Source organism: Chiloscyllium plagiosum, unplaced genomic scaffold, assembly GCF_037043375.1.
Source record: "Chiloscyllium plagiosum isolate Xiang-an unplaced genomic scaffold, Cpla_swu_hap1 HiC_scaffold_13, whole genome shotgun sequence".
NCBI lineage: Eukaryota > Metazoa > Chordata > Chondrichthyes > Orectolobiformes > Hemiscylliidae > Chiloscyllium > Chiloscyllium plagiosum.
In genome coordinates, this window is record NW_028270151.1 from 29,753,589 (window position 1) to 30,282,399 (window position 528,811).

A 528,811-nucleotide genomic window follows, 5' to 3' on the forward strand; every position below is an offset into this window, starting at 1 on the left:
TTCCTGATGCCTGAAGAAGGACTTATGCCCAAAACATCGATTCTCCTGCTCCTTGGATGCTGCCTGACCTGCTGTGCTTTTCCAGCAACACATTTTTCAGCTCTGATCTCCAGTCCTCACTTTCTCCTAGTGAATAATTCACCACCTGACTACCTGAAATCTGTCCATTATTTCTAGGTGCAAGTCAGGAGTGTGGTGGAATATTCCCCTCTTGCCTAGGTGAGGGCAGTTCCAACATCACTCAAGAAGCTTGACACCATTGGCATTACATGCACAAGCATCCAATTTCCTCCACCACTGACGTTCAATACCTGCAGTGAATGCAAACTGGAAGATGCACTGCTAAATTTCACCAAAGATCCTCAGACAAGCTTTTCCAAGCCCACAACCACTTCCATCTCGGAGGACAAGGGCAGCAGATACATGGAAATACCACCACTTTCAGGTTCCCCTCCAAGTCATTCACCACCCTAATGAGGAAATAGGTTGCTGTACTTTCACAATTGTTGGGTTAAAATCTTGGAATTCCTTCCCCAATTACATTGTGGGTCAACCCACAGCAGGTGGACTGCAGTGGTTCACAAAGGCAGTTCACCACTACCTTCTGAAGGGCAACTAGGGACAGGCAAGAACAACTATATTCCACAATTTTTAAAAAAAGATCAACACACAGGCAATGGCTTGGAGCTCACACCTATCCCTGCAACATACATACTATTAAAGAATAATTCATAGACATTGATACTATTGTCACTTATTCCATTTCTGGCTAGGATTTGCTGCCTTGCTTTCCCAACAGTGTTGGATAATCTGATCTTTTTCTGAGCACAATAGCTCAGTGGTTAGCGTTGCTGCCTCAGAGTACCAGGGGCCCAGATTGAGTTCCAGTCTTGGGTGACCGGCTACGAATTTACACATTCTTCCTATGTGTGGGTTTCCTCCCACAGTCCAAAGATTTGCAAGTTAGAGGAATTGGCTATATTGAGGTTGAAACTTTATTGCTGGAACAGCACAGCAGGTCAGGCAGCATCCAGGGAACAGGAGATTCGACGTTTCGGGCACAGGCCCTTCTTCAGGGATTGGCTATATTGCCCGTGGTGTCCAGGAATATGTGGGTTAGGTGGAATAGGGTAAGGAGGTATAGGATGGGTCGGTGTGGACATTCTGTGATTCTATTTGTCTTTTTCTCTTTGCCTATCACCATCTCTGCCCCTCTCACCCAGTTTCCCATCATTGTCCCTGCTGTACCTTCCAAGCCCTCTATTCCTTTATCTTTCTCTCTTTGTTTGTTTTTGTGTATTTCTATTTGTTTCCTTTTATCTCTGGCTGCCTTTGTCTCCGCAACTCTTTGCAATGTTCTGATCCATGTTTCTTTCTGGCCCAATTATCCTCTCCTCTTCCTGTCTCTATCTCCAACTCTTTTTTTAGCCATATCGACCCTTATTTTGAGGCGTACAGCGAGTTTTAACACCATGTGAACAGGCCCTTTGGTCCACTAGTGCATGCTGACCAGATACCTCAAATTAATCTAGTCCCATTTGCCAGCATTTGATCCAAATCCCTATAAACCCTGCATATTTATTTGCCCATCCAGATACTTTTTAAATGTTATTGTACCAACCTCCACCATTTCTTCTGCCAGCTTATTCCATACAAGCACCACCCTCTGCATGAAAAAGTTGCCTCTTAGATCACTTTTGAATCTTCCCCCTCTCACCTTGAAATCTATGCCCTCTCGTTTTGGACTCCCCTACACTAAGTAAAAGACCTTGGCTGTTTCATTTTATATTTGTATGTGCCTCTGATCTCCATCATTCCTTTCTATCATTCCTCTCTCCTTCCCCCAACCTTTATCTTTCTCCAGGTCTCTACGTGCCTGTCTTTCTCAATCTTTACCATTTCTCTTCCCCCCACCCCCCATGTGTGCCTCCTATTTCTATCATTTATGTCCCTACACACCTCTCTCTGTCTCCCCCTGGCAGTGGATGCGGTTTTCTGTGTTGTGCTGACATAATGAGAAGCTTGTTGCTGTTTGTCGGTCACCATAGAAACAGAACACGCGGTTTTATGCAAGATGGATTTCACGTTGGATCAGGAAGAGGTAAATGGAGAGTGGGATTAGAGATGGAGGGTGGGAGGGAAGTCGATTAAGATAGAGGGGAAAGAGCGACGGGGAAGGGAGATGTGCGGTGGGAGGAAAGGGGAGGTTGGAGAACGCGAAATGAAAGGGAGAGAAAACGACAGAGATTGGCGTTGGTGAGAGACAGACTAGAGAGCTAGAAAGTAGGAAGAGGTTGAATTAGGAATGATGTGGAGGTGCCGGTGTTGGAAAGGGGGGGGGGGGGGGGGCAAAGTTAAAAATCACACAACACCAGGTTATCGTTAAAAGTTTTTTAAAAATTACAACCATTCGGAGCGCTACCTGACGAAGGAGCAGCGTTCGAAAGCTTGTACTTCCACATAAACCTGTTGGACCATAACCTGGCGTTGTCTGATTTTTAACTTTGAATTAGGAAAGCAGAGGCATTAGGCAGTTGAGGAGAGGAGGGAGGAGAACCTTATGGAGCGGCAGTAATGAAACAAAGTGGGATCAACTGTGCTGTTGGTTTGTGTCAGACCGGCTAATTTACCTTTGTTATATTTTTAGACCAGGCCGAACAGTCCAGGAAGACTGATGGCTATTTACTTGCAAACCTGTGCAGACATGAACAAAGAACGCAACCCATACATTGAGGAAGTGACTCACCAGACTGACCGCCTCCCACCAGGGTCAGTCTGCCCAGTACTTCTTCACATATTAAATTTGCAAATGATATTACGGCTAGTAGTAAATGTTCTTATATGAGACAAAACGATTAAGGGAAATGGGGTTCATTGAAGTCCCAGATATTGTAATTGCAAACAAATGAGCTGAGGGGGCGTTCTGTTAACAAACAGAACAAATATGTATGAACAAATCATAGAGTGGGTGCAGCAGGAGACAATTTCATCCCATCATATCGATGTAACAGACTTGCTTAGACCCATGTCCAGTTTTTATTTTGTGGCCCTCTGAGCTGTTTTTCTTTAATTCTCAAGTCAGTGTCCAACTCATGTTTAAGATCATTTATGGAACCAGCTCTGAACATATTTTTCAAATTGCATTTTCAACCGTACATTACAGGAATATCTAAAATGAAGAGACTATTCAGTCCCACTATCCTCAAATTGTAACCAATGAGATCATGATTGATCTGTGTCGTCATTCTATCCACACATAGGACCGCTGCCTTACAGCGTCAGAGACCTGGGTTCAATTCTCGCCTCAGGCAACTGTGTGGAGTTTGCACATTCTCCCCGTGTCTGCGTGGGTTTCCTCCGGGTGCTCCGGTTTCATCCCACAGTCCAAAATGTGCAGGTTAGGTGAATTGGCAATGCGAAATTGCCCGTAGTGTTAGATGAAGGGGTAAATGTAGGGGAATGGGTCGGTGTGGATTTGTTGGGCCGAAGGGCCTGTTTCCACACTGTATCTAATCTAATCTAATCTAATCTGAACTCCATATCCTCAAGGTTATTATTGACATCAATTTCAAATTACTATTACTTTTTGTGGGAATGCCATACTTCTGAGCTACATGGGAGGTGTTTCTGACTTCTCCATGAAGAACTTGGTTCTAAAATTTGTTTCCTTGACCTATCAATTAATTTCAAAGCCCTAACATTGTCAATCAAATCACCTCTTATCCCTTTATACTGGAGAGAATGCAAATTCCTTCAATATCTAATCTTTGGAGTTCACATTGAAGTAAATCTGTGCTGCATTCCCACCAAAGCCAAAATGACTTGTCTAAAACGTTGCCCAAAGGTGAACATGGTAATCCAGATTTGTTCCAATGGGAAAGCTTAAACAAAACTTTCTTCCCATTATATTACAGTGGTGCGCTGTGTTTGATATATAACTGCAGTGTGGAGTTGTAGTGCTACTCTACAATTAATCTAGAGGTTTAGACTAATGATTGAGAGGCGTGAGTTCAAGTGCCACAATGGCAACTGAGAAACTTCAATCAATTAAATCATGCTAAATAAATATCTTGTCTTGGTAATGTCATTTACTAATGTTCCTTATGGAAGGAAATCTGCAGTCATTATCTGGTCTGGCCTTGAGTAATGTGGTTGACTCTGAACTGCTCCTGGAAATGACCAAGAAAGCCATACAAATTGATAGTTTCATCCCTTGCTTTGAAGGCCATTCCCAAATGCATTACCTCATATTCTTCTGGGTTGAATTCCATTTACCAGTCCTCTGTCCAGTTGGTCAATGCATTGATATCCATCTTCAGTTTAAGTCAATCCTCTCACTATTTATCACCCTACCAATTTTGATGTCATCCACAAACCTCTCAAACATATCCTTTATATTTAAGTGCACATCATTAATATACACCACAAACAGCAAGAGCCTCAGCACATGAATAAATTGTGAAGAGCTGAGTCCCATCACTGATCCCTGTGGCACCCATTCATTGCATTTTTGTCAACTAGAAAATGACTCATTTGTGCCTACATGAACCACAATTCATTTTTCAGAAATGACATTATGTCGCAATTGTCAGGCAAGGATTAACAAAGGAGAATCTAACCATTACTCTTTGATATTGCACGACATTACCATTACTGAATTCCTTAGAAATAAAATGTTGGGGCATTACCATTCACTAGAAACTGAACTTGACTAGCCATATAAATCTTGTGGCTGCAAGAGTCAGTCAGACACTACGAATTCCATGGCAAATAACTCACCCCCGTCATCTGAATGTTTGTTCACCATCCACACAGCACAAGTCAGGAGTGTGCTGAAATACTCAATAAGTTTGACACCATCCATAACTATCCAAGCAGTTAGGATACTCCACTCATCACTTTAAACATTCATTTCCACTGACATAAAGCAGTGTGTACCATGAACATGATGCACTACATTCACAAAAGCTCCTTCAACAGTACCTTCCAAACCTGCATCCTCTACCTTCTAGAATGACAAAGGCAATTGATACATGAGAACACCGCCACCATCAAATTCCCCTCCAAATCACATCCCATCTTGACTCACAACTAGTCAGGTCTGCTATAATGCATGTTTCTTCAATGCAAATTGGCTTTAACACAATTGAAGAATTTAGGCCATTATTTCTCGAAAGCGAACTTTCCTTACCTGTATTGGCTCTAACACAATTCCGATCCATTAGTTTAAATGGCGTGGCTATTACTCAATTTTCTTATAACACGGGATCACATGGGAACAGAACTTTCGCATTACATCAGAACCTACTGTACGTTGTTGTTCCTTCATTGTTGCTGTGTCAACATCCTGGAACTTCCTCCCTATCTACACAATGGGTGCCCCAAGCTGCAAGAGTTACAGTAATTCAAAAAGCAACTCACTTTCTCAAAGATAGTTAGTGCTGGACAAAAACAATGAACATCCACGAAGAAGTAAGTAGCAAACTTGCATGGTGCATAAAACCAGATGGTAAAAGTTTCTACAACTATGTACAAAAAAGAGAAAAAGGTTAGTGAAGACATATAGTAGATCCTTAAAGCTCATGGAATACAAGCAACTGGCAGAATAATTAACATAAATTCCCAAGAAATATACTGATAAAAAGATCTCAGGAGTAAGACTTGCAATTGCACTCACAATAGTTTTTACTCTTTGATAAAACTCTTTTAAATCCAGAATCTGTCTTGAACATTCCATAGCATCCAAACCTGAACTATAAGTATGTATTCCCAACACTAATGTTAAGTATTGAGATTGTCATTCCTGCTTATGTCTCTCCTTCCTGTCTTTTATAGTGGAGGTACACTTGCTACTTTTCATTCTGCAGGAACAATTTCTGAGTCTGTAGAATTTTGAAACCTGACCACTATGGTTATAAGAACAGGAAACTTGAAGATGTGGACAATTCTTGCTTTGCAAGTGGCTTGTCATGACTTTTTCAATGCAAGGTCAAATGGTCAAGACAATTGGGGATTGCCTGCAGTTTACAAAACGTTAAGTGACTTCGAGAGAAAAACTTTTAAAAGAGAGATAAGAGAACGTTTGATGGTCTATAATTGCTAGACAACAGCTTGAGCTTTGAAAGGAACAAAGTGCTACATATGTTGCCAAACAACAGTCTCCATTCGTTTGATTTCTGTTTGGCCATAGACTTGAGAATTGCTCTCTACTGTTTGTCTCTTCTCTTCTTCCTCTCCTTCAGTAACAAGTAATCCTTAAAGAAACACACCTATCACAATGGAATATTTTCTGGGTACTTTAGAAAGTTCCAGAAATCAATATCTCGCATCTGCTCATAAATTCTGTCTGTTGAACTCTAAACTCAATGGAACACTTTGGTTTAACTGACCTTTCGCATATACTGAGAGTCTTTCATCACTTTGTGACCAACAGCAATTGGAGGTTTTCAATAACTTCCTCTTTGAAAACAGGCAGAAATATCCTTTTAATATTGATATGCTTTCTTTTATTGGTCAGAGCATTAAGTGTAGGAGTTGGGGGGTCATGTTGCAGCTGTGCAAAACATTGGTTAGGCCACTTTTAGAATACTGCATCCAATTTTAGTCTCCTTCCTATAGGAAGGATGTTGTGAAACTTGAAAAGGTTCAGAAAACAAGGATGTTGCCAAGGTTGGAGGGTTTAAACTTTCAGGAGATGCTGAATAAGCTGAGCCTTATTTCCCTGGAGTGTCGGAGGATGAGGGGTGACCTTATAGAGGTTTAGACAATCACAAGGGGCATGGATAGGGTATATAGACAAGGTTTTTTCCCCCACGGTGAGGAGTTCAGAACTAGAGGGTATAGGTGTAGGGTGAAAGAGGTAAAATTTTAAAGGGGCAACATTTTCACACAAAGGGTGGTGCGTGTATGGAATCAGCTGCCAGATGAAGTGATGGAAGCTGGTACCATTACAAATTTTAAAAAGCATCTGGATGGGTATATGAATAGGAAGCATTAGGAGGGATATGGGCCAAGTGCTGGCAAATGGGATAGATTAATTTAGAATATCTGGTCAGCATGGATGAGTTGGACCGAAGGGTCTGTTTCCATGCTGTACATCTCTATGACTCTGTCTGCGTTTCCTTTATAAGTTCACTGTAAATTTAATCAATTCTGTTAGTCATGGACAAACTATTTTTTGCTAATCTTTTTCTTTTATGTATACATATAAGGTTTCCAGTTCATTTTTATATTTTTTTGCTAATTTACTTTTGCATTCACACTTTCCTTTATTGTTTTCTTAGTTCTCCATTGCAAGATTTTAAAATGTTCTTACAGTAAGGTTAGTTCGTTAGGGTCACTATATTTAATAGTGAGTTAGATAACACAAGCCAGCCATACATTCAACTTTGCTAATTGTGAGTTGATGACAGTGTCCACGATGTAGATGGTGAAATAACTCTTCAGAGGCCAGCATTCCATCACCAATCACCCTTTATTTACAAATGCATAGTTGTTGACAATAACACCGTGTCTCACCGAGTCAGTCAATCAAGGGACCCAATAGCCCTGACTTTCATCCTTTAATGTCAGCCAGGTCTCCTTGATCGGACCAGATTAACAGCCCCAATCAGGAAACTCATATTCAATGAAGTCCAGCTGGCTGATTGCATTACAATTACTACAGGTGACAGTATAAAATTACAGAGAGACAGCAATGTTTTTGAGTGAATGATTTATTGAGTATGCGGTTATCCATTTTCAACCAAAAATGAATGCATCAGTTTACAGTTTTGAAGAGTCAAATCAGACTTGAAACTTTAACTCTGTTTCTCCCTGCACAGATGCTATCAGACTTGCTGAGCACCTCTGACATTCTTTGCATTTGTGTCAGATTTCCAGTATCCACAGCATTTTGCATTTATTTTAGACCAATGTACATATTTAATCAAATTACTGGAAGTACAAAGAGAGTTAGGAGTCCCTATAGGCAATAAACTAACATGTCAGTGTCAGGACAAAAAAAAATCAAAAGCTATTAAGGTTTTTAATGTGCTTTTTTATTCATTTACTGGATTTAGGCGTTACTGGCTTGACCAATATTTGTTGTCCATCCCTAATTGACCTTGAGAAGATATTGATGAGCTGCCTTCAACTTGATTATGTTCAGCGTGTTTATAGCCACAGTATTTATGTGGCTAATTCATTTCCATTTCTGGTCAATGGTATCCCCCAGGATGTTGATAGTGAGAGATTAAGTGACAGTGATACCATAGAATTTAAAGAGTCAATGGTTAGATTCTCACTCATTGGAGATGGTAATTTCCCATTATTGTGTGGCGTGAATGATATTTGCCACTCCTCAGCCCAAGTTCGGACATTGTCCAGGTCTTGCTTCATTTGGAGATGGACTGGTTCAGTTTCTCACAATTTGTGAATGTTGCTGAACATTGTGCAATCATTAGTGAACGAGCCTACTTTTGACCTTATTATAGAAGTATGGTCATTGATGAAGTAGCTAAATATTGTTGGGCCTAGGACACTACCCTGTGGAACTCCTCAGGGATGTAGGGATGTCCTGAGACTGGTACAACTGATATCCCACAGCCACAACCATCTTAGTTTTTACTTGGGCATGACTCTGGATAGTCTGGCTTTTTTACGTCTGGTCACTGTCTGGTATCAGATTGGCTTTGTGTCCAATATTTCTTGAATTAGTCTAATCACTACAGGTAACAATAACCCTAACGAACTAACCTTACTGTAGGAACATTTTAAAATCTTGCAATGGAGGACTAAGAAAACAATAAAGGGAAGTGTGAATGCACTATGCTTGTGCCTTTCTACATTTGTAGATCTTTAAACTACATGAAATAGAGGAGACAGAGATTCATTTTCAATTTCCTTCTCCCTCTTCTCTCTCATTTATGTACTGGCACTTCATCCACTATCATCTCAAAATACAATTAGATTCCCTACAGTAAGGAAACAGACCGTTCGGCCCAACAAGTCCACACCAACCCTCCGCTCAGACCCATTCCCTATATTTACCCCTGACTAATGCACCTAACATTATGGGCAATTTAGCATGGCCTATTCACCTGGCCTGCACAACTTTGGATTGTGGGAGGAAACCAGAGCACCCGGTGGAAACCCATGCAGACACAGGGCGAATGTGCAAACTCCGCACACAGTCGCCCAAGGTGGGAATCAAACCCAGGTCCCTGGTGCTAACCACCGAGCCACTGTGCCGCCCCGGTGAATGAATCTCCAGATGTAATAACATCATTAGTGAACTTCGACACTTCCTCTCGTACCCAATAGGATACTGCAGCTGAGGCCCAAAGCCTAGCAGCCCAGAGGAGTCCTGTACTTTCCTAATTCAGAACAAAGCCTTTCTAAAAAAGAACAATGGAGTTGGACTAAAGACCTATCTGGCAATTACAGACAGGTTTAGGTCCTTCACACTCATTAGACCAAGCCTGCCATGATGAGGGTAGATAGTCTCTATACTAATTAAGGCTTTTAGATTCTGATTTTATTCTGGATACTTTGTGCATTTTTTGCAGAGAATGTTTACCCTACTCCATTGAAGGGAAGAAGAAGAGCCCAAATGATAAAGCAAGCTTCTATCTCATTTCATGTCTCTACTTAGGTTACTTTTGGGGGCTGAGCATGAGCGGTGGCCGGCTTCCCGAGCCCAGTGCGCTAAACTTGAACCCTAAACACTCAAATGACAAGAGGGAAATATTTCTTGCTTGGAATTGTTAGATGGTGGATGTGAGGGTCCTGATGAATGGACCACTGTCTGATATCCCTGCTTTAGGCACGGCTTCCTGCAATGTAGTTTGGAGAACATGAATGCAAAGAGAGTGTGACAAATCCTGAGTGCCCCAATTCCACTAACTGACTTGTCTGCCCTTTCCCTGTAGGACAATGTATGGGGGATTCACATTGACTCTCAACGGAAACACAGGGCTTTTTCCTAACCATAAACTAACAGACGATGATATTGCAGTTCTAGTTCATGTCCTACATCGAAACACCTATATCACAGGTCAGTCATGTTCTGTCTAATTTTTAAGATCAAAGTATAACTTTAAATTGAATTTATATTTTGTAGTTTGTAAGTTAAGAGGGAAAAGACACAGCCATTTTCAGGGTTTCATTTCTGAGCTTGCAGGGTCTTGAGAAATGGAATCTGGAGATTTTGTTTTCTTTATCTGCACTTCCATGAGATTTTAAACCCTTGAAGTGAACAGTTCAATTAAATAAAAAGAAAGAGAGAAAAAAAGTTGTTACCTAGCTAGAGAAGTCCAGTGACACAGAGAAACTGAACAATCCAAAAGGTCAGCCAGATAACTGAGTGAGGGAATTCAAGTGTGTTTGCTCTGATGTTAAAAGTGATAGTGAGTTTAGTTTGCAGTTTGTTTTAGGTGTTTTAGGGAAAGACAGCAGATGAATGCAAAATGCATTTTGTGACTACACCAAAAAGGAAAATCGTTGTAGTTCTACCAACCTGAGTCTGAGCAAGGAGCTTTAGAGTGAAGATAGTAGTGACTCATCACTGAGGTTTTAATATTTACGAGGATAGCGCTTGAAATAAAAGGACCAGTGTGAGGTTTCTTTTTATATTCACTTGTGGGACCTGGGCATTGCTTGCTGGGTGAGCATTTAATGCCCTTGGGAAAGTGCTGATGAGCTGCCTTCTTGAACCACTGCAGTCCATGTGCTGAAAGTTAGTCCATGATGCTCTCAAGGAGGGAATTCCAGGATGTTGATCCAACAACCCTGAAGGAAGGCTGATATATTTCCAAGACATAATAGTGAATAGCTTGGTGGGAACCTGCAGGTGGTGGTGTTCTCATGTATCTGCTACCCTTGTCCATTGAGATGGAAGTGGTCATGTGTTTGGAAGGTGCTGTTACAAGAGCTTTGGTGAATGTCTGCAGTGCATCTTGTGGATGGTACTGTGATGAAGCTGCTCCTTTAGTAAGGTTAGGTTGTCCTTGGTTTGTTTCAGAGAGGTTATAAACGACAAAGATTCCAAACATCCTGTGTTTGGTCGGATTTTAGGGCCAATTTGATGATAGCTAGCAAAAGTTGCCTCAGGCAGAAGGCTTTCAAGTTAAAAAAACTTGTATAATTGAAGGGGAGTGGCCAGTTCTTCCAGCTCAGCTATTCTCTAGTTTTAATGCAGGTGTGTGTGTGTGTGTGTGTGTGAAGAAAGGCTGCGAGACCCTCTCTCTCTCTGTCTCTCTCTGTCTCTCTGACTTCTCTCCTGTAAGAACTTGTTTGATTTTTCCTTTTGTGCCAAGGAATGTTTATGGGGATTGTTGCAAGTATTTAGGAACAGCATCATTAAGTTGGAATAGTCTGGGGGTTTTCGGTTAGGATATGTTATTAGGTATTCTGTTTTCTGTTCTGTGTGTTTCATTCAGTAATCTGGTAAATAAATTCCGTTTTGCTTAAAACAAAGTGGATTAACCAGCTGAATCTCTCCAGGAATAGCCACTATACACTTGCTTAAATCAAATAGCAAAGTTAGGGTCTGGGCCATCTTCTTGAAATGTTTCGAGGAGTCTGGCCTGGTCCATAACAGATTGAGGGCTATTTGCGAGATTTGTTTTGTAGTTCCAAATTGGGAGTGGAGTTGATGGACCTGAAAGCAGCAAGTAGTAGTTGTTAGTGTCTTTTGTTCTGGGTATTGATTTAAGTTGGTTTAAACAGTGCTTGGGATAACAATGGCTCTTTCAGTCACCAAGAGTTTTGTGAGGGTGGAAGAAGTGACCTTGAGGGTTTTACAAAAGGTGGTTAAGGCCAAGCTGAGGGAATTAGCAGACAAGTTGGAGTTGCAGCTGCCTCCTTCCGTGAGGGAAGAAGAGATAATTACAGCAATAGCTTAGCATTTAAATTTGCTGGAAACATTGTCACAAAGCCAGTCTTTTTTTCTCAAAGCTGTTCCTTTTGTCAAGGATACTGTGTCCTTGATTTTTTTCAGAGGGGTCAGAAAACGCTCCGGCCTCCGAATTGGATGGGTTTGATACAGAGATGAAAGGGTTTTGGGAGGCCTTTTTGTTTATACATAAACAGATGAGACTTTAGGCCAGAGCTTTTATGTTTTAGAAGTAACCTGTATAAGTCATGGGGGTGTGGCCAGCTCTCTAGCTGTGCAATTCAGTTCAGAACTTTGGTGAGTCAGTTCAGCAGCGAGCTGTGTGGAAACAGGCCGCTAGACTCTCGATTAGTGGTGCTGGAAGAGCACAGCAGTTCAGGCAGCATCCAAGGAGCTTCGAAATCGACATTTTGGGCAAAAGTCCTTCATCAGAAATAAAGGCAATGACCCTGAAGCATGGAGAGATAAGCTAGAGGAGGGTGGGGGTGGGGAGAAAGTAGCATAGAGTACAATGGGTGAGTGGGGGAGGGGATGAAGGTGATAGGTCAGGGAGGAGAGGGTGGAGGAGATCGGTGGAAAAGGAGATAGGCAGGTAGGACAAGTCTGGACAAGTCATGGGGACAGTGCTGAGCTGGAAGTTTGGAACTAGGGTGAGGTGGGGGAAGGGAAAATGTGGAAACTGTTGAGTCCACATTGATGCCCTGGGGTTGAAGTGTTCCGAGGCGGAAGATGAGGCGTTTTTCCTCCAGGTGTCTGGTGGTGAGGGAGCGGCGGTGAAGGAGGCCCAGGACCTCCATGTCCTCGGCAGAGTGGGAGGGGGAGTTGAAATGTTGGGCCACGGGGCGGTGTGGTTGATTGGTGCTGGTGTCCCGGAGATGTTCCCTAAAGCACTCTGCTAGGAGGCGCCCAGTCTCGCCAATGCAGAGGAGACCGCATTGGGAGCAAAGGATACAATAAATGATCTTAGTGGATGTGCAAGTAAAACTTTGATGGATGTGGAAGGCTCCTTTAGGGCCTTGGATAGAGGTGAGGGAGAGGTGTGGGTGCAGGTTTTACAGTTCCTGCGGTGGCAGGGGAAAGTGCCAGGATGGGAGGGTGGGTTGTAGGGGGACGTGGACCTGACCAGGTAGCCATGGAGGGAACGGTCTTTGCTGAAGGTGGAAAGGGGTGGGAGGGAAATATAGTCCTGGTGGTGGGGTCTGTTTGGAGGTGGCGGAAATGTCGGCGAATGATTTGGTTTATGCTAAGGTTGGTAGGGTGGAACGTGAGCACAGGGGCGTTCTGTCCTTGTTACGGTTGGAGGGGTGGGGTCTGAGGGCGGATGTGCGAGATGTGGACGAGATGCGTTGGAGGGCATCTTTAACCACGTGGGAAGGGAAATTGCGGTCTCTAAAGAAGGAGGCCATCTGGTGTGTTCTGTGGTGGAACTGGTCCTCCTGGGAGCAGATACGGCGGAGACGGAGGAATTGGGAATACGGGATGGCATTTTTGCAAGAAGTAGGGTGGGAAGAGGTGTAATCCAGGGAGCTGTGGGAGTCGATGGGTTTGTAAAAAATGTCAATGTCAAGTCGGTCGTCATTAATGGGGATGGCGAGGTCCAGGAAGGGGAGGAGGTGTCAGAGATGGTCCAGATAAATTTAAGGTCAGGGTCTCTCTCCATCTGCCCTTCTAACTTCAACCTGTAAGCCTTTGTTTCATTTTTACTGTTAAGGGGTTTGTTTATTGGGAGTGTTGCACATGTTTTTCAGAACAGCATCATTAAGCCTAGTTCTGTAGGTATTCTATATTCTGTTATTTGTGTTTCATTCCATAATTTTGTGAATAAATTTCTGTCTGTTTTAAAAGCTGATAGTCAACCTAGCTAACTTACTCCGAGTAATTTTCCCTGTACACTTACTGAACAAATTGCAAAGTTACAGTCTGGTCTGCCTGCTTAAGAATGTTGTGAGTGATCTGGCCTAGTCCATAACAACACCATCGGAATGTATAGAGATGGCTAAAGTTCAATTTAAAATGAAGCAGCTTTAGTTAGAGGCAAAAGACAAGGAAAGGGCAACAGAAATAAGGAAAGAGAAAAAGAATGAATGGCTTTGGAGGAAGAGAGAGAAAAAGAGAGAGCGTTTGAAGTTCAGAAATTGGCACTTAGACAGGAGTTAAAAAATTCACTTTCTGAAGTAGTGAGAGCTCATGTGGAAGAGCGGAAAGTTACAGCAGCAAGATTACCAGCTGAAATGAGTTGGTCCATAAAACAAAGTTTGGCATCCCTAATCAATTTCAATCTGTAAAGGATAGAAATTAGGGAAAAGAGAAATGCTCACGTGGAAAGGGAAAGGTAGATCTCGGTGAAGATCATAAGGCTAACTTACCACATGGTAAAAAGGAAACCCTTGAAGGGGACAGAGAGGTTGAAAACCTCCAGTGTTTTCACTGCAGTAAAGTTGGCCACATGAAATCACAGTGTTGCTGGGTTAGGAGAAGCACTGGGAAGCCAGATGTAGGTAAACAGGATAAGCCAGTGAATTTTGTTGGAGTGGGAACAGAAAGCATAGTGGAGGCTAGAAAGCTGCACCAGAATGTACAAGCTGGTTGGAGGTTGGTTAAGGAGGAAGTGCCAGATCTTCTTAAACCATATACCCGCAAAGGTAAAGTTTATTCACATAAGCCAGGAGCAGCAGGTAAAGAGATTACAATATTAAGGGACAAGGATCCTCTCAGTTGTGATGCTCAAAGATGAGGAGACATTTACATCTGAAGGACTATCACCAGTAACGGGAATTCATGATAAGACAAAAAGCTCTCAATTATGTAAAATGCCATTAAAGTGTTCAGAAAAGTGTGCAGAATTTGTGGTAGGAGTATTGGACAAACTCTCAGCTCCAGGAATACAATTCGTCCTTGCCATTGACATAGCTGATTCATTGATAGGAGTGCAGCTTACTGTGGTTGAAAAGCCAGTGGAAACTCAAGCAACTAAACAATTACAGGATACATATCCTGAAATTTTTCCTGACAGTGTGGTAATGAGGTCAAAATGTCACCAGTTGAAACAGGAGACATCAAATAGTATAGATAAGGAAGTTAAAGTGGAATTAGCAGAGACCCTGTATGATCAGATGGTTGAGACAAAGCAGGAGCAGTTGATGACAAAGCAGACATCTTTAGCTCAGATAAATTAACTGAGTTACAGCAGAAAGATGACAATTTAGAGCAGTCATAGCAAAAGGCACGCACAGAAAAGAAATCTAAATGTATCCTTGAATGTTGTTACATTAAAAGTGATGTCTTAATGCGGAAATGGGTGGCACGGTGGCACAGTGGTTAGCACTGTTGCCTCACAGCGCCAGAGACCCGGGTTCAATTCCCGCCTCAGGCGACTGACTGTGTGGAGTTTGCACATTCTCCCCGTGTCTGCGTGGGTTTCCTCTGGGTGCTCCGGTTTCCTCCCACAGTCCAAAAATGTGCAGGTCAGGTGAATTGGCCATGCTAAATTGCCCGTAGTGTTAGGTGCAGGGGTAAATGTAGGGGAATGGGTCTGGGTGGGTTGCGCTTCGGTGAGTCGGTGTGGACTTGTTGGGCCGAAGGGCCTGTTTCCACACTGTAAGTAATCTAATCATCACATATTCAGGCAGATGAGAAATGGGCAGAAGTCATCAAATCATACTGCCAGTGGTGTATAGAAAGGAGGCACATGAGCTACCTCCAGGGGGTCATTTCGGAGTGAGGAAAACACAAGCCAAAATACAAAAATATTTTTACTGGTCTGGACTGCACAAGGAAGTAGTTGAATTTTGCCAGGCATGTAATATGTGTAAGGTGATTGAAAAACCACAGGTAATAATAAAACCCACACCTTTAATACCTAATCCTGCATTTGAGGAATCTTTTACAAGAGTCTTCATTGATTGCATAGGTCCCCTACCTCAAACAAAAAGTGAGAATCAGTATTTGTTAATAATAATGGATGTATTGACTATATTTCCAGAGGCTGTTCCATTACACAATATCACAGCTAAAATTATTGTAGAGGAATTACAAAAATGTTTCACCAGATACAGACTACCAGTAGAGATATAATCAGATCAAAGGTCAAACGTCACATCAAAACTATTCAAGGAAGTTATGGACAGCTTAGAAATAAAACAATTCAAATCTACTGCCTACCATCCAGAATCGCAGGGAGTGCTAGAAAGGTAGCATCAGACATTAAACACCATAGTCAAGACTAACCAGACAATTGGGATAAGGGAATTCCGTTTGTGCTTTTTGCAAACAGAGATGCACCAAATGAATCGACCAAATTTGTCCATTTGAATTATTTTTTGGGCATGAATTGAGAAGAGTGTTAACATCGATTAGGGAGAAATTAATAAGTCAGAATTCAGAGACCATTATATTAAGACTATGTGTCAAATTTTAGAGAATGATTAAATAGAGTTGGGAAGTTGGCTAGACACATTTAAAAGTATCGCAGCACACAATGAGCAGGAAGCAGACAAGAAATCAAAAATTTGCAATTTTGCTATTGGGGATATTACTTCCAGTGATAGGTGAACCTTTAAAAGCAAGGTTTAGTGGACCTTATCAAGTCAAAAGGAAATTAATTGAGGTGAACTGCTTGATAGGGACTCCAGACAGAAAGAAATCTCACAGAGTGTGTCCTGTGTATGTGCTCAAAAGGTATTTTGACAGGAAAGGAAAGCAAGAGGAGAATGCATTATTAATTACAACACAGAGGGAAGAACCAAGTTCAGAGAATTCTGAATTAGACATTCCTCAAATTAAAGTGGACAATGAGGAAGTTGTCAACAATTGGGATAAATTATTGAGTTACCTTCCCAAAGAAAATCAGAATGACCTGAAAGAGTTATTACTATCACATGGGGAGATATGTGGAAGTAAGCTGGCAAGTACTACTGTAATTATGCATGATACAGAGATAGGAGATGCTGTTCCAATTAAGCAACATCCTTACAGGCATAACAGTCTAAAGTTGGCACAGGTTCAAAAGGAGATTGAACACATGCTCCAAGATCTCATAATTGAAGTGAGTTACAGAGACTGGAACTCACCCATTGTAATGGTGCCAAATCCAGATGGTACACAATGGTTCTGTATAGACTATCGCAAAGTCAATGCAGTTACAAAGACGGATGCATATCTGATTCCATGTTTGGAAGACTGTGTTAAGAAGGTGGAAGAAGCAACTTATATTTCTAAGTTGGACTTGCTCAGAGGATACTGGCAGAAAGAGCAAAGACAATTTCAGCTTTTGTAACGCCGAACGGGGTGCATCATTTTAAAGTCATGCCATTTGGCACGAAAAATGCATCAGCCATATTTCAGAAACTAACCAATAAGGTCATTGTTGGATTACCCAACTGTGTCATTTATATAGATGACATGGTGATTTTTAGTCACGTATGAAAGAAACATTTACAACATTTATCAGACTGTTCGATTGACTTCGGAACACAGGCCTGGTGAAAAACCTGGCTAAAAGTGAATTTGCCAAAGCCCAAGTCACCTTCCTGGGCCATGTTATTGGGAATAGACAAATGGCCCCATGGGATGCAAAAACAAAGGTACTTGGGGAGTTTGCCATACCATCAACAAAAAGAGCAGTACAGTGGTTCCTGGGATGAGATGAGTGGATTTTTTTGAAAATTTGCAGCAAACTTTAGCAGTGTGGCTGCTCTTTCACTGAATTGTTAGAGAAAGGCAAGAATTTTCTGTAGACAGCAGACTGTCAGAAGGAATTTGACAGCCTGAAAGCTTGTATAATAAAAGAGGAGTGGCCAGTTCTCCCAGCTCAGCTACTTTCTGGTTTGATTTTCATGCAGCTGTGTGTGTGTGTGTGTGTGTGTGTGTGAAGAAAGGCTGCTGGACCTTCTCTCTCTCTGACGTCTCTCCTGTAAGAACCTGTTTGATTTTTCCTTTTGTGCCAAGGGTTGTTTATGGGGATTGTTGCAAGTAGTTTGGAACAGCATCATTACGTGGGGATAGTCTATTGGGTTTTTGGATAGGTTATTCAGCATTCTGTTTTCTGTTCTTTATATTTCATTCAGTAATATTGTAAAGAAATTCTGTTTTGCTTAAAATGAAGTGGATTGACCAGCTGAATCTCTCCTGGAATATCTACTGTACACTTGCTTAAATCAAATAGCAAAGATAGTGTCTGGGCTATCTTCTTGAAATGTTTTGAGGGGTCTGGCCTGGTCCATAACAGTACAGACTGCTGCTACCAAGCATTGGCGATGGAAGGAGTGAATGTTTGTGGATTTGATACCAAACAAATGCTATGCTTTGTCCTGAATGGTGTGAAGCTTCTTGAGTGTCATTGGAGCTGCGCTCATCCAGGTAAGTAGTGAGTATTCTATTACACTCCTAACTTGTGCCTTGGAGATGGTGGACAGGTTTAGGGAGTCAGGAAATGGGTTACTCACTGAGGTATTCTTTGCTTTAATCTGCAGTTGTAGCCATAGTATTTATATGGATATCCCAGTTCAGTTCTCATCAATGATAGTTATTAGTGGTCTCCCTGCTATAAGAAGGAAGTTGTGAAACCTGAAAGGATTAAGAAAAGATTGACAAGAATGTTGCCAGGCTTGGAGGTTTTGAGCTACAGGGAGAGGCTGAATAGGCTAGGACTAGTTTCCCTGGAGCATCAAAGTCTGAGGAGTGACCTTATAGAGGTTTATAAAATCATGAGGAGCATGGATAGGATAACTAGACAAGGTATTTTCCTTGAGTGGGGGAGTCCAAAATTAGAGGGCATAGGTTTAAGGTGAGAGCGAAAGATTTAAAAAGAACCTCAGGGACAACTTTTTCACGTAGAGAGTGGTGCGTGTATGGAAAGTACTCCCAGAGGAACTGGTGGAGGCTGATACAATTATAACATTTAAAAGGCATCTGGATGGTTATATGAATAGGAAGAGTTTAGCGGGATATAGGCCAAATACTGGCAAAGAGAATAGACTTATTTAGGATATCTGATCAGCATGGAGAAATTGGATCAAACGGTCTGTTTCTATGCTATATGCCATGGAATATCAAGAGGTGATGGTAAGATTATTTTAGGAACATAGGATCAGGAGTAGGCCTTTCATCACCTCAAGCCTGTTTTGCCATTTAATGAGATCATGGCTGATCTGAGACCTAACTCCATCTACCTGCCTTTGGCCCATGTCCTTTAATACTTTTGCTTAACAAAAACCTATCAATCTCAGATTTTCTCAATCTCTTATTGAAGATGGTCTTTACCTATTTCTGATGTCTGCAATGAAAGGGCTAGTTTTTATTTTTATTTTTTCCGTATAACAGAGCTCATAGTTTCTTTTCTTTTTCATGTTGTGTTAAAAAGGTGCTGCAAGACTCTTGTAAATATATTCAGTATCTGATTCATAGAATCCCTACAGTGTGGAAACAGGTCACCCAACAACTCCACACTGACCCTCCGAAGAGTAACCCACCTAGACCCATTCCCCTACCTTTTGAATTAGAATTAGAATCCCTACAGTGTGCAAACAGGTCATTTGGTCCAACAAATCCACACCGACCCTCCAAAGAGTATCCCATCCAGACCCATTTCCCGACATCAATTACTCTAGACTTCCCTTAACTAATGCACCTTCCCTTAACTAATGCACCCTGGGGTTGAAGTGTTCCGAGGCGGAAGATGAGGCGTTTTTCCTCCAGGTGTCTGGTGGTGAGGGAGCGGCGGTGAAGGAGGCCCAGGAACTCCATGTCTTCGAGAATGGAAATGGAAGTCTTGAAGGAGGTGGAGGGCGTGGGTGGTGTCTTGAATGTATGTGGGGAGTTCCTGGACTAGGGGGGATAGGACAGTGTCGAGATAGGTAGAAATGAGTTCAGTGGGGCAGGAGCATGCTGAGACAATGGGTCGGCCAGGGTGGTCAGGCTTGTGGATCTTGGGAAGGAGGTAGAGCCGGGCAGTGTGGAGTTCCTGGACTATTAAGTTGGAAGCTGTGGGTGGTAAATCTCCTGAGGTGATGAGGTTCTGTATGGTCTGGGAGATGATGGTTTGGTGATGGGGGGGTGGGGTCATGGTCGAGGGGGCAGTAGGAAGAGGTATCCTCGAGTTGACGTTTGGCTTCAGTGGTGTAGAGGTCAGTGCGCCAGACTACCACTGCACCCCCATATACGTTCGAGATACCACCCACGCCCTCCATCTCCTCCAAGACTTCCATTTCCCCGGCCCCCAACGCCTCATCTTCACCATGGATATCCAATCCCTCTACACCTCCATCCGCCATGACCAGGGCCTCCAAGCCCTCCGTTTCTTCCTCTCCTGACGTCCCCAACAGTACCCTTCCACCGACACTCTCATTCGTTTGGCCAAACTGGTCCTTACCCTTAACAATTTCTCCTTCGAATCTTCCCACTTCCTCCAGACCATGAGCACTTGTATGGGCCCCAGCTATGCCTGTCTCTTTGTTGGCTACGTAGAACAGTTGATCTTCCGTAATTACACCGGCACCACTCCCCAGATCTTCCTCCGCTACATTGATGACTGCATTGGCACCATCTCGTGCTCCCGCGAGGAGGTTGAGCAATTCATCAACTTCACCAACACGTTCCACCCTGACCTTAAATTTACCTGGACCATCTCTGACACCTCCCTCCCCTTCCTGGACCTCTCCATCTCCATTAATGATGACCGACTTGACACCGACATTTTTTACAAACCCAGCGACTCCCACAGCTACACCTCTTCCCACCCTACCTCCTGCAAAAATGCCATCCCCTATTCCCAATTCCTCCGCCTCCGCCGTATCTGCTCCCAGGAGGACCAGTTCCACCACAGAACACACCAGATGGCCTCCTTCTTTAGAGACCGCAATTTCCCTTCCCACGTGGTTAAAGATGCCCTCTAACGCATCTCGTCCACATCTCGCACCTCCACCCTCAGACCCCACCCCTCCAACCGTAACAAGGACAGAACACCCCTGGTGCTCACCTTCCACCCTACCAAGCTTAGCATAAACCAAATAATCCGTCGACATTTCGGCCACCTCCAAACAGACCCCACCACCAGGGATATATTTCCCTCCCCACCCCTTTCCACCTTCCTCAAAGACCGTTCCCTTAGTGACTACCTGGTCAGGTCCACACCCCCCTTACAACCCACCCTCCCATCCTGTCACCTTTCCCTGCCACCGCAGGAATTGCAAAACCTGTGCCCACACCTCCTCCCTCACCTCCATCCAACGCCCTAAAGAAGCCTTACACATCCATCGACGTTTTACCTGCACATTCACCAATATCATTTATTCTACCCGTTGCTCCCGATGCGGTCTCCTCTACATTGGGGAGACTGGGCGCCTCCTAGCAGAGCGCTTTAGGGAACATCTCCGGGACACCCGCACCAATCAACCACACCATCCTTGGCCAACATTTCAACTCCCCCTCCCACTCTGCCGAGGACATGGAGATCCAGGGCCTCCTTCACCATCACTCCCTCACCACCAGACGCCTGGAGGAAGAACGCCTCATTTTCCGCCTCGGAACACTTCAACCCCAGGGCATCAATGTGGACGTCAACAGTTTCCTCATTTCCCCTTCCCCCACCTCACCCCCGTTCCAAACTTCCAGCTCAGCACTGTCCCCATGACTTATCCTACCTGCCTATCTTCTTTTCCACCTATCCACTCCACCCTCCCCCCCCGACCTATCACCTTCATCCCCTCCCCCACTCACCTATTGTACTCTATGCTACTTTCTCCCCACCCCCACCCTCCTCTCACTTATCCCTCCGCCCTTCAGGCTCTCTGCCTGTATTCCTGATGAAGGGCTTTTGCCCGAAACGTCGATTTTACTGCTCCTTGGATGCTGCCTGAACTGCTGTGCTCTTCCAGCACCACTAATCCAGAATCTGGTTTCCAGCATCTGCAGTCATTGTTTTTACCCTGTGTATTTCTCTATATTATGTGTAGTGGGGAGTGTGCATAAGTGAGGAAGAGTTTTAAACAGGGTAAAAACAATGACTGCAGATGCTGGAAACCAGATTCTGGATTAGAGTGGTGCTGGAAAAGCACAGTAGTTCAGGTGGCATCCGAGGCGGATGCTGCCTGAACCGCTGTGCTTTTCCAGCACCACTCTCATCCAGAAGAGTTTTAAACAGTAAAGTTTTATGTTGACCTTTTGTAATTATTTATCTGAAGACAATATTTATTTGTTTGTAATAAATAGTAATTCTTGTTAAGTACAAGAATAGTAACACTTGTTAAGTGTTAAGAAGTCTTCTGTCAGTCTGGTTCTAAAAAAAACAAGTAAATTGGGGAGTTCTGCGTATTTTAAAAATGATTTAACTTTTATGACAACTTCAGGAATGACAGGACTTGATTTCCAGCATGCTCTTCCATTGAGGAATGATAGTATTTTTTAACAGGGCTATGGGGAGAGATCAACACACAGGTTATTTCTTTACAATGGGCGATGGGACAGAGGGAAGCAATGGGAGCAATCGTTTTGGGCTTATACAGGTTGATTAGGAGAGATTGTGGCAGCAGAATGAGTTTAGGATTGTCACAGGGTTAAATGGAGACAACAGATCAGTGGGATTGGTATCGGCTGATGGGGGAGAGTGGGGAAGAATTATTAATTTAGGATTCCTCGCAAATTTACTTATATAGATCAAGGATTTTTTTCAACATTGGGATTGGGAATTGAAGAAAAAAGTAAACTCTCATGAGGAGTCAAGAGCATTATATTTTGACTTTTATTTTTTTCAGGCATTAATTTACAGTACAACAACTTGACAAACTGTGCAGCGGAAATGATTGGAAAATTGCTTCTGGTATGTTAGAAGAAAAACCTGGGAAAGGTTTTGGCCCATATAGGGCTATGGGGTGACATTAGGATATTGGGATTAGTTTGCGGATTGATACAGGCTTATGGTGAGAAAACAGCACAGCAAGACTATTTTTGGATTGATACAGAGTGATAGGAAGAGAGCAAGGTCATTGGATTAGTTTGGGATTGACATAGGACCATGGGAGAGAGCTGGATAGTGTGATTAGATTGAGATTGATATAGCATTGAGGATGTAAAGAGTGCCAGTGGGATTAGTTTCCAATTGATACACGACTATGGGGAAGAGTAGTGGGATTAATTGGTACAGGGTGACAGGGAGAAAATGGGCAGTGGGATTTATTTGGGATTGTTACAGGACTGTGGGAAAGAGTGGGGCAGTGGGAATAGTTTTGGATTTATACAGGATGATGATGAGAAAATGGGAAAGTGGGATCATTTGAGATTGATACAGGGCGATAAGGAGAAAATGGGCAGTGAGATTTGTTTGCAATTGCTACAGCGTTGTAAGGATGAGTGGAGCAGTGGGTTTAGTTTTGGATTGACACAGGGGGTTCAGGAGAGGATTGGGAAGTGGGGTTAGTTTGGGATTGACATTGGGCTATAGAATGAGAGCGAGACAATCAAATTGTTTGAGATTGATACAGGGCACGGAGGAGGAATGAGGCAGTTGGAATAACCAAAGTAATAGTTTTTGTCAGGTCATTCTGTCTGAATGTGTGGGTAATAAGGATGCTGATGTGAATGTGTCTGGTGACTTTCTCTTGATTGTTACTCTTTTGATATCTCCTTCCAGGAGAGCACCACAATTACTGATCTCAACCTCATGTGTAATGACATTGGCAGCCATGGTGCTAAATGGTTGAGCAAAGCTTTACAGGTAAGTCTCTGAATCACTTGAGCATCACAGGGTGGGCTTGGAACCAGTCCTGATTGGACAGTTCCATGAACACTATCACTCATAGATTGTGGCCTTGCATATGGTGCTATGTGTCATGCTTATGTCACCAATGCTCCCAGGGCCACTTCTAAACCACAGGAAACATGTGATAATAACCACTGTTTCTCCAGTGTACATCAGTGACAGGATGACTGGTTGCACTTGATGTGGATGTGATTGATCCTTGCAATGGAGTCACTGGTTTGGAGAGCCAGTGCTCAGGGGATGTTGCCTCTTTCTCCAGCTTTGGACTGAGATGTTACCTGTGGAGTGGGTGAGAGAGTGGGTGTGAGCATTTTCCTTGCTTGGGAGAGGTTTGAATGGATCCTAGATTTTGGGGTTAGGGGTGTTTCAATCAAGTAGTAATAAGCATAAAGGTAAAGATGGTACATTGGGATTTGTCTCCAACTTGCGACTAGGAGTTGCATTAGCAAAAGCCGAGAAGTGAAATGTATCAACGAGCTATATTCAGTACTACTATTAAAAATAAACCTTTTCATGCAGTTCAACAGATCTGTGAAGAATCTGAGGATGAATGGAAATAAAATTGGCAACACAGGTGGAATGCACTTTGCAACAATGCTTCAGCTAAACCGTACTTTGGAATCTCTAGATCTTGGTGACTGTGATTTGGTGAGTCACTCAGTAAGATTCAATTATATAGACCAGTCATAAATGGCCAACTGGCAGTAGCAGAGAATCAGTTATCTGACCAAGGAGTCACGGATGCAGATGCCAGTGGAGTAACATATGCAAAAAGGAGTAGCATGATACAAATTAAAAATTAGATTAGATTAGCTACAGTGTGGAAACAGGCTCTTCAGACCAACAAAAACACACTGACCCCCACAAAAAGCAACCCACCCAGACCCACCTCTCTCTAATGCACCCAACACCATGGACAATCCAGCATGGCCAATTCGCATGGCCTGCACATCTTTGGATTGTGGGAGGAAACCGGATCACCCGGAGGAAAACCATGCAGACACAGGGAGAATGGGCAAACTCCACACAGACTGTCACCCAAAGCTGGAATCAAACCTGGGTCCTTGGCACTGTGAGGCAGCACTGCTAACCACTGAGCCACTGTGCTGCCTATTGATACACATGTTAACATCTATCAATATGTGTATGTCAGCATTTCAGTGCAAACGTGAGTGTGTGTATTACAGCATGTCTGTGAGCAGACATGCCAGTGTGTGTTAATGAGGAACTGGGTGCAATTGTTTATTTGTGTATGTGCTACATTTGCCTGAACTGCTGTGCTCTTCCAGCACCACTAATCCAAAATACATTGAGTGTATGCCAGTCTGTAGGCATCTTTAAGTGTGCCCATGATACTGTGGGTAAATCAATTCAAGAATGTGTACTGTTTCTTGAGATTGCATGCCAGTACGCACACATGTCTGTGTATGATTGTTTGTATGTCAGTGCCTGCGCACCTTAATGTGATTCTATTGCTCATCAGTTTTTAAATGATTCTATTTGCTAATTTTTGTACATGTTAGTAATGTGTTGGTCATGTTTATATCAGTGTTTGTGCAGGTTACCAGCACGTATGCTAATCAGTGAGTGTGTTTGAATTAATGTGTATTGATATAGTATGTGTATTTGTTGTATGTGGAGCTATATGCCAGTGTATGTCCATGTCATGTTTTGTGTGTTGTGGAGGTGCTGGTGTTGGATTGGGGTGGACAAGGTCAGAAGTCACATGGCACCTGGTTATAGTCCAACAGGTTTATTTGAAATCACAAGCTTTTGGAGCACTGCTCCTTCATCAAGTGTCTCGTCTGACCATGTTTTGTCTGTGTTAGTGTTTGTGTGAGTCAGTAGTAGTAGTCAGTTAGCTGGCCAGCTGGTTAGCAATGAGAAGTGACACCCATGAATCAGCTTCATTTCCTGCACCAGTTGTGGTTACCTTGACGGTCATCCTTTTCAACTTCGACTCTGGCCTGAATATCGGTGACCATCAGGTAAAATACACCATCAATATTCATTTTCATGAGAACAGCCCTCAGGTCCAGTAGGACTATGCAATGTTATCTTTGTGTCAGTGTGTGTTTTCTGTGTTTCAGTGTGGCATTTCAGTATGTATCTGTGAATGAATCAGTGCATACGAGCATGTGTGTTATTTTGTGTTTTTTTATTAATTTGACCTTGGGATGTGAGCATAGATGACTCTTACTTGCCTTAGCAATTGTGGAGCTGAGTTGCTTTCTTGAACCATTGTTGCCCCGGGATGTAGAGACACCCACAATGCTATTAGGGGGGGCAGGTTCAGGATTTTGATCGAGTGACACATGGTTCCAAGTCAGGATGGTGAGTAAGGTGGGAATCTTGCAGCTGATGATATTCTCAAGTATCCACTTCTAGATTATAGTGGTGGTCAGTTTGGAAGGTACTGTCTTTGAATTCCAAACTTCTCTTCCAAATTCAAGCTTTTCCATGTCTAATTCTCTTGCCTGTTTAAGTTGCTTCATGTGCAACTGAATTCTTGTTAACTCACCTAAATTGCTATTCAGTTTGCTTTCCAGTTCTTATACTAAATGTTGTGCTATTACCTCAATTACATCTGATTTCTTAGCTGGCTTTAAATCTCAACTTCAACTTTGTCTACCAAATTCTAATAACCTTGCCTTGTATTTTTTTCCAAATCACCCAAGGATAAATGTTCCACCCCCTGAATAGTCAAAGCAACTGCCAAAGGCAATTTGATTGAAAAATGCCCACGAAACCAAAACAAAAGCCGTAAACCGATCAAATTCATTTTCATAAAATTAGTTCAAGCAATTAAGGCCAGCAATAGCTGGAGTTGAATGCTTTCCAGGAAATGCCTTATTTTAAAAACAAATTCCAATGTGACTTTACATTGTAGTTTTAAAACAAGTTATCCCCACAACCCTTCAGACTCAAGTCTACAAAAAATGATGAAATATGAGCATAACCTCTGTGATTCTAATTATGTCTGTTTGTTGCTTGACTGGTCTATAGAAGATTCTTCCAAATTTTGTTTAAGGTCCTAGAGATTAGGAAGGAAGTCTTTGTAGGGCCAATGGAGTTATATTAGTTACTTCCAATGCCTTGACTGATGCTGGTTTTCATTCCTTTTCTGAAGCTTTAGATTAATATGCTATAACCCTGAGTCACTTTCTAGTCCTTTTCAGCGGTCAGTTAGGAATCAACTACATTACTGTCTGATGTCACAAGCTGATGGATTTTAGCAATAATCGACTTTACGCTGACTATTAGAATAACTTCAATTCCAAATTTATCAATTGAATTTAAATTCTCCCATCTGTCATAGTGGAATTTGAACTCATGGTCTCTAGACCTTAGCCTGAGTTTTGCTATTACTAATCCAGCGACGTTATCACTACATCACCATTTCCCATGAACTGTGAAGATTTTAGATAATATTGAAACATTTTCATAAATGGTTGCTATAGAAGTATCCATCTTTCAAGCTAGATCAAGTTCTTTTATTTTATTTTCTTGTTGGAATTATGTTTTCTGCAGCATAGATTAATTTTTGTATGGAATTTTATGATGTTTATCATTCTGTGTTTTCAGGAAACTCAAAGTCTAATTGCCTTAGCAACAGTTCTGCACCACAACAAAACTCTCAGAGCCATTGATGTAGGTCGTCCTATCATTCACACCATTCAGGTACTAGTGGAAAGTCTTCGTTGCCAATATTCCTGTTGGCTTATTATTCCTTCGTGGAATGTATTCTTATTGAAAATCATGGGTTGATTATTTAACCGTTTGCCATTGTTTATCTATTGTCATATTCTAGAATCTAATTTACCAATTCATCTCATCCGATTCACAAATGCAGTTTGCTTGTTCAAATTTGAGAACATGCAATAGTTTGTATCCTTCTTTTATTTTCAGTATTTTTGATCCAGTATCTTTGATTACTGATACCTTCAGATGTCAGAGACCCTCAGTATTGACGCTGAGGACTGCAGCCAGTGTGTTGCATGTTAATGTGCAAAAACACATATTTGAGATTTCTTCTCAACCTTCCTTTTTCCAAAGACTTCTACTGGTTTCCAAGAAGCACTTGGTTTGTGACTTATGTAAAATGTAAAAAAGAACAGTTTTAAGAACGAAAGGGTGTTGAAAGATTGCTGCACATTTTGAAGCAAGTGACTCATTATAAGTGCTGCCTACGTGACTACGAGTTGAAGCAGCAATAGAAGCATGGTTGTAGGGGAGTGGGAACTAGTAGATCTTCAGTCCGAAACAAGTAGTTGATTGAACTGATTAGATTCACTACTCTGTGGAAACAGGCCCTTCGGCCCAACCAGTCCACATCGACCCTCTGAAGAGTAACCCACCCACACCCACTTCCCTCTGACTAATGCACCTAACACTATGGGCAATTTAGCATGGCCAATTAACCTGGCCTGCACATCTTTGGACTGCAGGAAGACACTGGAGCACCCGGAGGAAACCGGAGCACCCGGAGGAAACCCAGGCAGACACAGGGAGAATGTGCAAACTCCACACAAACAGTCACCTGAGGCTGAAGTCGACCCTGAGACCCTGGCGCTGTGAGGCAGCAGTGCTAACCATTGAGCCACCGTGCTGCCCCTAACTGGACTATGGACGAATGGTCTATGGATTAATGTCCAGATATCAATGTCAGGGATCTCCTGCTTGCCAGCCAACAACTATGTGAGCTCACTGGGGTATTCCTCTGCAAGTCAAACCCCATTATTCCTGGAGTTGTGGCAAAAGTTAAAGCTTTCAAAACAAATATGCAAAATTCCCAAACTACCTCATTTTCAGATAAGCATAAGAGGTACAGTTAGTAAGTTTGCAGATGACATCAAAATTGGAGGTGTAGTGGACAGCGAAGAGGGTTACCTCAGATTACAACAGGATCTGGACTAGATGGGCCAATGAGCTGATGGGCAGATGGAGTTTAATTCAGATAAATGTGAGGTGCTGCATTTTGGGAAAGCAAATCTTAGCAGGATTTATACACTTAATGGTAAGGTCCTAGGGAGTGTTGCTGAACAAAGAGACCTTAGAGTGCAGGTTCATAGCTCCTTGAAAGTAGAGTCACAGGTAGATAGGATAGTGAAGAAGGTGTTTGGTATGCTTTCCTTTATTGGTCAGAGTATTGAGTACAGGAGTTGGGAGGTCATGTTGCGGCTGTACAGGACATTGGTTAGGCCACTGTTGGAATATTGCGTGCAATTCTGGTCTCCTTCCTATCGGAACGATGTTGTGAAACTTGAATGGTTCAGAAAAGATTTACAAGGATGTTGCAAGGGTTAAAGGATCTGAGCTACAGGGAGAGGCTGAACAGGCTGGGGCTGTTTTCCCTGGAGCGTCAGAGGCTGAGGGGTGACCTTATAAAGGTTTGCAAAATTATGAGGGGCATGGATAGGATAAATAGACAAAGTCTTTTCCCTGGGATCGGGGAGCCCAGAACTAGAGGGCATAGCTTTAGGGTGAGAGGGGAAAGATATAAAAGAGATCTAAGGGGCAAATTTTTCATGCAGAGCGTGGTACATGTATGGAATGAGCTGCTAGAGGATGTGGTGGAGGCTGGTACAATTGCAACATTTAAGAGGCATTTGGATGGGTATATGAATAGGAAGGGTTTGGAGGGATATGGGCCGGGTGTTGGCAGGGTGGGACTAGATTGGGTTGGGATATCTGGTCGGCATGGACGGGTTGGACTGAAGGGTCTGTTTCCATGCTGTACATGTCTATGTTCATCCACTTTATCAACACCTTTCACCCCGACCTCAAATTTATCTGGACCGTCTCAGACTCCTCCCTCCCCTTCCTAGACCTTTCCATTTCTATCTCAGGTGACCGAATCAACACGGACATTTACTATAAACCGACCGACTCCCACAGCTACCTAGACTACACCTCCTCCCACCCTGCCCCCTGTAAAAACGTCATCCCGTATTCCCAATTCCTCCGTCTCCGCCGCATCTGCTCCCAGGAGGACCAGTTCCAATACCGTACAACCCAGATGGCCTACTTCTTCAAAGACCGCAATTTCCCCCCAGACGTGATTGACGATGCTTTCCACCACATCTCCTCCATTTCCTGCTCCTCCGCCCTTGAGCCCCGCCCCTCCAATTGCCACCAGGACAGAACCCCACTGGTCTTCACCTACCACCCCACCAACCTCCATATACATCGTATCATCCGTCATCATTTCCGCAACCTCCAAACGGACCCCACCACCAGGGATATATTTCCCTCCCCTCCCCTATCAGCGTTCCAAAAAGACCACTCCCTCCGTGACTCCCTCGTCAGGTCCACACCCACCCCCAACCCAACCTCCACTCCCGGCACTTTCCCCTGCAACCGCAAGAAATGCAAAACTTGCGCCCACACCTCCCCCCTTACTTCCCTCCAAGGCCCAAGGGATCCTTCCATATCTGCCACAAATTCACCTGCATCTCCACACACATCATTTACTGCATCCGCTGCACCCAATGTGGCCTCCTCTATATTGGGGAGACAGGCCGCCTACTTGCGGAACGTTTCAGAGAACACCTCTGGGACACCCGGACCAACCAACCCAACCACCCTGTGGCTCAACACTTCAACTCCCCCTCCCACTCCACCAAGGACATGCAGGTCCTTGGACTCCTCCATCGCCAGACCATAGCAACACGACGGCTGGAGGAAGAGCACCTCATCTTCCGAAGAGGCCCTCCAACCACAAGGGATGAATTAAGATTTCTCCAGTTTCCTCATTTCCCCTCCCCCCACCTTGTCTCAGTCCCAACCCTCGAACTCAGCACCACCTTCCTAACCTGCAATCTTCTTCCTGACCTCTCCGCCCTCACCCCCACTCCGGCCATCACCCTCACCTTAACCTCCTTCCACCTATCGCATTTCCAACGCCCCTCCCCCGAGTCCCTCCTCCCTACCTTTTATCTTAGCCTGCTTGGCACACTTTCCTCATTCCTGAAGAAGGGCTCATGCCCGAAACATCAATTCTCCTGCTCCTTGGATGCTGCCTGACCTGCTGCGCTTTTCCAGCAACACATTTTCAGCTCTGTACATGTCTATGACTCTATGAAAGAAAGCATGGTTCAGGTTTTCGTACTTAACAAGAAATCACTACTTATTAGAGGTCATTAGACTGTAGCTACAGATAAGCAATTAAATTTAATTAAGTAAGCTCCACAAATTAAAACCTAAACCACTTCAAACTTCCTCTTACACCAGACAGGAATAAACATAACAAAGGTTAAAAAAGGTCACATGGTCAGAGGAAAACTGAAAAGCACACTCCTTATTCACAAAATCTGTGGGTTGATTCTTGCTGATTTAAAGATTTCTCCTCAATCTTAATTTTTTTCAAATACAAAGGGCACATGCTGCTTGTTTCACTTATGTAAGGTTTCTGACTTAGATAATTCAAAGTCCCAATTTGCAGCATCAATCAAAGGAAAGATAAACTTAAGAATCACACAACACCAGATTATAGTCCAACAGGTTTAATTGGAAGCACTAGCTTTTGGAGCGCTGCTCCTTCATCAGGTGGTTGTGGAGTATACAGTTGTAAGACACAGAATTTATAGCAAAAGTTACAGTGTGATGTAACTGAAATTATACATTGAAAAATACCTTGATTGTTTGTTAAGTCTTTCATCTGTTAGAATGACCATGATAGTTTCACTTCTTTCATATGAACATAGAACATAGAACATAGAAGAATACAGCGCAGTACAGGCCCTTGGGCCCTCGATGTTGCGCCGATCCAAGCCCACCTAAACTACACTAACCCACTATCCTCCATATACCTATCCAATGCCCTCTTAAATGCCCATAAAGAGGGAGAGTCCACCACTGTTACTGGCAGGGCATTCCATGAACTATGTAAATCACAAAACATTTTTAAAAAGTTACATTCTCAGGTGAACTTTAACAATTGGTGACAGCCCAGGTAATGTGTTGAAGGTGCCAGCCCCCTGTGTGCTGCTATCTGTTCCAGAATGTTTAGACCGATTCTAATCAAAAAATGAATTAATAGAATTTTAATGGATCCATGCAGTTTTTGAGCAAAATACAATGTAACTCTGCAAGTACAAATTCACCTCAAAAATGTATATGTGTATGTGTGCATGTGGGTTTGTGTGTGTGTGTGAATGTAACTTGTAAAAAAAAGTTTTGTGATTTACATATGAAAGAACTGAAACTAACATGGTCATTCTAACAGAAAAGAGACAACAATCAAGGTATTTTTCAACGTATAATTTCAGTTACATCACACTGTAAACTTTTGCTACAAATTCTGTGCCTTACAACTGTGTACTCCACAATCACCTGATGAAGGAGCAGCGCTCCGAAAGCTAGTGCTTCCAATTAAACCTGTTGGACTATAACCTGGTGTTGTGTGATTTTTAACTTTGTACACCCCAGTCCAATACTGGTATCTCCAAATCATGAAAGATAAATTGGTTTTGTTCAGGCTTAAAGTGGTTTACTACAAAGAACACAGAGAGAGAGTTATTGAGCTGCCGGTGACCTGATTCTTCCTCAGTCTATCTTCTCCCTGCAACAAACAGAGAAAATTCAATCTACGGTTCAGGAGTGTAATTGAATACTCCCCACTTGTCGATAATAGTGCAGCTCCAAAAACACTCAAGAAATTTGATACCATCCATGACAAAGCAGCCTGGTTGGTATCACATTCATCACCTTCAACTCCTAGTCTCAATAACCTGACAGCCTGTTCCTTGAGTCTTAATGCAACTGTGTTTAGATTTTCTCTGCTTCAAGTAATCCCTTCAGGATTTTAACCAAACCTTTCTGATCTTGAATGTTCAACTAAACTCCTTACATTGAGGTAACCTGTTTCTTAGCAATTCTAAATCTTCAGGAGACACTGCTTTACACACCAAACTGCAGCCAAGTCTCTGCAAACTTGAATTTAAAACGGCTTTCTTTAAGCTATGGTAGTTTCTCGTAAACCAATATAAAAAAATTCTGGAACTTCCTAATCAAAACTTACTGCTGAACTTTTAACTCTGCTTATAAAGCTCACCCAATGAAAACAAAACCCCAGAAAGTCTGTCCCATATTGTATTTTAAAATAAATCACCATGGTGACAGAAATATTTGCTTGTCAATAATTTCATTTTCTGTTCTTTTGGTTAAGAATTCAAAGTGAAAAAAAAGACTGTTTTAAAAATCAAAGATTTTGAAAGGAATTGCTGCACTTTTAAACAGAAGTTACTGCAACTCATTATGTGTGGTGCTTCCATTGCTGCTTTGTGCAAGCAGTGGGAGAAGAGGTTTGTAAATGGCACAGCAGTGGCTGTGTGTGCAGTGTGAGATACAGTGCGAGATATTTATAAGTTAATCATTAAACCCTTTAACTGACATAAACCAAACCCCACATTCTGCTTTTGAACAGACCTCTCAAATGTTAATTCGGACCTCGCTTTGCACCTTCTCTGCTGCTGTAACACTGTACTGTATCCTGCACTCTTCCTGCTATTCTGATGCACTTTGTATGGTATGAGCTGCCTGTATTGCATACAAAACAGCATTTTTTTCTGTATCTCAGTACATGTGACAATACACCAATCAATAAATGATATTAAAATATATAAAAATGACACACCTTACATCTCACCCCAGCAATTGATCTCTCCACTAAAGTAAACAGGTGTTACCGGTCACCTCTATCCAAGATCTTCATTATTTTGTAAACCTCAATTAAGTCACCTTTTAGCTTTTTCTGTTGTAAGAAAAAGAACCCTTGTCTCTTCAATCTTTCCTCATTGCTGCAATTTCAATCCCTGGCAACATTCTTGTGAATCTGCACTTTTTTTTTCAGGATAAATTATGTCCTTCCTGCAGTATAATGGCCAAAACTATACATGAAATTTTATATAGTTCCAGTATTACATCCCTCCTTTTGTATTAAATACCTGGCCACTAAAGAAAAGTACTTGATATGTTTTGTTAATCACTTTATCTACTTGTCCTGAAGAACTTGTGGACTTGCAGTCTAAGGTGTCCTACTGTCTCTACCCCATTCAATATCCTCCTGTTTATTATTATTAACTTGCTTTGTGTGCCCTCCATAAATGCATTACAGCATATATCTCCAGATTGACTCCTATTTCCCACTTCTCTATCACTCAGCTAAAACATCGATATTAATCTGGAGTTAATAGCTATCCTCCACTTTATCTTCTGCATGGTCAAATTCACAATCATGCCTCCCATCACATTTAAATCCAAATCACCAATGATAAACCATAAATAGCAAGGGATCTAACACTAAGAACACCATTGGAATCTACTTTCCACTCACAAAAACATCCGTTGACCGTTACCCTTTGTTTCCTGTTGCTGAGCTAATTTTGTACCATGCTCACCACATTCCCTGTATCCCATCTTTACATTTCTGACCAAGCTGTCATGTGGAACCTTGTTAAATTCCTTATGAAAATCCACGTAGGTATCATCCACTGCACTACCCTCATTACTTAGTATTGATTAATATTCCTTAGTCATGATTAATATGCCATCAGAATTTCTTGCTTTTGTTTTTTTTGTAGGAAGAAGCCACTGTCCACATGGCCCATATGCTTCAAGTTAACCAAACTCTTCAGGAGTTGCATTTAGTAAAAATGGGAATGAGAAACTTTGGCATTCAGCAAATTTGTGACAAACTGGTTCATAACCACAGTCTTCGACTCCTTGATCTCCACTGGTAAAAGATAGTTGCCTTTTCTCATTCAATTAATAGCTAGTTGGTGGGCCAAATAACCTCCTTATTTACTGATGTATTCTATAATTTGTTATTGTATAGTGCTGAGGGAGGACAATTAAGCAAATAATTACAATTGCATAACAGAGGCATCTGCAGCTGGTAGAATGGTGACAACGTGGTTGAAAATGTTTTCACTTTAGTTGGTCCTTTTACCACCCATCAATGAAATCTCCAATTTCAATATCCAGAGGGTTACCATTGACCAAAAAACTGAATTGGACTAACCATGGAAATATTGTGGCTACAAGAACAGGTCAGACGCATAAAACTCTTCTGACTGATAACTGACATCTTCACTCCCGAAAGCCTGCCCACCATCTAAAGTCAGGAGTACGGTGGAATATTCCCCACTTACCTGGATAGGTGCAGCTCCAATAATCTATAGTATTGCATCTATTTTCCATTTCCCTGCAAATTTGTTGCTCTCTATCTTACCCACTAGTTGGCCTACAATGCACCCAGTAGTTTAGATAGAGTCATAGTGTCATAGAGTCATAGAGATGTACAGCACGGAAACAGATCCTTTGGTCCAACTCATCCATGCCAACCAGATATCCCAACTCAATCTAGTCCCACCTGCCAGCACCCGGCCTATATCCCTCCAAACCCTTCCCATTCATATACCCATCCAGATGCCTTTTAAATATTGCAATTGTACTAGCCTCTACCACTTCCTCTGTCAGCTCATTCCATACACGTACCACCCTATGTGTGAAAGAGTTGCCCATTTGGTCTCTTTTATATCTTTCCTCTCTCATCCTAAATCTATGCCCTCTCGTCTGGGCTCAGCAACATTCTAACTATCAGCAATGTTGTCTATTCCCAATCTGTAGAATCCCCTGTCTCTGCCCTGTCTCAGCTCACCTGCTGCTGAAACTATCATCTATGCTTTTGTTACCTCTAGTGTTCCTGTTCCATTGCCCTTCTGACCAGAATCCTGCTCTGCATCCTCTGTAAATTTAAGCTCATCCAAAGGTCTACTGCCCGCACCTCGACATACAATATCGCCATTCACAGCTGCTGCTGATCAGAACTGGTCGCTAGTCTAAGACCATCTCAAATTAATCTCTACCTCCCTCTTCATTTAGAATTCTCCTTAACACTTATACCTGTAGGTGGGTTGAGAGAATACACAGACATTGGGCTGTGTATAAAGAATATCATATAGGGCGGCACGATGGCTCAGTAGTTTGCACTGCTGCCTCACAGCACCAGGGTCCCAGGTTTGATTCCAGCCTCAAGTGACTGTCTGTGTGGAGTTTGCACATTCTCCCTGTGTCTGCGTGCTCCGGTTTCTTCCCACAGTCCAAAGATGTGCAGGTCAGGTGAATTGGCCATGTTAAATTGCCCGTAGTGTTAGGTGCATTAGTCAGAGGGAAATGGATCTGGGTGGGTTACTCCTCAGAAGATTGGTGTGGACTGGTTGAGCTGGAGGGCCTGTTTCCACACTGTAGGGAATCTAATTTAATTTACCTCCAATGTATAGCATATACAGATCATTTCATGTGTCGTGTCAGTAACCAGATATCCTCTGATGGAGCAAAGTCTTTGGCTGAGCTACTGAAACACAACACTCCCTTGAAGATCCTGGATTTGGCTGCCAACAGAATTGAGGACGATGGACTGGTTTGCATCAGTGATGCTCTTCGCTACAGGAATAATCAGCTTTTAGCGTGAGTCTGTACTCTAATCTAATCTGGTCAACAGATTAATCCAGCATCAAGGAACTTTCCTTGGGGAAATGAGACTAAGGAACAAACACAAATTAATACACACCTTCAGTGTAAATAGGCTAGAAGATCAATGAAGGACAGTGGTGCATCTTTTTACATTGTATATGAGAACATAGGGAAAGAAGATAGTCAAAAATTACTCAAATATTAAAACTATAAATGAAAGAGAAAGATAGATTAAAGCAGAGACCAAAGAAAATTAAATTGCCAGAGAACAATTTAAAATATAAATATCCTGGGGGATACTATTGACCAGAATCCAATCTGGACAAGTTATCTGAATATGATGGCTACAAGAGCAGGTCATGGGCTAGAAATCCTGCAGCTCATTATGCAGCTCTTGACTCCCCAGTTTTTATCAACTGTCTACAAGGCACAATTCAGGAATTTGAAAGAGTGCAACTCTAACAATACTGAAGAAACTCAATGTCATCCATGATATAGCAGCCTGGTTGATTAGTACCACAGGGAGAAAGTGACGACTGCAGACGCTGGAAATCAGTGTCAAAGAGTCTGGTGCTGGAAAAGCACAGCCAGTCAGGCAGCATCCGATGAGCAGGAGAATCCATGAGTCGGGCATAAGCCCTTCATCAGGAATGAGGCTTTTGGGTCGGGGGCTGAGAGATAAATGGGAGGGGGTAGGTAGCTGGGAATGTGATAGGTAGATGAAGGTGGAGGTCCTTCCTGAAGAAGGGCTTATGCCCGAAACGTCGATTCTTCTGTTCCCTGGATGCTGCCTGACCTGCTGCGCTTTTCCAGAAACACATTTCCAGCAGATGAAGGTGGAGGTCAAAGCGATAGGTTGGAGAGGAGGGGGAAGCGGATAGGTGAAAAGGAAGATGGAAAGGTCAAGAGGGCAGTGCTGAGTTGGAGGCTTGGGTCTGGGATAAGATGGGGGGAGGGGAAATGAGGAAACTGGCAAAATCCACATTGATCCCTTGTGGTTGCAGGGTCCAAGGTGGAAGATGAGGCATCCTCCCTGGGAGCAGGAGGACCAATTCCACCATTGGACATCCCAGATGGCCTCCTTCTTCAAAGACGGCAGTTTCCCCTCCCATATGGTCGACAATGCCTTCCAGCACATCTTCTCCACTTCCTGCACCTCTGCTCTTGAACCCCATCCCTCCAATTGCAACAAGGACAAAATGCCCTGGTCTTCACCTTCACCCCACCAACTTCCGGATATGTTGCATCATCTTCCACCACCTGCAAACAGACTCTACCACTTGGGATATATTTCCCTCCCCACCCCTATCTGCATTTCAGAAAGATTATTCCCTCTGCGACTCCCTTGTCCAATCCACGCAGGCCCACCACCCACTCCTAGCACCTTCCCCTGTCACTGCAAGAAGTGCAAGACCTATGCCCACACCTCCCCCCTTACCTTTGTCCAAGGCCCAAATGGATCCTTCTACAACTGACAGAAATTTACCTACTTCAACGCGTCATCTACTGAACCGATGTGGTCTCCTCTGCATCAGGAAGACAGGACGCCAACTTGCGGATCGTTTCAGAGAACATCTCTGGGACACCCGCACCAACCAACCCCACCGCCCTGTGGCTGAACACTCCAACTCTCCCTCCCACTCCACCAAGGACATGCAGGTCCTGGGCCTCCTCCATCACCAAACCCTAACCACCCGACTCCTGGAGAAAGAACGCCTCATCTTCCACCTTGGGACCCTGCAACCACACGGGATCAATGTGGATTTCACAAGTTTCCTCATTCCCCCCCCACCTTATTCCAGTCCCAAGCCTCCAACTCAGCACACCCCTCTTGACCTGTCCATCTTGCATCCCACCTATCCGCTGCACCCTCCTCTCCAACCTATCGCTTTCACCCCCACCTTCATCCGCCTATCACATTTCCAGCTATCTTCCCCCCAACCCCAACCACCCCCCCAATTATCTTTCATCTCCCCCAGCCCACAAGCCTCACTCCTGATGAAGGGCTTATGCCCAAAACACCGATTCTCCTGCTCCTTGGACGCTGCCTGATCTGATTGGTACTACATTTGTGGTACCACCTCTATAAACATTCACTCCCTCTACCACCAATGCTCAGTAGCAGCAATATGTACCTCTCTAAAATACACCACAGAAATTCACCCAGACTCCTGAGATATCATCTTCCGAACCCATGACCACTACCATCTAGGACAAGGAGAAGGAACACCAGCCCCTTCAAGTTCTCTTCCAAGCCACTCATTATTCAAACTTTGAAATATATCGCTGTTTCTTCAGTGTCACCGGCTCAAATCCAGGAATTCCCTCTGACAACACTGCAGGTGTACCTCCACCACAAGCACTGTGGCAGTTCCTGAAGGCAGCTCACTACCTCTTTCTCCAGGACAATTAATTTTAGGCAATACATGCTGGTCCAATCAGCAACATCCAGATCCCATAAATAAACAGTTTAAAGAGATTTTTTTATAATCTGCTCTGATATCATTTGCTCAGAAAAAGACTCACATTCCTACCACATACTGGGCCCAGTCTTCAACAGCAGGATCAAACAAGTCAAGCTCCCCAAATAGAGGCATGATAACAGAAATGCTAACCCCAACTCCAAGATGACTGTTGCAAGCAAATATTCTTCAGGTGCATACTGTTTCCTTCCATCACCACTGAGGCATTTAGCATTGAAGTAACTGCACAGAAACTCATATCCCATCACCAAGTCACCCTTTATTTACATATGCATGGTACACTGGCTGTAGCCAGCCAGCTCAGAGTCAGTCCCTGAATCAAGGAGATTCTCATCTCCTGGTTCTATATTTTCTTTCTTTTTTTTTGTATGTGTGCAGGTGTGGGCACAGTGAATTTAAAGAATATATATATTTTGATTAATTGGGAATAACTAATTAAAGAAAATTGGCCCGGATTTACTTCCCATGATAGAGTGCCCTCTACCTCAGTCAGATACTATGACAGGAGTGCTGTGTCATCTCTGTGGGGAAGCCTAATGATATTACATGATCAACAGGCAATCAAGTTGTCAACATGTTCTTTTAATTCACTTGTGAGACATTGTCTGGTGTCATTGGCTGGCCATTATTTATTGACCGCCCCTAGCTGCCCTTGACCTGAATGGCTTGCTAGGCCATTTCACAGGGCACTTGAGAATCAACCATGCTGCTGTGAGTCTGGAGTCACATGTAGACCTGATCAGGTGAGGAAAGTAGATTTCCTTCCTTGACCTTCTGCATTTGAAGATTAAAGATAGGGTTTATTTGACAATTGACAATGGTTTCATGCTCATCAATAGATTCTCAAGTTTTCTTTTATTTTTTCTTTTATTGAATTGAAATTCTACAATCAGTTATGGTAGGATTCAAACCTGTCTCCCAGAACATTAGCTGAGTTTTTGGGTTAATAGTCCAACGATAACCTCATCACCTCATTCTGCCCAGTGAGAGGAAATAGTGGCCCTCAAGACCTGCTGACCAATCAAAGGCCAACCAGTGACTAATGCTGGCAGCTGTCTAGGTCGAATAATGATTCCAGTGACAGCACAGGCATCAATATTGGATCCTGGGATGCAGATGATTGGAAGCAGTATAGACGTCACAAAGGGAGGTGGCAATGGAGGTGTTGGCATGAAGTTGTTTTAATGTTGTCAAGTTCCTCCATCCAATGCAGTGCCCACCCAGCGAGGCCATAGGTAAGAGCAAATTACTGCTGATGTTGGAATCTGTACTGAAAACAACAAATGCTGGAGATCACAGCGGGTCAGACAGCATCCATGGAGAGAGAGCAAGCTAATGTTTTGAGTCTGAGTGACTCTTCATCAGAGCTGAAGTCAGAGTCATCTACACTCAAAACGTTAGCTTGCTGTCTCTCCATGTAGGCTGTAGGTTAAACCTGATAAGATTTGTTAGGTGACCTGTAGGAGGCATCAGTGAGCCATAAGAGTCCCATTAATCACTGGGCCACTCTGAATTCCAGTGTGGAAATAACAAGTGTTAAAGATGAAACTGAACTAGAATTGCCATATTAATATTGTGGCTACAGGAGCTTGTAAAGGCTATGGGGAGACAGGACACCAACTCGCGGAGTATTTCAGAAAACATCTCTGGGACACACGCACCAAACAACCCCACCTCCCTGTGGCCGACCACTTCAACTGCCCCTCCCACTCCCCCAATGACATGCATGTCCTGGGCCTCCTCCACCTCCAAATCCAAGCCACCTGACACTTGGAGGAAGAACGTCTTCCACCTTGGGACCGTTCAACCACATGGCATCAACATTGACTTCACTATTTCCAAATCATCCTTCCCCCACCACCTCATCCCAGATCCAACCCTCCAACTCGGCACTGCCTCTTAACCTGTTCATCTTATTTCTCACATATCTGCTCCACCTTCCCGCCCCCTGATCTATCACAATTACCCCCCACCTCCTCCCAGCTACCGTCCTCCTAACCCTACCCCACCCTGCTATTTATCTCTCAGCCCCTTTCCTTCCTCCCCCCCCCCCCGGAACGAACATTCCTGATGAAGGGGCCTATGCCCAAAATGTAGTCTCTCCTGCTCCTCAGTTGTTGCCCGACTTGCTGTGTTTTCCCAGCACCACATTTTTCAACTCTGCCTCTCCAGCATCTGTAGTCCCTACTTTCTCCTATGAATCCTGCAGATGAGTAACTCATCTCCTGATTCTCCAAAGCCTGTCCACCATCTAAAAGGCACAACTCAGGATTGTGAGGGAATACTCCCCACTCGCCTGGATGACTGCAGCTCCAACAACACTCAAGAAGCTTGACACCTTTCAGGATGAAGCCGGCTACTTAATTTGACCACTTTCAACAGCTCCACCACCAATGCACATTAGCAGCAGAATTGAGCAGCTTTGTCTGAGTTCCGTTAAATTTCGCCTTCCAATTCTAGTCAACAGGTAGAGAAGGCTGAAGACTTTATCTCTAAAATTTCCAATGTCTATGCTAGATTGATGATGTTTACTTCAGCCTCAAAGGTGAATGATTTGAATACAATGAAAACTGGTTAAACTGGAGCAGGTGTGACAACTCAAACTGCAGACAGCCAAAGCCCTGAATTCATGTCACAAGAAGCATGATACCTTGGAATGTATAAATCAATCTCGTCAGGACATGAAGCTGGAGAAACATCTGAAAGAGAAAAATCACAAACTGAGGGAGCAGTGTTAAATGCCACCAATTACATTACATTAGGGTGGCATGGTGGCTCAGTGTTTAGCTCTGCTGCCTCACAGCACCAGGGTCCCAGGTTCGATTCCAGCCTCAGCCGACTGTCTGTATGGAGTTTGCACATTCTCCCCGTGTGTGCATGGGTTTCCTCCGGGTGCTCCGGTTTCCTCCCACAGTCCAAAGATCAGGTGAATTGGCTATGCTAAATTGCCCACAGTGTTAGGTGCATTAGTGAGAGGGAAATGGGTCTAGATGGTTTACTCTTTGGAGGGTCGGTGTGGACTTGTTGGGCTGAAGAGCCTGTTTCCACACTGTAGGGAATCTAATCTAATCTAACTTGTAGGTGAAATCAGAACCATGGGCCGCGAATAGTGACTCATTAACCAATAGATAAGGCGGGGAAACAGAAAGTGCTGGAGAAACTCAGCAGATCTAGCTGTATCTCTGGTGAGAGAAGCAGTTAATGGTTTAAGTTCGATATAACTTTTCTTCTTTACTTCTTTTGCCAGAGATGTGTGAGAATGTAGAACAGCGGTTGTTTGAAGTGAATATTGTCACTGCATTTAAGGAGATGCTAAATTAACATAAGGAAGAAAAGATTTAGTGAATATGCTGATTGGACAATGAAGAGACTTTGGAGGAGGTTCCATAGATTCATTGAAAGGTTACCACAAGGAAAGAGATCATTTAGCCCATCAGTCTATGCTGAGTGAATGAACAAGCCACCCAATCTAATCTTGCTTTCCAACCCTGGTCCCTAGCCCTGCAGTTCATAGGATTTCAGCTGCAGATCCAGTTTCATTTAAATGAGTTGAGGGTTTCTTCCTCCACCACAAAACTGGATTGTGAATTCTAGACCCATTGCTCAAAAATTAAGTGGCACCGACAGCATTATATTACATTAGAACCAGCACTTGCTCATCCAAAGGAAACGGTTGAAGAGTAAATCACTATAATGTTCTTTGCAGCAATGGGATTTGAACGATGCCCCATAACAACAGGAAGCTAAATTCATCACCTCAAACTATTTAGCCACATTATGTCATTACACATCGTGAATTAAGACTAGGAAGGACCAGATTGCTTGAATGGTCTGTTTCTTCACTGTGTCCAATCTCTGCATGAAAAAAATGCCTCAGATCCTCACTCAAGTGAAAGCAATTCATTTTTGTTCGTATCTGAAGATATAGAACTATGGTCTCGAAAACACCAGGCTGCAGTTCAGCAGACTATTGTCCCAGAAATGCCACATCCCTAGCCAAGCAATTCCAGTCCAGCCACGGCACTGGTATCTACTTGACAATGTGGAAATCTGCCCAGGTATGTGCTGCACACAAAAAAGTAGGACAACTGCAATGCAAACAATTATGCCACCAGCAGTCAATTCTCAGTCATCAATAAAGTGATGGAAGGGGTCATCAACTGTGCTAATGAGCAGCAGTGGATTCTAATAATCTGCTCACTGACTCTCAGTTTGGGTTCTGTGAAGACCAGTCAGCTTCTGACCTAATTTCAGCTTTGAATTAAATATGGATAAAATATGGATTCCAAGGATGAGGTTAGAATGACTGCCCTTGGCACTGGGGCTACATCGAATCAAGTGTAGCAACAGACACCCATAGCAAAACTGGAGTACATTAGAAAGGAAGGAAATCTCCTCTGGTTGGAGTCCTATCCGATACAAAGGAAGATCATTATGGATGTAGGGTATCAATAATCTCAGCTCCACAATATCTCTGCAGGAATTCCTCAGGGTAATGTCCTAGACCCAGCCATCTTCAGCTGCTTCATTAATGACCTTCCCTCCATCACATGGTCAGAAGTGAAATGGTTCACTGATGGTAGCACAATGTTCAGTACCTTTCATAACTCCTCAGTTAATAAAGCAGTCTATATCCAAATGCAGGAAGACTTGCATAACATTCAGGCTTGGGCCTACACAAATGCCAGCTAATATACGTGGTCAAAATAAATGTAATTGTTGCCTCATAACATAGGAGTATTGTCATCACCAAAGCCTCATCAATGTCATAGTTCTTAACTCATAAAATTGTGAAGTAGCCTGCTCAAAGTTTTGAAACCCTTTTATAGAATTATATGTATATATGTTTTGTTCCATCAGATTATCTGTAGCCAGGAATAATATTTCTGGTATTGGACTGATGGCACTTGCAAATGCCTTGAAATCGAACAACACATTAACCAATATCTACGTCTGGGGCAACAACTTTGATGAATCAGCCTCCATAGTAAGATAAAATATATTCTATATTTTTTGGAATATAATTAACTGTTGAGTTTCAGTACAACCAGCATAACCAAAATCCATACTAGAGAAAACTAGTCAACCCCTCAAGTCTGTTCTGCTATTCCATTAGCTCATGGTGAACTGTATCTTACTCCAATTACCCTTCTGAGTTCCATAATCCTTCGCCAACAAAGTTGATCAACATCAGTTTTGAAATTTGTAACTGACCCCAATTTCAAAAGATTTTTGGGAGAAGGTTCCAAATTTCCACTCCCCTTTGTACAAATAAGTATTTCCCAATTTAACCCTTGAATTATCTAGTTTGAATTTTTGCTTTGATTTTAACTGTTAAAGAAATTAGCTTTGCATGGTTTAATTTGGGCCCAATCAGTAGTTGAGGCTATGATCCAACTTTTCCAGACTTCATCTAGAGCTAGAGCTTTTCTAAAAGAAAGCTCAGTAAGCACATGTTTATTCTTACATGGGCAGTGGGCATGACCAGCAAGGCAGGCATTGGTTGCCCAACCCCATTGCCTTTGTATTGAAAGATTTGGTCAGCCACTTAGAGGGCCGTTAAGAGTCAATCTCATTGCTTTGGGTCTGGAGTCATATCTATATGAGACCTATTAAGGATGGCAGATTTCCTTACCTGAAGAACATTTGTGAACTATATGTTTTTCTTCACAACAATGAACAATGTTTTCAAAGTTGCTCTTAGGCTGGCTTTCACTTTTAGATTAATACTTATTATTCATTATCTACATATTGGGATTCAAATTTATTTCTCCAGAACATTAGTCAGAGTCTCAGATATTTAGACTTGTGATATAACCATTATACCCAGTAGTCAGCTGATTGGCTGAATTTAGAGTCATAGACTCATGGAGAGGTACAGCATGGAAGCAGACCCTTCGGTCCAACCCGTTCATGCCGACGAGCTATCCCAACCAAATCTAGTCCCACCTGCCAGTACCCAACCCATATCCCTCCAAACCCTTCCTATTCATATACCCTTCCAAATGCCTCTTAAATGTTGCAGTTGTACCAGCCTCCACCACTTCCTCTGGTAGCTCATTCCATACACGTACCTCTGTGTGAACAAGTTGCCCCTTAGATCTCTTTTATATCTTTCCTCTCTCACCCTAAACCTATGCCTCTAGTTCTGGACTTCCTGACCCCAGGGAAGAGACTTTGTCTATTTATCCTATCCATGTCCCTCATAATTTTATAAACCTCTATAAAGTCACCCCTCAGCCTCTGACGCTCCAGGGAAAACAGCCCCAGCCTATTCAACCTCTCCCTATAGCTCAAATCCTCTAACCCTGGCAAAATCCTTGTAAATCTTTTCTGAACCCTTTCAAATTTGACAACATCCTTCCGATAGGAAAGAGACGAGATTTGCATGCAATATTGCAAAAGTGGCCTAACGATTGTCTTGTACAGCTGCAACATGATCTCCCAACTCCTGCACTCAATACTCTGACCAATAAACGAAAACATACCAAACGCTTTCTTCACTATCCTATCTACACTTTCAAGGAGCTATGAACCTGCACTCCAAGGTCTCTTTGTTCAGCAATACTTAAGTGTATAAGTCTTGCTAAGATTTGTTTTCCCAAAATGGAGCACCTTACATTTATCTAAATAAAACTCCACCTGCCACTTCTCAGCCCATTGGCCCATCTGATCAAGGTAATCTGAGGTAACCTCCTTTGCTGTCCACTACATCTCCAATTTTGGTATCAGCTGCAAACTTATTAACTAATTCTCTTATGCTCGCATCCAAATCATTTATATAAATGATGAAAAGTAGTGGACCCAGCGCCAATCCTTGTGGCGCTCCACTGGTCACAGGCCTCCAGTCTGAAAAATAACCCTCCACCACCACCCTCTATCTTCTACCTTTGAGCCAGTTCTGTATACAAATGGCTAGTTCTCCCTGTATTCCATGAAATCTAACCTTGCTAATCAGTCTCCCCTGAGGAACCTTGTCAAACGCCTTACTGAAGTCCATATAGATCACGTTCACCACTCTGCCCTCATCAATCCTCTTTGTTACTTCATCAAAAACTCAATCAAGTTTGTGAGACATGATTTCCCACACACAAAACTATGTTCACTATCCCTTATCAGTTCTTGCCTTTCCAAATACATGTACATTCTGTCCCTTAGGATTCCCTCCAACAACTTGCCCACCACCGATGTTAGGCTTACTAGTCTATAGTTCCCCAGCTTGTCCTTACCACCTTTCTTAAACAGTGGTACCGTGTTAGCCAACCTCCAGTCTTCCAGCACCTCACCTGTGAATATCGATGAAACAAATATCTCAGCAATCACTTCCCTAGCTTCCTACAGAGTTCTAGGGTACACCTGACCAGGTCCTGGGGTTTTATCCACTTTTATGCATTTCAAGACATCCAGCACTTCCTCCTCTGTAATATGGACATTTTTCAAGATGTCACCATCTATTTCCCGACATTTTATACCTTCCACGTTCTTTTCCACAATTAACACTTATGCAAATTACTCATTTAGTATCTCCCCCATCTCCTGCGGTTCCACACAAAGGCTGCCTTGCTGATCTTTGAGGGGCCTTTTTCTCTTGGAGACAGTGAGGTCTGCAGATGCTGAAGATCAGAGTTGAGAGTGTATTGCTGGAAAACCACAGCAGGTCAGGCAGCATCCGAGGAGCAGGAAAATGGACGTTTCAGGCCGGAACCCTGAAGAAGGACCCCACTCTCTCCCTAGTTACCCTTTTGTCCTTAATAAATTTGTAAAACCCTTTGGATTCTCCTTAATTCTATTTGCCAAAGCTATCTCATGTCCCCCTTTTGCCCTCCTGATTTCTCTCTTAAGTATACTCATACTGCCTTTGTACTCTTCTAGGGATTCACTCGATCTATCCTGTCTATACCTGACATATGCTTCCTTCTTTTTCTTAACCAAACCCTCAATTTCTTTAGTCATCCAGCATTCCCTATACCTACCAGCCTTCCCTTTCACCCTGACAGGAATATACTTTTTCTGATGGTATTAGGGAAGAACTTTCAAAAGTTAATTGGGGGCAGATGTTCACAGGGAAAGGGACGGCTAGAAAATGGGAAGCCTTCAGAAATGAGATAACGAGGATCCAGAGAAGTATATTCCTGTTAGGGTGAAAGGAAAGAGTGGTAGGTATAGGGAATGCTGGATGACTAAAGAAATTGAGGGTTTGGTTAAGAAAAAGAAGGAAGCATATGTCAGGTATAGACAGGATAGATCGAGTGAATCCCTAGAAGAGTACAAAGACAGTATGAGTATACTTAAGAGAGAAATCAGGAGGGCAAAAGGGGGACATGAGATAGATTTGGCAAATAGAGTTAAGGAGAATCCAAAGGGTTTTACAAATTTTGGGAAAGCAAATCTTAGCAGGACTTATACACTTAATGGTAAGGTCCTAGGGAGTGTTGCTGAACAAAGAGACCTTGGAGTGCAGGTTCATAGCTCCTTGAAAGTGGAGTCGCAGGTAGATAGGATAGTGAAGAAGGCGTTTGGTATGCTTTCCTTTATGGTCAAAGTATTGAGAACAGGAGTTGGGAGGTCATGTTTGCGGCGGTACAGGACATTGGTTAGGCCACTGTTGGAATATTGCGTGCAATTCTGGTCTCTTTCCTATCGGAAAGATGTTGTGAAATTTGAAAAGGTTCAGAAAAGATTTACAAGGATGTTGCCAGGGTTGGAGGATTTGACTAAAGGGAGAGGCTGAATAGGCTGGGGCTGTTTTCCTTGGAGTGTCGGAGGCTGAGGGGTGACCTTATAGAGGTTTACAAAATTATGAGGGGCATGGATCGGATAAATAGACAAAGTCTTTTCCCTGGAGTGGGGAAGTCCAGAACTAGAGGACATAGCTTTAGGGTGAGAGGGGAAAGATATAAAAGAGACCTAAGAGGCAACTTTTTCACGCAGAGGGTGGTACATGTATGGAATGAGCTGCCAGAGGAAGTGGTGGAGGCTGGTACAATTGCAACAGTTAAGAGGCAATTGGATGGGTATATGAATAGGAAGGGTTTGGAGGGATATGGGCCGGGTGCTGGCAGGTGCGACTAGTTTGGGTTGGGATATCTGGTCGGCATGGACGGGTTGGACCGAAGGATCTGTTTCCATGCTGTACATCTATGACTCTATGACCATCAAAATTAGCCTTCCTCCAATTTAATCTCCTTTTTCATTTGTCTTCACTTTTCAGTTCTTACTGAATTTCTGCCAATATCAGGATTGACACCGTGTAAGTTGTGAGTGTAAACTGTTGAGGTTTCAGTGACTTTTTAATCCCATAGACAGCAAAGCAGAAAATATTTTATTTTCTTTGATGGTTGGTGAATGTTGCTAGCAAGGCCAGAATTTATTGCCCAACCCTAATTGAACTGATTGGCTCTCTGGAACATTTCAGGGGGTACTAAAGTTGCTCTAAGTCTGGAGTCACATGTCACCCAGACCATTCAAGCATTGCAGATTACCTTACCTGAAGGGGAATAGTGAACCAAATAGGTTTTTACAATTAATGGTAGTCTCACTGTTACTGAGACCAGTTTTACAGTTCCACTTGCAGTTTTGTATACAGTCCCACCTGCCAGCACCCAGCCCATATCCCTCCAAAGCTTTCCTATTCATATACCCATCCAAATGCCTTTTAAATGTTGCAATTTTACCAGCCTCCACCACTTCCTCTGGCAGTTCCTTCCATACACGTACCACCCGCTACGTGAAAAAGTTGCCCCTTAGGTCTCTTTTATATCTTTCACCTCTCACCCTAAAACTATGCCGTCTCGTTCTGGACTTCCCCCACCCTAGGGAAAGGACTTTGTCTATTTATCCTATCCATGCCCCTGTGTGAAGAAGAAGCTTGAAAAAGGTTGAGGAATTTCAATTATGAAAATAATTTGGAGAAGTTGGGACTGCATTCCTTGCTGAAGGCCAAGAGGAGATTTGATTAAAGCATTCAAAATCATGAGAGTTTTAAACAGAGTAAATGGGAAGAAAATGTTCCCATCCTGTGAAAGGATGGAGAACAAGAAGACACCATTTTAAGGAAATAGTAAAAGAAAGAAAAGTGATTAGGAGAAAAGTTTTTCAAGCACAAGTAATTAGGATCTAGAATGCAATGCCTAATATTGTGGTGGAGATGGGTTCAACTGAGGCTTTCAACAGAGAATTAGATGATTATCTGGACAGAATAACATGCAGGATTATAGGGAGGAGGCAGATATGTGGCATTAGGAGATCTGCCAATTTGAAGAACTAGCACAGATACATTCGGCCAAATGGCCTCATGTTTCTGTGGTTATTTGTGAGAAACAAGTTGTAATTTTTACAGCTAATGGAGACTGAAAAGAGGCAGAAAAAGGAATACTGCTTCCCTTTATGTAATGACTTCACGTGAACCAAATTCTCAACTCTTCATTCAGGTGCAGTGGTCTCTCAACTCACCTATTAATGGCTAAGCAGTGTGTGAGGGTCAGATAATAACATTGAAATTCTGAGGCAGGAACTGGTTAGTCAATTTGTGTCAGAAGGCATAAAAATGGCCAGACTTCTATATCCGTATAATCAACATTAACCAAGTTACATATAAAATGTCATGACACACACTTCGGAAAATGTGCTGAAACTCAAGTCCACTGGTCCAAGGTTGTCACAAAAGCTGAAGATTTCATTAAATTATTCAAAGTTCCTCCAATTTAACTGTCTACTGTACTCACCAGATATCACTGACCACATTTCCATATTTAACAAGAAACTACTGTTTATTATAAATAAATAAATTCTAAAAACAGGAAACAAAGTATGAATTACCAATTCTTCTAGCTTAAGATCGATCCCCTTTCTAAATCACTACTCACAAATGGAGACAGACACAAACAAGTAAACAAAAACACATGGATGTTACTGGTTGAAGGAAAAGTACTGGACAAACATAATTCGGAGATGCCGGTGTTGTACTGGGGTGTACAAAGTTAAAAATCACACAACACCAGGTTATAGTCCAACAGGTTTAATTGGAAGCACACTAGCTTTCGGAGCGACACTCCTTCATCAGGTGATCACCTGATGAAGGAGCTTCGCTTCGAAAGCTAGTGTGCTTCCAATTAAACCTGTTGGACTATAACCTGGTGTTGTGTGATTTTTAACTTTGGACAAACATAGTTCAATTGCAAAGAATTCATTCACATGACTCTTTTGCATCATCTGATCACTGATCACTTTTTTCCAGAATCATTTGTTAAAGATGGAGATAGTTAACAGATTATTTGTTCATACTTTCAAATCACTGGCTAGAGGCAATAGCAAATGATGGAATATGTGAGGTAATTATTCAGTTTTTAGTTCCTGCAGTGCACAGAGAGAAACAAAGAAAACCAGAGAGAAATACCAAGAGGCTGTCTCTTGCAGTCTGAAGACCTGTGTCTACCTCTGTACTGTTCACACAGAAACTATAAACTTGTCCAGAAGCCAGTGTTGCTGTCATGCGGATGAGTTTGGGCTTACACAACTGATCCCAACTGGACAACCAATCTGTCTCTGAGTGACCACGTTGCACCAACAAAGCCATGAGAGTTTAGATATATTCCCCACTGCTTGAATAAAATAACAGTGTAAACACAACTCACAATGAGTTCCAGTAACTTAATTTCAAAAATGTAGCAACTCCTTCCATTGTCTTTGGTTTATTGCAATTATTTTAGCAATTGGACCACAATCCAAAATAAAAGATGTGGTCTGTACAATAGACTGTCTAGAGGTAGGGAGAATGCTGATGTTTTATCTGACATCATCAGTTGAGCACAGATTCTACTGCCCTTTAACACCTTTCATTTAATATTTCAGGACTTTGCAAACCTGATAAAAGCTGGGCGTTTGAAGCCAAAACGAACAGACATTAGCCCATACTGGATTGATGGAAGAGTCTACCTTTCTGAGCTAGCTCATGGGCTGCAGATGTATTATTACTGGACTCCCCTGTATGGTGACAGGGATGAGGCAGCTTGTAATGCCAACACATACCTGCTGAAAGAGCCAAATACTTCCATAAGCCAGATCGATATAGAAGAATCCATTGACACTTCCAGCTTTGAAGGAGACCAACCTTTCTAACATCTTTCTGCCAGCTCTTTCTACCAGCTATTCAATGAATCTCATTCATCTGCTTTTTATTGCTGCATAGTTCTGGAAGTGTTTCTTTTTAAAATATGCAATCAAATCCCTTTTGAAGTTACCATTACATTTACTATACTAGAGTTCAGACAGTACATTTCAAAGGACAAAAACTCACTACATAAAAAGTATTCTCATCTCCCTTGATTCCTTTAACAATATCTACCATATAGAAGGACAAGACCAAGAGAAATAAAGGAACACCACCACTTGCAAGTTCATCTGCAGGATGCTCATCATCCTGATTATGAAATATATTGTCACTGGGTCAAAATCCTGGAATTCATGGCTGATCAATAAACTCAATATTCTGTTCCTTTCTCCCTGTAGCCCTTTATTCCTTTAGTCCTAAGAACTATATCTAACTTCTTTTTAAAAACATTCAATGTTTTGGCCTCAACTGCTTTCTGTGGAAGAGATTATTGTCTTTGCCACCAATTCCATTCCATATCTACTAACTCCTCTCTCATTAGAAATTGTCTGAGGTAGAGTTAGCCTGCTTGCAAACTTGCTATCATGCCTTACCTCAAAATGAGCTTCCAATTATGTGTCTGTGTCTTCACCACGATTGACTGTTTCAACTATCTACAAGATATGGGTGGCATGATGGCTCAGCAGTTAGCACTGCTGCCTCATAGTGGAAGGGACCTGGGATGGATTCTAGCTTTGGGCAACTGAGCAAACTCCACACAGATATTTTCCCCGTGTCTATGTGGGTTTCCTCCAGGTTCTCCGGTTTCCACCCACAGTCCAAAGGTATGCAGGTTAGGTGAATTGGCCATGCTAAATTGCCCATAGTGCTCAGGGATTTGTAGTTTAGATGCATTAATCTGGGGAAATATTGGGGAATGGGTCTGGGAGGGTTACTCTTTGGAGGGTCAGTGTGAACTTGTTGAACCAAATGACCAGTTTCCACAATGCAGGGATTCTATGATGATCCACTGCAGAAATTTACCAAAGATCCTTAGAGAGCATCTTCTAAACTCACCACCACTTCCACCTAAATGGACTAAGGGCAGCAGATGCATGAGAACCTGCAAGGCATTCGCCATCCTGATTTGGAAATATTCCTTCAGTTCCACTGGATCACTATCCTGGAATTTCCAACCTAAAGGCATTGTGGGTCTAGCTATAGCACATGAACTGTCAAGAAGACAGTTCACCACGACCTTCCAATGAGCAACTAGGCATGTACTACAAATGCTAGCCCAGTCATCCATGCCCACATCGCATGAATAAATTAGAAAAAAAAATTCTTCCCCATGTTCTCTATGTCGATGAATGCTGTTAGTTTTTTTTGTTCTGGGAGGTCACGTTGTTATCGATGCGCCAATGCTTTAATAACAGACCCCCTTGAAAGTCAACAAAAATCCCAGTGTATAAAGCAGTTGTCAAACACTGCAATGAGACCTGAACTATCGATCAGCAACATAACAACGTGAGCGAAATTCCGCCAGGCACGCCTCTGACCCATTCTCCAGATTCAATGGGACGATTCTTAAATTAATGCTAGTGTCATTGTTAAAGCCACAAGCATTCAGACTTAAATCCTGCAATTTTGAGGTCAGCTCTGAAAAATGATTCCCTCAGCAAGTTCTATCTTTTCAAATTGACATTGTTGGTGGTGGGGGAGGTGTGAGAGAAAGCAAGTGCTACCAAAAGCAGCTCACAACCACATTCATAAGGAACAACTAGGTACTGGTAATAAATGCTGGGCCAGCCAGGGGCACCCACGAATAAATGAATTTAAAGCAAAAAGACCCAGGGCAGAAACAGGCAGCTCACCCAGTAAGATAGCTGCTGCTCATGTTCCTGCCCTGGGTTTTTTTGTTGGTTTCTGCTGAGTCATCGCGTCTCTTGTCTCCATGGAGACGCCCTCCCACCGTGACCTGTAACTCACAAACCTGGATGGGAGGGGGGAGGGAGGTTTTAAAGGGGCTGTGGGCTGGAAGTTTATTTTGAAGAGGGGGGATTTTTTTGTGGGGGTGTGGGGTTTGAAGGAGTTATTTGACTCCCCCCGCTGGATATTTGAAGGGGCGGGGGAAGGGAAGGATTTTCCCAGATGTTGGCTGCGGGACTGCAGCAGTTTTCTTGCGCCCCTGCCCAGGAGAGTGGGCGCTGTGTCAAGGAAGGTGCAGATGTCCCGCCGCTGCTGCGGGGCCGAGTCCTGTTCCAGGATTTTGGGGAGATGCAGTTGCCGAGCTTCCCGCCCGCCGTCTTCCAGCTGCAGCATCTGGAGGAGTTACACCTGGAGGGGAACCTGATCGAGGAGATCCCGCCTCAGATCGGGCGCTTGCGGAGGTTGCGGGTCCTCTACCTGAACGGGAACAGGCTGCAGCAGGTGTGCGAGGAGCTGGGCGAGCTGCAGCGTCTGCAGAGCCTGGACTTGAGCGACAACCCGCTCAACTGCAGCGCCCTCACCGAGACCCTGTGCCGCCTGCGGCAGCTACGGGAACTCCGCCTGTACCACAACAACCTCAAGCAGCTCCCAGGCCAGCTCTGCAAGAAACTCCGCCACCTGCAGCTGCTGGGCTTGTCAGGGAATAAGCTGGAGTCGCTGCCCTGGGAAATCAGGAGCCTCAGCGAATTGCAGCAACTTTACCTGCAATGCAACAACTTACAGGGTTTACCCGTCGGCTTCTGCCAGCTGCACCATTTAGAGGTATTGGATCTCAGGGACAATGAAATGATTTCCCTCCCAGCCGATATCAACTGTTTGCAAAACCTGAAACACCTCTACCTCGCCGATAACAACCTGGCATTTATTCCACAGACTCTGAGTAGCTGCAGCAGCCTGTGTGTATTAGACATCAGCAGAAACAGACTGGACCCCCACCACCTCTGTCCACTCCCAGGCTCTCTGGCCGAACTTGACCTGTCCGGGAACCGACTGCACACAGTCCCGGCTGTCGTCTGCGAGCTCGGCGCCGCCTTACAGCTGCTCTACCTGAAAAACACGCACATCAGAAACCTTAGCTGTTGCTTCTCCCAGTTAACAGGACTTCGCCTTTTGGACCTCAGCCAAAATGTTCTGCGGTACTTTCCGAAGCAAATCTGCAGCCTGGGCCATCTGGAAGTTCTGTCATTGGATGACAGCAAACTGAAAGAGGTACAAACCTTCCTGGTCAGAATCGAGCAGAACAGAGGGTGGGGGAAGAGAAAATGGGAGGGGACGGGGGAAGGTGGAAAGAACAGCATTTGTACATATTTCCGAATAAACCTGTTCAGAGATATTATTACACAGCTCTAGAGCAGGTGGGGGCTCGAACCTAGCAAAAGTGAGAACTGCAGACACTGGAAATCAGAGTCTAGATTAGAGTGGTGATGGAAAAGCATTGCAGGTCAGGCAGCATCCGAGGAGCAAGAAAATCGACGTTTTGGGCAAAAGCCCTTAGTCAGGAATGGGCCTTATACCTGGCCTGCCTGACTCACTCAAAGGACCACATCACACAAGAGCCCCCAGACAATTAGCAGAAAGATTCTTACTGGAGATTCCATATGATTCATGGAGACCAGGATTCAGATGCTAAAACGTATTTTGAGCATAAAATTTTAATATATTGGTAAGGTCCTGGAGAGTGTTGCTGAACAAAGAGACTTTGCAGTGCAGGTTCATAGCTCCTTGAAAGTAGAGTTGCAGGTAGGTTGGGATAGTGAAGAAAGCGTTTGGTATGCTTTCTTTTATTGGTCAGAGTATTGAGTACAGGTGTTGGGAGGTCATGTTGCGGTTCCCCAGGACATTGGTTAGGCCACTGTTGGAATATTGCGTGCAATTCTGGTCTCCTTCCTATCTGAAAGATGCTGTGAAACTTGAAAGGGTTCTGAAAAGGTGAACAAGGATGTTGCCAGGGTTGGAGGATTTGAGCTATGGGGAGAGGCTGAACAGGCTGGGGCTGTTTTCCCTGGAGCGTCGGAGGCTGGGGGGTGACCTTATAGAGGTTTACAAAATTATGAGGGGCATGGATAGGATAAATAGATAAAGTCTTTTCCCTGGGTGGGGGAGACCAGAACTAGAGGGCATAGGTTTAGGGTGAGAGGGGAAAGATATAAAAGGGACCGAAGGGGCAACTTTTTCACGTAGTGGGTGGTACGTGTATGGAATGAGCTGCCAGAAGAAGTGGTGGAGGCTGGTACAATTGCAACATTTAAAAGGCATTTGGATGGGTAAATGATTAGGAAAGGTTTGGAGGGATATGGGCTGGGTACTGGCAGGTGGGACTTGATTTGGTTGGGATATCTGGTCAGCATGAATGGGTTGGACCGAAGGGCCTGTTTCCATTCTGTACATCTCTATGGCTCTGTGACTCTATATGTAAGAACTATGTTTAAAGAGGCTACTGTAAGAACTGTATTTCGGGATTCTACTGCCACCTCAAAGTTGTTCTACTGCACTTGCTGAATAAAGAGGCTATTTTTGCCATTCACTGATTTCGGTCATTATTTGAACATGATCCCAAAAAGGGCTGTGAAGGCTCAGTTTGGTAATCCAAAATCCATCAGTTATATCGGGGTTATGGGGTTGGGGTGAGTAAAATATCAATAGGCAATTATATTGAATGTGGGGCATACTCAACAGTCTGAATGGCTTACTCCTGTTCATATGTCCCTGTAGAATCCGTTTTTGCAGCTTTCCTTTTTATCCTGTATATTAGTTCAGACAGATCTAAGTGGAAGCAACTGTGAGCATCACACACAAAATAACTGCCAGTAAATGACTCTGGGCTGGAAATGTGGCCAGAATCGAGGATATGTTTTTGTGGTGGGAGGAAGTCCTGTCATACAGGAGCAGTTGTCTCACTGACCAACAGGAAAACACTAGCCCTGGTCTCTCTAAACAGAGAGCAAACCAAACTAGCAGTATAATTCCGATTCTGCTGCCTACTGATATTTAGTTGGTAGTTCTGGTCTGAGATCACCAAATGACACTCCCATATTTTGTTGGCAACAACAAAATCCTCATTACATTCGCAGGTCGCTCCAGGAATAAAGAATTTGAGCAAACTGAAGACCCTCGGTTTGACTGGGAACAGGTTCCGGGCTTTTCCCCAAGAAATTTGCTTTGTGAAATCCTTGGAAAAATTATATCTGGGACAAGATCACGGGATGAAGTTCATCCACATACCTGAGGAAATTTCCCAACTTGTGGTAAGTGATGAAAATTGGAATATCAAAGGCTCAGTGAGCTCTAACAAGCTCTGGTTATTGTGGACAAGGGGGAATGCATCTGTGATAACTTAGCCGGCACATCCCAATGTTCTCTGTATAAATGACCAGTGCTTAGAATGGAGTGATGGTGGTGTCTTGATAATATCCCTGCCATGGCACACCCTCCTCATTCCTGAAGAAGGGCTTATGCCTGAAACCTCGATTCTCCTGCTCCTTGGATGCTGCCTCACCTGCTGCGCTTTTCCAGCAACACATTTTTCAGCTCTAATATCCCTGCTATGTAATCCAGAGGTTGAAGTTCTGTAGATATGAGTTCAAACCCACCCACTGTCATAGCTTTAAACATAAAGCTAACCTTAATCATAACAGCCATGAAATATTAAGTAGGAGCAATGAATACTGTCGTCACATTGAATAAAAGAATTACAACTGTTTGTAATCCTGTTGAAATGTTAACTTGTTCCAAAACCCCCACTCCCCCCCCCCCCGCCCACTTCTTAAAAAGGGTCATTGGGCCTGAAATGTTGACCGTTTTCTCTCCACAGAGGCAACACTATAGGATACAGTGTTGTATAAGTCTCAATGTGTTGGTCAGAAGGTTGAAGTGAGATTGAAATGGTGTGCATCATAAGATTTTTTAAGATAGTTTTGCATCTGCAAGGAGAGTGATCAGTTAGAAAAATCAATAAAGTCACAAGTGGGAGTTGTTCACAGATCGCCTGCCATGGCAACACTATAGGGACAGCACTGTATAAAACAAGAAATAACGGAGCAAAATATAACAAAGAATTGTGGATGCTGGAAATCTGAAACACAAACAGATATTGCCAGAAATTTAACAGGTCCAGCAGAGAGAAAGGGGAGTAAACAATACAAGTCCAATGATCCTTCTTCACCTTGTACAATTTCTCTTTTAACTCCTCTCACTTTCTTTAGATCAAAGTCATGGCAATGGGTACCCACATGGGCCCAATTATGCCTTTCTCATAGAATGATAGAATCCCTGCAGTGTGTAAGCAGGCCATTCGGCCCACTAAAACCACACTGACCCTCCTAAGAGCATCCCAAACCCTATCCTATCCCTGACACTCTGTATTTCCCATGGCTAATCCACTAAGTCAGCACATCCTTGAACACAATGGGCAATTTAGTGATGGCCAATCATTCTAGTGTGCTCATCTTTGGACTGTGGGAGGAAACCCACACAGACATGGGAAGAATATGCAAACTCCACACAGTCACCTGAGGGTAGAATTGAACCCTGGCATTGTGAGGCAGCAGAGCAGCACAGTGGCACAGTGGTTAGCACTGCTGCCTCACAGCGCCTCAGACCCGGGTTCATTTCTCGCCTCAGGCGACTGACTGTGTGGAGTTTACACGTTCTCCCCGTGTCTGCGTGGGTTTCCTCCAGGTGCTCCGGTTTCCTCCCACAGTCCAAAGATGTGCAGGTCAGGTGAATTGGCCATGCTAAATTGCCCATAGTGTTAGGTAAGGGGTAAATGTAGGGTGGGTTGCGCTTCAGCGGGTCGGTGTGGACTTTTTGGGCCGAAGGGCCTGTTCCCACACTGTAACGTAATCTAATCTAATCTAATCAGAGCTAACCACTGAGCTACCGTGCTGCCTCTTAGTGGGGTATGTGGAACATTCATTGTTCCAGTCCTACTCTGAGCCCTCCCCCATAACTCTTTCCCCTGTAATTGCTGACATAATCAGTGCTGCCTCCATCGCTCATTCGGAATTGGAAAAATTATCAACTTTCTTTCCATTTTGCACCCTGATCTTATCTTCTTTTGATCAATCTCTGATTTCTTCTTTCCCTTTCTCAACATTTCTGCTTCCACTTCTGAGAACAGACTGGTCACCGATTTCCACTACAAACCCGCTAACCCCCACAGTTACCTGTACGACACATCCTCATACCCTGCTTTCTGTAGAGACTCCATTTCTTTGAAGAAGGGTTACTGGACCCGGAATCTTAACTCTGCATTCTCCCAACAGATGCTGCTAGACCTGCTGAGTGTCTCAGGAACTAATGAAGGCTTGAAATAGCAACAGCAGGAGATGACTTCACAATGTATTCATGGTGGTTTCATGGAACAAATACATTCTAGAACCCATAGGCAATAAGCTATCTTGGACTTGATCATGTGTAATGAGACATGATTAATTAAGAACATCATAGTAAAGGATTGTCTAAACATGCTTCAGTTTGAGTGGGAAATGTTGGTGCACATCTAATTTCTTAAACTTAAATCAAGTTATGAAGACAGAGTTATGGAGTGAAAGGTAGATATTGAGATGGGAGAGGAACCGTGGCAGATTTTTCATTATTTTCAACAAAGATACATTCCATTGAAAAAGAAAGATTTTACAGCATGAAGCACCATCTGCAGCTAGGTAAGGAAATTAAGTATGATGTCATAATGAAAGAAAAGGCTCAAAATACAGTGAAATTGAGTGGTAGGCCAGAATATTGGGAGGCTGGGATGATAAGAAAAGATGACTAAAAAGGAAAATAAAGAGGGAGAAATTTTGAGTATGTGAGAAAGCTAGCAAGAAATATATAAACAAACAATTGTCAGCTGTACTTCAGTTCAAGTTTGCTGTTCACTCAGAGCTGAAAATGTGTTGCTGGAAAAGCGCAGCAGGTCAGGCAGCATCCAAGGAACAGGAGAATCGATGTTTCGGGCATAAGCCCTTCTTCAGGAATCTGTTCACTCAGAGTCAAGGCTTTCTGTCATAGATCATCATGTAACCAAAAAAGCTAATTCTCAATCTGCAAATCTTTGGACCTGGTGCAGGATGAAGTAGTGACAGACAATAAAAGCTTTTCTTGTATGTACAAAAGGTACAAGTAAGCTTAAGTGAGCATTGGTCCTTAGAGGATGAAAAATTAATAAAAGAAAAGGAGGAAGTAATGGAGAGTTTGAAGGAGTACTTTATATGAGTATTCTATATTGTCGTCAGGGTTGATTGCAAAAAAAATCTTAACAATATTGGGAAATAAATAGGAAAAAAGAGAAGGAATTTAAAATAATAATGATGATTTCTCACTCAATTCTGACTTGATACTATTCTGCCTTTCCTTCACTGCTGCTGTGTTAAAATCCTGGAATTCCTTCTCTAACGGCATCTGTTGTGGCCATGTCCACCCAAACTATCGAGAACCTTGATAGGTATTTATTGACAGCAATACTTCATTTGGTATAAGTCTAAGTTACTAATTCCAGGTGGAGAAGGATGCTCACACAAAATCTTCAGCATAAGAGAGGCTCAATCATTTCCAACAGAATAGGTTTATTATATAACACTTAACAATTAGTTGTATTATGTCTGAGTTGGATGGCATTGTAAGACCTCAAGCTAGATTTAAAAGTCAGTGCACATTTGTATTGAGTGAAATAGAATTTAGCAGTTTGGACAACAAACCAAAGTTGCAACACTGCTTAACTCCTCCCAGGAACAGCCCTTCATATTGTTATCTCATGATGTCAGTTAATCCTTTCTGATACTAACTGCCTTCCACAGAATCAGAAGTCACACAACACCAGGTTATAGTCCAACAGGTTTATCTGAAATCACAAGCTTTCAGAGCACTGGTGCTTCGTCAGGTGAAGTGACTTTCAAACAAACCTGTTGGACTATAACCTGGTGTCGTGTGACTTCTGACTTTTTCCACCCCAGTCTAACACCTGCATGGCTGCCTTATACAAGATCTCTTTGTGATCTCTAAAGAGCTATTTTCCAGTTACAAAATTTTAATACAATAAGTTACAAATTTATAAAACTAAAATAGGCTTAATACCTCATCTCCCCTCAAGTCTCTGACTTTATAGATTCTAGTGATCTTGAGTCTTGACTAGCCTGAATATGTGGTGGACTGAGAGTTCAGTTTTTTTAATTGTTTGAGCTTTGTTGATTTGGCTGTTGATTTCATGCTGGAGGTGACCATAGCTGATTAGGCTCTTGATGATCTTCATTAGGGTTCATTCTTCAAAGGAGCAATGAGCTATGATTCATTAGTGAGACAAAATCTGCAATATTGATATATTAGTGAGTTATTGCCATCAGGAATCCTGATGAAGGGCTTATGCCCGAAATGTCGATTCTCCTGCTCCTCAGATGCTGCCTGACTTGCTGTGCTTTTCCAGCACCACACTCTGGGCTCTGATCGCCAGCATCTGCAGTCCTCACTTTCTACTGTATTGCATGACAGCACCATGAGTGCTGAAATCCTTAATCCATACTGTTTGCTCTTACTGCTCAAGTCTTGGGAGAGTTTGAGGTAAAATCATTTGTTCTACTTAGCTGTTTGTCGCTGACAAAATTTCTGTTCTTTGAGATAAATGTTTTTTAGTTGCATGGGATTCCTTCATGCAGTCAACCACCTTTTGGAGAGAATAGTGAGCTGCTTTTAGTTTTCTCCCCATTTGTTGTTCTGATGGTGAACAGCCAGATTACATTCAGTGAAATGGTAGCTCAGTGGAGCTAGAAAAATCTGTGATCTTCTTTGAGGTTTTGTGACTATATGGACTCCACATTGAGCTTATACAAGGATAACTTAGTGAACTTATTATGCGCTGGGACCCTGAAATAGTCATAGTTTTCAAAGATTTCATTGGCAAAATATGTTCTGTTATTAAATATGGAATTTCCAAGACATACAAGGCTATGGAACAAGTGCTAGAAAATGGGATTATTGACTGGCATGGACTCGATAGGCCAAAAGATTTTTTTCTATGTTGTAGACCTCTATGATTCAATATAACCACATCTGAGATTACATAGGTGGCAAATAATTTGACAGTGAAATTTCTTGACTTTGATCCATTGACATAAGTAGTTGACTTTAGTTACATAGCAGTGCCTTCTAACACAAACAGGTTAGTCCATATATGTCCCATGATGAGGCTTCAGAAAAGATTTACAAGGATATTGCCAGGGTTGGAGGATTTGAACTACAGGGAGAGGCTGAATAGGCTGGGACTGTTTTCTCTGGAGCGTCGAAGACTGAGAGGTGGCCTCATAGAGGTTTATAAAATCATGAGGGGCATGGATAGGATAAATAGACAAAGTCTTTTCCCCGGGGTGGGGGAGTCCAGAACTAGAGGGCATAGGTTTAGGGTGAGAGGGGAAAAGATATAAAAGGGAGCTAAGGGGCAACTATTTCACGCAGAGGGTGGTGCGTGTATAGAATGAGCTGCCAGAGGAAGTGGTGGAGGCTGCAACATTTAAAAGGCATCTGGATGGGTATTTGAATAGAGAGGGTTTGGAGGGACGTGAACCAAGTGCTGGCAGGTGGGACTAGATTAAGTTTGGATATCTGGTCAGCATGGACGAGTTGAGCCAAAGGGTCTGTTTCCATGCTGTACATTTCCATGCTGTACATTTCTATGCTGTACATTTCTATGACTCTATAGTGGAAAAGATAGTTGGGATCAGTCATTCCCTTCTTTCATAGTGATGTATGACAATCAGTCATGTGATTGTCTCTTTGTTAAGTGACTCCTAGCTGCTGTACGGAAGGTGAGCTTGAACTCTACATTTGGACATGTCCAGGTTTCTTTGCTGTATCTTGTTCAAGACACCAGTTCTTTATGAAGGAGGCTAATGGGTCAAAAGAAGTTATATGATTGGTTCAAAGTGTACAGTATTAGTTGCATTCTTTTATAATCTTTCAAAAGTATCCATCACTTTGCTTATATTGTCATTTTAAAATATGATCTGCTACTCTACCTGCAAAACAAAGTGCTGAAGGAGCTGAGAAGATGTAGAAGCATCTGTGGCTGGAAAACAGCTAAAAAAACCTTTGATTCTAATACCTTTTCTTTGGAATACAATTTGCATTGAGATGGAATGGACAGGGAAGAATCCCTCAAAATTGTTTGAAAGAAACCTGGAACTATACTTGAAGCTGTAACCCGCTAAGCCACTTCTGGTACTGTTACTTGGGATAAAAATTGATGGTTAACTTTCTTTCCCCCCCACTTCTAACCTAATGATGGAGGGAAGGTCATTGATGAAGTCGCTGAAGACAGTTGTCTAGGACATAGAACCTGAAGAACTCCTGCAGAGATGTCCTGGAGCTGAAGTGAAACCTTCTAAAACCACAACTATCATCCTTCATGCTGAATATGACATCAACCAGTGGGAGCCTTTTCCCTGATACCCATTGATTCCAGTTTTGCGACAGTTCCTTGATGCCACATTCAATCAAATGAAGCCTTCATGTGAACAGCAGTCACTCTCACCTCTCCCCTGGAATTTAGCTCTTTTGTTTGAGCTAAGCCTGCAATGAGAATAGAAGTGGAGTGGTCCTGGCTGAACTCACACTTAGCATTAGTGAGCAGGTTATGCTGAGCATGTGCTGCTTGATAACACTGTCGATGACACCTTCCATCACTTTACTGATGATTGAGAATAGACTGATGGAGCAGTAATTGGCTGAGATGGATCTGTAGTGCTTTTTGTGCAGAGGGCAATTTTCCACATTGTCAGGTAGATGATACAGTCTCAGGTGTACTGGAACAGCTGACTCAGGGTACAGTCATGTGTTCGATATAACTTTGTCTTGGGATGTGGGTGGTTTTGTGCTTACTGAAGCTGCACTCATCCTGTTATAGTGTGCTGTACCAATGCCCCGACCTTCATTGAGCCTGAGGCCCTGGTTAGGCTTTACTGAAGTCACTATGAGCACTTGGGAACATCACACATTGACCTTGTTAAGAGTGCAGTGTGGATGTACCAGCATGGCCTTGAGAGGTTGAATCACAAAGCTAGACTTGTATTTCAGGAAATTTGGAGGGTTAGGGGTTAAAGGTTTTCAGATGTTCAGGTGGATTGATAGCGCAGATTAGAGAAGTTATTGCCTGTGGTCGCAAGATCCCAGTTTGTGTAACTGCAACCTGTGTTGTGTTTTCAGAACCTGAGAGAATTATACCTCGAGAACAACGAGATTGAGTTTTTGCCATCAACAACTGGGTTGCTCCGGAACCTGGTTGTGCTTGACTGCCATGAGAACCGTTTACTGGAATTACCTCAATCAATTGTGGACATCCCTGGTACTTAGCTCCTTCTGTCAGCAGTCACATCTGCTTCCAGTGTGGTAAAAAAAAACCCAAACAAAAGGTCTGTGCTGAGTTAGTCAATCTCAGAAGGCTACAAAAACTCAGGTGGGAAAACTAAGATGATGGCCAGAGATTTGTGGAAAAACTCTGTGTTATTGGCTGAACAGTGGAAATTTGAGACTGGACACACTGGTGTCCTTCCCTCCATATTGCCCTACCCACTCCCTTGACCACATCCACACATTTGAGCCTTTTGTTTTTGTACCCTCACTGATGGAAGACTGTTGATATGAGTCTGTGACAGGGCTACAGATCACTGGAGGATGGCTCTTCCTTTGCTGCTATCAATATTCAACATCAAGGGTGAAGCTCAAACTTGTGCAGGAGCTGGGTAATTTGTGAGGTGATAATATACAACTGAGATCCGTTAACTTGGTACAGACTGAAGAGTAGACCTGTTTACCGCAGTTTGCCTTTTTAAGTGTCACATGTTTATTACTTGCTGTTAAGGATGCAGCTGTGGTTTTATTTCCAGCAGCCTCTGATTTTATGGAAATCATGATCATGGCTGCAGGCACAGGATTGGTAGCTTGGTGGGGGAGGGGATGTATGGTTAATTGTGGGAACAGTGCATCATCCACGTGACCCCATCCACACCCTCAATGATTTTTTTCAGTGGCAGAGGGGGTTGGTGCCAAAGGTCCAGCCTTGATGGGTGGCCAATCAAGAGAAGATGCTGCCAATTATTGCCCCCAATATGCCAACTGGAGACAGCCGATCTTTCCCCTGCCCCTGTGCCTTGTCCACATCCACCCTAGGGTCTGTCACTCAAATAGTTTCGCCCAAGTCCATCACCATCTCTTCCCCACAGCATTTACAGTCATAGAGCTGGAGAGTTTGTGGTGGTGTTGGCTGTTATCACTCTTGGTGATTGTGTTCTCAGAAGCAAACTTCATTCCTGGTAGGGGATGTTCTATCTCAATTGTTAAAAGGCTGATAACTATTAAATAGCTACAGAGCAGCCGGCCAAGCTATCTACTAAACACCCTAGGCACAAACTTCAGATCAAGGAAATGGAGACCGTGAGGAAAATATAGCCAGTCTGAAAGGATCAGTGTTTTCTTTTCCCTTTTGTCTCTTAGTCCAGGAAATTCTGCACAAAACTCCTCAGGAGCTAATGATGCAATTTTGATGACAGGGCACTGAACTGCAATGTCAACCTTTTCCTCACACCACATGTACTATGTGTGTATTTCTGGCATTTTCTGTTTTTATTTGAAGTAAATAGTTGATTGCATTTTTTTGCTTGAACACTAGTAGAGGGGTGATAGATGTAGGACAGACGTCAGAGGCAGTTTCTTTACTCAGTAGTAGGGACCTGGACCACCCTACCTGCAACCTGCCAACTTTAACAGCATTTAAATGGTCATGGGATCAACATATGGATGAAAATGGAATTGTGTAGATTAGATCAGCTTCAGATTGTTGCGCTGACCTGTGAAATCATCGAGGACCGAAGGGCTTGTACTGCACTGTAACATTCTATGTTCTAGAGGTGGGTCCTCCTCTACTCTTTATACAGTCTTTTTTACAAACAAAATTGTAGCTTTCTTTTATATTAAGACCGGCTCTCAGTCAGCCAACCAACCAGCATTCACCCTCAAACCTTGTTTCTGATAAGAACTCCATCCCATTCTGTACATTTTTCCACATCTGTTCTGATTATTCCACCTTCCACAGAGGGGGTGGGGGGGGTGTCTACTTCTGCCCTCACCCCTTTTCTTCCAACAACAACCTCTGTAGGCTCACACTGGTCCTAATTTACTACCTCACCAGCCTCTGCATCCAAAGGCTTGCAAGTTGCCATTTCCTTCACCTCCAACAGGATGCCATTACCAGACACACATTCCTCTCCCTTTCTTTGTCAGAATTCCGCAGGGACCATTCCCTCTGGGTTCCGCAGGGACCATTCCCTCTGGGTTCCGCAGGGACCATTCCTTTTCCATTCCCCAACATCTCACACTCCCACAGCGTGTTACCACGCAATGACAATAAGTGTAATACCTTCCAGGAGAAGCAAACTGGCAGCTATGTCTGGAATGGTGAGGAGAGAGGAAGTAGTGATTTACCTGTAATTCACACAATCTAGTCTACTGTATTCACTGTTGACAATGTGGTATGAAACACAGGCTAGCTGACCACTTTGCAGAATACCTACTGTCTGTCCACAAAAATGATTGAGCTTCCAGTTAAATGCCACCTAACACACCATAATTTCTGTCTCAAGCCTGCTGCAGTGTTCCAGCAAGCCTCAGAACAGGCTGAAAGAGCAGCACCCCATTTTCTGCTTAGGATCCCTGCACGCTCCAGGACTCAAAAGCAAGTTCAATAATTTTAAGAGGATTCCATCCTTCCATGTTTTGTCCACTTCCCCCACAACCAGTCCTGTTTAACATGGTCATCTATTCTCACGTACTCAATCATAGAACCACGAGTGTGGAAACAGGCCCGTCGGCCCAACAAGTTCACACTGACCCTTTGAAGAGTAACCCACTTAGACCCATTCCCCTACCCTACTATAAATTTTACCCCTGACTAATGCACCTAACCTACACATCCCTGAACATCTTTGGGAATTTAGGCATGGCCAACTCATATAACCTGCACATCTTTGGATTGTAGGAGGAAACCAGAGCACCTGGAGGAAATGCACAGACATGGAGGAGAATGTGCAAAATCACACAGACAGTTGCCCAAGATGGGAATAGAACCTGGGACCTGGTGCTGTGAGGCAGCAGTGCACCAATCTGCTATTTTTAAAAAAAGGCCAAGTTAATGTCTATCCAAGTCATATAACTCAAATGGAATCTGAACTGTCCAATATTAAAATCAGCTGGCATCTTGTAAAATCGAATCAATGTGTAGTCTTAAATTAACATGTTAATCTAACTCAGTTTGCTTTATTCTATAAACTACCCCGATGCTTGTGACAATTTCCTCATGCAATATGCATATAGTTGAGATTGGGGCACTGGAAAAGCATAGCAGGTCAGGCTGCATCCAAGCAGCAGGGGAAAATTGACGTTTCGGACATAAGCCCTTCAGCAGGAATCTACATCGAGCCAACTTGGGATATAATTATTTTAGATAGAGTATTATGCAATGTAACTGGGTTAATCAGTATACTCACAGAAAATGATCCACTTGGAAAAATTGAATTCCAAGTTTGACTGCAGTTACAAGAAAAAAATATTAAACTTAAATAAAGCTACTTGCATAGGTATAAGGAGAAAGTTGGTTAATTTGATTAGGTAAATAAAACAAAGTAAGGGGACCTATAAAAGGTATGACATATCTAACACATTATGTTTGTTGCATTCAGGACAGCTAACCCACTTTCTTGCTCTTAGCTCTCATGATCACTTCCTTTTCCTCTGTTTGGCCGGTTATCAATTCTCTCTCCCTCTCCCTCTCTCTCTCTCTCTCTCATCCCTTATCCCCACCACCAGGAATTCTTCTTCCGAGCTGCTAACCATTCTGACAAGTCTCTAGACTCTAGATGTTAACTTTGCTTTCTTCCCATACATGCTGCTAGACCAGCTGAGTTTCTCCAGCAATTTCTGTTTTTGCTTCAGATTTCCAGGACAAAACAAAGAATTGCAGATGCTGATGTGGAGGTGCCGGTGTTGGACTCAGGTGGACAAAATTAAAAATCACACAATACCAAGTTACAGTCCAGCACTTCCAAATAAACCTGTTGGACTATAACCTGGTGTTGAGAGATTTTTAAACTTTGTTGCATTCTTTACTTGGATGGTGATTTTCCAAAAAAAAAAGAAATGCATTTTTCAAGATGATGCATGCAGAAAAAAAATCCACTATCCATGAATAATCAGTGATTCACTTGCACAACATTTAGCTCTTCACTTAATTTATACTCTCAATGTCCAGGTTGCTAAATTACTCTTTTCATCTCACTCCCAACTTCCTGATTTTTAAATAGTGACCCCATAGATCTAGATATTCATTCCAAATAACTGATTTGAATCAATTGTGTCAAATTTCTCCAATCAAAAAAAAACTGGAGAATGATGGCTCCTGGGAAAACACAAGATCACAAACAATAGAACCTATTGTGGGGAAATGTACGTACTTTCGAAAATAAAGTTTAACCAACTACAGTCGGTTGAAAATAAACTACTTTTCTTAAACATGGTGTGATCCTACAGGCTTGAAGCATCTTTTAGCAAGTTGTAATCGGATAAGACATCTCCCAGCAAACTTTGATAAACTGAAGAATCTGGAAATCGCCTCCTTGGAGAGAAACCCACTGGAAAAACCTCTTGATGAAATTTGTCATAAGGGAGTGTCTGCTATATTCCAATACTTTGAGAAATTGAAGACTCAGAACTTGAAAGCAACCAAGGTATTAATATTTCCATTCTTAAGATGTGAAGCATAGGTCAAAGCATATCAGTAATCCCAGGTCTCAATGAAAGGAAATCAGCCGTCCTTGCATAGTTTACTTGATCTCTAAACCACAGCAATGTGATTGAAGAGTTTATCAGCTCTGAAATGGCCCAATGAGAACCTCAGCTTTACTAAGAGGAATAAAATTGGATTGTCCAATTCCCACACATCTGGTGCCAATTCCCATTGGCACCAGACGTGATAGGGGCCTACACACTCATATCAATCCTGCAAAATCCTCTTCATTTATTTCTGGGGGACTGTGCCAAAATTTGGGGGGCTTCTTCTTTCATCATATGGGCATCACTGGCAAGGCCAGCATTTAGTGTCCATCCCTAATTGCCCAGAGGGTAGTTAAGAGTCATTGCTGTGGGCCTGAATCACACATAGGTCAGAAGATGGCAGATTGCCATCCTTAACAGACCAGATGCATTTTGTTTTGACAATTGAAAATGGTTACATCAGCATTAAGCTAATTAGTTTGTATTCCAGACTCTTTATTGAATTAGAATTTAATTACTTGCTATGATGGGATTCAAATTGATGTCCCAAGATCTTAGCCCTGGGATGTGGAATACCAGCCCACCACCACTGTATCCCCAAAGCTGTCTCACAGACTATTCAAGTAACAATCTAACGTATTCACCATCATGGCATCATACCATACAAACAAATTCTCAACAACCCATTACAATCCTTGGTATACCCAAATGCAGCATTGCAATAGTTCACTAGGAGTCTTCAGCATGAAGAAAAGAAAGCTGATTACCACCTACTGCTCCCCTTCAGCTGATCAATCCATACTCCATGTTTAACACCAATTGGAAAAAAGTACTGAGGGTGGCAAAGGCATAGAACATACACTGGATGGGAGACTTAAATGTCTCGCGTCAAAAGTGGCTCGGTAATCCATTTACTGACTAAATTTGCTAAGTCTTCCAGGGCATAGCTGCTAACTTGGGTCTGCAGCAAGTAGTGAGAGAACCAACAAGAGGGAAAGTCTTTGACCTTGTCCTCAGGCTACCTGTCACATGTCAGAGTCATACAGCTCAGATACTGACCCTTCAGTCCAACTTTTCCATTCCAGCCAGGTTTCCCAAACTAAAATAGTCCCATTTCCTGCATTTAGCCCATATCCCCATCCAGATGTCTTTTAAATGTTGTAACTGTACCCACCTCTACCACTTCCTCCGACAGTTCATTCGATACATACACCACCCTCTGTTGCCCCTCAGGTCAGTTTCAAATTTTTCCCTTCTCACCTTAAACCTATGCTTTCTAGATTTGAAATCCCCAGCCCTAGGGAAAAGACCTTTGCTATTCACCTTACCTCTGCTCATGACTTTGCAAGCCTCTTTAGGGTCACTCTTCAATCTTCTATGCCCCAGGGAAAAAACAAAAAAAAGTCCCAGCCTATCCTTATAACTCAAACCGTCTGGTCTTCGTAACATCCTTATAAATCTTTTCCGCACCCTTCATTATTAAATACTATCCTTCCTATAGCAGGGCAACCAGAATTGTGCACAATACTCCAAAAGTGGCCTCACCAATGTCCTGTACAGCCAAAACAATACTTTCCAAATCTTATATTCAACAGTTTAAGCAATGAAGACAAGCATGCCATCTTGTCTACTAATGATGCCACATTCAAAGAACTATGTATCTGAACTCTGAGGTCTCTCTGTTCAACAACACTCCGCGGTCCTACCACTAACTGTGTAAGCCCTGCCCTAGTTTGTCTTACCAAAGCGCAATACCTTACATTTACCTAAATTAAATTCCATTTGCCCCACTCCTCAGCCCATTGATCTGCTGATCAAGATCCTATTGCACTCCTGGATAGTCTTCTTCACTGTCCATTATATCATCAATCTTGGCGTCATCCACAAACTAATCACACTTCTTATATTCTCATCCAATTGTTTAAATGACCGAACACCAATCCTTGTGGAGCACCACTGGTCATAGGCTCTAGTCCAAAAAAAAAAACCCTCTACCACCACCGTCTCCTATAGTTAAGCCAATTTTGTATTCAATTGGCTAACTCTCCCTGGATCCTGTGTGATCTAAACTTATAACTAGTCTACCAAAGGATGGCAGTGCTGGTAGAAATCACCACCTTTGTGGAGACAAAGAGCTGAATTTTACTTGAAACTGGCCTAGCGTCAATCTCGGCAAGCTTCACGAAGAGTTTCTCTCGATGAACCCTAGTAAGAATGCTGATGAAATTTTCCAAAAATCAGCTCATTCCCAATCATCACACCACTGTATCTTCCCCCCTGCCGCAGCCGGGTCTTCCTGGGATCCTTGGCGCTGGCACCACCTTAAATGCCTAGCCATGCATTCAGACTAGTCCTGCCAGCCAAGAGTGGTCTGTCACTGTGCTCATTGTGGGAAGGAAACCAAAGAACAAAACACTTTTTAGGGTACACAGATAGCACATTTGTAAAACTATTGCTATTTAAGAACGGAGCTATGCAAGTTACCCTTTCTTAGGCTCATCCTGACTTTGAATCTAGTATGAGGAATACTACACTTGCCTTAACACCCATCTTCACGTATTCAATGTGGGATCAGCACATGTTGGAAACCTTTCAATAAGATGTATTGAATCAATTAACTATAGTTCCTGCTGCAGTCTGCTTAGTGAATTAAGGAGAAAGCAATTGTGTAGTAGTAATTTAACTTAAGTATTAATCCAGAACCCAGTTAATGTTCTGGGCTGATTTACTAAGGCTCCTTTTATAGCATCGTCCAAGCTCACAATCACTACCACAAAAAAGAATAAGATCAGCAAATACATAGAATACCATCCTCTGCAAGTTCCCCTCCAAGCCACTCACCATCCAGACTTTGTGCAATATCACTATTCCTTCAGTGTTTTTGGGTCAATATCCTGTAACTCACTCCCCATTGGCATTGTGGATTTATCTAATCCAAGCAGACTGCAATGGTTCAAGAAGCCAACTTACCAACACCTTCTCAGGGGCAACGAGAGATTGAGCAGTAAATACTGGTCCAGCTAGTGATGCCCACATCACCTGAAAGAATCATGAGGGAATCATGGCTACACTAGTATTACTCTGATGTTAGTTTGTTCACATCCATATTCTCTCAATCTTTTTAGACTACTTCACTGTAGTCTGTTGTAATCTACTTTGCTGGTGGGTGTTCTACTTCTGCTGAAACTGTGCATTTTATGCTCAGTGATTTGCAGCTAAATCATATCAAAGTTGTTCCAGGGTACTGAAGGCATTTCCCAACAAGTCTAACTCTTACTCTTTATTGACTGCTTATCTCCCAATTCAAATCTCACTCCCTCCTTTCCTGATTGGTCACCTCTCAGTGTCACTGTCTTTTGCTGACGGCTTACCCTTCCATATCACTCTTCCCTTTACTAACTGTTCATTTCTTGGGATTGCTGCCATTCATAACGTCGCTGCTATGTATAATTTTGTATTTGCCCGTGGCTCGCCATCATCCTCTAGCCAATCTGCCCCTCTGTCCGTATTCTCAGCTGATTACATTCTTGCCGGCCTGATATTTGCTCAGTTGCAAGCAAGGAATTCTTGCCTTGTTCTTAACTCAAATGTTTATTTCTCCATCTGACAGATCCAAGCATGGTGGCGTGGACAGATGGTTCGAAAAGAACTAGGACCTTTCAAAAACCTGTTCCCAAAGAAAGACAAAAAAGGGAAGAAAGACAAAGGAAAGGAGGAAAAGGGAAAGCAGCAGCAGAAAGGAAAGAAAAAGTAATAAAAGTATTGACATTGTCAAGCCAGAAGGCAAATTTGTGAATGTGCATAAAAGCTGAAGGGTCCGACAATATTTCTGGCTTCAGGAAACCACTAATTATTGACCAGAAAAGCAATGACAGAGTGGAGGGAAAATTGACTTGTTTCCGCAAGAGCCTGTCCATGTCATTGGATATCCACCTAGAAGCTGGGGGCTGAGGTTGAGAGTTTGCACACAACTTGAACCACAGTCTGAGCTACAAATCTTCTTAAAAATTGCAGAGACCTAGAGGCTGTCCTCAGAATTATCTGAATGTTTGAATATTGCACCTCACTTTCTAGATATCAGGGGTAATACAAACCAGGCAGGAGCAAGGCCCACCCCATTTTCCAGCACTTGTTTAAAGGAACTGCTGGCTTGGTGTCATCCCATTTCGAGCTTTCACTGAAGACCATTTTCATTTTTGAGAAGTTCAAAAGGTTACTCTAAAACATCCCCATTGGAGAGTTGAAGGTCAATCTTTTAAAAAGTTATGATCAGAGATAAACAATTGAACATGCTGGGATGTTTGTAGAACTTAACATCAGATAAAAATTTTGTAACATCTACTCACTGTCCTGCACTTCATAAAATAGCTGCCTGATAGACACTATAATCATAACTAATTGTAAATTGGCAATGCCATGCCTTTACAGCAAGAGAGACAAAAAAAAATGTAGTTTGAATGTTTAACTTATATGATCAAAGTTAGAATGTAAGGATTTCAAGCCAGGCATTGCACAAGCTGTATTTCTCAAAAGGAAAAAAGCTTAGTGAGTTGCAACTTGGAATTTTATTTTCATATGCAGTTAAAGCAAACGCAATGGAATAACTCTGGTATTTGGTTACTCCACTAAAAGCAGCTTTGCATCCGATCAACTTTCTTAAATTCTTCCAAGTAAAGAACAATAAATAATGCATGACGTTTGGTATATAAAAGATCTTCCAAAAGGTTTTGCTATTGGACCACATAATATTATCAGGTTGTATTTCCTGACAGACAGTTACTGGGATTGGAAGAATATCAAAGAAATCTTCAAAAACCTTGGTACTATGTCTGTTATAATTAGTTCACAATGTACTTAAACAATTTGAATCAGACATAATTCTCACAATGGCCACAATGGGACCCGGGTTTGATTCCACCCTCAATAGCGGTGTGTGTGTGTGTGTGAAGTTTGCACATTCTCCCAGTGTCTGTGTGGGTTGCCTCCAGGTGCTCCGGTTTCCTCCCACAATCTAAAGATGTACAAGGTAAGTATTGCCAATCTACATTGGCCATAGTGTTAGAGATGAACCATGGGGAATGCAGGATTCCAGGGATAGGGTAGATCTGAGTGGGATTCTCTTTGGAGGATTGGTGTAGACCCAATGGACCGAATGGCCTGCTTTCACACCGTAGGGATTGAATGATACAAGTTAGAAAACAGTAAATGACATCAAATTAAAGGATTAGGGTCAGGAAAAAAAAATTGAGAGTGTAGTTAAGACTGAAAAGAACTGTGGCAAAACATAAAACATAACTTGCAGAATGGGCGTGCATTGACACTAATTTCACTGTGAATAAGTGAGGTAGTGAAGTTTAGTAGAAGAATGAAGGGGATTTTTTTTTTAAGTATAAAACAGAAAATAGGAACAAAGGGATCTAGCAGTACAGAGAAATAAATCAGTGATTTAAGTCATAAATTAGTGATAAATAGAAAACAAAAACATATTTCTAGAGGTATAATATTAAAAAGCAGAGATGTTAAAATGATAGAGAATCCTCACCCATGCTTGAAATTCTGGGAAAGAGGTTAAAGATACACAAATACTTTTGGTATGAAGTGGCAATTAATGTCTGTAAAAATAATCCTCTGTAGTTGCAAGATACAGAGCTAGTATGAAAATTGGTGTCATGCTGATCAAACTAATTCCAATTGTTAAAAATTAAACTGCCTTTTGGATAGACATTTTTGGACTTTTTGAAAATAGCTGCCATGACTTCTGGAACTCCAAATATCAAATGCTTCTTGAGGCTTTGAGAACTGAAATACAATGGATATGCCAAGACAGCATTCTTATGGAATATCATATCAACAATGGTCAGAACTCACTACAAAAACACCATGTCAATAAGCCAAGACTGAACCTGGCTAAGGAGCAAGACACCAGTTGAAAGTCACTGTGTCTAAGGAAGTGTCAAACACCACCGTCAATCTCCTATTGTATTTTCATCCATGGAGGCAGCGGCTACATGAACACAAACAGGCTACTGATTGTCATCAATGGCAGTTGTTTTATAACATGGAAACTGAATTTTGAGAGCAATGTGTATTAAGCTTGGCTTTCTTTGGAGCCCTTTGCAAGAAGTAACGTCAGTCAGAAATTGGGACACAACATCCAACTTTTTAACCATGCCACAAGGCATGAATTTTAAATCCTCCTAGAAAGCAGTTTCCCCAAAGATCATGGATTTGCCAGGAAATGCAAACTGACCCTCTTTCTGCAATCATTATTGAAGTCTGTCTTCTCAACTTGGTATGCATCTCTTTTACTGAAGAAACTTTACAAAATCTGGTCTTCTGCTACCGAGACCTATCTAGACTTTAACTCCAAAGTATAAGAAATCCTCTCACTGGAATCTTAACAGTCATATGAACTTTTAACTATTTTGGTCCGTTTTAATATTTGTAGAAGTGAAATTCCTTGCTCTATCTGGTGTATAGTGTCAAAACAAAATGTGGCGCTAGAAAAGCACAGCCAGTCAGGCAGCATCAGATGTACTTTTTCAGTGCCACACTTTTTGACTCTGATCTCCAGCATCTGTCGTCCTCACTTTCCTTAGGTGCATAGTGTGTCATAGTAACTAATTTTTTTTTTGAGGGTATGTGTAGTGCGTTTTCAAAAAAAAAAACCCAAGGTAGTCAGCTGCTGATAGCTTTGTTTTTTTTAAAAAAAATAAACTGATTACATAAACAGGATTTAGGAAACAACAGAATTATCAAAAAGAACAATTTTAATCACAGAAAGAAGGACAGAAATCATATTGGGTTCAAATTGTTTCTCTCTCCATCCCTAATACTGAAATTAGAATAGTGCAGTAAAATTTAAAAGAAACTTCAAGAAAACCTTTGCACTAATCATGCTCACTCACTGATGTAGTTTCTGGATAGCGTAGCCTGATGCAGAGAAAAAGGGTCCAGAATTGTATTTTGGTGGGAAGAATGAGTAGAACAATGTAACAGTAGTGTGTTCAGTTTGTTGAGGTGAGACAGTAATTGTGAACCAAAGGCAGTTTTTCTAAGAAAGTGTGTGACTTAAGTTAATTGCTGAATATTTTCAAACTCCATTTATGATCCAAAAACTGAATAGTCAGGGGACCACAAGAAGGTGGAGTTCAGTGGAAACGTCACTCCGGCAGAAAGGTATGTCCTTTAGGATCCGTTGAGACCTGCAGGTCCCACACACACACACACACACACACACCCCCCAACCCCCGTTTCTCCACCTGCCTCCACCTCTTCCTTCTCCCCCTCACCCTACCGTTTCTGAATTGGACATGAGCATCATTAGCAAGCCAGCATTTATTGCTCGTCCTTAGTCTGCCTTGATGTGCATCGAATCTTTTTCTTCTTTACTTTAAGATTTTTTTCTAAATTGTCACATACAGCTTTGCTCTGTGTAATAAACTTGTATCTTTTTCAAAAAGAACTTTGACAACTTCATTCAACACGTTCAGAGATTGATGATCACGTTACACAAACTGCAATAAGATGACTCTGGGTATATCAGCCAGGTTTCTGTCTGGAATCTGGCTAGTCTGGCATTACCATCAGCTGGAATCAGAAAGTGGTGAGGCATTCAGGACTGAAATTCATTGAACTTAAGAGCGATCTGAAAGTCTAAAAGATAGAGTGCATGGACGTACTGGACAAAAAAAAAACCAAGAGCTATTGTGAAGTAAATTACATGAAATAGAATTTCAAAATAGCTTTGGCAGGTGTTAAGACGTTTCTGGGAGTTGTAAATGAATTAATGGAAATCTTTGATTAAGGTTACACTGAAAGAGTTAGCAGATAAATTGAATGTTAAAATAAAAGCAGGTTCTTGCAAGAATAAAATGCTTGAAGTAATTATCATGAAGTTAGAGCTAAAAAAGTACAAGAACTGGAAATTGAGGTGTCACTGTTAGAATTAGCTAAGATTCAATTAGAAAGTATAAAAATTAGAAATGAGAAGAGATGAAAGCCAAAAAAGCAACAGAAATGGAAAAGAAATAAAAAAAGGGAAAACAAAACTGGAAATAAGGAAGTTTGAGTTGGAAAATTACAAGGAGGATCAACAAGGAGAAATTGAAAAGTTAAAAATAAAAGCGGAGACTAAAAGAAGAAATAGAAATCCAGGAGGATTCAGATTCAAATGAGGGATTTAAATATAAATCCCCTTTTATCTTCAGTAAAGCTAATCAAAAAAGCTTTCACCTTATTTAAAATAGTAGTTGCAAAGATGGAGTAGCCAAAAGATGTTTAAGTTTACAGAATGTTTTAATAAATTACACAATTATAGAATGTGTATATTTGTTGTCAGAAGAACAATCTGCAGATTATGTAAAATACTAAAAGAGCTATGTTCAGTGCTTAGGAACTAATTGATAAGCTTCAGGAACTAAAGTTTTGGATTATAACAAAAAAACCTCAATTAGACAGGAGTAGAATTTGAGAGAAAAATAATTACAGCATCAGTGATTTAAAAAAAACCCACTAAAGTTGCAAAAAAAAATTGAGAATTTGAGGAAGTGATTATTGAAGAATTCTGAAAATTGTGGAAACTCCATTTAGTTCAGTATCATGCAATGATCCAAGCAGGAGCAGTTCTGTCAGATACCTATATCTCAGAGATAAGTACATGCGGCAATTTAGGACTGAGATGAGGAGAAATTTCTTCACTTAGTAGTGCGCCTGTGGAACTTACTACCTCAGAAAGGGGTTGAGGCCAAATCATTGAAGGTTTTCAAAAGGAGTTAGATATAGTCTTTAGGAGTAAAGGAAACAAAGAATAAGGGGAGATTGTGGGATCAGGCTATTGGGTTGGATGATCTACGCTTCAACTGATTGGCCTAAAATCGATCAAGATCTCTTTGCAAGCTTAGATACTTTCTTCACTATCCACCAAACCACCAGTTTTGGTGTCATCTGCAAACTTATTAACCAAGCCTCCTGCGTTCTCATCCAAATCATTTATGTAAATGACAAAAGTGGATACAATACCAATCCCTATGGAACAACGCCGGTCACAGGCCTCCAATCCCTCCACCACCACGCTATCTTCCACCATAAATGTGGAGGTGTCCCACCTTAAAGCCAATTTTGTATCCAATTGGCAAGTTTACCCTTAAACACACATGATCCAATTTTACTAAATGACTTTCCCACGTGGAACCTTGTCAAAGGTTTTACCAAAGTCAAAGTAATCAATGTCTACTGTTCTGTCTGCAATCATTTCAATTACTTCAAGTTTGTGACACCTCATTTTCCTCACACAAAATCAGGCTGACTATCCCTAATCAGTTCTGGAGTCAAAAAGAAAACCAGAACATGTTGAAAATTGACATGTATTTAATGCACTGGGTGAAGACAGTTCAGAGTTAATAACATGGCACAAAGTTAGTTAACAGAATCCCAAATGGTGCAAATTTCAGCAACTCAGTCTGTGGAGCCAAAGAATCAGCTGAGGGGAACCAGTCCATTCGCTCCAGTCATCTGCTCAGCATTTCCATTATCATTCTCCATCTCTGAACCTCAAATTGTTCATCAACTTTAAATATACTGACAGACCGAAATCAGTCAATGCACAGATTTGGATGGTTGTGAGAGGTGGACTGGAGTCAACATCCTAGAACCAGACCAGTCTGGGTGTGAAACGCTTTGAATGATGTCCTTCCATTTTGAAATAATTTTTTTTAAATCTGTGATTTATGACATGCTGAGCTTAGTCCTTACCTTTGAATCTCCATTTTAGCATCAACCAAATGACTAACAGTGAAAAAGGATGTTCCTTTTATTATCGCTGTTAAAAGTTTCCAAACGTTTTCGTTGTGAAGCACTAAGGACCCAGTGATGCATCCCGAACTCTGTGAGTGAGGGAAACCTAACCAGGCTGTCCTGAAAAATGGTGATCCATGGGTCACAAGCTCGATGAGTCAAAGGTCGTAGGCCAATGTCTAGCTCGGACAGCTCCTTTAGGCCACTTATTTCCTGGAAAAACATTGCCCAATATTGATCATCGACAGTATTGTTGTAGGTTAAATCCAGATTCTCAAGGTTCTCTAGAAATCCAGCACGTGAGACAGACACTGGAAAGAAAGAAGCAGCAATGAGCTTTGAACCCAGTGAGAATTGCTTTCCCTGGATATCACCAGGATTAGGCAGGAGACACACACACACACACACACACACACACACACGACATTCCTCCCTCCCTGAAGAGGGCACTCAAACGTCTGTGACAGAGTGCAGCTTTAAACAGCATGTGAAGGAAGCACAGCAATGAATCCCAGTCCCAACTGTGTCCCTGATACTGGTCAGAGACCTGTTGGAATAAACACTCCACTCACCTGGTGAAGATCTCCATTTCCTCAAACCACAGAAAGATAGAAGCTCTTTGAAACCTTTTTTATTAGGGGAACAGAATCTGGAATAGCCAGAGAGATCCTTTAAAATGTGTTGGTAATTCATACTGACGATGCAATGCCTAAATAAGCTCAGAGTGACAGAAATACTTACCCCTCATGATATTTATGAAAAGAAAGAGAAATACATTAAGTCAATGAAGAAAGCATTGGAAAGTGAAATGGTATTATGGAGATTGTGTTTTGCATTGGGAAGGAGCAAGAAAGGTTCTTACTAGTGAGTGAGCAGAAGCTGCTGTGCAGTTGCAGAGGGATGTCAACCAGTGACAGTACATTGAACCAATGGCATTAACTTGTAAGAGTAATTAAACCTGTGAAAAAGATACAAATACTAGAAACTGAGAACTTGCTCTTGCCAAGACTAATAAGCAGCCAAGAATTCACACTTTCCATTTCTGAGGAGTCCGTAGTACTGAGAAACCTAGATTATCCGAAGGATGTGGGCGGGCACTATTTCGTTTGGATAATTGATTATTTGGTTAATTGATTTAATGCCTTTCCTCTGGGGCTCGGAGTTTTCTGTTAAGTCTGCTCCCTGTTCAGGAGATGAGGCAGCAGTACACTGCGCATGAGCTCCTGTGCACCCCCACCGACCCCCCCAACCCCGCCCCCCCCAGTCCAACACCAACCCCCCGGCCCACCCCCACCAATATCTCCCTTTCTCCACACCCTGGCTGCCCCCAACCTCATCCAACACCGCTATCCATCCACCCCACAAGCCAAACTGCCCCCGATCCACCCCCGCCTGCTCCCAACCCTGTCCAACACCATCTCCCGTGCGCCCCTGACCCCTCTCCGGGGCAGCCGCACTGGACACCTGACAAGGTTTCTGCCTTTTTTGGGGGTGTGCCTCCAAATAGAGCACACACACAGCCATACACACAACATTTTGCTGTAACTTTTTGTCAGGTTCCACCTTTGCCCTGTACGGGACAACAGTGGAGAAATTATCTGAGGAAGGGGGGTTTAGGGTACACACCTGTGTAGAACTCCAGGGAAAGTGTGTGGGGAAAGAGAGGGCGCGGGCGGTCAGTCATTTGGAGACAGGGCCTGGGCTCCCATCAGTCCAGGACTGCTCTCGGCAGCACGTCAGTAAGCAGAGTACACTTTTAATCACTGTAAACAAAAGACTCGATTGGTGTTGGAAACACGTCTTTGATATCATGTTTCTATTGGGACCTAGAGATCTCTTTCGGACTATCTGATATTCAGATAATCGAGGTTCCTCTGTACTGCCAGATTACTACCTGGGCCCTCAATTTGTCTATTTTATTTACTAAACCCTTTGGTTTTATGTTCTAACTTTTGTTTATCTGCCTTTGATAATGCAATCACCAATTTTGTACATCTTTGAGTGATAGTGAGTGATATTTTTAGCTGGTCTGCCCCAACTCCACTTTTTCCTACAGTGGGCCCCATTATTTATATTAAGCGATTTTCAATTAAGCAAGATTTCACTGGAACGCAACCACTGTGTTATAGGAGAACTTTGTACTGGCATTGGGGGCAGTTCAACAGTGATTTACTAGGCTGATTCCTGGGATGAAAGGGTTGACTTATAAGGAAAGGCTAAACAGGTTAGACCTTTACTCATTAGAAATAAGAATGGGGGGTGGGATCTTATTGAAACATATAAAACTCAGAGGGCTTGATAGGATGGATATGGAGAAGTGTTTCCACGAGTAGGGGAATCCCCAACTAAGGGACAGTTCCAGAAAAAGAGCACATCCATTTAAAAAAATATGAGGAAAGATATTCTCCTAGAAGGTAGTGAATATCTGAAATTTTCTACCCCACAGCATTTGAGGCTAGATCACTGAAAATATGTAAAGAGGAAATAAGTAGATAGATTTTTGAAATGGAAGAGTTGGGGCTCTTGAGTGGGATCTCTGGTTTGCTGCAGTTAAAACTCACCATAATCCTGAAGTTTATTTTTCCTGCAACAGTTTGTGAAAGCTGTGACTTAACTGATAAGTTAGAAACCTTTTATAAAGGAACCATACACCCTGTATCTGATACCAAGCAGTGGAAGAAAAACAACTGAAGCAATGGCTGATCAGCAGAAAAGACACAAGGGCCATCACACAATATTTTACAACATGTCTGTCTGTGTAAGGGGTAATTTCTTAGGTGATTAAGGTTTTAATTAATAGTGTTAAAGGACAAAGATTTCGAATGGTTTACCTGTAAATGGTGATTCTTGTTCAGTACAGAAACCTGTTCCATGATTTCTATCAACATAGAGGTCTGAATGTCACATAATTTGGGGAACTTTCCATCTTTCATAAAATCTTTAACTTCTGGGGTGACTCTGGGAATAGAGGGGCACAATTTCCAGCTTTCTAGCCCAGTAAGGCACAACAATGCTCACATATTCCCTTTCTCTCGTGATGTACCCTTGAACTGTAGGGTGTCCACATCTAGAACTGTGCAGTCCATGTTCCTTTCAGATTCATGGCTGCACCAGTGACACTAGCTGCTGGTCCAAGTTCTGAAATGTGGAGCTGCTGCCACAGTCAACACTTGCTGCACAAACAGTTATCAAGGAGCCATGAATTATATTGGAGAACTTACGTTACACAGGGCATGCATTCAAGGCTGCAGTCATCCAACCATTACTTTATTCATTAACTCAAACTTTGATATGACTGATGTGATGGCATTACCGAGGGATTCCAAATCCTGGCCAGTCAGATTGCAGCTACACAGCTTCAGGACACGGAGACAAGAACTACTTTGCAACGTTCGGAGAAGTAGCCCCAGATTTCCACCGATGCATTTGTTCCAGGACACATCCAAGGTCTCTAGCTCCATCAGGTTTGGGATGGTGTCAGCTGTAATATTTAAACACAATACTTTCATTTGTGTCATCTATCTTCACAAAAATATAAAAAGACAAGCTGAATGGAACTTCTAGAGAATAGCTGGGAATAGTAGGTGGCATTGTAGTTCAGTGGTTAGCACTGCTACCTCACAACGCCAAGGATCCAGGTTCGATTCCAGCCTCGGGTAACTGTGGAATTTGCACATTCTAGCCCTGAATTTTGGATGGCTGCAAATTAATCTAATATTTCCAAGGCTATCTCCTTTAGTGACTCTGGGATACAGATTATTAACCCAGGCAATTTTTCAGACTTTAACCTCATTAATTTCCCAACTTCTCTTTTAAATTACAAATACAGATTTTCTTCAATTACTCCCTCTCATGAGATTCTTGGTTCTCCAAACGTTTCCAAGAAGCTAGTTGTGCCGTCTTTTATGAGCACTGAACCAAAATATATGCTCAATTCTTCTGCCATTTCTTTGTTCCCAGTTATAACTTGACTAAAGTTTCCACTGACTTCTGACTTAAAGGGAACTAAATTTGTCTTTGTTAATCTTTTTCTCTTCACAGAATTTTAGAAGCTTTATGGTTGGTTCTTAAGTTCCTTGTAAATTTACTCTCATGTTACTTTCTCTCCTTGATCAATCTTTTTGCCCTCGTTTGCTGAATTCTAAACTACTCCCAGTCCTCAGGCTCACTGCTTTATCCAACAATGTTATATGTCTGGTCTTTGGATCTAATACAATCCCGAATTCCATTTGGAGAGCCAACGCAGACCCAATGACCCAAGGCTGAGTCACCTTTCCTGTTTTATTTTTGCACCAGATGGGAATGAATAATTGTTGTTCAGTATACTTATGATTCCTCACATACTGGAACAGCCCACACCCAAATACAGCTAGACCTGGACAAATTTGACGAGGCACGTAAATAACATAGCTACGAGAGCAGGTCAGATGCTCAGAATCCCGCAGCAAGGATCTCACCTCCTGACTCCCCAGAGCCTATAAAGGCACAACTGAGATGGAGTATTCCCCATTTGCCTGGATGAGTGTAGCTCCAACGACTCTCAAATAGCTTGACACCATCCAAGTCAAAGCAACCTGCATGATTAGCACTACATTTGCTATGTCCACCACGGACAACCTGTTGTAACAGTGTATACCATGAACAAGATGCATCACAGAAATTGACTAAGGCTCTGTATCAGCATCTTCCAACCCAGTCCCAGTACAAACTAGAAGGAAAAAGGCAGGAAATATATGAGAACACCACCCATCTGCAAGTTTCCATCTAAGCTATTCACTGTCCTAATTTGGAAATACATCACAGCACCTTCAGTGTCACTGTGATTGGTGGTAATATACTAGTAGGGACTGAGAATTGGTTAGCAGATAGGAAAATAGTGTTGGAATAGAAAGGGTTATTTTCACAGTAGAAGGCTAAAGGAGACTTGCAGGGATCACTGTCGTGACCCCAGCTATTCACAACATAGAATCCAGAGTGTGGAGACAGACCCCTCAGCCCAACAAGTCCACACTGACTCTCCAAAGAGTAACCCATCTAGACCCACTCCCCCACCCTATTACTATATATTTTATCCTGACTAATGCACCTAACCTACACATCACTGAACACTCAGGGCAATTTAGCATGGCCAATTCATCTAATCAGAACATCTTTGGACTGTGGGAGGAAATTGGAGCACCCAGAGGAAACCTACACAGACACAGGGAGAATGTGCAAACTCCACACAGACAGTCACCAGAGGCTGGAATTGAACCCAGGATCCTGGCGCTGAGGCAGCAGTGCTAACGACTGAGCCACCATGCTGCCCTATATGTATCAACAGTCTGGATGAAAGAATTTAGTTCAAGTTTAATAGCTCCAACTTTGCAGATGACAAAACTAGGCACATATGAAGGAAGTAAAAAGGGCTACAGGTTGATGTGGAGAAGTTGATTGAGTGAGCAAATGCTTGGCAGATGCAAGATAACAGCCTAAAAAACTCTAGCAGTTGTGCTAAACAAATTTCCATTTCATAAATATATGTTGCCTTTTCATCATAACATAAGCAATTTGTAAATGTCTTGCTACCTGTCCTTTTATAAGCCTCCCACCATTCACCTTCCAGAGACTTCAAATCCTCCATAAACTCTCATTAGCACAGATTTGTTCATTGCTGCAAACTTCTAGCATTACGGAGCCATTTCAAGGAAAATTATTTCATCATATGACACCAATCTCCCAAAAGTAAAACATTCACTTCTTGAATCACAGCAGCAATTTTCTTACCTAATTCCACAATTGATTCCTCGGATAAGTTACAATTGTTGGCTACAAGAGTTGTTAATCTTGGTAAAAACCGCAGGCGGGCAATCAGGTGTCTCAGAGAATTTCCTATATTCTTATTCAGTGCTAAATTCAGCACTTGCAGACTGGACAGTAAGGGCAGTATCTGGGCTATAGAAGGGAAAAAAACATAACACCACAGTGAAGTAGGTAACTGATTGGTGAGTGTGGTTTTGCTTGTTTTAACTTTTGTGAATATGCATGTAGTAACAACTGCAAGGTTGTATTTCTAATAACATTTGCCAGCAGTAACACTTATTATAGATAATTGTTCAAATCATTTAAGAAACTAATGCTGGAGTAAAAATGCTAAAATATTGAGTATTAATAAGTTAATTGTTAAAAGTTGGTGAGCATGGTTTTATTTTTAAGTGATATTTACAACATTATGAGTGATATTTATAAAGTGTGTTAAATGTCTAGGATTTTTCAGTATTATTCAGTTTTATTATTAGCAGTATGGTTTCTTAGAATTGGTGTTTACTATTAGCAATAGCAAAGTTAAACTTAAAAGTAAATGGCTGGGCTGTCAATCTCAGAAACACACACCAAGTACAATATGCAAACTCAAGGATGCTTCCAGTGTCCTGCATATTCATTTGAGAGGCAAGGCTCATGTCATTGTGGTGTATTCGTGGGGTTTAGAGCTACATGGATAACACATTTGCAAATGTGGTCACCCTGCAGCATGTGTTAAGAGATCTTTAGGAAGGACAGAAAAGTGGAAAAGGAGATGGGGTGGCATTGTTAGTGAAAGAGTAAATCAGTGTAATGATGAGACAGCACACAGTTAAGTGTTGGACCCTGGGGAGTGTTGCCGAGCAGAGGGACACATTATTTTTGAAAGTTGTATAACAGGGTTGTTAAGACGACATTTAGCATGCTTGCCTTCATTGCTCAGAGCACCGAGTATAGGAGCTGGGATGTCACGTTGCGGCCATACAGGACATTGGTGAGGCCACTTTCGGAATACTATGTGCAGTTCTGGTTGTCCTACCAGAGGAAAGATATTATTAAATTGGAGACTGTTCAGAAAAGGTTTACCACGATACTGCTAGGACAGGAAGATTTGTGATGCAAGGAGAGGCTGGATAAGCCGGTACTTTTTTCACTGCAATAAAGGTGGTTAAGGAGTCATTTTATTGGACATCTATAAAATCATGAGGGGCATGGGTAAAGTGAAGAGCAAAAAGGTCTTTTCCCTAGGGTTGGGGAAATCAAAACTAAGGGGCATATTTTTAAGACAAGAGGAGAAAGTTTCAAAAAGGAACCCAAGGGGCAACTTTTTGCAGAGGGTGGTTAGTGTGTGGAATGAATTGCCAAAGGAAGTTTTAGACACAGGTACAATTGTAAACATTTAAAAGACATTTGGACAGGTACACGACGAGGAGAGTTTGGAGGGATATGGACTAAAGGTAGGGAAATGGAATTAGTTTGGTTTGGGAAACTTGATTGGCATATACAAGTTGGATCAAAGGGCCTGTTTCCATGCTACAAGACTCTATAATCCTTGCAAGAAACAAGATATAAGGAATTGTGGTTAAGGTAACTTTGAGAGTTGGGTTTGTAGTGGAATTTGTCATCAACCTATCCCCAGGCACAGGCAAATCAATGAACGGAAGATTCAGAAATGGAACAGGTCGAAGTGAGACAAGGATGAAGAACATTGGAAGCAGAATTAAAAATCTTTTCCAATGCTGGCTCAGAGCAGGAAGAGATACCAACAATGTCATTGGTGTATCAGGGAAAGAGCGCTTTGCGCTGCCCAAGCAGGATTGGAACAGGCCTTGTACTAAACTTCTGTAAGACAATAAATTGGCCTCAGCTGAAGTTTTGGGCATCACACTTTGGGAAGGACAAGATGACATTGCAGAAAGAGTGAAAGAGACGTTTATGAGAATGGATCCAGGAATGAAGAACTTGAATGATGAGGAATTAATAGAGAAATTAAGACAATTCGCCTTGGAGAAAGAAATGCTTGAATGGAGATTTGAAAGAGTCACTAGAAATCCTGAAGGAGAGAGAAGATGGGCAGATGAAATAATTTCTATTGATGGAGAAAAAGCAAGAACCAGAAGCCATAGAAGTATAGAAAACAGAAGACGACTCAAAAAAAAAATGTTTTCCTGCAGCAAGTGATTAGGATCTGAAATACTACCTGAACATGTGGTAGAGACAGGCCCAAATGGAATAGGACTGTTATCTGAACAAGATTAAAGTGGTGCTGGAAGAGCACAACAGGTCAGGCAGCATCTGAAGAGCAGGAAAATTGACGTTTCGGGCAAAAGCCCTTCATCAGGAATGAGGTTGGGAGCCTCAGGGGTGAAAAGATAAATGGGAGGGGATGGGGCTGGGGAGAAGGTAGCTGAGAGTGAAATAGGTGGACAGAGGTGGGGTAAAGATGATAGGTTGGAGAGGAGGCTGGAGCGGATAGGTGGGAAGGAAGATTGACAGGTGGACAGGTCATGAAGGTGTTGCTGCATAGGAAGGTTGGAACTGGGCTAAGATGTGTGCTTGTGTGCGAGGGGAAATGATTCTGGGGTTGAAGGCGGAAGAGGAGGCCTTCTTCCTCCAGGGATCGGGTGGTGAGGGAGTGGCAATGGAGGCAGCCCAGGACCTGCATGGCCTCGTCAGAGTGGGAGGGGGAGTTGAAAAGCTCAGCCATGGGACGATGGGGTTAATTGGTACGGGTGTCCCAGAGATGTTCTCTAAAGTGCTCTGCGAGAAGGTGTCCAGTCTCCCCATTGTAGAGGAAACTGCATCGGGAACAACGGATATGATAAATGACACGTGTGGAAGTGCAGGTGAAATTTTGATGGATGTGGAAGGCTCCTTTAGGGCCTTGGATGGAGGTGAGGGAGGAGGTGTGGGCACAGGTTTTGCAATTCCTGCGGTGGCAGGGGAAGGTGCCAGGACGGGAGGGTGGCTTGTTAAGTGGCATGAACCTGACCAGGTAGTCACGGAGGGAACAGTCTTTGCAGAAAGCGGATAGGAGTGGGGAGGGAAATATATCCCTGGTGGTGGGGTCCTTTTATAGGTAGTGGAAATGTCGGCAGATGATGCGATTTATGCGGAAGTTGGTGGGGTGGAAGGTGAGGACCAAGGGTTTGCCCTTGTTGCGGCTGGAGGGGTGGGGTTCAAGGGCGGAGGTACGGGATGTGGATGAGATGCGTTGGAGGGCATCTTCACCCACATGGGAGGGAAAGTTTGGTCTTTAAAGGAAGCAGCTGTCTGGGGTGTTCTGTCGTGAGACTGATCCTCTTGGGAGGAGATATGGCAGAGACAGAGGAATTGGGAATGCTGGATAGCATTTTTGCAGGAGGTAGGGTGGGAGGTGGTGTAATCCAGGTAGCTGTGGGAGTCGGTGGGTTTGTAAAAAAAATGTCAGTGTTAAATCAACCCTCGTGGATGGAGATGGAGGGGTCTAGAAGAGGAGAGAGGTGTCAGAGATGGTCCAGGTGAATTTAAGGTCAAGGTGGAATGTGTTGGTGAAGTTGATGAACTGTTCGACCTCCTCATGGGAACACAAGGTTGCGCCAATGCAGTCATCAATGTAGCAGAGGAAGAAGTGGGGAGTGGTGCCAATGTAACTCCAGAAGATGGACTGTTCTATGTAGCTGACAAAGAGACAGGAATAGTTGGGGCCCATGGCTACCCCTTTCGTCTGGAGGAAGTGTGAGGATTGGAAGGAGAAATTGTTGAGGTTGAGGACCAGTTCAACCAAACGAAAAAGAGTGTCAGTGGAAGGGTACTGGTGGGGACGTCAGGTGAGGAAGAAACGGAGGGCTTGGAGGCCCTGGTCATGGCGGATGGAGGTGTAAGAGGGACTGGATGTCCATGGTGAAGATGAGGCATTGGGGGCCGGTAAATGGAAGTCTTGGAAGAGGTGGAGGGTGTGGCTGGTGTACCAAATATCTCCCCCAACTTTACCCCAGTTCCAATATTGTACCTGTTGCTCCGATGCAGTCTCCTCTACATTGGGGAGACTGGACAATTTCTCAGAGTGCTTCAGAGAACATCTCCAGGGCACCCGCACCAATTAACCACATCGCCCCATGGCCGAACATTTCAACTCCCCCTCCCACTCTGCCAAGGACATGGAGGTCCTGGGCCTCCTTCACCACCCAAGGCCTGGAGGAAGAACACCTCGGGACCTTCCAATCCCATGGCTTCAATGTGGACTTCACCAGTTTCCTCATTTCCCCTTCCCCCAACTTTACCCCAGCTCCAACCTTCCAACTCAACACCATCCTCATGACCTGTCAGTCGTCCTTCCCACCTATTTGCCTCACCCTATCACCTTCTCCGCCTATTGCACACTCAGCTGCCTTCTCCCAAGCCCCACCTTCCTCCCATTTATCTCTCCATCCCCAAGGCTCCCAGCCTCATTCCTGATTAAGGGCTTTTACCTGAAACGTCGATTTTCCTGCTCTTCAGATGCTGCCTAACCTGCTGTGTTTTTCCACCACCACTCTAATCTCCAGCATCTGCAGTACCCACTTCTGCCCCGTGATCTGAACAAGAACATTGTGTAATATTACTTGGAGAACCAGCACAGACACAATGACCCATGGGGCCTCAATCTACACTGTAGCCATTCTGTGGTTCATTATAATACGGTCATAGGGTCAGTTGCTAATGCCCTTTAGCAGCCAGACACTGAGGCAACAGCTGATATTTCATCTGAGCCCAGTTCCTGGTCAGCAATGGGACAATGAAAGATGCATTCTAAAATTTCAAATTGGAACAGAAATGGGAAGTTGCCTTGTTTCTCTTACAATGCTACTCCATTCGAGTGACATTAAAACAAACTTCAAAATAACAAGTGGGAAAATATTCAATTTTCTGCCACTACCTTTCTTAATGAATACAAATTCTCATTTTTAAAACATTCCCTCCAAGGTTTCCTCCTGGAGGGGTGTTCAGCTGTTAAGAATAGTACAGAACAGTTGATGGCAGCTTTACTCACTGAGAGCAGAAACATCATCTTCAGTCAATGAGCACCGATGTACATCAAACACTTGGAGCTGTTTGAAGTTTGATAAATGGGCTGCTGTCTCATTGAAACTACCTCCAATGTCATTACAGGAGAACACCAACTTCTTCATACAAGGCACACATTCTAGTGCATCACCTGCAGATATGGAGACAAATTTATTAAAAGTAAATGTTGATTGGAGACATATTGGAACTGATCAGATCAGACTGCACTGTTAAACCTCTTACAACCAGTGATGCTGAATAACAGAACTCATTCTTTCCTTAATTTTATTCACAATGTGAGACGTTACAAATATTTAAATCCTCAGTCAACAACTCACAGCAGTATCCCTTTGACAGTGCAGCACTTGATCACTAGTGGGTTTTTTTTAAAAAGAAAAACAAGTTTCGACACCAACAATGCAATCCAAAACCATTAGATTCAGAATCACTACAGTGTGGAAGCAGGCCATTTGGCCCATTGAGTCTACACTATCCCTCCCAAAAAGAGTGTCCCATCTCCATTACCCTATAGTGAATGAAAGTGGTAGAGCGTGAGCCTTGGTGAAGTAGGTTCAATAGTAAAGATGGAGTGAACATCAGGTAGTAGAGAGACAATGGTGGTACTTACGCTGGCAAAGTGGAGAAGGTCTTGGACCTTCTGCCTACAGAGCTATGTATCTATCCAGATGGAGCAGACTGCCATCCAGGTTAAAGCAATCTCAGACCAGGCTGATGTCATCAGCCCTGGTGGCAAAACAGGAGACTGACTCCCCCACTTCTCTTATGTCCAGGGGAATGTTAGACACCAGGTAGGGCAACTCTAGACACTGTTTGTCGGGGGGGACCTAAAGACCTTTAAAGTTGGTACAGGCACAGAGCTGACAGGGAGTCCTGGAATATTCAAGGAGCAGCAATTTGTTCTGGGAATGGTGTTGAACAAGTTGGGGCTAAAATCAAAAATGTGGGGCCCTTTGAGACAGGATTAGATAGTTAATGAGGCAAGTTTGGCAAGACACAATGAAAACATGTGCTAGGCCTTGTGAATATCACTCAAGAAAAAAAAACTGATGCAACTTGCACTTATCAAACAGAAAGGTGAGCTTCAGCCCAATAGCCAATTCCTGCTTCCTCAGTGTTCATTACCAATCTGTGCCAGCTGTCTTTAAAAGGTAAATCATGTTTGATCAACTTGTTTAAGCATTTTGGTTATACCTTCTCTGTTGCATGATCAGCATAGTGCAGAAGATTATACCTGGAAGGTTCGAAAAATGTGCTGTATGGGAAGCTCATTAGGGTTCTTGTGGAGGAGTAATAGTATCTGTACCACTGGGTCAGAGGTCTAAATTAAAGTCACAGCTGTTCCAGGTCATCCTGTTTGAACAGATTAATTAGAAATATCCTTAGGAAGTCTAGGTGGCAGACAATTGTCTCAGTGACAGGAACAAAGGATGATGGATAAATGAATGTTTTTCAGACGGTGGGGGTGGGGGTGTTTTGCAGTATTGCGATCCTTGGTTTTTCCTCAAAATGTAATTAATGGACTCTATTAGTGAACAGGGCAGCATTTCAAAGTTTTTCTAGGATAGAAAACTTGAGAGAATTGTAAATAGTGAAGAGGTCAATGCAGAACTTCATAAAGAAAATTGTTGAAAATTTGAAGTGAATGGATAGATGGCAGATGAAGTTCAATGCAGAGAAATGGGAGGTGATACATTTGAGGAAAGAACATGGAGAGATTCTATATAAATAAAGTTCAAAATAAAATAAAATAAACCCAAAAAGAAGAAAAGAAACTTGGGTGGGTATGTGCTTAAATCATTAAAAGGTGGCAGGACATCTGGAGAGATCAGTTAACAAAGCATGCAGTATCCTCTACTTTATTAATGGAGCGTAAAATACAAGAACAAAGAGGGTCTGCTAAGCTTATAGGGCACTGTTTAGATCTAAACTGGGGTATTGTACACTGAGCAGGCCTGGGAGCCGCACATCCAGAAGGGATGTAAACACAGAACATGCAGAAGAGCTTTACGAGAATGGCTCTAGGGATGAGACGCTTGAGTTATGGAGTTAGATTGGAAAAGGTCAGGGTCGTTTGCCTTGCAGAGGTGAAGGCTGAAGGATGATTCAACTGTAGTTTGCAAAATCATGAGTGTGGACAAAGTAGTTAGTGAGAAACTGTTTCCACTTGCAAGAGATTGAAAACATTTAGAACAATTTGCAAAAGCAACAAATGTGATGCAAATTAAAAAAAAATTTTACATAGGGAGTAGTTAAGATCAGCAAAACACTGTCTGGACGTATGGTGGAATCAGGTTCAAGAGAACATCAAATAATTAAATTTGAAGAGAAACAGCATGCAGGGTTACAGGGAAAAGACAGGAAAATAGTTTTGAGTGAGATGTTCATTCAGAGAGTTTGTGCAGATGTGATGGCTTCAAATAGCTTCCATCTGCACCCTAACAATTCTGGAACTCTAACGTTTATTTTGTTTATTCAAAACTCTGGAATTCTGTGGCTTTATTTTCCTGGTAAGTAACTGCAATTTCAAACTTGGTTTACTTGCTTAAAGTGTTTATGGTCCCTAATCAGATTGCAATATAGTGATTTGGTTTGTGAATGAGAGAAATTGCAGCAAAATTTCCTTTAACTAAGGAGTTATACCAATTATCTTCCAAATTACTCATTGTAATTGTACGGCAACATTGTTATTTGTGTAGAATGCACCCAAATCCTTCTGAACATCAATTACTAGTTTCTCATTTTCTTAAGAAAAAAATGCTGTTTTACCCTTCCTACCAAAATGGATAACTTCACACTTCCATACATTTATTCCTTTTGGCATCTTCTTGCTCAATATCCCTCTGCCCCTCTTGAGGAGTAGGATCAGGAAGGGGTGTAGCAAAAAAAAAAAAACAATGGGGATGAAGGTAGATGTGAGGAGAGCTGAGAGAAGGAAAGTACAAATTAAATACAACAGGAAGAGGCTGAGTTCATCTTATTGCCACCTTAGAGAAATTACCCAAATTAATGATGCTGTCCCCTCTTAATCCACACAGGTGGAACTTTAATACTTGCAGATGAGGTACATGCTTCAGCTCCTGAAATAAGGTTTCCAGACCACTTCCCACATCTTTATTCATGGAGAGATCCAGAACTTCCAATTTTGTGATAACAGACAAAGCCTGTCCTTTAGGAGAGAAATGGAAAAACGTTGTTACTGTAGATGCAAAAAATCTCCAGATTTTAAAAAAAAATCTGAATTCAGCAATTTAGCCAACTGACAAAGCTGGATAATATGACTCAAAAGAACAATTTGAAAGACAGATTCAAATTCATGGGACATTGGCACCAGTACGGAGGAAGCTGTTCCAATGGGGCAGGCTCCACCTGAATCATGCTGGAATCAGAGTTCTGGAGATCACAACTAGGGAAGTAACTAGGGCTTTATATTAAAGTCATAGGGTAGGTTCTGTTGCACAGAAAATAAAATCAAAGGTAAAAGAGAAGGTAGAATTTCAGGTTAGTGAAGGGGTTGATTGTTACCAGAGGGAAAAAAAAAAGGTGACAATGTGCTAATGTCATACTGTATTAAGGAACCATAAAAGTTCAGGGAAACTTGACAGGAGAACAAACTTAAAGGCTTTGTATCTTAACGCACAAAGCATTCAGAATAAGTTAGATGAACTGATGGTGCAAATCAAGGTACATGAATATGATCTCATAGCCATTATGGGAACATGGTTACAAGGAATCAAAACTGTGAATTTAACATTCAGGAATATTTGACCTTTTGGAGAGGCAGAAGGGATGGAGAAGGTGGTGGGATAGCACCGTAATAAGAGAAGAAATAAGGACAGTTGTGAGAGATGATCTTGGCTTGGATGATGTAGAGTCCATTTTGGCAAAAGTAAAAATAGCAAGGGAAAAGAAGACAGATAAGAGTAATGTACAGACCTCCACACACTAGATATTATGTCCAAAAGGTATATCAACAAATAACTGCCTCATGTTGAAAAGAAAGAGCAATAATTATGGTGATCTTCATGTTGATCAAATTAATGAAAATGAAAATGCAAACAATAGCTCCAACAATAAATTCATAGAATGCATCAGGGTTAGCTTCCTAGAGCAATGTCATGAAGCCAACCAGTGTGACAATGAAGCTCCTTGAACAAGGTTAGGTTGTCCTTGGTTGTCTTTGCGACCCTTCTGGGAAAAAAAAGAGGTTCTGTTTTATCTGCACTGATCTACTTGAAGATTTTAAGATTAAAAAAAACACTTATACAATGAAAAGGGAGTGACCAGTTGTCCCAGCTCAGCTTGTCTGATTTGTTTGGGTTTTAGCAGCTTTGAACAGCCTGGCTGCTGGTCAGTTGACAGTTGGGAATCCAAAAGAAACAGCTACATGGAAGGTGTTCCATGCGGAATCTTTCTGCCATCTCTCTCTCTCTCTCTCTCTCTCATAAGACCCTGTGTTTGATTTTACCCTTTTTGCCAAGGGGTGTTTCTGGGAATTGTTGCAGGAATTTCAACAGCATCATTATTTTTGGATAGTCCATTGGGTTTTGAATAGTTAAGCTAATCTGTTCTTTTTTGTTTGTGTTTCATTCAGTACTCTAAATAAATTCTGTTTTGTTTAAAACAGAGGAGTTTTGAACAGCTTTAGCACTCCTCAGATGTAGACTTGAAACCTGCTCAAAACTACTAGAAAAGATAGGGTCTGGGCCACCTTCTTGAAATGTGGAGGTAATGCCACGGGACTTGTAATTCTGAAATCTGGGGTCATGAGATCAAATGCCAGCGTGCATGTTTAAAAAGAGCTAGCTTCATGGTGACCTATAACCACCATCAAAAAAAAAATCCAGCTGGTTCACACACATTTAGTGAACCAGATGGGTTTTTCTGATGGTGGTTATGGGTCATCATGAAGCTAGTTTTTTTTTTAAACCGTTTGTGTTTTGTTTTGGTTTGTTCTTTAAACATGCAGTACAGGCATTTGATCCCATGACCCCAGGGTTCAAGATTACTAGTCCAGCGACTTTAGATCTTTATCTTGTACCTACCGGAGATTCCAGATCCACAACAATGGTTGACTGAACTACCTTCTGGGTTATGAGGGATGGACAATCAGTACTGACCAGAAATGCAAACATCCAATCAAAAAAAAAAACAACCAAAATAAAACTGGGCTGAAAAAAAAAAATCACTGGAGGAGGAGTGATTCAAAAAACAAAAAAAGCACAAGACAGCCATTTAACCCAAAGCCTTGTAATTCTTTCCTGATCAAGTTTAGTAAACTTGTTACTTTACACTACTAACCAGCATTCTCTTACAAATGGCAGGGTAAATTTCTTTTCCCAATGTTCAGTTTTTTTTTCCAAAAGTAGTTGATTATAAATTGACAAAAGTTGTTCTTGGGCATTACATTGAAGTTCTTGGGTCAGTTTAGTTTTGATATACTGTACCACTTGGAGGAAACCTCAATTAATTCATTATTTCTTAAAAAGGTAATTGAAGATCATGGGTCAGCCTGTACTTCCAATGTGGTGATTTTATTGTAGAGTTTTGTGCTGGTGATTCCTCAACCTCCTTGACTCTCATCTCAGTTGGATTTGCCTCCACAAGCCTTTTTAGGCAGTGCATCTCTGATCGCAACAACTCACTTCTGTTTTCTTTTTAAAAAAAAATCACCTTAAATCTCTGTCTCCTTCCAATACTTTTTCCATTAGAAAAGCATTTCTTCTTTCTTACTTTAGTAGAACTCATGACTTTGAGCATCTCTTTGCTTAGTATCTGCACCCTAGAAAACTCAGTTTACTCAGAAATTTACAGCATAGAAGGAAACTATTTAGCCCGTCGTGTCTGCACCTGTCAACAACATTCTGACAACAGACCCCATTTCCCAGTTTTTGGTCCATAGCACTGGAGCCTATAGCAAAGCAAGTGAAAATCTAATCCTGCACCAATGTTACAGGAGTTTCTGCTTGAACCAGTAAGAGAAATCAAAGGCTGTGGGGAAAAGGCAGGAAAGTAGATATGCACTGAACTGCCTGTTACCTCTTCAAATAATTTTGAGCAATAAAGTGAAAGATTTTTGAGCAAGACAAATAGGGATGGAAGGAGACTAGTCCAGAGGACAAACCATTCTAAACTATTTTGGAAATGGTCAGTTTCTGCACTATAAATACCCGATCTTCCAGTAAAACACCTTTAACAAAAACATAAGCTTGTTCCTGGATGAGGACATGCTGTGTAGGCCAGCACCTATTGCCCAGATGATAGTTAAGAGTCAAAAACATTACTGTAAGTCCAGTTTCACATGTATACAGACCAGTGCAGACTAGCAGATTTCTTTCCCCAAGGAACATTCGTGAACAATTGACAGTAGTCATATGATTGTCTTTGTGCCATTTTGTTTTATTCCAGGCTATTTTTCATTGAATTTAAAATTCAACATTTGCCATGGGATTCAAACATTTGATCCCAGAACATCAGCCTGGAGTTCTGGATTACTCAACTATTGACAGTGCCATCACATCATGGCCTCTAAATTAATGAGGATTTCTAAATTTTAAATTACTTTCTCAGAGAGCAAGATAAAAGTTCAAATTCCCACAACTTGTGCTTAATGTGACGAAATAAAACCTTGCTAAGATACAAGAAAATAAATTGGAATCAAACAATTCCTTTCTGCTTGTAATCATTACCCAAGGCTTTCGCATCCTTTGCAGTTAAGTCACAATCTACCAGCTTTAGAATCTTCAGCTTAGAGTCCACTCCGAGCTTCTGAGTAAAGAGAGACAGGTTTCCTCCCAAATCACTGTTCCAAGATAAATCAATTTCTTCAACATTTGGCAAGTGTTGAATCCAGTCACCTGCAAAATAATTTCTCAATTAGTATTCCATTTAATTTCCAGATGGGTAATTGTCAAAATAATATATTTTACATGGTAAATATCAACCGCTTTCTATCGTCAAGATTCAGGACATCTGCTCAGGGCTGGAAAGGAACTTGCAGTGTGAGGGCAAGGATGAATGCTGCGAGCCATGTATATACCAAAAACATAAGCAGGATAAGGAAAGAGGAACTGCATTGGATCGATGAGGAGCAAAAAACTAGACTGAAGAGTTGAACTTCCAAGGTAACATTCGCCAGATCATTATCTGAGCAATTAACGAATCAGCATAGAGCAAATTAGATGAGAGAAACTAGTGACTGGGAGAAGTGGGTTCAGAGTCATGGGTCAGTAGCACCAGTAACTGAGAAAGCAGGATCTGTAATGATGGGATAGTTTACACCTGAACGTGCTGCAACTGGTGTTCCAGTGGGCCACATGACTGGGGATGTAATAGGTGTCAAATAGTGGGAACAGGAATGAAATATGGGAAGATGCAGAATATCTAAAAGTAGAGACAAAGCAAAACAAAAAAAAAAAAGTTATATGGAGGTGTAGTGGACAGCGAAAAGGGTTACCTCAGATTACAACAGGATCTTGACCAGATGGGCCAATGGGCTGAGAAGTGGCAGACAGAGTTTAATTCAGATAAATGCGAGGTGCTGCATTTTGAGAAAGTAAATCTTAGCAGGACTTATACACTTAATGGTAAGGTCCAGGGAGTGTTGCTGAACAAAGAGACCTTGGAGTGCAGGTTCATAGCTCCTTGAAAGTGGAGTCACAGGTAGACAGGATCGTGAAGGCGCTTGGTATGCTTTCTTTTATTGTTCAGATTGAGTACTGGAATTGGGGGGTCATGTTGCAGCTGTACAGGACATTGGTTAGGCCACTTTGGAATATTGCGTGCAATTCTGGTCTATCGGAAAGATGTTGTGAAACTTGAAAAGGTTCAGAAAAGATTTACAAGGATGTTGCCAGGGTTGGAAGATTTGAGCTATAGGGAGAGGTTGAACATGTTGGGGCTGTTTTCCTTGGAGCGTCGGAGGCTGAGGGGTGACCTTATAGAAGTTTACAAAATTATGAGAGGCATGGATAGGGTAAATAGACAAAGTCTTTTTCCTGGGGTCAGTGATTCCATAACTAGAGGGCATAGGTTTAGGGTGCGAAGGATCTGTTTGCATGCTGTACTCTATATAGGAAATGATAAACTGAAAGAGGAAGGGTCAGAGAGTATAAATCTAAGGCTAAATCAGCAGATAAGAATGGGGGTTCCAAAAAAAAAAAAAAAAATGATAGAATCCCTATAATGTGGAAGCAGGCTACTTGGCCCAACAAGTCCACACCAACCCTCCAAAGAGCATCCCACTCAACCACCTAATCACTGTAACCCTGCATTCCTCATTGATGGGACACCTAGCTGCACATCCCTGGACACTATGGGCAATGTAGCTAATCCATGTAACCCACCCATCTTTGGAATATGGGAGGAAACTAGAGCACCTGGAGGAAACCCACACAGACAGAGAACATGCAAGCTCTACACAGTCACCCAAAAGGTGAAATCAACCCAAATCCCTTGTACTGTGAGGCAGCAGTGCTATCCACTGGGCCATGATGCCAAATACCCAAATAAAAAATACGAAGTGAAGGCTCCGTATCTGAATTCAGTACAAGTACACCACATTGGAGAATGGAGTCAAGAGTGTGGTGCTGAAAAAAAAATGCACAGCAGGTAAGGCAGCATCTGAGGAGCAGGAGAATTGAAGTTTCTGGCAAGAGCCCTCCATCAAGAATCATTCCTGATGAAGGGGTCTTGCCAGAAACTTCAATTCTCCTGCTCCTCAGATGCTGCCTGACATGCTGTGCTTTTCCAGCACCACACTCTCAACTAACAGAATGCTATGATGCCAAAAATGTCTGGCACACAAATGAGCAAAATGGCACATGAGTTCTGGTGCCTGTGTGATGCCAGGTCATATGTCCTATAATTAGGCACATCATATCATTCAGCTATTCATACGTAAGGTACAAACCATACCAAACCTCGAATCTTGCAATGAGTCACCTCCTCACTCCCCAGAGACTAGCCACCAACTACAAAGCACAAATCAGTACTGATTGAATACTTACCACTTCCCTGGATGAGTGCAACTTCAGCAACACAAGCAGCTTGATGCCATCCAGGACCAAGCAGCCACTTAATTGGCACCACATCACAAATATATAATCCTCCACCATCAATGCTCAGTGTGCATCATGTACAAGATGCACTACAGAGATTCACCAAGGCTCCCATGACAAAACCTTCTAAACAGAGGATCGCTACATTTAGATAGACACAGGCAGATGATTCAGGATAATCACCACCTGCAAGGTCCCCTCCAAAGCATTCACCATCCTGACCTGGAAATATCTTGCCATTTCTTCAAAATCCTGGAACTCCCTCCCTAATAGTATTGTGGGTCTGTCAATACAAAATAGATTGCTGATGTTCAAGAAGTAAGCTCTCCACCACCTTCTCAAGGGCAACTAGGGATGGATAATAATGGCTAAGTCAGCCAGAGATACCCAAATCCCATGAGTGAATGAAAAACAAACTTGTGTTTGCAAACTGTTGATGTCACCACAATGTTGTCAAGAACCACAGCTTTTTCAGTTTTGAATGCCTCCAATGATTTCTTGATAGGATGTGGAATAAGCCAAATTGACTGAAGACTGGAATCTGTGACGATGCTGAGGACTTGTGCAAGAGGCAGAGATGAATCACCACTCTGCACTCTGGAGATTGTTGCAAATGTTTTATCTTTTGCACTGATGTGGTGGGCTCCCTCATCCTCAAGAATGGGTATTTGTGGAGAATCCTCCACCAGTGATTGGTTTAAGTTTTTCACCACCATAACAATTAAATCAGGCAGGACTGCGGCACTTAGATCTGATCAGTTGATCATGGAATTAGTTAGCTCTGTCCATTACATACTGCTTCTTCTATTTAGCACACCATTAATCCTGTTTTGGAGCTTCACCAGATTGACATCTCTTTTTTTTTTAAAAAAAAAATGTCTGGTGTTGCTCTTGAACTACTGTTAATCTCCTGGCTTGATGGTAATGGTAGGTCCATCAGGAACTGTCCTCCAATCTGAATCAAAGATTTTAGATGAACGAGCAATTTAAGACACAAAAGGTTAGTTATACATAAAATCAAAACTGCTTACTGCAATGTCAATACTCTGGCACATTAGGAAGTGTAGGAATAAAGTATACATACCTAGAGCAGAAAGATCCATCTCTGACAGTCTGCAGCTTCCCAGCACCAATACTCTAAGCTGGGGTATGCGCTGCATAGGATTGGTCAGCACTTTGAGAGTTCCACCAATTAACTCATTCCATGAAAGATCCAGTTCCTCCAATTGAGGCAGGTTTGGCAACAAGGCGGCTAGAAATAAGAATCAACAGTGTTTTCAATACATGCAAGATGGGCTTCAAAAGTAAACATTTAGAATTCATCATTGCAATAAATAGCAAGGTTTGATCTCGTCAAACATCACATCTCACATTGGTGAAGCCACAAAGCAGAGGAGGTTGGGTCATTGATTTCTTTTCAAGGCTAGCTTAAACAAATTCTTGAAGGAAGTCAAGTGTTATGTAAGTATAAGCAGAAAAAAAAAATGGTGTTAAAACCACAATCTGATCTTATGAAGGGCAGAGTAAGATCTTTGAAGCAAATGTCCACCTCTTCCAATTTATGTTTATTAATTATTATTTCCCTCAAAAGTGACAAGAGCTATTTAAACTCAAAATTATCGAAGTTAGATGAATTCCAATGCAATCGCAGTTGGGGGATGGTGATGGAGGTGGTGACACGGGGTGCGGGTGCGCAGATGTCACAGTGGAGACAGAAAGGGCACACATCAGATGAATGTGCACGAGAAAGGGCAGGTAAAGATAGCATGGATGAGAAAGCATTATTGTAATACAGAGATTGACCATGAAAGATCCCAGCTTAAAAATGTGTTGCTGGAAAATCGACGTTTCAGGCATAAGCTCTTCTTCAGGAAGAAGGGCTTCTTCCTGAAGAAGGGATTATGCCCGAAATATCAATTTTCCTGTTCCTTTGATGCTGCCTAACCTGCTGCGCTTTTCCAGCAACACATTTTTAAGCTCTGATCTCCAGCATCTGCAGTCCTCACTTTCTCCATGAAAGATCCCATGGTATACTTGAAGACCATTGAACAAAAACATTTGAATTAGAAGCAATAATACACAGGGACCTACTCTGCCATTCCATGAGATCTTGCCTGAGCTGTTTGTTTCAAATTCCACATTCCCTCCACCCCAATCACATTGGAATCCTTGCCTAAGAACTATCTACCTAACATTTTGAAATTAATTCATGGCCCTGCCTCCACTACCTTCTTGAGGCATAGTGATCCAAAATAGTTAAACGCTCAAAAAAATTTCTCCTCATCTCACAGGGTGAGCATTAATTTTAAATAATTGCTCTCTTTTTCCAGACTCACCCAGAAGAGGAAACATCCTTTCCATACCCACCTTGATCAGACCATTCAGGATAAGTAAAGTCATCTCACAAACCTCTAAACTCCAAAGGAAACAAGCTCAGCCTGCCCAACATTTTCCTCATATATAAAAAAAACCTACTTATTCCAGGTATCAATCCAGTAAACCTCCTCTGAACTAACTCCGATGTATTAACATCCTTCCTTAAATAAGGAGCCCAAAATTGAGACCACAGCGGTGGTCTCAGCAATACCCTACTTAACTGAAGCACAGCATCTTTATTTTTTTGTGTTGATTGTTTCCTGTAATAAACTATAGCATCCCATTAGCTTTCGTGATGATGTGCTGTACCTGCACTAACTTTTTGTGACTCATACAATGGACCACTTAAATCCTTCTCCAACTCAGATTTTTGTAGCCGTTTTCTGTCTAAGTAATACACTTTTTTAAAAAAAAATCCTTCCTATTAAAGTGAACAATTTGTTGAACAATCGTTAGATAAACATATCCTTCTATTTGCTTCTCTGCCATATGTTGATGGGATGAGAAGAGAAGAGGTTCCTGTAGTTCATAAATATCAGCTCTGACCTAGCTGCACAGAATGAGCTTAAAAACTAACAGAAAGAGTAGGCAATTCAGTGCCTTGCCCTTGCTCTGCAATGGTCTGTTTCTTGCGGAAGTTATGGTGTTACTTTCAAAACCGAAGGTAAGATTTAATAAAGTTGCTCAAAACTATAAGGTGCTTATAGTAATTGCTGAGAAAAAAGGAATCCATTTGAGAGATGAGAAGTGTTTTTTTTTTTTACATCACAAGTTATGATGATTTGGAATATGCAGCTTGAAAGGTCAGCAGATTCAGAATTAGCCTTCAAGGGGGAATGCCATAAATATTTGAAAAAGCAAAAATACGCAAAGCTTGTATAAGCAAAGGAACGGGACTAATTGCAGAGCTATTTAAAAAACTGACAACACAGCAGGGCCAAATGGCTGTATAATTTGCCTTTTAGATAAAAACTAAGATGGATAGGTTCTTGAGTATCAAGGGTTATGGGGAGAAAGCAGGAGAATGGGGTTGAGAAAGTTATCACCCATGATTGAATGGCAGAGCAGCCTCAATGGGTTGAGTAGCCGAATTTCTGCTCCTGTGTCTTATGGTCTTATTCTCTGCCATTAACTACCCTCAATAGATCTCCAATGAAACACCAAAGAAGTTGGCGTAGAGCAGGTAACTCTGTTGGGACAGTTGCAAACACAAGACAATATGTACATGACTTTTAAACAAATGTTCTTCATCACCATGCAGGTTCTCAGATACCTAGGCCTGAAAATTAACTCTGGCTTTTCCCCTCCAAATCCTTCCCACTCATTGCTGACTTCATGAATACTGCCCATACCATAAGCCTATATAGTACCCTATATATCCCTGACCAGAGCTGTGGGCCCCAAAGACAGTCTGTTTGCATCTCTTATAGCTTGTTGACATGCATGGCTCTGTTGTTCCACAATCCATGTGTTTGGTAGGATCTGATTCACCTACTCCACTGCAGAGCCAGCCACTGCATTCAAAACCTTTACTGCCTATATCCCACTTTTTAATCATCCAGACTTTGGCAACATACATTACTTACCATTCACAAACATTTCATTACAAAATTTTCTTTCTTGTGTTTAAGTGCCTTATAGGCCTCGCCTCTCCTTTCTTCCTACAACTTTTGTCTGACCTTGCAACTCTGCTGAATAAAGTCCTTTGTACATTTCCTTCACATCACCTTTAATTAGTCCTTTGACCTTAGACTCTTCGGCTCACAACATTCACCTCCCTCTTTTAAAACACTCCATTTTCATCCCTTCTCATATTCATTTGTCTGCAAAATTCTTGGAAATATTTTGCTACACAAATGAAATTTGTTGTTGTGATTGATTGGCAAACACTTAGTGCTGAATGGTTGACAATTCAGTGGAAATTTGGGAATGCTACCCATGAAAGTTTGCCTGGCAAAAGTTTCACATTTGCCCTTGAACTGCCAAATCACAATTTGATAATTTTTTCTCTCCATTATCCAGCTTTGCCGGTTTTCATAGCTTAAACAGTTAAGTGAGTTGTTAACATGCATATTCAAGTTCCTGTTTGCTGATTTCCATTTACTGCCTCTGGTGCTGTTAATTCTTATGAAGCTTTTTGCATAATGCTTTTGCCGAGTGATTAATATGCCAAATCCAAGCTCAAGATTAATAATATTGGACAAACTTACCCAACTGAACTGCATCATTAGCAGTGAGGCTGCAGTTATTAAGGTTCATACATTTCTGATCTGGCTCCTTGCCCAGCCTCTCCATGAACTCAATGACTTGCTCCCATTTTGTTGTACTGCCCTCAGGATCTGTGGACTTGAATTCATCTTAATGCAAGAAACACAAACAAATCATTCTAAGTAAATGGGTCAAAGGATGTCAACCAAATGTCAATGCTAATACATCTAACTAGCAACTCATTTCTTTCTCCCCTCAAATCTTTTTCCTCCTAGCTCATAAGCATACACAAGCTGACAATGGTTTCTGCATATCTGATATTCTTGTAAAATAAAACAAAGCATCAGAGAACATAGAACAGCACAGGAACAGGCCCTTCAGCCAATCATGTTTGTACCATATATGATGCTATTCTAAACCAACTGCATCTGGCTGAACATGTTCTGTGTCACTCTATTTCCTGCCTGTTCATGTGTTTGTCAAAATGCCTCCTAAGCTTTGCTATTTCTATCTTCTTCTACAACCTGCCCTGGCAGCGTATTCTATGCACCTACCACACTCTGCATAAAAAGACTTTCCTGGCACATCCCCCTTAAACCTTTCCTTTCTCAAGTTAAACCCATACCCCCGAGCATTTCAGATTTTCATCCTGGAAAACAAATATTGAGACAAATTTAACCACTGCCTTCGGTGCGAGCCATAAGTCCAATTCCCTGGCTACTAGCTTCCTTCCTGTGCCTGACAATTGTCTGAGCTCAGCCAAACAGTTGCCAACTTTAAATATCAAACTTGGTCCAAGGAAAGCTATCAATCACAAATCCTTACCATTGCGATGACCTCAGTTTCACCTCTGTAACATCACTCCACTCCACCCTGCCTCAGCTCATCTGCTCCTGAAATATTCTTCCATGCCTTTGTTGCCTGTTCACCCTAACCCAGAGTACCACAACAATTTGCTGACACATCCATAAACTCAGGACCATACAGAACTACTATTTGGGCCAGAACCTAATCTACTTCTGGTCACCACGGTCCTGGTGTATGTTGACCTATTTTAGCTCTTGGTCTGGAAAAGCCCCAATGAAAATCTTCTCATTCTTGCTTAAAAATCTTCCAAAACTCCACCTTCCCAAACATCTTTGCAATCCACTCGCTCTTTGTGAGGAGTCTTAAAATTGTCACTTTGACCAAGCTTTAGGCCATCTGCCCTTAGACCTCATTATGTAGATCAACATCCAGTTCAGTTTGTTAATAGTTTAAGAATGATGTCTTCCTTTTAAAACTGATGTGGAGAACTTTCTCTTTCCATTCACTCAATTCTATTGTGGGTCACTCTACGGCAGAATCCTCTTCTCCAGAAGATAGTGGAGTCGGGGCATGGCAGTTGAATAGACCTTTGACAGATAAACAGGTTTAGGGTAATGGGGACAGATGAGATGCAATCAGATCAGCCACAATCGATCTTGCAAAAATAAAGTGTAGCACCTCAGGCAACTGGTGACTAATGAGTGCCTGAGTATTCTACTCTTTGCTATTGAAATTGGAGGTGTTAATTTTCCAGTTCCAAAATTTGAAACCGTGAACTAAATCAGGTTGCTACAGAAGTAAATTAATAAAGATAAACACTCAGGGCTGATCTCAAAGTGTTAATTGATATGGATAGTTCAAACACAGTCTGTGACAGAAGGAGAGATTGACGGTGTATACCTCATTTCTGCAGAAAATGGAAAGACAGGACAAAAATGTCCGGATGGGAATGGACGGTTTGACTGGAAATAGACTGGGACCTTTTTCACTGGAGCATAGAAAGTCGACGGGTGAAGTTAAAAGGGGTTTATAATATTGTGAGGGGCATAGATAAGGTGAATGACAAGGGTCTTTTTCCTAGGGTTCAAAACTAGGGGCATATTTTTAAAGATGAGAGGAGAAGGATTTGAAAAGATAGGAGGGGTCAACTTTTTTTTTTAAGAAAAACAGAGTGGTTCGTGTGAGGAATGAACTTCAGAGAAAGGGGTGGATGTAGTTATGATGTTTAAAAGGCATTTCAATAAATTCATGAACAGGGAAGGTTTGGACAGATATCTGCCAAACTCAGGCAAGTGGGACTAATTTTGTTGGTGACTTTATCTTCCTGCTTATTTTGAGACTTAGCAAGGCAGGCCTCTCAAATTATAAAGTTAACGTATTTATGCATACCTGATGATAGCTTTGAAGCATTCTCTTTATTTTCTGAATCCAGTGAGGTTTTCCCTTCCTTCTGCTTTTCTGTCACACAGGCAGCTTCATTGGAATTCTCAGTGACCTTAAAGAAGCGAGCCATTGAAGATTGTGGCCATCTCTCAGAAAAAGATTTACTCCTCCAAATCTGGTTCACAATCAGATCGAAGGGAGACTTTGAATGCTTCATGCTGATTTCATCCTTGTGTTGCTTAGAACCTAAAAACCCAGAAACAACGCTTGCCTTACAGGGCCAACCTTGCTCAGATATTCACAGACTAACAGTGCTTATTTCCAGGACTTCCATTGAACACTTGGAAGAACAAGGCCAAAGAATATAGAATATTACAGCGCAGTACAGGCCCTTTCAGCCCCTCTATGTTGCGTCAACCTGTGGAACCAAACTGAAGCCCATCTAACCCACACTTCCATTAACATCCATATGTTTATCCAATGTCCATTGAAATGCATTCAGAGCTGGCGAGTCTATTACTGTCACAGGCAGGGCGTTCCACACTCTTACTACTAAGTAAAGAACCTACCTCTGACATGTGTCCTATATTGATCACCCCTCAATTTAAAGCTAGGTCCCCTTGTGCTAGCCATTGCCAACCGAGGAAAAAGGTTCTCACCTGTTCACCCGGTCTAATCCTCTGATCATCTGGTTTGTCTCTATTAAGTCAACTCTCAACCTTCTTCTCGCCAACGAAATCAGACTCAAGTGCCTCAACCTTTCCTCATAAGACCTTCCGTCCATACCAGACAGCATCCTGATAAATCTCCTGGCACCCTTTCCAATGCTTCCACATCCTTCCTGTAAATGTGGCTACCAGGACTGTACGCAATACTCCAAGTGTGGCTGCACTTTGTACAGCTACAACATGACCTCATGGCTCTGAAATTCAATACCTCTATCAAAGGTAACAGTGTACACCTTAACAACCCTAAATCAACCTTGGTGGCAACTTTCAGGGATCTATGCACATGGACGCAGACTCTCTGCTTATCCATACCACCAAGAATCTCACCATTAGCCCAGTACTCTGTATTCCTGTTACTCCTTCCAAAGTGAATCACCTCACTTTTCTGCATCAAACACTATTTGCCACCTCTCAGCCCAGCTCTGCATCTTATCTACGACCCTCTGTAACCTGTAATAGCCTTCGGCACTGTCCACAATTCCACCGACCTTATCGTCATCCACAAATTTATTAACCAATCATCCAGCTCATTTATAAAAATAACTAACAGCAGAGGGCACAAAAAAAAAAGATCCTTGACGTACACCAATAGTAACTGAACTCCAGGATTAACCACCACCCTCTGTCTTCTTTCAGCTAGCCAATTTCTGATCCAAACTGCTAAATCACCCTCAATCCCATGCCTCCATGTTTTCAGCAATAGCCTATCATGGGGAAACCTTAAACACTTTTCCGAAATCCATATACACCTCAACTGCTTTACCCTCATCCACCTGAATGGTCACCTTCTCAAAGAACTCAAGGTTTGTGAGGCATGAGCTACCCTTCACAAAACCATGTTGACTATTCCCAATCAAATTATTCCTTTTCTAGATGATTATAAATCCTCTCTCTTATAATCCTTTCCAACAAATTACCCACAACCGAAGTAAGGCTCACTGGTTATAATTATCAGGGTTGCCTCTACTCTCCTTGAAGAAAGGGACAACATTTGCTATCCTCCAGCCTTCTGGCACTATTCCTATAGACAATGATGACATAAAAGATCAATGCCAAAGGCAAGAGAATACTGGGATAAATCCCATCCAGCCCAGGGTACTTATCTATTTTCACTCTCCCCAGAATTGCTAACACCTCCTCCTTATGAACCTCAACCCCATCTAGTCAAATAGCCTGTATCTCAGTATTCTCCTCGACAACGTTGTCTTTTTCCTGGGTTAATACTGATGAAAAAATATTCATTTAGCGCTGCTCTTATTTCCTTGGATGCCACACACAACTTTCCACTACAGCCCTTAACTGGCCCTAATCTACTCTAGTCATTCTTTTATTCCTGACATATCTATAGAAAGCTTTAGGGTTTTCCTTGATCCTACCTGCCAAAGACTTCTCATGTCCTCTCCTGGCTCTTCATAGCTCTCTCTTTAGGTCCTTCTGGCTAATTTGTAACTCTCAAGCACCCTAACTCAGCTTTCATGTCTCATCTTTACATAAGCTTCTTCCTTCCTCTTGAACAAGAGATTCAACTTTTCTAGTCAACCACAGTTCTCTCGCTCGACCACTTCCTCCCTGCACGACAGGTACATACTTATCAAGGACACGCAGTAGCTTCACATTTCAATTGTTGCCCATCCCTTGTAGTTTCCTTCCCCATCCTAATTGCCTTTCTCCCCAACTAGAACTCTTGCCCTGCTGTATATACCAACCCTTTCCTTCACTAAAGTAAATAGACACACTCATCTAGTCCCCTTCAATTGAACTTCAACAGTAAATATCTATGCTCAAAGAATAGGCAGGGAGGAGGTTTCTATTGGGATTCAATATGAATGCGCAGACCATAACCTTTGGAAAAAGAAAAGCAATTTCTTCAAGAGGGACAAACATTTGGGAAGCCAATGCTTTTGACTCAGTCATGGCAGCACAGGAGACCACTCAGCTCACCCAGTTCATATGAGCTCTCTCATCTCATGCCCACACTTTTCATTTGCAACTTTTGTTTGGTTTACCTTTTTAAAATTTGTCTTCAATGTTGTACACCTCCATCAAACCTTTCCTCAATCGTCTTTGCTTTGGGGAGAATGTCACCAACTTTTCTAACTCAGGCATACTTATCACTGATATCTAGCAAATCTCTGCACCCTCTCAAGGATTCATGCATTATTCCTGAAATGCACTGATGAAATTGAAAGCAATACTCTCGCTGTAGCCTAACCAGAGTTTCAGCATAATGTTAGTGCTTTTGTACTTCAAAGTTTTGGTCATGAAGTCCAGGTTTCAGATTCTTTGCAAACTACTGTCTCAAAACGTCCTGCCATACTCCAGGATGTATGTAAAGATTCCTCGACTCCTGCACCATCTTTAGAACTATTACATCAACTCTATGCTGCCTCTCCCAATGCCTTCTGCCAAATACATTTCCCCCCCAAGCTTCTCTTCTTTTAACTTCCATCCACAAGACATCTGCCAATTCTTCCGGCCCATGTCCTGTTTTACCATAAGGTGTAGGAGCAGAAGGAGGCCATTCAGCCCAGCTAGACAGCTCTGCCATTCAATGAGAAAATAATCGAAATTATAAAGAGTGACACTTTCCTGTCTTTATCCCAAACTCTAATTCACTTACTGATTAAAATCTATTACAGCATTAAATATACTTAATGACAGATATACTACCCTTAGAAGAAATTCCTCATTTCTGTCTTAATGCATGACTCCTTACTCTGAAATTATGCACCCTGGTTCGAGACTCTAAGGGAGAAAGGCTAGATACGGAGAGGCTGTCATGCCCCTTAAGAATCCTACATGGTTCAATAATAACTTCTCATTCTAAAATCCAAAGGTACAGGCCCAATCTATTCAACCTTTCCTCGTAAGAAAATCCCTTCACACTCAGGGTCAATCTAATGACTTTTCTCTGTACTGCTACAAGCAAAGCTATCTAAAGATAAGGGGCCCTTTAGATAAAGTTGCAATAAGACTGTCCGGCTCATAAATTCGATACCCCAGCTAATGAAGACCACCATCCCGTATTCCTATCTACCCATGCTGACACCAAACGGGATCCATAGACTTGTACACCAAGGTCCCGTTGTTCCTCCATACTCCCTAGGGACTTATTTCTTCTTTTATTAGAATATCCCAAAATGCATCACATTTATCAGGACAACATATATGGAATATCTGATCTTTAGAGAATATTTCAAATTACAAAGTCAAACAATTCAGAAGGAGACTATTTAGTTCATCATGCCTTCCCAGGTGCTGAAAAGCGCTATTAAGCTAGTCCTATTTTATCTACAAAATAAATCATACAATACCTGAAGTCTCCATTTTTTGTTGAAATAAACTCATCCTGGGCCACGCTATTCCTCCCTTAAACCAGAAAAATATTAATCATTACAGCATAATTTAATGGTCAATATCATTCATTACTTTCACAACAGTTTGCATTTTCTACAGCACCAAGGTCACTTAGCAAGACAAAACGAGACTCGTTTAAAAAAAAAATTACATGCTGTCAAAGGTCTTCATTTTGCACTCATCAGGACAGCATCTCAAGAACATCAAACCTCAAAGGGAATGCAACATTGTGCTGCATTAGGATGGGATTTGTTAGTAGGCAAATAAATTCTTACTGACTAGAGGTGCTGCCATGCAATTAAATTCAAGACAGGTAATTCAATTTGTCACAACACCACCATGGGGAACACAGCAGAGAAAGACTGTCCCCTCAAGCTCGTTAGTTGAAGGCAGCACAATGTGTGGATGTGTTTTGTTTGCAAAGGACAGGGCCCCATCTGATGAGAGTGTACATGGCTTTAAGTAGCCCATGCTACAACCCTAATTGACATCTTTAAGTGACTGGCTGATATAATGCTTAGCACAACCAGACTACTTATTAAATGTCATGCAAATTCAGAATTACATCTAATGTTGGACACCGTACTCCAAGCAGGGCCCAAAGAGAGTCACACTAGTCTCAAAATGTTAACTGAATCGCTCTCCAGAGATGCTGTCAGACCTGCTCATTTTCTCCAGCATCCCACGTGTTTGCTTCAGATTTCCAGCATCATCACTATTGTGCTTTTATCTGGTCATATATGGTCAGTGCTCTGACAGTGGTGAACAACTGAAGGGTGTATTGTTTGAAATGATCTACCAGTCTTTTGAACTTCCAGATGACATACCTGTTGTTATTAGTCTGGCACTGAAATTAATATACCACATTATTTACTTGTGCTGCAAGCAGAATCTTTTTTACTTTATTGGCAACATCTTGTTTATCAGAGAACACCACTCATGCTGCATAATTCCAGCGTAAAACAGCTAATTTCACCCGTACCTTAATTTTTTGAGATCCCTTACCCTTCCAAGTAGACTGGGAAATGACTGAACAATAGTCCATGGAAGGTCAGACAAGAGATTGTTGAGAGTTATTTTGAGGAAATCAAGAAATTTAGTTTCAAATCAATTGAGGATGGGAGAATGCAACGTAACATTTGTCTTTTTGACAACAGAGGTGTGAAGTGTTCAGTCCACAATCTGTCTAAAGTGTACTACAAACAACAATCTTACACATTGAAATTCACATCTACTAAACTCCCCTTGATGCTTGTCCAGGCAGATCATCCCTTGAGGAGTTAAACTTCTTAAATGATTTTTAAAATTCTACTTTGTACTATTTTAAAACCTCTTTTGAAATGACTATCACTTATTGCTCTTTCCAGTCTCACTCCTCCTGAACTTGATAGCAAAAGCAGCACATTCACTTACCCAAATCAGCAGTCAAATCCTGCTTCATATTCTTGCTATTCTGATAAACTGTACAGTACAGTGATGTGTCATGAACATTTGGTTTAATCTAACAAGTCAGGCTTAACATGATGTTAAATGTGATACCCTATTTTTACAAGCAGCAGCAATTTCAAAGATCAATGCTACAATAGTCAAAGGCCCATGAAAGATGGGCAAAATGAGTCGTAAAGAGTCAGGAGAAACAGAAGTTGCAAAAGGGGTAAGTGCATAGGGCTATAACTTGTACTTAGATCCAAATATTTATTGTCTCAAGTCTTTTTGGGTTCTTTTGTTAAAATTGGCATAATCTACTGCCACAGGTAAATTTCACTCTCTTTTTAAAATCAAGACTCAATACAAAGTTGAGTACATTGACTAAATCTCCTCGAATCATCTGTCTTCAGCTTCTCCCCTGAAGGAAGTCATTCACTCTCATCCATTCCCCAATCAAGGATGAAAGATTAAGACAGAAGTGCAGGGAATTGGGAGCATGGTGAATGCAATTAGAAATATTTGTTGAAGATATACTGATAGATTGGGTGATCCGTTTCCACATTGTGACTTGTATTTCTATAATTAAAGTGCTGTTTTACATTCTCCACCGTGTCACTCCTGTGTCTTTATGCATCACTCAAAGAGCTCTCCTTCTTGCATAACTTCATCCAATTTCAGTATCTGCTGAATAATAGTGTGAACAGAACATCACAGCCAACTGTTCATCTTGTCTCACTCATATCCAAACAGACCTATTTCTCATAAACCAAAAAGGATAGTAAACAGGAACTGAATCCCTGGAGTTCCTTTGAGACCTGACAAAAAATATTTGTGCCTTAAGGACAATCTCAATACTTAGTGTTTGGCTAAGTGGTATTTAGAAATCAGAACCTTCCAGGTCAGTATGATGAGAGTCCAGACAGTTATGAAATTATTGAGTTTGGGAAGGGTGTGTGTGGGTAGGAATACATGGCTGATGCATTAGTGCAGGGACAGGCTCAAACACTGAATATTAACAGTATTATCTTTAAATATTTGTACTTTCTTAATAAATGTCTTTGACCTCTGGCACATGTATAATCAACTGAACATTAAAATCAGGACACAATGGGCCAAAACTTTCTGTAAGTGACAGTAAGGCTAATGCACAGAGACCTGGACAATAACTTCAAGCGAGCACAACAGCACAGGGAATGAGAAATTTAAAATTTAATCACCCAACATCTGCCTTGCCTCCATAAACTGAATGAACACTGCATTTTATGGTCTTCCTCCCATTCAACTGCCATGAATGGTTTGTAGTTCCTCAACTTGTACAGAACTAGTCTCAACACCTCACAGAAAGTTAACATTGTCCATATTAGTCTAAAGTAGTCCTTTTAATTTTATAAAAAATCTTCTTTACTTTCTCTCATTTTTCAGATACTGAACCAACTGCATGGAATTTCACTTCTGAAGCTTTCAACTGTTTAGACTCTTGTTGGCAGAATCTTAGGGAGATCTGAACAATGTGGGTTGTGGTATCAAAGGTGGCAGAATCACATGAAAAGTCAGGCGAAGCCTATCTTGATGTCAAGAACAACTTACTGCATCTTTCAACTAAGTTTGGGCACTGAAATAAGATTCTCACTGGGCAGCAGTGTCTATTAAGGAGGATTATTGTGCCTCAATTACCTTGTGAACTGTGCATCTTGCCTCAGATTTTTATGGTACCACTAGCTATGACCAAATCAAATAGAGAATTCTTAATGTGGAAGTCAAGGAGGATGACAAGCAATTTCAGCTTACAACTTGCTCAAAAGGACTTCCCAGTTGGACACTAGACACCAACATCTCAAGGCATGCTCCATGCGCACCAGCCATATGGTGACAAACAGTGGCATACAAATATGCCAGTCTGTACAATTCTTCAAGGTGTATCTCCACTCCACATCATAGAATCCCTAAACAGTGTGGAAGTAGGCCAATTAGGCCCATCAAGTCCTCAACGACCCTCTGAAGGGGATCCCACCCAGACCCACTCCCCCACACTATCCCTGTAACCCTGCATTTCCCATGGCTAATCCACCTAGCCTGTACATCCTTGGACACTATGAGCAATTTAACAGGGCCAATCCACCCACAGTCCAACAACATGCAGGTTTGGAGGAAACTAGAGCACCCTGAGGAAACACACACAGACACAGGGGGAAAAGTGCCTGTGTGAAGTTTGCAGTCACCCAAGTGTAACACTTTTTTGCATTTCAATGCTGAATCTCAGACAATAACAGCATTTAAATGTTGCAAGGACATGCCCCCAGCTCACAGACTTGACCAGGGTACATCTCTGCCTCACCATTTTGCATCTTTCCCCTCAGCCAGAGATACCAGGCTCACTGTACTGCTGTATTAATGCACTATTTAGCACAGGTACACAAGCAGGAGGCTTATGGTTGTCAACAAGCCTTAGTCAAGGGGAGTAGCCTTCAGTCAGAGGGTCCTAGCACAGTCAGTCAACAGCAACCTCAGGTCATTCCAGGGGCTTGGATAGAGTCAATCAGCCAACTAGCAACCTCGGGCAGTTAAAGTCAGGTCCTCTCCTCAAAACAGAGGAAGAAACGAGTATGAGATAGCACAGCAGCTGTGTTGGCTCATTCTGTCCTATTAATGGCAGCTTTCCTTCTGAAACAAGAGGGGGCAGGTATTAATGAAGATAAAAGTGAGTGACACAGCCATTACTTTCATTTGTGGAACTGAGAAGTATCCCAAACGAGTGAATAGGTAGCACAGAGGGCACGCAAGGTTAGAGCTTTCAGGTAGGCTCCAGCAAGTGAAGGAAGATGTTGCAGGTAATTGTGAGAGTGTGGTAGGGCATGAATCTGGACAGGAGCTGGATACAGAGGCAAAAAGAGTGTGAGGTACCAGAAAGAAGACAGTGGCACTTACAGTGGTGGAGTCGAAAAGTCATTGATCACCTCTAGTGTCCTGCTCAGAGTAGAGCACCAATTTCCTCTTCTGTGCCACATCTGGGGCAAGTGACCAGAACTGTGCAGAGCAACTCTGAACAAATATTGCCTGTATGGGTGCATAACAGCCTCTTAAAAAGTGGCACCAGCAACATTCCAACAGTGAGGAGTTATTCTGAGTACAGTGAATGGTATAGAAGGGCAAGAATCAGACAACAAGCATGCCAGTGGTTGGAGTGCACAGTTAACAAAAGGTTGGCTTAGTAAGATACAAGAGGAAAACAGGAGACGTCACAATGACAGAAACTCTCCATGAAACTCAACAACACATTAACTTAGCCACAAAACATTAAGATTCAGCCCATGACTGTGAGACAGAACAGATAAATCAAATCTTTACTTCTAGCATCTGATTTAATCTGAGTCTACCTGGTTCAGACTCTGTTCACTCGATCAGCCTCTCCTAGATTTCTGGTAGAAGGCTCTTCAAGAAGTTCAAGTGTGCGAGGAGAGAGCCAGGGAGAGATTAAGAGTAAATCCCGCCCTGTACAGGTACTACACTGTACTCTGATTGAAATTTAGATGTTAGCAAATCAATTTGTTCCTTCGTGTTTCGTTATCAGAAACAATACATCATATTTCGTTATCAGAAACTCAGCAGATCTGGCAGCATTCGTGGGAGAGACAAACAAAGTTAAGATTTCAAGTCCCAGTATGAGTCTTCCACAGAAATCTCCAGCGCTGAACAATTCCACTCCGCCGGAATCAAATTGACGTTTATCCCCTTAAAAGGAAACCTTCCGGATCATGGGAAGATTGATACTGACATCACTGAAATTCTTTAAGAGGAAACGCCAGCAATTCAGATTTAAACTGAAGATTTCAAGTTGCTGTTATCTCTAATACCACCCTTCCATACACGTACACACAAGGAAATGATTTAAATTAAAAAACTTAATGCAAAACATTTTGGTGTCCCCACCCCCAAAAGGGAAACAATATTTTCCGAGAAAGGGTTAGGAGGTTGTTAAATCGCAGAAACAAACATTGGTCTGTCCTACCTGGGTAAGACACAGCCCCACCTCCTGGAGATTGCAGCCAGGAGCTGGAAATCACTCCGAACTGGATTCGCCTTTTACTCCTGCAACAGTTCAACCGATAGCACTGACCATCCAGGTAACCAGACTAACATCTGGGAGCTCACCTGACAGCAAACTTTACGTAAGGATACCTGCAGAGATCAAACTGCCTTCGATGGAACTGAAAAGGCAAATGGATCAGGAAGTGGAGATAGTGAAGAGTCGGTGAAAGTTCAGCTTTAAGTTCTTCTTCAAATAGTTAGTTCAAAGGCTACCGATACAGCTCAGAAATCTAACAAAAACCCCATTACTGCGCTTCATGCAGCGGCGCAATTAACCATCTCTAAATAAATGTCAGATTATCCCAATGAATGGTCAGGGGGCTTTCTCGGTAACTCCCTGTTCACCTGAGTTTGCCTGTGCTGATTGGCCGCCTTTCTGTGTTCTGGTTGGGCATTCAATCATAAGGCTCGGATTGGATAATCGGAAGGGCGAGGAACGCAGGGATTGGATGTTAAAGGAAATCACCTATGCCCAGGTTGAAGAAACTCAAAAGCGTCACAAAGCAGCTACTGCGGCTCCCTCACTACAGTAACAGGGCTGGGTAATCTACCGGAATTATCCAGGGCAGTCTATAGAAGGTTCGGACAGTAAAGTCTCGGCACTGCCAAGGATATTACACAAGAGTTATCAGTTACCATTCTGCAGCGCATGCCAGGATTAATCTTGATGAGACAAAAGGGGTATCTTTAAGAGTTAGTAGGGATAACCTATGTGAGATATTGGGGTGATCTATATGAATTACTGGGGGATCCTATCAGGGTTACAGGAGATATTGTATCAGTATTACTGGGAGGTAAGGGTAACTGAGGTAAATCGTAAGAGTAATATATAGAAGAGTAATATATTACTCTATGTAATATATAAAGTAATCAACACGAAGTTATCTGATTTAATATCTGGGATTTATTGAGTCAATTTCTTAGGGTAACAAAGGCATGTTTTAGGAATTACTATGGAAGTAATTGGGGTATTCTGTAGGGATTACTGGATTGGGGGATAACTTTTAGGAATTACTGAAGGTAATCTTTAAGAATTACTTGAGAATGACCAGGTTTAGTTTATAGGAGTTGCTGGGTTTAATCCTTGGGAGTTTGCTGAGCTGAGTGTAATGTATAACTGTTACTGGGATACTCCATCAGAGTTACTATGCCATATTCTACAGAGGTTATTGGAGATATTAGGGCATTACTGGGTGGCTGGTATTTTAAGGGGGTTACCTGCAATAATCTACAGGATTTACTGCAATCATCTACAAGAGTTACTGGAGGCAATCAATAGTGGTTATTGGGGAGAAACTATAAGAGGGCTGGTGTGTGAACGATATAGAATATCTTTGGTAAATCCTCTGCAGTTTACCATTAAGGATTTTCTATAGGAATTACCAGGAGTAATATAAAGGTGTTACCGTACCTAATAGCAACCATTGTCAACTATTATAAAAACCACACTAATGGCCTTTAGGAAAGGAAATCTGCTGACTTTACACAGTCAGATCTACATGTGACTCTAGACCTGCAGTAACGTGGTTGACTCTTAAATGATTATTCTCATAAATGTCTTCTGTACTCTTTCCAAGTCACTCATGCTCTCCTGTGGTGTGCCAAAAACTGTACATCATACGCCAACTTCTAAAAGTTTGTCATAACGCCATTGCTCTTGTAAGCTAAGCCTCTATTAATAAAACCTATTAATAATAATTTATTAATTAATGAATACTTAATTAATAAATCCCTCTGCTTATCCTGCCATCTTTAATGACTTAAATATATATACACTCAGGATTCTCTCTTCCTGCATGCTCTTTATCTTGTACTGTTTCTCTAGGTTCTTTGTTCCAAAGTGTATCGCCTCACACTTTTCCACATTGGACTTCATCTGCCATCCATCTGCCCGCTGCACCAATGTGTCATTATCGTTTTGAAGTTCTATACAGTTCACCTCACAATTTACAATTCTCCCAAGTTTTGCATGCATATATCAGAAAAAGCAAGGTCCCAGTACGGACATCTGGGGAACTCCACAACAAACCTTCTTCCAGTCTTGAAAGTACCTATTAACTAATGCTCTGTTACCCCCTCCAGCCAATGTTGTATCCACACTACTACTGTCCCTTTTATTTCATGGTGTATAATTTTCCTCACAAGTCTGTTTTGTGTCATTGGATCGAACATTTTTTGGCAGACCACATACTCATGAGCCTTTCCCTCATCAGTTCTCTCTGTTTGTGTTAACTCTAGAAAGTTAGATAGACATGATTTTCCTTGAAATAGATCATGTTGACTGTCCTGAATCAATTCTCATGTTTCCACATGGCTATTTGTTCTATCCAAAATAATTGTTACTTAAAGTTTCCCACCACTGAAGCTGACTGATCATTACAACTTTTGTTGAGCAAGGGTCTAATGTTTACAGTTCTCTAGTCCTCCAGCATCAAACCTGAACCAGAGAAAACTCAAAGATCATTGCAAGTGCCTCTGCAACTTCCACTCTCACTTCCTTGAATATTCTTGTATGCACCTCAAGAAAATTAGGAGAAAATGTTTAAGGAGTAGAAGGCAGGTGAATGATGTGCAGCGGTCACAAGGAAAGGAAAAGGATGTAAGAAAGTCAGCATTAATAATGAAAGAAAACTTTATTCAGATAATTTGGAATGGGAAGCAAAGGAGTGGTGATGGTGATGATGACCATTGGAGTAGCATTCCTGGGATAAGAGTAAAAATGCACCTGAAAATTCAGAAGTAGAGTTCTGGGGTATGGCTTGGATAAGGAAGGGCAGACAACAAAGGATGTCCAAAATGTCGTTCCCATTGAAACTAGAAAGTGACAAGGATTACATGTGGGAGGACAGAGGATATGATGGGACCTCCTCTATTCATGAACAATTCACCCCAGAAAGAAAGATAACTTTGAATGAATTGCTGCCACTTAGTGTTCACAACATATAAAGCTGCATCACAGCATTTTAGGATCACAATGTTAAGTATGTCAGATTCATCTTTAAGCTGCAACACCAGTGATCAACTAGAAAGATCAGCTTTTTCTCTTGGCCCAATTGTAAGTTTCCTTTTGTCTACTGCAAAGCAACTCTACTTCATGACTTATTTTGAAGTTCATATACATCACCATGGTGGCTTAGTGGTTAGCACTGTTACCTCACAGTGCCAGGGACCTGGGTTTGATTCTAGCCTTGGTTGACTGTCTGTGTGGGGTTTTCACATTCTCTCTATGTCCGTGTGGGTTTCTGTTGGGTGCTGCGGTTTCCTCCTACTGTCCAGAGATGTGCAGGTCAGGCAGATTTGCCAAATTAAATTGCCCCATAATATCCAGGAATGTGCAGACTTAGGTGGATTAGCCACGGTAAATGTGGGGAAACAGGGCTGGGTCTGGGTGGGATGTTGTTTGAATGGTTGGTGCAGACTTGATTGGCTGAATGTCCTTTTTCCACACTGTAGGAATTACATGATGCTATCATATTCTCAAATTGCTCATATTCGAGAAATAATTTGTAAGTTGACCTTTTAGATATTCAGGTCAACCAATTGTTTTATTTTTTACCACACTCCATATCTGAATTACTTAGATAAGTTGCTGTTATATGGCTCAGTGTCTTCAACTGCAGATGCACCAGCATCTCAATTCCTGTATTGCAATACATGCATTAGTTACACTGCAGTCTCCTTACAGCATAGTGCTCACATTAGATGTTAACACAATGTGCATGAATTTTAAAAATGTGTCAAATACAAAGGATATGGGATACATCCAAGGATAATTGATATATTGATTTTTATAGCAAGTGTTGCTGAAGTACCTATGCAAATTCAAGCAAAATTTAGCTTCCAGAGCTTGACAAATTTGCACATATTCTGCAGAAAGATATTGGATGTAGACTGTATTATGTATGTCTTACATTACGTAAACTAAACATGTGATATTCTCATGACTAATATAAGAAGATCTGAACTCAGCTATCAGCATAAGCCCAAACTGAACAATAATCAGTGTCCTGTGATATCCTTGAACGAGAAAATCAAGAGTTCTAAGTTGGAAAAGTATGTACATCACTTTTTTCACTAATGCAATAAATGTTTATGAATCATTTCCTGCACACTGTGAAGTGTAATTTTGTACTTTGTTGTTTCTGAACCTAAAATCTGAGTGCCAGATATATATACTTATGATTGGGATGCAGTTTGTGGTTTTGTAGCATGATAAGCAAAGAGCAGGGAGTAGGCGGCGTGATTGCAGTCGTTAACTGGAGTTAGAATATGGTACAGGCTGAGCCAGTTACCAGCTTGGAGGAAAATTTACTTCAATAAGTTTCTTGTTTTTCAGATTTTCTGTGTTCTGCCCAGATGACGTTGATCAGTCTGATGAGAAAGATAACCAGCTAACTCTCAACTTTCCTATTCTGGATAGATATCCTGATATCAAATGAAGGCAAAATACTGTGGACGGGGTTGGGAATCTGAAACAAACACAGAGAATGCTGTGAGAAACTCAGTAGGTCTGGCAGCATCTGTGGAGAGAGAAATAGAGTTAATATTTCAAGTCTGACAGGACTTTTTTTCAGAACAGAATTTCAGGACTTGAAATGTTAATTCTGTTTCTCATTCCAGATGCACCTAAACCTGCTGAGTAATCTCAGCATTCTCTGTCTTTAAGTCAGATAAGATGTCATTACTTACCATCCTTTGTAAATAGTTATGTTCTATAAAACCTGTTGCTGTTCAATTGTCTTTGGATCTTACTATACCAGATATCGATGCGATACTGAAAGAGAACTGTTTGAGATATTAGGTTTCAAAGGATCTCTCTGTCCTCTTAAATGCATGTAAAGGATTCCATGGGACTATTTTGAGAGCAGCAGAGAAGTTTGCCTCGCGGTTTTCGCTAAAATGCACCCCTCAATCAACATCTCTAAGACTATTTTGTTTTTGGGAGCTTCATAGAATCCCTACAAATTGGAAACAGGCCATTCACCCCAACAGGTGCACACTGACCGTCTGAACAGCATCCCACCCGACCTGTCCCTTCCCTATCCCTGTAACTCTGCATTTCCAATGGTTAACCTGCACATCCCTGAACACTATGTGCAATTTAGCATGGCCAATCCTAGCCTGCACATCTTTGGACTTTGGAAGGAATGGGGATGGAATGGAACGCAGATATGGGGAGAACATATAAACTCCACACGGACAATATCCCAAGGGTAGGATCAAACCCAGATCGCTGGTGCTGTGAGGCGGCAGTGCTGACCACTGAGCCACCATGACGCTTACTGAGCGCAAATTGGTCACTATGTTTCCTACATTACAACAATGTCTACACTTCCATAATGTCTCATTGGCTGCGAATCACTCAAATGTTCTGAGATCATGAGAGACACTATACAAATGTAAATCTGACATTCCTTCTTTTGGATCATATTTGAATACTTTGGTTCACTTAGGTTGAATATGGGAGGGGAATAACCATCTGTGTGTCTAGTAAAAGTCAAGGAATTGACAAAATTGTTCAATGTTTTTGAAAAGAGGAGTCGTAACTTTATTTATAAATTGTGTATAAAAATAGCACCAAATTCAACACAGAATATGCTTGGAAATGCGTTATTCAATTGAAACAATAACATTACAGAATTCTGAGATACCTTTGCAATAACATTCACCTTTGGCAGGGAAGAAAGAATTCTAGGGTTGAATCATCAGCGCCCACCATGAGGTTTATTCACCCTGCTTAATTTTGCCTTTCATTGAGGACAGTGCAAAAGAAAATGGGGAGGGGGTTGCAGCAATGGGAGACTAGTGTGATACCACTGGCTTTTCACTTGCTTGGTGAAGTTGTAAACTACCGCCAAAGGTGGAGGGTCAACCAGTAGGAGGGAAGTGGTGACTGGGAGAGACAGGGGAGTCAAGAAGGCAGCAGTGAGCAGTAGGTAGGTGGTGAGCTTGAGGGTGAGAGAGAAACAAACAGTGAGTCAGTATATCAGGATATGGCAACATTTTCAACTCTGTGATCCCTCATTCTCCACAACTATTCCTGTTACAAATGTGCTGACCGATTAAAAGTTAAATAGTGAAATATAATTAAGTTGCCACTAGATGTCACTATCATAATTTGGAAACACAAATATTAATATGACAATGCTAAATATAGTAAAAGGCAAATGCATTATTCCAGACTTTGTTAGACGCTTTGACTTCTTAATCCAATACTGGATTTGATAATCTTGATAGCTTTTAATATTTGAATGCAAGATCTAATCAGAATCAAATTGACACAAAATATAAATAAAGGGCAAATAATAGATGGTGCTACCCTCCTGGTATCACAGGCTCTCTTTATAATGTACTCCCATAACTGAGTAAACCAATTTCCATGTTAATATTTCAAGTATAGCACACATTTACAGTCAAATGATTTTATAAAACAAACAAGCATACACAATACAGACATTAATACAACTCAAATACAATCTAAAGGATTTAACACAGATAAATAAAATAGGTTGTTGTACAGATGACTTGCTTAGTGTCTAGCAGTTGGGTCATACATTATTTTTGGAATTTTCCACAGTGCCAAAGGAACACTGTCAAGAAATGAACTCTGCACCAGCTTCCAGTCGAGCCAGGAGCCAAGGTTGGTAGAAACCAGCAGGGCCAAGTATTCTGATTCAAATAATTGTGTTGCTGATATCACTTATGTGGATTCTCTCAAAATATCAATGCATAAACAAATGATCTAATATTTCATCAAAGTAAGAATATACACAGACAAATGAGCTTCTGGCAGTCTCGTGGATGAAACTGAAATGTTTAGCACAATCATTTGTAAGATGGTTTGAAAATTAGGGGTGAATCAGTGACTCAGTGGCTGTGCTGGATACATTTAGTATCTACACCTTGTATATTTACCAGTTATTTAGAAATACATTTCCCCTTATCAAAGCACAATCAGTATACACTTCTAATCAATTCACTTATCTGCCATGCACAATGAATCTGTTATAGTTAGAATTTCAGAGCACCTTTGACAAGGAGGTAACTGGGAAAGATTAAAAGATATGGGAATAGGAAAAGTGTAGGAATTGAAAGCAGATTAAAAAGAAGTAAGCAGAGAGTTGTTTCTCAGAATGGTTGGCAGCAGGTAGAGATGCCCTGGAGTCTTTGGTGCTCAAGCTTCTTTGGTAAACCAGGGTTTGAGTACAGGGCTAAAAAACAGGCAGAGTACATAATTTTGAAGATGAAAGGAAGCTGCAGGAGACATTTTATGACAATGGAATGGGCAAAAATGTGGTGGATTGAATTGAGTTCAGAAAATATGAGGTGCTATGTTTTTGTTAAAAGTATAAATAATTAATATTCTAAAAATGAGAAAAAAAGTTGTGACTAAGATTAGAAAAGGGATTGTGTTCAGGTCCACAAGATATCAAAAGAGACACCTCACATGGATGAAAGCATTATAAACACAACTAAATATTGAATTTTATGAAGAGTAGTTTAGAATATAAAAGTTGAGATGCAATGTTATTTACATATAAACCAATAATAAGACTGTTAGATAATTGTTTAGAAATAAAACAATGAACCGTGGATGTTGGGGATCTGAAACAAAACAGTAAGTGCTGGAGAAACTCAGCAGGTCGGGCAGCATCTCTTGAGAGAAACATCATTCTCTCCTCAGATACTGCCCGACCTGCTGAGTCTCTCCAGCACTTCCTATTTTAGATTTGAAGGTCCAAATGTTTTAAGCACAATGGAGATTATGAAGTGATTTCGTAGAACATTATGAAGCAGTATATAGAAAGATGTATTTCCTAGTGATTGCTGAGTATATGATGAGAACACACACTTAAATATCAGAGATTGAAGAAACAGAGCTGAATAAATCTTTATGTAATGAGATGTAAATGTGTGGAGTGCAATGCCAGAGTTAGTGTTTGTTTGACAGTTGTTTGCCTATTTTGCATCCTACTCTAATGTTTGCTGCCATGCCATCCTGCCAATTTGATCTTTGGAGTTTTCCAATATTTCTAAGTGATGCTTAATCCACTCCCCTCACTTCAATATTTATTTTGGCAGATGTTGTAAAATGTTGGTGTGTGCCCTGAAACGATCAAATATTCTACAAAGGCAGCCAAGTTATTGGGGAGATGAGAATGGAATTGAAGGATAATATATACTGATTGTTACTGTTTGAGGCCTTCAGCAGATATTTTTCTTATGCACAGCGCTCTTCTGCATTCCTCTATCTTCACAATATCTAACATCATTTCATTGTCCGCCAGGGTTCAAGTCTCACCTGCTCCAGAGGTACATAATAACATCTCTGCACAGATTGTTTAGAATATAGCAAAACAAATGTGTTTGGTACTGCACAGTACGAGAAATTCAACAAAAATGATAAGTGGCTTCTCATGGTTATGCTAGTTTTCTACTGGAAGGATCAAAAGCATTCTATCAGATCATGAATGGGATTCTAAATAATAAAGCAGTTATTCAAATCAAAAATTCAGGTGTATCAAATTACTAATACAACAGATCTCAATTCTTGCAGGATCCTATAACAAAAAAAGTGCAATATTTTATGAAGTATCCAAAAAACCCTGATCCAGCTCATGCATTTCCATATTTTATACATGATGTTTAGTCAACATGCCAATTCAACTTTACACTTGCTGCAGGGTACTGGAATAAGGCAAACCAACGATTTGCATAGAGATTGCCACATATATCCTCTCCCTGTGTTCGGAGATCTCAGTAATTTTTTAACTGCAGAAAATTCTGTGGGAACACCCCTTAAATGCTGGAACTGGATTACCCCAGCTGAAATTTCACAAGTTGTTGACATTGATCAGGAAGCCTGTTGGCCTATCGTTTGGAATGATGTGTAGAAATTTTATGATCAATCTGATCAGTGAAGTTATTACACACCTCTGGAGCAGATGAGACTTGAAACCAGGCCTCCTAAGCATGGAGGTAGAGGCACTACCACTGTGTTATAACAGCTCTAGAAATGAGGTATATATGTATCTTTGAGGTGGGAAACCTTTAAATGTTCAGTCACTTCACATCAATGAAAGTGGTTATGGTGATTGCCAGCTGAGGCAAAGTGCTCATAGTCACAACTGCTAACTTAGAGGAGACTAACTATTCACAGTATATCCAGCAATACGAAGGAATGTGGATTCCCTCTAGATCTGGGGAATTTTAAGCTTTCAGACAGCAAAATTGAAGTAATTATGAAAATCCCGTAAGTATAGATTTTAGCCTTCCTTTTTAATTGCAAGATTGCAGTTGCTTCTATCTGTCATTGACCTTCGAAATTGTTACAAAATGAAACCATTAATTATAAAGGGAACAGGATAATATACATCATTTTAAAAAGAAACAATGTGGATCTACATTCTGGAATATCAGAGAGCAGGAACAAAATGCTGCTATGACAGGTTAAGAGGAGAGTCGCTGATAAACAAAAGACCACTTTGTGCACAAATGAAAACTTGCTTCAAAGAAATGTATGTTGTCAGTAACTGTTTAGGGTACAAACATTTTTCAGGGCTCTTAGTGTGTTCCTTTAAGTGTTTTTCTCTTGGTGACTATGTTTCTTATTTATTGAAAAATCAAATATCTGTCCTTTTCCCTTGCTCTCTAAGCAGAATGAAATATGGAATCAGATAGCAATGGGCACATTCACAGTTTCAGTCCAACCATTGATATCTCCAGACTGGATTGTGCTTATATATGATGAAATCAAGCTTCAAATAGATATGGCAACAAGACTTTTGGTAATATTCTCAAAATGTTTGAAAATTATTGAACATATTATTAATTTACATATTACAATAACAAAGGCATGATTGCAAATGAGGTGACAAACAAACCAATATATGTAAATGAGACTAGGATTCAATGCCATTCCAAAATGATGAATGAGATGACGTCAAAACGTGCATAGAATTGGCTAGTGTCTGTGAATCAATTTAAACATTTTAATCTAAAAATGTCGTTAAACTAACATATGTTCGTGAGCCCTTTATTGCAACAGTATTAAACTTCTGGAGCTCCTTATGATTAATTATTGGAATCTCTCTTTTTTCTTTGAATGAGATTTATGATCTTCCCATGAATGGAAGTATCTTAAAGCACCAAGAGCTGACCAATTCTCAAAATTGCACATGCTCACAACATTCTTCATCGGAGCTTGAATTGCTCTAGGCTAGAATCGGAATGTTGAAATGGTCACAGGATGTCATATGATTACTGAAATTAAGTACAAAACCTTTGGTTATCCTTTGGGGTCACTTGGATAAATTCTGGGCTGTTACTCAAGAGTTCATAATGTTTCCTGATTTGTTGAGGAACTCTTCAGCTGTAAACAAATCCCATTGCTTCTCCCAAAACCTGAAACTGGGATCAAACTATGAGCGATAGAAAGTTCTTTGCAGACGATGTTCTTCTGGCTGAGTACGCTCACGAGGAATCAGAGACAGTGAAGGACCACCTGAATAGAAGTAGGAAAAGCTTTTTGTTATTTATATTCCAGATCCATAGCTACTAGACCACTTCAAAATGACAACTAAAGAATTTGTAATCAACTAACCCTTTGATGATGAAAAATGTTCTTGGCTTCAAAGCATGCAACTTTTTTTTTGCACAATTCATCTTAAATGATGATCAGACACAATTACAATGATGTTTAAAACAACTAAATCCTTTGTTTTCAACTATGGATTTTTAAAGCATTTCCCTGGTATAAAGCCAATGCGCCCTCAGTGTTAATATACTTTTATAACAACTTGATCTTTTTTTCTTACTCTAATACCAACAGGGCAGTGCTTGAAAGGAATAAGTTGCATTTAGATAGCACCATATATTATTTTCAGGATATCCCAAAGTAATCAATCACTAGTGAATTATTTTGAAATTGTTTTGATCTATTATCAGTTTGTGAACAGAAAGGTCTTAAAAGTTTTTAAAATTCATTCACAGGGAGGAGGATTGTCCTGAACTGACTCTGTGAATTTGTTTTTGATAGTAATGGTTGAGTTATTGTCATGTCAAAGCAGGTCATGACTATACCTTCTTCACAAGTTGGACCCATCCACTGGAAGGAGCACACACAGCTTCCATTGCGGGAATTGCAGTGTGCCTTGTTAGCACAATTGCAGGTCAAGGAACAGTTTGGCCCAAATTGATTTATTCGGCATTCTGAGAAAACAGCAAAATATCAAATTACTTTCAGAATCAACACATGAAACTTCATTTGTTCAAAAATTCATTTCTTATCTACATTACAACAACTAGAATGCTTTTTTTACCAACAAGAAAGGTTACTCTGTTCAGAGGATTAGAAACTTCTCTGTACTACTTTTCAATGATTTGGAGATGCCGGTGTTGGACCAGGGTGTACAAAGTTAAAAATCACACAACACTAGGTTATAGTCCAACAGCTTTATTTGGAAGCACTAGCTTTCGGAGCCCTGCTTCTTCATCAGGTGGTTGTCTGATGAAGGAGCAGCGCTCCAAAAGCTTGTGCTTCCAAATAACCCTGTTGGACTATAACCAGGTGTTGTGTGATTTCCTACTTTTCAATGTTACTCTGTTATGAACAGACAATGACATCTCATCAGAAAAACAGAGATTCTGTTAGAAGGTGTCAATTAATGCTCAATTAATCCACCAGGCTGAGACTGAGTGAGAAGAATCAAATTACACATATGTAGGCCTGAAGGGAGATCCAATTTTATATTTGTCAAATTACCGATCAGGTGCATCCGAAATTCAAGTATGGTTCCTCTGAATGTCAGCCAATGAAGTATCACTGCTTTTATTTGTTAATGATGGTCTCAACTTCAATCTACATTAAAATTCCCTGAATGATAAGCAATGCTGGTATTTCTCAAACAAGAATGACACTCCTAAGAAATGATCTATTAAATGAAACTTCCCACATTCACCACTCCACCATTTAAGCACAGTGAATAACAGTCTAACAGTCTACCATTCCATTTCAGAGTCCTTGCAAAACCTAGATTTACATCTTATTGTTGTAATACAATTTTGAACCCTCTGGATAGGAAAGCAAAAATTGAAATGAGAGCTAATGAGTCCAGGGAATAGGAGTCCAATATGATCCAGAAAGGCTGCCAAGCACTTTCAAAAGATCATAGCTCCACTCCCAAACATTCTACAATTACAGCTGCCAGACTGAATCTACATTATGTAAAATAATGAATACTCAATTACTGCAGTCATGTATTTTATCTGCACAAAAACAGATTACAAAAAAATGGAATAGACAGGATAAAAAGATTACCACGATCACATCGGTCTCCAGTTCTACCTGGTGGACAAAGGCACTTTCCTGTAACTGGATGGCATGATGTGAGGCCTTCACAATCGCACATCTCCTGACATCGCTCCCCAAAGCGTCCAGCTTCACAAGCTAACATATAACAAAGCAAGGTTCACATATTAACACCTGAAACAGGGAGGAAAACTCAACTGTGCCACACTAACTCTTCCCAGTCACACACTGTCATCTCTGGAGATTGAACATTCATGGGAGGCATTTGAAGTATGGATTCATCATTCACTCTTCAAAAGGAAATAAATAAATTTTACCTATCCCAAACAAAGTTCGATGAGATATATTACTTAGAATCATAGAATTCCTACAGTGTGGAAACTAGCCCTTTGGTCCAACAAGTCCACACCAACCCTCCATAGACTAACCCACCCAGACCCATTCCCCTATCCTACTACTCTTATATTTTATGCCTGACTAATGCACCTAACTCACACACCCCTGAACAGTATGGGCAATTTAGCATGGTCAATTTACCTAACCTGCACATCTTTGGATTATGGGAGGAAACCCACACAGACACAGGATGAATGTGCAAACTCCACACAGACAGTCGGCCAAGGCTGGAATCGTACCCGGGTCCCTGGTGCTCAGAGGCAGCAGTGCTAACCACTGAGCCGCCATGCTGCCATTAGTGTTTATAGTGTTGTCACAGGCCTCCAATGCATTCAATGTTTGCTTTCTGAGCTTGTCTGTGTTCATATAGAAATATGAACAGATCAAGATTATGTGTAATCATATGTTAGAGAAATACAACAATGGTAAAAAGATTGCACAGAATACTATATCTAGTTTATTTGTTTAATACAGAAAGACTTAGATTCATGGAGTGCATTTCATGACCACAGGATGTCTGAAAGTGCATTACAGCTTTAAAGTTTTTTTTTGAAGTGCGTTTGATGAGGCAGATCAAGGCAGGACTTATAAACTTCATGGTCAGGTCCTGGGGAGTGTTGCCAAACAGAGACCTTGGAGTGCAGGTTCATAGTTCCTTGAAAGTAGAGTCCCACGTAGACAGGATAGTGAAGAAGGCATTTGGTATACTTCCCTTTATTGGTGCATTGAGTATAGGAGTTGTGAGGGCATGTTGTTGCTGTACGGGATATTGGTTAGACCACTTTTGGAATACCACATTCAATTCTGTCTCCCTGCTATCGGAGAGGTGTTGTGAAACTTGAAACAATTCAGAAAAGATTTACAAGAATGTTGCCAGGGTTGGAAGGTTTGAGCTAAAGGGAGAGGCTGAATAGGTTAGGGTTATTTTTCGTGGAGCATCAGAGGCTGAGGGGTGTCCTTATAGAGGCTTATAAAATCATGAGGGACATGGATAGGATGAGTAGCCAAAGTCTTTTTCCCAGAATAGAGGAGTCCAAAACTAGAAGGCATACATTTAAGGTGGGAGATTAAAGATTTGAAATGGAACTAAGGGGAAACTTTTTCATGCAGAGGATGGTACATGTATGGAGTGAGCTGCCAGAGGGAGTGGTGGAAGCTAGTTTAAAAGGCATATGAATAGGGTATATGAATAGGAAGGGTTTAAGAGGGATATGAACGAATTGTTGGCAAATGGGACGTGATGAGTTTAGGATATCTGGTCGGCGTGAATATGTTGGACCAAAGAATCTATTTTCATGTTGTACATCTCAATGACTCCATGATTTAGTCACTAATACTATATAGGACACAGAAAAGCCAACCTACGGGTTCCAAATTTCCAGAAACAGCAATGCGATAACAACCATATAATCATTTTGTGTTGCTGATTGAGGGACAAATATTGGGGGGGGCAGGATGTCAGCAGTAACTCTACAGCTCTTCTTCAAGAAAGGTGCCAAATTATCTTTTACATCCAGCTGAGTGCGCTGATGGGGCATTGGTTTAATGTCTCATCTGAAAGATTGTATCTCACAGCATCTCCTTGATACATTCATTGGAGTGCCAGTCTTTATTTTGCACTCAAGACCAGGTATGTGACTTAAACACTTAGTGTTCTGATGTAGAGGCAATGTTTTATCAATTGAACCATAACTTTTCGGTCTGCAATTCAGCTCAACTCTTGAATAATTTTCACTACCATGTATTCATTACTCTGTTAAACAGATTTCATATCCTAAGTAGTAATCTTGTGGAACAGATCACACATCTTAACAGAAACCACTACTGAAACCATTGTGAAACCTGGCAAGTAGTAGGATCCACAAAGGTCTGTGCATCTTCTTATTCAGATTACTGCCCAAATGAAAATTTCTCTCCATTATAATCGCAGTCACAGTTCCTTAGGCAGATTCTAACCTATACCTCATGCACCAGGTACGAGTCTAAATATAAAAACGATACTTAAATTGTTCCTTGCAACTCTCTGTGAGATTTATTCTACAGATTTGAATGATAGTAATAGACTTGGTGTATTATCGCTGGAAGATTAATCCAGGGACCCAGGTAATATTGTGGGGACATATGTTCAAATCCTGCCATGACATTTGGTGGAGTTTGAAGTTAATAAAAATCTGGAATTAAGAGTTTAATAATGACTATGAAACTGTTGTTGACTGTCAGAAAATTCCATCTGGTTCACCCTTGTCTTTTAGAGAAAGAAACTGCTATCCTTACCTAATTTGGCCTACATATGACTCTAGATCAACAGCAATGCAGTTGATTCTTAGTTGCCCGCTGGACATTTAGGGACTGGCAATAAATGCTGGTCTAATCAGCAAAACTCATATCATATAAATGAACACAAAGAAAATATTTGAAACCCGTCCATTGCATTACAGGCTATCTGGACCCATTGCTGATCATCAAACTCTATTTCATAACCTAAACAATAGTGAAATGGCAACAATGTTGGAGAAAAAAGCCACAAGTGACATTACCTTTCTCGCAGTAATCACCATGGTAACCAGGTGGACAGATGCATTGGCCAGTGCTAGGTTCACAAGCTGCACCATGTTTACAGTCACAGGAGCGAGCACAGACTGAACCATGAAACCCCAGAGGACAAGCTAGGAAACAAAGCAATGAATTACACAGGTCAAAATAACGCTCCACTAACAATTTAAAAATTTTCACACCAGTCTCTACCCTGTTTCCTGAAGGAATTCCACATACGACTGACTCAATAAACTCAAAATTTCTACACAGGCAACTCTGTTTAGGAGCAAGGTGCTGCATGGCAACAGCTGTGTATTGATTCCAATCAGGCAGGAGGATTGGTCACAGCCAGCTGTTTGGTTGAAATAAAATTGACTTTGATGATCAAAGTACTGAAGAGAATGTGAGTTTAAACTGTGAACTAATGATTCACAGCATTCTGGGAAATAATTAACAAGGTGACAAACTGCCAACATCTGTTTACACTATAAAAGCCACATGAATCTTAAAACACTCTGTAAAAAGATTCCAGTTGTTAAAGGTTGATTATTTTTCCATCAATACACAGACTTGAGACAGCCCCAGCCACACCAGATCACCCAAGTTACCAAGTCTCAAACAAGCCACTGCCAGGTTTTATGCATGTTGTTTGATTGTTAGGTGATGATTGTGTAAAATATTAAGCAACTTACTGTGTTCACACAAAGGGCCAAAGAAACCATCCAGACATTGACAGCTGCCAGTAAACCGATCGCACCTTCCATTATTCCAGCACAAACAGTCCAGCTGGCAGTTGGCTCCATATTTCCCCACAGGACAAGCTGAGTTACAAAAGAAAATCCTTCACTAAATATTTTGCCACAATCTTTTATACTTTCTCCAGAACAGAAAACATTCTCCTCTCAAAAGTATCAGTCACAATACCAGGAATTCACTTGTCACCTCACACACCTCATGACTTCCATGGTTCCTATCCCTCTCCCCATTCCTACTTCACCCATCATCCCAAACCACCAGTGAGCATTCCCATCTGCACACACTATTCCTGAAACCTTACCTCCACTCCCAGCACCATGTTCCACTGCACTCCCAGCACCATGACCCCCCCTAAATCCTAGAACCATTCCCCGCCACACCCAGCACCATTCGCCCCTCCCACTCCTAGCACCATTCCCCCTCACACTCATAACACCATTGCCCCTCCTACTCCCACCAGCATTCCCCCTCCACTCCTAGCATCACTCCCCCCACTCCCAGCACCAACCACCCTCCACTCCCAGCATCCTTCCTTCATTAAGAGCTGTGCTGCCAATGGCTCCTGTAATTTTGGTGATATCACTATGTAATCGATGACAAAAATCAGTGTAAAACAGTGCATTTAGAAATAACAGGAATGCAGAGTACTGGGCAAATGGTAAAATTCTTGGCAGTGTAGATGAATAGAAAGATCTTGGTGTCCAGGTGCATAAAACCCTGAAAGTTGCCACCCCGGTTGATAGGATTGTTAAAAAGGCAAAAGGTGTGTTGGCATTTATTGATAGGGGGATTAAGTTTCAGAGCCACATGGTCATGCTTCAGCTGTACAAGACACTGGTAAGGCTGCACCTGGAGTATTGCGTGTCGTTCTGGTCACCGCATTATAGGAAGGATGTGGAAGCTTTGGAAAGGGTTCAGAGGAAATTTACGGGGATGTTGCCTGGTATGGAAGGAAGGTCTTATGAGGAAAGGCTGAGGGAACTGAGGCTGTTTTCGTTGGAGAGAAGAAGGTTGAGATGTGACTTAATCAAGGCGTATTAGATAATCAGAGGCTTAGATAGGGTGGACAGTGAGAGCCTTTTTCTTCAGATGATGAAGGGGACATAGCTTTAAATTGAGGGTCGATAGATTTAAGACAGATATCAGGGATAGTTTCTTTACTCAGAATGACCTGCCTGCAACAATGGTAGACTCACAAATGTTAAGGGCATTTAAATGGGCATTGGACATATATGGATAATAGCGGAATTGTGTAGGTTAGATGGACATCGGATTAATTTCGCAGGTCGGCGCAACATCGAGGGCCAAAGGGCTTGTACCGTTCTGTAACATTCTATGTTCTATGTTCTAAATGAAATGATGTGAGGCATTTGATGGAAAATGCCTTCCCTTCTTATCCACAATTCATCGGGCACAGAGTCAATGGGTCAACACTATTGTTGCTCTTTTCAAGTTTCATTTTAGTCAGTGTAAACTAATATTACATTCCTCCCCCCCACCCCCCTCCCCCGATTTTAGTACTCTGAAATAAATCATAACTGATATTATGACACTCTTGAATAGATAAGATTTACTTCAATATAACACACTGATTTACATTATAGTTCTTATTTGTAAAATGTTACAATATACCTCTACCTCATGTTCATCCTAATGTTCAGTGAGATATTCGGCAACTCTTGCTTTAACATTCTACATTATATTTCATGCACTGTTGATGACTCCTTTATTATAGACTCATACAGAATCATTCACCATTAATTTCTTCCTCAAACGTCCAGTATTTATCTAAATCATTGACATAGTTACAACAATATTTATTGCCATTCATCCACTGTCTCAGTTCATATGTCTCTTAAAATATAGAATCTGCCAAAATAGATGCACATCTTTAATGAGTGAAGATACCTTTTTCACAATGGCGACCTGTCCATCCAAGTCCACAAGAGCATGTCCCATCTTTTGGATTACAGATACCATCATTCTGACAGGCACAGCTCTCCAAACAGCCTCGTCCGTATTTTCCCTGTGGACACACTGAATCAAAACAACAGCACATTAAACAAGTCAATCAGCAACAATTGCTCTAAAGCTGTCTGAACTCAGTGTCAGTCAGAATGTCATACCTCATGTCCAATAGATGCCTACCTTATATCATCAATGCAGAATTTGTTTCACCTCTTGCTAAATTTTAAAATTATTTTAGAGTTTTCACAGTTTAAGTGAGCTCCTGTACTGGTGAGCATAAACCATCTCGAACCTAACATTGGTTGGTCGAATAAATTTAGATGGGAATTCAAGCAGGCACTCCTTTCACTAACGTAGAAATGTGTTTTTATCAAACTGACAAATCTGAAGGCTCTGTTAATAATTTAAAGCACCTTAAGATAGCCCCTTGTTGAGTTTTTTCACGGTAAAATATTTGGGTGGCATTTGCAAGTTTTTCTGAATTATTGACTTTTGTGTGATGTATCAAGTAGCAACTCAGAATGATCAAATTATTTGTTACGTGACTGCTCAACTATAAATAAATGAATCTGTGTTATGGGCCTTGCACAGTTTATGATCCATAGGTTTTGTAAATTGAATCTCACAATCTCTTCTCAATTCAGATATATCAAAAGCTACATTTGTATTGTGAATATGATTTGGGTTTTAGAATAAATCACTTAACTGTACCTTTCTGGCAGGTAGAGCCCATTGTACCAGGCCAACAGTGACACTTGCCTGTCACTGGGTCACATCGACCTTCTTCACCACATGGACAAAGCATCCTACAATCTTTCCCATAATAGCCTTCTGGACAAGCTACAAAAGCGAAATATTTGTTCTGGTAAGTGTATGTTGTGAAATCTGAAATTCAATATTTAATAAGAACCAACAGAAGCATATTCACCCAAATATTTGGGAATAGACAGAATGAGCAGTTTTGTGCCTTTGGCTGACCCAATGCTTGAAACAACTGGATATATCCAGTAAGTCTCTTCTGGACTGGAGGCTCAGTGGATCACAGATATGTTGCTAACTCTGTAGGACCATATTTGTGGTATGCAATGTTACCTGGTAAGGTGCCTCACCAAGTCTTGAGTCGAGAAACATATACTCTTATTTGTACAATATTTTCAGATTTCATGACCCCCTTTGCAAATGAAATAAACTTGTGTTTATATTATTGCCTTCAAAACCTTAGGATATTTGAAGTACCCCACAGCCAATTAAATACTTCCAAATATGTTGTCTCTGTTGTAATGTGGACAAATACAGTTGCCCAATTGTGAACACCACAGTTTCCCAAACAGTTAATTTGTTTTTAGTGATATTGATTGGGGAATATATTTATTTGCCAGGGCACTGGAAGCACTCACGTGCTGTTTGTTAAACAGTGTCGTATGATCATTAAAGTCTACAGATAGGAGTAGTTAATTTTTAAGGATTTTGTGAAGATTTGTAGCTTGGGTGTGGATGCAGTTGTTGGTTTGCTCACTGAGCTGGCAGGTTGTCATTCAAATGTTTTCTCACTGTGCTAGGTAATATCTTTAATGTGACTTCCATGAAGCGTTGTTATTATACTCTACTTGATATTTATATGATCCCATCTGTTAAGGTGGGTGTTGTCATTTTCAATTTTGTTCTGCAGTGGTTTGTATATGGGGTCAATTTCAACATGCTTGCTGATGGCATTCCAAGTTGAAAGCCAGGCCCCTATGAATTCCCATGCATGTCTCTGGTTAGCTTGTCCTTGGATGGTTGCATTCTCCCAGTCAAACTGATGGCCTTCCTTTCTGCGTGTATTGAGATGAGAGAGAGTAGTTTTGCTATTAGTTGGTGTTTGCGTATCTGGGTTGATAGTTTTCTTCTGGTCTGACTGATGTAGTGTTTATGGAAGTTGTCACCATAGGATTTTGTATATTATGTTGGCCCTCCATGTTGTGGGTATGATGTCTTTCTTCCTTGTGTGTAATTGGTATAGTGTCGCTGTGGGGTGGTGTGCTACCATGATTCCTAGTGGTTGTAGGAGTCTGGCCTTTCTTATCTGGTCTTAATGTAGGTTAGGGTGACCAATGTATTAGGGCATACAATGACCTCTTGGGATTGTCTGTCTGATAGGCAGTGTGGAGGATTCAACTGAGGCATTCAAGTGTGCAATGGATGATTATATGAATAAAAATAACATTTAAGGGTATGAGGTGGGGAAAAGGCATGAGGTAATGTTGCTCATTTAACAAGCCAGTTCAGGCATGATGGGGCAATGGCTTCCTGCTGTGCAGTAACACTTATGTGATTGTATAAATTGATCTGTGTATACAGAGCACTTTGAGAATATGTAGGGCTTTGAAGAGAATTTCAAACTGGTTACAATGAACAGAAACTAAATACCAATACCTTCTGAATACTTTCTTGAAACAGAACTTCAGTCATTTTAGTTTACAATTTCTCTGGTGAGTTTTTTTGTTGAGAGAAAAACAGTACTCATAACAAATGATGTATAAAGCGACACATTACCGGCACTTTGTCATTTCAAATTTGACACCCAGGGTGAATCCAGTTCATACTAGAGGAATGAAGTGTACTCTACCTGCTAACTGTCAAAGTGTCATGTACAATGATTCTACAGAACATCAACTGACCTTAGTGATTATCATGGTAAAAACACCTTTCATTTATTAGAAAATAAATATTCTGCCTAATGCAATGGTATATATCATGCATGCACCATGGTAACTTGTAGGTACCTTACTAAAATGCAAACAATAAAATTGAGAGCTTATACTCTATGTTTTACAGCATATATTCACGCAATCAACAAACTACTGCACAAGGATTGGAGAGGGCTACAGTACAAAACCACATATCATTTGCATCACTTGTGTGAAACAAAGTCAAACCTCAGATTAAAACATTTCATTCTTCCTCCTACAATGTCAGCAACCTCATGTTTTCTCAAAATGGGAAGCAATAATGGACGAACATATAAAGCCATACCATCAGTATTTTTTTTACAGACCAATCCCAAATAACATGCCTTGAACAAAATCAGCACTATTCTTCAGAAGATCAAGTTATAGAGTATTGTAGGTACAATATATAGAGAAAGAAAAGCTCGCCGAACAGCCAATATTAACAAACTGGAAGCTACCTGATTAAAAATAGGAAGTTCACATGAATATTTTCGTATTTTCATCACAGTGTGATTAATTTCATAAATAGCTATGGTATTAAATTTCTGTCTTGCTATGCTCTCACCAGTGATTCCTTTTGGAAGGTTTGGACAAGGGTGACTTACTGATTGTGCAGTCAGCTCCGATAAAACCAGGAGGACAACTACAGGTTCCAGTTATAGTGTCGCATTGTCCCTCATTCTGACATTTGCAGCTCCTTTTACAGTAGGGTCCATAGGTTCCCTCTGGACATTCTGAAAGACAAATCTACTCTCTTACTGAACAGGACCGAAAGACTATTACAGCTCAGAAACATATACAAACCATAGGTAAGCAACAATATGTGATAAATACATATCTAATAATGAAGGTGTGAAACAAATAACTTTAGAATCAATTGAAGTTGTTGAATAGAAGAGAACTCCAGTAATTTTGCAACATAGCATTTATAAAATTTGGAAAAAATTCTGTCTAAAGAAACTGACAGATATCTTCCAACTAGAAAGACATCAATGAAAGTCAATGAATACATACGGAGGTCACAGCGGGTCCCATAATAACCAGGTAAACATGTACATTTCCCAGTGACAGGGTGGCACTCCTCATTCACTCCTGAACATTGGCACACCTGGTTGCAGTTCTGTCCATAGGTACCTGGTGAGCAATCTGGAAGGGAGAAGATATCAGGAAATGAAAAATGTTTTTCACAATACCAGCACTACTACCAGCCCAAGAAACAATTCCATCTAGTGTGATATTGAACAGCTCATGTCTGACTCAGAAGTGTCACCATCCTGTATGCATTGATGTAGAATCATAGCAAATAGGAGTGGGATGAGGTCATTCAGCCCCTCAACCTATTCCACCATTTGAATATGATCATGGCTGATCATTCAACTCGCGACTCTTCCTTCTTTCTCCCCATTCTCTTTGGTTGCTTTAGCCTTAAGAATTCCTAATTCCTCTAACTATTCTTGAAAACATTTAGTACTTTTTGTGCCACAGGCTCACCACTCTCTTGTGAAGAATGTTTTCCTCATCTCAGTCCTCAATGTCCTATCCTGTATCCTTAGACAGAGGCTCCTGGTCCTGAGCTGCATGGTCATCAGAAACATCCGCCCTGAGTTCACCCTGTCTACTCCTGTTAAAATTTCATAGGCTTCTATGCAATCTCCCTAATTCTTTGAAACTCAAGGTGAATTAAATACTAACCAATCCAGTCTCTTTAAATGTCAGTGCGGTCACCCCACGAATTGATCTGGTAAACAGTCATTGCACTCCCTCCACATCCAGAGTATCCTTCCTCCAATAAAGAAACCAAAACTGTACACAAAACTCCAGATGTGGTTTCACCAAGGCCCTGTGCAATTGCAGCAAGACATCTCTGCTCCTGTACTCCTATCCTCTCACTAAAAAGGCCAACACATCATATACCCTCTTCATTACCTGCTGCAATTGCCTGGTCTCAATGACTCGTATTCAAGGACACCCAGTTCCAATTGCATATCCCCTTTTCCTGATCAATTGTCTTTCAGATAATAATCTGCCTTACTGATTTTGAAAGTAATGTGGATAACCTCACATTTCTTTACATTATACTACATCTACCATGCATTTACTCACTCACTCAACTTGTTTAAATGACAGTGAAGCATCTCTGCATCCTCCTCACAGTTCTTCCTCCCACCCAGCTTTATCTTCTATGCAAACTTAGAATTATTGTATTTAGTTTCATCTAAATTATTAACATATATTATGAATAGTTGGGATCCTAGTCCTGATTCCTGTGGTACCCCACTACATACTGGCTGCCACTCAGAAAGTAGCTCATTGTTCGTATTTTGTTTCCTGTTTGCCAAGCAATTCTCTATCCATGTCAGTACACTCCCTGCAATCACATACTCTTTCATTTTACAGGTGGGACCTTAGCAAAAGACTTTTGAAAACTTAAGTCGAACATCGAACATAGAACAATACAGCGCAGAACAGGACCTTCGGCCCTTGATGTTGCGCCGACCTGTGAGCTATGCTCATCCCCCTACACTATGCCATCATCATCCATGTGCTTATCTAAGGATTGTTTAAATCTCCTTAATGTGGCCGAGTTGACTACATTAGCAGGAGGGCATTCAGCCACATTAGGGAGATTCACATTCAGAGATGCTTCACAGTCACTGGCTCCCCCTTATCCACTCTATTATATGCTTCCTGGAAAAAGTTCCAGTAGATTTGTCTTTTCTAAACCCATGCTGACTCTGTCCAACACTGTCACTGCTCCAGAGTCTATTGAATCTTGAAACATGATCAACAGTACATTTACAATTCCTAGGTCCATTTACTTAAGTGCTCTAGGATGCAGATTACCAGGCCTTGGGTTTTGTCAGCCTTTAATCCCATTAATTTTCCCAACATCATTTTCCCTGCTACTACTGATTTCCTTCAGTTCCTCCCTTTCACTAGACCCTGTGTGTTCCCCAACATTTCTGGGACATTATTTGAATTCCCTTTGTGAAGACAGAAGTAAAATATGTATTTAATTGGTCTGCATCTCTTTGGCCCCATTCTAACATCCCCTGTTTCTGACTGTAAAGTACCTACGTTTGTCTTGATTAATCTTTTTCTTTTCACATACGTTTAGAAGTTTTTACAATCAGTCTATATGTTCCCCGCAAGTTTACTCTTATACTCTGTTTTTCCACTCTTCATCAATTCTGTTGTCCTCCTTTGCTGATATCTAAACTGCTCCCAATCCTCAGATCTGCAATTATATTTGGCCAATATGTATGCCCTTTTCTTGGATTAAATTCAATCCTTAACTTCCTTTGTTAGCCCTGGTCGGACCATCTTTCCAGTTTTAGTTTGCACTAGACAGAAATTAACAATTGTCATTCTTCCATGAGCTCTTAAAATGTTTGCCATTTTCTGTCTGCTATCATCCTTTTAAAGAATGTTCCCCAATTTATTACAGCCAGATCACACCTCATAGCAATGTAGCTTCCTTTGTTTAGTTTCAGAACTCTAGTCACAAAATCAACTACCTCACTCTCCATCTTAATGAAGAATTTTACCATATTATGGTCATTCTTCCCTAAAAGGCCTGGCAGAGCTAAATTGCCATTTTTTTTCCTTCTCATTACACAACACCCAACAGAATGGCCTGTTCTCTCATTGACTGATCAACTACTGATCCACAAAACTATCTCATACACACTCCAGAAATTCATCCTCTATTGTTACTGATTTGATTTGCCACATCTATGTGCAAATTAAAGTCACCCATAATTACAGCTGTAGGTTATTGCATGTGTCTCCAACTTTCTGTTTAAAACCTTCTCCAATGTTACAGCTACTAGGGAAAAACAAGGGCTGCAGATGCTGGAAACCAGATTCTAGATCAGAGTGGTGCTGGAAAAGCACAGCAGTTCATGCAGCATCGAAGGAGCAGGAAAATCGACGTTTCAGGAAGGGCTTTTACCCGAAACATCGATTTTCCTGCTTCTCGGATGCTGCCTGAACTGCTGTGCTTTTCCAGCACCACTCTAATCTAGAATGTTACAGCTACTATTTGGGGGTCTATATACAGCCTTCACAATTGCTTTGTGCCCCTTCTTGTGTCTGGACTCTACCCACACAGATTCCACTTCACCAGAACTGATATCCTTCCTCCAAATGTTGCCTTAATGTCCTTTTTAACCAGAAATGCTATCCCATCTTCTTTTCCTCTTTGTCCTTCTTAAAAATTGAATACCTTTGGATATTCAGTTCCCATCCATGGTCACCCTTCAGCCATATCTCAGGAATCCTAACTATATCATACCTGTCTATTTTGCGAGAAATATATTGTAGTGCTCTACACATTAAGACACAAGGCTTTAAGAATTGCCTTTTAATGTTCTTAACCACATTCACATTATTTGACACTGTGACCCTGTTTGATTCTTACCCTTGAACTTTGTGCCTGGAACTTTACAAATTTCCCATTCTGTCTTGTTTTTGCCCTTGTTTCCCCTCTCTTCTGTCTCCCTTTATGGATTCTCATCCTCTACCATTTTAGTTTAATCCTTTCCCAATTGCTTTACTGAAAACACCCCTTATAATACACACAAGATGAAAGAGTTCAGTTTTTGAATCGTAGAATCCTTACGGTGTGGAAGCAGGCCAATCAGCTGATTGATTGCACTCTGAACTTCCAAAGAGCATTCCACCCAGACCCACCCCATCCAGTAACCTTGCATTTACTATGGCTAGTCCACCTAGTGTGCACATCCCTGGACACTGGGCAATTCACCATGTTCAATCCACCTAACATGCACATTTTTGGATTATGGAAGGAAACTGGAGCACCCAGAGGAAAGCCACTCAGGCATGCAGAGAATGTGCAAACTCCACACAGACAATCACCCAAGGCTGGAATCAACCCCAGGTCCCTGTGAGGCAACAGTGCTAACCACTGAGCCAGTGTGCCACCAAATAGTCCTGATCAGCACTAATTATCAAGCCTATTGCATTTTCATCAAGGTTGGATATGAGTCAAAGATTCTCTATATAGTAACTAGCCATGATTATGCTAAGATTATTTAAATATACTCAGAGGCTAGTGATTTTTGAGAAGAGTTGTAGCTCAGATTGATGGTAAGTATCTAAGTTAGCTCACTGACTTCCAGCTAATTTACGTACTTATACTCAGATATTCTAATCTCCAGTGTGTGGGGAAATACATAGCTGGGCTGGGATCCCAAAACCCATTTGTGACATAGCTGTCTCTTCATAGCAAGCAAAGACTGGGTGGAGGTGAATTCAATAAAGGAATGTCAATTGTTGATTATTATTATTATTTCGTAAGATATATAAAATCACTTAACATGAATTCAAGGACACAATCTGCACTCCAACACCAATTGAATTTGGAAAGCTTTAAAATTCAGCTATGGATCTTCACTGATGATACCCGAATAGATTTGACAAGAGCAGTAAATATTTATTTTGGGCTCAGTAGCATGAAGACAGTGAATGTAAGTTTGGTATAAAGTTAAAGTTTACATCCAGAGAAATTAGCAAATTAGAGCCACGAAGGTGTGAACAATACTGCGTGACCATTTCATTTTGTATTCATTTTCATTTTGCAATCCCTTCTTTTAACATTGAAACAAGAAACACAAACCTTTCCTCAGCCTGATGCAAACTGGGGCAGGTCAGGGTAGGAGTAAAATTTCAGTTTAATCAGTGGTGTAAAACAGCTGGTTCTCGATCAGTGGCCAGTTACACACAATTGGTGATAATCAATCCCATTGTAGTCAATGAAATTAAAGGCCTGACACTGCATAAGTGTTCTGCTTTCTTTCATTTCATGATTTAATACACTTGTATAATATCAACCTGTAATTTGCCTTAAACAAATGAATCTTTTCATTCTTCATGTTTATATTTTCGTGCATTAGGTAGAATCCTGGTAAAATATTAAACATGGAGAAGACTGGAAAAAATTCTGTAATATTTTATATTATTTTTGCATCTGGATGACTACATTGTAACTTCTCTAAAGTTGTTGTTATTTTTTGGAACCCAAACCTACAGTGAAGTTTGGTCATTGACGTCCTACTGCCTGGCAAGTTTACTTTTATCCAAATAGCAATTCCTTGGCTTGGAAATGGATGATGTGGATGTGCCAGTATTGAACTGAGGTAGATAAAATCACCAGGTTATAGTCCAACAGGTTTATTTGAAACCATAAGCTTTTGGTGGACTTCACCTGATGAAGGAGCAGTGCCCTGAAAGCTTGTGACTTCAAACATGTTGGACTGTAATCTGGTATCATGTGATTTCTGACTTTGGAAATGGATAAGAACTTCTTTTTGAATGCTTCAGGAACACAACAATTAATTCTGATATTAAGCAAGAACAAATGTATATTTGTTTACTTCCATAACTCTAATGTTAACTGGGAACCACATGCTGTCACTTAGCATACATCTTTATTATTAGACAGAGAAAACTGACATAGCCGATTTCAATCGGCAAAGCATATCATCAACTTCCTTAAGTATTAAATAAATACGCCCTTGTTCAAGAAGTTACACTTGGAACATTTACTGCCTCCTTACTTTCTTCACAACCATTGCCAGTGAATCCAGCAGGACATCCACATTCCCCAGTCACATGGTTACATGCAATGCCAGGGTGGCACTTACAGCTCTGGCCACAGTTCTCTCCATAGTAACCAGGCAAACAAGCTACAAGAGAAAGAAAGCAAGAAGTATCAGACTCTTGTAATATATATTAATAGGTGTTTTAATGATCTCGACATGAGAGACATTGCATTTGAAAGTTGAATAATTTATTTTCAGGCCAATAACTCCCACCACTTTCCAGTCAGCTAAGACATAGTTAAATGAAGAGTATATCTAGCTAAATCCAGAAAATCACCCTTCCTGAGGTTTCTCTTTTGGGAATGCATCACAGTGCTTTGATGAGCCTGTTTAAAGTTCTAACCTGCATTGATTAATATACTAAGTGTGCGTATAAAGATATTGAAGTTTTCAGATTTCAAATTAAGCCACTGATAAGGCAACAATATCAAGAGTCCTTTCTAAACCAAATTTAAATGGATCTAAACCGGTGCAAAAGAAATGCGAAGGTAGATTTAAGAAACGCAACAGTGGTTTCTACAAGTTGGTGTTTTCACTGCACTCACAATTTTCTATCTTATGACATGAATGAATGGAAAATAATGCAAGGTGTGCACTGGCCCATGTGCCTAAAACTCATGAAATGCACAGGCCTTCTTTACCACTTTGAGCCAGTCGAACTGACTCACAAAGTGTAGCTGATAAGGGGACATTACAGAGTTTTTTGAGCTTCGATGCCAGGGCTAGCAGGTTACATTTGGCCTTGGGACTGCAGTTCAAACATTTTCCATTTTCGAAGTAACCAACCTGTGGGCACTAAGTGAAAATACAAATTGTAGGTGTATGGATCCCATTTAGCTTCAAGATAGAGAATGTCTTTCTTCAAGTAGCCTGAAATGGATTAAAACTTGTCTTTCAGAATTGAAGCACAAGTGCCTTAGACCTCTGCATCATCCAAGCATGAAGAGCATTGGTCACATAGAGACACAACTCTGCTTAGTCTTTCCTCACCTTACTGAGGTTCAAACAATTTAATCTAAATATGTATAAAACAATAATAAAATGATGGTATTTATTTATAAAATCATGCACCACCAATTCACACTTATCCAGTACCTGTATGTACCTAAATGCACCTATTACATCTATCATCTTGTAAACTAAAACTGACATTACAGCATCTTATTATTTTGTCCTATTCCACACCAAAGTGCAAGCCTGTTACATCTCTGGAATACAGAGGTCTACAATTGATTAACTTCAGGCACCCAGCAGATAACCTCACCCACCAGAAGAAAGATTGAGAATTTAGACACATGCTACCATTATTTACCAACCACATATAGGAGCATTGTGATTACAACAAGCCATCTAAATTGCAAGTGCATTCCAATTAATTAAGTGTTCAAATGACTTATTTGTCAGAAAGAGAGTGGATACTACAATTTACAGAATAGGAATTACAGGTCACAGTCAATGCTTTAACCATTGAGAAAGTACTTTGTATGAAGTGGAGGGAAAAACTATTAATGCCCAAAAGGGCACAGGAGGTCAACATGTGGGGCACATACCTGTGATTTCTGCAAGAAGGAAGCACTGGACTTGAAAAAAGTGGAAAGCTAAACACTGATAAAGCACAGATAAATGCAACCCATAAGGAAACTGCCATGCATAAGGATAAGCAATGACAAACTAAGAAATGTATCTGCATTAACTAAGTTTGCTTGCAAATGTTAGTACATATGTGTTAATCAAGGGGAAATAATATCAAAATAGTCACTAGGTTGTATAGAACTTGAGTACTGTTTAAAAATGAGGCTGTACATCCCAAGGAATGGTGGATCATATCAAACAGCATATCCCTTTGACTTCAACAAGCAAGGTACAGAGCATATTCCAACCAGCCTGTGCTTGCAAAACTCACAGTGGTGTCCAATGTAAGATTAGATTCTGTTACTGGGCAATATATCCTGGATAATTCTCAGTATGCAAATAATTATGTTGACAACTAATTTAGTATTATCAGTCGTGCTGTAAGTATGACACACTTGTAAGTATTGGAAGCTACAAATATTAATAGATATGGCTATCTTCTTTCCAGTTAGAACATACCTGCACTATGTCTGCTTCAATTCAACAAAATAGGTTACAATCATTCACTGGTTTATTTTTGTGGGCAACGAGCTGACCAATCATTCAGTCTTCCTGATTTGCAATTTAAACAAAGCCTGGCAGTGAATTATCAGTTATTATTCATTGGTGCATTTTCCATGACAATGCCTCTTCCAAACAGAGTGCACTTGGCTACCAAACAGCAACCTTCTCTCAAGCATATTAATTTTGGCTTTCCCCTTGAATTGGCATTCTTGTGAATTGTCCTGATGAGTGCAAGATGAAAACTTGGACAAAATGTGTATTTTTTTCAGCATGACACACATAATCTAATTAAAAGGCTTATAAAGGGATTTAAGAAGAAACCATAATAATGAATTGTGGAAGACTGAAGATTCTAATTCTTCCAACATAAAGCTGACTGTTGTAGTTCACACAGTTCTCAAGCATGCTCCCATTCAGCAAATAAGGTGTGCATCACAGTATATCTAAAATGTGCAGTAAAATAGTATTTGTTATTCATTTTTTTTATCGCATTGTAGATTAGGGTTACTTTCATATGGTAGAGCACAAAGTGTGGATAGTCAGGTTTAGTAGTAATGCATGAATATTCAATGCATCAAAATACATTTAATATAAATCAAATATATACATTTAATCATTCCATTCACTCCATGTCCTACACATTCTCTTGTTTATTTTAAATCTTGACTAAAAATGTCATGACTGAGTCTTGCACTTAATGGATCCCTGGATTTTCACTTACGTTTCTCACATCTCTTCCCCCTCCAACCTCGGTTACATCGACAAGCTCCAGACTCATGGTGACAGGAAATGGCATTTTCACAGTCGCATCTCTCTCCACAATGCAGTCCATAATATCCACTCGGGCAACCTAGAAAGGCAAACCAGACACTTAAATAAACAGCTGTTCATTATACAGTGGAAAAGTGACAGTTCAGTGAAAGTCTCAACATCTTACACTCACTCATCAAGGACTGAACATTTGCTGCAGGTGCAGAAAACAAGTATCATGTTCATGATGTCATATCTTCAAAAGTGTTCTTTTGACATATTCATCTAAGTGTTACGATGCAGAAAGAGGCCAATCAGCCTGTCGTTCCTGCACTGACTTGTTAAACAAGCATCATTACATATTGCCAAGCTCTTTTCCCTTCCTTGTATATTATTCTTATTCATGTAATCATCCATTACCCTCTCAAATGTCTGAATTGAACTAACCCCACCCCATTTCCAGGCAGTGCATTCCATACCCTAATAACTTACTGAGTGGACAAGTGTTTTCTCATATCACCCTTGCCTTTTTTGTAAATCACTTTAAATCTCTCATTCTTGCTCCACTTACAAGTGGAACAGTTTCTGCGTATCTCCTCTATCCAGCCCAATCAAGATTTTGAAAACCTCTATCAAATCTGCTCTGAACCTTCAGACCATAATTCACATGAGCAGAAGTAGGTGATGCAGCCCATCGAGTCTGCCCCCTTATTCAATGAGATCATGGTTGATCTGATAAACATTAACTCCACTTTCCTGCCTTTTCCCCTTAAACCTTGATACTGATGAAAAAACTCTCTCAGCCTTGAATATCCTACATGATCCAGCCTCAAAAGCCGCTTGAAAAAAAGAATCCCACAAATTCATCTCAGAGAAGAAATTCATCCTAATCTTAGTTTTAAATGGGTGACCCACAATACTGAGATATCCCCTCTGGCTCGGGTTTCCCCTCAAGGGGAAACAACCTCTCTGCATCTGCTCTGCCAAGCCCAATAATAATCTTGTATGATTCAATAAAGTCATCTCTTGTTCTTCAAATTCCAACGAATATAGGTCCATCCTACTCAACGCCTCACACAAGACAGTCCTACCATATCCAGTGTGAGAGTAGTGAACCTTCTATGAATGCCAATATATCTTTCCTTAGATAAAGGGCCCAAAACTGTTTACAGAATTCCATCTACAATCTGACAGTGCCCTGTTTAGCTGTGGCAAAACCTTCCTATTTTTATGCTCTATTCCCTTTGAAATAAAGGGCAACATTCTATTTGCCTTCACTATTATCCACTGAACATGGCTGCTATGTTTTTGTGATTTATGCATGAGGACTACCAAATTCCTCTGTGCTGTAGCTTTTTGCATTCTTCATTTAAGTAATATTCAGCTTCTCTATTCTCTATAAGTGTATAACCTCACATTTTCCCACATTATGTTCCATCTGCCAAGTTTTTGACAACTCACTTAACTTGTCTATATCTGCAGAGTCTTTGTATCATCCGCACCATTTGCCTTCCACATCCATTTGTCATCCACAAACTTGGCTATTGAACATTCTGTGATACTGTAAACGTCAAAACTTGAATAACTTTTTACAACACTTCCAAGTTTTGTGTCATCTTCAAACATTGAAACTGTCCCCTACACACCAAAATCAAGATCATTAATATGTATCAGGAAATGCAAGAGTCCCAGTCTTGAATCCACTACAAACCTTTCACCCATCCCAAAACTACCCATTCACTATTATTCTCTGTTTCTTTCACTCAGCCAATTTTGTATCCACACTGTTACTAACCCTTTTATTCCATGACTAGTAACGTACCACACAAGTCTTTTATACAGCACTGTATCAAATGCCTTCTGGAAATCTATGCATATTACATCAACAGCATTCTCTCTAGAGCCTTTGTTACCTCTTATAAACACTCCAGAAAGTTAGTCAAACACAATTTCTCTTTTAGGAATCCATGCTGAATCCTCCTAATCAAACCATCTCTTTCTCTGCAACATCTAATTCTTACCAAATAATTGTCTCTGGAAACTTCCCACCACTGAAGTTTTATTGCTAACACTCAAATGTTTGAGGCAAATATTACATAGGAATATAGGAATTAGGAGCAGGATTAAGCCATCTGGGCCCTTCAGTAATTTCATGATTGATGTGGTTACGATCTAAATTCCACTTTCCTGTCTGCATTCCACAACCATTGACTCTTACCTATAAAATTTGTATCTAACGTAGACTTGAATAAACATAAAAACCCAGCCTACACTGCAATAACTCAGAGGAAAAGAATCCCCCACATTGCTGTCTTTAAAGGGAGACATCTGATTAAAACATATCCCCTCCATTCAAGCTCCCCCACAAGAAGAAATATTCTCCCAGTATCCCTTGTAATAAGCCCCCTTAAACTCTTCTAAATTTCAATTAGGTCACCTCTCATTCTTTTGAACTTTAAAGATACAGGATTAATCTGTTCAGCTTTTCTTCATAAGATACACCTTTCATCTCAGGAATGAGTAAAGTGAATTGCTTCTAAAGAAATTATATCTTTCATCAGAAGAGGAAACAAAAGCTGTACACAATATGACCACATATTGACCACAAACACCCTGTACAGTGCAGTACAACTTTCCCACTTGCAATAAATGACATTATATTTTCTGTGCGAATGCCTTGCTGTTCCTCCATTATAACTCAATCTGATTCATATGCAAGGGCACCTAGATCCCTCTGTACCACCAAGTTTAGTGACCTCCCTCCACTTAAATAGCACACTGCTTTTCTATTCTTCTTTCCAAAGTGGAAAAGTTTACATATACTGACAACTCAAACTGTCAAATTCCTGATCACTCAACTTAACCTGACTATATCCCTTTGAAGATTTTTTACACCCCCTTGAGACCTTACTTTCCTACACATCTTGGTGTCATCAGCAAGTTTAGCTATTATCATTTGGCCCCTTACTCAAGTCATTCATATAAATTACAAATACTGAAGGATCCAACAATTACCTGTAACATTTCACTAGGTACAGCTCGCCAACATGAACAATAATTGGTCTCTACCCTCTGCTCTCTGTTAGTTGATCTAATATATTACCTTCTACATCATGTGCTTTCATCTTGTTTGTTAACCTTTCAGGAGGCACCTTATTAAATGCTACATGAAAATCAAAATATACCACATGTACCAGTTCCCCTGTAACCACCATGAATGTTAATTCTCCAAAATTCTTGAATAGATTAATTCAGCATGATTTCCCTTTCACATATTAGCTCAACCTGATCACATTGTGATTCTCTAAATGTTCCTTAATAATGGATTCTTGAACCTTCCCTGTGATATTTGTTTAAGGTCATTGTTTTCTGCCTCCCTCCTCCATTTTTCTCTTGAATAAAGATCTTACACTTGCCATTTTCCTGTCCAAGAATCCAACTATTTCTGAGTCTAATTTCACCTATTGAAAATGATAAAATTTTAATTCAATAAAATATGGGCTTAAAAACTATGTAACAATGTCAAGGAAAGGAAATCTACCATCTTTACCTGGTCTCGCCCATGTGAGATTTCAAACGCATAATATGATCTTAACTGCCTTCTGAAATGGTCGAGCAAACCCTTGGTTGCTGGATTAGTGGTGCTGGAAGAGCACAGCAGTTCAGGCAGCATCCAAGGAGCGGTTGCATCAAATCACTATAAAGCCTCAGCAAAAAAAAGAAAACTAGACAGACCACTCAGCATCAACAATCACAGCTCGGTCAGCCCTGCTGTTCTGCACATGAGTATCTGGGAACCTATGCCAAAACTGCAGACTACTAAAGCAAGAACCTGACACACTCAAGGAACCAAACTTTGCTGACAATATCCCAGAGTCAGCCTGTTATCCCTGGGTGTGTCGTGTCCCAACTGTATAGAGTCAGAAAGCTATTGAGAATCTGAGAAGGATGCCCAAATGCAGCAAAACCTGGATGACATCACACCTTGCGCTAATCAATGGCAAGTAATATTTGCATTACACAATGCCAGGCAGTGATCATCTCCAACAAGCGAGAATCAAATCATCGCCCTTGACATTCAATAGCATCACCATCACTGAATCCTCAACTATCAACATGCTGGGGGTTACCATTGATCGGAAGTCATACAAGTACTGTGGCAACAAGAGCAGGTCAGATGCTAGGAATCTGCTGACTCCTCGAAGCCTTTCCATTATCTGAAAGGCAGAAGTCAAGAGTGTGATAGACCACTCCCCCTTACCTGGAGGACCTCAAATCCAACAACACTCAGGAAGCTTGACACCATCCAGATCAAACAGCCTGCTTAATTAGCATCATATCCATAAACGTTTAATCCCTCCACAGCGAATCCTCAACAGCAGCATTATGCAAAATCTATAAGGCTCATTTGACAGCGGTTTCTCTAACCATTACTATCAAGAAGGACCAGAGCAGCAGTTACATGGGAACATCATCACTTGGACATGCTCCTCCAAGCCATCCAGTACTCCGACTTAGAAATATATTGCCCTTCCTTCAGTGTCCCTGGATCAAAATCCTGGAACTCCCTTCACAATGGCATTGTGGGTCTACCTACAGCAAATAGAAAGCAGCAGTTAAAGAACAAAAGTTGACACCACCTTCTGAAGAGCTACTGGGGATGGGCACTAAATGCTGCCACAGCCAGTGGTGCCCATACCCCATGAAAGAATTTTACAAAGGATGTGACCATTGAAGGTAGAATCATTGTGGAAAAAGGTTGCCTCAGGCATCAGTAAGAAATGGCAGATCAAAATGTGAGAGTAAGGACAGAATTTTGTATTGGGCAGAGGGATTTGTTAGAAAGCACAGAGATAGTCAGAGACTTATCTATGATGAACCCCATGAGCACTTGAAGATAAAGGTTGTTCTAGTTTAAAGGAGTGAGTGGACAGTGATGAAAATTGACAGAAATGAGAAAGGATGTATTGTGGGTAAGTTTAAAATCAGTAAGAAGTAATAATTGCTTGATACGAAGGTTAGACAGGAGGAAGAAGGGATTCTATTCTATTCTGTGTTAAGGAGGTGATTCTTTTGAGGAAATTGCTTTGGGCTTTGGGGAAGTTGCAGAAGAGTCTTATGGAAGAAATAAAAAAGATTAGTTTACTTTCTGGTGGTAGTGATTGAATGATTAATGTTGTTCTCAGCCCTCTTAAACATTTTGAATATCTTCCTGACCAGATAAAACCTGGAACGCCCTTCCTAACTATGCTGTGGGTATCCCTCCAACTCACAGACTGGAGTGGTTTAAGGAACTCACCACCATCTTTCCCAGGGTAATGGTGGAAGCCAAAAATGTCGTCCAGCTAGCAATGTCCAGATCCTATGAATATTTTTTTTTAACTCATTTAAAAGCTGGGAAAAAGATCAGATAAATTAAATTATCAACAATTGAATGTATAGGTATAGACAGCACAACTTGAGGCAATAAGAAAACCTACAGATTTCTTCTCAATTCTGAAAACAAAACTATGTCAAACTCTTTGATATGTATTCAGAAGTACAATTGTAATATTGTAAGTTGTCTAGTTACATTCCACAGATGGCACATCAGTAGTCCTATCAGTATTCTAAACAGACAGGAAACCAAAGGATGCCCAGCTAAGGGTAACTTCAAGTTGAATTTGTAAATAGATTACTTATGAACTAGGTTTGACAGGGATCTACTGCACATAGCTACAACTCAGAGATCTTTTGTTTTAATCTGAAACGTAACCCTTATACTTATAAGACTGAAAATTACTTACGAGTCTCACACTTTGCTCCAATCCAGCCAGATCCACAAATGCACTCTCCAGTGTGTCGCTCGCAAGTTCCACCATTACTGCAGCTGCAGTATTGCTGACATCCTTCCCCATACCATCCATCTTCACACTCTAAAAAAGAAGTGCACACATCCTCACAGTAAACAATAATTTTGCATTGTTTTCCTTCTTAAACTAACTGCTGATCTTTAAATTGAATTCTGAGCTTACCAAGTTCACAAGCGATACCAGTCCACCCTTTGGGGCAAATGCATAACCCACTCACGTGGTCACACTGGGCTGTGTTTCTGCAGATGCAGAGCTGTAAGCAGTTCAATCCATAGGAGCCGGTGGGGCATCCTGTGGGAAAAAAAATATAGGATAAAAAAAAGTGGCAAAATAAAAAATGAAGAGATGATGAAATTTGAATTCAATATAAAATAACTAGAATTAAAAGCTGGGCCCAATGTTGATTGTTGTAAAAATCCCTCTGGTTCACAAATTCCCTTTTGGAAAGGAAAGCTGTCATGCTTACCTGGTCTGGCCTTTATGTGACTCTAGATCCATAGCAATGTAGTTGACTATTAAATATCCTCTGGATATTTAGGGATGAGCTATAAATACTAGCCTAGCTCATTGTGCCCACAACCCCTGAACAAATAACAAAAATTTTGCAACTTACAGATAGTATGAATGACAGCATGACTCTATCACTGTAGAAAGAAAAAAAAATCCTTTGATAAACTTGTTTTTATGAATCCAATTGAGTCTGAGGCAATCTCAATCTTCTTTCTCATGGACACAAATTTGAACATTAAAACTGTAAATTATTCACCATGAATTGCCATTGATTTGATAGTTTTATTGAAAGTCCACAACAGTCAGTGACGTGGAGAAGGATAATCCCACATTGTTGCAGTCAAGAAATACCTCCTTCATGGTTAACAAACAACCTTAATCTTAAGACTTTTCAAATTTGTGTTTGCCAGGACTTAGGGGACTTATTGGGCTTTTGTCAAATAATTATTTGTAATCCTTTGAATCATAAATTAAAAATTTCCCACATTCTCTCTTCCCTCCTTTACATCAGTTTGATATCAATCTGTCATTAACCATTAATTTTATATTAGTTTCAAATGAGAGTGGGAGGAGAGGTGGCAGGGAGCAACAATGTAGAAAGTAATATACTGGAGAAATGTTAATGCAATGGAATTGAAAACCAGACAGAGCTACAGAGCCACAGCATTCCCTGAATAGCTGCATTGAGGTGAATGTTGAGATACCATTGTAAAGTCCCACCCTCTCAATCCTGTTAATAGCTACTTACTTTGTTGACATGCAGTTCCAGTCCATCCAGGAGTGCACAGGCACTGGCCAGTCACATGATCACATGTTGCATTATTGGAACAGTTACAGAGCTGGCTGCAGCCCTTACCATAGCTCTGTCCTTGACATGCTGGAGATATAGAAAACAAAGGTGGAATACAGCATTCAGTCCACACTAAACAACAAGTAAACTGCACAGAAATGTGTTGTGATGTAAGCAATTTTCTCACAGAATTTCTAATTTTAGCTTGTCATTTTGTCAATGTATAGTATCAAATTTACACTAGCAGCACAGACACAGTTACTTTTGCTTGAACATGGGCTTGTCCAATTCCTTAATTCTTATAGATTAGATCAGGGCTCAGTTAGCCTAGTTGGTTGGTTATCATGTGGAGGTGCTGGTGTTGGACTGGGGTGGACAAAGGTAAAAACACACACACCACCAGGTTATATGCCAACAGGTTTATTTGAATTTACAAGCTTTTCGAGCACTGCTCCTTTGTCAGGTAGGGAGTGGGGCAGTATCATAGGACACGGATTTTATAGTAAAATATCAAAGTGTCATATAACTAATGAGATGTATTGAACAAACCTTGATTGCTGTTAAGTCTTTAATCACTTTGAATGTATTGCAGGTTTTGATTTATTAAAATGTAAATTCTAGAACTTCTTTCAAGTCACATTCCTGAGATAAGTTTTTTTAAAAAAGTGATATCTCACCTCAGACAATACATTAAAGATGTGAGGTTAGAGTCTGTATGCATTCCAACCTTGAGTCAGACTGGTTTTATTTCTAAAGTAGGAATTTATAAATGTCACATGAACTGACTGCTTACAGATTGTGTTGTTTTTTAGTTTGGTGGTCAATTTGCAATGCAGAGTGATACCTACAGCATGAATTCAATTATTTTACCAGCTGAGATTAACCTTTCCCTTCACCCAAGGTCTGGTCATCCTCAGGTTAAACCATCTCCAGTCATCTCTCTTTAATGTGAGAGCAGCTTCTGGTCTGGTAGGACGACGGTGATTCGCCCTTTCATACATCAGACAGAAGCTTGCTGGTTATTGGAGTCCCTTGTAAGAACCACATTACAACAATCTGGTAAATAAAACAGATCAGTGCCCTTTCTTACCAGTGAGTATGATGTTACTCTCGTATGTGAAGTCTGTGCCCCAGTAGTGAAATTTCCTAAGGATCAACAATATTCTCCCCAACGAAAGGGTGATATTCAGTGCTAATGATGATAATGTTCCGCTTGTGGGGAACAATGTTTCATCTGCAGGTATACGTGCCACAGACACATACGTTCAAACACATAATGTCAAAAATCTCCAATGTAGTTACAGCAATGACCAAAAGCAAACAAATCCTTGCTACAAAGTTTCAGAAATTAAAGTGGCTCCTAAAGTTGATAACCGTAACCTCAGCTCCAAATCTCTTTACAAATTCAAAACCAAATCAGCACCCTCTTCCCTTCAGAGTAAACTTACGCTGGTTGCACTGTGGTCCCAGCCAGCCTGGAGGACAGTGGCAAGCTCCAGTCACATGGTCACACCTGGCACCATTTCTGCAGTTGCACATCAGCTGACAGTCAAAACCATAAAATCCATCAGGACATACTGGGAGTGAGATAATAGTCATGGTTTAACAGCTTGGTCAGGCAAAGTAAAAGACAATTAGAATAATATCTGCAAATCCCAGCAACAAGGAAATCAATCAGAAATGATGAGACATTAAACAAAAAGACAGTTTTATTCAATTACAGCATGTGCTGTTCTGTCAGGTTTTCTTCACAAATCCCTCCCATGGACAACCAGATTATATTAGTTATTAAGGCTGGGTTGAGTGGGTGTGAGATGTAACAAGACAGTTCATCATGTGACTGCACTAGAAGGATGAAATCCACATAGCCATTGAGTAGCAGATTATAGCATCCAAACTGATCCTGCCATTTTCATGTGCCTGGCTGTTCAGAAGAACTGAGTTGCTGTTATTTATAAACCATGAACTCATCATTCTCAGTGTCCACCAGAGGCTGCTGTCTACCACTTCTCTTACAAAAGTAATCCTTGGGTGATACTCACTTACAAAAAAGCAACATATTCACAGCAGAAATGGAAACTGCTGTGCCATTTGCCACCCAAAGTTATTATATTTACTTCTGTCAACTGAATAAATTAGTAGCTATGTTGTTCTCCATATATTATCACATGTCCATCTAACTTCTGAGGTGCACAGAGTACAAAAACAAAGAACCCAAATAAAGAAGCTTTGTAAAATAATACCTCAGCCTCAACTGCAGTATTGTATCCAATTCTGGGCATTGCACTTCAGAAAGAACATGAAAGCTTTACAGAAGATGCAGAAAAGATTTAGGAGAATGGAACCAGATGTCAGGAACATTTTACCTACAACATTTTATCCAGTTTCAGATTACTTCCTGGCTGTTCATAAGTTAGTTTCTCATATTAAATTAACAATCTATTTTTCACCCAGGGAGTAATTATATTGAACCGAAGAGAAACTATGGTACCAAGATTGGCTGTCTAGTCCAACATCCCATTATTGCTAACGAAATCAATCAGCCATCCACCCTCTTCACTTTACTATCCTGTTTCACCATATCCCTTTCAACAGTCACATACAGTAGTAAGTATGTCACAGACATTCCCTTTTGTTTTTCCTTCTCTTTTGCCATCTTTCCCTGTGTCTGTACTTATTTAAAACCTGCTTAGAATTGCTATATCACCCAGTTCTGGTGAAAGATCATTGACCCAAAATGTTAATTTTTGGTTTCTCTTTCCACAGATGCTGCCAAATCTGTCAGGTATTTCCATTTTCATTTCAGACCTCTATATTTATGTAAAGAAAATAAACTATTTTCCATACTTTCATGGTAAATTGGGTGTTATTAGACCAACAGGGTAAAGTACTTGTATAGATGGAGAAATTTGACCATTATGTGCAGATTTACAGATTAGAATGGAGCTACGTTGTTGTCAGACTAACACTTGTATTGTGTTTGAAGTCGTAACATCTAAACATGTGTTGTCCTGTGACAAGATGATAGCATTTGTGAGAAGAGCCAAACGACTCTGGTTTTCTCAATGTTTAAACAAAGGAAATTTGGGCACATCCAAGACTGGACATTGGGCAAGCAGTCAATAAATGCAAAAGCAGTAGAAGGGGGGCATAGCTTTAAATTGAGGGGTGATAGATATAGGACAGATGTCAGAGGTAGTTTCTTTATTCAGAGAGTAGTAAGGGTATGGAATGCTTTGCCTGCAACGGTAGTAGATTCGCCAACTTTAAGTACATTTAAGTCGTCATTGGACAAGCATATGGACGTACATGGAATAGTGTAGGTTAGATGGGCTTCAGGTTGGTATGACAGGTCGGCGCAACATCGAGGGCCGAAGGGCCTGTACTGCGCTGTAATGTTCTATGTTCTAAGGGTTGAGAAATGTGGAAGATTGGTCAATATTAGGTCCGAGGCAAGGCCCAAGAATCAACAGGATGTCAAGGTTAAAGTCAATTCAAACTGGAAGAGGCTGGGAACCTGCCGTGACCACATGGAGAATGTGGTAGGAGTGGAAGAGATGGTTTCACCTTTCTTACTGGTTAACTGAAGAAAATGCTCACAATTCCGAAATAAGGTTTGGATGTGTTGTGAGAAAGAACATAGAGGAGGTTTTGAAACAGTGGAGAGATGCTCTTGGAAAAAAAAAGTGAGGTGGATGCAGTTCAGCCAATTATGGTTATAAATGGCTAAGCTATAATTTTTTATTTAAAATCATATGCTTTTTAAGTTACCGACATTGCCTTGACATCACTCCTTGCATTTATAATGGAACATCCCTGTTGCCTCTTCAACATTCTTTCATACCTTTTTAATGTCCCTGCTAGTCTCCAGACACTCCCTCATTGTCTCTACAACCACCTCTAGTTCTGAAAACCCATCTTAGACCTTGTTCCCCACACTTACAATTCTTTCACTTTGGATGCTTGTGCAACCCCTTTTTATATTCCAATATTAGAGGCTAACCCTTCTGAAAGCAAGACACAATCCATTGGAATTCTTTCCATAAACCCTTCATCTGGACTTCCTCTTTCAACCCACCATTTTACCAAGGTTTTGACTATTTCTCCTAAAAATATCCTTTTCATTGGTATGTTGTACATTTTTGTCAAAGTGAGCTAATGTGAAGTACTTCAGGAAAGAATCTAAGTTTAAAGGGCTGTGTGTTTTGCTGGTGATGGCACTGGTGACTGTGAAGGAGCTAGCTGTGTCCCCGACGGGGCTGAATAGAGATGAATCACTTTACATCTTACTAATAGAGTGAATGAAACAGCTAAATCATATCCTGCAAGAACTGCATCCCATTCTCCCAATTCCTCCAGATCTGCTCGGACGAGGAGGCATTCCACTTGCGAACATCCCAGATGTCCACCTATTTTGAACAACGTGCTTTTCCTCCCTCTGTCATCCGGACAGCCCTCCATCACACCACCTCCATTCCCCGTTCCACTGCTCTAAACCATTCCCCCCATGCAATAAAGATAGAGTTCCTCTTGTCCTCACCTACCTTCCCACCAGTCTCTGCATCCAAAGCATCATCTTTAAACACTTCTGCCAACTCCAACTGGACCACATCACCAATAACATCTTCCCTTTCCTACCCCTTCTGCAAAAACCGTTCCCTTCAACAATTCTTGGTTTGCATCACTCTCCCCACCAAACCCTCCGAACTCCCAAGTACCTTGCCCTGCAACTAGAAAAGATGCAAAATTTGCCAGTACACCAGGCCCCTCACCTCCATTCAGGGCCCCAAACAGTCCTTCCAGGTGAGGCAGAGGTTCACTCACCTCTCTTCCAACCTAGTTTACTGCATCAGGTGCTCCTGATGTGGTCTTCTCAACATCGGGGAAACCGAACATAAACTTAGGGAACAGTTCGCTGAGCATCGCAGCCAGGCCTACAGGGGCTGACCAGACCTCCCAGTCACCGCCCATTTTAATTCCCCTTCCCACTCCCTTTCCAACATGACCATCCTTGGCGTCCTGCATTGCCATAACAAACCACACCACAAATTGGAGGAACAACACCTCATCTTCTGCCTGGGCAGCCTACAGCCTGGAGGACTCAACACTGAGTTCTCCAATTTCAAATAATCTCCCCTCCCATCCCCAACTCCCTTCCTAACCCCTCCCCCTCCCTTCTACTCCTCCCAGCCACCAACTGGATTCATTCCTCCCATTAACCAATCAGGTTGTACTCTCTACCTGTCATCACCTATCCCCACCTCACCACCCTGCCCCACCGTCCCCTTTATCTGCAGCTCCCCCTACACCCACCCCCAGTCCTGAAGAAAGGTTACACCGAAAAGTCAAATTCTCCACCTCCTGATGCTGCTTGGCTTGCTGTGTTCTTCCAGCCTCCTGCCTGTCCACTTCACCACAATCTCAGGCAATGTGTTCCAGATCCTACATCCCGCTGCACAAAGCTTTTCCACATGTCACCTTGGTTACTGATGAATATAACAAATAGGTGAAGCAGTAAAACTATTTAGTCCCTCATTCACCATTCAATCAGATCATGGTAATCTGATTGCTGCCTTAGTTCCACTTTCCTGTATGTGCCTCCAAAACCCTTGTCAATCAAAAGGCAAATTCAGTCTTGAATATATTCAATGACCCAGCCTCTGTAGCTTCTGGGGGACAGAATTCCAAATACTAATGATCCTCTGAGGGAAGAAATTCCTCTTCATCCCTGCCTTAAATGGAAGACTCCTCATTTTGAACCTGTGCCTGCTAGTTTGAGATTCCCCCACAAAGAGAGGCACCGTCTCAGCATCCACCCTGTCAAAGCCACCCAGAATCCTTGATTTCAAAACAGTTATTTTACCATTCTCTTTTAATTTGCAAGCGATTGACAACAGAGATGCTTGAGAATGGAAAATGAAAGGCTTACGTCTTTCACAGAAAGTTCCAGTCCATCCTGCTGCACAGGTGCATGCGCCACTGACGTGGTCACAAGCTGCCCCATTTTCACATTGACATCTGAACTTACATCCTGAACCGTAACTTCCATCAGGGCACTCTGCACACAGGAAAAATAGAAAGCCAGTGTGAGGATCTGTTCCATTGCTGTGCTGCAGATTAATGTGTTGCATCAGTTCAGTGTACAGTCTGCCCTGCCTTCCAGAGTCAGCTCACAATAAAGCCAACTGAATGAATGCAACCGTATCTGACATTCTGTTCATTTCGAAGTGACCAAAGGAGAATGTGATCAATGCATTACAAGCCAGCTAATGTTGAAAAGTCACACAATTTTATTGGTGAGAGATCTTACCTTGTGTCTTCAAAAAGTCCACATTACTTTTTCTTCAACACAAAACACATTAAAACACTTATATTGTTGCATTCAGTGCAACATCTCAATAGAGTTGAAGGAGGAAATGATTAAAGGAGCTGACCTGGGCTTTACTCCAACAACAACAGAAAATCACAAATCTCAGAGGCTATAATTCATTTCATTCATGATCAGAACTAATGACTATTGTAGTTTGAAATATTTAAATAATGATAATTCCTGAACTTTGGCATATTAAGAAACTGCTGGAAAAACACAACAGGTCAGACTACATCTGTGGAGAGAAAGCAGAGTTAATGTTTTCAGTCCAGTAACAGTTCTTCAGAAATGCTGACTTTGCTTTCTCTCCATAGATGCTGCCTCATCTGCTGAGCTTTTCTAGCAATTTCTGATTTTGTTTCTGACTTCCAACACCCACAATATTTTGGTTTTTTTTGACTGGCATATTAAGAATGAGCAGCAAATTCCAAATTCCAACTGGGAAAGCAGAATTGGAGAATGAATGTATTTAGTCTCAACGGCTTCAAAAAACAACACACTACAGACTAATCTATTTGACACAATGCATTTTAAATGACAAAAACCAAAAGAACTGACGATGCTGTAAATTAGGAACAAAAAACCAGAAATTGTTGGAAAAGCTCAGCAGGTCTGGCAGCATCTGTGAAGAGAAATCAGAGTTAACATTTTGGGTATGGTGACCCTTCCTTAATTCTGAAAAGAGACACTGGACCCAAAATGTTAACTCTGACTTCTCTTCACAGATGCTGCCAGACCTGCTGAGCTTTTTCAGCAATTTCTGTTTTTGCTATTTCGATGATGTTTTGTCTATATTTATGTTCTGTCTAACCTTATAGAGAGGACAAATGTTTGTTTTACATTAACTCTTGGGATAGGGGTATCACTTTCAAGATCAGCATTTATTACCGAAACCTAACTCTTGCTTAATAGGTGGTAATGAATCTCTTGAACTGCTGGAGTCATGTGATGTAGATATGCCCACTTATTAAAAGAGGGACTTCTATGGAGTAGAGGTCTTCTTGTAAGCCAAATTGTTTTGCAGTCAACCAGCAAAAGCTCACTGAAAAGAGGTGACATTAGCTCAATGTCTCATTTAAACCCCGCTCTAAGGAAAGCAATAGGTTTGACAATTGTACAATATTCCAAAGGCTGCAACAGAAATCAGGACTCTTTATAAATGCTTTACCATCTGGTAAACATTCTGAAAGTGTCCTTGTGAGGATGTCAGCTGAGATAAGCACCAGTACCTGTTGTCACATCCATCTATCACACAAACAAATACTATGGTACATGATTTTCAGTGCTGGTGTGATACCAGGCACATAAGGTCTATATCCCAACAATTTTGGCTATTCAAAACAGGCAGAGTGCTGACCACACTCAATCACCCCATGTCTGCAAATCTCAGAACATAGTGGTCATTAGATGTGATTCTGTTATTGGACACAACTTACTAAACAATCCTGATTATACTAAGGTCTGTATTAAGATTATCAGGTGGGTTCACAATATGCTCAGAGAATTTAACAATATATATACGCAGGACCCTGTTCATTGCAAAGTAAAAGACCCTGTTTGTGCAATGTCCCTTTTTCATCTAAACAAAAGCTTAAGGCATAGTTATTCCCTGGTCCATTTGCTAATGAATCTGCACCCTTTTCTCGTGCAGTTTAACTATCGCTTCTTTTGAGATTTGCTACTCTTGCAATTTTGTCCTGGTAAGTGCAAGAGGGAAAGCTTCAAGAGTGTGTTTCTTTTAATCTCCAACAGTACTCAAATTCTGTACTAGCAAACAAGTTTTTGTCGTAACATCCTTGGCTATTCAACAAAGAATACATCAATGTTGGCAATTCAAATATGAAAAAGGAGAAAGTGAAGACTGCAGATGCTGGAGATCAGAGCTGAAAAATGTGTTGCTGGAAAAGCGCAGCAGATCAGGCAGCATCCAAGGAGCAGGAGAATCGACGTTTCGGGCATAAGCCCTTCTTCAGGAATGAGGAAGGTGTGCCAAGCAGGCTAACATAAAAGGAAGGAAGGAGGGACTTGGGAGAGGGGTGTTGGTAATGCGATAGGTGGAAGGAGGTTAAGGTGAGGGTGATAGGCCAGAGAGGGGGTGGGGGCGGAGATGTCGGGAAGAAGATTGCAGGTCAAGAAGGCGGTGCTGAGTCCGAGAGTTGGGACTGAGATAAGGTGGGGGGAGGGGAAATGAGGAAGCTGGAGAAATCTGCATTCATCCCTTGTGGTTGGAGGGTTCCTAGGCGGAGGATGAGGCGCTCTTCCTCCAGGCGCCATGTTGCCATGGTCTGGCGATGGAGGAGACCAAGGACCTGCATGTCCTTGGCGGATTGGGAGGGGGAATTAAAGTGTTCAGCCACGGGGCAGTTGGATTGGTTGGTGCAGTGGTCCCAGAGGTGTTCCCTGAAACGTTCCGCAAGCCTATCTCCCCAGTGTAGAGGAGGCCACTCGGGTGCAGCGGATGCAGTAAATGATGTGTGTGGAGGTGTAGAATTTGTGACGGATATGGAAGGATCCCTTGGGGCCTTGGAGGGAAGTGAGGGGGAGGTGTGGGCGCAAGTTTTGCATTTCTTGCGGTTGCAGGGGAAGGTGCCGGGAGTGGAGGTTGGGTTGGTGGTGGGTATGGACCTGACGAGGGAGTCGCAGAGGGAGTGATCTTTCCGGAACACTGATAGGGGAGGGGAGGGAAATATATCCTTGGTGGTGGGGTCTGTTTGGAGGTGGCAGAAATGATGAAGGATAATACGATGTATCTGGAGGTTGGTGGGGTGGTAGGTGAGGACCAGTGGGGTTCTGTCCTGGTGGTGATTGGAGGGGCAGGGTTCAAGGGCGGAGGAGCGAGAAGTGGAGGATCTCCACTGCATCTCCTCCACTTCCCGCTCCTCCGCCCTTGAACCCTGCCCCTCCAATCACCACCAGGACAGAACCCCACTCGTCCTCACCTACCACCCCACCAACCTCCAGATACATCGTATCATCCTTCGTCATTTCCGCCACCTCTAAACAGACCCCACCACCAAGGATATATTTCCCTCCCCTCCCCTATCAGCATTCCGGAAAGACCACTCCCTCCGCGACTACCTCATCAAGTCCACACCCCCCACTAACCCAACCTCCACTCCCGGCACCTTCCCCTGCAACCGCAAGAAATGCAAAACTTGCGCCCACACCTCCCCCCTCACTTCCCTCCAAGGCCCCAAGGGATCCTTCCATATCCGTCACAAATTCACCTGCACCTCCACACACATCATTTACTGCATCCGCTACACCCGATGTGGCCTCCTCTACATTGGGGGGACAGGCCGCGTAATTGCGGAATGTTTCAGGGAACACCTCTGGGACACCTGCACCAACCAATCCAACCGTCCCGTGGCTGAACACTTTAACTCCCCCTCCCACTCCGCCAAGGTCATGCAGGTCCTTGGCCTCCTCCATCGCCAGACCATGGTAACATAATGCCTGGAGGAAGAGCGCCTCATCTTCCGCCTAGGAACTCTCCAACCACAAGGGATGAATGCAGATTTCTCCAGCTTCCTCATTTCCCCTCCCCCCACCTTATCTCAGTCCCAACCCTCGGACTCAGCACCGCCTTCTTGACCTGCAATCTTCTTCCCGACCTCTCTGCCCCCACCCCCTCTCTGGCCTATCACCCTCACCTTAACCTCCTTCCACCTATCGCATTCCCAACGCCCCTCCCTCAAGTCCCTCCTCTCTACCTTTTATCTTAGCCTGCTTGGCACACCTTCCTCTTTCCTGAAGAAGGGCCTGAAACGTCGATTCTCCTGCTCCTTGGATGCTGCCTGACCTGCTGCGCTTTTCCAGCAACACATTTTTCAATTCAAATATGAATAATGCTTAAGTTATGAATAGGGAATGATAGTGGGATGGAATACAGAATAAGAATTTGGCGTCAAGGTGGGAGGGGTTGGTGCGGCTTTCAAGGACTGTGAAGCAATGCCCCAAAAAGGAGGCACACAAGAAAGGGAAAGGAAGCAAAAGAGTAAAATGTAACAGTGGAAGAACTCTCTGAACACACGTGTAGCATTTGCTTTAACAGTTACATTATATTGTTTAAAGATAGATCTCAGAACACCTTAGCATTACAATGCTGGACAAACGGATCTGTAATTAAATTATTAATATAAGCCATTCAATGCACTGCATTACTTTAATAATCATGCGTCTTTTACATATCATGAACTTCTTTATTATTGTATTCCTTTCCCACCAACTGGAATTCACTGGATTATACTCCCTCTGCTCTAGATTTGCATAGGCACAGTACAATAGATGAGTTCCATACAGATTTCTGAATCTTACTCTGCTCACAGCGATCCCCTGTGTAGCCTGCTTCACACAGACAGTAGCCAGTCACAGGATCACAGCTCCCATCAGCATTGTTACAGTCACAGGCATTCTTGCAACCATTTCCCCAATGGCCAACGTCACAAGCTGCAGAAAATAAAACAGACAGGGTGTCCCGAATCTGTCATGAGAGGTTGTTGTGCATAACACAAGATCTGACAGCTGCACCACTGACTGTAAATATTCTGAAGATGTCTTCATTTTAAAGGCATCACAGTCTCTTCCTACAGTCATCAATCAGTGCTGAGGAGTAAACTTATAGAGGTTTATAAAATCATGAGGGGCATGGATAGGATAAATGGACAAAGTCTTTTCCCTGGGGTGGGGGAGTCCAGAACTAGAAGGCATAGGTTAAGGGTGAGAGGGGAAAGATATAAAAGAGACCTAAGGGGCAACTTTTTCAGAGAGGGTGGTACGTGTATGGAATGAGCTGCCAGAGGAAGTGGTGGAGGCTAGTACAATTGTAACATTTAAAAGACATCTGGATGGGTATATGAATAGGAAGGGTTTGGAGGAATATGGGCTAGGTGCTGGCAGGTGGGACTAGATTGAGTTGGGATATCTGGTCGGCATGGACGGGTTGGACCGAAGGGTCTGTTTCTGTGCTGTACATTTCTATGACGCTAGTGTTAGTGTCATCTGCTTCCACAGTCTTGGAAGGAGACAGCTGTGGAATCATGTCTTTTGACACTGGCTCAAGAGAAATGATCAAAGAAGAGGCTTGGAATTGACCTTAATATTTGCAGGTTTGGGCTCTTCATTGTGCTTTCTGCTCTATGACATGGATTTTAATTCAGGTTCAATTAATTAAACAAGTTAAAAGTCTCTGAAAGATGCCAGGTCTCATATGAATTAATTTGAGATTCTGTCATCTGAATTTCTGAGGAATATGAATCTACACCAAAAGCAATTAATTGAAGACAATTATTTAAATTGACACACACATTGAGTCAGTCAGAATGACTGATGCCTGATGGTGCACCATTCATACTGGATTGCTCTTCAGAGTCCCTGCACATTTTGCTTTGGATCGTATTACTTTATATCTGGCCTGACAGTGCCAATAATAAAACTAGATGTCCCATTACCAACAACACTCTCTCTGATGAGCTGAACAAAAAATCCAGCCAAAAGCAATTTACAAAAAAAAATGTTTGAGAAAGACTGAAATGTATGACATCAAGCTAATGGATAAGAGAAACTAGTGACAATAAATGGATAAGAGAAGCCAATGACAATTACTTCTGTCACAATGTTATGCTCCCTAGAATACCAGAAGAAATAAAAGGTAGTATTAAAAAAAGGAATGCAATAACAATGGGTGACGAAAATCTGCATGTTGAAGGGATGAATCAGATTCATAAAGATGGATTGGAAAATGAGTCCATAGAATGTTTTTCTTAGAGCAGTACATTCTAGCATCAACTATGGAGCAGGCTTTTCTTGACCTCTTAACATAGAATAAGATAACATTAATTAATAACCATATAGTGAAAGGAGCCTCTAGATGACAGTGATAATAACATGGCAAAAATTTATGTTCAATTTGAAGGTAAAGGGTGCAGGTCTAAGACTAGTTTTAATACTAAATAAAGGTAATTGTAAGGAAATTACTATAGATGTAGCTATACTGAATAGAAAAGTGGGTGGAAATGTAAAACATATAGAGATACCATGGACACTGTTGGAGATATTTAATAACTCAAAGATTTATCTCAGTGAGAAAGAAATACCCTTTGCGAAGAATGCATCATCTGTAGCTAAACAGCTTAGTTAAGGATAGTGTCATCTTGAAAGAAACATTATAATATTCTGCAAGGAAGATTGGAGGGATGTTAAGAACCAACAAAAAGTGATCTAAATAAAACCAAAAAGGGAGAAATCAAAGTACAAGAGAAAGCTAGTTAGAAAGTCAAAAATAAATTGCAACAGTTTCTACAAACATTTAACAATAAAAGGTGTAAGTAAAGTGAGAGTGTTGATTCTCCAGGAAGTCAATTTGAGAACTAATAATGGAAAACCCCGTGGAAATGCCAGAAGCACTGACTGTATTTTTCATTGTAAAAGACTTAGAAAGCTCCCCCAGAGGCAAAAAAAAGGAAGTATAAGGAAAGACTGTGAATATGTTACAAGTTTCTGTGGTCATCTGTCTTAGTATATCATTCTTAGTTTTCAGAAAGGGACCTAAGGGGCAAGGTTTTCACGCAAAGGGTGGTACGTAAATGGAATGAGCTGCCAGAGGAAGTGAAGGAGACTGGTAAAATTACAACACTTAAAAGGCATCTGGATGGATATACGAAAAGTAAGAGTTTAGAAGGATGGGTTGGACCAAAGGGTCTGTTTCCATGCTGTACATCTCTACAATTCTATGACTAATTAAAGTAATAACAGTAGAAAATGGAATAAATATAATTAAGGCAGCTATGCTGTAAGGCATATTGTCATTCCAAGGTTATGTCTGATGTTGGTTGTTGTAATTTTTGGTTTTGTCTACATTTTTGTTAGTTGTGATACAAAGCATATCTTAATTTCACACACCCACACACAAATCGTGGACGAGAACGGATACTTGAAATGTATAGTTCTTCAGTATTTTAACTTACATGCTTTGCAGTCACGTCCCACCCATCCAGGGCCACAGATGCAATCTCCAGTTATGCTGTTACACTGGGTGTCATTTCCACAGAGGCAGAGATACTGACAAGCTGGCCCATAATAACCTGGAGGGCAAACTGGGAACAAAATATATAAAAGACAAATGGACAGATTAAAATACAGATCACCTGATCATGGGAGATCTACTGATTGTGACACATTAAGACATTTCCTTTTGCTGCAGGTTACATTTATTATATAGCACCACCTGGGAAAAACTAGTTATCTAGTAATCTTGAAGTTGCAATTCATTTTTTTCAGTAATGTGCCAAGTGCTTTACAACCATTATAGTTCAATCAATTTGTAACATAGAAAATTAGGCAGTCAATGCACACTTCAGAATAAGTCCAGTGAAGTTCTATGGATGGAACTTAAAAATAAGGAAGGGATGATCATCTTGTTGGAATTGTATTATAGACCTCCAACAGTCAGCAGGAAATTGAGAAGCAAATATGTAAGGAGATCTCAGATATCTGTAAGAAAAATGAGATTGTAATGATAGGGAATTTTAACTTTTCAACCATAGACAGGGACTGTCATAGTGTTAAAGGCTTGGATGGGGAGGAATTTATTAAGTGTGCACGAGAGTACTTTATTTTTCAATATTTGGGTGTGCCTACTAGAGAAGGTGCAATTCTTGACAATTCTGTTGGGAAATGAGACAGAGCAAGAGACAAGGATGTCAGTGCAGAAGCACTTTGGGTCAAGTTATCATAATACATTACTTTTTAAAATAGTTATGGAAAAGGATAGAACTGATCAAAAAGTTAAAATTCTAAATTGGAATAAGGCCAATTTTAACTGTATGAGATGGGAATTTTTAAAGGTTGATTTGGAGGAGGCTATTAGCAGGTGAAGGGATGGTTGGGAAGTGGGAGTCCTTTAAGAATGTGATTTGAGAGTTTCAGACACAGTATGTTCCTGTTAGTGTGAAGGACCAGGCTGGTATTCATAGGGGATGCTGGATGACTAGAGAAATTGAGGCTCTGGTCAAGTAAAAGAAGGAGGCATATATCAGGTAAAGACAGCTTGGATCAAGTGAATCCCTAAATGAATATAATAAGGGTATTAGGAGTACACTTAAGAGGGAACTCAGGAGGGCAAAAAGTGAACATGAGACAGCTTTGGCAAATAGAGTTAAAAAGAATTCAAAGAGATTCTATAAGTACATCAAGGGGAAAAGAGAAACTAGGGAGAGAATAGGGCCTCTTAAAGGTCAATGTGGCCATCTGTGTGTGGATCCAAAGGAGATGGGTGAGATAATAAATGAGTATTTCATGCCAGTATTTTCTGTGGAGAAGAACATGAAAGCTAGGGAACTTGGGGAAATAACCCCAAGACCAATCAGTGTTTCCCAGAACTTTATGGGAAGCTAGGGAAGAGATTACTGGGCCCCTTGTTAAGATTTTTTTTTGTTTAGATTAGATTCCCTACAGTGTGGAAACAGGCCCTTCAGCCCAACAAGTCCACACCGACCCTCCAAAGAGTAACCCACCCAGAACCATTTCCCTCTGACTAATGCACCTTAACACTATGGCAATTTAGCATGGCCAATTCACCTGAACTGCACATCTTTGGACTGTGGAAGGAAACCAGAGCACCCGAAGGAAACCCACGCACACACGAGGAGAATGTGCAAAACTCCACACAGACAGTCGCCCGAGGCTGGAATCAAACCTGGGACCATGGTGCTGTGAGGCAGCAGTGCTAACCACTGAGCCACCGTGCCCCCTGATATTTGCATCATAAATAGACACAGGCGAGGTGCTGAAAGACTGGAGGGTGACTAATGTGGTGCCATTATTTAAGAAAGGCTGTCAGGAAAAGCCAGGGAATGAGAGACTTGTCAGCCTTATGCCAGTGGTGGGTGAGTCATTGGAGAGGATTCTGAAGGACAGGATTTCACTGCATTTGGAAAGGCAAGGACTGACTAGGATAGTCAGTATAGCTTCAGTACATCCTGAACTAGGGTCACTGGACGCAAAACGTTAACTCTGATTTCTGTCCACAGGTGCTACCAGACAAGTTGAGCTTTTCCAGATTTTTTTTGTTGTTGCTGAATTCCAGCATCCCAGTTCTTTCATTGTTTTATTTAATGGTGAGGGGCATTTAGGACGCTTGCCTTTATTGGTCCTAACATTGAGCATAGGAGTTGAGATGCATGTTGCAGCTATACATGACATTGGTGAAGCCACTTTTGGAATTCTGGTTGTCCTTCTATAGGAAGGATGTTGTGAAACTTGAGGGGCTACAGAAAAGATTGACAAGGATGCTTCCATAGTTGGAGGGTTTGTGTTATCATGGGTGGCTGAATGGGCTGGGGCTTTTTCCCCTGGAGCATTGGAGACTGAGGGATGACCTTATTGAGGTTTATATGATCATGAGAGGCATGGATAGGGTAAATAGCCAAGGTTTTTTTCCTAGGGTAGGGGAGTCCAAATCTAGAGGGCATAGGTTTAAGATGAGAGGGGCAAGATTTAAAAGGTCCTGAGGGGTACGTTATTCATGCAGAAAGTGGTGCATGTATGGAATGAGCTGCCAGAGGAAGTGGTAGAGACAAGAAAAATTACAACATCTAGAAGGCATCTGGATGGGTTCGTGAAGAGGAATAGTTAACATGGATATGAACCAAATGCTGGCAAATGGGACTAGGTCAGATTGGGGTCTCTAGTTGACATGGACACATTGGACAAAATGGTCTGTTTCCGTGTTGTATGACTCTATGACCAAATAAATAAATGACCAGTTCATGTTGTCCAAACCACTGGAACTACTCTACCCCTCCTTTTTCCAAAAGCAAAGATGAAAAGCTTGCATTTTTGTTGCATTTTTCATGGCCACTGGATGCATCGAAACACTTCACAGCCAAAAAAAGCACTTTTGAAGTGTAATTGCTGGAGTAATACACAAAAACTACAGCCTGAGCAATAGTAATCTATGATGAAAAATGATGTTGATCCTGGCTTATGCTAAGTTATTGGGTGGCACGGTGGTTAGTACTGCTGCCTCACAGCACCAGGGTCCTGGGTTTGATTCCCACCTGTCTGTGTCTGTGTGGGTTTCCTCCGGGTGCTCCGGTTTCCTCCCACAATCCAAAGATGTGCAGGTCAGGTGAATTGGCTATGCTAAATCGCCCATAGTGTTAGGTGCGTTAGTCAGGGGCAAATATAGGGTAGGGGAATGAGTTTGGGTGGGTTCTCTTCGGAGGGGCGGTGTGGACTTATTGGGATGAAGTGCCTGTTTCCACACTGTAGAGAATCGAGTCTAATCTGACTATTTACAACTGGGCCAACGGTTGGGTGCCTATAACTGGGCTCAATTCCCTTAGGCTCAAATAGAGTTTTCAAAAAGTGAACTAAAGCTCCCACACTTTATTGCTATTCAACATTTATTTGATATGATTTGATTTAATTTAATTTGATTTATTGTTGTCACATGTACTGAGGATGGATGAGGATAGAATGAACATTAGCTCAATTTTCAGGCCATTCATGATGGAACAGTAAGTTAAATCTTGTTCTCACTCCCACTCGGTGTCAAAGATATGGATTCAGTAGATGTCTGGGATTATGGGTCTGGGAAACGAATTGCTTTATGCTCTGGTCAAGGCAGAAATATAGAGTTCCCTGAAGAGAAGAACAACATCACAGTAACAAAAACAAACTGAACTTGTAATCGACAACTTTTAATAAGAGAGGATGGTGATAGTAGTGTCAAACCCATCCTTCTGAACAAATTGTTCACACATTCTTCAATGTGTTTAAAAATGATACCCACCATCTTGACAAAGTGCTCCAATAAATCCTGCAGTGCAGTCACATGTTCCCAGCTCCTTGTTACAAACACCTCCATTTTCACAATCAGCACAGGCAAATTGGCAGTTTATACCCCACCGATCAACTGGGCAGTCTGTTTAAAGACAGTGAGAAATCAGTTGCTTTCTATAATCTAGTTTAGATATTCACAATGCACATTGTGGGGATACCATAAAACCACTGCACTACCATAAAACCACATCAACCCATTGGGTTTGCTCTGCCATTCAATGAGATCTTGGCTCAACTCCAATTTCTGGCCTTTTCCTTGCAACCCTTGATTCTCTCACTAATTAAAAAGCTATCTACTTAATGACCCAGCCTCAACAGCCCCCTGTGGGGGGCTTAACTGAGCAACCCCTTACTCTGAGATGATGCCATCTGGTCCTCGGTTCTACAACAAGGCGAAACCAATCTTCTCACACTTATCCTGTCAAGTGCTCATAGAATCTTGTATGTTTCAATAAGGTTGCCTCTCAGTCTTCAAAACCACAACGAACTCAGCCTATTCAACCTCTACTCATAAGATAATCCCTCCTGGATCAACCTAGTGAGCCTTCCTTGGATAGTCCCCAGAGCCAGGAATGCTGTCTTTAGATAAGAGGATGAAAACCGTTCACAATATTCCAGACATAAAAGCAGAAATTGCTGGAAAAGCTCAGCAGATCTGGCTGCATCTCTGGAGTGAAATCAGAGTGAGTGTTTTGTGTCAAGTGGCTTTTCCTCAGAACTGATGGTAGCTAGGAAAATGTCAGCTTATATGCAGAAGATAAGGTGGGGATAAGGAGTAAACAATAAAAGCCCAAAGAGAGAGGAGAACAGTTGGACAAACAAAGGAGAGAATAACTATCTGGATAGGAGGGTGAATAACTATTAATGGAGACTATTAGTGTTAACAGTGGGTTTTGTGTAATAGCCAACTATGTGTTAACAAGGCCTGATATGTGTAGTTTGGGATAAGGACATGGGAGAGCTCTAGACCTAAAGTTATTGAACTCAATATTGAGTGCAGTGGGCTGCAGGGTCTCCAAGTAGAAAATGAGATGCTGGAGCACTCTCTCCAACTGTTCTCCTTTCTCTTTCTGCTCTACCCCCACCTCTCATTTACTCTTTATCCCCTCCCCACCATAATATCCTCTGCATATGAACTGATCCAGACAATAGGACAGCATTCTCTCATAAATGCATCTTGTAGATAGTGAACAGTCTTTGCGGAATCATGAAGTGATTTACTTCCAACAGAATTCCCAGCTGTTGATCTGCTGTTATAGCTACAGCATTTATATGTAAACAGTTCAGTTTCATCATAAGTGGGTGGCACGGTGGCACAGTGGTTAGCACTGCTGCCTCACAGCGCCAGAGACCCGGGTTCAATTCCCGCCTCAGGCGACTGACTGTGTGGAGTTTGCACGTTCTCCCCGTGTCTGCGTGGGTTTCCTCCGGGTGCTCCGGTTTCCTCCCACAGTCCAAAAATGTGCAGGGGTCAGGTGAATTGGCCATGCTAAATTGCCCGTAGTGTTAGGTAAGGGGTAAATGTATGGGTGGGTTGCGCTTCGGCGGGGCGGTGTGGACTTGTTGGGCCGAAGGGCCTGTTTCCACACTGTAAGTAATCTAATCTAATCTAATCTAATCTATATCTCAGTTTCACCAGCTGATCGTTGGGGATTCAACTATGGTAAAGGTATTGAATGTCAAAAGGTGATGATTAGATTCTCTCTGGCTGGAAATGATAATTGCCTGGCACTTATATGGGATAAATATTACTTGCCATTTATCAGCATAAACCTGGATATTGTCCAGGTCTTGCATCATATGGACACAGGCTGTTTCAGTATCTCAGGAGTCTTGAAAGGTGCTGAAAATTGTGCAATCATGAATGAACATCCCCAGTTTTTACTTTATGATAGAGGGAATGTCATTAATTAACCAGCTGAAGATGGCTTGGGCTAAGAACTTGTTCAGAGATATCCTGGGATTGGGATGCTTTCATCTCAGATTATAATGTAGTCAGGAGTTAAGTGGCTTTGATAAACCCAAACTGCACATTGTTGTTATCTAAGTGCTAGGAGAAAGTGATGACTGCAAATGCTGAAGATCAGAGTCGAGAATGTGGTGCTGGAAAAGCACAGCAGGAAAAACACAGCATTTGAGAAGCAGGAGAATCGACGTTTTGGACATAAGCCCTTCATCAGGAATGCTGTTATGTAAGTACAGTTTGTTGATGACAACTTCCATCACTTTGCTGATGATTGAGAGTACACTGGGCCATAATAACTGGCTGAGATTGATTCGTTCTACTTTTTATGGACAGGACATACTTAGGCAATTGACAACATTGTTGACATAATACCAGTGTAATATTATAGTGGGAAGCTTGACTAGTTCCCAAGCGCAAGTCTTCAATACTTTTGCTGGATTTTTATTGGGCCCCAAAGTTTTTGTAATGTCCAGTGCATTCAAACCATTGCTGGACATCACACATTAAGTTGAACTGGAATGCTGGTATTTGCAACATTGTGAACGTAAACGGAATCCGAAAATCATCATCAACTCAGCAAGTCTGGCTCAAAGTGAAACAAATGCTGATGTGTTGGGTTTCACCCATCATTGTGGATACTTATGGAACCTTTTTCTCCCAGGAATTGTCCACCATCACAACCATTCAATGGTTGTGGTAGAACTGTAGAGCTTAGATCTGACCTGTCGTGGCATTGCTTACCTCTGCCAACTTCACAAGTTAATATTTCATTTTTAGATGCCGCTCATAGCTTGCACTCTTCATTATTTTAGGAAAGGTGATGATAAGTCACGCTGATAATTTTGGATATGCCTTACCTATTTCACAAGACAATCCCATTTTGCCAGCAGGACAGATACACTGACCACTCCATGAGTCACAAGGTGCCCCTCCACAGTCACAATTCTGCCTGCAGTTAATTCCAAATCTCCTGGAGCTGCAAGCTGTCAACAATAAAAATGAGTCGGCAAGAGTGTGGATTGAAGCAATAACAAATTAAACCATTTTCAGAACAATCTGAGTAGGAAAAAGTTTCCCATTTCATCTCCTTGGAAGGGATGGGTACCAGAGGGACTAGGCGTTTCTCTAAAACAATATGAGATGTCAATGTCAATTCAAGGTGTGTGTGTTTCTTATTAAAAGTGAAACAACATTATTTTCTGCTCCTCCTCACCCTAACCTTGATTAAAATCTTCCTCTTTACCAAACTTGTAGTCATCTCAATTAATGTCTTCTGTTGTGACTCAGTGTTATACTTTTACACATATTAAAAACATCAAAGAATATAGGGATGGTGCAGACAAAATAGTGATGAAGTAGAAGTTCAGCCATGAAATTACTGAATGGAGAAGTGTGTCTACCAAAGAATGGTGGTCCTACACTTTTTTAAAAAATTTATATTTCTTTCCTGCTTACATTGCTGTATCTCTTCCCTTTGCCTTCTACATCATTGCTGATTATTATCCAAATCATATTGCTCCTGATCCTTGGACAAAAACACTTACGCAAATGGCACTGGTCTCCATGAAACCCTGGTGGGCACTGGCGATCACATTTGCCAGTCTCTTGATTGCATGGCACACCAATTGGACAGTCACAACGGAATGCACAGCCAGCACCATAGAAGCCAATATTGCATTCTGTTGAAAAGAGACATAGAAGCTCGTTTAAGAAAAAATGAAAACTGTTTTTGTGGCCATAATCTTTCCAGCTGGATGGTGTATCTTGAACACATTACATTTAGTACATACACACAAGCATTATGTTGATTCATAAGAAATAGCTTCATCTTCATTTGGGCACTACCTCAACATTGGGGTGATTGTCTTTTACAATGAGAATGTACTTGTCACCTCTATGAGTGCACCACATGCACCAAACCAAAGCAAAATGTCACTGGCTGCCTCAATAATATAAATGTTGTAACATGAAGTGGTGCTGGATATCCATCGATTTACTTTGAGTAATAATTTTGTAATGGGGAAACGAACATTGATGTTTACCCAAAGTTGATAAAGTGCCAAATCAGGATTTAAAGCTAAAATAGTTTACATCAAGCAAAAGTATACTTCTTTGATGCAAGCATTATGATCCAATAAATGAAGGGTATTAATTTAATGCATTCACTTCATTTCTAATGTAGTCTCTGCATCAGATGATATGCAAGTAACCTGCTTCCTTATCTCAGCTGAGAGATGCACAATTGCCAATTTGAAGAGGAGGGGAATAATAACTTGCAAATTCAGTGCAATATGTCTGAAAGTAAGTGCAAATCCTTAGAACTTTGTTCCATGTAACAGGCGCTTGGCAACACATGCATTACCTTTCTCACATCCAAGGCCATGGAAACCTGGTTTGCAAATGCATGTGCCATTTTTAGGGTCACAGCCCACAGCATGTGCATGCACACATTGACATTCTTTGGAACATCCAGGTCCAAATGTCCACTTGGGACAAGCTGCAAAAGAGTGGAAATGAGTATTATTCCTTGAATCTAGAACTGACCTATGGAGAAAAAAATCAATGAATGTACCTGAGGAAAGAAGCACCCGCTCAGTGACATTGTCATTCTTAATAATCATTGTTCTTTTTTAGCCCAGGAAGAAATCAGGAGATGAGATAATCATTCAAGACATAACTGGAGCATTAAAATGAACAAAAATGATTTCTTGTCAATTTCTCCCCTAACCACTCAAGATTGAATTGAAAAATAACAATGATTCTGCAATAATACTGGAGACACAGAATGGACAATGAAAGCAGTAATCAAAAGCATAGTGACAAATTTTGGATCATTTCAAAATGTTTGCTGAGGTGAGAGAGCTGTAATCATGGTTAAATCCAAAACGCATAGTGATGAAAATGAATCCAAGAATGAAGTCAGGATTGTATTCTTTGAAGAGTGAATATTTTGATACAGTGATGTTAAATTAGTGAGATAATTAATCAGCATGCTAAGAATTTGCTAATATTGGCCTGAATCAGTTTAATGGCATTTCATAAGATTAGTTGTAACCTTATAGTCATGTTGATACTGGATAAATATTACTCATAATGTTACTGTTGAATAAAAATACAAAGCTGCATGCATGAAGGACCACAGGCAAACTTTAATCATGCAGTCAACATAATAGCAAAAAGTGAAGTGTTTGATTAAAACATTTGAGGTTTGGTAAAGTTTAAGTTACAGCTCCATGAGGATATGTGGGGTATTGTCCAACTTTGTGAATTTAAAGCATTCATCTCATGAAAGCTCAATGCAATAAGGGATGGAATTAGTGGCAGACAGGCTCACTGCTATGTCTGATACCTGTATAAACTAACAATAGATATAAATAACAGCACACATCTTAAGGAATATCACTCATCAAAAGGTACCTCTTGACCACAAGACTTTCAACTATCAGTCAAAGTCTTACAGATGGAACAAAGCCATCACAAAGAATTGTCCAAAAGTCATTGCAAAGGATACTTGGCAGTAGTGCAGAATGGAAAGAAATTGTATGAATACAGAGAAGGGTGTACAGTTTATTGTTACAGAAAAAGAGGGCAAGGGTGCTGGTACTTCATTTTGTATCTCCATGTGCTATATTTGATCAAAAGGAGCTCAGAGTCAACAATGCCTTGAAGTTACTTTGCTTGAGACACAAAAAAGCACACTATAGAATGAGATCCAATTCCAAGCAAGGAGGATGTATAAATCATGAGCATTTCATGGTTTGAAACATCAACATACTTACATAAATGGCAGAAGCGTCCATATAGTCCAGGATCACACAAGCAAGCACCATATAATCGGTGACAGTAGCCATTACTGGCACAATTACATCGTTTATTACATCCCTTTCCAAAGAATCCTTTAGGGCAACCTAACAAGAAGAAGAAGGATAAGACATTTACAAAACATACATATCCAATAGTTTTAGACATATTGTCAGTAAACTAGGAACCAATAAATTGGAAGAAACAGCTTGTAAAATTTAGATTTCCAAATTACATTTGGTCATCAAAGCTCTGACTAATTCACCGAGTCATAGAGCCCTTTGGCCCAATGGTCTATACCGACCAAGATGTTCATCATCCACCTTAACCCCATTTCTCCACACTTGGCCCATATCCATCTAATCCTTTCCTTTCCATGTATTTGTCCAAATGCCTTTTAAATGTTGTTAACATACCCACTTCAACCACTTCCGCTGGCAGCTCATGCTATCTGTGTACCATCGGCTGCGTAAAAACGTTACCCCTCGGTACCCTTTTATTCTCTCCCCTCTAGCCTTAAACTGATGCCCTCTAATCCTTGATTCCCAAAGCCTGGGGAAAGTACTGAGTGCATTCAGCCTATCCATGCCTCTCATACACCTCGATAAAGGTCCCTCAGTAAGTTTTTTTCCTAATGCAAACCAATTTGCCTGTTAATGTTATTTGCAAAATCCATCGAATGGACAATAGCATGACCTTATGGGATCAAAAATCAAACTGGCTGATTTAAGAAACATGAGCAAATCTATTCTCATCAAATAATTACCAAATTTCTTATTGAAAACCACAGTTGAATCTGCCTCCATCATAGAAGGAAGCAAGCTCAACAAATAGAGGGGGCAGAGTTTCCTGGTTTTGTTCTTGATTATGTTGAAACGTTTGGACACAGCAACTAAACAGCAAATCAAATAAACTTCTTTATGGCCAGATTCCTCCTTATTTGTTGCATCCAGGTATTCATATATACGTCAGATGTAGGAACAAAACAATAAATGAAATGAACTTGAGAAAGCTCAAGAAGATGCATTCTCAACTCAGTAAAATTACTGGTCATGATTCACTGGTTCAGGGGAATTCCCTGACCAATCCGAGTCAACCTGCCTGGTTCAAATTTTAAACAGAGCTCGGCAGTTAACTGTGAATCTGCATTAATTGGCGTTCTCTCCAAGGAAATTCCTCGAACAGTCAAACTAGACTTGTCTCCATTTTCCTTCCATGCAGAGTATTTGTTTTGTATTCTCCTTAAGTCTCTTTCTTGCAAATCATCCTGATGAATGCAAGATGAAAAGTTTTGACAAAATGTAACTTGTTTCAGCTGTAGTCAAGCTCTATATACTAAATAGCCTTATAATATATATTTTGTAACAGCAAGGGTACCAACCATCTTCACAAAATTCTCCACCAATCCCAGGTGGGCAACGACACGTCCCTGTGACTGCATCACACGATCCTCCATTCTGACACTTGCAGATACTGTTGCAATCCTTTCCAAAGGTACCCTGGGGACAGGCTAAGGCAGAGAAAAAAGGCAAGTGCAGATATGAGCTAAAATCTATTTATGCCATTGCCATATTTTAAATTGACAACAACAGTCAATTCTAAGTGGAACACAGTACATCACTTTCTCAAGGGTAATGTTCATAGAATTGCTTAAAATTCAACACAGACATTTTAATTCTGACAAACCAAAATTTACCTTTATGTTTAACTATTTGAAAATATATAAAACAGGTACACAATCTTAATTTCCAACCCTGTACTGGAGCAGAGGATGTACAGAGAAAATACAGATCCATGAGATGATTTAGGACAAGTTGAGTTTCAATCAACACGGATTAGTGAGATAAAATTTCTCACCCACTGCTGGCTATAGAAATGCAAAGTGAAATCAGAAGGACAAATTGTGAGCTAGTTCCGATGGGAAAAGCCCATAACAGCAAATAACCCTCCATCCCTACTTTCTGCAGGGCAATGTACCACCTCACTCAAAAAGCCACAGTTCAACTAGATTGGGAAATGTGAATACAGCAGGTTAAGTAGGAGAAACTGTTGTGAATTTTTTACACTGCCAATATAAAGTAAATGATGTGATGACCTGTGTATAATTGTTCAATAATGTGTGGTGACTGATTGTGGTGAGTCTGGATGGCAGCATCAGTACCCATGACCTTGATATGTTCAACAATTCACCAAAATACTATAAATTTTAATAAAGCAATAAATAATTCATTGCATGCAATTTTATTAAATATTATTTTCAATGGATCTAAGAGAAAATAAAACTAACATTTTGTGCAGCAATACTTTCCATTTGTCTTGACCAAATGTCTTGACCAACTCTCAGTTTGAAATGGAAAGGGTACTGAGGGATAGGATTTATGAGTATCTGGAAAGACACTGCTTGATTAGGGACAGCCAGCACGGATTTGTGAAGGGTATGTCTTGCCTTACAAGTCTTATTGAATTCTTTGAGGAGGTGACCAAGCATGTGGATGAGGGTAGAGCAGTGGATGTAGTATACATGGATTTTAGTAAGGCATTTGATAAGGTTCCCCATGGTAGGCTTATGCGGAAAGTCAGGAGGAATGGGATAGAGGGAAATTTGGCTAGTTGGATAGAAAACTGGCTAACCGGTCGAAGTCAGAGAGTGGTGGTAGATGGTAAATATTCAGCCTGAAGCCCAGTTACAAGTGGAATTCCGCAGGGATCAGTTCTGGGTCCTCTGCTGTTTGTAATTTTTATTAATGACTTGGAAGAGGGAGTCGAAGGGTGGGTCAGTAAATTTGCAGATGATACGAAGATTGGTGGAGTTGTGGATAGTGAGGAGGGCTGTTGTCAGCTGCAAAGGGACTTAGATATGATGCAGAGCTGGGCTGAGGAGTGGCAGATGGAGTTCAATCCTGCCAAGTGTGAGGTTGTCCATTTTGGAAGGATAAATAAGAATGCGGAATACAGGGTTAACGGTAGGGTTCTTAGTAAGGTGGAGGAGCAGAGGGATCTTGGGGTCTATGTTCATAGATCTTTAAAAGTTGCCACTCAGGTGGAGAGAGCTTGTAAGAAGGCCTATGGTGTATTAGCGTTCATTAGCAGAGGGATTGAATTCAAGAGTCGTGAGGTGATGTTGCAGCTGTACAGGACTTTGGTTAGGCCACATTTGGAGTACTGTGTGCAGTTCTGGTCGCCTCACTTTAGGAAAGATGTGGAAGCTTTGGAGAGGGTGCAAAGAAGATTTACCAGGATGTTGCCTGGAATGGAGAATAGGTCGTACGAGGATAGGTTGAGAGTTCTCGGTCTTTTCTCGTTGGAACGGCGAAGGATGAGGAGTGACTTGATAGAGGTGTATAAGATGATCAGGGGAATAGATAGAGTAGACAATCAGAAACTTTTTCCCCAGGTACAACAGAGTGTTACAAGGGGACATAAATTTAAGGTGAAAGGTGGAAGGTATAGGGGAGATGTCAGGGGTAGGTTCTTTACCCAGAGAGTGGTGGGGGCATGGAATGCACTGCCTGTGGGAGTGGCAGAGTCAGAATCATTGGCGAACTTTAAGTGGCAATTCGATAGGTACATGGATGGGTGCTTAAGCTAGGACAAATGTTCGGCACAACATTGTGGGCCGAAGGGCCTGTTCTGTGCTGTATTGTTCTATGTTCTATGTGTTGTGGTTAAAGGGAAACCAGAGGATGTACTATATTTGGATTGGCAAAAGACATTTTGGATTGGCAAAGACTACAGTAAAAAATAAAAGCTTGTGGTGAAGAGGAAGACATATTGCCATGGTTAAAAGATTGGCTAACTAACAGGAAACAAAGTAGTCTTAAAAAGGTCATTATTTATTTGGCAAGATGTAACAAGTAATGTACTACAAGAATCTGTGCTGGGGCCTCAACTTCTGACAATATCAATAAATTACTTAGATGCAGGGGCTGAAGCAAAGGTTGCTAAATTTGCTGGTGACACATAGTTAGACAGGGATGTAAATGATGAAAGGTATATAAGGAAGACACAAAGGGTTATAGGTTGACTGGACAAAGATGTGACAAATTGATTATAACGCGGGAAAATATCAAATTGCCCATTTTGGTTGGAAAAATAAAAACGAATACAGAAGAAGGGAGGTTATGTTTCAGTATACTGCTTCTGGCTGGAAAGCACATCTGGAATACTGCAGACAAGAATTGTCTCCGGACTGACGGAAAGATGTAATTCATAGAAGTCTCACCAGAATAATACCTGGAATGGGTTGATTGTCTTACAAGGAAAGGTTGAACAGGCTAAGCTTGTAACCCATGGAGTTTAGAAGGGTAAGGGCACCTTGACTGAAATATAAAAGATCCTAAGGTGAATACGGAAATGATATTTCCCCTTGTGAGAGCACTTAGAGCTAGAAGTCACTATTTAAAAATAAGGAGACAACCATTTACATCAGAAGTAAGGATTTCTTTTCTCTAATGCAGGGTGCTGAGTCTTTGAGACTCATTTTCTGTCCAACAAGGGGTGGAAGGTTATTGGAGATAGGTGGGAATGTGCAGCAATCAGATCAGCCATGACCTTACTGAAAGGAGGAACAGACTCAAAGGGGTGAGTGGCTTTCTTCTTCTCAAGATTCACATGTTTGAATGTTCATCTGTAAATTTAAATACATAAATCGAAAGTGGAACATACATAGAAGACCATAAAATATAGGAGTGGAAACAAGCCATTTGCCCCAGCAAGTGTACCTCGCCATTTGGTCATGGCTGATGGGATTGAGAAACCTATTTTCCTGCCTTCACCATATAATCCCCAACCCCCAACTAATCAAGAACCTATCTGTCACTGTCTTAAAGATACTCAGTGATTTGGCCTCCACAGTCTTCTCCAGCAATGAGTTCCACAGATTCACCATCATCTGGCTGAAGAAACTTTGCTTCATCTCTGTTCTAAAGAGTTGTCCCTTTATCCTGATGCTGTGCCTTCAAGTCTTAGTCTCTCCAACTAATGGAAACATCTTATCCCTGTCCACTCTACTCAGGCCTTTCAGTATCCTGTATATTTCAATTAGATCTCTCCACATCCTTCTAACCCTAGAACTCTGTGTGAAGCTAAGGAAGTGAGTGCTGGGCCTCTTGCTGAGATATTTGTATCATCGATAGTCACAGATGAGGTGCCGGAAAACTGGAGGTTGGTCTGGTTGACTGGTGTCACTGTTAAAGAAAGGTAGTAAGGACAAGCCAGGAAACTATAGACCAGTGAGCCTGATATCTGGGGTGAGCAAGGTTTTGGAGGGAATCCTGAGGGACAGGATGTACATGTATTTGGAAAGGCAAGGATTGATTAGGGATAGTCAACATCGCTTTGTGAGTGGGAAATCGTCTCACAAATTTGATTGAGTTTTTTGAAGAAGTAACAAAGAGGATTGATGAGGGCAGAACAGTAGATGTGATCTATATGGACTTCAGTAAGGCGTTCAACAAGGTTCCCCATGGGAGACTGATTAGCAAGGTTAGATCTCATGGAATACAGGGAGAACTAGCCACTTAGATACAGAACTGGCTCAAAGGTAGAAGACAGAGGGTGGTGGTGGAGGGTTGTTTTTCAGACTGGAGGCCTGTGACCAGTGGAGGGCCACAAGGATTGGTGCTGGGTCCACTACTTTTCATCATTTATATAAATGTTTTGGATGTGAGCTTAAGAGGTGTGGTTAGTAAGTTTGCAAATCACACCAAAATTGGAGATGTAGTGGGCAGCGAAGAAGGTTACCTCAGATTACAACAGGATCTTGACCAGATGGGCCAATGGGCTGAGAAGTGGCAGATGGAGTTTAATTTAGATAAACGTGAGGTGCTGCATTTTGGGAAAGTAAATCTTAGCAGGACATATACACTTAATGGTAAGGTCCTAGAGCGTGTTGCTGAACAAAGAGACCTTGGAGTGCAGGTTCATAGCTCCCTGAAAGTAGAGCTTCAGGTAGATAGGATAGTGAAGAAGGCGTTGGTATGCTTGCCTTTATTGGTCAGAGTATTGAGTACAGGAGTTGGGAGCTCATGTTGCGGCTGTACAGGACATTGGTTAGGCCATTGTTGGAATATTGCATGCAATTCTGGTCTCCTTCCTATCGGAAAGATGTTGTGAAACTTGAAAGGTTTCAGAAAAGATTTACAAGGATGTTGCCAGGGTTGGAGGATTTGAGCTATAGGGAGAGGTTGAATAGGCTGGGGCTGTTTGCTCTGGAGCATCGGAGGCTGAGGGGTGACCTTATAGAGTCTATGAAATCATGAGGGGCATGGATAGGATAAATAGACAAAGTCTTTTCCCTCTAGTGAGGGAGTCCAGAACTAGAGGGCATAGGTTTAGGGTGAGAGGGGAAAGATATAAAAGAGACCTAAGAGGTAACGTTTTCACACAGAGGGTGGTACATGTATGGAATGAGCTGCCAGAGGAAGTGGTGGAGGCTAGTACAACTGCAAAATTTAAAAGGCATCTGGATGGGTATATGAATAGGAATAGTTTGGAGGGATATGGGTGGGTGCTGGCAGGTGGGACTAGATTGGGTTGGGATATCTGCTCAGCATTGACAAGTTTGACCGAAGGGTCTGTTTCTGTGCTGTACTTCTCTATGACTCTATGACTCTAAGTACAGACCCAGAGTCCTCAATTTCTCCCCATATGACAAGTCTTTCATTCCCTGAATCATTCTTGTGAATTTCCTCCGAGCCTCTGCCAACGCCAGCACATCAGCTGGACCTGTCCTTGTGTTCTAGTCCTCTCAAAACAAGTGCCAACTGAATCTGCATTTTTAGCTTAAGAGAATCCTGAACTGGGACACCAAAGTTCCTTTGAGCTTTAGATTTCCGAAGACTTTTCCCATTTAGAAAATAGTCGATGTCTCCATTCTTCCTACCAAAGTGCATATTGTATTTCCCATATTGTATTCCATCTGCCACACTTTTTCCCATCTGCCTAGCATGTCCAAATCCTTATGCAGCCCCGGCTTCCTCAACACTATCTGTTCCTCCACCCATCTGACTGTCATCTGCAAACTTAGCAACAATATATCAGTTCCTCCCTCCATATCATTAATGTATAATGTGAATCATTGTGCTCCCAACATGGATCCCCTTAGAACTCCACCAGTCACCAGCTGCTATTCTGAAGTGACTTCTTTATCTCACGCTCTGCCTTCTGCCAGTCACCCACTCCTCTATCAATGCCAGGACCTTACCCCTAACACAATGGGCTCTTGACTTATTTAGCAGCCTCCTGTGTAGTCACCTGTCAAAGATCTTCTAGAAATCCAAATAGATCATATCCACTGGCTCTCCTTTGTCTACCTTGCTCATTATCTCCTCAAATAATTCTAACAGATATGTCAGGCATGACCTTCTCTTGGCAAAGATGTGCTGACCCAGCCTTATTTTACAATGCACTTCCAAGTACTCTGCAATCCCATTCTTAACAACGGATTCTAACATCTTACCAGTGACCAAGGTTAAGCTAATCGGCTTATGATTTCCCATCTTTTCCCTCCCTTCTTAAACAAGGGTAATACATTTGCTATTTCCAGTCCTCTGAGATCTTTCCTGACTTCAATGATTCCTGAGAGATCACCACTAATGCCTACATAATCTCCTCAGCAATCATTGGCATCATCTCATGCTTCCATGAGGAGGTTGAACCATTCACAGTGGCTCAGTGGTTAGCACTGCTGCCTCACAGCACCAGAGACTCGGGTTCAATTCCCGCCTCAGGCAACTGTCTGTGTGGAGTTTGCACATTCTCCCCGTGTCTGCGTGGGTTTCCTCCAGATGTTCCGGTTTCCTCCCACAGTCCAAAGATGTGCAGGTCAGGTGAATTGGCCATGCTAAAATTGCTCGTAGTGTTAGGTAAGGAGTAAATGTAGGGGTATGGGTGGGTTGCGCTTCGGCGGGTCGGTGTGGACTTGTTGGGCCGAAGGGCCTGTAATCTAATCTAAAAATCTAATCTAATTATTAACTTTACCAACACATTCCACCCCGACCTTAAACTCACCTGGACCAAATCTGACATCTCCCTCCCCTTCCTGGACCTCTCCATCTGCATCAACGGTGAACGACTCAACACTGACATTTTCCACAAACCCACCAACTCACACAGCTACCTGGATTACACCTCCTCCAACCCTGCCTCTTGCAAAAATGCTACCCCTTACTCTCAATTGCTCCGCCTCTGCCGCATCTGCTCCCAGGAGGACCAGTTCCACCACAGAATACACCAGGTGGCCTCCTTCTTTAAAAACCACTATTTCTCCTCCCACGTGGTTGATGATTTGATGATGCCCTCCAGCGCATCTCATCCACTTCCCACACCTCCACCCTGGAACCCCACCCCTCCAACCGCAACAAGGACAGACCCCCCCCCGCCCCGGTCCTCACCTTCCACCCCACCAACCTCCATTTCCATCGCATCATCCTCTGCCATTTCTGTCACCTACAAATGGACCCCACCACCAGAGATATATTTCCCTCCCTACCCCTATCCACCTTCCGTAAAGACCGTTCCCTCCGCGACTACCTTGTCAGGTCCACGCCCCCTGAACAACACACCCTCCCCTCCCAGCACCTTCTCCTCTTACTTGCAAAACCTGCACCCACACCTCCCCCCTCACCTCCATCCAAGACCCCAGAGGAGCCTTCCACATCCATCAAAATTTCACTTGCACTTCCACACATGTCATTTATTGTATCTTTTGCTCCCTGATGTGGTCTCCTCTCCACTGGGGAGACAGGACGCCTGCAACATATTAATACAACAACCTACTGTATATAGACACAGGCAAAATTTATTCTGGTTACTATTTATAGTAAAATTAAAAAGGCAACCTTTTTTTTACAGTGTTCTGAATCAATACCAGTCTGCCAAACCTTGAAGCACAATTTAATTGTCCAGCATTTAGCCAAACCTGAAACCACCGAATATTGAGTAACGTTTGGCTAGGTAAACATGTTGAAAACATCCATCAAATAATAATCCAGTACTTTGTGCTCTGTTCTCCTCTGTTTTTGATGGAGGAAATCACTTTTAAAACCTAACTGTCTTTGCTAAATCCTGTTGATGATTGTTTTTAGGTTTGCACTTGAATGTATAATCTGCAGTACAATAAGTGAGTTTTAAACATTTTCTAAATGTAGGTCTGCTAAAATACAAACAACTGAACATAATTTTCAATTTGAAATTACTTGAGCAAGACCAAGCAACAAAGCTACACATGGAAAGAACACCATATATTCCCAATGATTTACTCCTGGTTTTCAAAGGCAATTATTCATGTAATACTTTCAAAGCATGTAACTAAATCCAGTCCTTTATGCATTGGTAATTAAATCTATAAAACCCTGAGTTAATACAAATACTCATTTTGAGTAACCATAAAAACAAAGCAAGTTGATTGTCTAGTGATTTGTCTCAGCCTCTGGAGGAAAATTGCCTTTCCCCCATGTTTTTCCAAATCAGTCAATCAGAACAAGTTCATATAATTAAGGTAGTTAAGACTTTTTGCTACAAATTCCAGATGTCATTAGAGGTTAACCCATGACCATGATGACATGTGATTTTAACTGTGAAAGGCTCTCTTGATCCCAAATGCACAGATGAGGGTGGATGGTAGAAATTTACAAACCAAATATTTAATGAAGGGGTTCAAATTGTGTCAGAAGTCATGAGAGTGTGTTTCAAGGTACTTATAACTCATAAAGCTCACTCCAGCCAGTTCAAGGGTTTTTCAGTGTTTTTCAGTTTTGGTATTAGAGCTTGTCCCTTAGTGTACTTTAGTCCTGTGGCACATGTTGACTATTACAGGACTGACAGAGAGTATTCCGTGTACTATAACCAGAATATAATATCAATGTCTACATAACTGACCAAGTAGATGTTGAATATCCAAAATAAAACATGGGACTATAGATGCTGGAGATCTGAAACAACCAAATCAGAAATTGCTAGAGAAACTCAGCAGGTCTGGCAATGCATTTGGAGAGAAAAAAAGTTAATGTTTTGAGTCCCGTGACCCTTTTTCAGTACTGCAATTCTTCGGACAAAAAAAGTCAAGAAGAAGAGAGTAAATGCAAATAAAATCACTAAAGGTCAACTCACATTTGGAACATTGCTAAAGTCAAGGAAATGCAAGGAAAGTCAAAGCATTCCTGATGAAGGGCTTATGCCCGAAACGTTGACTATCCAGCGCCTCAGCCACTGGCTGACCTGCTGTTCTTTTCCAGTGCCACACTTTTCGACTGAAGGAAACAAAGAAGAGGCTAAAATAGGACACAGTTTAAAAGTCAGCTCTGAAAATGGGTTAATGGACTCAAAATGTAAACATGGATGCTGCCAGACCTGCTCAGTTTCTCCAGCAGTTTTTGTTTTTGCTTGTAACAGAATGTCTAAATGGTTCTGAAATCTAGTGGAGGTAAAGATTCTCCAAGAAAATTGAGATTGAACTGTAGACTTTAAGAAAGGACAGAAATAGATGACTCTACAGGCTAAATTATAGCTGGAACCTAAATTTTCAGTGATGAGAAGTAGTTGACTTACTTTCATTACAGATTAGGCCTGTTCGACCTGCAGGACAATTGCAACCATCTCCCTCAGCATTGCAGACACCACTGTTAATACAGTCATCGCAAGTGAGGCTACAGTCATTCCCAAAAGTGTTATCCAAGCAAACTATAATCAGAAACACATGTTGTAGCGAGAACAATCAGTGAAAAATCAAACAGCAGAAAACTGGATCTCAAAAGATCAGAGTAAATTCAAATAAAATCATGAAATATCAATGCACATTTGGAAATTTGCTACAAGTCAAGGAAATGAGCAAGGGACTAACATAAGGCACAATTTGAAAAGAAACAGTTATTCCTGCAGTCTGTGAAGGTAATTTTTATTGTCCACAATACAAACTTGAACAAGAGGTGGCCACTCTGCCCTTCGAGCCAGCTCCATCATTTATTAAGATCGTGGCTCATCTGATTTCAACCTCAACTCTACATTCCTGCATATCCATGATAATCTTTCATCCCTTTGATAATCAGGAATCTAAGTACATCTGTGTTAAAAATATTTACAGATTCTGCATCCACTGCCTTTTGAGGAAGGGGATTCCAAAGACTCTCAACCCTCTGAGAAAAAGAATTGCCTCATCTCTGTTGTAAATGGATGCCCCCTTATGTTTAAATAATGACATCTAGTTTTAGACTCTGACACAAAAGGAAACACGCTCCTGGCATCCACCAAACAAGACCCCTTAGGCTCGTTCATGGTTCAAATAAGTCACTTCTGACTCTTCTAAGATCCAGAGGATATAGACTCATTCTGTCTAGTTTTCCCCCATTAGGGAGTCTTCTCATTCCAGGTGTTAGTCGTGTAAACCTTCTCTGAACTGTTTCCAACATATTAACTCCATTCCTAAGTACAATGATCAGTATTGTACACAGTACATCAATGTGGTCTCACCACTGCTCTGTAAAACTGAAGCATAACCTCTCTTCTTGCATTCAGTTCCCCTCGCAATAAACTGCAGCACTCTATTAGCTTTCCTGAAATGGAGGTTCCAAACATTCTACTGGGTGTACTGTCACATCAGTTGTATTAAGAGGTATTTCTTAAAGTTTGCAGGAACCGTGGATGTTACCAAGTGTGGAGAACATCTTCAACATTGGTTGATTTGAGAAGACACAGAATGCACAAGAAGTATCACAATTCATACTTGGAAAACTTGCATGACATACAATCAAAACCCACTGGATGCCATGTTCTCAATTGTCTGGAACCAATTATGTTTGGAATTTTCTTTCTTGTTTTGTTTTGCCTTCACCAAAAAATACCCAAGGAATTTGGCAGAAGATTGAACAGCATGATCATCTTGCAGAATGGTGCTACAGGACTGAAAATGTCATGAATCACAGCATCTTATTCCATGTCTGATAGTTCCAAAGGAAAAGTCTCTAATTTCTACATTAGTCTTTCTTGTGGGGAAAATGTCTGCTGCAGATAATTTGACATTGTGTTTACATTTCAGGACAATTGTGTCAAGCCATAACTTGAATAAGCAACATAAAAAATGCAAAAGTTGAAATTTAATGTTAAAATAATCAATGACAACATTGACAAGAAAAGCTTAATTTGTTCTGAAGTGCATGCATCTAATTTCAGCCGAGACTTTGACAGCCGAGTCACAGCATACATTGGTTTACAGTAGTTTAGTGCTTACAAAGGAAGGGAAAGGTTCTAGAGTTTCTGCACTGTGCAATGACCCCAGAGTCTCAGTTGTAAATTCCAGTTCTGCCTGCAAAATCTAACATGAGTCTTTAGCAGTAGTTAGTGTCTTCTGAGACTGAACTGCTAAGAGATCCCATTTATCTAAAAGTTAAGATTTAAAAGAATCATATATTATCCATCGTCGTTGCAGCCAAATATGAAGTGAACACCTCATGAGAACCACAATAGTCAACAAGCTATGTTTCATGAGAATCCTTTCACAAACACTATCATGTGCTTTCCTCACTGAGCAAATCATGTAATTCTCCACAATTATCTGGGGGAAGGATAGGGGGTTGGGATGGAAGAAGTGAACAAGGAAACATGATGGAATGTGAAAATCTCAGTAACACGTACAATTAACTGAATAAATAGATAAACAGCACATACTGATTTTCTGCACAAGTCTGAGTTCACTCCTCAGATCTTCCTGAAAGAAGGGTGTCAAGGAGGATTTGTAGTGAAGAAGCTGTGGAGGGGTTCTTAATAAAATGTCTTGGAATCTGGCAAGTTTGATTTCTTCCTCTTCTTCATCTGACTCCCCTTCGAATTCATCATCCAGGGCTGAGGATAGAATAATACCATGTCAATTAATGATTATCACACTGTATTCTCCCAAATTCATCTTTCACCTTCAACCTTCCTTCCATCACCCTTACCCTGCCATCTATAACACTTCAACCACTAACCATCACGTGTGGGCAAGTCTATCAAGAACGGCCTGTATCCTCGATCCTCTTCCTGTCACCCCTGAAATTACCTCAGTTACATGCAACTCTCCCTTTAACCTGTCTCCAATCATGATTCCCTTTCCATCACACTTCAGATGCCTTCAATAGAGATTAACCTTCAATCTGTCATTTAGCTCCTTCTCTCTATCTCTTACAACTGTTCTTAGGGCCTTCACGTAGTGCTGTTTCTGGACAGTACTCAATGCAACAGCTCAGCCTCTTCTCCCATGAGGCAACAAAGCTCCTCCCACAGGAATAGAGCTCTTACCCATTCCAGATCTACTGGGAAGATTACCCGCCTGAAAGCATAAAGGTTCTTTAAGTTGTTTACTGCCAACTTAATTACAGATACAATTTTATCTTGTGACTATGCTTTTTTAATGACGATGCATGATAGGCTAATGCATTAAAAACAGGTTCTTATTGCTTATTATCAGGAATCAAGATCTACCTTGAATCCATCGCAAACCTGTTTTCTGATTTTCATCCTGCTTTCAGACAACTGTCCTTTTACTTCCCATACAATTAAGTATCCCTGTTCAATTCATTTCTTGCTCCCACAAGTTTCACTAGATTCTACTCTGGGTTGCAAAGGCAGAGCTTTGGCAGTGGGATTTCTTTCTAATATCTTAGCTGGGAATGGTGTATTTGGGGAATGGGGCTCAGTGGTTAGTACTGCTGCCTCACAACACTAGGGTCCCAGGTTCGATTCCAGCCTCGGGCGACTGTCTATGTGGAGTTTGCACGTTCTCCCCGTGTCTGCATGGGTTTTCTCTGGGTATTCCGGTTTCCTCCCACAGTCCAAAGATGTGCAGATCAGGTGAATTGGCTATGTTAAATTACCCATAGTTTTAGGTGCATTATTCAGAGGGAAATGGGTCTGGGTGGGTTACTCTTCGAAGGGTCGGTGTGGACTTGTTGGGCTGAAGAGCCTGTTTCCACACTGTAGGGAATCTAGTCTAATCTAATATATAATATGGTGAGAGTGCTGCAGTGTAGAGAAGCTCAAATAAAGAAAACAATTCCCCATATTGGAAACTTCTCTGATTTCCCAAATGCAGATCATGGGTATACTCCAGTCCATTGGGACAGACACACATCCATTTTAATTATAATAGAACAATCCAAAAAACTGAAGAAAATAAGTTGTGACTAACACAGCAAGAATTGTAATTTAAAAAAACCCCTTTGAATCCACTCATTATTATGTTAGGTTTACTCACAAATGGCCTGAGACAGAATATTTCAAAATATCTCACATATCCATTTTGAATGGTAAGGTCAATTTGAACTTTCAAATAACACTATCAGAACACTAGTCAATAGCTGGTGGTTGGAAAGTAAATCCATATTGTAAGACTGATCAGTTGCATGGCTTGAGGCACTTAACAATTAATTCTCTGAAATCACAGCTGAATGGTTTATACACTCTGTGCATTTGTTTGGTCATCTTTACTCACATGTACAGCTTTTCCTATCTGTGTCCAGTCTGTATCCACCTTGGCATGTACACTGATAGGACCCAAGAGTGTTTATACATAAATGGTCACAGCCGGCATTGTCTGCTGAGCACTCATCCACATCTAAAAGCAGAAATAAGGACATAAATATAACTAAGCATGGAATAAGATAATGTCATTTGATCCATGATGAGATGGATGTCTCCTTCTTTAGGGCAGATGCAATCGATTCCATCAAAGACTCCTATCCAGTAACACCTGGGCGAAAATGTCTATACAAATCCCCAAAGGTTGTCAAGAAAATAGCAGAATATTCATCCACAATAACTTAGTTGCTTATACTCCAATAACACACTTATGTCAATGGCACAGGAACCTGTGTTCCAAAGATCTTTTCAGTCTATTACGATGCCTACAAGCACCAGTCTCATTTACACCAGATAGAAGAGAGATTCTTTACATGGTTCCTCATCTGCCTTCTTTTCTGTGTAAGATGCTTTAGAAAAGGGAAGTGCATTGATTCTGTTAAAGGCAAAGCTTTTTGACAGGACTGATTTCCCCCTCTGCCTCTGTCGATACCTCAAATTCATCCTCAGCTGGGAAGACAAGCAACTAACTGTTCCGAGGCCTGGGCCTCTGTAACTCTTAACATTTTTACTATAAACAAAAGGCTGGTAGTAAGCCCAATGTGGCTTCAACTTCCAAACCCTTGCATTGGCAGAGTGGCATCTTCTGATCAGAGCATGTGCATCGCGAGGGTGATTAACAAATACTCGAAATGGTGCGGCATTTATAGTCATTTTGACTGCACAATCTGTGAGAGATGGCCAACTGTAAGAAGGTAATGGAGGTGGCGATGCGGGTGAGAAGGCTTCACAAACAGTGAAGTGCTGTTGTCCGACCTTGAAATAGAAATTACTGGCCCAGGCTAATCCCAAATGGAGCAGTTGCTTCTTTTGCTCGCAAATGACATTGCCTTTACATTTACATGTGTGTTCCTTGAGCCATCTAGAAGTCACATTGATATGATTCAGAGCCCCCTAAAAAAGTTTGAAATCTGAATAACTTAAACTGTGTGAAATGAGCAACTAGGTATAAACTGGTTTAGTTCTTACCAGTGTTCCAAATCTGTGCAAGGAGCTGATACAGGTCCTTCTGCTATAACGCACATTTTGTTAACACAAATTCGCTGTAACGCGATTGACAAACTGGGGACACTATTTCTACAGCTCGATCTTTTAAAACGTTTGATTGGTGTAACACGATTACATTGCCAACACTAATGCAGGGTTGCACAAGAATGCAACCATCGCATTACAGAAGAACTACTTGTACCTATCATGTAGCGAATTTATCAATCACAGAAATGACCACAAAATGGATAAAATGAAAGTGCCAGGTAACTATGAATGTAACAATGATATTTGGAGATTGCTACACAAATTTCAGTTTCTCCATCCTGGTAAGGCATTCGGGATTCTGTAAAGTAAATTTGCAGTGAAAGAAGTCTTAATTAGGCATTCACGCAATAGTTAGTGTTGTCTTTGGAATTTCCCTTCTTCCTCTTAAAGCATCCTGCTCATTTCATGCATGTCTTACGCAATACAACATCTCTGCATAATACAGATAGCCTGATCCCACACGGGTACTGTGGGATATTCCCTGTAAAATGCAATTCCAAGGTGCACAAAATACAAGTTGAATGCAGTACAAAGCACTTTTCAATTTTCCTTTCACCCTCACTATACCATCACAGCTGCATCCATCCATGTTCAGCCTGTATCCCGCTCGACAGCTGCATTCATAGCCTCCAGGATTATTATTACAGTCTTGTGCACAGCACGCCGTGTCAGTCTCACACTCATTAGAATCTGTAAGGAATAGAAATATTCGGAACTGTCAATGCCATAGCAACCTGAAATCAGTCTTCAGCAAGGCACGAGATACATCAACTCAATCATCAAACCTAGATAAGATTCATATGGGTTAATTCTACCATTAGATTTATTAATCAGACAATGTTGGGATCACTATCATGGTATCAGAAAACAGTGCTATCATGTTGTATTATGACTGCATCATGTATAGCATCAAGACTCATAGAAATCAAGTACAAAAGCCATTTGATTCAATCAATAACCCTTCTGTAAACAAATATTCAAATTAAAAACATTCCAGGACAAGGAGACGTTAGCATAAATGTCAAGGTGGGAATTAATTAGGATGCACTTTCTGACTCAAATGGAGATGAATAGATGGAATGACCTATCGGTTCTCCAAACTAGCAATCTTAGTCTTGGCTCTACCCTTGCACTACTTCCAGGACTCTGTTGACCTCAGAGACAGAATGAAAAGTAACAGAAAACTGTACAGCCTGACCAGAGTACTGTTCTAATCTTGAAACTGGAATGACTCTGCAGCATTCTCTAAGTTATATCAAAGCAAACTTTCATAAATGGCTGACTGATAAGGTTCACTCAATATAATGTTACACTTTTAATTTTACTCTGTTACACTGCTCTTTAATTGAGCTTTAGTTGTGTTAAAATTAGTAATTGAAAATCTAACTACAGGATATATTCATAATGCCTGGGTTTGACTTGAGATGTTTGGATATTGCCATACCAAGGCATGTGCGCCCATCGGAGTCCAGTAGGTATCCCTGATTACAAGAGCAGGAGGGCCCATTGGATGTGTGCTTGCAGAGATGAGTACAGCCTCCATTGTTCCTCTCACAGCTGTTCACGATCTCCATTTCAATACCTATCAAGCAAAAGATAAACTAAACATCAACCACTCAGAATCATGGTCTCAAAAGTCAAAGAGGGTTCCATTGTAATTCTGACAGAGCCCTGGGTGGAGATGTGGTCACAACAGGTATCTGGCACTTCTATGAGTTTCTGATCTGAATTGCAAGAGCTGAAACGTATATCTGCCCTAACAGTACAAATAATGGGCAGGATCCACAGTCAGAGATAGAGATTTCCTAAGCTGGGAGTTCACATATTCTACATCAACAGTCAGATCTTGGGAGTTATGTGATAATCAGTATGCCGACTGAGATGAGACAAACAACATTCAGAAGATAATTCCTGGGTTCCAGATTCGACAAATAGCCTGAACATCCCAAGAAATAAAGGCAAAAATTTGAGCAAGTGAAATGGGATCAACTCTTTAGTTCAGGAGCTGATTTTGACATTCAGAAGTATTCAGTGGCTGCAATTTCAGCAGCGATAATAAAAATGGATAAAGCTAAAAATACTCAGCTGGCTTGGCAGCATCTATGGAAAAAACAAAGTTAACTTTGGTCGCATTTCATCAGACAGGCTGAATATTTCCAGCATTTCCTATTTTTATTTCAGATTTCCAATATCTCCATTCTACTTTTGTTCATTCTTACAGTGACGATATTTCAAATATACTTCAGTGGCTATGATAACGTAAGAGATGCTAAACAAATGGATATTCTTCATTTTCTTTACCTGTCTGCTGTGCTACCTGACGTATGTAGTTGATCTTGATTTTTTTTGAGAGAGAAAAACATTAAAACTCTGAATCATGCTGTGAGTTATGGTTTAAAACTTCACTACCAATTACCATCACTGTTGTTAATGGCATGGAGAAAATGACCTTGACAAGATATCTAACCTGGTGAACACCTTGTTGATTAAATATGTCAGCTTGATGATAGTACTTACGGTAACACTGCTTCCCGTCAGCACCAAGCTCAAATCCAGGGTTACAGACACAGCTGAATGATCCCAGAATATTGACACATTGATGAGCACACATTGCAATTCCTGTGGTACATTCATTAATGTCTACAAAGAAAAGGTGGCCATTAACTGAGAAAACAGTAAATCACTCATCAAGCAGAACAATAAAGTCCTTCACAGTTAGCAACAGGGAGAGAGAGAGAGCAACAGGAAAATGATACACTGGTGATGATTAAACAGCCTTTCAGGTCATTGCATATACCACAACTCCATTCCACATGTGGTGTTGGCATACTAAATAATCACTTTATCTTTTCCAACTAAAAATATTTACAATAGCGCTGGTTGATACTCACAACCCTCCAATGACCCCAATCACAGAACATCATGTACAATGACTCTTGTGCTGTGTCCACTGCACAGCTGCCTCCTGGTAGAAGCAATGTTTACTCAATGAGGTAGGTGTTAAGGACACTAAACACACTTGAAATCTGAGATGGTCACGTTCCAGGAAAGGATAAAATAATAATGTGGTGATGTGCAATGGGATGGAGTTTAAACTCCTGCTGAAATGGACCAGTGGGGATTGAGTAGGACATTAAAAATTTGTAACAGACAGCGATTTATGGCATTAGTGTAGGAGTTCTTCTGAAATAACAGTATGCCCATTGTTTATTAGGAACCCACTCACTCCAAATAGTTCACTGGGCCAGTAACCTCTAACTCTATGTTTGAGGACAGCAGGCATGCTGACACAGGGATTTCGAATAAATACTGCTATTTATTGGGTTTAATTGGGTGCTTGAGTCCTTCCTGGTGCTTGCATATTCTGCCATTAGAACCAATACCAAGCAAAATGTTGCTGGATTTTCTAAAATCAATCACTGTGAAAAAGACGCATCTCAAAATAACCTCTTCCCAGCAGACGATATAACGAAACTGAAAAATTTACAATGGAGGTATTGCCAATTGTAGAAACATTTGATGTGATTTATTGTTTTCACATGTAACAAAATACAGTGAGAGATATTATTTTACACGCTAACCAGGCAAACCGTACCTTACCTAAGTCCTTCAGGGTAATACAGCAGAATATAATGTTACAGCTGCAGAGAAGGTGCAGAGAAAGATCAACTCCAGAATATGAGAGGTTCATTCATAAGTCTGACAACAGCAGGAAATAAGCTGTCCCTGAATCCTTTGGTATGCATTTTTAAACGTTTGTATCTTCTATAGAAGAGGGTAGAAGACAGTATACAAAAATGAAGTTACTGGAAAAGCTCAGCAGATCTAGTAGCATTTGTGAAGAAAAATCAGAGTTAACATTTCAGATCCTGTGACCCTTCCTCAGAAGACAATGTAACTGGGGTGGGAGGAGTCTTTGATTATGTTGCAAACATGCAATCAGAGTAGTTAACTCGAGCACAACTCAACAAATTTCTGATGAGCTGGATGCATACTGGAAGCTGTCTGGATTCTTGTAGAGGTCTATTCCAAGTGAGCTGTATTCCATGACACTACAGTGCAGCTTGTTACTACACAGAAGTATTCAACAAATATTTCCCAAAACTATATTCAATCCAATGCTCTTGTAGTGCAGTGGTAATGTCCCTATCTCTGGGCCAGGAGACTTGGGTTCAAGTGCCACCTGCTCCAGAGTTGTATAGTAATGTGCCTGAACAAGTTGATGAGAAAATATCTGCACTTTATCCTGAAGGTTCTGTAAATGTATTGTACAGTCTGGTTAGCTCAGCGTGGTTATAGCTAATAATATCAAGGTCATGGGTTCAATCACCACGATGCTGTCTTAAAATTGAATTCTTGTCCCACTTGTGGTAAAATGGTGATGTCCCTACCCTTTTAAGTCCCACCTGCTCCAGAGGTGGGTAATGACATCTCTGAACAGGTTAATTAGAAAAATACGTTTAAAAAAAAATTAAACGACTTCAGAGCATCCTCTGGACCCTCTTTGGATTGAAATGTCTGTTCTAGTCTGCCACAGTCATGTGACCTCTACCATGTGGCATTCACCCAGTGGGCAGACATCTTAAGCTTCACTTCAATAAAGTCCTAATGTTAAGAGTGTGTGCAACACAAACGTGGTGTCAGAAAATGTATTGAGGTGAGTGGAGAGCTGAAACAAAAAGTACAACTGCAGAACTGTGAGCTGCCACTGAAAATGAAAAATTGTACATCACAGAAGACGTCACTTAAAAGAAAATGGCTGCAGCCTTTCCCGACCAGCTCCTGTTAAAATTACTGGGAATATGATCAAAACTGGGAATTTTTCCATAGTGTAGCAGTTTTTCCCTACAAGCTTTTGTTCAAATTTCTGGGAGTAGGAATGACAACTGGGAATGTTTTCATAGTGTAGTTACTCAATGGCTACGGACTTGTTGAGCAAATCAGAACAAGTATGAGTCACTGCACTTTTATCATTGTTGGGAAGAAACTGTTTTGAAATATATTCCAATCTAAATCACTCCAAAGAGCAGAAAAAACACAGGTGAAATTTAAAAATTTTTAAAGGCAAGTTTTGAGCAAAGGAAATGTTACAAATGAATGGTATTTGAGTATTACCAGGTAACAATATGAAAAGGAGTCCATTAGTCAATGCATAATTTCATTAACATAGCTTGCAGACACAATTAAGGAGTGAGCTAATTTGGGACAGGATTGTATGACAGATAAGGGATCCAACAGTGAAAGCATGTCTATTAAGAGAAGGCAAACTTATGTTGAGGAGAGCAATTGACTTATGCAGAAGAGATGAGGTTGTAAAGTATGGAGCTGGAGGATATTCATGCAGAATAGACCAGGCCTTGCATTGTGCTGACAGACACTTCAGGCACACAGGACTGGATAATCACAGACAAATGGCAGGATGCCAGAACTGCAAAAGACATCATGCAAAAGAGAAGGAGGCATGTCCAGCATGGAGTAACCGGTGTTTGCACTTCAAAAACTGAATCACTTTTGCGTAAACTGCATGTCTAAAAAGAAGCACCACAACCACAAACAGATGGTCACTGGACAAGCAGTACTGAAGATTCTGATGAAGACAACATGCATGCTCAATCAGATCAATAGGTGAGACATGGTTTGTGACTGTTGAATGAGGACTGCAAAAGAAGGGCATCAGGCCCATGTAAAACTGTTGTGTCATGCAACATAGTGGTCTTGCCAGAAGTGACTCAAAGTGGCAATCCAAAAATGAAGCTCTTGAAAGTAAAGGCTAAATACCTGAGCCAAGAGGACAGTTTATTCAGTAAGCCCAAAGCAAAAACACAAATAAAGATCTGGGGTTCAGAGCAAATGCTACTCATCACAGGCAAAGCAACTCTAAAAGTGAATTGTAGGGTATCACTGCACACAAAACCATTGGCCATGAAATGCATCCTAGATGAGTAAAAAAATGTATTCTTAGGGTTACTATGTTTTCCTGGAGATTATCATCATGAAGGGGATGACCAATTCAGCATCTGCTGAGCGAAATTCTAGCTACCCAAAGGCCTAGAAAATGAGGGAGTAAACAAGAAAGTGACAACTCCTGTAAAATGAATTAGCAGCATGGCAGCAGTGAAATAATCTGAAAAGCTGAGACTATATAATAACCTAATAAGTCTAAATAAAGCCCTGTAGATACCTCACTATCCCATGACAACCATTGATGGAATTTTACCACAACTTGCAAAGGCAAAAGTTTTCATCACCCTCGGTGAGAAGGATGGTTACTGGCAAGTAAAGCTGCATGAGCACAGAAGCTTTCTAACTACATTCTGTGCCCCTTTGGGAGATACTGATGGCTACCCATGTTGTTTACCCTTTCCACTGATCCAGAACAACAGAATACAAATATCATGAGATAGTTAGCGATCTTGCTGAAGTGAAAGCTATAATGGATGATCTGTTAATTGATGAATGTACAGCCATAATGAAAGAAGCTGTTGCTGACCACAATTACAATTTACCATGACTGCTCGACAGAGCTTATAATGTGAGCCTGACACTCAACAAGAAAATAATAATTTAAAGATGCTCAAAGCCAAGTACATGTGCCACGCACTGAAAGGTTGAGAGCTCTAACAAAAATACAGCTACTAGAGTGTGAACAATTATGACAACTCACAGCCAAGAACATACAATGCTATTGGGAACATGAAGTAGCAGCATTCACTCAAAAACAAGCAAGTAGTGATGGCAACAGCAGTGTTGAATTGCTCCACTGTAATTGATGAATTTCCCCTTCAGTATGACATGACTTGAACCAACCCTAATGCAGCAAAGCCATCCAATTGCATTCAGCAGCATTTGGCAAACTAATACAACCGAAGGCAAACAAATCACCAAAACCTGATGGCTAGCATTTAAGAAAAGTGGCTGCAGAGAGAGTGTGGAGATCTTAGTGGAGACATTTTGAAGTTGCAAATCATGCATCTGCATACCAATCCACAGCTTAGAGTGAACACTGGTCATGCGATCTCCAACATGTGGCACATGACCTGGAGACAGACATCTTGTGCTTCATTTCATAAAGTCCTTATATTGAACATCTGTTGTAATGTGCACTCAAAACAAACACCATTTCCCAATTCGAGATGATGTAAACCCTCTTCAAAGAATCTATCTTTCAAGTTGAATTAGTCAAGTAAACTGAGTAGTTTCACTTATCGAACAGGAAGTAAAGTTTTTAACTCTCTGTTATCAATTGAGGCAATGAATAAGTGCAAAGAATTCTGTGGGATGCATTTCCAAATAACAGTGTACTACGAAAGGAAACAGTATTGCTGATTTGTGGAGTCAGCAGTGTTTGGCCATTTTGAAAAACACCCTTTCATTGCACCAGGCTAAACTCAAGAATCAATGGCCAATTTATATCATTAGCTGTCCAATGTATGTTTGGACCAACTCCCTGTCATTCCACTTTTAACTGTTTTCTAGCTGTATCATCATCCAGAATTTCACTTAAACCTCATCAAAATGTTCAGGTGTGTGAGGACACAGAAGTATTTCTGGCGCAGCAACCATTAACACATCTAAATATTGAGGGAGTACAATAATGAGCGATGCACTGAATTCAGTTAACACAGTAGTGCAAGCACAATGGGCTAAAATAAAGAATACAAGTGGCAGTTTAAACTTTTTTGTGTCATTTTGTGAATCAGAAAATGATAAGGAAAGATTTTGTTTTGCACTGAGAATGTTTCACTTGCCCATATACAGGGTGGTGTTGGTTATTACTGGAAAAATGGAAGTTCCCATTTAAACAGCAAGATAATGATTTGAAATCCTCATCATTTTAGTTGTCAAAATGTTAATTCATAACTATTTCAGTGAAAGATAGCTGGTATTAGTCTTTGGTGACCTCAACGTGGAAACAAAGAATATGACTGGATTGAACACATGAGGGGGAGCTGGGATATACACAGGCTGCTGTTTGAATCAATCACACTCAAGAAATCAAGTAATTTCCTCACCTTCACAGCTTTTTCCATTCGACATTAGCTGATATCCAGGATTACATTCACATTGTGCAATTCCAGCTTCACTATGGCACGTGTGACCACACCCACCATTCCTCTCACTGCAAGGATCTTTCACTGATGAGAACAAACCAGACATAAATAAACTCAGAGCACTTCACTTGGTGTGCTGTAGTGCAACTCTTTGTTAACAGACAGTGCGTACACTGGAGAGTCCACATCCGTGCACACTAAAGCATTCTCCTTAATTTTACCATAAGGCTACCTGCTGTAGATTACAATGCAATGTTTTTTTTCTATTTTTGGAAAGGGCTATAATGTTAATTCAGCACAGTTTCTTTTAAATTTTTGATTGAATTACAGTTCTGTCAACTTTGTTTTTCTCACCAGCCATTTTGAAAATAATATGTTTTCAGCATGTGGGTAACACCAGCAAAGCTAGTATTTATTGCTTATTAGTAACAATTCTGAGAAGAAGGCATTGGATCTTTATCTTTGACCACCGTAGCCCTTATAGTAATCTTTCTTCCAAGATTGCACTGTATAGGGAATTTACAAACTGACCATTAGCATTGAAGAGAAAGTGAGGACTGCAGATTAGATTTTTTTGATTAGATTAGATTACATTACAGTGTGGAAACAGGCCCTTCGGCCCAACAAGTCCACACCGACCCACCGAAGCGCAACCCACCCATTCCCCTACATTTACCCCTTTATCTAACACTGCGGGCAATTTAGCATGGCCAATTCACCTGACCTGCACATCTTTGGACTGTGGGAGGAAACCCACGCAGAAATGGGGAGAATGTGCAAACTCCACACAGTCAGTCAATGCTGGAGATCAGAGGTGAAAATGTGTTGCTGGAAAAGCGCAGCAGGTCAGGCAGCATCCAAGGAACAGGAGAATCGACGTTTCGGGCATAAGCCCTTCTTCAGGAATCCTGAAGGAAGTAACTTCACTGACCCATAACTTGTCCACAATGTTTGAGGCATAAGTCAGAACTGTCAGGCTGAATGTTGTCCAGATCTTATTGTATATGGGCATAGTTTGTTTCAATAGTTGAGAAGCATTGAACATTATGCAGTTATCAGTATCTATCATCAGCTTTAAAAATCACACAACACCGCATTATAGTCCAACAGGTTTAATTGGAAGCACACTAGCTTTCGGAGCGACGCTCCTTCATCAGGTGATTCATCAGGTGAGCATCGCTCCAAAAGCTGTGTGCTTCCAATTAAACCTGTTGGACTATAACCTGGTGTTGTGTGATTTTTAACTTTGTACACCCCAGTCCAACACCGACATCTCCAAATCATATCATCAGCTTTGACTTTCTGATGAAGGGATGGTCATTATGAAGCCGCTGATGATGGTTGGGCCAAGGACACTCCCATGAAGAATTCCAGCAGAGATGTCCTGATATTGAGATGAGTGGACAACAAGCTTCCTTCATACTACTCATGATTCTAACCACTGGAGCACTTTCGTTCCAATTCCAACTGACTTTCTTTTTTTCCCTCAGGCTCTTTGATACCACAATTGGCCAAGTGCTAATTTGATGTCAAGAGTAGGCTCTCTCATCTGTGTTGCAGACAGACCTGCAGGAGTGTAGTTCTGTTAAATAAAGCAGAACTCCAGTCTTATACTCCAGTAATGTTAAAGATGCCTGGAAATCCCAGACCATACTCTATAAGTGACTGTGCTCCTAGATCACTTCTTAGGGCTTTGGTGTAAATGTGAGATGAAAACCTGAAAAATATACAAGTCTGTCAGGCATCTGCTCCAATCTGGCAAGTTCAAAGTTTAACTAGAACAGCAAAGGCTGCTTAGTGTGCAATATGATCAGGAAAGTTGGCTGTCTTTAACATATACTAAATGCTTAATTGGAGAGAGATTTCAATGTGCTTTCCAATTTAAAAATTGCTCCTGGGAGAGCTGAAAATCACTTTTGAAAGTAAGGTGAGGACACAGTGGCAATTGAGAATGCTCAATCAAACTTATAGGAATGCTGCAATTAATACTCAATACTCTTATGTACTACTGGCAAAGATTTGTTCACATTAGAGTCGAGAATCATATAACATAGAAGAGCCCTTCTGCCCATCGAGTCTGCAATCTACTGAGAGTTTACTCACTAATTTGTAGGTTTTCTGGGTCATTTCAGGATAGGTAGTGTGTTGGATGCTGTGGTTTGGACCTCAAATAGATTAGATTCTATTAAAGCAGCAATAAAGAAGATGGAGGGACCTGGAGAGCAGCAAAGGGATGCAGTTCACAAGAGATTAGATTACATTGGATTACAGTGTGGAAACAGGCCCTTCGGCCCAACAAGTCCACACCGAACCGCCGAAGCGTAACCCACCCATACCCCTACATTTACCCCTTACCTAACACGACGGACAATTTAGCATGGCCAATTCACCTAACCTGCACATCTTTGGACTGTGGGAGGAAACCGGAGGAAACCCACGCAGACACGGGAAGAACGTGCAAACTCCACACAGTCAGTTGCCTGAGGCGGGAATTGAACCCGGGTCTCTGGCGCTGTGAGGCAGCAGTGCTAACCACTGTGCCAACGTGCCGCCCACCAACTCACAACACAGATGTTACTCAGAACACAGAGTCTTACAGGCAGAAGATGAGTTTGCTTGACCTATCTGATCAGCAGAGTTTTGGAGGCTTCACATTGTCACATAGTTACTCATGGGTATTTGCAGCCTTTTAGATGACGACTTGCTGCCTGGTGGACCTTGAGCCTATGGCTTTACCAGCTGCTGCCAAAGGTACCATTGCCTTCAACTGTTTCCGCCTCTGGATTCTTCCAAAGTTCCTTCACAGGCCCGTTCATGATCTCACAATTGGCAGCTCAAGGCACCTGATTGGTGGGTCAATTTCACCTAACATGAGCTTTGCCTGTGATGATGCCAGGAGAAAGTGAGGACTGCAGATGCTGGAGATCAGAGTCGAGAGTGTGGTGCTGGAAAAACACAGCCTGTCAGGCAGCATCTGAGGAGCAGGAGAATCAACGTTTCGGGCATGAACCTTTCGTCAGGAATGATGATGCCAGTCAAAATGAGCAGTAATTAAAGTTCGGCTGCTGTTCCAAAGGTGAGAACATACTGTGGTTGACCACGCATATAATGCAATCCAGCTTCCACAGATCATCTAGAAATATTAATGAATGACCAGGACTTACACTCTATCAATATGAGCTGGTGTACAACTATATAATGATAATTCGAAAGAAGTCCACACAATTGAAAGCTGGCTTGTGACCACCAGAAGTGTGGCTGAACAAGCCACTGCAGGTTGATGATGTATTTCAGACAAATCTGGAGGTACCATTGACAAAAACTAGTCAGGGTGCATTGACTGGTCACGGGGCACTGTGGTTTGCATAACATAGTGCAGCAAGAGAAATTTGGAAAGTTAGAAGGAGCATGCTACAGAGTCAAGATCTGAGAATTCGGAGGAGGAGCAAGTCATGAGAGCCATGCACCACCAGCCACTGGTGTCAATTCCTTGGATGCCTTTATAATTCTAGGCTCACTTAAGTTTTATTAGTGAACTGACATCAGAAGAACATATTATAACTTCTCTTCCCTCCCACACATTGCACTGACACAAAGACCCCCTCACAACAACCATCCACCAAAGATAGACAGAGTTTTAATCAGTGAGGGAATCAAGGGTTATGGGGAAAAGGCATGGAAGTGGACTTGAGCAATATAAGGTCAGCCATGATCTCGATACATGGTGAAACACATTTAATGATCTGAACAGCCTACTTCTGCCCTTATATCTTATGGTCTTGGGCACAGCACTCATTTGTCCTGTCAGTTCATCATCCTTTACTTCAAACAAGTTCAGATGGTAACACGCCACCCAGCAACGAAGAATGGGCATTATGGGAAATGGCTCAAAAAAAGCAAAATGTGAGTGACTGATAAACATTTCTCATTCACCCAAGAGCAGCTATAAAGCTTTCTTCTTTTGTGTTTCCAGTTGGTACATCGTCCAATTCCAAGAAATTCAGCAAAGGTAGAGACCTACTGCTCAGACCCACATCTCTGCTCTGAATGCCATGATGCACTTAGCCAACATCCTCTTGGAATTTGAGTCTATGAGGGCTCTACTGTAGACCACAACCCCTGCACCTATGTAGAAGTACACTCAACTATCAAGAAAGAGACAATAAAATGACTGATGCTGATTTGGTCCTGAGAGTGTAGTGGATGAGAAGTGAGAATGTTTGAGTGGAATTCACACAGTTCCGAGTGCCCATTAGTCATTGTCCTACTTATGGGTAAGTTGCAATTCAATGCCCTGCTCAACAACACTTTGGAGCTGAAGAACTGTGAGGCTAAGACAAGTTATCAAGTTTATCCATCAAACTTATCAAGTTTAAAATGTCAGATGTGATGGTATCCAGAGTCTGCACAGTCATATTCAAGGTCTGCATGAACTCAAGCATTTGCTGTTCCACAGAGTTGGCCACTCTATCCATGCACAATGACACTCTTATCCATTTTATTGATGGCCCTGAGGGTATAACCTCTATGATGCACAGACGCTGTGAATCGAGTTGTCACTCTTCAAACTTCTTTAGGTTTGGATTAAACAGATCAATCAGTTATTCTTCCATTCAGCCCAAGGGGGATTAATAATTGTGAGAAACTGAATTTTAAAAAACTCATTAATTGCTAAACAGAGTTAGGCTCGGTTAGTACAATAAACACGGATATAGTATGCCATTTGCTAAGCATTAAAACTTTTAACAGAAATAATTTTATAATGTTCAAAGGTTCAGAAAAGGACAAAAGCTCCCTTTCCTCACAGCCTCCACCTTGAAATTTGATAACATTGTAGAATTCCGGCACTCCTTCACAAACCCCACTAATTTTACGTACTACAATTGTCCCTGCTTTGTACTATAAGTGCTCAGTAATGAAAGAGTGTTTGGTAGTGTAAAACGCGTAGCTTACATTCACAGTGCTTTCCATCTCTCATCAGCTGGTAGTTCGGTTGACAAAGGCATTGGTAATGGTTTTCACTGATCTGCACACACTCATGCTCACAGCCACCATTGTTCATCGAACAGGAGTTGACAGCTGATTTCAAAATAGAAGACACAAATTAAGATTTAGAATCCTGTTCTTTTGTAATCACATTAGTACCACTTTCCTCTGGTCCCTATTGATGATTAGTGGAGAGCAGCTGTAGATGATTCGATCATTAATGATTTAACTCCTCATATATTCATGCTCAGGTCATTTATAATACACAGCCAAACTCCAGCCATAAGTCCCACCATTTGCAGAGTCTATAGACCAGAAATAAGAAAAATCAGCTACTACTGTGTGTGGTCAGGACCTTCTAATTGTTATCTGAACATTGCAGCCAAGAGGATTGCGATTCTCCTGGGCTCAAAGGAACGACCCAGGAACCACTTTTCTGGCCACTCCAAGTGTGTTCTCAAACAGGAAATGATATGAGAAGATCAGCAATGTCCCTTCAAAATGAACTGTCATGATCTACACTTACTACAAATAGAAGCTATCAGCACAAATTCCATTTCATGACACAAGGGAAGGCAGAGATTCAGTATCAGAGATCAGTACCTTTCCCCTGTGCATGCATTCTTCAAATATATGCATTTCAGAATGCAAGAGTTAGGAAAATCAGTCCTATCGACTCCCCCACCCCAAAACTCTGAGACCATGCAAATGACAGCTGAACGTTTTTTAAAGAAACCAATTAAAATAATTAAGAATACAGAATCAGGATGTAGGACACCTCAATTTAAGATATAAAGAGGTCAAAGTATAAGTACCACATAGAAGATGAGTACTGAAAGTCATTGGAACTGTCTGTATAATTAATGCTCCCAATTCAATGCAGACAACAGTGATCCTACTAATCACAGCATCTCCTAACCTCTAAGTTCATCTGAATGTTATTCATCTTTCCGAAGACTTTAACATTCACTCAAAGTGGTCACGCTAAGGTGCGATTAAGCAGAAACAGCATCAAATAACAACAGTTTAACTTTAATGCCAGCGTTGCCTTTAATAAGTCTGTGACCTTTTAGCTTCAAAGTGCTGCTTGTTTAATGATGTGGAAAATATCCAGGATTTTTTTTCTCCCTGAGGTAAAGTTCCTTTTTCGTTCACTCCCCAATTCGCTTCAAAAGAGCAAAGTTGGTAAATGTTTTGCAGCAAACACATTTCCAGCCTGCTGTGTAAGAGAATGGGATGGCTTCACTGCATCTTGCAGCTGCCATTCAAATTAACACTTATCCATCAAAATCTGAGATAGAGATCAAAGCATTGGCAATTTAGCGCAAAAAAACACAAAAAAGGGGGCTGAAAGGCAAGGAAAACAGGACTGCTCAGTTATGGTTTACAGCCTTGAGGTTGGAATGTCTAAACCTCATGTCCTGTATAGGCTCAGTGAGGATTATTAAAAATTCCCAAGGCAGTGGTGATTGAGCTTGACTATGGCATACAATGTCGCTTAGGTTTTCCAACCTGAGTGCTAATGGCATCCTATTAAAAATGAATGTGCTGCTTTTGATGGCATGGTATAAAACATTACAACTGTCACATCATTATTTAAAAAAAACAATTGGCATGTTATGGCCTTGCAAAACTCAACCAAAACATTTGATGCCTGTATGGAAATAGTACACACAAAGAGTATAATGCAATTGTGTAAAACATTTGCCAAGGAACTCTGCTTGGAATTTCTACCTTTACAAGTTTGATAGCTGCCTGCACTGTCAGGATATAGACAGAACATTATTATGTTGCCTTCCTGATTAAACTGTCCAAAATGTAACATGCTGTGACCAAGCAGCATGTTACAAAACACTGATGGTGTGTAAATTGGGACTATCCAATAAGAGATGGAGAAAGATTAGGGTAGTCTGGAGTGGAATAAAGACGGTTTGAAATTCAAAAGAGTGAATTTACCAGGTGGCTAAAGATACTTTCTTACTTTTACCTGAGGCATTCAGGAAAAGGAATAAAAATTGTGTTACAAAGTATAAGGAGTCACTAGTATTGAAAGAGGTTCGCAGTAATAAGAGATCACTCAGCTGACAGTGTATAATAAAAAAAATTGCTGTGCTTGACAGTGGTAATTAGTGAATACGTTCCTACAGAAATGGATTGAAGAATAGCCTCATTCATTTATATCCTTGACCATTTTGCACTTATCTGTCGAAGTGGTTTAATCATGTTACCCTCTGACCTTTTTCAAAAGCATCTCTTTTGTACATCTCCCAATACCTTTTGTATCTGTAGACTGCAAAAAGCAACAAGTTTTATTTTTATTTTTACCTTGTTATTCTGTGATGGAAGCACTCCTTTACCTATCAGCTCTTCTCCTTACCCTGACCTCATACACCAACTGATGAAGCTAACCTCTATCAATGCAGTTCAGAGCCAATAGAGGCAAAACAATCCAGGTGCTCAGTTCACAATGCAGAGCAGTGGCAGTTTAGCATGATGTGAAAGCGTACCATCCAAGTTCAAATAGCACATCCAAATAACAGAGGGCTCCCAATTTACAAATGTCCAATTTACGAATGCAATCTTATACAGTGACATAATTTGAAAGACTTGATGTATGAAATTTCCTGTACTGATGAATGGCTCCGTTATGCTGTCCTGCACTGGGTTCCAACTTGCTGACAAATCGACTTGCAAACAGACTCCAGTTTGGAATCCTTTCCCAATCCAGGAATGCCTGCACACTCAGCTGAGAAAACAGCTTGGTATTTCTGCAACTACATCTACAGCACAATGCGCCAGGCAGCTCTGCGATGCAGAACCTAGTTTTTACATTTTGCCATATTGTGTATTTAAATACATAGATTTGATTACTGAAGAGGAAGGAATGACAGAAGGGCAAATCAATTAAAGACGCTCTATATACCTTCCCAAAAATTAAAATCATTCTTCCATTATCTCTTCATGACCTTCTCCAGTCCCACAACCCTTTGAGAGCTCTATACGTATCTATTTCTGATGTATAATGTCAACAGCCTTGGTTCAATTTTAATTCAGACTGAGATTCACATGGGGCCTATCTCCTCACCCTTCTATTCTGGCATGTATTCATGGTTTGGTGAATAATCACCACACACCTTCCCTTGGGTAGAGAACTCAAGAGGGAGAACATATACAGTGTTGTCCATTAGGTACCAGCTCAATGGTAATCCAATGGCACACCACGAATAAATAAAGAAATAAAGGCAAAATCAAAACTGAAGAATAAGAACTACATTAAGTATATAGCCAGCTAAGAACAGGATGGCCAAGGGGTAATTTTAAAAATGAATATTTTTTAAAAAGTTTTAAACTACAATATATAAGAATTAATAAATAGTAAATAATTCCACAGAGAGATAAATAACCAATAAAGGGATACAAATACTGCTACTACAGGATTTGCATCATTAACAGCAAAAAATGGCATAAAAACTGGAGAGCTACTAAACGATTATCAAGAAATAGACTAGACAAGACTATAAATTGTGATGATACTGTGACTTTAAGAGGTGTATTTTGTCCCTTTTTTAATGAGGAAAGGTTGAGACACAGGCAATGAGCCATCTGCTGAAAGCCATTAATAAACAGCTTGTAAGCTTTTGGCATTTCTTAAAAAAATGGAACGACAGAAATAACCTGAATGGATGGGATCAATCTCCCACAGAGCCAGAAATTTTAGTTTTAGCTTTCTGCAGTTGCTGGGGTCTTGAAGCTGAATGTGGAAGCTTTTATTCCTCTCTCTGTTACAGTTAAAACCTGGGATTCTCCTGCTGCTTCTAGAATTGCACATGAGACAATCTATTCTGGCCTTTGCCAAGGGTGTGTTTATGTGATGTTACTATGTTGGAATTGCTAATTTGTGGTAAATAATATATGTTAAACATTTTGAAAGAGTTAAAATTAAGTCAATTCTTCTGTTATATTTTATTTTGTTGATATTTTAACTGTAGTGTAAAAATAAAATGTGTTTTGCTTTAAGTTGATAGTTTGACCAATCAGATTGCATCTGGAACACAACGTCCTACACTTAGCTTTAAAATAAGAAAAAGTTCAGGTCTAGACTACCTTCTTAACATATTTTGAGGGGTTTGGTCTGGTTCATAACAAGAAGATCAAAAAACCTGTACAGACGTTCCAGATAAAAATGGGTAGTGGACTGATGATCAATAAGGTGACCTAACTCAGGACAGGAACAAAATCTCTAGGTCTGGATGGATTGTATCCAAATATATTAAAATAATTTAAAGTAACAGAGCTACCACTATGGTTGCACAAACAATTGTTGAGAAAGGCAATAATGCCAAGAACTGGCTGTCAGCTAATTTGATTTCAATATACAAAAAGAGAGATAGAAAAACTCCAGCTTCGCTATCTCAATGAAGCATTCTCTGATTAAATGTGGCATGGCTTAGATATATGCTTGTAAAGTGCCCTTCATATCACATTTTGCCTCATGAGCAATCTGAATACGAAATATTGAATATATCAAAATGTATGGTGGCTCAGTAGTTAGCACTGTTGCCTCACAGTGCCAGGGACCCAAGTTCGAATCCAGCCTTAAGCTACTGTCTGTGTGGAGTTTGCACATTCTGCGTGGGTTTCCTCCGGGTGCTCCGGTTTCCTCCCACAATCCAAAAGATATGCAGGTCAGGTGAACTGGCCATGCTAAATTGCCCATAGTGTTAGGTGCATTAGTCAGGGGGAAATGAATCTGAAAGAGTTAGTCTTCAGAGGGTCGGTGTGGACTTGTTGGCTTGTTTCCACACTGTAGGGAATCTAATCTGATCCACTCTGAATAGACCTCATTTATTAAATTTTAAATCATTTCTTCTTACAAGGAGAGTCAAAGTGAAAGCAGAAGCGAAAACATTTTTTTGAACTGCACTTTCTCAAGATAGTAATGCATAGCAAAAAGGTCATCAAATTCAATGGGCTCTGAAACTTCATGAATAGAGGGAGGAATATTCAATGTGATTGCTCAGATTTATAGAAAACGGGTCAGCAGGTCACATAATACATGCTTACCATACTTGTGTGTGTAAACTTACTGATGCATGTGCGACCATCTGCATGGATCTTGTACCCATGCTCGCATTCGCAGTAAAAGGACCCATGGGTATTGACACAACTTTGTTGGCAGCCTCCATTGACCACAGAGCATTCATCAATGTCTGCACAGCAATAGAGAAGTAAACATTCAGGCTTGGGTGAAACAGAGCATAATAATATTGAGAGAAAAGAACACTGGTATATTAAATGTAAAACACACCATTGAATAATTAATCGGTAACCATTCCTGATGATACATCAGCAGTCTGTGCCAAGAATACTAAAACGTTTCCTGCAAAATTGAGATGCTGTGGCTGATCCGAGAAGGGAAACATTGGATGAATGGTAGCTGTACTCACATTGTCCTTGGCATCACCAAGCTGCTACCCAGAGCTCTTGGAAGAATTCAACAGCTTTCCCCACTGTCAGGGAATGATGTAGCCCACAGTAGGATCTAAAGTAAAACATTCCTTCAAGCCGTGTTGGGCCAATTTAAATATGGCATTCCAATGTGCAGTCATCCCTATTTAAAGTGTCCTCATCATACTAGATACACAATACAAAGACAAGAGTCAGGAATGAATAGCATAAGAAATATATAATGGACGGAAGATACCATGAAGGGTGGTGCCTATATTGTGGAGGTGATCGAGTACTTGAGAAGAACTGACTTGCATTAAAGAATTGAGGAGCTTTCTGCATCTAATACAGTCTTGCTTCAATGTAGGAGATACAATCACAGAATCATAGAGATGTACAGCACAGAAACAGACCTTTCCGTCCAATTCATCCATGCCCCACCAGGTATCCTAATTAAATCTAGTCCCATTTGCCAACGATTGGTCCATATCTAATCCTTTCCTATTCATGTAATCATGCAGATGCCTTTTAAATTTTGTAATTGTACCAGCCTTCACCACTTTCACTGGCAGCTCATTCCTCTGCACACCACTCTCAGCATGGAAAAGTTGTCCCTTTGGTCCATTTTATATTGTTTCCCTCTCACCTTAAATCTATGCTCTCTAGTTTTGGACTCTCCGACCTGGGAAAAAGACCTTGGCTATTCAGCCTATCCATGCCTCTCATGTTTTTATAAATCTCTATAAGGTCGCCCCTCAGCCTTAGATGCTCCAGAGAAAACAGCCTCTCCCTAAAGCACAAACCCTGCACCCCGGCAACATCCTTGTAAATCTTTTCTGCACCTTTCAAGTTTTACAACATCTTTCCTTCCACAGGGAGATGGGAATTGAATGGAGTATTCCAAAAGTGGCCAAGCAAATGTCCTGTACAACCACAACATGACATCTTAACTCCTATCCTGTGAATAACGGGCATCACATCCAAAGTTGGATACTGCACAGATTATTACGGTTAGGCACATGTGAAAGCAGTTTGAGCATGCACCATGTTGTCAGAGAATCTATTCTATATTTTGGGCTTATAGATACACAATTCTACGGCATCATAGTAAAAAGAGTGATGGCTACTTCCAGTTGACATTGTCATAAAATAGAGCTAACAGCAAAAATCTGGATTAAAAAATGTTTTGCTGGGAAAACTGAAATTTCACACTGATGCAACTTTTGTATTGTAGCTCACTTGAGCGAGGAAATAAATAATAAATTCAGTAACAACTCAAGTTGTGAACAACTAAATCTATTTGACAGCTGCAGAATCAATGCCAAAATGCAAAGGAAAAGCAATTCCAGCCAGAAATAGCAGGGAGCTCAAAGTATCAAACCATGGAAGCTGCTGACTCCAGTCAATAGTTAGATTGAGAGTGCAGGGACAGAAGCTCCAAATAAAAAGTCCCGAAGAGCTTTCTATTCAGCTTTATACAAACAGAAGGGAAAAGGAAACTATCTTTATGAAAGTAAAGCCTGGAGGTCAAGAAAAGATTTGGTGCTTTTTGTGCTCAGAAAAACAAATAAAATGATGCAACACATTGACTTAAATAGTAGACGACTGAGTGAAGTCCACTCTGTCTGCCCAACTCTTTCTCACACCCACAGCAATGTCATCTTTACCTTCCCAAAGTCTCTGAGATATTTATGAGGATGTTTGCCACTGTGTGCATTTGTTATTGTTACTGTGCAGTTTCCTCCTCCCACATTCTCCCATCCTCCAGCAAAAGCACTGACACACACCAGTGCAAATTGACAGGAACTGTCCGTTTGAAACATACTTTACATGAATGGTAATTTTACAGTTTGAAACATGGGTATTAGCCAAAACAGGTCAGGCCATCTAAATCTGATCCTGTGCATGGTTTCTATTGGGAATCATTAGACAGTGAGGTGAAGCAAAAACTTGGATGATTTATTCCCTTATTAGCTCAGGGCACTGAGAATACATGTAGCATCCCTGACATCAGTTTAGCAATAATTCATGAATTCCAAATGGCTCCTAAATTGATAAAACATTACAGTACAGAAAAAGCTCACATGGGGAATCAACTATTCTGTGGCAGCCTTTCCCAATGGTGTAATCAGATCAGAGGTTGCAACAATTTCACAAAGTGACAAAAGCAAAAGCAGCCTTTCAACTTTCTGCAGAGACTATTTTTATTCATTTTGCTGTGGAGAAACAAAACTGTTGCTATGCCAAGGTCAGAATTCAGCTTCCTTTCTCCCAAGTGCAGAGATTTTGTGAATAAGTGCATTAGGGAGATTATAACAGTGAGTCACAAAGGAACTACTTCACAAATGGATAAATCTTCATCATGTTAAAGGAGATTTATTAAAATGATGAAGGGATAACTAAGCAACAAATCTCTTTGTCTCTTCTAATTCGAAATCCACCTGAGAGCCTTCAGGACTGACTCTCCACTGATGTACCGAAGGGTTGCTGCAATGTTAAAGGTGCCATGCTGTGACTAAGACATTAAACAGAGACCTCAATGGCTCCTCAGGTAGTCTTGAAAAATGTTGGAACAGTACTTTGAAGAATAGCAAGGCAGTTTGCTGGGAAGTCAGGAAGTGGGTTATTTGCTGCAAGAATCCTAGCCTCTGATCAGCTGCTGTGGTCACAGTACTTATATGGCTAGTCCAATTCAGTCTCTGTACACCCCACGATGTGAATAATGGGAGATTCAGTGATGGTAACATCATTGAATGTCAAGGGGCAATGGCTAGATTCTCTTTTATTAAAGATGGTCATTGCCTGGCACTTGTCGGCTGAAGCCTGGATACTGTCCTCAGCAAGAAGTAGCTGCTTGAGGATTAGGAGAAGCAGGCCTCTCCAGGGCTTATGTGGAATCAACCACAGTCCAAAAGTAGAGCTTCAGATGTGGAAAGACAACTAAAGGTCTATAGTGGGGAGAGGGTGAAGGGTCCCTGGAAAATGGGACCCTAAGGTTTCCTATGGCTGCCCATATGTAAACTATAACTGTCTAGGCCACTTCTAGCCCTGGGATGATTAACCTGAGGAAAAACATCACAGTTGTACTGTTCAGGCCTCAGGCTCATATTGCACACAGGCCTTGATGACATCTTCAGCACCCAATCTGCAAACTCAAAGAAGAACAGTTCTTTACCACCTGCATTGTAAAATTACAGCTGATGGGATTGGGGAGGGAAATCAATAGCTCAATTCCTCTGGCCCAGTTCAAGCAACATCATGCCCAGTTTCCAAATTGGGTAGGGGGAGAATTTGTAAAATTCCCTCTTAATAATGCTCTTTGCACATACCCAATGTGAGACTTTCAAACAAAGAAATAAACCTGTAATAATTTAATAGGTGGCGTTGTTTTTTGCGTACCAGTCAAAGCCAGCTGCTCCACAGCTAGATGTGTGCTTTCCCCGCCTTTTTCAGCAAGAAGCCCCATCTAACAGAGCTGCTGGCTTGTATAGGTCTTAGAATCATCATTACAGGGCACAGTGGTCACTAAAGGTCTATGAGCAGACCCTGTATTTTCAGTCCCTCAGCCAGGATGGTAGTCAGTTGGGGTCTTGTAGTGGCAATGAGAGGGGAGCACCATGGTAGAGATGGGTTTGGGCAAGGGTGAAAGTGCTCAGATGTAATACAGAAAGAGCACTTGTGAAGCTGAAGGCAGATCTTGGCAGAAGGGGGCACCTAATATAGAAAGTGGGCCAGGGAGAGGGGCATCTCCCATTCCAAATTGCTCACGGCCCAAGCTAGATGATGTGCGGAGTAGCCACCCACCAGCCCTCTGCACCACTACCTTATTTCCCCCAAATACCTTCCCCCTGCCCCCAGCTTGTCCTTGAGCTCCTCCTGATGACTGGAAATTTGATTCCAGAGGGACTCTGCTCCTAAGGGCTATTAATCAACCTCAATTAGTGCAAGGGAAAACCACCCGGTGCCTCATCCACAATTCCGTGTAAACTGAAAGCAAGTTGCAGTTGGTAGGAGGGTAATTTAATACACATCTCCCACCCCTACCTGCAATCTCACCAGGAGGAAGCATAAAATTCGGCTGCTAGAATATAAAGCTAGTTTCAATAGTAACTCTATATTTTCTCTATACATTCACAAACATGACAATTCCAGATCATTGTTCAAGCCCATGTGGTTCATTATTGCCCTGAAAGGAATGAAATGTTATCCTTATAGAGTGTGAACTGTAGGGTGGCTCTAGATTCAAAGCAATGTAGTCAACTCTTCATTGCTCTGTGAAATGCTCTCATAAATCTCCCAGTTCTATTAAAATACTACACAAAGACTGAATAAGAACAAAACAAGACAATCTTCACAGCATTGATCAAGGCATTGGGTATGATCAAGGATCACCCTTTCCTTTTGATCCTTTAAAGCCCTCTTCACTAATGTCTGGGACTGGTTCCAACATAGGATGAGCTGTCAAACAATAGAATGGCTCAAAGTTAAAGCACAACAAATGCTAGAAATGTCCAGCCGGTCAGGCAGAGAAAGAGAGATAAATGGACCCTGCCAGGTTTCAGCAACAGGGAGTCATGTAAAGTAGGTCAGTGCCCAGCCCACTCCCTGTAATACAGGGTGGGCAGAGGCCAAGGACTGGCAATTCATCCACCAAATGTAAGTCAATAACGAAGGGTCAACTGAGCTCATTAAAAGTTCTACTGACCCCGATAATCCACTGCGCACATCACATTATGGCTGGTGGGTGTTGTGTCAGGCATTCAGGACCCTGGGATGACTATGTAATGACGTCATGCAGCTGCAAAATGGAATGTAAATAGAGCAGCATTGGCAGAGTTAGAAGACACTAAACATTGCACTCTCTGGAAGCACACCAACAGACAGCAACCATCTACATGTATAGGAACACAGAGATGACAGATCAGTCATTAACTCATGTCTCAGCTTGGTATTCCTATAATTTCTATGTAGAGGTGTACTCAGTAGTGATGTTTAATAGTTCTACTTGAAGTCTAAGGTTAAAGACAGTTGTAACTTTGCATTCTCCTCGATCAAGCTGTCTCAAACATAAACTCAAAGCATGGCATCAAACCACACAAAAAATGTGTGGACAGTTGTATGGGTGTGGGCTTACTTTTTAAAAATGTCTACATGAAGGGGAGGGGGCTGTGGAGTAGTGGTAATTTCACTAGAATAGTAACCCAGAACTCAGATTCAATGCTCTGGAGACAGGAGTTCAAATTCAACAGTGACAAATAGTGAAATTTCAATTGGAAAAAAATTAGTCTATCAGCAACAATTTAAAGAAGGAAAAAACAACAGACCAGGGAGGGCGCTTGTGAGCTGCTGTGATTGTGTCCCTATTTCTGAAGCAGAAGGCCTGTGTTCAAGGTCCCACCTGCTCCAGAGGTCTTTAATAACATCTCTGAACAGGTCAAAGCAGACTTGGGGGGGGAGTGGGTGAAGGGGGTCTGTAGAAATGTCTGTCCTGGGCTGGGATGAGTGTATGTACATCTCAAGTAGGAGCTCTACTTTGGTGTTCAACAATAAATGATGTTCTTTTCCAGTCAGGTTCCCTAAGTATTACACCAATGACTTCCATCCTTATCTGCCTGACAAAATCTGGGTTTCAAATTCAGTCTCCCCCATCCTTGTGCTCTACTGTTTCTCTCACTGTGATACACTGGCCCTAGCCTTCTCAGGCCACTCAAATACCTCATTGGCTCTCTTCATGCAGTACTGGCAGTGCCTTCTTCTGAGCTTTGCTGACAGTGATGGAACTGCCAGCAGTTAGATTCGCCAGCAGATTCACCAACTCCCAAATGAGTTAACCACCGTTAACCAATTTAGCCTGGCCACAGCATATCATAGCTGTAAGTCAGCCTTGCGAAGAGCAAGTAGGCTTCCAGCTCCCCCAGTAAATTTCTGCCCAAGTGGCCCTGAGTCAAAATCTTGGAATTGCCTCAGAAATGGCACATGGCATGCTGCGGTTCAAGAAGGCAGCTCATTAGCACTTTCTCAAGGACAATTAACGGTAGACAAAAACTGTTGGCTAGTCAGCACTACTCTCATTCCAGGAATGAATGGAATAAAAGGCCTCCTGATGTGAATCCCACATTCACAGTTAATGACATTTCATTTTGTTGATAGATATAACTGCGGTAAACTTGTTTGTAATTTCCTTTTTTATACAACTTGCAATTCAAAACTAGGTCATATTACAAAAGCATTGATTGAAAAAAATTACATGACATTTCAGTTTTCTGGCTTTCCTTGTCTGAACCTGTGACTTGGATCTTCCCCAGCAGGTTGGCAATAATATGTGCTGTTTCTTTCCTAAATTATGAATTTCATATCCACACTCCTTTAAAGTCTTATTCCTGATGTTTGTGGATCAAAATACCTGGCACCAAATGTTTTGAAAATCAATATTAAATATAGGCCAGTTGGAAATAATTTGGCTCCTTAGGGAAGATGTTGCTGAACGATCTGCATGTAACAGCTAAACCAGAATACTCAATGACTGTTTAAGAGTGTATTCACCAAGTAAATCTGATTGAGCCAAACCTGAAACTGACACTCATGCTCCCTCCATACTCTCAGGACCAGTCAAACACATCCTGAAGCTCAGATGTCAGCTATTTATGAGAGCCTCATGCGACAAACAATGTATGGAATGAAATTGCTGGTGCAGGGGCAAGCTGAAAATTAGAGACTTTTTTTTTTGCCTAGGTTTGTGTATAATTTATGAATAATGCTGCAGCTGTAATGATAAATCAGTCCCATAACAGCAGAGCATTTACACAGATCAAATGATACAAGAGCGTAACCCTGTATTGCCTGTACGCATTCACAAGTATAAATCAGTTCCACATGTGTCTGTCAGGAAGCCACCTATGGGTAGGATTTTTTTGGATGGCAGAATTTCTTACTATGCCACATGAAATAACTGCACAGAAGCTGGTATCCTTTCTTTACATGTATACAGTACATGGACTCTGACCAGCCAGCTCACAGCCAGTCCCGAGAAAGAGGAGAGTCCTTACATCTCCTGTTTACTTTTTTTTGACACTCCTGTTTGTTTTTCTTTCCTTTTTTTTCATTGCGTCCACACTACCGCCTAACTGTGATAAGTGTTTATTTTTCCCCAGCACCTATGTTGCGTGAGTGCAGGTGTGAGACACAGTGAAACATCTCCTGTTTATATCTGTCAGCCAGAGATTCCCGATTGGGACAGGTTAACAACCCCAATCAAGGATCTCATAGTCAATGAGATCCACCTGGCTCTCGGTCCAATCACTACACCAAATGAAGAGTCAGCGGGGAACATGTCCACTTCAATACCATCTGCCCAATAGCAATTTGGCCTTGTGGGAGCAGACATTAATTTGGGCTTAATTTGACCACAGATAGTCTCTCTCAACAGATGCTGCCAGACCTGCTGACTTTCTCCAGCACTTTGTTTATTTTATTACAGTCGTCATCAAGATCAGCTGATTAAGGTAGAATGTTCTTGATACAAGAGAGACCTGCCATTCTTCGGATTCAGACTTCTGAAGGCTCTCATAAATAGCTGACATCTGAAGGTAGGAAATAGTTTTAAAGCAAGTTTTACTTTTTTCAACATTCCATCTATAGATTCATGTCCCCACACAGAGTCTTAGAGTCATAGAAGTATACAGTACAGAAACAGGCCCTTTGGCCCAACTCGTCCATGCCAACCAGCTTTCCTAAAGTGAACTAGTTCCATTTGCCTGTGTTTGGCCATATCCCTCTAAATCTTTCCTATCCATGTATCTGTCCAAATGTCTTGTTACATGTTGCAATTGAACTCACCTCTATCCCTTCCTCTAGCAGCTTGTTCCATATACACACCACCATCTGTGTGAAAGAGTTGCCCCTCAGATTCCTTTTAAATCTTTCCCCTATCATCTTAAACCTATGCCTTCAATTAATGGCCATATGCGGGTATAAACCCAGTTCCCCAATGACCTGACTCTCTTGTTGGTTACAAAGGCAATTAGTTTCCTGTTTGGGAAAGTAAATTTGGGGCAAGAATAGTCAAGGGGATGGTCTCTGAAGTCTAACATCTGCCCTTGTCTCTAAGCCTCATGACCCCACCTCACTACAACCCACACCCTGTGAAGAACAAAAAACACTTCTCATTGCTAGGTTCCCAGAAGAATGGCTCACTGCTGGCATACTTTCTAAACAAAAAGTTACTGTTTTCTGGATTGCAGCTTTAGGTGACCTGTTTCGCTAGTCTTGAGGGTGAGATACCCTGATTGTATTCCAATAAAAAAAATAGGAAAAGTCTGGCCACAGGAACAACTGCTGCTGATGAATTTAGGATTAGGGAACATGGCCTATAATTTAGACAAAGTCCTTTCAAGAGTAAAATCAGGAAACATTGTATTTGCAAAGAGTGGTGCAGTTTTGGATTGCTGATTTGTGAATGGCAATGGCTGCTTGGTTAATTGTTAACCTTAAATTTGAGAATCATAGCTTTGGTTATCAAAAATATAAAAGGATATGAGGCATCATTGGGAATATGATTGTGATTTCACTGAATGTCACAGTGGGCTCAAGGGATTAAATACTATTCAAATGCCGTGGGGAAAATGGTCAGGGTTCCGCAGTTTTGACCACGTGTTTTAATTGTACTAATAAAATCAAATTCTTGTATTGCCACAAAATAACAATGAGTTACTCCGCTCTACTCAGAGTGGTTACAATGTGGAGGTAAATCACGCAGATGCATGTGAAGGGAAGCTAGATAAGTACAAGAGGGAGAAAGGAATAGAAAGAATGTGCTGATGGAGTTAGATGAAGGTGTGTGGGAGAAAGTATCTCCTGTAAAGCTTTCATAGATCAGTTTGATTGAAGCCACTCCCTTTGCTGCAAATGTTGTGTCACTTCTATATTGCAGGCGTCACTAAAATTGATGTAAGACAAACTTAAGAGTTCATACTGTTTCTCACAGATATCAAACCACCATCAGGTATTTGGATCACTTACATCACCTCCCCAACTGGTTGCTAGAACTTTTGAAGATGGAATATGGCAGGCTCTGTTGTGAGGCTTTTCCTGAGTGCTCGCTGAGAGCCAGGATTGCAGGAAGGGATTGGCTGTTCGTGTTTCAGTTTCAATGGGCTCCCTGTTGACAAGTTGCCCTTTGGAAATTGGAGTCACCTCCCTGATTCCACTGGTTTTGCTTTGAAGGAGGAGATTGGATGGATGAATGCATCAGTGAGTTATTGTCCTAAATCTTTTGTTTAATTCAAATAAAGGCATGATGCCTGGAAATGTTCTTTTTTCCTGCAGAGGACAGGTTCCTGTGTATGAATACATGTGACTTCGAGCAAGTGTAAATAAACCATCTTGCAGGATGATGTTCTCCACGGCAGTGTTATGACCAACCAGGGCTTACTTGCCAACTAATCAGCACCCTTCTCTTATGCAGTACAAATCGTTGCTCCCTTTCAAATTTGACGTTTTTTTGTCTATCCTGTTATGATCCAGTTGATGGCAATATTGGACAAGTCAGTTCCCAGAGTGATTTATAAGTTTTATTTTCTCAATTTGTTTACCATGACAGTCAGTCATTGAACAGACTCACAAGAGAATACCGATGTATTTTTCAATCAAACCTCAGTGAGGGGTCCCCCACCTCTATTTTAAAGTTCCTTATTCAGCTGGCATTCTGTAATCAGTTTGTTTTCAGCAAATTTCTCAATTAACTGGGTGCTATTTTCTTCCGTTAATGTATAAACCTAAGAACCTCAACTAAACTGCTAATAAAGCTCACTTATTATTAACAACAACAAAATTAGAAATTACTGGAAACGTTCAGCAGGTCTAACAGCATCTGTGGACAGAAGTCAGAGTTTACGTTTCTGGTTAAGTGACCCTTTTTAATACTGATGGTAGCTACGAAAATGTTAGTTTATTTGCAGAAGATAAGGTGGGGGGGGAAAGAGGATAAGGTGTAAACAATAGGTGGGGATAGAGCCCAAATAGAGAGACGAACAGTTCGACAGACACTGGACTGTGTAATGATCTGGCTAGGAGAGTGAATAGCTGTTAATGGAGACTGTTAATGGCTAACAATGGATTGTGTGCAATGGCAGGCTATGTGATAACAAGGCCTGGTGTGTGTTGCATTTGGGGTAAGGACATGGCAGAGCTCAAGCCTTAAAGTTGTTGAACTCAATATTGAATCGATAAGGCCACAGGATTCCCCAGGTAGAAAATGAGGTGCTGTCCTTCCAGTTTGTGCTAAGTTTTGCTGGAGCACTGCAGCAAGCCTGAGACAGAGATGTTGGCCAGGAAACAAGATGCTATGTTGAAGTGGAGGCAATTGGAAGCTCAGGGTCTTTTTAGTGGACAGAATGTAGATATTCTGCAAAATGGTCATCCAGGCTATGCTTCGCTTTCCCCAATGTGGAGGAGACCACTTATTATTAAACCTGGTTTCCTTAAACTCATATCTTCATCAGCTTTTTACTCCTAGAGTTTTCTTTTAAGCAACGAAGAACTTTCTTCCATTTCTGACTGCTCAGGAGACTGTTATTAACAGCAGCTCTTCTGATTCAGACCCTTTCTCTCTTGAATGAATCAGCAAACTGCCTGATGAGTTCTGGATGGTTCAGACTTTCCATGTTATCAAATTCTTGTTGCAAGTCAACAGCAATTTTGCTTTTGATTCTTACCTTTGTTTTGATAATGCATTGAAATGTTTATCTCGAGAGTTTAACGGACTTTGTTTAAATGCATGTCAACAAACAAAATTTCCAGATACGCCAATACAACTGTCAGAACTGCAAGATGAAACTGTAACTATGTCTTCCCTCTGAGCATGCAATGATGGAAATGCAAATTAATCTCCTATGGTATGCCTCACCAGCGTAGCACATTAGAACTCAAGCCCAGTTATTTCCAGGGTCATCAGGAAAGCTAAAGATTTTATAAATGTGTGCAAAGGATCCCAATTTTCCTGCCTTTTAAATCCAACTCAGGTCTCTATGTTTAACAACAATTATTAATTATTACAAATTGATAGGTTCTATTAAACAATTATGTAAACAATTATAAATCAGAAACATATACTTCTGTTAGTTAAAACTTTAATCCCCTTATAAATCTCCCCTACACACACATACTGACAGACACAAAGCACAGTAGCTATAAGTACAGGGAAAGGCTGACAAGTTAGTTCAATGGCCCCTCTGCATAGAGTTCAGTGAAATGATCCTTTTAGTTTCCCAGATCCTGTTGCTCCTCAATCTTTCTTCTGTAGACACTTCCATTTGCTTGTATGAGGCACAGAGCAAATAGTTCATATTTATATGAAGTTTCAGTCTTATGGGTCATGAGCCACAGCTTGCAGCAACTGATGTAGAAAAATAAATTGGTATTCTTCAGACTGGAAGTGTTTTTACTTCAAAGAGAAAGACAATTCCTTCTTTTCAAGAAGTCCAATAGCTTCTCATTAAACCTTCATACACTCAAGCTATTCAGCTACCTCAGAACAAATTACATAGTTGTTGGTAGGCAGAAGGTTTTTGTAATTGACAACTGGTTACAAATTCCCAGATCAATCAGCTACTTGTTGCTGGCCAAATCTCTATTCATGATCCCTTGGCTCCAATTTGTCTGAAACTAGACTCTCCTCCAAACGCTTGAACAAACAGCAATGTAAATAGCACTCATAATGAGTGTCAGATAACTTGTTTTTAAAAATTGCAGCAATCCTTGCTTTTTAAAACAGTCTATTCCCATTTCAGTCCACAATCAAAAATATCGAAAAATAAAAAGGCACAGTCTTTACACTTAAAAGTCGTATATTGTTTTCTCCCTGTACAATGTGAGTTTTCAAATAATAATAAATCATAAACCTTCATCACAATCCTGATAAGTGCAACATGAAAAGCTTCATCAGTTTCAAAGAACAAAATACAATAGAGCACAGGAACAAGCCCTTCAACCCTCTAAATCTGTGCCAACATATTTTTCCCTTCCGTACTAAAACTGTCATCACTTACAGAATCCATATCCCTCTACTCCCTTCCTATTTATGTACTCGCCTAGGTGCTTCTTGAATGCTGCTACTGTGTCTGCCAGTTTCTCTTTCCTTCAGCAATATTCAAACTCTGTGCTAAGTTACCAATTTCAATGAACGTATTTTGAGATGATTAAGAAAGCACTAATTGTAGAGGGACAGGGTATTTATTAAAACTGTGGAAAGTGATGACTGCAGATGAAGATCAGAGTTGAGAGAGTGGTGCTGGAAAAGCACAGCAGGTCAGGCAGCATTTGAGGAGCAGGAAAATCGACGTTTCAGGCAAGAGCCCTTCATCAGGAATTAAAATTATTAAAATTGTGCCTACTCCCCAGAATCACTAATTGAATGTCACTAATATAGAGATTAGGTTATTGAAATTGTTCCTAAACATGGTTATGGGCAGTGTACAGGATGTTAGGTTGATGTCTGTGAATTATCATACTTTCTCCCTATTCTCTGCCTTACTTATGATTCGCACAACTTACCTTCACAAAATTTTCCATTAGTTGCCAATCTCTGCCCAGTCGGGCATTTGCAATAATAACTGCCGATTGTGTTGCAGCACTGGTCTTGGCAACCTCCATTTTCTGTAGCACATTCATTCACATCTGTCAGAAGGGGTGAAAAAAACAATTCAGTGATTATAAATAACTTTGATAAAAAAAATGTTTAAATTAAACATATGCAGGAAGTAGGGTGGCATTTTCAAGTTAGCCCATTGTTGATCATCATACAATAATGATCACCTCAGGCAAAGTCAACGAGTGGGGAAGACAGAGAGAGAGAGATATTTTTACATTGTCATTAGTTCACATTCCAAGTATCTATAATCATTGGCTACATACAGGTAAGAGACAAAAAAAACTGCAGATGCTGGAATCCAAAGTAGACATGCAGGAGGCTGGAAGAACACAGCAAGCCAGGCAGCATCAGGAGATGGAGAAGTCAACATTTTGGGTGTAACCCTCCTTCAGGACTGGATGTGGGTGTGCGTGCGTGAGATAAAGGGAGCGGGAGGTGGCAGGGTAGTGAGGTGTGGTAGGTAGAGATAGGCAGAGGATACAACCTGGTTGTTCGATAGGAGGGATGAAACTGGTAGGTGGCTGAGGGGAATGGAATGGAGGATGAGGGGATGGGAAGGGAGGTTATTTGAAATTGGAGATCTCAATCCCCCTTCCATTCCTCTCAGCCACCTACCGGATTCATCCTCCTATTGACCAATCAGATTGTACCCCTACCCGTCTCTATTTAATCACCTTCTCCTCCCCACCCCCTTTATCTGCAGTTCCCTTCCACCCTTCCACAGTCCTAAAGAAGAGTTACACCCAAAACATCAACTTCTCCACTTCCTGAGGCTGTCTGACTTGCTGTGTTATTCCAGCCTCCTGTGTGTCTACATACAGGCAAAGCTGGTAGCCCAGAGACCTACTTTTCCCTGAGTGCTACCATATGTCATTTGTTAAACAACATTCAGTAGTCACATGAACAAGCATCAGCATGGTCTTTACTTGGATTAGGCATACTGATTTGATTTGATTTATTATTCTCATATGTACCCAGGTATGGTGAAAAGTTTTGTTTTGTGTGAAATACAGACAGATTATACCATACAAAGTACATTAGGGTAATAGAACAGAATGAAAAATGTAATGTTATAGCTGCAGATAAGGTGCACAAAGAATGAAATCAACATTAAATTTTAAATTTCAGAGGTCCATTCAGAACTCTCATAACTGTGGAGCAGAAACTGTTGGTACATGTGTTTAAGCTTTTGTACTTCCTGCCCGAGGAAGAGGTTGGAAGAGATTATAACCATGTGGGAGGGGTCTTTGAATATGCCTGCATCCCAATGTTATATTGTGAATTTATTATGTACACATCTCTAATGGGTATATGCCTTTGACTGATGGCATCATGGTGTAATTTCATCACATATGCTCACAATCATTCAGTGCAAGTATTTTCTCTCAGAACTTGTCTGGCCAGCAGCAGTGTATCTGTCAGGTAAGTCTTGGAATGCAAAGACATTCTCCCAAGACACAATCTAAATATAGAAGCCTGTATAATTAAATATGTCAGGCATTGCCACATCATCTTATAAGTGTCCCAGGTAAAAGTCTTCCTGGAGTCTCAATTTAGTATTTTAATGGCTCTCTGAGAAATCTGTGGGAGTTGTGCAAGACAGTAGATAGAATGCTTTCTCCCACATCTGCCTGCAAACTTTGATCTCAACCAGTGTTAGAGAATTCAATTTTTTTTCTATCTACTTGCTTCTTTCAGAACACAGAAACAATCTTAACTTGTCAGGAGGTGGCACTGAACCCAAGCTGGATGGTGTAAAAGCTGAAAGATTCTCCCACTAACTAATCTATTCTCTGTTGCAAACTTTCAGAGGCAGGTCTGCTTACACGATCTCTGACCAAATTTATGCCATGACTAGTGTTATAGTTCGAGTTTTTTTTGTTTAGAAACACTATCTTCTAAGTGTAAAACAAAAGTAAGCTCTTAAATGATCTGTGAGATTTCCAAGTGCACTTTATTGCACTGTTAATGATCTAAGATATAATGAATTCATGCTGAGTACCAAAATAGTAAAAAAATAATTATATGGCTATTGCTATAATTTAGCACCATTCATCTTGATGATCACAAAACTTCACTAAAAATACAAACGTAATAAATTAAACCCAGCCACCTGAAATTAAAGTAATATACAAGAGTGTGAGGTGGATAGCAGTACAGTGGTAAGTAATAGATTAAGGAAATGTTCTGCAGCCAGCTGCAAACACTCAGGTCACATAAGTGCATGTCAAGGTTAGGGATGTTATGAGCACTTAGATGATTCACTCCCCTGGGATCACTAATTGCCCAAGTTGTTGAAGAGTTAAGCAGTCATCCCTTAAAGATTTACTCCATTTTATTAACTTTGATGCTGCCTTACAAAGAGATTCTCCCACTAATAAATCTATTCTCGCGCATTTATTCTATTTTCTGTACAGGTTTAAGAGGTGACCTTTTTAAATTTCCTATCCATATATCCAATTGGCTCTCCCAGTCTGCTTTACTAACTCCAATCCACAGATCTATTTGGCACCCAAATACTTATCCGTGTTTCCCGGTTCTATGAATTGTATAATCCCTTCATTTAATTTCCAGTTTGCTTTATCGTTAAATATAAATGACTTATTTCTGTATGTAAGATAAAATCCTACCACTGACATTGTTCCTATATCTATCACCCCTCAATTTAAAGCCATGTCCCATTGTGCTAACCATCACCATCTGAGGAAAAAGGCCCTCATTGTCCATCCTATCTGATCATCTTGAGTCACCTCTCAACTTTCTTCTCTCTAACGAAAACGGTCTCAAGTCCTTGTCTTTCCTCATAAGACCTTTCTTCCATACCAGGCAACATCCTGGTAAATCTCTTCTGCACCCTTTCCAATGTCCCTTTCAATAAAGTGATAACCAGAATTACTGCAATACTCCAAGAGCAGCTGCACCAGAGTTTTGTACAGCTGCAACGTGGCTCCAAAACTCAATCCTTCTACCAATAAAAGCTAACACACTGTACGCCTTCCTGACAATCTTATCAATCTGGGTGGAAACTTTCAGGGATCTATGTACATGGACACTGAGATCTCTCTGCTCATCAACACTACCAAGAATCTTACCATTAGCCCAGTACTCTGTATTCCTATTACTCCTTCAAAAGTGAATCACCTCACACATTTCTGCATTAAACTCCATTTGCCACCTCTCTGCCCAGCTCTGCAGCTTATCTATGTCTCTCTGTAACCCGCAACGTCCTTCAGCACTGTTCACAACTCCACCGACCTTAGTGTCATCCGCAACTTTACGAACCCATCCTTTTACGCCCTCATTCAGATCATTTATAAAAATGACAAAAGCAGTGGCCCCAAAACAGATCCTTGCAGTACATCATGAGTAACTGCACTCCAGAATGAACATAGCAATAGTCATGTGCAGAATACAACTCTTAAGTTGTACTATAGTGCTGAAATCAAAATTAGCATTGCTGGAAAACCCAACGTTCCTTATCAAAAGTTTAGGATTATAAATCAATTTTATTATAAAATGAATCTTGCCATTAAAAGAGAATAATTTTTAGCATCAATGTCTTGAATATTCCTTTTCCAAGAATACATTGCATCATTGATACAAAAGGATGAAAGATTCCAAATTTAGATGGTAGCTAAGGATAGATAGCGCAGTATTGAAATATTTACCAGTACACAATAAACATCACAACACTCAAGCTGCCAACAGGAAAACATTGCTAAGTGAGGAGATTCTGATATGTAATGACATGAACCACTAATGAAGGGTTCCACCAGAGATAAATATGGAATATATTTGTCTTCTGTAAACAACTCAATTAACTGGGTTACATAGATGTGTTTGGTGTGAGATCCCAAAGACAATTGAGCAGCATAGATGTGCAAATTTGTCTTTTGCAATGGAATAAAACAGGGGGAGGCAATGTTACCAGATCAGCAGCACATTATACATAGTTTCTGATACACTGTTCCATTGCAGTGAATGCAATTAAATTTCAGGTCCTGTATTTAACAGTAGAGACTGATGCAATACTACTCAGTTTGTACCACTGCTCAAGACTAATAACTCGCCCCCAATACTTTCCTCAACTTATTGGAGTAGAATCTGATTTCTAATTTATTAATGTTGACTCATAAAAATAACAAACAATATTTTAAAACAAAAACAAATAACCAAATATCGAATAATATCAAACCAAAATCTTTTGAAATGCAGAAAATCAGCTTGGGCGTTTTAGACTTTCTGAATGAATTGAAATGATATGGGGGGAGGGGGGCATGAGGATTGTGGTGATTGCATAAATGCATTATGAATGCAGCAAGACAAATATCCAAAAGCGAGAGGTGATAGTATCTTCATGCTCAAGAAAAGTTGTTGCATTTAATGACATAATTTTAAAAAATTAAAGCGTTTATGTTTCTGATTGAAGCACACAGAAACAACAAAACCAAAAATGCTTTTAAAGAGCCCAGCGGCTGTCTGTGTGTTGGCTCATTACTTCTAGTCACTGCCAGATAGATCATGGATCTGAAAGTTTATACAGATGCAAGACAAAGTGCATGCCCCTTGCAGCCTTTCCCTTGGGGGCACCTGCCTTTTGCATTTGTATGGATAGTCACGGTGACTGGCAGCTGTTTAGTCACTCGGCCCCTCTGCATCTTCTTGTACTGCTTTAACAGTCTTTCCGACATGCCTTGAAGCTCACTAATCACATCAGATCCAAAGACACAAAACTAGTTCCAGCTGGCTGAGTTGACATTTCTTTTAGTGGCAGTGCTAAAGCTTTGTTATTACAATATATGTTACTGTACATGGACACACTCCTTATGGGTCTGCAAAGGAGCACTTAAATTTCCCTTAAAGGCAGCAATGTCATTCCATTTCTGATGGTAAGAAAAAAGGAGTCAATCCCCTGAAAGCCTATGAAGTCATGTTGCTTTTCTTCACACAAATGTGTATAAGTTACTTCTGATTTTTGCTGAGCAATTGATATTTAAAATAAAGATGGTACCCTAACAAAATCTTATTGCTGTACAAGTCCCAGAAAGAGCTGAAAATGCAAAGAGCCGCACTCTAGGTTTCACAGCTAAATTAACTTCCTTGAAAGGTTACGATAACCCTTCTAATCCGGTTTATTTTTTAAAACATTATTGTTACAAACCTGTGAAGTACAGTCAAGGACATGGAACAAAAATCTTCTGTGAACCTCAGATGGCACTGGTTAATGAACATTATACAGAAATGACTGGATGGCATTGCCGCTAATATGCCAACTTATGATCACTTGGGACTGGCCTGAAATCTAGCTGTTGCTGGAGACCAGCTGGTACATCGACAAGCTTGCAATATTCACTGTGGGATATTCCCACGTGTGTTCACAGTCCTTACCATCCTCACATACAGATCCCGATGTCTCACATGTGTGGGTTGTGTTAATTATTCCATACATTTTCCCTGTGGCATTTCGATGGAAAAACATTAGTACACAAGGGAAAATGCTGGCAGAACCTGCTGCCACTTTTATACGTGAATCCGTAATGGGGTGCAAGAAAAAAAATTTTAAAAACTAAAGTTACAGAAAAGGAGAGAGAGGGAGAGAAATTAATTAGGTCAACGCCACGTTTACACAACACGAGGTATATGGTTTCATCGTGATTCAATAAGAGTGAGCCACAATTTCAACAGCAGCTGTGAGTTTGGAAGAGCTAGTGCTCACACATGGTTTTCAAATTGCACTTTTATGATTGAAAACAACTGAAAAAATGGTCATCAAATTGGAAAAGAAATGGCATGGCAAGCCTTGTTTTAACTGGAAGAGTTAGCTATTGCTCCTAATGCTTTGGATAAGCTGCTTTGTCAATGGCTCTTTCTGTGATATGACAATGGGCTGACTGTTGTCCACTTAATCGTTGTATTGAAAGGAGGGAGAATTTTTGTGTCAGAAACAGTGCTTTGCTGTTGCTTTTGCCCAGAGAAAACTAATAATCAGCACTTTCTTCTGGTTTCTGAGATTAGGAAAGATTATGCCCCTAAATAAGCAATGCTCAATGTCTACTCGAAGGGACTCCAAGGAGTACTCACATTGGCAACAGGAATTGTAGCATTGGAAAGAAGTAAGACTGCTTGTAAGTAAGTGAGTCTCTGGTTCATAGACTCATCTTTTGAGGTGATTATTGATGCTGTGAAGGAAGGGGGAGAAGTCATTTTCCCTATGGATGGCGGGAGAACACCAGCCAAGAGGGTGTAGGTCTACATTGAAGAGTTTTTAGCAGCCAATGTGATCCTGAAGACCCAGATTCAAGATTACACAATACTCAGCTGTCACTTTCTCATCCCTTCCTCACGCCGCCTCCACCCCCGATCTCCAATGTTCTCCTTACCACTCTCTGATCGCAACATCTTGATGTCACACAAACTCCTTTCTCTTCAACCTCTTCCTAAAACTTCTATCTCAACAGGCAACACTTTAGATTTGATTAGATTACATTACAGCATGGAAACCGGCCCTTCAGCCCAACAAGTCCACACCGACCCGCCGAAGCGCAACCCACGCAGACACGGGGAGAACATGCAAACTCCACACACTTGCATGCCACTATTGCTGTCTCACACACATTCTTTAAAGTCACCCTCTATAGATGTTTGTATTTAATCCTCAACAACTGGTTCCACACTGAGCTCTTTGGCTTTCCTCATTGCATGAGAGATTATGCATAAAACCAGGAAGGAGCCAAAACTGGACATGTGCTTGCAGTGTACACACTGCACGTACTTTAGTCAAGTCTTTCTAAGCTCAAGGAGAGCATCTTAGTCCAGTTGGGGGGATGGAGAGAGGGTACTACAGTTAGTCAAACGCATTGTATAATCTCAATGCAGGGGGTAGGCCATAGCCAGTCAAGTGTTTGCTATGATCAATGTCTGAGATTGAACCATGGTCAATTTTGGGGATTGAGTCTAACAAGTCTGAGGATTACTGGTAAGTCCATCAGGGAGCGACAGAGGTGGGAGCTGGCCCACCCCCAGTCAGGAAAGCTGGTGAAGCATTCCAAATAAGTGTATAGAAAGCAGGAAATATTATCATTTTGGGAAGGTGGGATGCAAGAGAGCAGCTGAGAATAGATATTACGTACAATACTGAGAGACATAGAATAGGAGCCCTGGTGGGTGCTGGGTGCAGTAACAGAGTTGCACTGTGTGAGGGAGCAGCCAGAAGGTGGAGGCACTTATCCTTGCATACCGGAAAAAGTCATTAACTTTTTTGCAGCATTGCTATATGTTCCTCCACCAACATACATCACCAACTAACGTGACTTTCTTTCTTCAGGCTTTGTCTGGTGCTCTAGTCTCCTCTGGCAATCCTGAGATAAGAGGCCAGCTCTCCGGTTTGCCCCTCCCTCCCTCCCATCCCAACCAGATGTGCAGCTAATGAGCTGAGCAGTGGAGAACTGCATGAGAAAAACACCAATGGTTTCCCATCTTTTGCCAGAAACGTACACAGTTGAACAGCAGGAAAATTCAGCCCGGTGTCAATTTCTGAGATTTTCCAATCCCACATGCACCAATATTCATATCCACCAGCCTAGAAAGAAACATCTACCCTGTGTCTTCCAGTTAAATCCTGATTTGGAACTGTTGAATACTATCCATGGAGTTACCAGAAGGTACAACTCATCCACTCTGTCATAATTAAATAGCTCAGTGACTTATAAAACTTATGGACATAAAGAACAACAGCAGGAATAAACCATCCAACCTCCATTCAATAAGAACATGGCTGATCTTCAGCTTCAATTCCACTTTCTCAGCTTATCCCTGAGACCAAAAACTCTGTCCATCTCAGCCTTATATGATAGAGAATCCACAACCTCTTGAGTAATGAATCCTCCAGTTCCACAGCCCTTTTGAGAAGAAATTTCACCACAATTCAATTCCAAATGATCTGCCATTTATCCTGACTCAAAGCTTCATTTTGCTAGCCACAGAGTAAAAGCAGGTTAAGAGAGGGCAGATGAAGCTTGTGTGATTGCACAGCTTTTATTTTAGGTGATGAAGTGAGATCATATCGTAGCTGTGCAGATTAAAAAATAAATGAAAATCTTGCAGCTTGAGTTTATCTTTGCTCACTCTTTTGCCTTTCAAACTTTTAAATTTGATTTCTTATCCAGCTCAAAAATGTTGCCTTGAAAGTCTCCTGATTCATCAAGCTGTATAACTCCTCAGAGACATAAGATTAGGCAATCTCCAACTAGATCTTAGTAGGTGCAGAAAGCTGTGCATAAATTCTGCACTAAATTCGCTACCTCAATCAGTGGTACATGTTGTTACATGCCTCTGAAGCAGTTGGGACTTAAACCCAGGTGTCCAGTCTCAAGACCTTGTCTCCTTTATAAGGGATTCTGATTCTTCACTATTAAAGAATTACTGATGTGGTAAATGGAAATTAGCACGGTGATGCACCACCCGTGTTCTGAGGTTTAAACTTGGCATAACTTTGAAATTAAAACAGAATGTTGAGAAAAAGTCTTTTAAAACAATAATAAGCATGAAGTAAAAGTCATATTTTACCATAAGCACCATTCAGAGCAATTGTAAAAATAGCTGTAAATTTCTGTCTTGAAATACGGTGCAGATGCTTAGCTTTTGCATGTGACACAGATTTCTGACTGAAAAGTTTCCTCGCCAAAGTATCTTACCAGAATAGTGCTATCTTTTCTCTCCCATCTTCTTGCTCCACATATCTGCCAACTTAATCCTGAAAGACTAAAATGCCTAAAAGCAATTCATAAAGAAAATGTTCCCTCAAACTTCCTTTTAGCATCATTAAACATCGGAATATGATACCAGTGAAGCAAACACTCAGTTATACCAATCTTCCAGCAAATGACTGGTCCATGTAGAATGGTTCATAAAATGCGCTGTGGCCGTATAGCTGGTTTGTTGCTCAGTTGCTTTGTTTTAAAGTCCAGTATAATGGACCTGGGAGGCAGAAGGCTTGGTGGCCTCTCCAGCATGTTATTAATTAGTGTAGTTCCTTGCTTTTGCCCCTAGTCTGTTCATGGATGATGTCGTGTGAATCACATGACTTTCTATTTCACCCATAATTCAAGAATAATAATATTTTCAAATATGTGTCAGATATCTTTATGATACGATTGGAAAAAACAATCCATGATTAAGGCACACTACAGCTTGAGAAATTCTAGTTACAGTCTCAAGAATCACCAGAAATATTAAGAGAGATTTTCCCATCAACCAATTCACAAAGATGTTGTTACATGCCTCTGAAGCAGTTGGGACTTAAACCCAGGTGTCCAGTCTCAAGACCTTGTCTCCTTTATAAGGGATTCTGATTCTTCACTATTAAAGATTTAACATGGAACCCCATTGGAAGCTGTTTGGTCATTGACTGCCGCAAAGACTGCTCACCTTCCTGTGGGTGAATCTCTTTTACTGAGATTGCACTCCCCTGGATTCATGATGGTGCACTCCAGCAGCTACTCACTGCATGATTCCATCTCTTCATAGACACAAGATTCGCATAGCATCTGGGATTCTCTGAGCTCCAGTACGTCTCAGCTGCTCAAAGCAACTATTGCTTGTGTCTTTCTTCAACTCCACCATCAGCTGCACTGAAATATAATTTGCTTCCAGGACTTCTTCTGAGCCCTAACTTCCTCCAAGAACCAATGATTTTACATCACTTTCTCAGTCCCTCATGAGTGCTAGTGCTAACATCAGCAATGTTTACTCAATGGAGCCTCATTCACCTGTTTCTGTGTATCTGATTGTCCAACACCCACAGGTAGAACCTCTTGCTTTGAATACCTCCACCCAATACGGGGTTACATCTCAACTCTAACTCTTGAATGACAGTTCACTGACCCTTGAATTGGTCTGGATGACCTATCAAAATTCTATAAGAATGTCTAGCCTTGTTACTAGGAAGGAACAAAATGCTCCAAGCACTGGAACACCTTGCGATTAAATGTTAAAATCTTGACAGACTGCCAGCCAACGCAATATAAATAATACAAAAAAAAAATCTGGATTTTATCACAGCTCCCAAGTTCGAATCTATTGGACCATGCCTGGGACATCTTTTTTTTGGATCAGTATTGCCTGTATATTCAAAACATGGAGTTTGTATCCAATATTTTGCTGCAAAAGTTGCTGATATATTGTTGTGGGGACAAAGAAGAGGAAAAGAGAAATTATTTCTATTAATGGGATGTCTTGCTGTCATCCATTGGCAATATCAGGATTCCTCCTTCCTCTGAATCATCATTGCTTATCCATCCCTTCATCAACATCAGTTCCTAGGAATATTGCCAATGTGTCAGTGCATACTTTAGTCTATACTGTCTCAAAACTTAAATATTGGCTCAAAGAGAAAGCAAAAGCTCCCAGACCAGTTCTCAACTGTTTTCACCTGGGAGGAAATTGTATCTTTTGAATTTCCTGCCATGAAGATATTTCTTTCCTGATACATAGATCGTATCAAAGGAAACGGAACTCAGCTGACATTTCACGCCTGTGCTAAATTTAAGATCCACTTGGATTCAGATTTAATGTCATTCAATTTTCCTGCATTCTCCATAAACTAATTCAATTTTCTAGGATGAATACAAAAGCACACTAGAAACATTTAAAGCAAGCTGATTCAGCCAATGGCTAACTTGTATACTATGGCTTTAAACAGAATAGACACTCCAACAGATTTTCATCTCACGTAAGGGCATAACTGCAAGACATAAAGAATAAATGGAGCCTGGAATCTCAGAGAGTTTGCCCTCCATTTCCAAAGCACCCAACATTTGTTAAAAACCATTATCTACCAATGTGTTTTGAACTGCAAATAACAAGTAAAGACAGCAGACACTAAAATCTAATGATTAATCAAAGGTGAAATGCATTCACATTGCAATGTTTGTATCAGTATTAATTGAAGCCCCTTTGAAACTTATAGATTCAGCAACTACAGTGGATCACTCTATACATTGGAGTGATATATTGACTGTAGGCCATATCAGGACTTCCCAAAATGGGAGTCAGAACTTCAAGAGGAGTTGGAATTTGAGATTTTAGGGTCACAAGCTCTGAGGCTGCAATGGCTGACACTCCCTTCCCTGCTTTCATGTATTCTCTTTGGAAAGTTGGCATCTATAAGTAAATGTCGCAGAAGCATCATAAGAACAACTATTGAATATCATCTTAATGTCAACACTGTAACAGTTTTTCAAATTAATTCCAATACATATTTACATCTAATATTCTTAGAATAGAATACCTACAGTGTGGAAACAGGCCCTTCAGCCCAACAAGTCCACACTGACCCTCCTAAGAGTAACCTACCCAGACCCATTTCCCTACATTTACCCCTGACTCATGCACCTAACCTACACATCCCTGAACACTGTGGACAATTTAGCATGGCCAGTTCACCTAACCTGCATATCCTTGGAATGTGGGAGGAAACCCAAGCGGACACAGGGAGAATGTGCAAACTCCACACAGTCACCTGGATTTGAACCCGCGTCCCTGGCACTGTGAGGCAGCAGTGCTAACCACTGAGCCACTGTGCTACCCTAATTGCTGAGCTGCTGGGAAGACTTAGTAAAATTACTAGCTATATTGCATGAAACTGAGTAGTATGAACCACAAAGAATCCAGGGTCCATCCACATTCCAAACTGCAGAGGCGGAAAGAAAGACATGAATTTCTTCAGTATTCCCATACTACAGGAAGGAAGAGATCACCAGACACATGAAATGCTCAATATTAATCCTGCCACCCAAACAGATTGGGACAGATAAGTGATTAACCTTACTGCCCAACTTCCTACTGAATTCATGACTATCCTCATTTTAACCGCACAGCATTCTGTGTTGCATAAGGTTCTTGCCACAGGCAGACATTGATCTGACACAGTTAGCACCCCTAGAGAATGTTAACAATCAATCTGGCAAATGTCACACAGTCGCACCTGCTAAAGATATTTACAGGGAGCAGCGGAACTGGAGAAATGCCACAAAGGGATGTACTGAGAAGAAAGAGCACTAGACTGGGTTCCACAAGGCAACATGGAGACTGCCCTGATTAGATCTTCTACTTCATTCCCCAATTCCATTCCATTGCCCATTGACAACTCACTTGTAATGATGAGGATCATTTCTTCAGACTACCAGCAGTGGCTTTCTGACAATTAGTATCCTCTTCTCACCCACCTAACAGGTGCAGATTCCAGACATCCAACACAGAAATAAGGGCCTAAAGTTAATACATCTCCCTCCTTCATTTTCACTATCACCACCTCTGCCAGCTTCCACATGTCACATTCACACCTAAATATTTGTTATATGATTCCAAAGTTTGGGAGGTGTCCATTAATCTTCCGTAGAAATTTCTTTCAGCAAGAATTTAAGCATTCCAAGATGGTGAATTGCAGAGAAAAATAAAACACACGCAACTGTCATTCAAACTGTTGTGCATATTTTTTTGTTTAAAATACTTTTACCTTGTTTTTGTTTGGTTCCTTTATCACTAGAATTAGAAAACAGAGGCTGCAGGTGGCTCAGTGGTTAGCACTGCTGCCTTACACCTCCAGGGACCCGAGGTCGATTCCCACCTTGGGCGACTATGTGTGTGGAGTTTGCACATTCTCCCCATGTCTGCGTGCGTTTCCTCCGGGTGCTCCAGTATCCTCCCACAATCCAATGATGCACAGGCCAGGTGAATTGGCCATGCTAAATTGTCCATAGTATTAGGTGCCTTAGACAGGGGTAAATATAAGGTAGGGGAATGGCTCTGGGTGGGTTACTCTTTGGAGGGCTGGTGTGGACTTGTTGGGCCAAAGGGCCTGTTTCCATACTGTAGGGAATCTAATCTAATCTAATCTAATCTCATAATTCTCCACCCAAGTAATTCTTGTGAAGAATACCTGGGTATCATTAGTGAGAGTATTGGTATCATTGCACATCCTCAGCTATGTTTGGTACTTCTGCAGCTCAGACCAAAGACTAAAGGCAATCTGTACACCAGGTCCTGGTCTTTGCATTACTGTCACCAGTCATTCTGACAGCAGAATTACAAACATACACAAATGTATTCCAAGTAACGTGAAACTGTCTTTGGATGGAAACTATAATCAGCCATATTTCAGCGGTAGCCTTTTCACCTTTGAGTCAGTAAGTTGTTGGTTCAAGTCTCACTTGAGCAAATCCTAAGTTGATATTTTACTTGGAGGGCAGCATTTGCAAAATACCACTTCCTCCAAGAATCTCATCAAATCACACAGGATCTCTACCTTGATTTTTATTATCATGTAGCAAAAGCTATTTTACGTAACAGATTTGGAACAGTATCTTCACCATACTATAGGACATAGGAGAAGAAGTCGACTATTCACCCCATCAAGTGTGCTCCAGCACTTGATGAAATTGTGGCTGATCTGATAATCCTCAACCCAATTTCCTGTCTTTTCCCTAAAACTCTTGATTCCCTTACTGATTAAACATCTGTCTATCTCAGCAGTGAACATACTTCTTGACCTAGTCTCATCAGCCCCTACAACTGCAATGGTTTACAATGAATTCCTACCAGCAGCTTCTGTTTAGTTAGGGATAGGAAATAAATGTTGGCTTCACCATCTGCATACTAAGAATGAATGAAACAAAAGTTTTGTCCAGTGTAGTAATACATCGTCAGCTACAAATTTCCACGTAAATGTTAATATTTAGTTTATTTCATCAACTGGAATTAATACCTAATTCAGTTTAGTTTGCAGTTTAGTTCGATAGATATGACTGCTGCTAAATATTGCATCCCAATCAACATTTAAGCCTGTGACTGTTGTGTTTTGGTGATCCTGTTCACTTATCCATTTACAGTTTGTAAGTGCTTTCACAGTTTATTGCTTAAGCCACAATAAAGCCAAAGATGACAATTGGAGACAATGAAATGATTAGGAAAGTTAAATGCAGAATCAGGAATTTTCTGTTCAATTTCTCTAGATTTGTCACGAATGACTTAGGCTACATAGTGTAAAAACCTCAACATCTCTTCACCTCTCCTTTTTGACTCATAACATTTCAGTCCAGAAAGCTGGACAGAATTCCATGTTCTTTCATACTTAGATTTGTATTCATAATAGCTTTGCTCTCTAGAAATGATTGAGTATTTGCTGATGTGATTTCCTTATCCTTCCTCAAAAACTAGTTGACCCTCACTTGGGGAAATGTAAGGCTTAAGATCTCAGACTAAAGACAAAGGAAACCTCATTGTAAACAGCATTTGGCTTTCAACAATGAAGGAATTTGAAAGAAGAATTCACTTGTTTCAGATATTTAAGTGCAGTATAGGAGCCATACAGGAAGGAAAGAATTATGCTGCTATGTGGCTGACATCTAATCACCTAATCACTCTTTGTAGCCTTTGCTTAGACTTCTCTAAAATGAAGTTGACTTCCGTTCATTACCAGACTCGAGAATTTCAGACCTTTCTCAGCAGGGGAAGACTTAAAACAAAAACATTTAAGTCTCAGGCTGAAGCAAAGTAACATCTGCAAGGTCTATCAAAAGCAGAGCCATGAGACAAATAAATAACAAGAAATAAGAAGAATCATATCTATCCATTGATGAACATCCCTCTACAAAGAAAAACACTGGGTATTCTTTGACATTATACACATCATTTTTTTCCTCTTGTGTATTTAAACAGCAATACCATGTGTCTCAAAATGTTTTTAAAAAATGATAGTCTTATCCAATGATGCAGAACAGATACATAAGACAGAACCAGTCCACCCATAGCACACAAGACCACCAGAGTCAGTCCAGTCCCCTCATATAATTGGTGTCTCTCTATTGTCAGCAGACTACAGTAGGGACACCCTCATGCTCTTTTCATTCATCCATTATCCTATTCTTTACCAATCCAATGCAAAAAAGCAGGACAGAAATTGGCTCCAAATAATGCTTTAAATATCTTTAAAATAATTTGTTTATTCACATTTTACCCACATCAAGTGACAGATTGGAAACAGAATGGAAGAGAAACACAGATCAGTGATTTAGAAATGTGCTGCTTTAGACTCAGTAATAACGCAGTCTTCCTTTCTTTCAAATTGTTGGACCAAGTACTGCATCCATCCCGAGTGGTTGCAACACTAATAGTTCTATTCAGTAAGCACTTCACACAACCTCAATCATTTCATTGCCAGTTGTGTCTGAGGGGCCAAACTGTTAACAGCTCACAGAAGCTAACTTATTGGATTAACTCTTGCACAGCAATGAGGTTTGGCATTGACCTGAGACTTTCCACATATGCTGTGCTTTCCAGCTCCCTTAATGCTCCTGCCATGTATCTCAGGTTACTTCTTTCCTCCTTCCTAGCTACATATCTTTCTATAAACAGCACTGTTTGCAGCAATCTTTACTTTTGTATTAGAGAAATATCCAAGGAACTTGTTCTGAAAACCAGTGTATTGCTGCTAGTGTATATGTGAGACAGCTCACTTCCATCAATTTACTCCAAGCAATACTGAATAAAGGTAAACTCACCACAGTCTTACCAGGCCAGAGGACTGGTGGTGGCTTAACCTGAGGGTCACCATGTCTCAGGTAAAATTTATAAGTATTGTTCTTCATGGTAACCTCAGCTGATGTAAGAACAGAACCTATGCTTTTGACATTGCTCTGTATCACAAACCAGCTAACTGAGCTAATCAACCCTGACTGAGTGCTACACTTTTGGAACTGCATTTCTTTTGATGAACTGTGAAATTGAGGCCCTGTCTGTCCTCATAAATAGTCATGGACATGGTAGTTGGGCAGGTAGGTACAGGAGAGTTATACTCTATGCCCTAGCCTATACAAAGTTTGAGAGAAGATTTGTAGTCGGGTGCTCGTTGTTGTGGTTCTGTTCGCCGAGCTGGGAATTTGTGTTGCAGACGTTTCGTCCCCTGTCTAGGTGACATCCTCAGTGCTTGGGAGCCTCCTGTGAAGCGCTTCTGTGATCTTTCCTCCGGCATTTGTAGTGGTTTGAATCTGCCGCTTCCAGTTGTCAGTTCCAGCTGTCCGTTGCAGTGGTCGGTATATTGGGTTAACAAAGACGGCATACTCAAACTATTAGAGCTGTGCCTCACAACACACTTCACATTCAACAACCAAATATATGAACAAATCAACGGCACACCCTTGGGCTCACCCATCTCTGGACTCATAGCAGAAGCGGAAATGCAAAGATTAGAACAAATGGTCTTACTGCAAATTCAACCCAAACTCTGGGTCAGATATGTGGACGACACCTTTGTAATCATTAAAAACACAGAAATAGAGAACACACACCGGATCATCAACGCCACAATCACAGGAATCCGATTCACTAGAGAGGAAGAAAAGGACAACCAACTCCCATTCCTTGACGTGATGGTACAGAGAACACCTAACGGAGAATTCACCACAAAGGTATACAGGAAAGCCACACACACAGACCAAGTCCTGAACTACGAAAGCAACCACCCCAACACACACAAAAGAAGTTGCATCAAGACAAAAGGGCCAAAAGGGCCACAACACACTGCAGTACACCAGAACTGCAAAAAGAGGAAGAGGAACACCTGTACAATGCACTTGCCAAAAACAGATACCCGTGCAATTTCATCGACAGATGCCTAAGGGAAAGACAATGGAACGAGGACATGCCGCAACCCAAAGGACTAGCCACGTTACCATATCAAGGACATTTCCAAACTGACAGCCAGACTACTGCGACCACTAGGACTCATAACAGCACACAAACCAACAGCCACTCTCAGACAACAACTCACCAAAACGAAGGACCCGATACCCAGCATGAGCAAAACCAATGTACTGTACAAAATCCCATGCAAGGACTGCACCAAACACTTCGTAGGACAAACAGGAAGACAGCTAACGATCCGCATCCATGAACATCAACTAGCCACGAAATGACACGTCCAGCTATCCTGAGTAGCCACACATGCAGATGACAAGCAACATGAATTCGACTGGGACAACACTACTATTATAGGACAAGCCAAACAGAGAACAGCCAGGGAATTCCTAGAAGCATGGTATTCATCCACAGATTCAATCAATAAGCACATCGATCTGGACCCAATATACCGACCACTGCAACGGACAGCTGGAACTGACAACCGGAAGCGGCAGATTCAAACCACTACAAATGCCGGAGGAAAGATCACAGAAGCGCTTCACAGGAGGCTCCCAAGCACTGAGGATGTCACCTAGACAGGGGACGAAATGTCTGCAACACAAATTCCCAGCTCGGCAAACAGAACCACAACACCTAGCCTATGCTTATTCCTCCATCAGCATCACAGGAACAGATTATCTGGTCATGATCATGTGTTGTTTGTGGAAACACTGTGGAAGAATTGTATGCAAATTGGCTGCTGAAATTCCAACATTGCATGATCACTGCACTTCAAAGCCAACCTCTGTAAAGTACATTGGGATATCCTGTGATCATGAAAGGTGCTACATAAATGCTATATAAAAATCTTTATTTTCATCAATATTTCAAGAAGGCAAAGGAAAGATTGGAAGGTGTAATATCTACTCAACCTGCTCCATTGCTCCAAAGCAATCCCATCATTTACACATGCTTTATCTCTTCGGGATTGCCTTTCTGATCCTCCATTTCATTTTTCATGGGAACTATCAAATTGTACATTCTAGTGACTTACAAACAGCAGAGCTTGACTTCTCTATTTTATCTAAGATGAATACTACTCATACACTTGCAACTTTCAAAGGTTACCAAGCTGACACGTCCAGTGGCTGACCTGGTTATGTTCATGAATTAATGATGACTGTGCAAACTCTGGGCCTCAAGTTTAATTCCTGGTCTATGTGGAGTTTATTATCTCTGTCAGCATAGTGGAAGAAGTCCTTTTATTAACAACACTTTTTTTGGAACAACACACTATATTTCGCACTCCAGATTATGACTGAGTGGAATCGGGGAGGTCAGTCGGATGCGGAATCAGTTTGAGTTGTGAATCTAACAGCTTATTGATGCTTACCATTGCATTTTCACATTGGACAAGGCAAAAACTCAGAGGTATCTGTTTCTGAGCATGACTCCGAGTTTTTATCAGAGCAGAAATTAAAATTACCAAGATATACTTGATAGGACAAACCAGGGGCCGCTTCAATTCGATCATACTCTAATCCTGAATATCATTTTTAACTCTACAAAAATGTGTATTTTACAACAATTGATTAAGCAGTACAAATAACACAGCAATGTGGGAATTTAAAGGTTAAAAAAGACTGAATTGTGAATAAATTACACTCTGAGAAATGATAGCTCTGAGTTATCATCTCAGAATGATGGCATAGGAAATGCCAGAAATTTTTAACATGTCAGGCTGTCTGTGGAGAGACTGAAACAAAATAGTGTCTCATTTCACTGAGCTTTTTAAAGGTATGCTCTGTTTCTCCCTGTGTGACCACTGCCTGTCCTATTGATTGCTTCCAATAGAAGTAAACAGCATTAACAAGATTATATCTGGACACTGAGGAATTAAAATGAAGATCGCAATCGTCTCAAGCTTTATATTAATATAGCTTCAAAGCAAACTTCTCTTTAATACTCAAAAATTCAATGGAAGTAAAGAATTTGTTAACTGAAACAAATTTGATGAGGACATTTTTTCTTTTGCTCTTTCTGAAAACAAAACAATACCATAATTTGCCCAACAATGCCACAATGTGCTTTACCTGCAGTGCTGTATTCAACCCAAGCAAATACTATTGCTACAAACTACACTAAGCAGATGTATGTCAACGTGCCTACAGAAATGAGTAAAGGTTGCTTTGAATGTTTTACAAGCTTTCAGCAGCAGCAAAGGCTTTCAGCTTGCTTGTTTACATGGTCTTGAAACCTACTATCTTGGCATTCTGGAGATAACGTCTAGATGAAGCAAGGTCCACTTGCTACTGCATCAATCTCATGGAAGTAATGTTCCCGATTTCCAGATGTAATTGTTGCACAGTGCATAGTAAAACATCTTTTTTTAATCAACAGTCTTACTGCAGGGGAGCTGCTTCTGACACAGAGAATTAAGATTCCAACAGAGTGAGCTCACAAGTCCCTTGACCAAAACAATGTTTTGGCAGAACACCACCAGACTTTTGTCCTAATGATATGAAACTGCATAATATTGACAGAGTGAATTATTCAATTGCTTCTATTACAATTATTGTTCCTGCTATAAAGCAACTTTGATTGTAATGCTAAAAAAATGATGTTGGCGCTTTCTCCTAAAATGCTTTCTCAATAACTATCTCATCAGCAGTTACCAGAATCAATTTTTATTCCTGTCCATCTAATTACTGTACATTTTTGACACTTCTATTTTTTTCATTCATTCATGGGATCTGAACATCACCGGCTGAGCCAGCATTTACTTTTCATTCCTAACTGCCTAGAGCACAGTTAAGATTCAATTACATTGCAGTGTGTCTGAAGTCACATGCATGCCAGACTAGAGAACGAAAACTAGTTTTAAAAAAAATTAAAAACACCTATGTGTACTTTGGTTGAGAAATAGTTTAAGAATTTATCAATTTTAAATTGTCACTAATTGAACAAACATACAGGTTAGCAAAAAAATGGCACCATGCTAAGAGCAGCTACAGCAGGAATTCTTTGCAACTTGGAATGGTAGCGCAATGAAACATTTAATGTTAGAAGGAGAAGTTAGAATATTTCTGTGAATCAAAGGAATCTACAGGACCATGGAGAGACAGAGCATGGGATTATCTTTGAACCACTCAAACAAGGGAGTTAACAAACAGATTTATGTGAATGGTTTCCTTCCATATTTTAAATCTTACTGGTCCTGCAATAGCTAAACAACAGCCTTCATTTGAATCCGGAACTGCACACGGCTTGTATGGTGTCAAGTTCTGGTGATATACAGGGTTAGACAGGAGAGAACTATTCCTTTCAATGTGTACCGAGCATGTACAAGGTCTGACACGGAGATGGCAAGTGAACTATTCCCTTTTACCTTACATGTTTATAAACTAATCAAAAGAAATTGTTTTGGCACTTTAAACACAGCATAAAAATATGCAGCTCAGCCTTCAGTCTGGTTTTATATTCATGCCACTTTTTAAAGTTTCTTATAGAATAGTTACATCATTCCCAAGACCTCCATAAAACATACAACTGATTTTCCACATTTGAAACATCATCATTATACAGTGTGCAGGAGACTGTATAAAAGGTGGCGCAACCCACAATAGAATTGATTTGAAAGCCTGTTTTATATTTCCAATAACAGGACTATTTTAAAATGCTTAAGGAGTTTGCACTGTGATACTTATGCTGTCTAGACAATAGATGGAAGGAAAAATTCACAGACATTTACAGTCATGATAATTAAGTATCACCTGCAAAACCATAAGCATTGCAGAAAATTGATTGCATTCTCCAATGCACAAAAACAGGATCCCATGCAAATGAATTAATTCATATTGTAAACTTAAGTGCAATCACAACTCAGAAAAATGGGGAAAATGTTCTCTTATTTTAATCCATTGCAAAGGTCCTAAATGAAATGATTTTGGACAGGATTAAATTGATTTTGTTGAATATACCCATCGTAAAACTTGGTAGTGTCATTAGGACAAGTCACAATGAAGAATGGCAATCTGAAGTACTTCAGTCTACTTCAGAGCTCAGATTAAATGAATGAATTTGTCTTTTTGTAGAACTTTTCATGTTGTCAATACAATTAATTAATGGAGTAGTTACTGTTGTATATAGGTAAATAACAATGTCCCCTTGAGGAATGTTGGAATGTTGCACAATTTAATCCAATTTGGTTGAGGGCTAGATGTTGATGAAGATAGTGGGGAATTGGACTTTCTTCCATTATCCTGGAACAACGGGTAGGAAACAAGACTTCCGACTAATTTTTCAATCATGTCCTCCTATTACTATCATTCCCTTAGATCATTGGAAGGTTTTAGTAAGTTTGGACAGCAATATCAATGGCCTGATGCAGTCAAAGACAAGGCGAGGGTAAGTCAACGTCTTCTTCAGTTTGACCCAAAGGATTCAGCCTTTTAGTTGTAATCTCAAATCGATAGTCTTTACAAATGACAGGCAATAACCACCTCCAAAAAGAGAGAATCCAACCAATTCTCTTTGACATTCAAATGATATCACTATCTCAAAAGTCTCCACTAGCAACATCCTGACAAGAAACTGAATGGGAATAGCCATATGAAAGCAGGTCAGGGACTCGGAATCCTGTCATAAATAATTCACCTACTGATTCTCCAAAGCCTGTCCACCATCTTTGCAAGACACAAGTCAGGAGTGTGATGGAATACTCCCCACTTACGTGGATGAGTCTTGATGCCATCCAAAACAAAACTGCTCACGATCACCTTCTCATGGACAGCTTTGGAATAAATGTTGGTCTAGCCAAGACATCTACATCACATAAATGATGAAGAATATGAATGAAACAGTAAAACAAAAAGCTGTTCAGAGAATGCAAGAGGGAAGTTGGGCATCCCATCTGATCACTGAACTATTTTGTTTAAGGAATTATAATACCATGGCATGTTAGCTCTCCTTTCTTCCCTCAGCTCAGTACATTCCTGATTGACACCACATCCACAAACATTCACTTCCATCATCACTAACACACAGTTTCAGCAGCGAGTACCATCTACACTATGCACTGCAGAAATTCACCAGCGCTTTTTAGACAGGGTATTCTAAGCCTGTGACTACCACCATCTAAAAAAGATAAAGGGCAGCAGATAGATGGCAATTCCTTCAAGTTTCCCTCCAAACCATTCACCATTTGACTTGGATATATTCCTTTAGTGTCATTGGGCCAATATCCTAATTCACTTCCCAACAGCATTGTGAGTGTATACCAAATGGATTACAGCGATTTAAGGAGGCCATTCACCATCATCTTCACAAGGGCAATGAGGGATAGGTAATAAATGACACCCACAGCACATGAATGATGAAGAGAAAACATGGTTGTTCAGAGAAGGCAGACGATATGTGGGCACCTCATCTGATCAGCAGTGAAATATTCGATTTGAGGGGAATTATAATTCCATGGTACTTTAGCATTCCTTTCTTCCCTCAGCTCAGTAGTTTCTCCAAATATATTCTGTAAAATAATTTAAGCACAATCTTCCCTTCAGCAATTAAAGCTGACTATCTCTGATTAGATTATGTTTTTCCAAAAAGAACATTAGAAACATACAGAGATCAACACCATCTGAGATTCAGGTTCTTTATACAGCAAGAAAAAGTATCGAGAACATGTTCAACATCTGCAGCACCCAGCAGAATAACTGTCACAAACATGACTTCAGTTGCCTTAATCAAGTGGCGTCAGTTCATTTCCGAATCTTGAAAGTGAATGTGCCACTGGCAATACATTACAAGTTACAAGCTTACCAAGAAACAGAACTCACTGCCAAGTAATGCAATAAAGACTGCTGTAACTGTGACTGCAATTCCATCCATTCATAGTGACACAATCCCTGGCAGGGCTCTCAACTCTGTGGTCCTAAATGAAATAGCCTGTGGTTTAATGTAGTTCCAGTCTTTCCAATTATCCAAAACAGCAATGGGACTTTGTTATGAGCTGTGCTGAGACCAGACCATAGTCAGGAGCATATGAGCCTGTGTCTCATCTACAATAAATAGAAGTGGCTAAGTACACACTCCTTGCCTACTTACTGAACAAGAAAGAATTCATTTCAGGAATGTAACATTAGATTGTGACATGGGATCCACATCACGTGAATAAGTGATACACAGTGGCACTGTCTAACTCAACAGAAATTCTTATGGATATAACAGAATGTATCCAAAGCCACCATTATGGGCCTCTTCCAACTATATGAATCTGCTTCTGGCTCCTTTTCTCTCTCGCTCTGGCAGTCATAAAACTCAAGTCAGGAAACACTTCAGCAATTATCTCTACTGGTGGCTTTTACCGGTCACAACTGAAATGACATGATTTCTTGTAATTGCTTTTTTCAACATAATATTCAAAATGGCTTCACACAATCAAAAACTGACATCTACTTTCTTTGCTTTGGAACCTAAATTGACAAATAATAATATATGATGAACTTTCATAACAATATGCAATTCCTTCTTAAATTTCCATTGAATCTGCTTCCATTGCCCTTCAGATGACGCATCCAGAATCAAGACAACTAATCACAAAGAAGACTATATTAATTTTCCCACTGGATTTAAGCTAATTAGAGTCATAGAGTCATAGAGATGTACAGCATGGAAACAGACCCTTCGGTTCAACCTGTCCATGCCAATCAGATATCCCAACCCAATCTAGTCCCACTTGCCAGCATCCAGCACATATCCCTTCAAACTCTTCCTATTCACATACCCATCCAAATGCCTCTTAAATGTTGCAATTGTACCAGCCTCCACCACTTCCTCTGGCAGCTCATTCCATACACGTACCACCCTCCGCATGAAAATGTTGCCCCTTAGGTCTCTTTTATATCTTTCTCCTCTCACCCTAAACATATGCCCTCTAGTTCTGGACTCCCCACCCCATGGAAAAGACTTTGTCTATTTATCCTATTCATGCCCCTCAGGATTTTGTAAACCTCTACAAGGTCAACCTCCGACACTCCAGGGAAAACAGCCCCAGCCTGTTGAGCCTCTCCCTATAGCTCAAATCCTCCAACCCTGGAAACATCCTTGTAAATATTTTCTGAAACCCTTTCAAGTTTCACAACATCTTTCCGATAGGAAGGAGTCAAGAATTGCATGCAATATTCCAACACCGGCCTAACCAATGTCCTGTATAGCCGCAACATGACCTCCCAAGAATACCAAACGCCTTCTTCACTATCCTATCTACCTGCGACTCCACTTTCAAGGAACTATGAACCTGCACTCCAAGGTCTCTTTGTTCAGCAACACTCTCGAGGACCTTACCATTAAGTGTATAAGTCCTGCTAAGATTTGCTTTCCCAAAATACAGCACCTCACATTTATCTGAATTAAACTCCATCAGCCACTTCTCAGCCCATTGGCCCATCTGGTCAAGATCCCGTTGTAATCTGAGGTAACCCTCTTCACTGTCCACTACACCTCCAGTTTTGGTGTCATCTGCAAACTTACTAACTGTATCTCTTATGCTCACATCCAAATCATTTATGTAAATGACAAAAAGTACAGGACCCAGCACCGGTCCTTGTGGCACTCCACTGGTCACAGGCCTCCAGTCTGAAAAACAACCCTCCACCACCACCCTCTGTCTTCTACTTTGAGCCAGTTCTGTATCCAAATGGCTAGTTCTCCCTGTATTGCATGATATCTAACCTTGCTAATCAGTCTCTCATGGGGAACCTTGTTGAATGCCTTACTGAAGTCCATACCACTCTACCCTCATCAATCCTCTTTGTTACTTCTTCAAAAAACTCAAAGAAGTTAGTGAGACATGATTTTCCCATGCACAAAGCCATGTTGACTATGCCGAATCAATCCTTGCCTTTCCAAATACATGTACATCCTGTCCCTCAGTATTCCCTCCGACAACCTGCCCACCATCAATGTTAGGCTCACTGGTCTATAGTTCCCTGGCTTGTCCTTACCACCCTTCTTAAACAGTGGCACTACATTAGCCAACCTCCAGTCTTCTGGCACCTCACCTGTGCCTATTGATGATACAAATATCTCAGCAAGAGGCCCAGAAATCACTTCTTTCACTTCCCACAGAGTTCTAGGGTTCACCTGATCAGGTCCTGGTGGGCCTCTGGCAGCAAGACACTTATTAGCAGTTCCCTACTCACTCTATCAAATCACTGAATATGTACCTAAAACGATTGTCTAATTTTGATGAATTATATTCTTTGTTGACAACAATTAATGTGGAAACATAATCTCAGTATTGAAAAGGCAAAAGATCCATCTTGTCAATCTTCCTGTTGTTGCACCAATGTTATCTTATGCGTTTCTACCAAGCTATTTGTGTGCATAACATGCCTCACAAGCAACCCAAAAATACATTATTCTCTCAGCAACATTTTTTTACAGTCCACCTGAATCTATCCTTCTCTGAGTATAGTCTCTTGCCCTCATTTTTCTGTCTTGAGTGTTTAGATGTAGCTCTGATTGACCCTATTCACTTAGCACATGATTAATATGAAAAGCTCAATTATATTCCCCTTTATTCATTTCGTGAGCAACAAAGGTCCCATTTTTTTGAACCCACTCTATTATTCTCTCGTCCTTTGTCATCTTAAGCACTGTTCTCCAGATTTCAGTTACATCCTTTGTGTAGTGTCAGTTCCAGAACTTACACAAAACTCGAGGTGGCGTTCAAACCAAGCTCTATATAATGGCAGAATTAATCCCTTTGATCTACACTCTAATACCTTTTTTATTCAACTAACATCCCATCAACTGTCACATTGATAAGCCATGGCTGAGCAGGCAGGTCTACAAATTCTCAACTCCATTCATCTATGATTTATGTTAAGCTTCAAAACTGACAGCTTTGTTGATGTAAAATTGTTGAGGGAAGGATTCAATCTCTGCATCATTCACCTTCTATTTGTCAGGAAACGTCATCACCATGGAAGCATGTGACTGCATATGAGAGATTTTAGTTTGAACATGAACAGTTCTTGGGGAAATAGTGGTCTAATTGTGATCCTGCCTAACATTTACAATCCTAATCAACTAAATGCCAATACCGTGGAGTACTATGGCGCAGGAGAGTTGACTTGATCTACAGCAAGGCTCTAAATAATCAACCGATCAAAATATCTGTCACATTACCTTGACAGACTTGCCATCACACTTATGATTACTAACAAATGGACTGCATTATTCTATAATCAAACAGAAGGCTTGTCATCAACAGAAAATACTTCCTGGCTTTCAGAGGGATGATGTCTTGTTATGGCAACACTATATGCAAATACCTGACCAGAAATGCACCTTGAGTTGTGTTTGTCCTGTCAGTACTGAATCAGGAACATTCAGCGAAGCACTGCTTTACTTCTGTCATTAATGATTTACAATAGCCGCAAAGAAAACATGGATTCAAGCCACTTGCATGACTACTTCTTGCAAAACTTTCTTTATCGAGACTAGTGCAAAACTTTGAATTGAAACTATAACCATGTCCACTGAACTTTGAGAAACATCCTCAGCTAAACGTTCAATAGTACTGCAAATGTTAGGGAAAAGAAACAAGATATTCAGTTGTAATGATTTTATAATGATTTTCTTTAGCCACAGGTGAGATCCCAGAAGCCTGCAGAATAGCCAATAACAAAGACAGAAAGTGCTAGAAAAATTCAGCAGGTCAGGCAGCATCTTGAAGAGAATGTAGAATTAATGCTTCAGGTCCAGTGTCCTTTCTTCAGACTGTGAAGCCAATAGTTGATGTTGTTCCTTTGGTTAAGAAGAGTAACAAGGTTACTCCAGGAAATTATAGATGGTGAGCCTTACATGAGTGTTTGCGGAATTATTGGAGAAGATTCTTAGGGACAGGGTTTACTCACATTTGGAAAAGAGTGCAATTATTAGCGATAGTCAGCATAACTCTGTGTAGGGGAGGTCTTGTCTCACAAATTTGGTTTGTTTTTTGATGAAGTGCTGAAGATGTTTGATGAGGGTAGGCCAGTGCATGTTGTCATCATTGACTTTACTAAAGCATTTGACAAGGTCACTCATGGTAGGCTGTTCCAGACGCTTAAGTCACATGGGATCCATGGCAAGTGGTAACTTGGATTCAATATTGGCTTGATAATACAAGAGGGATTTTTTATTGACTGGAAGTCTGTAATCAATAGTGCTCCACAAGGATCAGTGCTAGAACCTCTGCTGTTTGTAACATGTACAAATGATTTGAATAAAAATGTAGATGATCTCATTAGTAAGTTTGTCAGATGACATGAGAATTGGTGGAACTGTGGATAGTTAGGAAAGTTGTCAAAGAATAGAACAGGATATAGGTCAGTTGGAAACTTGGATGGAGAAATGGCAGATGGACTTTAATCCGGAGAAGTGTGAGGTGATGCATTTCAGGAGGTCAAATGCAAGAGGATTATACAGTAAATGGCAGGGCCTTAGGAGCATTGATATAAGAGGGATTTTAGGTTGCAAGTCCACAGATCCCTAACAGTGGCAAAAGTGGCAGTGAAGGTGTACAGCATGCTTGCCTTCATCAGTTGGGGCATTGAGTATAAAAGTTGGCAAGTCATGTTGCAGCTGTATAAAACTTCAGTTGGGTCACTTTTGGAGTACTGTGTGCAGTTCTGGTTACCACACTATAAGAAAGATGTGATGACTTTGGAGAGGGTGTAAATGAGATTTACCAGGATGTTCTGGTAAAGACTCACAGGACTCGAAACATAACTCTGTTTCCTTCCCATCGATGCTGCCAGACTTGCTCAGCTCCACCAGCAATTTCTGTTTTCAGGATATTGCCGGGATTGGAATGGATTAGCAATAAGGAGAGATCTGAAAAACTCAGATTGGTTTTGCCACAGTGTCAGAGGCTGAGGGGCAACCTGATAGAAATGTAGAAAATTACGAGAAGCATGGATTGGGTAGATCCCGAAAATGTCAAATACAAGGGGATGTAGGTTTAGGTGAGGGGGCAGAGTTTCCAGGAGGTGTGCAAAGCAAGCTTTTCTTTACACAGAAGATGGTAGGGGCCCGGAATGTACTGCCAGGGAAGGTGGTTGAAGCAGATACAATAGCAACGTTTGAAGGCATTTAAACAAACACATGAACAGACAGGAAATAGATGGATAAAGACAGTGTGCAGGCACATGAAGCTGGTTTAGATTGGCATCATGGTTGGCACAGACATGGTGGGCCAAAGTGCCTACACTTGTAATGGACTGTTCTATGTTCTCTGTGTTATGACATGATGATGGAAGGGGCTCAAAGATCAGGTGATGTTGAAGCTTCCATAATGTTATCTACACACTGCTGTGGGCATGCGCAACTTCATTATCACACGAGTTACGAATTGAGTTGAACTCTGTGAACTTTTTAACAAACAGCTTCACTTCTAAGCTTATGACAGAAGGAAGAATGTTAAGAAGTTGCTGAAGATGGTTGAGTCATTAAAAAATGTTTAGATTTGCCAGGAAAGAATATAGTTAAGATGAAAGATTTGAAAAGCAGTATGAGGCTTGGAGTTTTTCACTCTTCCCTCTTTGGAAGTGAGCTGCCAGGCAGTGGGTGTCAACATTGTGCAGATGGTGCCACCCCATCACTTCCTTGTTTCCACTAGTATTTTGCCATAACCAGTGATGGGCAGGAAGTGAGCAGTTTACACATCTTTAGCCAATTAAGGCCTTATAAGTGGCCAATTAATAGCTGTTTATGGCTACTTTCCAGTTGGTATTTTACTAGTAGTTTAAGGACCGAAGAAATACACCACAAGAAAAGGTCACCAGACCATGTATAACCTAGAGGTAAAAACAATGACTGCAGATGCTGGAAACCAGATTCTGGATTAGTGGTGCTGGAAGAACACAGCAGTTCAGGCAGCATCCAAGGAGCAGCAAAAGCGACGTTTCTGGCAAAAGCCCTTTCCTGATGAAGGGCTTTTGCCCAAAACGTCGATTTCGCTGCTCCTTGGATGCTGCCTGAACTGCTGTGCTCTTCCAGCACCACTAATCCATGTATAACCTGGAGGCTTGTGTGGGGATTTAGGAAGGACCCTCATGATGAAGCGCCCTCTGCCAAACAGAGAGCATAACATGGCTGTTTTCCCCCAGTCTTCACTCACTTTCTTCTCAAGCTTCTAACCCTGCATCGTCACAGCAGTAGCAACCAATCTGGATAACCCAACCTGGCTGTTGGGCACTCAGAGTGGCAGGTGTCATGGCTTCAGGCAACTAATTCCTGAACCACATAAAACAGTCATGGTTTCCACAGCCAGTTAAGATTGGCTCGCTCCAACGTTTCAGCCAGTGGGCAGGGTCACACTGCTGTGTTATATACCAGCCATATTGTTCAAAGATATGAAAGCTTCAGAGGGTAAATTGTGAAGGAATATGTTCACTAGTCTGTTAATAGAAAGCAAAGAAGAATAAAACAAGATGAGTATATAATGGAATAAAGAGGGAGACTAGACTTTTTTTCTTGCAAAGGAGCATGGCAATTGAAAATGTGCCAATCATAAAATTTATGTTAGAAATTTAAATATTTGCTAAAAAATCAGACCCTATAAGGGATAAAGCAGGAAAATTAGCAAGAGAGGCAGCAGCAGCACAGGCACAATTGGCCAAATCTTTTTGTCTATATGTGTTTCAATTTCTCTGATTATATGTTATGCAGTAGCCTCCTCACTTAAAAGATACTTTTGTATTGTGTCCACTCTGTACAGCATTAATACAGATTTGCAGGTGTACAAGTAGAACATAATGTTATGCTGACCATAACCATATAAACAAACATTGGTATCAGGAAGTCTTGAAACTTTAATTACTGAAACTCAGAAATATTTAACTGGGTGATAGTGGCTTAGTGGTAATGTCATTGGACCGGACATCCAGCCTAAAGCTATGGGGCAATGTGTTTAAATCCCATCATGACAACTTGTAAAATTTGATTTATTTGAATAATAACAAAATCTGGAATAGAACCCAAAAAGCTATGGTTGATTCTGGCATTCTCTCACTACTGTCATTTGGGGAAGGAAATCCTTTCTGAATTAGGCTGATTTAGAATCCAGATCCAAAAAGAATCTTAACTGACCTTTGAAATGGCCATTCTGTTGAAGGGTAATTTGGGAATGACAACAAATGCTACATTTACTAATCATGCCTGGGTTGTATGAAAAAGAAATAAATCTGAGAAGTCATAAATCACAGAAATCAGCAAATATACAGGGACATACCTGCAGAAGTGTAGGATATAGAGAAAATCTTTTGAAATCAATGTCAAAATAGTGATAAATTCAATTTATATCTTTCAATCCAATCTCAATCTCATTTTTCCATTCATGCCCTAATGATTTTTTAAGGCAGATCGAGGTTAGAGTGACAAGAAATATATTCAGAAATATGTTCAGCTGCAGCTTTACTTTCCTTCTACTTTATCTCATTCCACCCTCTATCACATTTGATGAGTCTGGAGTTGCACACTATACTTTACAAATATAAACCAATGACATTCAAAGCAGAATGACAAAGATTCTGCTTTGGTTTGAGTGCTGTTGCTGTCTGCTGGCTTTCATGTCTAGCATTTGTTAGTAAACAGAGGGTGGAGAAAATGGCCCAAGCAATGAAGACTTACACAGTGGCATGGCAAATAGTTTATTTGCTCCCACTTTATGCAATGCATCTTGTACATGGTGCATACTACTGCTCTGGGACATCAATGTCGAAGGGAGAGATGCTGAAGGTAGTGGATGACGTGCTAATCAAGCGGAATATATTCTCCAGTAAAATGTGGAGCTTTGTTTCTGTTCATTCATGAGGAGTGTGCTTTACTAGCTGGGCCTGCTTTCATTAACCATGGTAACTGACTTTGAGAAATTGGTATTGAGCTGGCTTCTTGAACCACTTCAATCTATTTGGTGCAGGTACAACTACAATACTGTTTAGGAGGGAGTTCCAGGATTTTGACCCAACAACATTGAAGAAATGGTGGTATATTTCCAAGTCAGGATTGTGGGTGTTTTAGAGGGCAACTTGCAAGTGATGGTGTTCCCATATATCTAATGCCCTTGCCCTTCTAGACAGTAGTGGACATATGTTTAGTAGATACTATCTAAGGAACCTTGGTGAATTTCTGCAGTGTACCACGTAGATGGTATACTGCTATGCGAGGGAATGAATGTTTCTGGTTGTCGTCTCAATGTCCTGAATGGTATCAAGTTTCTTGAGTACCATTCAAGTTGCACTCATCCAGGCAAATGGGGCATATTCAATCACAGTCCTGATTGTATCTCCCGATTGTGGACAAATTCTCAGGAGCTGCAGGATTTCCTATCTCTGACCTGTTCCTGTAGCCAATGCATTTATGTGGCTAGTCAAAATTACTTTCTAGTGAATGATAGCACCTCGTTTGTTGATAGTAGAAGATTCAGTAATGGTAATGCCATTTAATGTGTAGGGGCAATGTTTAGTCCCAACATGATGGAATGAAGGTGTCTTATCATTGTCATGCTGTTAAACAAATTTCTGAAGTGTTGACCATTGATAAAACTATTGCCATTATGCAATACTATTGGTGACAAATTTACAGATGAGCTAATGTTCGAAATGTGTAATGAGGTATTTAAGGGCCTTGGTCATGAGCAAAGAACTCTACCATATTAAACACTAATGAGGAATTAATATGATTATGGGATAGGATGTCACAATTTATCTGACTTTGATAACAGTAAGTAACACCCTGTTGGAACTGGTTAAACTCAGGACCTCAGGTCCACTGTGACAGACCATCAGTCTCATGAACTCAACACAGAAATAAGGAAAGCAACTGCAGGATCTTTTTATTCACTCATGGGCCGTGGGCCGTAGGCCATGGACATCACTGGCCGGACCAGCACTTATTTCCCAACCCTAGTTGCACTTGAAAAGGTGTTAATGAACTGCCCGGACTCAACATTGAGTTCTCCAATTTCAAACAACCTCCCTCCCCATCCCCTGATTCCCTTCCCAGCCCCTTCCTATCCCTTCCACTGCTCTCTGTCACTAACTGGATTCATTCCTCCCATTGACAAACCAGGTTGTACCCTCTAACTATCTTCACCTATCCCTACTTCACCACCCTGCCCCCCCACCCCTTTTATCTGCAGCTTCCCCTACACCCATCCCCAGTCCTGAAGAAGGGTTACACCCAAAACATTGACTTCTCCACCTCCTGATGCTGCCTAGCTTGCTGTGTTCTTCCAGCCTCCTGCTGTGTATTTCTTGAACCTCTGCAAGCCATGTGCTGTAGATAGATCCATAACTCCCTTAGGAAGGAATTTCCAGGATTTTGACTCAATGACAGTGAAGGAGCATCTATATATTTGCATGTCAAGGTGGTGAGTGGCTTGAAGAGGAACTTGTAGGTGGTGATGTTCCATGTATCTGCAGTCCTTGTCCTTCTAGTTGAAAGTAGTTGTGAGTTTAGAAACTGCTGTCTAACGATCTTTGTTGAATTTCTGCAGTGCGTCTTGTAGACGGTGCACACTGCTGCTACTGAGAGTCAGTGATGGCGGGAGTAAATGTTTATGGATGTGGTGCCAATGAAGCGAGCTGCTTTGTCTTGGATAGTGTCAAATTTCTTGTTTTGTTGTCAGAGCTGCACTCATCCAGACAAGTTGGGAATATTCCATCACACTCCTGACTTGTGCCTTATAGATTATTGAAAGGCTTTGAGGATTCAGGAGATGAATTGCTCACAGGAGTATTCCTAACAACTGACCTGCTCTTGTAGCCAATGTATGTATAAGGTGAGTTCAGTTAAGTTTCTGGTCAATGGTAACCCACAGGATGTTGATAGTGGGGGATTCAGTGATGATATCATCATTGAATGTCAAGGGATGGTAGTTAGATTATCTCTTACTGAAGATGGTTATTGCCTGGCATTTGTATGGCATGAATGTTACTTGGAGAAAGTGAGGACTGCAGATGCTGGAGATCAGAGTAGAGAATGTGGTGCTGGAAAAGCACAGCTGGTCAGGCAGCATCCAAAGAACAGGAGAATCAACATTTTGGGCATAAGCCCTCCATCTCTTGGCACTTGTCAGCTCAAGCCTGGATACTGACCAAATATTGTTGCATTTGGACATAGACTACTTCAGTATCTGGGGGATTGTGAATGGTCCTGACCATCCCCACTTCTGATCTTATAATGGTGGCAAGACCATTGATGAAGCAGCTGACGATGGTTGGGTCTTGCTGAACTTAAAGGGCATTCATGGAATTGCATCAAGCTGACCCTTAGCACTAAAATGTCGGTTTACAAGTTCTGCATTCGTAGCACCTTTTTGTACAGTTGTGAATCATGGAGAGCTTACAGTTACTGAGAACAAAAGCAAAACATCTCTCTATCTTTGCTGCCTGTGATGTATTCCAGGCATCACACGAAAGGAAAAAAAGATCAAGTGCCCACAATTCTCCCAAGGATAAATCTTGCCAGCATGTTGCATTCATCAGACAGGGAATTTCTATAGCTTGGGAATGTTCACAGAATGGAAGCTGACTCACCCCAAAGATTTTCTGAGTAGTGATGTAATCGGAGCCAGATGACCAATAGTATGCCTTATTTCAACGACGCTTAAACATATGACATCAATTCTTACCCTTGTGAGTCACTAGTTGACAACAGGGGGAAGTGGTGACATGTGGTGTGTGTCACCATGACAATCACTGCATACAGCAGATTGGCAACAGGCACCAACATAGAGAACAACAAATCAAAGGACACCAGAGAAGTATTCCATATGTGTCACTGTGGGAGAAGCAGCCTCTCACAGCTTGGTTTCTGCAGCAATCAGCAAATGTGCTCCACGTGAAATTACATCATCACCAACAGATTTGCAGCATGTCCATTATCTTGTGTCAATAATGATAATGTGGAAAAGCTAGTGCACTCAGCAGCAATTTCTATCACATTACAAGTGTCTCTGAAGAGAGCTGTTGATGAATTATTGTCAACGGATGTGTTAACTCCTGAGAATAAATCCACCAAGCTGTGATGAATTTTGATGATAATTGCAAAATCAAATAAACTGAGACGTAGCACACTTTCTATGGTTCTCAATAAACAGTTAAGAAATCCCACTATTTTACAAGTCACAGTACTGCGTGTATAGGTTTGTAAGAAACAGCCATGAGGAAATGTAATGCTCTTGAGCAACAAAAGAATGAGCAATAAAATCAAAGGAGATCACCAATAAAATGAAAGCTTGCAATAAAGGAGTTTATGATCGTGGTGTACATAAAAAAAGAGAAAATCTCTCCCATGTGTCACACTCTGCAGAGTTTAGAATTAGGCAGGGGATAGTTAAAGACTGACTACTTTCCTGTGTTTTGACAGGACCCTTAAGACTGGAATTGGAGCAATCAAACTGGCTCATCATTCCTTTTTGATTTAGAGTTGTCATTTAATGCACTAAACTTCTGTTATGTTAATTCTATGAACTCACATTTTGTTCTTTATTTCTCCCTCTCTATGGGGTCAGGGTTAACTTCTTTATTTATTATCTTTTGAAAAAAAATCATTAAGCTGGTGAAGTCTACAAGTATTCCACTTATATTGCCAAAATTCCCGGAAATCCCACAACATCGCTGAAGCAGAGCTGCAGGTCAGTCTTAGTGGGACCAGTGAATTCTTCTAATTGGAAAACCTGTATTGACAGCAGTCACCACTGGTCTGTGGCACTCATTAGCTGAGCAATGTCTTCTACAAATGCTCACCCAGGAGAACAGACTAGTAAATAATTTATAATGTGGCTCATCACATGCAGTAGGCAAACAGAGACAGATACACAAATTTGGTAAAACAATCTTCAAGACATCCTCACTTTGACTTAAAGTGTTTCTATTGGATGTCATAATTTGCAAAAGGCAGAATGCATTACAACAAAAGCAACTCGTTACACTTTGTAGAACAATGATCTGCCACTGTGAGAAAAAGACTTCAAGACAGAATGGGGTAATAATCTCGTATGCAATCCATTGTTTTGGCTCCAATGCAGAGATCCACTGGGAATTCATTCTGATGTGGGTCAGAAATTGTCTTACAGTCATGCAAATCCAACCAGCTACAGTGAGAAACTCACTTCTGAATAAAGTCAATATCAATATTGGAGTTTTCTTGATGGTCTACAAAGCTGAAATAATTCAGTTGTCTCCAAACTATTCTTCCATTAACAGGTAGGTCTGAAGACAGTGAGCAGATATTCAAAGTAATTACTTCAAGGGGAGCAGAGGAAAACGTTTTCATCCAGAGTTCAGAATTCACTGTCTGAGTGGGAGAAAGCCTCAAAGTATTTTTTTGAAAAGTCACAGTTGGATCTGCACTATGATCCAAGAACTGGATAGTGGGATTAGAATGGCTGGATCTTATGCATGGGGATATATAGCTTTATCTATGCCATATATTTCTATGATTCTACTTTGAGCTGAGGTATCATTGAAGTATCTGTTTGTTTGGACATATGTTTGACAGCCAACTATTTTCAACTGATGAAGGGCTTTTGCCCAAAATGTCGATTTCCCTGCTCCTCGGATGCTGCCTGACCTGCTGTGCTTTTCCAGCACTACTCAAATCTTGACTCTAATCTCCAGCATCTGCAGTACTCACTTTCGCCCAACTATTTAGTTAGAACCTTGGAGAGAGCACACCTGGAGTATTATGTGCAGTTTTGGTCTCCTGATCTGAGGAAGGATGGTCTGGCTATGGAGGGAGTGCAACAAAGTTTACCAGGCTGATTCCTAGGATGAGCACAGCTGGTCAGGCAGCAGCCAAGGAGCAGGAGCAGGCATAAGCCCTTCATCAGGAATGAGGCTTTTGGGCTGGGGGAGGATGGGGGGTTGGCTGAGAGATAAATGGGAGAAGGGTGGGATTGAGGGGAAGGTAGCTGGGAATGCAATAGGTAGATGAAGGTGCAGGAAAAGGTGATAGGTCGGAGAGAAGGGAGGAGCGGATAGATGGGAAAGACAATGGACAGATCAAGAGGGCGGTGACGAGTTGGAGGCTTGTGACTGGGATAAGACGGACGAAGGGAAATGAGGAAACTGGTGAAATCCACATTATGCCTACTTATGCCCGAAACATCGATTCTCCTGCTCCTCGGATGCTGCCTGACCTGCTGCGCTTTTCCAACACCACACCCTCAACTCTGATCTCCAGTATCCGCAGTCCTCACTTTCTCCTGCTTCCTGGGATGGCAGGACTGACGTATGAAATGTTACTTGATTGGTTTGAACTATATTCATTGCAGCTTAGAAGAACTGGGGAGGATCTCATAGTAACCTATAAACATTTTAACAGGACTAATACAGGCTGAATGCAGGAAGAAACAAAAACAAATTGCTGGAAAAGCTCAACCAATTTGGCAATACCTGTGGAGAGTTAACGTTTCAGGTCAAGTGACCCTTCCTCGAACTAAATGCAGGTAGGATGATCCTGATAAGCAGAATCCTGGACCAGGTATCACAGTTTAAATATATGGGATAAACCATTTAGGACTGTGATGAAGAGCAGTTTCTGAACCCAGAGAGGGGAGAGTCTGTGGAATTCTTTGACACAGAAAGTAATTAAAGCTAAAACATTGAATGTTTTCAAGAAGGAATCAGATGCAGTACTTAGGGCTAAATGGATCAAAGGGTATGTACAAAAAGTGGGAACAGCATACTGAGTAAGATGTTCAACCATGTTCATATTGAATGATGGACCAGGCTCGATGGGCCAAATGGTCTACTTCCACTCCTATTTTCTATGTTTTTATGTTTGCATAAGACATAGGAGCAGAAGTAGGCCATTAGATCATTATTTCCACTCCACTATTCAATGAGAACATGGCTAATTATTAATCCTCAATGTTACTTTTCTGCCTTTTCCATGTAACCCTCAATTCCCTTACTCATTAAAATTCTGTCTGTCTGTCTGAGCCTTGAACATACTTTTCAGCACAGCCTAAACAACCCTGAGTGATAAAGAATTCTTTATACTCAGGGAGGACATTGCTTCCTATCTCTGTCTTAAATGGACAACTCTTACTCTGGGATGGTGTCCTCTGGACCTACATTCTCCCATAAAGGGAAGCAACTTCGCAGCATCTACCCATTAAGTCCCCTCAGAATCTTACACATGTTTCAATTATTCTGCTAAATTCCAAGGAGTACATTGTAATAAATGCCTTGACAATTACTGAAATCTAAGAAGCTTCTTTATCTGTTTACTACCTACCAAAGGAGAAGGGAGAGAAAGAAAGAAAGGATTCAAAATAAATTATTTAACAAGAGAGATCAATTTTTGTTCGATTTGTTTGTAAAGTATGCAGATCCATTTTTTTTTCCATTTGAAAGAGGTAAAAAGTAAATAAAGGAACAGACCTTTTGTATTCGTTTGCATGTTTGCAGTCAACTATTTAATAAGAAAACCAGGATATAATAGTTCTTTGCCAACCTACATGTTTTATTGGCATGAGTTCAAATATGTGGTTCTCAGGTCCATTGGAGGATAGGAAAAAAGAAAATGAGGCTCACAAGACATAAGCCAGAGCTCCTTGTCAGTGATTTACCCAGAGCCATATTTCTTGAGGTCAGGTTGACTTGCTGATGAAGAGAAATTTTAATCTTGAAGGAATAATTATAGTAAATAGGGACTCTGCATAAAATCTCCAAGGCAGGATTAACCTGATGGTGTTGAAAATCAACAGTGGAAATTGTAGGATGCTGGTTTTCTGCCTGAAATGCTGTCAGTAATGAGAGAGAGAGAACCACACACTCCAAGTATGGAACAAGTAGCTCCTCCTGGAACACCCTTATAGTTCACCTTTGTGGTTTTGAGTAGTTGCCCTTGGAGTAGCTTTAAAAGAACTTTGATTAAAGGCACACAAGGGAGGGAGAGGGTGGGAACAGATGTGGAATATCTGTAGTTTGATCACCAATATCCACTTATGCTCCAGAGATCTGCTTTTCCCATCTAAATGCCAGAAACATAACTGCACTGGATCAGCTAGAATCATAGAATCCCTGCAGTGTGGAAACAGGCCATTTTGTGCACCGAGTCCACACCAATCCTCCAAAGAGCATCCTACCCAGACATAGCATCCCTATTCCTGCATTTCCCATGGTTAATTTGCCTAACCTGCACATCCCTGAAGACTATGGGCAATTTAGCATGGCAAATCTACCTAACCTACACATCTTTAGACTGTGGGAGGAAACTGAAGCACCCAGAGGAAACGGAGACATGAGGAGAATGTGCAATTTCCACACACACAGGTGCCTGAGGGTGGAATTGAACCAAATCCTTGGCACTATGAGGCAGCAGTGCTAACCACTGAGCCATTGTGTTGCCCAAAGCCTAACCTGTACTTTCCCATTTTGGTCTGAATTTTTGTGGAAACCGAGAGGTTCTGCACATTCACAAAAATGGCACAAGAGGCCTGAAGTTGTGTCACCAATCTCTATTTCTGCAGAGGGAAAGGGATGGGGGTGGATTATAATTTGCAGTTTCATCGGCTCATGAAGGCACTTGCAAATGTTAAAATACAGCTACTCTCAGTCAGATTTGATGTTCATTAGTGGATATCCAAAACACAATTTTTACACTTCACAATAAGAAAATTAACAAAAAAAAAATCTACGGATGCTTGAAATCAGAAACAAAAACAAAAATTGCAGGTCTGGTAGCATCTATGGAGAGAAAGCAGAGTTAATGTTTCTTTAGAACTGAAGAAGGGTTACTAGACCTGAAATGTTAATTCTGCTTTCTCTGCACAGGGTTGCCAGAAGAAAATTTAATATTGCCAAAGCTCCTTCTAGAGGTAGCGTACCCTTTTGGAGAAGGAAGGTGTCCATTTGAATATGGTCCCATGACACCTTTGGGCAAGATCACATATTAATTGCAAGAGGCAAAATGCTTTGGTAATGGTCAACTGCCCTTTTGGATAGTTAAAAGTAGACATTAATGTGGGTAAAGGTACAGAAACTCATTGGAATTTTTAAGCCCAGTTTAAACTGTCAAAGGTGACTGTAAAATGGAACTATCAAATCAAACAGTCAAAAAAATCATATTATTTAAATATCCTGCCCATTAAATATTTGAACCATCTGCAGTACTAAGAAGAAACAGTGCTTGAGGTTTTAATCTGTATGTTGACATAAGTCTGACAATTATATTGTAACCCATTGAGGTAACATGCTGGAAATCAAGTTCCCCTATTGCTGGGGTCATCACACATAAGAAAATGTTTAGTTAACCTGTCCAATTTGGAATTGTCAATCAAACTGTAAACTGACAGGAACTGCACTGCGTGATTGTGAGAACAGTCCAACCACACTAACTCCCTTATGATAACTGCGAAGACCATATCTTCTTCCTTTGTTATTTTTGACTGCAGATTAAAACTGGAAAAATATTGTTTTGGCATGGTGGGTTTAAGGGCAAATGTTGGTAAACAGAAACATAGAGCACAGAAACAGACCCTTAGGTCCAACTTAACTAGGCAGCCTAAACTGAAGCAGTCCCATTTGGTCTATGCCCCTCTAAACCTTTTCACATACCTGCCTTTGGCCCATATATCAGATTACATTTTCTTCATAAAAAACTATCTCAGATTTAAAATTAACAACTGACCCTGGATTCACTGTCATTTGGGGAAGACAGTTCCAAACATCTGCTGCCCTTTGTGTGCAGAGGTGCTTCCTAACACCTCTCCTTAACAGTGTTGCCCTAATTGTAAGAGTTTTAAAATCCCCAATCAGCGGAAATAGTTTATCTTTATTTACCCTGTTAATATCTTGAAGACTTTAATCAGATCACTCCTTAACCACCTAACCTCATAGAAAGAGGACTACTTTGTATAATCTCTCCTCATGACCCCTAAAGTCCAGGTATCATTCTTGTAAACCTACATTGTACTCCCTCCAAGGTTAATACATCCTTCCAAAGATGTGGTGCCCAGATCTGCTCTCGATACTTCGGGTGGGGTCTGACTAGGGTATTGTATAACAGCAGCATAACTCCTGCATTCTTGTACTCAAGTCTTCTAGATATAAAGACCAGTATTCCATTAGCTTTCTTAATTATTTTCTGCACTTGTTCATGACATTTTAAGATCTATGCCCCTGAACTCCCAAGTCACTTTGGACATTCTGACGTAATGAAGTAAGATTTGTCAGAGTATATGGGGAAGATGTTTTGACATTTGCTGGCTTAGAGGATATAAGAAACCACGGGCAGAGGTTAGCATCAGGGTTCAAAACATTTCTTTTTGAGGGCTAGTGAAATTGTCTGGACAGATATCCTTTGATTTTTGAGGGCTTCATTTCATTCTCATAATTCATTTACTAGTTGTAACATTATCTTCTATTCAGGATTTTCCTGAAGAAGGTCTTATGCCCAAAACGTTGATTCTCCTGCTCCTTGGGTGCTGCCTGACCTGCTGTGCTTTTCCAGCAACGCATTTTTCAGCACATTATTTTCTATATATGTGTCGAATAATGGGGCACTCGAGCTCACTCAAGCAAATTTACAAGAATTCAGTAATACCCTCAATTACACCTCCATGAACTCTAATGCCACAACACAGTAAAATATTAAATTTCTAGGCAACAGTTTTTAAATTTGCACATGAGAACACGAATACTTTAGCAAAAATGTCTTTTTTGAAATAACGGTCACAAACATACACACAAAAAGCCATCATCATAAAACATTCCTTCTACTTATTGGCGAGGATACAGCTAATGTGTTCCATTACCTATGTACAAAGCTGGAACTTTCTAACCAAACAGTCACAACTTTCTTTCTGCACCTCAAATTTGAATCTCAGATTTAAATTTAGCAGTTGACACCATTGTCCCTGACATTGACAACCACCATCTTTTTCCCCGTGTAGTAGCTCCTGAACATATGTGGCCATTGTAAAAACTTAAGCCTTTCGTTATGCTTCAGGCTTCAAGCATTTGATGTTTTGCTGCTTTGACTCAGTACATAAAGTGATCCACCCATATAAAATCAATGCTAAAGTTCTCCTGAATAAGAAGATGAGGAAATAACCAAATCTGAATACCGTAATTGCTTTATGGGCCAGTCATCATTAGATAACAATAGCTTCTTGTAAATTTAAGGCTCTGGGTCAGGAAAACTGAGAACTCTTTCTTACTAACATTGCTTTGAATGTGTAACAAAATGCAACATCCAGAGTAGGCATATATTAAATACAGAGCAGCCAGACAGATGTTGCGGCTTAATATTCATTTCAATTACATTTCAAAGCCAGCAGCCGTGCTTGAGGGATCATGAGCGGCTTTTGCTAAATGCCACAAAAGCTGTACTGTTCAACAAGCTAATCCTTTAATTGTTAAAGGATAGAAAGATAAAAATAAAATTTTTGGAAACCAAAAATACACAAGCAAAGGAAGAGTGAACATTCAAGTAGTTGTTTCCCAATGGAAGGATATTCCAGCATTAGCTCAATTAAAGAAACAGTGTTCTTCCATGAAAGAGATGTTGCTTGGCAGAAAACATCCTGCACATTTCTGCCTGTAAGCCCTGATTGGAAAAGCAATCAGGTCTCTTTATTACTGTAACTTATGTTTAGCATGGCTAAAAGTAATTTACATGGAAATATTCTGGGAATGTCTTCATTCTCACTCATACTCCCACTCACCTGCAATCTATATCTTTGCTTATTCAAAGTCCATCACCTAAAGCCTAGGAAACCAAGTATGGGTCGCCTGCTTTGCACATCATAGGCCTCACCCAAGCTTGATTTCTGAGGCCTGAAGGGCAATTCTGTTGCTGACATTCACAGGAGGCAAATCCTTTAAAGTCACTTGGTTTTTATTACTTTGTTATGTTGGAAGATGTCAAGGCCAATTGTCCCTGTGTAGAAACATGGCTGCCAAACCCAATGATTCAAGACAGTAGGATCGAAAATGCAAAAGGAAGACAACTGCAAAGCCAGAGAAATATCTGGGATTATGATCTGGTTTTGCTGAACAGACCAAGCAAGAGCAGGCTCCTTATTCATGATGTCGGATTGTAAATCAGAGTTACACCAGATATACATATCTATTAAGCATCCAAGCAGAATGACTAATAAGTTATCAGTACCTACTGAAATTGAGGAGGATCAGCATGGGTTTCTCTGATGAAAGGTTGAGTATGTTTGGCCCATTACTTTGGAAGGTTGTAAAAGATTGAGATGATTCTGAAGGGGCTTGGCACTGTGAGGTTGTTTCCTCTGGCAGGAATTGGGGCTGAGAGTCAGCCTCAGGTTAAGTAGGTGATTATTTAGGATTTCAATGAGAATAAAGTTCTTCACTCAGAGGATTGTGATTCACTGGAATTGTCTGTGCAGAGGGTATGAGTGAATCATGTGCTGACCATATTTAAGACCATGATAAATTGCTATTTGAACTCTTAGTGAGTTGAGGTATGTGGCCCATTTGGCAGAAAAGTGGAGTTGAAGCAGAAGTTCAGGTTTGATCATGTTGAATGGTGGAGAGGCTCAAAAGGCTTAACATTGGACCTGGGTCAAAAGGATGAATGCCCCTATTCCTTATGTACTTAAAAAAGGTAGAAGAAAGTGAGGATTGCAGATGCTGGAGATCAGAATTGAGAGTGTGTTGCTGGAAAGGCACAGCAGGCCAGGCAGCATCCAAGGAGCAGGAGAATTGACGTTTCAGGCGTAAGCTGAAGGCATTCAATTATTCCTGATGAATGGGCTGATGCCCAAAACATCGAATTTCCTGCTTCTTGGATGCTGCCTGACCTGCTGTGCCTTTCCAGCATCACACTCTCGACTCTTAAACAGTATTTGATACAGAAGTAGATCCATTGATTCAGGAACATGAATCTTTTGAATAACTCAACTTGCTCACTTAAACGCATATTATCTGCTCTTTGGTACAAATTGTGCAGCTATTCATTGTTACTTAATTCTATATAGCATGATTTATAGTATTTTGCAAAGTAGCCATGTGCCAAGAACAAACAATAGTATGGGAGAAGGATTCACATTTTTGGACCATTAGAATCTCTTTTGGGGTAGAAGTGACCTGTACAAGAAGGACGGTTTGCACCTAAATTATAAGGGGACTAATATACTGGCAGGGAAATTTGCTAGAGCTGCTCGGGAGGATTTAAACTAGTAAGGTGGGACCCAAGGAGACAGTGAGGAAAGAGATCAACCTGAGACTGGTACAGTTGAGAACAATAGCGAGTCAAAAAGTCAGGACAGGCAGGGACAAGGTAGGACTAATAAATTAAACTGCATTTATTTCAATGCAAGGGGCCTAACAGGGAAGGCAGATGAACTCAGGGCATGGTTAGGAACATGGGACTGGGATAGCATAGCAATTACAGAAACATGGCTCAGGAATGGGCAGGACTGGCATCTTAATGTTCCAGGATACAAATGCTACAGGAAGGATAGAAAGAGAGACAAAAGAGGAGGGGGGTGTGGCATTTTTGATAAAGGATAGCATTACAGCTGTGCTGAGGGAGGATCTTCCTGGAAAAACATCCAGGGAAGTTATTTGGGTGGAACTGAGAAATAAGAAAAGGATAATCACCTTATATTATAGACCCCCCAATAGTCAGAGGGAAATTGAGAAACAAACTTGTAAGGTGATCCCAGATATCCATAAGAATAATAGGGTGGTTATGGTAGGGGATTTTAACTTTCCGAACACAGACTGGGATTGCCATAGTGTTAAGGGTTTAGATGGAGAGGAATTTGTTAAGTGTGTACAAGAAAATTTTCTGATTCAGTATGTGGATGTATCTAATGGAGAAGGTGCAAAACCTGACCTACTCTTGGGAAATAAGGCAGGGCAGCTGACTGAGGTGTCAGTGGAGGGAGCAATTTGGGGCCAGCGACCATAATTCTATTAGATTTAAAATAGTGATGGAAAAGGATAGACCAGATCTAAAAGTTCTAAATTGGAGAAAGGCCGATTTTGACGGTATTAGGCAAGAACTTTCAAAAGCTGATTGGGGGCAGATGTTCGCAGGTAAAGGGATGACTGGAAAATGGGAAGCCTTCAGAAATGAGATAAAGAGAATCCAGAGACAGTATATTCCTGTTAGGGTGAAAGGAAAGGCTAGTAGGTATAGGGAATGCTGAATGACTAAAGAAATTGAAGGGTTGGTTAAGAGAAAGAAGGAAGTATATGTAAGGTATAGACAGGATAGATCGAGTGAATCCTTGGAAGAGTATAAAGGCAGTAGGAGTATATTTAAGAGGGAAATCAGGAGGGCAAAAAAGGGACATGAAATAGCTTTGGCAAACAGAGATAAGAAGAATCCAAAGGGTTTTTACAAATATATTAAGGACAAAAGGGTAACTGAGGAGGGAAAAGGGCCCCTCAAAGATCAGCAAGGCGGCCTTCATGTGGAGCCACAGAAAATGGGGGAGATACTAAACGAGTATTTTGCATCAGTATTTACTGTGGAAAAGGATATGGAAGATATAGAAAGTAGCGAAATAGATGGTGACACCTTGCAAAATGTCCATATTACAGAGGAGGAAGTGCTGGATGTCTTGAAATGGTTAAACATGGATAAATCCCCAGGACCTGATCAGGTGTACCCTAAAACTCTGTGGGAAGCAGAAATGATTGCTGGGCCTCTTGCTGAGATATTTGTATCGTCGATAGTCACAGGTGAGGTACTGGAAGGCTGGAGGTTGGCTAGCGTGGTGCCACTGTTTAAGAAAGGTGGTAAGGACAACACAGGGAACTATAGACCAGTGAGCCTGATATCGGTAGTGGGCAAGTTGTTGGAGGGAATCCTGAGGGACAGGATGTACATGTATTTGGAAAGATTAGGACTGTGCCTGGGAAATCATGTCTCACAAACTTGGTTCAGTTTTTTGAAGAAGTAACAAAGAGGTTTGATGAGGGCAGAGCGGTAGATGTGATCTATATGGACTTCAGTAAGGTGTTCGACAAGGTTCCCCATGGGGGACTGATTAGCATGGAACACTGGGAGAACTAGCCATGTGGATACAGAGCTGGCTCAAAAGTAGAAGACAGAGGGTAGTGGTAGAGGGGTGCTTTTCAGACTGGAGGCCTGTGACCAGTGGAGTGCCACAAGGATCGGTGCTGGGTCCTCTACTTTTGTCATTTACATAAATGATTTGAATGCGAGCATAAGAGGTACAGGTGACACCAAAATTGGAGGTGTAGTGGACAGTGAAGAAGGTTACCTCAGATTACAACAGGATCTTGACCAGATGGGCCAGTGGGCCGAGAAGCGGCAGATGGAGTTTAATTCAGATAAAGGTGAAATGCTGCATTTTGGGAAAGCAAATCTTACCAGGATTTATACAATTAATGGTAAGGTCCTAGGGAGTGTTGCTGAACAAAGAGACCTTGGAGTGCAGGATCATAGCTCCTTGAAAGTGGAGTCGCAGGTAGATAGGATAGTGAAGAAGGCGTTTGGTATGCTTTCCTTTATTGGTCAGAGTATTGAGTACAGGAGTTGGGAGGTCATGTTGCAGTGGTACAGAACATTGGTTAGGACACTGTTGGAATATTGCGTGCAATTCTGGTCTCCTTCCTATCGGAAAGATATTGTGAAACTTGAAAGGGTTCAGAAAAGATTTACAAGGATGTTTCCAGGGTTGGAGGATTTGAGCTATAGGGAGAGGCTGAACAGACTGGGGCTGTTTCCCTGGAGTGTCGTAGGTTGACCTTGTAGAGGTTTACAAAATCATGAAGGACATGAATAGGATAAATAGACAAAGTTTTTTCCATGGGGTGGGGAGGCCAGAATTAGAGGGCATATGTTTAGGGTGATAGGGGAAAGACCTAAGGGGCAACTTTTTCATGCAGAGGGTGGTACGGGTATGGAATGAGCTGCCAGAGGAAGTGGTGGAGGCTGGCACAATTGCGACATTTAAAAGGCATTTGGATGGGTATATGAATAGGAAGGGTTTGTTTGGAGGGATATGGGTCAGGTGCTGGCAGGTGGGACTAGATTGGGTTGGGATATCTGGTCGGCATGGACGGGTTGGACCGATGGGCCTGTTTCTATGCTATAAATCTCTATGACTCTAGAATAAGTGGTCAATTTTAACCCAGTACTGGTTTATTAGTTTTGAGGAGAGGGGTTACAGTGCAATTGTGAAACACAATCACTGGTCTAAACATCAGAACCAGAACATTTTAAATCCTTTTTTTTAAGTGCCATCAGCCCACTCCCACTGTAGGAAATTCTATGGGATCTTAAGACATAGAACAGAATTAGGCCATTTGGCCTATCAAGTTTACTCTGGCCTTCATTGAGATCATGCCTGATCTAATAATTCTCACCTCCACTTTCCTGTCTTATTCCCAGAAACCTTGCTTCTGTAACTGGTAGGAAAATCTGTCTATCTCCACCTTAGTAAGTGGTCATTGTCAGTGTACCTGGCTGGTGTCAGGGGTGAGATTTGTAAAGAGTCTCATAGGACCAATGAAGGATGACAGTGCCAAGAGAAGTCACAACAATCCTGTGCCATCCTGAGGACAGTTCTGTCTATTTTAATGCGACCACTGAGATTGAAGTGTGCACAATTTCATTTTTAAGTTTGCTTCTTCCTTTGGACACAAAAAGTTTGCAACATGACTACCTGGTTGATGTGGCCAATTATCAGTTTGTGGCTGCCATAGTCTCATACTATGTCAGGATTAGTATTCAGAACAAGTCAGCTAGTTTTCTTTAATCACCTATAAGTGTTTGGTGCATTACAAAAACATACTTACTGAAGCAAAGATGCAAAAATTTTTAATAGTTATAGACACACACATCTATCCACTTTAAAAAAACTCACACACACAAATATTTGAGGAGAAATGTAAAAAGGCAAACTCTTCACTGCGTTAACGTTAAAATATTTTGGTCAACTAACAATTAAACATGTGAAAAGAAGTGATATGTCATGGATTGTCCAAAATAGTGTTCTAATTCTGATCTTATCCTGAACACAGACACACAGACACACAAACATATGACACTGGAGTGTCTTCATAGAATAGATGAAGTTGGCTGAATTATCTTTGCTTCACATGGTGGGATAGATTTCAATAAAATGCACTTCAGAAACTCTCCCCAAGTGGCAAAGAGGAATGTTGGTAGGTTTTTTCAGCTGAAGCATTGTGCTGAGAGGTGATGCAAAAAGACAGAGTGTGAGCAATAGGCTATTGTTTCTGAGGCAGGTCTGAAATCCTCTCCCACTGATATCAAAGTCTTATTGTATTCACAAAGCTGGCCATGTACCACCGTCTCCTTGTAAATGCTCTATTATTGTATCCAGTGCCCTTTCCTTTGTAAAGTGTCTTTAGTTTACAAGTTCAAGGTATATTTATATGGATCTACATTATCTTTGCAAAATAATACATTGATCACATCTCTTCAAAATAGTAAAATCATAGACTTAATCTGGAAAGGCTCTTCATTGTCCCAACCCAGCTGTTGAGTGTTTCAGCCATTGCAACATCCCAATTCCAGCTCAGGGTAAAATACCATCCAGCTCCTACTGATATAATGGCACTTCTGTTGACTTGAGGATCAGCTTGCTATGGGCAGGTGGCTTACACTTGTAGAATTGTGTAAGGTAAGATTGAAGCAAACAAGAAAGCTTCATATTATACATATTTGAAGCTTTGCAAGTCTATTCAGTGCAAGGGGGTCAATCAGCAGAGGCTCGTGGTGTTTCCTTTCCAGAGTCCAAGGTACATATACATGTTCTGGAATCACCAAATAGTGTTCAGCAACGGCCATTTTCCCTTCCCTCCCTCCCTTCCAGACATATATGTGAACTGTCAACCCAAGCTTCTACCACTAACCCAGATGAAATCATATAACTCAGTAAAAGTCAAAGAACAGGCCAGACACTTCCTTATCTTTATGGTTCAATAGTATTAAACAACAGACAACCAAGTGTTACATTTACCCAGCAAGGAATTAAAATAGTTCATTAATGAACAGCATACATTTATAACAGTAGGCTGTAGGTTATTATCAAACAGATGTAATGGATTCGGAAAAAAGCAGATTGAAATTATGTTCAATGGCTAATACTAGTGTTTCTTGTTAAAGGTTCTATTTTCTACACACAAGTGTGCAGCTCAAGTAACTCATGATTAATAAAAATCAAATCAGAATTCAGACATTAGGGATTATATAAACAAGCCTGATGTCCCAAACCAAGGCTAGACTTGATTAATATAACCTGCATTTTCAATTCCTGTATTGTGGCCTCAAAGGTATCATAGGCGGAGGTAATTATGTGTTCATCATCGGCTTCAGACCAGCCAAAAGAGAAGGTTGTTAATGACAACGATTCAACCTGTGTAATCGTCTTTCTTAAGTATTTGTAACTGGAGGATTGAAACTGAGAAGATCAAAGCCAATCCTTTACACAATGTCCTGCATTGTTATTCCATTTATATGTTTGCTACCCCTTGACAAAAGAATGTAACCAAAGTATATGGTCCAGATCCTCACTAACCACTTCCTGGAATTTCTGGACAATTAATAAAGTCCATGTCTGTATTTCATTCAGTTTGACAAAACAGAGGTCACACAAACCCTAACTCCCATCACAATACTTTTCAATTAAACCTTTGTTTCTCTCAGTTCATACTTCAATGGTCTGATTCAGATTTGAAAAAAATACTATCATTTTCTAATAAAGTGAATTTCATACTTTGGTGACTTATTTAAGGAAATAAGCCTGAATCTCTGATGCAATTTATCTGCATATGCTGCTTTCAAACTTCTTTGTGTTCACAAAAACTCTGCTGGAAGATAATCTGAATTGTTTTTTGAAGAATACACTGAGAAAAAATGCAGTGCATCTCTAAGGAAAAGCTTCCAAAGCTTTACCTTCAATGTTCTCTCTTTTTCACATCTGCACTGACATTCAACAAGCCAAACTACCTGTAATAGCCTTCGTGATTATTTAATGATCAAAAATAGACACAAATGATTTCTTCTCGCTTTCCACCAGGTAATTTTCAGTGCACTTGATGGTCTAGGGTTAGACTCATTTAATTTAAGATGGCATCGTTCTAAGGCTGTTGATGCATATTAATTTAGAATCTGGGATGATTACTGTGTCACTTTTTTTTTAAATTTAGAGCTGTGTATTCTGGTAACTTCAATTTCAACCACATTGTCACGGAACACTTTGATCATGCGGGTAACCTTACCACATTCATTTCAAGAATATCACAATAAGCATACTTTGGAGAGAAAAGTAATTTTTTTTGTATTGAATGCACCTGGGAATGGTATGTAATTTTACAGAATTTTGGGATTACCTCTGATTGAATTTTGCCCACCCCAACAACTTTTTTTTGTTTTTGCAAACAAACTAATTATAACAAACTGTTAGTTTTTCAACAGAAACCAAATGAGCTTCAATCCGAATTATAGTCTATTTAAAACCAAATTAAGATAAGCTTTTTCATGTTGCACAACTCTCATATTTAAAACAGCATCCCTGAGAACAAAAGGACTAACAAATTAGTAGGCAAGCAGATGCAAAGGTGATGTAAACATGCCAATTTGAGATTTCAATGTTAATTGTTCTTGTAATTTGCTGTTAACTTTAGCTTTGTGTATAATTCGCACAACAGAAGGGTTCAGCTGGAAGCTACCACTTCAAGGACACAATTCTTATGTATCTGCCTCTAGTTTGATGCTGAGGTGAAGTACTCAGGTAGCAATGTGCATGTCAGAATTTTGCCATAATATTCACAGATATTTCTGTTACATGTAGAACTCACTGCAGCATCACATACAACTGAGTGTGTATAATCTATTGACAAACGTTAATCCCTGAACACCCTATAAGCCATGAGTGACTGGCATACACATTCTGTGTAATCATCAAATTAATATACCCCTTAAACAAAATCCCTTTGGATTTTCTGTTTTAAATTCATTCATCAGAAAGCAAAACACTTTTCAAATGGGTTTATATTTTTGTGGCAGCTTATGTAAGTTTGCAATATGGTCAACTGTATGTCTGCGTTAGAACAAGTCCTGGCTCCATATGTAACTGTAATATTGGCATAAGTAATGCACAATTGCTTGAACCATTCATCAACAGATTGGGTTGGAAATTGACAAGTTTTAGAATCACGAGGTCTACAGCACAGAGAACGGCCCTTCAGCCCATCATGTCTATCCTTGTTAAAAAAGCACCTGACTATTCTCGTCCCATTTTCCAGCGCTTGATCCATTGCCCACAACAAACACTGATCTGGTGGGACCCATTTGACAGATTTCCAGTCAGAAACTCAGCCCTCAACCATTACCCTTTGATTCCTGCCACTCAGCCAATTGTGGATCCACTTTGCCAAATTTCCTTGGATCCATGGGCTCACCCTTTGCAATTAGTTGACCATCCTATGAGCAAAGGATGAATAGTTTTTTTAAAACTTCATTTGTGGGACGTGGGCATTGCCGGCTGGCCAGCATTAATTACTCATCACTAGGTGCCCATGACAAGCTGGTGGTGAGCTGTCTTCGTGAACTGCTGCAGTCCACCTGTTGTATGTTGAACCACATTGTCATTAGGAAGGGAATTCCAGGATTTTGACCCAATGATAGTGAAGGAACAGTTTCAAAGTCAGGATGGCAAGTGGCTTTGAGGGGGACTTGAAGGTGGTGGCATTCCCATGTATCTGCTGCTCTTGTACTTCGAGAATAAATTTTCATGGGTTTGGAAGGTGCTGTCTGAGGATCTTTGCTGAATTTCTGCAGTGCATCTTGTAAACCATATGCACTGCTATTGAGCATCGGTAGTGGAGGAAATGTGGATGTGGTGCCAATCAAGCAGACTGCTTTGTCCTGGATGGATGGTGTCAAGCTTCTTGAGTGTTGTTGGAACTACACCCATCCAGGCAAGTAGGGGCTCCTGACTCCATTACACTCCTGACTTATGACTTGTAGATGATGGACAGGTTCTGGGGAGTCAGGAGGTGAGTTTGAATTCCCAGCCTCTGATCTCCTTTTGTATTTATATGCCGAGTTTCTGGACAATGGCAACCCACAGGATAGTGGATAATTCAGTGATGGTACCACCATTGAATGTCAAGGAGCAATGGTTAGGTGGTCTCTTGTTGGTAATGGTCATAGCCTGGCATTTGTATGGCTCAAATGTTATTTGCCACTTGTTAGCCCAAGCTTGAATGTTGTCCAGATCTTGTTGCATTTGTACATCGACTGCTTCAATATCTGGGGAGTCAGGAATGGTGCTGAACATTGTGCAATCATCAGCAAATATCCCCACCTTTTGCCTTATGATGAAGGGAAGATGAAGCAGCTGAAGATGGTTGGGCCAAGGACATAACCATGAGGAACCCCTTCTGAGATGTCTTAGAGCTGAAATGACTAACCTCCAACAACTACAATCATCTTCCTATGTGCCAAATATGACTCCAACCAGTGCAAAGTCTGCCCCGTAATACCCATTGATTTCAATTTTGCTAGGGCTCCTTGATGCCGCACTTGGTTGAATGCAGCCTTGATGTCAAGGGCAGTCACGTTCACTTCCCTTCTGGATTCAACTCTTTTGTTTGAACCAAAGCAGTAATGAGGTCAGGAGCTGAATGGCCCTGGCAGAACCCGACCTGGGCATCACAGAGCAGGTTATTTCTGAGCAGATGTTGCTTGATACCACTATTGAGGAGACCTTCCATCACTTTAGTGATGACTGAGATAGACTGATGGAGTGGTAATTGGTTGGATTGGATTTGTCATGCTTTTTATATACAAGACATACCTGAGCAATTTTCCACATTGTCAGGTAGATGCCAGTGTTGTAACTGTAATGGAACAGCTTGGGTAAGAGAGCAGCAAGTTCTGGAACACAAGTCTTCAGTACTGTTCCAGAATGTTGTCAGAGCTCATAACCTTTGCAGTATCTAGTATGTCCAACTGGTTCTTGTTATCACTTGACGTGAATCAAATTGGCTGAAGACTGGTATCTGTGGTGCAGGGGACCATCGGAGGGGGCTCCGATGGGTCGTCCAACTCAGCACTTATGGTTAACGATTGCTGTGAGTGCTTCAGCCTTATCTTTTGCACTGATGTGCTGGGCTCTTCCATCAGGGAAGGTCATGTCTTACCAACTTAATAGAATTCTTTGAGGAGGTGACAAAGTTGATTGATGAGGGAATGACTGTAGATGTCATATACATGGACTTCAGTAAGGCATTTGATAAGGTTCTCCATGGTAGGCTGATGGAGAAAGTGAAGTCACATGGGGTCCAGGGTGTAATAGCTAGAGGGATACAAAACTGGCTGGGCAGCAGGAGATAAAGAGTTGTGGTGGAAGGGAATTTCTCAAAATGGGGAACTGTGACCAGTGGTGTTCCACAGGGATCCGTGTTATGACCACTGTTGTTTGTGATATACATAAATGACCTGAAGGAAGGTAGAGGTGGTCTGATTAACAAGTTTGCAGATGACACTAAGATTGGTGGAGTAGTAGATAGTGAAGGGGACTGTCAGAGAATGCAGCAGAATATAGATAGATTGGAGAGTTGGGCAGAGAAATGGCAGATGGTGTTCAATCCAGGCAAATGTGAGGTGATGCAGTTTGGAAGATCCAATTCAAGAATGAACTATACGGCAAATGGAAAACTCTTGGGGAAATTGATGTACAAAGAGATCTGGGTGTTCAGGTCCACTGTACCCCGAAGGTGGCAACGCAAGTCAATAGAGTGATCAATAAGGCACATGGGGTGCTTTCCTTCATCGGACGGGATATTGAGTACAAGAGTTGGCAGGTCATGTTACAGTTGTATAAGACTTTGGTTCGGTCGTCACATTAGCAAGAGGATGTGGAGTCATTTGATCAGGTAGAGGCTTTGGAGAGGGAGCAGAGGAGTTTCACCAGGATGTTGCTTGGTATGGTGGGCACTAGCTATGAAGAGAGGTTGAGTAGATTAGGATTATTTTCATTAGAAAGACGGAGGTTGAGGGGGGACCTAATTGAGGTCTACAAATTTGTGAGAGGTGGATAGCAAGAAGCTTCTTCCCAGAGTGGGGAATTCAATTACAAGGGATCATGAGTTCAAGGTGAAAGGGCAAAAGTATAAGGGAGATATGCGTGGAAAGTTATTTACACAGAGGGTGAGTACCTGGAACAGGTTGCAAGCGCAGAAGGTAGAGGCAGGCATAATAGCATCATTTAAGATGTATCAAGACAGATACATGAATGGGCAGGGAGCAGAGGGATACAGATCCTTAGAAAATAGGTGACAGGTTTAGATAGAGGATCTGGATCTGCACAGGCTTGGAGGGGTGAAGGGCATGTTCCTGTGCTGTAATTTTCTTTGTTCTTGTTCTTTGGTGTCACATGTAAGCCAGACTAGGTGAGGTTAGCAGATTTCCTTCCCTGAGCCAGATGGGTTAACTTCTGACAATCGACAAGAGTTTCGTGTCATCAGTAGATTCTTAATTCCAGATATTTTATATTGAATTCCAATTCCACCATCTGTCATGGTGAGATTTGAACTTGATCCTCAGAACATTTGCCAAGTTTCTGGAATAATATTCTTCTCATAATATCACAAAGCCTCCCTGTGGGTCTGTACTAACTGGAGTTTAGAAGAATGGGGAGTGATCCATTTGGAAGATACAGGATTCTTAAGGGGTTTGACAGAGTAAATGCTGAGAATATATTTCCTTCATGGGAGAATGTTGGTGCAGCTGGCATTGTCTCAGAATAAAGGGATGCCAATTTTAGACTGAGATAAGGAGGAATTTTTCGCTCAGAGGTTTGTGAATCTTCAGAACTCCTTGCCACAGAGAGCTATAGGAACAGTATCCTTGTGTATATTTAAGACTGAGATAGATAGATTCTTGGTCAATCAGGAAATCAAGAGTGAGAGAGAGAGGGCAGGAAAGTGAACGTGAGGAATGTCAGATCAGCCATGATCCTACTGAGTTGTGGAGCAGGCACACAGGACTGAATGGCCTACTCCTGTCCCTATTTCTTCTGGTTTTATGGACCTTATCCAAAGCCTTGATGAAATCCAAGTAGATTACATTAAAAGCAAAGCCCTTCTACATACCCGGTCAACACTTTAAAAATTTCAAACAAGTTGGTCAGGCATGACCTCCCCTTAACAAAACCATGCTGACTGTTTTTGATTAATCCCGACCTCTCTAAATACAGGTTAACTCTGTCCTCCAGAATTGCTTCCAATAGTTTCCCCACAATCAAGGTTAGACTGACTGGCCTGTAGTTACCTAGTGTATCCCTTTCTTCCTTCTTGAATAGCGATACCACATTGAATGTCCTCCAGTCCTTTGTTACCTCTGCTGTAGCCAGAGAAGAATTGAATATTTATCAAGGATCCCTGCTATTTCCTCCCTTTCAAACCTCCGGTATTTACCATAAGTTTTCCTTTCTCTCGTAATCCAATGCTGTATAGCCCTCAATATCCAGATTTACCTAAAGGCATCTGCTCCCAGTCCACTCAAGCCAAATCATGTCTGATCTTATTAAAATCAGATATGTTCCAGTTGAGAACTTTGACTCCAGGCTCATCCTTGTCCTTTTCCATAACAACCTTGAATCAAATGGAGTCATGATCCCTCCACAAAATGCTCCCCTTATGATACTTCAGCCACTTGCCTAGCTTTGTTTCCTAAAATTAAGTCCAGGACTGCCCACTTTTTTGCAGGGTCTTCTATGTACTGTCTTAAAAAGCCATCATGGATGGATATTAAGTATTTCACTCCCTCCAAACTTCCATTCATCATGCCCAAATCAGATATGATTTGGCCAGAGGTGGACTGGGAACAGATGCCTTTAGGTAAATCTGTCTCATAGGTAAATCTGTCTCAGACAGTGGGATATATAGACAAAGGAAACATAGAGAATACAGAACCAAGTGTTATAATAAAGACAGAGGGGGAACCATCAAATCTTGTGAACTAATCTTGAGTTATCCTAGAGAGCAGTTCACTTCTTTTCTCCATGGGCAGCCAACTCCATCAATCCCTCTCTCCCACCAACTAGTGCTCATAGGCTTCTTTGTTACTAAGACTGAGGCCATTTAAGATCGATACCATATATTCCGTCGCTTTCCATATTCATTTTCCCATGCCGAACAAGTCAAACTTTCTCCAACATCTAACCCGGGACTGCCCTTCTCTATTTCTGAGTCCATCATTTTGTCACCTATGCCTGTTATAGCCATCTGGTCCACAAATTCTGGATTTTCCTCCTTTAACCCAATTTGCAATAAATTGATTAGCAACTAATTTGTCTTCCTGGCCACGTATTGGTTGGCAAATTTCCCTCTCCTTGCATTAAAGTTCTTTTCTCTTTCAAACCTGTCAATCTATTTGAGCAGATAGTTAATGCACTTACTTTAACTTAATTTGAAACCTAATAAAGCTGTTAATAACAACACAAAAGTGCTACAGTTGTATGCTGTTCTCCCATAAATTGGAGTAGGATCAGTAATTATAGGTTTTATACAGGACTAAACTGTCATTGTGGACCCCTGCACTCACAGTGGATTAGTGAACCTAAACTATTAACCTGTGTTCAATATCTTCCGTTTGTTTGAAAGTAAACTTAAAAAAAAAGAAATGTATCCTTCAAGAATACAACAATCCACTCAAGTAAACAGCTCATTTGTGCTAACAAGGGTCTCCTTAATGCTGCAGCAATCACAAACATATAGCATATGTTCTTTAATACTTTTCTGATAAGGATATACAAAATGAAACATTCACCCTTCTACAGCATCAGCATAAATTGTAGACATCAAAGGGCTCCTGCAACATTAAACCAGATGCTACAACAATTGGGAATCCAAAAAATAAAGTCCCAAGAACATCGATCTTGTTCAACTTTCATTTTAAAAGTATTTGATAGAGAGCTCCCTGTGATCTGAAACAAAATTAATCTCTGGATCTGTCATGCTAGGATTAATTTGAAAGAAAAAGGGGTAGAAACAGAACATAACTCAGTTAATGATAGGATGGTGACAGCTCTCATAACTGTTGCATTCAGGGCTTACTCAAAACGGACCAAAGGAAATCAAGTTGAGCTGGATGTGTGCTAAACTCTTGTCCAATGCAACTCAATTTTACTCAATTTTCACATGTGCTGTTAGCAAACTACTTCCTTCAACCTTTTGCCATCTCATTTAACCTATTATTTTCCATTGAAAATAGATTTGCGTATCTTAATCCAAGAAAATAATTCAGATTTATTTGAAAAACCCAGTTTATTTGAAGTGTTTTATTTGTTCCTAGCAACCTCAAACTATCACAAGCTCTAACTCTTTCAAAAGGCTGCAGCCCCATCCTCAAACTCACCCTCTCCAAGAGAGCCTGCAACATTAAACCAGATGCTCTGCCACGTTATGTCAACAATAAAATTCTTACTGTTGTTTCAAATCTCACTGTAGACTTGCATACTCCGCCTTAGTAATCATGTCCCACTTTGTAGCCTTGCAAGCACCCTGTCTTCCAGTGACTGAACACCTCTATATCTTGCTTCTCCACTACACCAGTGCCAAATATCTGTTCGACCACTATGCTCCTGCCTTCAGCAACTTTCTACCCAGTTTCCTCAACTTCACCATCTCCTCACTGCTTTCAACAACCTCCTTAAAAACCTTTTTGTTGACCTTGCCTTTGGTCCTACATTTCAGCCTCTCTATCATTGCCCCATGCTTCCTATGATGATGTCTAGATTAGAGTGGTGCTGGAAAAGCACAGCAGGTCAGGCAGCATCCGAGGGGCAGGAAAATCAACGTTTCGGGCAAAAGCCCTTTATCAGGATCATGATCATCATAATCTAGATTCTGGTTTCCAGCATCTGCTGTCCTCACTTTTACCTATGATGATGTATCCATGAACATCTTCCTGGCTCTCAGGAGAGCTAAATAAATGAAAACTATTGTTGTTTACCATTAATATGGTTGGCATTTTCAAAAGTGTTTTGCAAGTTGTGTGGCAATTAACGTATTCACCCCCACCACCAAGCTAACTCCCTTAAAAGTTGACAGGTAGAGCAAAGACAACTTTCTTAGCCTATCTCAGGCCTTAACAGTGGTATTCTGAGGCCAGCAGCCTCTGAGTGCTGGAGACTGCCAGTCAAGGCCTGCACCTCGGAGTATTCAACAGTGAAAAGGAAACTAAGTTTTATCTTCTTCCTGCAGGGTGGAGATCCCAAGAAGAGGAAGGTCAAAGGCTTTGAGACGACGGGGGGGGAATGCCTCTTTTTGAATCCACTCTTTCACTCCCCTCCCTTGCCTCTGATTGGCCACAAATTGGGATAATTTGAGCCCCCAAGCGAAACTGAGGACTGCAGATACTGGAGATCAGAGTTGAGAGTGTAGTGCTGGAAAAGCACAGTAGGTCAGGCAGCATCCAAGGAGTAGGAGAATCAACATTTCGGGCAAAAACCCTTCATCAGGATTTTAAGCCCCCATCCAACCCACAGCAAGAAGGCCATGTTGGGTCTCCCCATTGAGAAACTAGCCACATTTCTCACCGTCAGGGAGATGGTTAAGCAGGGAGGTAGTCATTAATTGACCATTTAAGGACCTTAATTAGTGGTGAGTTAAGAGGGTCCCCAGTAGAGGGACAAGAAGGTGAGTATCTCTGCTGGGTCAACTCAAACAATCACTTCCCCTTCTTGCCACCTATTTCAACACCTACAGGGAAAAGAAAATTGTGCCCATCTAATTATTTTTGCCAAACAGGCTCCTCCCTTCCCCAACATTGACTTTGTATGGGGACTTGATTTAACAGACAGCTGCTTCCTTTGTTATTTCATGTTAGACTTATCAGAAAATGTCAGTAAGCTTATCAATCAAAGGAGTTTCTATAACCAAGTCCAATCCTGATCTATTTCCTTTAAGCAGGTTTTGGGTGCCTGTCGTAATTAATATCTCCCTATGGTGCTTGTTCATTTCAAATTTTGTTTTCACGATTGGATAGCTGTTCAATGTCCACAAATAGATCCATCCGTGTTCACTGGATATTGGTCAGAAGCAGGAAGTCAAGTTGATTTTCTTAAGACCAAAATGCATTAAGGACACCTCCTGCCCATTTATTGTGCCTTAGCTCATCGCTACTCAACCTAGCCTTGGAATCAGTGCTAGGAATGTCTTGAGACTTATTGCTATTCATCAGTAATTATTTTGGATGAAAAGGGAATGCTTGTTACCTCAGATAAACCTTTTCATTTTCCCCATTCCTGCCAGTCCCATTTCTCAATTCTCAGGGGACAGTAGGAGAGTAAGTCATTCTCAGCTCTCTGTTACGTGACCTGTAACACACGGCCTTAAGAGTGGATGCAATTGCAATCTATCAATTTTCTCTCTCACTCTTTGCACAAGTTTCTCTCACAGCCTCCCCACTGCACAATTACCACTGTTAGGGATTGACCACAGGGCTGAGAGTGAGCCTTCGCATTCCAAGAAAGAGAATTCTATATCATTGAAAATCGTGAATAGTAACATTCAAATAATAAAATGAAAGAGCTCAACAACAATGTATATAGAACCACCTTCAACAGCATTCAGAAAACTCTGCACTCTACAGTGTCTGAGCGAGAGGTCTTAACCAGGATTGTAACAGCATTAGCATGTTTCTATTCCGTGACTGATGGTGAATAATTAAAGTACAATAGTTCAGTCAAAATCATTTTTCCAACTGAAAATATTCAGAATAAAGCTACAGAATATGAAAAACACACTTGTGCTGGGTCCAACTTTTACCTTAAGGTTTTAGAAGAGATCTTAGATGTAACTCATTCAAAAGTACACAGCCTGTTCTTACATCTTGTATTTTGAACAGTCTCCAATTCTGTAATACTTGTCATAATCTCTCCTGTTGAATATCAGACATCCAATCAAATGAGACAGTAGAACATTCAAAGGAATGGTATCCCACATTAAACAAGTTAACTGTAACTTAGTCCAGCTCTCCCCACCCCCTACAATGTGAGGGATTCTCTCCACATTTACCCCATTCAAAAAGAAGGCCTTACCAAAAATCAAAGTATGTAACCTGTATACGAAGGGGAGAAAGTGAGGTCTGCAGATGCTGGAGATCAAGGTTGAAACTTTATTGCTGGAACAGCACAGCAGGTCAGGCAGCATCCAGGGAACAGGAGATTCGACGTTTCGGGCACAGGCCCCTGTGCCCGAAACGTCGAATCTCCTGTTCCCTGGATGCTGCCTGACCTGCTGTGCTGTTCCAGCAATAAAGTTTCAACCTGTATACGAAGCAATGTCAGCTAACTTTACAGAGTTTGGCTGTGCCACTGTCATTAAAACATGACAATAGAGGGAATTCCGGACTGCACTTCCTTTCTATTAAATTTTTCTTCAAGCTTAAGTAATCACGTACTTGGCATTTTAACAAGCAGCCTGAGAATGGGGCTTTAGTCCAGGGACAAAAATAGAACAGTCAGGAACCAGACCAGGAAGTAAAGAAGCACTACAGAATACCACACTAATAAAAATGGAAGCACTTGAGAGTATTGCCTGGCTTGGCCACCAAAGTGCAGGATTTAAAAAAATGCAGCAAGGCAAGATATCAAATTAGAAGTTTAGCAAATGAAGCATCATTCCCTGATGCATGACTGAACTGCCAACTCCTTAAAGACACATACAAATATTTTCTGTTTAATTAACTGTGAACAAAACTGTGCAAAAACATTGATGTTATCAAGAAGCTTTGTTTCATACTTGCATTTGGTTTTTAATTGAATTTACCTAAATAAAATACACCAGGGCACATATTAGGTAAACAGTTGATGAAACAAACTGTGTTTTGTGTGTAGTTGCACGTGCATGTTGACTGCAGCAATGGGAACCCTGGGTTCATAGCAATGCCCAGCAGGGGAACGAGACCTCTACCTGACCCAATGACTCCAAACCACTGTCTCTGCTACATCCTCTGTCCATAACTTTTCACCACAAATTTACTCTGTAGAGAGACTGAACAATCAGACTCATAAATCCTGACTCGACATTCTCATTGTTTGGAAAAGGTATTGAATAACTCCCTTGGTTAAATTATGTACAGTTTAAATAATAAGGCCATCTTCTAAAGATCAGAGGACATAAGGAACTGCAAATCCTTAGAGTTCATAAGCCAAATGTTGAATAGCATCGAAGCCAGGCCCCATAGCCTTTAAGTTGAAAACTGTTGACCGACTTTTCCATAAGAAGTTGCTTTCAAAAACAAAAATACATTCATCCATCAACTCAATAAGTAATGTTCCGGCCAAAGGTAAAACAAACAAAGCTGCAAAGTGGCTTTTGTCAGTTCAGTAATCTGTTCATTTTCTCATATAAACAAGCGACTAATAAGTAAAGAACTGAAGAAGAGTTAGACTGGACTTGTAACGTCAATGCTGTTTCTCTTTCCAGAAATGTAGCCAGACCTGCGAAGTTTCTCCAACATCTGCAGTTTTTGGCTTTTATTTTCAGTACGAAATTCATTAGGTTACTCTCTTTATCTCTCTATGTACCTTGCAGGAACCTTTTCACTACTTCATATTTGCCTTTCATCTGGCATTTCCAAGCCAAGAATCCCAAAATGGTCTGCTAACAAGAACAACAACAAGATGTACATAGTACCTTTAACGCAAGCTGCTTCACATGAAGCTTATAGAACAAAATGATACCGAGCAACATGAGGAGATAGTAAGTCATAGAGTCATACAGTCATAGAGATGTACAGCATAGAAACAGACCCTTCGGTCCAACCTGTCCATGCTGACCAGATATCCCAACCCAATCTAGTCCCACCTGCCAGCACCCGGCCCATATCCCTCCAAACCCTTCCTATTCATATATCCATCCAAATGCCTTTTAAATGTTGTAATTGTACCAGCCTCCACCACATCCTCTGGCAGCTCATTCCATACACGTACCACCCTCAACGTGAAAAAGTTGCCCCTTAGGCCCCTTATATTTTTCCCCTCTCACCCTAAACCTATGCCCTCTAGTTCTGGACTCCCCAACTCCAGGGAAAAGACTTTGTCTATTTATCCTATCCATGCCCCTCATAATTTTGTAAACCTCCAGAAGGTCACCCCTCAGCCTCCGACACTCCAGGGAAAACAGTTCCAGCCTGTTCAGCCTCTCCCTATAGCTCAAATCCTCCAACCCTGGCAACATTCTTGTAAATCTTTTCTGAACCCTTTCAAGTTTCACAACATCTTTCCAATAGGAAGGAGACCAGAATTGCACGCAATATTCCAACAGTGGCCTAACCAATGTCCTGTACAGCCGCAACATGAGCTCCCAACTCACTGTACTCAATGCTCTGACCAATAAAGGAAAGCGTACCAAATGCCTTCTTCACTATCCTATCTACCTGCGACTCCACTTTCAAGGAGCTATGAACCTGCACTCCAAGGTCTCTTTGTTCAGCAACACTCCCTAGAACCTTACCATTAAGTGTATAAGTCCTGCTAAGATTTGCTTTCCTAAAACGCAGCACCTCGCATTTACCTGAATTAAATTCCATCTGTCACTTCTCAGCCCATTGGCCCATCTGGTCCAGACCCTGTTGTAATCCGAGGTAACCCTGTTCGTTGTCCACTACACCTCCAATTTTGGTATCATCTGCAAACTTACTAACTGTACCTCTTATGCTTGCATCCAAATCATTTATGTAAATGACAAAAAGTAGAGGATCCAGCACCGATTCTTGTAGCACTCCACTGGTCACAGTGCCTCCAGTCTGAAAAACAACCCTCCACCACCACCCTCTGTCTTCTACCTTTGAGCCAGTTCTGTATCCAAATGGCTAGTTCTCCCTGTATTCCATGAGATCTAACGTTGCTAATCACATGGGGAACCTTGTCGAACACCTTACTGAAGTCCATATTGATCACATCTACTGCTCTGCCCTCATCAATCTTCTTTGTTACTGAGATGACGCAGCTTGGTCAAAAAAATAGATTTAAGGAGTGTGATAAAAGAGGGAATTAAGATAAATAAGGGGAGAAGTGTGGAGCTGGAGATGTAGGCATCTGAAGGCATGGCCATCAATAGTGGAAACTTATAGTTTATTTGATAGAGGTGTACAAGATGATGCGAGGCATAGATAGAGCGAATAGTCAGAGATTTTATCCCAGGGCAGAAATGGCTTTCACAGGGGGACATAATGTTAGGGTTATTGGAGGATAGTTGAGGGGAGATGTCAGAGGTAGGTTCTTTACACAGAGTGGTGGATCCATGGAATGCACTGCCAACAGTGTTAGTAGAGTCAGATACATTAGGGACATTTAAGCGACTCTTGGATAGGCACATGGATGATAGTAAAATGCAGGGTATTTGGGTTAGTTTGGTCTTAGTGTAGGATAAAAGATCGGCACAAAACTGCGGGCCGTAGGTCCTGTACTGTGCTGTACTATTTTGTGTTCGATGGAATGTACAAAAGGACAGAGTTAGAGGAGGACTGTAGGTATCCTGAAGTGTTGTTGGGCAGGAAGAGATTACAGAGATAGTAAAAGATATGGCCACAGGGAGATTTGAAAATAAGAATTAGAATTTTAAGTTAAGATGCTGCTTTACCATGAACCAGTGAAGATCAGTGAGCGAAGAGGTGGCAGGGGAACGGGACTAGCTGCAAGGTAAAACTTAGGTAGCAGAGTTTCCGATGACCTCAGGTTTATGGAAGGTAGAATATAGGAAAGCCATCAGGAGTGTGATTGCCGTTGCAAATTTTGTTCATGCGTTACTCATGCTATCACTAATGATACTCATTTACTCACTAATGCTTTTGAGGTATACACACTTGCCATAACTGGCAAACACATTGAACAGAAAACATTATTCCGCTGGCTGCACATGAGATTGTACAACTTGGCCAGCAAATGTTGCTTTGTATGATAATGTGAAATTCATCTGAAATAACTGCAATTGGCATCCTGTGACAAACTATTGTTCCCAGTAAAAGCTGAAGGCAGAGAGGGGAGGCACATAAGCCTGTTCCTTCTTGAAATAGTCTTTCACAATCTTTCAGACACGGAACTGAACCAGCCATAAAATTACTGTAGCTACAAGAGTAGCTCAGAGATTAGGAATCCTGCAGTGAGCAACTCCTGTCCAACTCCAACAGCCTATTCACCATCTACGATGCATAAGTCAGGAGTGTAATCGCATACTCCCAATGCCTGGATGAGTACAGCTTCAACAACACACAAGCTTGGCACCATCCAGGTCAAAGCAGCCTGTTTGGTGAGCATTGCATAAACATGGACTCCCTTCACCACTGAGGCATTGCAACAGCAGTGTGTACCATCTACAAGACGCATCACAAGTATTTGCCAAGGCATTTTCGATAGCACCTTTCAAACTCATGACCACTTCCATCTAGAAGGGCAAGACCAACAGATACATGGGATCACCACAACCTGTACATTCTTCTGCAAGACATTCACCATCCTGACTTAAAAATGTATCCACAGTTCCAGTGCAGTTCATGGTATCCATATTTGAAGCAAGCATTAGTCGCTTGAGGAATTTCAATTCAGAATTCACAAGCTGCAGTCTGAGCTGCAGACACTGTGATACATCAGGGAGGGAGAAAGGGACCTGGACACTGTTTCCTGAGGCAGTCACATCCCATAAGTTGATTATATCAAATTTGTTCCATGGTCATGGAATGTAGGGTGTGAGACAGGTAGAGGGATTCAGAATTTTTAGCTTTGGGGGAGCTTCAGACAGTGTCCTTGTTCAATAAGTACAAAGTTCTTATTCTCAGTGGACAAGGGCACAGCCTGTTGGGAAGATAAGCAAACTGACTACAGCATCATGATCTATAGTGCCATTCAAGAGGGAGGAGGAAAGATAAACATAGTACTAATAAGGGATAGTATTGTAAGAAGAACGGACACTGTACTATGCAACAACATCCAAAGAATTACGTTACCTAGCTGGTGCTAAAGTTAAGAACATCTTTTTCTGAACTGGAGAGTAACTGGGCATGGGAGGGTAAGATACCAGTTGTTGTAGTCCATGTAAATAAAAAAAAAAATGAGACTGGGAAAAAATTCCTACTGAGGGATTATGGGCACCCTAGGCTAAATTTGAAAAAGCAGCCTATCTGAGCCACATGTAAATTGGTGCAGGATAAATTACATTAGCGAGGTAAGTGCCTGGTTCAAAGATTTGTGTGGGAGAACAGGGGCACTGGCACCAGTATTGGGGAAAGTAAAAGCTGTTCAGCTCGGATGGACTTCATTTGAACCATACAGGTACAAGTGTCCAGGCGAATTGTCTAACTTCATCTGTAGGTAGACATTTAAAGTAATTAGTGGAAACAAGGGTTCAGTTGAAGGAAAATTTAAAAATCAAAAAGAAACAATTGAGCAGAGGTTCAGGTTAAGAGGTGCATTATAATCAAAGTGTTAAAGGATAGTTAAAAAGCATACACAGAAGTGTGCAGCAGAAATGAGAATCAGACTAAGAAAGTCAATGCTTCAGGCTCTTTATCTAAATGCACGCAGCATTTGTAACAAAGTAGATGAATTAACGGCACAAATAGAAATAAGTGAATCTGACCTGATAGCAAGTACAGAGAGGTGATTGCACAGTGACCAAGGATATTCAAAGTTAGAGAAGAATAGGCACAAAGGAGTGTATCAGTGCAGTGGGAAGGAGTGACATTAGTGCATAGACAATGTCACGCAGAATTGATATGAGTGGAAATAATGAATAGCAAGGGAAAGAAGCCCCGAAGGTGTTGCCTCAATGCATGACAAAATACAATTCAGGAGATAATGTAGGTATGAAGAAAGGCACCACTATCGGCATGAATGATTTTAATCAGCGTATTGACGAGTCAGAGTGGAAAAGTGTGGGCCTGGAAAAGCACAGGGTAAGGTAAGCATCTGAGGAGGAGGAGAGTCAACATTCCTGATGAAGGGCTTATGCCCAAAATATTGACACTCCTGTTCCTCAATGCTGCCTGAGGTGCTGTGTTTTTCCAGCGCCACACTTTTCGACGCTGAATCGTCAGCATCAGCAGTCCTCACTTTCTCCATATTGACTAGACAAATTGGTTGGGCAAGGTTTTCATGGAAGACAAATTTGTCACGTGCATCAGCAATTGTTTCTTAAACAGTGTGCTGCAGAACCTACCTATGAACAGGCGATTTTAGATCTAGCAATGTGTATAAGTTAGGATTCATGAGAAATCTTGTGGTTAAGAACTTTCTGGGCATTAGTGATCATGATATGAGAGGATCTCAAATCCAGTTTGAAGAGGAGCAATTCAGATCTCAAACCAATGTCCTCAATTTAAATAAGGGAAATTAATGAGTGATGAAAAGGGAATTCTCTAAACAGGACTTGGAAAATAGACTAGGGGATCGTTGGATGAGCAGCGGCAGACATTTGATAACATGCAGCAAAAAATTATTCTTGTCAAAACAAAGGACTTGATGAGAAGAATAAAAATCATTAAGTAGACTGTCCAATCAAAACTTAAGGTTTACAAGGTGGTGAAACCAGTGATTGACCGAGGTATTGGGACTTTGTTAAGAACCAGCAAGATTTGACCAAAAAGCTAAAAAAAATGAAGAGAATTTACGATGGAAGTAAATGGGCAAGAAATATAAAAACAAACACCAAGAGTTTCTATAGGCGCATGCCAAAAAAGAACATCTAGAGTAAGTGTGGGACACTTGGAGGATACAACTAGGAAGTGAATCCAAGTTAACTCTCAAATTTTGTGTCATATTTCTGGATAATTGCTCAGATCTCAAAGCCTTCTTGTCCCAGAGAAAGCTTTGTGCTTGTACATCTCCTTCTGATACTGTATAGACATTGAGCAGACAGATGAACCATGCATGTTGCAGGTTCATGGACTGATAGAAAAGGCAAAATTTTACTGAACCCGCATTGATAAGCCAATAAAACGGACTGCACAGCAGCAAATCTCCTCAATAATGGAGAATCTCAGGGCTCATGGTTCTCTTACCTGGTTCCAATATCATGGAAAAGGCACAAGATAAAGTCTTTTCTTTATGTATGCCTACACTAACCATACTGAGCAAGTGCCTAAAGCAATGAATGGCAGGACTTGACATGTATAGTCTCTCAAAGCGATGCTGGATTTCAACCCAGGTATGACACGCAAATAACTCAATGTGCCTGACAGCATGCAGCCAGTCTTTGAGGAATAATCATATTCCTAGTAGTGCTTGCCAAAGTTGCCAACAATCCACAGATGCTCTTTGTAAAGTGCAGTTAGTTATAGGTAAATGACTGGGCTATCAATATACACACTCTTAGAGATAACTGAAAAGTTGCAATCTGCTCCTTTTGAACTAAAAGCCACGTGATTAATCTTACAGGGATCATATCCTCTCTGAGGTTTCCTTCATTGTGAAGCAATTCTGTCAAAAACAGCAGACCCAAAACTGGCAATGTTCCAGTGCTCTTCTAATGTCCATCGCTCTTGGTTATTAATTTATACTATCCTCTGACACTGTGATACTTACACCACAGCTTTCAATCCCTGGCACCAGTCCAAGCTTCCATGTTGATTTAAAGTTGGATGCAACCCAGCGGAACAGATAGAGGGAGAGGAGATCTAATATCAGTTGTAGAGGCAGGAAATTAAATAATTTCAATATGACAGTACTGAGGTAGTGGAGCCACAGCAGATGGCGATTATTGCTCAAAATGAGCAGGAGCAGAAAGAAAATGCATTCGTGAATGTTAGAAAGAATGAGGGTGAGAATTATTGTTGTGTGAAGTTTGACATTTCTTTTACATGCAAGTATATTTTTAAAATATGTTCTCTTATGGGTGTAATGCTGGTAAGACCACATTTATTGTCAATGTCTAACTATTTTGATTATTTTACAATTAAGTGTCTTCCTGATCCATTTCAAAAAGTATTAAAAAGTTAACCAGTTAAATGTGGAAATTGAATCATGTTTAAGACATAATGGGTGGGAATGGCAGGGTTCATTTTTACATGTCATTCATGAATCAGTTGGCACTCTTGTGCAATCAAGCAGCTTTCTCAGTCATTCGTGTATTGGTGCCATGCCACATATGGCCAACTTCATTGAATTCGATTTCACAATTTACAAAAGAGGGATTTGAGTTTACAACATTTGGCTTGCCAAGTTTATGTAATAAATGTTACACTATTCTGTTGAATAAAATAGCACTTAGAGCTAGAATAATGCCAAATAGTAGAAAAACATGAATGAATTTGGTTGTTGAAATTCTATACTATGCAAGCAAGTTGGCCACTTTGGTTCTCAAACTTCTAAGGATCCTGGCAAACTCCAATAGTCAGGTTAGCAGAACTATTGAAAAAATACCGACTACTAAATCATCTCAATGACTTTGAGAGCGTCCAGACACAACTTTCCATCCATCCTTTATCAGATCAATGCCATTGGAACCATTGGGACAGACCCATACATTGGGAGTTCCCATTTATCAGATTAATTAGCTCCTACTGTAAGATTACAGTATTGAGTTCAAGCAAAATCGTCTCCAGCACAAAACAAGTAAGCCCCACCAGAGAGAATAATCGTTATCCTACAGAATTAGAATCAGTATCCCTACTGTGTGGAAACAGGTCCTTTGGCGCAACAAGTCCACACCGACCCTCCTAAGAATAACCCACCCAGACCCATTCCCCTACCCTTAACTAATTGCGTAAAATATGGGTAATTTAGCACGGCCAATTCACTTAACCTGCAAATCTTTGGATTGTTGGAGGAAACCGGAGCAAACCCACGCAGAGAATGTGCAAACTCCACACAGACAGCCGCCTAAACTGGAATCAAACCCAGGTCCCTGGCACTGGAAGGCAGCAGTGCTAACCACTGAGCCACCGTGCCACCCTATCCTGAAAAAGATTACTTATATTGACTTTACTGTACAAATCTCTTTGCCAGTTCCCTAGGTCAGGGTTCTCAGGAATTAAGTGAGTCTATTGAACATGTTGCTACATTTAGCTTATCATAGCTTGTGATCAATGCTGCTGGGATGTGGAGAGTGGCCATAAAGATTGCTACTTTTTAGCATGAATGCTGACACATCCAAAGGCAATAAAGGAGGAAACTACTAGTTTGTACCAAATAGGTACTGACTACATAGATAACATGGCTCTCCAAGCATGTCCTTTACTGAGATGAATGCTATTTTTCAAGGAGTTGATTGGTGCAGCCTCAATAACAAACAGTAATAACCTCTGGCCTTAAGGTTGCGACAGGCACCAGCGAATGGTTAGAATCGCGATTGATAAGAATTTTCAGCACCATACCAGTCAGAATAATAAGACAATGCAGTGAAGAAATGTACAAGTTTGTAATTTTTTCAATTCCACCTGTTTATTTCCAGACAGACGACCTGATATTCTTTTTATATAGTAATTGACATTTGTTACTGTTTTCTCCTGTACAACATATTGGAGGCATTACTATTTAGCCATTGTATAAATTTATTGGCAACAATTAAACACCATCACCCTTCATAGGACATCTGCAGGGGACTTCCTAAGCTGGAATACAGGATGAATCTTTTGGCTTCTGATTGACTCATCTGGATATTTCTCACCATTAATGCAGAACACCTTTAAATATCCAACAGCCTTTTAAAAGCAGCAGATAGAAAATAATAATATAAATATTATGTACTCATGGGGCACTGTGCATTATAACAAAGGATTAGTTCAAAGCATTGGAGTTACATGAAATACCTGAAGAGGATTGATCCTGCCAATCATGAGCCAAGATTGCATTGACAAGCTTACTATCAAGAATGACATTAATGATTGAAATTAATTGAAATGTAAGTATTTTTTTTAAAAATCCTTATCTAAATACCTCATTCACATTCCTGGCCTGGACTTGGCAGTATAGGAAATGTTGAGGTTGTAGACGGCACGGTTGTGGGCAGCACGGTGGCACAGTGGTTAGCACTGCTGCCTCACAGCACTAGAGACCCGGGTTCAATTCCCGCCTCGGGCTGTGCAAACTGTGTGGAGTTTGCACGTTCTCCCCGTGTCTGCGTGGGTTTCCTCCGGGTGCTCCGGTTTCCTCCCACAGTCCAAAGATGTGCAGGTCAGGTGAATTGGCCATGCTAAATTGCCCGTAGTGTTAGGTAAGGGGTAAATGTAGGGGTATGGGTGGGTTGCGCTTTGGCGGGGCGGTGTGGACTTGTTGGGCCGAAGGGCCTGTTTCCACACTGTAAGTAATCTAATCTAGATGATCACTGTGAAGAGTACATAACAGGTTCATGCATTGACAATATATACACAATTAAAGCAAATGTGGTGTCTCATTTATTCAGATTGTAATCCATATTGGATATTTTTTTTTAAATTAACACTTTATTCATCTTTTACCTTCTTTGTAACCCTGGCTTTCAATCTCTCTATTTCAATATTTGTACATGATTTGGATTGAAATAATTGCTCTAACTCATAATTCCTGCTTTGAACTCTGTGTGGTTCATGTCCCACCTGCCCTGGAAGTGTGGCATAACACAGCTGAACAGGTAGATTTAAAAGTAATTCTCACAGCAAGCCAGGAGCCATCACTTTGATTTGTTTTGAAGCCAACCTAATTTTCTCTTATGTTGTTTGGCATCAAATTTTGTTTCGTATCTAGAGTGTGTGAAGAATTAAAATATTGACAACTAACTTATGATCATCAGTCAGGTTTGTAGTGCGGTGCATTTGAAGATATGAAAGCTACATCAATGGGTCTAACACACACGCACAGCATCTATTTCAAATCAACAAAATAGGGGATAGCCATTTTGTGGTTCATTGCTCAGAGAAAACCTGCTTTAATTTAAACAAAACTTGCTAGTAAACTGTCAGTCATCATCTAAGATGAGAGTGTGAATTTGAAAATTAAACAGATTAGCCATCATCTCATTGAATGGCTGAGTAGGTTTGTGGAGCCAAGTGACCTACTTTTGCTCCCATTTCATATGTTTGTACCTAACTTGTGTATTCTCCATTGTAATCCACTTGCCAACCAATCAGCACTCTCCTCCTGTACAGAATACAGTAAATGATCCTTTTCCGGATATTTCTTGAAAATATCTGAATGAGAGCAAGTTGAAAATTATGGAAGACAAAATACACATTTAAAAAATTCAAAATTATTTAATGAAGGCTTTACTAACATAGCTAATGATAAAACTGAACTAACCTCTGGAAGCCACATGGATATCTTTAAACTGGCATGAGAAAGATTAAGCACTCAATTTGAGAATTTCAGCTCGTCTACCATTCCCTTCATCCATAAGACCATAAAATATAGGAGCAATATAGGACATTCAGCCCATGATATCCATTCCACCATTCAAAGAAATTATGGTTGTGGCTAATCTAATAATCCTCAACTCCAATTTCCTGCCTTGCTTACCTTACTGATAAAAAATATGGCTTTCTGAACCTTGCATCTTCTTCACAACCCAAGCTCCACTGGCCTCTGCGGTAAAGAATTCCACATATCCAAAGACAAAAAAACTGCTTTTTGATGCCCCTAGCTACTTTGATGCTATTCCTTTAGGAAGGATGATTTGAGTCATTTTCCTTAATTATCCTTGCCTAACACAGTTTGAGATGCTTCACTGAATTAGCCCCTAGATATAGATGGAGTTGACACACAGAGCAGCTCGGTGGAGAGTTAAGGTCAGGCCCCCTGCAGCACTCAAAACTAGTACCAGCTGTATTGGAACAATAAATCAGTGATGGGTTTATGAAAGTGTGTGTGAGAGAAAGAAAAATATAAGCTACTTTGGATGATCATTGTTCAGTGAAAATGCAGCAGAGAGATTGCACAAACATTTTGAAATACAATTTGACTGCAGACCTAGAAGGCAGTAATAAAAAGAGGAAGAAATTTATCTTGAGCCAAACCAGGCACAAAATCATTCTGCGTAGCAATCTTTGTCAGTCTGAGACCAGGGCCAAACTGGGCTTCAGGCATCATTTAATTTCAATGGCGCTGGCAAGCTGTAGGCACACTGTCATTGCACAGCCTTTGGAGGTGGGCAGAATCAAGATTGATTCCGGGGCAAGCCTTGGACAGGAGTATTTTTGAGATCCCAGGTGCAGCAACTCTACATATTCAGGCATACAAAATTAAAGACGGAAAATTCCTTGAACGTTTTTGAAGCAGCCACCAGTAATTTAAAGATCCAGTAGTCAATAGTTGCAACCTTTCATTCCTGACGAAGGGCTTTTGCCCGAAACATCGATTTTCCTGCTCCTCGGATGCTGCCTGACCTGTTGTGCTTTTCCAGCACCACTCTAATCTAGACTCTGATTTCCAGCATCTGCAGTCCTCACTTTTGTCTAATAGTTGCAATCTGACTATTGCAACTAGCCAAGGTCCTCTTTCTTCTTATTTTTAACAAATCTAATGACCATTTCAGGTTGGACCCCCAAGACAACTAAAGGTTGCATAAACTAAAATGGCGGAGGAGAAAGTGAGGTCTGCAGATGCTGGAGATCAGAGCTGAAAATGTGTTGCTGGAAAAGCGCAGCAGGTCAGGCAGCATCCAGGGAACAGGAGAATCGACGTTTCGGGCATAAGCCCTTCTTCAGTTTGTGAGTCTATCATTAATAGACTCACAAACTCTTAGCATTCACCTGTACCTGTGTTTTTGTTTTGCTGCTGTTTACCTATAATTTACTTATCTATGCTCACAAGACAAAGATTTTCATTGTGTCTCGGTACACCTGACAGCAAGTTCAATGCAATTCAATTCAATTAAATGAGCAGCTTTTCCTTCAGGATTTTCCTTTGACTACATAATCAATGAGAGTAGTTTAAAAAGAGCAAGCTAATACACTAAAGGACTAGGTACCAAGTGGTGCAAAGGATTAGAATTATATTATTTCAGATTGAGACTTATTCTGAAATCCATGTTAGATTATCCAAGTAAAATCTGTTCCTTTTTATGGGTGTCATGATTAATGTTGCTGCTGTCCCATCATTTCATTGTGAAGTGCAAAATTGTGTCTCAGTCTATAGCATATTTCAGCTTCTGGGTGCTTCCCAAATATTTTGAATTTGCCACTCTACCTCTCCTTCACTGCTTCAGATGTTCCTTAAAGCTTTTTTGGTACCTACCCTAATACCCTTATGTGGCTCAGAGTCAGATATTGTCTGCTAAAACATATGTAGGTGCCTTACTGTCTTGTTATGACTTTAAAGCTGAAATTTGTTCCTGATGTTGTTAAACCTGAAACTGTTTTCAGTTAAAATTGAAATGAAAATGTCAATCTTGCAACGAGATATATGACAGGCCAGGACACAGAAAGAATTAATTTCAATTCAGTGGACGGCATGGTGGTTCAGTAGTTAGCACTGTTGCCTCACAGTGCTTGGGACTAGGTTCGATTCTACCTTTGGGTGACTGTGTGGAGTTTGCACATTCTCCCAGTATCTTCATGGGTTTCCTCTGGGTGCTTTGGTTTCCTCCCACAGTTTAAAGATGGATTGGCATGCTAAATTGCCCATAGTGTCCAGGAATGTGTAGGCTAGGAGGCATGGGAAATGCAGCATTGCTGGGATAGGGTAGGAGGCTGGATCTGTGTGGGGTGCTCTTCAGAGAGTTGGCCTGCTTCCACATTGTAAGGATTCTATGATTCAGTTGTCCATTCTTTATTGAAAAACAATCAATAATCATAAACAAAGCAGATATTGCTAGCTGTGTTTCAAAGGTAAAGAGAAAGCAGAAACATTCTAATCGGACACATCCGACAACCAATTGCAAAGTGTTTGTAGGATCGTTAAAACTCATAGAAATTCCTGCTACCATATCTATCCTGCACATTTTTGGACTGTGGGAGGAAACCAGAGTAAACCCGCACTGGCACGGGGAGAATATGCAAACTCCACACAGTCAGTCGCCTGAGGTGGGAATTGAACCCAGGTCTCTGCGCTGTGAGGCAGCAGTGCTAACCACTGTGCCATTCACTTGACACACTGCCAAAGACTTCTTGCCCAAATAGTCAACCATAAGTCAAATGGTTGTGAATGCAATTCTCATTCCAGGATTTGAGCTAAAGAAAATCAAGTACTAAGGGTACTGTCAAAGGTGTCAACTTTGGGATGGGATGTTAAACTGAGACACCTGTTTGCACTCTCAGGTGAATATAAAAGATCTTTTGGCCTTATATTGTAAAAGGGAACTAGGGAGGTATTCCTGATTCATTAACAATATTATCAGTTCAAAAAGAATATTTAGTCATTATCACATTGTAGTTTGTGAGAGCTTGCACTGCACAAATTGCCTGCCATATTTCCCACATGCAACAGTGTCTATGTTGACAGGGTGTTTCATTGTTCTAAAGTGCTCTGGGATGACCCATTATTATGAAAGGTGTGATATAGGTAAAATTTGTTTTCCGAATAGAACCTCTGGCCTGTGTGCTGCTAAACTTCCATATGCTGAAAAATACCCCAATTCTGTCCAATCTCAAGACTACTCCTAATGCTACTAATGCTTGGAATTGTGCTGAACGCAGCTGAAATTTACCATTACTGAATTTTGCTGAATGCCAGTACCCAAAACCAAATGGCATTACAATACTGATAAAAGAATGTGTCACTTTTATAAATAATAGCTGTTGATTTATTTTTACAGAATATTGGACAGAAGTATAGAATCTAACATTCAAATAACCAGAGATCTGTGCAATAAAGGGACTTGTAAATTACGTAAATACCTGACATCAGCGGCCTTGAGGTACCTTACACAAACAATGCCAATATTGTTAATGACCAAAGGCATCATGTAAAACATTCAAATGTAAAATGTTAATTCAAAAGGCTTTCTAGAGTTTATAGCATTCTGATTAAATATATACAACAGGAGTCATTATGTAATACCAAGAACTCATAACATGATACTAATATATACATGAAACAGACTGTGCTGATGTGGAGTTTCATTCCACTTAACAATACTGTGTAATAAAAATATATGGTACTTTATATAGTCACAAAACTCCACTGGAACAGTTTTGACATGGTGCAAGTTTAAAATATTAACTGTGAACTCATAGCAATCAAAAATCCCTCTTCTCCTGTCTCCATCACTTCATGAAACTTACCCTCATCATATGAAATAAAACAGGTTATTGTCTGGTATTGTTCTTAGAGTCCCATTAATTTGCTATCTACATTTGATGCAGTTCAGTGGCAATATATCCAATTGAAATCAAGAAATTCTATAACATTGTCAAATGTTGACTGTGGTAACATTCTACAGAGCTAAGTGCAAACGATTTAGGTTCTTTTTCACATTGCAGCTTTATTTGACTAGAATTGAACTTAATTTACAACAAACTTAATTAAAATACATACCTAATATATTTGTTTATATGTAATCACTTTGTAACAGATTAAAATTTATTCCTTTTAAGACAAAAGTGACAAGGCCACAAACTTGATATTACCTTGCCACCAATGCCCTATAGCACAGGTATTAAGTGCGACTACACCTCCCTGCACATTTCACACACATTAAAACTGAAACATTATTTATTCCACTAATTTCAAAACCCAAGCTTCCAAAGTGCTAAAACATCAAGGGATTTTGCTGAAACTATTCCTTTCCTCTTAGCCCTACAGCAAATAGGATGTTGCAGTGGCAGGAAACATTGCAAGGCAGCAGCAGTATGGGGAAATATGAATCTCATACAAAGAGAATGTTATGCAGGTATCTTCTTCACATGCTGATTCTAAGTGTGGTCAATGTTAGATGGATTGTCTATACCATAGATAGATTATAATAGTTCCTTCACATGTGCTGATGAACAAGCCAACACATTACTCCTGTACATTTTTAAAGACTGGTAATCACTTTATTCCTGGCTAGTGACTTCCACAGAACAGTCATTGGGAAGTTTCCTGTACCATCATCCATTGGCAAAATCATTCCAAAGAAGCTCATATTAGTTGCCATCAATCTATACTACACAGGAGAAATTAGCTCAATTCAGAAACCTCCAGAATAACTAAGGTCAGATCTGTAACATTTTGCAAATTTTGATCCTGAATCCTCAATCAAACCATTTTCTAAGCTACAGAAACAAAGTGAAAAATTGCCCTGTTGCTTCAGCTTGCAGAATTTTCCAGAACTGTATGCGATTAAAGGTGCGACACCACCAACATTTATCTTCTGTCAGACCAGCTCCTTCAGTGAATTGTACAATGGTGCTTAACAAACACTCATTAACAAGATAAACTACATCTTGTAATTCAGCTGAAGGCTAATTGTACTTTTCAGATAAACATACAGCTCTTTGTATAAAGAAAGTTGTTTTATTGTGCAAGTATTTATAAGGTTGAAGTACGTATAAGTTAAAAAAATGTATTTCTATGTATGAATATGACTGTATTCCTGATGAAGGGCTTTTGCCCGAAACGTTGATTTTACTGCTCCTCTGATGCTGCCTGACCTGCTGTGCTTTTCCAGCACCACTCTAATCTAGACTCTGGTTTCCAGCATCTGCAGTCATTGTTTTTACCTATATATTAAATACCCTGTTGTACCCCATATTGTTCACATTTCAATGTGTAGCACGAAAGACACAATCAGAGGCTATACTTAATGACTATGTGGAGCAAAAGACAAAAAGTGGATAAAATAGCTAAGGACTCCAAGGTGCTGTCCCTCATTTTATGCTGCTTGGAATAGGAAGACTGGCAGATGTGAAGAATTAAATAATCTTTATCAACAGTGCCTTTTTGAAAATCAGCTGGTCTTTCTTGCTCATAGTTTATAGAATCTGATGTAACATAAATGTGACATTGGCCTGAATTTTGTTAATGAAAAAGAGGGTCTCAATCTTAAACAAAATAGTATTTGAGATAGGATTCCTAATTTTCCACCCCCAAAACTGGCACGTCTCATTTCCAGCTTGGGAGGGTGGAGATGCTGCTAATTAGGAAGCAAGGCTGACCCAGCCTCTGATTGGCTGACAGCTCTTGGAGACATGCACTTCCTTCAGAAGAGCCTGGGAACCCCAGCTGCATGGAGGTAAATACCTCGAATTGGGATTTAGTCCCATCAGAGCAAACAGAAAAGGCCACAGCAGGGTTACCTTCATGGACGGGACCATCAGTGCAGAAATTCATATTGTTGTCTCCCTCAGTGGCCTATAGGACAGCCAGCAATTCACAATAAGTCAGGACTTATACACTTAATGGTAAGGTCCTAGGGAGTGTTGCTGAACAAAGAGACCTTGGAATGCAGGTTCATAACTCCTTGAAAGTGGAGTCGCAGGTAGATAGGATAGTGAAGAATATGTTTGGTATGCTTTCCTTTATTGGTCAGAGTACTGAGTCAAACTCAAATCAAATTAAAATTTCAATCTATGCTGATTTTGCTGTTCTTTTAAGTGAGACATGTCACACTTTTTGTCCTCTCAGATAGTAAGATCCCCTGGAATTATTAGAGGAACTGAAAGGGACTTAGAGTCATAGAGATGTACAGCATCGGTCCAACCCGTCCATGCCGACCAGATATCCCAACCCAATCTAGTCCCACCTGCCAGCATTTGGCCCATATCCCTCCAAACCCTTCCTATTCATATACCCATCCAAATGCCTCTTAAATGTTGCAATTGTACCAGCCTCCACCACTTCCTCTGGCAGCTCATTCCATACACGTACCACCCTCTGTGTGAAAAGGTTGCCCCTAGGTCTCTTTTATATCTTTCCCCTCTCACCTTAAACCTATGCCCTCTAGTTCTGGACTCCCCAACCCCAGGGAAAATACTTTGTCTATTTACCGTATCCATGCCTCTCATAATTTTATAAACTTCTATAAGATCACCCTTCAGCCTCCGACGCTCCAGGGAAAACAGCCCTAGTCTGTTCAGCCTCTCCCTATAGCTCAAATCCTCCAACCCTGGCAACATCCTTGTAAGTCTTTTCTGAACCCTTTCAAGTTTCACAACATCTTTCCAATAGGAAGGAGACCAGAATTGCATGCAATATTTCAACAGTGGCCTAACCAATGTCCTATACAGCTGCAACATGATCTCCCAACTCCTGTACTCACTACTCTGACCAATAAAGGAAAGCATACCAAACACCTTCTTCACTATCCTATCTACCCGCGACTCCATTTTCAAGGAGCTATGAACCTGCACTCCAAGGTCCCTTTGTTCAGCAACACTCCCTAGGAACTTACCATTAAGTGTATAAGTCCTGCTAAGATTTGCGTTCCCAAAATGTAGCACCTCGCATTTATCTAAATTAAACTCCATCTGCCACTTCTCAGCCCATTGGCCCATCTGGTCAAGATCCTGTTGTAATCTGAGGTAACCCTCTTCGCTGTGCATTACACCTCCAATTTTGGTGTCATCTGTAAACTTACTAACTGTACCTCTTATGCTTGCATCCAAATCATTTATGTAAATGACAAAAAAGTAGAGGGCCCAGCACCGATCCTTGTGGCACTCCACTGGTCACAGGCCTCCAGTCTGAAAAATAACCCTCCACCACCACCCTCTGTCTTCTACCTTTGAGCCAGTTCTTATCCAAATGGCTAGTTCTCCCTGTATTCCATGATATCTAACCTTGCTAAACAGTCTCCCATGGGGAACCTTGTCGAACGCCTGTGTCATGGTTGATACTTAAATCTCAATCATCATCAATAAAATATTGTTTTTTTGTGGAATTTGGCTATGTGCAAGTTAGCTATTTTAATTCACATACTACAATAATGACTAGTCTTTAAAAATATTTAATTTTTGTGAAGCATTTTGAGCTGAAAATATTCAACGTATGAAATCAATGCAACTCATGCCTTCCTTTCTTAGTTAAGGCACAATAACTGGTTTTGACATCCTGTGGTGTAAAATTCCAAGCAGTGGAATGTGGTGAAACGGTTAAAAATTATGTCCCAATACATGTGTGAATCTAACCGGAATGGAGGTGTTGCTTAGTCCCGTGTGAATCTTATTACACACCTCCCCGTGTGAATCTTCTTATCTGTATGTAACCAGAATGGAATGTGTTTTTTAGCCTTGCTCTGCTGTTCACATGAATGTTTATATCTGGAAAAGAGTATATCAGCTGGAAAAGTCTCCAGTTCGGTGAGTCTGCTCCGGGGTTACGTTTAACCGCCGAGCGTGGGTTGTTGGCAACCGCTCTACGAGAACTGACGGCTCCCAGTTCCGGTAACATGTAGAGTGAGTATAAGCCAGACCCGTTGGTTGTGGCGACACTGCGGGGAATAAAATGCCCATATTCTAGCAGACTCGCCTCTTGGTCGTTTGTTCTGTGTCAGACTACTCTCCTACGAACCTGACCTTGAGAATTTTTTAAAACATTTGGCGTAGTCGGCAGGATCAATCGCAATTGAGGAGAGATTTTGATACAGAACAATGTTTTGGAAAAAGACTAAGAAACCAGAAGAACAAACTGTGGAGGTCCCGACCGTCCCGGGATGGCATGGATGTGGGCATGTACGTGGCAGTTTGTTTGAGAGAGGATCCCAGTCCTGCCGAAGAACCCCTTGCCTGGGGTACAGCGGAGGATGTGGGCATGTAAGCGGAGTTAACAGAATTGAATGGGATTGAACTGAACTGAACTGAGTGGAACTGAAGTGAATCAAATTGAACGGAACAAAATGGAACTGAGCTAAATTGAATTGAAATGGACGGAACTGAATTGAACACAATTGAATTGAACTGAACAGACCTGAACTGAGCTGAATTGAACTACACTGAATTGACTGAACTGAAATTAACTGAAACGAATTGAACTGAATTAAGCATAATGTAACACATGTATTGGGCCAAGCAGTGGAATGTGGTGTAAAATTCCAAGCAGTGGAATGTGGTGAAACGGTTAAAAATTATGTCCCAATACATGTGTGAATCTAACCGGAATGGAGGTGTTGCTTAGTCCCGTGTGAATCTTATTACACACCTCCCCGTGTGAATCTTCTTATCTGTATGTAACCAGAATGGAATGTGTTTTTTAGCCTTGCTCTGCTGTTCACATGAATGTTTATATCTGGAAAAGAGTATATCAGCTGGAAAAGTCTCCAGTTCGGTGAGTCTGCTCCGGGGTTACGTTTAACCGCCGAGCGTGGGTTGTTGGCAACCGCTCTACGAGAACTGACGGCTCCCAGTTCCGGTAACATGTAGAGTGAGTATAAGCCAGACCCGTTGGTTGTGGCGACACTGCGGGGAATAAAATGCCCATATTCTAGCAGACTCGCCTCTTGGTCGTTTGTTCTGTGTCAGACTACTCTCCTACGAACCTGACCTTGAGAATTTTTTAAAACACATCCTTAGATGAAGGAAGTGCAAGACAGAGGAGCCAAATCATCAGCAAGATCTCCTACTCTTGTTGAGTGTGTTAATGAGCTAATGAGCAACTCTGTAGGATTAAATGAGGCTGTGATTCCTTCCCACAGTTGAATAATTTGTCAATGGTCATTATATATACTGACACACTGACAAAGGACTTTTTCATGAGTCACCCAAAGTACCCATTAAATAGTGGTCCCTATACCAATATATTAAGATGACAAATTTGCAGTGCAGATTAATTTGAGTTCTTCTAAGCAGTGATTGTTCAAATAACTCACAATCATTCCAAGTTAATTAGAAGTTTGATGTCTATAATAATATAGAAGTACCTAAACAGAAGGACTTCTAAATTTTACTCAATGCTTTTAGTTCTTCATTTTGTAAACAAAATGATTAATTTTCCCTTTTTTTGGATTTGCAAGTTATATTTGATATCACCTTGTTGTTATAGTGAGTAGCAGATGCCCAAATCCTCAGCTAATGTTGCTTTGACGCAGCCATCAGACACAACAACTCTCAAATCTGTGCTCCTCCAAGCAAGGCTAGTTTCAGATGAGAATGAAAAACTGCAACAACCTTGGAAACTTGACAGCCACTAACACAATATCGGATTTAACTGGGAAGATACAATGACAATAGCCAACCAATGAGGCTAACAAAGAGCTTTTCTGGTGTACACTGAAAAGGAATCAAATTAAACAGGACATTGATTGTATCAGTCAGTGCTTTATTTGGAGAACAAGAGCAACATTCTGAAAACTTGTGTTTTCAAATAAACCTATTGGACAATAGTCTGGTGTGTGATTTTTAACTTTATTTGGAGAAGACAGAAGCTTGCAAAATACATTCAACAAAAAGGGAAGATTTAGACATCTGATCAAATCCATCACATTTTTTGTTCATGATTTTGCAATTTGAAATATCACTGCACTTCCCTTTCTCGCACCAGTTGTACCTTGATGTGATTAACAGAGACTGGTACTATGAAACCTGAGTAGCGCTATCCGGTTGCATCCTAATTAGACCCTGCAATTAGGTATCAGCAGGCAGTACAAATGACTAATGATCGTTATTAAACCATCACATGCAAAATGACTCTCTGCAAGTCTCATAACTCAAATTGTTAAAAAAGGGAGATCGACTTTACACACGGACTGCTTAAATTATAATGGAGATTTGTCATCATTTATGAAACAGAGCAGAAAGTGGTTGAAACAAAATGTGAATAGCCTAAGCCAAAACTATAAATCTCTGGAAGAACAGTTTGGATATTCCTCTGAACAATAAGATATAAATACTTCATGCATTTGTGTCAAATAGCTCTCTTCGCTCTCTTCTTGCTGACTTCAACAATTTGATTTTAAACAGCTTATTGGTTATGTATGATCAATATGTCATAAATTCAATGTTAGAAGTTGCCACCTTAACCCTTAAAGCAAAATTATCACAAGTATCAACAAAAAGCTTTTCATTCCTAGATTTCACTTCATGAATTTGCCATCTTTCCATATCCTGTAAATTTAACAGACAATACAGCAATTCAAACATTGAGCATTTCTCATCCTTGTCTTGCTGTTAAAATGGCTAACACTGCCATGTCAGCACCAAGGCAAAAACAACAATGCCACCGTGCGCGAAACACTGCTTTTGATCCTGAAGGTCAAAGGTCATTGCACAACCCTTTGTAAAGTACCAGACACTAAACCATCAACAACAAATAAAAAGATCTGTTAATACACTAAAGTTGAAAGCATGGAAAAGATGGATGTGGCACTTACCTGTCAAGAGATGTCAACAAGATTGATGCGCAATTCATCAAATTGTTGATTCAGCAGCATGGAGGAAAACAAAAGAGTAAAGTTCTCATTAGTGGTCAATTCTTTTCTAGTAGATTTTCACATCTCTCTTCAATAAAAAGATAAAAAAATTCACAGTTGAATCTGGTAGTAAGGATATTAGTTTAAAAGCTGCAATGAACCATTACTAGGGCTCAGAGTTAACCCTACCTGCCTGGAGTTGGACATATATACAGCTAAAAATAAACACATTGCTGACCTTCTGAAAACCTGAAACTTCTCCATTCCCTGCAACATCTACAGGCTCTAACAGTGTTTTACCTGTATCTGGGAAGTGGGGAAGCCAGTGCCATTCTCGGCCAGACTAAAGCAGGCGCACACCTGTGAGAAGGATAAAGTGACCCTCAATTTGTGTTGACATATGTCTTCAGAAAGGAGAGGTTGAGACCCTCCTATTATTTCCCCTGGATGGTATGGATGTTTTCTCACTGTCATTTAGCTGGAAGACTGGGCTGGCTATGAGCTAGTCTGATTTTTACTTGCTCGCAACTACTCTTGAACTGTCTTCCCATTCTTTATTGGCAATAAGTGGATCAGCAGCACTTAAATGAGGTCTAGTTGTTTAAAATCACTCTGGCCTCCTGTTATATGTCATAGGCTGGAAATTAAGTTGGCAAAGTGGTTTCCATCGCTGATCTGAAGTGATCAGTAAGGTCACAAATTTAATCCCTGGATTGCACTAAATTAATGATTTCAGCCTGTGCAGCACTGTGTGTGGGCACTACCCTTTGATTAAGAACTTATTTGCGAATTTCCCTGCCAAGTTAATGTGGGCCAGATTCCCTTTCACCTCAGTGAATGGTGTTTTCTCCCAGAACGAAACCAAGCAATGTTTCTTCCTTTGTGAGACAAGAAACACGCCGACCCAGGGAGCAATCCGAGACACATCCTCAATAATGTACTCCTCATGCAAGAATTCCCATTATTCTAGTCAATTCTAAGATAATTAAAACCACCCGATGTTATTACCCTGCTGGTTTTATTCCATTTCTCTGAATTGTCTGTAATTCTCCATTCCTATCTCATCCTCAAAGATCGGTGGGTTCTGTAACACATGCCAAGAATTGTTACATTTTTGTTTCTTATTTTCAGTCATATGGATTCTGTTTTAACACAGCCCCCAGGTCATCTCTACATTCTAGTGGTGTGTTAGAGGCCTCTTTAATAATGTGAACTTCCATCCCTCGCACACCTCACCACAGCCACCAGTCCACATCTTTCCCAACCCTTCTTCCGAAACTGTTATAACCAGGCATATTGAGTTTCTACTCCTGTCCAAACTTTAGCTAGCTGTGTTATAGCTATTAGCTCATCAGTCTCTGCAATTATATATGTTTTAATTGTCCTGCAGTGCAGATTCATCAATTTCCTTGAGTATCAAACACTGCTTGCTCCAGTTTTTAATGAAATGTTGACCTTTTTTCTTTTCCCTGGTTTACAATTTTATGTTTTAATATATTTTGCTCTTTTCACATTTTGTTTCTATGTTGCACAATATGTCTCATTCAAAGAGTGATAAAGTCAGACATGTACAGCAAGGAAACACCCTTCTGTCCATCTCGTCCATGCCAACCAGATATCCTAAATTAATCGAGTCCCATTTGCCAGCTCTTCACCCATACCCCTCTAAACTCTTCCTGTTCATATACCCATCCAGATGCCTTTTAAATGTTGCAATTGTACCAGAGTCCACTACTTCCTCTGGCAGCTCATTCCATACACACACCACTCTCTGTGTGAAAAAGTTGCCCCTTGGTCCCTTTTAAATCATTCCCTTCTCACCCTAAATCTACGCTCTCTAGTTCTGGACTCCCCCATCCCAGGGAAAATACCTTGTCCATTTATCCTATCAGTGCCTCTCATGATTTTATGAACCTCTATAAGGTCACCCCTCAGCCTCTGATGCTCCAGGGAAAACGTCCTTAATGTATTTAGAAAAGCCCTTTGGATTCTCCTCAACCCTGTTTGCCAAAGCTATCTCATGTCTCCTTTTTGCCCTTCTGATTTCCCTCTTAAGTATACTCCAACTGCCTTTATACTCTATGGATTCATTTGATCTCTGCTGTCTATACCTGACAGATGCTTCCTTTTTTTTCTTAACCAAAACCTCAATTTCTCTAGTCACCCAGTGTTCCCTACACCTACAAGCCTTTCCTTTCACCCTAACAGGATATACCATCGCTGGACTCTTGTTATCTCGTTTTTGGAGGCTTCCTATTTTTCAGCTGTCCCTTTACCTGCAAACATCTGCCCCCAGTCAGCTTTTGAAAGTTCTTGCCTAATGCCATCAAAATTAGCCTTCCTGCAATTTAGAGCTTCAACTTTTAGGTCCGGTCTTTCCGTTTCCATCGTTATTTTAAAACTAATAGAATTATAGTCAGTGACTCCCGAGTGCTCCCCCACTGATACCTCAGTCACCTGTCCTGTCTTATTTCCCAAGAGTAGGTCAAGTTTTGAATCTTCTCTAGTTAGTACATCCATGCACTGAATCAAAAAAGTTTGGAGGAGGTAGGGGAGGCCCTTAATGAATATTTTGCTTCAGTCTTCATTACTGAGAGGGACCTTGTCATTTGTCAGGACAGTGTGAAGTGAGTTGATATGCTCGAACAGCTTGATGTTAGGAAGGAAGATGTGCTGAAAACTTCGAAAAACATAAGCATAGATAAGTCTCCTCGGCCAGATGAGATATACCCAAGGTTCCCACAGGAAGCAAGGAACGAGATCGCTGCGCCTTTGGTGATGATATTTGCATTCGCACTGTACACTGGAGCCATGCCAAATAATTGGAGGGTGGAAAATGTTAATCCCTTGTTCAAGAAAGTGAATAAGGATAATGCTGGGAATTACAGACCAGTCAGTCTTACATTAGTGGTGGGAAAATTATTGGAGAGGATTCTGAGAGACAGGATTTATGATTACTTGGGAAAGCCATAGTTTGATTAGAGATAGCCAGCATGGATTTGTGAGGGCAGGACATACCTCACAAGCCTTTTTGAATTCTTTGAGGATGTGATAAAACATGTTGATGAAGGTAGAGCAGTGGATTGGTGTACATGGATTTTAGCAAGGCGTTTGATAAGATTCCACATGGTAGGCTCATTCAGAAAGTAAGGAGGAATGGGATTCAGGAAAATTGGCTGTTTGGATACAGAATTGGCTCACCCATAGAAGACAGAGGTTGGTAGTAGATGGAAAGTATTCAGCCTGGAGCTTGGTGACTAGTAGTGTTCTGCAGGGATTTGTTCTGGGAACTCTACTCTTTGTGATTTTTATAAATGACTTGAATGTGGAAGTGGCAGGGTGGGTTAGTAAGTTTGCTGATGACACGAAGGTTGGTGGAATGGTGAACAGTGTGGAGGGATGTTGTAGGTTGCACTGGGACATTGACAGGATGCAGAACTAGGCTGATAAGTGGCAGATGGAGTTCAACCTGTAAAAGTGTGAAGTAAATCACTTTGAATGCAGAATACAGGGTTAAAGGTAGATTCTCGGCAGGACTGCAGATGCTGGAGTTCAGAGTCGAGAGTGTGGTGCTGGAAAAGCACAGAAGGTCAAGCAGCATCCAAGGAGCAGGAGAATCAATGTTTCAGGCATAAGCCCTTCATCAGGAAGGACTTCATTCCTGATAAAGGACTATGCCTGAAATGTCAATTCTCCTGCTCCTCGGATGCTGCCTGACCTATTGTGCTTTTCTAGCACCACACTCTCGACTCACAACCATCACTCATAGACAAGGAAAAACTCTTGTAGGCCACCAGCCAGCTGCACAAATAAAGATAGGTATCTCCTCAATATGCATACTAGAACCTGAGCCACAAACCTTGCGGCATTATGAACCAGGTATGTGCCTTGATCTGACTTCATGGCTCCCTCTGATGAAGCATTTTGCCCAAATTCATCTCTTGATAGCAAGATTGGGAATTCACCACGAGATAATTAAAAGTTGGAACAAGTAAAGTCCCACCTGCTCCAGAAGTATATTAACATCTTTGAACAGGTTGATTAGAAAATAGTTTCCCCATGCTTCAGCAGACTGGGGCATCAGTAATGCAGGTCCAATAGGTCATTACATGATACATGTATATAATAAGTAAAAGAACCATAATGTTTATGAGGATAATGTGTCTGAGCTTGTTTGGGATTGGAATGGAAGCATACAATGAAGTGAAATAAAAGATTCAGCTGCTAGCCACAAACCGATGTCTCCACTCGATAGCGTGCTGGTTGCAGAAATAGTTTTCAGATGTCCTGAGGTTTGGATGTTGTGGTGATTTGGTGATTGAACCTAACCACATGTCCCACAGTTATTTATCTCTAAACAGCACTGTTTCAGGGCTGCCTTCAACTCAAAAGGAATCAAACAGCCACATCCTAATCCTGATTATAGAATCACTAAAGAGAGAAGGCTAGCAACAATGATGTTGTCTCAGAGCAATAATAAAATTTCAAAACCAGTTCTTATGGGCGATCCTAGACTATGAGATTCTCTTCAATATAAATAGAGTAACATTCTGCATGTTTAACATTTCGAGAATGTTCCAAGAAAAAAGTCTATCCTCAAAGATTTCTTGAAATTGCTCATGAGGTGTAGGCATTGTTGAGAAGGTTAGTGTTTAATGCTTATCCCTTGAAGTGAGCACAGCACAGTGGCTCACTTGGTAGCATTGCTACCACACAGTGCCAGGGACCCAGACTTGATTTCAACCTCAGGTGACTGTGTGGAGTTTGCACATTCTCCCCATGTCTGCGTGGGTTTCCTCCAGGTGCTCCGTTTTCCTCCCACTTTGGATTAAGTGAGTCGACCATGCTAAATTGCACATGGTGTTCAGGCATGTGAAGGTTAGGTGCATTGGTCAGGGGTAAATATAGAGGGGTGGGTTGATGTTTGGAGGATCAGTGTGAACCTGTTGGACTGTGGCCTGTTTCCACACTGTTGGGGTTCTATTCTATGAAACTTGCTGGTTTAGTTCAGTAGGTAGTTGAGAGTTAACCACATTGCTCTGAGTGCGCACTAACATGTAGGTCAGACTAGGCATGGGTGACAGATGTCCTTCACCAAAGAACATATTTAGATAGATGTTTATGGCAAATGACACTAGTTACATGGTCACCAAACTAACTTTTAATTTCAGATCTTCACTGAATTCAAATTTCACCAGCTGCATGCAAGATTCAAACCCATATCCTCAGATCTTAGTCTTAGATTCTGGATTACTAGGTTCAGTGATTTATCACTATGCTATCACCATCCCTTGCAAAACTTGAGTTAATATAATCCTGCATTAAAACAAATTATAAACTGCAAAGTCTTAATAATAGAGATTTCTGATTTTGACAAGCAAAACATAGTGCTTCGGAAAGATTAAGAACTGACAACTCAGTCAATAAGTCCATAAGGGGTACTGTACTTTGCCTTGTCTGGTTGCAATTTTGGTTATTTTACATTGTTACCAAATTCTTACATTTCAACTCTTCTGCTCGCACCACCATTCAACAATCAAATATGGAGCCAAGTGAGTCACAGTTCTGTAGTGATTGTAACAAGGTCAGGCATGTGGAATATGAGTTCCCTGATTGGGGATGTTAATTTAACTAGTCCAATTAGATAGACAAATATTAACAGGAGTGTCAGAGATTCTATTCCTCACGACCTGGCTCTGAGGAAGCTGGTTCAGTGTCAAGGAACTCCCACATGTAAATAAAGGATGATTTGGTGACAGGATACTGGCCTCTATAGAGTTATTTCAGTGACAATGAGAGAAAAACACACTCCTGAAGAAATTCACTCTTTGAGTTGGTGGTAAGTATTTCTGGCATTGTGCCATTATATGGGAAGTTTGACTCATTCACTGTTGCCATGGAAGACTGGACCCAGTATGTGGAAAAAATGCATTACTTTTTCCCGGCGAATAACATTGGGACAGTGGGAAAGCAGCAAGTAATTCTCCTGACAGCTTGTGGACCCACAGCTTTTTCAGTTATTAGGAGCCTAACTTTCCCTGAGGCACCAGATATTAAAACCTTTCAAATGAAAACAGATTTAGCTAAGGAATATTACAACCCCAAGCCTCTTGTAATTCTGAGATGCTAATGGTTTTTTACTCAGCAATTCGTGAACCAAGGTATATATATCAGGATTTTTTTACTGGTTTAAGACGACTGGACGAGGCATGTAATTCTGGTTTAACCCTTAATAAGAAGTCGAGAGACCACGTGATATTTGGCATTAATGATGTAACCATGCAAAAGTGCCTATTAACTGAAGTTCAGCTAGATTTTAGACACTACAACTGGCTTTATCATTGGAAAATGTGGCATACGGAGAATATGAATTGCACTGTATTCCGAAGGCAGTGGACACCCTTGCTAGTTTAACTGAACTTCAGGAACACTGTTTCAATTGGATAGTCTCACTCAGGACATATCCTAAACAGAGAGACTCTAGGTCAGCCCACAGCAAAACCCCAAAGGAAAGCCAAGCCTTTGTCAAGTGATTAAAAATTTCTTCAGGATCTGGGCCGTCAAGCCATTGTAGTGGCTGGCATGCAGACATGAGACAGCAAAAGAATCCCACTAGACCTAAATTGAATAAGGGAACTCATAATCTGTTATCCAGAAGAGTATGCACCCTGAAAAGTCCACTGCATCTGGGTTGGAACAGTTAAATTGTTTAACAACATCCAAACCAGAACTAATTTAAATAAATATCTGGTTAAATGGTCACCCGGTTCTAATGGCGGTCAATAAGAGTACAACAGTTTCAGTATTGCAGAACCAGTTTATAATAAAAGTTGCTCTGAACTCCAACCTTTACGTTTATGCAAGACCTTGGCTAGATTGAGATCCTACACCAGGGAACCATTACAAATTAAGGGTACAACTTCAGGTCCAATCTCTTATGAGAAGTGGCTGGCTCCATTACCAGTGATTATAGTAAAAGGTTCTGGCCCAAGCTGGATGGCACAAATTTGATTGAGAAAGATTCACATGGATTGGCTCAACATTTTTTCGATTAAGAAAATGGCTGCCTTGGTGAAGTCCTTATTAAATACCTGGAAGATTTTCAGGAAGTTCTGGGGACTATCAGAGGAGCCAAAGCCACTTTGCATATTGACTAGGAAGCAATTCCACAATTCAGCAAGGCCTGCCCAGTCCAATTTACAAAAGCAGAGGCAGAAATCAGGAGGGTGGAAAGCAAAGAAATGGGCAGCACTGATTGTGAAGTCTGACGAATTGGTTCACCTTTGAGGGGACTTTAAACAAACATATTTTTTCTCCACTCCTCGCAGCTGGATAAATACACAATCCCTCTCATGGAAGATTTATATGTAAAACTGGGAGGGGGGTTGTCCTTCATGAAGCTGGAAGTGAGCCATATGTATTTGCAATTGCAATTAGATGATGATTCCAGAAGTTTGCTACAATTAATACCCATAATTACTGCCGCTGGAAGAATCTGTAACGGTTATAAATTTTCTGGCCACACTTCCAGTCATGCAACTACAGGGATAACACCAGCAGAGTTGCTAATGGGGAAGACTAAGCCTTATCTTCACAGATCTGGGAGGGAGGTTGTGGGGTGAAATGGCATCAGGAATGCCAGTGCTGGATACAAGATGCCATTAAGTGAGACAGACAGTTTACTTCAGGGGAAGAAGTTTGTTGGAGGAACCATGGGACTGTACCTGCATGGGTAATAGGCATGATTGACATGATGTCAGGTCCAGTGACATGTAAAATTTGGGTAAGTCCTAAACAAGTATGTAGACCATATGAAAGCTTCAAACCTGTAAACAGTATGAGAGCAAATCGTGCCCAGCTCCTCAGCTGTCTTTCTGACTGTTCTGGAACCCATGGGTTTTCCCACTCCATCAAGCATTGAAGATACCGCAGTATCTGAGATGGTCACAGTAGATGTCGCTGCGTCAACACCTTTCCTGCCCAACAATAGAATGAATGTCTTCTGAGATGCACTGGGTGCAAGTGGGGAGCTACTGTGCACTATATATCGCATGTCAGAGGCAGGGTTGGAGGCGCCCGACCTGGTGTTCCACACCCCAGGAAGGGCTACAAAAAGATAAGACTCATAGTGGGAGAGAAGTAGTGAATCTAATGAGGTCAGTCAGTGAACCTCATAGAATATGAGTTCTATGATTGGGGCTATTAATCTTGTCCAATCAGGGAGCCCTGACTGACTGATATAAACAGAGGTGTCAGACGTTCTGTTCAGTCTGAGAGCTGGCTCTGACAGAGCTGGACCAATGACAAGGACTTTCCATGTGTAATTAAAGGGTGACTTCCTAATGGAATACCAACCTCTATGGAGTTATTTCAGTTCCAGCCCAAGGAGCAACGCATGAGGTTCCAGAAATTCCCTATTTTCAAAGGAGGCATTAATTGCTTGATAGTCACCTCTTTGTCTGCACCAGAATGGCTGAAGAAGCTCTGCTCAAATTTCAAAATTAACAGATCTCTCTAGAAGCTATGATAAAGGACATAATAACAGGACATTAGAAAATAATGGCAGGATTGGGAAGAGACACTGGGGATCTATGAAAAGGCAATCAAGCTGAGCAAACCTGTTGGAGGTTTTATAAGCATGTAACTAGAATAATAGATAAGGAGGAATTGGTCAATGTAATATATTTAGATTTTCAGTTTTTGATAAGATCACACACAAGAGGTGGATAAACAAAATTAGAGCATAGTGGATTAGGTGAATTATACTGGTATGGATTAAGAACTGATTATTGAACAGAAAACAGACGAAGAACAAATGAATCTTTCATCCTGTAAAGGTGACAAATTAGATCTCAGACTAAAGTTCTTTGAGCTGGGATTCAAGTACTGATCCTTGTGATTTGCCACTTGTCTTTTTTCAGGTTTGCAAGCTGTGACTAGTAGTATATACCAACTAATTTCTGGAATGAAAATATCTCTTATGAGGAAAGAGTGGGTCATTATCCACTAAAGTTTAGAAAAATGAGAGATGGTCTCATTCAAACAGGCAAGAATCTTCCAGGATGAATGCAGGATGGATGTTTCCCCATCTGGAGAGTGTAGATCCAGGGGATAGTCTCAGAATAAGGAGGAGGCCATTGAACACTGAGATGAGGAGGAGGGCTCTTCATTCACACAGTGGTGCCTCTTGAGAATCTCTGCCCCTTAGGGCTGTGGAGGTTCAGTTGTTGAGTATGACACTGATAGATTTCTACATAAGGAGTAGAAATCTGATTTCTCACTAAGGGATAGGTTGAAAATGGAAAACATTGTGTGAGTAGATCAGCTGTGATCTCACTGACTGGTGGAACATGCTGAATGGCCTACTCCTGCTCTTATTTCTTATGCTTTTACATTTTAATGTCTAATAGCATACATAATAAATAGCTGCGATAAGCAATAAAGTAGTTTGACAAAAGCTCTATAAAAGGTACTTTAGCTCTTGCTGTTATTATCATTCCAAGAAGAGACTTACATTTCACCTCACCATACTATTAACATTGTATTCCAATGAACACAAAGGACAGAAGATAATGATTTCAGATTGAATACAGACATTGTAACTGTGGAAATGATCCAGTTCCTTCAATTCACTGTGCTTCATTATTATATTAGATACAGATGGGAGTATTCTGGAACCAAAAGGGGAAAATAAACTCACACAAACTGAACTACAGGTCTAATTCAATCATTGGTTAACCTCAGACCATCATGGATATCCTTTGAATTCAACCCCTCCCCCCCTCCCCGAGCCATTTTTGAATTACCCACATTTAGTAGATAAATGGCTAACAGCTGGCAAGAAAACTGGTTCAATATTTCTCCTCAACCAGTCAGATTTAGTAACGTTGGAAGAAATAAAGAAATGTCCTAAAGGGTTTTTATTTGTAAGATGAGTGTTTCAGTTCATTGAGTTTAAATTGTTTTCCTTTCAGGGAAAGGACCATTTCTTTAATTCCTTGCCCAAAGTCAAACTACACCATTCAAGTATTGCAAGCTGCCAAGTAAAGTTTCATCCATGGTCATCCCCCTGAGGTTCCTAATACCATTCTCAGAGAATCTGCACTCTCCTGCACTATAATTCCAGATTTGTCAACATGAAAGAAATACAGTTTATTATTAGTAACAACACACAGGTTATAAATTCATTCTATGCAAGAAGCTTTTGGTTATTTGTTAAAGAAAGGAGCTAACTTTAAGTATTTCAAACCAAATTTAATTGGGAGATGCTGTTCAGACCCATGTCAGAGGCCAATAACCCATGTGCTTACTTTTACAATAATAGAAATAGATATCATGTGAAGTGATTAAACCACAGTCGTAATTATATTAAAGTGCATTTTCACTAATTATGCCAGGTGCAACAATTCTATCACAGAATTAAATGTTACTATGAAGAGATGCATGTAGCCAATACTTTCCATGACACACTCCGCAGGACAATTGCAAAAATACCAACTGTTAGACAACCACAACAATTTATACTATGGGAGAAAAGGTGCTGATTAGTTAGCAAGTAAATTCTGATTGACCAAGGTATTACTATGGAGAAAACAATAGGGTAGCATGTGCTTGCCAATATCCCTGCAATCAGTACAGTTAATTACATTATATCAGATTGAGTCTATCCACCTCTTTCTTAACTCATCCTTTCAACCTCTCTATTGCTTTGAATGTCATTGTTCACTTAAAGATTTCATTCTGGCTTTCCATCCCTGTGGAAATTGAATTCTCCTCCATTTGCTTTTCATTTGATTCAACACAAGCACTACACTGCCAATAGCCTATCCTCCTTTGTTCATACAGGGGGTACCGCATGATCTGAAAATACACCTGCCACACTTACATTGTCCACATCCAATCAAATCTGCCTCATTGATCCAAATGTGGTGTTCACACATACAAGTCATCCACTTGATGTCAGTATTTGAGGTGACCTAAATCTTTCTCAATCAGAACATTCACAAAAGTCAAGACCATTCTCTTTGATTCCCATCAGCATTCCCACTATCCCAGATACCACCTCAATGTGTGAAGAACTGTAGCTCCTTTGCATCCTGCACAATCCCTTTATACAATTGTTCAGTTAGCAAAAGCAGAACTATATATCTGCTTAAAAAAAACAATTATAATCCCATTTCTTCTTTTCTGTGTTTACTCCTGGTCCATGCTTTTACCATGTCAAGGATGGACTCAAACTATATCCATGTTACAGCAATCATCCATTTTGACTAGCCAGAAGAAAGTTACTGAGGGTGATGCTGTTTAAAGTGACTCAGTACATCTGTAGTCACCATTAGAAATTTGCAAACATTATACGTAATTTCAAATGCAATAAAAGTGCCTTTTTAAGGAACAATCCCACACAAGGATTTCAGAATTGATTAACCCAGCTCTCATGTACTATGTCACATGAATGGCACTCTTCATGTGTAAACTGGATTGCATAGTCAAGCAGAATCTGCTAATTTGGATTGCTTGCTTTGTCCTAAAATCCAGCTCTTCGACCACACGATGAAACAAACTCACGACTCCAGCTCTTTGTCCTAAAATCCACCAAGTTAAGAAATATTACTGGCTGTCCAAATGAAGTGACACTTTCCACAATCGGATCATGAGAAGGTTGACAGACAATAGCAGCTCAGAAATCCAGTACGCTAATTTGAGAACAGCTTAAGCATTCCAAGAAAGAGGCAGAGCAGCAGTTCCTCTACACTCTCTCAGCATTTTCAAGTAATAAACAAAGATTCCCGATTTGGAAATGTGACAGATTTACTGGATTTTAAAAAGCAGATTGATAATCATCATAGGGATTCTCAAACACCCTGTAGACAAATTGGAATAATGCTGTACTGCAGCAGAACTATACTGCCGTTTCATAAAAACAAGAAAAATAGGGGTATTCTGATGCGCAGACACTGTGCATTGTGAGAACAGATTAAAATTATTGCAGACTCATTTTTCATCTGTCAGTTGCAATCCTTTACCTGCTCATTCAACTGTGTAATCAAAATCTACAATATACAGACCTAGCTGTGAACAAGAGCTTTGTATAGCCATGATCATTGTGTAATCATTCCACAAAGTGGCCTGTCTGCCATTAGGGTCGGATGATCACTCCATCACGGCTATGGGCCAAAATCAAAAAGTTATTTCAGAAGAAGTCAGAGGCCATGAAATTCAATAACCTTAGAAAACAGGCATGAGGACTGTGATTAATCTGTGCCTGTTACTTTCCATGCAGGCACCACACTAACCTCATGCTGTTTGCTGGTTCAGATGAGCTGCAGCATGCTGCCCATCTCTGTGCAGAGTCTGCACACTTGAGTAGGGGGTCTAAAATCCTAAGAGGTCAACCTGGGTCAAAGCATGTCTGAAATATTGAAAATATCCCTTGGGAGGAAGTGTAGTTTAGCCTAACTGGGTGCTGGAAGTCATAATGAAAATTATTTTGACTCAGTGAGAAAGGCACAAATATAGCAAGGCAAACAGAGAGTCCTCAAGGCATTTCAATGCTGCACTCAAGGGCTTGTTGGGGGCATAAACAAAAGAGGTCATAAGTCCACAGAGAGCCTCCAGCCAAATTTTGCAAAGGCAGTGTGGGCAGATACTTCTGGCAGTCAATGCAAGGAATCTAGCTCCATAGACTTGGATGCACCAGCAGTGGAGAAAGTAAATGTTGGGTTTAGTGAATGTGGTGTTGATTGGGTAGGTCACTTTGCCTTGAGAGTGACATCAAGCTACTTGAATGATGTTGTAGGTGCACTCATTCATGCTAGTAAGAAGCATTCTACCACACTCCTGACTTGCATGTAGTAGATGGTAGAGGGGCATTGGGGAGTCACTTACCTCAGAATTCCAAGTCTGTAACATCCTTCAGGGAAGGAGATTTTCTACCTTCACTTTGTCTGGTCTCCTTGTTATATAGGTTGTAACAAGGCCAGCCAAGTGGACCTCATAGAATGAGTTCCCTGATTCAGGCTGTTAACAAGGTCCAATCAAGGAGCCCTGGCTGACAGATATAAACAGGAGTGTCAGAGGTTGTATTCACTCTGAGAGCTGGTTCTGAGGAAGCCAGAAAAGCATAAAGTACTATGCATTTGTATATAAAGGGTGACTTGGTGATGAGATATCGGCCTCTATGCAATAGTAAGTGCCCCTCCAAGTCACTCACCATGCTGAGTTTGAATTATATCACCATTCCTCCATTATTGCTGGGCCAAAAACTTTGAACATGATGATGGGTATATCGACACTACATAGACTGCAGCAGTTCAAGAACGTAGTTCACAACTATCTAATCAAGGGCAGTTAAAAATGGGCACGATATAGTGACCTAGCCTGTGAATAACTGAAAAGAAACCTCATAATCGTAACTACAATACTGTATTATAATCTGGAAGGTTTTGAGAGGTGCGCGCTGCATTTGCAGTTTTATGTTTCTTGTTGTTTCTGCACTGAAATTGTGTACTGTTCCCAAATTCACAGTGTTTTATTACAACCCTCAAAGAACTTCATGCAATGAAATGTAATTGTATTCTTAGTGCAGTGACTGTCATGCCAATGAAATATACCAGTACATCGCGTGATTTGCAAAGTGTGTTCATGACAGCAAAGATGTTTATATTAAAAAATGATGTATATTCCATATTTTGTGCAGGATCAAGGCAAGCAGATTAGATATAAAGTGACTATTGGCCAAGAAGATACACAGGTGAAGCCACAATGTAGCATTCCCTGTGTACACGGTCTCAACACCCTTGAGTATTAAACAAGAGTGTTCCACCTGAGAACTGAGAAGTGTACTGATGATCATGACAAGGATTCTCAAGCAACCTGTTATTGAAACAGTAGCTAACTTGGAATTAATGCCATAACATTGTGCTGCATTTCAATACACATTTAAGTATTCCACAGAATTTTAAATCTTCCACTTTTTCCTTTTATATGATAGTTCTGAGGTTTCCACAACACTGGAATGTAATCCAAATTCTACACAGAGTTGTCCTGAACTGTAATCCTAATTTTCCATGATACAATCATGATTATTGCTACTAATCCTTGACTTACTCATAGTACCTGTTGCATCAAAACAATTAAATACTCTCCACATAATTAATTACGTTTGGATACTACTGTGCTGTATTATGGAAGAATTATTTTTGTGCTGTTGAATGGATTGTCGATATTTTTAAAATGGCTCTTTTTATCTCTCATTTATTTCAGTTACTTTTCTCAGTTTTTCATTCCATGTTCCATACTTCATAAGACCATAAGATCATAAGACATAGGAGCAGAAGTTAGGCCATTCAGCCCATTGAGTCTGCTCCATCATGCAATTATGCCTGATAAGTTTCTCATCCCAAATTCTCTCGCCTTCTCCTGTAATCCTTGATCGCCTAGATTCTCAAGAACCAATCTCAGTTTTAAATACACACAATTACCTGGCCTCCACAGCTTTCTGTGGAAATGAATGCCATAGATTCACCACTCTCTGGCTGAAGAGGTTTCTCCTTATCTCTATTCTAAAAGATCTTCCTTTTACAGTGTCCTCAGGTCCTACTCTCTTCCACCACTGGAAACAGCTTCCCAACATCGACTCTGTCCAGGCCATTCTGTACTCTGTATCTTTCAATTGGATCCCCCTCATCCTTCTAAACTCCACCCAGTATAGACCCAGAGTCCTCAAACAGGAATCAATACAGGAATCAACAAGATCTGTAAGGTGGAAAGGTGTGGAAGCTGGTACAAATGCAACATTTAGAAGGCACCTGGATGGTACATGAATAGGAACAGTTTAGAGAGGTATGGGCCAAATGCTGGCAAATGGGACTAGATTAATTTAGGATATCTGGTCAACATAGACAAGTTGGACCAAAGAGTCTGTTTCCATGCTGCACAACTCTATGATTCAATGAGAGAGATGAAAAATCCCATTTGCATTGTCTACAGTAGATCAAGAATCCAAAGTGCTTTTCAAAAATGTCAAACATCTGAAAATGTTATTGGATCCTTTATATTTTCAACAAACACTAATCAACGCTAACCATTGGGCTAAATGGCTTGGTTTCCTGGAGTATACTCAGCGTAGCATAGACGGTCAACATTAGGAATGGTTAACCGAGGTAACCTTGCCCCAGTAAAAGGTGGGTGCCAGAATTTCATACATCAGACGATAGACAAGCACAAAGATGGATCTACAGGATAATCTGTGTCCTCCTACCCCATGCCAATTAAATTCCTTGCTACCAAAGTCAGATGGGTCAGTCATGGAGGACACCAGCAGCCACAACACAGGCATAACCTCTGGGGTCACATCCTGAAGAATTATATCTCTTTCATATGTTAAATGCTCAAGTACATTAAGATCTCCCTCCTGATATGTAAAAGAGATCAAGCCAATTATTGATCCATATCCAAAATAAATGTTTTATAGTTTGTTCAAGTTTATTTAAAATGCAACACATTGTTCTAATATAAAGCAGAATCTGGGACTAATTACTGCCTTACATGATCTCGTTCCCACAAAATAAATCACTTGTGAGGTTCTGACCAACCACAAAATGTCTTCTGGGCATGGTATGCTACCATCACCTAGAAAAGAAATCCAGACACTATTTCCTACTCTGGACTTCAACAAGTATTTAAATAAAACCATTTCTGAAATTCGGTACCACAGTTTATTAAAACACAACTTAATACAAGGAATTGAACACAGTGCACATATATAGATGGTAAACTTGTGTGCTCATTTCACTAATAAAGTGAATTTTGGGTGGTCCTAATTTAGTTCCAAGAGGACCTAAATAGATCTATCTCATAAAAATAAGCATAATGCAGAAGAAATTATGGCTAAGAAGTCTGAGTCACAGAATCACTAAAATCTACTTCTTTAAGATCTATGAGAATAATATCACAAAGAAAAAGATGCCAGTTTTGGGGTGGCACAGTGGCTCAATGGTTAGCACTGTTGCCTCATAGTGCCAGGGTCTCAGGTTCAATTCCAGCCTCGGATGACTGTCTGCGTGGAGTTTGCACGTTGTCTCTGTGGCTGTGTGGGTTTCCTTCGGGTGCTCCAGTTTCTTCCCACTGTCCAAAGATGTGCAGGTTAGGTGAATTGGCCTTGCTAAATTGCCCATATAGTGTTCAGGGATGTGTAGTTTAGGTGCATGAGTCAGGAGGAAATGTAAAGTTATAGCGGAATGGGTCTGGGGAGTTACTCTTCAGAGGGTTGGAGAGGACTTGCTGGGCTGAAGGGCCTGTTTCCACACTACAGGAATTCTATTTCCAATGTTGGCAGGATTTAGAAAAAAAAGCAGAGCTGTACTTACTTATTTATGAAGTGTCTGATGTGATCTTAATATTTAATTTATTTGTAAGTATTTGTTAAACTGTATCTACTTGGATTAAGGCAGAGCCCGGGAGAAAACCTCAAATTTATAGAAGTCAGATAGTGTATTCTAAAAGGCAAACCTCCACTAGTCAATTAACCAGTAAAAAATAAAAAAAATGCCAAGAATAAGTTGTGGAATCATAAAAAGGTGCTCAAACAGATTGTTTTAATGGAAAGTGTTGTTAGTGGCTTTTTAGACATCTTACAAAAAATACAATGTCTTAAACCTTATCACAATCCTTTCCTCTAAATCTCGCATTTCCTGTTCTATATCTGGCTTGTGAAGCTCTCACATATTCATTAATGCATTAAGTAAAGACTGGCATTTGGTCCCAACTCTTGGAGGTAAACTAGAATGTGTTTCATTTCCTAACAATGCTCTCGTTTTCTTTAAAGCCAACAAATCTTAGTCCCTTATGAAAATATAAACTTTAAAAATATATTTTGCATACCATCTCTCTTCAGGATCTGATCCACCAAGTTAAACTCTGCAAAAGGTGGATAATCTGCACCATCACACTGCTATCCAAGTGCCAAAGGCGAAAATTACCAACTTGCATATTTACAGAAAATTAAACTTTGTTTTTACTTCATACTTTCATGGGATATGGGCATCACTCGCAGTTTGTGTTCATCCCAAATTGAGAGATCATTGTGAGACGATAGCAAATAGTCAACCATATTGGTATGGAGTCACATGTATGCAGATCTGGGCTGATAAAAGGCAAATAACATTCGCATTATATCAGCATTAGACAATGACCACATTCAACAAAAAAGAATCCAACCATTACTCGTAGACATTCAAACACATTACCATTCAAACACACCACTACTGTCAACATTCTAGGACTTATCATTGACCAGAAACTGAACTGAGCCAGTCACAGGTTAGGAATTCTATGATAAGTAATCCCCTCCTGTAGCACCATTCCCTATTCACTGTCTACAAGGCACAAGCCAGGGGTGTGTTGGAATATTCTACACTTGACTGGATGAGTGCAGCACCAACAAAACTCAAGCAGTTTGAGAGTATCCAAGACAAACCAGCCTGCCTAATTGGCACCCTTTCAACATTCACGCTCTGCACCATCGATGGTGGCAGCAGGGCATACTATCGATTAGACATACTGCAGCAAATCACACAGGCTTCTTCGACAGCACCTTCCAAAATCATGAACTCAACTATCTGGAAGGACAAGGACATCAGATGCCTGGAAACACCAGCACCTGAAGGTTCCTCACCAAGTCACTTACCATTCTGACTTGGAAATAAGTCACTTATCCCTTCAGTGTACCTGGTTCAAAATCATAGACTTCACCTACTTCTCCACCCCAAGGATTGCAGTGGTTCAAGGAGACAGCTCACCACCATTCTCAAAGAGCAATTAAGGTGGGTAATAAAAGTTAGCCGAGCCAGTGTTGCCTACATATCATGAACAAATTTAAAACTCTAAAGGTAGTTCATAGGCACCTTAACAAATAAGTTTTAACACTGTGGTATATTTTGAGATACAATGATAGCAAAGAGGTAGGTTAGCAGAGTTCAGTGAGTAAAGGTACAGACAGACTTGAAAACAAGGATGAGAATTTTAAAATGAAAGATTGCCAAACCAGGGAAACAATGCAATTTAATGAGTCAAAGTGAACTGTACATTGTATGAGTTAGCTTTTCAATGAGTTCAAGTCTTTGGCAGGTGGAAGATGGAAGGCTGACCAGGAGAGCAATTAACATACAAAATGTACCCAGCTCCTTCAGATAGAGATACGGGAACAAATAGGTAAAAAGAATGGTTCCTGATAGACAAATAAAACTGACACTATGAACACCAAGAATTAATGACTTAGACAGAAAACCACTTCTTGCTTTGAAATTCAAAACAAAATTCCATCTTAAAAATCCATTGGGCAGGACAGTTTAGCGTTTATTTCTAATTTTTTTTCATTATCACTTCAACTGTGTTAGGAGAGAACAAGAACAAAATATGGACCCTACAATATTCAAGTAACAGAATTGAGGAAAGGTTGCCTGAGTAAGTGTTTCTGCCTTGTCAGGAAGGGGTCTGAATGACGTTTTCAGATTAGCAAGGCGGCTGTAAGTGAACTTCTGTTCATGTTTGCACGAGATAAAATCTGCAAGTTCAATATGAACATTTCCACCACCAATACATTAATACTAGTTGTTAATTATGATATTCTAAAAACCAAGAAGATCACTATTAGTAGATTATAAAACAATCAAGACAGCATTCAAGAATTTATTATTGGAGGCATAGAATTCAAAAGGCAGGAAGTAAAGCTAAACCTTTATAAAACACTAATGCAGTCATGTCTGGGAGTACGGTGTCAAAGTCTGGGCACCACATTTAAGGAAGGATTTGAAGGCTTAGGAGAAGTTACAGATAAAATTTATTATAATGGTTCCAGGAAAGAGGGATTACAGTTATGAGAATAGACTGGGGAAACTGAAGTTGTTCTCCATAAATATTCAAGCATATGAGTTAGGAGAAGGAGTAGGGCATTTATTGCCGCAAGCATAATCCTTTATTCAATAAGATCAAGGCGGATATGATTGTAATCTCAAATCCACACCTCTGCCTACCCTTGCTTTACTTTCAATCCCTTGCTTAACAAGAAACTATCTGCCTCGGCCTTAAAAATATTCAAGGACTCTACTTCCACCTCTGCTTCAGGGAAAGCGTTTCAAAAACTGATGAAGCTAAGAGAAAAAGTTTCATCCCCCCTCTGTTTTTACTGGGCAACCCCTGATTTTTAAACTCTGACCCCTACTTCTAAATCTTCCCAGAAGAGGAACAATCCACTCCATATCTGCGCTGTTAAGACCCGTCAAGTTTTTATTTGTTCTAATAATCACCTCTTGCTCTTTTCAAGTCCAGTTGATACAAAACTAGGCTGTCTAACCTTTCCTCATAAAACAATCTTTTCATTCCTGGTATTAGTCTGGTAAAACTTCTTTGAATTGCCTTCAACATATTTAGATCCTTCCTTAAGTAAGGTGATCAATACTATGCAGAATACTCCAGATGCAGATTCACACATGCCCTCTAGAAATGAAAAGTAACCTCCTGATATTTGTGCACAATGCTCCTCACAAAAAAATGATAACATTCTATGAGCTATTCTAATTACTTGTCATACCTACATCTCAAGGTATCTAGATGTCTCTGTGTCTCAAAGCACTGCAATCTCTCACTATTTAGATAATATGTTTCTTTTTTATTCTTCATTCTCCAAGATGGACATTTTCACATCTTTCCACATTATGTTCCATTTGCCACAGTTTTGACAACTCTTTTAACTTATCAATGCATTGTTTGGCGACTCCTTATGCCCTCTTTACGTCTTACTTTCTTATATATATCCTGTATCATCAATAAATTTATACCGTTCATCTCTTCATCCAAGTCAATTATATAAAAGTTTGTAGTACTGATCACTTTTCTGATGATTCCAAAGACATTCCTACTTCTGCAATTGGGCTCCCATTTATCTTCCAACAATTGGCTTTGGCATGAGTGGTCTAACTGCAATGTTCATGTCTTTGTTTATCATCTTCTGATTCTAATCTTACCCCTTTAATATATTGGTGTCCTTCTGTTTTTTCTAAAACCAGTATCTTTTCCATTCAGAGATTTTCTATTCCTCCAATTTCCTTGTGGATTTCCACATGACCATCTCCCCGTCTTCAGTTGTCTGTGCAAGATATCAAAGGTTTCTGCTCGAACTGCTGTTTCTCTGATCATTAAAAGATGATGCTCAGCTGAACATATCTGCAGGAATGCTATTTCTTAATTCTCCCATAATCATACTGTCCCTTACACTTTCATTTATTTCTCTAGGCTGACTGATCGAAATGACTGATCCCATAACATTTCTTGCTGCCTTGAAAATTCCACACATGTATCATTATGTTTATTTCTTGTAGCTCTATAGTTTAATTGATAAGCTTCAGGCACAAGCTCATAAACATTGAGTACTTATTTTTGACAGCTACTTAGTCTGCTGATTGTTTATCAGACAAATTGGCAAATGCCATCATAGCTTTAACATTCAAAACATTAAGTTTGGCCAAAACACTTTTGAGAGTTAGAGGTGTACAGCATAGAAACAGACCCTTCGGTCCAACTCATTCATGCCAACCAGATATCATAATAAATCTAGTCCCATTTGCCAGCATTTGGCCCATATCCCTCGCAATGCTTCCTATTCATTTGCTCATCCAGATGCCTTTTAAATGTTGTAATTGTGCCAGTCTCCTGGCATTCTTCAGTCATTCCTGAAGAAGGGCTCATGGCCGAAACGTCGATTCTCCTGCTCCTTGGATGCTGCCTGACCTGCTGCGCTTTTCCAGCAACACATTTTCAGCATTGTCTACCACTTCCTCTGGCAGATCATTCCATACATGCACCACCCTCTTAGATCCCTCTTAAATCTTTCCCCTCTCACCTTAAACCTATACCCTGTAGTCCTAGACACCCCCACCCTGGAGAAAAGACCGTGGTTATCTATGTCCCTCATGATTTTATAAACCTCTATAACGTCACCCCTAAGCCTCTGGCACTCCAAGGAAAATAGTCCCAGTCTATTTATCCTCTCCCTATAGCTCAAATCCTCCAACACTGGCAATATTCTTGTAAATATTTTCTGAACACTTTCAAGTTTCACAATGTCCTTGTTATAACAGAGAGACTAGAATTGCATGCAGTATTCCAATACTGGCCTAACCAATGTCCTGCACAGCTTCAGCATGACTTCTCAACTCCTGTACTCAACACACTGACCAATAAAGGCAAGCATGTCAAATGCCTTCCTCACTATCCTATCTACCTGCAACTCCACTTTCAAGGAAAGATGAACCTGCATTCTAATATCTATCTATTCAGCAACACTCCCCTGGATCTTACCTTCTCAAATGAGATATGATACTTTTTGGCACCATCCTCAGTATATTAAGGCACTAAGCGGAGATTCTTCACTGAAACGAATCCCTCATTCAGGTCAAAATCATAATTCGAGATATTACCTTCTCCTTCCTTCTTTAAGCTTTTCTTTGATCAACTTGTATTCTCCAGTTCCCTACCTCTAGAATTCATTTTTTAAAAAATACTTTATGTTCATCTGTTTTCCATTGTCCTCAGTTTCCATATTTGGTTTGTTTTTTTCCTCCCTTTTCACACAGAGTCATAGAGATGTACAGCATGGAAACAGATCCTTCACTCCGACTTGTCCATGCCAACCAGATATCCAAACCTAATCTAGTCCCATTTGCCAGCAACCGGCCCATATCCCTCTAAACCTTCCTATTCATTTACCCATCCAGGTGTCTTTTAAATGCTGTAATTGTACCAGCCTCCACCACTTCCTTTGGCAGCTCAGGCCATACACACACCACCCTCTGCGCGAAAAAGTTGCCCCTTAGGTCCCTTTTATATCTTTCCTCTTTCACCCTAAACCTCTAGTTCTGGACTCCCCACCCCAGGGAAAAGTCTTTGTCTATTTATCCTATCCATGCCCCTCTTGATTTTATAAACCTCCATGAGGTCACCCCTCAGCCTCCGATCCTCTAGGGAAAACAACCCCAGCTTATTCACTCTGTCCCTACAGCTCAAATCCTCCAACTCTGGCAACATCCTTGTAAAGCTTTCCTGAACTCTTTTAAGTTTCACAACATCCTTCCAATAGCCACCTTTTCATTCTCATTTGATTTTGTTTCCCCTCACTTTCCATCTTCTTCTGTTTTTCTTTTTTCCTCAATTTCTGTTATCCTTCATTTGTATCCTAACTCAAGCCTTTCCATTTCTCATTGTATCTTAGCTAACTTCAGCTCAATTTCACATTTCCATTCTTTCAATTCTAAATTTTCAAAAATCACTTCAAATTCTCCTCCTTATGAGATGTTGCTTTTATTCTACTTTCAATTTACTAGCTAACTCTCTCAGTTTAACTTTAAAGATTTAAAATAATCAACTATTCATTCTCCTCTTTCCAGAAAACTTTTAGCCATATTCAGAGCCACCTTCAAATTCCTTGCAATAAACATCACTTCAACAGCTATTTTATGGCCAGACCCACACTCTGCCTGTTATCTTAAAAGGAAAAACACAGATCCCTCTTAACTCTCATGAATTCAAATCCCAGACAAGTCCCCATTGTTATGATGCCAGCTGATGTTACTAGTGGACAAGTTAGATCTCGGACTGAAATCTGGCTTCACAGATCATATTTTATTTTGCTTTTATTTAACACTGAAACAGAACCACACAAGGCTACAGATTTAATATTAGGTGGGTGTTTATTATTGGAAAGACAATAAGATAAACTTGAATAAACCAAACGTTTTACATATACCATAACTTGAAAGAGTTTGGAACACATAGTAAAAATACAATTTCACCTTTCCCAGCACCCATCACTTTACAATACTCAAACACCAAAGAGAATTCCCTACTTTAACACATCTATAAATTTAGTTTGTTTCTTTCGCTGCCTGGTCTTGAGAGTTTGGTAGTCTGTCCATTATGGTCATTCCAAAATTTAAAAATTTATAAGTAAAATGTACAGCCTATCAAGCCTGATTTTGTCTAAAATTGCAAAAGTCCAGTATTACTATCAGCTGGGATCATAGCAAATGTCAGTGGATTTCAGTTCACACGACTAAAGGATACAGGCGTAAGGGAACATGAGTATACCAAACTTATAAACCATATCAGTGAGAACTTTGAAAACAGTAAAATAAAGACTTCGCCATAATTAGCCTGGCATTAGGTAGCGATTCTAATGAAATTGTGGCTTTGCATGACATAGTATGGGATAAAGAAAATAAAAACTCCTTCCCTTTCATGGACATGGCTTCTAATCAGGACTGTGATAGAATATTGTCCACTTGGCTGGATGAGTCACCAAAGATCTGCCTACACTAATCCCATTTTACAGCTGTTAGCCCATAGCTCTGGGGGTAATGGTAACACAAATAAATACCGAAACAGTGCCTCAATGTTTTTGGAAGTTCCAACTCAACCGTCCTTTCAGGCAATGAGCTCTGGACTTCTACCACCCTCTGTGTGAAACAGTTTCTCCTCAACACTCTTCTTTGCCTTGTACCTTAAATCTGTAGCCCTTGGTTTTTGACCCCTCTGCTATTGGAGAAAGTGCCTTCAGGTCTTCTCTCAATCTTTATTCCCCCAAGGAATACAAACCCAGCCTATCCAATTTCTCCTTATAGTTCAAACTCTCTAGCCTAGCAAGCAACAAGCCTGATTGAATTTTTTTTTTAAAAAGATGCATTCTGTCCCTCAGAAATCCTTCCAATAACTTCTCAACACCAAGATTAGACTAACTGGCTGTGGTGTATTGGTCTATCCCTTCCTTCTCTTCTGATTAATGGGACAACATGAGCTCTCTGGCACTTCATCTGCAGCTAGAGAGGATTTAAGAATTACAACCAGAGAGCCTGCTAACTCCTCCCTTACCTCCCTGAACAGACAGCAATACATGGCATCTAGGCCTGTGGATTTATCCACCTTTAAGGCTGTTAAATCTGTGCGCACCTCATCTCTCTCCATTTTTCTTTCCCTAAAATTGCATATTTCCCATTCTGGTATCTATTTCTACTTTGGCCTGTTCCATTGTGAAGATAAAAAAAGTCTTCCTTGAGGACTGTGCTCAAGTCTTCTGGGTGCACACACACATTACTCATTGATCCCTAATGGGCCCTAATCTTTCCCTAGTAATTCTTTCTGTCAAAGGAGGTGTGAAAACCCTCAACATTAATCACAACAAAAGAAAAGCTCTGGCTGTCGAACAATGATACCAGATGTCATCAGGAATTTGCATCCAGGACAACATATGGTTTCCGAAGTTTCAAAGCAGATGTGAGCCTTGCAAACATTGTCGACACACACCACACAATCTCTCATGTGGCCCTTGTGGAAGACTTTACCTTGCTGGAATCAATTTGTCCAGCAACCAGCAGAAGTGCCGCAGATAACCCCATCTGACCTCACCAACGTTCTGATGCTGCATTCTCACCAGCTCTTACAGATGGAAGGGTGCCAATCACAGAAATGGGCCATTCAGCCTTACTAGTCCATGCTGTCTGTGATCTACTTGGGCTCCTCCCATCTTCTCACATTGAAATGTACAATCCAAGAACATCTATTCCTTTGTTCCCCTTACTTTTATCTAGTTTACCCTGAAATAGATCTTGAATTTTGAAGGAGTCACAGTTTAGCAGCTAACTTGCAAAAAGTTGTAAAAGTCACAAATGAGACAAGTGATCATTTACTTTGTTTCTTCTTAATAAAATTGATTGGAACTTCTTTGATCAGAGTATACTGAGATCTGCACTGTGCTTTTTGTTTGTACAGGGCCATGAGATATTGTAAGTCTACTCCTACAGGCAGATGGGAGCTTGGCTCAAGATATCTTTTCAAAATGACACTTACCATGATAGAAATGATAAAGACAAAGGATCAGCTGCTGATCACTGCACGTTGGAAAGTGAACATGTGCGGTTATTGGGTGAAGATAGATATGGATGGAATAAATTGCCAACATTCAAAATGCAGGGTCAGAAATAAGGAACCTTGACAAAGCTCAGGAAATCTACCTATAACCCTGAACTCACAGGCTTAGGCAGAAATCAGTTTTTAGCAGATAAAGAGGGAAAATGTCAGCAGGAAATTTGATGAGAAAGAAAGAGGGGTAGCTTAAATTACCTAACCTGTGCCACACCTGACTTGGACATATGTTTTACAGGCTCAAAAGGTAGGAAAATCGTCAACTCCTGACTCCTACTTACCACCCTTTCATGAACACAAATATGTTGTATTTTTGTCCAGATGAATAGATACGAAAAAAATCACATGTAACAAAACAGATATGATTTCCACCTGCACTGGATCTCAAAATCTTCCCTCCATGGACCCCATTTACAACTCTCATTACCGTGGAAAGGGTGTCAACATCATCAAAGACCACCTGGCAATGATCTCCTACAATCTTTTCCGTCAGGCAGGAGATACAGAGGCTTGAACACATGCACCAGCAGTTTCTTCCCGGCCGTTATTAGACTGACGAATGGATTCTCTAACTTCAAATAATGTTGATCTTGCCTCGCACACAGTCTGTGCAGTGTAACCTGTATGCCTCACTCTGTCCAAGTTTATTTTCACCCTATGATCTGTATGTCCTTGCTGACTATGATCTGCTTGTCCTGCTTGCAAACAAAGTTTTTTATTGTACTTAGGTACGCATGATAATAAATCAAATCAAGTAAAATCGCTGCCAAAGATATTTGAAATAGAACTGTCTTTCACTAATAAAATCTCTCCCTGATAGTAATAGGAGTAATTTCATACCAGATGTAGAAATATCTAATTGGATCAGATTAAATTTATGACTTTTATTTGAGCAGTGGTGAAATTGGGAAGCAGCTGAGTAAATAATTTGGGAATTCTCCTGACTGGTCATGGTGACCTATACGTACACACACACATATGCACACACGTGTACACACACAGACAGAAGTTTATGTTTTTACAGGTACAGGTTTGTCTGCTATGATGCTCATTTCATTAATGCAAATTCGCTATAACATGATTCACTAATTGGAACATTGTTTCTATAGTGCAAACTTTTAAAGCATGTATTGGTTATAACACGATTCCGGCACCATTAATTTAAGTGAAGGTGCTACTATGCAATTTTCTTATAAAACGGGGTTGCACAAGAACAGAACTACCGCTTTATAGCAGAACCGACTGTAAATGATTTGGAAAGAAAGTTCATCATACGCATCAATCTGCCTGAAGCTATATTCCTGATTTCTCCTGTTTCAAATCTCAGAATTGTCAGATAGAACCAAGGCAACTACCTCAGCTCTGCGGTCAAGCCAAACACGAAAATAATAAATCAGATTGACAGAGTGCACTGTCGTGCTAAATACTTTCACTCTGAGTTATATTAATACAGCATTGCATACATGTAATTTGTGCATTAAAAGAAGAATAGGAAAATCATGTACAGTACATCATGGCTGTACATTGTAAATGATAATTGGCAATAGAGTACAAACAGGAAAAGCTAGTTGATTGGTAGGACAATGGATTGCTAGATGGAAATCTGTATTTGAGTTTAAAGTTATTAACTGCAATGAGGATGGGGGACTGCGATGGCCACCACCAAGAGTGGCTTGGCAGCAATATTTCTGATCGAGCTGGTCAGGTCTTAAAGGATATAACTGCTAGACTGGGTCTGCGGCAGGAGGTGAAGGAAAAAAGAAGAGGAGAAAACATACTTCACCTCATCCTTACTAATCTGCTGGCTACAGAAACATCTGTCCATGACAGTTTAGGTAAAAGTGACCACAGCACTGTCCTTGTGGGGATAAAGTCTCGCCTTCACATTGAGAATAATCTCCATCGTGTTGTGTGGTACAATCACCGTGTTAAATGGGACAGATTTAGAACCAATCTAGCAGCTCAAGATTGGGGATCCATGAGGTGCTGTTAGCCATCAATAGCAGCAGAACTGTATTCCCGCACAATCTACAAACTCATGGCCTGGCATAATTCCCACTGAACCATTACCATCAAGCCAGGGGATCAATCCTGGTTCAATAGAGAGTAGAGGATGGCATGCCAGGAGCAGCAACAGGCATACCTACAAATGAGATGTCAACCTGGTGAAGCTATCAAACCTGGAATATTTGCATGCCAAACAGCAAGTGATAAACAATGCTAAGCGATCCCACAACCAACGGATCAGATCCAAGCTCTGCAGTCCTTCCACATCCAGTCGTGAAAGGTGGTGGACAATTAAACAATCACTGGAGGAGGAGGCTCCACAAATATCCCCATCCTCAATGATTATTGCAAAAGATAAGGCTGAGGCATTCGCAACAATCTTCAGTCAGATGTGCCGAGTGGATGATCCATCTCAGGTTCCACCAGTGGTCCCCAGCATCACAGATACCAGTCTCCAACCAATTCGATTCACTCCATCTGATATCAAGAAATGGCTGGAGACACTGGATACAGCAAAGACAATAGGCCCTGATAACATTCCGGTCAATAGTACTGAAGACATGTGCTCTGGAACTTGCCGCTCCCCTGGCCAAGCCATACAATTACAACACTGGCATCTACCCGAATATGTGGAAAATTGCCCAGGTATATCCTGTACACAAAAAGCAGGTCAAATCCAATCCGGCCAATTACCATCCAATCAGTCTACACTCCATCATCAGTAAAGTGATGGAAGGGTCATCAACAGTTCTATCAAGCAGCACCTGCTCAGCAATAACCTGCTCAGTGATGCCCAGTTTGGGTTTCACCAGGGTCACTCAACTCCTGATCTCATTACAGCCTTGTTTCAAACATGGACAAAAGAGCTGAATTCCAGAGGCGAGGTGAGAATGAAAGCCCTTGACATCAAGGTCACATTTGACCAAGTATGACATCAAGGATCTGCGGCAAAACTGGAAACAATGGGTATCAGGAGGCAAACATTCCACTGGTTAGAGTCAAACCTGGCACAAAGGAAGATGGCTGTGGTTGTGGAGGGTCAGTCATCTCAGCTCCAGGGCATTTCTGCAGGACTCAGTGTCCTAGACCCAACAATCTTCACTTGCTTTATCAACAACCTTCGCGACTCCTCAGATATTGAAGCAGTCCATGCTCAAATGGAACAAGATCTGGACAATATCCAGGCCTGGGCCAACAAGTGGCAAGAAACATTCACGCCACACAAATGCCAGACAATGACCATCTCAACTCTGGCCAGAATCTTGCTGTTATGTTGAACTTTTGCCATTTCAATAGGAGGTTATGGTGCCCTTTTTTTGTTAAACATAAACATTTGCAATAAATGTCTTTAATTTCTAGTAAGACATGAATATGCCAGTCAGCACTGACATTGTGTGAACAAGGGAAAGAATTCAACTCTAGATATTGTATAACAATTAACAACATAAAGCCCAGCGTTTCACCACAACATCAACAACCTGGAAGTTATAAAACACTTTTAATATATTAAAACACCTCAAGGTGTTTCACAGGAGCAGCATTACCAAGCACCAAATGAGATAAGACAGTGTTAAGGCAAATAATCAAAAGATGGAAGAAATTAGTTTTAAGGAGGGACTTAATGGAGCGAAATGAGATGGAGAGATGTTACAGGAGGGTATAGACACCATGTCAAAGACTGCAGACAGGTCAAGGGCAAGAAGGGTAAGAAGTAAGAAGAAAATGTTTCCTTCTATCACAATTACAGCAGATGCAGTTGCAATTTTGCTAAGAACTATTCCATTTCTGGAATACAGATAAAAAGCTGATTGCAGGGATTCAAAAATACAGTTCAAAGAAAGTTTTGAATGGATTTAGGAAGTGACAATAATTGAAGAAGAGGAAAGAGAATCTTGTGATGAGACAACAGTTGCAAAAGGTTGGATGTTTGAGGAGAGATGAGGTGATGACAGATTTAGTGGAGACAGGTGCAATCCTCCTGAGAGAACTGTCAACAATATTGGTAAACATGGGACATAAGAGTGGGAATTGGTCAGTATTTAATGGGAATGGAATTGAGGGAGCAAGAACTGGGACTCTTAGATAAGATGAAATCAGAGAGAGGACAGAAAGCGAGATAGGAAAGAGATGAGTGCAGGAAGTGAGTTCAGTGCTAGAGTAAAGGGGATCCATGTACAAAACAAGTGATGGGCTTGTGGAAGGGAGGAATATGGCAGAGGCAGCTGATGGATGTTCCAGATCTTAGTGCTAGTAACTCTAATGTTTTAAGAATAAAAGTACCTTTTCAGGGAATTGGCTTTGCTGATGTGGAAAAGTGTGAGGTGATTCACTTTGGAAGGAGTAACATAGTTGTTGGGTCAAAATCCTGAAATTCCCTCCCTACCAGCATTGTGGGTAAACCCACAGCAAGTGGACTGCAGTGATTCAAGAAGGCAGTCTCTCAAAGGCTACCTCTCAAAGGCAAATAGGGATGGGCTGAGAATGCTGGCCAGCCAGCGATGTCCAAGTCCCACAAATGAATTTTAAAAATGCAAAGAGATAAAATATGTTACAGCCTCAATGGGAAATGCATTTTATTGAGCATTCACTTCTTGTACTACCATCACAATTATTAACACCAAAGTAAGGATTGTTGGGCAGGATAGTTTTATAATTTATTGGAGGAGAGCAAGTGGCAAAATAGAATGATGGCGCATAATTTCATCTTCTATAATTTTTTAACGGCAAAGGTACAAATAATGGGGATAAAACTCATCTTCACCTGTAGTGCAAAACATCTTGATAGTAAATGAGCAGTCCCTTTTACATCATGACCATTTTTATAGTTTTGATTGGTAGTTAAGGGCTTTTTACTTATTGTGAGCCATTTATTGCTGATAGCAAAGATCAATTTTGCAACGTTATCAAACTTCCCCATGTCTTTTGGAAGTTTATCAGAGTGGAAGCAAGTGGGTGATCCATGACATGACAGGGGACAATCCAGAGTAGGTTCACATAAGCAACAAAGATACAATAAATATTGTGAGTCTACTTGTAAAACATTCAAGCTCTCTATCATCACTTTACGGTGAAAGTGGACTACGGAAGTTGCAGAAATCTCAACAAATTTAAGAACAGCTTTTTCCCTGCTGTTATCACAGTCATGAATGTAACTCTCATGTATTAGAGTTGATCTTTCTCTGCACCTTCTCTGTAGATATAACACATAATTCTGTACTCTGTGCTTTTACCCTGACGTACTCGTGAGGTACAATTTGTTTGGTTAGCATGCCAAACAATATTTTTCACTATACCTTGGTACATGTGACAATAATAAATCAACTCATAAAGAAGTTATTACTGCCAACTACAGCGCAACCTTTCCCAAATGTATGTATAAAATAATGAAAAGCTTCAAACCCCAAACTACTACAGTTCATGGATAAATGATGGAAATTTTTATCTCATAATAGGTATAATTTTTAAGACCAACAATATATTGTATTTAATAAATGCAAAGAATGCTGGAGAAACTCAGCAGGTCTGACAGTATCTATGGGAGAGGGAAACTGAGTGAACCTTTCAAGTCTGATATGAATTCTTCAGAAGTGAAAGGGCTAGAATATTAAATTCTGAAGAATAGTCATAGATTTTCTATCCACAGATGCTGCTTAGTACCACCAGCACTTTCCATTTCTATTTCAGATCTCCAGAATCTGCAGTACTTGGTTTTCATTTTAACTGATTGTTACTGTTATGTTCCTCCAATCTGTCTGTTGTAAACATTCATTAAAAGTATTCAAAAAGAAGCTATGTCTTACATTGACTAAAAAGTGTTTGATTTCTCAATCCAAATGTGGCGTTGCTGAGTACACAGAAATTCCTTCCCCAGAAACTTCTAAACATTAAGATAATTTCCTCATAAGCCTCTATTGTGATTTGTAGATCTTTATATTGTCATGGCCCATTAGGAAAACTACTTCTTAATCACTTGAAAAATTAATTGCTGCTCAGCAGCATTCCAGACTGTTTTATCAAGGAGTAATTAGTCAGATGGTTGAAAAATGGAACTAAATTGATAATGTTCTAACAAGCTGTACCCATTTAAAATTCTGGATTTGGTTCATATGTTTGACCCTGATTGTTGATTACTATATTCCAAGCTTGCCTGAAGGTGTTTAATTTTGTGGAGCCATATATGAGCTCCTCCCAATCACTGTGGAGCAATCTCAGTGGCACACAACCATATCTGCAGCATGGCACAGGGCACAAGTGGGAGACAGCACAGTCAAGTTCCTGGAGATATTGAAGAGCCTAGATGTTCTGTACCTGCAGGAAGAAGGCAGTAACCTCACATTGCTATCTCACTCTCCTATTCTGTCTGGCCCTCATGTCATCTTTCCATTCCTTGCACAGATCAGGGCTTTCACTGAAAAGTCTCCAAATGTACTTCAAACGTCCACCTCACAGCTTCAGCAACACTTGAAATATTTAATCTCTCTTCAGCTAGTGTCTAAAATAAATGTTAAATACATGTTTATTCTCATACAGCTAATCATTGTTCGTAGAGAGTGATAGTCAAAGCATTAGTCACCAAAATGCCATGCGGCCTCGATAATGAATGCAAGTTACTACTTTAAGTGACAATTAGCCATGTAATGAGGTTCTGACAGCTGTTCTTAGCATTGGCTTCAACTGTACTCCCAAGATGGCAACTTGTGTAATGAGGGATAAACTTGGACACCTCGGTGAATCTCCAGCTCCTGAACAACAGCCCACAGTGATTTTTCATTTCCTGCATTAACATGTCAATATGCAGTTCTGCTCAGAGCTGGCAAATTATTAAAGATGACAAACCGTACCAACCAAAGCAACTTGTCCAGAAGGCTCTAAGTTACCACTACTGGGTAATTCACAATTCAGTGTTAAAGTTTTTGTTGTGACAAAACCTATGATATATTTTCTTGGCACCAGATCACCTCCATGCTGCTAGCAATGATTTGGAGATGCCGGTGTTGGACTGGGGTGTACAAAGTTAAAAATCACACAACACCAGGTTATAGTCCAACAGGTTTATTTGGAAGCACTAGCTTTCGGAGTGCTGCTCCTTCATCAGGTGGTTGTGGAGAATAAGATTGTAAGGCACAGAATTTATAGCAAAAGTTTACAGTGCGATGCAACTGAAATTATATATTGAGAAAAACCCGAATTGTTTGTTAAGTCTTTCGTCTTTTCGAATGACCATGTTGGTTTCAGTTCTTTCATATGTAAATCACAAAACCTTTTTTGAAAGTTACATTCTCAAGTGCACTTTGACAATTGGTGTCATGTCAGCCCAGATAAGAGTCATGATTTGGAGATGCCGGTGTTGGACTGGGGTGTACAAAGTTAAAAATCACACAACACCAGGTTATAGTCCAACAGGTTTAATTGGAAGCACACTAGCTTTCAGAGCGACGCTCCTTCATCAGGTGATAGTGTCCGCTTATGCCCGAAACATCAATTCTCCTGTTCCTTTGATGCTGCCTGACCTGCTGCGCTTTTCCAGCAACACATTTTTAAGCTCTGATCTCCAGCATCTGCAGTCCTCACTTTCTCTGTATTGGAGCAGATATCAGGGAGAAAATTGAGATAAGAGTCAATCACACTCAGAGGTATTGAAGTCCAACACAGAGCTGCACAAGAAGCTGCTTTGCAAGTCTGATGGCTAGTAGATAGGAAATGTAGATCAAACACAGTGAACTCCAAAACAACAGCAATGACCCCCAAAGTTATGAAAATTACCTCTGAAGCATTGGGAGCACACTTTCAGGACAGATCCCGAAAGCAAAAGCTTTCCATCTTGGAAGCAGTTGTCAGATCTCACTAATGCATGTCTATCAGTTGCTCAGAATTCCCAAATCCGGCCTCTGTTTTACCATGTCTTCTCGGTGAGTTTGAGGAAACCTTTGCAAACACCGGTGAATTGAGGATTAAAGATGCAGACAATGAGCACCTTACATTATTTAAATAGCTGACTCATCAGTCACACAGGGATTTCCCATGTGCTGCAGAGTGATGTTGATAGATTCCTGCCAGCTTCTGAGCACAAAAGCAAATGTTCTCTTGCCAACCACAGTACACTGGCAAAGATTAAAATGGCAGGTAAAAAATAGTGGTTGAGTTCAAAGACTCACATGTATTAATAAAAGGATGAAGAGGATGATCTTAGCTTTGCTAGTGATCATCTGGAGAAAGTTTAGGTAGTGTAGAAAAATAACACTCAAAACAGTGTACAGAATTTCATCTAATTTCAGAGTGTTCTAAAACTGACCATGATAACATGCTTAAGGTTTTAACCGAGACTCACCATGGAGTACCTGAGATTGGCATTACTTCTGATTTTCCTCTATTTCCTGTGAACAATGTCAGTGAAATGGTCAAGATCAGTATCTACCTGAATTTGTTTCAGCACTCAATTTATTTTCTTAAAAGAAGGGGGAGAATAGGTGAAAGGTTTTTATTGAGACTTCTGTTCTTGGGCAACAAAAGGATAAAACTATCTTCTTAGCAAAATGAAGACTTCCAGTGAAGACAAAGAGTTAAGTTATCGAGTAGACGTACACGGCATTTGGTGAATGTGGCATGTGGAATAAGATCTCCTACTTTGGTGGTCCTGCAGTAGAACGTAGCCAAAGGCAAAATTTACAACTTACTGCTGAGGGAAATAAGATTCAGGTTCACAATGCAACACGCACGAGAGGATTGTGAAGAACAGAAATGTACTTTGACACAATATAAAATAGATATGTGGAAAATAACAGAGAGGGTGAAATTCAAACATTTAGATCAAGACTTCACTAAAACACATGTTGAAACTGAAAGTGTAGCAAAACAGGCCTGTGTGCACAAAGTTGACAATAAAATATATACATCACATACTGCAATAAATCAACTATCAGTTACTGATGTGCACAATCCTAAAAAAGGACAAGTTGGCGGAATATTGCAGAAGCTAACTGATGGCTCCCAGAGGCGGATTTCAGGCAGAGAAAATACTTTGGGTGCATTCAGAAAAATGCAATCCTTTGCCAGAGTCTTTTCATCACATAGATGTGTCTATACTAAAGGATTACTTGTGATCTTTGGTCATGCTTTTGAAGAGGATTTATTAAAAATGATTTCCTGCTACCAAACTTTGAAAACATAATCAAATACTGGAAAGGATTTAATTAGTTCTGTCAGAAAACTCAAAACCGTTTTCAGAGCTGCTCATGAGTAACTCTATTCATTAACACTACGTTTACAAAGGTCTGGAACTTGAACAGAGAGATGATGGCACAATTTGGGAATTGGATGGGGTGGAAAGGGGAAAGGATCAAGTGTGGGATACTGCGCATTGTCTTCAAAATTAGAGTGCCCAACCTAAGATTTAGTTAGATCATGAGCTAAGGACATTACATCAATATTGTTTCCATAACTGGGGATGATGGTGATATTTGAAACCAAATAACATAGGACCATGACAATGAATTACCCTTTGGGAGTTGGTAAACAACCAATGAGCTGAGAACAGCATTAATGTGCAATTGCAAGATCAGAAAAATTAGTTTTTTGATGTCAGAAAAGACAGTCCAATGTGTCACCCAAGGTTTTAACAACTAGATGACTGGTGAGGGGCTAACTTGCATGCGTTAACATCTTACCATTACATCGTCACTCCGCATTTATATGAAAGTTGCTATGTTCCCAGGTGGTGGGGAGAAATGTGATGGTGACACACCAACATGAAAGTCCAAGTGGTTACATGGCAGCTCTAATTAGGTGCTTGCTTCTTAGGTCACCATCTTGACCAGCACTCCTCATCACCTGAGGACACATTTGATGGGCAGGGATTACCTGCACATCCCGTTCATGCATTTTGGGCTGACTGATACCTTTCATTACAACACTGCTGCCAGGCGGCTTTGCACACTAGGACAGGCAACTGTCTCAGAAATTTCAGGGCTCCTTGCTTGTTTTTTTAGTATTCATTCACCTTGTCCCTATTTGGATGCTCAGAGCATCTCTGCCTTGCTTTGCCTTTTTGTGCAGACACAAAGCTGGGTAGCCTTATATGTTAGCAAGCAATGATCAGTCAGGGAGGCAGGCATCTTGCTGTATGGCACTGGGCTGTGGCAACACCACACTTGCAGCATGTGGCAACAGCTTTCACTGGAAATGCAAAATCACAGCAGTGTCAAAGCACAGCTGGAGGCCATTCAGTCCACTGCACCTGCATTGGCTCATTATATGAGCATTATGACTTTGCGCAAATCTCCTGCCTTTTCCCCATTCCTTGCACAAATAATCTTCCAATGCTCTTGCGGATGTCCCAACTGAACCTGCCCCTATCACACTTCCAGGCAACGTAGTCCATACTCTAACTCACTGAGTACTCTGCATGTGCTCCAATTAAATTGCCATGTCTCAAAGTCTAAGGAGAACAAGTCCTCAGGAGGACTGTCGTCAGTCAGGGGTGGTCACCACATACAGCAAAAGGCATTGTCCAATCTCAGTCCAGGAACTCAGACATGGGCAGTTTTTCCAATTCAAAAAGTATGGTGCTGGAAAAGCAAAGCCAGTCAGGCAGCATCCAAGAAGCATAAGCTCTTCATCATACACCCATGTGCACATACACAAATATACGTTTGTGGGGTGAATTTGTATTTGTATTTGCAGAATTACATTTTATTTTGCTCAAAAACTGCATGAATCCATGTATGATTCTGTAAATCTCCTTTTTAGATTAGAATCAGTCTGAACATTGGGGCACAGACAGCTTCACACAGGGCACCTCACACCTTCAATGCATTATTGGGGCTAATATGGCACCTATTGTTAAAGTTCACTTGAGAATGTAAATTTAAAAAAGTCCTCGGATTTACATATAAAAGAACTGAAACCACCCATATTCATTCTAAAAGATAAAAGACTGAACAAACAATCCAGGTCTTTTTCAAGATATAATTTTGGTTTTCCCACACTGTAAACTTTTGCTATAAATTCTGTACCTTACGAACTTATACCCTACAACCACCTGATAAGGGAGCAACACTCTTGAGTGCTAGTGCTTCCAAATAAACCTGTTAGACTATAACCTGGTGTTGTGTGAGTTTTAACTTTGTACAGGTGATCTTGTAACACCGGCACCTCCAAGTTCATCAGGAATTTGATTGACATTCTGATGAAGGGCTTATATTCAAAACAGCGACTCTCCTCCTCCTCAGACACTACCTGACCTGCAGTGCTTTTCCAGCACCATACTTTTTGACTCTGATCGTCAGCATCTGCAGTGCTCATTTACTCCCAGTCCTTCTAAGTCAGTCAGGTGGAGATGCTGTTCACTCAAAGTCAAGGGGCAGGGGGTCATCAGGGGCTACTGCTGTGGGAGCAAGATGGGAAGTCAATTGGAAGGATTGGAAGCAACATGTTGGGATGCAAGAGGGCTTTGATTTTGAAGGTTAACTCAACATATAAGAGTGGGTAAAAACAATGACTGCAGATGCTGGAAACCAGATTCTGGATTAGGGGTGATAAAGGGCTTTTGCCCGAAACGTCGATTTCGAAGCTCCTTGGATGCTGCCTGAACTGCTGTGCTCTTCCAGCACCCCTAATCCAGAATATAAGAGTGGGTGCAAATGGGGCATTGGAGGGCACAGAGTACTACAGGAGGAGGACATCAATTGTCACTACCACCTTGACTCAGTGTGGGGAGTTGGTGAGGAGTCAGTATAATGACATTTGACACAACTAAGCTGCTTGACAGTTTGAGCCAGTTACTCACTCTGTGAATCGTTGCTGGTGTTGCCTTCCATGGGGGAGGAGAAGGAATGGTTTCAGTAATCCTACTACATTTACAATCTCCTACTTTATTTGTGTAACAGGACTTGTGTTGCATACATTAGAATAAGGTTCACTGTAGAATCATAAAGGTCTACAGCATGGAAACTAGTCCTTTGGCCCAACCTGCCCATGCCTCCCAGTTTTCACAATTTGAACTAGTCCCATTTGCCTGCATTTTATCCATATTCCTCAATACCTATCCCATCCATGTACTCATGCTATGTCAAAGATCTACAGCCCTCCTTTGCAGAGTCCTCAATATCCCACTAAATGGAGGACTATGGTAAACTGTCATGTCTCTATGCTGTGACTGCTGGCTCACATTCCTCAGGTGCTGTTTTGTTTCTGATATTCCCCACACTGATCCATTGGAACTGTGAGTCCAGCCACATCAGGGCTCTTGCTCACGGTGACCCACAGTACAAAGGTACAGAGAAACTGAGCTGGAACAAAGGTGTCAATCAACTAGCAGCAACCTCCAATGACTGCCAAACAGTCTCCACATTAAGGAGTCACAGCAGAAGATTCCCCTCAGGATGTGGAGAATGTACAGGAGGCTAGGAGATTACCACCTTGATGTCAGTTCCTCCAGATGGAGTACCATCATAGAACTGTCAAATGCTGGAGCAAGACCTGTGACCTGAAGGGGTGAGTGGTCATCCTGTCCATGTGGCTATCAAGCTGACAGTTATACTAAATATCTTTGTGACTGGCTGCCTCCAAGGAACCACTGGGGACCTATGTGGGATCTCACAATTCTCAATCCACAAATGTATCAAAGTTGTTTGTGCCAGAGCACACCACTCCACCTCATTTCTCCATAACAAGTACAGTGCTGCAGCACCAGCACAAGGCTTTGCCAACATAGTTGGATTTCCACAGCTTGAGGGCACTAGAAACTGTACAGACATTGTGTTGAGTGTGCCATATAACAACACAGCTGATTCTATTGAAAATGGTTCCATCCCATCAATGTACAAGTCATTGGTATCACATCTTATAGGTCCACACCACATTTCTCTAGAAGCTCCCATAATGCCTATGTACTTGATAATGTGCCGTTTCCTGCTGTATTTCAAGGGTCATTGAAGGCTGACTGCTGGGAGACAAGGGCTACTGTCTGTCACTGATGACTCCATTACACAACTTCCTGGCTGTGAGGTAAAGCATCAATACAACGCAGTCAATTGTTCCACTGGAGTCATTGTGATGAGGTTCTGATGCTTGGATCAGTCTGGGTGTGCTTGCCGTATGCTCCAAACTGAGACAGATGCAATGTGCTGAATAATCCTTGCATTCCACATCCTGCATAACTGGAACAGGTAAAGAAGAAATATGAGGGACTCAGATGCAGTGATGGAATGCACTGTAGCCAAATTCACAGATGACACTAAAATAAGTCAGAAGGTAAATTGCAATGAAGAAATAAGAAATTTACAAATGGATAGGATAAGTGAATGGACCAACATTCAGCAAATACAGTGTAACATAAGTAAGTGTGAGCTTGTCCATTTTGGATGGAGAAATAGAATAGGAAGGCAAATTATCTAAATAGAGAGAAATTTCATCCTGCTCCGGTGCAAAGAGATGTGGGTGTTCTCGTGCATGAATCACAGAAAACTACCAAGCCGAGTAGAACAGGTAATAAGGAAGAAAAATGGAAGGTCAGCATTTATTGTTCAGAGTTTAGAAGTAAGCAAGTATTGCTGCAACTACGCAATGCATTTGTCAGGCCATCCTGGAGTATTGCATTCAGTCTTGGCCCATTTGAGAAGGAGTACGGTTGCACTGGAGACAGTTCAGTGGAGGTTCACTGAATTGATTCCAGAGATGAGAGGTTTGTCTTATGAAGAGAGATTGTGCCGTTTAGGCTCATACTCTCTGGAATTTAGAAGAATGAGAGGAGATCCAATTGAGGTATCGAAGATGCTAGAGAGATTGACAAAGTAGAGATAGAGAGGACATTTCCGCATGTGGGACAGACTAGAAAGAGAGGTCCCAGATTTTGAATAAGGAGTAACAGATTTAAAACAGAGATCAGCAGATATTATTTCTCCCAAAGGGTTTTGAATCTGTGGAAGTTGCTACCCTGGTGAATGCCAGGACATTGAGTGAATTTAAAGAGGGGACAGATTTATAATTAACAATGCATTGAAGGGTCATGGAGAGCAGGCAGGAAAATGGAATTAAGGGCAAGATGAGCTCGCCATGATATTATTAAATGATGGAGCAGGCTCAAGGGGCTGAATTGTCTACTCCTGCTCCTAAGTCTTCTATTTTTACTGTGCTTTAAATTTGATTCCTGTAATCTCTGATGTTTCCCCCCTACCTCCTAGGGATACAAAAGAAATATCTGCAGAGATAATGGGGGGATAGACTAGTTCCAAAATACCCTGGAATTCAGAACAGCGCCAACAAATTGAAAATTCATAAAAAGTTACACCGTTATTTAAGTAATGAAAGAGGGAGAAAGCAGGCCAGTTAGCTTGGCATCATTATCTGGACAATGCTGAAATTTATTATCAATTTATTATTATTTCACAATGCATTTGCTTCATTATGGAAAGATCAACACAGTCAAAATTGTTTACATAAGATAACTCATGATTGACAAATTTGTTAGAAATTATTTTAAGGATGTGACTAGTAGGATGGACAAGGGGAACCAACAAATGTGATATACTTGACTCAAGTCACAGAACAGAATGAGTTGTTTATTTGGAAGTGAAATCATTTCAGACAAAAACAATGTATTGCAAAGCACTGAGTTTCACACTGCAAATCAAAACTGGCATACATATTCAGTTGGTAATTTACAAAACCCCAATGTATTATCATAAAATAAACATTACAAGGTCCCATCAACTAAAAATATTCCAATTCCAAAACGAACATTCTCTACAGACTTGTGGGAATGGAATGTATTCTACACAGTGATGTTGTGACAAAACTCACAAAATAAATTTATCATTCTGTATTATACAGTCATAAAAGGAATATGCAGACTGAAAATTAAAAATGCCCACGTTTGACAGAACTCGCTGTACTGAATAACTCTGTCAGGATGTTATAGATTGTTTAAATTTCCATTTGGTTTGTTTGATAGCTCCAGGGGTTTGTTATAGAAATGAGAATAGTCATAACCTTCAGACCCTCGAGTATCTATTGTTTGTACTGGATGCTAACTCATTAAATCCTGCCCCGCAAAGAAAACACATTCTCAAATCTTGTGATATCACATGTTTCACATTAAAGAAAGCCATCAGCTACAGTATGTGTAATCAATATTCACTATCCTGCTCAACCATTTTAAAGATAAATTAAATCCAACTTCAAAGCCCCATCTAAGATTCTTGTTTGTCCAACAATGGCAGCTCTCACAGGCTGCAAATCAATTGGGCCTGAAACAACAGGTTAAAGATATGGGATTGTTATTCTTGGTATAGATCACGCATTAACAATATTTCTACAGGGTATGTAATGAGGGGAGACTGCTTATGAATGTAAACTGATACTTTTAAACTCTTTATAGGCATATAGAATATGTGCAACTTGGATTATTTAAATAGAGAAGATACAATTTAAGTCGAGGTTAGAATTGCATCAACAAAATGTCACCACTGGCCTACCTCAAAAGACTCCCAAATTTAGATCCAACATTTTGACTTCACACAAGATGTCTTTTTTTTTATCTTTAGGGGATGGCAATGATAATCCAAACTAGACCAAAAAATAATATCTTTGCTACAAATGTTACTGTTGAATCCATCACTGAAAATAAACAAGACCAGACTTCAAAGCTCGATTGAGTACTCTTGTATCTATTGCAGTGACAACCCACTAGTTTGCAAACACATGGGATACATAACAGCTCATTAGAGCTACATTTTTCTTCAGAGTGCAAGAAAATCAGGACCACTATAGGAATCATTTGTTAAGAGTATAAATAACACTGAGGGCAAATATTAAGTAACCATATTTGCTTAATAACGGGCCTTTAAAAATACACATATCTCCAAATTCGTTTGATTTTGTAATTACTGTTCAGGCTCCATGTATTTTGTTTGCTTTTACCATACTCCACAAGTAACTTTTGTTCAGTTGTGATCGGGTTTTTGGCAAAGATGAGAAAGACATCAGGTGGAAAATGGACAGTATGAGTTATAATTTTTACCCCTGTGCAAGATGTCCTATTGTGGAAGTGTGCATTTGGCATCAGACGCAGCCGTGACGCTGTCACAGTTAAATAGGAAACCAGCCAGTACTTTTGCCTGAATAATACGTCATATCAGCAGAATAAAGAAAAACTGAGGAAAGGAAGATTTATTTCACAATGAGTATTAAAACTTCATTTTGGGCAGGAAATAGATGAATCCACGTAGCCACTGGTCATGATGTAAGTCAAAAAGATTAATATATTATGTTTCTAGGATTGTAGAGGTAAAGTTGCCATAGTCCTTCCAGACTATAGGGCTGCCATCTCATTAGACAGAGCTGACTAGTAGTGGTTTAATCTGAAGATCACCAGGCCTCAGATGAAGGGAGAGGTTGAGAAGGAGAATCCTTCATGGTAATCTCAACCAGTACAGAAAATGAACCCATTCTGTTGACAACACTCTGCATTGCAAACTAGCCAACTGAGATAACAGACCCCCTTCTCTAGGATTGTCTTAAGAAGAGAATGCGTAAACATTATTTCTGCAGTTGACTCGTTCTGCCTCTTTTACAAATGTCAAATGCGCTAGGTATTTCGTACAAACATGGAAGTCAAGAGCTACATGTGCTAATGTGCTGTGAGACCATGGAAGACAAATTTTGTGCTAAGCCCCATAAAAGTAACATAGTATCTTGAAACACAATCTCTAGGACACCCTCTCCCCGAGATGTCATTCAACTTTAGTTTGTGTTTTAATAGCAGCTGGAAACAGCATGGCATTTGTAAAACATTACTTCATACATCAGCTAATTTAAAGACAAAGCCAACAGACTTTGACATGCTCACTCAACTATTTTTTTGCTTTGGAAGGAGTACACTTGAAACTGTGAGCCTCTGATTTATTACATTAAGTGTTTGGTGATGAAAGAGGTGTGGGTATTCCTTTGGCTTCTATCGAGAGAAACACAAGCAGAAAAGGCAAAGTTAACACACAAGGAGAAAGAAATTTTAAATCTGAGTAATCTACATGTAGTTTCATACAAATTGTGATGCAAACGTTTCCAGTCACCTTCATGCTCACATGGTTTATAAATATTCACAATGGAATTGTAATAATAATTTCTATAATAAACCATTATGTGGGCAGCATGGTGGCTCAGTGGTTAGCACAGCTGCCACACAGTGCCAGGAACTCGAGTTCAACTCCACCATCAGGCAACTGTCTGTGTGGAGTTTGCACATTCTCCCTGTGCCTGTGTGGATTTCTGGCGAGTGCTCCAGTTTCCTCCCACAGTCCAAAGATGTGAAGGTTAGGTGGATTGGCCATGCTAAACTGCCCATAGTGCCCAGGGATGTGTTGGCCAGCTGGATTAGCCATGTGAAATGTAGGGATGGGGTAGGTGGCTGGGTCTGGATGGGATGGTGAGGACTCAATGCGCTGAATGACCTGCTTCCACACTGTAAGGATTCTATGAACAAAATAGTAAATAGTAACTGAAAGTAAACGCTACAACTTTTGTAGTGTTGCTAGATTGCACAGATTTTTTTTCTGTATTCAATTGAGTCGGGCAGAAGTATCAATAGGGGCTTCCATTAACATGACAATATAATCTTTAAAAATACTTTTATTGAACAGAATCAATCACAACCTTTTTCTTGATTAGTATATTTTACAACAACTAGAAGGCTTCATAAATTTCATAAAAAGTGGATAATTTTTAAAATCATTGCACAAAATCCATCAACTTCAAGCATTAACATGGCATATATTTCAAATTATGAATATGGGCATTACATTAATAGGATTGCAAAATATTTCAGTTCATCCAACCACACAGTCTACAATTCCATAATTGCTAATTATTGGAATTGCCTGTCAAGGGAAAATAAGGAGCCAGACCATAATCCTGATGACTGCGCAAATCTAAACAGGCTTGGAGTAATTACAAACTAATTAGCTGAAATTAGTTCCCCAAAGAGAAACATCTTCTAACATTCCAAAAACATTTTCAACTTCCAGGCACAGACTGGTGTACACTAAATTAACTCTTCACCATTATTAAATAATCAATAAAATAATTTCTATAAACTTTTCTGACCATTCAATTTGAACTGGTGACAATGAGAGATGTATAATGGATACAGCTGCAAAGGCTTTATGGCACATTCAGCTGAAAAATCCATTATGGGTTTTTATCTCTACTTCAGCCTCCTTTTGTTTTTCTCACCTAAATCTAACATTGTAACCCTTTATTCTGTTTTCCCACATACATCTGTCTAGTTTCCCCTGTATCATTTGCTTTGTCTACTCCTTGTGGTAGCAAGTTTTGCACATTTTCACCTCCATTTTGGTAAAGGAGTTTCTTCTGAATTTCCTGTTGTACTTCTCAGTGATGATCTTACATTGATGGACTCGAGCCATGCTCTTTATGACAGTCTGTATCCACTCTATCACAACTTTCCATAACTTTAAATACTCCTCTTAGATCACACCCTCAGCCTTCTTTTTCATGAATAATAGACTTCACCTGTCTATTGTATTGTCACTGGCACCACATCCACAAGTATCCACTCCATCTGCCACCAATGCTCAGTGGCAATAGTGTGTACTATCTTCAAGATGCACCACAGAAATTCCTGAGATAGGACCTTCCAAACTTGGAACCACTTCCATCTGGAAGGACAAGGACAGCAGATACGTGGGAAGACCACCACTTGCCAGGTCCCCTCCAAGCCATTCCCCATCCTGACTTGGAAAGTTTCTACAGTGTCACTGGGTCAAAATCCTGGAATTCCCTCCCTAAGGGCATTGAGGGTCAACCTATAGCAAATGGACTGCGCAGCTCAAGAAGGCAGATCACCACCAATCAAAAGCAATGAGGAATGGGCAATAAAATGCCAACCAGCCAGTGATGTCTATATCCCATGAGTGAATTAAGAATAAATGTATTTTCCTGGAATTAGAGGCAAACTACACAATAAGAATAGAATCCTGGTGCAATAGGCTGTATGCACACAGCATTTGTTCACTGCTAATGGCTCTATATAGGAGGCTGCTGATATATTATTGCATACTAACAGTCATCAGTTAATGGCGTGAACATGGAGCTATACAGCACTGTGTTTGTCAATCATTCACCTACAGCATATGCATAGGAGTGTGTATTTAATTGTAAGTGTAAGGAAGTGTCAGTTGTGCAACACGTACCATTAGAGGCATTGGTTGTGGACGCTGTCACACTATGTGCATGATAAAGGGCAACTTTGAATTGCCAGTGCTTGACTAGCTATATGGTTGGGTTTCCAATATTGTATCCAACAATTGGCTAAGTGATTGAAAGTAGAGAGTAATGGTCAATGGATATTTTACAGACTGAAGGATATTCCCCAAGGGTCAGGACAGGAATCCTTATTTTTCATGATATACACAACAATCTTGACCTTAGTGTGCAGGGAGCAATTTCAAAGTTTGCAGATGACAATAAACTTGGAAGAATTGTAAGCTATGAGGATTTCCAAAAGCATACCGATAAGTTGGTGGAATGGACGGATAGATGGCACATGTGACTCAATGCAGAAAAGTCTAAGGTCTGAGTTGCTTTGGTTGGACGAAAGACAACATACAATATGGGATACAATTCTAAAGGGGGTGTAGGAACAGAGGGACTTGTGTGTATCTATGTATCTCAGATCATTGAAGGTGGCACAATAGTGGAGCAGTTAATAAAGCAGACTGTGTGGAAAGAGTGCAAGAGATTCAGAATAATGTTTCCAGGAATGAGAAACTTCATTTTTTTTATTTATTTAGGGGACGTGAGAGTCACTAGCTAGGCCAGCATTTACTACCCATCTCTAATTGCCCAGCAGGTAGTTAAGAGTCAACCACATTGCTGTGGGTCTGGAATCACATAGAGGCCAGACCAGGTAAGAATGGTAGTTTTCATCCCTAAAGGACATTAGTGAACCAGTTATGAGGATAGTTTGAAGAAGTTGGGACCATTCTCCTTGGAGAGAAGAAGGCTGAGGATGTCTGATAGAATTTTCAAGATTATGAGCAGGCTGGACAGAGTAAATGGGGAGAAGTTATTCCTTATCATAAACAACAAAAGGACACAAGGGGACAGATTTTGCAGTGATGTGCAAATGAAGAAAGGGTGATGCAAGAATAAACTTTTTCACACAGTCAGTAGTTAGGGTACAAAATACAACACCTGGAAATATGGTGCAGGCAGGCTCAAGTGAAGCATTGGATGATTATTTGGAAAGAAATTACACGCAAGGATATGGGGAAAAGGCAAGAGATTGGCGCTAGGTAATAGTGGGACACAATGGGCCAAATAGTCTCCTTTGGCTCGACAACAATTCCCCATGAACTGAGTTAAACCGACTGGTCTGTAACTCAGGAAATACACTTACAACCTTTCTTGAACAAGGCCGTAATGTTTGCAATTCTTTTGTCTTCAGGCACCTCCCACAGTCCAGGGAAAGCTCAATGATTGTGTCCAATGCCCCCACAACTTCTACCCTCACTTCCTTCAAAATTCTTGTATGGATCTTATTCAGGCACAGTGCCTTGTCAATTTTAAATGCCAATAATCTAGCCAAAACTTTCTCCTGATCAGCTTTAAACCCTACCAGTGACAAGAGATTCCTCCTCTATAATCATGGTCTGGGCAGCATCCTCTTCAGTTGTAAAGGCAGGTGCAAAGTATTCATTTATCATCTTTGTATGCCCCTGTCTCAAGGGTGAGGGGAAGGTTACCCCTCTTTTAGCCACTTTCTTATTGTTCATATGCCTATAGAAGACTTTGGGATTTCCATTCATGTGAGCTGCAAAACTTTTCTCATATTTCCTCTTTGCTTTTCATATTTTCTTTCACAACTCCCTCTAACCTTTTTGAACTCCTGTTGATTCTCAATTGTATTTTCTGCCTTACACCTGTCATAAGCACACTTTTTCTTTCTAATGTTAATTTCTACCTTCTTTGTCACTGAAGGATCTCTGCATTTGTTTGTCCTACCTTTTCCATTAGAGGGCAATATACCTGACTTTAGCCAAGTCATCTGTTCTTTCAAGATGGCCTGTTGATGAGTTGCTGTATTTCTTGCTAACCTCTTCTCCCGATCAATCTTGCTCAGCTCCATTCTTGCCCATTGAAATCCAGCTCTCTGCTAATTGAATATCCTTCACTGAATGTTTGCACATCATTCTCCAACACTATCCTGAACTTTATAATGCAATGATTATGGATCCCAAATATTCCCTTCCTGCCACTTGATCTACCTCATTTTCATGGACCACATCCTCCCTCCTTCCTTGTTGCATTGGACACATACTGCTGTCGGACACTCTCCTTAACACAATCCAAGAATATCTGCCCCTCACACTACCATTAGCCCAATCTACACTTGGGTAATTAAAGTCTTTCATTATAACTACTCTAAAGTATTGGTATTTCTCTGTAATTTCCTTGCAGATTTGTTCATCTACTTCCTTTACACTAGTTTCTGCTCTATAGACAATATTGAGTAATGTAATTGCACCCTTTTTATTCTATAGCTCAAGTCAAACTGACTTCATCCATTAATTCTGAGATATCTTCCTTCTCCAGCACTTCCATACTCCATTTCTATCTTTCCTGAACTTACAGTTATCATGAAATCTTACCCTTCCATGAACCTGGTCTCTGTAACCACTACAACATAATTCCACATTGCAATCTGCATCTGTAATTCCCCAACCTCATTTCATATACTCCTTGGTTTTACATGCATGTACATAACACTGCTTTAGACTTCCTTTCTTTTCCCCATACTCTGTCTTCACTACTTACTATTCTTTATGTTAGTGCCAGCTGTTTCCCCAAAGTTTTGTGAACCCTGATAGTCTCCTTCACTATTCTTTCTTGGTTCCCATCCCTGCCAAGTTAGCTGAAAGCACCTCTCCTCCTTTCCCACCTGTGGCACTAGCAAAGTGTCCTGTAAGGAACTCAGTCTCAGCTCTGTTCAAGTGCAACATGTTTGGCCTGTAAAGATGCTATCTTTCCCAGAGCCAGTCCCAGTGTGCCAGCAATTTAAAACTCTCCTTCCTTCACCACCTTTCCATCCACGCATTTTGTTTTATGCTGCTATTTCTGTACTCGCTTGCAGAGATCACTATATTTGTGGTCCTACTTGCTAACTGTCTACTGAGCTCCCTAAATTTTGATTGCAAGACCACACCCCCCTTTCTACCTCAGCCACTGATGAATCACAACCTCCAGCCGATCACCCTGATCCTCCTCCCTCCCCATTTAGATAATAATATGTTGGTAAATTATATATTAATCATAAACACTGATATTGGTAAACTTTAAAAAAATGTTGTTTCTGCTAACATACCTGTTGATATATTCTACTCAGAGATAACCTCGCTGGTTTGAAAACTCCGAGGAGAAAGGATATTTCATAATAGGACACAGTCATAGCTAATAAAGTTGACTAAGTTCCCTGATTATTTGAAATCTCTAAGTTGAGGTTTTAAATTACAATAAGTTTGACCAGGTAGGTTTACCATCTCGAGGAGTAAAGATAGTAGAAATTGTCACACAAGTATATAATGATTTATTCAGAGAGATAACTATCTCACATTGTTAACTCTAGCCATTGCCACTGTATTTTGATTTGCGTGTCCATGCATCAATTGGCTGAACTATCAGGTCCGGGAAGCTCTAACAAATAACTGTAGAGCTAGAAGGAAACACATAAGTGCATAGGAAATTGAAAATTCAGCAGATAAATCGGTTACATACTTGTGTGAAACTTTCTACTATCTACTGCCATCAATCTACTGTCTACTATACCTCAGCAAGGTGAACTTTCATAGACTAAAACGGAAATATAACTTCAACTTTTCAGAAAATAGTTAGCTTCCATTTCAGCAAGTAAAGGACAGGATTGTGATTGATGGCAGCAGCAACCTGAAACAGTGTAACGTCAGTTGTATGTGTATGGGAGCACGACAACAAATGGAGTTATAAGTAAAATAAGGAAACAGCAATATCAAGAACAAAATACTCTAGAGGACTGCAATGTGTTACAAGTCTGTGAGGACAAAACCTGCAGCAAATAAATAGAATTCAGTAAATGGATGATAAATGCTCATCTCATACTCAGCCTGTGCTACTATAGCAAATCGTACAGGTTTTATAGCTTTCATTTTGTTGTCTCAAATGCTTTCAATACACAAAATTGATGGTGACAACATTTACCAAGAAGTTGTCAATGGAATCACAAATTAGCTGAACACAGACACCAAGCATTGCTGTCAATGATTCTAGGCTTCACCAAAGGATGCAGTATTAAAGTCACCAACAGACTAAAATCAAATAGAAAGCACTGAACTAGTGCAAAATTAACATTAGTTCTGTTCATCTTGTTTGTGAAGGTCTTTAAAACAGCTGTCCTTTGTTGAATGAGGTGCTATTGTGTTCATAATCACATGCTATGTTTATAATTACTGCTGATCCTCCTTACTGTCCATGAAAAACTAATCTTATATTGAAGGAAATGACATAACATTTCTCTCCTTCACCATCTGCTGAGCCTGCATGCTTAACTTCAACAACTGGTGTACAAGAACACCCAGGTATCATTGTACATCCCCCTTTCCCAATCTATCACCACTCAGATAATAATCTGTTTTCCTGTTTTTGCTTCCAAAGTGGATTGCCTCAAATTTATCATCATTATAATTCATCTGCCATGCATTTGCCCCTTCACTCAACTTGCCCAAACCACAATGAAACATCTCTACATTCATCTTACAGTTCACCCTCTCTTCCAGCTGAGTGACATCTGCAAACTTGGAGATATTACATTTAGTTCCCGCACATAAATCATGAATAAAAATTGTGAAAAGCTGGGATCCAAACACTGATCCCTGCAGTACCCTACCAGTCACTGCCTTCCACTCAGAAAAAGACCCATTTATTCTTATTTTTTGTTTTCTAGATTGAATACTATTCCTAATTTCTGTTGTTAGCTCAGGTTGGGTCAATTTTCCCATTTTATTTTTGTGACAGACTAAATAACAATTATTAAAGTGTCTCCAATCACCTTTTGAAAGTGTACCATCATTATTGCTGGATATCTGGAAATCCCCTTGACTTAGTGCCAGAATCAAATTAATGAAAGAAAAAGGAAAGTCCGTGCTGCTGAGATCACTGGAACTATTTTGGGCAACTTTCTTCAAGATCAGTGCCCAATGCTTCTTCACTTAGCACAGAAATCAGCATTATAAAGAAAGGCTGGAGAGGCCGGGACTTTTTTTCACTGGAGCATGTGAGGTTGAGAGGTGACCTTATAGAAGTTTATAAAATAATGAGGGGTATTATTGAGTTAATGGTAGTTGTCTTTTCCCTAGGTTGGGATTTCAAGACTAGGGGACACATTTTTAAGGTGAGAGGAGAGAGATTTAAAAAATACATGAGGGGCAAATTTTTTTACACAGAGGGTAGTTCGCATGTGGAATGAAATTCCTGAGAAAGTGGTGGATGTAGGTACAATTACACCATTTAAAAGACATTTGGATTAGAACATGAGGAAGAAAGGTTTGGAGGGATATGAGCCAGGAGCAGGCACATGGGACTCAAAACATTAGCTTGTTTTCTCTCCATGGATGCGACCTGACCCATTGTGATCTCCAGCACTTTTTGTTTTCAGTTCAGATTCCAACATCTGCAGTAATTTGCTTCTACATTGTGTTTAATTGACTGCTATGTGGGGCTTGTTTAGTTCTGGATTATGTTTGGCATGAACTGATTGGACCGAAGGGTCTGTCTCCATACTGTTTTACTCTATGACTACTGTCATTCCCAGGTAGATCTGTGTTATATGATCAGGAAAGTTCCTATATGTTGAGTCATGTACAAATTCTTACAAAAGCTCTCAAAGAAGGACTTCACTTCTTCTTCCCCAAAAATAAATGTTTCCTAACGATTATCGGAACTGAGAGACTTTTCAAACATATATTGGAAATAATGTTATTGGGCTGTATATTTCACCTCCTAGCACTAAGAAAACATGAAACTGGAGGTACAGGGTCACACGAATTTGCATTTACGAGGCCGTTCAACAGACAAGGAACATGGCAAGAAATATCATGACCTTATCTTCGCACGATGTGTTGGCCAGGTTGCTATATAAATGCCTGCTGAGAATGCAATTTTCTCCCAATAATGTTATTTGTTGCCAAGGGGAGTGGATTCCTAAAGGCTGTGTGAACCATGTTCGGTAAATCAGTTTGTAAACTTGGCTGAAGACTGTTGTGCAGTCAGGAACCTTTTAGTACGTATGTTAAAATAGATTTGATTTTCTACAGTGTGGAAACAACAAGTCCACACAAGTCCACACTGACCATCCGAAGAGTAACCTACCCAAGACCCATTCCACTACCCTGTATTTACTAATGCACCTAAAATTATGGGCAATTTAGCACGGCCATTCCACCTGACCTGCACATCTTTGGACTGTGGGAGGAAACCGGAGCACCCGTAGGAAACCCATGCAGACACAGGGAGAATGTGCAAACTCCACACAGACCGTTGCTGGAGGCTGGAATCGAACACGGTTGCCTGGAGCTGTGAGGCTGAGGTGCTAACCACTGAGCTATCGTGCCGCCCAGATGTCCCTACTAACTTCAAGTTGGACAATTAAACATTGTTTGATCACTTAAATGTGATTTTAATGCAGTAATTAGTCATAATACTGTTCATAAAAGAAAAGTAACTAGCATTGTGTAGGGTTTGTACGTATTAATTTATCCAATGAATAGGCTGCTTTAGTTGCACTCAAAAATATTAAGAAACCGATGTAAATAAGTTAACTGGACATAGTTCTTTGATTTTTATATTGATTAAAAATCCAAGCCTCACTACAGCTCTAGAGACAAAGATTAACGGATGCCTGACCTCTCTGATTGAACTCCATCAGGAGCAGATAACTAGACTTCTGATAGCGGGTATGTTTGTTCATTTGTGTAATGTATTCCAATTATGAATACATGGCTGAGATGAAAAAACCCAAATGGCTGTAGAGGAGATGTTATGTTTGTTTTATTGACAGCTCTATAATTAGCTAATAGGATTTAATATTTTGAGAAGAGTTTTGAATGACTGTTAATTTTGTTGGACAGATTAAGGAGCGCCTGAGTGGAGATTGGTTTATTTCAAATCAAGTTTGAATGATTCTTGTTTTAATTTCATGAGGATCCCCATTATTATTGTATGGCTCATGACTTCTAAACAGAGTGGATTCTGAGTGGGTAGGTACACAGGAGACATGGGGATTGTGGAGAGGGTCTGGAGATACAGCAATTTGGAGGGATTTTAGAGGCATAGAGACCTGGAAAGAATATGGGTTAGGCAATGGGGTATGGATTTGGCATGAGAGGTTATGAAGAGTACATGAAGAGGCTGGTGGGGTGTAAGGAGAGAAAGTCAAGAGAGTCTAGTGCTGTTGTCCCAATGAATGAAGTAATCCTAATAGCCAGCAATTTTGGTATCTATCCACATCTGTTGTCACTTTTTTTTCTGCTGCAAGAGGATTTATCACAACTCCAGCTGGATCCTGACTCTAGATAATGCCTAACTCAAAAAGAAAATCCAGCTTATTATGACTGAATTAAATATATAGAATTCCTAAAATGCAGATAGGGTCTGTACCAATCCTCTGAACAGTATTCTACCAAGACCCACCCCTTCCCTGTATCCCCACATTTACCATGACTAATCCATGTAGCCTGCACATCCCAGGACACTTCGAGGCAATTTAGCATGGTCACTCCACCTAACCTGCACACTTTTGGACCATAGGAGGAAATCGTACCACCCAGCTGAAAGCCACACAGACATGGAAGAATGTGTAAGCTCCACACAGACAATTACCCATGGTTGGAATTGAAGCCATGTCCTTGGCACTTTGAGGCAGCAATGCTAACCACTGTGCCATTCCAGGTGGCAACTATAGAGGTGAATTTCCTGAGAGGCTTGTTATTCACAATTTTGCAAGAAGATCTGCAGAAATCCAAGAACAACGTGGATATTGTTGAAATCCACGAGAATGGTGGTGACCACAAGAGAGAAAACCCCCCTCAGAAATGTACTTCTGTTAAACTTCAGACAGTGAACCTTTGCAGGTGATAGGAGTGTGTGCACCAACATGTACTCAATCATCCTCATTGCCAATGAGACTATGTACTTAAACTCATCTCATCCAGGATTCTCACAACTATTGCCTCAAACCAAAGTTATGTTTAACTACTGAGAGATTACCCTCTAGAAATTCATCTCAAATTTCCACTCCTGGGTTAAAAAGGCATTGTTTTAATCAAGCAAGTGACTAAATCCCCAAACCAAAATTATTTGAAGCTGGAAAATCATCATTAAAATAAATAGATTTGGTCAACGGTTTATATTTAATTTTTGAATATTTAATTGTTTTAAAAAATATGAAAGGTTTTCTGCAACAGACTGTCCATATTAATACACTTCGCAGATTCAATGAAGTGGATGTTCTGACATAATCGACTCATTTGACTAACTTCCAGAGCTTTACTGTCTACAATAAAAGTGAAAGAGCCTTACAAGAAAAAAAATCTGTAACTTTTTGGATCCAACTTCAAGATGGAATAATAACAAAGATATTCAATTCCAATTACAATAATATGCACAAATTACTAAGTTTCCTTTGTATATGTTACAGGCTACAACCCATCTTAGTAGGCTCATTTTTAACTGATGATCCATGTGAACCTTAATTAGCTCTGTCCCTCAGAGACTGAGAACAAGGTGCTGTCAAAGAGCAAGGAAACAAAGCAGCCTGTGGAAAGTCACAGGCTTATTAATGTGTCAATTTCCTTCAGTCAATCACAAGGGGGCCAAGCAATGATTCAGAACTGATAACCCATTATTTCTATAATATGGGAAGATGGATGATCTAAAGTTCAAGATACAGTCAGACTATTTTCCATTGGGTTAATATTAATTATGATGTGAATTTGGAGTATTATTGTCTAAGCCTCTCAGTTGTGCAAGTGATGAACTTGAACTTCCTACATTTTGCTTAAGTGTCATTTGCGAGGAATTTCCTGAATGGATTCCTTCCATGGCCCTTGAAGACTTTTCTCTTGCAATCTTCCACTGATAACCTCAATAATTATGCATTCAGCCTCCATAACACCCTTCGTGCAATGCTCTGCCATCGACATGGTGAGTTCCAAATGTGGACCCCTGCCATGCACAAGCCCAAATATTGCAAGCCAGGAACTGTCATTCAAAGGCTACTGCATGACTGTTATTCCAGACAAGTTGGCTAGAAAGGGAAGTTGCTCCCACCCCACCCACCCTCCAGTTTGTGGATAGTTACTTGGAGATGCTGAAGAGGAGGGCCATCATTTTTCATACTGAACAAAGAAAGCATCAGATGCTGCCAGCCTAACCAAGACATCCACCAGGATCCACACAGTGGTCCCACTGAGAAAAGAAAAGCTCAACTATGCAGAAAGTAAGGTCAATGACCTCCTGCACTTCACATGTGCACATGCCACCATTCTCTCTCCACCACCTCACACTCTCTGTAACTCCATCACCGAACATACTCCCACCAAGGCTAATGGTCTTCCACTCTCATGCTTGCATGTAAACATCTTCACTCAATGCTTATTACCCTCTCCCACCCTGCTAAACAGCCCAGCCTACTGTACTTTCTACTCCCTCGCTCTGAACACTTCACCAGCATTTCTGCTCCTGCACTGCCACTAATAGCTCTTAGAGCTACTTACAACTCACTCAATTCCCCCTTCTGCCAAGGTGATGCGATTTGTGAAACCATCCATCTCCCACAGCCTACTGTGCCCTCCCATGCTGTGTCAGATCCCACCCCTACGCTTGAAACATTCCCCCCACTTTCACAGCCATTATCTCCTCTACATCCCTTCGTAACAACTCTAATTCCCAGACTTGAGTTTCTTACTTTCTCCAACACAGCGCAGTCAGCCCACTGATAACTTCCCTCAGTGATGACTACTCAATCTCCCTGGAGGTACTATGGTCAACTCCTTGTACTGAGATGGAATGCTACCTTGATTCAGTGTGGCAGCACCCCCCTGACGGACCATAGTCCCTTTCACTCAACAGACATGATCATTTGGATGAAGCTTATGTAGTCTGCTTGCCAATGAAGCTGCATGCTGTCAATATGAGACTGATGTAGTATGGTGCCATTCAGCAACATGTCCTCTCTGTCTTTATCTCTGGCAGCTGACTCAACAAAGACATCTATTTCAAACACACCAACTATCACAGCTACTGGACTACACATCTTCCGTCACCTCCCCCCACCACCACCCCTTTCCTGTAAAAACGTGATCCCTTGCTCCCAATTCCGCCAACTCCACCGTTCCCAGGAGGAGCAATTCCACTCCAGGACATCCTATTTCAAGGACCGCAATTTCCTCCCCCACGTAATCAACAATACTCTCTAGCGCATCTCCTCCATTTCCTATACCTCCGCCCTCGAACCTCACCCCTACAACTACAACAAAGTTAGAAACCCCCAGTCCTCATGTGCCACCCCACTAATCTCTGAGTACAGCAGATCCTCCACCATTTCTGCCACCTACAATCAGACCCCACCAACAGGGATATATTTCCCTCCCCGCCCCTATCTACATTCCGCAGAGACCATTCCCTCTGTGACTCCCTCATTATGCCCATGTCCACCATCAACCCACCCTCTTCACTATCCTATCTACCTGTGACTCCACTTTCAAGGAGCTATGAACCTGCACTCCAAGTTCCCTTTGTTCAGCAACACTCCCTAGGACCTTACCATTAAGTGTATAAGTCATGCTAAGACTTGCTTTCCCAAAATGCAGCACCTCGCATTTATCTGAATTAAACTCCATCTGCCACTTCTCAGCCCATTGGCCCATCCGGTCAAGATCCTGTATCTTGAATCCTTCTTGAGTCCGAGGTACAGACAGACGTTTCTGTGGCCAGGAGAGAAAAAGCAGAATGGTGTGTTGTTTCCCTGGTGCCAGCATCAAGGATGTCTCAGAGAGGGTGCAGAATGTTCTCAGGGGGGAGAGGGGCCAGCAGGAGGTCATTGTCCACATTGGAACAAACCACATTGGAACGGAAAAGGTTGAGACTCTGAAGGGAGATTACAGAGAGTTAGGCAGAAATTTAAAAAGGAGGTCCTCAAGGGTAGTAATATCTGGATTACTCCCAGTGCTATGAGCTAGTGAGGGCAGGAATAGGAGGATAGAGCAGATGAATGCATGGCTGAGGAGCTGATGTATGGGAGAAGGATTCACATTTTTGGATCATTGGAATCTCTTTTGGGGTAGAAGTGACCTGTACAAGAAGGACGGATTGCACCTAAATTGGAAGGGGACTAATATACTGGCAGGGAAATTTGCTAGAACTGCTTGGGAGGATTTAAACTAGTAAGGTAGGGGGGTGGGACCCAGGGAGATAGTGAGGAAAGAGATCGATCTGAGACGGGTACAGCTGAGAACAGAAGTGAGTCAAACAGTCAGGGTAGGGTAGGGACAAGGTAGGACTAATAAATTAAACTGCATTTATTTCAATGCAAGGGGCCTAAAAGGGAAGGCAGATGAACTCAGGGCATGGTTAGGAACATGGGACTGGGATATCATAGCAATTACAAAAACATGGCTCAGAGATGGGCAGGACTGGCAGCTGAATGTTCCAAGATACAAATGTGACAGAAAGGATAGAAAGGGAGACAAGAGAGGAGGGGGAGTGGCATTTTTGATAAGGGATAGCATTACAGCTGTGCTGAGGGAGGATATTCCCAGAAATACATCCAGGGAAGTTATTTGGGTGGAACAGAGAAATAAGAAAGGGATGATCACCTTATTGGGATTGTATTATAGACCCCCCCAATAGTCAGAGGGAAATTGAGAAACAAACTTGTAAGGAGATCTCAGCAATCTGTAAGAATAATAGGGTAGTTATGATAGGGGATTTTAACTTTCCAAACATCGACTGGGACTGCGATAGTGTTAAAGGTTTAGATGGAGAGGAATTTCTTAAGTGTGCACAAGACAATTTTCTGATTCAGTATGTGGTTGTACCTACTAGAGAAGTTGCAAAACTTGACCTACTCTTGGGAAATAAGGCAGGGCAGGTGACTGAGGTGTCATTGGGGGAGCACTTTGGGGCCAGCGACCACAATTCTATTCGTTTTAAAATAGTGATGGAAAAGGATAGACCAGATCTAAAAGTTGAAGTTCTAAATTGGAGAAAGGCCAATTTTGATTGGATTAAGCAAGAACTTTCAAAAGCTGATTGGAGGCAGATGCTCGCAGGTAAATGGACGGCTAGAAAATGGGAAGGCTTCAGAAATCAGATATCAAGAATCCAGAGAAAGTATATTCCTGTCAGGGTGAAAGGGAAGGCTGGTAGCTATAGGGAATGCTGGATGACTAAAGAAATTGAGGGTTTGGTTAAGAAAAAGAAGGAAGCATATGTCAGGTATAGACAGCATTAATTGAGTGAATCCTTAAAAGAGAATAAAGGAAGTAGGAGTATACTTAAGAGGGAAATCAGGAGGGCATAAAGGGGACATGAGATAGCTTTGGCAAATAGAATTAAGGAGAATCCAAAGGGCTTTTATAAATATATTAAGGTCAAAAGGGTAACTAGGGAGAGAATAGGGCCCCTCAAAGATCAGCAAGGCGGCCCTCGTGTGGAGCCACAGAAAATGGGGGAGATACTAAACGAATATTTTGCATTGGTATTTACTGTGGAAAAGGATATGGAAGATATAGACTGTAGGGAAATAGATGGTGACATCTTGCAAAATGTCCAGATCACAGAGGAGGAAGTGCTGGATGTCTTGAAATGGTTAAAGGTGAATAAATCCCCAGGACATAATCAGGTGTACCCGAGAACTCTGTGGGAAGCTAGAGAAGTGATTGCTGGGCCTCTTGCTGAGATATTTGTATCATCGATAGTCACAGGTGAGGTGCCGGAAGACTGGAGGTTGGCAAATGTGATGTCACTGTTTAAGAAGGGCGGTAAAGACAAGCCAGGGAACTATAGACCGGTGAGCCTGACCTCAGTGGTGGGCAAGTTGTTGGAGGGAATCCTGAGGGACAGGATGTACATGTATTTGGAAAGGCAAGGACTGATTAGGGATAGTCAACATGGCTTTGTGCGTGGGGAATCATGTCTCACAAACCTGATTGAGATTTTTGAAGAAGTAACAAAGAGGATTGGTGAGGGCAGAATGGTGGACGTGATCTATATGGACTTCAGTAAGGCATTCAACAAGGTTCCCCATGGGAGACTAGTTAGCAAGGTTAGAACTCATGGAATACAGGGAGAACTAGCCATTTGGATACAGAACTGGCTCAGAGGTAGAAGACAGAGGGTGGTGGTGGAGGATTGTTTTTCAGTCTGGAGGCCTGTGACCAGTGGAGTGCCACAAGGATCGGTGCTGGGTCCTCTACTTTTTATCATTTACATAAATGATTTGGATGCGAGCAAAAGAGGTACAATTAGTAAGTTTGCAGATGACACCAAAATTGGAGGTGTAGTGGACAGCGAAGACGATTACCTCAAATTAGAACAGGACCTGGACCAAATGGGCCAATGGGCTGAGAAGTGGCAGATGGAGCGTAATTCAGATAAATGCGAGGTGCTGCATTTTTGGAAAGCAAATCTTAGCAGGACTTGTACACTTAATGGTAAGGTCATAGGGAGTGTTGCTGAACAAAGAGACCTTAGAGTGCAGGCTCACAGTTCCTTGAAAGCGGAGTCGCAGGTAGATAGGATGGTGAAGAAGGCGTTTGGTATGCTTTCCTTTATTGGTCAGAGTATTGAGTACAGGAGTTGGGAGCTCATGTTGCGGCTGTACAGGAAACTGGTTAGGCCACTGTTGGAATATTGCGTGCAGTTCTGGTCTCCTTCCTATTGGAAAGATGTTGTGAAACTTGAAAGGGTTCAGAAAAGATTTACAAGGATGTTGCCAGGATTGGAGGATCTGAGCAACAGGGAGAGGCTGAACAGGGTGGGACTGTTTTCCCTGGAGAGTCGGAGGCTGAGGGGTGACCTTATAGAGGTTTACAAAATTATGCGGGGCATGGATAGGACAAATAGACAGTCTTTTCCCTGGGGTCGGGGAGTCCAGAACTAGAGGGCATAGGTTTAGGGTGGGAGGGGAAAGATATAAAAGAGACCTAAGGGGCAACTTTTTCACGCAGAGGGTGGTACGTGTATGGAATGAGCTGCCAGAGGATGTGGTGGAGGCTGTTACAATTGCAACATTTAAGAGGCATTAGGATGGGTATATGAATAGGATGGGTTTGGAGGGATATGGGCCAGGTGCTGGCAGGTGGGACTAGATTGGGTTGGGATATCTGGTTGGCATGGACAGGTTGGACCGAAGGGTCTGTTTCCATGCTGTATTTTTCTATGACTCTATTAGGGCCAGGGGACTTATCTGCCTTTAGCCCCATTAGTTTGCCCAATACAACATTTTTCGTGATTGTAATGATACTTCATTCCACCCATATATTCTTTCGTATCAATGAGATGTTCAAAATATCTTCCACCATAAAGACTGATGCAAAATATTGGTTTAACTCCTCTGCTATTTCATTGTTCCCTAAAACCATTTTCCCAGATTCATTTTCTATGGAGCCTACATTCATGTTGACCTTTCTTTTCTGCTTTTTCTATCATTAAAGAGGCTATTATTGTCAGTTTTTGTATCCCTTGCTAGTTTACTCTCGTAGTTTAACTGTTCGGTTAACCATATGGTTTACTCCAACTTTGTTCTTTGATAATCATATGACAAAAGAAAAAGAGGAGGTTTGGGAGTGGAGGCAGATCGGGGAAAGGACGTAGATGAAAAAAATAAAGAGTGTGAGATAGGAGGAAGGAGATAGAGAGAAAGAAAGGAGAGGATAGCAGGGAATGAACGAAAATGAGATTGGAATAGTAGTGAGGAGAGAGGGAAAGGAGGGAACAAGAGGTGGAGAGATCAAGAGAGCGAGAGAGAAAGAGCTCAAAGGTGATAAAAGATTTCAAAGGAAGCCATTCGGCCCAACCATTACATACTGGTGTTTATATTCTTGCATCATCCTTTCACCTGTCCTCATTTAAACCAATTCTCTTCATCCCTTCTGCTTGTTCAGTTTCATCTTAAATGTCTTGATATCGTTCACTTCAAAGACACTACTTGGTAGTAGGTTCCATGTTCTTCTCACGTACCAAGTGAATAAATTTCTTCTGAATTCCCTATTGCATTTCTTGGTTCCTGTCTTAGATTGTCAGCCTTTAGTCTTGCTCTTCTCCACAAAAGAAAGCATTCTCCCAGTCTGCTTTCATTTAAAGGAGAGTTGGAAAAGGGAGATAAAGAAAGTGGAGGAAGGTAAGAGGATGAGGGAAGGGAGACGGGGAAGGGGGAAAAAAAGAAGTTCAAGGACAATGAGCAGTTTCCCCTAAGTTTTGAGTGCACTCAGAAATGCAGCACAAAATTGTCCATAAGCTGGACTTGTTAGGAATGGACTTGTTGGAATTATTGGCTTGTTTCCAAACTGTAGAGGTTTGATTCTATTTAATTTGATTCTATTTGAACATGGGTACATTGACAGGCCAAAATCATGGTGCTCCTACCTCCCTGTTCACAGTGCCCAATATAGCAACCCTGTCCTGACTCACAGACAACAGACCACTATGACCATGATGCACCCCATATCCCAGACAGTGGGTATTTTCCTGACATACCCACCTCATTCTCATTTCATTGAAATGATGATTGCAGAGAAACAATGCTGGTTAATGAAGTACTTAAAATATAGAAGGAAACTATTTTACTTGAATTATAAATTCAGATCCACAGGATACATGATTGAAATTAATAAAGCACAAAAGAGGTTAGTTTTGGAAATAATTAACCTTTTCTGCTCCACAGTAATGGTTAGATAAAAGAAAGTTCAAGGTGAATAAATAAACTTTATAAGTCGCGGAGGGGAGGGGACAAACTGGATGTTTAAGAAGGAAATTGAAGGGAAAATTAGAACAAGGGAAGTCAAGAAAGACAACTGTATAAATGAGGCAGAAAACTCAGAAAGGGATCATGCTGTAAGGTTGAGTGAAATAGGAGTTGAGGGGAAGCGTGAGGGCAGTAACAAATTAAAAACATTATACATGAATGCACGAAGCATTAGAAATAAGATGGATGAGCTTGAGGCTCTTTTGGAAATTGGCAGATACGATATTGTGGGGATAACTGAGACGTGGCTTCAAGTGGACAGGGCCTGGGAAATGAATATTCAAGGCTACACGTGCTATTGTAAGGACAAACCGACGGGCAGAGGGGGTGGGGTGGCCATGTTGGTAAGGGATGATATTCAGTCCCTTGCATGGGGGGACCTAGAATCAGGGGATGTAGAGTCAGTGTGGATAGAGCTGCGAAATACTAAGGGTAAAAAGACCCTCTTGGGAGTTATCTACAGGCCCCCAAACAGTAGTCTGAATGTCGGATGTAAGTTGAATCAGGAGCTGAAATTGGCCTGTCGCAAAGATGTTACTATAGTTGTCATGGGGGATTTCAATATGCAGGTAGACTGGGAGAATCAGGATGGTATTGGACCTCAAGAAAGAGACTTTGTGGAGTGCCTCCGAGACGGATTCTTATAACAGCTGGTGCTGGAGCCGACCAGGGAGAAGGCAATTCTGGATCTGGTATTGTGCAACGAACCAGAATTGATCAGGGACCTCAAAGTGAAGGAGCCATTGGGAAGTAGTGACCATAATACAATAAGCTTCAATCTGCAATTTGAGAGGGGGAGGGTACAATCGGAAGTGACAATATTTCTGTTGAATAAAGGGAACTATGGAGCTATGAGGGAGGAGCTGGCCAAAGTTCAATGGTGCAATACCTTAGCAGGGATGACAGTGGAGGAACAATGGCGGATATTTCTGTGTATGATGCAGAAGTTGCAGGATCAGTTCATTCCAAAAAGGAAGAAAGATCCTAGGAGGAGGCATGGTTGGCCGTGGCTGACGAGGGAAGTTAAGAAACATATAAAGTTAAAAGAGAAAAAGTATAACATAGCAAAGGTAAGTGGGAAAACGAAGGATTGGGAAGCTTTTAAAGAACAACAGAGGATTACTAAGAAGGAAATATGCAGAGAAAAAATGAGGTACGAAGGTAAACTGGCCAAAAATATAAAGGAGGATAGTAAAAGCTTTTTTAGGTATGTGCAAGGCAAAAAAATGGTTAAGACTAAAATTGGGCCCTTGAAGACAGAAACAGGGGAATATATTACAGGGAACAAAGAAATGGCAGAAGAATTGAATGGTACTTCAGATCTGTGTTCACAGGGGAAGACACAAGCAATCTCCCTGAGGTTAACAGTGGCTGAAGGACCTGAACTTAAAGGAATTTATATTTGCCAAGAATTGGTGTTGGAGAGACTGTTAGGTCTGAAGGTTTATAAGTCCCCGGGCCTGATGGTCTACATCCCAGGGTACTGAAGGAGGTGGCTTGAGAAATCGTGGATGCGTTGGTGGTTATTTTCCAGAGTTCGATAGATTCAGGATCAATTCCTGCGGATTGGAGGGTGGCTAATGTTGTACCACTTTTTAAGAAAGGTGGGAGAGAGAAAGCAGGAAATTATAGATCAGTTAGTCTGACCTCAGTGGTGGGAAAGATGCTGGAGTCTATTATAAAGGATGAAATTATGGCACATCTGGATAGTAGTATAAGGATAGGTCTAAGTCAGCATGGATTTATGAAGGTGAAATCATGCTTGACTAATCTTCTGGAATTTTTTGAGGATGTAACTCTGAAGATGGACGAGGGAGATCCAGTAGATGTAGTGTACCTGGACTTTCAGAAAGCTTTTGATAAAGTCCCACATAGGAGGTTAGTCAGCAAAATTATGGCGCATGGTATTGGGGGCAAATTATTAACTTGGATTGAAAGTTGGTTGGCTGATAGGAAACAAAGAGTAGTGATAAAAGGCTCCATTTCGGAACGGTAGGCAGTGACCAGTGGGGTACTGCAGGGATCAGTACTGGGACCGGAGCTTTTTATAATATATGTTAATGATATAGAAGATGGTATTAGCAATAGCATTAGCAAATTTGCTGATGATACAAAGGTGGGTGGTAGGGTGAAATGTGATGAGGATGTTAGGAGATTACAGGGTGACCTGGACAGGTTAGGTGAGTGGTCAGATGCATGGCAGATGCAGTTTAATGTGGATAAATGGATGGTTATCCACTTTGGTGGCAAGAACAGGAAGGCAGATTACTACCTAAATGGAATCAATTTAGGTAAAGGGGCAGTACAGAGAGATCTGGGTGTTCTTGTACACCAGTCAATGAAGGTAAGCATGCAGGTACAGCAAGTAGTGAAGAAGGCTGACCTTCATAATAAGAGGGATTGAGTATAGAAGCAAAGAGGTTCTTCTGCAGCTGTATAGGGCTCTGGTGAGACCACACCTGGAGTACTGTGTGCAGTTCTGGTCTCCAAATTTGAGGAAAGACATTCTGGCTATTGAGGGAGTGCAGCGTAGGTTCACGAGGTCAATTCCTGGAATGGTGGGACTACCTTACACGGAAAGACTGGAGTGACTGGGCTTGTATACCCTTGAGTTTAGAAGATTGAGAGGGGATCTGATTGAGACATATAAGATTATTAAATAATTGGACACTCAAGAGACAGGAAACATGCCTCCAGTGAGTGCCGAACCAGAGGACACAGCTTAAAAATACGGGGTAGACCATTTAGGACAGAGATGAGGAGAAACTTCTTCACCCAGAGAGTGGTGGCTGTGTGGAATGCACTGCCACAGGGGGCAGTGGAGGCCCACTCTCTGAATTCATTTAAGAAAGAGTTGGGGATAGAGCTCTCAAGGATAGTGGAATCAAGGGTTATGGAAATAAGGCAGGAACAGGATACTGATTAAGGATGATCAGCCATGATCATATTGAATGGTGGTGCAGGCTCGAAGGGCAGAATGGCCTACTCCTGCACCTATTGTCTATTGTCATAACTCCTACCTTTTTGCAGCAGAGAGCGGCGGCAGCTGGGCGGAAGTGAAGTTGGAGCACAAAGCCGGTCGGGAAGGTAAGTAATTGTTATTTGAGTGGAGAAGGAACCCGAGACACTACACGTGTAGTGTCTCCCACCCTCCCTCCTGCTCTAACCTAAAAAAAGTAAGCTACTTGGTGTTCTTGTTTTGGAGACTAAGTGTAGAGTTATGGCAGCGCAGGCAGTGGAATGTTCCTCCTGCAGGATGTTTGAGGTAGGGGTGACCACCGATGCTTCTGCTGACTTCATCTGCAGGAAGTGCAGCCAGCTCCAGCTCCTCACAAACCGCGTTAGGGAACTAGAGCTGGAGTTGGATGAACTGAGAATTATTCAAAAGGCTGAGAGGGTGATAGATGGAAGCTACAGGGACATAGTTACGCCAGAGAACAGAGGTAGCTGAGTAACAGTTAGAAGTGGGAAGGGGAGGAAGCAGGTAATGCAGGGATCCCCTGTGGTCGTTCCCCTCAACAATAAGTATACCGCTTTGGATACTGTTGGGGGGAACGGCCTAGCAGGGGTAAGCTGCAGTGACCGGGTCTCTGGCACGAGGTCCGGCTCTGAGGCTCAGAAGGGAAAGGGGGAGAGGAGGAGAGCGCTAGTTATAGGAGACTCTATAGTTAGGGGGACACACAGGCGATTCTGTGGACATGGGCGAGACTCTCGGTTGGTTTGTTGCCTCCCGGGTGCGGGGGTCCGAGACGTCTCGGACCGTGTCTTCAGAATCCTTAAGGGGGGGGGGGGGGGGTGTGCAGCCAGAAGTCATGGTGCACATTGGCACCAATGACATAGGTAGGAAGAGGGGTGGGGAGGTCATTCAGGAGCTCTGGGAGTTAGGCTGGAAGCTAAAAGCTAGGACAGACAGAGTCGTCATCTCTGGGTTGTTGCCGGTGCCACGTGACAGTGAGGCAAGGAATAGGGAGAGAGTGCAGTTGAACACGTGGCTGCAAGGATGGTGTAGGAGGGAGGGCTTCAGGTATTTGGACAATTGGACTGCATTCTGGGGAAGGTGGGACCTGTACAAGCAGGACGGGTTGCACCTGAACCAGAAGGGCACCAATATCCTGGGAGGTAGGTTTGCTAGCACTCTTTGGGGGGGTTTAAACTAATTTGGCAGGGGGATGGGATCCGGACTTGTACTCCTGCAAGTAGGCTAGCTGTTTTTCAGGATGTCCAAGAATGTGGGGAGGCTGTGGAGAAGGTAGCACTGACAGGGAATACTTGCGGACACAGAGATGGGTTCAAGTGTGTATACTTCAACGCAAGGAGTATCAGAAATAAGGTGGGAGAACTTAAGGCGTGGATTGGTACTTGGGACTACGATGTTGTGGCTATCACGGAAACATGGATAAAAGAGGGACAGGAATGGTTGTTCGAGGTTCCTGGTTACAGATGTTTCAGTAAGATTAGGGAGGGTGGTAAAAAGGAGGGGGTGTGGCATTGCGAATTAGAAATGGTATAATGGCTGCAGAAAGGCAGTTTGAGGGAGATCTGCCTTTGGAGGTAGTATGGGCTGAAGTCAGAAATAGGAAATGAGCAATCACCTTGTTGGATGTTTACTATAGGCCCTCCAATAGCAGCAGAGATGTGGAGAAACAGATTGGGAAACAGATTTTGGAAAGGTGCAGAAACCACAGGGTAGTAGTCATGGGCGATTTCAACTTCCCAAATATTGATTGGAAGGGACGGTGTTTGTGCACTGTGTCCAGGAAGCTTTTCTAACTCAGTATGTAGATTGTCCGACCAGAGGGGAGGCCATATTGGATTTGGTACTTGGTAACGAACCAGGACAAGTGATGGGCTTGTTAGTGGGTGAGCATTTTGGTGATGGTGACCACAATTCTGTGACTTTCACCTTGGTTATGGAGAGAAATAGGTGCATGCAACAGGGTAGGTTTTACATTTGGGGGAAGGGTAAATACGATGCTGCAAGACAGGATCTGAGGAGCATAAGTTGGGAGCATAGGATGTCAGGGAAGGATGTCATTGAAATGTGGAACTTTTTCAAGGAACAGATAAGACGTGTCCTTGATATATATGTACCTGTCAGGCAGGAAAGAGATGGTCGTGTGAGGGAACCTTGGTTGACGAGGGAGATTGAATATCTAGTAAAGAGGAAGAAGGACGCTTACATAAGGCTGAGGAAACAAGTTTCAGACAGAGCGTTGGAGAGATACAGGATAGTCAGGAGGGAGCTGAAGAAGGGATTAGGAGAGCTAAGAGAGGGCGTGAAAAATCTTTGGCGGGTAGGATCAAGGATAACCCCAAGGCATTTTATGCGTATGTGAGAAACATGAGAATGACGAGAACGAGGGTAGGTCCGATCAAGGACAGTAGTGGGAAACTGTGTATTGAGTCGGAAGAGATAGGAGAGGTCTTGAATGAGTACTTTTCTTCAGTATTTACAAATGAGAGGGACCGTATTGTTGAAGAGGAGAGTATGAAACGGACTGGTAAGCTAGAGGAGATACTTGTTAGGAAGGAAGATGTGTTGGGCATTTTGAAAAACTTGAGGATAGACAAGTCCCCCGGGCCTGACGGGATATATCCTAGGATTATGTGGGAAGCAAGAGAGGAAATTGCAGAGCCGTTGGCAATGATCTTTTCGTCTTCACTGTCAACGGGGGTGGTACCAGGGGACTAGAGAGTGGCGAATGTTGTGCCCCTGTTCAAAAAAGGGAATAGGGATAACCCCGGGAATTACAGGCCAGTTAGTCTTACTTCGGTGGTAGGCAAAGTAATGGAAAGGGTACTGAGGGATAGGATTTATGAGTATTTGGAAAGACACTGCTTGATTAGGGACAGCCAGCATGGATTTGTGAGGGGTAGGTCTTGCCTTACAAGTCTTATTGAATTCTTTGAGGAGGTGACCAAGCATGTGGATGAGGGTAGAGCAGTGGATGTAGTGTACATGGATTTTAGTAAGGCATTTGATAATGTTCCCCATGGTAGGCTTATGCGGAAAGTCAGGAGGGCATGGGATAGTGGGAAATTTGGCCAGTTGGATAGAGAACTGGCTAACCGGTCGAAGTCAGAGTAGTGGTAGATGGTAAATATTCAGCCTGGAGCCCAGTTACAAGTGGAGTTCCGCAGGGATCAGTTCTGGGTCCTCTGCTGTTTGTAATTTTTATTAATGACTTGGAAGAGGGAGTCGAAGGGTGGGTCAGTAAATTTGCAAACGATACGAAGATTGGTGGAGTTGTGGGTAGTGAGGAGGGCTGTTGTCGGCTGCAAAGGGACTTAGATATGATGCAAAGCTGGGCTGAGGAGTGGCAGATGGAGTTCAACCCTGTCAAGTGTGAGGTTGTCCATTTTGGAAGGACAAATAAGAATGCGGAATACAGGGTTAACGGCAGGGTTCTTAGTAAGGTGGAGGAGCAGAGGGATCTTGGGGTCTATGTTCATAGCTCTTTGAAAGTTGCCACTCAGGTGGAGAGAGCTTGTAAGAAAGCCTATGGTGTATTAGCGTTCATTAGCAGAGGGATTGAATTCAAGAGTCGTGAGGTGATGTTGCAGCTGTACAGGACCTTGGTTAGGCCACATTTAGAGTACTGTGTGCAGTTCTGGTCGCCTCACTTTAGGAAAGATGGGAAAGCTTTGGAGAGGGTGCAGAGGAGATTTACCAGGATGTTGCCTGGAATGGAGAATAGATTGTACAAGGATATGTTGAGAGTGCTAGGCCTTTTCTCATTGGAAAGGCGAAGGATGAGGGGTGACTTGATAGAGGTTTATAAGATGATCAGGGGAATAGATAGAGTGGACAGTCAGAGACTTTTTCCCCGGGTGCAACAGAGTGTTACAAGGGGACATAAATTTAAGGTGAAGGGTGGAAGGTATAGGGGGGATGTCAGGGGTAGGTTTTTTACCCAGAGGGTGGTGGGGGCATGGAATGCGCTGCCTGTGGGAGTGGCAGAGTCAGAATCATTGGTAACCTTTAAGCGGCAATTGGATAGGTACATGGATGGGTGCTTAAGCTAGGACAAATGTTCGGCACAACATCGTGGGCCGAAGGGCCTGTTCTGTGCTGTATTGTTCTATGTTCTATGTTCTACCTCAAAAAGAATCTGACAAATGTGGATCTGAATGTGTTGTTTAATGGATCAGCCTTTATTAAAATGTTGAAATACATTACAAGACAGCTCTGATGAAGAGTCATCTCGACTCAAAATGTTAAATTGCCTTCTCTCTACATGGATACTGTCTGACCCACTGTGATCTCCAGCATTATTTGTTTTCAAGACAGGGTGTATGTTAACCTGCTCAATCTGGGTGTGTTACTGTGATTGGAAACCTAGATCTACTCCACCACTCAAAGTCACATGCTCATATTTGTAATCTAGAAAATTACAGTAAGTACAAAAGAAAAGTATATGGTACCTTAGACAATGAGTCAATAGACAATTAGACAACATTAGAAAATTTATTGAATGATATTTCAGAATGATTATTTTCTTTTGGGACAATGACACAGTTTGCTCATCTCAAATGACCATATTGCATTCAGTTTAAATATATAAAGAAAAAATGGAAATTGATTTGTTCAGTTAGAAATTTATACAATGCAAATAGATCAGAAAAGGTTGGCATATTGGAGTTTATAATGTGAATGCAACAAAAGTAGTTTGGCCAGTAGCGCAAGTGAATAGAAAGGGGTTTGTTCAAATAAAATTCTTGGTTTTTGTGTAAAGAAAACTGTTTTAAATGATGTGAGATTGAAATACTTCATCAGTATCAAAGTAGAAAATGAAATGAAAGATCAGTCAACAGCTGGAATGCAGATGTGAAGGCAGGATGGTCATGGAAATTCAGATATTAACCTTTGACCCAAGCAGGACATTAATCCATAGAAAACATTCTGTGTACTTAACACTTCTTTAACACAAATCAGTTGTATTGTTGTGGAATATTACTTCACTTGCAATCTTCTCTTTTAAACAATAATATTAGATTAATCTAATCAGCTGACCTTATGGGCATGAACTTAACCCTGATCTACCCGCAATGGATATCTTGTTAACAGGCAGATAGAATTGCTATTTTAACTAATAATAATAATGATAATAATATCAAATGGTGGTCTAAGCACATCAGTGAATGTGAAAACACCAAAGCATTTGCTTCAATATCCAGCCAGCAGTGCAGAGTGCATGATCCAAGGTGGCCTCCTCCAAGCGTCATAGTTACCAGGCTTCAGCTATTTCAATTCACTCCACATGATACCAAGAAACAGCGAAAGGCATGGGAAACCACAATGGCTATGAGTCCTGATATCATTCTGGCAATAGTATTGAACACTTATGTTCCAGAACTAGTCACTCCTAGCCAAACTGAGTACAATTAAAATACTGTCATGTACCAGACAATGTGGGAAATCAGTAGGTGAGCCAGTCACTGTAGAATTCCTTGTCTCTGACCTGCTGTTGTCACCACTATATTAATGGGTAGTTCAGTTCATTTTTTAGTCAGTTATAAACCCGCCCCCAGGATGTAGGGGACTCAGAGATGTTAATGCTATTGAATGTCAAGGGTGCTGTTTGGATTCTCTCTTATTAGAGATGGTCATTGTCTGACACTTGTACGTTGCAAATGTTCCTTTGGTACCTATCTGCTCAAGACTGAATCTTGTCCAGGTCTCAATGTATTTGAACACAGACTACTTCAGTATCTGGGAGTCACAAAAAATGGTGCTGTATGTTTCTACCCAGAAAAAGCAGGACAATTCCAAACTGACCAATTACTGCCCCAGTCTATCCACAATCATCAGCAAAATTATAGAATAGGTCATTAACAGAACTGTCAAGCAGCAGTTGTACAAAATAACCTGTTCACTGACACTCAGTTTTGATTCTTCCTCTCAGCTCCTGAACTCATTACAGCTTTGTTCAAAATATGGATAAAAGAACTGTACTCAGGGAGGGAAATAAAGGTGACTAACCTTAACATCAAGGCAACACGTGGCTGAGTGTGGCATCAAGGAACCTGAGCAAAGCTGGAGTCATTGGGAATTGGTGGTGGGAGGGGAAGCTTCATGGTTGGCATCATACCTGGCACATGGGAAGTTGGTCATGGTTGGATCTCAATGATCTCTGCCACAAGTCACAAGTAAACATTATGTGAAGGTACCAGTTTTAGACTGGGGTGGACAAGGTCAGAAGTCGCATAACACTAGTTATAGTCCAAGGGGTTTATTTGAAGTCATAAGCTTTTGGAGTATTGCTCCTTCATCAATGCATCTCCTACAACACACAAGTCAGGAGTTTGATGGAATATTCCTCATGTGCCTGAATGAGTGCAGCTCCAACAATACCTGAGTAGCTGAACACCATCAGAATAAAAAGCTACCATGGATCACCCTCAACATTTATTTCCCCACCATCAATATGCAGTGACAATAATGTATACCATCTACAAGATGCACTGCAATAACTCATGGATGTGTGAATGAATAAAAGAAACTAAAACCAATTAGAAATTAAAACATGTAATTAAAGATGTTCAGTGCATAAGTAAAATAATAAATAAATACATAAAACTTCGATTAGGATAGCACCGTAGGCGATATTTAGTTCTCTTATTGGTTTGGCATCAAATCAAATAGTCAGAAGTTGATTACCTAAAGTGAATATGTATGGCTTTGGAGCATAATAACACAACTCAAAGGACATGTACATTTTATTTTGCCAACTTTGCTGTCCATATTCTGTACTGAATTGTAAAATCTTCTAAAAAGATCAAACACACAAGTTACAGTTATAATCGAAAGGATTATTTATTATATTTTGGGCCTTGTGCAATACATTATGATCCCAGGCAAACCCATTGACAGTACATGATTGCATCTTGAAAATTTAAATTTAAGAATTTTTCAACTGGATTTGGATGTGTAGACATCGCAAAACAACTGGCTGGGGATGTTACCTAGCCACTTTGATCCAAGAGACATTCATAATACTTAGACTAGGAAGTGTAAGACAATCCACCTGCTTTGGGAAAAGCTTCTAAATTCTTTTGTGTAATGTCCCCTTGGAGACCAAGTTGAACCGAGTTTAATTGGTTTTCTGATAATCATTAGGTACAAGAAATGCCAATATAGTTAGCTTGGGGCTGAAAGGGTAAACAGAAAACTAATCCTAACGGTGTTCAGTACCAGCACTTTGTTTTTGCTCGACAGTTCAGAAAGCACCAAACATTTGTGTAAGAAGAAGCAAGAAAGGCTCAATCCAAATGGATCAGATTTCTTTCGACAATTCAGAACACATCATTGTGTTGAAGCAAGTCACTGAGAATACACCAGAGACTAATGTGTCTGTGATTGGGGTAATTGTAATTCAGAATCCTATGGAGACATGGGTTTAAATTTCACCGTGACACAAATGTAAATAATTTATGACTGAGATAAGTAGGAATTTCTTCACTCAGCAGGTGATGAATTCTCTATCCCAGAGGATTGTGGAGGCTCAGTGATTGAGTATATTCATGCCAGAGATCAATAAATTTACATATATTAAAGCAACATGTGATATGCGATAGTGTCACAGAGGCAAAAGTGCAGCCATAGTGGAGTTGAATGATGGTACAGGGCTCTGGAGCCAGTGGGTCTTAAAACTAGGCCTCTTGGCTCAGATGTAGGGGCACTATGCCTGCACTACATAAGCAAGCTCTCAAAATGTGTGTGTAGATCTAGAAGTAAGGGCAGAAAGAGCATGGGATTGTGGATTAGACTAAACCCTTTATAACCCTATGTAACCACACAATAACCAATCCTTAAATTTGTAAAAACAAACATACAAAATTAATTGATTATTTTAAAGCATTTACTTTCCATTCGCATCAAGCATGTATTCTCAGGTCAAGCTCCAATCCTAGTACAGGCACAAAATGAATTAGGTTCTCTTGCTGGCTTGGTATCAAATCAAATGGTTAGAAGTTGATTACTTAAAGTGAATATACACGGTTCTGGGGCAAAATAACACAATCCCAGAGCTTTATACAGTGTGCATTTTATTTTACCAACTTTGCTTTGTCCCCAGTGTGTACTGAAATGTAAACATTGGTCAAAATAGACAGGTTGGGGAATCCAAGATGGCAGCGATCTAAGAAGACCTCATTGCAGAGCTCCACACTGCAACACAAACGGGATGAACCTTTAACCCGCCCAACCCAGAAAATCACAACATCTTGGGACTCCAGAAAGATTGTGGAGTCCCAAGAAACTTCGAAAAATTAACTTACCTGCATTTTCAGCCATCCAGAGATGCCGAAAAAGGGAGGAGGAGCATCCAAAGCCGGGTCTGCAGCTCAGCTTGCAGATTCCCCAGAGTCGATTACTTTCCAGGCCCTGGTGAACAAGCTCGCGAAATCTTGTGAGATGCTGGGGAAACAGATTGAAGAGAAGTTGGCTCCAATCTCTCTCACGCTGCTGAAGCATGAGCACCAGCTGGGAGACCTGGAGAAGAGGATGGATGAGGTGAAGCACAGGGTCATAGTGATAGAAGCTGATGCCAGTTCATCTAAGAATAGGATCCAAGCCCTGGAAACGCAGGTCTGTAATTTGCGTGACCAGTGGATGATCTTGAGAACAAGGCCAGGAGTAAAAAACGTTCGGATCATTGGTCTGCCTGAGGGTAAGGAAGGTGAGCGGCCTGCGGGATTTGTTGAGGATTGGCTTCTGAAATTCCTTGACTTGGAGGCTGGCATGAGAGGATTGAAGATAGAGAGGACTCACCGGGTCGCAGTGCAGAGATCGGGTGTGGGTCAACATCCTTGTCCTCTCCTGGTGTGGTTCCATCACTACCGGGATAAGGAGAGAGTCATGGAGGCTTCAGGGTCCAGGGGAAGGATTTGGAGGCCTTAATTTATGAGGGTTCCAAGATCATGTTCTTTCAGTACTTCTCAGCGGCAGTGATTCAGAAATGAAAATTTTACGACGGTGTCAGGAGAAGACTGAAAGAGCTTGAGATTCAGTACTACCCGAGGTATCCAGCAGTGCTTCTGTTCACCTTAGATGGATCCATACATCTCTTTGACACGTTGGAGATGGCAAGAGACTTTGTTGACAAATTAACCTAATTTGAATGTTTCTTTGTGTATAAATAGTGTTGTGTGGGTATATCTTAATTGTTTTGTAAAAGAAACGGAGGAAGTCCAGTTGGAGCTTTATTTTGCTTTTGTTTTCCTCTATTGATAATAAGTTGGTTTAAACTATGTTTAGTGGCAGTTGAGATGTACATTTTCAATTTTTAGGTTAGGATATACCAAAGGATGCGTGGGGTATTTATTCCCCTGTTTTTAAAAAAATGTTTTTTTATTCATATTGGTATTCTATGGGGTGTTTATTCTTTTCAGCTTGTGTTTGCGGTGCGGCTCTAGCTGGGAGAAGTGAAGGTGGTTGGGATGGTTAGATGCCTACTTATGGGCAGTTTGGGATGAGTAGTTGCCCCCTCTGGGCAGGGAGTCAGTTCCCCTACTCAGCTCTGTTGGCGCTTTATATGTTGGTTTGTTCTTTGGTTTTTGTTGTTTTTAATTTTCAATACATTTGTAGGTTTGTTAAATGTAGTGGTTTTAGTTTATGTAGTTGCTATATTTGTTGGATCATGTGACACTAAGGCTCAGCAGATTGTGGTTCAGGTTCCTCCTCTCTGGAATTTAAATGTTATTGCAGAAGATTATGGCTAATGACTTGATTAAATGGTGTACTGGAATATCAAGGGAAGTCACTCACCAATTAAGAGGAAGAAGGTACTCTGAGTCTTAAAAAGGAGAGGGTGGATATTGCTTTGTTACAGGAGACACATTTGGATGACAAGGAGCATTTAAAATTATAGCAGAATGGCTTTGACCGAGTTTATTTTTCATCATTTAATACAGAAGTAGGGGAGTGGCTATATTGGCTCGGAAGAACCTCCCATTTAAGTTGTTAGGGTGTTCAAAACACATCCGGGAGGTTTGTAATTCTTAAAGCCTTGATAAATGAGGAAGAACATGGTGTTTTAAATGTTTATTGCCCTCCAGCTCATCCCCTTAAGTTTTAGTAGACGCTTTTTCTAAACTGATAAGTCTCGAGTACCAGTAGAACATCATTATAGTGGGAAATTTTAACTGTCTCATGGACCCCACAGTATGCAGTTTGCTCAAAGGTCCCTCAATACCCTCTGTGCAAACTAAACAGTTAGTGGGTTTGTGGGGGGAAGTTAGGGTCGATGGACGTTGGGAGGCATCTCCACCCTACAGGTAGGGAATTTACGTTTTTCTCCAATCCGCACAGATGTCACAGTAGGATTGATTTTTTTTCTGACCAGTGCGGTAACCCTGGATTTGGTGTCATCTTGTACAATTGGTAATATTACCATCTACGAACATGCTTCAGCATTCCTTATAGCTAAGATTAAGGACGTTACAGTGGGTTCGAGATACTGGCGAATGCATCCCTTTATCCTCAAGGATGATAAGTTTGTGGAGTATTTCTCCAGGGAATTTCGGGCATTCCTAAACAACAACTTCGGCTCGGTTAGTAGCTCATCTGTCCTCTGGGAAACTGTCAAAGCCTATGCTGTGGAGTTAGTTATCTCATATTACTCCAGTAGGAAGCAACAGAAGGGTGAGCAGCAATGACTCCTTGAAGCATGGTTGAAGGCAACCGAGAAGGCTTACTTTGACAGACCCTCGTTGGTCAAACTACAGAGGATTAGGGCACTGCAGTGTGCACTGAATTCCATGCTCATGCAGATGGCAAAGAAGGAGCTGGCTTTTGCAAAGCAAAGGTTATATGAGCATGGTGACAAGCCAAGCAAATACTTAGTGAATCTCGCCAGAAAAAGGAGTGCCCCAAAAGCCATTACGGCGATTAGGGAAGAGTCTGGGAACCTGACATGATTCTAAAAAGATTAATGCGGCGTTCCAGAGACTTGACTGTAAGTTATACCAATCCAAGGATTGTAAGGAGATGCAGACCAAAATGGAATCTTTTTTTTGAGGATCTGAAGCTCCCGGGTGTGACTCCCGAACAACAGTCCTTTCTCAATGCCCCATTATCAGAGCAAGAAGTGCAGGAAGCTGTGAGGCAGCTTCAGAGTGGAAATGCACCTGGTTTTGATGGACCGCCCAGTGAATTCTATAAGGAATTGATAAGTATACTGTCAGGCCCGATGCTCAATATGTTTAATGATTCATACAGTCACAATTGTCTCCCGCCATCTCTGAGAGAGGCCAATATTTCACTTATCCTTAAAAAAGGAAGGACCCAGAAGACTGTGGTTCATACAGGCCCATCTCACTCTTAAATGTGCCCGTTAAAATCCTCTCTAAGACTCTCGTGTTAAGGCTTGAGACTGTGTTACCTTCTATTATTAAAGAGGATCAGACGGGCTTCATAAAGAGTCACAGATCCTCCAATAATGTTCGGAGGCTGGTTAATGTAATTCAAGCATGCCAACAACAACCAATGCAGGGATTGGTGAATTCTCTAGATGCACAGAAGGCATTTGACTGAGTTGAGTAGTCATACCTTTTCTATACTCTGGAGCGGTTTGGTTTGGGCAAAGTCGTTATAAGATGGGTAAAGGTTCTCTACGGTGTCCCTCTCGTGGTGGTCATCACCAATGGGGTATGATCAAGCAATTTTAATATTTTTAGGGGCAGTCAGCAGAGCTGTCCCCTATCACCATTACTTTTTATGTTGGTGATTAAACCATTGGCAGAGGCCATTCATGGGGATCCCAATATATCAGCTCCAGAAGTGGGGTCAAACTTACATAAGATTTCGTTGTATGCAAACGATATCCTAATTTTTTTGACAAATCCAGCAGCTTCAGTGCCTCGCCTGATACAATGCATTCACATATTTGGCGCTTTTACAGGGTACAAGATTAATTTTGCAAAATCAGAGGCTAAGCATAAGGGTAGTCTTACGAGGGAGCTAGCTCTTGAGGGCGACTATAGATTCCCATTTAGGAGGTCATAGAGGGGTTTTGTGTATTTGGACAAATTCATTACTCCAGTTCTAGGTCGGCTGTTCAAAGCCAATTTTATCCAATTATTTGAAAAAAATTAGACAAGATCTTCAAAGATGGGAGGCACTTCCAGTCTCGTGGTTGGGTCGAATACCGCTTATTAAGATGAATATTCTTCCCTGTTTGCTATACGTTATACAGATGCTCCCCCTGATTTTCAATAAGCAAACACTCAGGAGACTGAACGGCTGGTTCAGCTCCTTTATTTGGCATCATACGCGGCCCCTCATTAAACTAGCCAAACTGCAACTGCCTTACAAATTGGGGGGAATGAACCTTCCAGACACTAAAAATTACCAATTAAGCTCACTTTTGTCCTACGTGAGTGATTGGGTTTGTAGAGATCCTTTTCAATATGGCTAGATGTCAAAGTTTCCCAAGCAAGATGCTCCCTTACCAGTTTGCTATTTTTTGACAAAATGAGGACAGTTAGGGAATATTGCCATAACCCAATAGTTATCAATATTGTTAAAGCATGGAGGGCAATTTGGCAGAGGGAAGGCAATATTGGCAAAACATCTTTGTTTACACTGTTAGTGGGCATGCCGGGTTTTCAACCAGGTATGATAGATTCAGGATTTAAACGTTGGGCAGCTAGGGGTATGATTTGCAAGGGCAATTTATTTGAGGGAGATGTAATGATGTCCTTCGATCAGTTAGTACAGAAGTAAGAGTTATCTAATACAGACCTCTTTTGTTTTTTTTTCAAGTTAGGGATTTTATTCAAACAAAACCACACTTTTAACTGATCTCTACAAATCCAACATAGAGAGGGGGGTGCTAAGGGCTAAGAGTACACTCTGTCAGTACTTTATATCATCAATTGGGGAGGGTGCCCCCTCAGATGAGTTTGATCGACTCTGCATGATGATATGGGAGAGAGGGCTGGGTGTTGAAGTTTCCTCAGAGGCATGGGAGGATATTTGGGAGAATGCAAGGAAGATATCAATTTGCAATAGGACCCATGCTTTATAGTTGAAGATTTTCCACAGGATGCACTTGGCTCCGGACTTTAAACCAGGGATATCTTCAGCATGTCCCAAGTGTAAGGTCTGCACGGGCACTCTTACCCATTATCTCTAGTCCTGCAATAGGCTTCAAACATATTGGAGTGCTGTGGCAGGTGCAGTGGAAAGGCTTTTGGTTGTAAGGGTGGAGAAGGACCCCACCTCTCTCCTTTTGGGCCTGCCCACTGAATTTCTTACAGACGTGCATAAGAAAAAAATTTTCAATGTTCTCACGTTCTACACAAGAAAAAAATATCTTCGTAGGTTGGATATCTGAACCACCGCCACCCCGGGGCTGTCAGGTTGGTGGTTGATCATTATTAAGCATATTCCCTTGGATTTTCTCACAAATACAGTATACCACAAAACTGAGAATTTTTATAAGACATGGCAACCCTTTTTGGAATACCTTGACACAGATTTATCTGCCACGTTAACAAGGGCTTTTATATAGCCGTAATGATTGTGTTTTACGAGTTCAATATCCGGGGAGGAGGAACTGTGAACGTATGAGCGTTTTGTTTGGCTGGGCTGAGTTATTACTATTTATTAGTTTGTTGTTGGTTATTTATATGTTTAGTTAAATAGCCAGTTTGGGTTTTTTTTATTATATACTTTTCTATATGTTTATATATTTGTACATGAGAGTAGGTTGGGGTTTTTATTTTACTTGGGTTTTTTCTCTTGTACTGTTTTGAATTGTGTTGTTTTGTACTTGTTGTAATATTAAAAAATCTATTTTTCCAATAAAAATATATTTAAAAAAACAGGTTAGCAAAATATTCTAAAAGAGCAAACATACTTAAATTTGCAGTTATAATCAAAATGATTCTTTTTACTGCAGATTACACTTAACACCTGTGTGACCTGGTTCCACTTAGAAGAGGACTATACCCTAAGGTCACTTCATATTATTAGTGGCAGTTGATTTGTGAAGTGTTCCCAAATGTTAAAGAATTAACCCCATAAAAAAAGATACATGATGTCGCTGAGGGGAGGAAGACACCTCATCAATTATATTTCACTCCAGCACACAGTCTTTCTCAAGTGGACAGAATAGTATTAGTCTTAATGCAAAACCATTTCTGTCCATCAGTTCTTTCTTTAAAGGTAAAAAGGATTCATTCCCAAGGCTTGCCCAACTCTCTATATTGCATAGATTTTCTGCAACAGGGTCATTTCAGTGGGTGATTAGAAGGCCACATGTCAGCAAATCTCTGAAAGCATTCACACTATTTTGTTATTACAGTCATATTCTCAAGCCTATAAAATTCCTTGACATATAAATCAGATCTTCATAACGCAATTTCAAAGCTGTCCGAATCTCAAAAATATTATCAAGTTATCCTGACTCCTAAAATCATGTCATTCTCTCTACGCTATAGAGTCCAATATTCAAATATATTATTTTTCTACCATATGACGGAGATATATTAAAAAAAGGAATTTCATAAAACATAATGTGTTTTTTTTTTGCCCTGCGTGACAGAAAGCATCAAACAAATTTGACTTGATAAGCCAAGTGCGGATACATATATGTGCATGCAAAACACTTGATTCAACTCTGATTCTCTGACAATCAACCTCCATATCCAAACACTAACATATTGAATTTAACCCTGCTTCAGGGAAGCCATTCCTTTGTGAGTGCTCCAACCAATATGTTGCTAACTGGTAATTATGAACAGCTGTTTCTAAAGTGCTTGCTGGATGGAGTGAACACAGAACAGCTCATGGGGTCAAGAGCAGAAGTAGTGAAATATTGTAGAAATTCTCAGGAATTGTGCTATTCATCAAAGTGTTGGCGGTCTCTCAGTCCTGCACTCAACAAACTCTTCAAAAACATAAAAGCTGTAAGGTAGATTTTGGAAAGTGGGATGCAGTACAATGTTAACATTGGCTTTTAGGAAACAGACGAAGTCTGTAGTAACATGGTCCTTACCATAACCTCCAGGCACTGCAAAGCAGTTCACACAGTATTTTGCAGGAACTGTCACTCTGCAATATAGGAAACACCTCAGCAATTTGACACAGTAAGCTCCCCACAAATAGGCATATAATCACAAGTAGATAGTCTGTGCTTCTGACTTTCCCTTTCCTTTTTCAAAATTATATCATAGGAACTTTAACATCCATTTGAAAGTACAAACAAAGCCTCAGTTAATGTCTCATCAGAAATATTGCACTTTTAACACAATTCTCCTTCAGTGTTGCACCAGGAGTCAGCCTCAATTTTTGGATTCAAAACCTGGAGTGGGACTCAAACCCAAAACCTTCTCACTGAAGGGCAAGAAGGGGTAACAATTAGCAGGATAAAGTTGCAGGGCTTTTAACGGATTTCAACAACCTCAGCGATGAGTTTCAAGCTAGCAGTCCATAACATCTAGAACTCCCAATTAAAATGATCTGTTATATAAAATTTACTGATTAATTTCCTAGTAGTTTGTTTGCAATCAGACACTGAGCAGGTAAAGCTATGGATGGCAAACTCTGTATTTGACTAATCTTACATTTCACTTCACTTTATAGATATAGACAGCAACAGGTTGCCTGACCTTTTAATGGATAATTATACTAGAACCACAAAGACATTAGCTTCACCAAGCAATGGCTCTTCCTACACGAAACACACAATGCTTGACCAATAAGATCTGTTCACAAAAAGAAATCATAAATTAATCCATATATTAGCTCCTATACAAAATTTTAAAATGATAAAATATGATAATAGGTACACCAGATTTAATATTGGTGGAATTGTGGTCATTAATATGTGCATTTAAGACAAAATATTTGAGACTTCTGTACAAGACACTCGCCTAGTGATGACGGGTTAAAACTAGCTAAAGCCGCACTTCCTTTTAAGGCAGAACCAAGGAAGGTAGATTTGGATCCACTCCCAAATAGGAATCAAGTCTTCAAAATACGGATAATGGTTTCCACACAGATCAATAACTTCTGGTAAAATATAATCTCTGCTCAACAGAATTAATGTACACATTCATTCACTGATATAGATAACCCAATGTCTAATTGATCTAGTTGTTAAACATTGACTTGTTTTATTGAATAATATAACAATCACATCGTAACAAACATCCAATAAATATAACTTCTGAAGTAGGGTCACCCAACCTGAAATATTAACTCTGCTTTCTCTCCACAGATGCTGCCAGACCTGCTGAATTTCTCCAGCAATTCTGTGTTTGATACCTAAAGATAGAGATGTCAAGCTGGCAAAGTGACAAAACAGGACTACTTCCATGCCAATCAACATAAGCAAGTGATAGGCAGATGTAAGTGACTCCACAACAAACAGATCAGATCTAAGCTCTGCAGTCCTGCCATATCCAGTCAAGAATAGTGGTGGACGATTAAATAACTGGAGGAAGTGACTCCACAAATACTTCCTTCCTCAATAATGGAGAAACCCAGCACATCAATTCAAGAGAGAAGTCTGAAACATTCACAACAGTTTTCAGGCAGATATGCTGAATGGATTATCAATCTCAGCTTCCTCCAGCATCACAGATTCTAGCCTTCAGACAATTCAATACATCCCATGTGATGTCCAGAATCAACTAGAGGCAGTAGATACTAAAAAAACTCTGGGCTCTGACAACATTCCAGCAATAGTACTGAAGACCTGTGTTCCAGAACTTTCCGACCAAACCAAGCTGCAGCAGTATTTATACCACTCACAAATGACAGTTTACCATAATCCTCGAGACAGTAGGACATAGAGGATACTGACGAGAGCAGCCATAGAATGTAGATATTATTCTGATGCACGTCACAGGCAACAATGGACAAATACAACATGGTTTTTCAGTGGGAGTCACTGGTTAGCTGCAGCGAACTGCAAGCTTCTTTCATTGCTTGCACTCCCTCTTTCTTTAAAATAATCCTTAACACTACCTCATGTAGCCAATGTTTGATCATATGTCTTGACATGTCCTTGTTTCAAGTGTTGTTTGATCATTCTTTTGTGAAGTCACTTGAGATCTTTTACTGCAGGAAAAGGAGCTATAAGTATGTAAATTGTTGTTTGTGCATCATTCATTCAGAATAGCATGTCAGTATTTGATGGGGATGCTGAATTCATGGAAGCTGTGTCAGTAAGTCTCTGTAAACTTGCAGTTGTGGTTGAGTAATATACCTAAAATTGTGTATTTAACATAATATTATATTTGCCCTAACCATACTCTACAACTGCCCTCAGTATTTAATGTAATGCTTGCGTACAAATATTTTCCCCTTAACTGGATCCAAATGTCCGTCTTGTTTCAAGTTCAGAGGAATTCCTGACATTTTCAGCGGGACACAGGTTAAGTATGAGCTGTTGATTGGAATGCCTTGCTGAGTAACAATTCTTTAAAATTTATGTGTTGTCCAATTCAAGTAGTCAATTGAAAAGGCATGGATTAGAACCCAATCAACCGAGTCATAGAGAGGACATAAAGCTCTGGACAGAAAAAAAACTTCTGAATTTGTGAAGGATCAGACTCAACCATGCACACAGATTTCTGGGATCCTGCTACCATTAACCAAGGCAGCTATTTGAAATCTGCACAAGAGGGAAGAGAAGTTTGAAGCGGAAAATATGAACCTTAATTTGAGTACATAAATTCATCATTTTAACAAGGTCTGGCCCATATGCTTAGGTTAAAATCGAGGGATGATAGATATAGGACAGATGTCAGAGGTAGTTTCTTTACTCAGAGAGTAGTGAAGGTATGGAATGCTTTGCCTGCAACGGTAGTACATTCGCCAACTTTAAGTGCATTTAAGTCGTCATTGGACAAACATATAGACGTACATGGAATAGTGTAGGTTAGATGGGCTTCAGATTGGTATGATTGGTCGGGGCAACAGCAAGGGCCAAAGGGCGTGTACTGCGCTGTAATGTTCTATGTTCTATGTTAGCTCTTTTGAAAAAGTTCATCATTGTGTTTAAGGCAAGTACTACTGTCTCCTCCTCCATTGGCTCAGTTCTTTGTTCTTCCTCTATTAACACTGCCTGTTTCTACTTGCTCTACCAGCTCTAAGTGATTTGACACGATTGCTGACTATTGGGAATTTTCAGATTAAGAAGTGAAGAGCTATATGAGGGTGAAAAAGTGAGGGGTACAGAATGACAAGTGACATTAAAAAGAGGGAGAAAGGTCAAGTGGGAGGAAAGAGGAAGAATGCCACTTTAAAATGTAGAATCCCTACACAGTGAGGAAAGAGGCCATTCAGCCCATCGGGTCCGCGTCAACCCTCCAAAGAGTATCCCACCCAGACCCCAGTATGTCTACAACTTTCATATTTACCATGGCTTAACCACAATCTGCACAGCTTTGGACTGTGGGAGGAAACCAGAGCATAGCCACACAGGTATGGGTAGAACAAGCAAACTCAACACAGACACGACACAGTCACCCAAGGCTGGAATTGAACCCAGGTCCTAGCACTGAGACAACACTGCTAACCACTGAACCACCGTACCAACTTGAACAGCAGGGAAGGAAAAATGCTAAAACATCAAGAGAAATTGCAAGAAGAGAAGAAAACTTAGACTAATAGAAGCTTGTTTGCAAGGGTGACAGATTTGCTATCTAACTGTACGCAATATATAGGCCAGCTGGCTGCCTATTATATATCCTGTCAGTATTTTTTTATTTCTTTGGGAGAAGATGGCCCACCAGGAAGCAAAGATGATTATCTGCTTCTAAATTTTCGATTGAGCATGAGACTTCAGAGTCTTGTCATTTAAAATCCTGCAGAACCAGAGGAAGAGAGCAAACACACAGGAAGTAGTTTGAAGAATTCATTATACATAGTAGTTTTATATAATATCCACAGCACAGAATATAGTTTTCACACCAACAGGTCCATGCCAATTTCTATGCACCACAAGAGGTTTCAAGACTTTGTCAATTGCCAGTCTCAAAACGTATGGTGCTGGAAAAGCATAGCTGGTCAGGCAGATCTGAGGAACAGGTGAGTTGACGTTCCAAGCGTGAGCTCTTCATCAGGAATTACCAGTCAAGAAATGGTAGAACTTACAGGGATGCTCTGAACAGCAGTAATAGAACAGTCATGACTGGAGCCTTCACTCTTGATCATCTTATATGGGATATGGGCAATGCAAGAATTTGCCACCCATCGCTAACCTTTTCAAAACTTGTTTGTGGTATGTTGACATCACCGTTAGATGAGCATTTATTGCCCAACCCTAAGAGAAGATGGTGGTGGTGAGCTGCTTTCTTGAACTGCTACAATCATTGGAGTACATGTACACCCACAGTGCTGTTAGGAATCAACAGTTGACCCAACAACACTGAAGGAAAGACTATATAGTTCCAAGTCAGAATGGCTACTGGCTTGGAGACAAACTTGTAGGTGATGCACTTGCCCTTCCAAATGGTAAGGTTTACAGATTTAGAAAGTGCTGCCTAAAGAGCCTTGGTCAGTTACTGAAGTGCATCTTGTAGGTGGTACACAGTGCTGGCGGAGATGGATTATCCATTCAGCAGTTCTAACGGATGCAAATATTTCAGCCTTGAATTAAAGTACTAGGCTCTCCCATTATGGAGAATAGGGATTTATATATTGAGCCTTACATCTTCTCAATATTCGACAGGACAGCAGAGCTTAGATCTGATCACCAGTTTTGAAAGAGAGTCATACTGGACTCAAATCATGAACTCGGTCTCTTTCATCACATACGGTACCACTCCTGCTGAGTTTCTGTTTTATGGCCCACTATCACTAGTTTCCATACACACAGACAAAGAAGGACACCACTTTGACTCGGACAACACACACATCCCTGGACAGGTGAAACAAAGACACGCAAGAATTCTGAGAGACATGGTATTCTAACCAGAACTCCATCAGAAAAACACATCAATTTAGATCTTATCTACTTTTCCTTGAAAAAAAAAGAACCAGAAGTGACATCACCCTTAAGAAACCAAGACCTATAAACTGGGGGGGGGGAGGCATACCACCAGCATTTCACCAGAGACTCTCACTGATGATGTTACCTAGTCATGGTAATGAAATGTCTGAAAACAAACCTTCCAGCTCAGCAAACTAACTTACATACTTATCATCAACCTGAGCTACAAGTCTTCTCAAAAAAATTCTGCTTTAATCTTAGATCGGATCTATAGGGCTGCCCTTGATCTGTGTGGCTTGCCAATCCTTTTGAGAAGCTAATGAAGAGTCAACCCACACTGCTGTAAGCTTGGAGTCACATGTAGGATAGACCAGATAAAGATGGCTGATTCTCTTCCTTAAAGGACATAAGTAAATTAGATTTTTTTAAAAACGACAATTGATGGCAGGCTTATGGGGTCACTAATACTGAGACTAGCTTTATATTCCAGATTTATTAATTGAATTTAAATTCCACCAGCTACTGCAAGCATTGTAACTAATCACTTTCACATCAGCCATGCTTCAGTTGGTGACACACTTGCAGCTGAGTAACAAAGTTTCAGATTCAATCCCAATTACAGGGCTTGAAAATTAAATCAATGCTGACATCCCTGTTGAGGGAGTAATCCACCATCAAAGGTTCTGTTTCTCGGATGAGGTTTTAAATGAAAGTTCTTTCTCTGTACTCTTGAGTATGTAAAAAATATTGTGCATCACTTCTATGAAGAAAAATAGAGCACTTATCCTTCATGACCTGTTCAATAGTTATTGTTTTATCAACAACAGAAAAAGAAAAATGGAGTCATTATTTAAGTAAGGATATGAATTCGTTGGAAGAAGCTCAGGGAAGGTTCACTGAATTAATAACTAGAATGATGAGGTGTCATGTATAAAGGATGGACAGGCTGGCTTTGTCTCCACTGGAATACAGAAGAGTGGAAGATGATTTGTTTGAAACATAGAAGATCCTGAGAGGTCATGACAAGGTGCAGGCAAAAGAATCGACAAGCAAGGGTCATGAGATTTTTTTCTTCTGAGAATCATGAGTCTTTGGAACTCACTTCCTCAAATGAAGCATAGTCTTTGAATATTATTCCACTCAGAGATAGATTCTTGATAAACAAAGGGATGAAAGGTTATCAGGGATAGGCAGGAATGTGGAGTAATCAGATTAGCCATGATCTTATGGAATGGTGGTGGTTCAAGGGTTCAAATGGTCTACTCTCACTCCTCAATGATGTTTGTACAACATTTTAATATTGTAGTGCAAATTGGCTGTCTGCATACTGACTGCTATACATTGCAATAATGTTGACAGTGAAAATGCAGGGGTGTTTTTGCTGCAAAGTGCTTTGAGATATCCAGTGGTTTGAAAACACTAAGTAAGACAAGTTATTCTCTCTGTCAAACATTCACAGCTTGCCTGTTTCACTGAAGATGACTTTCCTGTTGTAACTTCATCTCATGGCACTGACAAGTTGTTAACAAGCTGGGAAACATGTTCTACTTCTTGGAAACGCAGAACTCAGTGTTAAAGGATTTCATAATTAGCTTCTCAATAAGTTAATCATTAATCACTTGACAGATCTGGGGAAGCTCCAACTCGCCTTCAATATCATTTTGGGGAAAGCAAGAAGGTGACATGATCACATCTGGATCCCAGCTCTTCTTCATCTGTTTCCAGGATTTTCCCAGCTCTTTCGCATGAGCCACCAATCTGAGAAAAATCTGCCCTGTGCGGCTGAGGGAAAATGTTTTACCCATGGATTAACATCTCTTGACACACACATTTTTGAAGGGATCTGTAAATCTCAATAACTTTTAAAACTACTACTGACACATTTAACACCAGCTATCTTTCTATGCCCACCGTTATGACATTAAAAATTAATCAGAGGTAAAACATCTCGAGAAAGTTAAGTTCATGACTGTTATTATATAAGTGCGCATATACTAAAAGGTAATTCAAACAGGGAATAGTAACATCAACATTCAACCATTTGTGATATACCAGAGACATAGCTGGAGACTTTCCACCACTCTTCAAAGTTATGACAATAGTACAGTATAGTTCAGTAGACAATATTCTACTGAACTCTCAACACCAACATAAGTGCATATACACAGAACTTGATTTGCAGTACATCCACAAGCATCCACTCCACCCACCATCAATGCTCAGTAGCAGCAGTGTGTACTATCTAGAAAATGCACTGTAGGAATTCACCAATAGAAACTCAGTCCTTACATATGTTTAATGTTGAGATTATTGGATTTCTGATTATCAATGTGCATAGTGTGGGTAAAAATCCTTGACTATTCAATCAACCATGATTGAGCCTGCTCTGCCATTAAATACAATGGACTGAATGGCCTACTCCAGTGCTGTTGTCTTCTGTCCTAATGCATCACATGCCTGACAAGTGCCTTGTAGGTGGGTGACAGGCTTTGGGGAGACAGGAAGTGGGTTACTTGCTGCAGGATTCCTAGCTGCTGACCTAGCCATAGTATTTCTAGTCCGGTTCAATTTCTGACATGAATATTACTCTCTACTTATCAGCCTAAGTCTGAGTATTGTCAATGTTTTGATATATAATGGAGTTCAGTTCAAAGCTCTCAGTCCAGCCTTTGTTGGTATGTTTAGATGACCGTTAATATTCTTGGAACAGTTATCCTTCCATTGTGAAAGCTGATGTAGAAGATCAGGGGGATCATGCTGACCTACATATGACCAGGATGTCTGCTGCCTTTCACAATGGTGGAGCTGAAGGAGTTCCAAGGAAAATCCAAGACAATCTTATGCACCATTCATCAGAGATGTTTAAAGTTTTTTAAATTTATTCATTTTATGGGGTGTGAGCATCACTGGGTGGGCCAGTATTTATTACCCATCCCTAGTTGCCTTTGAGAAGGTGGTGGTGATCTGCCTTCTTGAACTGCTGCAGTCCACTTGCCATGGGTTTACCCACAATGCCATTATGAAGGGAATTCCAGGGTGTTGACCCAGAGACAGTGAAGAAACAGCAATATATTTCCAAGTCAGGATGGTGAGTGGCTTTGAGGGGAGCTTGAAGGTGGTGGTGTTCCCATATATCTGCTGTCCTTGCCCTTCTAAATAGAAGTGGTTGTGGTTTTTGTAGGTGCTGACTGAGGATCTTTACAGCCCTCTGAGATAAAAGAACTCCATAAATTCATAACCTTCTAAAAGAAAAAAAATCCTCTCACTTCAACACGAAATTGCATTATTCTTATTTTCAAATTGTACTCCTAGTTCTGGATTACCGTACCTACATCTACCCTGTCTATCCCTTGAAGTATTATGTAGAGTTCAATAAGATCATCTCACATTCTTCCAAAGTCTAAGGAATACAGGCTCAGTTTACCTAACCTCTCTTCATAGGACAGTCTTGTCATCCCAGGGACAAGTCTGGTGAAACTGCGGTGCACCTCCTCTATGGCAACAAACTCTTTCCCAAGTAAGGAAACCAAAAGTGCGCATGTACTCTAAGTCGGCTCCTATACAACTGAAGTAAGGCTTCACTACTCGTGTAGCTTAAAAATGTGTTGCTGGAAAAGCGCAGCAGGTCAGGCAGTATCAAAGGAACAGGAGAATCGACGTTTCGGGTATAAGCCCTTCTTCCTGAAGAAGAGCTTATGCCCGAAACGTCGATTCTCCTGTTCCTTTGATGCTGCCTGACCTGCTGCGCTTTTCCAGCAACATATTTTTAAACTCTGATCTCCAGCATCTGCAGTCCTCACTTTCTCCTAGTTTTTCACTACTCCTGTACTCAACTCATTTCTTTGGCCTTCCTTAGTTGCACCTGCATGTTAGACTTCAGTGACTAATGGAGAAGGACACCTCGATCTCTTTGGGCATCTACATTCTCAATATTACTTACCATACAAGAAATACATGGTACATGTGTTCCTTCTAGCAAAGTGGATAATCTCACATTTTGCCACATGAAATGCCATCAGACTGGGATTCTGGATTACTGTCCCAAAGACTCCAAACAGTGGAGATTGCTCCCCACCTCTTGATTCCCACTGGCTTCAGTTTTGCACAGGTTCATTCTTGCTGCATGTAATTCAAATACTTTGATTTCAACAGCAGTCACTCTCACCTCAACTCAAGATCAGCTCTTATATGGTCCATATTTGGAACAAGGTCTAGGTCAGGAGCTGAGTGGCCCTACAATTCTCCTGCAGGTAACACACCATCCAGACTAGGAAAGTTAACAGAAAAGTCCTGCTGAACAGGGCTCTTCTCTAAACATTGTTAGCTTTGGACAGAATTCATCTGAACTTCACCCTGAACTAGAAATCTTAAGAACAGGAAATGACTTTTTCCATGGAGCACCTTGCCTGTTCTTCACATGTAATTTTTCTACCTTCTTTCCAATTCCTTTTATTCTCTTTTATTTGCCAGATATTGTCTTTTGAACCTATATGTACTCCTAAGTTCTCCTCATTACTGATTGGCTTTGTCTACTATGCTTTTGTTTGAGTAAAGTTTAAAAGTATTTCCCCAGTTTTGAACCATTTTACAGTGTGAACAGCTTGCCTGGTTTAACATCAACCATTGAAGCCAATCAAGTGTTGACATGTAAAACAAATGTGATGTCTTTACGTTCTCTAACTGCAAAGCAATTGTATGATTCGGAGTCTTTTCATGAATCTTTCTTGCACCAAATAAGATTTAAATGTATTTAGTAAGTGAGTCAATATTGCAAGAACTTACCATATTGGCAACGAGGGCCCTGGAATCCCTCTGGACACTGGCAGGCTTGAAAGATTCCTTCAGCACACTTGCCTCCATTGAAGCAAGTTCCAATAGCACATGTAGCTAGGAAAACACAACACCATACTCTTAAAAATATCTGTGCATTTTCAGGAATTCAATTCTTTTCCTCATTCTAAAAACTAATTAATTTGCTTTCACTTCACTTTTTTCTTGGGATATGGGCATGAAGTTAATGGCAGTTGTTGCCTATCCCCAGTATCCCTTGAACTAAGAGGGTTTTTAGGCCATTTCAGAGGGCAATTACGAGTCAACTACATTACTGTGGGTCTGGAGTCATATGAAAGTCAGCAAATTTCCCTTCTGAAGAGGGACTGATGAACAAGATGGGTTTTATAACAACTGAAATGAGTTGTTGAACCCACTGTCTGCCTACTTTTTTGAATGAACCATGAAGCATGAAGCAGTCATTGTCTCCTGTATTGCCCACACACTGGATGGGGATTAATGGCAATGGATAGTCTAATTTGGTCACTTGTGCCTAACCTTCTCCCAGAAGAGTAGACAGTGACACAACTAGAACTTGGTGTGCCATATTCCATCTTAGAGAAATACATGTGGTTAATGCATAACAAGAAAAAAAAATTAGTGCATCAAAAAGGTTATTACCATCTGTTGGTGGGGCCTACTCTACATTTATATTGACAAGTGCTGCATTTTGTAAAATTGTATTTCACATCAAGAGTGCTCCCCATTCTTTTGAGGTTTAGAGGATGTATTGACACCATAAGACCATAAGACATAGGAGCGGAAGTAAGGCCATTCGGCCCATCAAGTCCACTCTGCCATTCAATCATGGCTGATGGGCATTTCAACTCCACTTACCCGCATTCTCCCCGTAGCCCTCAATTCCTTGTGACATCAAGAATTTATCAATTTCTGCCTTGAAGACATTTAGCGTCCCAGCCTCCACTGCACTCTGTGACAATGAATTCCACAGGCCCACCACTCTCTGGCTGAAGAAATGTCTCCGCATTTCTATTCTGAATTTACCCACTCTAATTCTAAGGCTGTGGCCACGGGTCCTAGTCTCCTCGCCTAATGGAAACAATTTCCTAGCATCCACCCTCCTAGCGTCCACCCTCTCCAAGCCATCTTGTAAGTTTGTATTAGATCTCCCCTTAATCTTCTAAACTCCAATGAATACAATCCCAGGATCCTCAGCCGTTCCTCATATGTTAGACCTACCATTCCAGGGATCATCCGTGTGAATCTCCGCTGGACACGTTCCAATGCCAGTATGTCCTTCCTGAGGTGTGGGGACCAAATCTGGACACAGTACTCCAAATGGGGCCTAACCAGAGCTTTATAAAGTCTCAGTAGCACAACAGTGCTTTTATATTCCAATCCTCTTGAGATAATTGACAACATTGCATTCGCTTTATTAATCACGACTCAACCTGCATGTTTACCTTTAGAGAATCCTCAACTAGCACTCCCAGATCTCTCTGTACTTTGGCTTTATGAATTTTCTCACCGTTTAGAAAGTAGTCCATGCTTGTATTCTTTTTTCCAAAGTGCAAGACCTCGCATTTGCTCACATTGAATTCCATCAGCCATTTCCTGGACCACTCTCCCAAACTGTCTAGATCCTTCTGCAGCCTCCCCACTTCCTCAGTACTACCTGCCTGTCCACCTAACTTTGTATCATCGGCAAACTTCGCATGAATGCCCCCAGTCCCTTCATCCAGATCATTAATATATAACGTGAACAGCTGCGGCCCCAACACTGAACCCTGCGGGACACCGCTTGTCATCGGCTGCCATTCCGAAAAAGAACCTTTTATCCCAACTCTCTGCCTTCTGTCAGACAGCCAATCCTCAATCCATACCAGTAGCTCACCTCGAACACCATGGGCCCTCAGCTTGCTCAGCAGCCTCCCGTGTGGCACCTTATCAAAGGCCTTTTGGAAGTCTAGGTAGATAACATGCACTGGGTTTCCCTGGTCTAACCTACTTGTCACCTCTTCAAAGAACTCCAACAGGTTTGTCAGGCACGACCTACCCTTACTAAATCCATGTTGACTTGTTCTAATCTGACCCACTCTTCCAAGAATTTAGAAACCTCATCTTTAATGATGGATTCTAGAATTTTACCAACAACCGAGGTTAGGCTAATTGGCCTATAATTTTCCATCTTTTGCCTTGATCCTTTCTTGAACAATGGGGTTACAACAGCGATCTTCCAATCATCCGGGACTTTCCCTGACTCCAGTGACTTTTGAAAGATCTCAACCAACGCCTCCGCTATTTCCTCAGCCACCTCCCTCAGAACTCTAGGATGTAGCCCATCGGGGCCAGCAGATTTGTCAATTTTAAGACCTTTTAGCTTTTCTAGCACTTTCTCTTTTGTAACGGCAACCATACTCAACTCAGCCCCCTGACTCCCTTTAATTGTTGGGATATTACTCATGTCTTCCACTGTGAAGACTGATGCAAAGTACTTATTAAGTTCTCCTGCTATTTCCTTATCTCCGATCACTAGCCTTCCAGCATCAGTTTGAAGTGGCCCAATGTCTACGCTTGCCTGTCGTTTGTTTCTTACGTATTGAAAGAAACTTTTACTATCATTTCTAATATTACTGGCTAGCCTACCTTCATATTTGATCCTCTCCTTCCTTATTTCTCTCTTTGTTATCCTCTGTTTGTTTTTGTAGCCTTCCCAATCTTCTGATTTCCCAGTGCTCTTGGCCACTTTATAGGATCTCTCTTTTTCTTTGATAGATTTCCTGACTTCCTTTGTCAGCCATGGCTGTCTAATCCCTCCCCGGATAATCTTTCTCTTCTTGGGGATGAACCTCTGTACAGTGTCCTCAATTTTACCCACAAACTCCTGCCATTTTTGCTCTACTGTCTTCCCTGCTAGGCTCTGCTTCCAGTCTATTTTCGTCAGTTCCTCTCTCATGCCCTCATAATTACCTTTATTTAACTGTAACACCATTAAATCCAATTTTGCCTTCTCTCTTTCAAACTGCAGACTGAACTCTACCATATTATGATAGCTGCTTCCTAAGTGTTCCCTTACTTTAAGATTTTTTATAAAGTCTGGTTCATTACAAAGCACTAGGTCCACAATAGCCTGCTCCCTTGTGGGCTCCATGACAAGCTGTTCCAAAAAGCCATCCTGTAAGCATTCCATGATTTCCCTTTCTTTGGATCCACTGGCAACATTTATCCAGTCCACCTGCATATTGAAGTCCCCCATGATCACCGTGACCTTGCCTTTCTGACAGGCCTTCTCTATTTCCCGGTACATGTTGCGCCCCTGGTCCTGACCACTGTTAGGAGGTCTGTACATAACTCCCACTATGGTTTTTTTGCCTTTGTGGTTCCTCAATTCCACCCACACAGACTCCACATCATTTAACGCTATGTCATTCAGTGCCATAGATTTAATTTTGTTCTTAACTAACAAGGCAACCCCGCCCTCTCTGCCCACCTCCCTGTCTTTTCGATAAGTTGAAAATCCTTGGATGTTTAACTGCCAGTCCTGACCCCCCTGTAACCACGTCTCTGTGATGCCTACGACATCATACTCACTCACGATGATCTGTGCCATTAGTTCGTCTGCTTTGGTATGAATGCTATGAGCATTCAGGTGAAGTGCCTTAATGTTAACTTTCTTAACTGACACATTCAGCAATATTCATTTTGTAACAACTGTCCTTGTCTAATTAATTTTCTTTTGCATATTTAGGGAGGTATCCACAGATACAAACATTTTTTGTGCCCTCATTTTAATGTCTCCACTCCAAGGACAAGCTGATGTCCTGACCTGCTGTCAGGTTTATACCCCCCCTTCCAGGACCAATTCCTCAGTGCTCATGGGCAAACGCACATGACAACATCTTTATGTCATTGTACTGCAGAAATCTGAGCTGAAACACCATCAAAGAGGGGTTGATACTTACGATGTAAGCAGCCTGGCTCATCATTTTGCTGGTTCCACCCTGGACAGCATTTATAGATAGTCTGGAGCTCCACACTGTACACCTGTCTATAGGCAGTATAATACCCAGTCCTACAGGTAAAAGGAGAAGTGTTCAATATATCAAACAATTTATTTATTTTAAAGCATCTAACACAATTCAGTTAATCATTGACACCAGTCTTCATCTTGAAACATTAGCAGATGGAATTAAATGTAAGTTTTCACATGTGGCAAGTATTTGTTTTCAGTCTACTGAAAGTGATGTAGGAAAGGGATAAAATAGATAGGGCATGTTGCTCCTGACAACTCACGAGTGGGCATACATCAGAGAGTCCATATTGCAAGGCTGACTTGCACTTGTTCATGCTGTGCATGAGAACACTGCCTGGCACCAAATTATAAAATAGAAACTATTCAGCCAACCAATCTTTGACAGAAACAAAAACTGAAACTGCTGGAGAATCTCAGCAGGTCTGACAGCATACTAGAAGAGAAAGCAGAGATAACATTTTGAGTCCAGTAACTCTTATTCAAAATTTTGGTAGCTAAGAAGAGGTTTTTAAATGCTGTAAATGGGAAGCGGAATGCAAAGATTGAGAGAATAGCAAGATGGAACCCAGAGAGAGAGAGAACCACAATAAGGCACACAAGAGAGTAGATGATAGTTTAGGGAGTAAGGAAAGCTGATAGTGGGGTCCAGAGGTAGATGAAAATGGGTTAGCTGTGCCAAAGGCAGCTCATGTTATGACAAGGCTTGAAATTTAGGGATGGGTAGGATGGTGCTCAAGTTCTAAAGTACTGAATTTCATACTGAATCCTGAAGGCTGCAGGGTCCCCAAGCAAAAAATTCGGAGAAACAAGCTTGCACTAGGAACTACAGGCCAGTTAATCTGCTATCTATCATAGGGAAAATGTTAGAAGCTATTATTACTGAAGTTAAAGTGGGGCGCTCAGACAAGTTCAAGATAAGTAGGCAGAGTCAACATAGTTTTGTGAAAGACAAATCATATTTAACCAATCTGTTTGGAGTTCTTTAGGAACATAATGTGCTGTGAATAAAGGATATTTTATGTACTCTAGATAGATTTCCAAAAGGCATTTGATAAAGTGCCACATCCAAGGTTATTGCAAAAAATAGAAATTTGCTGAGTCAGGTGTCACATATTGGTAAGGAGACAAGATTGGTTGGCCAACAGGAAGTATGGGGTAGATATAATTGGGTATTTAGGAAGATGTAACAAGTGCATATCACAAGGTTTGGTGCTAGGACCTCAATATTTTACAACTTATATAAACAATTTGGATGAAAGAACAGAAGGAGTGGTAGCAAATTTGCTGATGACATAGGTAGGTCAGAAAGAAAACTGTCACAAAAAACATAAGCAGATGTAGAAAAATTGAGAGTCGAAAAAGTGATCTGGCAAATCGAGTATAATATGGGAACATTTAGCATGTCCATTTTGGCAGAAGAATAAAAAGAAAGCATTTTATCTCAATGATGAGAGATTGCACAACTGAGGTACAGAGAAATTGAAATATCCTCATACATGAATCATAAAGAGTTATCATGCAGGTACAGCAAGTAATTAGGAAAGCTAATATCATGTTTTCATTAATAGCAAGCTTAACTGAATACAAAAATAGGGAGGTTATGTATCAATTATATTGGGCACTATTGAGACTATAACTGGAGTAATGTGTACAGTATTGATCGCCTTATTTAAGGAAAGATGGAAATGGAGATAATTCAGAGAAGGTCCAAACATACCAATGAGATAGGTCATTTGTCTTATTAGGAAAAATAGATAGGCTAACTTATATGTATCTAGGTTTACAACAATAAGATTCAACTGGATTAAAAACATAAAAGAACCTGAGGGATCTTAACAGTTTGTATGTGGAGAAGTTGTTTAACTCTTATAGGAGAACCAAAAGCCAGACATGACTTAAAATAGAAATGAAGTAAAATTATTTTTCTTAGTGTTGAGAGTTCCAGGGACCACCTTATGGAAAAAGCTGTGGAGCCAGAGTCCTTGAATATTTTTCAGGCAGATTCTTGCTAAGCAAGAGTGAGGGAAGGTTATAAAGGGAAGACATAAATATGGATTACAAGTTAAAATCAAATCATTCATGACTTTATTGAATGGTGAAGGAGGTTAGAGAAGCTGAATGTCATACACCTGTTCCTCTTCAAATATTTGTGTTGAGCAAATTTTGTTTGCACCTCTCCAACAGAACAAAGAGCGTAGCAGTGTCAGCAGGTCTGACGTTATAGTTGAGACATTTCTCCTTCAAAAACCTACCTGATCTGTTCATAAATGGCTCATGGTTTCTGCTTCAATCACAAGCTCAATGCACAGACTCATAAACCCTTGACATGAAAGTATCCACCTCCTCTCTAACAAAGCCCCCCCCCGACGAGAACCTCTCCGTTTTGCTGCCTATCCTCATAATCTAAAACACATCTACCAATTAATTATATTATCTATTTTGTTGTAATAAATTCTCTAGCAGAGAATTAAAAAAAAGGGAGATTAAAAAATATTTTGCAAGATATTATACCAGAAAGTGAATTCATGCTCATAAACTAACAGTTGAACATCCATTCTTCACATTCCTGTTGAGAGGAAGCAAAAGAAGAAGTACACAAGGTGTTTCCACACAGGAAAAGGAACATGTTGGATCCTTCATTCCAGATGAACTTCCATGCATGGCTGTGGTTTACTAAGAATGGCAGAGGTCTATAGGCAATCCCAGAGCCTGGTTTTGGAAGGCTCTGATAAGGCTTCTTACGAAAGAAATAAAAAGTTAACATAATGCATGTTACACTTAAAAGGAAAACATAACAGTGATGAAATGCTGCAATGAAAATCGTTTTGGCTTGTTTTCAAGCACTGCTAGAAAGTGCACAGCTTCCCTGATGTCCCAGTTCTTAAAAGTCAGAAAGCCACAAAGTAAAAAAAAAAACTTAGTTTAAATCTCTGGTCTGTACTGAGTTATCTGAAATCTGAATTTCAGCCAAGAAAAAAAAAGCAAAAATGGTAACAGTGATAACTTTTATAAAGGTGTCTGGAGATGCACAAGGTCTGCATCAATTCAACAACATTTTACTCACCTCCTTTCATACCCTACACACCACCGTTGTGCAGCACATCCCTGTTTCCACACTTTAACCATTCGGGTGAAGGCTTGAACACACGGTTGTCTGTGTCCCACCATGGCCAGTTCCTGCTCCATACACACGTGTGGCCTGCAAGAACATTAACAATGGGAGTTCATAGTGTCATATTGATGAATTTATACTTTTTATTTCAGGCAGTATTTGAACAGTCTCCTTTCCCTTACATAGAAAAAAATCTGAATTACTCCATTAAATTGCAACCTCTCAACCATTTGCAGGTTTTCTTTACATTCTTATATTAAAAGGTATTGGTTCTAATTCCCTTTATATAGTAAGGTACATAAAAGACATGAAGGATAAATCCAAAATTAGTTTATACCTTTTAAGTGGGATGTAATTTCAAGACTTCCTATTTGTCCCTAAATAATTGAGAAATATTTTGTATCGGAGGTGAATTCATTGTTTTTTTTGTAAGAAACACAACTACTATTTTCAGCTTTTCCAGGCAATTTTTATTAAATGCCATCTATGAAAGGTACCTAATCCTGATTTGAAAGCCACCAAGCAATCTTTTCTCCAAGAGTTATCAAAAGATGAGACAAATATGGTCCTTTAAACAGTAACTTGACACTGCTGAGGAGGGCAGTATATGAGGGTGCACCATCTAGTGGAGATGGTGTGCCTGACAATCTTGGTTTACAATTCTATTGCATGCGCATTGTAGTTACTGTAAATAAATCAGGCTTCACTGCAGCTAATTTTGTGTGTTGGCCACTCCAGGTAGCTCTAGTAATTCCTTGAGAAATGAGTGCTTGGTAGAAATTATATTCAGTTAAATTACATTATGGCTTATCCCAAGATTTAGTCAAGTCAATTCCTTTAACTTGCAAATAACCCCGTTCATGAAGAGTGGTACAAAATTCACTGACATGGTTTTATAATTTCATCCAATTTGATAAGTTACTACAAGTGAAGCAAAGTACTGCCAATGTCAGATCTGAATTAAAAACAGAAAGTGCTAGAGATACTCTGTAGGTCTGGCAACATCTGTGGAGAGCGAAACAGAGTTAATGTTTCAAGCCTGATGAGACTCTTCTTTGGAACTGATAAGTGAGATATTTGACCAAGTATAATGTATTGTACCCACAGATGTTAGTAAAACATGTATGGATGTAGGACTGCTCTTGTAATCCCAACTGTTTTAAAGCAAATCAAGTCCTTTTGATACTTTTAATTTAAACAAAATTGTAATATCAAATCACAGCAGTCAATATGGAAAAAAATAAGGTTCCACAAGCTGCATTGTGACAAATGAGCAAATTATTTTGTAAAACGATCTAGTTGAGAGATAAATGATGCCCAGGATAATGGTAGAATTCTCTTGCACTTCTTCGAAGTTAATAAAATTGCCTGGAAAAGCTGAAAACAGTAATTGTGTTTTTTACAAAAAAACAATGAATTCACCTCCGATACAAAATATTTCTCAATTATTTAGGTACAAATAGGAATCATTTACATTCATCTATTAGTGGGACCTGAGTTTTACATCTCATTCAAAGCAGCACTGAAACACTCACTCAATTGTACATATAGTGTTGTAAATCAAAACATCAGCCTAGTTATGTGCTCAGGTTTTTAGTCAACCTACAGCATTCAACGTCTGAGTTGAGAATGCTCCACTGAATCCCAGCTATTATATGAGTCAGTCAACAATATACATAGCATTATTTCTATTGTAGCAACATAGAAATAGGACATTCAGCCAGTAGATCCATACCAATGTTTATGGTTAAGTTTCTCTCCAGAACTAGAAAAGGCAGTTCTGACAGAGTCTGAAAAGCCAGGCACTTAATTAAAATGCAGCAACTCAAAAATAATCTCTAGAGTACTACCTGAGCCTCAGGCAAATTGGCATAGAGCAAATAACATTTGTGAAATGAATGTGGATTTGGAAGACTGAAGTGAGAGATGGGGACACTGCATCAGTGCTGAGGAAATTGGAATCTGTCCTGTTACCAAACAGCACTGGAACTAATGTTTTAATCAACCCAATAGCAAGGAAAGTGGAGAGAGTCTTAAATTAAACTGGGAGGTGAGGAATCACGTAGGGATCAACTTGAGACAGCAGAGCAAATTAGTAACATGGAAATGAAGATTGGAGAATGGCGTGGAGCCAGAGAGAGAAGGCTGTGAGAATTCACTGAAACAGTCAATACTATATGTAGCAAAGATAACAAAAAGTCAAAAACAAAAGGCTCTATATCTGAATGCATATTGTATTCATAACAAAATAAATCAAATGATACCATACATTGGAGAAAATAAATATGATTTGATAGCCATTAGAGAGACCTGGTTGCAGAATGACAAGGACTATGTCCTAAATATTGAGGGTTATTGACAATCAACAAGATAGCAATAAGAATGGAGCAGGAGCACAACATGTCATTGGTGCAGTAATTAGAGCTGGGGTTGGTTCAGATCAGGATGTAGAATCAGTTTGAGTGGAGATGAAGAATACCAGGAGAAAGAAGTCATTAGTGACAGCGGTGTACAGGCCTTCAAACAGTAGCAACAACACAGGATGAAGTACAATAATAGAAATATTCTGTATTTGTAAAAAAGACATGGGGTCATTTTAATCCACATAGAAACTAGAAAACTCAGATTGACTATCATGGCCTGGCTCAGGAATCCTTAGAATGCTTTCAAGAGAGTTTCTCAGTATAGAACATTCCAGAATTAATCATGGTGCGGTGATATTAGATTTGGAATTGAGGAATTTGGTACAGTGTAATGTGATTGGATTAATTAATGACTCAGATTAAAGGCTGCTCTGGGCAGCAGCAACCACAATATGACTGAACTTTACATCCAGTTTGAAAGGGAAAACCACGGTCCTAATATTGCATTTTTAAACTTAAGACCAACAACATGGGCATGGATTTGAGCTCAACAGAAACACAGCGACAAATAGTTAAGGAGTTAGTTCAGAATGCTCAGATTAAGAATATTCCTACAATGAGGAAAATTTTGAAGGGGAGGACCCATCACCATGGTTCATAAAAGAGAAGGAAAACATCAAACTTAAGGAAAAAGCATACAATTCCTCAAATATAACTGGCAGGTCAGATGATTGGTCAGAACATTGTGAAAGTGGAAATGTCAAGAGAAAGAAATTAAAGTATGAAAGAAAACTAGCTAGAAATATAAAAACGGATTGCAAATGTTCCTACAGGTATCTAAAAAGGAAATGATTAAATAAAGTTACTGTTGGTTCTCCTGAGATTGGGAGTGAAGAGTCAGTAAGATCAAGAGATAAGAAAATAGCAAATTAATTAAAATATTTTCTTTTGGTGTTCAATATACGGAATACAAAAAAAACAGTAATTTAGAGGCAGTGTAAATCAGGAGATGCAAGAAAGATAGGAACTTGGTGAAATTACAATCACCACGGAAGTGGTACTGAGCAACGTGATGGAGATGCAAGCTGATAAGTCTTGATGGACTTCATCCTAAGGTCTTAGAGTCATAGAGATGTACAGCATGGAAACAGACCCTTCGGTCCAACCTGTCCATGCCAACCAGATATCCCAACCCAATTTAGTCCCACCTGCCAGCACCCGGCTCATATCCCGCCAAACCCTTCCTATTCATATACCCATCCAAATGCCTTTTTAAATGTTGTAATTGTACCAGCCTCCACCACATCCTCTGGCAGCTCATTCCATACACGTACCACCCTCTGCATGAAAACTTTGCCCCTTAGGTCCCTTTTATATCTTTCCCCTCTCACCCTAAACCTATGCCCTCTAGTTCTGAACTACCCGATCCCAGGGCAAAGACTGCCTTTTTATCCTATCCGTGCCCCTCATAATTTTGTAAACCTCTATAAGGTCACCCCTCAGCCTCCGACGCTCCAGGGAAAACAGCCCCAGCCTGTTCAGCCTCTCCCTGAAGCTCAAATCCTCTAATCCTGGCAACATCCTTGTAAATCTTTTCTGAACCCTTTCAAGTTTCACAACATCGTTCCGATAGGAAGGAGACCAGAATTGCATGCAATATTCCAACAGTGGCCTAACCAATGTCCTGTACAGCTGCAACATGACCTCCCAACTCCTGTACTCAATACTCTGACCAATAAAGGAAAGCATACCAAACGCCTTCTTCACTATCCTATCTACCTGCAACTCCATTTTCAAGGAGTTATGAACCTGCACTCCAAGAGCTCTTTGTTCAGCAACACTCCCTAGGGCCTTACCATTAAGTGTACAAATCCTGCTAAGATTTGCGTTCCCAAAATGCAGCACCCACATTTATCGGAATTAAACTCCATCTGCCACTTCTCAGCCCATTGGCCCATCTGGTCCAGATCCTGTTGTAATCTGAGGTAACCCTCTTCGCTGTCCACTACACCTCCAATTTTGGTGTCATCTGCAAACTTACTAACTGTACCTCTTACGCTCGCATCCAAATCATTTATGTAAATGATAAAAAGTAGAGGGCCCAGCACCGATCTTTGTGGCACTCCACTGGTCACAGGCCTCCAGTCTGAAAAACAACCCTCCACACCACCCTCTGTCTTCTACCTTTGAGCCAGTTCTGTATCCAAATGGCTAGCTCTTCCTGTATTCCATGAGATCTAACCTTGCTAACTAGTCTCCCATGGGGAATCTTGTCAAACGCCTTACTGAAGTCCATATAGATCACATCTACTGCTCTGCCCCCATCAATCTTCTTTGTTACTTCTTCAAAAAACTCAATCAAGTTTGTGAGACATGATTTCCCACACACAAAGCCATGTTGCCTATCCCAAATCAATCCTTGCCTTTCCAAATACATGTACATCCTGTCCCTCAGGATTCCCTCCAACAACTTGCCCATCACTTAGGTCAGGCTCACCAGTTTATAGTTCCCTGGCTTGTCTTTACCGCCCTTCTTAAACAATGGCACCACGTTTGCCAACCTCCAGTCTTCCGGCACCTCACCTGTGACTATGAATGATACAAATATCTCAGTAAGAGGCCCAGCAATCACTTCTCTAGCTTCCCACAGAGTTCTCGGGTACACCGGAGTCTTAAAAGAGGTGACGACTTAGGTAGTAGATGCATAGGTGTTAACTTTCTAAAATTCATTAGATTAAGGAAAGGTTACATCAGATTGCAAATTCTGATGAATAGAAGTACTACAAGAAGAGAGGGAAGCAAAAATTAGGAAACTAGACCAGTTAGTTTGGTATCTGTTGTGAGAAATGTGCTAGAATCAACAATTAAATGAGGTTATTGCTTATCACTAGGAGAAACTCCAGGTAATTTGGAAGATTTGGCGTGGTTTTGTGAAAAGGAAATCATGTTTAACTGATTTATTGGAGTCCTTTGAAGGAGAAACGTGTGCTATGGATAAGGGGGAGCCCACTGACACAGAGTAAATAAATTTCTGGCAGGCATTTCACAAGATGTCACATAGAAGGTTAATGCACAAAGTGGAAGCAGATGGTATAAGGGGGTAACATACTAGGGAGAATTGGCAGAAAACAGAGTATGCATAGATCGGACCTTTCCCTGAGTGGCAGCATGTGATGAATGGAATCACACAGGAGTCTGTGTTTTGGCATCAGATTTTTACAGCTTATATCAATGACTTAATCGGGGTTAGCAAAAGGCACATTCACTAACTCTGCAGATGACACAACCACAGGGAGGAATGTACGCTGAAAAAGGGACATAATGAGTTTGCAGACAGATTGTAGATAGGTTGAGTCAGAAGGCAAAAATCTGGCAGACGGAGTATAATGCGAAATAGTTCACTTTGGCAGGAAGAATCAAAAAGCATATATTAGCTAAAAAAAAGTAGATGATTGCAGAGTTCTGAGGTGCTGTGAGATCCAGGCATTCCAGTGCAGATGTCACCTAAAAGTTAGTAAGCATGTATAACAAATATTGAAAAAGATTAATTAAATGCTTTCTTTTATTGAGAGAGGAACTGTACATAAAGGGTGTCATATTTCATTTTTAGAAGGTATTGGCACCACTTTGGCACTTGGAAGTGCTTCAGAACAGGTTTACTAGATGGGTTGTCTAATGAGGAAAGGTTGAACAGATTAGGCTTGTTTTCATTAGAGCTTAGAGACGATTGACTTGATGGAGATGAAAATGATCCTGAACAGTTTTGATAAGGTAGACATTGAAGACATCTTTTCCACAAGCTGAATGAGTGGGCAAATGCATGGCAGGCGAAATATTAATATGGACGAATGTTAGTGCGTGGAGTTTATCGACTTTGGTAACAAAAACAGGAAGACAAATTATTACGTGAATGCTGACTGAAGGAGGTGCAACAATACCTAGATGTCCGTTTATACCTGTTGCTAAATGTAAACATGAAGGGACAGCAGACACTGAAGAAGATAGATATTATGTTCGCCTTCATAGTGAGAGGATCGGAATACAGGAGTAGGAATGTCTTGTTGCAATTGTGTGGGGCCTTGGTGAGACCACACCTGGAGTACTTTGTGCAATTTTCATCTCATTATTGAGGAAGGATATTCTGGGAGAAAGTGAGGACTGCAGATGCTGGAGATCAGAGCTGAAAATGTGTTGCTGGAAAAGCGCAGCAGGTCAGGCAGCATACAAGGAACAGAAGAATCGACGTTTCGGGCATAAGCCCTTCTTCAGAAGAAGGGCTTATGCCCGAAACTTCAATTCTCCTGTTCCTTGAAGGATATTCTGGGTATGGAAGAAGAGCAACAAAGATTTATTAGCTTGGATTCTTGAGATGACGGGACTGAAAGATACCTATAAATTTCTAACAGGATTAGATAGGGTAAACACAGGAAGGATGTTGACCGAAGACTGGGAAGCCCAGAACCAGGAGTTACAGTCTAATGATACGGTGTAGGCTATTTAGGACAGAGATGAGAAGACATTTTCTCTCAGAGAGTAGTGATCCTTTGGGCTTGTCTACCACCGAAAGCAGTTGAAGACAAAAATATTGAATGTTTTCAAGAAGAAGTTAGATATTATTCTTAGGGCAAATGGCATGGGGACAATGTGGGACAGGGTACTGAGTAGAATGATCCGCCATGATTATGTTGAATAGTGGAGCAAGGTCAAAGAGCTGAAAGGCCTACTCCAATTCCTAATTTTGAAGTTTATATATTTTCTCTTGTGGGTAAGTTCAGAGCTAGAAAGTACTGTTTTAAAATCAAGGATCAATCTTTGAGGATAACAATGAGGAGCCTGACATCAGTAGTGGGAAGTAGTTGGAGGGGATTCTGAGGGACAGGATTTACATGCATTTGGAAAGGCAAGGACTGCTTAAGGATAGTCAAGATGGCTTTATGTTTGGAAACTTGATTGAGTTTTTTAAAGAAGTAACAAAGAAGATTGATGAAGGCAGAGTGGTGTATGTTGAGTATATGGACTTTGGCAAGGCATTCAACAAAGTTCAACACAGTAGACTCATTTCCAAGGTTAGATCACATGGAATCAAGGGGACCTTGCCAATTGGCTACAAAATCGGTTTGAAGGTAGGTAACAGAGGGTGATGGTAGAGGATTGCCTTTTGGTTTGGAGGCCTATAATCAGCAGTATGCTGCAAGGATTGGTGCTGGGCCCACAGCTTTTCATCACTTACATAAATGATTTGAATGTGAATAGAGGATGTAAGGTTAGTAAATTTGCAGATGCCACCAAGATTGATGATGGAGTGTACAGTGAAGAAGGTTATCTCTGAGTACAACAGGACCTTGATCAGGTGGGCCAACGAGTGACAGATGGAGTTAACGTAGATAAATGTGAGATGATGCGTTTTGGTAAAGCAAACAAGGGCTTCTACAATTACTTGTAGGGCCCTGGACAATATTACCGAACAAAAGGATCTAGCAGTGCAGGTGCAAACTTCCTTGAAAGTGGAGTCGCAGGTAGACAGGGTAGTGACGGTGCTTGCCTTTATTGGTCAGTGCATTGAGTATAGAAGTTTGGATGTCACGTTGTGGCTGTACAGTACTTTGGTGAGGCTACATTTAGAATATTGGATTCAATTCTGGTCTCCCTGCTATAGGAAAGAAGTTATTAAACCAGAAAAGGTTCAGAAAAGATTTACCACAATGTTGCCAGGATTGGAGGATTTGAGATATAGGACAAGGCTAAATAGTCTGGGCCTTTTTCCCCTGCAGCATTGGAAGCTGAGGGGTGACCTTATAGAAGTTTATAAAATCATGAGTAGGCAAGGTCTTTTTCCTCGGGTAGGGGAGCCCAAAACTAGAGGGCATAGGATTAAGGTGAGAGAAGAAGTATTTAAAAGGTGTGATTTTGGTGCGTATATAGAATGATTGCCAGAAGAGGAGGAGGAGGAGGCCAGTATTATTACAACATTTAAAAAACATTTGCATGGGTACATAAATAGGAAGGGTTTAGAGATATGGCCCAACTGCTAACAAATGGGACTAGGTCAGATTGGAACATCTGGATAGCACGGACAAGTTGGACCGAAGAGTCTGTTTCCTTGATGTATAATTTTTCCGTGATGTATAACTATGACTCTGTGAAATCATTTTTCTGAATGTGTTGTGACAGTTTGGAACTCTCTGCTTCAGTGCACAGTGGAGGCAGGGTCTCTGAATATATTTTAAGATAGAGTTTGATAGATTTTTGTTAGTCAAGGGAATCAAGTGTCCTCAGGGGTTGATGGGAATGTGGAATTTGAAAAACAAACAGATCAACCATGAATCTTCAATGGAGAAGCAGGTTCAAGGGGATGAATGGCCTACTTATACTCTTTATACATATGCTCAGGTGTTTGTTTGTAGCCTGAACCTAACTCTTAACTCTAATCAAAAGCAATTTGAAGTGAGGGAAAACTCAGTAGGTTGGAGGCAGGTTCAACTGAGGCATTCAAAAAGGCATTGGATAAATATTTGGATAAAAATAACCTACACACATGGGGAAAAAGCAGAGAGATTGCCATGAGGGAATGATGATCACTTAATGAGCTAGTCCAGAGATGATGGGCTGACTAACTCTATTTACCATAATACCACTGTGATTTTGTGATGCTGAATAACAAATTTTCAACTGAACTCCCCCTTCTAATTATCCAGTTTCCCCTTATATACACCAATGTTATTTGCATTAACTGCCATAATGAGTTCTCCATTCATACAAATCTTTAGGTAAAGATGTTTCTCCTGAATACCCTGGTGGATTTATAAGTGTCATAGAATCATAGAGATGTACAGCATGGAAACAGACCCTTCAGTCTAACCCGTCCATGCCAACCAGATATCCCAACCCAATCTACTCCCACCTGCCAGCACCCGGCCCATATCCCTCCAAATCCTTCCTATTCATATACCCATCCAAATGCCTCTTAAATGTTGCAATTGTACCCGCCTCCACCACTTTCTCTGGCAGTTCATTCCATACACGTACTACCCTCTGTGTGAAAATGTTGCCCCTTAGGTCTTTTATATCTTTCCCCTCTCACCCTAAACCTATGCCCTCTAGTTCTGGACTCCCCGACTCCATGGAAAAGACTTTGTCTATTTACCTTATCCATGCCGCTCAATTTTGTAAACCTCTATAAGGTCACCCCTCAGCCTCCGCACTCCAGCCTGTTCAGCCTCTCCCTATAGCTCAAATCCTCCAACCCTGGCAACATCCTTGTAAATCTTTTCTGAACCCTTTCATGTTTCACAACATCTTTCCGATAGGAAGGAGATCAGAATTGCATGCAATATTCCAACAGTGTCCTAACCAATGTCCTGTACAGCCGCAACATAACCTCCCAACTCCTGTATTCAATACACTGACCAATAAAAGAAAGCATATCAAATGCCTTCTTCACTATCCTATCTACCTGCAACTCCACTTTCAAGGAGCTATGAACCTGCACTCCAAAGTCTCTTTGTTCAGCAACACTCCCCAGGACCTTACCATTAAGTATATAAGTCCTGCTAAGATTTGTTTTCTCAAAATGCAGCACCTCACATTTATCTGAATTAAACTCCATCTGCCACTTCTCAGCCCATTGACCCATCTGGTCAAGATCCTGTTGTAATCTGAGGTATCCCTTTTCGCTGTCCACTACACCTCCAATTTTGGTGTCATCTACAAACTTACTAACTGTACCTCTTATGCTCGCATCCAAATCATTTATGGGCGGCACGGTGGCACAGTGGTTAGCACTGCTGCCTCGCAGCGCCAGAGACCCGGGTTCAATTCCCGACTCAGGCGACTGACTGTGTGGAGTTTGCACGTTCTCCCCGTGTCTGCGTGGGTTTCCTCCGGGTGCTCCGGTTTCCTCCCACATTCCAAAGATGTGCAGGTTAGGTGAATTGGCCATACTAAATTGCCCATAGTGTTAGGTAAGGGGTAAATGTAGGGGTATGGGTGGGTTTCGCTTCGGCGGGTCGGTGTGGACTTGTTGGGCCGAAGGGCCTGTTTCCACACTGTCATCTAATCTAATCTAAATCTAAAAGTAGAGGACCCAGCACCGATCCTTCTGTAGACTAGCTTACTTTTATCAACCCTAATTCTGTTCTCCCTCATTGATGGAATGGAAGCCTCCACATCTACCATCTCAAATGCTTTCCAAATCTAGTAATATACATCCACTTATTCTGCTTCGCATTAGTGTAGGATTTAACTGCAGGAGTAGAGTGAACTAGGCACAGTAAAGAAGGCTGTAAAAAGTATGACCTTTGTACTATGGTACACAGTTGTGACATTATATTTTGTGGGACCTTGAATTAAAAAAAATATATGTAAGTGAGCCCCAGAGAATGGAAATTGAGAGCACTGGTTTGACTACCCATGACAAAAAAAAAAGAGATATCTTCAGGATCTGAACAAAATGTATCATGTTCTCCACCCCTTGAAAATTTCTGATTCTTGTGCAGAAGTTGAACATGATTTCAGTTTGTAGAACTTGATTTTTCCATGCTGAAGCAGTTTAGCTCACATTGTATAAATAAATTTCCACCATCCACATTTGGTAAGATTGATTCTCCACAGCCTGTGGTAAAAACATGTTGCTGGATCCAGGTGCAACTATATACATTGAACATATTATGAATTACTGCAAAGTAATGCAAATACTTTTCTTTTTTATTCCTCTGTTGTATCTAAGATTGTACCTAGGTACTTTGCAACCGAGATGACATCATAAGAGGCGACATTGTAAAAAAATCTTTCACTGTACTCATGTACTTGAGTATACATGACAATAAAGGATATTCTATTCTATTTATTCTATTCTATTGCAGATGAAGAGCTTGGATTAAAAATGGACAGATCCTTGCTGCTACTTGAGGTGCATAGGGGAAATGTAGCAACTCTGCAGACTTCTGTTAAACCAGAATTCAATTAATTTTACATAAATATAGAAGCTATGAAGAGAGGCTGGATAAGCGGTTGTTTTCTTTGAAGGAGGACCTAACTGAGGTGTATATAATTATGCGGAGCATGGACAGATGCATAGAAGGCATCCGTCGCATTAGACCACAGGCCAAAATTAAGGGGGAGTAAGTTTAAAGTGAAAGCAAGGAGGTTTAAGAGGAGATTGGAGGAAAAAATTATTTCACCCAGAGGGTAGTGGGATTTTCTGGAATGTACTGCCTGAGAGGGTAGTTGAGGTGGGAAACCACACAACCTTTAAAAAGTGCATGGATAAGCACTTTAAACGTTATAACTATCAATGCTATGGGCCATGTGTGGGAAAGTGGGACTAGTGTAGGATCAGCATATTTTTGGCAGTATGCATTGAATGGGCCAAAGGTCCTCTTCTGTACTGTGAGATTCCTGTTCCCAGCACTTTCTGAATCAACATATATTATTTAAGATGTGGCAAAAATAGAAATTGCTGGAAAAGCTCAGCAGGTCTTACAGCATCTATGGAGAGATATCAGAGTCAATGTTTTGGTGGAATTCTGCCAGTTGTGAGGAAGGGTCACCCGTCCCAAAATATTAATTCTCCATAGGTATTCCAAGACCTGCAATTTCTATTTTTGTCTCTGATTTACAGCATCCGCACTTCTTTCGTTTTTTTATTTAAGAGGAATAGGGAGAGAGAACATTTAAATGCGTGGCTACAGGGATGGTGCAGGAGGGAGGGATTCCGGTATCTGGATAACTAGGGTTCTTTCTGGGGAAGGTGGGACCTCTATAAACAGGATGGTCTACACCTGAACCTGAGGGGCACCAGTATCCTTGGGGGGAGGTTTGCTAGTGCTCTTGGAGGGGTTTAAACTAACTCTGCAGGGGCATTGGAACCTAGACTGTAGCTTTAGGGTGCAGGACCTGGAGTGTAGGGAGGTTAGGAACATGGCATCAATCTCAAAGGAGGGTGCCTGTAAACAGGAAAGTGGCTTGAAGTGTGTATACTTCAATGCAAGAAGTATACGAAATAAGGTAGGTGAACTTGCAGCGTGGGTTGGGACCTGGGATTTCGATTTTGTGGCTATTACGGAGACATGGGTAGAACAGGGACAGGATTGGCTATTGCAGGTTCCAGGTTTAAATGTTTTAGTAGGGTCAGAGGTGGGGGTAAAAGAGGGGGAGGTGTGGCATTGCTTGTCAAAAATAGTATTACAGCGGTGGAAAGGACGATGGATGAAGACTCGCCATCTGAGGTAGTTTGGGCTGATGTTAGGAATAGGAAAGGTGAGGTCACCCTGTTAGGAGTTTTCTACAGGCCTCCTAATAGTCCTCGAGACGTAGAAGAAAGGTTTGCGAGGATGATTCAGGAGAAGAGTGAAAGTAATAGGGTGGTTGTTATGGGCGACTTTAACTTTCCAGATATTGACTGGGAAAGCTATAGCTCGAGTTCGTTAGATGGGTCGGTGTTTGTTCAATGTGTGCAGGAGGGTTTCCTGACATGATATGTAGACAGGCCAACAAGAGGTGAGGCCATACTGGATTTGGTTCTGGGTAACGAACCAGGCCAGGTGTTAGAATTGGAGGTAGGTGAGCACTTTGGGGACAGTGACCACAATTCAGTGACTTTTACTCTAGTGATGGAGAGGGATAAGTGCGCACTGCAGGGCAAGAGTTATAGCTGGGGCAGGGAAATTATGATGCGTGAGGCCCGACTTAGGATGCGTGGCTTGGAAAAGTAGGCTTCAAGGGAAGGGCACTATTGATGTCTGGAGCTTGTTCAAGGAGCAACTATTGAGTGTCCTTGATAAGTATGTACCTGTCAGGCAGGGAGGAAAGGGTCGTGTGAGGGAGCCGTGGTTTAATAAGGAATTGGAATCCCTTGTTAAAGGGAAGAGGGCGGCCTATGTAAAGATGAGGCGTGAAGGGTCAATTGGGGCGATTGAGAGTTATAAGGTAGCCAGGAAGGATCTGAAGAGAGAGCTAAGAGCAGCAAGGAGGGGACATGAAAAGTCCTTAGTTGGTAGGATTAGGGAAAACCCTAAGGCTTTCTATAGGTATGTCAGGAATAAAAGAATGACTAGGGTAGGAATAGGTCCAGTCAAGGATAGTAGTGGGAAGTTGCGTGTGGAGATTGAAGAGATTGGGGAGACATTGAATGAATACTTTTCATCAGTATTCACTCAGGAACAGGACATTGTTGCCGATGTGAATACTGAGTCACAATTAATTAGAATGGATGGCTTTGAGGTATGTAGGGAAGAGGTGTTGGAAATTCTGGAAAGGGTGAAAATAGATAAGTCCCCTGGGCCTGATGGCATTTATCCTAGGATTCTGTGGGAAGCAAGGGAGGAGATTGCAGAGCCATTGGCCTTGATTTTTATGTCCTCGTTGTCTACAGGAATAGTGCCAGAAGACTGGAGGATAGCAAATGTGGTTCCCTTGTTCAAGAAGGGGAGTAGGGATAACCCTAGTAACTATATGCCGGTGAGTCTCACTTCTGTTGTGGGCAAAGTCTTAGAGAGAATTGTAAGGGATAGGATTTATGAACATCTGGATAGGAATAATGTGATCAAGGATAGTCAGCATGGTTTTGTGAAGGGCAGGTCGTGCCTCACAAACCTTATTGAATTCTTTGAGAAGGTGACTAAGGAGGTGGACGAGGGTAAAGCAGTAGATGTGGTGTATATGGATTTTAGTAAGGCGTTTGATAAGGTTCCCCATGGTAGGCTACTGCAAACAATACGGAGGTATGGCATTGAGGGCGAGTTGGAGGTTTGGATTAGGAATTGGCTGGCTGGAAGACGACAGAGGGTAATAGTTGATGGTAAAGGTTCATCTTGGAGTGCAGTTACTAGCGGTGTTCCGCAAGGATCTGTTTTGGGACCATTGCTGTTTGTCATTTTTATAAATGACCTGGAGGAGGGGCTAGAGGGATGGGTGAGCAAGTTTGCGGATGATATGAAAGTCGGTGGAGTTGTTGACAGTGAGGAAGGATGTGGCAGGTTACAGCGGGATATAGATAAGCTGCAGAGCTGGGCAGAAAGATGGCAAATGGAGTTCAATGTAGGTAAGTGTGAAGTGATTCACTTTGGTAAGAGTAACATGAAGATGGGGTACTGGGCTAACGGTCGGATACTTGGTAGTGTGGATGAGCAGAGGGATCTTGGTGTCCATGTACACAGATCTCTGAAAGTTGCCACCCAGGTAAATAGTGCAGTGAAGAAGGCATATGGCGTACTGGCTTTTATTGGTAGAGGAATTGAGTTCTGGAGTCCTGAGGTCATGTTGCAGTTGTAAAAGACTCTGGTGCGGCCGCATCTGGAGTATTGTGTGCAGTTTTGGTCGCCATACTATAGGAAGGATGTGGAGGCACTGGAACGGGTGCAGAGGAGGTTTACCAGGATGTTGCCTGGTATGGTAGGAAGATTGTATGAGGAAAGGCTGAGGCACTTGGGGCTGTTTTCATTGGAGAAAAGAAGGTTTAGGGGTGACTTGATAGAGGTGTACATGATTAGGGGTTTAGATAGGGTTGACCATGAGAACCTTTTTCCACGTATGGAGTCAGCTATTACAAGGGGGCATAGCTTTAAATTAAGGGGTGGTAGGTATAGGACAAATGTTAGGGGTAGATTCTTTACTCAGCGAGTCGTGAGTTCATGGAATGCCCTGCCAGTAGCAGTGGTGGACTCTCCCTCTTTATGGGCATTTAAACGGGCATTGGATAGGCATATGGAGGATAGTGGGCTAGTGTAGGTTAGGTGGGCTTGGATCGGCGCAACATCGAGGGCCAAAAGGCCTGTACTGCGCTGTATTTTTCTATGTTCTATGTGCATCAGTATTTCCACTTAAAACTCATTCAGTATGAGTCATTATGTTGACCAAAATAACTTGGACTCGCTAGACTCAATGAATGGAAGGAACTGGTTTTGAAAACCCACTTTCTTCAGTAGTTAAAATTGATGAAAATTGCATCAACACCAATATGTAGACATTTCACTGTGGTGAACCAGAACCGTATTAGACACTAGGGACTGAATTTTAATTTTGTTTTTGGCAAAGTCTAGACTCTGTTGAGAGTTTCTTGGCTGTAAGGACTAGCAGGTTCTATTGCCCTCTTTTATCAAACCCACCTCATTAATTACCTACGACATCCCTAAGGCATTTCTCACATCCAATTTCCACCCCAACTTACCCCATCTACCATTGCCAGAACAACTCATCACTCACCAGATATCCCAAAATTCATGGCATTCCTTGTGCCCATACCATCTTTAAAAGCCCAGTCGAACACAGTCAGTCCATGGATGCCCTGCACAGTTGCTGACATTTACACCAGACATGGCAGACAGGGGGAAAATTACTGAGCCACTTTGCAAGAGCTCCTGCAGGATGGAGTGACGCACATGCTGCACATTCTCTATCCTCTCCCCCTTACCACCTAGCCATGCTAGCCTTGCCTGAGCTGCCAGCCAGCTTAAAGCAGCCTTAGCTCTCAGGAGTAAATGCCCTGCACAGCAGGAAGAAAGTCAATGACCTTCTCCACTCTGTCAGGGTAAGTGTCATCATCTTCCCTCAAGTCCTCACACTTATTTCATCTCTGCTACTAGGCCCACTTCCCTCCAAGGCTCAAGCTCTGCTACAGACTGCAACACATTCCCACCGATTCTCCCTTATCCCAACCCCGACATCCCTAACCTTGTGCTGTCCCCATGTCCTCTGAGCTGCCTACTCACTCACCGGGACACCTTCCCAACTGCAGCACCAGTAATAGCTGTGCCTCCCACTCCTGCCTTCCATAATACTTGCCTCGCATTCCATGAGGCAAACAGGCCATAATAAGCCACAAGGAGTCATGATGGATGTTATTGGCACTAGAGCCAGGACACAAAAAGTAAATAGGGCAATGTGATCAGCTCAATCAAGCAATAGTGAAGCTGTACTGCTTTCCAAGAGCCCTGCAAGGCATGTGTTACTAAAGGAATCCCGGCCAACCTATAGAAGGATTCTGGCTCCTACAACAACTTCAAGCTGCTGAATGTAATGCATAGCTCCAACAGTGGAAAATAATGTATGCTTACTGCTCCTTATCTCAATTCCCGACATTTCACAGGACTTCGTAAATGCAAGGGGTTTCTGTCTGATGGCTTTCCCATCAAAAGTAAATGACTTTGAAATGCCTTCAGCATGAAGCCCTGAAACAGTGAGAAATTAATCTAATTCATTTCCAAAGTAGGAAGTATTGCAAACATTCCCAAATGGCAGTTCAGATACATGTCCACAGAGTCATCACAGTTATTTGAGAGAGAAGATTGCAAAGACTGTACTGTTGCCATTTTGTCTAGTTGTTTTATGATCCACAAGGACAGCAGTGAGAGTACTGCATTCCATAGTTCACATTCTTTCCCATGTTTGGAATATATTTGCTAATCATTCATTACATCTCACATCCTCTTAGCTCCAGGTGGCCTGTAACTATCACTGAGAAAATCAAGAGCACAAATCCATGCGCTTTTGTTTTTTGACTTAATTTTTTTTGCTACACCAACGATTTGTACATACAGACCCACAATAAATGTTTCGACAGCTGTTTCTAAAACTTTGTGCAAACTGTGTCATATGGTAAATGCATCAACATAACTGAGCAAAAATCCCTGCACTCTTATATTCTATGGTATGGGGTATTATAATGATCCACAATACTCTGACAATGTTACATAGAACTGTATAGAATTTACAGCACAGGAACATGCCACATTATCAAATCCAAAGAGAAAGAGGTAGGAGGACCCTGTGCTTCTGAATCAATGCGTGAGAGAGTATGGAGACAGTACCTTCATAAAGAGCACAACAGTGAGCAGGCCAACAGTTTCATAAAGAGCTAGGGAGAGAATGGTGTCAGCAAATTCTCAAACAATGGAGGGAGAGATGTTTGCAGTTTCATAAAGAGCAGAGAGGACATGTGTTAGAGGGCAACTGTAACAGAAGATAGAAAAATGGCGGCAATTTGAGAGAAGGGTAGTGGCAGCAGGAGATTTCTTTAAAAAGCAGCAGAGATCCTCTTCCAATGGCTTCTTCCTATCAGAGACAAAGTGTGATATCACAGGAAAACATGAAAGTAATTAGTGGATATTTCTTATATGACTCTTTTGATTGGCCAAGTGGTTTCAATCAATTAATGCTGAAGAATACAGTTATGAAATTCACTTTCAAAATATTAACATGCAAGTTAATTAACTGAATAGAACATAGAGATGGCTGGGTAGGCGAGTGTTGCAGCTGTAGTATGTGGGAGCTGGTAGACGCCAGTGTGACCACATCTACAGCAAGTTTTGGCTGCTTGAAGAACATCAGCTCACAACTGATGAGCTGAAACCACATTGTCAGCAGTAAATAGGGCATGCAGAATCAAAAAATGTACAAAAATTCACAAAGGCAGATACTACAGATAATGGACATCTGAAATAACTCCTGGCAATGCTCAGCAGGGTGGTTATTATATATGGGAGGAGAAACAGAATTCATGTTAAGAATGATTTGGAGATGCCAGTGTTGGACTGGGGTGTACAAAGTTAAAAATCACACAATATCAGATTATAGTCCAACAGGTTTAATTGGAAGCACTAGCTTTCAGAGTGTTGCTCCTTCATCACACTGCTATGAATTCTGTGTCTTATAATTGTGTACTCCACAACCAGCTGATGAAGGAGCAACACTCCGAAAGCTAATGTTTCCAATTAAACTTGTTGGACTATAACCTGGTGTTGTGTCTTTTTTAACATGTTAAGTATGCAAGTTAGCCCACCAAGCTGTTTTCAGATGTTTTGTCACCATAATGAGGCAACATCATCAGGGAGAGTCTCCGGTGAAGCGTTGGTGGTATTTCCCACCCCTCTCTTTTTAGTTCTTGGTTTCTTAAGGTGGGTGACATCATTTCCGGTTCTTTTTTCAAGGGAAGGTAGAAGGAATCTAAATCGATGTGTTTGAAAAAAAGGACCAGAAATGATATCAGCTATCTTAAGAAACCAAGACCTATAAATAGACAGGCAGAACATACCACCAGCGTTTCACTGACTCTCACTGATGATGTTACCTAGTCACAGTGACAAAATGTCTGAAAACAAACCTTCTAGCTCAGCAAGCTAACTTACATATTTATCAACTGGAGCTACAAATCTTCTCAAAAATTGCAGCAGAGTTCATGTTTCAGTTCAGATCACAGTTTTACCTGGAAGGAGAGCTTTAGACCTTGTGAAATACAAACGAAGGACTAAATATCTGCCCCCATTTTTCTTTCACAAATGAAATTCAAGAACACTTCTACACACAAAGGGCTGGATTTTATCTTCAATCATCAGGAGATTTGAAGAAAGGGGCCATGTAAAATCCAGTTAGTGACTTTCCCTCCACCAATCTGCCCACTCCTGGCCTGTCTGAAGTTTTCTGGGGACTTAAGGAAGGCAGAGGGTAACCCACACACCCTTATGCCTATTAAGCCCCTAAGGCAACAATTAATGGCCACTTCACGGCCTGATCCCAACCTCATCAGCTGAGAGACTCATGCCATATGGGAAGCCAGACAGCAGAGGCTGCATAGACTAGAATCAGGCAAGAGAGATTTCTCCTTGGCTGTTCTCTGGACCCACCAGAGGTCCTGCCCCAAGCTAATCAGCCCTTTAATCCTGGGATCCTGGTCATTAGAGATTGCCTGTTGTCCAAGCAGTGTCCACCGCTTTCAGCTGGTACAGATATATCAAAAGGTCAGCCATGATCTTGCTGAATGCGGAGCTTGCTTTCGGGGTTCAATGGCCAACTCCTGTTCTTCTGGACAATTCTGTCAGTAGCATGCCTTTTGAAAAAGCTACTTGGATGACAGAAAACACGACTGGATGAACAGACTGCAGCAACCTTTAGAAAATTTCTAGCTTTAGAAAATCTCTCTTCGGGGCCAAATAGAAGCAGAAGGAGACCTCTACCTGCCCCTTCAGGACCTTTGTGGGCGGCACGGTGGCACAGTGGTTAGCAAATCCCGCCTCAGGTGACTGACTGTGTGGAGTTTGCACGTTCTCCCCGTGTCTGCGTGGGTTTCCTCCGGGTGCTCCGGTTTCCTCCCACAGTCCAAAGAAGTGCAGTTTGGGTGAATTGGCCATGCTAAATTGCCCGTAGTGTTAGGTAAGGGGTAAATGTAGGAGTATGGGTGGGTTGCACTTCGGCGGGTCGGTGTGAACTTGTTGGGCCGAAGGGCCTGTTTCCACATTGTAATGTAATGTAATCTAATCTAATCTAACCAAGGCCCTATTTCCTACATTGTGGTTACAGAAGCAAGTATGCAAGGCCAGTGCCTGCTGAGTTACTTGCCACTTTTAATGAATGCAATGTTACAAGTAAAGAAACAAAAAGCAAATACTTATGTAGGGCCTTTCACATCCTCAGGACATCCCAATCCATTTCACGGTCAATTGAGTGCTTTTGAAATTGATTTACTGTTGTAATGCAGAAACACGGCAGCCAGTTAGTGTACAAAAATCTCCCTCAACTGCAATCAAATCAGCAACCAGACAACCAGTCTTTTACATATTGCTTGAGGAATAAGTGGTGCCCAAGGCACCAGGAAAACAACCCTGTTCTTTCTCGAAGTAGCACCATGAGATTTCTGAATGCCTATGTAGGTTTAATGTTTCGTCTGAGAAACAGTTCCAAGAATCTGGAGTGAAGGTTGACTTAAAAGTTTCCCTCTGTCAGAATGCTTTCCAACATTTTGAATGATACGGTGACTCAGTGGTTAACACCGCTGCCTCACTGCACCAGTGACACAGATTTAATTCTCACCCTCAGGTGACTGTCTGTGTGGAGTTTGCACATTCTCCCCGTGTCTGCATAGGTTTCCTCCAGGTGTTCAGGCTTCCTCCCACAGTCCAAAGAGGCGCAGGTTAGATAGATCAGCCATGGGAAATGCAGGGTTACACGGATAGGAAAGGGTGTGGGTGAGGTGCTCTTCAAAGGGTTGGTGTGAACTCCAACCCTGAATAGCCTGCAGCAATTCTATCTAATCATAAAAGGTTGCAGGTTACAGCACCAAGCAAATGCCTGTATATTGAACTCCAAATAGGTTTATGCTGGGCAGTAATGGTATGGCTTCACTGAAAGTCCTAGTTCTTGAGGCTAACAAGCCCCACACTTCCAAGCAAAAATAATAAAGAATGAAACTCCAAAACGAGTGCTTATATAAAGTACATATGTGAAAGTGGTAGAAATTGAAATGAAACAGAACACAAAGCATAAAATTCAACGTTCCTGAACTAATTTAAGAAACACATTTATAATTCATTATAAAATGCAGGAAGTACAGATGCACTGAGGGAAACCAGCAGTTTCTAAGAGGATTTCAGTGGGGACAGATTAAAGTGGATCTTTACATTTTGTAACTATATTGTGAATGTTTTTAGCCAGCTATAGTTCTGATTATACTCAGTACTCTGAAGTATTCCTTCATCTCTAGAACTTTTACCCCCACTCCCACTCCAATTCTCTCAAACTCTCTTTCCTCCCATAAGATGCTCTTTAAAAACTAGCTCTTCAGTAATGCCTCTGATACCCTCTCCTAACATCTCCTTTCATCACTCAGTGTCAAATTTTGCTTGTTAAAGCCACTTTGAAGCTGTCTTATACAAATGCAAGTTGTTTCATCTTCTCTCAGTCCACATTTTTCTAAATAGAATGTGTGCCGTACAGTACAATTAGTACCAGGTTGGATTAAAAATTGCTCAGAAGAACGAAAAGAAAGGAAGTTGCATTTCACGGCATGTCAAACTGAAGCTCTTGAAGAATGTTATGAGTTGCTAAATTCGACTCAGTCTAAATCAGTCTTAAATCAGTCTTGGCAATAGATTCACATTATCACCATTGTGCATTAACACAGAATGGTAGCCCGAAGCAGGGACGCCAATAACCAACGGCAGGGTATTGGCCTGGAACAGGAGCGGTGGAAGCTACCCAGTGTGTTATGTGGCATTAGCCAGCAGTGAGACCACATGGAGACCCCCTGCACAGGTCTGCTGAGGACAGCCTTTGGAGAAAGAGTGTAATGTTTGTCTTTCTAACTTTGTTTTCCTGACCTGTAGTTATACTGTGCATAGCTGCAATGTAACATTTTGTCTTTGTTTCTCTATTCTACAACTGAGGATTGTACCTAGTTATTGTATGCCTAAGAAGGCACCATGTGATGATGACATTGTTACACTCTAACGAATATTGTAACTGAAGGTGGCGTACCTAGGTACCTTTGTACCAAAGATGGCACTGTAAGTGTCGGCTTATACACTTTTCACTGTATTCATTTGAGTACATGACAATAAAGCTAAATTCAGAATATGTGAGGGTCCACTGTCAGAAGGATTGTTTCCAACTTGCCAGAATTTGGAACCTCAATTCAAAATCAGCAAATTTGCAGATAATTGCAGCAGTGGAATTAAATGAGACAGCTCTGAAATTACAGGTGGGCTTAACATCTCATTCAAAAGATGATGCCTCTGGCAGTAAAGCATTCCCTCAGTGAATCTTAAAATCACCTGCAACGTAAATGGACTACCTTCAGAGTTGTCACATTAGGTTTATTTGAAGAATGCAGGTGAATCTTCTCCACCCAGAAGGTAGTGAGACAATGGAATCTTCAAACACAAAGCATTGCTGAGGTGAACCGCACATTTCATTTTGAATGAGAGTGGAATTGAAAGACGTGGGGATGGGATGGGGTGAAGTTACATCATAAGGTCAGGAGTGGGGTTCGCTGATGACTACACAACGTTCAGTACAATTTACAACTCCTCAAATATGGAAGAAGTCTATGTCCAAATGCAGCAAATCCTGAACAATATCCAGACTCGTGCTGATAAGCTGTAACATTCATATCACAAAAATACCAGGTAATCACCATCATCAACAAGAGGGAAGCTAAATATTGTCCCTTAACATTCAATGACATTATCATCCCAGAATCTCCAAATATCAACATCCTGGGGGTGTTGACCATACATTGGACTGAACTAACCTTATAAATATTGTGGCTGCAACAGCAAGTCAGAGGCAATGAATTCTCCTGCAAGTAACTCACCTCCTGACTCCCCAAAGCCTGTTCACCATCTACAAGGCACAAGTCAGCAGTATGATAGAATACTGTCCACTTGCTTGGATAATTGCTGCTCCAACAACATTCAAGAATCTTCTTTTTAAAAAAATATTCATGGGACGAGGCATTGCTGGCTAGCCCAGCATTTACTGGCCATCCTGTATTGCCCAGATGGCAGTTAAGAGTCAACTATAAAATTGTTCATCTGGAGTCACATGTAGGCCAGACAAGGTAAGGATGACAGTTTCCTTCCATAAAGGACAAAAAGCACATGGGTTTTTCTGACAATCAACAATGAATTCATGGCCATCATTAGACTCTCAAATCCAGAATTTATTGAATTCAAATTCACCATCTGGGGCAACTTGAACCTGGGTCTCTGGATTAACAGTTCAATGACAAGGTAAAAACAATGACTGCAGATGCTGGAAACCAGATTTTGGATTAGTGGTACTGGAAGGGCACAGCAGTTCAGGCAGCATCCGAGGAGCCAATTTAGGCCATCATCTCTCCTTGGCACCATCCAAGACAAAGCAACCCACTTGATTAACACCACACCCACAAATATCCATGACCAATGCACAGTAGCAGCCGTCTGTACCATCGACAAGATGCATTGTGGAAATTCATCAAGGCTCTTTAGATAGTACCTTCCAAACCTGTGACATCTAGAAAGACAAGGGCAACAGATTTATGGGAACATCGTCACCTTCAAGTTCCCCTCCAAATCATTCACCATCCTGACTTGGAAGTATATCGCTGCTCCTTCAGTGTGGCTGGGTAAACATTCTGGAATGCCCTTCCCTGACAGTAATGTGGAGGTATCCAAACCAAATGTACTCTAACGGTTGAAGAAGACAGCTCACCACCACCTCCTCAATGGCAATTAGAGATGGGCAATAAATGCTGGCCAACCTGTAATGTACATATGCCATGAAGGAAAATAGGTCTGGAAGTGACTGATGAGGTGCACAAACACAAGCACAGACCTATCGGGCTGAATGGCCTGTTTCTATAATGTAAATTCGGTGCAATTTAATGTTTCCAAACACGATATAATGTGGAAAGAATAATAACATTTAAAGCAGGTTATTGTAAAGTGCTATTCATGAAGTGAAAAAAATGACACTGAATAGAGAGAAACAATGAGGCTGAAATAGCTACAGATCAGCAAGAAGAGATCTTACAAATAAAAACCAAAAGAACAGCAGATGCTGTAAATCTGAGGCTGAAACAACTTGCTGGAAAAACTCAGCAGGTCTGGCAACATCTATGGAGTGAAATCAGAGTTAACCTTTGGGGACAAGTGACCCTTCCTCAGAACTGACAGATCTCGACCCGGAAACATTAATTCTGATTTCTCTCCGCAGATGTTGGCCTGACCTGCTGAGCTTTTCCGGCAATTTCTGGTTTTGTTTGAGATCTTAGAGGCTCAGCGTTAATGTGTGCACTCAGTACTGAGTGGCTATGGGTTAATCCGCGGAGTGTCGGTCGACACAATTTGAGAGAGAGAATTAAACGCGGGGAAAGCGCAACCTGATAGAGATTCAGAAGTTGGAACAGCTTATCCAGAAAGTTAACCTAGAATGTAACGTTAAATGACAGTAGATCATAGGCACACTGATTCAAACTGGAGGTGTGTAGTGATAGGATTGATGTCAGGAAATTTCTGCAGGCATGAATATAAAATAAGCTCCCAGGCAGCATGGGGAAAACGAACATTGTGGATTAACCGAAAACTAACAATTGGATGCCGTAGTGTGGTGTCAGATCTCTCCAGATGAGTGGAATGAATGCTCGGATTTGCCTTAGCCATTTACCGAGTGCATAATATTGTCCCTGAATACATGTCTGTAACACTAATAACGCATTCATATTCAATCTGACGCTTCATAAGAAAAAGGCTTAACTTACTTCTGATTAATTCAAAGTTGTCCAATTGTAATTTATCTACTGTTTAAGTAATACATTCGTATTTTGTTTTTAGTTTGCATTGCATAGCCTATTTTTAATGCAAAACAAAGACTTAGATTAAGAAAGGTCAACTAGAAATTGCCTATCCAGAAGAAAGGACGCCTTACAGATTTCCTCAGAGCACTGGGACTGATACAAACTGGTCTGAATGTAAAATGTACAGATGCAACTCCAGCCGTGGTTCACACTGACCCCTGCAGACAGATTCAAACAAGTTCATTTATTTGTTGGTATTCAACCATGTCGCGCTGGAGTGCCTGAATAATAAGATAAAGGGGCAACTGTCAGAAAGCGCTGGAAATCTCCGCAAATGACCACATTTTGGCGATACAACTTTCTAAACCAATAAGTGAATCCTAACTCTGAGAAAGAAGGACGGAGCCGCACATATTATACAGCAACACATCCTGTATTTTCAAGTAAGACAAATGCGTAGGGCGGCTCAGTGGTTAGCACTGCTGCCTCACAGCGCCAGGGATCCGGATTCAATTCCCGCCCCTGGCGACAGTCTGTGTGGAGTTTGCACATTCTCCCCATCTCTGCATGGGTTTCCTCACACAGACCAAAGATGTACAGGTTAGGTGAATTGTCCATAGTGTTAGGTGTAGGGGAATGGGTCTGGGTGGATTGCTCTTCGGAGGGTCGGTGTGGACTTGTTGGGCCGAAGGGCCTGTTTCCACACTGTAGGGAATCGAATCTAATCTATTGCGGAAACCAGAGCAGCCAAATAAAGAAAAGTTTCCGGTGGTTTGCCTGTATACTGAATATAAACCGTCCAAAATAAGATCCCAGTATCGGTCCCTATCATTGACAAATCCAAATCTTAGAGTAACTGCTAATTCACACAGTAAAACATTATTGGGAATGTGCACAGAATAGAGACCTGCGGAACGCTATTGTTATTCCCCATAGTCTCGCTATTTCCCTGCACGGATTTTACATTAGTCCATGTAGTAATCACTGGGTTTCTGTTAACCCGACTGGCCGAGGTATGCGTGAACAGAGAATTTCTAAATTCAAGGCAGCTCGGAAATCTCAGCTCAAACTGTCGGCTGCTGTTCCAGTTCGGACAAAGCCACAACAGAGCTCAGTGACTGGCCGTTTCAGCTCTTGCCCCTCTGCTCTTGAGCTGCCTTCCCCTCGCCGTGGGAAGGATTACCCCGACATTGCGAATGTGTTGCTGCCTTTTGAGCACTCACGACCGAAGCAGGTATTCAAAACACTGAACGGAACTGACACACGAACTGGGTTTGTTCTCAATGCGGCTGCAATGCTGCAGATTGCATGGAGACGATATAAGAAACGGAAAGATAAGTCGCACTCACATGTCAGCTTGAAGTTCGAGCGAAACTGCCTGCCCAATGGCAAAGTAGTGGAGGCAGATCATTACCACGGTGCGCTCCATTGCTGCCTCCCTCGCTGAAGTTTGGGGAAGATAGTGGGGTTCGAACAGGCGAATCTCTGGGTCTGATATACTCCCCCAAAGCTCTTCAGCCTGAGTGAATCACACGCTGCTGCATCCCGTTTAGCTTGCAACTTTATTGCCTGGATTGGAGGAAGATGTTCTCTGAATAACGGACGAGACTTGTCCTAAGGGTTACATTTATCGTTCCGCTTTGCGATTCTTCTCCCGACTTTAACCCTTCGTCCCAAGGCGTCCTCTGTCCGATGCAGTGATTCCTCTTCCTCCTCCTCTCTTCCCTGCCCTTGTCACCTCCCAGTCTTGGGCCCTCACTGTGAGCCGAGAGGGCAGTCAGTGGCGTGTGGGACCTGTTCCGGCTGATCCCTGACTCAATCACCAGCTCTCTCAGATATCCAGCACCAAAACCACATTTCCGTAAAGCAGCCCCCTTCTCGGAACATGTGACCCCTCCGGAGTCATGGTTACTGCACACACTCACACAACGGGGGTCTTTCCGCCTCTGTTTAAATCTGCGCGCAGCCGCGGGGAGTTTGCTTAGAACCATTCATAGACTGAATGAGACGCACCACTTTCTGGTCTTAACTAGCTAGTTAAATTTACAAGCCCTGACGAAGGATGACTTAACTCGAAACGTTAACTCCGATTTCTCTCCACAGATGGCCGACCCGCTGAGCACTTCCAGGAATTTCTGGTTTTGTTTCTGGCCTTACCTATGTTGCATTAAAGGACAGTGCTAAGGACTTGCAAAATGAGTTAAGGGATGCAATTTTCCATAACTGCATCTTTTTCCTGCACTTTGTGTAGGGACAGTAAGTAAAGATGCCAAGGTCCCAGGGGAGTAGAGGGCCAGAGACAGTGGTGCGTTTAACCTGAGGGTCACCACACCTCAAAGGGGAGAAGGTGGGACTTTCATGGTGACCTCAGCTCTGCATGGAAAACCAGCAAGCCAGCCACTTTGTTGTGTACACTAGTGAATAGGTCAACAGTTAATTCCTGTCGTGATCACAGAAGTGTGTTTTTCAAGTTGGCAAAGGTGCTTGGGAATTCCAGTAGAATCCAGAGGCTTCCCAATTTGAGCTGTGTGAGGTGAGACTTTGCCTCCCCACAGATGGAGGAGAAAGATCCCACTGTTATTTCTTGATCCTCCCTTTTCACTCAAGAGCTGCATTCAGAACAAGTGGTCTAAATATTTCCGCATTGAAGAATGGTGCATTGTAATTAGAAGTAAACATTAGGATAAATCATGGACGCTTTGATACTTAGGAATGTAAGCTGAGAATAGTGTCCTCAGATTTACAAGAGACCTTTATTCATTCTCAGGTTGTGCACATCACTGGCTGGCAGGACAGCTATTGTTCAGCCTTTGACTGCTTTGAGAGGATGGTGATGAGCTGCATTCTTGAACTGTTGCGGTCAATTTGGGCATTCCAGGATTTTGACCTGGTGACACTGAAGGATTAGTGACATGGTTTCAAGTCAGGATGTGTTTGGGGGCGAATTTGCAGGTTGAGGTGTTCCCTATCTGCTGTCATGTCCTAAATGGTAGTTGTTGTGAGTTTGGAAGGTGCTGTCTAAGGAACCTTTGTGCAGAAATTCTGTGGATGGTACACACTGCTGCTATAGGTCAGTAATGGAATGTGGATGCTGTGCCAGTTAGCTCAGCTGCTTAATACTGGATGGTGGAAAGATTCTTTAGGTGGAGCTGCACTCATCCAGGCAAATCGCAATAGTCCTTCACATGCATGATATGTGCCTTGTGACAGGCTTTGGGGAGCCAGGAGGTGAGTTATGTTTTGCAAGACTACTAGCTTCTGAGTGCTCTTATAGCCACAATACTTACATGGCTAGTCCAGATCAGGTTATGGTAAATTGTAATCCTCAGGATCCTTATGTTGAGGGATTCAGTGACAGCAATGCCACCGAACGTCCAGGGCAATGATAAAATTTGCTCCTACTGGAGATGGTCATTGTCTGGCACTGATGTGGCATTAATATTACTTGCTACATGCCAGCCCAAACCTGAATGTATGTGGGTTACATCAGTATCTGAGAAGCATGAAGGTGCTGGCTATTGTGCAATTATCAATGAAAAACAGGCAAAGAGTGTCAATTCCCTTCCCTAAAAGGAGGACAATCAGCAATGATTTCATGGCCATTATTAAACTTTTAATTCCACGTTTTTTTTTTATTCAAATGCCACCATCATCCACTGTGGGATTCGTATCTCGGTCTCTGAATTACTAATCTAACAACAATGTCATTATGTAATTATGTCTTGCCATAAACTAAACAACATTCTGCCTGCTCTCTGATTAAATTAAAGTTGGAAACCCAAGGCAGGTTACAACCTTCCAAACTCAAATTCACTCATGGCTTAATTGGAAGTCAGCCACTCCCAGGGTGATATTTTATTCAGGCCTCCAGCTGACAACTTTGGGTTAGGATGAAACTATCTGGCAACTAGCACAAATTGGGCTTCTTCCCTGCTGTATCCATTTTATTTTTTCTTTAAATTTGGTATTTGAGAATATTGACATGTCACATACATAAAAGACCCGAATCATAAAAGACCCAGCTGAAGTAGGGGACAAACCTCAAGGTAATTATTCAACCCAAATTAACAGTTGCAACTAGAACTCTCAATAAGAAAGGACTCCAAAGTAATACTGACCATAATTTTCACTTAAACTTTTTGTACATTGCTTTCAAATATATATAACTTAATTATAACCTTTACAGGATCGAGAAGATTAAAATGCACATTAAAATTTTAATTTAATATTAATTCTTACAAGATGGTCATATAATTTATGGTTATGTAAAGAGCAGTTACTTAATGAATAGTTGGCTATTTGAATCATTGTTCCTTTTTAAATCCAAAAATCTCTTGGGTTCTTTGATAAACTACATGTTTTCTGTACTCAGTAACCATCCTTTTCTCATTGCAGCTGATGCCAGTCTTTTTGGGATCTGATTGCGCATTCAATTGGATGGGAGAAAACTCATGTGAAGCATAAACACATCACCGAGCTATTGGGCTGAATGACTTCTTTTGTGCTATAAGTTCAAATTAATTTTATGTGTTGTTCTCAGTTTGCCAGTTTTTCCCTTCCTGTTCTATTTTTTCCGGTTCTTCCCATTCTGACAATTTGCATTTTTGTGGTTCCTTTGACTTAGCAAAACATCCCAGTTCACTTACATAGAAAATCTCATGTCATAATCTCCCATGCTGTAATTCCATGCATTTGTAACACTGATGGATTTTCATGATATGTACAAAATGTACTTCCCAAGATTACTTATCATCACTCATTTTTAGGCTATTGTTAAAATATGTAAATTGATGCAGCATCTCCCAGCAAAAGTTCAACAAACTGTGGAGTGAACATACTCAGCCAATATCAGGTATTAGGAATTTAAATATGTGTCTTTGTCTTGGCATCAAAATGATCCCTAGTACCTTTTTCGTTCCAGATTCCATGAAGCATTTAAGGCTTGGAAAAATAAAGTGTCGATCTGTGTAAAAAGTGACTAGGGAATAAACATGTGTTTAATATCATAAGAGGAAGATCAGCAGAAAGTTTTGTCTTAAGTACTTCATGTAGATAGTGGTAAAATATATGGATTGTTTTGGAAAAGTAAATGATTGAGAGGTGGAAGACAGAGCACTTTAAGATTTGGGGAGTAGCTAGAAGAACTGCAATGATCTTATCTGTTACTGTAAATTCTTGTGTTACAAACTTGGGAAGGCAAGAAAATGAACTGATTTATGTTGCTTTAGTCCATCTGTTCCACTCTTTACCTGCCAATTCCATGGAGGAGCACTGCAAAAGTAGTTATATGATAGTAACAGTTTTGTTTAAACTCTTAGAACCAATCGAAATAAAGATACTTAGTGGTGGGCTCCTTTAAAAGTGGATTTCTCAACCACTTCTCACCATGATTGGATGACAACAATGAGTAATCCATGGAAATAATTGTTGAAGAAATACACTTTAGCTCAATATAGTTTGAATTTTGAAATTCAATGGATTGTCATTTTGAACAACACAATATTACGTAGACTGTACCAATTAGGTGGCATTTAAGCCACTACAAAGCAGCTTCAAAACCACCTTGGCAAAAAATAATCCTCACTCAGTTTGAAATCTGCTGATCACCACAATGTCTAAGACTGCCTCAAAATTCTCTTTCCATTGCATGGGCATCAGGGTCCTCTACAGTGTCCCTTTATTCATTCTCTTCCTCATCCTGTCATCATCTGAGGTACAGTGGCAGTGCAGATCATCTTCTTCATCAATCTCCAATCCATTGTAAGCTTATGTTATGTAACATGGAGTAAATGACCACAATACAACACCCTGGCTGGCATCTACTGGAGGGTACCCTGAATGGTACATTCAGTAGAGATATGAGTTCGGAGATAAGTTTGGTTGGAGCACCTTTTGCTATCCATTTCTGATCATTGAGCATCAAAGCACAAATGTCTAAGACCCTTTGCCTGGATGAGACACTGTCTTCTGCATTACTGGTATCCTGTCATTTGAAGGAAGCTGACGTTTGAATGATGCACTCCATCTCTTGGATACTGCCTTATTCCCCTTTGCAGCTTTGTGCTGTGTTTCTCGGGATTCTCCCGAACAGGAGAATACTGCAGCTGAAGTTCCTCCTCACTATCCTGTCCAATGTCAGAATAGGCAATTCCCATTTCTGTTCTCTGGTCTGATGTTTGCTCATTCCCTCAGGCTTTCTCTGTCAATCATTGTTACCCAAGTGATACCAGCAGCTGGGTACCCTTCTCTGAAAGGCTACCTCTCACAGTTGAAATATACCAGCTTGTCAGTTCTTGCAAATCTGTGTCATTAGTTATGCAGCTGAGCTTTATGCTGCACCTTTTAGATGAGTTGTTCAGTGTATCGCTTAGCCCTGGTGGCTTCCTGCTGTGCACACAGCAGCTGCAACCTCACCTGTCACCCAGAGTGTTATTTTGAAATCAGTCTATTCGGACACGGTTTGATACACATCAAAACAAACATAGAAAATGCTGGAGAAAATAAGTCGTTTTGGCAGCATCTGTGGGGAGCGAAACAGAGTTAACATTGAGTCCAGTAAGATTGTTCTTCATATCAGACTCAATGCTAACTCTATTTGCCTCTCCACAAATGCTGCCAGACCTGCTGAGTTTCTCCAGCATTTTCTATGTTTGTTTTAAATTTCCAGCATCTGCAGTATTCTGCTTTTATTATGATATACCACCATGGCCTGAGGTAGGAGTTAAACTTGGTGCTTTCGGCCCAGAAATAGGACCACTACCAGTGTGGCACAAAATCCTCAACCTATCTTAAACCAACCTGTTCAGCCACGTTATGACACACCTTCAGCCGGGAGGGGACTTGAATACAGCCCCTATGGCCTTTTTAAGAGTCAATCACATTGCTGTAGGTCGGAAGACCAAGTAGGCCAGACCAAGTAAGGAGATTTTATTTTAAATCTAGCTGTTCGGATATATTGTAACATACCTCGAGGGCAGATGGCACTTGAACTCAGGCCTCCTAGCCTCAGAAAAGAATCAGATTTCAACTCACACAAAGGGTCCTGTGCTCTCCATTAACGTCTTAATTCTGCCAGATATTTTGATCAAAAAGCAGTATAGATATTATCTACTTCTGACCAAAGGCGAAATAAATATACACTCAAGGCAATCTGAGTGCCATCCTGAAGCAGATCTAACAGGTGTTTTGAAATAGATAGTTCACTTTAATATGCTTTCCCTTTGAGAACTTGGTATGACATTGGGAATACAAATCGCTTCCTTTGACTGTCTCCTCCCCATCTCTGCAATAGCCTCCAGCTCTATACCCTTCTCTCCTCCAGCCCTGTTTTTTTGCATAGCTCTGATACTCATTAGTCTGTTATTGGCAGCTATGACTTCAGTCAGTTAGGTTTTATGCAGTAGGGTCACTCCCTATACTTTACTGCATCCTCATCTTTCATCCACTGAATGCTCCTTAAAGCTTCTTTCTTTGACTAACCTTTCATTTTCTACCCTTATACTCCCCTTCTGTGTCACAGTTCATTTGATAATTTTCCTGTGAAGAACCTAATAACATTTTACAATGCTAAAGGCACTATATAAAAGCAAGTTGTTGATAAAACTCATTGAAAACCAAAGGGGATGAGTGTGAACATGTCTATTTCCTTTTCCACTCTACAACAAACAGGATATTCCCACGAGTGTTACAAGTAAACATAGGTTTGCTTTGCAACAGTTAGCATTTTCCAGTTTTCTCTAATATTGTTCAACATTCTGTTGAGTTTTCTCATTTTCCACTATCAAAATCATCATTACAATCTGCCAGTTATTAGCAATTTCTAACACATGACCATTTTGATGAACCTAGTATGTTATGATCATATATCATATAATTTCAAAACTTGTCACATATATCTAGAGATGGAGTGGATAAGTAAGTGGATAACTGAAAAATAAAATCACAGAGTAAAATAACTCAAGACAAATGCTGATATAAATGTGTTGTTGTTGTTCATTGTAAATTGATATTATAGTCAATGCTTTTCCCTACAAATCTGAAAATATTTCTAGTGCTTTGTATTGCAGGAAAATACAACATTTACCAGATGGACAGGCCATTCAGCCCTTCCTTCCTGGACTGGAATTTAAACTCCCTTTCAGAGGCTTATTTTACATCGGTTGTTTTCTTGCTTTTTTTCCATGGTGATGTATCTTCTAAGTCCTGTGCATGTGATTATCATCTGTCAAAGGCTGATGTTGGGGAATTAACCCATAACTTATATATTGCCATGTTCAAATCAAGCAGCTAGATGGTTAACAGCTACCTAAGTTCCTTCCCCAGCCAACATTGCTATGGCTAAATGAATAAATCCACGAAGTGTATTGAGACACGGAGCAGAAATAGCAAATATTTCATCCCTGGTACCTGCAAAGCTGACATGTATTCAGTCAGACAATCCTGGGCATTTGTTTTTTGTTTAGAAAAGCACCTTTCATAGTTTGATTTTATCATCACGTTATAGAATCTTCGCTTGATGCTAAGTAAATTAGTACAAGTTACACTGGCCTGACCGGTTGAGTTTTTCAAGCACCACATTCTCGATTCTGACCTCCAGCATCTGCAGTTCTCACTTTGTCATTGTATCACATCAGCAGAATGGAACTTTCCTTTTCACTGTTTGCCTAGAATAACATGGAGCCCTTAACTCTCATTTCCTTCTTTTGTAATTTTGTGAGGAGATGACACAAACTACACACCTATACTTTGCAGCCTCATCTGCTGTGATGAGTCATTGTAAAGCTAGAGTAACAGGAAACATTTCAGCTCCCCGTTGATTCCCCAAGGCCCATAGTAGGATGTGAAATACCCCTCTCCATCTGAAAATGATTAGAGATTGTTTGCATTATCAAAATAGGGTCTCACTTTTCCTTCGTTGCATCCAGTTGCACCAGCCATTTAACAGCATAACACTTTTTTCACATGGACTGGAAGAAAGCTGCTAATGAAGCACACAAAGCGACTTTGGCTTTGCTTGATGGTCTCAGGGAGTACAGGAATCAGAATCTTTACAATGAGCTCAAGCAAAGAATGCACATTCATCCTTTAATGGAATTAACAAGAAAGACTTAAATCCTCATTCTCTTCTGTAGAAGAAACTTTGTTTCATTTGTGAGTCAAAATTTGGTGAGGAAGACATTCCCCACAAGCTTTCTTCCCTCAGAATTCCCCAGTAACCCACAAACAGAAACAGAAATTGCTCAAAAAGATCAGCAAGTCTGGCAGCATCAGTGGAAAGAAATCAGAGTTAATATTTCAAGTCCAGTGACCCTTCTCCAGGACCCACAATAACCGACATAGCTGTCACCAGAAGTTATTCGACCCTAATCATTCCCATCCCATTTTCACCAGAAAACCACCCTCTAAACCCTAATCCCTTACTCAAACATGACCACAAAATTGGGCCAACCAGACCACGAGAAATACAGGCTCTGTTTATCTTTGGTATGCATAACTTCTGGTTTTCTTTTTCAAATCTGTTCCATGCATATTTTTAAGATATAATTCTTATGATGGCACCTATATTAAAAAAAAATCCTGGACGATACAGATTTATTTGCATAAATTTCGAACTTTATATGCATGCTTGCACAGATCCATGACACAAGCCTCACAAGATGTAAGGAAGCTGTTATTATCTAAAGGAACTAAAAATAGGACTGAGATCATTCAGATAAAGCTCCATTCATCAATAGGCAATTAAACATTACTGCTGGATTATTGTAACCTAAACATATATGCAACACACTTTGTGCTGTACTGAGCTCTTACTAGCATTAAACACCACAACTTCAGTTCAGAGTTGAACATCTACTCATGTTTTCATAGCTCACTTACACTTTTCAATGAGTTTCCACTATGATGTCATTACCATTGGCTGTTTAAATAAAATTATAAAAGGAAACCTATACGAATATGAAGTTAGTGATAATTCTTTCCAGCTGGCTTTTATTTTGAAAAGGAGTTCTGCTTCCCTTTTTAAAAAGATTCCTGATTATGAGCCACTATGTGAATAGTAACAACCACATTCTAAAACACACAATATAAAAAAAAGGATTTTTTTCAAATGATGTAATTAAGTTACAGTCAAAAGGAAATCATCTTCTAAAACAGGCAGTTTTTCTGAATCTGCCTTCCTCCAGTCTCTGAGATCTGCTAAATCCATTTCAGTCTCCCGTGTACTTGCAATGATGTCCTGTTTTGAATAATTAAGAATTAGCTCATGTGTGTTCATAAAATACAACCATAGAAATTAATCTCTCCTGTCACATTCCTCCCCTTATAGCAGAACATAACTGTGTTTGATAATTAAATAAATTCACTGACTTTGCGTGGTTTAAGAAGTTAAATTTCAGTTTGCAGAGTGAAAGTGACTGAAGTCTGGTCATAGACAGTAGTGTGGAAAGAAGTGGGGCATATAGTAAACTAACAGTAGAGCACAGAAGGAGAAGCCTCAGCTCATTATGCCCATTCCAGCAGTCTGGGTTCAACTTTCAGAACCCAACACAAATGGAAAAGGAGGTGGACAAGAGGTGAAAATATCGGCATCAACCAATGTGTTGGTTTTATGATGCTATTGCTGGCACAGACTATGTTTGCCAGGGCAAGAAGCCAGTCCTCATTGCAGAGTAGAAGTTTAATACTCGAACATGTAAGTGGTAAACCACATCAATAGTGATGGAGGAGCTCACATGCTGAGAGACTCTGAAGAGATACGCTGCTGTAGACCTCAGTGATTTGTTGAAGAATGTAAATAACTTATAGTATGTTGAATAAACAGTAATTGTACAGAGACATTAGACTCCAGCAACGTCTCTGAAATGATGTGGTGCACCAATCTCCTCCAAGACTACCACCACAATAACAGACGGTGAGAGACCCTGCAGTTAGATATAACAAGAGAAACTTTGAAGACAGTCTCAGCAGTAGGTCAGAGCAGTGAGATAATCACTACAACGAACAGCCCAGCAACTGAGAAGCAAGTAGCCGCACAGTACTGGGAACAAGAGAAACAATAAGGAAGCAAGTTTCAATGAGAGGAAACCAGAACAAATCCACTGAACTTTTTGAGAGAATCTTTTAAGTACATGGAATATCTAAGGCAAACTAAGAAGTGACAGAACCAGTGTATTTGATGCAGGAACACTTCTGTGTTCCTTTTTATGAAACTATTTTTCTAATCAACCAGTTTAGAGATGTCATTACACACTTCTGGAGTAAGTCGGACTTGAACCTGGGCCTCCTGCTCCAGGGGTATCAACACTACATTGCACCATAAGTGGGCCCCATAAATGAAATCAGAACTAGAATCAAACACAGGCCCCTAGATGAAAGGGGCTCTGGATTAACAAGCCAGCAATAAACCACTAGGCCATCACCTACCTCATGGGGATATACCCAATGGATTTCCTAATCCATCACCTTAACCGCTTGACCATGACTGTGCATCTTTAATGGGGACAACATTCACTCCGTTGTGGACAGGAGGTGAGGGACTGAAGGCCATCATGAGGAGGCAAGATCCCTTTGCAGAATGGAAATGGCGCCTCGAGTTTCGAAGACTGGAGTGGTTTGGAGACTTGGCCCCCTGCAGTTTGGAGGCTAGGTGCTGGCACAAACTATGGTGGAAGAACAGCAAATTGTGTATTTGTTAAATTTTTGTGCTTATGCTAGACTTTTTTTTCTCTATTTTATATCAAATACTTAAGTATATGTGTCAAAAAGGGTGGCACTGGAATAGCACAGCAGGTCAGGCAGCATGCAAGAAGCAGGAGAGTTAATGTTTCGGGCATAAGCCCTTCATTAGGAATGTGGAGGGACAAGGGAGCTGAGAGATAAGTGGGGGCAGGGGGGAGGTTGGGGATGAGGGCAAAATGGGTAGGAAGACGATAGGTGGATGCAGAGGGGTAATTGTGATAGGTCAGAGCGGAAAATGGAGCGGATAGGTGGGAAGGAAGATACACAGGTAGGACAGGTCATGAGGGTGGTGTTGAGTTAGAGAGTTGGATCTGTGATGAGGTGGGGGGAGGAGAGATTTGCAAACTAGTGAAGTCAATGTTGTTGCTGTGCGATTGAAGGGTCCCAAGGCAGAAGATGAGTACTTACATATCTTGTACCTAAGATGGCACAGTAAACACTGACTTGTAAACTTTTCACATTACTCATCTGAGTATATGTGACGCTAATGCAATTCAAGTCAATTCCATCCAACATCATGTTAGAGGAAATTTAAGTAAGAATCAGGTGAGTACTCTAAATATGCAATTGGTAGCTTTCTGCTCAATAAAGAACATGCTTGATTTTGAGAGTGTAGTTTCATTTCTGAATTAGTTATATTGCCTGGATAGAAGAAGATGATTTGATTAGAAATTGGATGGTGATCAGAGTTTGGGAAGAAGACATGTTGGATTCTTACAGTCCTGTGTTGCGGTGCAATTAACAAGACCCTTTATTTGAGGTGCTACAGTGATATTATGGAAGATAAAACATTCAAGAAAATACAATATGTTGGTCACAAAACTGAAAGCAAACCAAAGCCTAAGTTAGGGAAATGTGATAAAAGGCACCAGATGCTGTCATGCAGTGACCTTGCTATGGTGGAACAAGGGTCCACGAGCACAAAGACTATCCAGCTACAAATATGGAGCCACGTTCCTATGGGAACACCAGCCATTTTAGAGTGGTCTGTAATAGTAAGAAGATGTTGATGCCAAAATGGTGAATAAGCCTATGAAACTGAGTAATATCCCAGGAGATTGAAGATCCAGACAGTGGTGAAGTAACTCCCTTAGGAAAAATAAAATTATCACAAGGAAGAATCATAATGCTATTATGAAAGAATTGGTTACTTAATGAACTTTAAACTTGAGACTGGAGCAGATGTATCAGCCTTCTCAGAGAGTGTAAACTTGCTGAATTGAGAATCACTTCAATTTTCCATCATTTTTCTTTGAAAGGATGATTTTAATTCTTTATCTCCTCTTAGACCAGATGAGATTTAGGCTTCTTTGTTTAGCCATTTATTCATACATGCATCGGCATACAGCTCAAATTCTATTGCAAGAACAAAGGTTTCATACGGCTTTACTGATAATAAGCTTCCCATCATGGGTTAAACATTTACTCAGTACATCTTCATACAATCGTACTTACATGGTTCATATTCCAAGTTGGTCTACATGATCATATTATGTAATACTATTCAAACTAACATGTGAGACTACATTATTCAATCATATCATGCCTCAAACTGTTAGTATATGCTTTGTAATTACCATTACACTGACTATCTTTTTTTCCCTTTTAGTGTCTACTATTGCCAATATTGTGTATTTTTTTTTTCAACTACATGGACCAGTAGACAGTCAGCTAAAAGTGAGTGGTCAGTTGATTTGTGATTCTGCAGGATAAAGACAAAGCAGTCATGGAGACTTTATGCATGATTCAAAATCAAGAATGTTCTTCAGTGAGCAGCAAATCATGAACAGATCTAAAACTTATTTTCCAGTTTTATGCAGTGTACAGCCAGGCAACAAAAAAAGTGAAATGGATTCAGAACTGCATTTCCATACATGTTCAGAAGCCTACAGAAGCTAAAGGCAACGAGCCTAAGTCAATTTGCATACTTGCACCTAGAAAGCTCCCATTTTAAATTCAGGGAAAAACAAAACGTGAAATAGAGGTCATTCTTCGCAGAGAAGTACTTTCACTAGGGACTAAGCCGACAAATTGGTACCAGTCCCGAAACTAAATGTTTCATTAAGATTTCATGTGCAACTTACACAATTATCTTGAACTCCTCTAGAGGTCCCCAACATCAGCTAAATTAGTTCCTCCCTGAGCCTTCTCTGTGCTAAAGAAAACAACCCCAGACTATCTTGTCCTTTATAGCTGAATCGCTCCAGACCAGGCAATACCCTGGTGAATTTGTTTGACACAGTCTGTCATACAATCACCTCCTTTCTATAGTGTGGTGACCACGCAGTACTCAAGCAATGGCCTCATAAACATTATATATATTTGAATCATAATCTCTTTAGTCTTGTATTCATTACTTTGACTAATAAAGGCCTCGATAACCACTTTACCTACCTGTTCTGCTGCCTTCAAAGTTTTGTAGACATACAAACTAAGGTTCCTCTAATCCTCTGTACATTTGAGGGGACTGCCATTCATCATGTACCCCCTTGCCTTGTTAGTCCTCCAAAAATACATCACCTCATGCTTTTCAGGATTAAATTCCATTTATAACTGTTGAGCCCATCTGACCAGCCTGACTGCATTTTCCTTAAGGCTTTCCTCCTCACCATTTACCACACCACCAAGTTTCATGTTATCTCTGAACTTACTAATTATTCTGATTAATGAAGAAGGTGCACCCATCGACTGCATCCTCTTTGTTAAGTAAGTCATGCTGTGGGAATTGAAACTATAGACATCTACTGCCTGCTGGATTCTGCCAGTGGTGAATAATTTCATCAAGGTGGTAGCAGAGTAGGACATTCCAACAGGAGCTCCTCCATTCCTTCTGTTTATTTCCTGTTTTCTTCTCTTCTTTTCTCCTTTAATCCCTTTTGGTGTTTTCTCCACCATAGAGTGGCTGGAGGGATGGAGCAGACTGGGGTTGGCTACGTGCCCAGGTGGAGCGGGTTGGAGGCTGAGTGGAGCAGGGATGGCCAGAGAGCTGGACGCTCAAGCAGAGGGGGACAGATATTGGACTAGGGACCGGTGGAGACACTCAGTAGCTTATGAGCCCAGTCAGACCACATGTGGAAGCCCCCTGTACTTATCACTGCAGGCACTTTATAGCAAGACTGGAACGCTTATCTTTTTAACTTAATTTCTCTTTTTTTTCTAACTTATACTATGAATAACTGTAAGTAATGTACCTGTTTTCCTTTTTTTCCCCTTTATTTGTATCTAAGTTCTGTACTTAGGTACTTTGTACCAAAGATGGCGCTATATGGGGCAACATTGTAAGCTTTTCACTGTACTCTTGTACCCCTGTACTTGAGTACATATGACAATAAAGGTTATTCTAATCTACTCTAATTTGGCATGAACTTTATAAACAGTACAAGATGTGTGAAGTTGCTTATGGTGTTCAAGGAAAAGGGAGAACTACCACCACTCTAACATTCAAGGTGGAACTGCTGTTTACCCTGCTGTTGCAACAGAACTGCACTGAGACCTTAGCAGGTGTTAGGTATGTAAACAGCACTATTTTAAGGATGCCTACAGGGGATGGAGCAACTGACAGTGGATAGGAAAGGAGCTATCCAGCCTCCATCCAGATTTGCAATCTGTGATATCAGGCATGCCTGGTCCAGGCCTGGATACCTTGTATACCCATGGAAACTCTGGTCACGTGACTGCCAACTGGCACTCTGTAATCTGGAAGAACTGCAAGCAGAAGAGCTACTATACAAAGGACAGAGAGCAGATTAATTGCTCCAGCCTGTGGTGGGACAGACCACCATCTTTAGGCTGGTCAAAAACACTGTCTCAGTTATGCTAAGGCAGATGGAGATAGAAAGAGGCATGGACAAATATACATGGCTGGGTGGTAAGGGAAACCAGATAACTTGGTCCCAATAAATCCCCAGTGAGGACAACAGGATGAAATGCAGCAGACAAGAAGGAAAAGCAAAAGGCAACAGCTGCCAGCTACTGGCACTGTGCCCTTAGCCAGGTCCAAAGTAGGCAGACTCAATGGGAAAGGAGCCAGGACCAGAAGATTCTAGGGCATGACTTTCAGAAAAGTTACAAAGAAAATCCAACAAAGTAATCTAGCCATCCCATAACAGTGGCAAGAAATCACTTCTGTCTGAAATGAACCTCCTCTTTGGACAAAGAAGCATAAGAAAGATGACAGCAGCAAGTAACTGGAAAAATGGTCAGGAGCTGGAGGAAAAGACCCCACACCTCCTCCCAACCCCATCCCAGCCACCCCCACCATCCCCCCCCCGCACCCCCATCCCAGCCACCCCCACCTTCCCACCCACCCCTCGCCCCACGTTCCAAAATACTGAAATCAGCAAGTGACGGAGTACATCCCAACCTCAAAATGTCATTTACATTGAGACACCCAGCTCCTAAAATCTATGAGCAGTATTGTCCTCAAGCGTGAGGAGAGTGGAAAGACTACACTAATGGAGGATGGTCCAACTTCCTTACATGTAACGCAACATCACCTGGGCAGGTTAGTCTTTTTGCAAACAGGGTCTGAAGGAGTATTTCCAAGACCCAAGATTGTCACAAATGTTTGGACAAATAAGCTACACAGGTTTAACAGATGTAATGTAAAATGTGTAATATAAGCATATATATTTCATGTCATTTATTGCACGCTTGGGTTTGGTTTCTGAGTTAGTCACCTGTGGGTTTTCTGTGAAATTAATCTGTCTGAAATTAATAATTAACCTATCAGCATTTCTGTAGCCATGGTGATTTATTTTAAAACAGATTTGAAGCCTACCTTTAAAGCCAATGGATTTGTGTGCATAACTAATCTAAGATTTTATTTTATTTCAAATTGGTTTGAAAATGAATACGGTAAATAATGGTGCCTCATGTTTGTTTGAGATTCCTGGGAATTTTTTTTTAATGTTTAAGGGCAACACCCATACTGAAGAAAGAGAGACTTTTTATTTCAGTTTTACTTTTGGTACGGCAATCATGTGAAGTCCTTTGAATTGGATGGGTGTGTAGACCAGTACTGCTAAAGAGGGAAAGATATGTAGTGGACTAGGTTGCCTTAGAGTGAAGAGTTAGCATTAGTCCCAGACCAGAAGTGGTTGGGTTCAAATCCTGAAGAGGTTCTTTAAAGCTGAGCATAGTTAAGCTCAGGTGAATGATTGCTTCAGGAAGAATCTATCTGCAGTTCCAGTCTTAAAGTTGAAATCACAAGTGATGTATAACTACAAGGTCTCAGATGCAGGGACTCTAGTGTGAGTATTGAATGAGTGATATTTTTGAGTACTGTACATGAGGTACTTTTTGTTTACCTACAAAAGCTGCTGTTTTTGTCTTTTCAATTTGCAGTTTATACAATTATGTTTCAACCGTATGCTTAAAAATCATTGAATTTGTTTGAAAAGTAGATGTTTTGGTTTATTCCATCTTCATTTCTTTTGTTAATAAACTTCTGTTTTATTGTTAAGGTGAAATTTGCAGCATTGCATGCTTATGCTTCAGAGAGAGATTATTTGTTAAAAACAAACTCATTAAAATATGACCTTTCAAGCCTGGTTTCTGTATAGAATTTGACTTGTCTCGGAATAAATCAGTTAGGTTCATAAATAGATCCAAGGAATTACTCCATTAACATGTATAGTTTCAATTGGAACATGTGAAGATGACTTTGGCAAGGGTAGGGTTTGTCCAAGATCCAGATGGCAACTTGTATGTGAATACAGAAGATGTGGGAAGGACTTTTGATAGGTTTGACTTCAGCTTCACAAACAGGAGAAAAGATGCAGCTATCAGGGGGCATGTGAAATATTAGACAAAATAAGCATAATAAGAAGGGGATTACAGGAGGAGCTGACATCTTTGAAAGTGGATAAATTGCCTGGGAGGAAATAACAGATGTACCAAGGACCATTTTCAAATCATCACCAGATACAGCCAAGCATTAGAAGTTTGGGAAGATTGTACCATTATTGAAAAAAATGAAATAAGTATAGACCATTCAGATTGAACTTGATAGTTGGCAAATTACTAGAATCAGCAATGAGTGATACGATTAACTGTTACTTAGAAAAATATGGATTGATCAAGAAATGCCAGCATGGTTTGATTTGGTTAGGTTATTTCTTACTACCTTAACTGAATTTATTTGAGGAAGTAACAAAGAGGATTGATGAGACTAGTACCGTGAATGGTGGTCTACATGGATTTTAGACAGGGATTTGACAAGGTCCCACATGGCAAATTGGCCAGAGGAATTAAAGCTCATGGGACACAGAGGAATGTGGCATGTTGGATTAAAATTAACTCTGTGAAAGGGAAACCTTTGCGACTAGAGAGCAGTTTTCAAGCAATGTTCCACAGGGGTCAGTGTTGGGTCCTTTATAGTATATAATAGTGATTTAGACTTAAGTACGGGAGGCTTGATTGGGAAATTTGCAAATAACACAAAAAATGGCAAGGTAGTTAACAGTGAGGACCGCATGAAATATAAATTGTTTCTTTGAGTGACAAATTGAATTCAATCCAGAGAAGTGTAAAGTTTTGCGCTTGACGAGGTCAAGAAAAGCATGAAATCACAAAAATGGAAGGTAGAGAGGGGTAGAGGAGGGGAGAGTCCTTGGATAGCATGTTCACAGTTCCTTGAAAGTGGCAGGACAGGCAGATAAGGTAGCAAATGTGATGAGTGCTTATAATTGGTGGGTAGGAAATGCATTTTCTGGAAGAGCAATTGGGCTTAATTAAGAAGCAGTCCACACTGGTTCTTCATTAAATTGATCAGTTTGACCTTTTGTATTAGAGCATATAACAGTGGCAATCTTAGTATGCCTTAACATCTGACTGCAATTTACAATAGAGAGCCAGTTAGGTAAATATGAGAGATAGGAGGACAAGGGAAAGAATCACTCTTGCTTTTCCTAACTTCCCCAGGAATTGAATCTTACTATGCCACAGAAGAAGGAATACTTATTTTGTGAGTTATTTGTAAGTGATTAAGGTTTATGCTATCCCTAAGCTTTAACTAGTATAGCAACTCCTGGTAAGGTTTTAAAATATTTAAGAACTTAAGTAAATACATAGAACATAGAACAATACAGCACAGAACAGGCCCTTCGGCCCACGATGTTGTGCCGAACTTCTAACCTAGATTAAGTACCCATCCATGTACCTATCCAAATGCCGCTTAAAGGTCGCCAATGATTCCGACTCTACCACTCCCACGGGCAGCGCATTCCATGCCCCCACCACTCTCTGGGTAAAGAACCCACCCCTGACATCTCCCCTATACCTTCCACCCTTCACCTTAAATTTATGTCCCCTTGTAACACTCTGTTGTACCCGGGGAAAAAGTTTCTGACTGTCTACTCTATCTATTCCTCTGATCATCTTATAAACCTCTATCAAGTCACCCCTCATCCTTCGCCGTTCCAACGAGAAAAGGCCGAGAACTCTCAACCTATCCTCGTACGACTTCCTCTCCATTCCAGGCAACATCCTGGTAAATCTTCTCTGCACCCTCTCCAAAGCTTCCACATCTTTCCTAAAGTGAGGCGACCAGAACTGCACACAGTACTCCAACTGTGGCCTAACCAAAGTCCTGTACAGCTGCAACATCACTTCACGACTCTTGAATTCAATCCCTCTGCTAATGAACGATAATACTCCATAGGCCTTCTTACAAACTCTATCCACCTGAGTGGCAACCTTCAAAGATCTATGTACATAGACCCCAAGATCCCTCTGTTCCTCCACCTGACTAAGAACCCTACCATTAACCCTGTATTCCGCATTCTTATTTGTTCTTCCAAAATGGACAACCTCACACTTGGCAGGGTTGAACTCCATCTGCCAATCCTCAGCCCAGCTCTGCATCATATCTAAGTCCCTCTGCAGCCGACAACAGCCCTCCTCACTGTCCACAACTCCACCTATCTTCGTATCATCTGCAAATTTACTGACCCACCCTTCGACTCCCTCATCTAAGTCATTAATAAAAATTACAAACAGCAGAGGACCCAGAACTGATCCCTGCGGAACTCCACTTGTAACTGGGCTCCAGGCTGAATATTTACCATCTACCACCACTCTCTGCCTTCGACCGGTTAGCCAGTTTTCTATCCAATTGGCCAAATTTCCCTCTATCCCATGCCTCCTGACTTTCCGCATAAGCCTACCATGGGGAACCTTATCAAATGCCTTACTAAAATCCATGTACACTACATCCACTGCTCTTCCCTCATCCACATGCTTGGTCACCTCCTCGAAGAATTCAATAAGACTTGTAAGGCAAGACCTACCCTTCACAAATCCGTGCTGGCTGTCCCTAATCAAGCAGTGTCTTTCCAGATACTCATAAATCCTATCCCTCAGTACCCTTTCCATTACTTTGCCTACCACAGAAGAAAGACTAACACATGGAATCACATGGAATAATTAAATCCTTAATTAGAGCAAATCAAGGATGTCAGAGCAGGTGATGACTCCCATCTGTAGCATGTAGGAGTTCCAGGATATCAAGTTTGTCCAGACCACAGCAATTGTTTTATGTTAAGTAGCATTGACTCAGAGTTTATGAACTGGAGGCTGATCTATAGACTGTGGTGCATCAGAGATTGGGAACGTTGCTGGTTATTTTGTACCAGGAGACAGTCATAGCTCTTAGTATTTGAGTCATTGGATTCTGTAAAGTGTTTGAGGACAGGAGTTTGTGACTAAGAGGGCAGGACTGTAGGAGCCTCAGCCACTTCAGTTGCCAGTAGAATGGGAAAACCATTAGGAGAAGGTGATGCTGGAGATCAGAGCTGAAAAATGTGTAGCTGGAAAAGCGTAGCAGATCAGACAGCATCCTAGGAGCAGGAGAATCGATGTTTCAGGCACAAGCCCTGCCCGAAATGTCGATTCTCCTGCTCCTTGGATGCTGCCTGACCTGCTGCGCTTTTCCAGCAACACATTTTTCAGAATGGGAAATCCAGTATTTTGACACATCACTGAAGGAATGGTGATTTACTTTCAAGTCAGGATGACGATTGGCACGGAGGCAAAACTGCACGTGTTGTTGTTCCAATATGTCTGCTGCCCTTGTCCTTCCTCATGAGAGTGGTCATGGATTTGGAAGATGCTGTCAAGGGATCTTTGGTGAATTTCTACAGTGCTTTTTTTTTATATAAAAATGTTGCACTGTTCCTTCAGGGTCATTGGGTCAAAATCCTCAAATTCTCTTGCTTCCAACTTTGTGTGTCTATCAACAACAGATGGACTGCAGTGATTCAAGAAGTCAGCTCACCAACACCTTCTCAAGAGCTCTCAAAGAGGCATGGCTGCATTCAGGAAACTAGAATGTGAAAAATAGCTTGGGTAGGAACAAGAAATGATGAAGCAAGAAGTACGTTGTGGGTGTGGTGTACAGGCCATGTAATAGCCACACAGTAAGGTGGTGCATAAAAGAAGAAATAATGAATGTTTGTCAGAAAGACATAGCAATAATGTTGGAGATTTCAATCTTTGAACAGACAGGAAAAGTTAGATGAGCAAAGCAACTTAGATGAAGAGCATTCTATTTTGTTGAAGTAGATTATTTTTGGGACAGTTTCTTAGAACAGCATATTTTGGAATTGGCCAGACAGCAGGCAATACTGGAGCTGTTATGGTGTAAAAGGATAAGATTAATGTTTGATGACCTGGCGAAGGCACTCCTAGGTTGCAGCAACCATGATTGAATATTTTATTCAGTTTGAGGGAGAAAGGTGTGGCTGTGTGTATATAGACAAAATCTTGTTTTTTGTGGCTAAATGTCTAGTTTTTGGAGGGATTTCTGCCATATCTTACCAAAAACATGCTTTTGATGTCTCTCAGATCTGATTCTGTCCCCACCTTATCACACACTGATCCCAGAATAATTCACCACTCAATAGATTTCTAGTAAAAGACCAACATCCCTTGTGTTTGCACTATCTTTGAAAGGCTGCTGTGCATCCAGACAAGTGTTAACAATCTAGAGTTGCCCCTAACCAGCAATATAACAGTACAGCAACCACAAAGCTATGGCACAAAACTAGCATTACAGAAATCATTGAGTACTATGCCCAATTGGGTATGTTTTCATATTGTAAACTATAAACCGTCCCATCATTAGATATAGGAACAGAATTAGGCCTTTAAGCCCATCGAGTTTGTTTTACCATTTGATCATGGCTAATATGTTTCTCAAGCCCTTCTCCTGCTTTCTCCATGTAACCCTTGAAACACTTACTAATCAAAAACTTATCAATCTCTGTCTTAAATATATTTAATGACGTGGCCTCTGCAGCAATGATTTCCATTGATTCACCACCTTCTAGCCAAAGAAATTCCTCCTCAGCTCAGTTCTAAAAGGCTATCCTTTCACCCTGGGGCTGTGCCCCTGGATCTTGGTTTCTCCTCCAAGTGGAGATATTTTCTCCACATCCACTCTACCCAGGCCTCTCAATATTCTGAACATTTTTAATCAGATTCTAAACTCCATCGAGTACAGAGCCAAAGTTGTCAACCACTCTTCACTTGAGAAGCCCCTCATCCCAGGATCATTCTTTTAAACACCCTCTGGACCCCCACCAATACCAATACATCCTTCCTTAGACACAGGGCCTAAAACTGCTCACAATATTCCAAATGTGGTCTGAACAGGGCCTTGTATAGCTTCAGAAGTATATATCTGCTCTTGCATTCTAGACTTCTTGAAATGAATACTAACCATACATTTTCCTTCCCACCTGCCAAATGAATCTGCATGTTAATCTGAATAGAACCCTGAACTTGGACTCTCAAGTCCCTTTGCACTTCAGATTTCTGAAACCTTTCCCTGCTTAGCATATAGTCTATACCTCAACTCTTCCTACCAAAATGTATAACCCACACTTTGTCAGACTGTATTCCATCTGCCACTTCTTTGCCCATTCTCCTAGATTGTTCAAGTCCTTCTAAAATCTACCCACTTCCTCAACACTATCTCAACCTCACCCTATCTGTGTGTCATCTGCAAATTTAGCAACAATGACCTCAGTTCTTTCGTCTAGATCGTAAATGTAGGAATAGTTGCGGTCTCAACATTGAGCCTGTGGAACTCTACTAGTCACTGGCGGCCATCCTGAAAATAATTCCTTCATCCCCACTCTGCCTTCTGCAAGTCAGGCAATCCTTTGTCTATGCCAGTACTAGTCCCTAATACCATGCACACTTAACTTATTTTGCACCCTCCTGTGCAGCACCTTGTCAAAGGTCTTCTGGAAATCCCAAACAGATCACATCCACTGGCTCTCCTTTGTCTAACTTACTTATAATGTCACCAAAAAAATTCAAATAGATTTGTTGGGCATGACCACCCCTTGATGAAGCCATGCTGACTCAGCCCTATTTTACCATGCACTCCCAAATACTCCATAATTTCATCCTTAATAATGGATTCTAAACGCTTACCAATGACCAAGGTCAGGCTACTGGGCCTATAGTTTCCTGTCTACTACCTCCCTCCCTTCTTAAACAAGGGTGTTATATTAGCTACTTTCCAGTCATCTGGAACCCTCCCTGACTCCAGTGATTCTGGAAAGATCACCAGCATGCTCTACAATTTCCTCAGCTGTCTCCTTCATAGGCTGAATGGACTCCACCCAGGTTTGAGTGATTTATCCACCTTCAAACTTTTCAGCTTCCCCACCACTTTCTCCTTAGTGATGCCCACTACAGTCACTTCTGCCCCCTGACTCTCTTAAAGTTCTGGAATGTGATGCTAGTGTCATCCACTTTGAAAACTGATGCAAAGTACCTATTCCATCCTTCTGCCATTTCTTTGTTCCCTTTTACTACTTCTGTCTTATATTCCAGCAGTCCTATGTCCACACTTGCTTCTCTTTTACCTCTTAGATATCTTTTAAAAAAACTTTTGCAATTTTCTTTTGTATTACTAGTGAGCTTACACTCATATTTCATTTTCTCTTACTTTTTTATGTTATTCTCTGCTGGTTATTAAAGGCTTCCCAATCCTCTGGCTTCCCACTAATCTTTGCCACATGGAATGCTTTTTCTTTGGCTCTTATGCTGTCCCTGACATCCCTTGTCGGCTATGGTTGCCTCATCCTCCTCTTGATATATTTCTTCTTCCTTGAGATGAATTCTGCTGTGCCTCCCATATTATCCCCAGAATCTCCTACCATTGCTGCTCCACCATCTTCTCTGCTCAGCTCCCCCTCCAATCAACTCTGGCCAGCCCCTTCCCTTTTGTCTTTATAGCTACCTTTACTCAATTATACAACTGATACATTTGATTCCAGCTTATCCCTTTCAAATGCAGGGTGAATTCTATCATACTATGGTCATTGTCCCCTAGAGGTTCCTTCACCTTCAGCCCCGTAATCAAGTCTGCCTCATTGCACATCAAATTATACATCACAAAGAACTTTGCAAAAGACCAGAAAGGAAATGTAAAGACCCACTCCAGTTTAAGAGTGAATTGCATTGGTAAGAAATTAGGCACAGAGATTTTATGCTTAGTTTAGAAAAATGTTTACAATGTTATTTGTGGCATAGTGGTAATTTTTTTTTAAATTCACTCACTGGATTTTGGTGTTGGCTGGCAGCATTTATTGCCCATCTGTAATTGCCCTTGAGAAAGTGGTGCGGAACTGCCTTCTTCAGCTGCTGCAGTCCATCTGATATAGGTAGACCCATAATGCTTTTAGGGTGAGCATTCCAAGATCTTGGCCCAGTGACAATGAAGGAACGACAATATATTTCCAAGTTAGGATGATGAGTGGCTCGGAGGGAACTGTGCAGGTGGTGTTCCCACATATCTACTGCCCTTGTCCTTTCTAGATGGAAGTGGTCGTGGGCTTGGAAAGTGCTCTCTGAACATCTTCGATGAGTTTCTGCAGTCTGTCTTGTAGATATTACACAATGCTGCTAATGAGAGCATGGTTGCTTGTAGATGTGTCCTGGATGTAGTCATACATGTTGAGTGTTGTTGGAGCTGCACCCATCTAGGCAAGTGAGAAGTATTCCATCACACTCCTGACTTGTGACTTGTTGATGGTGGACAGGCTTTTTAGGGAGTCATGAGACTGAGACATGTCATGAGACATGGAATCCTTATCTAATAATGTTCTGTGGACTTTGGATAAGATTCCACAACAAAATTTGGTGAAATTTGAAATCAATTAATAAAATCTGGAATTGAAACTTAACTTCAGTATGATGACTATGTAACTACCATTGATTGTCATAAAGAACATGTGGTTTATTAATGTTCTTTTAAGGGAGGAAATCTGCCCTCCTTGGTTGATCAGACCTATGTCTCTACACCAGTGGCAACGTGGCTGCAAAATTGAATAAACTGGAAAAAGAGATTGTAGCCCCACAAATTTTGTAAACAAACATGATTCGAGATGATCAGCAATGTTGTTAACTCTTAATTGCCTTCTGAAATATAAGAACATAAGAACTAGGGGCAGGAATAGGCCTTCTGGCCCTTTGAGCCTGCTCTGCCATTCAATAAGATCATGGCTGACCTTTTTGTGGCCTCCGCTCCACTTACCCACCCTCTCACTATAACCCTTAATTCCTTTATTTTGCAATTAAAATATCTATTTTAGCTTTAAAAATGTTTACTGAACTAGAGTCTTAGTGTCATCTGCAAACTTTGACACTACATGTTGTCCCCAACTCCAAATTATCTATATAAATTATGAATAATTGTGGTCCTAATACTCGTCCCTGAGGTGCACCAGCCAGAATAGCACTCATTTATCCCCACTCTTTGCTTCCTGTTAGTCAAATAATCCTCTATCCATGCTAATATTTTACACGTAACAATATGCATTTTTATCTTATGCAGCAGCCTCTTATGCGGCACCTTCTCAAAGCCTTTTGGAAATGTAGGCACACCACATCTACTGAGGGTCCCTGTTGTCCACCATGCTCATAATGTCTTCATAGAATTTCAAAAGATTAGTTACGCGTGACCTGACCTCTGTGAACCCAGACTGCGTCTAATTCATGATGATTTGTGCCATTAACTCATCGACCTTGTTACGCATGTGACAAGCATTCAGGTAAAGTGCCCTTATGCTATTTTCATACCCTCATGATTTCCAACATCTCCACTAATATCTCCTAAATTATGCTTCCTTTTTTGCTTCTTTCATAGTCTGCCTTGTAGTTAAACCCTCCTTTACACACGCAAAGCTACTGCTTACCTTTATATTTATCACCATACTTCCTTTCCCTCCCCTACCTCCCCCACCTCCCCCACCTCCCCCCCACCCCGACTCACTAGTTAAAGTCCTAGTCAATACTCTTTTTTTTTTCGCTAGAACACCAATTCCAGATTGGTCCAGGTGGAGACTGTCCCATTGGTACAGATCCCTCCTTTTCCAAAACTGATGCCAATGCTTCATGAAATGGAACCCCTCTTTCCCACACCACTCCCTTAGCCACATGTTTACTTCCCTAATTTTCTTATCCCTAAGCCAAGTTTCATATGGCTCAGGCAGTAATCTGGAGATTATAACACTTGTTCCTTAATTTTGTTCCTAGTGCTTGGTCCTCCTTCCCAGCCTTGCCTATGTTGTTTGTCCCAATGTGGGCCATAGCAACTGGATCCTCCCCCTCCCGCTCCAATATCCTTACAATCCTGTCCTGTACCCTGGTACTAGGCAGGAAACATACCATGCGGAACTCCCAATCCAGCTTGCAAAGGATACTATCTATCCCCCAAAATACAGAATCCTCTCTAACTACCACTTGTCTTTTTGCTTCCCCCTCTCAAATGGCCTTCTGAAACCTGGTACCATAGTCAGCTGGCTCATCCTCCCCTCAACCCTTTTCCCCCATCCACACAGGGAGCAAGAATCTCATCCCTGTTGGACAAGGTGAAGAGTGGAGGGTCGTATGTTCCTGAACTCAGGATCCCCCTACCTGCCTCACTTGCAGTGACACTCTACTATCCTTGATCACTGACTGATTTTGAATTACTTAATCTATCAGGTGTGACTACCTCCTGAAACAAAATGTCCTGGTAACTCTCCCCTTCCCAGATGTGCTACGGTATTTGAAGTGGATTATGTCTAAAAGGACAATTAGGGAATGGGTAACAAATGTCAGTAGTTGCCTTTACTCCTTAATGGCAAGCACTTAACTGGTTAATTTATTGCCAATTAAATTGCTCTTATCTGTAGAAACAGAAAGAAGTGTGAATGCTAGACATCAGAAACAAAAATAGAAGTTGCTGGAAAAGCTCATCAGGTCTGCCAGCATCTGTGAAGAGAAATCAGTTCACGTTTCTGGTTCAGGTTCTGAGGAAAGGTCACCGGACCAGAAATGTTAACTTTGATTTCGCTTCGCAGATGCTGCCAGACCTGCTCAGCTTTTCCAGCAACTTCTGTTTTTGTTGCCCTTATCTATCTTGGGTTGCTAGGTCACTACGTTTTTACAACATTCAATAATAGTTCAATGGGCACCATTCAACAAGCATTTAATTCCAGGTTTTAACAACTGAATTTAAAATCCACCAAATTTGTCCTTCATTGCTGAGGGGAGGAAGTACAGAGGTTATATTGCAACTGTACAGGGTGCTGGTGAGGCCACATCTGGAGGACTGCATGTAGTTTTGTCCTCCTTACCTGAGAAAGGATGTACTGAGTTGAAACTTTATTGCTGGAACAGCACAGCAGGTCAGGCAGCATCCAGGGAACAGGAGATTCGACGTTTCGGGCACAGGCCCTTCTTCAGGAATGAGCAGAGAGTGTTCAGCAGGAGAAGATAAAAGGTAGGGAGGAGGGACTTGGAGGAGGGGCGTTGGAAATGTGATAGGTGGAAAGAGGTCAAGGTGAGGGTGATAGGTCGGAGTAGGATGGAGGCGGAGAGGTCAAGAAGAAGACTGCAGGTCAGGAAGGCGGTGCCGGGCTGGAGGGATTCGGCTGAGACAAGGTGGGGGGAGGGGGGATGAAGAAACTGGTGAAGTCCAAGTTCATTCCCTGTGGTTGGAGGGTTCCCAGTCGGAAGATAAGACGCTCCTCCTCCGACCGTCGCGTTATTGTGGTTTGGCGGTGACAAACCACCGCCAAACCACAACAACGCGACGGTCGGAGGAGGAGCGTCTTATCTTCCGACTGGGAACCCTCCAACCACAGGGGATGAACTTGGACTTCACCAGTTTCTTCATCCCCCCTCCCCCCACCTTGTCTCAGCCGAATCCCTCCAGCCCGGCACCGCCTTCCTGACCTGCAGTCTTCTTCTTGACCTCTCCGCCTCCATCCTACTCCGACCTATCACCCTCACCTTGACCTCTTTCCACCTATCACATTTCCAACGCCCCTCCTCCAAGTCCCTCCTCCCTACCTTTTATCTTCTCCTGCTGAACACTCTCTGCTCATTCCTGAAGAAGGGCCTGTGCCCGAAACGTCGAATCTCCTGTTCCCTGGATGCTGTCTGACCTGCTGTGCTGTTCCAGCAATAAAGTTTCAACTTTGATCTCCAGCATCTGCAGACCTCACTTTCTCCTCAAAGGATGTACTGACACTAGAAGAGGTAGAGGATGTTCACTAGTTTGATTCTGGAGTTGATGGGATTGGCCTACGAGGAGAGACTGAGTGAGTAGACTGGGATTATATTCATTGGAATTTAGAATGGGGGGGTTCTTATAGAAACATATAAAATTATGAAGGGAATAGATAAGATAGAAGTCCAAGAGGATATTTCTGTTGGCAGGTGAAACTAGGGCAAGAGGGCATAGCTTCAAAATTAGGGGGAACAGATTTTAGGACTGAATTGAGAAGGAACTTCTTCACCCAGAGGGTGATACATCTGTGGAATTCCCTGCAGGTGAAATGGTTAAAGGTTCCTCAAATGTTTTTAATATGAGGATAGATTTTTTTTTGAACAGTAAAGGAATTAAGGCTGATAAGAGGGTGGGTAAGCGGAGCTGAGGCCACAAAAAGATCAGCCATGATTTTATTGAATGGTGGAACAGACTCAAAGGGCCAGATAGCCTACTCCTGCTCCTAGTTCTTAAATTCTTATAATTTGAAACCACATCCCCACAACGTTAGCCTTGATGTCTGGATTACGAGTCAACTGATATCCTCTCTACGTCACTGTCACCCTTGCACCCACTGAAGTAATAAAGATTCTAGGAAATGGTATTATGAATGAAACTTACACACACCATCCTAACCATACAGGCTAAACATATACACCCAAACAAATGGATAACTGTGACATGAGGATCAGAAGAAACACACAACTTTAGTTTCTCATTTTTATTGCCCATAAAGCACTCGGTGTAATAGATGTCTGATACTCTTGTAGTGCACAAAGCCAAGTAACTGTACCAATCCCAAACTAATCAAAGTTCTAAGTATTGCATAGTATTTAATTGAATAACATAAGAATAGCAAAAATATAATTCGGAGGTCAAACATTAAAGTCATTGAGCTCAAAATCATATTTTCTGCTTATTTATTGCCAGTCCATGATTTTTCTATCTCATAAAATGATTGGGAGCAGAAAATATTGATTGAAATGTCACAATCAGATTTGATGAAGATGACTCCATTCATAGTCAAACACAGCAACTGTAGCAGATATCATATAATTTCAGTTTTGCTAACTCCAGTTTAAACTAAAATGGAGTAAACTAAAATTAAGTGCATTTTGACGCAGGTTACAATCTTTTATATGTATTCTGATTAGCTCTTATGTGCAATCTTCTTGATTAATTTTCACAAGATCATGAGTTTTAATCTTATATTTTTCCAGAACATCATGCAGGTACTGTGTGGTATTTGCTGACAGCTGTCGTTCTCTTGAAAGAATCCAGGCATAATGGGTGTGTGTTATGCCAAGGAATGATACACAGGAGAATACCAGAGAGTAACTTGTATAGTCAGTGTCTAACACCCAGTAATCAAAAGCTTTATCATCTGAAATAAAAGAGTACAGAATATTAATCTATGATAAAACCAGCAGTTGGGTTTTTTTGGCTGCCTCATTAGTTAATCAAATTAAGTGCAATATTTGGAAAAGAAATTCAGACAGACTAAACATAGCATTTCCAACAATCACGTGATAAATATCTCCACTGGTTGATTGTGGCTTATCTTGCTACTGTCAGAGTGCAGGACCACATCTTAGCACCATCCCATTGCCCCGGTAAGCGAGCATTGACACCTTTGGTTTTACAGAACTTATGGTGAACTGTATCTTTGGCGATCTTCAGGTAATTTCTTAATCACTTACACCTCATTTTAAACTTTGGTTCTCTGATCTTAGACACATCTGCTATGAAGAAAAGATTTTCATGATCTACTCTGTCTATGCCTCTCATAATTTTGTATACTGTACTTCAATCACATCATCCTCTCAGCCTCCTCTGCTCCAAGGATAAAACCCTGCCTATATAAGCTCTCCTCCTAACTGAGATTTTCCTTCTCGGGCAACATCCAGGTGAATCTCCTCTACACCCTGTCCAGTGCAATCCCATTCTTTCAATAGTGTAATGATCAGAATCTGTGGCTTACCCAATGTTTGTTAAAATTATAACAAATATTCCTTACTCTTATAATATAAACCCAAGCTAATGAAGGCAATCATCCCATATGCCTTCTTCATCACTCTGTCACCTTTGTTGACACCTTCAGGATCAGTGACTTGTGCACCAATATTGCTTTGTTATCCATTATTCCCTAGAGAGCTATCACTCATTGTGTAATCCTTCTCTTATTGCATCTCTCAAAATGCATCATCTCACACTTATCAGAACTAAATTTCATCTGTCCATTGCTCTGCTGATTACCAGGTGATCAATATCAGACTGGAGCCTGAGACCATCCTCCTCACAATCAACAACACCACCAACTTCTCTCATTCAAACTTATCTATGCACATCCAAGTCAGTAGTGTAAATAACAAGCAGCAAAGGTCCCAGTAATAATCTCTGTGGTATTACCACTTGTGACAAGCGTCCAGTCACAAAAATAAAACCCTTCACCATCACCCCTTTACCTTCTACCTGCAAGCCAATTTTGGATCCACTTGCCAAATTGCCTCAGATCTCATGGGCTCTTACCTTTTTTTAAAGATTAGATTACTTAGTGTGGAAACAGGCCCTTCGGCCCAACAAGTCCACACCGATCCTCCGAAGAGCAACCCACCCAGACCCATTCCTCTACATTTATCCCTATGGGCATTTAGCATGGCCAATTCACCTGACCTGCACATCTTTGGACTGTGGGAGGAAACTGGAGCACCCGGAGGGAACCCACGCAAACACAGGGAGAATGTGCAAACTCCACACAGACAGTCACCTGAGGTGGAAATTGAACCCAGGTTTTGGCGCTGTGAGGCAGCAGTGCTAACCACTGTACAACCGTGCCGCCCTATTGGACCAGCCTTCCATGTGACACTCTGACAAAGGCCTTAATAAAGTCAATGGAGACCACATCAACTACATGACCCACATCCATATGTTTAGTCACCTTTTCAAAAAATTTAATTTTGTCAGACAGGATCAGTTTAGCAGTTTTCTGAACTTAATTAGTGTCACAGGGTCATAGAGATATAAGCACAGAAACAGACCCGTCAGCACATCTCATCCATGCTGACCAGATATCCTAAATTAATCTATTCCCATTTGCCAGCACTTGGCCCCTATCCCTCTAAACCCATCCTATTCATATATCAATCTAGACGCCTTTTAAATGTTGTAGTTGTACCAGCCTCCACTACTTCCTCTGGCAGCTCATTCCATATATGCACCACTCTCTGCATGAAAAGTTTGCCCCTTAGATCCCTTTGAAATTTTCCCCTCTCACCCTAAACCTACGCACTCTAGTTCTGGACTCCCCCTCCCCAGGGAAAAGACCCTGTCTATTTACCCTATCCATACCGCTCATGATTTTATAAAAGTCTATAAAGTCACCCCTCAACCTCCAATGCTCCAGGGAAAACATACCCAGATTATTCAGCCTCTCCCTGTAGCTCAAGTCCTCCAACCCTGGCAACATCTTTGTAATTCTTATTACTGTAAATGCAAATAGCTAGCTTGCTGAGATGAATAACGTTTGAAAGACCACCTCAATTTGCCTGTTGAGACTGAAATTATGTTCAAAACCAGTGGTAAGGGTGTGGAATGCCCTACCTGCTAATGTAGTCCACTCCGCCACATTAGGGAGATTTAAACAATCCTTAGATAAGTACATGGATGATTTTGGGATAGTGTAGCTGAGAATAGTTCACAGATTGGCACAATATCGAGGGCCGAAGGGTCTGTTCTGTGCTGTATTGTTCTATGTAAGTGAGGCCTGCTCAACTAGCAAGAACATACCACCTAACACAGACAATGGTCATTCTACTCTCCTGTGGGAAGCTGTGCTGCCTTAGCATTCTAATCAAAGACTCAGAGCCACGTTGTTAAAACCCTATCACAGTTCACACTTATTGTTTGCAACACCCACTGCTGACACAAGGCCTGAATGGTTAGCACTGCTGCTTTAAATCACCAGGGACCATGTTTGATTCCACCTTCAGGCGACTGTTCGTGTGGAGTTATCATGTTCTCCCTCTGCCTGTGAGGGTTTCTGCTGGATGCACTGGTTCCCTCCCACAGTGAAAAGAGGTGCATGTTAGATGAATTGGCCATGCTAAATTGCCCACAATGTTCAGTGATGTGTAGGTGAGGTGGATTAGCCATGGGAAATGCAGGGTTACTGGGATAGGGTAGGGGATGGTCTGGGTGGGATGTTCTTCGGATGGTTGGTGTGATCTCTTTTGGCCAAATGCCCTGTTTCCACACTGGGGATTTTGTTGTATTTTATTCATTCTATTCAAGTTTATTCATTCTATTCTGTTTAGTGAGCACAGACCTACACCAACAACGGCATAATGTAAAATAAAATCTCTATCCAATGTCACAAATCGGAGGCAAATCAGTCACTACTGGAGTTTACATCCCTTGGAGGTTTTTGATTTAAGATTGAAGAATCAGTGTTGCTGTAAAAGGACAGATTTTGTCAAAGCTTTCTGTCTTACACTTACTGGACATTCACAAGAACCCCAATGTGAATAGGACTGACCTCAATTTCTAGCATTCGATTAAATGAATTTCAGATTATCCAATTAAGGTGGCAAGGTCCCGATGGTTGGCTAACTGTTATCCGGCATTCTATCAATTGAATGAAATACTTTCTACCCATGTCCTTCAGATAATCGAGGTTCCCTGCATTCTTTTTGAGAAGACAGTGCTAACTAGTTGACAAATATACATTGTCATTAAAATGCACCAATCAACACTCTCTTCCCACACAGCATTCAATGTTGTTCTCCTTCATAACGATATTCTTGCGAACGTCCTGATGAGTACATGATAAGACGTTTTGGTGAAATATGTCTTTTTCTAAATGATGTATTCCTAAATGATATTTCAAAAGTCTAATGACTTTTTTTACCCACACATTAAAGTATTTAAAAATATAAACCTCCCAGAAGTCTTTGGTTTTATACACTGCTCCATCTTGTGATGTCAGTGATTCTGCACTCTATACTTGTATTCGTCCTTAATGGCTGTTGTGACATGAGTAATGTTCCACCACTGGACATGATGTGGAAAATATCTTATGTTAGTTATTGGCTAGCAGCAGAGTTTATTCAGGAAGCTTGCTTTTTCAGTAAAGACCCAACATCAATTTATATGTTTGAAAATTTTAGTGGAAATTATTTACCAGCTTTATCCCCAACAAATGCCAAACTCAGAAATTAACCAAGTTTTTAACCACTGCCAACATACTGAGAAACAATCAGCAGGAGTTACTAGAAAAACATAATCAGTAGTCAAAACACTGAACCTTGTATTACATTTAAAATAGGATCAAATTTTGTTTGTTATTGTATAACATACTTATTAATCGAGGAATTATGCTTTTTAAAACGTACCTAAAGGCTCTTGCATTATTTGTTCTGTGGAGTGAAGATAATAAAAATTAATCACAAGCTACAAACTTTGCATTGATTTTTTTTAAAAAGTAGAATAAAATAGAAATTTGCACTTTATTGTGAAAGATTTTAATTTCAATGATAATCAACCAACAACAAGTTGTATTTATCCATTACCTTTAACAAAGTGTCCTCAAGGAGGATCATAGGAAGAAAAGATTGTTGAGTGACAAATGACTAATAACACAGGAGGAGGCTATTAGAATCTTCAATCCATGTTGATTGTTCCGAAGCAATTCAGGCAATCCTGAGTCACGATTCAATTCGTGTAACTCTAAAAGTTCACGTCCTTCAGCCAATCCAATTTCCTTTCTGAAATCATTGATTGTTCCCATTTCCACCACTTTCACAGATAGTGAACCCCAGGTCTGTATAACTCACTGCATACAAAGGTTCTTTCTTATATTTCCTTGAATCTCTTGATTAGATGTCCATCTATGTCACCTAGAAACAGTTTGTCATTTGACTATCTTATTTTGGTCTGTCATAACCTTGTGCACTTCTAACACACCTTCCCACCATTTCCATTGTTCAATGAGAACAACACCACATTTTCCAACTTAACCTTGTAACTAAATTCCCCTGTATATGGGACTATTGAGGGTAAATCCCCTTCATATTCATATCCATTCTAAACTGTAATTTTTGTTATCCATTCCCTGAATATGTTCTGACATTTTCAAAGATCAATAGACTTGAACTTGCAGCACCCCTGCTCCTGTAAACTCTTTATAATACTGGTGTTAAGTCTCTTGCCTCTTCCTACTACTCCTGCCAAAATACATCACCTCACACTTCTCTGCACTAAATTCCACGTGCAACTTCTTCACCCATTCTCTATATTTCATTGCAAGCAATTTGTATCATTTTCACTTTTTGACACTCCTTCATATTTTGGAACATGAGCAAAATTTGAAATTTCCCTCCATTCCATGATCCAAGGCATTTCTTCACAACAACACAGAATGGTGGTACTAACACTGGCTGATGGGAAACACCACTACCTGATCTTCCTGCCTGAAATATGCCCAGTCATCATAACTTGCTGCTTAAATCCCTGAGCCAGATTTTTTTATCCAACTTGATAGTGACCCTTAATTTCACGAGCCTCAATTTTGTTAACCAGCCTTTTACATGCTATCTTATCAATGCTTTTTAAATGCAAAATGTTTTTTTAAAAGAAAACCATAACCTCTAGAGAGTAAATTCTTCTGTAAAAGCAAAATATTTTTTTCTCCAGGCAATGATCCTGCATGTTGAAAGTGGAAAGCAGCAATAGTCTGTAAAGGATGAGACAGTGGGATTATGGCAATGTCAGTGGTGAAGATGCACTCTCTTTGAAGAGATGTTCAAGTCCCACCATTGCAGCCGGTAGAATTTAAACTTGATTAGTAAGTCTGGAATATAAAGCAACTGAACAACAACCACTCCCTCCAACTATTTCGTTTACAGACCTAATCTTATGCTTCACCTAGATTCTGGTCCCAGAATGATTCAGGTCGAGCCCATCACTTTGGAACAGCTCCCTATCTTCCCCAACCCTGGTGCCAATGTTTTATGAATTTGAACCTACTTTTCCCACACCAATCTTTACTTTTTACATCTTCTTAACTTTGTGCCAATTAGCTCATGACTCAGGTGACTCTTGCTTTTTATAGCTTCAGCAAGATATCCCTATTTTTATGCTCCATTCCCTTTGAAATAAAACCAATACTCCATTTGCCTTTCCTTTTACTGTTGAAATTGGATTTTAGCTTTATGTGATACGTGCATTAGGATTCTGAAATCCTTTTTTGTTATAACTCTCTGTTGCCTTTTCCCAATAAAATAATATTCAGCTTTTCTCATCTTCCTGAGAAAGTGCACAATGTCATACTTTCATCGTTTATAATCCATCTGTCAAGTTTCTGTCCACTGACTTGACCAGTGTACACCCCTTGTCTCATCGTCGCTCCTTATAAGTACACTTATTCATGTGATATCTGCAAATTTTGCAATAGAATATTTACTTCCATCATCCAGGTCATTAATACAATATTGATAAAAATTGTGGCACTGATCCTGCAGCACTCCACTCATTACAGTTGTCATGCTGAAAATGTCCCCTTTATTCCAACACTTTGACTTCTATTAGTTAGTTAATCCTCTATCTATGATAGTATTCTACTCTTAAGGGTCTTATATTATAAAATTGACTTGTGTGCTGTATCTTAACAAATGCCAATGTGGAAATTTAAATGTGTTACATCAATTGCTTGTTCTTTAAATATCCTCCTTTTTAATTTAATCTGCATTGTTTTTCCTTGTATTTTTTTCTCTCATGAATGGTTTGTGTTTATTTCATGCCAGTTTGATATTTGTTTACTTGATTATTTAGGTTTTTTTGGACTGCTGTTAGTGTCTTTCATTGTGAAGACTGACAAAAAATATTTCTTCTGCCATTCTCTGGGTTGCCTTGTTATTTCTCAGCTTTGTTCTCTGAATAACCTGTGTTCACATTGTCCTCTTTCTTCTCTTTTATACATAAAAATAATCTTTTACTGTCCATTTTTCTATTAGTTGCTAGTTTGCCTTCATAATTTATGTTCTCCCTCTTTTTGCTTTTGACTATTTTCTTTGCCTTTTAAGACTTTCTAAATCCTTTGGTTCGTCACTAATCTTTGCCACATTACAAGTTTTTACTTCCAATTTGGTGCTATTCTTAACTTCCTTAGTTGGCATAGTTAGTTTAAATCTTCACTGGAATCCTTCTTCCTAACTGGGAACTACCTTTACTGTGAATCCGAATGCTTTTTTCAAATGTCTGCCATTGTTCCCCAACCATCTTTTTTGCTGAACTCTTTTGCCAGTCCACTCCAGCCAACTGTGCCCTCATCTCTTTGTAATTATCTTTATTTATATTTAGCACCGTTGATTCTGACTCAGGTTTCTCACTCTCAAACTGCATGCTAAATTCTACCATGTTGTGGTTACTGTTCCCAGGGGATCTTTTCCTCTGAGATCCATGATTCCTTGTTGGATCCACAACATAATTTTCTGGGAAACCATTCCAGAAACAGTTTATTTATTATTCCTTGTGGCTGCCTTTGCCAATTAGATAATCCCAATATACATGAAGATTAAATTCACCCAGGTTCAATGTACTGTCTTTTTTTATATGCCCTCATATTCTAATTTATTGGTTTTCTTATATTTATGATAGCAACATCTAAGACATTTGGGCAGACACATGAACAGGAAGGGAATGGAGGGATATGGCCCATACACAGGCAGATGAGATTACTTTAGAATGGCATCTTGGTCAACATAGACATGTTGGGCTGAAGGGCTGTTCCAGTGCTGTTCTGTGTCCTAACAGTCACTATTAGGGGGGGCCTATAAACTATTCCCACCAATATCTTCCTCCTCTTGTTATTTTCTATCACCACCCATATGGATGTTACATTATCCAATGCAAGGTCATTTCTTGCGTTCACACTTATTTCAGATTAACCATGAATTTAAAAATGCTATAAAGTCATGCTCATCAATCCCTACTGTACTGTTAATTCGTTTATTTTTATGAATACATATATATTTATGTAAAGAGCTATTAATTTTGCTTTTACAACAATGTTCTTCCTTTGATCTTATTTGCTTGTATGCTCTGCCCTTTCCTATTCCATTTTGAGTACCACTATAAAAATTATTGCTTGCAGTTCTGTTATTTCCTTTTGCTTGGTAAACCAACATACATTCCCTTCTGAAACCTTCCTCCTCTAATTAACTAAAAGCCCTCCAAACCCACAACTTCTGCCAAATAGAAGGACAAGGGCTGTGGATACTTGCGAACACTGTTATCTGCAAGTTCAGCTTCAAGCCACACACCATCCCAACTTGGAACAATATCACAATTCCTTCACTGTTACTATGTCAAAACCCTGGAACTCCCTTCCTAACAGCACAGTGGATCTATCTACACTCTATGACTAGTTCAAGAAGGTTGTTCATTACCACATTTTCTAGAGATGATTATTAAATACTGCCCAAACCACATGAAAGATAAATAACTTTAAAAAAAAAACTTACCAAGTCTGTAGATTAGTTTTGATTGATCTTTGGCTGTCTTGTCAGGTGGAATTAATTCTGCAGTGTGTGCAGTCACCTCATTACCCTTCCTGCAAAAAGGAGAAAAGCTTTGTATATATAAAGACAAATCCTATACTTCTGTCATGAATTCATCTGAAGTGAAGAGGTAGTAGTGATAGGACTGACTCACTTGTTCACAAACCCTTCATCAGAAATTCTTGATGAAGGGCTTTTGCCCAAAACATCGATTTTCCTGCTCCTCATATGCTGCCTGACCTGCTGTGCTTTTCCAGCACCACTCTAATCTAGACTCTGATCTCCAGCATCTCCAGTCCTCACTTTTGCCTCACTTGTTCACAGCTGATTTCCAGCGAGATGGATCTCCAATGTACCCCTTCACATCAACCACAACATACACCAGAAAGGCTTGATGTTATCAATGAGAGGATACTGTTTTAATGTGGTTGGAGACTAAGCGGTCTCTCCATATTATGAGGAGGAAATTTGCTGCCAGATTTGTGAGCTAAGTATGAAAATAATTCTTTTCTGTGACTCTTTAAATATTTATTTATTGATCAAAACTGAGGATATTTATCATTTGGGTGTACACATTGCTGAATCCAACAATAAAATATGAAAGAAATCAGATGCATGAGTGAAATAGAGCAATTGAAATGTGAGCAGAGACCACGGTTAAATGAAGATCCAAGGACAGACAGATAATGCAAGTACAAACACCAGAACACAAATTCAATTCGACAAGTTTGTGGAAAACTGAGAGATTTGTGCACAGGACCACTGAGCAATAATACATTTATACATTCTTACAGAAGACATACCTTAAACACAGAGTCAAAAAGTGTGCTACTGGATCATTTGGGAGGCAGAGGGGGGATATTGAGAGGAGGTACAGGGAGGTAGTTACTCCATAGCCACGCGAAGAAAGTAAATGGGTTACAGTCAGGAGATGGAAAGGGAACTGGCAGGCAGTGCAGGGGGTCTCCTGTGGTGGTTCCCCTCAACAACATGAATACCGTTTTGGATACTGTTGGGGGAGGGGATGACTTACCAGGGGTAAGCAATGGGGCACAGGTCTCTGGCACAGTGTCTGTCCCTGTTGCTCAGAGGGGAAGGGGGAAGAGGAGCAGAGCTTTAGTCATTGATGTCTCATAGTTAGAGGGACAGATAGGAGGTTTTGTGGGAACAAGAGAGACTCATGTTTGGTGCGTTGCCTCCCAAGTACCAGGGTTCACGATGTCTCATGTTTTCGGGATCCTTGAGGGAGAGGGGAAGCAGCCCCAAGTTGTGGTCCACATCGGCAATAATGACATAGGTAGGAAGAAAGGTGAGAATCTAAGGCTAAAATTCAGGGATCTAGGATGGAAGCTTAGAGCTAGAACAAACAGAGTTGCTTTCTCTGGTTTGTTGCCCGCGCCATGTGCTAGTGAAATGAGGAACAGGGAGAGAGCGGGGCTGAACACATGGCTGCAGGGATGGTGCAGGAGGGAGGGCTTTCATTTTTTGGATAATTAGAGCTCTTTCTGTGGAAGGTGAGACCTCTACAAACAGGATGGTCTTCACGTGAATCAGAGCTGTACCAAAATTCTGGGGGGGTATTTGCTAATGCTGTTCGGGGATGTTTAAACTAATGCAGCAGGGAGATGGGACCTGAATTGTAGTTCCAGTGTACAGGAGGTTGAGGCTAGTGAGGTTAGGGATAGGTTTACAGAGAGGACACCAGCAATCAGGATGTTGGTTTGAAATGTGTGTAATTCAATGCCAGGAGTATCTGGGATAAGGTGGGTGAACTTGCAGCATGGAATGGTACCTGGGATTTTGATGTTGTGGCCATTTCAGAGACATGGATAGAGCAGGACAGGAATGGTTTTTGCAAGTTCCAGAATTTAGTTTTTCAGTAAGAACAGAGAAGATGGCAAAGAGGGGTGGCTTTGGCATTGTTAATCAAGGGTAGTATTAAGCAGATGAGATAATGTTTGAGGACTCATCACTGAGGTAGTTTGGGCTGAGGTTCGAAACAGGAAAGGAGAGGTCACACTGTTGGGAGTTTTCTATAGGCCTCCGAATTGTTCAGGGACGTAGAGGAAAGGAGAGAAAAGATGATTCTCAATAGGAGCGAGAATAACAGGGTAGTTGTTATGGGGGACTTTAACTTCCCCAACATTGACTGGGAATGCTATTGTTCAAGTAGCTTAGATGGATCCGTTTTTGTTCAATGTGTGCAGGAGGGTTTTCTGACACAGTATGTAGTCAGGCCAACAATGGGCGATGCCAAATTGGATTTGATACTGCTGAATACCTGACCAGGTATTAGATTTGAAGGTAAGTGAGCACTTTGCCGATAGTGACCACAATTCGGTTATGTTTACAATAGTAATGGGCAGGAATAGGTATATCCCACAGGGAAAGAGGAATAATGGGGGAAAGGCAAATGTGATGTGACTAGGCAAGATTTAGGATGCATAGGAGGGGGAAGGAAACTGCAGGGGAAAGGACACACTTGAAATGTGGAGCTTATTCAAGGGACAGCTACTACGGGTGCCTAGTAAGTGTTTACCTAGCAGGTAAGGAGATAGTTGTCGAGAGAGGGAGCCACAGTTTACTAAAGAAGTTGAAGCTCTTGTCAAGAGAAAGAAGAAGGCTTACGTGAGGATGAGATGTGAAGGCTGAGTTAGGGGGCTTGAGTTTTATGTTAGCCAGAAAAGATCTAAAGAGAAGGCAAAAAAGAGCCAGGAGGGGACATGAGAAGTTGTTGGTAGATAGGATCAAGGAAAACGCTGAGGCCTTCTACAGGTATATCAGGAATAAAAGAGTAAGATTAGGGCCAATCAAAGACAGTAGTGGGAAGTTGTGTGTGGAATCTGAGGACATAGGGGAAGTGCTTAATGAACACTTTTTAATCAGTATTCATGTTGGAAAAGGGCAATGTTAGTGAGAATATGGAAATACAGGCTACAAGATTAGATGGGATTGCGGCTGACAAAGAGGAGGTTTAAGCGATTTTAGAAAATCTGAAAATAGGTAAGACTTCTGGGCCGGATGGGATTTATCCTTGGATTCTCTGGGAAGCCAAAGAGGACATTGCAGAGCCTTTGGCATCGATCTTTATGTGATTATTGTCAACAGGAGTAGTGCCAGACACTGGAGGATAGAAAATGTTTTTCCCTTGTTTAAGAAAAGGAGTCGGGACAACCCTGATAATTATAGGCCAATGAGCTTTGGTTGTGGGTAAGGTGTTGGAAAATATTATAAAATAAAGGATTTATAATCATCTGGAAAGGAATCATTTGATTTGGAATAGTCAACATGGTTTTGTGAGGGTAGGTCATGCCTAACTAACCTTATTGAGTTCTTCGAAAAAGTGACAAAACAGGTGGGTGAAGGTAAAGCAGTTCATGTGGCATACATGGACTTCAGTAAGGCATTTGATAAGATTCCACATGGTAGGCTATTGCACAAAATACAGAGTTTCTGGATTGAAGGTGATTTAGCCATTTGGATCAGAAATTGGTTAGCTGAAAGAAGACAGAGGGTGGTTGATGGGAAATGTTCATCCTGGAGCTCAGTTCCAGTGGTGTGCTGTAAGGATCTGCTTTGGAGCCACTGCTGTCCATCATTCTTATCTGGATGTGGGCGTAAAAGGACTGGTTAGTAAATTTGCAGATGACACTAAGGTAGGAAGAGTTGTGGATAGTGCCGAAGGATTTTGTGGGTTACAGAGAGACATAGATAAGATGCAGAGCTGGGTTGAGAGGTGGCAAATGGAGTTTAATGCAGAAAAGTGTGAGGTAGTTCCCTTCAGAAGAGGTAACAGGAATGCAGGGCTAATGGTAAATTCTTGGCAGTGTAGATGAACAGAGAGATCTCGGTGTGCAGATGCATAAATCCCTGAATGTTGCCACCCAGGTTGATAGGATTGTTAAGAAGGCATATGGTGTGCTGGCGTTTATTGCTAGGGGGATTAAGTTTCAGAGCCACAATGTCATGCTTCAGCTGTACAAAACACTGGTAAACTCACATCTGGAGTATTGCACACAATTCTGGTCACTGCATTATAGGAAGAATGTGGAAGCTTTGGAAAGGGTTCAGAGGAGATTTGCTCGGATGTTGCCTGGTATGGAGGGAAGGTCTTACAAGGAAAAGCTGAGGGATTTGAGGCTGTTTTCATTGCAGAGAAGAAGGTTGAGAGGTGACTTAATCGAGACGCATAAGATAATCAGAGGATTAGATAGGATGGACAGTGAGAGCCTTTTACCTCAGATGGTGAAGGTTAACATGAAGGGGACATAGCTTTTAATTGAGGGGTAATAGATTTAGGACAGATATCGGGGTACTTTCTTTACTCAGAGATTAGTAGGGGCATAGAACGGCCTGCCTGCAACAGTAGTAGACTCGCGACGTTAAAGGCATTTAAATGGGCATTGGACATACATATGGATAATAATGAAACAGTGTAGGTTAGATGGGCATCAGATTAATTTCACAGGTTGGTACAACAAGGAGGGCCAAAGGGACTGTACTGCGCTGTAATTTTCTGTTCTATGTTCTATGTAAAAGCACATCTGATCAGGCAGCTTTCAAGAAGCAGGAGAGTCGGCGTTTCGAGAATGGATGCTGTCTGATCAGCTGTGCTTTTGAATTGAATTGAATTGAATTTCTAGTCATGTGTACCGGGGCACAGTGAAAAGCTTTGTCTTGCTAGCAATACAGGCAGAGCTTTTCACTGTGCCTCAGTACACATAACAATAAATTCAACTTTTCCAGCAGCACACTTTTCCACTCTGATGTCAGCATCTGCAACTCTCACTTTCTCCAGAGCTTAAATACACTCCATTCAAAAAAAAAAGGAACCTGCTTGTAGCTTTCAAATGACATAGATGAATAGAGATCAGAAAACAATGTAAATTGAAGGTTAAGGGCAAAGATGGCTGCAAATATTATTGTGAAAATAATAAAGGAGAACATAAGAAAGTAAGATTTGATACGCTGGGGCACTGGAAAATATGCAAGACACCATTAAAATTAGGAAAGTTTGGAACAAAGTTGATGGAAGCAGACCACTTCCAGTGTTGATGGTCAAAAGCAATGAGGAAGATTCCAAGATAAACCACGAAATGTCTTTTAAAAAAGCTGTAACTTTAACACACTTTATTGTGTGGCAGTGAAATTAAGTCCAGGTGTAAGGTTAAGTGAATATTCAAGATTATATTTGACAGATGAAGAAAATGTTGAAGAGAGATGAGAAGTGAGTGGATAAAAATCATAGGAACCATTTGCTCACAAGAAGGGTGAATGAACATCAAGGTAACTGGGTTAAACTGATGGCCTGATTCCATTTATAACTTCTGTGAATTTCCAGCTTATTTGCCTGGGTTCATTTCACATGAAGGAAATCACACCATCTGAGGAAATGTGAGAAGTGCTGCAGTGAAGACATGACAACAAGACCACAAGTGGTAGAAAAGTGAGGAGTCCCCTGAAGATCAGAACATATAATTCAACTATAGGTCTCAACAGAGACTGAGGTCTTCATCCGCAAGGTCTGGGCCTGACACAGAAGCAGAGCTTGCCAATACAAACCTCTTTTCCTCCTTTCAAGGAGCACAGGTCGTTTACATTGTGTTCTACTGTATAGTGAGATCTTTTACATGGCAGTGCGAAGATGCAAGGTGGACAAGAGTGAATTCTGCTGGGATTGTGACAGGTAAAGAAGGAGTCTCCAGTGGCAGCTCCAATGGCATTTATCCTTATCAGGAAGAGTCAAGTTTTGATTCTATAACAATTTTTTTCATAAACCAGGGAGACAATGATTACGGCATCCAAACAGCAGAGTGGAGCTGAGACTACAACCAGATCAGACATGATCATATTGAACAGTGAAGCAGGACCGAAGGGGCAAATGGCCTACTCTTGCTGCTATGTCCTACATATGTATCTAAGGTGTGGAATCCATGGGCTGAATTCTCAAAAACAAATGAGCTGGAGTCATTTCAGAGGTTAGAATAGAAAACAAATATGAAACATGGCATTTTCATTTGATGAATTTAGGGTATCCTAAAAGTAATTAGCCCTTGTCTTTCTAACTTTTTCACCAATGCTAGTGGAAGCACAGTCGGTCGACACTCGCCTAACGTCTGCTGCCAAACACCTTATGGTGTGGCTGGTGTAACGTTCGAGTCAATTTGCTTGCAGCAAGCTCATTTATTCTAAAATTATTTCCCTTCAGCCCATGCTTAATTTCATGTGCATTTAACATCAGGTTTGCAACATCACACTGTATTTGAAGCATTCATTGGTTGGCAGCTGTCTTGATTTCCAAATGTAACATCCCAATCACTTAAGTCTTTTAATGAGACTGCAGCCTTCATTTACACTTATGTTCTTTTTAACCACAAGCAGCAGGGTTTCCAAGGCCACAAGTAACTCTGCATCAGTGTTTATTGTGGAGAAGGACATGGAAGATATAGAATGTGGAGAAATAGATGGTGACGTCTTGAAAAATGTCCATATTACAGAGGAGGAAGTGCTGAATGTCTTGAAACACGTAAAAGTGTATAGGTCCCGAGCACCTGTTCAGGTGTACCCTAGAACTCTGTGGGAAGCTAGGGAACTGATTGCTGGGCCTTGCTGAGATATTTGTATCATCGATAGTCACAGGTGAGGTGCCAGAAGACTGAAGGTTGGCTAACATGGTACCACTATTTAAGAAAGATGATAAGGAAAAGCCAGGAAACTATAGACCGGTAAGCCTAACATTGGTGGCAGGCAAGTTGTCGGAGGGAATCCTGAGGGACAGGCTTTAGATGTATTTGGAATGGCAAGGACTGAAGGTAGAAGACTGAGGGTGGTGGTGGTGGTGGACAGTTGCTTTTCAGACTGGAGGCCTATGACCAGTGGAGTGCCACAAGGGTCGGTGCTGGGTCCACTATTTTTTGTCATTTAGATATATAATTTGGATGTGAACACAGGAGGTATAGTTAGTAAGTTTGAAGATGACACCAAAATTGGAGGTGTAGTGGACAGCGAAGAAGGTTACCTCACAGTATAACAGAATCTTGATCAGATGGGCCAATGAGCTGAGGATTAGCAGATGGAGTTTAATTTAGATAAGTGCATTTTGGAAAGCCAAATCATAGCAGGACTTATACAGTTAATGGTAAGGTCTTAAGGAGTGTTGCTGAAAAAGAGTCCTTGAAGTGCATGTTCATAGTTCCTCGAAAGTAGAGTCACAGGTAGATAGGATAGTGAAGAAGGTGTTGGTATTTTTTCCTTTATTGGTCAGAGTATTGAGTATAGGAGTTGGGAAGTAATGTTGCAACTATACAGGACATGGGTTGGGCCACTTTTGGAATATCATGGCCAATTCTGGTCTCCTGTACAGAGTTTTTCAGCTGGAGGGATGTTGTGAAACTTGAAAGGGTTCAGAAAAGATTTACAAGGATGTTGCCAGGGTGGGAGGATTTGAGCTATAGGGTGAGGTTGAATAAGCTAGGGTTGTTTTCTCTGGAGCGTTGGAGGTAGAGGGAGGACCATACAGAGGTTTCTAAAATCATGAGGGGCATGGATAGGATAAATAGACAAGATCTTTTCCCTGAGGGAGGGGAATCCAGAACTAGAAGGCATAGGTTTAAGATATAAACAGGGGAAAGATATAAAAGAGACCTAAGGGACAACTTTTGCACACAGAAGGTGGTGCATGTATGGAATGAGCTGTCAGAGGAAGTGGTGGAGGCTTGTACAATTGCAGCATTTAAAAAGCATCTGGATTGGTATATGAATAGGGAGGATTTATAGAGATATGGGCCAACTGCTGGCAAATGGGACTAGATTAGGTTAGGATATCTGGTTGGCATGGACAGGTTAGACCGAAAGGTCTATTTCCATGCTGTACATTTCTATGACTCTAACTTAAAAGAACCACAGCTTGCTCAGTTCATATGGCAGGTGCCTTGGCAATATTGCTCGCACACCAACAAGAATGTCCTTGATCTGTCTGTTTTCCATATCACTTCCAGAGGCCCTCAAACATCATCTGCTCCCCTGGGCCTTCATCCACCAGTGGGCCCTCGCTGATACTCCCGGACTACCATTGGATCCAACAGAACACTACCATCTCCACAATCAAAACCCCTATGACATCTTTCACACCCTTTACAGAAAGATGTTCTGCCTGTCAATCAGACTGACTTAATGGTTGGAATTGCACAAGGTATCTACACACGTATCACCTTTGAACAATAGTTTAAATAGATAGAGTCATAGAGATGTATAACATGGAAACAGACCCTTCGGTCCAACCCATCCAAACGGTCAGATATCCCAACCCAATCTGGTCCCACCTGTCAATGCCTGGCCCATATCCCTGCAAACCCTCCCTATTCATATACCCATCCAAATGCCTCTTAAATGTTGCAATTGTACCAGCCTCCACCACATCCTCTGGCAGCTCATTCCATTCATGTTGCCTCTTAGGTCTCTTTTATATCTTTCCCCTCTCACCCTAAACCTATGCCCTCTAGTTCTGGACTCCCCCACCCCAGGGAAAAGACTTTGTCTATTTATCTTATCCATGCCCCTCATAATTTTGTAAACTTCTATAAGGTCTCCCCTCAGCCTCCAACACTCTAGGGAAAACAGCCCCAGCCTGTTCAGCCTCTCCCTGTAGCTCAGATCCTCCAACCCTGGCAACATCTTTGTAAATCTTTTCTGAACCCTTTCAAGTTTCACACCATCTTTCCGATAGGAAGAAGACCGGAATTGCACACAATATTCCAACAACCAATGTCCTGTACAGCGGCAACATGACCTCCCAACTCCTGTAATCAATACTCTGACCAATAAAGGAAAGCATACCAAATGCTTTCTTCACTATCCTATCTACCTGCGACTCCACTTTCAAGGAGCTATGAACCTGCACTCCAAGGTCTCTTTGTTCATCAAGACTCCCTATGACCTTACCATTAAGTGTATAAGTCCTGCTAAGATTTGCTTTCCCAAAAGGATTAAGATGGCTGTATGTGTGGTAGATAAACACCGTCACATATTGGTCTAGTCAGGCAACTTTCTTCCTTATTATAATTTGATATAATTAAAGTTATTTTACTTCCTGTGTAAGAGCTTACTTACATAACTGCTTATCATCATTGGAGACAGGAAAAATGTTTAATCAATTGGTTGGCCATTGGGCCAACATTGTGGTGCTGATTTCTACATTGAATGAAAGTAATTAGCACAGTCAGTCAAATAGGTATCAGGGATTACTTGATGGGATTATCATTTACTGGGATCAGTATCCAGTGATGCTTCACTAAAACCTGTTTCATGGTGGCTGCAGTCAAGTGCAGGCCAGTTAAGAAAATGCCATTTTATCCACACCTGAGATAGGAAGATCAGGCTGGTACAGCAGAAACAGCAGCTGCTGCAGTGCTGAACAGACCCAGTTTGTTGTCACAGATATTGCAACATCTTCTTAATCTTTCTCCTTAGCGATCTGGAAGAAGATTTTTAAGTCTGCAATTAAGTGCACAAATAGGAAAAACAAATGATGTACTTCATTCCCATCTTTCTATAATCCAATCCTTTCAAATTTGTTCAATTTTATGCTCCCCTAAGCCATTGCTACACTTGGCACCATTCCAAATTTTCATGGTTCTAATCAATGAGTGATCATACGGCCATTTGGAAAGCAACAGTAATGCCCTATTCTGCTGTACCAAAATAGTTTTCGCTCTCCCTTTATTTGGAGTATTATGGTCGCTAAATTTTAATAAGGATGTCATGACAATCATTTTAGTGTCTCGCGTGTGCACAAATAGAACACACACAAATCTGAACACACACACACAGCATTTACAATAGAACTTACGTAATCAAAGTGATAATCTCATATACGGTTTTTAGCCCATTGTAGGCCGAGGATATTGTTTCAGAAATACATCTGTGGTTTTCAGTGACATTATAAAGTCGCTCGATTTCATACCATGTTCCCATATACTGTAAAATAAAAACAAGTGTATTAGCTTATTAATTATGTGCATAATTCATTGAGGACCAAATGCTGTAGATGGGAATTAAATCGATACTTGCAACACATTTTCACAAGATCACCATGAAGTTAAACACTTTTGGGGTGGTGTATATCATGATTCTGTAAACATGATTCTCCATGCACCAGTGACCAAATCTCAATTCCTCAGATTTACCAGAAAATAAAAATGTACTTCGTGTTCCTTGTAATTCCTCCTGGGAGATAATTGCAAAGCTTCATTAGCAGAAAAGTGCAAGTAGGTCTTGATTTCATTTCTTTATTGTCACTTGTATTTCGGTACAAAATACAATGGAAAGTGTTGTAGAGTGTAACCATTCTCTGGCGCTGTCTTAAAACAGAAAATTACACAAAAACATAAAGGCAGAAAAATGAATAAATAAAGAAAAAGTGTTTGAGTTTACAGTGCTTCTTGTTAAATGCTCCGCCATGGAGTAGGGGGCCTGATGACCAGGTCAGAGTCCCTTGGCAGCGCCTCTGCAATGAAAGGCTGTTCTCATCGGCATCATTTCGCTTCCACCGCCGCTCTCGCCATTCTGAACCATCGCTAGACCTCACCAATGTCGACTTGATCAATGCCGTACCTCTGTCTCTTCAATATTAGAGAACAACGTGTGGTTTGGGTCAAAAGGCCAGAAGATTTCATGAAAATGAAGGTATCAAGGAGAAAATGAGCATCACTTATGGATCACTGGCTTCCATATTTATGGGATTTCAATTGCTGAACAACGCAAATTAAAGTGGAAACACTTAAATGCATAGCATAACATCCGAATGAGAGTAGGCAGTTTATTCTTCTGTGGGACAATCCTTTGTCAGATTGTCAGGGGGAGACAGAGGCACCTTTACATGAACTACTCAAAATAGGAACAGCACAGAAATGGAAGGTCTAGAATACAGGAACATTTACTAACATAACAGCTGTTTTTATTTTTTTTAAAACTGTTGTTGGATTAATAGGCAGCCATCATGTTTTAAAATCATGCAACATTTTTATGTACAGAGTTGCAAAAACCAAAGATAAATGAAACAGTTGCCCTGTAGGGGAAGGTAGTGGATATTATTTGGTTGGCATGATAAAAGGCTGGGAGAGAACAAGGGGCCCTGGGAGAACAGCAGAGAGGAGGGTCCGGAGACAGACAGCAGCACATAAAAGAATGGGAGAGGAGACATTTCTGAATACGAGTCATATTTGATTTTTAAAAAAGTTAACTCTGCTTCTCTGTCCACAGATGCTGCCAGACCTGCTGAGTTTCTCCAGAATGTTCTGTTTTTTTTTTATTTCAGATCTCCAGTATCACAACAGTACTTTTATTGGGAGAGAGGAGGACCTGGATCTAGCCGAGGCCCGCCCAGACCAGCCCATCTTCCACTGGGTGGACCGGCCATACTCTAAAAAAACTCAAAGTTGGACGCAGAACAGCAAGTACTTAATTGGGTGCTCAATACCTTTCTTTATTAACTTATTTTCTAATTAAACAATTCAGAGATGTTATTACACACCTCCAAAGCAGGTCAGATTTGCATCCAGTCCTTACTGTCCAGGCATCAGGACACTACCACTGTTCTACATGAACCCTTGAACATTTTTCTGGTTAATCTTGCTGGACCCATTGCAATGAGAGATGTCAAGTGAAAGGATAGTTTAGCACATCAAATAATGAATATTAGTGAACTCAGTTTTATCACAATAAAACAATGAGCTGTATGAATGAAGATCTGAAACAAAGAATAACAGAAATTGAGAAGGTTATTGATGAAGCAGCTGAAGATGGTTGAGCCTTGAATACTACCCGAAGGAATTCCTGCGGAGATGTCCTATAGCTAAGATGAATGATGTCCAACCATCTTCCCACGTGCCAGGTATGGCTTCAACCAGTGGAGAGTTTTCCCCCGATTCCCGTTATTGGAATACTGTCTGCAATTTTGATCTCCCTGCTATAGGAAGGATGTTGTGAAACTTGAAAGATTTCAGAAAAGATTTACAAGGATGTTGCTCGGGTTGGAGGATTTGAGCTATAGGGAGAGACTGAATAGACTGGGGCTGTTTTCCCTGGATTGTCGGAGGCTGAGGGGTGACCTTATAGGGATCTATAAAATCATGAGTGACATGGATAGGGTAAACAGACACGGTCTTTTTCCCGGGGTGAGCAAGCCCAAAAAAAAAAGGACATAGTTTAAAGTGAGAGGGGATAAACTTAAAGGGGACCTAAGGGACACATTTTCACACAGAGGTGGTGCATGTATAGAATGTGCTGCCAGAGGAAGTGGTTGAGGCTAATACAATTACAACATTTAAAAGGCATCTGGATAGATATATGAACAGGAAGGGTTTAGAGGGATATGGACCAAATACTGGTAGATTAATTTAGGATATCTGGTTGGTATGGACAGACTGGTTTGAAGGGTCTGTTTCAAAGCTGTACATCTCTGTGACTCCACAACTCCAGTTTTGCTCAGGCTCCTTGCTAGGGATCCTCAGTCCAATGCGGCCTTGGTGTCAAGGGCTGTCACAATCACCTCATTAGAATAGTTAGGTATTTGTTTTTGACTGGCAGAGACTCAATGGGCTGAAGGGCCGTTTACCATGCTGTAGATCTCTATGTCTCTTCTGAATGAATATGAAGGCATTCTTGGAAATGGTGCAAATTGGTAGCTGCCTTTGCATTAGCTGCAAGTTTCAGTGGTCAGCAGAGAATGATAAAAAGAGATTTAGATTAGATTACTTACAGTGTGAAACAGGCCCTTCGGCCCAACAAGTCCACACCAACCCTCCAAACAACAACCCACCCAGAACCATTCCCCTACAACTACCCTTTCACCTAACACTACAGGCAATTTAGCATGGCCAATTCACCTGACATGCACATCTTTGGACTGTGGGAGGAAACTGGAGCACCCGGAGGAAACCCACGCAGACACGGGGAGAATATGCAAACTCCATACAGTCAATTGCCTGAGTCAGGAATTGAACCCGGGTCTCTGGCACTGTGAGGCAGCAGTGCTAATCACTTGAGTCTCTGCCAGTCAAAAACAAATACCTAACTATTCTAATGAGGTTCATTCATTTATTTTTTAAATAAGTATATTTCAAACATGATCTTCTAAATTGGAACATGCTCTTCAATCAAGGCAAAAGCTGTTGATCAAACACTTCAATAAATGTTTTCTCCTACCATCCCTAAGACCATTTAAATATTTAGCAATCTATCAATCTTTATCTTAAACATTGTCAAAGACTGAGCTTTGTCAGCTTTCTTGGTTAGAGAATTCCAAAGATTCACAATCCTCGAGATAAAGATAATTCTTAACAGTTTGGTCCCCCTTAATTTAAAACGTTTTTCCTCTGGTTCTAGATTCCCACACCTAACACCCATACACAGATTTGGAGACACTTCTTGCTCACATCTCCCAGACTAACACTATCCTTTTAAGCATTCTGTATGTTTTAATAAGATCATCCCTCATTTTCTGAAACTCTTCCAAAAACAGGCCCTGTTTCCCCAAACTCTCTTCATTGAACAGTTCCACCATCCTTGGAACAGGTCCTACATGGAAACACAGGAAATACAAGCAGGAATAGGCCATTTAGCCCTTCGAGCCTCCACCCACATCCCACAAGAGAATTTTACAAATCACATTTTCCAACACTTAGCCTATCGCCTTGTCTGCCATGGCATTGCAAGTGCACATCTAAACCCTTGGAAATTGTATGAGGGTTTCTGTCTCTATCATCCTTGCAGGCAGTGAGTTCCAGATTCCCACTAGCTTCGGAGTTAAAAGATTTTCCTCACATCTCTTCTGAACCTCCTGCCTGTTACCTTAAATCTGTGACTCCCAGTCATTGATTCTTCTGCCAAGGGTAAAATTCTTTCCTGTCTACCCTACCCTCATGTGATCCTCATAATTTTATACATCTCTATAATGTCCCCCCTCAGTCTCCTCTGCGCCAAGGAAAACAAGCCTAGTCTATCCAATCTCTCCTCATAACCAAAACTCTCCAGCCCTGACAACATTCAGGTAAATCATCGTTGTACTCTCTCCAGTGCAATCACATCCCTCCTATTATGTGGATTCCAGGACTGCACATGAAATTCTAACTGTGGCCGAACAAATACTTAATATAGTTTCAGCAATAAACAATGTGTGCTGCTGGAACCCACAGGACAGCACTTAACATTAACACTAATTTCCAAATATTTAGGAAGATGTTTCTAAATTAAATCTTTAAATTATAATCCAAGTTGTTTGATATTTACCAAAGTAAAACAAAGATAAATTTCCCCTACTCTTATGGTCTGTAACTAGCCCAATATTAGAACTGCTATATTCAATGAGTACCCTATTCCCATTAAAATGCTGGTGTATTTTACATGATAGTTTCACGTGAATAGTTACAATTAATATAACATGATTGTTCAGCAGAATTATCCATTAAAATGATTTGAACAAATGAATATATTTCCTGTATTTGGCAAGTTACTTTAAAGGACATTACACTGAAATAATATATTAGTGGCAACAATTTCTGAAACTGACTCACCACAGATATAGATTTAATGTGATTATCAGAAAGTATTTGTTGAGACAAATAGGTAACTTTTTGGATCAGTGTTAACCCTTCATCAGAAATTTCAGAAGGATCATCAATGACCAAGAGGTTAACTCTGTTTCTCTTCACAGATACTGCCTAACCTGCCGAGTATTTCCAGCATTTTCTGCTTTGATTATTGATGGGTTCAGTGGTGACTTCCACACTCAAAGACATTTATTTTGAAGTACTAATGTTATGTATTATAAGCTCTGTTTGTGCTAAATGAGAAACCATATGAGTTCAGATGTAAGAACATAAACTGATTTTGCTTTGGATCCCTGTCGATAAAGTTGAGCAGATGGTCCGAAAATCCATTGAACTGACCAATCCCTTTGGCAAAAGATCTTTTATTGATCCTTTGGCATCTGCATAATTTATTTCCTTACACAAAATGGAATTGCCAGGCAACTAAAGAATTAACAGGACAAACCTGATCAAGACTAAAATTCTTTTGCACTTCCACATGTTCACATCTACCCCATTGGACAGCTTGAATTCTTTTGGTTAAACAAATGGAAGTGATCAACAGCAACAGGAACGGCCCCCACATGGTAGCAGCTTGAGAGGAATCTGAAACACAAAGAGATTTCTGAACCAAATATACTCACAAATTGACTGACTCACAAAAACAGAGGCTGTTCATTTAATTATATGGGGGCAACAATTTGTCTGTAAATTCTCAATAGGGGTTGCTGGTTCACTCAGTTGGCTGGATTGCAATATAGAGTGATGCCAACAGCATGGATTCAATTCTCACTTTGGCTGAAATTACCAAGAATGACTCTCCTTCTCATCTCAGTCCTCACCTGAGGTGTGGTGACCCTCAGGTTAAACCACCACCAGAGCAATCCTTTAGGAACTCTATTTCGAGAGTACACTTTTTTTTAAAAAAGCATGTTTCACCATCAGAAAGGATTTTACCTCAACAATCCACATCAAGGAGTAATCCCTGACTATTCTTGTGCAAAATGCTTCTCTATTTCTGTCATTTCTTAAATCTACCTTCCTTACAATGCCGACAATCATCATTATTTAGAGATGCCGGTTTTGGACTGGAGTGTGCAAATTGGAAGCACTAGCTTTCAGAGCGCTGCTTCTTCATCAGGTGGAAAGGAGTGGCGTTCCGAAAGCTAGTACTTCCAATTAAACCTGTTGGACTATAACCTAGGGTTGTGTGATTTTTAAACTTTGGACAATCATTATAGATTTCTTAGAGCATTGTAACCCAATGGATTCTTCTGACACTTTGTCAAAATGGTGTTCAGCAAAATTGATTTTTTTTTTTAAAAAGCAACCTGGTTTATAGTCAGGGCTGATATTGTGTCCTGTATCTACAATGGAGTGGTGCTGGAAAAGCACAGCAGGTCAAGCAACATGCGAAAATTGATGTTTTGGGCAAAAGCCTTTCATCAGGAATGAAGGCAGGGAGCCTCCACGGTGGAGAGATAAATGGGAGGGGGGTAGGGCTGGGGAGAAGGTAGCCAAGAGTACAATAGGTGAATGGGGGTGGAGAATAAGGTGATAGGTCAGAGAGGAGGGTGGAGCGGATAGGTGGGAGGGGAGATTGGCAGGTAGAACAGGTCATGAGGACAGTGCTGAGCTGGAAGATTGGAACTGAGGTAAGGTGGGGGGAGGGGAAATGAGGAAACTGGTGAAGTCCACATTGATACCCTGGGGTTCCAAGGCAGAAGATGAGGCATTCTTCCTCCAGGTGTCGGGTAATGAGGGAGTGACGGCGGAAGAGGCCCCAGGACCTGCATGTCCTCGGCAGAGTGGGAGGGGGAGTTGAAATGTTGGGCCACGGGGTGGTGGGGTTGATTGGTGCGGGTGTCCCGGAGATATTCCCTAAAGCGCTCTGCGAGCAAAACAATAGAGCAAGTTACAATTAGCAGAACCAATTAGAAATACTCAGTATGAAGTCAGTGTTGAGTGGGTGGATGAAGCCATTGGCTTGATGTTGTGTTGCACTAGTTTGTCCTGAAATTTTGTTCTGGTGAAATGTCAGTTGTTCGTTAACAGACATCATCCTCCACTTGGGTCTACCCAAGGAGTCGCTCTGTATTGTGATCCAGCTTGCAAGCTCTGATGTTGGCTTTCACATTGTCTAAATACATCACTGAAGCACTAAAAACCAAAACGCTACAATGTACATATGGAGCTGCTCTCAAACAGCTGCATGCACTGTAAGGACACAGGCTACCTTAAAGCAAGTAAATTGTTAAAATTGTGATTCATTAAAGTTTCATCGATGGTAAATCATTGAATGGTTTTCAGTTATTTCTCCTTTACAGGGCTGTTTGTCCTCAGCAGGCTTTCCTCTCAGAGTTCTTGGGAAAATTCTTTGACATAACCGGCCCTCTCTCCCCTTCCAAGGTTACAGTATATTTGCAGTATACTCTGTTCAGGCGAGTTTCCAGCACTTACTGGTGATATTTCGTAGATTCAAACTTCTCACAAGGAAATTGGCTTCCACGAAGAGAACTAGGAACAAGAAAACTGATCTGAAAAGTCCACTCGGATCGTCTCGCTGCTCCGTGCCTGCCTTTCAATATCAGCTCAGTAATTAGAGACGTGTGCGTGAAGGAATGAGCCCCTCACACACAGAGAGCATCCCACTCTTAGAGCTGGCCGGTGTGATGCGTTGAAGGACTGAGGGAGTTCCCTCACACGTTGCTTTGCACATCTGATCCCAAAGAAGGTCTCTACCGAAAGGTAAACGTCCTTCCGGTGAAAAGCACTTCATTCACTTGGGCTGCTTGTGAAAACTGAAAGCAGGTCCGGAGTGAACTCCACTCACCTCGGGAACAGCGTGGCCTCCTCCTTCTCTGTACAAATCAACTCAACTCGATACAGCGAGCTGATCCCAAGCACCAACCCCAGCTCTCTTCACTCGGGAAGCTGCTGTGTCCGCTTCAGAGGAGCAACAGTCTCCCCGCCCGGTCTAAATACCGACAGAACGGAGTCAATCTCTCTCTCTCTGCCCCCTCCCACCCCCCCCCCCTGTCCCAAGCAGAGCTCCCCGTGTTCCAGTCCAGGCCAATGTTTCTCCCCTGAACCTCCCCAGACAGACTGACGCTCGCTCCCTTTAGGAACAGCATCCTGGCTGTATTCAAAATGGACACAGCCCATTGCACAAACGGAGCACCTTTCAGGCGGGACAGGAGCTGTGTTCCCGAAGTTCCTTATTGTTATCATTATCACAGAATCATTCAAATGTGGAAGGAGGCCATTCTACTATCGACCCAGTCTGGTTTTATTATCTAATCCGGTTCCAATAACTAAACCGGTCCTATTATCCAGTCCGACCCTATTATCCAGTCCGACCCTATTATCCAGCCCGGTCCTAATATCCAGTCCGGCCCTATTATCCAGCCCGGTCCTAATATCCAGTCCGACCCTATTATCCAGTCCAGCCCTATTATCCAGCCCGGTCCTAATATCCAGTCCGGTCCTAATATCCAGTCCGACCCTATTATCCAGTCGGGCCCTATTATCCAGCCCGGTCCTAATATCCAGACCGACCCTATTATCCAGCACGGTCCTAATATCCAGTCCGACCCTATTATCCAGTCCGGTCCTAATATCCAGTCCGACCCTATTATCCAGCCCGGTCCTAATATCCAGTCCGACCCTATTATCCAGTCCGACCCTATTATCCAGTCCGGCCCTATTATCCAGCCCGGTCCTAATATCCAGTCCGGTCCTAATATCCAGTCCGGTCCTAATGTCCAGTCCGGTCCTAATATCCAGCCCGGTCCTAATATCCAGTCCGGCCCTATTATCCAATCCGGCCCTATTATCCAGCCCGGTCCAAATATCCAGTCCGACCCTATTATCCAGTCCGGCCCTATTATCCAGTCCGGCCCTATTATCCAGTCCGACCCTATTATCCAGTCCGACCATATTATCCAGTCCGGCCCTATTATCCAGTCCGGCCCTATTATCCAGTCCGACCCTATTATCCAGCCCAGTCCTAATATCCAGTCCGACCCTATTATCCAGTCCGACCCTATTATCCAGTCCGACCCTATTATCTAGTGCCAATGCTGCCCTCACTCGCTGTGTGAAATATGGTTGTTTTCCCCCTCAGATCACTTGCTTCGTGTGTACATCATTGTTATATCGCCTTTCTCTCCTCCGAGCTTCTCCCAATAACTCTTCTCCCTTTCAGTCAGCCCCCTCCTCCCTCTCATTCCCAGCAGCTTACCCTGAGCAATGTGGAGAGTGAGCGGCGGTCAGTACCACAGCCGCTGGGTGCCAGCATCTGCCGAGCAAACTCACAGCCAGTCCTTATATTGCGGGTCCGCGCAAACCACCCAACTCCGAGATCACTGAGCGAACAGGGAGAGGGAGATTCAGAGCCGCCTCCCCCGAGGGCAGCTGCCACTCACTCACGTACACGCCCGCCCCACGGAATTAGAAACAGCTCATGGAAGCCGCTTCTCAAATCTCCCGTTCTGTCCTCAGCCCACTCACCCCTGGGCCATCGTCTTCAGCAATCATGCCAACAATATTAAACCCACCTGTTTGTGGGCTCTTCAGTGCTGCTGGTTTGATTTTAAATTGATTTGTTACTGTTACAGGGAATAGTATTGTACTGTGTGCTATCCAAGCAAATCATACCGTCCACAAGTGCATCAGGGTAATGGGATGCAGAATATGGTGTTCCAGCTGCAAAGAAAGTGCCAGGCTACAGGAGCAATGCCTTGGACTGGTTTAAATAGCCAGGATGTAGCTGACCTTCACAGTGGGACTTGCCACTTAAAGAACTGGACCCCTGACAATACCTCACTTCATTATCATCCTCAATGCTTCATTGAATGCCATGATGTGGAGATGCTGGTGTTACACTGGAGTGACCTTCTGACTTACTTCATTGAACTATCATGTTCCAATATCAGGACAGAGGTTAAATCCCACAATCTGATCCTTCTGAAACAAAAACAGAGATTGCTGGAAAAGCTCAGTAGGTCTCAGCAATGACCCGAAATGATTTCTCTCCACAGATGCTGCCAGACTTGCTGAGCTATTCCTGCAATCAATATTTTTGTCCATGATTTACAGCATCTGCAGTTCTTCTGATTTTTACCTGATTCTTCTGGTTTTCTGAAGCTTTATTTAGAAAGTCTGAATTGCTAAGAACGAGATAAAAGCATCCATTTACCCAAAAAAAATGGATTCCTTCCCAGATTCAGCTTTTTCACATTAAAAAGTCCTCAATTTAATTTAATCAAAAACACAGTGCTAATTTTAAGTAATAATTTTACTTTTGGGATGAGCTGGTCAGGTTTTAAAAATCATTTACTTTGGGTTTTGCTGGCAAGGAGAATATTTCTTGTCCATGCTCAGTTGTCCTTGATGAGCTGGTACAGAATGGTCCTCTTGAACCATTGCTGTTCCCTAGTGAATGTATCAGTGAGGATTAACAGCTCTTGGATTTTATCAGTGATAATAAAGGAATGGCAGCAATCTATTTTCAAGCCTGACTGATGTGAGTCTTGGGAGGAAACTTGGAGTTGGTGGTCTTCCTGTTTGTCTGCTTCCACTTGTTCTCCCATATGGTCGAGGTCACAGGTTTGGAAGGTGCTGTCAGAGGAGCCTGGCTGAGTTGCTGCAGTGTATGTTGTAGATAATGCACACTGCTGCTACCGCGCATTAGTGGGGAAGGGACTGAATGAACAAGGTGGTGGATGTGTGATCAATCAAGTGGGCTGCTTTGCTTTGGATGTTGTTGGTTTCTGTATGTGAACTCATTCAGGCCAATGGAAAATAGTCTGACACACTCCTGACCTGACACCCTCAGGTGGTGGAATGGGTTTGGGGAGTTACAATGTAAGTTATTTGCGACAGAGAACACAGCCTCTCACCAGCTCTTGTAGCCACGATATTGCCTTGTATTAGTTCAGCTTCTGGCCACTGGTAGGAACTGCAAGTATCAAATGGGGGAATCCGTTCTATAAACTGAAACAAAGTTGTATAGAATTTGATGCACAGAACCAAATCATTTGACCTAACAAGTCTCTCCACTTGGTAGAAATAAAGAAGCAATTGCTGAACCAGTCAATGCAAACAATGCAGATTCTTTTTCCTTTACGGCAAGTGCTTGTCCTGCCAAATTCTCCTATCTGAATTATAGAATCCCTACAGTGCAAATAGAGGCTATTCAGCTGATCAAGTCTGCAATGACCCTCCAAAGAGCATCCCAAGAAAAAACCAACCATCCCTTCCCCCTTACCATAGTTAATACACTTCATGTGCACAATGCTGGACACTATAGGGCAATTTACCATGACCAATCTACCTAACCTGCACATCTTTGGACTATGGCAGGAAACTGCAACACCCAGCAGAGACCCACGCAGATTCCTGAAGAACATGCAAACTCCACACAGTCACCCATGGGTGAAATTGAACCTGGGTCCCTGTGGGGGAAGCAGCAGAGCTAACCACTTAGCCACCAAGATATGGAGATGCCGGTGTTGGACTGGGATGGACAAAGTTAAAAATCACACAATACCAGGTTATAGTACAACAGGTTTATTTAGAAGCACTAGCTTTCATAGCGCTGCTCCTTTATCAGGTGGTTGTGGAGTAGAAGATTGTAAGACACAGAATTTATAGCAAAAGTTTACAGTGTGATATAATGAAATTATACATTGAAAAATACCTTGATTGTTAAATCGCTCATCTGTTAAAATGACCGTTAGTTTCACTTCTTTCGTATGTAAATCGCAAAACCTTTTTTTAAAAATTACATTATTAAGTGAACTTTAACAATTGATGAGAGCCCAGACAATGTATTGGGTATTAGCACCCCTCTGTGCTGCTGTCTGTGCCATAATGTGAATTTGTACTTGCATAGTTACATTGTACTTTGCTCAAAAACTGCATGAATCCATGTAAGATTCTGTTAATTCTTTTTTTTAGATTAGAATCAGTCTAATCATTATGTCACAGACAGCAGCACACAGGCGTGCTAATACCCAATACATTGTCTGGGCTCTCACTAGTTGTTAAAGTTCACTTGAGAATGTAACTTTTTAAAAAAAGTTTATTGATTTACATTTGAAAGAAGTGAAGCTAATATGGTCATTCTAATAGATGAGAAACTTAACAATGTAAGTATTTTCAATGTATAATTTCAGTTACATCACACTGTAAACGTTTGCTATAAATTCTGTGTCTTACAATCTTATACTCCACAACCACCTGATAAAGGAGCAGCGGTATGAAAGCTAGTGTGCATCCAATTAAACCCTTTGGACTATAACCTGGTGTTTTGTGATTTTTAACTTTGAACCACCAAGATGCCTCCTCAGGTGTTCTCATGAAGAGTCATTGGACTCGAAAACATTAACTCTGTTTTCTTTCCACAGATGCTGCCAGACCTGCTGAATTTCCCTAGCAAATTGCTGTTTTTGTCATTTATTGCCCATCTCTAGTTATTGGTGAGGAGGTGGTGATGAACCGCCTTCTTGAACTGCTGCAGTCCATGCAGGTTAACAATGCAATTAGGAAGGGAATTTCAGGATTTAATGACACTGAAGGAATGGCAATATATTTCCAAGTTTGGAAAAGTGAGTGATGGTGCAAGGCATGAGTTATTTGTCTAGTGGCTTACATTTTTTCTTTATTTTATTTTATTTTTTACTTTGTCACTATAATTTTTTAAGATAACAGTAAGTGCTCAAGAATAGTAAGGAACACATTCCCCTTAAGTTCACATTTTTTTCTCTGCACATAAATACCTCAGTGCAACTTATCCCATAAGAGAGTCATGCACATGGATCATTTGCTACAGCTCAACTGTACACTAAGCAATAAATGGTTTTTTTCCATTATAGTTACGCATTCCAGAAACAGCTAGATCAGGTTTCATGCTGTCCCTGTCAACAAAACACACCTTCTGCTCCATAGCTCCAGATGTTACATAATATGCAAATACCCTGAGGACAGAGGCAGAAATATGTCAACAGATACATCACTTTCCACATGAAATGTTCTTTAAGGGAGCATTGCCCTATAGTTTCTTAACATGAATATCATACTTCCAATTTGGTTGTGATTTTTCCACATCTGCGTGATCCAACAATTTATCAATCATTTCCCAATTACATTATTTAAGTAATCAATGGACAGTATATGTAAACATACAAATTCAAGGAGAAACAGGCCACTCAGCCCCACAAGCGAGCCCAATATTAAATAAAATAATTATTCCATATTCCTGCGTACTCCTGATAACACGGCAAAAGTGAGGACTACAGATGCTGGAGATCCGGGTTGCAAGTGTGGTGCTGAAAAAGCACAGCAAGCCAATGTTTCAGGCAAAAGCCGTTTTGATGAAGTGGGACCCCGGGAGATAGTGAAGGAAGAGATCAATCTGAGACTGGTACAGTTGAGAACAGAAGTGAGTCAGTCAGGACAGGCAGGGACAAGGTAGGAGTAATAAATTAAACTGTATTTATTTCAATGCAAGGAGCCTAACAGGGAAGGCAGATGAACTCAGGGCATGGTTATGAACATGGGACTGGGATATCATAGCAATTACAGAAACATGGCTCAGGGATGGTCAGGACTGGCAGCTTAATGTACCAGGATACAAATGCTACAGGAAGGATAGAAAGGAAGGCAAGAGAGGAGGCGGAGTGGCATTTTTGATCTTCCCAGAAATACATCCAGGCAAGTTATTTGGGTGGAACTGAGAAATAAGAAAGGGATGATCACCTTGTTGGGATTGTATTATAGACCCCCCCCCCCCCCCCCCCCCTCCAATAGTCAGAGGGAAATTGAGAAACAAACTTGTTAGTCGATTTCAGCTACCTGTAAGAATAATAGGGTGGTTATGGTAGGGGATTTTAACTTTCCAAACATCGACTGGGACTGCGATAGTGTTAAAGGTTTAGATGGAGAGGAATTTCTTAAGTGTGTACAAGACAATTTTCTGATTCAGTATGTGGATGTACCTACTCGAGAAGGTGTAAAACTTGACCTACTTTTGGGAAATAAGGCAGGGCAGGTGACTGAAGTATCATTGGGGGAGCACTTTGGGGCCAGCGACCATAGTTCCATTAGATTTAAAATAGTGATGGAAAAGGATAGACCAGATCTAAAAGTTGAAGCTCTAAATCAGAGAAAGGCCAATTTTGATGGTATTAGGCAAGAACTTTCAAAAGCTGATTGGAGGCAGATATTGGCAGGTAAAGGGACGGCTGGAAAATGGGAAGCCTTCAGAAATGAGATAAGAGTACAGAGAAAGTATATTCCTGTCGGGTTGAAAGGGAAGGCTGGTAGGTATAGGGAATGCTGGATGACTAAAGAAATTGAGGGTTTGGTTAAGAAAAAGAAGGAAGCATATGTCAGCTATAGACAGGATAGATCGAGTGAATCCTTAGAAGAGTATAAAGAAAGTAAGAGTATACTTAAGAGGTAAATCAGGAGGGCAAAAAGGGGACATGAGATAGCTTTGGCAAATAGAATTAAGGAGAATCCAAAGGGCTTTTACAAATATATTAAGGACAAAAGGGTAATGAGGGAGAGAATAGGGCTCCTCAAAGATCAGCAAGCCGGACTTTGTGTGGAGCCACAGAAAATAGGGGAGATACTAAATAAATATTTTGCATCAGTATTTACTGTGGAAAAGGATATGGAAGATATAGACTGTAGGGAAATAGATGGTGACATCTTGCAAAATGTCCAGATTACAGAGGAGGAAGTGTTGGATGCCTTGAAATGGTTAAAGGTGGATAAATCCCCAGGACCTGATCAGGTGTACCCAAGAACTCTGTGGGAAGCTAGAGAAGTGATTGCTAGGCCTCTTGCTGAGATATTTGTATCATCGATCGTCACAGATGAGGTGCCGGAAGACTGGAGGTTGGCAAACGTGGTGCCACTGTTTAAGAAGGGTGGTAAAGACAACCCAGGAAACTATAGACCGGTGAGCCTGATGTTGGTGGTGAGCAAGTTGTTGGAGGGAATCCTGAGGGACAGGATGTACATGTATTTGGAAAGGCAAAGACTGATAAGGGATAGTCAACATGGCTTTGTGCGTGGGAAATCATGTCTCACAAACTTGATTGAGTTTTTTGAAGAAGTAACAAAGAAGATTGATGAGGGCAGAGCATTAGATGTGATCTATATGGACGTCAGTAAGGTGGTTGACAAGGTTTCCCATGGGAGACTGATTAGCAAGGTTAGATCTCATGGAATACAGGGAAAACTAGCCATTTGGATACAGAACTGGCTCAAAGGTAGAAGACAGAGGGTGGTGGTGGAGGGTTGTTTTTCAGACTGGAGACCTGTGACCAATGGAGTGCCACAAGGATCCGTGCTGGGCCCTCTACGTTTTGTCATTTACATAAATCATTTGGATGTGAGCATAAGAGTTACAGTTAGTAAGTTTGCAGATGACACCAAAATTGGAGGTATAGTGGACAGCGAAGAGGGTTACCTCAGATTACAACAGGATCTGGACCAGATGGGCCAATGGGCTGAGAAGTGGCAGATGGGGTTTAATTCAGATAAATGCGAGATGCTGCATTTTGAGAAAGCAAATCTTAGCAGGACTTATACACTTAATGGTAAGGTCCTAGGGAGTGTTGCTGAACAAAGAGACCTTGGAGTGCAGTTTCATAGCTCCTTGAAAGTGGAGTCGCAGGCAGATAAGATAGTGAAGGCGGTGTTTGGTATGCTTTCCTTTATTGGTCAGAGTATTGAGTACAGGAGTTGGAAGGTCATATTGCGGCTGTACAGGACATTGGTTAGGCCGGTGTTGGAATATTGCGTGCAATTCTTGTCTCCTTCCTATCGGAAACTTGAAAGGGTTCAGAAAAGATTTACAAGGATGTTGCCAGGGTTGGAGGATTTGAGCTATAGGGAGAGGCTGAACAGGCTGGGGCAGTTCTCCCTGGAGTGTCAGAGGCTGAGGGGTGACCTTATAAAAGTTTACAAAGTTATGAGGGGCATGGATAGGATATATAGGCAAAGTCTTTTCCCTGGGGTTGGGGAGCTCAGAACTAGAGGGCATAGGTTTAGGATGAGAGGGGAAAGATATAAAAGAGACCTAGGGGGCAACCTTTTCACCTAGAGGGTGGTACATGTATGGAATGAGCTGCCAGAGGAAGTGGTGGAGGCTGGTACAATTGGAACATTTAAGAGGCATTTGGATGGGTATATAAATAGGAAGGGTTTGGAAGGATATGGGCCGGGTGCTGGCAGGTGGGACTAGATTGGGTTGGGATATCTGGTCGGCTTGGATGGGGTGGACCGAAGGGTCTGTTTCCATGCTGTACATCACTATGACTCTATTAAGGGCGATAGAGTAACTAGAGAGAAAAAATAAGGCAATTGAAGCTCAACATGGCCATCTACATGTGGAACGACAGGAGATGGTGACATACTAAACAAATATTTTGGGGTTAGTATTTGCTGTGGAGAAGTACATTGAAGCTAAGGAACTTCAGGAAATAAATAGTCAAGTTTTGAAAAGTGTCTACAGTACAGAGAGAAGGTACTGGAAGACTTAAAATTCATAAAGTAGATAAATCCCAAGAAGCTGGTCAGGTGTATCCCAGAACTTTATGGAAAACTAGGGAAGAAATTGCTGGGCACCTTGCTGAGATATTTGTATCATCAATAGCCACAGGTGAGGTGCCAGAAGAGTGGAGACTGGCTCATAGGGTGCCATTATTTATGAAAAATGGTAAAGGAAAAGTTAGGAAACTAAAGAGTGGTGAGTGGTGAAGGGATTCTGAGGGTCAGGATTCACATGTATTGGGAAAGGCAAGTACTGATTAGGGATAGTCAACATAGTTTCCCATACTGAAAGCTATCTCACCAACTTAATTGAGTTTTTTGCTGGTGAACTGCCTTCTTCAACTGCTGCAGCCCACCTGCTGTAGGTTGACCCATAATGCTCTCAGATGAGAAATCCAGGATTTTGACGAAACGACAATGAAGGAATGCCAATATAATTCCAAGACAAGAGGTGAGTGGCTTGGAGGAGAACATGCAGGTGGTGGCATTCCCATGCATCTGGTGCCTTTGTCTTTCTAGATGGAGGTGGTGATGGGATTGGAAGGTGCTGTCTGAAAACCTTTGGTACATTTCTGCACTGCATCTTGTAGATTGTACAGACTGCTGCTACTGTATGGCGATGGTGTAGGGAGTGGTTGCTTGTGGATGTCATTCCCAATCAAATGGGCTACATTGTCCTGGATGGAATCAAGCTTCTTGAGTTTTGTTGGAATTGCACCCATCCTGGCAAGTGAGGAACACACCATCACACTCATGACTTGTGACTTGTCAATGTGGGTAGGCTTCAGGAGAGTCAGGAGACTTTATGAGACATGTCATGAGACATTTAATGCATATCTAATAACATTCTGTGGACTTTGGTTAAAATTCCACAACAAAAGTTGGTGAACTTTGAAGTTAATTAATAAAATCTGGAATTGAAACTGAGACTCAGTACGATGACCACATAACTACCAATGATTGTCATAAAAACACTTTGGTTCACTAATGTTCTTTCAGGCATGAAATCTGCCCTCCCTGCCTGATCAGGCTGATGACACTCCAGAACAATAGCAATATTGATGCAAAATTGAATTTACTGGGAAAAGAGATTATAGAACCACGCTAATGTTGTATAGGAATATGATTCAAGATGAACAGCAATGTAGTTAACTCTTAATTGCCTCTGAATGGCTTACATCTAAAAAGGCAATTAGGAATGGGTAACAAATATCAGTGCTTGCCTTTACTCCTCAATGGCAAGCATTTAACCATTCAATTTATTGCCAATTATATTGACATTATCTGTGGTGGGTTGCTAGGCCACTAGGTTTCAACATTTATCAAGCATTTGATTCTATATTTTAGTAATTGAATTTAAATTCCACTGAATTTGAATCCACATCCCCATAGTATTAGTCTTGATGTCTAGGTTACTAGCCCACTGATATTTTCTCTATGTCTCTATTACCCAGACTGTCAGTGATAGAATAAAGATTCAAGGGAAAGGGATTATGAATGAATACAAAATTTTCACACACACACACATATTCAAAGCATTGTAGCTGTGTAGGCTATATGTACACACATAATCAAATGGATTACATAGAGATGAGGATCAGAAGAAAGACACTATTTTAATTTTTAACTTTTATTGCTGAAAAAAGGACTTAATTTACCAGATTTCTGATACTCTTGTCGTGCACAAAGCCAAATATCTGTGTCAATGCCAAACTAATCTAAGTTCTAAGAATTTCACATGATTGATTGAATAATGTAAGAACAGCAAAGAAATAATTAGGAGATCAAACCAAGAGTGCCATTAAAGGCATTAGCACTAATTAGTCAGTCGCTGTACTTAGACCAAATGTTGGTAGCATGATGTCTGATTCCAATTGTCTCTAATTTTAAATGGAACATATCTTCATCTAGTGATGGACTAGTCAAGATTTCACCATTGATTTGAATTTCAGAGGGCATAGATATTGACAATTGGGGGTATTTCTTCAAACTCCTGCACTTTATTGAAGATAACTCAATTCATAGTCCATCATAGCAACTGCAGCAGATATTATATAATTTCAGTTATGCTACCTCTAGTATAAATTACAATGGAGTAAACTAAAAAATAAGTGTATTTTGATGGACATTAAAATGTTATATATGCATTCAGATAATCTCTTATAAGCAACCTTCTTGATTAATTTTCACAAAATCATCAGTTTTAATCTTATATTTTTCCAGAACACCATGCAGGTACTGTGTGGTATTTGCTGACAGCTGTCGTTCTCTTGAAAAAATCCAGGCATAAGGGGTGTGCATTATGCCAAGGAAAGATACACAGGAGAATACCAGAGAGTAACTTGTATAGTCAGTGTCTAACACCCAGTAATGAAAAACAACGTCATCTGTAATAAAAGAAAAAGAGTACTGAATGTTAATCTTTGAGAAAACAAGCAGCTAGTTTCTTTTTGTTGGCTCACCAGTTAATCAAATTAATTGCAGTTTTGGAAAAGAAATTTAGACAAACTGAAACACAGCATTTCCAACAGTCATGTAATAAATATTTCCACTAGCTGTTTGAGGAGCATTTCACTCCTGTCAGACTGCTGGACCAATTCAATTTCAGCCTCAGATGACTGTCTGTGTGGAGTTTGCATATTCTACCCGTGTCTGTGTGAATTTCCTCCGCGTGCTCCAGTTTCGTCCAATAATCCAAAGATTGCAGGTTAAGTGAATTGGCCATGCTAAATTGCTCATAGTGTTCAGGGATGTGGAGATTAGTTGTATTAGTTAGGAGAAATGCAGAGCAATTGAGTTGGGGAATGGTTCTGAGAGGTTTTTTCTTTGGAGGGTGGGTGTTGGGCCAAATGGCCTGTTTCCACACTATAGAGATTCTATGATTCTATTTAGCCTATCCCTGCTCCTCACGGTTTTATAAACCACTATAAGATCACCCCCCCTCCCCCCCCCCCCCCAAATTGGAAGTTTCATAACATCTTTGCTGCAGAAGATCTGGCTCTTTGTTGTCTGTAGACTTCTGGCACAAGCTGATATGCATTTAAAATTGATTTCTTTTGCTCCTCATGCACTCTCGATAGGTCCTTTAGCTGTACCCACCAGCTTGGTCTGGATCAACAAAACCCAAATGGTCACTGGCCACTTCATTCTATAGTCATTTTTGCAAATGAAATGAAAAAGACTTCAACATCCTTCACATCAAATGCAGGGAATACTTGGATATATTTAAACACGTCCCCACCAGGCCTTTGGCTCATGGGTTTGCTCATCATCACTATCCTCCTCACTAAACTTACCTTCTACCTAAACCTTCATCTTTTGAAGTTGACTTTCCTGTCTAATTCCCAACTCTCTCTCTTTTTGCTTTTCTTCTTTCTCTTTTTCCCTTTCTTTTGCTCAAGCCTTCCTCTCCTTTTCTGTGCGTTCTGCCAGGACTACTCTTTCCTTTCCTCTTTTCTGAGCTTTTAATTGTCATTCAAACTGTTTCAGTTCTTTTTCATGTTTGAGCTGCAATTGAATTCAAACCATTTCCAAAAAGTCTGATAGCATTTTTGGTAAATTTCAATGCCGAGCTATGGCTGTAATTACCCCACCTTTTCTGATAGACAAAGGTAACCCCTTTATCTGCCAATTCCAACATGTTTGCAATGCTAATTTTTTTTAAACCCCTCAAAGTCACTTCTTACACCTCCAGGAAACTCTTAGTGACTGAAAGAGCCATTACTAACCAAGCCCTGTTTAAACCTACCGAATCCAACACCAGGAGCACAAGACACTAACACCTACTACTCACTACCTTTGAATCCAACAACCCTAAACACCAACTGAAATTATCGTAAGATGCCAACAAGAGCTTTCAATCTGTTTTGGACCAGGGATGACCCCCTCCAAATAATTGAAGAAGGTAGCCTAGACCCTAGCGTTTTCTTATTTCAAAGGCAGATGTGAAGTGGGTGTTCCCGGTCTGATGCAGCTGGTCAAAGCACCCGGCTTTAAGCAAAACACAATTTATTTAAACCCTACACTTGGAACATGAACAGAAGAGAGCAGAATTTAGAGTAGCTTGACTATTGGAAAAGTTAACCGAAACGACACTTAACTAATTAATTGTTGCAATCCAGTAACATCCCATGAAGTGTCTGGTGAAAAAGGAAATTCAAACACAGATTCTGACAGGCCAGAGGGAACAACATCCAGGGAGAGATTTTAGAGAAGGTTAGGCATGAATCACATACTGAAGCTTTCAGCCCTTCTGATACTCAAACCATCCTGTGACTGCTACTGTTATGAAAAACTAGAAAACCCTGAATTGGGAGAAGTGGCCACTCCCGCAACCCTCCCACCAGGTAAGCTAGCATTGACAACTTGGGTCTGACAGAACTTATGCTGAATGCCATCCCAGGAGATCTTCAGATCCCCTCTAAATCACCTCCTCCTCACCATAAACTCATGTCCTCTGATCTTAGACACATCTGCTATGAAGAAGATTCTCATGATCTATTCTGTCTATACCTCTCATAATTTTGTATTCTTCAATCTGCCTCCTCTGCTCCATTTGCCCATCTCACTCTCTCCTCATAACCCAAGATTTTCTTTCCTAGGCAACATCCAGGTGAATCTCCTCTGCACCCTGTCCAATGCAGTTCACATTCTTCCAATAGTGTAGTGAGCAGTACTGCACACTGTATTCCATTTAGGGATTACCCAATGTTTTATAAAATTATAACAAATATTCTTTGCTCCTATATTATGCACCCAAGCTAATGAAGGCAGTCATCCCATATGCCTTTTTCATCACTCTGTCACCTTTGCTGACACCTTCAGGGATATATGACTTGTATGCTTTCCTTTATTGGTCAGAGTATTGAGTACAGAGTTGGAAGGTCATGTTGCAGCTGTATAGGACATTGGTTAGGCCACTGTTGGAATATTGTGTGCAATTCTGGTCTCCTTCCTATCGGAAAGATGCTGTGAAACTTGAAAGGGTTCAGAAAAGATTTACAAGGATGTTGCCAGGGTTGGAGGATCTGAGCTACAGGGAGAGGCTGAACAGGCTGGGGCTGTTTTCCCCGGAGCGTTGGAGGCTGAGGGGTGACCTTATAGGGGCTTACAAAATTATGAGGGGCATTGATCGGATAAATAAATAGAATGGGATCGGGGAGTCCGAATTAGAGGGCATAGGTTTAGGGTGAGAGGGGAAAGATTTAAAAGAGACCTAAGGGGCAACTTTTTCATGCAGAGGGTGGTACTTGTATGGAATGAGCTGCCAGAGGAAGTGGTGGAGGCTGGTACAATTGCAACATTTAAGAGGCATTTGGATGGGTATATAAATAGGAAGGGTTGGAGGGATATGGGTCTGGTGCTGGCAGGTGGGACTAGATTGGGTTGGGATATCTGGTTGGCATGGACAGGTTGGATCGAAGGGTCTGTTTCCATGCTGTACATCTCTATGACTCTATGACCAACATCCCTTTGTTATCCATTACTCCCTTGGGACCGACCACATATTATGTATAACTTCCTTTATTACGTCTCTCAAAATGCATTATCTTACACTTATTAGAATTAAGCTTCGTCTGTCCATTGCTCTGCTGATTACCACGTGATCAATATCAGACTGGAGCCTGAGACCATCCTCCTCACAATCAACAACACCACCAACTTCTGTCATTCAAATTTCTACTTGCACATCCAAGTCAATAACATACGTAACAAACAGCAAAGGTCCCAACAACATTCACTGTGGCATTATCACTGGTCAAAGGCTTCCTATCACAAAAATAAAACCCTTCACCATCACCTCTTTGCTTCCTGTCTGCAAGCCAATTTTGGATCCAGTTTGCCAAATTGTCTGAGATCCCATGGGCTCTTAACTTTTGGACCAGCCTTCCACATGGCATTTTGGCAAAGGCCTTAATGAGATCTATGTAGACCACATTAACTACACTACCCACATCAATATACTTAGTCAACTTTTCAAAAAACTCTGTTCAAGTTGTCAGATGGGACAATTAACACAGTTTGTCAGTGTTCCAAACTTAATTCTTATTACTGTGTACACAAATAGCTAGTTTGCAGAGATAACAACAATTTGCCTGTTGATGCTGAAATTATGTTCAAAACCAGCAAATGAAGCCTGCTCAACTGGCAAGAACATACCACCCAACACAAAAGTCATTCTACCCTCCCAGTGGGAAGTAGAGTTGCCACAGCATTCTAATTAAAGACTCACAGCCACAATGTTAAAGCCCTATCTGAGTTTACACTTATTGTTTGCAACAACCATGGATGGCACTGTGGTTCAGTAGTGAGCACTGCTGCCTCACAGCATCAGCTCGTTTGATTCTAGCCTCTCTATGTGGAGTTTGCATGTTCTCCCTGTGTCTGCATGGGTTTCTGCTGATGCTCCAATTTCTTCCCATATTGCAAAGAGGTGCATGTTAAGTGGATTGGCTGTGCTAAATTGTCCATAGTGTTCACAGATGAGAAGGTTAGGTCCGTTAGCCATGGGAAATGCAGATTTAAAGGAATAAGGTCGGGGGATTGGTCTGGGTGGCATGCTCATCAGATGGTTATTGTGAGTTTGTTGGGATGATTGGCCTGTTTCCACACGGTGGGGATTCTATTCTATTTTCTCCATTCTATTCCATCTGGTGAGCACAGATTTACACCAATAATGTCACAATGTCAAAAAAAATCTCTACCCAATGTCACAAACCAATCAGTCAGAGGCAAAATAAGTCAATTAGAGTCAAAATATGTAAATAAGTCAGTGAGTCAGCTCTTGGAGGTTTCTAATTTAAGGTTCAAGAATCTGAGCATTGCTCTAAAAGGAGATATTTTGTCAAAGCTTTCTGTCTTAGATTTACTGGATTTCCACAAAAGACAAGTATGAGTGGGAGTAACATTGCATTCTGTTTGAGAAGACAGTGCTAACTGGTTGACAAGTAGACATTGCCATTAAATGCACCAATCAACACTCTCTTTTTACAAAGCATTCAATGGTGTTCTCTTTCATATTGATTTGCATGTGAATGTTCTGACTATTGCACCTTAAAATGTTTTTAAAATGTATCCATTTTCAGCAATATTCTAAACCTGTATTATTAAATGACGAGAGTCTCATGATTTGTTTTGCACACACATTAAAGTATTAAAAAATGTTTTCTCTCATATGCCTCTGGTTTATACACTGCTCCAATTCATGATGTCAGTGATCCTGCACACTATACTTGTATTCATCGTTAATGGTTGTTGTTACACGAACTATATTCCACCACTGGAAATGCTACGGTAAATATCTCATGTTAGTTATTAGCTGGCAGCAGAGTTTTATTCAGGAAATTTATTTTTCAGTAAAAGTCCAGCACCAATTTGTATGTTTGGAAATTTTGGTGGAAATTATTTGCGAGCTTAATCCTCAACAAATGATGATGCCAAACTCAAAAATGAACAAAATTTTAGTCACTGCCAATGTAATGAAAAACAATTAACAGGAGTTACTAGAAAAATGTAATCAGAGGTCAAAGCACTGAATATTGTATTCCATTCCCAAATAGGATCGGACTTTGTTTGTTTATTAATCAAGGAATTGTACTTTTTAATACATACCATCCATAGGCTCATGCCCCATTTGTTCATCTGTTGAGTTAAGAAAATAAACATTAATCACAAGCCACAAACTTTGCATTGACTTCCAAAGTAGAACAAAATGGAAGTTTGCAATTTACCAATGAAATTAAAATCTCTCACAATAAGCAAACAACAAGTTGTATTTGTCCATCAGCTTTAATAGAGTAAGGTGTCCCCAAGGTGAATCATTGGAAGAAAAGATTATGAAGTCATAAAGACTCTAATAATACAGGAAGAGGCTACTTAGAACTTTGAGTCCATGCTGATTACTCCTGAGCAATCCAGTCAATCCTGGGTCTTGATTCAATTCCTGTACCTTTACAAATTTATTTCCTTCAAATGCCAATCCAATTTCCTTTTTGAAATTATCGATTATTCCTATTTCCACCACCTTCATAAATGGTGAATTCCAGGTCTGTACAATTCACTGCATACAGAAATTTTTCTTATGTTTCCTTGCATCGCTTGATCAGGTGCCCATCTGTGTCACCTAGAAACAGTGTATCATTGACTACTTAATTTTAGTTTGTCATAATCTTATATACTTCTAAAAAATAGCGTCGGATGATGTGGAGTCTGTGTGGGTGGAATTGAGGAACCACAAAGGCAAAAAAAACCATAGTGGGAGTTATGTACAGACCTCTTAACAGTGGTCAGGACCAGGGGCGCAACATGTACCGGGAAATAGAGAAGGCATGTCAGAAAGGCAAGTTCACAGTGACCATGGGAGACTTCAATATGCAGGTTGACTGGGTAAATAATGCTGCCAGTGGATCCAAAGAAAGGGAATTCATGGAATGCTTACAGGATGGCTTTTTGGAACAGCTTGTCATGGAGCCCACAAGGGAGTAGGCTATTCTGGACCTAGTGCTATGTAATGAACCAGACTTTATAAAAAAATCTTAAAGTAAGGGAACACTTAGGAAGCAGCGATCATAATATGGTAGAGTTCAGTCTGCAGTTTGAAAGAGAGAAGGCAACATCAGATGTAATGGTGTTACAGTTAAATAAAGGTAATTATGAGGGCATGAGAGAGGAACTGAACAAAATAGACTGGAAGCAGAGCCTAGCAGGGAAGATAGTAGAGCAAAAATGGCAGGAGTTTGTGGGTAAAATTGAGGACACTGTACAGAGGTTCATCCCCAAGAAGAGAAAGATTATCCGGGGAGGGATTAGACATCCATGGCTGACAAAGGAAGTCAGGAAATCTATCAAAGAAAAAGAGAGATCCTATAAAGTGGCCAAGAGCACTGGGAAATCAGAAGATTGGGAAGGCTACAAAAACAAACAGAGGATAACAAAGAGAGAAATAAGGAAGGAGAGGATCAAATATGAAGGTAGGCTAGCCAGTAATATTAGAAATGATAGTAAAAGTTTCTTTCAATACATAAGAAACAAAGGACAGGCAAGAGTAGACATTGGGCCACTTCAAACTGATGCTGGAAGCCTAGTGATGGGAGATAAGGAAATAGCAGGAGAACTTAATAAGTACTTTGCATCAGTCTTCACAGTGGAAGACATGAGTAATATCCCAAAAATTAAAGGGAGTCAGGGGGCCGAGTTGAGTATGGTTGCCATTACAAAAGAGAAAGTGCTAGAAAAGCTAAAAGGTCTTAAAATTGATAAATCTCCTGGCCCTGATGGGTTACATCCTAGAGTTCTGAGGGAGGTGGCTGAGGAAATAGCGGAGACGTTGGTTGAGATCTTTCAAAAGTCACTGGAGTCAGGGAAAGTCCTGATGATTGGAAGATCGCTGTTGTAACCCCCTTGTTCAAGAAAGGATTAAGGCAAAAGATGGAAAATTATAGGCCAATTAGCCTAACCTCGGTTGTTGGTACAATTCTAGAATCCATCATTAAGGATGAGGTTTCTAAATTCTTGGAAGAGCAGGGTCGGATTAGAACAAGTCAACATGGATTTAGTAAGGGGAGATTGTGCCTGACAAACCTGTTGGAGTTCTTTGAAGAGGTGACAAGTAGGTTAGACCGGGGAAACCCAGTGGATGTGGTCTACCTAGACTTCCAAAAAGCCTTTGATAAGGTTCCACACGGGAGGCTGCTGAGCAAGGTGAGGGCCCATGGTGTTTGAGGTGAGCTAATGGTATGGATTGAGGATTGGTTGTCTGACAGAAGGCAGAGAGTTGGGATAAAAGGTTCTTTTTCGGAATGGCAGCCGGTGACAAGCGGTGTCCCGCAGGGTTCAGTGTTGGGGCTGCAGCTGTTCGCATTATATATTAATGATCTGGATGAAGGGACTGGGGGCATTCTAGCGAAGTTTGCCAATGATACAAAGTTAGGTGGACGGGCAGGTAGTACTGAGGAAGTGGGGAGGCTGCAGAAAGATCTAGACAGTTTGGAAGAGTGGTCCAGGAAATGGCTGATGGAATTCAATGTGAGCAAATGCGAGGTCTTGCACTTTGGAAAAAAGAATACAAGCATGGACTACTTTCTAAACGGTGAGAAAATTCGTAAAGCCAAAGTACAGAGGGATCTGGGAGTGCTAGTTGAGGATTCTCTAAAGGTAAACATGCAGGTTGAGTCGTGATTAATAAAGCGAATGCAATGTTGTCAATTATCTCAAGAGGGTTGGAATATAAAAGCACTGTTGTGCTGCTGAGACTTTATAAAGCTCTGGTTAGGCCCCATTTGGAGTACTGTGTCCAGTTTTGGTCCCCACACCTCAGGAAGGACATACTGGCACTGGAGCATGTCCAGCGGAGATTCACACGGATGATCCCTGGAATGGTAGGTCTAACATATGAGGAACGGCTGAGGATCCTGGGATTGTATTCATTGGAGTTTAGAAGATTAAGGGGAGATCTAATAGAAACTTACAAGATAATACATGGCTTGGAGAGGGTGGACGCTAGGAAATTGTTTCCGCTAGGCGAGGAGACTAGGACCCGTGGACACAGCCTTAGAATTAGAGGGGGTAAATTCAGAACAGAAATGCGGATACATTTCTTCAGCCAGAGAGTGGTGGGCCTGTGGAATTCATTGCCACAGAGTGCAGTGGAGGCTGGGGCGCTAAATGTCTTCAAGGCAGAAATTGATAAATTCTTGATGTCACAAGGAATTAAGGGCTACGGGGAGAATGCGGGTAAGTGGAGTTGAAATGCCCATTGGCCATGATTGAATGGCGGAGTGGACTTGATGGGCCGAATGGCCTTACTTCCGCTCCTATGTCTTATGGTCTTAAATTTTCCCACAATTTCCATTGTCCAATGACAACAACAAGAAATTTTCCGACATAACTTTGTAACTAAATTCCCCCATATCTGGGACTATTGAGGGTAAATCTCCTTCATACTCATGTCCTCTCTAAATTGTAAGCTTTGTCATCCATTTCCTGAATATATCCTGACACCTTCAAAGATAATAGACTTGAACCCACAGCACCCCTGCCCCTGTAAACTCTTTAGAACTCTGCTATTAAGTCTATAATGTCTCTCCCTCCTCCCTCTGCCAAAATATATCACCTCACACTTCTCTGTACTAAATTTCATTTGCAACTTGTCCACCTATTCTGTTAGCCTATCTATATTCCATTGCAGGTAATTTGTATCATTTTCATTTTTGACACTCCTTCATATTTCATAACATTAGCCAATTTTAAAATTTCCTCCATTCCAAGATCCAAGGCATTTCTTCACAACAACAGAGAGTGGGGGTATTAACACGAGCTGATGGGAAATGCCACTATCTGGTCTTCCTGCCTGAAAAATACCCAGTCATCACAACTTGCTGCTTAAATCCCTAAGCCAATTTTTTGAGGTTACCATGAAGGGCTCTCCTTCTCGACCTCTTCCCTTGCCTGAGGTCTGGTGGCCCTCAGGTTAAGTCACCACAAAGTCACTTCTCTCTAATGAGAGAGCAGCCTCTATGGTCCAGTAAGACTATGGTGAGACAACAATTTTTTTATCCAACTGGATATTGACCCTTTGATTTCATGAGCCTCAATTTTGTTAACCAGCCTCCTACATGCTATCTTGTTAAATGCTTTTTAAATGCAAAAATGCTTTTCCAAATAAAAGTTATCACCTCTAGAGAATGAAACCCTCTGTGCAAACAAAATTTTGTTTCTCCAGTCAATGATCCTATTTATTGAAAGTGAAAAGCTTCAATATTCTGCAAAGGATGAGGCAGTGGGGACATGGTCATGTCAGTGGTGTAGATCGATTCTCTTGAAGAAAAGTTCAAATCCCACCATTGTAACTGGTGGAATTTAAATTCAATTATTAAGTCTGGAATACCATGCAACTGAACCAGAACCCTTCCCTCCAATTATATTGTTTACAGGCCTAATTTTGTGATTCACCACAATTCTTATCCAAACATGAATCAGGTTGAGCCTGTCCCATAGGAACAGCTCCCTCCTTCCCAGTACTGGTGTCAATGTCTTATGAATTTGATCATATTTCTCTGATGCCAATTTTTGAGCCATGCATGTATGTTTTTACATCTTACTGACCTTGTGCCAATTAACTCATGGCTCAGGTGACTCTTACCTTATATAGCCTTAGCAAGACCTCCCTACTTTTATCTTCCATTCCCTTTGAAATAAAAGCCAATGTTTCATTTGCATTTCCTATTACTGTTGAAATTGGATCCTAGCTTTGTGTGATACATGCATCAGCACTCTGAAATCCTTCTCTATTATAACTCTCTGCAGCCTTTCCCCATTTAAATAATATTCAGTTTTTCTTGTCTTCCTGCAAAAGTGCATAACGTCATACCTCCATAATTTATATTCCATCCATCAAGTTTCTGTCCACTCACTTGACCAGTCTATACCTGTCTATATATCCTTGTATCATCCTCACTATTTATAGTACACAAATTAATGTGTTACCTGCAAATTTGACAATAGTTCATTTACTTCTTTCATCCAAGTCATCAATACATATTATTAATAATTGTGGCATGATCATGTAGCACTCCACTCATTTCTGAGTTTTCATCCTGAGCATGCCTCTTTTATCTCAATACTCTGACTTCTATTAGTTAATTAATCCTCTATCCATGATAATATTCTGCTCTCAAGGCTCTTATATGATTAAATATGTGCAGTATCTTATCAAATGCCTTTATGGAAATCCAAATATATTATATCTACTGTTTCCCCTTTAAGTTTCCTCCTAGTTAATTTATTTGCCATTGTTTTTCCTAGTACATCGTCTCTCATGATTGTTTTGTGCTTATTTCCTGCCCGTTTGACATTTGTTTGCTTGAGTATTTAGTATTTTTGGAATGCTATTAGTGTCTTCCATTGTTAAAACTGACAGAAATATTTATTCTGCCATTTCTGAGTCCCATTGTTATTTCTCAGCTTTGTTCTCTGATGGACCTCTTCTTTTTCATATATAAAAATAATCTTTAATGGTCCTTTTTTTTTACTTGCTAGTTTGCCTTCATAGTTTATTTCCCCCCTTTTTTTTCTTTTTGGTTATCATTTTTGGCTTTTAAAACTTGCAGAATACTCCTGTCTTTGCAACATTGCAACTTTTTACTTCCACTTTTCTACTATCCTTAACATCCCTGTTTAGTAGAGTTAATTTAAACTTTTACTTGAATCCTACTTCCTGACTGGAAAATATCTTTACTACAAATCTGAATGATTTCCTGAAATGTCTGCCATTGTTCCTCGGCCTTCTTTTCTGCTGAATTCTTGCCAGTCCACTTTAACCAACTCTCCCCTCATGTCTATGTAATTATCCTTATTTAAATTTAGCACAGTTGATTCTGACCCAGGTTTATCACCTGAAACTGGATGCTAAAATCTACCATGTTGTCGTTACTGTTCCTGAGGGGACCTTCTATTCTGAGATCCATGATTCCCTGTTGGATCCACTACACAATGTTCTGGGACACTGTTCCAAAAACAGCGTATTTATTATTCCCAGTGGCTACCATTGCCAATTAGATTTTCCCAATATACACAAAGATTAAAGTCACCCTGGATCTATGCACTGCCTTTTTTTAACATCCTCTTATATTCTGATATATTCACTGTCCTATATTAATGATAGGAACATTTAAGAGACATTTGGTAGACAAATGAACAGGCAGGAGATGGAGAGGTATGGACCATGTACAGGCAGGTGGGATTACTTTAGAATGGCATCTTGGTCAGCACAGACATGGTGGGCTGAAGGGCCTGTTTCAGTGCTGTTCTATGTCCTAGCAATCACTATCAGAGGGCCTATAAACTATTCCCACCAATATCTTCCTCCTCTTGTTATCTTCTATCACCACCCGTATTGATGTTACATTATCCAATGCAAGGTCATTTCTTGCAATCATACTTATTTCAGCTTTACTAACAAAGCATCCTCTTTATAACCATAAATTTAAAAATGCTATAAAGTCATACTCATCAACCCCTACTGTGCTGTTAATTCATTTATTTTTATGAATACAGTATTCATTTAAATAAAGAGCCATTAATTTGCTATTATACCATTTTTTCTCCTTTGATCTTATTTGCTCTGCCCTTTCCTATTCCACTTTGAGTACCATTATAAAAATTATTGCTTGCTAGTGCTGTCATTTCCTTTGGCTTTGTAAGCCAACATACGTTCCCTCCCGAAACCTTCCGCCTCCAATTAATCAAAAGCTCTCCAAACTCAAAACTTCTACCAATTGGAAGGACACGGGCAATAGATAATGGGAATACTATTATCTGCAAGTTCAGCTTCAAGCCACACACCATCCCATTTTGGAACAATGTCACAATTCCTTCACTGTTACTATGTCAAAACCCTGGAACTCCCTTTCCAACAGCACAGTGGATCTATCTATACTTCATGACTAGATCAAGAAGGCCGTTCAGTACCAAATAAAGCAATTAGAGGTGGTCAATAAATGTTGCCCAAATCCCACGAAAGATAAATAAAAAAAAACTTACCAAGTTTGTAGGTAAGTTTTGCTTGATCTTTGGCTGTCTCGTCAGGTGGAATTAATTCTGCAGTGTGTTCAGTCACCTCATTACCCTTCCTGCAAACAACAGAAAAGCTTTGTATATCTAAAGACAAATCTGTCCTTCCACTTTGACATGAATTCATCTGAGGTAAAGAGGTGGTAGTGATAGGACTGACTCACTTGTTCACCGCTGATTTCCAGTGGGATGGATCTCCAATCTACCCCTTCACATCAACCACAACATACACCAGAAAGGCTTGATGTTATCACTGACAGGATACCAATTTAATATGGTTGGAGACTAAGGATTAAAAGGGGTCTATCCATATTATGGGGAGGAAATTTGCTGCCAGATTTGAGAGACAAGAAGGAAAATAATTCTTTTCTGGGACTTTTTAAGTATCCACTTAGTGATCTAAACAGAGGATATTTGGTATTTGATTGAAGGCAATAACAATTGAAGAGAGAAATCAGATGGATGAGTTAAATAGAGCAACCAAAATGTGAACAGTGATCACGGTTTAATTAAAATGTGAAAAACAAGTGAAAATGCACTAGAGCACGATATTAAATTCGACAAGTTTGTGGAAAATCGAGAGGTTTGCGCACAGGACCACTGAGCAATAACAGATTTATAATTTTTTCCAGAAGATACAGATTAAATATACTCCATTAAAAGAAAAGGAGACTGCTTGTAGCTTTCAAATGACGTAGATGAATAGAGATCAGAAAACAATATAAATTGAAGGTTAGGGACAATAATGGCTGTAAATATAAATCTGAAAATAATAAAGATAATATAAGAAAGTAAGATGTTAAGTGGGTTTAGAAATATCAAAAATGATATAATGATATTTTACAAATACCATATATTAGCAAGAAATAATTAAAAGTGAGGGAGCACGTGGAGATGTGAGGATCATCGCTTTGTAGATAATTAAAAAGTGGAACACAATAGTCAATATGCTTTTGCTGAACAAAAAGATGTTGCACAGGAAGTGAAATCTGAAATATCTGGGAACAGAGTAATATTCTAACCAAAGACATTTTTAGGGAAGGGGCAATGAACCATTAAAGTCTGCTGGGATACATCTAGTTGATCCAGCAAAACTTGGGTAAAGCCTTAGAAGGTGAAATTTCAGAACTGTATTGAAGGTAGGTGTGTGCCACTGGACTGGAAAGTGACCAATGCTAAATCCATGTTATAAAAAGAGAGTCAGAGTTGATCTAGATAATTACAAGCCAGCTAGTTTAGCATCTGTGGTATAGAAACTCTTTGGAATGTTTAAGTATGTGTGAAATTACCATGCATCCATATAAAGAGTCAATTGTAAGAAGTTGCTAGCAGGAAATCCAATAGGGATGATCAGCCAGGAAAAGAACATCTGAAATAGCAAAGGAAGTATTCCGTTCAGCCCCTCAAGTCTACCCAGTCTTTTAATAATATTCAATAATAATACTTGCATTCCTGAGGGTTCAGTTTGAGATCAACTTCTGTTCACTGTATGTATGAGCAACTTAAATAAAGCCTTGTTTTGAGAAAAAGACACGAAGACGGATAGCTAAGGGATATTGCTCGACAGAGGTTAATGGGTTAAAATGTGGGAAATAAAATTCAATGATCCTAGGTTTGAGTTGATGCAAATAGGGAATTAAGTAATACATAAATGCTGCAGAGGAGGATCGGGACTGGAAAATATAGGTTCACAGAACATCAAAGGGAACAATATAGATTGTTAAACATGTCAGTTAGCTGAATAGATTTTATGCATTGCAGTATGATGCCAACAGGGTAGGTTGAATTTCTGTACTAGCTGAGGTCATTGTGATGATTTTGAGTTTGGAACCTTGCTCCCATCTGAGGTATGATGACCTTCAGGTTAAATTAAGCACCAGCTGCCTCTCTCTCATGAAAGAGCAGCCCTCTGGGCTGATAAGACCATGCTGACTTTCTAACAAATAAACTTCTAGCTTTTATCTCAGGATGCCTTAATTATTAAAGCTAAAGTCTAAATTGAAAAAAACTTATTCCCACAAACCACAACATGGTATTGGGTTTGATGATAGGAAGGATATCAGTACTCTTTGATAGGGTTAATTATGATGTTCCCAGATATATGGCAATACAGAAATAAAGAAAGGTTTGATACATTGGGGCTATCCTAAGAGCAATACAGTTCACAGGGAAATATGCAAGACACCATTAAATTTAGGAAAGTTTGGAACAGGGTAAATGGAGGCAGACCACTTCAAGTGTTGATGGTCAACAGCAATGAGGAAGATTCCAAGATAAGCCATGAAATGTCCAATGAAAAACATTGAATCTTTGACACACTTTATTGTGTGGCAGTGGAATTAATTCCAGGTGTAAGGTTAAGTGAATACTCAAGATTATATTTGACAGATCAAAAAAATGTTGAAGAGAGATGAGAAGTGAGTGGGTAAAAATGATAAGAACCATTTTCTCACAAGAAGGGTGAATGAACATCAAGGTGACTGGGTTAAACTGATGGCCTGATTCCATTTATAACTTCTGTGAATTTCCATGTGTAAATCCAGCTTATTTGCCTGGGTTCATTTCATATGAGGCAAATCACACCATCTGAGGAAATGTGAGAAGTGCTGCAGTGAAGACATCACAACAAGACCACAAGTGGTAGAAAAGTGAGGAGTCTCCTGAATACCAGAACATATAATTCTACTTTAGGTCTCAATACAGACTGAGGTCTTCAGCTGCTGGGTCTGGGTCTAGCACAGAAGCAGAGCTGGCCACTACAAACCTCTTTTTCTCCTTTCAAGGAGCCCAGGTCCCTTACATTACTTTCTATTGTATGGTGCGATCTTTCACATGGCCGTCCAAAGATGCAAGGTGAGCATGAGGGAACTCTGCTGGGAAACCCATCCCACTCCACAATTTGGATTGTGACAGGCAAGGAAGAAGTCTCCAAAGGCAGCTCCAATGGCATTTAAACCTATCAGGAAGAGTCAAGCTTTGATTCTATAACAAGGTTTCTGATAAACTAGGGAGACATGGATTACAGCATCCAAAAAGGAGAGTGGAGCTGAGACTACAACCAAATCAGACATGATTGTATTGAACAGTGAAGCAGGATCAAACGGGCAAATCGTCTACTCTTGCTCTTATGTCCTACGTTCATGTCTAAGGTGTGGAATCCATGGGCTGAACTCTCAAAAACAAATGAACTGGAGTCATTTCAGAGGCTAGAATAGAAAACAAATATGAAACATTGCAGGGAGGAGAATGGTTTATGACTCAATAACACTATCCCAGCCTCCCTGGTCACAAACAAGCTCAATGTGAGATTGTTGCCTCTTGGTGGAAGGGGCAAAATCTACTTGTAAAAACTAAATGGATACTAGACATGTATATGTCAGGGCTTTTTTAGGCAAAGATCAAACACCCTAGCAAAGTATAGGGTATTCCTAAAAGCAGATATCCCTCGACCTTCGAACTTTTTCACCAGTGTAGTGAAAGTGTAGGCTGTCAACACTCACCCAACATCCTCTGCCAAACACCTTATGGTATAGGTAGTGTAACATTCTAGTCAACTGGCTTGCAGCAAACTCATTTATTCTAAAATTATTTTCCTTTGGCCCATGCCTAATTCTATGTGCATTTTAACATCAGGTTTGCAACATCACACTGCATTTGAAGCATTCACTGGTTGGTAACTGTCTTGATTTCCAAATGTAACATCCGAATCATGTAAGTCTTTTAATGAGGCTGCAACCTTCATTTAAACTCACGTTCTTTTTAACCACAGGTAGCTGGGTTTCCAAGGCCACAAGTAACTCTGCAAATTAAAAGATGCAAGGCTTGCTCAGTTCATATGGCAGGTGCCTTGGCAATATTGCTCGCAGGCCAGCAGGAGTGTCCCATGATCTATCTGTTTTCCATATCATTTCCAGAGACCCTGAAGCACCATCTGCTCCCTTGGGCCTGCATCCACCAGAGGGCCCTTGCTGATACTCCAGGGCTGCTATTGGATCCAACATAACCCTACCTTCTCCACAATCAAGACCCCTATGACATCTTTCATATGAAAGATATTCTGCCTGTCAGTCAGGCTGATGTATGGGTGGGAACTGCACAGAGTATCTAGACGCGTATTACCTTTGACCAACAGTTGAGATAGATAGCTGAAAGAAATAGAAACAAATGGGATTAAGATGGCTGTATGTGTGGTGGATAAACACCGTCACATATTGGATTGGCCAGCCAACTTCCTTCCCTGTTATAATTTTATGTAATTAAAGACAGTTTACTTCCTGAGTAAGAGCTTACTTATGTAACTGCTTACCATCATTGGAGGCAGGAAAATGTTTAACTAACTGGTTGGCCATTTGGTCCTTTGGACCAATGTTGTGATGCTCATTTCTACATTCAATGAAAGCAGTCAGCACCGTTGGTCAAACGGATATCAGGGATTACTTCGTGGGACTATCAGTTACTGGGATCAGTATCCAGTGATGCTTCACATGACTCAAAGCAATTTTCTCAGAGTCATAGAGGTCTACAGCATGGAAACTATGGCATGGTGGCTACAGTGAAGTACAGGCCAGTTAATAAATGCCAACTTATCTGCACCTGAGATAGGAAGATCAGGCTGGTGCAGCAGAAACAGCAGCTGCTGCAGTGCTGAACAGACCTAGTTTGTTGTCACAGATATTGTTACATCTTCTTAATCTTTCTCCTTAACACCTGAAAGACTTTTAATTCTGTAATTAAGTCCTCAAATAGGAAAAGCAAATGATGTACTTCGTTCCCATCTTTCGGCAATTCAAACCTTTCAAACTTGTTCTGTTTTATGCTCCCCTAAGCCATTGCTACACTTGGCAGTGTTCCAAATTTTCATTGCTCCAATCAATGAAGGAATTCATGGTGATCAGTTGGTGTATTTGGAAAGCTACAGTAACGCCCTATTCTGCTGTACCAAAATAACTTTTGCTGTCCCTTTATTCGGAGTATTATGGTAGCTAAATTTTAATAAGGAGGCCATGACAATCATTTTAATGTCTCGCGTGTGCACAAATAGAACACACACAAACCTGCACACACATACACAGCATTTATAATAGAACTTACGTAATCAGAGTGATAAGCTCATATACAGTTTCTATCCCATTGTAGGACGAGGATATTGTTTCAGAAATACATCTGACATCTCCAGTGACATTATAAAATCGTTCGATTTCATACCATGTTCCCATATACTGCAAAATAAGAACAACTGTGTTAGCTTATTAATTATGTGCATAATAAATGGGGGACCAAATGCTGTAGATGGGAATTAAATAAATACTTGCAACACAACAAGTCAAAAATATCCTCACAAGATCACCATGAAGTTAAACACTTTTGTGGTAGTGTATGGCATGGTTCTGTAAACATGATTCTTCATGCACCAGTGACCAAATCTAGATTCCTCAGATTTACCAGTCCTTTCAGAAAATAAACATGCACTTAGTGTTCCTTGTAATTCTTCGTGGGAGATAATTGCAAAGCTTCGTGAGCAGAAAAATGCAAGTAGACCTTGATTTCATTTATTTCTTGCCACGTTTATGTTATTATAAAATAGTGGAAAGTCTTGTAGAGTGCAACCATTCTCTGCCACTGTCTTAAAACAGAAAAATACACAAAAACATAAAGGCAGAAAAATGAATAAAAAAAGGAAAAGTGTTTAACTTTACAGTGCTTCTTGTTAAGTGCTCCGTCACGGAGTAGGGGTCGGGTGACCAGGTCAGAGTCCATTGGCAGCGCCGCTTGAACGAAAGTCGCGACCCATCGGCATCACCTCGCTTTCACCGACGCTATCACCACTATGAATCATCGCTGGACCTCGCCATATCGACGCCACCAATGCCACCAGGGGGGAGACAGAGGCACCTTTACATGAACTACTTTAAATAGGAACAGTAGAGAACACGGTAGATCGAGATTACGGAACATCTACTAACATCGCAGGTGTTTTTATAAATAAACTGTTGTTGGATTTAATAGGCGGCTGTCACGTTTTAAAATCATGCAACATTTTTATGTATAGAGTTGCGAAAAAAATCAAAGATAAATGAAACAGTTGCCAGGTCGGGAATGGTAATAGATATTATTTGGTTGACATGATAAAAGGCTGAGAGAACAGGACCCCAGTAAGAACAGCAGAGAGGAGGACCCAGAGACAGACAGCAGCACATAAAAGAATGTGAAAGAAAGAGACATTTCTAAACAAGAGATGTCCTAGAGCTGGGATGACTGGTGTCCAATCATCTTCCTGTGCGCCAGGTATGGCTCCAACCAGTGGAGAGTTTTCCTCCTGATTCCCGTTACTGGAATAATCTATACAATTCTGGTCTCCCTGCTATAGGAAGGATGTTGTAAAACATCAAAGGGTTCAGAAAGGTTTACACGGATGTTGCCAGGATGCTGGAGGATTTGAGCTATAGCGAGAGGCTGAATAGACTGGGGCTGTTTTCTCTGGATTACATTAGATTACATTACAGTGTGGAAACAGGCCCTTCGGCCCAACAAGTCCACACCGACCCGCCGAAGCGCCACCCACCCATTCCCCTACATTTACCCATTACCTAACACTACGGGCAATTTAGCATGGCCAATTCACCTGACCTGCACATCTTTGGACTATGGGAGGAAACCGGAGCACCCGGAGGAAACCCACGCAGACACAGGGAGAATGTGCAAACTCCGCCTGAGGCAGGAATTGAACCCGAGTCTCTGGCGCTGTGAGGCAGCAGTGCTAACCACTGTGCCACCGTGCCGCCCCGTGGATCATCAGAGACTGAGGGGTGACCTTATCGAGGTTTATAAAATCATGAGGGGCATGGATAGGGTAAATAGACAAGGTCTTTTTCCAAGAATGGGGGAGTCCAAAACTGGAGGGCATAGGTTTAAAATGAGGGGGGAAAGATTTAAAAGGGACCTCAGGGGCAGATCTTTCACACAAGGGGTGGTACATGTATGGAATTTGCTACCAGAGGAAGTGGTGGAGACTGGTACAATTACATTTAAAAGGTATCTGGATGGGTATATGAATAGGAAGGTTTAGAGGGATATGTGCCAAATACTGGTAGGTTAAGTTAGGATATCTGGTTGGCATGGACGAGTTGGTTTGAAGGGTTTGTTTCAAAACTGTGCCTCCACAATTCCAGTTTTGCTCAGGCTCCTTGCTCGGGGTCCTCAGTCCAATGTGGCCTTGGTGTCAAGGACTGTCACTTTCATGTCATTAGAATAGTTAAGTATTTGTTTTTGACTGGCAGAGACTCAAAGGGCTGAAGGGCCCTTTACGGTGCTATAGATCTCTATGTCTCTTCTGAATGAATATGAAGGCATTCTTGGAAGTGGTGCAAATTGGTAGCTGCCTTTGCATTAGCAGCAAGTTTTTGTAATCAGCAGAGAATGATAAAAAAGAGGTTTAGTTCATTCTTTTATTTTAAAAATAAGTATATTTCAAACATTATCTTATAAATTAGAAACAGGAGTTGGCCATTCAACCCATTGAACATGCTCCTCAATCAAGACAAAAGCTGTTGATCAAACACTTCAATAAATATTTTCCCCTACCAACCCAAGATCATTTAAATATTTAGCAATCATTTAGTAAACATTGTCAAAGACTGAGCTTTCTCAGCTTTCTTGGATAGATAATTCCTATGATTCACAATCCTCGCGATAAAAATAATTCTCCTCAGTTTGGTCCTAAGTTTGGTCCCCCTTAATTTGAAACTTCTTTCCTCTGGTTCTAAACTGCTATGCACAACGCGCATACACAGATTTGGAGAGATTTCTTGCCCACATCTACCAGACTATCAACTATCCCTTTAGGTATTCTGTACGTTTTAATAAGATCATCTCTTATTTTCTGATACTCTTCCAAAAACAGGCCCCGTATCCCCAAACTCTCTTCATTAGACAGTTCCACCATCCTCGGAACAAGTCCTGCATGGAAACGCAGGAAATAGGAGCAGGAATAGGCCATTCAGCCCTTCGAGCTTCCACCCACATCCCACAAGAGAATTTTACAAATCACATTTTCCAACACTTAGCCTATTGCCTTGTATGTCTTGACATTGCAAGGGCACATCTAAATATTTTGTAAATGTTATGGGGGCTTCTGTCCCTATCATACTTGCAGGCAGTGAGTTCCAGATTCCCAATACCTTTGGAGTGAAAAGAGTTTCCTCACATCTCTTCTGAACCTCTTGCCTGTTACCTTCAATCTGTGCCTGACGGTCATTGATTCTTTAGTCAAATATAAATTTCTTTCCTGCCTACCCGACCTGTGACCCTCATAATTTTATAAATCTCAATCATGTCCCCCCTCAGTCTTGTCTGCTCCAAGGAAAACAAGCCCAATCTACCAGATTTCTCCTCATAACCTAAACACTCTAACATCCTGGTAAATCGTCTTTGCATTCTCTCGAGTTCAATCACCTCCCTCCTATAATGTGGATTCCAGAAATGCACATGCGATTCTAACTGTGACCGAACCAACATTTAATACAGTTTCAGCAATAAACAATGTGTGCTGCTGGAACCCACAAGACAGCACTTAACATTAATACTAATTTCCAAATGTTTGGGAAGGTGTTTCTAAACTAAATCCTTAAATTCTAATCCAAATTGATTGATATTTACCAAAGCAAAACAACAAGAAATTTACCCTACTGTTATAGTCTGTAACTGACCCGATATTATATATTACGTTGAAATGAATTAATATATTAGTGACAACACTTTCTGAAACTAACTCACCACAGATATAGATTTAATGTGATTGTCAGAAAGTATTTGTTGAGACAAATAGATAACTTTTTGGATCGGTGTTAACCCTTCATCAGAAATTTCAGAAGGATCATCAATGACTGAAAGGTTAACTCTGTTCCTCTTCACAGATGCTGCCTAACCTGCTGAGTATTTCCAACATTTTCTGCTTTGATTATTGGTGGGTTCAGTGGTGATTTCCCACTCTCAATAAGGGACCACGCTCAAAGACATTTGTTTTGGAGGACTAATGTTAATGTATTATAAGCCCTGTTTGTGCTGAATGAGAAACCATATGAGTTGGGATGTAAGAACATAAACTGATTTTGCTTTGGATCCCTGTCGCCAAAGTTGAACAGATGGTGTGAAAATCCACGGAACCATCCAATCCCTTTGGCAAAATATGTTTCATTGATCCTTTAGCATCTGCAAATTTTACTTCCTACATGAAATGGAATTGCCAGGCAATTAAAGAATTAACAGGACAAACCTGATCAAGACTAAAATTCTTTTGCACTTCCACATGTTCACATCTACCCCATTGGACAGCTTGAACTCTTTTGGTTAAACAAATGGAAGTGATCAACAGCGACAGGAATGGCCCCCACATGGTAGCAGCTTGAGAAGAATCTGAAACACAAAAGAAATTTCTGAACCAAATATACTCACAAATTGACTGAATCACAAAAACACAGGCCGTTCACTTAATTTTATGGAGGCAACAGTTTGTCTGCAAATTCTCTGTAGGGGTTGCCGGTTCACTCAGTTGGCTGGATTGCAATATAGAGTGATACCAAAAGAATGGATTCAATTCTCACTCTGGCTGAAATTACCATGAAGGACTCTCCTTCTCATCTCAGTTCTCACTTGAGGTGTGATGACCCTCAGGTGAAACCACTGTCACCAGCCATCTCACTCTGGGAGAGCAATTGCTTTAGGAATTCCATAGAGGGGACACTAAGAATACTTTTTAAAAAAGCTTGCTTCACCATCAGAGACAATTTTAACTTAACAAGCCACACCAAGAGGTAATCCCTGATTATTCTTGACTTGAGGAGCCAATGTTGGACTGGGGTGGACAAAATTAAAAATCACACGATGCCAGTTTATAGTCCAACAGGTTTATTTGGAAGCACTAGCTTTTGGAGCACTGCTCCTTCATCAGGTGGTTGTGAGGCCAGACCATAAAATATAGAATTTATACCATAGGGATTACAGTGTCATGCAGCTGAAATAATATAGCAAACAAATTTAGGTTAAGTCTTTCATTTTTCAGAATGGGTTTGCTGGTTTCAGCTCTTCAATACATAAATCCCAGAACTTCTTTTAAGTTACATTCTGAAGATACCTTCAGGTTTTCTAACAATAGTTGACGTGTTCAGCCACAGGGTGTTGGGGTTGGTGAGTGCAATGTCCCAGAGATGTTCTCTGAAACAATCCACAAGTTGGCGTCCTGTCTTCCCAATGTAGAGGAGACCACATGGAGTGCAACAGATGCAGTAGGTGACATATGTGGAAGTTCAGGTAAATTTCTGATGGATGTGGAAGGATCCTTTGGGGCCTTGGACAGAGGTGAGAGGGGAGGTGCAGGCACAGGTTTTGCACTTCCTGTGGTGGCAGGGGAAAGTGGATTGGCAGGATGGGCGGGTGGGTTGGTGGGGGGCCTAACAAGGGAATCATGTCTCTCTGAAACATAGATAGGGTTGCATTAAAGATGAGCGGTTAAAGTCTGTGTGTCCCAATCTTGAGTCAGACTGGTTGTATTTCTGATGTGGGATAGAATCTTACATGGATATGTATTTTTTGAGGAAAATAGAACATAATTCTGCAAATATAAATTCACCCCATAGACCTATGTGTGTGTGCATGCAGGAGAGACAGTGAGAGTGCACATGTTAGTGTGTGCATGTGAGTGTAATTCATGTGAGAGAGTGTGTGTGTGGGTATGAATGCATGTGAAGGAGATACATCAATGACCGTATCAGTGCTAACCTCGTGCTCCTTTGAGGAGGTTGAACAATTCATCAACTTCACAAACCCTTCCCATTCCGACCTCAAGTTCATCTCACAGACACATGTCTCCTCTTCCTGGACCTCTCCATCTCCATTTCTGCTGACCAACTGAACACAGACATCCATTACAAACACATGGACTCCCACAGCCACTTGGATGGCATCTCCTCCTGTAAAAACACTATCCCTTCTTCCCAGTTCCTCCATCTCCACCACATCTGCTCCCAGGAGGACCAATTGCACCGTAGAACATCCCAGATGGCCTCTTTCTTCAAAAGCCACAATTTCCCCTCCTACATGGTCGACAATGCCCTAAAGTGCATCACCTCCACTTCCTGCACCTCTGCCCTTGAATCCCACCCCTCCAGTCGCAACAAGGGCAAAATTCCCTGGTCCTCACCTTCCACTCCAGTAACCTCCAGACACACTGCATCATCCTCCACCATTTCCAGCACTTACAAACAGACCCCATGATCAGAGATATGTTTCCCTCCCCACCCCTACCTATGTCTCGGAGAGACCATTCCCTCCATGACTCCCCTGTTAGGCACCCCACCAACCCACCCTCCAATCCTGCCAATCCACCTTCCCCTGCCACCACAGTAAGTGCAAAACCTGCACCTGCACCTCCCCCTCACCTCTGTCCAAGGCCCCAAAGGATCCTTCCACATCCATCAGAAATTTACCTGTACTTCCACGTATGTCATCATCTACTGCATCAATTGCACCCAATATGGTCTCCTCTACATTGGAAAGACAGGACGCCAACTTGTGGATTGTTTCAGAGAGCGTCTCTGGGACATTGCACTAACCAACTCCACTGCCCTGTGGCTGAACATTTCAACTCCCCCTCCCACTCCACTAAGGACATGCAGGTCCTGGGCCTCCTCCATCACCAAACCCTTACCAACTCACACTTGGAGGAAGGACGCCTCATCTTCCACTTTGGGACCCTGCAACCACAGAGGATCAATGTGGTTTTCACCAGTTTCCCCATATTCCCTCTCCATACTTTATCCTACTCCCAACCTTCCAACTCTGCACCATACTCTTGAACTATCCTACATGTCCATCTTCCTTCACTCCTGTCCACTTTCACCCCCACCTTCATCTACCTATCACTTTCCCATCTGCCTTCATCCCCAGCCCCACTCCCCTCCCCTCCCCTCCCATTTATCTCTCAAACCCCTTGGGCCACAAGCCTCATTCCTAATGAAGGCCTGATTACCCAAACGATGACTCTCCTGCTTCTCTGATGCTGCCTGACTGACTGTGCTTTTCCAGCACCACACTCTTCGACTCTGATCTCCAACACCTGCAGTCCACATACTTCCTCTGGTTTACAGTCAGTCTGTCCTGTATGACATTAGAGCAAGTTTCCATTAACAGAACCAATTAGAAATACTCAGTATGAAGTCAGTGTTGAGTGGGTGGATGAAGCCATTGGCTTGATGTTGTGTTGCACTAGTTTGTCCTGAAATTTTGTTCTGGTGAAATGTCAGTTGTTCGCTTACAGACATCATCCTCCATTTGGGTCTACCCAAGGAGTCGCTCTGTATTGTGATCCAGCTTGCAAGCTCTGATGTTGGCTTTCACATTGTCTAAATACATCACTGAAGCACTAAAAACCAAAACGCTACAATGTACATATGGAGCTGCTCTCAAACAGCTGCATGCACTGTAAGGACACAGGCTACCTTAAAGCAAGTAAATTGTTAAAATTGTGATTCATTAAAGTTTCATCGATGGTAAATCATTGAATGGTTTTCAGTTATTTCTCCTTTACAGGGCTGTTTGTCCTCAGCAGGCTTTCCTCTCAGAGTTCTTGGAAAATTCTTTGACATAACCGGCCCTCTCTCCCCTTCCAAGGTTACAATATATTTGCAGTATTCTCTCTCCCCACCCTTCCCCAGCTTATCTCTCCACGCTTCAGGCTCACTGCCTTTATTCCTGATGAAGGGCTTTTGCCCGAAACGTCGATTTCAAAGCTCCTTGGATGCTGCCTGAACTGCTGTGCTCTTCCAACACCACTGATCCAGAATCTGGATTCCAGCATCTGCAGTCATTGTTTTTACTGAGTACTCTCTGTTCAGGCGAGTTTCCAGCACTTACTGGTGATATTTCATAGATTCAAACTTCTCGCAAGGAAATTGGCTTCCACGAAGAGAACTAGGAACAAGAAAACTGATCTGAAAAGTCCACTCGGATCGTCTCGCTGCTCCGTGCCTGCCTTTCAATATCAGCTCAGTAATTAGAGACGTGTGCGTGAAGGAATGAGCCCTTCACACACAGAGAGCATCCCACTCTTAGAGCTGGCCGGTGTGATGCGTTGAAGGACTGAGGGAGTTCCCTCACACGTTGCTTTGCACATCTTATCCCACAGAAGGTCTCTGCCGAAAGGTAAACGTCCTTCCGGTGAAAAGCACTTCATTCACTTGGGCTGCTTGTGAAAACTGAAAGCAGGTCCGGAGTGAACTCCACTCACCTCGGGAACAGCGTGGCCTCCTCCTTCTCTGTACAAATCAACTCAACTCGATACAGCGAGCTGATCCCAAGCACCAACCCCAGCTCTCTTCACTCGGGAAGCTGCTGTGGCCGCTTCAGAGGAGCAACAGTCTCCCCGCCCGGTCTAAACATGTGTGTGTGTGTGTGTGTGTGTGTGTATGTATGTATGTATGTGTGTGTATGTATGTATGTATGTATGTGTGTGTCCAAAGCAGAGCTCCCCGTGTTCCAGTCCAGGCCAATGTTTCTCCCCTGAACCTCCCCAGACAGACTGACGCTCGCTCCCTTCAGGAACAGCATCCTGGCTGTATTCAAAATGGACACAGCCCATTGCACAAACGGAGCACCTTTCAGGCGGGACAGGAGCTGTGTTCCCGAAGCTCCTTATTGTTATCATTATCACAGAATCATTCAAGTGTGGAAGGAGGCCATTCGGGCCATCGTGACTGCACCGACTCCACTATCCATCCAGTCTGGTGCTGTTATCCAACTCGGCTCCAATATCTAACTCGGCCCTAATATCCAGTCCGGCCCTATTATCCAGCCCGGTCCTAATATCCAGCCCGGTCCTATTATCCAACCCGGCCCTATTATCCAGCCCGGCCCTATTATCCAGCCCGGTCCTATTATCCAGCCCGGCCCTATTATCCAGTCCGGCCCTATTATCCAACCCGCCCCTAATATCCAACCCGGCCCTAATATCCAGTCCGACCCTATTATCCAGTCCGGCCCTATTATCCAGTCCGGCCCTATTATCCAGTCCGGCCCTATTATCCAGTCCGGCCCTATTATCCAACCCGGCCCTATTATCCAACCCGGCCCTATTATCCAGTCCGGCCCTATTATACAGTCCGACCCTATTATCCAGTCCGGCCCTATTATCCAACCCCGCCCTATTATCCAGTCCGGCCCTTTTATCCAGTCCGACCCTATTATCCAGTCCGACCCTATTATCCAGTCCGGCCCTATTATCCAGTCCGGCCCTATTATCCAGTCCGACCCTATTATCCAGTCCGACCCTATTATCTAGTGCCAATGCTGCCCTCACTCGCTGTGTGAAATATGGTTGTTTTCCCCCTCAGATCACTTGCTTCGTGTGTACATCATTGTTATATCGCCTTTCTCTCCTCCGAGCTTCTCCCAATAACTCTTCTCCCTTTCAGTCAGCCCCCTCCTCCCTCTCATTCCCAGCAGCTTACCCTGAGCAATGTGGAGAGTGAGCGGCGGTCAGTACCACAGCCGCTGGGTACCAGCATCTGCCGAGCAAACTCACAGCCAGTCCTTATATTGCGGGTCCGCGCAAACCACCCAACTCCGAGATCACTGAGCGAACAGGGAGAGGGAGATTCAGAGCCGCCTCCCCCGAGGGCAGCTGCCACTCACTCACGTACACGCCCGCCCCACGGAATTAGAAACAGCTCATGGAAGCCGCTTCACAAATCTCCCGTTCTGTCCTCAGCCCACTCACCCCTGGGCCATCGTCTTCAGCAATCATGCCAACAATATTAAACCCACCTGTTTGTGGGCTCTTCAGTGCTGCTGGTTTGATTTTAAATTGATTTGGTACTGTTACAGGGAATAGTATTGTACTGTGTGCTATCCAAGCAAATCATACCGTCCACAAGTGCATCAGGGTAATGGGATGCAGAATATGGTGTTCCAGCTGCAAAGAAAGTGCCAGGCTACAGGAGCAATGCCCTGGACTGGTTTAAATAGCCAGGATGTAGCTGACCTTCACAGTGGGACTTGCCACTTGAAGGACTGGACCCCTGACAATACCTCACTTCATTATCATCCTCAATGCTTCATTGAATGCCATGATGTGGAGATGCTGGTGTTACACTGGAGTGACCTTCTGACTTACTTCATTGAACTATCATGTTCCAATATCAGGAAAGGATTTAAATCCCACAATCTGATCCTTCTGAAACAAAAACAGAGATTGCTGGAAAAGCTCAGCAGGTCTCAGCAATGACCCGAAACGATATTTCTCCACAGATGCTGCCAGACCTGATGAGCTTTTCCCACAATCAATATTTTTGTTCATGATTTACAGAATCTGCAGTTCTTCTGATTTTTACCTGATTCTTCTGGTTTTCTGAATCTTTGTTTAGAAAGTCTGAACAATGGGAAGCCCCACGTTATGTCCATTCAACTGCCATTGCTAAGAGCAAGATAAGTCGAATCCTTGTTGCCATGAAACTAGCTGGATTTCTCCCCAATTCAGCTTTTTCATATTAAAAAGTTCTTAACTTTGTTTAAGCAAAAAAGCCCTTTGAATAATATTGGCAGTCTCAGGATGTGCTGGTCAGGTTTTAAAAATCATTTACTTTGGGTTTTGCTGGCAAGGAGAATATTTCTTGTCCATGCTCAGTTGTCCTTGATGAGCTGGTACAGAATGGTCCTCTTGAACCATTGCTGTTCCCTAGTGAATGTGTCAGTGAGGATTGGCAGCTCGTGGATTTTATCAGTGATAATAAAGGAATGGCAGCAATCTATTTTCAAGCCTGACTGATGTGAGTCTTGGGAGGAAACTTGGAGTTGGTGGTCTTCCTGTTTGTCTGCTTCCACTTGTTCTCCCATATGGTCGAGGTCACAGGTTTGGAAGGTGCTGTCAGAGGAGCCTGGCTGAGTTGCTGCAGGGTATGTTGTAGATAATGCACACTGCTGCTACCGCGCATTAGTGGGGAAGGGACTGAATGAACAAGGTGGTGGATGTGTGATCAATCAAGTGGGCTGCTTTGCTTTGGATGTTGTTGGTTTCTGTATGTGAACTCATTCAGGCCAATGGAAAATAGTCTGACACACTCCTGACTTGACTCCCACAGATGGTGGAATGCGTTTGGGGAGTGAGGATTTAACTAATTTGCCACAGAGTACGTAGATTCTCACCATCTCCTGTAGCCACAATATTACCTAGTCTAGTTCAGCTTCTGAACACTGGTAGGAACTACAAGTATCAAACTGGGGAATCCATTCCATAAACCAAAACAAAGTTGCTGCACAGAAACTAATCATTTGACCTAACAAGTCTCTTAACTTGGTAGAACTAAAGAAACAATTGCTGAACCAGTCAATGAAAACAATGCAGATTCTTTTTCCTTCGAAGCATTGGTTTGGGCATTGAGTATGGGAGTTGGGAAGTCATGTTGCTGCTGTACAGGATGCGGGTTCGGTCACTTTTGGAATATTGTGTTCAATTTCAGTCTCCCTCCTGTAGGAAGGATTAGATTAGATTAGATTAGATTAGATTAGATTAGATTAGATTACTTACAGTGTGGAAACAGGCCCTTCGGCCCAACATGTCCACACCGACCCGCCGACGCACAACCCACCCAGACCCATTCCCCTACATTTAATGTTGTGAAACTTGAAAGGGTTCAGGAGGGCAGAGCTATGGGGAGAGGCTGAATATGCTGGGGCTGTTTTCCCTGGAGCATCAAAGGCTGAAGGGTGATCTTATAGAGTTTTATAAAATCATGAAGAGCATGGATAGGATAGACATAGGCACAAATAGACAAGGTCTTTTCTGTGGGGTATGGGAGTCCAGATCTAGAGGGCATAGGTTTAGGGTAAGAGAGGAAAGATTTAGAAAGGACCTCAGGGTTTACTTTTTCACACAGAGGGTGATGCATGGGTAGAAGATGCATGGGTAGAATGTGCTGCTAAAGGAAGTGGTGGAGGCTGGTACAATTATAGCATTTAAAAGGCATCTGGCTGGATATGAATTTAGAGGGATATGTGTTAAGTGCTGGCAAATGGAACTAGATTAATTCAGGATATCCGGGCAGCATGGATGAGTTTGTCCAAAGGGTCTGTTTCCGCGCTGTACATCTCTATGACTCTATGTCCTTTCTTACTGAATACTCATATTGGAATGATAGAATCTCTATAGCTCAAATAGAGGATATTCAGCTGATCAGGTCTGCACTGAACCTCCGATTAGCAACCCACACCAAGACCAAACCATCCTCCTCCCTTACCATGGCTAATCCACCTAGCCTGCACAAAACTGGACACCATGGGGCAATTTTACTTTGGCCAATCTGCCTCACCCGCACATCTTTGGTCTGTGGGAGGATACTGGAGCACCCCACAGAAATCCACGCAGAAACGGGGAGAACATGCAAACTCCACCCAGACAGGCACCCATGGGTGGAATCGAACCTGAGTGTCTGTGAGGCAGTGGAACTAACCACTGAGCCACCAAGATGCCTCCTCTGAAGTTCTCATGAAGGGTCACCAGACTCGGCTTTCTTTCCACTAACGCTGCCGGACCTGCTGAGCTTCCCCAACAACTGCTGTTTTTTTTAATTGATTGCCCATCCCTAGTTATCATGGTGGAGGTGGTGATGAACTGCTGCAGTCCACGCAGATCCATGATGCCATTATGAAGGGAATTTCAGGACCTGTTGACACGATAGGAATGGCAATTTATTTCCAAGTCCAGAAAAGTGAGTGATGGGGCAAGATATGAGTTATTTGTCTGGAGGCTTATTTTTCTTTATTTTTTATTTTGCCACTGTAATTTTTCAAGATAACAGTGCTCAAGAATGGTATGGAACACATTGCCCACCGATTCATATTTTTGCCTCTGTACATAAATACGAAAGTGCAGCTTACCTCTTAGAGAATCATGCACATGGATCATATGCTACAGCTTAATTCTAAACTCAGCAACAAAAGGATTTTTGCCATTATATTAATGAATTCCAGAAGCAGCTAGATCAGGTTTCATGCTGTCCCTGTCAACAAAATAAACCTTCTGCTCCATAGCTCCAGATGCTACACAATACGGAAATACCCAGGGGACAGAGGCAGAAATATGTCAACAAATACATTACTTTCCACATGAAATTTTCTTTCAGGGAGCATTGCCCTTTAATTTCTTTTTTTTTGTAAATATATTTATTAGCAAATTTTTTTCACTTTACAAACATATAAAATTATTGAAAAATGCAATCAATATAATCAGTATAATAAAAAGTAAAAAAACACAAATTACAATACAACTACTGTCTACTAACTACTAACTTACTCTATAATACAAACCAAACCCTAACACTGTGCAAAGCAACACCAAAAAAAGAAAGAAAAGCAAAAAACAACACAAAATACAGAACAGCTATGTTCAGCACAAAGCTTCCAAACAAAGGAACGGGAGCATTGTATATTCCCAAATTAACTCAGGAGACCCCCTCCAGGGCCCAGGGCTTGACAAATCTAACCATCCTGGTTAAACAAATGCCCTAGTTAAGATAGCTGATAAATCTATATCCAAATAACTCAAGTATGGCTGCCATGACTTATAAAAATGGTCTGTTGTGTGGTGCACCATGTTTGTAAAAACGTCCAAGGGAATGTGCTCCATCATTAATTTCTGCCATCCCAGCAAGCCCAGCAGGTTCTCAGACATCCAGTTCATCAGAATATTCTTCCGTGCACAGTATGCAAGAATATTAAATAGTTTCTTCCCATGCCCATCTAAAGATGGTAAATTTGGTAGACCTAAGAGGAGAGATATCGGGTTTACTTTGACTTCAGTCCTCAATACCCTCCCTCTTTCTCCCACCACAGCGCTCCAGTAAACATAGAGCCTGTGGCATGTCCAGAAGCAATGGGTAAGAGTTATTTTACATTTGGGGCACACTGAAGATGACCCTTTTTTAAACTTCGCTAGATGGTCTGGTGTCAGATGAGCCCTGTGCAGAATTTTTAACTGCGTAGCGCATGTCCTATTACAGATTGTGATCTTTCGAGTATTCTCCCATATGTTCACCCATGTTTCAGAAGAGATCTCCACTTCTAGTTCTTGCTCCAAGACCTCACATTAACTGGTTAATATCCTGCCAGGCCCTGCCACCCAGCGGCGATAGAGGGCACTAACCGAAAGGGTGCTTGTGGAACATAGCAACAACCTCTCTGTATTGAGCTTATAGGGCTTAGTGAGACGCGTAGTCTTCTTCTGGACAAAATCCCTAACCTGAAAAAGATGGTAAAGGTCTCTACTAGGCACCCATATTTGCGGCTCAGTTGCTCAAAAGACATCATAGGCTCCCCCTCAAAGAAGTCTCCTAATCTAGAAACTCCTCTTGCTGCCCATAGTTTGCACCCTGAGTCCATCATCCCTGGTCAGAACCCTGGCATGCCAACTATAGATGTAAGTGGCGAAGTCTTGGATAAACAACCCTCACTCTGATGCATCGCCCTCCGTGCCTTGACTGTACTAATGACAAAGGGGTTCCGGCAGTGGTCCATAACTGTCCTCATCTTATCCATGAGAGGGCACTTTGCTTGGGAGGCCTCAATATCCAGCCATTTTGAGTTTGGCTCGTTACCTACCCAATCACAGACAAAGGACAGCCGGGAACTCAATTGATACCTCCTGATGTCTGGGAAATCAACTCCTCCCCTTCCTTGAGGCAACTGCAATTTAGTAAGTTTGATGAGGGGCCGCCCACGATGGCAGACAAAGGAACCAAACCACCCCATAAGCTTCTGCAGCGTTTACCAGGGAAACATTATAGGGAGCATACGCATGGGATAAAGCAAATGAGGAAGAACATTCATCTTAATGAGAGATATTTGGCCCAGCCATGAAATTGGAAGAGCCTCTCATCTCTGGAGATCTCGCCTAATACTGTCAAGCAAGTGAGCGAAGTTAGTCCGAAATAACAGATCAAACTTGGGGGTAATAAAAATGTCTAGGTACCGGAACCCTGCCTGTGACCACTTAAAAGGGAACTTAAGGACACCTTCAAGTTCTGGCACATCCTTAAAGTTCCCCAAAGGCATAGCCTCCGATTTTGCAAAGTTAATCTTATATCCTGAAATAGCCCCAAATGAATTGATACGTTGTACCAAATGGGGTACTGAGGTCACTGGGTTTGCTAAAGACAGAAGGACATCATCTGCATACAGTATAATCTTGTGTGCCCTCGATCCCATTTCCAGAGTGGTTATGTGGATGTTCTGACGAATAGCCTCTGCCAGCGGTTCTATCGCCAACATAAACAACAACGGTAAGAGGGGCAGCCTGTCGACTACCCCTATCAATCCTAAAATTCCCAGACTTCACCCTGGTGGTAATGACCACTGCCAGAGGGTAGCGATATAAAACCTCCACCCACCTAGTAAAGACTCCACCCAACCCAAACTGTTCTCAGACATAAAAAAGATATGTCCATTCCACCCAGTCAAATGCTTTCTCTGCATCTAAGGAAATCACCAACCCCTGAATCAATCGTTGCTGACAAACTTGGACCATATTCAGCAACCTTCTAATATTATTAGAGGACCCATGGTCCCTTATAAAGCCTGTCTGGTCCTCTTTAACAATATGGGGCAACACCCTTTCCAATCTCAGCGCCAGGATCTTGGACTGAATCTTGAAATCTGAATTTAATAGAGAGATGGGCCTGTATGAGGCACAACCCTCAGGAACCTTCCCCTTCTTAAGAATTAAGGAAATATTAGCTTCTCTCAAAGATGGTGGTAAGCATTCATGTACGTAGGAGTAATTGTACATCTCCAATATCAGCCCTGACAGAATCCCAATAAAATCCTTATAAAACTCATCCAGGAGACCATCAGGGCCAAGCGCTTTCCCACACTGAAGTTGCCTAGCTGCCTCTTGTATTTGCTGAACTGAGAGAGGCCTGTTCCAAGGTTACCCCTGGGAGGTCCAGGTTCTTAAAAAAGGTTTCCATTTTAGCCCTCCTGTCATCGCAACCTTCAGACCGATACAATGCAGAGTAAAAGCTCCAAAAAGCCTCATTTATCTTTTTAGCATCGTATGTAAGGACCCCGGTGCTGTCTCTGATTGCAGTAATGGATTGGAGAGCACGCTTTTTCCTCGTCAGGTACGCTAAATACTTCCCTGGCCTATGCCCATATTCGAACATCCTTTGTCTAGCAAAAGCAAGTTCTTTCTTTCCGTTTTGTGACAGTATTGAATTCAAGGCAGCTGGAAGGCCGTGATCCGCTGTAGCTTAGTCACCGAAAGCTGCGTAAAATGTGCCGCCTCAGCAGCTTCCAACCGCGTCTCAAGTAGACGCTGCTGTTCGTCATTGTTCAACGCTACTGTCATTTCCGGCTCGCCGAATAGAAAATAGTTAATCCCCTAGCAAAGACTTTAGCAGTCTCCCATAACATAGACGGACTACTAGCCGTGTCTGAGTTGATAGTCAAGAATTCCTGAAACCCCTTCAAAAGGTATTCCACAAATTTGGAATCCTTAAGGAGAAAAGGGTAAAATGCCAGTGCCACAAATCTAGCCCTTCACTCTTGGCCTTAAACTCCAAATATACTGCCGCATGATCAGAGATAGCTATATTCCCAATTTTACAAACCATAATCGAATCCAGAAAGGCTAAGGGAACCAGAAAGAGGTCAATCCTTGTGTGACATTAATGTGGATTTGAAAGAAAGGTGAAGTCCCTGCCGGTAGAGTGAAGACATCTCCAAATATCCACCAGCCCCAACTCCTCGCATAAGTCAACCACCTGCTTGGCCTGCGGAAAAATAGTTGGGGACCCACAAGGCATCCTGTCCACTGTCGGATCCAAGAGACAAATAAAGCCACCCCCTTAATAACGTGCCGTGTTCCAAAAGCACTCAACTTAGAGAAAGCACTAATCACAAATTTGAGGGGATGAGCCGGAGGACAGTAGACATTTAAAATGCCACATTCCTCCCCATGTATCAGGGCTTTAACTATCACAAACTTTCCCTGCTCATCTTTCACCTGCTCTAATAATGTGAACGGAAGATTTTTCTTGATAATTACCGCCACTCCCCTACTTTCAGTAGTAAAGGATGAAAAGAATACCCGGTCATAAACCCCCTGTTGTAATTTCAGATGTTCCCCATCATCAGGATGAGTTTCCTTTCCCTCTTAAGGCTAGAAAGCACTTTTTTCCTTTTAATAGGCAAATGACTTCCCTTAATGTTCCAGGTGCACCATTTAATAAGACATTTAGCCATATCCCCTTTTAGAGGCCCTTGAACCCCTAAGAGGGAGAACCCTGCTTATAAAGCACCAAGCATAATTAAATAAAGACTCATAGAGTCAAATAACTATATGTACAAAAACTACTCTATCATGACTATAAACAACTATTACTACCAAAAAACTACTACCAACTATAAAACCTTGAATGGAAGACTCTTCCCCCTGCCCATAGGGGCTCTCACCCTACGATTCCCCTCCCCACCTTCACATGTCCTTCAAATCTGCACTGTGCCCCAGCCTTAGGCCAGAAAGAAAAACCAAGGAGATGATCCTTAAATCAACAGAAAAAAAACAAAGTCAGGATGAGCACTCCACCCATCCTTGGCCTCATGTCACCCCAACTTGTGACTAAAAGAAACAGAACAAACAAAAAAAAGGAGGAGAGGCAACAAAGAACATCCACAAAATTTCCCATCAGAAAATCCAGTTATTAAAAAAAAATAGGAACAACTTATTCCAAGGTCTATTCCCCCCTTTCCAAAAAGGAAATTATTAGGGAGAAAGAAAGGAATTTAAAAAAAGGAAGGGAAAACATGGGGAAACATAGAAAAGAGAACAAACGTTAACCATATTCTTCAGGCCAATCCGTCTATTTTAAAGTGTCCACAAAGTTTTTAGCTTTATCCACTGAGTCAAACATATAAACTGAGTCCTCATGGCTGAAATGGGGCATTGTAGGGTATCTCGGAGTACTGGATGCCCAGGTTCCTCAGCCTCTTTTTAACTTCATCGAAGGTCTTCCTCTTTCGAATTACAGCTGCAGAGAAATTCTGGAAAAACATGATTTTTGACTGCATGTGCAGCAGTGCCTGCGGATCTCTTCCCAGGGATCTGAAAGCTTCTATGATTTTTTGCTTGTCCTTATATGAATGGAAGTGCACTCGGACTGAGCGGGGGTGCTGCACTGTAACCTGATAAGCCCTTCCAATCTTCAGCCTGCTGGACTTGATGTGAAGGCCCAAAAACTTAGGCAGCTTTCAAAGAAGCTGACTGGCTGCCTCCCTTCCTCACCTTCAGGGAATCCAGCAATTCGGAGACTTATCCTCCGACCTTGATTTTCGAGGTCATCAATATGGTCTCAAGGCTCGCACCTCTCGCTCCAGCACCTGGATCCGACTGGATGAGGACTCTATCGCAGCTTCCGAGGGCTTAGTTCGACCCTCCACCTCCTCCAGCTGTTCCCCGAGGCGGTGGATCTCCTGCTTATGCTTCTGAAGCATGGATGCGATAGATTGGACCTGGGCACGAATCTCCCCATGGATCTCCACAATCACAGCCCGAACTTTCAAGGTAAGTTTCTCCATCGCCGCAGCCAATTCCTGTGAGTTTGTCAGGTCCCCAGGGGGATCAGGAGAGGCTGCTGTTGTTGCTGTCTTTGGTATGCTTGGTGTGGCAGGGGAGTGTCCTCCCTGCTGCTGTTTGCTCAATCCTTTTCCCTTTGGCATCCTTCCCACTCCCAAATATTAACAAATATGTCCTCTGTAAGATTTTAAACAAATAATTCCACCACATAAGTTGGCCAGGGATGGCAAAAAACATCAGCATGCCTTGGCTGTTAGGCAGAGCTGTCCACAGCAGTTCTACAGAATCACTGCCTTTTTGCCGAGTCGCCCTTTAGTTTCTTCACATGTGAATATTATAATTCACTTTTGGTCTTGGTTTTCCCACATCATGCATAATCCAACAATTTATCAATCGTCTCCCAATTATACCATTCAAGCAATCAATGGACAGTATATGCAAACATACACATTCAAGGAGGAACAGCCCACTCAGCCAGTCAAGCTTGGCCCAATACTAAATATTATCATGGCTGAACTGATCACTCCACATTCCTGCCCATTCTTGATAGCACTTCACACTCCTGCCTCAAATGGAAAACATAGAGCCATAGAGTCATAGAGATGTACAACATGGAAACAGACCCTTTGGTCCAACTCGTCCATGCTGACCAGATATCCAAACCCAATCTAGTCCCACCTGCAAGCACCCAGCCCATATCCCTCCAAACCCTTCCTATTCATATACCCATCCAAATGCCTTTTAAATATTGCAATTGTACCAGTTTCCACCACTTCCTCTGGCAGCTCATTCCATACACGTACCACCCTCTGTGTGAAAAAGTTGCCCCTTAGGTCTCCCTTATAACTTTCCCCTCTCACCCTAAACCTATGCCTCTAGTTCTGGACTCCCTCACCCCAGGGAAAAGATTTTGTCTATTTATCCTATCCATGTCCCTCATAATTTTGTAAACCTCTATAAGGTCACCCCTCAGCCTCCGACGCTCCAGGGAAAACAGCCCCAGCCTGTTCAGCCTCTCCCTGTAGCTCAAATCCTCTAACTCGGCAACATCCTTGCAAATCTTTTCTGAACACTTTCAAGTTTCACAACATCTTCCCGATAGGAAGGAGACCAGAATTGCACGCAATATTCCAACAATGGTCTAACCAATGACCTGTACAGCTGCAACATGACCTCCCAACTCCTGTACTCAATACTCTGACTAATAAAGGAAAGCGTACCAAATGCCTTCCTCACTATCCTATCTACCTGTGACTCCACTTTCAAGGAGATGTTGCCAGGGTTGGAGGATTTGAGCTATAGAGAGAGGCTGAACAGGCTGGGGCTGTTTTCCCTGGAGTATCGGAGGCTGAGGGGTGACCTTATAGAGGTTTACAAAATTATGAGGGGTATGGATAGGATAAATAGACAAAGAGGGTGGTACGTGAATGGAATGAGCTGCCAGATGATGTGGTGGAGGCTGGTACAATTGCAACATTTAAGAGGCATTTGGATGGGTATATGAATAGGAAGGGTTTGGAGGGATATGGGTCGGGTGCTGGCAGGTGGGACTAGATTGGATTGGAATATCTGGTCAGTGTGGACCGATTGGACCGAAGGGTCTGTTTCCATGCTGTACATCTCTATGACTATGACTCTATAAGATCATAAAACATAGGAGCAGAAATTTGGCTATTCAGGCCATTGAGTCTGCTCCGAGGAGAAAGTGAGGGCTGCAGATGCTGGAGATCAGAGCTGAAAATGTGTTGCTGGAAAAGCACAGCAGGTCAGGCAGCATCCAGGGAACAGGAGAATCGACGTTTCGGGCATAAACCCTTCTTCAGGAATGAGAAAAGTGTGTCCAGCAGGCTCTGCCTGAGTCTGCTCCACCATTCAATCATGGCTGATAAGTTTTTCAACCCCATTTCTCCCCATAACCCTTGATGCCCTTGACAATTTATAGCCAGACGGGCCTCTCAAAATAATGAACTTTTGATGGAAAATGGTGAACATATCATGGAGCTATAAATGATGGACAATGATTAAAGCGTCCTGGGAAATAGAACCCAGTTTGATTAAAGCAACTGTGCAAATAAACATTCTGCAGAATCCTGACAGGCTGTAGCTACCAACAGACAGTTTGCAAACGAACTTGGTAGCTGCAGACCCTACAATGCACACTCGAATTTGGGTTTGAATGAAGTCAATGGAATATCATCCTCAGGGTGGTCAGAAACATGAAGATGTGTACCAGACACGGAGGTGCCTCACACCCGTATTTGGAGGAGGCATTGGCTGGCCTCCACAGCCTTCTGTGACAGTGAATCATCGATCCACCGCTCTCTGGCTGAAGAATTTTCTCCTTATCTCTGTTCTAAATGGTCTTTTCTTTAAGGCTGTGCCCTTGGGTCCTGGTTCTGGAAGCATCATCCAACATCCACACTGTTCAGGCCATTCAGTATTCAGTAAGTTTCAATTAGATTCCCCCATCCTTCTAAACTCCATTGAATATAGTCCCAGAGTCCTCAAACATTCCTTGTATGTTTAGCTTTTCATTCATGGAACCATTCTCATGAACATCCTATGATCCTAGTAGTATTGTCGCTGGACTGTTAATCCGGAGACTCAGATAACATTCAGGAGACCCAGATTCGAATCCTGCCTGGCCGGTGGTGGACTTTGAATTCAATAAATATCTGGAATTAAGAATGTAATGATGACCATGAATCCATTGTCAATTGTTGGAAAAATCCATCTGATTCACTAATGTCCTTTAGGGAAGGAATTAGTCATCCTTACCTGGTCTGGGCTACATGTGAATCCAGATCCAATGCAAAGTGGTTGACTCTTAACTGCCCTCCAGGCAACTAGGGATGGGCAATAAATGCTGGCTTGGCCAGTGATGCCCTCATCCTGTCAGTGAATAAAAAAAACCTGCTCCAGGTCCAATACATCTTTCCTGGGATATGGGGCCCAAAACTGCACAATACTCTGACTGTGGTCTGACCAGAACCTTACAGAACCTCAGATGTATATCCCTGCTTTTATATTCAAGTCCCCTCAAAACAAATACCAACATTGCATTTGCCTTCTTAACTACTGACTCAAACTGCAAGTTTACCTTGAGAGAATCCTGGACTAGAACTCTTTGCACCTCAGACTTCTGAATTTTCTCCCCATTTAGAAAATAGTCCATGCTCTATTCTTCTTACAAAAGTGCATGACCTTACACTTTCCCACATTGTACTCCATCTGCAACTTCTTTGATCACTCTCCTAACCTATCCAAATCCTTCTGCATTAACTCATTAGCCCCTGCAATAACTCATGTCTTAATGTTTTAATTTGCTGTGTGCCCACTACAATCTGAAATTTTCATTAACAGAAAGTTAATGTGTATTAACATCTCTTTTCTAGCAGGTCCTCAGAGTTATAATTACTTCATGAATTTTGATAAAGGAATACAAATTGGTCATTGTTAATAAAATGAAGTGAGGGTTGATCTTTGCAATGTTTCACCCCATAAAGGGGTTAAGGTGGACCATAATTAACTAGGAATATGGCAAAAATCGTTTACACAAGATTGCAGTCCAGAATGCATGTACTCTCTTTCAGGCTATAACTTGCACAAGAATACATAGAATTTTTTGAAATATCAATTCAAGGTAAGATGGATAGTACATTTATTTCAATGCAAGAGGCCTGACAGAGAGATGAACTTATGACATGGTTGGGAATGTCATAGCTGTTACAGAAACATGATTCAGCGACGGGCAAGAATGGCAGCTTAATGTTCCAGGTTTGGATGCTACAGAAAAGATAGAAAGCGGGGTCGGGGGACAAGAGAGGAAGGCGAGTGATGTTTTTGTTGAGGATAACACTACACTTGTACTCAGGAGAATACACAGGAATCTCGATTATCCGGCGTTCGATTAACTGAATTTCAAATTATCCGAACAAGATCGCAAGGTCCTGATGTGTGGCTAACTATGTTGTCTGGCATCGATTTTCCTGAATTCAATTAACCAAACAAAATACTCTCCATCTGTGTCCTTCGGATAATCGAGGTTCCTCCCTATTCTTTGGAGAACATCCAGTGAGGTTATCTGGGTGGAACTGAGGGGAGGCAATGGCCTAATGGTATTATTACTGGACTGTTAATCCAGAAACCCAGGTAATATTCTGGGGACCTAGGTTTGAATCTCACCATGGTAGATGGTGGAATTTGCATTCCACAAGTGCCTGGAATTAAGAGGCTAATGATGATCATGCATCCATTTTGATTGTCAGCAAAAACCCATTCGTTCATGAATGTCCTTTGGGAAAGGAAATTGCCATCTTTATCTGGTCTGGCCTATGTGTGACTCCAGACCCACAGTAATTGACTCTTAACTGCCCTCTGAGCAATTAGGGATGGGTAATAAATTCTGGCCTAGCCAGCAATGCCCTCACCCTGTGAATGAACACTTAAAACAGAGAAATAAGAAGGGGATGATTGCCTTATTAGATTTGTACTATAGGCCCCCCTCAAATGTTAGCAGGAAATTGGGAAGCTAATATGTAAGGAGATCTTAGATATCTGTAAGAATAATATGATTCTAACAGTAAGGGATTTTAACTTTTCAAACTTAGATTGGGACTGCCTTAGTGTTAAAGGCTTGAATGGAGAGGAATTTGTTATGTACATACAGGACAATATTCTTATTCAATATGTGAATTTACATAATAGTGAAGGAACAAAACTTGACCATCTCTTGGGAAATAAGGCAGGGCATGTGACTGAGGTGTCAGTGGGGAAGCACTTTGGGGCAAGTGATCATAAATCTATTAATTTTAAAATAAAGGAAAAAATCTAAAAGTTAATTTTCTAAATTGGAGTAAGGTTTAGGTAGGAACTTTCAAAAGTTGATTGGGGAAGGCTAGTCACAGGTTGGTGAGAGGGAGAGCTTCAAAATGAAATTACAAGAGTTCAAAAACAGTATGTTCCTGCTAGTGCAAACGGTAAGGCTGATAGATGCAGGGAATGTTGGATGATTAGAAAAATCGAGGCTCTGGACAAGAAAAAGGAGGATGCATATATCAGGTGTAGACAGCTGGGATCAAGTGAATCCCTAAAAGAGTAAAATGTTAGTAGGAATATATTTAATAGGGACATGAGATTGCCTTGGTAAATAGGCTTAAGGTGAATCCAAAGAGATTCTACAAATATATTAAGGGCAAAAGAGTAATTAGAGAGAGAATAGAACCGTTAAAGATCAACATGGACATTTATGTATGGAACCACATGAGATGGGTGAGATACTAAACAAATGTTTTGGGGTAAGTATGTAGGGTAAAGAAGGATATTGAAGCTAGGGAACATTGGGAAATAAATAGTCATGTTATCAAGTTTTGAGAAGATTTGTAGCTCAGGTTGAGGTTCTGGATGTAGGTTTGTTCGCTGAGCTGGAAGGTTTGTTTTCAGAGGTTTCATTAACATACTAGGTAACATCTTCAGTGAGCCTCTGGATGAAGCACTGGTGGTGTAGCCTGCTTTCTACTTGTATGTTTGAGTTTCCTTGGGTTGGTGATGTCATTTCCTGTTCTTTTTCTCAGGGTGTGGTAAATGGGATTCAAGTCAATGTGTTTGTTGATAGAGTTCCGATTGGAATGCTAATGCTTCTAGGAATTCTTGTGTGCATCTTTGTTTGGCTTGTCCGAGGATATATGTGTTGTCCCAGTCGAAGTGGTGTCCTTCCTCATCCATATCCCATTTACCACCCCCTGAGTAGAGACCAG

At 41.1% G+C, this 528,811-nt stretch overlaps 6 protein-coding genes across 13 annotated transcripts; 2 read left to right on the forward strand and 4 right to left on the reverse strand.

Moving 5' to 3' along the window:
* Positions 1-1,070: 1,070 nt before the first annotated feature.
* On the forward strand, positions 1,071-51,079 carry lrrc34 (leucine rich repeat containing 34). 3 transcript variants are annotated; one of them, XM_087993440.1, is made up of 11 exons: positions 1,073-2,101; positions 2,648-2,769; positions 9,912-10,036; positions 22,624-22,688; positions 23,499-23,582; positions 24,147-24,275; positions 27,213-27,308; positions 34,211-34,365; positions 35,943-36,098; positions 43,448-43,574; positions 50,438-51,079. In XM_087993440.1, exons 1-11 carry the CDS (start codon positions 2,075-2,077, stop codon positions 50,702-50,704), a joined length of 1,353 nt encoding a protein of 450 aa, XP_087849566.1. In that variant the 5' UTR covers positions 1,073-2,074; the 3' UTR covers positions 50,705-51,079. The 3 variants fall into 3 exon arrangements, with proteins under 3 accessions (XP_087849567.1, XP_087849566.1, XP_087849568.1); XM_087993441.1 differs by lacking the exon at positions 24,147-24,275 and having other exon boundaries at positions 1,071-2,101; XM_087993442.1 differs by lacking the exons at positions 1,073-2,101; positions 2,648-2,769; positions 9,912-10,036 and adding an exon at positions 17,754-18,232.
* Positions 51,080-52,826: 1,747 nt separating this feature from the next.
* LOC122556086 (uncharacterized) lies at positions 52,827-75,327 on the forward strand. The gene is made up of 5 exons (XM_043702524.2): positions 52,827-53,873; positions 55,736-55,909; positions 62,853-62,991; positions 67,227-67,423; positions 71,080-75,327. Exons 1-5 carry the CDS (start codon positions 52,827-52,829, stop codon positions 71,221-71,223), a joined length of 1,701 nt encoding a protein of 566 aa, XP_043558459.2. The 3' UTR covers positions 71,224-75,327.
* Positions 75,328-76,803: 1,476 nt separating this feature from the next.
* lrrc31 (leucine rich repeat containing 31) lies at positions 76,804-113,817 on the reverse strand. 3 transcript variants are annotated; one of them, XM_087993443.1, is made up of 12 exons: positions 113,441-113,817; positions 107,964-108,018; positions 103,928-104,167; positions 101,734-101,880; positions 98,232-98,399; positions 94,778-94,945; positions 91,090-91,257; positions 88,057-88,221; positions 83,976-84,080; positions 83,031-83,198; positions 80,578-80,745; positions 76,804-77,575 (listed from the first exon to the last, which is right to left on the reverse strand). In XM_087993443.1, exons 2-12 carry the CDS (start codon positions 107,995-107,997, stop codon positions 77,256-77,258), a joined length of 1,851 nt encoding a protein of 616 aa, XP_087849569.1. In that variant the 5' UTR covers positions 107,998-108,018; positions 113,441-113,817; the 3' UTR covers positions 76,804-77,255. The 3 variants fall into 3 exon arrangements, with proteins under 3 accessions (XP_087849569.1, XP_087849570.1, XP_043558453.2); XM_087993444.1 differs by lacking the exon at positions 113,441-113,817 and adding an exon at positions 112,809-113,078; XM_043702518.2 differs by lacking the exon at positions 83,976-84,080 and having other exon boundaries at positions 76,807-77,575.
* Positions 113,818-119,043: 5,226 nt separating this feature from the next.
* Positions 119,044-422,657, reverse strand: LOC122556083 (uncharacterized). Its single transcript, XM_043702517.2, has 38 exons — positions 422,219-422,657; positions 396,414-396,548; positions 393,279-393,388; positions 389,308-389,412; positions 220,519-220,641; positions 207,609-207,731; positions 202,489-202,614; positions 197,497-197,619; positions 192,002-192,124; positions 190,929-191,066; positions 190,052-190,174; positions 188,304-188,426; positions 186,503-186,676; positions 184,391-184,522; positions 175,224-175,352; positions 173,821-173,949; positions 172,404-172,538; positions 171,586-171,720; positions 170,899-171,024; positions 168,026-168,157; positions 164,196-164,324; positions 161,548-161,679; positions 156,790-156,918; positions 152,309-152,437; positions 150,819-150,947; positions 149,723-149,851; positions 149,495-149,623; positions 143,680-143,808; positions 140,778-140,906; positions 135,211-135,342; positions 134,802-134,930; positions 132,197-132,325; positions 131,426-131,554; positions 129,454-129,582; positions 128,764-128,892; positions 125,840-125,968; positions 124,603-124,731; positions 119,044-124,024 (listed from the first exon to the last, which is right to left on the reverse strand). Exons 1-38 carry the CDS (start codon positions 422,296-422,298, stop codon positions 123,942-123,944), a joined length of 4,806 nt encoding a protein of 1,601 aa, XP_043558452.2. The 5' UTR covers positions 422,299-422,657; the 3' UTR covers positions 119,044-123,941.
* Positions 422,658-449,875: 27,218 nt separating this feature from the next.
* LOC122556329 (apolipoprotein D-like) lies at positions 449,876-477,698 on the reverse strand. Of its 4 annotated transcripts, none has more exons than XM_043702959.2 (6): positions 477,546-477,698; positions 473,769-473,908; positions 468,565-468,692; positions 458,682-458,770; positions 454,554-454,577; positions 449,876-450,547 (listed from the first exon to the last, which is right to left on the reverse strand). In XM_043702959.2, the coding sequence occupies exons 2-6, from the start codon at positions 473,886-473,888 to the stop codon at positions 450,321-450,323; spliced, it is 588 nt and encodes a 195-aa protein (XP_043558894.2). In that variant the 5' UTR covers positions 473,889-473,908; positions 477,546-477,698; the 3' UTR covers positions 449,876-450,320. The 4 variants fall into 4 exon arrangements, with proteins under 4 accessions (XP_043558894.2, XP_043558895.2, XP_087849362.1 ...); XM_043702960.2 differs by lacking the exon at positions 477,546-477,698 and adding an exon at positions 476,136-476,187; XM_087993236.1 differs by lacking the exon at positions 477,546-477,698 and adding an exon at positions 475,763-475,782.
* An 8,786-nt stretch (positions 477,699-486,484) lies between these two features.
* On the reverse strand, positions 486,485-514,086 carry LOC122556082 (apolipoprotein D-like). The gene is made up of 6 exons (XM_043702514.2): positions 513,940-514,086; positions 508,713-508,852; positions 504,533-504,660; positions 499,412-499,500; positions 492,485-492,514; positions 486,485-487,260 (listed from the first exon to the last, which is right to left on the reverse strand). Exons 2-6 carry the CDS (start codon positions 508,830-508,832, stop codon positions 487,034-487,036), a joined length of 594 nt encoding a protein of 197 aa, XP_043558449.1. The 5' UTR covers positions 508,833-508,852; positions 513,940-514,086; the 3' UTR covers positions 486,485-487,033.
* Positions 514,087-528,811: the final 14,725 nt, after the last annotated feature.

Coding starts and splice junctions, on each gene's coding strand:
- LOC122556329 (XM_043702959.2), bottom strand. CDS start 473,888: ATGTGGGGGCCGTTCCTGTTGCTGTTGATCACTTCCATTTGTTTAACC. Junction 458,771..468,564: donor GAGATTATCACTTTGATTAC/GTAAGTTCTATT, acceptor TCCTTTTTGCAG/GAAGGGTAATGAGGTGACTG. Junction 450,548..454,553: donor AATAATGCAAGAGCCTTTAG/GTACGTTTTAAA, acceptor CTTTTATTTCAG/ATGATAAAGCTTTTGATTAC.
- LOC122556082 (XM_043702514.2), bottom strand. CDS start 508,832: ATGTGGGGGCCATTCCTGTCGCTGTTGATCACTTCCATTTGTTTAACC. Junction 504,661..508,712: donor AGAATTTTAGTCTTGATCAG/GTTTGTCCTGTT, acceptor CTTATTTTGCAG/TATATGGGAACATGGTATGA. Junction 492,515..499,411: donor AAAACTTACCTACAAACTTG/GTAAGTTTTTTT, acceptor TTAACTCAACAG/ATGAACAAATGGGGCATGAG.
- lrrc34 (XM_087993440.1), top strand. CDS start 2,075: ATGGATTTCACGTTGGATCAGGAAGAG. Junction 22,689..23,498: donor TGATTGGAAAATTGCTTCTG/GTATGTTAGAAG, acceptor ATCTCCTTCCAG/GAGAGCACCACAATTACTGA. Junction 23,583..24,146: donor GGTTGAGCAAAGCTTTACAG/GTAAGTCTCTGA, acceptor CTTTTCATGCAG/TTCAACAGATCTGTGAAGAA.
- LOC122556083 (XM_043702517.2), bottom strand. CDS start 422,298: ATGGAGCGCACCGTGGTAATGATCTGCCTCCACTACTTTGCCATTGGG. Junction 173,950..175,223: donor TGGAGAATTTTGTGAAGATG/GTTGGTACCCTT, acceptor TCTTCTTGTTAG/GTTGCCCTAAAGGATTCTTT. Junction 125,969..128,763: donor TGGTGATTACTGCGAGAAAG/GTAATGTCACTT, acceptor GTTATATGTTAG/CTTGTGAAGCTGGACGCTTT.
- lrrc31 (XM_087993443.1), bottom strand. CDS start 107,997: ATGAGTTTATTTCAACAAAAAATGGAGACTTCAG. Junction 101,881..103,927: donor TGCTTCAAAGCTATCATCAG/GTATGCATAAAT, acceptor TCTTGCATTAAG/ATGAATTCAAGTCCACAGAT. Junction 80,746..83,030: donor GGAATCAATTGTGGAATTAG/GTAAGAAAATTG, acceptor TAAATATTACAG/CTGACACCATCCCAAACCTG.
- LOC122556086 (XM_043702524.2), top strand. CDS start 52,827: ATGTTGGCTGCGGGACTGCAGCAGTTTTCTTGCGCCCCTGCCCAGGAG. Junction 55,910..62,852: donor AGGAAATTTCCCAACTTGTG/GTAAGTGATGAA, acceptor TTGTGTTTTCAG/AACCTGAGAGAATTATACCT. Junction 62,992..67,226: donor ATCAATTGTGGACATCCCTG/GTACTTAGCTCC, acceptor GTGATCCTACAG/GCTTGAAGCATCTTTTAGCA.